The sequence below is a fragment of the Anabrus simplex genome, chromosome 8 (genome assembly GCF_040414725.1).
Source record: "Anabrus simplex isolate iqAnaSimp1 chromosome 8, ASM4041472v1, whole genome shotgun sequence".
NCBI classification, from domain to species: domain Eukaryota; kingdom Metazoa; phylum Arthropoda; class Insecta; order Orthoptera; family Tettigoniidae; genus Anabrus; species Anabrus simplex.
The window spans coordinates 46,930,432-47,507,147 of NC_090272.1; the positions used below are offsets into that span (position 1 = coordinate 46,930,432).

The 576,716-nt window shown below is 40.1% G+C and overlaps 2 protein-coding genes and 1 long non-coding RNA gene across 10 annotated transcripts; 2 read left to right on the forward strand and 1 right to left on the reverse strand.

The window, feature by feature from the left end:
- Positions 1-5,539: 5,539 nt before the first annotated feature.
- Positions 5,540-369,843, forward strand: LOC136878734 (PRL-1 phosphatase). Of its 7 annotated transcripts, none has more exons than XM_067152190.2 (6): positions 5,540-5,692; positions 336,431-336,899; positions 337,259-337,757; positions 345,257-345,388; positions 353,902-354,068; positions 361,688-369,843. In XM_067152190.2, the coding sequence occupies exons 3-6, from the start codon at positions 337,629-337,631 to the stop codon at positions 361,797-361,799; spliced, it is 540 nt and encodes a 179-aa protein (XP_067008291.1). In that variant the 5' UTR covers positions 5,540-5,692; positions 336,431-336,899; positions 337,259-337,628; the 3' UTR covers positions 361,800-369,843. The 7 variants fall into 7 exon arrangements, with proteins under 7 accessions (XP_067008291.1, XP_067008287.1, XP_067008284.1 ...); XM_067152186.2 differs by having other exon boundaries at positions 336,431-336,625; XM_067152183.2 differs by having other exon boundaries at positions 336,431-337,757.
- Positions 369,844-434,394: 64,551 nt separating this feature from the next.
- On the reverse strand, positions 434,395-488,454 carry LOC136879112 (proteasome inhibitor PI31 subunit). Its single transcript, XM_067152858.2, has 5 exons — positions 488,268-488,454; positions 471,873-472,022; positions 460,392-460,681; positions 441,431-441,577; positions 434,395-434,783 (listed from the first exon to the last, which is right to left on the reverse strand). The coding sequence occupies exons 1-5, from the start codon at positions 488,406-488,408 to the stop codon at positions 434,636-434,638; spliced, it is 876 nt and encodes a 291-aa protein (XP_067008959.1). The 5' UTR covers positions 488,409-488,454; the 3' UTR covers positions 434,395-434,635.
- Positions 488,455-488,853: 399 nt separating this feature from the next.
- Positions 488,854-574,344, forward strand: LOC136879155 (uncharacterized). Of its 2 annotated transcripts, none has more exons than XR_010860902.1 (3): positions 488,854-489,064; positions 491,454-491,523; positions 574,267-574,344. It is a non-coding gene; the product is annotated as an uncharacterized lncRNA (long non-coding RNA). The 2 variants fall into 2 exon arrangements; XR_011018657.1 differs by lacking the exon at positions 574,267-574,344 and adding an exon at positions 551,493-551,540.
- The last annotated feature ends 2,372 nt before the right edge of the window (positions 574,345-576,716 follow it).

The following is a 576,716-nucleotide window of genomic DNA, read 5'->3' on the forward strand; positions in this document are numbered from 1 at the left end:
AGGAAACAGTACTGCTCTTATGGACCTGCAAGGAGTGAACACATCCACCTCACAGACACCCGTAATACTTCGCGATTAAGGAATATTATAAAGTACTGTACTTTATATTGTATTGTGAAAGAAAACAGGATGAGGCTTTTTTTATTGCCCGTGAGTTATTAAAATAACTAGGCCTACTTAATGTTCTATATTTCATAAATACATTCCTGGGGCGGGGGGACCACAATGACGGGAACAGCCATCGCTTTCTTGCCTTCCTTCATTTTCCTTCCGAGTTGCTTTGGTACATGTAACTCGTAATCTGTTACGCTGTGAATCGCCGGCCGAATATCACTGTTCAAAAGAAGTCATCTGTTTATTTTTGTGTGTTCTAATATTCCTGTACTGTACAGCAGTTAACCTATTACTGAATATTTTGATGCTGTGGTGTGCGGTGAAACATCGCGGCATGGCTTGTACTGATACAGAAATTCGTATCGATTTTTATCTACGCTTAGTTTTGTTATTAAGCTGTTGTTTCTTGAGCGCATTTTATTTTTGCAGCCTAGAGTCATTCCCCCTTTTATCTTGAACTTAAATGTTGATTTTCACAAATGTATGCGTCACCGCTTTACCGTATTGCTGTGAAATACAAAATTAGCCCCCTCTAAATCCCCGTCCCCTTGTGTTGTTAAACATAATTTTCAACGTAGTCCCTTCCCCTTTTTATCTTGAAATTAAATACTGAGTTTCGCCATTATATGTGCCGCCATTTTCCCGTGACGATGTTGAGCAGAACCGTTCGACTTGACAACCTTGCTGCGTAAAAGTAACTAGGAGACCCGTGCGAGAAATCTCACATGTTTATTAAAGTATTTGGTGGAGTAGCCCCCTGGTGAACTAAGGAATACACAAATCAGTGCAATATTAGACAGTCTTACCATTTAATGTAATCTTTGATTTTTAACATTTATGGTATCTACTGTATTTGAACGGAAGCAAATGCAAGTGCATTATTATACTGACGAATGTTCCGGAAGTAATTTTTGGTTTTACTATCATTCTTTTCTTAACTGATAATTAAGTTACAGCATATTATAATGACACAAAAGAGGCGACTCAGCGGCCAAAATATGAAGTGGACAACAATGATGGTACGTATTTCCCTACAGCAACAGTATTTGCAAATCGCACACTTCGTACAATTTTTTAAACTTATTTTTAAAGAATGTATAATATTTACGAAATGAGAGTGCAATTCTTCACTGCTAATTTATATTATCTTTCTTTTGAATGTTCATTTGTCACGATCGGTTACTTGTGAGCGCCGCAAAAAGGATCTATACTACTGAAAATATACAGGGTTAAAGATGTTACACAGAGATGATGTCTAAACCATTAAATATATCGGTATTCTGTTTTCATATTCGTAAATGATATCCAGGGACTTGTAAAATAGCGTACTACTTATTCCCATAGGGTGATTAATAATCAAGATATTGATACTAACTCCGTATTCTTAAATGGAATGGCACAAATACATACAGCTTGCCTAAAAGTACAACCGCGTACAAGTTCAAATATGTGAGTATTTTCAAAATCGGACAGTTACTTCTTGAGATAACGCATTTGGGCTTTTGCATGCCCCATCAGACAGCGTGCAGTCGGCCAAAGACGTATTACGCATGCTGTTTCCTGGCATTGATACCAGCCACATAGCGGATACCAGATATGTACTGTAAACTATCGTACACATAATTTGATGTACCGTAACATACCCTGGGTGTGCAATGTTATTGTATGACTGGTGAACACTCAGCGGGGAAGGGATATTGAAGTTCCTTTGTTTTGTTTTGAAATCCATGTGTAACAGGTTGCGCTGAGTTTGGCCTCTTTCCCCACGGATGGGAATGGAAAGGATTTGGAAAGGACGTCGGCCGTGGCCTGTCTCTAAGGTACCAATCCGGTATTTGCCAGGTGTTGAACATGGGACATCATGAAAATCACTTTCAGGTCGGGCGAGATGCTATGAAATGAAAATGGAGTGTGTTGCTGGGGCCGGTGACCTTCGATGTTAGGCCCCTTTAAACAACAAGCATCATCAGCTTTGTCCAGTACAAATCTCACATGGAGTGACCGAGATTTGAACCACGGTATCCAGCGGTGAGAGGCCGACGCACTGCCATCTGAGCCACGGAGGCTCACTGAATGAAGTATAAAGTTTTGATTTAGGGCCTACCTGCTTTAGCTCTGTCAGTCTATATTAAATGCTTCTGATGCAGGGGCGGTGATACTTTGTGATGAAAGTATTACATTTTTATTTTTATAGCCATTTTAGCCGCCTGAAACTAGGAATTATATTTTTTTTAAAGGCAATTTGTACAAGCCCTGTTGTCTTATCAACTAATTCGTCCCTTTATTTTCTTTGATGAGGACATTACCGGAAGAGGGGCGTATAACGAAAAGCTGAGTTTTGAGATAATCACAGTTTGGTTGTGAAATATCTTTCTTCAATGCAGGTTAATTAGCTTCTTTTATTTTTGGATTTAAAATTGGTTTGTCTGAAAGTTAAAAAAAAACTATCAGTTTGTAATATTTAATTCACTTTGTTATAGAGAAAAGTTTTAAAATGTGTTATACACCCTTTTTTACTGCAATCGTTAAAACATTAACAACATCTACAAAAATTACTCGATCTTAATGAAATTTTCAGGGAAGCACAATAACAATATGGCGAATCGATTAGGGTGATTACCGGGAAAAGGGCGTATAGGTGTATTAGCCCCTCTTTCGGCAATGTCCTCAAAAATTAACAAACCGGGTACTTTTCGTTGTCTGTAAAAAAAAAAAAAAAAAAAATAAAAAAAAAAATCCCCCTCCCCCCCATTTCTAATTTCCAATCGCCGCTGCTGGTCTGGTGTATTATCGCTTATCACTTTTTGACGTGTTTCATGTTAGTAATACTGTAGTACTTGCAGTCTATCCCTAAAATATTCCAAGGCATATTTTACCTTTTCTTTGTCATATTTAGCTAATTTTAGCGTATTTTGCACTTCTTTATGTCATAAACTTCCGGGCCCTATGTTACTAATAATTGTATTGACTCTACGCCCCACGGTTTTCGGAGACGACGAGGTACCGACTCTTTGTCCTGCAGTTCTTTCACGTGTCAGTAAAACTACCGACATGCGGCTGACGTATTTGAGAACCTTGAAATACCACTGGAATTGTATACGATCGTACCCGCCAACTTGTGGTTAGAAGGTTGTCACTCAATCCAGCATTTTTCGAACGATTAGTCGTACAGCTAATGCTCGGCCTTAAACCTACATTAATAATTTGCTGTACGCAAGGGGCGTAATGAATACGTTCACCTGTCAAAATAAAAATTTGGGCCCCCAGAAATAAAACATTAAAAGCCTATGAATATAATTAATAAACATTTAATTAGAGCAGGTAAAAATAATGTAATCTATTGTTAAGTTATACTGCCTAAACAACAGGATTATTCGTTATTGTAAGGTTTTCAAAAAATGATGTTTAATAGGTTTTATTTGACAGTCTCCGTGATTTAACGGCTAAGCTGCTGAACTGTCAACCATGCACCACTTATATTTTCGCACTTAACTAATTATTTTCATTTTTCAGAAACTACACAACTGTAACAGATACCGAAGTCTCGGTTTCAGTAATTTATTCGATTACTACACAAAAATTATACGAACAGAATTAAATAAAAAAACTGTTCAGTAAAGTCCGAAAAATATCAAACCGCACAACTGATCAATCTAGTATATTACTAACTTTGCGCAAAGAGAGCTCGTTAGAAACTGACTGATAGTGTTACTACAACAACACCTGTTCATATTTAACCTGAATGATACTTCCTCTTTGCATACGCAATTTTACGATCCATTCCCAATAAATGCATTGTTGTCGAATAAATGTGTAACAGAAGTTAAATGTTCAACAATACGATCTCAGGTATGCTATACATCAGCAAATATAATTTTCTATCTAAAATACGATATTATGGTATCAATTTTCATGACTGTAATCATTTTTAAATAATTTGGTGCAGGTCTTTTGTGAGGACCGGCTCGCGGTGTTGCGAGGAGTGGGGCAGGCATTGTTGACAGCTGTGCTGTATTACATTCAGCATAATAAACCGTACAAATTGTAAAAAAGGGAACTCTTTCGACTAATTCTCCAAAACTGCCGTGATCATTTCCATGTAGAGTGGCATCAAGCTATATACTGTATATATTTTTCTTTTTCTCTCTCTTTTTTTAAAAATTTATTTTGCGAAGAGTTTTCAGATCCCCTTACAGGCCCAACGTAGGGTAACGCATAAAGCTTCTTGCTAATTTAATGCTGTCCATTCATTTAAGCCTAATTGTTCAGGGAAAATACGCAGCTAAGTAAAGACATTGTAGTGGGTTAAAGTCCGGCTCCATGGCTAAATGGTTAGCGTGCTGGCCTTTGGTCATAGGGGCCCCGGGTTCGATTTCCGGCAGGTCGGGACACGACACGCAGGTCTACGGACGTCAAATCGAAAGACCTACATTTGGCGAGCCGAACTTGTTCTCGGACACTCCCGGCACTAAAAGCCATACGCCATTTCATTTCAGTGGGTTAAATAAGAAAAGAGGTACCGGTACCCTTCCTCAGACCTCTCACTATTGCTAACATTTCAGTCCTAACCTATAACCACTAACATGTGAACTTTTAATATATCAGTCCAATCCAATAATATCTATCAAGTGAGAGGTTGTATCTTCTTTAATTTTACTGCGGTTATGGTGGCTGTAAGGGAAATACTGAGATTAATCAGATTCACTTAAAAACGTATAGCCTATATATTTTTAAGATGGCAAATTAATCATATTTTCATTAACAACTTTTTTAAAAATATGATATTGGCGTTAGGCCTCGGAAGACCATGCGGCCAGAATTCACAACGTTCAGCAGTTTACAACCATAACACAAACCACAGAACACCGAACACCAACACTGCAACGCTACACATCAGACATCACCAATAGGAGAAAACTGTTGCATACTCTTGCAATTGCTGCTTCCTCCAACAGATAGCGTAGGCAAGGATGGTCACGTGCCATCTAGCGACGTGAGCAATAAACGAAATATTTTTTTGAAGGTGTGTGTGTGTGTGCACCGCACCGTGGATTTGACTTGTTAAATGCAACGGATGTTATATTTGGCAAACAGAAGGTTGTCTAGATAAAATCTTAATTGTATAAATAATTTTCCGCAAGCGTAAGATGACCTTAAATTTGGAAATGCGGATATTATTTGAAGAAAAGCTAATTCTGCTTTCTCTTTGAAATGTCAGCATTAACCGTCATATTAAAGGGAAATATTTCTTAGTTTGGCATATCTAATCAAATGAAATGATTGTGCAATTATTCCACAAACATTTGAAACAGGAAAACATTGCTTTCAAGTGTGCAATGTTGTGTTGAACCTTTGTGTACAGATAAATTTCGATCAAAATTTCCACCAATCATATACCAGAGACAGGCCGAAGGTTATTCTGACGTCACTTCCTCCCTGTGCCTGCCGTCTGTCTGCTGTCGTCCATTTTGGCTCAGTTACCAGTTGGGTCTGTAAGCTAGCGCGAGTGTTTTTTCTCTCCTTACACGGATTTGCGGCTGAACCGTCCAATCCGTCTTCAATGTGTATGGCTCTGGTGGTATGTACTTGCGTTTTATGCACTCTTCTTATTAAAAATAAGATATTCTCATTCATGATTTGTTATTGTTTCTCTAGGGTGTAGATACTGTAAGTTCATAACATTTGACATTGACAGCGGTTGCATTGAAGGGCGAAGAAATTTTAGTAGCTTAGATGTTTATTGATGTATCATTGACTGGATATTCATTTTCGTATTTTTATACAGAAATCGAGTAATCAACAAAAAATCTACCATTATAGGCCATTTTTCTCCCTAACCAACTATCAATGTCAATATTTTCCAACATGCCATTTAAGTAATAAATTGACGTCGTTTGAAAGGCTTGAGTGAAACCATTTCAAGAGCTTTGACACACCTAGTCTCAGGCCAAGTAGGCTGTAGTCCAGAGCTATTTAAATCGGACAGAACCTTGAATCTATTCCAATGTTGCTGCATTGCTGCTGTTTTAGTCAGTCTTGAGTCACAGGGCGAACCTTCTGTTTCCTCTCTACTTACATTGGAATTATTATTGAGGTATTTTTGGTGTAAGAAATTGTTTTTGACGGCTTGTAATTTGATAGGTCCTTTCTTGTATGACACCTCAATGTTGCTTGGAAATGATACGAGAAAATTACTACTAAACGTGTGCTTTTGAATGTGAATGATAAAGTTCGAATTTATCTCCATTAATGCTCTTGTTACAGAAGGTACTTGGTTTTGTTAGAGTAGGTGCAAGCTTGTTCTGCTCGTGGCGGGTCCCTGACCTATTTTAGTGCATGCAGTAACATGTTAAATGTTACCAATACCCTGTGAAAGATTGCGATATGAAATAAAACTCTTCTTGGAATAAACATTGAAACTATAACTGTCCATTGGATTATGTCTGTCCTAACCTCTTCATATTATTCAAAAGGTTGACAAGTGAGAGGTTATATTGCATGGGTTAAAATCTGCTGTAATTGATGACTGACATAATTATATACCCTAGGGATACAATGTTTCTGAAAGGTGATTGGTGTATTTAGTTTTAAAAAAACATCAAGGTAACAAATTGTCAATAGGCTTTCTGTTCTTGGAATATCTTGATTTGTTCCAACACATAAAGCACAAAATTTCTCACGTCAAATTTGCAAGTAATGTTTCTACTTGGAATGCTGTCTATACATAGAATAGACTTTTTGCATTTCTGGTGGCTATCATTTGTAGCACGCAGTCTTCTCACGCCATTACTGGCCGTATTCTTTGAACATTTGAGGGATTGAGGTTATTTTAATCAAACGTCTGTTAGATGGTATTCTTGAGAATTTAGAGGGTTTACGTAACGACCTCCGTAATTTATCAGAAGTTTTCCCATTCTAGTCTGTGTGGTATAATGCGGTTCTTTTGTTTGGACTGATGATCGTGAGACGCAACACGTGTTATTGTTGCAGTGTAGGATAACCCTATTTACTGTCTGAAAGATTTGTGACCATAAAGCGTTATCCCTGCAATCGCTAATTGGCCTCTGATCTGTAACCTAAGACTTGTACGTTGTACCGAATATTTTGGATGGCAATTCCCTTCTCTTACATATTCTTATTCCTGTTTACGTCTAATTGGCTACTTTCTTTACCATGCATGGTGTACACACCTGAGTAGGCCTCACTTTTTAGTTTTTTTGCTAAGGCAGTTCATGCACATTTTTTCTTGTCTTGGAGAGAATGTGGTCTGTTTAGTCTATTCATCTATGGCTTTTAACATTTCTTTTAAATTTGTTTTTCAGGCACTTGGAAATTATTCCTTAAAAATTTTGTTTATAATTGGAACGTCGAGGAATTCACGTCCTGCCTTTACTGCCAAGTTCCTCAAAACAGTTATGTAATGTTAGACCGGATAGGGTATGTTCAACCTTGAATCTTTCAGATTCATGTAAATTGTTTCTGCACAATCCATATTATATTACAATACACCTACAAGCTATTGTTTATAGCCAAACCAATTTGTTGCTTATGTGTAAAGTTTGTCTATGAACAATGAACAAACCAGCTTTACCATCGCGGCCATGAGAAACGGTAAACTTTCTGTGGCAGGAAATAATCATCTGACCTCAGCTACAGAGTTGCATATTTGAATTAATATAATTGGTAGGGCAATGGAAGGGAGAGTTTGAGAGAATGTTTCTTTTTCATTGAATCAGTTCAGAATTGAATTCTTTTTACATTAATTCCTTCCTTCATTATTCTTTATTTTAATACCACAATCGTTCTTCGGTAAAGCCACATTTCAAAGGTTTATATTCTGTGTGCCATTTATCTTTCGAATATGCGTATTACGTCCAGGTCACCAAATCCTTGCTTGGAGTAGTGTACATTTAATCTCCCCACTTATCATAGGGTTTTCTATTAACCAAGTACCAGTATACATCTACATTCTAGTATTTCCTGTATCACCTGACTTCAGTCAACGAGAAATACTAAACTTTGTGACTAAATGTCATACATAAGTTGATAGGCCTACGTCTAAAATAAAATACATTTTAATAATTTCATCAAACTTCTGGAGGTGAATAATGGTAAGTGCTGAGCTTACTACCGTAATTGTTATGCCTTCTTGACAGCAGAAAACTTTCTCAATGGCCTAGGACCAATATTTCGGTTTCAAATAGAAGTCGTTCCCAGTCTGCACAAGTAAAACTGGTATGTTTTAATTCACGTGGCATCTGTCATTTCTTCACTTTCATTGTAAATTTCAAGGTATAAGTTGCAACTGAGGTACATCATGTAACTCGAGTTCAACTGCCGACAAATTGTGTAAACTGAGATCTTTAGTTGGACATAAGATGCCCAGTACTTTCCCCAACTCAGCAACAGGTGATCAGTTTAAGAACACCGAGCGAGTTGGCCGTGCGGTTACGGGCGCGCAGCTGTGAGCTTGCATTCGGTAGATAGTGGGTTTGAATCCCACTGTCACCGAGCTCGATAGCTGCAGTCGCTTAATTGCGGCCAGTATCCAGTATTCGGGAGATAGTAGGTTCGAACCCCACTGTCGGCAGCCCTGAAGATGGTTCTCCATGGTTTTCCATTTTCACACCAGGCAAATGCTGGAGCTTTAGTTAAGGCCATCGTAGCTTCCTTCCCACTCTTGGCCCTTTCCTGTCCTATCGCCGCCATAAGCCAATTTACGGTAAGTTGCATTCCGGCTGTAAAACTGGGCCAAATCCACATGTGCAACACAGTTCGCGCCCACAACTCCGCAGGTGTGTGGAAAACGGTAGAAAAAGTCGCGAGTGTTATGAAGTCAAGTAGTGCAGTCCACATACTTATGTTGCTGGTATAGGTTGTGACCATATTTTCTAAACCGGATAATGGGGCACTTACTAAGGACTCTGCAAACCCAACTTGTTCTTAATTGTATATCATTGTATGAAAACAAAATGAAAATCCACAGCCTGTTTCCAGTCATTGACTGGGTTAGGAATGGAATCCCCATTTATCGGCGAGGATAGGTATTGTGCCGGCTGCAGAAGCCTGTCGCACTCCCCTGGGGCAATGATTGACAGATGAAGTATTGGAGTGTGTTGCTGGCATGAAAGATGACGGGGAAAACCGGAGTACCCGGAGAAAAATCTGTCCTGCCTCCGCTTTGTCTAGCACAAATCTCACATGGAGTGACCGGGATTTGAACCACGGAACCCAGCGGTGAGGGGCCGGCGCGCTGCAGCCTGAGCCGCGGAGGCTTTCGTGTATAATTGTGAATAGGAAATATATAAATGGAAATAGCATAGATTTTGAGTGCGCTGGTAATTCCTGCATTATGTCCAGTGCTGTTCTCGTTCTGCCCTCTATCGGACACAAGTCGGTTTTACAAATGGTGCGGTCATCGGTTCTAGTTTTCTTTGCAGACGTGTGCCTACAATAGAAATTAAATATCTATTGATTTATACATACTTTTAAAGACTTAGAAGTAATATTATTACATTACCTATAACTTCCAAGAGGCCTACTTTCCTTGCAATGCGTTCCGGCATTTGTCACAACTGCTGCAACACAACAGATCCCAACTGTCTCTGCTGGGAGAACCGAGGGAATGAACCAAAAACTGAAATGGAATGAAAGAAATGCACGCAGTGGCATTGCCTTGTTCGTCGTTTCTCATAACGCACGATGTCCAACTCGACCATTCCCTCTTATCAGTAAGTGGACAAAGAACTTCTATTTGAGTTCTTATAATAATTTATACCATTACGTTAAAGAAAATGGAGGCTGTATTTCACTTTCCAACAAAACATCGGGTTCAAAACGTGTACTGCCCCATTCAAAACGGGACGTCCGGTCACTTTTGGCCTTGAGGTGGTTTCCGGTTTCAATAGAGCAGAGCCCTTTTGTATTACCTTCGTATTTTAAAAATCAAATTAAGTCTGCTAGTTGTATTCTTCACTTTGAAACCGAAAGTACACTATTTCCTAAACAAGAGGGAAAGATATGAACCTTATCTAGACTGGCCTCCGCTATCGAGATTCGAATTTCCGTAGAAATCTATCCTAGACCTGTGAATTAGTTTTACCACTCGCCAGAAGGTTTAAAATGTTTAAAGCTCGAGTATAGTGTTATTTTAATGTACTAGGAATTTCAAATACACACATTATATAAACCTTTTCTTCTGTCGTTGAAAAGGGGCGTGGCACTCGCAGATCCAGTGCTGAAGTTTCACTTCCAGCGACTTGGCAACTGGGAATGTAAGCTCGAAAGCGGTCATCATTTACTGATACCAGCATGTTTGCCTTAGCTGTTGAACTTTAAACAACTTCTTACTTCAGTGTGCAATGTCAAGGTGAAACATGTGAACATTGATCTGTCTCTCCTTTGTCGCTGCAGTTCTGTGTAAATGTTCGGATGACATTTTTTTATTCCACTTGTGAATCACTGCAGTAAAGTAACGGTGTTCACAAACGTTTGCATATATATTGTAGCGTAAACCGTCTAAATTTGTTTGTGCATTTTAAATGTAGTGGGATACTCATTCAAAGTTAGCAAGTTAATTTCAAAAATGCGAATAACCCAAGAATGTCCAAATATAATCTTCATCGCACGTGCCAAGACTGCGGCTGTACATTTGCTCTACTCCTACTCCCCACTCTTGTGCCCAACGTTATATAATCGAATTTTGGCATTATTAATCACGGTTTAACGATTCTTAAATATGATTAGATTAAATGGCGCCGTGAAGTGAAAGGCGGCAACATCGTTAGACAGGAGACTATGAATGACACAACTTTTGTTGAAAAATAGTGCTCATCTAATGACCGCAACTTATCCCAGTCATATTTAAAATATGAATGAACACTGTTTTTATGGTCTTGAATTTCTTTGCACCTAGTTTTTAGAACTTTAAAATGTCCATTGTCTTCATGTTACAACTCTCACGTTAGAAGGGATTATTTTCATATCTTTACTAATTTCTGTTACGGGAACGGTATTATACACGTTCGACACTCTGCCTAGTCATCTTGTTTGCGATACCAGCTGGTTTCAGTTGTGCCGAGTAGTTAGGGTGTGTTGCTCGGCGTGAACAGTAAACATCTCATTAATCGCGGCAGAGAACTGTTATTTGGAGAGTGTGATGTTACTTCTGGGAGGAGCCAGAGCTCATTTGCACCCCTTTATTGTTCATTGTCCGCTTTGATGCATCACTGATGTCCTACGTAAAGCCGATTTCACCGGCTTTCTGTATAGTTGTGGAGAACATTTACTGAGCTCGCAGAAATTCTGTTTAGTAAGATTGTGCTAGCCGTAGTAAACATACCAGTTTTGTTCTTAGTAACTTTTTTTTCTAAACAAGCTTCAACTTCTCTGAAATAATTCCTCATGTGCAGTGAAGTGTGTACCCATTACTTAGAAAAGCTGTATATTGCATTCCCGCGTTAATGGTCATGCATTCTTGGTATCAAACCATATATTTAGCGAATGAACGAGTGAATTAGATACCATTCCTTGTTTCTCGGAACTGATGATGCCCCTCCAGTTAGTACTTAAGATGTAGGTCACTGGAGTAATTTATTTTCGGTCACAAGTTCACAGCTTGTAGGGAAAATTTTTCTCCATAGCATTTTGGCGTGTCCAGTCTCTGGATACCTGTACGTGCTTAGTCATCTTGACATTTGTAGGTACGTAAAATGTTCTCAGCTTTAAAACGGGCATGTAGAACTCGGCAATATTGATCTTGTGTTCGAGAATACAATGCAGTGATTTTTTTAATTTTTTTAAATTTAGATATTACGATTTTACAAAAGTTATTTTTGCGGGTTGGACCGTGTCGTTTTATGTACATTTCGAATACATTGCAGTACCGGTATTCGTTATGAAGGCGACTGAAGTACCCCTGCTCAGGGGTAGGTAATGTCTCTAGTCAGCTTTAGAAACTGTAGGGTAGGGGTATATCAGTCGCCATGATAACTAATACAATATATTTGAACCGTCGGCAACCTGTACGTAAAACATGGTCCAACCTGGAAAACGAATGTAATATAGTAATTTAACAGACCTTGGGACTCTAAATCTAGGATAGAATTTAAAGTTTACTTTCTGGCTGTACCCTTCTCACTGGAACTTTTCAGTCACATTTTCCTGAATGTTAACTGGACAAACGATACTTACTTTGTAACCTAACTTCTGATCTTAAGACCATTTCATTCTAGCCATCCTACACTGTAAACCTCATTTCGGAAGCTTTCCAGATGCTATATTTCCGCATAGAAACAGAACACAATGCTACTTTCCAATTCGTTTAGTAAAGTCTTTATGGCCTGACACCGTGGTTAGGTAACTAGAGTCCCGTTGGTGAAGAAAATTTTCACCATCAGAATGTTGGCCGGCAGGGTACGAGAGGTGGTGTAATACAACTTGTCACCAAATTGCGTGCCAAAAGCCTGGATTTAATTTCAAACCACTCTGCAGTCTTCATATGACACTGTTGATGGCGATTCGTCCCTCAGATGGGGCCGTTAAGCCTTGAGCAACCCCTTAGTGTTACTCGACGGGAGTAGGCTGTCCCGACACCAGGTTTCATCAGCCTTACCTCATCACTAGCCAAAAATAAAAATAAAATCAGGCGCGCAGGTCATCCATGGCCTTCAACCAGAAAGACCTGCTCTAGAGGCCACACATCAGTTATTTAGATTTGTAAACTGACTATGCCATTAGAAACTGTTAATCATTCCCTTCTGCTATCCACTGCTACCTTCTCTGTACAGTTCATTTGGTACATTTTCCAAGCATTTCTTCAGACTTCCTTTCAGTTCGTGTGTATTGGTACGACGTGCATTCATCGCTCTCAACTTACGTGTGCTCATCTTTATGCCATGTTGGTCACGTTTTCCTTTTATCGCCGGGCTGAGCGACTCAGACGGTGGGCTAGATCGCCAGCTGTCTGAGTCCAGATTGGCGTGTAATATCTGAAGGTGCTCAAATACGCCAGCCTCGTGTCGATAGATTTAGCAGCATATAGAACTCCTGCGGGATAAAATTTCGGCATCTCGTCTTGAAAACTGTACCAATTATCCTAGATTAATTCGCCTTCACCTACGAAGTACCTGCCTACACTTTCATTTGCTATTTTGCTCATTTAAATCATTATAGACGGTTATACCTTTCAGCGTTCAGTCTGCAAGCTTCTGAGTTATCTGATACCAAACGAATTGGCCGTGCGGCTGGGGGCGCATAGCTGAGAGCTTGCATTCGGATGATAGTAGGTTCCGAACCCCACTGTCGGCAGCCCTGAAGATGTCGCACCAGACAGTGTACCCTAATGTCATGGTTGCTTCCTTTTCCTATCCCATCGTTACCAACAAATCATTCCGATTTAGGATGGCGTTAAATCGCTATTGAAAAAAGAAAGCTCGTGGGAAATTGTTCGTTCAGTTTTGTGTACCAGCTAAGTTGACTGAACAGTACAGATGGTGTAGCTTGGATTCGGAAGATTCTCCGCAGCATAGCCCTAAGGAAGGTGTTTCAGTTTTCATGCCACTTCCAATCCTAGCCATTGCCTATACCACTGTCGCAGACAACCTATATACGTTAGCAGAACTACAAAAAAATAAAAAATAAATAGCCTTTTATCCTACACATATTTTTAAGTCCCTACAATATGTATGCGCCTTAATACAAAGACACCATCTAGATGTGTAGTAAATTTGGTCAATTTCCTTTGTCTGTTAATTTTTGTAAATAGTTTATATTTTATTTTTAACTGTATGATTAAACACGCTTCTGACACGAGTAAATAAACACAAAAATTGATCAAAGATAGTATCGTGGTCAAAACAAGGCAACATTCATTTATTTTTAATGGGATAGGTCCTTCCGTCACCCTGTGTATTTGGCAGTTTGAAGAGAGGCACTTCAGTCTTACCCGGGAGATGGATTTTACTCCTTGAGTAGAGCTGCAGGGCCGACACCTTCAATGGATCCTGTTAAGAATAGACAAAGTGCTTAAGAGTTCAAATCCCGAGGTTGAATAAAGCACTGGCCGGAGATGTTCTATTTTTGAGGCCCACTCTTCCTTCCATTGGATGTTGGGATTGGAATTACTTGCAATCACCTTCTGTGCATAGTGATTGATGCGTGACGAAATTTAAGTAGATTTCTCTGGAGATCAAGTAATCTATCACAGTTAAACATAATGGGCATGAAGCACGATGAAATTAGAAAACTTAACACTATCAAGATGTTTCATACTGTCTATGAACTATGACTACCAGTGAGCTTACTTATAGGGGTCCAATCAGTTTTTGTATCCTCAACTTTACGGTCATGTAGATGATTTTCGTGAAACGCGTGGCAATTTTTGGATAGTATTGTCCAAGTCAAACTAATGTTGGTCAATATCAACCACTTTCATTTCTCTAAAATCCTTTCATAGATTTCTAGCCGAAGAAAGCAGTAAAATATTCTGGGAAGTTCGTATTGGCAAGATGCGAATCTGCAGTAAGGATGTTTATAGCTTTGATGTTGCCAGTAATTGTAACGCGCTGAAGGATGTCAGAGGTCTTTCGCGAACGGCGCCATAACATTGCCCAAGTGACTGTTGTGCGGATTTGTCGGCTGCCAACTGCACTCGCATACCTTGGCTGCTAAGCTTATATCTCTTCCTGACAAATGGTACTATCTGATTTCTTCCAGCTTCTTTTTATAAGGTCAGGACTTTCCTTTCAAATTATTATTCAGAACCTGAACGTGCCAATCTCTAGATTGACATCTCAGAATATTAACAAAAAATCTGAAATAATTGATGCATTCCTTCCTTGCACACATTCCGTTTATTGTAAAACATTATGCCCCTGTTCGCTTTCATTTTGGTACATTGCAAGGAATAATAATGGTTTTCACCATAAAGTCTGCTGCTCAACAGTTTCATACACCTACCGTGAACTGTGTGTTCTCTCTGCGATAATTTATTGTGATCGATACCATCTCGATAAGTGTCCGAAGAGGAAGTCCTTGAAAGAATTATGTGGCTAGCTATTTATTCTGTATTTCTAGTAACATACGGCCATTGGTTGCAATAAATATGATAATCGTATTAGAGGACCTGTGCTGCTCCGCAGCATTAGTTTGTCATTATTTTTAATATATTTCTTCATTTTGACTTTGATATTTTACGAACTATTTTGTAGTAGTACAGTTGTGTGTTTAAAGTTTGTTTTAGATTTTGTTTCGTGTGGGAAGTATTATCTGCGCACTTTTTAGCGATAGATTTACACCCTAGTGCTGAATCGGTCGACTTCGGTTATCTTCGAGATTCGTATTGGCAACCTTTGAAACACAAACTAAGACTCACTTATGATCGCTTTGCGACATCTGGCGTACAATTTACGTACTAGTACTGTTGTTCACACAAGGCCAGACTATAGAATTCATGCTAGGAACAAGTTTCGCATCGAGAAATATTATATAGTATCATATATTGTGACACAGTTGTTGACGTAAGATAAAGGTTTAGAAAATTCATATCGATCTATCATATTATGGATTCTATTCAGATTTCATTTCCATTCAGTTGGCAGTATTGCCGGAACCGGCAGTGCTCCCTCCTTTCTCCTCAACCCGGTACAAAAATCTATCACTAAAAAGTGATCCTTTCAAGTAAATTATAAAAATGTGTATGTATTTACGCGTCGCGCTATGGATATGATGTAAGATTCCGACTGACACCTATTCACCCAGTGAACCCGAAAACTGCATTCAATATTAATCTCGGTCATTTTGATATTTTCTCATGCCTTCTAACCCGCATGTCGATGGAGGCTGAACTTAAACGACATCCAGTGTCATAATAATTCACCGTGGTGACCTCCGAAGTATGGATTCGAAACTAAGATTGGTCGTTTTAGGTCTTTTCCTCTCTCCCAACCCCCCAACCATACGGACGTGTACAAAGTTTGGTTGAGAGCTATACTGGAATGTACACGCGTACATAATCTCGTTCGTTTTGGAGATTTTCTTTTTTTTTTTCTTTCTTTTTTTTTTTTTTTTTGCTAGGGGCTTTACGTCGCACCGACACAGATAGGTCTTATGGCGACGATGGGATAGGAAAGGCCTAGGAGTTGGAAGGAAGCGGCCGTGGCCTTAAGGTACAGCCCCAGCATTTGCCTGGTGTGAAAATGGGAAACCACGGAAAAACATCTTCAGGGCTGCCGATAGTGGGATTCGAACCTACTATCTCCCGGATGTGAGCTCACAGCCGCGCGCCTCTACGCGCACGGCCAACTCACCCGGTGATTTTCTTTTTCACCCCTTCTCACCCCCAATGGCGATGGAGGCTGAACTTGGACTTAACATGTAATCCGGAGTGTCAATGTTCATCTTAGCGACCCCGAAAATTTAATTCAACACTAATATAGGACGTTTTCAATTATTTTTACATGTTGCTCACGCCCCATTCCTCTCCAGGGCTGCTATGTGTCTTACTCACACAGTATTTCTGAACGAGACTTTGACTTAGACTTAGACTTAGAAGGCGGTAAGTCGCCATTTCCATTTCATGATCGCTACTTGGAGGTAAGTAAACTTAGATGGCGACTTTACTTCCAAGTCGCCGATGTCCCGTACTTAAGTAGACTTTGAGATCAGAAAAATAATAAAATGGCAGATATTGCCCATGCAGTTAATTTTGTAGACGAAATTGAAGAGATCCAGGAAATTATTCAGTACGTTGTGGGGTTCGAACCTACTATGTCCCAGATGCAAGCTCACAGCCGCGCGCCCCTAACCGCACGGACAAATCGCCCGGTCATTAAGATATTATGCTACAAGTAAGAGTAAAATTATTGTTACTACAGCGCACAGTTTTTGCACTTTCTACTCATCGTGTTATCCAGTTAGGTTAAGGGATGATCAGTACAGATTAATGCATTCTTATGGTAAATACAATAGCCTTTCACACTTCCATGGTTTTCAGGTAAATTCCAAATTGATTCCGCTGATTTACGAGGAGTAAGCCAGCCCTCAGTATGTAGAATAATCAGAAGAATATCGATCCTGACTGCCCGAAAGAGACCACAGTTTGTTTCGTTCCCAAATGAAGCTGAATGTCGAAATAATGCGCGACGTGTGTATGAAAGATCCCGTTTCCCTGGAGTGGTTGGAGCTATAGATTGCACCCATATACCAATAATAAGTCCAGGTGGCAACCATGCTGAGGTATTCCGTAATAGGAAAGGGCTTTCTAGTTTCAATTGTCAGGGCATAGTCAACCACGAGATGCAGTTTATTAATTTCGACTTCAACTATAGGCTACCTTTCTTCTCTTTCATTAGTTCTAGTAACACCTCCCTTTCACAGTTGTTGAAGGTTGGCAATTTTTTCTTTCCATCCATCGTCGAGAAATAAAAACTAACTGTATTAACTGGATTGGATTGAGTTTAGAGTCTATAACGCGATCTATAACGCAGGAAACAGCTGAATTTCTTCTTCTTCTGCCCCTTTATTAAGAAAAAACATTGAGTGATGGGAGATGCTACAGTGCTCTTCCATTGTTTTCATTGCCAACTTCATTTCTAATTCTTCACATCGTAACTTACCAAAGTCTACTTACGCCAGAGTCTACTTTGTAAAAGTTGCGTCTATGAAACAGACTTCCACAAAACTCAACTAAGTGAACTTACGTAAGTCGAAGTCAAAGTCTCGTTCATGAATACGACCCTTAGATAATATTAAATCATATGTGTACACAGTTTGGTTGAAATTGCAGGTTTGCCGGTAGTCTTTTTTTTTTTTTCGTTAAGCTTTGCCGGTATCTTTACGTAAGGATATTGCTCCTTAATTTATGCAACTCGCTAAGTACATGTCTTGCGGGCTAGGGTAAGCCTTCGCTTGCAGTTATTGTAGTAATCATTTAATGATTTGATTTTGTGATTACTCAAAGTTGACTGAACTTAGAGATCTATCAATGTCTCATTCATCGGCAAGTAATTCCGGAGAGAACAAAAGAAAACTTAAACAATTTGGTCCAGTAGAACGGACCGACTGGACGAAGCTGTTTTCAGTAAACTTTTAAAATATATAGATGACGCCATCCGGCGCTCGTCAATTTCCACGTTCTGCTTCACTCTAGGGCTACTACTGTAGATAGCGGAGTAAACATAATCTCTCTAAGGCGGCGTCTATGACTGAGTTTCAGTGAATTTTGACGGTAAACGCCAAATGTTACCAGAGATCGTTTACGTGACATCGTACGACATGTCGAATCAACCTTTTACAATGATAATAGCGTTTCGAAGCTGATAATCCCAGTATTTCCCCTCTGAAAAAAAGTTTACTTCCACAATAAGAGCATTTCTGTATAGAAGTAAAGTCTCAGATTTCGGTAAATAGTTCGTTCTTGGAATCTTGCTTGCACTTCGATTTGCTTAGTATCTTATTCCTGGTATGCAGAGGATGTATTATCTGAAATTTTTGAAGGATGTCGGAGTGATTTACTACTCCTTAATTTACAAGGTTGAACTCTGAAAACACTCTGAACGAACAGTAGCTCAATAAGAAAATAGAAGGGACTCGGTTATAAAGAAAATATTGTATGAAGTAACCATACATTGCGGTCTGCTGTATTCTGTAAGTGTTCTCTGAAGTTATCCTTACACTGCTGCACAGTATTTTCATATACTTTATTTGCAGGAGTGAAAGCTCTGAAAACCTTTAAAGGTTAGGTAGTGCGTCATGAAACCAACAGTGTAGGTGTCTTATTCATAAACTAGAAGACATGAAAGTAGTGAGAATGGTTACTGGTACAAACAAGTATAAATTGAGTGGAGAACACCTGGGAAAGAGCAGTTAGTCTAATGAACTCCTTGTATGAAACCATACATATGAACTAGGTTCGGTGGTGGGATCATGTGTGGTGAATGAACTTGCCGGGTAAGACAATGTTATTTGCTTTACGTCCCACTATTTTTACGGTTTTCGGAGACGCCGAAGTGCCGGAATTTGGTCCCGCAGCAGTTCTTTTACGTGCCAGTAAATCTACCGACACGAAGCTGACGTATTTGAGCACCTTCAAATACCATCGGATTGAGCCACGATCGAACCTGTCACGTTGGGGTTAGAAGGCCAGCTCCTCAACCGTCTGAGCCACTCAGCCCGGCCAGGGTAAGACGAGATGGATATCATAGGGACGATGACATTTTAATGATTTAAGGATAAAATGTGAAGTAAACAAGACCACAGAGCTAATTTCAAATAGGGGATTGTGGAGAGGCTTATTTCATTTACAGAGACTTACAGATTGAACGCTGAAAGGTATAAGTTTATAAAGAAGATAAAAGTAAATGAATAATATTCACGACCGCATTGTACTCGAAATAAACTTTGTATATTAGGCAGTGTTCAGTACATACAGTACATATTAAAGATATGTTAAGTACAGAATAAAAATGGCCAACCGGACATCATGCATCTGCTGTTTTGAAAGATAACTAGGATCAGATTACACTTGAACAGTTTGTCATTCGTGTATCGGAGAAGCGATCGGCATAACGCCCTTTCTATAATCTGAAACTAATTAAAGCTCGGATTTGTATGCAAAGGGCATGTTAAAAAAAAGATTTAAAGTTCTGCAATTCATTAAGGTTAATATGCTTAGTCACACTTTCAGACAACTTGACCGGTGTATAAATGCATATTCCGGGGGGGGGGGGGAATGCTTGATTTATTGATAACTGTTGTTAAATTATTCGTCCTCTTTGTTTCATCAGTTCATTACTTTAATTCATCAAATCTCTACAGTCAGAGTTGGGTATAACTTTTCAAAATCATTACAAGAACTAGTGTGCAACAGCGGAATGCCGGTATTTGTGAAATAATACGCATTGAAGGTTACTCATGCTTGGTGTGAAGCTCATTTGACAGTCATGTGGTTTGCTTGTTGTATCGTATTACCAACGTGAGAGTGGAAGTTCTAACGATGACACTGCCCAGGCTTATTCTGTGAGGAATGAGAATTCCAGTGAGTCATGCTAAGAACCTTCCGATGTACACACTCACTGCACGTGGTACGCCTCTGTCAATAGAATATACTTCTCGTTCCACTCTGCATTACGTAATATAGCAAATGAGGCTGTTCAGCGGAATAAACAACATACACTGAATCACAAAAGTATTCGACCACCCTATTTATTTTTCCATCTTCCATCAGTTGAAGTCCAAAATAAGCAATTGCCAGTCCATTTAGTAATGTAAATACCGACGTACAATATAGCATACACGAGTACCCGTAAAATGTAATTAATTATATGCAATTTTAATCTTGGTTATGATACTACAATATGCAGCCACGTAAATATTCGGGCACTTATCGCGCAGGCGAGAACAGGTGAGTGGGGGAGTAGGCAGAACAAGCTCATTATGTTCTTCATCCTTGTTCTGTAAACACGAACGTTTTACAGTACGATGGGGCGGAAAAGAAAAAATACATAATTTGGAAAGAGACAACTTATTTTCCATCATGCTGAAGGGCGTTCTGAAAGATATTAACGCATTGTTACAAATAAGAGTACTGTACTGTAGGTGATATACAACAGAGAAGATAGAATTGAAGACAGACCTAAAACAGGGCGACCAAGGAAGCTTCGTAGAAGCGAGGAAACTGTAGTAATAAGAAAAATACAAAGTTACCGGCAACGAAAATTACTGCCGCAGTGCTGCAGGGGTACGGGAAGGAAGTTCACCCTGAAACTGAGCGGAGAATTATCGGAAGAGAAGGGTATAGTGGCAGAGTGAGCAGGAAGAAACCCATGGTAAATAAGAGAAATAGAAAGTAAAGATTGGACTTCGTAAATCAACACATAAACAAACTTGCCAGTCGGTGGGACGAAGTAATTTTTTTTATTATTAAAGTGCAGATGTTCTCTTCAAACGGAAGAACTATGGTTTGGAGGAAACCAATGAAGAGCTTCAAACGAAGAATCTGCAGCCCATATTTAAACATGGAGGTGGTGTCATGATTTGCGGCGCCATGTTTTCATTTGGGGTGGGCGAATTAATATTCATTGAATGTAAAATGGATAATCATAAGTACCGGAATATTCTGAACTTACCGAAAAGTGCTGAAAATTTAGGACTTTCGGGCAAGTTCAAATTATATCAAGACAATGACCCGAAACATAAATCTGATATTGAGACTATGGACGCTGTATAATTGCCCTAGTTTTGGCTACACTTCCTCAGAGTCCGAACTTAAACCCTATTGAAAATCTATGGGATGAAATGAAGAGAAAAGTTAAGGCGAATGCCAGTGACATCAAGGCAAGCTTTAAAGGATAGAATAATAAAAGAATGGAGACCTACGTCTACAGCATGTCTAAACTCTTGGACAAGTAATAAAGCAAAAAAGGATTTACAAGTATTGAAATGTACTGTGGTGTGTTTCATTCACATGTTGCCCGAAAACTTTTCTGGCTGAGATATTGGGCATGTTTCCTTGTATTTTGTTTTTGTTTTTTAAGTTTTAAAGCATGAAAATGCTGTTATGTTATTTATTACGTGTGTCCAATTTCAATTTATGCCAGTATTGCTCCTATATATTTTTCTGTTAATAAAGGTCTAAAAATAGCACAAAACACTAGTGCCCGATTACATTTTTGTGATACACTGTATGTATGATACAGCAACAAGCATACCACTTATGTTTTCAGATTGGCCGAACATTTCTCAGTAAACGTGTTGCAATTGAGTGTGGTATGTTTTTATTAATTAGGCACCAACTGCAGCAATTGCCACAATTTATTATGTATGGATACAAGTTTTTTACCATCGTTGACGGGACTATTAGTTATCATGTATGATTGCATTTTTATCATTTATTATTCTACAGAACTAGGACTGAAGTATTCAGATATTGGTTTAGTTTCTAAATGTGCCGATGTTTCGTTTCCATTGGTTATTTGGATAAGAGTTCCTGCCTCCAAATCCAAAATCGGGATGTGCCTTGTTGATTCAATCATTGTCTTCTGTCTTCAGCTTGTCGTTTCATCTCACAGGAGGAACTACATCCAACGTTTTGCACCAATACTTGAAGGAATTGCTTCACTTCTTTCCTTTCGTAAGATCTTTCCTTCTAGTAGATTGGTTAGAAAGGTATTATGATGCACTGTCTCTCCAGTGAACTTATCTGTTCTATGTATTGTTATCATCAGCTGTTTCTTCTCCTGTATTTCTCGCAGGATACTTCCGTTGGTTCTTTTTGCAGTCCAACTGACTTTTAGCATTCGCCTCCAGACCCACATCTCAAACGCTTCAATCAGTTTCCTATCCTGTTCTTGGATTGTCCAAGATTCACATCCATATGAATACGCTCCACACAAATGACATCGCAAAACTTTTCCTAATCTCAATATCTAGATGTATATTGGTCAGAATATTTTTTTATTGATGAATGCTTGTTTGGCAAGCGCTATTCTTATCTCTTTGCTGGAACGGTTATCATTTGTGATTAGACTTCCGAGGTAAGGGGAACTGGTGACTTGTTCCACTACTTTGTTAGCAAGCCTGCTGTTGGTGTAATTTCGCTCAGGATGTTTACTTACAACTGATATTGTCTTCATCACATTAATGTTTAAGTATAAATCTACTAAATTTGACAGTGTATTCAGCATCTGGGATAATTCCTTTTGAGTCTGCAACCACTGCTATATCATCTGCAAATCAAATACAATGGATTTGTTGTCCATTTATTCTAATTCCTTTTGTGTTCGTCTTGAACTTCTTTATAGTTTTTTCGATGAATACATTAGACGTGCGGTGATAGTGGGCAACCCCTGTCTTACTCTCTTCTTGATTTTTACTTCCTGGTTGCTTCCTTTGATGTCTACTATTGTAGTACAGTATGACCTTCACAACTGTGTGTATGGATAGAATTGGAAATTATCATTCATCGTTTTTATTAATTTATACTAAAGTATTTTATCATTGTGGCGCCTCAGTTGCAGTTATCTTGTTTTACATTCACCGTTAGTTGATTCACTTGTCATTCTCATGTGATAGTTGCATTAGCGGTGCAGGGCACGGCAGCTATCCCATTTGATCAGCTGTTTGTTTTTCTTGCAGGAGGACAATTGTATGGATGTGGTTGACACTGTTGCAAGTCAAGGTTTTGTGAAGGATACACGTGACGATATGGTGTCTGGTACAGTCTTCCTCCTGTTTTCGTGGGCACAGCATACTGTTCTTGATAGTACTGTAGTTGGATGGTACTCGGTGTAATGTTTGTCGATCTTCTATTAGAGCAGAGTGAGCTGGACGTGTCACTGTTCACACATTGAATTAGTCGTTAATTCTGGTACATCAGACCCCCCCCCCCAATTCCCATATATCTGCTTGCTTAGATAATCTCGGAAGCATGTTCAGTTTAATAGTTCAAACTTGGCGTTATGAAATTTTGGTGATGTTCTGTAGTAGCTGTGTACTTGTTTCATACGGTGGAAGTTACTACAGTAAGTTATTTAAAGTCTCGCCTTTTCCTGTCCTATGCCTGCAATAAGGGGTTACACTTCTTTGATGTCCATAACTCCTAAAATAACATAGGTATCGGCTGCCAAAAGATTGACCTTTTCCTGTCTCCTGGATGACTATAGGTCTTATTTTGACTGTAGGGACAAGACTACAAAGTCAGAACTACAGCGGTTTGTTGTCAGTAAGGGTGACCGCGTGGTTAGCTTCTGTATTATACGGCTGTCTCGGTGGATCAGGAGTAGTCACTCAAAATTTAAACTTCGCGGGTTCGATTTCAGCTGAGGTAGTATATTTTTGAAAGACTGTTCAAATCTTGGGACTCCATGTCATTGTTGGCATGTTAAATATCTCTCGTGGCGCCTCGGCCGCCCAGACAGCACCACTTCTGGTCTGCATCACGGTAGCTGGGGCAATTTGATGATGGACTGCAATTGATTAAATATGGAAGGTTATCACAAATGACTCTATACTAGTTCTAACAAAGGAATTAATGTTTTAGACGAAGATCCCGTGATGAGCAGCAATAAACTGAAAACAAGGATCGTGGATATGCTAGTAAGTACGTCACAGTATATTATAAAGAAATAATTTACTTCATTTTGAAATCACTTGAGACAAGTGATACAGTACATTCAACAAAAAGCAATAAGACAACGTTAAACTTTAAATGAACTAACATTCAAAATAATGTTTTATCCGAGGCTAATGATAAACCGGCAAATAACTACACGTAATTCAAGAAAGAAAAAAAAAAAAATTACTGTCTTAACCCTCGACTGGCGTTCTGAACACTTTGGTACGTAAATAGCGTTGTGGGGTCGAAAATGATACCATTGAATGGATGACCTCAAACACCCTTTATTTAAGTTTCAAAAATAAATACATGTCAATTATGTTTCCTTATACCTTTTGCATTACCTACAATGAGAAATGAATATCCTTACTGATTATAGATTGTGAGATAATGCACAATTGTTTTACCGTCACTGATTTTAAAAGAAAATCGCACTCCCATGAATTAAACTTAAATGAAAACAAATTTTAAATGTTCATTGCTCCAAAGCAAATGCAAAGGTAAATTTAAATATTATAGTATACAAAACTTATAAAACTTTTGAATTTCAAAGTCATTTAAGTCATTTTCACAAACACTTAAAGGTTGGAAGTCTGACAATAATGTTCTGACTTCGACGTCTCACTTGCCTGTTGGGTTCGGTAGCTGACCACTTCTATCTGTTCCTACCAGAAAAAGATGACGGCAGGTTATGGACGTCTAGGTTGTCCGTGAAACTTCACTCTTCGTCTTTCTCACCTTCTTGTTCCGAATCCGTGTCGTGCTCGGAATTGTAATCTGGATCATTTTCATCGGAGAGATCGCTGCCGTCACTTCCTTCGGCATCTTCCTCTAAAACACTGCGATCCTCGGATCACACACTGACATGTCGGGGCGAGATGTGGAAGCCATAGCAAGGCTTATACGAAGAAATAGTACCAAACACACACTTTGAATGAAATATGAACACTTACAAAATTTTAAGTCACGACAAACTTCGTAATACAAACACCGTTGTGGGGTCGTAAACGGCTACAGTGAACGGCGATAGCCAGACCGGAATACGGAGAGAGCGCCAGGGTTGTACAAAATCACTGGTATCTTTAAAGACCCCACAACGCTAGTTGAGGGTTAATGTTTCATTTTCATTGGTAGAAATGTTGAATAAGAGGCCCCGTCTCCAAGTACGAAATCTGGGTATGGATACGGGCACTGTATAATAAATTTTGGCAATATGAAAACTCAAACTGAAATATTATCACATTTCTTCCTGCTAACCTGAATATAAAAATAATGAAACTAACGAAACTAATCCTCAGATTAGTATTCAAAAAATTCATGCAGGCGTACAAGGCCTGCAGAGCATTGTCAGGAAACTAACCAAGAACGCATGACACGTAATTAACACAATATATTCAGCGGCTGACAAGCTGTATTCACCTCGTATGGATGCAGCAGCGTAACTAAATTGACAACCCATCACCTTCACCGTACCAACGAACTCTAATTTTGAGACGAGGCGCCAATTCCACGACACATCTTTCTGTACTGTGCCAATTTCCGTTCCGCTATCAGGATGCGCCATTGTAAACTACAATTAACGCTCCTAGTTGCGATACAAGAAAACATGTAATTGGATTAAAATAAATGTTATTTCTTTTACGTTCTAACTACTGTCATGGTTTTCGGAGACGCCGATATGCCGGAATTTTGTCCCACATGAGTTCTTTTGCGTGCCAGCAAATCTACCCACACCAGGCTGGCGTAGTTGAGCACTTTCAAATTCCACCTGACTGAGTCAGGATCGAACCTGTCAAGTTGGGGTCAGAAGGCCAACGCTTCAACCGTCTGAGTCACTCAGCCTGGAAAAAACAGAAAAAAGTTGTTCAGAAAAATAGATATGTTAGTCATATTGGTGTTCTGTGGTGCATTCTAACTCTTAATGGTATTCCATTAAGGTGTCGAAGTTTGTCCTGCAGGAGTTCTGCCGAAAGCAAACGGTACTGAGTTCTCGCATTAAAAGCCCTTGAATATGGAATTCAGTTGTGATGGGAACTCTCAATCTTTGGAACGGAATGCAGAGACAATTTAACTGAATGGTACCAGTTTGTTTACCCGAATTGTTTGAAACACAATCACGAGCAACTTCATAGTGCATTTCCTCGAGTTAAAAGATCCACTTCCGAGGTTCTCAGTTTGTGGGCGTGGACGAATTACTACAAAACATCATCTGAGCCCGGCATTGCCTACTCTTGTGCTTTTCCTGTGTCATCCCTTTGCCAATGGGATTTTAGGTTAGCGAGTTTTCCACTTTTACGTCTTTGACTTCCCTTACTCTGCCATTGTTCTGATGGCTCTAGTTCCTAAAACTAAGGAAAGATTAAGCTGAATTTTGGGTAGTCTGTGAGAAGCTTGCTTTCCCTTTAAACTCTTCTCGGATTAGCTCGAAATATAAGCTGCTTTTCTTTCCTTAATCATTACTTTATAAAGCTCAATTGATATAAAGCTAAATAAAATTGTACACTTGACACAGAAATGTGATCGGCTGAACATTTCCCGTCTCCGAATACAAACACCACGAATGCAATTAATGATTAGACTAGTTTATACATTCAGGATTTCTGCATTTAACCAATAAAAGGTAAACTATGTGCTTTTAGATAGTTGCAGTTATTTCATTCACTACAAATTGCTCTAGGCGCTGCTTGTCGCTTTCTAACATAACACAGACCTATTTTGTTGTACTGATTTACTGCCTCTCAACATAATGTAGCCCTAAGGACTCGGCATATTTTCCCATGCTATTTACAGCAGTGAGTGTAGTATGCAAGAAATTAAGTGAATGTAGGTCAGTGACATGTCGTTTGTGAGTAAACACTCGGTTTATTATCGAAGTTTGTACTGGACTAAATGTAGGCTATGTTAGACGTAGTCAAGAAATATTGGATATCGAAAAATAAGTTGACGCCGATTCTTCCGTTCGAGTCCGCTCAGTTTTTGTATCGGAAACTGTAACCCAGACAAACGAAGTAGCATATTGTCAACGAGGCACCGAATTTTCATTTTGATGTGATTTATTCCCTGATTTGAATTTATAGTTGTGCGTGTTTGAATTTTAGAATCCCATTTCCTTCTTAGATACACTGTTGGCCATAATAGAAGTTACATTGTATTGTATTCAAATGACGCCAATAACCAGTCCCATGCTAGGACTTAGCATGCTCTGAATAGTGTCGAATTATCCTGATTTGAGTCCATAGCAGTGCACTAAGTACTTCATTAGTTGTCGGCTAAATAAACAAAAATCTGACACAGTTTCCTTATATATAAAACTGTTAGATTGTATAAAACAGGCATTCTTTTAGAATTTACTCCGTCGAAAAACAGCGGACCAGTTGGATGTCTTCAAAGAATATGAATTTAATGTATCCAAAATTAAGAATACAGTAGATCTTCTTTCACTGCTTTCTCCACATCCTGACAGGGAGCAAACTGTGTCGCAAAAGTGGTATTGGCTGTGTTTTACGGTCAGATGCCCTTCCTGATACTAACCCTATGTGGAGGGATTTATTCAGTATTGCTTGTTTCTGTGGTGGTTGGTAGTGTGTTGTGTGTACGAAGGTTAGTCGAGGAGCCGGACATAAATTATAATACGTACAAATTATAATGAACTTAATTCTTAAATGCATTTCAGAAACGATTTGGTGTTAAGCTTTATGGCCGGCAGTGTATTTAGTTCAGCTACACTTCACATAATCTCTGGTGCATGTCCTTGTCCAGTTTTTCCTGTAATTCGTATGTCACCTCTGAACTGCTCATAAAACTTCTGTAGGTTTAGACTAATATTAATTTTAGTACTAGCATTGCTTTCAACGTTTCAATCTTCAATCGAGACTAACTTTGTCCTAATGTTATTTATCCAGGAGAATGCTCGTTCTCCTGGGCCATTCGTCCCAGGAAGACGAAAGATTCATTATCTCTGTTCAAAATGGCTCAACACTTTCATCCATTGTTGGTCTAAGAGTTTTGAAGTCGGTCTTCTTTTCCTCTTTAGTGACATACTTTTCAAGTAGTTAATTTATTTTAAAAACATTGTACTCAGTTTCAACACTACGGAATTTATCCGATTCCTGATATTACATATTCCCAAAATGGGATTTAACTTATGGCTTTTAATGCCGTGAGTGTCAGAGGGCATGTTCGGTTAGCCCGGTGCGGGTCTTTATACCTGAAACCGATGGGCGACCTCCAACATAGAATCTCGTTTTCATCCAAGGCAGTGTTTTCAGATCCTTGAAATGTCAAGAATACTAACTCACACAAGCATGGTAAAAACTAAAACTAAATGCAGTGTTCCAAATTAATTAATTTTTAAGACAAAAAGAGATGGACAGGAAACTATTTTTCGTCCATTCCACGTACTTCACTTAAATCGCTCAGAACTAAAGCCACTTAAACAGCCCTACATTACGCTCTTCAACCTTAAAATGTGACCGAGTTGGACGACTCCGTCAATAGCAAAGACTTAAGGGGCGAGATTCCTTCTCAAATGAGTTCATGAAGAAAAAGTAGTCTGCCTACGCGAAACATTTTGGAGCCCCCATATAATAATCGGGACACCGGGACATGATTAATGCGAGACGTCTGGTTACCTGCTAATACCTGCTGGAAAGCTTTTCATCACCTGTTGGTAGACTGGGAGAATTTTTCGAACTCTTTTTCTACTTAAATATGTAAGCACACACACACACATTAAAGAAAGGGACTGTGAAAAGTTTGAAGTCTGTTCTAAGTTTAGAATATATCATTCTGTTTTTCTATATCTCGCCCCAGGTGGGTCTTTGTGAAGCCGTACACCATACAGCACTCATTCCAGCTGACAAGGCTTTGTATCCCCCAAGGTGAACGGCAGGAAGGGAGAGAGGAGACGGCGGGCGACTGAACTGTTCTGTTGCTAGGCGAGTTGACACATGGACCGATTTAAAGAAGGGACGAACAATTCTCCCGCATTGTCCCTTAAAGCACCCTGGGAGTATTGTTTGAACATAGTTGAAACAACGTAAAATTTGTCCCATAAAATAAACTGACGAGACATTGTCTCGAAACAGTTTTTCGGGACGCCAAAAGTTTCCGTATTTCTAGATTTAATTACATCGTGGGTGAGTTGGCAACCATGCACTCGTATCTGTTGGTGAACGGAGTTTTTTGACGAGTATAGTGTTGCTTGTTACAGTTGTATGATCAGTGTTGCCAACTTATATTTTCAAGATGCGCTATTTACTACTAAAAATCCGCTAAAATTCCGCCAAGAAATCCGATGTCAAATAGTGAGCAATAAAAATGAATAATAATAATAATAATAATAATAATAGTCTGCACTCACCTGGTCTGTGAGTTTCGCTGTGATTAACCCCCTGCCGGCGAGCTAAATCTTGTAGGCGTTTTAGTGTCGGGTGCAAACCCCACGCATTACAAATTTGATACCAAGATCTCATAACATTAAATCCAAATAACATGTTTTCCTCGTGTGACAAGAAATCCGGAAAAGCTCGAAGACAGACTGGAGTACAAATTTTTTTAAAAAACGTAAAATGGATAAAACACAAAATTCCGCTATAATAAATCTAGAATTCTGCCAAAAAAATCCGCTGTCCGCTAAATGATATATTTCTCTGCCGACAGTCTTCTAATTCCGACAAATTTAGCGGAAAACCCGCTAAGTTGGCAACACTGAGTATGAGATGGTTTGGCTTGACCCGCGTAATAGAAAGAGTACTCGAATATTTTGAACAATTGAAAAACATTTTTCAGAGGCAGGAAAAATTCTCAAATATCCTGAAGTCCTTCGAAGAATTCTTGTGAAGTTGTTCTTATGCGCTTGCACAACCAAGCGTCCACATCCATGAAGCAGTTTTCAAAACTGATGGAAAGGAAGTAAGGAAAAGTTTTCAGTACCTTGCAAATAATAATAATAATAATAATAATAATGATGATGATGATGGTAATAATAATTTGGTAGAAGCCTCCGTGGCGCCGGCCTCTCACCGCTGGATACCGTGGTTGAAATCCCGGTCATTCATGTGAGATTTGTGCTGGACAAAGTGGAGGCGGACAGGTTTCTCTTCGGGTACTCCGGTTTTCCGTGTCAGCTTTCATTCCAGTAGCACTGTTAAATATAATTTCATTTCATCTGTCATTAATTCGTTGCCCCAGAGCAGGGCGACAGGCCTCGGCAGCCGTCACAGTTCCTATCCTTTCCGCAAGTTGGGAGCTTCATTCATCTCATCCCTGACCCGATCATTGACTGGAAAACAGGTTTTGGATTTCATTTTTCATAATTTGTTAGGTGAAGTAGTAAAGTGGAACTCTGAAAACACAAGCGTGAAGTGTCTGTGGTTGGAAATGTTAACGCACTTTTTCTCTGCAGAAGAAACATTCTAAAACATTGGTATAGTTGTAAATTGTTTTTACGTCCCATTAACTACTTTTTAACGGTTTTCGGAGACGCCTAGATTTCGGAATTTTGTTCCGTGGAGTTCTTTTACGTGCCAGTAAATCTGTCAACACGAGGTGGACTTATTTAAGCACCTTCAAATACCACCGGACTGAGCCCGGATCGAACGTGCCAAGTTAGGGTCTGAAGGCCAGCGCTTCAACCGTCTGAACCACTCAGTCCGGCTGGTATAGTTGAGTTCATAAAGGTAACCCGTTAGAACAGTGCTCATAACCGAAACAAATTGTGTGACTGGATTTTTCCGATGCCCCCCAAAAAAATAGCTACTACTGAAGAAAATTCACTCCTCAGAAAAATGTTCATGAAAAAATACATAAATTAGATTGGAGGTGTTCCTGGAATCTGGTCAGTTTACAAAAATCACAAGTGGCAAACTTAAGTAATACACTTCATTGCTGTCAGTTTGAGTATTCACACCGAACAATCGTGAGACTTAACAAGTAATCTTATACCAAATAGGTTACATCAAATACATTACTTTTCAGTATTCTACTTACCTGATAATTATCCTAATAGCATTGCTTTCCCTAAGGAGAGTGGCGATGGTGATTCTTTTAAGTGACAGAACAATTGTGCAGCAATAATCTCTTAACTCTGATCATAGGAAAAACTGGAGAGGACCAGCCCTTCGAAGAACGAAGGTATCTCCTAATTTGAGAGCCTTTAGGGCTACCCCATTTTGTCGATATAATTTTTAAGATTTTATTCTAACGAACACAAGGTACAAATCCATAGAACACTGTACACAAGATAAACATTCATAGAACTAGAGTATGGAACTGAAGGGGAAAAAATCCTTGCTTTTGCACCTGTCATTGACAGGTTCTTTTATATAAAACTGCAGCGGTAATGACATGTTTGGCGTTGTACTTTGCATTTAACATCTAAGTTCCGAGATGAAAAGTAAGTATGAGAAACTTTTGAAGTGTTCGAACAACATTTTGTTTATTTATATAAGATTTTTCAAATAACTTATTGGTATGTACATCATGTACAGTTTTAACTTGCCACATCGTACAGCAGACAAGCGATACCATGGATGTATTTATTTTACAGACCCTGCCCACAGGGGGAAATCGTAAGGGTGTATCTCTACTAAGAGTACCGGTATATTAATCACTTACGTGCCGAAATATGCAATTAGTGACATTGCATGGACGTTGGCAGTAGTTCAAATCCTTATGAACGACAAAAAATGCTGTTAACTGAAAGATTTTTTGTACAGGAAGGGAGAAGACTTGAAGGAATTTCATCAAACAGCTGTGCAATGTACCGGGGACCACTTAACACGTTGTGCATCATGCATTGATTATCCAAAGAACGCTTTTTTTTAAATCGTTGCGAAGAAGGTGGTTTGTTTTCATTTCAACATGTATGCATATCATGCGAGTTATGAACACACAGCCAGAAAAGTGACAAATTTCCATTTTTAGCAGTATTGGTGCTATGTAGGACAGAATTCATGCTCTTAAGATGGAAGTTCCACTGTTAAAAAATGCAAGAGAAAGATTTTGCAGAATTCCAGGCTTAAAATCCATGAGACCTTGTCCGTTTGTAAGACTGACATTAACTGTGAAGCACTTAATTCGACAATGCTTTAGAAATATAGCTGGTATGTCGCCTGAATTGAACATTTTCGTGCCTTTTTCCGTACATTTTGAGCAGGCTCCAATCAGATTTGAAAGATAAACTGGTGTGGCTTCAATGTAAAACCATTTCGAAGGATATGCATTAACACATTCCAGGTGGCCTCCTTGCATTGTTGTACACGAAGTTAGAACACAGTTTCCTCGTATCGACGCATTGACATGCAAATTAGTTACCATGTTTGGTTCTACATACCTATGCAGCGAACGCATATTCTAGCATGAACCTAGTAAAATCAGGTCATGTTTGTCTGATATTGCGCTGAAAGCAGAATTAAGTGTTCATTCCGCTCAAGTTTTTTCCCCTGGCATCAGTTCGTGAAGTCTATCTGTTGTCCTAAATGCAGAAAAACTGTCAGTTTTATCGTGCGTATTTCTTTTAATGGTTTATTTTGCAAGTCTCTTCGATGTCTCATTAAATGTTCCTTACATACTACTCGTTCCCCTCTCACTCGCTTTCGTTCTGCTTCTGGGCTCGCTGTCGCTACGGAGAGCCCGGGGCTGCCCACTCGAAATCCTAGCTTCAGTGGTATTCTCCCTTCTTAAGCAGTTAGGTGAACCTAATTACTTAAATATATATATGCTCCCAAGAAAATGATCAGTGGCGTGGCAGTTTCCCGAAACTGATGCAGTTGAGGCGAGAATGAAGTTCTAAAGTTTCACGGGAAAAAAAGTTTTCCCAAATACATTATCCAATGAACAGAATTATACGAAGAAGAGAAGAATTTTAAAATTTGCAATAATAAATGTGGAAAAAAATTACCTGAAAGTACTATATTTTAAGATCCGCCAGAAGTTGTGTTGCTTCTACTTGTACTTCAATTCGTGGATGATTTTTAGAATTTTCATGGCGCGCGCGTAGAACACAAACTATCCATATTCTTCATACAATTTTTGGTCCGGGTATGTTTTTTTATTTAAAAAAATAATCACGGCCAGAAAGTCTGGGTAATTTTTTACTACTGCAAGCCACGGTGGTTCTGCATACTATGATACATTAAAATCTTTTGAAAAGTATTTTAATTAAGAGTTGGTCTGCAGTTCGAAATACTTTTCTTACTAAATTACATGATCCTAAGACACGGTTTAAAGCATTATATGTGTCACAACCATAGAATAGCTCGCCAGTCAGTTTTGAAACCATCATTGGGGAGTGTAGCGGAAGGAAGAACAGTTTGCCTTTGTGTCTGATCGGCAAATAATACGACACTAAGCCCGAAACACACACACACACACACACACACACACACACAGCCATGACACTGAAGGATACACACCCAGCCTGGACGAGTTTGCCGTTGTAGCGCTCAGGTAACGTGTGGCAAATCAGAAACATTGAAGATGTTTTATATGTTATGCAATATGTAATGGTTCAATTCTTCGGCACTAGTTGACAGTCGTGTCCTTCCTGACAAGTGTTACGGAAATCTGATGGATTTTGATTGTTAATAGAAAATACAAAATATGATACGGAATATACCTAATTTCTATTTTTCTGTATGTTTGTGTTAACTTCGGCAGATCGACTTTGTTGAGAATGGTTTTTCCATTCTCCTGCACTAAGGTGAATGCCGGGACAATTCCTAGTATACTCTTAGGCCACGGCCAATAACACCCTCACCTTCTCCACACATCACCAGCACAAATCTCCTGGCCTGAGAGACGGAGGGGGAGGAATAAAAACAATGTAGGTGTTGTTGTAGCTGTCAAGTATATTCCCTCCAGTTCTGTCATTGGCTGTGTTTATAGAATACCGTATGCCTGAATTTGTTTCCATGATTAGAACAAATAATATTCTTGAAATATTAATTCCTGGCAGGATACAAAATTCTTTAAGAAATTAGTTCAGTATTTTTGACATTCACAGTAAATCTCTTAATGTAAGAGTTGCTATTGTCTATATTTTAAACCATGAACATTATTCAGTAACGGGATGATTACTGTTCAGCCAGATTAGCTTGCTGTTGCTAATTTATTCTTGTACGTCCATAAATATGTACCCGACATTTCAAAAGTTGTAAAATCTGGCGAAACTTCTGAAATAAAAACAAAAGGCTCTAAACTACACTCTATATTTTGCGCACTGATTTGACTCGGTTTAATTTTAACCACCAGCGCGTTATTGCAGTATTTAGTGATTGACGTTACCATAAATTTGAGCAAGACTTTGAGTTTAATCAAAAATTTTCTCATTAGACATTTGTTCTGTTAAGTAAGGTTTTACGCCGTTATGAAATTTCCTTCCATGGTACGGCCTTCTCTGACTGCACTTGGAAGCTCGACGCCGTTAAATATCACTAGTTCAGTGACAGTCTGTACTTACGTAGCTCTTATTTTTCAAATTGCGATCATGAAGCTCACACAACTCATAAAGTAGGATTGGACTAAGTGAAGGGATTGCTTGTATACTGTTTCCCTTGCGTGACGGTTTTGTTTTTCGTGCATGCGAGGGTACCCGATGCCCCGATGTGGCTTCTTAAAGAGGCGATGTTATTTCAGTGTGTGGAATTAGGTCGAGTTTCCTGTTCGACCGGAACCTCGCGCTGGTGACAGCCATTATGTATTATGAGTTAAATCTAGCCTGTGTTCATTTCTTGTCATTCAGTTGGAAATTGAGCTATTGTGTGTTTGCAATACACATTCTAAACAAAAAACCAAGCTTGTAGTTCTGTGGGACTGTTTGACTTCGTGATTGTAATAACGGGGCCTACAAATTTGTAGAATGCGAAGCAGAAGGATGTGACGTAATTTTAAAATCCCACATAGGCTTACATTAGCCTTAATTCGAACTGTGGCAGTCTGGCCGAGATGCTAATGTCTATGCCACTTGGCATGGCATAATTCTGTGCAAACGTTCAGTTATAGCTTAAGATTTCTTATTACGACAGTCAGTCCTTTAAGTAGATAATAGTATGGCTTTGAAAGCAGATTACTTACTATCATTCGCTGAAGCACACATTTAAAAAAACTGCAAATACCTTGGCTGTTCTTATCTACAAGTTATTCATATCAATGATCAGTTTTATTTATTGCTCAGCAGTTCATTTTAGTTGATTAGTTTGAAAAATGCTTGAATGTAATCTTATTAATTTTGAAAATTCCAATTACTTATAAAATAAATGACCGTGGAACTCGCTGAGCGGAATGAACAAAGATTTAAATTCCAATGCCTGGTTTCTCCTGTGTTCGAATTAATAACGGCTACAATTTACGTGATTCATAACTTTATAGCTTGTCGTCCATCATCCTAAATTTATTCAAACTATTTATGGAACTTCTTATCCAGAAACATTCAGAAAGGGTAGACAACTTCAAGTGCATTAGTCGCGTTATTGTTTCCTGATTGACTGCAGCGCTGTCTTTTATTATATTAACTTCCTGTTAATAGTGTCTAGTACCTTCTGAAATATTTGTGGTTGTAATTGTTAGGGGCTGTCTACCCAAAGGCATGCTTGGTTGGTCAGTCACCGCCAGGAAGTCAGGCAAAATTAAGAAACGACATTTACACTTTTGGAAGTGCACCCATCCTACGCAAAAAGAGTACCACATAACTAACTCCTCGGAGCAAAGGCGGTCGGGTATAGAACCAACCACTCTATCCCACTTACAAGTGAAGTCTTCGATTCGAGATAATACACTGAGATTCTGTTTGAATTTCGCATGCGGGTTGCTGAGCTATTGTACTTCCCGAAAGTGAAAAACTTATTTGTCCTGATTAATATGTAATATTTTTACCAAAAAAGTTGTTACAATACACGAGGAGACGCGCCGCAGCGTATAGTACTACTAAAGTTAGCTCTTAGCTGAGGTTCGTTTCAGAGCGATGGATCAGTCATACGGTTAGTTTGCTCTCAGCCTCCGAATAGCGCTTTGTTTCTCGATGATCCCTATTGTGAGGATCATGGAACGCTAGTGTCTTACTTTTTAAATTGAAAGTATTTGCCGCTTATATGGTTCGCGATTCACCTGTAACAAGCAGATTAAACATAAGGTTACACCGCACACCAATCACGGACTTCTGACGGGTAATTGTTAACGGTAGTCTCAGTATATAACTTGTACACTGTACAAGCTAATTTCATTTCAACACTTGTCATAGCCATTGCCTTCCTGTCACATCCTAGGACTAACGCATATAATTAGAAGTGTGTTGAAGATAAATTTCAGGAAGCTGATAACGTTGACTGTGTTGATAGTATATTTCAGCAGTTGATGTACTGCAGATCTTTCTCTGGAAAGTAGTGTACATTCCGCCATGAGATGTCGTTTGTACTGCTTTTTCAGGAGAAAGTGATGAGGGAGCCTTGTTTATTGTATGGAGGTAGAATTGGAAATTTGGCCATAGTCATAGGGAGAGTCTGTGGAAAATAGTGGATATGAATTAGTGTGGCCTGCAATTTGAGTTAATATTTGTTAAATTCCAGATTGTTGTATGATAATTCAATAGCCGCTTTCTTCTGCTCAATAGAATTGTTGTAATATATAGTGTTTACCTTCCATTCCTCCAAGGGCCTTCATGGTATATACAGAGATGATTTTGCGTTGTTCGTAATTGGTGAATGTGTTCCGTGAATTATATTAAGGTGCAGGTATAGAATTGGCCTGTGATGGATTCAAAACTGTTCTCTGGAAACAATTTCGGCTACAAAAGTGCAGACCATCTAAATTAGTGGAATCTATGCGGCCTGTCTTCCACTTTCAACATTCCGATTACGCTGTTATTTAGCAATGAAAGCGAAATTCTACTACGGCGGATACTATGGTTGAGTTAATTTAATTTTGTCGTGTGACACTGATTGCGCCGCCAGAGAACTACATCTGCCGGGCTCGAACCCACGACTCTTGGGATGAGTTAGACACGCTACCATTGATCCACTGAGGTAGTTGTATAAGACTATTGTCTAAAGCTTTTATTAATCTCAACATTGACATAGTACATTAAAAGAACTTTTAAATATGAATATATGGGGGTGGTAGACCCGCAGTTTGGGACCTACAGGCCTCATACAAATGTTCCCATTTTTACGCAGCCACTATAGGCTGCGGGACTAACTCGCGGAACTACGCTATGAATCGCTGAGCAAGTGCAGCTCTTAGTGGCGAAACCATTGAAATACACGAAGATACTGTAGAATTAAACCACAGTATATTAGACTGTGGTTAAACGGGCGAAACATCTTAGATTCAGCGGCTTCCTACTTTTGCACTAAGCGTATTAGCTTTGTGTTTAAGTAAGACTGAAGACATTTTTCTTTTCCTAGACTTGGCAATGCCTTTGCGATATCGATTCTGATCTTTTTAAAAAGACGGCTTGGAGATAATTCTTCGTGATTTGAATGTGTTTGGACTTAGTGCGTAATTGTGGTTTGTGGCGCACAGTATACTGTAGATATTTCAGAGATGGATGTAAATCTCCACTTGCCAGGAAGCCCAGCCAGCATTCTCTGTCTGGGACATGGAGTAGACGATTATTGTTTTTTATTATTTATTTAGCGTATGGCAACAGATTGTAATATAGAACAATATATAAATAATATACTAAAACGACTAGGGCGTTATTATTATAGACATGAAACAGTGTACAATGACAATGCATGGACTTAGTGAGTCAATTTGTCTATCCAGTTAACAGCATCAGGAGTCGGTGATAGAAAGTCCTTCAGATCTCCCGAGTATGACGTAATACTACACTGCTGCACAATGTGTTGGATGGTCTGGGGAGTCGGTCCACAAACACAAGATGAATCAGAAATTTTGTTCCACTTGTAGAGGAAGTCATTACATACTCCATGGTTTGTACTAATCCTGTTGGCAGTTTTCCACGTACGTTGAGGCAGATCAAAACCAGCTGGTTTAATTTGGGCATTTAAAACGGTTGTCTGGTGGTGCATGTTGGATCCATTTTTTCTTCCCATTGATCATTTATATTGAAGCCCGTTTTGAAAATTCAAGAACAGATTTTATTGCTGGATGGCTGGATTTTAACCTGCCAGATACTGCACTTGGAATGTAGCCATGAATTGGAAGGTCCGGGTGATCCAATATTTTCTTATATTCATGTAACAAAGCATCCTGTCTTCTCAGTGCAGGTGGATGAATGTGACTTAAAGTTGGAAGCCAAACTGTTGTAGTTTTTAGACAACTTGTGATTGTACGCATTGCAGTATTGAGCTGGATGTAGAGTTTGTTGGTATGGTTGCTGTTTAGCCAAACCAGAACACAATATTCTGCTGTACTATAGACTAGTCCCAGTGCATAGCAACGAAGTGTTGCAGCTGTTGATCCCCATGTACCACGCAGCTTTTGAAGGATGTTGTTCCTGGAACGAACTTTGGCTGTTGGCAGGTGTTGTCGATAAGTTAGGGATGTCATGTGTAACACCCAAATGCTTTGGAGTAGGATTATATTTAACTAGATTTTCATTAAAATAGATACTTAGTTGTCGGTTTGCTTGTTTTACTTCGGCTTGGTGTGAGTCTCCACTTGTAATACTGCCATAGGACTGAAAGATCGTCTGTCAGTAAATATCCTTTGTTTCCTCTATGCATTTTCTACTGATGCCAATGGCTAGATCATCTGCATAAGCAAATTTCCTGCTTACAGTATGAGGGATGTCTGCAATATATAGATTGAAAAGGATTGGTGTGAGTACAGAGGTCTCTGGAAGACAGTTTTTCAAAGTTCTTTGCTTACTAATTTCCTTGCCCAGGATAACTTGGAAATATCTGTCACATAACATGTTATTTATTAATTGGGCTAGAGTTTTGCTGGGGATCACTCTTAAGAATTTTAGGAGGCCCTCTCTCCATACTGTTATAGGCTGCTGTCAAATCAATACATACTACAGACGTCTTCATACCATCTTGAAAGCCTGCCTTGATATAAGTTGTAAGACTAAGGACTTCATCTGTATAGCTCTCCCTGTTGGGAAACCAGCTTGTTCATGTGGGATATGATCCATAATTTTGCTGTTGATTCGATTTAGAATCTTTCTTTCCAGTAGTTTATAGCAAGCACTGAGGAGAGCTATAGGGCGATAGTTTTCTGCCTGGTTTCCTTTCCTGGTTTAGGAATTACTATTTTGGTTTCCTTTAGCTCTTTAGAAATGCGACCAGTCTTCAGGATATCACTAAAGAACCTTGCTAACTATAGTTTGGCATATGGACCAGTATTCAGTAGAAATTCATTATGTATACTATCAAACCCACAGGCTTTCCCAGTTTTACACTTTTAAGTGCTGTACTAACCTCTTCTTGCGTAAATGGTTGTGAATATTCTGTATGAGTTTGGCAATTAGCTTTGACTTTTCTAATTTCCAATTTCTTTGAAATCATTTAGGAAAAGGCTAGGAAAACAACAGATAGGGAATCTGCCACCTGGCCGACTTCCCTAAATGCAGATCAGTATTGATTGATTGATTGATTGAAGTTCCTGCTTTACCATTCTTGTATGTATTTTATCTCTAGGAGATCTTGATAAAGAGACGATTCGATCAGCAATTTGGTTAGACCATAGCAGGGTTTCCCTCCTGAACAGGTGGGCTAGCTCCAAACTTCAGTAAGTTCCAAGCTTTTCAGCTGGAATTTTTGAAGTCAAGATTTTTTGTAGTATTCATCCATTTCTCCCGACGAGCTATATCAAGTGTTCTCAGCAGTTCCTCTCCAATTTGTCACCATTTCTGAGAATTTTTTAAATAAAGATCCTGACTTTCTTTATTCCAACCAGATATACTTCTTTCGATAACCTCTTGGAATATGTTTTTTAGCTGTTATATTACAGCGCATACAAACCGCTTATAATTAGATGATATGGATAGTATCCATCTCAAGCATTTGTCAAGATCTATGGAAAAATTCTGCCAATCAGCTTTCTGGAAGTTCCATCTTGGTCTAGGAAAAGATGAGATGACAGGGACCTGGATACAAAGTTCAAGAACAGGTCTGTGCTGGCTTTTGGGGAAACCTTGAAGAACCTTTCTGTTGACGTAAGGGGGTTGATTTGTAGTATCCTTGGAGACAAAAATAAGGTCAGGATTGAAATCTTTGTTCCAAGCAGCTGACCGGAAGGTGGATTGATCTTTGGCATCAAAAATTAGGTGAAGGTTTTCATCTGCCCAGTTTGACAAGTGTTCTCCATTTATATCATTTGAGTTTTACTTCCAGTCAGTATGATGGCTATTGAAATCACCACAGTAAACTGATGGATGTTGATAAACTTCCAGGACGTGTAATTCACCAACTTTGATTGTAATTATATGGATGTCATAATCTGATGTTAATAGACAGGTATCTGCAATATTACTACGAACATATGTTATATTACCATAATGACGATGGTAGGTTATCCCTATCACATCATATCCAGGAATTCTTGCTCTCCTTCTGGCTTGATCTTCATTCTCTATGTGAGATTCTTGTACAAGAAGTACGTCTACTTATATTTTCGTAAGAGCCTTGAGATATATTGGCATTTAGACGTACTGATGCCTTCTATGTTGATCTGGCAAATATGGATGTTCTGTCCTAGTGTCAATGTCTGGTGGTCCTCAAAAGGACAGATATTTACTTCTGAAGTGTTATACACGTGCATTATGGCCAGGAGATCAACAACTGTTGATAGTTTGGCCGCCATTGAATTATTGTTGCTCGCTTAGCACCACCTAGGGAACACGTGCAGGGTATTAATGTAATTCCTACGGACGATAAGGGCTTCCACTTTCCGTAACCTTAGACTAAGTGAGGTAGTGGTTAGGTCTTTGCCCGGGCGCTTTTGCTACCAGGAATTGGGCCTGATACATGCTTTTGATGAACCGAGTAAAAACCTCGGGGCCATTTGGCTCTCCAGAAGTGGAAATCTAGTTTCTAATTTGACTTCCTGTAGGGGAATCGAACTCGCGTCATTCCTGGTGAACTCGGCACGCTTTTATCACCTCGGCTAAACAGCTTCAAATTATCCTTACATGAGAGAGAGAGAGAGAGAGAGAGAGAGAGAGAGAGAGATGACGTTCTTTTTGTCATACCATTGTAAAATTAGGTTCTCTAACATTTTCCCCCCATGGGTGGGGGCGGTAGAACATCCGCGGTATCCCCTGCCTAACGTAAGAGGCGACTACAAGGTGTTCTTAACTTGGGGGCTTGGGTTGGCGACCACGGGGCCCTTAGCCAAGTGCTGGCATTGCTTTCACTTGCGCCAGGATCCTCACTTTCATCTGTCCTATCTAACTTCCCTTGGTCAACACTTTTTTTTCGACCTCGACGGTTTTAGGTATAGAAGCCTAGGGAGTCTCATTTGCAAGCCCTTCATGTCCATAGTCTCTTTGACTGATATTTTTCTTTTGTCAAGTGTCTGTCCCTTTCCATTCCCCCGCCCCCTCTTAGTGTCGATAGGATGGTTGCCTAGTTGTACTTCCTCTTAAAACAATGATCACCATGCACTAAGATTTTTAATGCAGTGTTACACAACATGCGTTAGACTGAACTGATAGTGAGCTACTGTGAAACAAGTTTGCTAGAACCTGCTTCGTTGGCCCAGTCCCGGTTTTCCGTTAGATGGTGCTTTGACATGTGTGTCAACCATTCCCAGTGTCCGAGTAATACCGGAACTTTGATTTATTCCTCGTGAAAATAATGTTCAGAAGTGTTTGACTTCGTCCATTATATTTCTGCTGCGTCATTGATCTAGTCACGATGCACCGTAGAAAGTTGCCCATGCTGATTGGGTGTCTGTTAAGGACAATGCATTCGTATGTTTGCCACATACCCCGTGGCCTCAATTCAGTGCTCGAGATGCAGAATTTTCTTGTCGAGTCCCAGATCTCTTATTCCGTTCTGCAACATTAACTGGATAGGGATACATCATTGATGTTTAAATCAATCCTGGTCCCGCGGTGTATGTGTACAGTGCCTGCCTCTTACTCGGAGGCCCCGCGTTCGATTCCTGGCCACGTCAAGGACTTATACTTGCTTCTGACGGCTCTCCGTAACCTTAGACTAAGTGAGGTAGTGGTTAGGTCTATGCCCAGGCGCCTTTGCCACCAGGAATTGAACCTGGGACATACTTTTGATGAACCGAGTGAAAACCTCGGGGCCATCTGCCTCTCCAGAAGTGGAAATCTAGTTTCTAATTTGACTTCCTGAAGGGGAATCTAACTCGCGCCATTCCTGGTGAACTCAACGGTGAGATGGCGGCCCCGGTCTAGAAAGCCAAAAATAACTCTCGAGAGGATTCGTCGTGTTGACCACACACGTCATAATCTGCAGACCTTCAGGCTGAGCAGCGGTCGCTTGGTAGGCTATGGTCTTTCGGGGCTGTTGCGCCAGTATTTTTTTTTTCATAACAAAAGACTCGCTGAGCTTTTATTTAAATATTTTCAATCGTGTTTTTGACGAACTCATTGGCAAAGTCTGTTATTCGTTTTCCTTCTGTTACCAGGCTAGAGGTTCGACCCCGTCTAAGTCTGGTAGGATTTGAAAGTTGAGACACCCGCCGTGACTTTGGCTTCCTGATCTTTAAATAACTCATGCTAGACGTCACTTAACATATCAATTGCCAGATTGTTAAAAGGTCACCTCAGTTGTATTTGGATGGCATTGGGAATTTTTCCACTCGAGATTTTACCACAGTGCATTGTACCTTTTTTTTTTTTTTTTTTTTTTTAAGTTAACCTACTTTTGAGTCCCTCTGTTCTCGGCTAAAAATGGCTCGCGTTCTTTTTGTCAGTGGAAAGTTAACACTTCCTTGTCTGTCCTGCATTGAAATATCCATATCTTGCGAAAGTTAGGAAAAAGTGTCCTTACGTCCTGGTATTAGTTTATACAGTCGTTGAGAGAGAGAGAGAGAGAGAGGGGGGGGGGCATGATATTCTATAAATTCCTCGTAGGTACACTTTCTCAGAAACAATTTGTTGTGCGTATCCACAGGGTTTGTATCTCCATTCAGGTATTCTGCCTTATGGCATGTCTTGTCTTGGAATAAACCTCTTCCACTTTTGCCTGACCATAACCAAGTTTCCATCTCAGAATATTTCTTTCCTTTGATGTCCAGCATTCGATATCTTTTCTTCCCGTTTCTTTTGCCTTTCACCATTATTTATATTCCTTGTTTCAGTAAACCGTCCCTCAATGTCCAATCCAGTTATTTTTTCTCCTAATGATTTGAACATAGTTCTCAAACTCTTTGCAATACCTTTTCATTTCTTACCTGGTCTTCCGATTTCACTTCTATTCTCCATATCCACATCTCTAGTGCCTCCAATCTTCTTTCGTCTTTCTTCCGTACTGTGAAAGTCTCCGCACCATACAGCGCAATGCTCCAGATATAACACTTAGCAAGTGTTTTACCTCGAATCTTTCTTTACTGGCCCACAAAGTAATTTCAATTTTCTCTTGAAACCTTTTATTGCCATGGCAATTCTTTTAATTTCTGTCGTGCAGTACATATCTTCCCTGATCATACGTCCCAAATGTTATACTGCTCTATTTCTTCACCCCCTATATTAGTTCATTTTCTACCTCTTCCTCCAATGATCATACTTCAGCTTGTCTTATTCTGTAATCTTCTAGTTTCGTGTTGAGTTCATCTAACATTTGTATAATTTTTCCCATCTCTTTCTGCCATCACAACCATATAATCCGCAAATCTTATACGCTCCACTCTCCTACCCCCAACACAACGCCAACTTTTCCATTACAACTTTCATTTTCTTCAATTTCTTCACTCATCTCATCTCCTATTCTTACTCCTGTTGTCTGGGTTAAGTACAAGTTTCCTGTTAGCCTTCTTTCCCTCAAATAGATTTCCATGTTTCGTTAGGATTGCCTTCAATTTGTCCCATCTGACTCGGTCAGAAGCCTTCTCAAGATCAATGAATACAGCGTAAATATTCCTGTTTTTCCCTATGTATATCTTTATCACCTTCAGCAGCCCAATGTCATCTCCTGTTCCAACTCCTCACCTGAAACCAGATTGTTATTCAGCTTTCCATATATCCTTCTGTTGAGTGTTCTCAGTAAGACTTCGGCTGCATGTGAAATGAGACTGAATGTCCTATGTGCTTCGCATTTTTTACTGTTTTTTTTTCCTTTTCCATGCGTCAATTTTGCTGTCATGTATATTTGATTACATAATCCAATCAACTCTCCTTCATTATTTACCGCTTTTAACAACTAAACAGGAATCTCATCTATTCCGATTGTCTTTCTATTTTCCATCTCGTTCAATTATGCCTCCTATGTACATAGCAGGTGAATGTTAAAATATTATCCGCGCACTTTTTAGTGATAGATTTTTGTACTCCTTGGAGAAGTAAGAAGGGTTCCGTTAATACTGCCAACTGAATGGAAATGAAATCTGAATTGAATCGATAATATGATCGATCGATATGAATTTTATAAACCTTTATTATTTTAAGCAAACAACTGTCACACACACAATATTTAATACTATATAAAATTTCCCGTTGCGAAAAGTGTTCCTAGCATGAATTCTATAGTTTAGCTTTGCTGTGTAAACAACAACAGTACGAGTACTTAAAGTGTACGCCAGATGGCGCACAGCGATAAGCGATTCTTAGTTTGTGTTTCAAAGGTTGCCAATACGAATCTCGAAGATAACCAAAGTCGACCGCTTCAGCACTAGGGTGTAAATCTATCACTAAAAAGTGCGCAGATAATATAATTAGGTGTGATAAAATATTAAATTCAAGGATTAGAAAATACGTTGCGAGTTTGTTACGACCTGTCATACGTGGGAGAAGCAGAAGTTGCGCTTTGTTTTGTTACTTCAGTTAGAGGAAGGAACGAAAGAAAGAGGTTCTTCGAGCTTTTAATTCAATATTGCTTTATAAATCAGGAGAAAATAGTGTATTTGGTTGCTTGCATGTGTTCTGGTGCAAGTGAACGTGAAGCGGTTGCCACTTCCTTACAGTGTACTTTCTCGACTTCGCGAGACTCCAACTTCACATGGAACATCCAGAAATAAGGTTCACGTTGACGTCATCCGCTAAACTTCCTCTTTTAATCGATTGGCAAATATTGTGCCTGAATGTACAGTTCAATGTACTTCCAATATTTTGGTATTGGTGTTATCTATTTAATCCCTGGACGTGACGGGTATAGAACAGACGCCTCGGAACAAGTTGCAGATAGGAAAGAGAACGGTTAATAATAAAAATGTATTCAAAGTGCCAGATTGTCTTGTTTCTCTCCGGATGGGTGACTTCGAAAAATTACCATGTCGGTACGTAAAAGTAACCCGGAAAGCTGAATGTAATGGGTTTGTGTTAGACTAGAGTAGAATCCAATATTAAGTTATGTGGTCCTAATTGATGGAGCTTTCATTGGAATATTGTTGTTGAGAAAAGTTCAAGATTTTAGCTTGAGTTTGTCATGGTTTATTCAGAACAGTTCAGTTTCTGTGCCAGTTATATTCAAATTTTGAAGCTTATGGGCATCGGCAACTAGAAGTAATGTTGCTATATCAAATGAGGTATGAACGATAGAATGAGCATTATAGAACAGCTCTGGAAGCTCTACACTATGCATATTAGCTGTTTTTAAAATTCGTATTGAATGTAGTTGTTAATTAGTTTGATTGTTTTGGTTTTTAACTTTGTCGTTTGATAACAAATTTCGTTCGAATTTAACATTAGGTACGGGATTTAAAATGAAAGTACACTTTACATTTTCTGTAGTTAAGATGTACTGTCTCAAAAATCGACTCTTACGAGAAGTGTCCACCTTACAACACAATGTTAAAGAGATTCACAATAATTACAATAATTAAAATAATTATTTGTCACCAGTACATCTTTGTCTTTCTTTAGACCATCTTCGGTTGGACGATGACTTTTTTTTTTGACTAGACATGGCACTGAAAATCTAAAAATTGTGATACCGGTACATGAAATGTGTTAAAATTAAAAATTAAAAGAACGTGGTACTCCGAAAGGAATAAGAACTACCGTATCCCGGTAGATCTGAACATGTGATTTCTTCCGTGTTGACGTTTCATTAAACAGGCTCCGTCCTACGACTCAAACAAGGTTCACCATAGATAATTGAAAAGGAGTTTCATAGTTATCTCTACATAGGTCCATTTTGTGACTTGAATGCAACAAGTTTTAATTTGTCGTCAAGATGCTACCACATGCTTTTATTTTTTTACAATTTGTTTTACGTCGCACAGACACTGATAGGTCTTATGACGACGATGGAATGGGAAAGAGCTAGGAGTAGGAAAGAAGCGACGGTGGCCTTAATTAAGGTAAGTGAAAATGGGAAACCACGGAAAAACTATGTTTAGGACTGCCGACAATGGGTGTCGAACTATCTTCCGAATGCAAACTTGATAGCTACGTGACTCAAACCGGTCAGCCACTTACTCGGTCAAGAGGACTTTAAATCAAGTCAAGCTACACATTTTTAGAGGGCTTCTAATTTTACTCTCCTACAATTCTGTAAATGTAGGTAACAAAATTCGACAAACAAAAGTAGAATTCGTACAAGTTGCAGAGAAAAAGTAATAAATTAAAAAGAAAATATCTCGTGCTAGTTACGAGGACACTGGGTGGGAATGGAAGACGTTGTCCTTTTCACGTGAACTATAATATGCATGTTGATTTCTTGCCCCTGAATACTTGATCTTATTTACAGCCTTGACAATCCATACATCAAGAAACATACGTACAACAGACGGTTTGCTTTAAAAAATGCCACTCGAGTAGCTCAGGCGGTAGAGCCTGCTAAGCCCAATTTGGCAGGTTCGATCTTGGCTCAGTCCGGTGGCATTTGGAAGTGCTCAAATAAGTCAGCCTCGTGTCTGTAGATTTACGGACACACACACACACACACACACACACACACACACACACACACACACACCCGCAGGACAAAATTCCGCCACCTCGGCGTCTCAAAGAACCGTAAAATGTAGTCATTGGAACGTAAAACCAGTGACACTAGTAAAAGAATGCTAGGACTTCGTTTAGCATTCTGTTCTGATCTGCTGTTCCGTAATGGGCATGTAATCCACCGCCTGGAGAAATCTGAGGCGTGATTGGTTCGCGCTTTGCATCGTACTACTTTCTTTCAGCAATAGAGAATGTTTGCACATAGTCTCCAGGTTCATTGAACAGTGTTCTGTGGTATCTACTAATTTTATACATATAGCTCATCCATCATAATACTGAAAATACTTGTCAAGATATCTCAAGTGCATCTTTAGCATGGTGAGTGGACACATTTTTGTGGGTTTTTTCCTTGATTTTATGTTTATAAAGTTCGCTTTCCAAATGTGAAAAACTAAAATATAGCAACACTATTTCCGCGTATAATTGGAAAACTAGCGAAGAAATTCCTTTGGAAACATTCGGTACTTTAAATAAGTCGCCACGCAAATAATCCCTTGTCTTTTCGTAAGAACTTTTCGTACGAACTGTCGCTCACAGACGGACTTTCGGGTATGTTTTCGCACTCTGGTAGATTAAGTCTAATTAACGATACATTTTATCGGCGAAATTAACACCATAGACGACTAATTATACGTACGAATTTGATCATTCGTAAGAATAACAATGGAATGCTTAAATGAAAGTTCTGGTCTACATTCATAAGGGCGCTGTATACCAAAAGCGGCAATATTGAGTAGTTTCTAGGAGTTGGCTAACCCCACTTTTTGATTACATGTCACATTTTGTTCTAACAAATCAGACTTGAATGGCCATTAGCCCTTTTTCGTCGTGTTACTTGAACACTCGGCGACTTTCGAATTCATTCACGTATAATGGTTTGATCACTTCTTTTCCTTTGTGGCTGAGCTAAGCGCATCAAACGGTTAAGGCGTAGACTTTCTGCGGCCAAGTTGGCGGGTTTAATCCCGTCTCAGTCCGGTGGTCTTGAAAGGTGCTCAAAAACGTCCGCCCCGTGTCAGTAATTTACCGCAACGTAAAAAATCCTTCGGGACAAAATTCCGATAACTCGGCGTCTCCGAAAACCGTAAAAGTAGTTAATTGGACATAAAACCAATAACAGTATTAGTTTGTTAAATTTCCTTTGTTGCTTTGCTGATATGAATGTCCATAGTTCGGTTCTAAGTTTCCCGTTCAAATAGTATTCCAGAGCCTACGTTCAATTGTTCTCGGCCAGCTCTTCAATCCCTTTCTAATGAAAAGGCTGAGTAGTATCTAAAATTTCTCGTTAAGAGCTTATTGACTGTTTTAATAACCACGCAAACCAGGAGAGTACCGTATTTATTAATAGAATTTTGGATAGTTTTATACTTTTATTAATGAAAAATTCTTCAAGTGATACGGTTTTAATTTTGTAAGCACATATGGAGATAAAGTTGGAATTCAAGGGGACAGATTGGGGAAAATATTCATTTATAGGGCGAGGAGTAATTGGAATAAATTATCAAGGGAAATGTCCGATAAATTTCAAAGTTCGTTGAAAATATTTAAGACTAGATAAACAATTGATAAAGAATCGGCCACCTGGGCGACAGCTGTAACTATTGCAGGTAATTTATTGTACTTATGAGAGCATTATGGCCATATGTAAAATTAGATGTTAATTTCTTCCAGTGTTTTTCAGAATCTGAAAGAGAATTAGGAATGCTGTGATAAATGGCATTTCCTCGTTCCGTTCCAAGACCTTACACATACGGCGATAATAGTTTCAAAATAGTTAATCTATTTTGGTGTTACAATGCAGATGTTTTGAAAAGTCCGCCGTGCATAACATGGATGTCGTGCTTTAACCGTTTTTTTTTTTTTCTTTTCTTTTTTTCACTTGCGAACTGGATGCCCGGTTCGGTTCACATAACTGAGAGCTTGCATTCGGGAGATGTTGGGGCCCTGAAGATAGTTTTGCGTGCTTCCCTACTTTTACATCAGGCAAATGCTGGGGCTGTAACCTAAGGCCAGGGTCGCTTCTTTCCTAGTCCTAAACCGGTCCTATCCCTTCATTGCCATATGACCTGTCTGAGTCGATGCGAGTCAAAACCAATACCAGAAAAAGTTCTACTTAACCATTTTAGTGAAACATTACCTTAATTGGATGGTGTTATGCATCAATTGACCAAGCGCCAAAATGAATTTTTTTAGATTATTGCAGCATCTGATAGCTAAAGGTGTAAACTTTACGTAGGTTATTGTTAGGACTTTCATTCTCAATATGATTTAGCGGGAAATGAATTTTGACCAAACGCGAACCTCTCAATCATTAAATTGAAGTTTTGCATCAAGTGACCAACCACCATTTCTGAGTCTGAATTACGCATCAAATGACCACACAAGTGTGCAGTCGCTTGGTCGTGTAGATTCCCGTGTAGCAGATTCCCGCACAGATTTTCTTCCCTGCGGCATACGCCCAGAACCTAAAATCCTCCGGTATAGAAAAATCGAAGTTGGATGAAAAACTGGAAACGTTTTGTTTTGACATTGAATAAAACACTGCCATTGCCCCGTATTCCCACAGATGTGGTTTATTACAAGCGCCAGTTCTGGTTATATAACTTAGGAATTCATAGTGGGAAAGATAATGAAGGCCATTGTTATGTCTAGTTGGAAGGAGAAGCAGAATGAGTGGCTCAGGAGGTTGGATCCTGCTTCTACAAGCATCTCATGGAAAACGAGCACAAAGCCAAAGAAGTCATATTGTGGTCAGATTCTTGCGGAGGCCAGAATTGTAATATAAAGATTGTTCTACTTCTGAAAAGAGTTTTGGAACAACACCCTACCATTGAAAAGATTGCACAAATATTTCTATTTCCAGGCCATAGCTTCCTCCCTAACGACTTTGGAGATATAGAACGTGCTTTCAAATTTCAGCAGCGCCTCTGTACCGCTAAAGACTACATAAATGTAATTATGTGCCGAAAGAACCCGCTTGTTGTGCACAGAATGACTGGACCGGATTTTCATAGTACAGTTCATCTGAAGAAGCACATTGTAAACAGGACAGGCACAAACAGTGAGAAGTTAAACTGGCTGCATGTGAGGGAAATAGAGTTGAAGAAAGATAAACCTTTTAGCAATTTCTTCAAAATACATTTTGATGCAGAACGCAGTGTTGAAGTGAACATTAAGAAATCTACAGTTGGTCGCGGTTTCAGAATGAAAATGGATCAGCTCTACATGGTCTGCTCACTCTGTTATGGCCCAATGGAAAACCAGTTTCAGAAGCGAAACTGAACGACTTGCACTCTCTCATGGAGCTAATTCCCAATGATGCATAGCCTTTCTAAAAGGGCTTGTTTAGTGATCCTGGAATAGACGATGATATAGATGGGTCTGATAGTGGATATATGGATTTTGAACTCGAAAACAAATCCTGCATTATACTTGGAAAAACTGTGCGTTTGATGCCTTAATACTACGATTTACAAATGTAATTTCCATACTACTGTATATTCTAAAATTCATGTTTTTTCTATATCATGTTATGTATAATTTAATCCCGTACTTAAATAAGCAGTGAAATTAGTTAATAAGTACCATATTTTACACTGCACTGAATTTTTAAGTCAAATCGGTCACTAAATGATAATTTTATTTGTTGCTCAAGTGATGCAAAACAAAAACTAAGGTTACCGCAATAAAGCATTAAGTGACCAAACACCATTATCTCAGATTACGATGATATACTTCAAATATACCTAAATTGAATACATTAAGAAGAAAATTTGTTTTTATCTTCATTTTGGTATATAATACCTCACATTTAACAGGAAATATGAATTAATACAAAGGATTTTGCGTTTGTGTCAATATCTCAAAATCTACTTTCGGCGCTTGGTCAAGTAGATGCATAACACCATCCAATTTTAAGTGTGACTAGTTAGGTGGTAGATGATGGTCTAGTTATGAGTTACTCCATTTATACCATGTGTATTTTCTAGAGGTACTCGCTTAGTTCGCATGTTACTGTAGCTTTAGTCAGTCGGATCAGACGCTGCCTCTGTTCTCCAAAAGTTAATAAATGAAGACTTTCTACATGTGCTGAAGTTCAGGCAAACACGCTATGCATTCCACAATTTTGTTGAGATTTGAAGTATTATCATAGTTTTGAGGAAACTGAAAATTCTCGCTCATTTGTGACAATTCCAAGAGTTTCAGTTCATCTAATTTTTAAGATTTTAAAGTAAGATTCTTATTTTGATGATATTTTATCGAACATAGTCTAAAGTGGTTTTCTAATTAGAATCGACTTTTAAATGGTTATTGGCTGAAGTTTCAATCTGACTACGGTAAACTGTAAGGCGACCTTATATCATTGAATTGGATAGTCAAAGCAGTTTCCTAGCCGAAGTTCTATATGGAATACCAATAAACCAAACCCCATGGCGCAACAGCCCCCGACGGCCCTACTCAACGCTACTCAACCTGAAGGCCTGCAGATACGATGGTGTCGTGTGGTCGGCACAACGAATCTTCTCGGCCGTTATGTCAGATAGTCCCTCAAATGTAATCACGCAGGCTGAGTGGAGTGGCGATCTAGGTAAAAAAAAAAAAATTAAAACCCTGACCTGGTGAGAAATCGATCCCGGGGTCTTGCGGGTATGATGCAAGTACGCTACTCCTACACCACGGAGCCGGCATGGATACCAGTTGTAAAATTGTTGCAAATAATCCTCAGTTTAAAAATGGCTTCAACATTTATAAATAGATTAAGAGGTTCACTAGAATTTTTTTTACGTCACACCGATTTAGACAGATTTTGTGGCGACGATGGGATAACGCTGGAAAGGAAGCGTGAATGTGGGGGGGGGGGGGGACCATTCAGAGCTGCGGCCAGTGGAGTTCGTACCCACGGTTTTCAGAATAAAAGCTCGCAGTTACGTGACCCACCTCGGGAAGCCAACTCGCTCGGTTTTCACAAGGGACCAGGGATACGTGGTTATTTTTGTCTATGTAACAGTCCAGGATAAACGAGGACGTATGGCAGCCTTAAGTATCCAGTTAATGGCATTGTTGTCCCTACAAAATCTTGACCATGGATTTCAGGCTCGTGGCTGATTGACTAAACAAGAGTGACACACTCATGTGGTAAACAATTTAGTGTTATGTTTACTGAGTGAATCACATTACTTCGAAGTCTTGTCATTCGCCAAATACTCAGAGGTCTAAGATTAATAGTGTCTATGGGACGACCCAAGGTCAGGAAATCAGCATGAAGAGAATTTGAAGTGGATAAAGGATTAACATTCTGGTGTACTTGAAATACACTTTCAGCGTATTAGGTCGTGATGAGTACGTAACAGTAGACTCTGGATTATCAGACATAATCACCGGACAAATTCGCACGGATAACGGATAATACGATTTTGTGCATGTTCATGTACAATGAAACTTTTCATAATGCAGAACATGCAATACTGCTTGAAAATGCAATAGCAAACTATTAACACATTCAATAACCACGTTTATCAATAAAGTAGACAAATATAAAAATTACAACGTTAAATTCTAAGCGATTCGGTTCTTTTTCGCGCGTGCGCGCGCGCGCGCGTGTGTTACTGTCTGAACACCAGTCCTATAATCATTCGCTAATTTCTTTACTGATTCGCCTTTCTCGAACTTGTCAATTGAAGCTAATCTTTTAAAGTTAAAAAAGAATTTTCTTTCTCTTCGTAGCCATGGCTGCTATCACAGATCACTAACAAAGAACTGGTATCAGTACATTGCTTAGCCTTTAGTTTTCCAACAAAGCATGCCACCAGCTCAGCTCGAATTTCAAGCGCACAGTTCGCACGTATTCAAAATTCCGTGACAAATAAATTCAAAATAAAAATACAATAAACCTTGGGGGTGCACGGATAACCTGCAAACCGGATAATCCGCACCTGGATAATCGGGAGTTTGCTGTATGTACCGAAAATATGTTAACGTACAGAACAAAAATGGCCAAAGGAACCTACAACCTTCGAATTTCATGTCATATGCCCTTACCAGTTAAGCTATGGGCCTAGGTCACATTTGTTCTGTTGGAAAAAGTCTAAGCTACTACTGCCTTCACAATTGTAGAGATATTAGGGCTAGATTTTCAATAGCCTCCTTGATAGTATGTTGTTGAGTACTTGTTTAGCGTGAAGGCTGGTTGGATCCTCAACAGCTCTGCCATCAATTGCCATAGATAGCCTAAGCTTCGCTGAAGAGGCGTAAAGCAAATTGTGGGGGGGGGGAACAAACAGTATAACCGGTCTTCTTACAGCTTACATGTATTCATTTTCAAGTATATATATACTCTTTTCATTCATCCGTTCTGATAGAATATTGAGGTTTTCCTCCTTTCCCTGTTGAAGTGGGTCACTGAATGGTGTGATGGGTTGTAAATTGAATACGCAGCTGGAATCGTGAAGATGAGAGCTTGAAACCGGTGCGAACCAGATGCAGTTACGGAGGAAGCTAAGCTTGTAGAGTCGTTGGTTTATGGCCCCATTCTAGCAGTATTCGGCGCTACAAGTTATTAACACCCCGTAACCTTTGCGCGCGCGGAATTCACTTTACCTTGTTTTTCTTATAAACTGTGAGATCGTCGAAAGAGAATACTTTACGACGTGATCAACACCGATAGTTATTTACTTCCTTGAAAACCTTTTATATTCTTAGTGTTACAGGTAGATGTAGTGATTTTAGGAATATGTTGTTCATATTGTAACCCAATCAGGTGGGATGATAATAATAATAATAATAATAATAATAATAATAATAATAATAATAATAATAATAATATGGCTTCACCTTCCTTGATTTTTAATTTGGCGCAATTTGGACTGCCAGTGCGTCAATCTCGATACTGATTTGCTCAGTTGATACAGAAAACAGGAATTTGTGGCTGAATTTTAATATTGTGGGTTCAAATATCAATGTGTCGTCAGATCTTTTACATGCCGACATCGTATGACTTGGTGTGGAATACCTTCCTCCCGCTCCCCTTCAAGTCCGATTATCTCTGCTGGGTTCTGAACCCACTATACCGCTGTTATGTTTAACCATAACATCATAGTAATACAAGAATTATTCTCCTAATAAAGTCTTGAAATACGATGACTATTGAGCCTGTACACCGTATATTAGAGGCCACTATGCTACGAGAATGGTTCTCTGGAAGCTGGCTTAAGACGGCTTTTTGGTAATTGATATGAAGTCTCAAAAATTGAAGCCTATTCGAGAGAATTTCCAAAGATGTATTCATTTTGTTCCCGTGTAGATTATCGTCGCGAATGCTCGACAAAATCAGTGTCTGTAAGTGTACATTCTATGTAATCTATATTACACTAGTTACTTATTTTTATAGTGGACGTAGCACTTCTTTTTATTAAAAGAAAGTTTGAGAACACCTCATTTGGTCACGGTCCCGCGGTCTAGCCTGTTACCCAGAGACCCCGGATTCGATTCCCAGCCAAGTCAGCAATTTTTGCCTGGGTCTGAAGCTTTGTTCGTGGTGCACTCAGCGTACATGAGGAGGCTGTCTGACGGTGAGATAACGGCCCCAGTTTAGTAAGTCAAGAATTACGGCCGAGAGGATTCATCACGCTAACCACGCGTCACTCCGTAATCTACAGGCTTTAGGGCATCGTTTGCTTAGTAGGCTAAGACCCCTCTGGGCTGTAGCGCCATGGGGTCCTGTTATGAATCTAGTTCAGTACTGAACCGAAGCATTTACTAATCAAATCGAATTATAAAGCTTATTTTCTGCTTACAGTAAGTAGGAAATTGTTAGAGGGGTCTGAGTAGGAATGGGAACGATATATCGATTTTTACGAAATACCTGTATTTTCCTTTCGATATATCCATACTGAAATTTTGATTCAGTTTATCGCATATACAACGTAGTCAAAATCATCCGAACTAGAGTACTCCAAGGTAGACCACGCGTCTCAATGGACATATTTGGGCGGGGCCCAAGTCCATTTGAGCATAAGCCCTTCGGCCGATACGGCATTGAGTGCTACTTTCGACAAGAGATCATGCTAATGAAGGTGGAATTGCAACCTGGAAATATCCTACCCAATCAATACCTTGTTCTGAGCCTCTGATAGGCTGGACTAGAATTCGAATAGACAGTGGAATATGCCGCACCTTAAGGACGTTCCGATATACTAAAATAGATATTTCATTCGATATTATCGAAACAAAATATAGATATCTCTCGGTATCAAATTATATTTTTTTCAAAATACAAGGATTCGAAATTATATTGAAGTTCTATAAAACTGGGATCACGGCAGTTCCAAGAAAATAAAGATAATTGAGATAATCAAATATAATCATAAAAATATTTTGTGTAAAAATGATGCAACTATTTTTTTTAACGTCTTCAATGAATGAGACATGTTTAGAGCATTGTTATACTTTGACAGTGCTGCCTGTGTGGATCAGTGGCAGTGTCAGCCTCCGGATCCAAGGTAGAGAGTTCAAATCCGGCAGAGGTTGTGGGATGTCCGAAGGGCGGAAAAAGGTCCATCCGACAATCGCTTCATGTCGTACGATGTCCGCATGTAAAATCTCTGGTGACATTCTTGGTGTTTATCCGACAAAATTAAGTCCATGGATGGCAAAGAGAGATTCGGTTACTCTACCATCTAGAAGGCCTACAGTAAAACGGAATAACGAAATTAACGAGCAGACAGCCAGATGGCGTCAAAGAATGTCTGCACGCGGTAGATGATGATGATGATTATTATTAATACAGTAACTAGATAACCAATATAAGAACATTGAAATGCTATTTTTTTATCTTTTTATTTATACTTCCTGCCTAAATCTGACAAAGTATACCAAAACACTTAAATATTTAATGCTTTATTAACCATAGAGAGCTTTTGTAGTTACTCCTTGTATGCAGTACAATGATGATTTCTAACAATTTGGACGGAGGTTTTAATGGTCAAGACTTCCCAAACTTTTCAAAAGCTGAGTACGTATAGACTACTAATATTCAATGGATAATTAAACCGCGAATTCCAGCAGCAGGATAAACTTACCGGGCGAGATGGTCGTGTGGTTAGGGACGCGCAGTTGAGAACTTGCATCCGAGAGACAGTGGGTTCGAGCCCCACCATTGGCAGTCCTGAAGATGTTTTCCGTGGTTTCCCCATTTTCACACCAGGCAAATGCTGGGGCTTTATCTTAAGGCCACGGCCGCTTCCTTCCAATCCTAGTCCTTTGCTATCCCGTCGTCGCCATAAGACCTCTGAGTCGGTGCGACGTAAAGCAGATTCAAAAAAAAAAAAAATCAACCAACCAGACGCGTGCGCAGGCAGAATAAATCAATGTGAACATGGCCAGTCGCGTAATATGGTGGTCAATTTGTCACGTAAACGATATATGCATTCAGGTCTGATCATATTGTAGTCGGTCTTGGCTTATCGTTAGTGATATATCGATATCGTTTGACTTTACCGATATATTATGTGCAATATAAATCGATTATCGAAAACGTTTTCAGTATATGGCAATATCAATATATCGGTATTTAAGGGATTTCCTCCATCCCTAGCGTCTGACGATAAGTTATGTTGCGGTATAACCACAAAGATTCTGCAGTAACAATGTTGTAAACAATGAACAATTGAAACTTATTCCAGCTCTATCGTCGTTTTTGAAAACAAACAATTTAAATCGCTAGGCGCTGAATGTGTTAACGGAAAGCTTATTGAAGATATTTTACACTGTACATTTGGCCATATTCTTTCTTCTTTATATGATTTGAACGTGTAGTAGAATATTGTAAGAAATACATCAAAGGAAAGGTCTCCATCTCAGGAATACTAGAAACATTTCATTTAGGCCTTTGTTTGTGTAAAATAGTAATTTATTCGAATAATGCGATGCTTAGGTCGTTGCATTTAACTGTATTCACCGGTAAAAGGCTCTATGAAAGTTGTCTGATTTTACTATGCCTGCTCAATAGAGGGCTCAGCGTAAGTTATCTATGCAGATTTTTCTATGTTTGTTCAATAGATGGTTCTGTGAAATGAAGTTATCGCCAGAATGTAAGTTGTAGCTCCACGTTGGCTCTAATAAGAGATGTATGACAAAATTATACAATTATAAGTCATTACAGGGGCTTCCAAGAATCAGGTAATTTGTCCACCTAGGATTGATTTTGGTATCTACTGACAGTATCCTGCCTTTCAAATTTAAAACAAGGCGGTTCCTGTTAAGTCTTGCTTTCGCAGTGACCATTAACGAAGCACAGGGTCAAAGGTTTGACAACATAGGTATTTACTTCAGCCATGGTCGGTTGTCTCATTTAGTAGTTTCAGCTGCGAGGGATGTCAAAATTTGAAGTATAGCTACATCATATCGGGGTCAGTTCTCCGAAACTGAAGAGTATTTCGCAAAAATAGTTTACAATGAAATATAAATCAGTCTGTGAATAAGACAGTCAAATGCAATGACAGTGAACTGTAGCCAATTTTATTAAAGATTAAAACATTACTGTAATTTTTAGTCTTCGTTCGCAGTTATTGCTGCGACAGGCCACTAAGGTAGTTGGTTAGGATTAGGTGATCCGTAATTTCTCCTGTTTTAGCTTATGGGTGGTGTGGGCTGCATCATGTCCTTTTAGCCAGTCATGCTATGTACAGGATGTGAAGTATTTCGTTGACTAATCTTATTCTCTAAAGGTAAACTATGATAAGCAATCTACGTAAAGTTTTATCGGTTACCTTGTATTTAAGATAGTATAGAACATATTTTTCGACAGTCGTTATGTAATGAACGTGAACCTGTATTGAATGTAACATTTGTTTTAAAATCTAAAAAGGGGTACTTTCATTTTCTTGAGCATATATCTGATCTATCAAAGCAGATTTCCCAGGTTTGGGGAACTGACGTTAATGGCTGTGAGATGTACCTTTTTAACACTTGTATCCCAAATACAACCACCGTGACCCTGTGCGACCTTTTGTTCCAGAGCTTAGCTTTATTCATTATGTATAGCAGTTAATGTACTTATCCGTTTTAAAATAATAGAGATCTGTCAAGTTGTTACTTCGGCATATTCGCCTGGCTTCATTTTTCCTCACGAACGCAATATTACAAAACGCAAGCTTGTAGTTTTGTGTGCTGTAAATGTCATATCCATGAGACCTCCAGTTGTAGAACTACTGCAGGAACATGCTTTGGACGCGACGCCTGTGATAGGAAGCCAGCGATACCACTCGGCTATCATCACCCCGTAATATTGCAAGTTTGTACTTTAAATAAGTACATTTAAGAAGTACGTTCCACGTCGAACAGGCTGTTTGGGTCGCGTAGCTGAGAGCTTGCATTCGGGAAATAGGGGATTCGAATCCCACCTTCGGCAGCCCTGTAGATGATTTTCCGTGGTTTACCATTCTTCACACTAGGGAAATGCTGGGGTTGTACCTAACAAGTCCTTCCCCATCCTATCGTAGTCGAAAACCCATGTGTTAGTGCGACGTTAGACCATCAGGGAAAAGAACTGTCTACCTCATCCATCATACTGTTCACACCTTCACCTATTCTAGCTAGAGTTCTTTTACTACTTCGGATTTAGTTACGTGCATTACCACTCATATGTTTAATTCTTTTCAATATGAAAACCTGTCGAAGCAGTTTGAATGATTGTGAAATGATATTAAAGTTCGAGAAGCTTCGTATTAGTGACTGTAAAGTTTGCTATCGAATTTTAGTTAAAATAAATTGGTAGAAATTGAAGGAATGTAATCTCAATTGGATGGAAATCAGGGTTAAAGACTTAAGTCATTGTCTTATGTTCTGTTAGGTCTGTTATTTTTTACGCCACTTGCCCCTAACGCAGTTGTATGCTGCCATTTGTATATTTGTGTAAAATGGGCATGAATTCTATAATTGACAGATATTGTTATAAGCGAATTAGTGGGAGGATTACAGGTGTAGAATTTGCTCTGCACTTCTTCCCCTGCTCTTTTAAACACGTATGAATTGCAGCTTGAATATGCATAAGCCAGGCTGAGTAGAGCGTTGCCATTCTGGGCCCGAATTGGCGGGTTTGATCCCGGCTCGGTGCGGTGGTGTTTGAAGAGACTCGGTCTGGCACCGTAGCTAACTGGTTTGTCTGCTGGCCTTTGGTCCAAGTTTCTATGTTACTTCGAAAAAACATTCAGTGTTACGTATGGAATGGTCTATTCGCCGAATAATCTCCATATGATGAGTACATCTGCGGTATTTCGTAACTTTGTCTGTTAGATCAGCCCGAAGGCGGTTTCGATCATCAAATAGTACCGCCAAAAGTTTCGCGGTATTAGGGAAACCATAAAAAACAAGGCAGCGTCAAAATTAGGCATGCTAGACAGAATGAGAGAGGTAGTTTGCCATTGCTTTCCTCACTGGACCAGAAAGTATTGTTGCATCACGGCCAGCCCTAAAAGTAGTACATTTCATAACACACAGCCGCACTCGTAGTGCTCCAAATATCATTACTCAATACCACCCATACCTCAGCAGCTTCCATACTGTTACACTCATGGAGACTTCGACGTCAGTGGAAGCTACATTGTGATGTGGCCTCTGCCAAGAAACAAACAAAAAAAAAAAAAAAATACTGCATCCATCAAGAAATGGCAACAGGCGGCAACCTGAATGTACAGTCACCGAAAAACAGAGCGAGTGCATGGTAGTGTAGTTTAAAAGTTCCTCGCAGGGACACGTTCCTCAGAAACATTTGAACTTATAGATGTTGTGGGGAAACTTCAGGGTTTGTATTTAACTGAAAGGCGAATTATGTTTTGATAATTACAATATTAAATGTGAGGAAGATACAATGCGCGCGCTCTCTCTCTCTGAACGACTGTTGAACGACTGTACACTATCTAACATTCCTCGTAGTGGGAACGCCCTTGACTATTTCCCACACTCCACGCTTATTCAAGGCACGGCCATTCTCACATCCGTTTGTTACTTCCGCGTCCTCTGTATTGTTTCTTTTCCTGGCTTGTTCATGCACTAGGAACACGGCCTGATTTCGAGCATTGCTCATTTCTACGTAGAAATGGGATGCTCTTTTTAAAAATCTAACTTCTCTATACGCGGAGTGGAAATGAATTCTACCGATGATAAACTTTGAGAAGTTGTTCAGGAATGTTGGCGTAGTATTTATATGCAAGTAATCCATGGTCACTGGTAACTAATTTCTAAGTTATTGCGTTGCTTTCATTTTTAAACTCGGCTAATTTTGTGTTTATTTACACAGAATGATTTCTTTTTTTTCTTTTTCGAACTAAACTAACTTTGCATACGTTTACTCGGCGCTGTATCATGTAATTGCCCCGGTTGCCTACTCCCTGTTGAGCACTGTTCGTATTGTCAAGGTAAAGTGAAAGCCCTGTGGCGAGATTGCGAAATGCAATGTAAACATGCTCTTCAACAAGCTCTGTGCCATTTAGTTGGATGATATTGCGCGGAGCAAACGTATGCAGTCGACGCCCCGAATAAATAGCCTTAAATAAAAGTATGCAAAGGTAGGTTACTTAGAAAAAAAAAAGGAAGACTAATTCAGAGTAATCAAACACAAAAGCAGTGGAGTTAAAAAAAGAGAAAGAAATGTAATTACTCAGGAATATAACAAGTGACCATGGGTTCCATATATGAAACAACCTTTCCTGCATCCCTGAACGACCTCTAAAAGCTTGTCGGTAGAGTTAAATTCCACTCTACAGTATATATATTTTTCATGTTCTCTTGTAGGCGTTACGTAATTGTGTATATACCGTACTGTACATTTTTTATTTATTCTGCAAGCCATTGTCGAACAGTAGATTCATCCACAGAACATTCTCCCTAACTTTCATCTTTTTGTGGTTTGCTTAGCGTTGTCATTGTTGGGCCATAAAGTCCAATCTGGGTCAATTCACAACCGTGTGAAGGCAGTAGTGTCAAAAATACGAGAAGCATTGTATTCGGTTTAAAATAAGTCCACGTGCCAATTTTCTCATCTGTCGGTATATTCTGCGAAAATTGTTACGTTAATGCTCCCGTCAGTCTTCTTCCCCCGTAGACTGCGTGGCAGGGTATTATCTGCTGTCGTAAGAGATGGCAAAAATGGGTGATTTCCCAGGAGCACTATTTGGTGGCGAGGTTGACGACCATTAAACCGCTTGCTGAGTCTGGCGTCACTTCCACTTTTGTCAGGCTCTTCTTTTTCATCATCCCTATGCAACCTTCCTTGGTCAGCTCTTGTTCTCCGATCTTGACGGTGTTAGGTTTGCGTGGTCTGGCGAGTCTTTCATATTCCCGCTCTCCATACACCTTCCGTTTCTTTTGCTTAAACATTAATTCTTTGAAGGGTCGAACGTCTTTCTGTTAGCTCTTCCGGTTGTCTAATTACTCATAAAACTGCAATCACCATGGCATTTTCTTTCCATCTATGAATGGAAAAGGATGGAGGCGGATGAATTTCTATTCTACAGTAGTATATTGACTTCTGTTTAAAACTGACAGAGGAATTTAGGCATTCAAATTAACCTCTTTTCGATGGAATTGAAGGGTCTTGGAAGAGGATTGGATTGGTCGAAAACTGGAAAATGAGTGGATGTGTGCGTGCGTGCGAGATTCTGTCGGTGGCATTCTTGTCCTTAATACTGTACATCCGTACGAGTGCAAGGCAATGAGTCTCCGCCCTCCCACTCCTGGCACTCGCGGAACCACGTTTACCTTACAGTCGTTTGACGTTTAGACGACCACACATGCTACGTTTTGCTTGACGATTTGCGATCGCAAATAGAAATCGCAGTGTAACACTGAGCGTGTGTGCTAGTAAGTATACGATGTAGGCTTACCAGGCATGCGCAATTTGTAGTCTTGGGCATGGCACGAGATATGTCTAAAATCGGCCATTACAAGTTTAACTTTTGCTTAACGATTCACATGCGCAAACGTAAGGAGCAAGCCAGACGGAACGCGAAGACTGGCGCACACAGCACTTGGTCTTCTGCACAGGTCTGTTCGCAAGAGTAAGTGGAAACATGTTAGGTGATGGTATGTACGTAGCTGTTGCGATTAGTATTTACACACACACACACACACACACACACACACTCTTTGTAGATAGAAATGAACGAAGGACGAGCAACTGAAACTGAAAGATTTCTCGTACACGAACTTACCGCCTGAACTGAGGTTAGAACCAGGTAACTGTGCAATTACTTGCGGATGGATGAAGAAATTTATTAAATTCTTCTTACCTCGGGTTGAAAAGTCACACATTGAAAGGCTGACCTAAACACACTCTTGGCCACTGGAAGGAAGTATAAAGTTCTCTGCTCCTGTTTCTTCTCAGAACCTTGAAGTAAACATTCCAGAAACATCAAGAAGTGTCTGTGGGTGAGGGGCAGTAGAATACATCCACTGTGTTCCCTGCTTGTCGTAGGAGGCTACTTACAGGGGCCCCACGGAATCTCTCATTGGGTCTGGCATTGCTGTCACTTGTGCCGGTCTCCTCGAATTCATCTTTCCCATGACATCCCTTGGTCAACTCGTCTTCTCTTCCGACACCGATGTATAAGATTTTTCGAGGCCTTCTTTTTTACGCTCTTCAATTTTACTGAGACATTCGGTTTCAAGGTATCAGGCGTCTTTCATTTTCCCTCTTATTAGTGGTAAGAGAAGATGGTCGTCCCGTTGTACTTCCTTTTAAAACAATCACAAACCTCATCAGCCCGAAGGCTCTTTGGATCCTCAGAAGCACCAAATGTTACGCGGTTACAGGGAAACAGCAGAAACCAATGGGGTGTTTCAATCTACCAAAAATAAGTTCACCAAAGTACCATAGGGTAGTTTCTTAAAACTGCATCAGCCGCAGTTCTTTTAATCGTTCATTTCTAGTTTTTTCTGAACCAAGTTCGAAGAGTTCATTTTATCATCGAATCTTTGTCTCGGGATCAACCTTAGGTTTCTCTATGAGAAAATTCTAGGCACATTTTTTCTCATTCCATCTATCCCAATTCGGATTAAAAATAGAAAAACGCTGTAACAAGTACAAATCGCTAGTTTCAATGTATAGTTGTAGCTCAAGTTGAAACTGAACACAAACGTTCTTGCACGCTTCAACCTGCAAGACGTCCTTCTTGTACTAGTAAGAATGTTTCTAGAAGTTACACCTCTAGCTAGCTGAATAGATAAATACATAAATTTTTGTGCCATGTCCTCGCTGAACGTTGGCGATCATCAGGATGATCTGTTTGTTCATAGCTGTTCTGAACAGAGTAAGCTTTGTCGCCCCAAACCACTGGCTCAGGTTACCGATCCAAGATGTCCTACTTCTCCCCGGACCACGTTTAACCCTTGGAATATTACTTGCATAAGGTGGTATTTACTGTTCCGCATCATATGACCAAAGTATTCTAGCTTCCTTCTCTTGATGCTAGTGAGAATTTCTGGTTCTTTGTTCATGTGGTGCAAAACTTCTATATTGGTCATTTTAACTGTCCGAGGTATCTTCAGCATCCTTCGGTACGTCCACATTTCAAATGCTTCAAACTTCTTGCACATGGTCTGTGCCCATTCCTCAATGCCGTATAACAGAATGCTGAAAACGTAGCACCGGAGTAGTAGTGTCCGTAGTTAATGGAAAAGTCACGGCTTGTCAAAAGTAAATACAGAAAGAAAGGTCTTTGCAAAACTCGTTATTTTACGGCACCTCGGCGAGTTGAGTTGTTCTTTTCATCGCCATCAAGTTACACTATCACTAGATTCTCGCATTACCACTAGTACAGGAGGTGAGCACGGTGACAACTGCATCACTAGCACAGCCGAGTTACAAATAATTATTTCGTACATAGGGTATCGCAGAAAATCAGTTTTCGCTCGATTAGTATTTTGCAATTTGCTTTACGTCGCACCAACATAGATAGGTCTTCTGGCGACGATGGGATAGGGAAGGGCTTGGAGTGGGAAGGAAGCGGCCGTGGCCTTAAGGTACAAGCCTGGCGTGAAAATGGGAAACCACGGAAAACAATCTTCAGGGCTGTCGACAGTGGGATTCGAACCCACTATCCCCCGCCTCTAACTGCACGGCCAATTCGCTTGGTGCTCAATTAGTACATAGGGTAATAATGTTCATTTTTCCTGAACAAAAGAAACACCTGTTGGGAAGTTTCCCGTAATGTTAGTCTTGTAAGCAGAAAAATATGGTTGTATGTACTATTTAATACATTATTGAACATTTTTGGGGCTATGTGTATATTTTAGGTGTCTAATTGAGTCATGCAGCTTGGAAAACTGGCTCGGGTTTATTACTTTTTTTTTTTTTTGAACCAATCGACTGCTCGTCTGTTGGGACGATAGGATATTATCGTACATCTAAAAATAGCAAACCTGAATTACCTTTGATGCTGCCAGAACTGTGGCGGCCGCTTTAAATTGAGTGGAAATAGTCATTTGGTAAATATATTATGTGGCTCCTACATTCTGATTACAACACAAAGCGTTCTTGTGCAATTAAAAATGAATTGTACTGCATAAATGTAAAATTCTAATAAAAACCTAACCAGTTACTATATTCCCTCCTCTCACAGTCGACTCTTTCTTCAGTCTAGCATTCATTTGTTTTGCCAGGTTTTACCTATTTAAAATCTGCTACGATCTCGACTGGTCAGCTTTTGTTCTATGCTAGTCACGTTTAGAACATCGGAGACTTCTTTCATTTCTTCGCCTTCTTTGGCTCTGCCTTTCTTTAGCCCATATTCTCTATTGGAGGCTGTGGACTTTTCTCCTACAGTTACTTTGAAGCGAAGTTGATATTCCCGGTATTTCGTCTCTGATAATTTCTCACCGCCTGGAGGCGTGGAGTAGCGACCACGTGCCTTTAGCTGTTGGGCATTGCGTCATTTGGAACTCTGCGTCTCGCGTTAATCCTTCTCATCCAACCTTTCTTGGTCAACTCTTATTTTCTTCCGATCCCGGGTGGAATTATTTGCGAAGGTCTCTCCTTTTATGACCTTTGGTGTAGTTTATTCACTCTTCTGTTGTAGCGTCCTGTGAGTGCGCCCCATGGTATGCTCTCTCTGCCTGTCGTAGAGATGACTAGAACAGGGAGCTCCCCTAGGGGCTCTCAGCTTGGGAGCATGGTGTGGCGGCCGCGTAGCCTTCAGCCGAGTTCATTGTTTCCACTACTTGTTCAAGACTCCACACTTTCATCATGCGACCTTCCTTGGTTAACTTTTGTTCTCTTCCGACCTCGATTGTATTAATTTTGCGAGGCTTGACGATCTTTATAGCTTTTCCCTTTCTTTTGCTGAAACCGTTATTATTCGAAGGTCCAGACCTTTTTTTCTCTCGTATTAAGTGTTAAGAGGGTGGCGGTTATCTTATTGTACTTTCTCGTGAAACAATCACAACAATCTAGCATGTTACCAGAACTTCATTTCAGTGTATTTATTCCCTAACACAGTTGTTAATCTTTGCAACGTAATAAGCTCCTGTTGCGCATGCTCCTGTACCAGCTGACCTCATGTTCATAGTCGGGTGTGTTAAATTTCTCAAGCCTTACCTATGTAATAGTCAGGTTTTTAGGTGGATGGATATCTAAAAAGTAAAGTCGCGTTACTTCTCAAGCTCAGTTCTGAAACAGTATTGAGAATAAGACCAAGTCCGGTTTTACGGTTTGCGGAAACCAGCGTTAGTGATCTGCTGCCGAGTCTTGACAAATGCAGTTCAGCAGTGAAGTCATTCAGGCGAAAGAACAGAACACTGGACTGTTGTCAGCTGTTTTACCAATTTCCTCTGGACTCGAATTTTCTGCGATGTCGAACATAGAAACAATATTTGAAAATAGTGTTAGGTGTCATAAAGACGAAATTTTCCAGAACTAGTCTGTATAAAACAATCCCAAGTACCGTAGCCTATCACTCTAATATTAATGAATAAAATTATGTACTTTAAGGTTGTTAGTTCTTTGATTACATGTATTTGGTTTAATATTTTAATAAAAATCCGGCTTTGATTGTTTTCCTTGTAAAGTCGACGATAAAGTCGCCCGGCGACACTCTACGCAGGAGCACAGTATAAGTTACTATACAAGAGTGACTCATACTTATTTCATTGTACCATTAGCGCGAAAATGAAGTAATAAACTCGAAGATCTGTACGCTCCTTGTACGACAGGCCCATGCTAATTATCTTGTGAAAGTTATACTGTTGATTTGTGATACCTGCTGACCCGCGAGACGCAGGTATTCCAGGTTCCGCACTCGTGCGACTCGATTACGTAACTACCCATCTCAGCATCTCAATGTAAATTCTTATTCCCCGAGCAGAGCATCCCGATAAATCTACCCTGTTCTTGGAATCGGATGTATCGACCCAGAGCCCAGGCATGGCGTAGGAGTGGCTGAGAGACCCAAAAATATCTCCACCCACCCAAAATGTCGGTGCGTATGGTGCAGACTCCACCCACAAGTCAAGGCACGTACTAGTGAATATCGTAATGTAACTGTAGTGTAGTATCATTGGTAGGTTCTATACAAAGACCGCAAACCTGTCTGAAAGGTGCGTGAAAGGAAAGTGCACGTACGGGAAATAACCTGGTGTAGAAACCGCGTGTCAGATTTCGTACTATATCTAGTCAAAATAGGAAGAGTTTTGCCTCAAGAGGCTACGCAGAATAAGGTGAAACTAAGCGGCCGCTAAGTTATTACGTAATCCCACCCGTTCAGTGCTCTGCACTCCGCAGAAAATTTAATTGCGTTAAATATAGCTTGTGCCACGCCAAAATATTTGTACTTCATAAATCGCAATGGGAATACTGTACCTTCTCATTTGACACAGACTAGAGTATCGTATAGCAGTTAGAAAAAAAAAAAAAAAAAAAAAAACGTAAAACACAATGCTGCATACTCGGTGTGGTGTATGAAACAGAACTGAAACTTTATTCAGAGCATCTTGAGCACGTGCGAGTAATCGGAAGCACGGCGTTCTCACCCGCAGAAATGTACCATCTCTGAAGAATAGGAGAGATCGTGGAAGGAATATGGAATCTTTATTAGAGTATGTGGACACGTTCAATACGTATTTTCTAAGAATGGTTTAGGCTGTGAATTTTAATGGTCAGGAGGATATAGAATTGAACTACAATTTTCGTAGTAATTGTGCAGCATTTAAAACACCAAAGGACGTTTACAAGACCATTTTCACACCGGGCGAGTTGGCCGTGCGGTTAGGAGCGCGCAGCTGTGAGCTCGCATCCGGGAGATAGTGGGTTCGAACCCCACTGTGGGCAGCCCTGAAGATGGTTTTCCGTGGTTTCCCATTTTCGCACCAGGCAAATGCTGGGGCTGTACGTTAAGGCCACGGCCGCTTCCTTCCCATTCCTAGGCCTTTCCTGTCCCATCGTCGCCATAAGACCTATCTGTGTCGGTGTGACGTAAAGCATATAGAAAAAAGACTATTTCACACCGATATTGTAACTTGATAACGGTCGCAATTTCCCCTCATCCAGGTGTAACAGATTGGGGTAAATAAAAAATAACATTCAAAGGAAACCCATCTACTTCTCTTCTTCCATGTGTTCTTCCCATGTCCTGTTGCCTTCTTAACAAAGACGATCCATTGCAATTTGGATCGTCCTTAATTTCCCTTTCATCCTTTGTAATTTCATTGGTTTGGAACACTCTTAATTTGTCAGATTTTAGTGTTAACTGCGTTTTTATTCTAGTATGTTTTAGTTTCTTTATGTATATTTAGTGTGCTTTTTAAACTTTTAATTTGAATGAAACATTTCAAAGGCAATGCCTTATACTATGTTAAAAAAAATATTTTCATGTATTTTTAAATCATTTTCTAGGTGATAAGAATTAGGTCCACTGATTATTTTAAATTCTTAATAGTTTTCGTCATCTTTTGAAATCTAGTCAATGGGTAAATCTTAATTATTGAATTTCGTGTTGTCTCGTACCCTCAGTGGCCGATGACCTAGATGTTAGGCTCGTTTAAACAAAATACATAGTTTTGTCCGTTGAATATTGTCTTTTCTGTATTTCTATCGTTCAACTTATTCACAATTTTAAAAATATTCTTTTCTCACTCCCCTTGTCGTTTGTGATTATATCTTCGGATTTAGAAATGACCGAAGAGAGTGAACATAAAGTTCCTTGAGAGCAATATAAAGATTAACAGCTAGATAAGTGTTGTAGACCACGTCGAGGTACTCCGTCGTGCATGGAAATCATGTGAAGGAAAGCAACCTAGTATTTCGGTCGCATGTTCAGAAATGGCACATACAGCCTGGTACACCTAACCATAGGAGGCAAGACAGAAGGGGAGCATGGACATAGGCAGAGGAAATTATCCTGGAGGAGGAACCTCCGACAGTGGTTAGACATCCACGATACGGCAACTCTAATATGGGAAACGTAAAGTAGAATGAGATTCGCCAACCTCCAGTGAGAAGACTGTACAAGGCAATGGAACATTGTCCCTCTATTATGCATCGAATCTTAGCGTTGATCTCAGTGGTGTAGTCAGTAATAATCATTGTTCTGTTATTCTCAAGATAGCAGGTTCGATTCAACTGGGCATTTAGGGGTTGGTGTACCGCACGCTATAAAGAACTAGTGTCGAAAACTTCCGTTAAGATCATTAGCAGTTAGAACGTTCAATACTTATCAAATATTAGCGCAATCCTATTATCAGTATTAGTACCTTTGATTACCTATGCCAACCTTCCCATGATACCGTTATTGTTTAGGACAATAAGCTAACTTTCCAATAAACACAATTACATGCGGCCTTCAAGGTCCACTAGACGAACTGTGTATTCTTCACATAGCAATTCCTAGTTACTTCTTGCTTATTGGTAACTGGTCGTTAAGTTTCTCTGGTCTAAAACAGCACAGATTATCGCACTTTATGTAAATGATCACATTCTCCTTTCTATAGTCGGTAAACGCTGAAATTAAAAAAGCCGGAAACTCGTCGGTGTTTATCATTCTCATTTGCTTAGCAAGTAAATGTGTAATGTCGACGCGTTTGCCCAGCATTGGAGGTGCGTACCCATTCAGTTGCTTTATTCATTCATAGTTTTACATTTTACTTACTTTCTCGATGTTCTTATACCCATCGGTTATCAATACGCCTTTTTTTTACATCACATTACTCATACCAATAATACTAAAATCGAAGACATAACAAAATATTTCCATGTATACATAGAAACATGGTAATTCCTTTTGTCCGGTGCTTCCTTAGACCTAACTACAGCTCAAATTCAAAAACCCTTACTTCTCTGTTACAGTATTTTCACTGTATTTCCTAAATTCTCTATAAGATTCAGTCTGGAGAAGCCAACGATTTTCGAACGATGGTGCAGATGTAATCTCACAAGAAAAAAAAGCTTAAATTGTCAATTCTGGTTTTAATTTGTACATTGGATTTCTATTCTTGCGTTATCCAGCATCCTTGTGTGTTTGAAACATGACGTCCTTTCAGTAGTATTTCTGCCCACAGCATTGGTGATTTTGTGCTTGCTGATTACCTTGAACTTTGTTTTCTGAATGTTTAACAGGTTCCATAAAGTAGCGAATGTATAGTCCTCGAAGAAATGAACACATGCGGTATTGGAGTTCCTCGCAGGTTCAAATTTCTCTGAAACAATTGAACTTGTGTGTTATGGATATGCACGGGGTTTGTATCTACATGAAAGGTGTATTATATTGTGATCAAATTAACCCCGATAAAATATCAAATGCGAGGAGCATACAGTACCATGCGATCTTTTAGTGACTATACATTTCAGAAAAGAATTAATGTCTGCTACTATTGAAGGTATTTCCTTGAAATTTTGCCAGTGTACGTTACTATTGAGCTTTTCGTAAGATACGATTTTCTGTGATACAGTTGGTTAATAACGACTTTTAAACACTTTGGTCCTATATTTTTCAAAAATCTATCCCCAAAGGAAAGGTAAAACAGGAAATATTTTCATTCTTCTTGACAGTAGAGGTTGCTTGTCCCGTCGTGTAGGGTTGGCGTGCCTGCCTCTTTTGCGGAGGCCCCGGGTCCGATTCCCGGCCAGGTCAAGGACTTTTACCTGTATCTGAGGTCTGGTTCGAAGTCCGTTCAGCCTGCGTGATTACAATGAGGAGCTGTCTGACGGTGAGATGGCGGCCCCAGTCTAGAAAGCCAAGAATAACGGCCGAGATGATGCGTCGTGCTGACTACACCTCATAATCTTCAGGCCCTCGGACTGGGCAGCGGTCGCTTGGTATGCCATGGCCCTTTCGGAGCTGCTGCACCATGGGACTTGGTTAGGTGTTTTTTGACAGTAGAGGGTCTTTCCTCGAGAATGAACCGCCATGACATCAGTACGTACATATACTGTATATAGGTTTCAGGAGGTGTTCAAATTTTGATCCTTGAATGTATAAATTTTGTGGTGGTATTTCACCGATAACATTTAGTTTTATATTAAATGTGACTATTTGGTTCATTAAGATTAGCTATATCTAAAATTTTAATATGAAATTTGTCAATAACTTTATTTAATGAATTATTCATTCACCAGGAGAGTAAATAATGTAACTCAGAAATAAACGACCTGCGAGGTACAGAATAATGTTGTGATCGTGCCACGCCTACCCACTGTTCTGACCGAAGCAAACGCCTCTTCAATAAAATACAATTTCCTAAAAAAGTTGCTAGGAATTTTTGCTCGGAAATTGGTGCAGAGGCGATGGAGAATGTATTACTGGTTATATGAGATGAACCTAAAAATAGCGGTAAGTTAAGATTTGCTTTTAGTGTGTAAAGCTTCTTAAAGCCAAACTCGTGCTTACTTCGTTGATGCTGTCACTGCTCGTACAAAAATGTGTGGACAGTGCTAGGATATTCGTAATTAACAGATACTGGAGGTTAAAGCCCAGAGCAAGTAATTCAGCGAAGTTGTGTAGGAGTCGTTTAGATGGTGGGGTCATTTTGTATGGTTAAATGACAGGCTAGGGGGCTTCAGACTCAAATGCAGGCCGTACGACGCAGTTAAGAGATTTTTTAAACGTACAAAAACACATCTGCCATTCTTTTATTATTCATGGGCGCAACAGTTCAGATCCTTCCAAGAATAAAGGCATCGGCTAATGAAAGTAAAGGGGGCTGGAAAATGACTGGATTAACCTTCAAAACCTCGGAGACTCGGGAGAGAACGACAGTTGGCCAAGTGAAGTCGGGTAAGCTGTACGAAGAGGAAGCCATGGGATCCTGTGCTACACACCCGCGTGATGAGCGGCGGAGGAGGAAGTGTAATACTCAATTTCAGTTGTCTGGAATGACTAGTGCTAGGAGGCTTCTTTTAACATTGACAACGTAAGATTCATTTCATGCTATTTATGAAACTCTTACTATTCAGGCATTTATATGCATTGACTGCTTGTGGCGTAAGTTGAAAAAGTAGAGCTGCATTAAGAGTAGCGGGGTTCCTTGTAATCATGATTAGTAAACAAATTTCATGAATAACCGTGTAAGTTTCCTTCATGGTGTAACATTTCGCTTACAAAGCTTTTGTCCCATAGACTCTTTGAAGTTCTCACTCACTTTTGTGAAATTAGGTTTTCAGTAAGTTAAAATTACCAGTGATGGAATTGAAATGTAGAGTGGTAATGCGAACGTAGCAGCGATTCCCTATCCTTTCCACTTCTCAATCCAGGTGCATGATGATAAAACAGATTCCAATCTTACTTTTCTCGAGAACAGAAATTTGCCCTAACCATGAATTGTCATCGACGTGCAAATCTGGCAATTTCGTGATAAACCAAAAAATGTTCTCTTCTGGGTCCATGTGCCAGTGAAGGTTATAGGTGTTCAGCTGTGAACTTGCATTCGGGAGATAATGCTCGAACCCCACTGTTGGGAGCCCTGAAGATATTTTCCTTGGTTTCCCCATTTTCACACGACGTAAATGCTTGGGCTATCTTAGTCGACTGACTAAAAAGAACTCATATTGCCGAGAATTAACCCTCAGTCCTTCTGATCAGGAGAAACTCGCCAGATGTTGAATATTATGAACATTTGTGTAATACCGGGGAATTCTCTAACTTGTTAGGATCAGTCGCCCACAAGTAATTTGTGGAAAACAGAACCACGTTTGATCATTTTAATTATCAGTTCGACATCCCGATTTATTCTTCCATATTATTGCTGCGCCATCTGTATGTGGGAGAGTTGATATGTATTAAGTTCGCTAGATAAGTTCCTAGAAATCCAGCGCCGTGTTACTAATCTTCAGTCGAGTCCATAACCGCAGAATTCCAGGAAAGCACCTCGAGCGTGGCGCCTGTAGTATTTTGCTGCAGCCAGCTCACGGGGTGCTGGCGACTGTCCGAGACAGGGACACTGCTCACCCTGTGTTGCTATGGCGAGTGGGCGAGGCAGACGCACGTGGCAGGTTACACATGCGCGAGTGACGTCACGCGGTAACGGGACGAGCTGACGTCATTCCTTCCCACGTACCACTCGGTGCTTTCTGTATTTGACAGCTCCCATCTCAATCACAACAGTTGGATGCATTTTGTTCTCGTTTGCATTAAAAAATCGTGAAAGGAGTTCACAATGTAGGCCTACTATTCAGTTTAAGTGAACGTTTTAGTTTTGTTCGCTAACTTCTGAGCTATCAGAAGTCGAATTGAAGTCAGGACCAGGAACGTTTTTGGATAATACCTCCTGGGGTCGACAACAGTTAAGACGTAATAGACAATAGCGAAGATCAGAATGTAGACGATAAGTTCTAATTCTTGGGATCGACATTTCGCATATTCGGTAGATGCTCGTCCCGAGGATGTCATTCAGCTAAGTAGTGTCACAGCTGGACTGCATTTTGTACAAGCTGTGTATTTTTCAGAGATTGTTCATGAACTATCTCCCAACTTAAACTGATTTAACTCACAAGGAACATGCACGAGTGCCTGACTGGTGGCAATTACAAATTAGGGATGCGATTTTGCCTATTTTATTCCTCTGTACGGAAACGAGGGCTTTTAAGACGTTAATTAAGAATTTCGTTTTTTTATTGTGCCTATAAATATCTATTTTAGAGATTTATGCCTATTTGGAGTAGAACAGACTATTTAATACCTTTTTGAAAGTCTTTTAAAGAATAAAACTTTCTTCTAGTGCATTTTCTTGTTTCTCAACATATGTTTGCCCCACCAGCAATAAGAATTCTCGGAAGTCTCCAAAAATAGCTTTTGAGGAAACAAACCAGGAACATTGACCACGAAGCCTTCCACCCGTCCCACCTCCTAAAAAGATATGCGAGAACCAACCTACGAACTGTGATGTACACACTCCGCTACAAATTGTTGTTGGACGCCTTGTCTCGATCGTATTGAGATCTACTTTGAAAAATGTGGTGACCGTTGGTGTTTAAAGGGGCCTAACATATTTTATCATCGGATGCGTTTAAGAAGCGTGTGTGACAATGCCTAAATATTTGGGCTGTGAAAGAAGCTAGACGAAGTCTTGATCAAACATCTGGGAAGGTAGACGCTGTCAGAGAAAAGTTCGATAGGATCCTGCATTGAAATCCAGGGTGGAAAAATTAAAAGTACCACTGTATGTGAGGTGATGTTGAGACTTCTTTCTCATAATACAGAAACCTTCCCACATACGTGGGTTCGTGGGCGCGAGCTGTGTCGCACGTGTGCATTTGGCATTGTTTTAAGACCGGATGCCCTTTCTGATATCAAACCTATGTGCAGGGATGTATTCACTATTGCGTGTTCCTTTGGTGGTTTGTGGTACGATGTGTTTGAATATGAAGGGGAGGGTGTTCGAACAAACCAACCCCCAGGCCAGCAGAATTATTCATACACAATTAAAATAAGACCCAGGCGGGTACACGGGACTCGCTGATCCGAAGGCCTCAACGCTGACCATTCAGCTAAGGAGTCGGAAACAGAAATATTTTTCTAGAAAATTGAAAATGTGAATTCCTTCCAGTCACATTTCCTGTTGTATTCATTATTGTCTTCGGAATTTGGTGATTTATTCTGCATCACAGAACGTGTTCACGGTTTTCATCTACTTAGGAGTACCTGGTCAACACTTAACCGCATACGCTATAAACATGTTCAAATGAAAGAAAATTTAGTCTCCATATTGTGAATGTGAGGCTGATGCTGTATAGTAAATCGCTTAGTTTTATATATGCTAACGCAGGAGATCCGAAACTCTTAACGCCTCAAGCAACTGAATATGTCCGGAGTTTGTTTTAAATAATTGTAGATCCTTTAATTTATTATGCATTCAGTGTATTAAAAAGTCATATGCTTAAATTAATAAATCATTAGACCAATGTACAGCTAGGCTGATAAAATATAATTACCGCTATGGGCTATTTGGTTCAATAAGTATTTATTACGACTGAACTTCCCATTGTATTTGATTTTATACTATCATCAGTCAAGCACTTCAGTGAATGTTCCTTGTCGGATTTGTTCGTTAGCTGACTGTAACGAGTTCACCTCTGTGCTAAAATACTCGATTGAAAGATAGCTTACTGGTCTACTTTACAGAGCAATTCTTTTGTCGCTCGCCTTCTATGCTCAGCGTAAAGTGATCCAGTCCCGGAGCAGTCGTTTCATACCTAGATTTTTCTCATAGTTTGTGTTCTAGAAATAAAATTATGCAGTGTTAATGTCTGTTTCGGAGCCGGATTTAATGTGCGGGTCATTTCTCCATCGCCACGTTCTATTCTGACGACAGCATTCTGTCCGAAATATAACCTCTTTAAACTACTGAAATGGATTCAGCTTTTGGCTTTTAAATCTTCAGTTAGTAACAAATAGAACATACAGTAGAACATGATGCTAAAAACTGAAGGAGATTGGTTTGGAATGCGAAAGGTAAACCTTGAACAATTAATACTTTGACTATCAATGGTTTGTACAGTGAGTAGTTTATCAGTGTACTTGTGTAAATATATAAGAAATATTCCATATTAGTACTACGAGAAAAATAGTTTAGGTGCTATTGATTTAAACTTTGTTATACCGTACATACCATAACATTCAGACATTAAAAATCTTTTGCTGACTAGTATTTTATGTTCTGATTTAAAGAGAACTTCCTACATTTCCCATTCTATTTTGTTAGGTTGAGAACAGGAAGTGAACCAATTAAAGAACTTGCTTATTATTATTAATTTATTATTTATTAATTATTTAATTATTATTAATAATACTGACACCATTGTTTGCCAAATGACACAGAATAGCTCCAGAGTTCTCTGAAAATAATTGAATTGTTGGTTTCATAAAAGAAATATCAATGAAGAATATGAACATCGCTTTTTTAATGCTGCCGGAAGGAAATTGAATGTTTTCCATACAAATGGTTCCGCATTATTGTCAACAATTTTATAATTGTAACAACGTCGTCTACCGAGCTCGATAGCTGAAGTCGCTTAAGTGCGGTCAGTATCCAGTATTCGGGAGATAGTAGGTTCGAACCCCACTGTCGGCAGCCCTGAAAATGGTTTTCCGTGGTTTCCCATTTTCACACCAGGCAAATGCTGGGGCTGTACCTTAATGAAGGCCACGGGCGCTTCCTTCCAACTCCTAGCCCTTCCTTGTCCCATCGTCGCCATAAGACCTATCTGTGTCGGTGCGACGTAAAGCAAAAAAAAAAAAAAAAAAAAAAACCACTTCATCTTGCATATTTCGGTCCAACCTGTAAGATTGCCGCCATTCGACAAAGTTTCTGGGGATGGTTCCTCTAGCAACCAGAAAACCAGAAGCAGGCCTCTTAACTCGCATGTTCCTGACGCCCTCTGCCACGGTCAACTCGATAGGTATATCAAGATGGCTATGTCTCGGCACGTGTCATCCACCCAACCTCTTTGACGTTTTGAAATGGGTACAAGATTTCCGTATGTAATGTTTGCCATACACGTGTTCGTGAGACATTGATTCGTGCAGAAAGTCGCCATGTACTACGCTGCACCATTTCAACACCGTCTTGCTGCTCTTGTACAGGTTGTTCAACTACACGTCCAGGAAAAAAAAAATGGGAACTTGGAAGAATTCCCGTTTCACGCAATATGCTGAAAGCTCGGGTAAACGCACTATGATCAGAAATTCGATGTGTCGGAAAGCGCCGAGGTACTCCTCGACAGCGGCAGGAGCATTACTATCGCAGAAGCTGTAAACACACACCATATCTGCATATTCATTAGTGTAGGTGTCTTGCATTGTAGCCAACGCGTGTACATAGTTGACCGATGCTTCTCTCTGATACTCTCAATTCTCGCACTACTTAACTCACAACACACCATGGACAACTGCGCGTTCAACGCGCTAGTTTAATAGTAGAAAGACATTCCGAGCAAAGTCGTTGCAAACAACGAGGTAGGTTGGGCTAGAATAAAATGTCAAAGAGGTTGGGCGGGTAAGACACATGCGTGCGCGCCACTAGCCCAAAAACACATGTACGTTAAATGTGTTCAATCTCTGAAACAGTTCGTAATAGGGGATATGTCCATATGAAGCTTTTGCTCCAAATGACGGTGCCTGTCATATTCCTTCGTGGTCACCCTGAATATACTGTTTTTTAATTATGTACATCGTTAACTTTGGACATGTTTAAATTATGAATATTTTATTTTTATATCATGTGGTGCGGGCTCCTAGCCTACAGCTTGGTCAGCCTACCCCTAAATCCGGCCCTAGTGTGCTTAGAATGTTAATTGCTTGTACCTACTTGAAGCATATATATAGTGTTTTTGAGCAGAAATTAGTTGAATATATTATTTACTATTTACATTTACAAGGAACGTACTCTTAATGTTGAATTTAGTGTTCAGAATTTAGTCCGTACATTCAGAATTTCTGTAGTAATTAACTCTCATCACTGAGATATCCTTCGTTTCATGTATATTTTTAATTATTCCTAAGATTTTAGGAAACTTTTTTCTATTAACATTCGATACACCAACTACAGAGTTGGATTTTCTCGTTGATCCAGTTACTGAGGGCTTCCCGCAGTCGGTCAGTTTCATTCATCATAGAGAATAGATTATCATACACACAGTAGACGACGATGAAAGGCAATCACATGGTAGCATATGAACTAACCAATTTTCTTAATCATCAGTTTGGGTTACACACAGGATGTTGCCAAATGAAAGCCTAGGTCACAGGGATGGATTCCGATTTTATCACATTTCCGGCCCTTATCAAAAACTCCAGTACTAGGATCTTTCCGATCGTGGAGTTACAAAGCCACTTAGAGATTTTCTGTGAGTTGGTTGTTTCTCTAAACTCCTGCTCTCTTTCCGAAAATATGTTCCAACATCATTAAAAATATATTGGACGCATTGTGATATTTTGTAGTGTTCATTAGTTCAGCAAATAAATAAAAAAATCACGCGTGCGTAGCTGCGGGCAAGCGCTAATTAATTGTAAAGATTACTTATTCAGGAGAAGAAATGTGCCGAAGTAAGCATTGGAGTGTATCAGAAGCTTAGATTCATACGTCAAATGAGAGCTCCTACTACAATTTCTTAGAAGATGAACCAGAATGATTTCCATTTGTTGGAGCTCTTCTTACAGAGGACAGAAAAGAATATCCAGAACAGAATGAAGTAGCAAATTATAACGTCGGGAGAGGTGAAGAATAAACTTCACCAGGGCCTTCAGAAATAGTCCTGGAGGTATAATTTTGGAATTATTGAAATATAGAGTGGAGCCCTAGCAGTCACATATACATCTCCCCGGCGACTTCGTTTTAACCCTTTCAGGTCTCTCCTTCAAATGTACATTACATTCTCTCTGCATGGACACCTTAAGATGGATGATTTTTAATGGAACCTGTCAATTCTTTTAAAACTGTCCCGCTCTTACGTAGGAGCTGTGATCTCCTGTTTTGCTCGTATGTCGGAATTCTTGATATGCTTTTTCTTAGAATAACGTGTGTGTACTACACCATTTGAGCTTGTAGTAATTCGTGGGCAATATTACGTCTATAAGTAGCTACTCAAGGCCTTTCTAATTCCTTTTTGCCGAGACGAAAAACCACAAAACGACACTCCATTTAGCCGGACACTGACAAAGAGATGGATTGGATCAGATAGTTTTCCTTAAGGCTTGGATGAATGATAAACTAACATACCCTAGATTTATTGGTGATCATTTTGCAGTAAAACAAAGAAGTGTTAGTTGCTGAATAATAACTGGGCGGCTCGGAGCAGTTGGCTGATGACTTAAGACATTGCGTATACACTGCAGAGATATGGCGATAGGTCTGTTTTAAAGTAATATAAAACATTGTATACCGAAAATGAGATTTTGACGACATAAACAGAATGACGCGCTCTAGTGGCCCAAGTGTCTTGTCGCCTTTACATAGCCGGGTAATAGGATATTATAAACAATAGCTCCCTCTGTGTGTCGGTGCTAGTGTCTACCTCCGCATCCCAAGATAGTGGGCTGAAACCCGGCAGAGGCAGTTGCCTTTTTGATGGGCGGGAAAAAAGGTCCATTAGACGCTCTATATCGTACGATATCGGCGTGTAAAAGATCTCTGGTGACACATTTGGTGTTCACCCGACAAAATTAAAACCCTGCAATAGACGCTCAAGAGCTTCGGTTTACTGTGTCATCTGGTAGGCGTAGAGTAAAACGGAACGTCGAAATTCACGAGAAAGTCAGATGGAATCGATTTAAAAAAACCGCTTGCACGCGGTAGTTGAGGCCATACGATTGTTAACCAATACATCCGGTTGCGTTTTTGAACTGATAGCTTATGTCATGATTTGCAAGTGGTTAGCTTATGTCATAATTTGCATGTGGTTGACTGTTCTTGAGAGGACCGCTAGCGAGGTGGCTCCGTGTTGGTTCCGCGACAATACGGCTACATCTACTTCGTGGACCTAAGGTGAACACAGATGGCTCTGTTCATCAGAGGTATTTCCGCGACTTCTTTCACCAATATTCGGATGTTTGGTTTCCATAAGATGGAGAGAATGTTGGATAGTCGTTAGTTTGACTGTCAGATCTCTCTTCCTAGTGTCTGTAACGGATGTACTGCAGAGCTCTTCGCAATCTTAGAAGCATTGCAGTTTCAGTTGGGGAACAAACGAGGGTATACATACTCGTTGAATTCCTTGCAGTCTTCTCTTGATACATGTTTCTCGCAACACCCACTGTTGCTGCAGATTCATAACAGCCAGGTTGTGCGATGCTGGTTCCCGAATGCTCTTAGCGTGGCTCACAAGTCCCTACTATTTGCTGACGACCAAGTACTTCTGGCTCTGGATAGGGATGACTCCACGTATCAAATGAAAGTTGAGCGAATGCATCTTGTAGACACTGGCGACCAGTCACTATGGATAAAACAGAATGTCTTCTTAAAAGCGAGCAAGGCGAGAATTCTTTTGAGCTCGGCCGGGTAAAAAATGTGGATGTGTTAGTGGACAAACTGCCCGGTGCGATGTACTGTAGTAACATCCCACATGGTAAGTCAAGCAAGGGGTAGAAATTAATCTTTAAGTAAATGTTTCGGAGTAGGCGTATACCCAGCCTTCTGCTGTGTGTAATTCATAGCAGGAGGAGATGCCCAGACGAACAGAGGAAGTGGTGCTGTGTGTTTCTGTTGAAAGTATTCTTACATATACTTACTCGCATTAGTGCTCGGCCACTGGTTATATTTTGATACTGTACACTCATTTATTAATATAATAAAAATTATACTAATGGACGAATATGTTTTCAAGACAATATTACAAGTAAAATTTCACTTAGAATATTGAATAAAAAAATAAATTACTTTGTGAGAAGTTTTACTCTTTAGCCACCCGTATATCATCTCTGAATATTACATAAGTCAACTGTTAGTACTTAGTACCACCTCCCTTTCAGCGTATGACCTCTCTTAAGCGATGTCGCATGTTGGAAATCATTCTTTTGCTATTGCCAGTCTGGATATTTCGCCATTCCTCCTAAATTTTTCTTTGAAGTTCTAGAACGATCAGGGGTTCTGCGAACCCTGTGTTTGAGTTCTGCCCATAAATTTTCGATTGGGTTGAGATCTGGGCTTTGGGGCGGTGTTCCAGTAATTTTGGGACATTTGTAAGAGCCAACTTTTCACAATAAAGCTTTGTGCTTAGGATCATTGTCCTGATAAAATTTGGATCTACCTCTAATGCCCAGTTTATCAGCACTGGAGATTTTCTTTAAAGACGAGGTGATAGTTTTTCTTAATAGTGCCATCTATCCTGGTTATTTCAGACTCCACCTGAAGACATACAGCCCCAGATCATATTGCTTCCTATTTCTTTTTTCCAGTTCAGTATTTGGCTTCCGTCACACACATCTGAGTCAGACATTGAATTTGCTTTCGTCGGCAAAAATGACATCGTTCCACCAAGAATCGTCTTTCTTGATGTAGTCTTTAACGAACTGCAATCTCTTCTTTCGGTTTGCTTCGTTAACGAAGGGCTTCTTCCTCGCAGCTCTACCGTTGTATCCTTGCTTCCTCATGACTCGGTGTTCCTTTTCAGGATGGACTTTTCTTACCGCACTCCTGGAACAGTTCCGTTGTTAATTTAGGAGCACAAAGTCCGGGTTGTTCCTAATCAATATCCGTTCTTCTCGCTCAGTGAGTATCTTAGGCTGGCCATGCTGAGGAAGTGATTGAGCTTGTTTTCCTTATCAAATTTTCATATTATGTCTCTTATTGTGCTCCTTGGTATTGTTCAAAAGCTTGCTTATTTGTCTTTGAGACATCCCCTTAGCATGATGGAATACAGTAAGTTGACGTTGCTCATACCTGGCATTCTTTAATTTCCAACCCATTCTACTGACGTTCTGCAGAAGCACTTCGATACAGTGATTACGGAGAACTGCGCTGGAGTAAACAGCCGTGGTGGTAGTAAACACATCGGGTGGCCGAATATTAAAGTGGCGCGCTCCGGTGACACTTTCAACATACATGGCACACATTAGTTTCTAATACGCACATGTGGAATATTTCAACACATCAAACATTCTCATTCTTACACTTGTTTCAGCATATAATACAGGTGGTACTAATAAACGAGCCGCCCTGGCCAAATATTAATGCGAGTAAGGGCCGGTTCTACCACCTACCGGTAAAGTAGCGCGTAAGTTGCCCTCCGCGTAAAAGGATGTTTCCGTTCGACCACTCCCAGGTAGCGCTATCGGCAGCATAAATCATAGTTATTCGGCGTGTAATTTATCGGCCACTTCGAGGGCCCGATAAGACTCTACCTGCCGGGCAAGTTTTGAGAGTTGAACATTAGCTGTTTCTGGTGACATACAACTTAAATTAGCTTAGTATACTGAAAAAAGCGTGATACTGTAACAGTGATCGATATTGTATTGCAGGATTTTGAACATTAGCTTCCCTCGAGTTGCAACGGTCACACCAGCCTCTCGCATCGGTAGCGTAGGGAACACATTTTATACGTCAAGCTTTCGTAAGGAAACTTTAAAAGGATATAAAATCAAAATCTATTTGTAAATCATTTCAAATGGGCTTTAATTTTCTACTTGTCTGTTTTCAGACACGAAGTATAATTTATTGTATGTATCCTAATTATCGCAGGCGTTCTCCTAGCGTAATGGGTAACACATTCGCTTCGTAATACGGGGTGTGCAGGTTCGAGTCTTTATTATGACGAATTTCCATTATTAGCGTTGTTAATCTGTATGCCTCTTTTCACACGTTCTTTTGTTAATATATTTCATTGAAATGTTTACTCACAATATTATGTCTACTAGGAAATTGCTTTATATGTGTGCTACTTACAGAAAGTGAAGTTTTGATTAATAGCATATAGGACTGTCGCGCAGGTAGCAGATTCCCTATCAATTGTTTTCATAGTCTTCTTGTAAATGATTTCGAAGAAATTGGAAACTATTCTATTCCCGAATTTCTCTTCCTATGAATGGATACTTACCCCGATTAGTTCTTTGCATTTACAGTACCTTCCAACTTTATCTTCATAAAGCTAAACATTAGAATGAAATGCATTATCAATAAATGGAAGCATGCGGAACTAAACGAGGTCATAGAGCTAGTTGCAAATAGAGGATCGTGGAGATACTTAATCCAGAGGCAATAAGTCCGTAAGGAAGATGTGTGTGTACGTATATGGAAGCGCGTAAAAGAGTTAACGGCAGGGAACGAAAATATTTTTTTTCAATGTAAATTACAAATACGATGAAAACCTGCGTACCTTCTATTACGTAGCGAGCGACTTAACCAATCTACTGCGAGAATACTTTTCAAAAACGATGCCTTACATGACAGGTTATAACTGGCGTAAGAAAATGTAATCTCGAGATTTTAATCCCAATTAGGTATCGATATTGAAGCTCATAGATTAAAATCACGAAGGCTTGACATAAATCGTTGTCCATAACTTTTAAGACTCCCCTTATTAGGCTTTTTGGTGATAATCAGCAGATGCAAGCACAGGAAATTAAGACAATCGAAATGAGTTTCATGCATCTGACGATAGATAGCACCACACTCGAAAGCGAGAAGTCGCTGAAAATCAGTCTAGCCAACTTCGTATATCGGTGTCTACCTCCGGGTAGCTACCTAGCGCTTGCGTGGAGGTGGTCGCACGCAAGCTAAAGTACCAGACGATTTACACCCCCAAGTAGTTTACCTCCCGGGCAGCTGCCAGCCACTTTACCAGCAGATGGTAGATCCGGCCCTTTAAGTGTAGCTCGAGGTGTTGGGCACTGAATGAGTGACAGAGGGGTAACATCGAGGCTGTGTACTTGGATGTATTACGGCGGGGTATGAGGGCTACCCGATTGAATCGGCTGAAGAAGATATGTAAGAATAGAAATAGATACGGGAGAATTAAATCACCAAAATGTAAATTAAATCCCCCGTCCCCCTGAAAAGGCCAGTTTAAGAAGCGAAGCTTCTCCCCCCTCCTCCCTAAACTCTTCTTAATCTACTCCGACCCCAAAATTTATCATTTTTAACAGCTTAGCTAAGAGGTTTCACCTCCGACATACGGATAATTTTTTATTCCTTCCATGATAAATTGCTTTTCCCCCGCCAGTGTACGGATGGAGATATTCCGATTCATGGGCACGTCGCGGAAACAGATGAGTAGAAGGGTATAGTTTTCGCACTGGGACTCTCATGTACTCGCTCTCAACCACAACAAAAACTGTTACGGATAGAATTGATTGTTCTGTCCACCAGGGAGATAATGTTGCGGGAACCAAGGGCAGCCTGGAGGGTAATAATACCTAAAGCCATGGAAAGGAGAAGTTTATCTGAAGAAGACTGGCAGGATACGAATATGTGGCATCTGAGAAAAGGCCAAGTTCTAAAAATTAATGTCGAACATCTTGTTCAACATCTAATCCTATTGTTTTGTAAGTAACGCGGTAGTAAGAGGATTCTAAGACTAAGTTTTGCCAGGTAAACCTGCTGACCTCCAGTAAAATTTTCTTTGAGTTATAAGAAATTGGCTACCGTTACAATTGTTCGGTAGGCCTACTCACGGATCAAGCGGTGAACAGATCAGCCATTACCCGAAAGACCTTGGAGATAGAAGGCCGTGAGAAGACCGCCTTGGGTTTATATTCTTCAAATGAGATACTCTTCCACCATTCTATGCTTTTTCTTTTCGTCCGCACGTGTTCGTTACATGAGAGCTAGGCTGCCGAAGTTCGTCATTCTATCCCTGATCAAGGAGCCTTGCACGCTGATCTAATGTCTCCTACTGTAAATGTTGTAAATGATGTGAAAGTGTTCTGCTTAAAGTCCTGAGATACAAAGGCAAATGTTCTCTCTCTCTCTCTCTCTCTCTCTCTCTCTCTCTCAACAATATATCACCGGATATGATAAATTTTATGCCGCATGGTAGTGTTCATATGTCTGGAAGACATGTGAAGGGGGAAAAAAAGGCAATTCCAAGAGAGACGTGATGCTTTTCCGGACATCGTACGAGCCAGTGATAGATACAAAACCACTTTTTTATTAACAACAAACCGTGTGAGGAATGGATAATCGCGCTAGTGTGGCACACGCGTACAAACACAATCTCCTTCAGAGCAGCAGAGGAAATAACTTAAGAAACCTACAATTTTCAACAAAACTATTGCCATATTGCTTAAGTAGACATCTCGGTACTGTATGTCTTTCTCATGTTTGTCTTGGTTTTCCTATGGTGTCATCCAAACACGCAAATGATTTTGACGTTCTAAATCAAATTCGGACTTGCGAACGGGCAAGGAAGGTACTGCTTTAAATTAAATTAGATTGTGTCCGCAGGAGAACAAGGTTTATATTTGTGATATTCTCGCAGTCATAGTCAATCTCTAATTTTGTTTTGTGTATTTTTTGTACGTATTTTGAAACGCAGAATAATATCCAGTCTTGTTTATATCACCTTTCCTCTTCCGATTTACTTGTCTAGTCGTTAGATCAGGGCTATTATGCTGCAAGTAAGGAGAACGCCGAGGCAAGAGAACTTTCACTGTGGTAATAGGCGTGCAGTGTCAGGTTAAGGTTAAATAAGTAGGTTACAAGAAATCTTATCGGTGTATTGAGAAAGGAACTCGCTATATTTCTTGTAGCCTGTTAATACTGTAGTACAAGTTACGAACATATTTTGTGCGGACAGTCGTGAACCCTCGGCGAGGCTGGTTTGATCCTAAGCAGTTCCATCAGCTGTCACAGGTGGCCATGTCACTGAAAAGGCGTACTAAGGGAATGAGTGATGTAGTTTCCCGTTGCTTTCCTCCCTGAGTCAGAAGTTATTACATTTGTCTTCCAAGCTCACTAAAATGAACGCACCAACTGACCTTATGAGCAATATTTTCACACCGTTCACAACAGGGACCGATTGCATAAGGAATGCCATTACTCGATCACTTTCGTGTTGTGATGAGACTGAGACATGTTTATGAAAGTAACAAATTTGTTCTAGCCCATACCAGAAGGCATAGCACGCTGAGAACCACTTGGCCTTGTAAAATGTAAACTCTTGTTCTCATCATGAGGTGGTGCAGCTCTTTTCAGGCACACACCCAATGGAGGTGAGCTGCATGTACCACCGGGGTTAATCACATACCGGCCTTCCTGCAAATCTTAAATTTTGGCAGTACCGGGAATCGAAACCGGGCCCCAGAGGACGGCAGCTGACAGTGCTAACAGTTACGATACGAAGGCGGACACTCTTTGGATAAAAGCAGGGGTATTAAATTCAGTACCTCCTAATTCTAAATACCTTTCGAGGCACGCATTCTGGCGGTCGATAAGCAAAGCTAGCCTATAGTTGCGAAAGGAAAAAAGTCAGTTTGAACTGAAATCATGACTGAAGAGAATCATACAAGAATGTTGGCACGAATAATCACTTCGATAAGGCATCTTTGCCAGCTGCTATGTTCACTAAATTAGTATTTGCGGAAACGTGCTCGTTAAGATACTGCGTTTAATCCGTACTAATTTTTTCATCTTAATACAATTGCGTCTTGCAGGTTTGGTGCTCCTGTTAGTGTTCATACTGCGGTTGAAAGTCGTATTTTTGTATTTCTACAAATTTACTTCTATCCTACTTTATGTAATGTTAGGAAACAGGCTTAACAATTCAAAATGTATTACGATAAAGCAGTAAGCTCAGCGGTATTGTTTTGGCCAAGATATCGTATTCTTTAAGACAATGTATCATTTTACTTTAGTTTTTGTAGATGATAATGTATGCAGTGTACCGACCTGTTAATTTTATATTACAGTTACCTGCCATCTTGGACGACCTCGTTACGTTGCGAAGTCCCGTTAAGGTTTTTAGCTTCCGGTCCACCAATTCGATTAGCACTGCTGCAGAACATCTAATCTTCATTTCAGAATCTTAATAAAACGTATTCAATCTGGAGAGATTTGCGTTCAATCTGGAGAGATTTGCGTGATCTCGAGCATCTATTAAGATAGTAGTAAACAAGTTTGAGTTACCATAAATAGTTCGTTGCCAGTTCATTGTATCGGTTTCCTTACCCGACATCTTTTCATGTGTGCTGTAGGTATGCAAGGGAGCAAGAACGGATGACCAGAAAATTCCAGCAACTGCACCTTATCACTTCTACTCGAGCACTGTAAATTGTAAGATTTCCAATAAATAACGGAATACTACAGTGAACACTGAATTACCATAGACTCTTCCAACTTATGATGCTATTCCAAGATTGTGTGGCGTAAAAAGTCTTCTCTTCCGTTGGATATCAATTTGCTCGAAGGTTTGTAAATTCTATTTCTATTCGAACCTAACATGCAATTGTCGGTACGGTTGTGTCCCATTTGCGATCACAGCAAAATTCGTTTCATTTGCGATTACTCCCAGTACAGAGGGGAAAAATGCGAAGAAAGACCCGTTCTCGTCCCATTTGCGATCATTGTAAAATTGTCAGCAGCCTGTCAGGGGGTTTTCAACGCCCATGCAGCAGGGGGCTGGCAATTTCGGCATACTCCAAGATAACCATGTGATAAGGCTAGGCTCGGGGATCCTTTCAACCTGTCCCCTCATTCTTGAACTTTTTTAAGGTAATAATAGTCTATAGTTTTCAACGTACTTATTCCAGCTATTGAAGTGGCTTTTGTTATCTGCGTGGAGTTCACTGAGACGAATAGAAGCAAGCCGAGTGCTTTATGTAATGGATACTCTTACAGAAATTTACGGGAAAGTTACGGATGTTTGGTGACATGGGTAGGTTTAAAGCAGAAGAAAACCCAGTGTAAAGGAAGTCTAGTATGTCAAAACGATAAAGTAGCGAGAGTGATCGATCATCAGTGTTCCCGACGAGACGAACTTGGACGTAAAACAAAATAAAAAATTTCGAGCGAAGAAGTGATCCCGCGAGGACAACAGTGCGGCAGTTCCTCAAGTGTTTGACGAGGAAATTCAGCCTTTACTAAACAGGGGTTACGAATTCGTCACAACTACGCCGTAGTTCTGAAATTTAGAGTACGTTGTGCCGAAACAGAAGCCATGCTCAAGGAGTACAAAGGGCCAAGAAGTTTCGAGGAGGTTATTCTTCGTCAGGAAATCCTGAAAATGCCTTGACGGGGCGAATTTTCTCTTGGCCGATGATAGTGTAAAAGATAGGTTGTTGGTGTTCGGTGGGGGCAAAGGGAAGGGGATGCCTTCATGCACGGGGCATTCAAAAGCTGCAGTAGGTCAGTTTCATCAAATCTATTCCATACATGTTGACTTTGGAAGCACATAAGATAAAATAACGTTGCACCAGTCGTCTTTGGCAGAAAGTTATTTGCGAATGCTACGATTGCTTGTATGAGAATTACCTGATTGGCAGCCTGAGACGGTATATACTGATTGAAACGTCGGCTATCTTAGCCTTAAAGGAGGTATTTCCCTCGGTTAATATCGGCGGGTGTTTTTCATTTTCTCATTTTACACAATGTCTCTGGAGGAGGGTTCAGCTTATTGACATGACTACACTATACAAGGAAAATGAAGACGTCGGACTGTGTACGAATGTGTGCAGCGCTTGCTCTTCGCAGGGCTCCACACGTAGGTCTGTGAAGACCCTTTGTGTCCCTTAAACGGGTTTGCCTAGTCCAGCCCTAGTGCTCCTATAAAGGGTAACATGTCCGGATGTTGGCATTCCTGATGTCTTCCAGGCTCACAAAGTGTGAGCCAAGATATCGATGTCTAGTGCTTGCAAGGGCCTCGCACTGACAACACATGCGCGGAGGTCTCTTCCTCCCTACCGCATCTTCTACACATCGGATCCTGACTGATTTTCATGATGTGTAGGCGTCTCTGTAAGGTATTGTGTCCTGTCAACAGTCCAACTACCATTCGCATTCTGGTCCTATTCAAATTTATCAGGACCTTTTTAGAACTTTGACTAGGCCCTTTGATAAGTTCACGTGCCTGCCTTGCTGTGGTTAGCCTCTTCCAAATGTCTAAGTGAGACTGGTTTGTCCACTGGGATATTACCAGTTTCACGCTTCGGAATGACACTCTTAGGAAGGGCTCTGGTCCTAGGAAAGGACCTTTTGAGCCCTGTTTCGCTAGTTTGTCAGCTTCATTTCCACTGATACCTGTGTGCCCAGGGGCCCATAATAGGGTAACTGAGCTAAGTTCACACAGCTGATCTAACATCCTTTGGCATTCCCATACCATTTTTTATGGTCTAACTGCGCATAGTGCTTTTAACGCTGCCTGGCTATCACTGCAAATGGTTATGCATCTCCTATGTCCAGGCATGTTCCATATATATATACAGCACAGGCCAGTATTGAATATACTTCGGCCCGGAAAACAGTAGCATATTTACCCATGGGAAGGGAGAGCCTTGTCTTAGGTCCCCAGACCCCGGCGCCTGTGCCCGTCTCTGTCCGCGAGCCATCTGTGTACCATGTACAGCCCCCAAACCTAAGACGGGCCCCAGCATTCGCGGCCCACTCCTCCCTTGTGGGTATAACTACTGTGAACTTATAATTCAAATTAAAACTAGGCTTCATCAGGTCCCCGATCATAATTTTCACAGGGCAGGTCTGGTAAAGCCTTCTAAGAATAGAAGCATGACCTCTATTCGGATTCTGGAAGGACCATCCTCCGAGTGACCAGAGGCGGTAGGCACTCATTTCCGCTATTTCCTTAACCTATAAATGTAAGGGGGGAAGACCTAGGATGGTATCTAGTGCCCCTGTTATTCCTAGACACGGAAGTCTTTGGACACTGTTTAACTTGGTGGTCAGTTTTACTTTCCGAACCTGGCCACCAGACTAAAGATGCAGCAAAGGTGATCGTGGGTCGTACAATAGAGATATAGAGCCACTGGACCACCTCAGGTCCTAGGCCCCAAGTCTTTCCGACGGCCCTGCGACAGGCCCACATAATCTTGCGAGCCTTATCCACCTTATAGTCTGTATGTTTCTTCCAACTCAGTCTTGCCTCGAGAATTACCCCAAGGTACTTAACTGAGGTTGTCTTAACTAATTTTTTCCCAAATAGGAAAGGCTCTGACAGTCCGTCTAGCCTCCTCCTCCTGGTAAATACTACGAGCTCCGTCTTATCGGGATTAACCGACAAGTCCGTGTCGTGGCACCATCTTTCCACCCTACGTAGGGAGCTCTGTACGAGCTCTGAAACCGTACTGGGGAAATTTCCCACCGCCATCAGGCTGTCATCTGCATAGCCTTGGGCGTAAATTCCTCCAACATTTAACCTGGTAAGTAGTTCATCCACTACCAGACACCATAATGTTGGTGATAATACTCCTCCGTGTGGACACCCCCTGTCTATATTAGCTCTCAACATTACTGCGTTGAGGGTAAACAGAACTTGACGGCCCTGCAGTGAGGCCATAATCCATTTTATGAGCATCCTGCTCACTCCTCTTCCCTCTAGACTAAGTTCTATGGAGCCCAAAGATGTGTAGTTAAAGGCCCCTTCTATATCTAGGAATACCACCATAGCAAGTTGTTGCTGATCCAAGGCGCTCTCCAGCCTAGAAACTAGCTGGTGTAGTGCCATCTCAACCGACCTCCCTGGTTGGTATGCATGTTGATGAGGATGCAGGGGACAGTCTCTTAATACTTTATCCCTGATATGTCTATCCACCAGTCTTTCCAAAGTCTTAAGAAGAAAAGATGTTAGACTAATGGGTCTATAATCCTTAGGTCTAGTATATGAAGACCTTCCGGGTTTAGGTATATACACTACCTTCGCCTGACGCCACAAGGAGTACACGTACTCCATAGTGAGACAGGCTCTAAAAATTCTGACCAGGTATGGTATAAGGACCGCGCCCGCATCCTGGAGAAGTGCTGGGAAGATCCCATCCATTCCTGGGCTTTTATAAGGGGCAGAAGATTCTAATGCCCACTTCACCCGTCTTGAGGTAACAATCTCTGCGGCTTCCTTCCAGCCACTTCTATCGGGTCTGAAGGATCCGCTCGATTCTACTTCACTATTTGGGACTAGTGAACCTGGAAAGTAGGCATCAAGCAATAAGCTCAGGGTCTCCCCCTCTGTGGATGTATATCCACCCGAAGGTGACTCAACGAGCCCAGCCTTGCCCTTCCATCCAAGGTTAGAATTCTATGAAGCCTTGCCGCTTCATGTTGACTCTCGATGGAGTCACAAAACTGTCTCCAAGATTTCTTAGAAGCCTTTTTGACTTCTGACTTGTACTTCCTTTGCGATTCTTTATAAGAATCTTGACTTTCTTGATCCTCCCTGTATTTATTCCAGAGCCTTCTTGTGTTTCTCCTCAGGTGTTCAAGATAACTGTTCCACTTGAAGCTTCCTGTTACTCTTTTTGCCTTAACGACTGGGCAGTTTAATTTATAAGAGGTAACTAGTATCTGTGTGAGAAAGCTCACACTGAGCTCCAGCTCCTCTTTGTTAATTATATTTGATGGTTCTCTTTCCAGTCCCCTCCTCACGTCCTCCCCAAAAGACGTCCAATTGGTTCGTCTAAGGTTTCTGTAAGATGGTATCTCGAAGGAGCCCTCTATATGAAACACAATGTGTCTATGATCTGACAAGGAAGGCTCCAACGAAACTATCCAGTCTTTACATTCCTGTATGATTCCCATGGAACCCAGGGTAAGGTCTATGATCCTCCCCACTCCTATTATTGAAGGTAGGAGTATCACCCATGTTCATGATCTCAAAATCAGTTGTACATAGATATTCTATGAAATGCTCTCCTCTTCGGTTTGTGTATTTACTTCCCAAATTCTATGATGAGCATTGGCGTCACAACCTATTACGAGGTTAAGTCCTTGTTTCCTACAGTATATCACAAGTCTCTTGAACTCCTATGGCGGGGGTGGACATTCAGAGTCTCCTGGGAAATATGCAGAACAGACAACCAGATCTCGTGGCTGTCCGCCCTCTTCATATCTTACTAGAACTGCTACAAGGTCTCTAGTAATAAAGCCCGGTTGTGATCCCAACTAGTATGCATGCTCCAGGCTTCTCCTCCGCCACTCCACTGAATAGAGTGAAGCCTGCATATTTTAGTCCCATGATATGCCCCTGTCTAAGCCAGGATTCTTGTATCAGGGCGACCGAAAATCTGCCTGTACTGGATACTTATTATAAGTACCTTAGAGGTACATTTCAGATAGCCAGTAGAATGAACTAATTCCTATCAGCTTGTCGAAAATAAACAAGGAAAAGCGCTATCACACAGAATCGCTTAGGATGTTAACCATGACCGTGCGCATTGGGAATGTGTTAGTCATGACGTCACACAGACGAGTGAACGAGCGTAGACGGAGCGAGATCGGGCTGATCCAAGGCCATGCCTAGCGGGCCAGCTGGGGTCATTACGCTCCCTGCCGACCTTGGCAGTCTGTAGGGTGGGGTGTACTGTCTGCTGTGGTCCCCTACTCCACGTGGATAAGTAAGCAAACCCTTTTTAGCAACACCTGCCACTCCTCACCTTGAGATTAACAATGAGTATAGATTAGCTTTCAACTTACAAAAGAACCGCTGTTTACATTGGAGTATAAAGGAATCATTGCGTACAGAACAAGAGTATAAAACTGCACGCATAATTATTCATTCAAAGCAACACCACTGGCAACTGCGTGAGATCTTTTCAAGCACAAAGATGTTTCTGTACGCTATTGTTACAGTCGCACTAGTAATAAACCGAATGACGAAAGACTAGATCGTAAGGACATTCCACCCAGAGGAGTATCAACACCTCATGGAATGAACGAAGCTTCACTGCGTTTTGTCGACAGGAAAAAAAATGAGACCTGAACAGCATTGGAGTAGGGTAGGTAGGGGACAAACCAAGTGAAGCAACGTTAATTCAGTGTTATTTAACCTGTATTATTATTTCTAAAAATCTAGAGACAATACTCTGGAAATTAAGTTTTAGATTTATCTTTGTGTTGTAATGCTAAATTTCAAAAAAGCAACCATTTTCTTACATGAAGGCCGTTGGAGGGGTGGAAGATAAAGGCTTCCATTATCTGCAGCCTCCGCATTTGATGAGGTTAGCGCTACACCCGGCCACCTTTGCCGGCAGGAATTAACCTGAGAATCATTATTGGTGTACGCTGCGTGAACCTCAGAGTCAAGTGCACCCCCGGTAATGGAAATCTTATTTCTTAAAGTCTTAAGACTTCCTGACGGGGAATCGAACCCACGTTTTTCCGGGTGAAACAAACACACATTCACCGACTGCCAGGCAAATGGTACGTTACGTCAAAATTACTTCAATAATGAAAAACTCGAGACATGGCAGTCAAGGGACTATCAATTTAACAGGTGCAGTTTCCCCTGAGAAAGTGGAGAAAATATATTTGCGAAAGTCAAGATTTTTTCAATTGGATTTACGTCGCACCGACACATATTGATCTTATGGAGACGATGGGATAGAAAAGGGCTACGAATGGAAAGGAAGCGGCCATGGCCTTAAGATACAGCCCCAGCATTTGCCTGGTGTGAAAATGGGAAACCATCTTCAGGGCTGCCGACAGTGGAATTCGAACCCACGATCTCCCGGATGCAAGCTCGGCTGCGCGCCCCTAATGGCACGGTCCGGCAAAAAGGTCAAGATTTCTAGGGAGGTTGTCTCGTTTCACACAACAAAAACCCATATGAGTACCATGACTATTATTCCAAGAAATAAAAGCATAAATTAAAACACTAACCTCATAGTTTATTACTCTGAGATAATCGTACATTGCACTGTGTAACCGAATGATCACTGATTAACCCGGCATTACTCGCTAGGTCTTTACGTGCGCCGTTACTCGCTGGTGAGCGCAGCGCTCACCTTTATGTTTGAAGGCTATCATATGCCCATATAAAGATGCAGGTATTCTTAATATGTTAATTTGAGATAGTTATTTATTTAGGAACACCGCGTCTCCCGAGACCAACAAAATTTACGACAATCTTCGAATTTCATGCAAGCATTCAACTTACGAGGAAAATATAATAGAAGTCTGGAACTCAAGAGACTTTCTTTGCAGTCGACGATGCATCGAACGTCTTGTATCAGATTAAAAGTACATGGAGTCGTTTCCATAATATCACTAACATATCGTTACTGAAGCTGTTCCTAGTCTCTTGCGATAGGCAGGAAAACCCCCAGGCGACTGATCAACTATTTGGGAAAGGGAGTGTACCGACGGTGTCGTACCATTTGCGATCACTTATCAGTGAGAACATAATGACATACTCAGGTTACTGTGAGGGAATTCCCTACTGAAGGTCTGGTACAGGGAGAAAGCCCTGAAGTAACGGGTGAAAACTACGTGGTAGGATTCTGATGTTGAAACTCATTAAATTACTTAGGTTTACAGCTCGTTTGATGCGTTAATATGGGGACGGACAAAAATACTAAACAGGACTCAAATTACTTTTATTTAGGGTTACCAGATGGTTGTAGGTGGAAAGGCGGTCAAATTAGTTTTAAAAAGCAGGACAAAAGGAGGGCGTATTAAAACCCATTGAATTTTACTTTTCAAATTCAAAACAAAGATTTTTGCTGTAACACTGCTTTGCTTCCTCGACAGTGCTACCCTTTTTGAAGTAAACATTCTTTTCCCCATTATACTACAGACACTATTAAATTAACGCTTAAATAACGCTCAAACTGTTCAAATATTAAAACCAACACGTTAAGTAAACAACTGCTCAAAATATAATTAGCCTACTGTCATCTACCTGTATGTATGTATGTCTACCCCCTCAGCCCGTTTCTTGATACGGAATCGGGGATGAGATGAAATACGGCTCATTTCTGCGACCGGGTGCCCTTCCTGACACCAAGCTCTTTTGAGGAACTAATGAAGACGAAATGTATTATGGTGAGTGAAATTTGCTATGGAGTAGGAATAGGAACTGTCCCGGTATTTTCCTGGAAGTGAAAATATGAAACTACAGAAAACCATTCTCAGGACAGCCGACGGTGGGGTTCGAACCCAGGCGTCTCCCAAATACAGAGCTTGGTCCTATAGCCATAGCTCTAACACGCGCGGCCACTCAGCATTCTTTCATCTTTAAATAAAATTATAATTTTGTATGCTTGGATGAGATTCACAAAATTCCAAAATTTAATCTTAAGAAAATGTTCAGATTAAAACAAGTTTAAGAAATAAAACTTCTACAATGATAGTGCGAAACGGTCTATTGTTAGCGCCAGCCAGAACTGCTTTTCTTCGTAAATAGGCACCTTTAACCGTTTTGAAGTGGGTCTGTCTTGTCGCCTCGCGCCAGCTTCAAGACAGGGGGTTAAGTGACCCACGGACGCCATGGACCTGCACGGATAACCGTACTAGGTCTTTAAAGACCTTGCTGCTCTTTTGGCAATAGTCAAGTTTCAGAACGTTGTCGTAGGAAACTTTCCAACACCAGAATCTTTTTCGTACCTTCCAGTAAACCTTGCTATTTTTCCATCCAAATCCGTATTCAGCTTTTTTCCTTTTCGTTCCTAAATTCAAGTCCGTCCTCAAAATATTGAGATTAGATTTCTCAGCTTCAGATGTTAAGTACTGTATTTGATGCGGTCGTTCACTCTGGGTGTGGTCTTCCAATCTGATTCCCCCTCGTGTGTGCTTCAACAACTGTAGGGGGATAACCTCGGTTACCCTCTTCAACTGAAGATCCTCTGCGTGGTGAGGGGGACTAATAGCTCCTTTCTTGCGATGCCGAATGGAGCCCTATTGGGTAACCATTCGGTATACAAGGAGGAAGCTAAAGCACCACCCAACGCGACCCGTGCCGATGGGGTGCATGATACATGGGAGATGTGTCTTGAATGGAGCCTTCGAGATATTTGGCGCCCTCTCGAAGTAAGTAGCCTTACCCGGGTATGCGGGGCTCTGCCTGGGCGGACATACAGTATTTCCCTAGCTACTCGTGAGACCTACACGAGTACCGTAGCCACCCAAGAACCGGAGAGCTCCTCTGGGGCTTCCGAGAGAAACACCAGTTCAACAATAACCGATGGGGACCCTTCGGAGATACCCTCGGATAGTACGACCTCGACAGTAAGAGAGCTCACTCCAGAGGTGGGCAATCTTCTGGTCCAGAAGAAGAAGAAACAGCTCTCCGGCGCTGAGAAGAGGTATAAGAAGGCTCTAAAGGCCCGGGAGCAGGCCAAAGAGGGCTTAACTCCTGGAGCTGAGAGGCCTTCTACTACCACGACAGCGACGACTGTGGGGGGATCCAATGGGCACAAGAGACGGGACCCTGAAAAGGGCTCTGCTTCTAGGGCACAGAGGACTCCACCCACAAAGACGCCAGTGGGGAAACGACTTCTGTCGGGGGCAACCCCAGAAGAAGATCGGCAGGCCCACAAAAATACCCAAGGTGGAGTATGCCAGGATAGCTAAAGCTGGGATCAGGATGGCCATAGTGCCTGTAGGATATCCTGACCAGCAGCCAACTGAGAAACAGGTGGAGTCTGTGGAGGAGGCTATCACTAATCTGACAGACGAGCTTCCGGAGCAGGGGCCCATTAAGCCTCAGTTCTTGGATTGCTATCTGTCGAGAGGTGCGGCCATCATTATCGCAGAGAACAACGAAACTGTAGCATGGCTTTCTAGTCTTGTTACAGACATGCAACCGTGGGAAGGAGCCAGGCTCACAATTGTGGGCATGGATAAACTCCTTTCCTATAAGAGAGTCATGGTCTGGATACCAGGACAACTAAAGGACAACAACGTCCTTTTGGGAAGAATGGCATGCCAGAACCATGGCTTAAATCCCAACAGCTGGAGAGTCTACGACCGCAAGGAGGAGAAGAGAGATGTCCGACTTGTGGTCAGCATGGACTCCAGAGATGTGGAAAAAGTGGTGGGGAAGAAGATCTTCTGCGGGGTGCATGTTGCTACCTTCACCCTGGTGGAGGGCAAACGCGACAAGCAGAGGACCAACCCCACCACAGACAACACAGACCAGCAGGGGAGCGGGAGCCTGGATAGAAGGCGGGGCCAGCCAAGCCTCAGGATTCATCACGGGAGACGGAGCTGCACGTTTCGGAGACCGCATAAGGCAAAGTATTGCATGGAAGTAAGGAATGATTACTTTCATACAAGCAAACATATAACATTGTTATTGCTACAGCAAGCTATTAACCGAGTCGACAGATGAGCCCTGCAACACGGTTTTCGATTTTCAGCAGCGAAAACCTATGTACACTTCTGTCGACGTCGGCCTGTGCATTCCGAACCAGAGCTCCGCTTGCGAAACAGTGTCTTACCAGTTGTTGACACATGCAGGTTCCTTGGTCTCCATTTTGATAAGAGACTTACGTGGCAGCCCCACATCCGTCAGTTGAAGGTTGCCTGCATGAAGAGACTTAACATACTTAAGTTTCTCAGCGGCACTTCGTGGGGGGCTGACCGTGCGGTACTGCTGCGATTTTAAACGGCTACGGTCCTCTCCCGGATTGACTATGGAAGTGCGGCTTATGGCTAAACATCAAAATCTACGCTGAGCCTTTTAGACAGTATTCACCATAGTGGAGTAAGGCTGGCAACGGGTGCTTTCCGTACTAGCCCCATTCCCAGCCTTCTCGCTGAAGCGGGAGTTCCACCTTTACGGATAAGGAGGCAGCAGTTACTCCTCACGTACGCTGCCAAAATTCGTGAAATGCCGCTACATCCAAGCTATCAATGCATCTATCGTACTCAATACCACCAGCGGTGCCAAGACCGGCCGAATGCCACACGGCCTGTTGGGTTCCGAATTAATAGCTTGTCATGATTTGAATATTGATATCGGTGGTTGTCTTGAAAGAACTCTTAGCGAAGTACCTCCGTGGTTGCTTCCGCGACCGGATATACGTCTAGATCTGCTGCGTGGACCCAAGGTGAACACGGATTCCTCCGTTTATCGGAGGTTTTTCCAGGACTTCGTTCACCGATATCCGGCTGCGAGACTTATCTTCACGGATGGTTCTAAAATCGGAGATAATGTTGGTTGCTCTTTCGTCATTAATGATATGAGCACGAAGATCTCGCTCCCTAAAGTATGTAGCGTGTATACTGCAGAGCTTTACGCCATCTTAGAGGCTGTGCAGTTTACACTGCGTGACGAAAGAAGCCACTTGTGTACCGATTCGTTAAGCTCTCTGCAGTCTATTGAAACCTGTTTCTCGCAACACCCTCTGGTGCAGCAGATACATGACCTTCTAGCCAGGTTATGGGATGCTGGCACCAGAATCTCTTTCGGGTGGCTTCCAAGCCACGTTGGGATTGCGGGAAACGAACTTGCGGATGAAGCTGCAAAGGAAGCTGTACTTTTACCTCCAAGACCAGTCAATGTACCTGCTAAGGATATTTGTTCTCAGCTACGTCGAACCATCTTGGCGTCCTGGGAATCGGAGTGGCTAGATATCCGAAATCCCAACAAGCTGAGAGCAATTAAGAAGACAACTACCGTGTGGCGGTCCTCTTTCCGACCTTCACGGAGAGAGGCCATAGTACTATGCAGGCTGAGGATAGGTCATTCGCGATCCGCGCACTCTTATCTCCTAAAGAGGGAAGACCCCCCCAGTGTGTTCTTGTGGTACCGACTTCACCGTGGCCCACATCCTCACAGAGTGCGCCGATCTCTCTGGCCTAAGACGGAGCCTCGGCCTGCAGGAAACACTCGAACGCATACTACCCGATGACGAGACTACTGCTGATCTCGTCATCCGCTTTATGTGCGACATTGGACTTATCAAGGGTATATAAATTACAAGTGTACTGTTACTCAGGGAACGTACGTTCCGTTTTGATACGTTAGTAATCCTTTCGGCCTAATTCTAGAATTGTTTTGTTTTATTTTGTACTGCGTTTCCAAATTACTTTGTTGAATAAATAATTTCGTTTTTATATTTTAAAATTCTCTTCCACCTATTTGTTCAGAGAGGATTATTACCTCGTTGTACTTACTCTTAAAGCAAAAATCACCACCACCACCTCTTTTGCTTTAAAAAGTGCTAAGTTTTTTCTATTACTAGCTACGCTACTTTCTATACCTTCAATGTATTCCTTATACGCTATTCTTATTTTCTATTTGAGGATTGCTGTTTTGAACTGTCATACTATATTCACTACGATGTCTTATTTTCCTATGATACTCCTTATTTCGAATTCGTTGTATTCTTTATTATACCATATTGGATAAGTTCTTTTACTGTACTTGGTCAGAGTAACGCAATAATCAAGAATCTCATCGTTTATTATTACATAGAATTTACGACGGAGTCGCCATAAGAATTTCATACCGCAGCATTTCAAATTTTACCATAATTTTAACTAATTTCATGTACCATCACATATGCTAGTAGTGTGTTTTAGGTATGTGTATATAATTGTTCAGTTTGCATCTAGGGCTGTTGATGGCACATTACAGGTGCCAAAACTACTACTCTTATTACATGTGATTGATTCACAATAAAATATTATTGTATTGAAAAGGTGGACCTTTGAAAACCTTTATTTTACTGTAATCCCACTTCAATACGGAACAAAATGAAATTTCCAACTATTAGTCATGAAACTAAACGAGGCTTCACAGCTCCCTTCAGTGAAGATTGTGGAGGCGTCAAGTCCCTAGCGGCTCACACCTCTATACTTCATGATATAGCGACCATCGGAGTTTGACATAGGGCCTGTTCTGAGTATAAAGAAGCTTTCTCTTTCGTATCGGAGTGACCATGGGAAATTCTTGTTCTCTGAATTTGTACACCTTGTCCATGAATCACAATGTCCACAATATCTAAAACTCTGCTGTTGTTTTCCATCATTACGTCTACATAAAAGCTCTGGGGTTTTAAGCATAACTTACATGTATATATTGTTACATGTGCTCACCGGCATATTCGGTTCGATTACATTGAAAAAAGAAATGTCAGTTCAACATATTTTTAATGAACGTAAGTTGTGATAACTTTTTACTATTACCAAGTGTATAACAATCATGCGTATTCAACCCTTTATACACTAAAAAGATAAAGTATGGAAGTACTGTTGCAAACTTGTTACTATAAGTTCAGAATAGCATCTTCAGTTCCGAATCGCGACGACCTGTCAGAGGTCAGTCCAGTTCTTAAGATCGTTGAAAATCGTGGAAATAATGACGAAACTGCTTACCAGCTGAACCATGCCATCCTCTACGTTAACTTTACGGACAAAACAAGGTGGTCTCTTAATTCTTTCCCGTAAAGAGTAACTTAGCGCGGTGTCGAGATATTGGATTAAGCGTGGGAGTTGTTTAGATTCGTGCTGTCGATTACGTTGTCATCTGCCGCCGTGTTTCCAAGGCGCCGTGCTGAAAGATAAGCATGTCTAGACACTCGTCTTGATAATTGGCAAGCTCGTCTTAGGATGATGAAACTAGATCACTGCACAGGTTGTCTCCGAGGAAAGGCAATGTAAAGTACCGTAGGTCTAAAACATCAGGATGTATACACTCCCTCGCAGAATAACTGATTCGCTGAAAATTTCGGAAGTCGTAGAGGTCAAGCACAACTGAAAGGAAGATGCCTTGGCTGGCTTTCATGCGGAGGTTTACTTATTGTTGCAAGTAACAGGGTGGACTTCTATGCTCGTACGAGTTTTAAATAATTCACTGTGAAAGCTGCTTGTCACGTTATTAACATAACGGAACTACGCAAGTTTATTGGCAAAGTATGTTAGTTAAACTATTTTATTACGAAAGAATTGCGCGGGAGTACGTTATACATGGTTTGATGCTGATCCCTCTGTGCAAGAGTCTGCTTATATTTAGTGTCTGGTATTGTCCACATATGCCTTTGCTGGCGAGATGTAGTGTTTACAGTGCACTGTCTTCTGGTATGGGCTATATCAAATTTGTTACTTTCATTGACCTGTCTGTACTTTCATTGACCTGTCTGTCTCATCCTTGGCTTTAACAATATGAAAGTGACTGAGGTACGAGTGATGCTAGTAATACCATTCCTTATGCAGCCAGTCCCTGTTATGAATGGTGTGAAAATATCGCTCATAGGGTCGGTTAGTGCATGCATTTCAGTGGGCTTAGCAGACTGATAAATGTAATGGCAACGGCTGGCTCGGTGAAGAAAGCAACGGGAAACTACCTCACTCCTCATTTCCCTAGTACGCCTCTTCAGGACGCCTAGGCTGTTTGACAGCTGTTGACGGAGCTACAGAGGATCAAACCAGCCTTCGGGCTGACTACCCTACATACATACACATTGTCCACATATATATTATTCAAAACACCTTTGTCTTTAAAGCATATGTACGACGGACAGATTTATTAATCGTTGATGACTGTTAGCTGCTCATGTTTTAATTTGTATACTGAACGATGGCTTATTTTATCACCGATCGTGGTTTCTTCCGTGGAGCATGAGCTTGACTATAAAGAGCACTTAGGTCATGTATACAGGGTGTTTCAGAAGGATTTATCGTGTTTCAAAAGGTTGAATTTTTTTCCTTCAAAACACCAGTTGGTGATACTTCTGTATAAAAGGAAACTTAGACAGTGTAACTAACGTGGATCCCATCATTGACACCGAATATCTTCTTAGTTGCAAGATACTGGAGAATGGTGACTACAGGAAAAAAGCTGTGTGTGTGTGTGATCCAGTTTCTTTAATTTGAGTCTATAATCATCGTGCCGTATACGCTTCTCAGCATTATGGAATTGAGGATTATCCGTAGAAAATCCGTAGAAAATACGTCGGTTCGAGATTTCATTTTGGTTTCGTGTAGATAATAGTAAATCCATCTTTTAAAACATCTTATTCTTCAATAATAATAATAATAATAATAATAATAATAATAATAATAAAAATAACTATTTAAAGATGATGTATAGAACTAAATGAGGCCAAAGCACTAGTTGCAAATAGGATTGTGGCGACGTTTAGTAAATTCAGAGGTTTGCGGACTGAACGCTGAAAGGCATAACTGTCTATAATGATAATGTATGTATAATAATAATAATAATAATAATAATAGTTTATAGCTCGGCTATGTGCGACCTATTGCTCAGTTTTAATTTTGTCGAGTAAATACCGAATATTTCACCAGAGATCTTTCACATGTCTACATCGTACGACGTGCTGTGCCGAATGCACATATTACAGTAAGTAAGCCCTTTAAAAATCCGACCAACAAACTTGCTACCTAAAAAAATAATGTAACAGTTGACTGCTCACCAAAAGTAAGGCATAAGCTGTATTTTTTTTTTTTTTTTTAAAGCCTCCTTGGCTCAGGTGGCAGAGCGCCGGCCTGTCACCGCTGGGTTCCGTGGTTCAGATGCCGGTCACTCCATGCGAGATTTGAAAGAGGAGGTGGGACAGGTTTTTCTCCGGGTACTCCGGTTTTCCTGGTCATCTTTCATTACAGCAACACTCTTAAATATTTCATTTTATCTGTCAGTCATTAATCATTGCCCCAGAGAAGTACGACAGGCTTCGGCAGCCGGCACAGTTCCTATCCTCGCCGCTAGATGGGGGACTTCATTCCATTCCTGACCCGGTCAAATGACTGGAAACAGACTGTGAATTTTCATTTTCATAAGGAGTGATTTATCTTCCGACCTCGCAAGTAAATTAATAGCATTTGTCCTGTCAGATTTTTGTTACAGTTAACGTCTACAGAATTACGATATTCCTTTTTAAGAGTTTTAAAATGTCAACCTTTAATTTTCTTATCCGAAACCTGATTTCGTGGCAAGTTGGCGAAGTAAACTAAGAAAAGTTTTTATTACATTTTTAGGACTTGTTTGATTTAATAGGAAGCATTTGTATGCATATTTTGGAATTTTAGCATTTTAACGCATGCATCTCTTTAGTTGTTAGATCTGTTTGAAACAAAGCCTGTGGCCTCAGATGTAAACCGTAGATTATTTAGAACAGTAAGTTGTGGGATCTTGAAGTGGAACTTTTTGTTTACCCTCGACATTAGTGGAATTCAAGCTTCTCGTGAGGATAAACATCTGGGGCGGATTGCTATTAATTGTAGCTCGCATGAAACCCTCTTGGTCGGAAGTGAAGTTCTTACTGCATTCCTCGCTCATAATATAATGGCTGATATAGGGAGATATCTACCATGCACATACCTCGACCGTTCTTGCAACTTGGCATACTTATTAATGACGATTCTTCAAAGCGAAATTGTATCATAGTCTCGTGAGTTCTGCAGGAAAATAAAAGTAATTGTTCCGAGGACTGGTTTTTATTGGGTAAGTAAGCTCATCAATTGTTGTAATCTTAGAGGCCTTGCTACTCATCATGACATTCTGGGTAATTACTCATATTACGCCAGTTTAAGGTTTTTACAAAACTCCACGCTTGAATTACACACCTACAATTTAAATACGCTGGGTTGACAGTCGGCATGTTCGACTCCCTGGCTGAAAAGTCAGCGTAGTGGCTTTCGGTTGAGAGGGCGTCAGGTTCGATTTCCGGCTGGGTCGGGGATTTTAACTTTGTCTTGCCAATTCCTCTGTCTCGGGGAAAGAGTATTCATCTGCATACCTGCCAGCTTTCCCGATTTAGACGGGAGACTCCAGATTTTAGTTTTTCCCGCCTTCCGATTATTCTATTATTTCTCCCGATTTTAGCTTTTTTGGTGTACTTGAAACATTGATTTTTCAAATCCTGCAATTTCAGCATTGTACGCCACTGGCCGGAAGTCCTTCGCTCATTGGCCGCTTTCAAATGAAATATCGACGTTTATTAATACGAGGAATGCGCGCGAATGTGTGATGTTTATTGAAATCTGTATATTGCGACGCTTATATCGATTGTAAATCTCGTTCTCGCATGCTATGTTCGTGTTCATTCACATCAGTCTAATCTATAGTAGACTAGTCGCTAATTTTGGAGTCTATTTTAGTAATTTAGTGACAGAATTTCAAAGAGAGTGCCTAGTGAGTTTTGTAGAAATATTAGGAGCCATTTGGAGATAATTTTGGTGAATTTTAATTTATTACTTGATAAGCATAGCATTGCGCTTCGCATAATCGCGCGGGCGCGTGATGCAATATATTAATCCATGCATTTGCTATGTAACGGAATCGGAGTGTATGACTGATTCACACATGAAGAAGCAGGAGTTCATACTATTTTCGGAAGGTTTATCAAAGACCGATCATCTCTCGCATACTTCCTATGAGGGAACAGAGATGTGTAATTTTTAGCCTTGTAGCCTCGTATAGCAACAGTCGGAGTCTGGTCTTCAGACAATACGTGTTATAATATGTACAGTACCATAGTACTCCTGTATTCCGCAAGTCATGTAGAATAAGCATTTTTGACCAATTGTGTCTCCTGATTTTCATATCAATCTCTTGATTTTTTGTTTTGTAAAGTTGGCAGGTATGAATCTAAATACACATCTTCATTTACATACAACACATCACGCTACAAACTACTACAGAAACACTCAGTAGTGAATACTTCCCTCTACATAAGGTTGGTGTTAGACAAGGCATCCGGCCTTAAAACTGGGCTTAATACGAAGTGCCGACCCCAGCAAATTGGGGAAGGCCAAGAATCGCCTTCATAATCCTCTCTTCGCAGCTAAAAAAATAGCCTTCTCCTGCTTCCTAGTTTAATTTACAATCATTCAATAGTTTAACAAATATCTTCTGCCTTTGTTTTTCTTTTTTTTTGCTCATCTCTGAAGACATGACAGTTGCTATATGGTGAGGGCGGGGGTCCCATGAATTTGGTCCCAGAGGCAAACGCAGGACCTGGGAAAGACACGAATGCGGCTCCGAGTCTCTCGGAAACCCCAAGCTGTTTCTTAATGTATTTACGGTTTTTCTACTCATATCGTATTCTAATATGTCTACACAAGGACACACATCGCGAATGAGGTTACGTTCATAGTAAACATTCTATCCAAAACCATTAATTATTCAAACATAAATGTATTGAAAGAATTGCACATTTACTGTGTTTACGAATTCAAACACTAAATAACTCTAAGCTGTAAGACTTAAATAGTTACTCTAAAAGAATCACTCACTTCTCAAAGTGGGTCGTGTTAATTTCACCATTTTGACCCATTTATGGCCAGGTAGGTAGTTTTCGACCTATCGAATTTTGCTGTCTTACAATAAACTGTTGCTTTGTAAACTCTAACCAGATTGTTTCAGGGAACCACACTATGATTTTTCAGATAATTACGCAAGAGTTTACTATCGTTCTTAAGGTTCATGCAACAATTGGTGCACTAGAGAAAACAATTTAAGTACAATTATTTGTGCTGCTCGTTAATATTTCCTACATCGCTGTATTTGGTAGTTAAAATTTAAGTAGCATGGATAAGATTAGTTGTGAACATTGCTTAGAATCTCACATTTTCATTAGTATGTGTGCGTCGAAAAGTACCCGCTTGGCAAATTCCCGAGAACTGTCATTCACTTACATTGTTGCCGAATGGTTACAATATATATTTACAGAAGCTTGGGATTTGTTAATTAGTTTGCATGTCATAGTAGAGTAGAACGGGCAATACTAGCAGATAACTTAGAGTAGCCGATACCTCAGACATACCAGACTCTGAATTCCATATTTCTATAAGGTTGCCAGATGATGAAACAGATTCAGATTGTGATGACGAAGACTGTGCAGATCCTGACAGACGAAATCTTGCCTAGCTTCAAATTCCAGCAGATGTAGTGATGTAGGAACTTTTAAACGATAGCTTAATCCTAGAATCGCCCGTCGAATGCAGTGACCATACTGTTTCTATGTATGAATGTGGGACCTAGCGAGTTGGCCTTGCAGTTAGGGGCGCGCAACTGTGAGCTTGCATTGGGGACATCAGTGGGTTCGAGCCCACTGTCGGCAGCCCTGAAGATACAGTAGTTTTCCATTTTTCACACCAGACAAATATACCGTAAGGCCACGGCCGCTTCCTTTCATCTCCTAGCTTTTTCCTATCCCATCGTTGCTCTAAGACCTATTTGTGTCGGTGCGACGTAAAGAAACTTGAAAAAAAAAAGTCAATTAACACCAGTAACTTGGACCTAAATTGTAGTAATGAAATGTATGGCTTTTAGTACCAGGAAATCCCAGGATGGGTTCGGCTCGCCAGGTGCAGGTCTTTCTATTTGATACCCGTGGGCGACCTGCGCGTCGTCATGACGAAATGAAGACAACACATGCACCCAGCCCCCGTGCCGTTGGAATTAACCAATTAAGGTTAAAATACCCGACCCGGCCGAGAATCGAACCCAGGACCCTCTGAACCGAAGGCCAGTACGCTGACCGTTCAGCCAACGAGTCGGACAATTGTAGTAATAAAGCAGCTAGATCCTACTCCTTCTGTTGGGGAAAGAAAAAAGTCGCGTGTGGGTACATTCGTCAGATTTTTGGCTGATTTTTCAGCCCGAAGGACTGCAGATTACAGTTTGTCGAGTGGTCAGCACGACGAGTCCTCTCGGCTCTTATTCTTGACTTTCTAGACCGGGGTTACTATCTGTCAGATAGTTCAATTTTAATCACGTGGGCTGAGTGGCCCTCGAAGCAGCCCTCAGATCCAGTTAAAAATAAACTTTTACACCGTGCTTAAAAAAATAAAGTTGGGAACAACACACTTGCCACTTTCAGTGAACTCTTAGATGATTGTTAACTGTAAGATATTATGTACAGGGTGTTTTGAAAAGGACTTTCCAACTTTGACAGCTCATAGTTATTTATTCATTTTACTTAGACATGGTTTTTTTGTGATCTTCAATGACAATAGTTACTGTTTAGGTAATGGGGCACACACCCCATCTGAAGTAGATTTCTTGCCAAACTCACTGTCAGGAATGACACGTTCAATTGCGATGCAGATTCTGCATCTGAATTCTGGTAGATAAGCCGGTAAGGATGGAACAAACACTCTAGTCTTGACGAATCCCCACAACAGTCACGTGGTGTCAGATCCGGTTAGCGTGGGGGCCATGCAATAATTGGCGCTCCTCGGCCAATCCACTTACCCGGAAAGCGTACATTAAGGAAATTCTGGACGTCGGAGGGGTAGTGTGGTGATGCGCCACCTTGCATAAAGTGTGCGCTGCGTCAATCTGGGGCATTAAAGTTTTCCAGCATATCTAAGTACACTATTCCGTTGATAGTTTTTTCACTGAAGAAGAAAGGCCCGTAAATTTTTCTCTTGCTCAATGCACAAAAGAGGTTCACTTTTGGGCTATCACGTTCATGTTCTAGGACTTGTAGGTGATTTTTACTGCCCCAAATCCTACAGTTGTCTAACTTCAGTGAAAAGTCGACTCATCGTTAAAGATAATCTTTCCAATGAAATGTTAATTCTCTTCCAACCGATGTAACATGACCCCATAAAAGTGCTTACGAGCAATCTTATCAGTATCTTTTAGTTGCTGCGCCATTGTAAACTTGTATGGTTTGAGATGCAACCGTTTTCTCAACACGCCAAATAGTCGTATGTGGGCGCCCAGATCGAGAGAAGCACGCCGTGTCGATTTTCGAAAACTGCTCAAAACGTTGTCTCACTTGCTCTGCATCGTCAGACGTACGTGGAGGGCCTGAGGATTTCTTATGGCTTACCGAACATCCATCCAGTTTCATTAAAACACTTATGCCACTCACAAATAGTAGGCCTACTGGGAGGATCTTAACCATACTCTGCACGAAAATTAAGTTGCACAGTTGTCGCAGACTTCAACTCTTAACCAAAGCACACAGCGAGCGCGCTCGGGACCGGTAAAGGCAGCCGTCTTTGCAACTGCCGCTAGTGCTTGCGGTGGCGCGATTCTGTACTAGCGTATCACGCGAGTGAGTGCTTGATCTATTGTGAGAGTCCTGAACGAATGCGGATATCCGCGAAGTTAGTGTCTTGGCGGAAACAAACTGTATGGCAGTGCGGATAATTTTGCTGATAACATATAAAGATCATTGATTTTCACCCAGGTATACTATGGTTTCTGCTTGCGGTTAGGCGACACTTGACATTAGTATTGGGGAATAGTGATATATAGAGCCTCGAGACCATAAAGCAGTAAATTTGCCCTAAGCCCACTGATCTCTATACATTGATGGCTGGTAGCTTGGGTAGCAGTAAGCCGATGATGACTGGCGTAGTAAGACAGCAGCGAGCGCACGGTGCAGTAGACAACGAGGAGCGCGCTTGCTTTGTTTATGCTTAGTTCAGTGACGCCCAGGCCTCCTGATTGTAGTTCCACGGGTGTTCTGTGCTGTGTTATTGCAATACGCACATATTTACAAAGGAATTAATATGGGATACATCAATGAAAAATCACTCAATATTTCATTCGCTGAATTGAAACCACACGTTACTTCTGCATGTTAGTAAAATATAAACAAACAAGGGAACCATACTTGTACTACTACGATTAACACAAATACGAATTCCTAAATGTAAATAATACATGTACGTAATATATTTAAACTATCAAAGTATACATGTGTGGCAGATATAAATTGAGTACTATATGGAAGAGGTACAACATACTCACCGTCAGTTCAAACTAAAATATTTCCTAACATAACGTAATTGTATTGATTACGTAGTTTTCTGTTTGCTTTACGTCGCACCGACACACGTGTCTTATGGCGACGATGGGATAGGAAAGGCCTAGGAAGTGGAAGCGGCCGTGGCCTTAATTAAGGTACAGCCCCGGCATTTGGCTGGTGTGAAAATGGGAAACCACGGAAAACAATCTTCAGGGCTGCGGACAGTGAGGCTCGAACCCACTATCTCCCGATTACCGATTACGTAGTAAACAAGTGACTGTCAGCATGCCGAAGTGTACTTCTACGGCAAATACGGCGCGAAATACTTGAATACCCAGCGGAAAACACACAGTAAACTATCATTATGCCGTTACAGAAGAAGTGGGTGTGGTTCTGGGCTTTTAAATGTCCTGCGGGCTCATATTAAACGGCTTCTACAAGCTTTAAACAAGCCGGAATTACTAAAATAAAAACATTTCTGAAAGAGGAAGAATAGGGCTATTTTTGTATGAATAAAAAGACAGTTTTTGGCTTAAAATACGAAAAATTCATCCATACCTCCCCTTAAGAATGCATCATTTCGTGGCATACATGTATAAAATTTACAGCAATGTTTCACTCCTATTGTATTACCGATCGCTAATTGCACATATTCAACACCTAAATTAATATTTGTCGGCCGTTATTATACTCATTTTTATTGCTATCCCGGAGATTTACTTACCTCGGAATTTATGCTTTGAGTGAACATGTCCCTATATTTTTAATTATTTCAATGCGCCATTAATTGTGATTTAAAATTGATTATATTATCATTGCCTCCCCTTAAAGAGAGCTCTAGAATGGATACACCAACATGCCAGACCGCGCGCTCAGCTTGGCGTACTTTCTCCTGCAGCGGAGAGCTGCCATCAGCGATCCATGTATAGAGATCAGTGCCTAAGCCTAACTGGCTGCTGCCCACAATTAATGGAAGGACGTTGGTAGTTTTCGCAAGGGAAAATTCCTAATAAACCTGTGACTGTAGAGCAGGGCTTCTCAAACGCCCAAAATCTCACGCGTGCAGAGCGAGGCGCAAGAGCTCCGTGTGCTGTGCATCGGTGCCGCTCGGTATGGCTCGGATCAGCGCTTCGTCTCGGGGCTACTCGGTTAAGCACGGCTCTACTCGGCTCAACTCAGCCCGGATTTGGAGCGCTACAGCGCAAGTGGGGGAGAGGAAGACAGGCGGAGCGAGCGAGAGAGGCGTGAGGAAAGGGAGAGTAAAGGTAATCGCCCACTACACCGCGCCGCAGCCCAGCGCAGCCGAGAAGAAATTTCCGTGGTCTGCTTCTTGTGAAATGAAATGGCTTAACGCCCACTGCAGGGAGCCGCGCCGCGCCGCGCGGAACAAGCTTGTGGAATTTCCGCACCAGAAGCCCCCAGGTTTCTGGAACGGAACTTTTTCCTTTCGGCGCGCTTGTATGGTCGAGGGTAGAAGGAAGGAATAACGGAAAGAATGTGGTTTCGTGCCGTTTCGACAGTCTTCGTGAGTCCTCGACTAGTGCCAGCACGCTCGTACCTTCACGCGGTTAGTGGTATTGTGCACTGTACGCCTTTCTCGGCGAAAGGTGATATTTTCTCGTTCTACACACGGCTTTTATATTTGCTAGTTGCTTTACGTCGCACCGACACAGGTGATGGTGCTGGTGATTATTGTTATAAGAGGAAATACAACTAGGCAACCATCCTCTATATAACACTAATCAGACGGAAAAATGGAAGGGATCCGACACTTCGAAAAATTAAAGTATCGGCCAAAGGAAGACAAGGGCCACGAAGGGCTTGAAAATGAAGGACTTTCTAGCCCTCGCAAACCTAATAGCATCGGGGTCGGAAAAGAACAAGAGTTGACAAAGAGAGGTCGGATAGGATAGATGAAAATAAGGAGCCTGACACAAGTGGAAGCAATGCCAGGACTCAGCTGAGGGCCCCGAGGTCGCCAACCCACGCGCCAAAGTTCAGAGCCCCTGGGGCCCCTTTTAGTCGCCTCTTACGACAGGCAGGGGATACCGTGGGTGTTATTCTACCACCCCCACCCACAAGGGGGACTGCTACTATCACATTCCTTTCCATATAATTTCCAACATATCTAATTATCTTATCAAATAATTCTGAATCTGCGTCACCGCTACCCTTTCCCGGTCTGTTCACTCCAAAGATATCAAGTTGCCTATTATCTATAGAGAAGAGCCTTACCCCCAGAATTTCATGTTCAATCAATCAATACTGATCTGCATTTAGGGCAGTCGCCCAGGTGGAAGATTTCCTATCTGTTGCTTTCCTAGCCTTTTCCGAATTGATTTCAAAGAAATTGAAAATTTATTGAACATCTCCCTTGGTAAGTTATTCCAATCCCTAACTCCCCTTCCTATAAATGAATATTTGCCCCAGTTTGTCCTCTTGAATTCCAACTTTATCTTCATATTGTGATCTTTCCAGTGGCGAAGCGTGAACTAAGTAAGGGGGTAGACAGATTTTTCTCTATTTAGACTATATTAACCATATTATATATGGAATTTTGTTTTCGGCTCATACAAATCTGAATTCAATATTAATGACTGAAATTAAGACAACCCCTATAATGCTTCGTGCAGTGCGAGTTGTCAGATAAAAACTTTTAGAACAAAAATAGCAATATATTTCATTGTTATGTAGATTTAATAATAAAAATAAGAAATAAATATATTTTCGTACAAGTCACCCTAAACAATACTTTTGTAAATGAGTTCAATCAATATACCTCTATTAGTCCCGTCTTGAAGTCTTGCTAATATGCCACAGCAGTTCCTTCTGTATAGCTAGAGTTCCCTAGTTAAACAGTCTCTGGTTGGTCATCGAATTCCTTTAATAGGTTTTAATTCGTTTGAAGACACTCATAGCGCGTTCACTAGCAACTGACGTTAACGGAATATACAGCATCAAATTAAGCAATTTTGTTATTTCCGCATGCACACACTGGAGTTCATTATTAAGAATGTAAGCCAACAGTCGTTGGGGTTATAATAACGTTTCTAATATTGGCGGGCAGGAAAATGCATTTACTTTGAAGGGTTTTGATGCTGTCATTCATTTATTAGGAACATGTTTGCCTAGAATATTATTTTATTTGTAGACGTGTCTTATAATAAAGTAAATTCAAATTAATTCCATTAAAAGCATGCCTGAGATAGCAGCCAATAACAAGACCTTTATAAACGGAGATCCAAATACTAGCCAATGAGAGCAAGAAGAGACGCTGGTAAGTCTGTCTACTGGGCGGAGAAATCTCGCTATAGGAAAGTCCTAGTTCCACAGTCAGCTCGTACGGATAGCGTTAGTGTGTCTCGATCTGAAAGCTTTGAAAATCAAAGGGAACATACACAGAATGGACAGCGTCTACTTTCGTCTACGTGCTTCGTGTTACTGACGAGAGCCCGAGCACTGCAGAAGTGAGACGAAATTAAGTAAAGCGGAGAATACAATAATGTTATGAATGTGGAAATAATTAATGTTCTAAAAAATAATTGAATTGACTAGACAATATTTCGTTCACAAAATATTAAGGGTACACGCTGTCTACCCTGTCTCCCCTGACGCTTCGCCCCTGGATCTTTCCTACTTTTATAAACGCCACTCAAACTTATTCGTCTACTAATGTCATTCCACGCCATCTCTCCGCTGACAGCTCGGAACATACCACTTAGTCGAGCAGGTCTTCTTCTTTCTCTCAATTATTCCCAACCCAAACATTGCAACATTTTTGTAACGCTACTCTTTTGTCGGAAATCACCCAGAACAAATCGAGCTGCTTTTCTTTGGATTTTCTCCAGTTCTTGAATCAGGTAATCCTGGTGAGGGTCCCATACACTGGAACCATACTCTAGTTGGGGTCTTACCAGAGACTTACATGCACTCTCCTTTACATCCTTACTACAACCCCTAAACACCCTCATAACCATGTGCAGAGATCGGTACCCTTTATTTACAATCCCATTTATGCGATTACCCCAGTGAAGATCTTTCCTTATATTAACACCTAGATACTTACAATGATCCCCAAAAGGAACTTTCACCCCATCAACGCAGTAATTAAAACTGAGAGGACTTTTCCTATTTGTGAAACTCACAACCTGACTTTTAGCCCCGTTTATCAACATACCATTGCCTGCTGTCCATCTCACAATATTTTCGAGGTCACGTTACAGTTGCTCACAATCTTGTAACTTATTTATCACTCTATAGAGAATAACATCATCCGCAAAAAGCCTTACCTCCGATTCCTCTCCTTTACTCATATCATTTATATATATATAAGAAAACATAAAGGTCCGATAACACTGCCCTGAGGAACTCCCCTCTCAACTATTACAGGGTCAGACAGTTTCACCTACTCTAATTCTCTGAGATCTATTTTCTAGAAATATAGCAACCCATTCAGTCACTCTTTTGTCTAGTCCAATTGCACTCATTTTTGCCAGTAGTCTCCCATGATCCACCCTATCAAATGCTTTAGACATGTCAATCGCGATACAGTCCATTTGACCTCCAGAATCCAAGATATCTGCTATATCTTGCTGGAATCCTACAAGTTGAGCTTCAGTGGAATAACCTTTCCTAAAATCGAATTGCCTTCTATCGAACCAGTTATTAATTTCACAAACATGTCTAATATAATCAGAAAGAATGCCTTCCCAAAGCTTACATACAATGCATGTCAAACTTACCGGCCTGTAATTTTCAGCTTTGTCTATCACCCTTTCCTTTATACACAGGAGCTACTATAGCAACTCTCCATTCATCTGGTATAGCTCCTTCGGTCAAACAATAATCAAATAGTACTTCAGATATGGTACTATATCCCAACCCATTGTCTTTAGTATACCCCCAGAAATCTGATCAATTCCAGCCGCTTTTCTAGTTTTCAACTTTTGTATCTTATTGTAAATGTCATTGTTATCATATGTAAATTTTATTACTTCTTTGGCCTTAGTCTCTTCCTCTATCTCGACATTATCCTTGTAACCAACAATCTTTACATACTGCTGACTGAATACTTCTGCCTTTTGAAGATCCTCACATACACACTCCCCTTGTTCATTAATTATTTCTGGAATGTCCTTCTTGGAACCTGTTTCTGCCTTAAAATACCTACACATACCCTTCCATTTTTCACTAAAATTTGTATGACTGCCAATTATGCTTGCCATCATTTTATCCTTAGCTGCCTTCTTTGTTTTTCATCCTTAACTTTTTCGTAGCTTACAACTTCTTCGTTCAGCAGAATGAATACTCCCCCTCCTACCGTTCCTATCCTATCTCTACGATACACACTCCAGTTCCGTGAGAATATCTCTGCATCCATTATATCATTTCTCAGCCATGATTCAACTCCTATTACAATATCTGGTAAGTATATATCTATTAAATTACTTAATTCGATTCCTTTGTTTACAATGCTTATACAGTTGAGCACTAACATTTTTATGTCATCCCTACTTGATTTTTAGTTCCCTCTTTGACATCTTTCCATACACAATTGCAGTCTTTTGCTAGTTGCTTTACGTCGCACCGACATAGATAGGTCTTATGGCGACGATGGGACAGGAAAGGGCTAGCAATGGGAAGGAAGCGGCCGTGGCCTCAATTAAGGTATGGTGGCATTTTGCCTGGTGTGAAAATGGGAAACCACGGAAAAACATTTTCAGGGCTGCCGACAGTGGGGTTCGAACCTACTATCTCCCGAACACTAGATACTGGCCGCACTCAAGCGACTGCAGCTATCGAACTCGGTACACACGGCTTAACTAGGTTCAATAGTTCATAGAATTTTTCTTGGGACATACGAAAGCAGTGGGAAAATTTACTTCGGTCGATCAGGAAATAAATGGTGAAACTCTCCGTACGTTTACCTTTTCTCATAAATGTTGTGGACCCAAACTTTTCTTTCGCGTTTTTCTTCTTCCTCATTTGCAAGTATCGCAACCGCAAATAATAAATCCTCCTCGGAACTGGAACTCATATTTCTGTGTGAGCTGCACTTCCCCAACTGGAGAGAGACGGTGCGGTGAGGTGTGCTGTATGGGCGAAGTCTCGGAAAATGGCCCGTGGAATGCTCCACAAGCTTGTTCCGCGCGGCGCGGCGCGGCGCGGTTCCCTGCAGTGGGCGATTACCTTAAGCGCTATTGCTCCAAATCGAGGAGTGGGGGGTCTGCACTCTGGTCAACCAAGCCAAGTCGTCTTTTGCACCGTGAGAGGCCCTGCTGTAGAGGTTCTGGTGCCAGGTGTCAGGCCTATTGTATTATGTTAACAGATCTATCCGTTTCAATACCTTGGGTGTAATATGTATATATGTTCAGTCCGTGAGCGTTAACGCTGGTGGGATCCTCAACAGCTCTGCCATCAGCTGTCATAGATGGCCTAGCCATCACTGAAGAGGCGTGCTAGGGAAATGAGTGACGTAGTTTCTAGGGTGTAATATACTCTAGTTAAATATTTACAATATATGCGGATAACCATTCGCGGATACGGGTGCGGATAGTATTTTGTATATCCGCGCAGGGCTCTATTGTAACTCAAGATGACACCCTAACCATGCCTGTAAGCGAAATGAATAATTATGAGTTGTCAAAGTTGTAAAGTCCTTTTTGAAACACCTTGCTCGCCTCGCAGGCGTAGTTCTTACAAAACTACTCCAACCTCAATGCAATATATGTTTGTTCATTAAGCTACCTAGTTGAGAGCCGGGGCCGAATTAATACCCGAAAATTGACATTCCATTCAAAACTCTTTCTAATGGTCATGGTTTGGGGGCCGAATTCAAATTTGCCTGTAAGCATCCATTTTTTTCCCCTTCAATATCCTGCCCTGTTTGCAGTCTTGCTTTTTCCGCTGTTAAGAGTCTGCTTATTTTCTGAGCGTCATTTTTTACAAGGTACAGTATTGCGGGTTGGGATTCAGTTTGAACCTACGTCGATAAAGACAGAAAAGGAGCTTTGATACAAACACATGCCCGGTGAAAAAGGTCATAATGATTTTAAGGGGGTAACATAGAGGTCTTCGGCCTGTAAAAATAGAAGAGAACGTCTTTGATTAAAACGGAGACATGGAGTTGAACATAGTAATCAATTTTATTCTTCATGAATCAGGTACAAGATCTCTAATTGCTAAAAATGTGCGCAATCACATACGTACGTGTATAGCAGCTACGTACGGCACAATAGTTTTCTTTTCAATGTTAAATTCCCCCTTATTTTGTAGTCAACACACCTAGGCTGTTTTGATTTTGTCAGAGGATTTAAGGCTAGATTCTCTTCCTGTACTAACAGACAAAATAATTAGGAATAATGAGGGAATTCACTTTGTCTTACTAGTCCTCCTTTTATGAATTTTTTCATTATTATAACAGACAAGAAAAGATGTTATTTTGCTGATTGAAAATTAAATGTTAACCCTAGTATGACAGTAGTGCTTCAATAATAATAATAATAATAATAATAATAATAATAATAATAATAATAATAATAATAATAATAATAATAATAATAATAATAATAATTGCTTTACGTTCCACTAACTACTTTTTAAGGTCTTCAGAGACGCCGAGGTGCCGGAATTTAGTCCTGCAGGAGTTCTTTTACGTGCCAGTAAATCTACCGACACGGGGCTGTCGTATTTGAGCACCTTCAAATACCACCGGACTGAGCCAGGATCGAACCTGCCAAGTTGGGGTTAGAAGGCCAGCGCCTTAATCGTCGGAGCTACTCAGCCCGGCAGAAGTAGTGCTTCATTTGGTACAGTATCCATGGGGAAATCTGACATTGTTACCGCTTCACTGCATGAAGTTTACGAGTCGTAGTGTGAATATTATCCTACCGAATATCTGTAGGCCTTCACTGTATTTTCTCTTCGAAAACTCAATTTTATTACAGATTAACTTAGAGCTGTTGAAATGTAATTTAGCCGTGTGCATGTCAATTGGACTGTATCGCGATTGGGTAGGTCATGGTAGACTACTGGCAAAAATTAGTGCAATTGGACTTGACAAAAGTGACTGAATGGGTGGCTCTGTTTCTAGAAAATAGAACTCAGAGAATTAGAGTAGGTGAAGCTTTCTGTCTCTGTAATAATTAAGAGGGGAATTCCTCGAGGCAGTATTATTGGACCTTTGTTTTCTTATATATATGTATCAATGATATGTGTAAAGAAGTGGAATCAGAGATAAGGCTTTTCGCAGATGATATTATTCTGTTCAGAGTAATAAATAAGTTACAAGATTGTGAGCAACTGCAAAATGACCTCGATAATGTTGAGATGGACGGTAGGCAATAGTATGATACATGACGTAACAGTTTGGGTGAATGTTTTGAGTTAAAAACCATTGAAAACCCGGCTTTGTCAGAATTAGGTTAAAAAAAATCAAAATGACAAGGTTGAATAATACTAAATAAAGGTACTAGTTTTCTATATATACTACTAGTACAATAGTGATATTTACCAGGCATATTATATATTATGACTTAATACTGTTAAGTGGCGAAACGAGGATAAAAATCGAATAGATGCAGCAGAAATAGAATTTCTATAATAGGTAGGTTACAAAAGACGCTGAGAAAGGAAAGGGTAAGGAAAAAGGGGGAAAAGTAGTGATAAAATGAACTAAAATATTCTATTATGGTTTGAACCTGTCAGACGAATATATGAGCGAATGCCAGAATAAACTTCGGAAAGATCTATGAAATGGAAGAGGCCGTAAGGCCTGGATTACTATGGATAGACCTGGTTGAGAACGGATTATTCCCAACCTACCTGAACAGGGACGCATGATTTGCTTCGAGCGCGAACATTTCATCAAGAATATCGTCCACGAAAGAGTTAAAATTCTACTTAATATTTTTTCAACGGTTTTTAATTTTTTAACATCACTTTCAGGGTGTGTGATTTCCTTGTAGGCAGCATTTTTTAATTTCAGCGCTAGACATTAAACATTTAGTACCCTATGAAGCAAGTTCATCATTCTGGGGCCGCAGTTTGTTTCGAATTAGGTCTTAGCATGTAATTGCTGTAGTATTGACTCAGCTACCGTGTGCACTTATTTTGATTTGACGTCATTTAGGCCGCCTGCTTGTCGGTTGAACTCCATGTCACTGGAGATCTTTCCACACGCCGATATCATACGACGTTGAGTGGAGAATAGACATCCTTCCACCTCTGCCGGATTTGAACCCGCAATCATGGGATCCGGACACACATTCTGCCACGGGTTCACAGAGCACTTTTTAATTGTTCAAATACTTATTTTGCTGTGAAGAAACAAGTGATTCGGGTGAATGTGATGTCTCACTATGCACAGAAAGTAGGCAACATTTTTTCAGTGTCTGCTCGAGATAAACTAATGTATATTAACAAATCTCCTTCGGTTGAATTAGAACTAGAATCATCCATCTTTTTTCACTTTCAGAGTGGAAATACTTCCATTAATTTGCTACCGGCTGCGAGTTAGTGTTGAATGCTCATTTTAGGTAGTAGGATGTTCCATGTGAGATAAGCGAATGGGAAGTGGAAACGGGAGTCCACGAGCCTGCTCGGTCAGTTCATGTCTTCTTGCGAATAAGGAGTTCACTTTCTGCGCAGTAATATGTCGTGTGCTACTTCTGTGAGCATACCTGCTTGCAAATTTCCTCTGGGCTTAAGGTAACCTCTTCATCATAATTTTCTGCCGTCGAAAGGAATATTCTCGGCCTTTGTTTCTGACTACTCGTGTACGGGTACGCACATTAATAACAGTCCCGGATTCTTAGGTTCGAACCTGTTCTGTTACCATCTCGTTACTATTTTTCGCTGTATGTACCAAAGAATGACGTACTTAAATTTTATAGGATTAAGTCCTATTTTTTCTTATTGAAACATAAAAAGACCTAAATTATTGTTAGCCTATAAATCTATATTTAGTTTATTTAAGTAACTCACTGGAAATGGTATTGCTGTTCATTACTGTAGGCAACGTTCTTTGAAAAGAAAATTGTGCATTGTGGCGCAGTGTATAGAGGACCACCCGGGGGGGGGGGTAGCTGAGAAAATTCGTGGGCAGTATCTCTAGTGAATGGAGATCTCTTCAGTGGGTCGAGTTCTCGTGGAGAGAAATTGCAAGAAATACTCGCTTAGCCTAAAGAAATCGCTGCTATGAAGTTCGCAGCTCTTAGATTGTATGACTTGGAGTACAGTTTTTCAGCATTCAGGCGGATTTTAACCGGAGTTCTACTCGTGTAAATCTGCCAAAATATTCTGTACAGTAATTTAATAAAGTAAGAAATGTTTTATTTATCCTGGCAAAGTTAGGGATGTACTCCCTTTCTTACACTTAACCAGTCTTAACCTAGAACACTTAATAACTACTGATGACAATAATATGATAATATGGACAATAGTAACAGTAATACCATTAACAAAAGTAACCACACTTTAAAAAAATCATCTATATAATATAAATCGTACGTAAAGTGCAGAATATAATTATGAATGAGTACTGAGAATATAATTATCAATAATGAGTACTATAACAACTACTTAAGAAAAAGTTTAGAAAATATATACATTTCTACAGTACACCGAAATATCGCCTTCAGTTTTGTAGTTTTGTAAAAAAAAAAAAAAAAAAAAAAAAAAAAAAAAAAAAAAACTTAATGTCATCAAGATGTAAATCAGGCTTATGTTAAAACGGATATTTTAATGGAAGTCTGGTAGCTATTGTAATATACTATATTAAAATAGCATGATGCTTATCTCATTTTATTTGCCTAAATCCGCACTCTCATTTTTAATCCATCCACAGATCGATCAATCAATCAATCAATCAAGATTCTAAAGGCTAATGGCTTGTCGATGCAACCACTCTTTTTTTTCATTGGCTGTTCGTTTCAGTTCCATGTAATTGTCACAACCTAACTTCTTCTTGATGTCCAAATATTTCATCCTAGGTCTTCTCCCTTTCTTTCCCAGCACTTTTCCTTCAAGTATGTTGGTACCAAGCTCGATAGCTGAAGTCGCTTAAGTGCGGCCAGTATCCAATATTCGGGAGATAGTAGGTTCGAACCCCACTGTCGGCAGCCCTGAAAATGGTTTTCCGTGGTTTCCCATTTTCACACCAGGCAAATGGTGGGGCTGTACCTTAAGGCCACGGCCGCTTCCTTCCCGCTCCTAGCCCTTCCCTGTCCCATAGTCGCCATAAGACCTATCTGTGTCGATGCGACGTAAAGCAACTAGCAAAAAAAGTATGTTGGTGATGAAAGTATTGTCTGACATGTCCAATAAATTTTAATTTCCTGTTTTCCATTTCGTTTAAAAATCTTTAACTTCCCTTAAAACTTCCAGGTTGGTTTTTCTTTCCGTCCAGCTCGGTCTGGTCATTTTCCGTCATATCCACATTGCAGCAGCTTCAAGTAGACTCCTTTCTAAATACCCAGAATCCAACTCTCACTTCCATACTGAAGTGTACTCCATACAAATGATTTTGCAAAGGATTTTCTGACATCTATATTCGTGTGTGCTGATTAAAACGTTTTTCTTACTCGTAAATGCCTGTTTTGCCAATTCTATTATTCTCTTTACTTCCACAGATCATGCTACAGTATTTACACACACACTATTTTAATGCCCCACGTTAATTTGTTTCATTAATTTACCGAATGGATGTTTTAAACTCTTAATTTCAGCTTTAAAATTTTTACCTATATTCCACTGAACGTTTGGAAGAAAACATTGTAACCATCGTTTGGCAACTAATATGGAATATCAGTGCCATCGATATCCTTTTGTTTCTAAGGAGATAACACGAATCCTGTATCTAGCTCATGGCTGTATAGACTGTTTTATGTTGTAGATGTATTGGGAGGTTGAAAAAAAACTTTCATATCACTGTTCAGCCGTGCTTGCGTCTCTTAACTGATTTTAATTGGAAGGACATTCTGTATGCTTTGTCTCCTGGGCAGCCTCTGAGTTACAGGAAGTTTAATGGCACTTGCCGTGAAAATAAATCGGTTATATTGTATGCTCATTACTATTCTTTTCGGGATTACCAAGACTTGGGGAGAGCACGGTGGTTTTTTTTTTTAAGAAAACTAAACCTACCGTTTGGGAATGTCCGCTTCCTCCCCCCCCCCCCCCCCCTTTTTTTTCATTGTAAAACGAGCTTACTCCCTACAGTGCGTTTAATCTCATATGTAGGTCAAATTTTGAAAATTATCAATGTTGAGTGGATGGGGGTAGGGGGTCCTCAGTATCCCAGTAATTGGCCCTGTGTCTGCGGGATCTTCCTCTGCTCAACATACTACAATTTCATGCAGGACGCGACATTCCTTATAAGTTTTCATTAAGTAATTTCTTAACTTGACCACGAACTTGGGCTTAGGTACACGGATTTTCTGCGAAATTTGCTGTAGAGCACTTAGGTACGACGTGGTATCAGACATGAAATTGTCCTCGCCATTCATATAATACTCCAGCTCAGATCAGTCTTCCGAGAACGGTTGGACCGTAGTGGATAAATATTATATTTGTGCAAACGATTTTAACATCAGTATTCTGTATTGCATCTAACTTCCGGTGAAGCCGGGCTGAGTGGCTCAGACGGTTGAGGCTGGCGTTCTGACTCAACTTGGCAGGTTCGATCTGTCCGGCGGTATGAGGTGCTAAACAAACGTCAGCCTCGTGTCGGTAGATTTACTGATACGTAAAAGAACTGCGGGACTAAATTCGGGTACCTCGGCGTCCCCGAAAACCGTAAAAGTAGTTGGTGGGATGTTAAGGTAATAACTTTACACTTCCGGTGAATGCTGAGAAATGTAAAATAACGTTCCGTAATGTATTAGTATGGTTGAAACTGATCAAAGAAAAAATAAGAATGTCGGCGATTCCGATTTGTGTGGAAGGAAAGTCAGGCTGTACAGTGTGTAAGAGAACACATTCCTCACGCGTAGAATAAAGTATGTTATATGGACTTGGGTCTTAACGCTTTAGATCCAGGTTATAACTAGTTTTCTACAACTATACATAGTACATTAATCATGGAAAAAAACAGGAACAGAACGTACCAGCATACCTCATTGAACTTTTACATGCATGCATCAATGTTAACTGAGGGCATTTTGAACATTTCATGTAAGAAACTGTTTGTTATGGTATGCTGGTACGTTGTGTTCCATTGTTTTACCCATGATTAATGTAGGCCTACTATGTAGAATTCTAGAAAATGTGTTTTAACATTAAAATTAAAACCTTAAACGTTTCCGGACTAATGTCCGTATAATATGTTCTTCCTCGCGGGAGGAATATATCCTAAAAGTTTGGCCTACCTGATTGTTACATTCCGTGTACCTGCTAACTAGAAAAGCGATTTCTAGTTATTTCTCTCCATTGTTGGCCGTGATACGAAATCATTTCGGTTAAATCTCACACCTTTATCAGTACCAGACTCTCCAGAAAAGAAAGTACTCTTTGATTTGTGGTGGATGTGTTAACAAATGGAAGTCTGCGCTTCTGTCCGTTAGCAGTTAACTTTTGTGTAAGTAAAATCGCTGTCTTCTAACATTGGACTATAGTAAATAGTTTTACGATAACTCATATGACATTCGTTCAGTTTTCTGCATAGAGGCCGATAGAATGTATAAATGTCCCAACAAAGAATCAATAAAACGACTGAACATGCTTGTATTTTGGGCTTGTGAAAACGAGACAAAACTGCTGGAATAATTTACGTTTTTAAGACTTCGGAAGTAAACCACTTCTGTTCCAATAACGCCGGAAGGCTCAAATACACTCTTGCTCATAATCAAAAAGGCTCCTCACTCGCCACTAGATGACTTTCAACAAAATTCTAGTTGTACGGCTCATGTCTGGAAGGGATTACGCTGGAACAGATATGGATAATGTCAGTTAAAATCCCCGAAGCGCCCGGGAATAGAACCCACGACCCCTCGGGCCAAAGTGTATAATGCTCACTTTACTTTTTGGCACGGAAAGTACAAATAGTAGAACATTTCTCAAGTCCCAGAGTACAAGAACGACCGAAAGGAAGCATCGTCATGGATATTTCTTGGCTAGGCGATGCACTTTGCAATAATAATAATAATAATAATAATAATAATAATAATAATTTGCCGAAACTCTGCTTGCTACTTAATATTTTATTGGGCAAATGTATATCGAGTATTATCAATATTTTATTTTAAGACTACCACAAGACAATGTACCCAGAATTTGACTGTTTCATAAAACTAAACTGTTTTTGTTTTTCGTCAGGAAGTGTACAAATTAATAGTTTGTCACATGACAATGGTGAAATATAAATCTTTCGACGTTATTCAAACGGTGTTTTTTTTTACTTCCAAGGAAGTGAAGCAGTCTTCGGAACTTTATTTTTGACAAGTATGTCTTGTTTCACAAATCATAAACCAAAAGATTATCCCATGAACGCATTAATATTTTTTTCCTTTTTTTTTTTTTTTTCCTCTCTGGGATTATATCCTCACTCCTAGCCTTCAGTGAGATCTGCGATGACTTTGAGTGTAGCGGAATCCTGTTTTCTCAATAAATTGGTGAGTCTTCGTTTATTTACATAGAACATTTGTCGAGTATTAGATTCTTGAGCAGTCAGCTGTCTGATTACTCAGATGCAGTGCTATGCTCGCTCTGGGACAAATGTCATGAATGAAGGTCTGGGCGTGTTAGAAAACTTTGGAGTGATTTCAGTATTTCTCACATAAATATTATCGAAGAGAGGCGTGATAAACGTTTTGATAATTGACCCTCATTACGACGATGGACGTTTTTTATTTTTGCGACGCAGAAATTCGGTGTTCTCTGCCGTGTTAACTTAACCTACTTGACACTACATCAAAAACAATAAAATGATAAACTTCATGGTCTAGCGGTTACCCTTGGTTGCAAGGAGCGTGATAGCCGAATACATAGTCACTGGCGTTTCACCAAGACGATCGCGATTTGAATCGCGGCTAATGCACGTGGGATTTGCAATGAAAAATCGCGTTCCTCTAGTTCGGTTTCTGGAAATGGAGATCCTGTGTGTATTATGTGTGGATTGTCACGTATAACAAGATAGCTAGGTTGCTTACCCTTGCAATGTACAGTTCGGGAGGCTCACTTACATTAGGTCTCATAAGACTTAAGGAGTTACCTGATCCTGAACGGTAGCGACCCCGCTCCAACAAACTGGCATTAACGGCGCGGAGGTGAGATACGTCACGTTGCTCTTAAGAAGGCTACCATTATTCTGTAGGTAGAGGACGAGACCTGCGCCATGGTTTGTTTTACCGACTTTACGAAACTGCTTTGCGTTTAATAAGAAAGGCATACTTTTCCTAATTCACGATGTGAAGAACTGAAAGAAGCTGAGAATCCGTAATGCTTTCCTCTAAAGTTTCCTTTCTCTTCGTAAACCAGTTCAGTCTTAATAAATAAGGCTGCGCTCTAAGACGGTGTTGTCTTTTCACGATGTTCGTGTTAAATCACGTCCCCCAACACATTCGTGCCGAAACCTGGGACTCCTAACTACGTGCGTAGTTTAAATTAGGCGTGTGATCGCTGTGTACCGTGCTCGTGTCACTACTGGCGGAAGAAATTGGAAAAAGAAACCAAGAGTTCCCCAAGACGTCACGAGCTTACAAGGACGCGCATTTAGACGCCAACAAAGTTTTCCTTTTAAGTTCAGGAATTGTTTTCCTCGCGACGGACGAGTACAGGTAATATTGTATCACTCTTCTTCGTGCCAAGTTGGGCTCAGAAGGCCAGCGTTCTACAGTCTGAGCTACTCAGCCCGACGGTGTTAAATAACTTTATTCGGTATTTAGATTGGTGCTTTCACGGCCCGTAATTGTAGAGGTGAAAACACGCTTCTGGGCTTTTGTCGTGTCAAGAAAACAAGGTGAAATATTCTTTACGTTTCGTAGAGAAATTTGCTCCGCGTCTTCAGAAGAAAATCTCGTCTGTTCACGAGGAAGATTTTCTTGACACGGCAAAACCCAAAAAGCGTGTTATGCCTGTAACTGTATTCAGCGTACTAGGATTACGCCACTTGAGCTGAATGGGGGTACTATTTGTTTCTGTTTAAATAGCAGTGATATCTCAGTTCACCTGATATCAAAATCGCGCCAAACAAATTCTCTTAACTGCCCCGGTTTTTTTTTTCATAGGTTGATATTAAAGGGTACAGTATACTTGGGCGTACTTCAGACGCTGCGAACGAAAGTCGTAGGCATTTGGACTTAGAAGTTAGGTAAATTAACCCTCATCCTGTAATTGTACTGCCTGTTCTATGCTTAATCTGATGTTCATATATGTAAGCATATCACATTCACGGCCAATTTTGTCACATTAAACCATTTTTCCATGCTTTTGTTACCACAGTCTAACAGTCTGGTACAAGCTTAGACATTTTGAGAATAATTTTTTTTTTGCTTTACGTCGCACCGACACAGATAGGTCTTATGGCGACGATGGGATAGCAAAACAAAGGAATGGGAAAGAAGCGGCCGTGGCATTAATTAAGGTACAGCCCCAGCATTTGCCTAGTGTGAAAATGGGAAACCACGGAAAACCATCTTCAGGACTGCCGACAGTGGGGTTCGAGCCCACTATCTCCCGGATACAAGCTTACAGCCGCGCGCCCCTAAACGCACGGCCAACTCGCCCGGTCTTAAATCTCTAAGGACTACCTTTAAAAAAAATGCAAAGTCAAGAGAGGAAGGAAGATAACCAAGTTTATTACGTTTTGTTATATTGGAGAAATCAGGATAACATTTCCTATATTTTCCCGCAGGGATTTCCTTGTAGGAGCGAATTGAGTCTTGTGGTTATTCCACTTGCGTTAAACTGGGATATGAAATAATTCGCGAAATGTAATTCAGTAATTTCATTGGACAGTTGATGATTCAGTGGCCGCCGTCCTTACACTACTACTACTACTACTACTACTACTACTATTCCCCCCTATAGATCAGTGGCAGTGTCGGTCTCGTGATCCCAAGATTGTAGGTTCAGACTCAGCAAAAATAACCTGAAAAAATGTCCAACCGACACTCCATATCGTACTTTGTCAACATCTAGAAGATGTATGGAAACACGTTGTGTTTAGTCAACAAAATTAATTAAAACTCGGCCGTAGATCGCCCAACAGAGATCCCTTTCTCTGCCATTTGGTAGAGTATAATGGAATGTAGAGATTGACACGCAGGCAGCCAAAATGAAGTGAAATAGAAATGTGTGTTCACGGTAGCGAAGCCATGCAATTTTTTAAAAAAACTACTATGGTGGAACATTTTCTTTTGAAATCCTTCGGTAACAAATTATCGCATAGCCTGTTGATTAAGCACTCGAGGTTGTGGGTTCGGATCCCACTGGTGTCCGGCTGGCCATTTTTGTTCTGTACTTAACATCTCTTCAACACGTACTACATGTACGTAACACGACCTAATACGTTGAAAGTCTGTTTCGACTCGATGTTTTTATTTATTTGTGTGTATTAATTAAAATCCTTTAAGCCGAATTAAAAGTTTCTAATCGTTGTTTTTGCGTTCGTTGATATTACGTAGTGGAATGATTCTGCTGTAAGGTGAAGTGGAAGTAGTTCTCTATTTCACGCGGTCTCCAGCTACAATTATAACCCTGTTCATACCCAGTATTTTCTTTAGTCTCAATCTTTGTCTGGATATTCGTAAATGTTGCACGTATGAACGACACAAACGTCATAGTCATCATACCTTAATAGAAATGGGTACCGTCGCTATTGAGTACATCCAGAGGAATGGAACAAGCAGTTGTGAAACTTACGCTTCCAGTGTAAAACTGTCCACTCCAAAGACTGTTAGCTTCGTTCTTGCTTCTGTGAACGGCAGTCCTGCAGTTGAACGTGACTGAATGTTCAAGGATGAGTTAATTGTTAATGTGCGTACCTAATCTATGTAAGAGATGGTCCTCTCGAGTTCTATCTAGGCCATTTCATTCACACTGGATGACTAAATCCTGGATCACAAGAACAAAGGCTTTATCTTAGCCCACGGGAACAATGCAGACTTGCTTGTACCAGTTCGCATTAAAGATAATTCGTATTAAGGCAATATATCATATGTAGAAGTGTGTCATTTTATTACTCCAATTTACTTCTGCAGCATATCACGTAAAGTTTATTAAAAATAACTGTTTAATTATTTACTCACACCTTTAGGTTTTCTGTGTCCGGATAACCTGCACAATTCTTAGAGTTAAATAGGGAAAGCTCTTGCTTTTACAATGTGTACTGTCTCTTAGGCTTTAACCCCCTGTAGGTGGGGGACACAGACGAAGAATACATCCACGGTATCCCCTGCCTCTCGCAAGAGGCGACTGAAAGGGGCGATGAAGGAATGATTGAATTAGAACCATGAAGCTACATATGATTAGTACCATCACGCGGGGAACACCGTGGGTCGCCTTTATTTACGAGTAGTACCACTATGTTAGGTACACAGTAGTTTTGTGATTAGGATTAGTAGCATCAGAGAGCGGTTCACTGTGGGTTTTCAGTACCTGTGATCAGTACCACTATATGCGGAACATCACCGGCCTGCGTTGCCTGTGATTCGTACCATTATTAGAGAAACAATACGGGTCTGGGTGTTGCCTGTGATCAGTACCACTATATGAGAGACATCGTTGGTCTGCGTTGCCTGTGATTTGTGCCCACTGTGAGGAACACCACGGGATAGTATACGAGCTCCTATGGTTAGTACACATATGTGAAGCACACACCATGGGTTTGCGTTGTGTACAAGTGGCGCCATTATGTGAGAAACACCATAGGTCTGAGTTACCTGTGCGACGTGCAATACCTGAGTAGTACCATAATGTCTGGAACACCGTGAGTTTACGCTCTAATTAGTACCTCAACTGGAGAAATACCATGGTTCTACTTTAAGCGATAAGTACTATTACAAGGGACCGTAGACCTGGATTTTGAATCCCTTTAGACAATCCTGAATCGATGATGCTTGTTGTGCTATGGAAGCAGTCCCTTGGTCAGCAATATAGTTTCTGAGAAAGTAAAATTGCGGGTGGGATCCATTGATTGTTAAAAATTCATAATTATCCATTCATTCATCATCACGTTTTGTATTCTGATCAGCGGATGAATTTTATACTTTTAAATTGTAATTAAATTTAGTCTCATTTCGTACCGTTAGAGACCGATGAGCTATATGTTAGGCCCTCTTACACAAGCATCCTGGTCGAAGCTGAACCGAATTAGAACGGGTCGAGGGGAGGTGTGGTTACGTGTTGAAGACAGGGGTTTCCGTTCATCTGTTGACTGCGGAGCGGAGGAGCAGACAAAGGAACACCTTGTTAAGGAGTGCCCACTTCCAGCATTTAACGGTGATCTGAAGTTTCTACACAGTGATTCAGAGTGCTCTGGACCGGTTGTCAGATTTGGACATTTCCATATGATATCAAATATTTTATGTACTTGTACAACCATAGTTTCAGTGCAAGACGGATATATGAGAGGCATTTCTATACATTGACATTAACGAATGTCCCATGCGCTTACCCACATGAAGGGTGACTGGTAAAACAGCCCGAATGGGCACTGGCGTTCAAGTAGGTGGACCACTATCGTTTAATAATAATAATAATAATAATAATAATAATAATAATAATTGTTACGGGGTTACCCGTGGAATGCAGAGGTGAAAGAAGGTGCGGGCTGGAATGGGTCTAACTACAAAGCTGAGATATTGATTAAAATTGCATTAAAGGTTATATTTTCGAAATTAGCAAAACATAACCATTTTCACATAGAATTTGAACATTCAACAAATAACAAGAAGTTAACAAATCAGGTACAAAACCAGGAAAGCCAAGATTTAGAGACACTTTAACGATCTGGGCTTCAAGCCTCACTTTTTAAAATTCCTGAGCTCTCAACTCACAACCACATATTTATCAAAGGGCAGAAAACCCCTAATAACCTGGAGTACTTGCTCCCACCTAGCACTGTCAGGCCTCCTAGAGGCACATATCAAAGTACAAGAAAGAGCTGACCCGCTCTCAATTTTTCAAGCCTATCAAAGGCCACAACGGACTTTACTATTAACTGCCCTCAAGGCACACTTACAAAGAAACAGGGGTACCTTGTACCCAACCTAATTGGCCTTAGTAGAAAAATAATAGGTTAAGTTAATGGCCCGCAACACCAAGTAGAATGGAGGCGTGTACTTGCACTCCTACATGAAATCTTTTAAAACCTAAGAGGCACTAGGCCGATGAAGCAGGGGCTATTCCCAAACTATGGAGGTGACTCGTATGAGAAAACTTTAAGGCATTACAGAAGGGAAAAAAACAGTTACAAAACATAGTCACCTCAAACCAAAAATGAAGGGGAAGTCAAGAGGGTAAAACACTCTCTATCCCCGTTTTACAGTTAGATGTGTGAAGTTTTACAAAAGCGACTTCAAATTACATGTTTCAAGATAGGTTACATAGTAAAGATTTCGGACCTTCCCCGCGGTTTAGACTGCTGAGCTAGCGAGAAATAAAGATGTTAAGTGGCCATTACCTTGAAGAGCTGCTGCCGGATGAAAAAGGCGCTTCCCGCCTCCTGCTACACTTCCATACACTAGGCTAGATGTTGTTCGAGTGGCAGAGAGACAGCAAAATCGGCAGTTTTTGTACTCTCGGGGAAGATTCGAGACCTTTCATGAATAATTAAGAGACACCCACGGTCGTTTATTGGCTGGCTACAACTTACACATCAAAATTGGAGAAGAAATACACGATTGGTCAAAAATGAATTACAGAAATAATTGATTGGATAACTTCAAAACTGGCGGAAAGAAAAGATTTATATTGCTAACCCACAAATGAAAGAACGAAATTTAGTAAAGAACAAACTTATGAATACAAAATTTCTTCAGATGAAGTCCTTCCACTTCCCACTAGGGTGCATGGTCATAGTTTTTTTTTTTTTTTGAGACATCTATCAGAGAATGTCCACACTTCTTGATCAATAGAAAACAAAACAAGTTGAACTCCACACAGTACTGACAACTTCGTAATCACAAAATTTACGGTAGTGACATCTTCTGAGGAAACTTATAAGTTGATACAGTTGTTAAAGTTCAGAGTTTCTCCTGTAGAGTACTTAAAGGCGGAAAATTCAAATGTGCGGTGTAGAGGTGTACCAACCGGTATAATAATAATAATAATAATAATAATAATAATAATAATAATAATAGTAATAATAATAATAATAATAATAATTGTTACGGGGCTACCCTAGATCAGCAGAGGTGAAAGAAGGTGCCTGGGTGATTCATGAATGGATTTAAAACTTTAACAAAGGTTATATTTCTTTGGAATTTCAAAAATCAACAACAAAATTTCAACAACTTTTCACTTAGTGAAATAACAATGACATTTAAAGTACCATGACAGTTTATACAAGGCAAGAACATCCAAAACTTAGTGACTGTCTAGTAATCCGGGCTTCCGGCCCCTCGCTTCACAATTCGTGAGCACACAGCTCAAAATTTACAAAGGTACAAATTTAGACAAGGGCAGAAATCCCTCAATGCAATGGAGCACTAGCTCCGTGCTCACAGTATCAAGCCTCCTAGAGGCACTTCTACAACACCTGAAAAAGAGCTAACGTGCTCTGCGTTTTCCACGCCTACACAAGGCAACACCAAAAATGTCTTACACCCTTTTGGCCTTCCATGGCCCAATTTACAAAATTTGAAACAGGGGTATCTATTACCCAACCTATTGGGCCGTAACGAAAAGAACAGGTTAAGTAGATGGCCCGAAACACAAATGAAAGGAGGCGAATGTTTGCGCTTCTAGATATGAACACTTAAAACCTAAAGGGCACTAGGCCGATGAAGCAGGGGCTATTCCCGAACTATGGAGGTGACTCGTATAAGAATAATTTCCGACATTACGGAAAGGAAGAAAACCAGTTATAGAACGTAGTCACCTCAAACCAATATAAAGGGGAGCTCGAGAGAGTAAATCACTCTCTGACCCCGAATTACAGTTACAGATTTTATGAAATTTTCACATTAGCCGGCAGAACTTACATTTTAGAGAAGTTATATTTAAGTTTCGGACCTATCCCTCGGGTTAAACTACGGAGCTAGCAAGAAATAAAGATGTTAAACAGCCATTACCTTGCTGAAGAACTGCTGCCTGGGAAAGAGGCGCCTCCTGCTTGACACGCACTCACACTTAGATGTTGATCAAATGGCCAAGAGACGTAAAAATCCGCAGTTTATAAACCCTCGGAAGGTTCGAGACCTTTCATGAATAATCAAGACACGCCCATAGAGTTTTACTAGTTAAATTTAAGTGGCCCTCAGAATCGAAGAAGAAATACAGGATTGGTTGGAAATTATTTACAAAAATTAGGTATTGGCTGGATTCAAAACTGGCGGAAAGAAAAGATAAATATTGCCAACCCAAAAATAAATGAACATCAATTAGTACAAAAACTTATGAATACAAAACTCCTTCAAAAATGTTCTTTCACTTCGCACCAGGGTGCATGATCAAAGTTTGTTAGTAGTGACGTCTATGAGAGAATGTCCAAACTTCTTGATGAATGGAAAACAAAACAAGTTGAAATTCACACAGTACTGGAAACTTTAGAATCACAAAATTAAGGTAGTGACATCTTCTGAGTAAAACTTTAAATAGGTCTAGTTTAAAGTTCAGTGTTTCTCATATAGAGGAATTCTTTTAGGCGCAAGATTAAATGTGCGGCGTAGAGGTGTACTTCCCGGTATAATAATAATAATAATAATAATAATAATAATAATAATAATAATAATGATAATAATAATAATGTATGATCTCGGCTACCGTGTGCCGGCATTTTGATTTGATGCCAGGTAGGCTGTCTGGACATTTTCGACATACTGTTTTACTCTACCATATAGCAGAGAAACTGTTGATCATCAATGGTTGAGCTTAAATGTTGACGGGTGGACACTAAATGTATTACCAGAGATATTTTACATCACAACACTACGAGGTGGGGTACCCAATGGACGATTTACCACTTTTCAAAAATCACCGGGATTGAACCCGCGAACAGAGGCAGACACTGCCCCTGACCCATTGAGGAATCGTATTAGATATCAATGTTACATGCTTCTTAATTTTGTAATGAACTGGTTTGGGATATGCTTCGCGCTTTGTAAACGAATACTTGTTCTGTACTCAGCTAAGTATTGTACCACAGAGCTATTGATCAAAATGTCCCAAGCGCCTGCACATGAAAAATTTGTGGGTGCAGACGTTGTCGAATAGTAAGGGCTTTCTGGACTGGACTTAAATTCTAGTAGTCTGCTACTGTATATTAGTATTATAAAGACGCGTTCTTCTGACCGTGCAAAAAAATTGTTCTTACTGGCATGTCCTTAAATGTGTCAAATTACACATCTATATTTTAGGACTATTATTCATTAAATAGCACTAAACTTCAAAGAAGATATCGCTGATCGAAAATACGACAGTTTGAATTTCCGTTAAATTTACAAAAAACGTTTTGGCATATTTTTAAGTGTTGGTATTTCGTTTTAGCATTTTTGTTTTTGAAATCCTGTCCTGAATACAATATATGGTAAAGCAATTGCTAAAATTACAAACATGTTCTGAACATCAATATACTGTACGTCGTTATAAAATGCAAGGTGACGACGGCAACAAGTATGTAACTGCGTCGGTGCAGTATATGTTCAAAATGTACACCCTCTTGTCTTACACGATTGATAACGGTCCTTAGATTGTCGAACGTGTTGAACACAGGTTACCGCGAGGACACACACACACACGCACAATATATTGTACCCGGAAGGCATAGACCCTGGCACATGAGTTATAAAATCTTTATTCATGAGCGAACGGCTAAGTTACGACGTACGAACAGCTGTGCGAGAGAATGTTCTCGTCCCTACTGCACGGCGAGAGGAAGACAGCATGAGTGGGGCAAGGTCGAGTGACGTCAGCACCACTTGTAGCTTACCTCCCCGTAGAAACGTCTCGAAATTATTTAAGCTTCTCAACGACTGGACCAATAAATGAGACTAACACCAAATTGTAGCTCACGTTTTAAAAGTACAACCCTGCAAATTTGAGACTAATTTGTCTAGTGGTTTCAAAGATATGACGAGATGAAGTTTGTGAAGTATTATCATCCCTTCGTCACAAGACTCAAAGTGCGGCTCCCAGCCGGATATAAATAGGTCGACGAATCGAGGGTATAGTGATGTCACCGAATGTACTTATTCTTCTGGACACATACATCCATAATACATCACACACATACAGACACCAACACACATCCACACAATGTAACACACGCCTACAGGCAACAGGACACACACATAGTTAAGCACGCACCACAGTTAAGCAACACTAAGTGTGGTCACCCACTGGATGGCTGACCAACATGTAATAATCACACATACTGTGCATAAAATACCATACAGGAAACACTAAAACAAATCACACAAGACCACAATCACAACAGATCGACAGAGAAGCTCCGAAGGGAGCACCGTTATCGGTACTTCACTAACCACCTCTTCTAGGTGGATCATACGGACAACCAGGGGGTATAGTCAGTGTATCTTAAACTCTACGATCATGACAAGACGTCAGTATGCTCCGTCGCGCTTCGCGAGAGACATAAAAGTTACACTCTAGAACTTTGAAAGTGTGCGAGGACGTCGCAAGTGAAGTTTCTGCCGCGCCGAGGCGTGTGAAATGTTATAAAATTTTCTGCGACTAAACCATCATTGTATAAGATTTACGAGTGTCCTAAGTGAATTTACGATAGAAACTGTGCATTGAAGTATAATTAGGAATTCAAGTGTTTAGTTTACCAGTTGACGGTATTGCGGACTTTGTCAATTTCTCGTAATTTTGAACTTTGTCATTGACAGTAACAGCATATTAGGACATTGTGTGTGATAAACTGAACTTCCAATCTGACAATTGATTGATTCTGAGACGCATTTCTCGTTTACTAGTGCGATTATGAACTGTGTGAAATACCATTCCACTAAATATTCAACAAATAACGGGACTAAATGTGACTATTTTTCCACGTATTTTCTCGAACTTTCGATTAGCCTACTGAATGTTAAGGACTTTTTATGGCAATATAGGTCATACGAACTCGTCATGCAAATTAAGTCATAAAAACTTTATTCCAGAGACTTTTGTAGGAGTGATATTAATGGCATTTTCTCGAATGTTTCATGGATTATAATGATTATTCTACGATTGAACCCAAGGCATAATCAGTGACTATTATGAACTGTGACAGTGTTCAATTTTTATTCTATAAACTGTGAGTGAAAGACTGTGTTTTCCCATTTTGAAAACGACTGTAGATCATTACTGCATTAACTTGACTTATGGATCATACTATAGCATACATACATACATACATACATACATTATTATAGACTGTTATGCCTTTCAGCGTTCAGTCTGCAAGCCTCTGAGAATTTACTAAACGTCGCCACAATCCTCGATTTGCAACTAGTGTTGTGGCCTCATTTAGTTCTATACCTCTTATCTTTAAATCGTTAGAAACAGAGTCTAACCACCGTCGTCTTGGTCTCCCTCTACTTCTCTTACCCTCCATAAGTCCATTATTCTCCTAGGTAACCTATCCTCATCCATTCGCCTCACATGACCCCACCACCGAACCTGGTTTATGCGTACAGCTTCATCGAGTTCATTCCTAAATTAGCCCTTATCTCCTCATTCCGACTACTCTCCTGCCATTGTTCCCACTGGTTTGTACCAGCAATCATTCTCGCTACTTTCATGTCTGTTACTTCTAACTTATGAATAAGATATCCTGAGTCCACCCAGCTTTCGCTCCCGTAGAGCAAAGTTGGTCTGAAAACAGACCGATGTATAGATAGTTTCGTCTGGGAGCTGACTTCCTTCTTACAGAATACTGCTGATCGCAACTGCGAGCTCACTGCATTAGCTTTACTACACCTTGATTCAATCTCTCTTACTATATTACCATCCTGGGAGAACACACAACCTAAATACTTGAAATTTTCGACCTGTTCTAACTTTGTATCACCAATCTGACATTCGATTCTGTTGAATTTCTTACCTACTGACATCAATTTAGTCTTCGAGAGGCTAATTTTCATACCATACTCATTGCACCTATTTTCAAGTTCCAATATATTAGACTGCAGGCTTTCGGCACAGTCTGCCATTAAGACAAAGTCGTCAGCATAGGCCAAACTGCTTACTACATTTCCACCTAACTGAATCCCTCCCTGCCATTTTATACCTTTCAGCAGATGATCCATGTAAACTACAAACAGCAAAGGTGAAAGATTACAGCCTTGTCTAACTCCTGTAAGTACCCTGAACCAAGAACTCATTCTACCATCAATTCTCACTGAAGCCCAATTGTCAACATAAATGCCTTTGATTGCTTTTAATAATCTACTTTTAATTCCATAGTCTCCCAGTATGGCTAACATCTTTTCCCCCGGTACCCTGTCATATGCTTTCTCTAGATCTACGAAACATAAACACAACTGCCTATTCCTCTCGTAGCATTTTTCAATTACCTGGCGCATACTGAAAATCTCATCCTGACAGCCTCTCTGTGGTCTGAAACCACACTGGTTTTCATCTAACTTCCTCTCAACGAATGATCGCACCCTCCCTTCCAGGATGCCAGTGAATACTTTGCCTGGTATACTAATCAATGAGATACCTCGATAGTTGTTCCAATCCTTCCTGTTCCCATGCTTATGGATAGGTGCAATTACTGCTTTTGTCCAATCTGACGGTACCTTACCAACACTCCACGCTAATTTTACTACTCTATGAAGCCATTTCATCCCTGCCTTTCCACTGTACTTCACCATTTCAGGTCTAATTTCATCTATTCCTGCTGCCTTATGACAATGGAGTTTATTTACTATCCTTTCCACTTCCTCGAGCATAATTTCACCAACATCCTTTTCCTCCTCCCCATGAACTTGGCTGTTTGCAACACCACCATGATGATTTCCTTTTACATTGAGATGATGTTCAAAATATTCCCTCCACCTCTCCAATGATTCCCTGGGATCTATTATGAGTTCACCTGAATTACTCAAAACACTGTTCATTTCCTTTTTCCCTCCTTTCCTAAGATTCTTTATTACTGTCCAGAAAGGTTTCCCTGCTGCTTGACCTAGCCTTTCCAGGTTATTACCAAAATCTTCCCATGACTTCCTTTTGGATTCAACAACTATTTTTTCGCTCTGTTTCTTTCATCTACGTACCAATCCCTGTCTGGCTTGGCCCTTGTTTGGAGGCATTTCTGATAAGCCTTCTTTTTACGTTTACAGGCTGCTCTCACTTCATCATTCCACCAAGATGTTCGCCTTTTCCCATCTTTACACACAGTTGTTCCTAGGCATTCCCTTGCTGTTTCTACTACAGCATCCCTGTATGCCACCCATTCACTTTCTATATCCTGAACCTGGTTACTGTCTACTGTTCGAAACTTCTCATTAATCATATCCATGTACTTCTGTATAATTTCCTCGTCCTGGAGACTTTCTACCCTTATTCGTTTGCAGACAGATTTCACTTTCTCTACCCTAGGCCTAGAGATACTTAGTTCACTACAGATCAGATAGTGGTCTGTATCATCGAAAAATCCGCGAAAAACTCGTACATTCCTAACAGATTTCCTGAATTCAAAGTCTGTTAGATATAGTCTATAATGGATCTGGTACCCCTAGCCTCCCATGTGTAGCGGTGAATAGCCTTATGCTTGAAGAATATATTCGTAACAGCTAAACCCATACTAGCACAGAAGTCCAGCAAACGCTTCCCATTCCCATTAGCTTCCATATGTTCCCACATTTACCAATCACCCTTTCGTATCCTTCAGTTCTATTCCCAACTCTCGCATTGAAATCGCCCATTAGCACTATTCTATCCTTGGTGTTGACCCTGACCACGATGTCACTCAATGCTTCATAAAACTTGTCAACTTCATCCTCATCTGCACCCTCACATGGTGAATACACGGACACAATTCTTGTCCTAATTCCTCCCACTGACAAATCTACCCACATCATTCGCTCATTTACATGCCTAACAGAAACTATGTTGCGTGCAATGGTATTTCTGATAAAGAGCCCTACCCCAGACTGTGCCCTTCCCTTTCTAACACCCGTCAAGTACACTTTGTAATCTCCTATCTCTTCCTCATTATCTCCCCTTACCCGAATATCACTTACTCCTAGCACATCCAGATGCATTCTCTTTGCTGACTCAGCCAGTTCTACCTTCTTTCTTCCATAAGCCCCATTAATATTGATAGCTCCCCATCGAATTCCATTTTGTTCGCCAAGTTGTTTCCAAGGAGTCCCTCGCCTGCCAAATGGGAGTGGAACTCCATTACTCCCATAGGTCAGAGGCTTGCTTAAAGTGTTCTGAGCTCGGTTAATTCATGAAGCAGGATGCTGCCCTACTTGCACATAGTCCAAGTGGGGATCTCTCCTCTAACGGGATATGTACCACCGGTGAATTGTATAGTCCTAGCCGCCTGAGCACAAGGAGGGCCACGACTCAGAATATGTCCGAGATGCCCACTCCCATTCCATAGCAACTGGTATCCCGACTCTCAGGACCACTTACTAGGCCACTCAGCCGTTGCCCATGGTTCACGAACTAGGACGTGACTACAGTAACCCACAAACATGAACCATAGACTGTGATATTCTGAGTCACGTATTTAACATCGTAAAACAAAGTGAGAATACGAACTATGTATTAAGACTTGTGTCGGTGTAAAATACCTGTCTTAATGAAAATTAAGTTATACAACCCATTATATTGTGCCAATGGAACTTTCCGTGTTTCAACATTTCTCCTTAAAAAGAACATCGGAAATCTTGGCGAAGTGTCATGATATTTACACTGCGTAGAACGTCATTTCCAGCGTGGGATTAAACGTGGTTTCTTCAATAGTGGTACCCAGCGAGGGAATGATCGTGATTTCGACGAGGATAATAACGTGGTGTCTTCATTGAATGGACGTGTCACGCTGTTGGTGATGAGTTCGAGTCTTGGCTGCACGCTGCAGAAAGTCCCAGTCACCAAGCCGCAGGGCAATACTTCATCAATCCTTACAAGCACATTACAGGTGATATTAGTGTTTTTCATATATTTTTTGAGGGAGTAATTCAACTTCGACACTGACTTTTAACAAAGCACTCAGTCATTTATAGTGCTACATTCAACAGAAAAGTGCTTCGTGTGAATTTTACTATTCCTAATAATTCAAGATGACTCCATGTCTTGTATTGAACTGTAGATTTCGCTTTAAAATCTTTTATAAATTGAAGTCATTTCACCTAGACGAACTGTAGGGTTTGCCATAAAGCAAGTGCACTATTTTCTTTTCTTATAAAATCGATTTAGATGAACAGTAGGAGTATACAGCAAGTAATTGAAAACTTTTACTTAACTATCAGATTATTAATGGCTGTGTGTGTGTTAATCTTATGTTTAAAAATCTTAGAAAAACTGTATGTTTGCATTACAAGTGATGGACTTGATTTTTACGCAATTTGGTTAAATGAAGTACTATGTGCAAAGTGTTATTTTGGAATTTAAAGCTATATAAGAGATTCTAGATGAACTGTAGGGTGTTTATGATCTCAAAAAATTGGTATTCCTTTTGGACATTTTTAACATCAAGCGGATCTCTCAGAATATAACAGCGTCGATATTTTATTTTTGCATTTTGAAAAGATTGACTGAAAATGTAATTTTGACAATTCAACTGCAAGGTGATTTACCTAAAAATTTCAATAAATATTGTCAAAAAGAGTTTACCATCTATTATTCGCCCTGCGAAAATATCCTCTGTGCCTGCTCCAATAAGTAACCGCACACTACCTGAGATCCTTCCCATGCTCTGGCCCCATAATCATTTCCCGGTACAATATATATTCTCTCGTAGTTCCGGAATGTTTCTTGGTGAGTCACCTGACCGGAAAACTGATTCTTTCAGCAGATTCCTCATAAAATATCTGTAACAGTATGTATTACAAAGCAGGTAAGACTTAGACTACAGATGTTTGAGATTAATATACCTTTTTTCAAATTATTTAATGTGATTTATATCTGATCCTGGTGTCCAAATTGCATGTTCCAGTTGTATTGGGGATGACGTTGGCAATTTACTTCACATGCCATCCTACCCTAAATTCACACGTACCGAACTCCATAGCTGCAGTCGCTTAAGTGCGGCCAGTATCCAGTATTCGGGAGATAGTAGGTTCGAACCCCACTGTCGGCAGCCTTGAAAATGGTTTTCCGTGGTTTCCCATTTTTACACCAGGCAAATGCTGGGTCTGTACCTTAAGGCCACGGCCGCTTCCTTCCCACTCCTAAGACCTATCTGTGTCGGTGCGACGTAAAGCAACTAGCAAAAAGTCACACGTGATTACTTGGAACATCTTATATTTGCTGCTAGCAAATTGGTACAACCAAGTTATATCATCTGTATTTGATCTTAAGTCTTACTTTCAGAACCTGTATATTACTACTCCCCCTCCTGCTCTAATTTCAGTAAAATTACTTGCTAGATCATTCACAAGTCTCTGTGGTTTGTGTTGTATGAAATACATTTTAGTTGTGTACAGTATGTTATTACTACTAATCTTATAAACTTTCGACGCGACCATGAATCCTTTTTGGCTAGTTGCTTTACGTCGCACCGACACAGGTCTTATGGCGACGATGGGACAGGGAAGGGCTAGGAGTGGGAAGGAAGTGGCCGTGGCCTTAATTAAGGTACAGCCCCAGCATTTGCCTGGTGTGAAAATGGGAAACCACGGAAAACCATTTTCAGGGCTGCCGACAGTGGGGTTCGAACCTACTATCTCCCGAATACTGTATACTGGCCGCACTTAAGCGAATGCAGCTATCGAGCTCGGTACCATGAATCCTTGTTCGAATAAGACTCATATTGAAGTTGATATTTACTGCTATAAAAAGATGTTACGCCGTATTCCTACCTCAATTTTTAACATTGACACGTCCCTTATTTTAAAGTACGATTAAAAATGAACTTACGAGTTTATATTTTATATATTTTCCTTCTGTTGCAGGTAAGTGAACCAGATTTATCAGTTCATAAGTTCGAAAACTCGGTGTGTGTAACCTTACTGATGAGGTGGTTCTTTGTGGTCTTCCTGCAGTTAAGGTAAGACATTGCCCTAATGATACACGCAACAAACAAATTGTACAAAATAATAGACAATCGGCTTTCTTGTTATCAGTTCGTAAAAGAAAAAGCATAAGATACCCACAGGGTACTTTATTGTTGACAGTGATATGAACCAGCAAATAAAGATTTAATGCTCGGCTTATTACGTCGTCCAGCTCTGACAGAAAGCAGTATTCGAATTTACTAATCTTTCCTTATACCTACGTTCGATCCATCTTTTTCAAGTACGTATCTGTTTGCGTTAACTATTAGAAAATCAATCATTTATAAAATTGAGACAAGGAAGGAGGTAGTGCAAAACATACAGCGCACTACACTAGTTGAGGGTTAACTGGATTAATCTTTCTTGTGAATATTGAACACTACTTTGGTTTTATATTTAATGTAATGGAGCATTTACATTGAGGCTCGTACAACCCAGAATAATAAACTGCAGTTTCTCTTCCATACGAAAAAGATATTACGTCTAAAATAACGCAGGCTTTTATATTTCGATGCGACAGTGTGCAGTTTCGTGTACACGACAGAAATTCATTAGACTAATACCTGTCCTCGAATGCTGTGTAATGATGTCCACAGATAACATACTTCCACGTGCTCATATCCTTCCTTGCCCCTGGTGGGCAGTGTCTTGGAATTCGGTGATCATTATACATCAAGGTGATCGCTAATGACATGGTAAGTTTCCTCCCGTCTCTTATGAAGGCTGAACGTTTTGTTTTCATTTTGAGCGTTCTTCTGTCTGTTGAACTTACCTACGCTGAAATCAATTTCTCAATTTTCTTAACATGACACAGATTCACCCTCGCTAGAATAACTTGTTCTGTTTGGGACGCTCGTTAAGGACGAACAATATTCGGGAAAGAAACCTGAAGTTCTTCATTGAGATGAACATCGGATGTGAATCAGACGACATTTAAAATTAAACTTTTCTCATGGTTTGTGCTATGGAAGGAAAAATTACTTTTACGTATTGCTAATTTTTCTTGGAATATATTAAAAGAAGCATTCCTATTGAACACCCATGTTACTCGTTGGTTATCATTAGGGTTCGGAAGTTTATGACCTAAAGAAGTACAAAATATGCAAGCAAATTTGCCGGAAATTCCATATGACCTAAAAAGGGTAAAATATGACTTTACGATTTGTGGGATAGGTAGAAAGTATTAGAGTATTACTAACCTTTGAGTGTCAAAAAAAAAAAAAAAGGCGATAATACAGCAGATACATTTAATCATGCAAACTGAAAGATCTAGGTAGATACTGTAAATGAAAACTTCATACATTCATTCAGTATCATAGCCCTGAGGCGCAGTTCTCGCTCTGTTTTCCTAAAAAGAAATAACAAAAAATGAAGTATTAGCATGCTGTTTGGTATCTCAGCGTATATGTTCGTACGGCATCTTTTTCTCGGAATCATGTCTTCTAAACCTGCTACCTACCTCTTTCGGGAAAAGAAAGAAAATTATATCTACTACAGTATTTTGAAATCCTGTTTGAAAATCGGCGCAGGTAACATGTACCTTGTTAAAAAATAACTCCTCAATTTGAACAAAAATTCTCAAAATATGACCAAAGCAATAAAAATCGCCGTAATATCCATTTATATGCAACATAAAATTGCTTTACAGGGGTCGGGGACCAATCATTCGGTTATTTCTCAGATTTCTGCTAAAATGACCTCGGGAATGAAATTAATTTTCCTTAACATCCGAATCTTATTAATCATTAATTGGATGGCGTGCGTTTTGAACCATCGTTCGTACACAAAAAAGTAAAACATATTTTTCTAAGACAGGTGCACAACGTTCTTTATTAGGTTATACTGAAAAGGAATATTATTTCCAGACACTTCCACAACGTAAAATGTCGATAGTGGTTAGTGTAGGTTATTTTTCTTTACCGGCCCCGTGGTGTAGAGGTAACGTGCCTGTCTCTTACCTGGAGACCCCGGGTTCGATTCTCGGCCAGGTCTGGTATATTTACCTGGATTTGGTCAAGTCAGTCTCGGCGACGGTCGCTTGGTAAACAACGCCCTTCAGGGCTGTTGTCCCATGGGGTTGAACTGTTGCTTTATTATGATTCACGAAGGTCGATCAAATATAAACGGGATTTTTGTTCCTGAGCATCAACAGTTGTAGGTCTGGCCCTGCACTTCTGCTATACTTAGGCGGAGTAACAGGTGCACCCTTCCACTGCGCAACGCATAATTACAAAATCTCTCTCTCGTGAAGGAGTTAGAGCGGCGGAAATTTGCTAGAGATTGACTGCACAGTTCGGTGATCAAATATTGTCACGGGCGCGTGTATTTGCCTGGCATAAAAAGTTCAAGGAAGGACGAGAACGTGTAGAAAATCAACACGATTGCCGTCCTCGGACCAGCATTACAGACAAAAACATTCGTGCGGTTAAGACATGATTGCTTATTTATTTTTTGCATGAGCGACGCGCAATCAATGCAGCTTACTTCTGCAAGCTGTTGAAGAAGGCGAGGGTCGCATATCGCCGCAAAAGACGAGACCAACCAATTCGACAGGTCATCCTCCACGACAATGCGCAGCCCCATACAGCAGCTGTCTCCAAGCTAAAGGAAGTGAACTGGACTACACTTGATCATCCTCCTTACAGCCCGGACTTATCGCCCTGCGATTTCCATTTGTTCGGACCGCTTAAAGAAGCTCTAGGAGGGTAACGATTTGAAGATGACGAGAGTGTGGAAGACTTCGTGCGCAACTGGTTTGTGACACGACCCTGTGCTTTTTACCATGAGGGTATCAAACAGTTGTCCATATGCTGGGACAAATGCATTTCCAAAGCAGGAAACTATGTGAAAAAATAAATTGCAGTTGCCTTGTGTTTTTCAATAAATGAATTTAAATAAAAAATAAAATCCCGTTTATATTTGATCCTCCCTCGTATCATTCTTTCTGGCTATTTCATCATTGGCTGTATGAGGAAATGTTAACGTTTCTCAGAACACGCTCAGACTAGACTTATATGCCTTAAAACCAATCTGCCGTACGAGGAGTGTTCTTTTACATTGTAGAACATACTGTTATCCTTTTTCGTCATCATTCCGAACACGTTAATTAGAAGTATTTTATACCCTTTGGCGTACTTTCAATTAGCTCACAAATCTAAAGTGAATCTCTTTCGAGAAAGTAGCACAATTCAGCCTTCGAAATCTTATCGCCCCGATAACTTTTCTGGGTGTGATCGTGACTGGATAAGATGATCGTGATGTAATAGTAAAGTAGGTTAACATTGAGAGGATGAAGCAGTTCTATATCTAGTACCCACTGCTTTTGTTTTGATAAGACTAAGTAAATATTTCTTTGGCGTACAATATCGGTTTTGTCCTGGTTGTTTACAGTATATACGCTAACAAACATAAATTATAATTTTGCCTAAAATAAATTAATTTTCTACCGTATATAGTGATTTTTGTAGACTTCTATAAGTCTTATGATTCCATAGACAGAGTAGTTATTTTGGAGGAGTTTGGCTTGAACGGGAAAACTTTAAACATCATCAAGGAGACTCTCACGAATACGTCCTGTAAAGTCAGATTCGTGGGCGAACTATCAGAACCTTTTGAGGTCAGAACAGGGGTCCGGCAAGGAGATGGTCTCTCCCTCTGTTGTTCAACTGCGCACTTGAAAAAGTTGTGAGGGAATGGAATGCAAGAACGAGAGGGGGGAATAAGACTTGGAACAAAAAACAAAGGAATCACGATTAAGTGTTTGGCATTTGCTGACGACTTGGCGCTGCTCGCAGAAACGTGGGAGGAAGCAAAAGAACAAATCGGCGAATTACAAGAGCTGGCAGGGAAGATAGGACTTAGGATTTTTTTTTTTCGAAAAGACAATCATGACGAATATACTTTACACTCCTAAGAGAAAGTAAGAGCTCGAAAAATAGGTGGTGAAGAGTTTCAAGTACCTAGGGAATGGATTGAATGGAACAACCGTGAAGGGAAAGCAATGGAAGCGAGAAGGAACAACATGGACCTAGCTTTCCAGAAAACCAAAAACACATTCAGTAAGAGAGCCCTCTCTTGGAACACCAAAATAAGGCATAACACAGTAATTAAGCCGGAAGCGCACTATGCAGCAGAGACACTAGTCATGGGGAGGAAAGGACAAATGGAGAAATTGGAAATCAAGGAGAGAAAAATATTGAAGATCATGGGTTCCAAATTCCAAAATAAATTTTTTTTATTTTTTTTATTTTATAGAAACGAATCCCTCTACGTAATGTCTGAGATACTCTCGGATACCATGAGTAAAAGGATTTCTATGGACACACATTCCGAATGAATCCTGACAGATTAACTAAACGGATTTTTGACTTATTACAAAAAACGCTAAACCCAATTGGTTTAAGGAAGTTGAAAAGAATCTGAGAGATCTTGAGATTACCGAACTCATGTTAAAGAATGGTACGGCCAAAACCGTGACCAAAGATAAAACTAAGAGGTTCCAAGTTAAGAACATCACCAGAAAACCGATTCAGATATCAGAGGAAAGGAGATAAGTTGGAATGAAGAACTATTGGGAGAAGAAAAGACACAAGCATCTAATAAGTGATTGATCTTATGTACCCTAAAGATGGGTGATTCGAAATTAAGAAGAAAATAATTTTCTAATTTCGTCGTGAATGTTGGTATGCCGTGGTTGAATTATCCAGGAAATTCCGGGTCCGTGCTCACTGTAATAATCCTAGAGCAGGTGTAAATGTAGCGCTACTTTTGAGTTTTCTTGATCAGTTGCATTACATTAGCCTCCAGTCGGCCGGGCTGAGTGGCTCAGACGGTTAAGGCGCTGGCCTTCTAACCCCAACTTGGCAGGTTCGATCCTGGCTCAGTCCGGTGGTATTTGAAGGTGCTCAAATACGACAGCCCTGTGTCGGTAGATTTACTGGCACGTAAAAAGAACTCCTGCGGGACTAAATTCCGGCACCTCGGCGTCTCCGAAGACCTTAAAGAGTAGTTAGTGGGACGTAAAGCAAATAACATTATTATTAGCCTCCAGTCGATAAGTCATATGTATATTCCTTTCATGGTCTACTAGTGTAGCTCAGACTTAAAATGCACCCTTAGGATATCCAAACCGATGATGATCATGGCTCTCCGGACTAGGTCTATATTTTTTTTACCTCGTTCTCAGCCGTAATATGCTATGATTAATATCCTGTTTCGTGTCCGGAGACAACCGAATACTAAGCTCTTGCGTTGCCTGTGTCTGGCAGTGTAATTGTTTTAAATTAAAAATAATAATTCCTGTATCTCTTTGGGCCTTCATGACCAATATGTAAATGGCTTTGTTTTTAAATATTAAATTACTTTACATTCAAAATAGTGCATTATAACGTTGATTTCCTAGATTGAAGCATTCGAACGTATTCTAGATTTATGGATTAATTTGTCATGTAAAGTTGCTTCATGTAGCTTCTGTAAATGAATAGTTCGCGGGTAAAAGCTTATAAAATTGTTACAATAATAATAATAATAATAATAATAATAATAATAATAATATTGCAAACAAAATCACAAACTTAAATTGAAAGAATGGTTTTGGCGATAACTGAATACTACTAGGTTCTGTATTCACTGTGTGTGTGTGTAGCCACAGTACGTATGAAACTGTTCCTGTACTGTAAGATTGATCTGAACCTGGACAAGAATAGTTCTCAGAATTTATGGATATTGATAAAAAAATTGTGAATTTTCGCTCACTCTTATGCTTAACACGCTAGTGGAAAGTTAAGATTTACTTACGAGGGAACACATACATGTGTTTCACTCGGATTCGGTTGAAATTCGGTAGGAATATTCGTGGGAGGCAGTAGAATGCTAAGGTGAAAACTACATGTCCCCAACGCAAGTTTAAACGCCAAAATAGAACAAATAGTCGTAAAATTAGAAGTGCTGTGGGAGTATCTGGGTGTGGCGGAGAGGGAGGGAGGAGCGAAGCAGCGGACGTGAGCAGCGTATAGTCGGGCTGCTCGCTCGAGTCGAATGAAGGACCACCGACCCCCACCCCCACCCTTCCGGCCACTCGTCTACTACACCGCACTTCGCACATACCTCGTATCTTCCCGATTAGAAACGTCAAAGCAGATCAAGAGGCGCACATTGATTAGTCGTCCGATGAGACAACGTTCTTACAATGACAGGTAAAATCTGACGTTCTTATAGTCATTTTTGTGAATGGTGACTATATATTTACTTTAACTATGTACAAAAAACCGCCCACTACAGAAGTCATTCAATCCGTGGAATGTAGTAGCGTGCCTTCAGAATTGTTTTGCAGAGTGTGACAAAAAAGACGCCCCATTTTCTGAAGATGAAAGGAATTTGGGATTGGAATTATATCGTAAGTAGATCAATGTATTTATATATAGTTACTTTTACGACAAAAGCGTTCACAGGAATTGCGTTCTTGTCTCCGTTTTACAGGTCTAATTGCCGACAGGGTTTTGGATACCGATATGACAGTGGAACTGGATGGCACATTGGATATGTCAGATGATGACTTTGATTTCGAGGAAGACAATATTGAAACACCGTTATTTGACCTCGTCTCCAAAAATGTTGCTCCTAACCCTGCATCCACAACAACGGCTGAACGGTGCCTAATCCCAATAACTTATAAGAAGGTCGTCGAATATTGGCGAAAAAAAGGTGGGAAACAGAGGAGCTTCGCATCAGTGAAACACAGGTTTTGTAAATTAAAGTTCCGGCAAGAGCTTTACAGATGGGAGCAATAACTGGAAAACGGTGGCACAATGGGAGAAAAAAATAAATTTGTTACGAAGAAGACTTGTCTACTTTCTTTGAACTTTTGATAACGAAACAAAATTGTTCACGCTTCTCATTCCTGGGTAATGAGTTTTAAAAAGAAATTCAAAATTCGATCAAGAAAAATTTGCAAATTCGTATCTAAAAAGTACCAATTCGAACAAGAAGTTACTAATTGTAACGCGACACGGTTTGTTGAAGTGTCACAATTAATAGAAAGTCACGGCCCAGAGTGCGTGTTTAATACTGATCAGTCTAGTTTTCATGAAGAGTTCCATTCTGGCAGGACCCATAATGAACGAGGAGAAAAAGTATTAGCGAAAGCACAATCTATGAAGTCACTAACTCATAGCTACACGATACAGCCAATAATTTCGGCAGATGGACAACTCCTGCCGAAGTTGCTAGTGGTGTTGAAGGAAAAAAATGGCAAATTTGGTCCTAATATAGGGGAAAAAAAACTATTTACCGCACCAAATGTGTACACTTTGCCTTCAAAGTCTGGAAAACTGACCAAGGAACTTGTACAGAAATGGTTACGGGATGTTTATTGTGAGCTAGTACCAGAGTACAGTGTTTTAGTTCTCAATTCCTGGACCGGACAGAAAGAAGAAAATATTTTAAATGCTAAAATTGGGAGTAAGAAAATCATTAATGTTCAAACAATTCCGAAAGGAGCCACTAGACTTATCCAGCCGTTAGATGTTTTGGGCTTCCGCATTTGGAAGCAATGTATATGTATTTTGTACGATTTAATTTGGTAAACTCGTTAGACATCAAGGTACATTTAAGGAACACCATTTTAAAAGTGCAATCTTTGACGCACAACCAGTTCTCCTCTCTGCGTTTTCGTAGAATGTGGCAGTACAGTTGGTACAAATGCGACTATGTTAACAAGAAACCTTCAGTTTGTTAATCCAGTCGATATTTGTTTCAAAGAAGAGCCTTCCTATAATCAATGTAATACTTGTGAAAGCGACAGCGCTGTAAGATGTGCATGGTGCACACAGTATCTGTGCCTTGTACACTTTTTTTGTAAACAATCACTATTGCACTAATTACGAGTAACAAGAACTCGGGCGTGAATTCTTCAAACCTTAATGGCATCGTTGTTCAAACACCGTCCTTTGTACACTTGTTTCATGTGCTGTTATATTTACGTTTTGCACATCTAATCGGGAAGTTAAGGGGAACGCGCTAACTATACGCCGCCTGGCTGCTGGCGCAGCTCGACACAGCCCGGTTGGCTCACGTCCGCTGCTTCGCTCCTCCCTACCTCTCCGCCAAACCCCGACACTCCCGCGGCACTTCTAATTTTACGACTACCGTATTTATTTGTTCTATTTTGGCGTTTAAACTTGCGCTGGGGACATGCAGTTGTCATCTTAGCATTCTACTGCCCCCCACGAATATTCCTACCAAATTTCAACCGAATCAGAGTGAAACACATGTGTTCCCTCGTTAGAATTCATATACTTGTGGTATATGGCCGAGTTATATCCTTTAGAAAAACTAGAAAATATGTAGACGTTGCATCATTTCATCTTCCTTTTCCATTACCCTTTAAAATGGAAGACGTGCAAGCTTTCAATTGCAAAAATAAATGGTGTATTCCCCTCGAGAATTCTTATTCTCCATCCTTTGCGTGCATACCCATGGATTTTCGAATACAGACACAGTGTATACCCAACAGTCTCGCAGAAAGGACTCTAGTAATAATTGCCTTCATGTCAACAAATACATTTCCTTTCAGATTTGTTGCAATTACGATCATGTAAGATGCCTCAGTGTTGTACCCTCACAGTTGTATTCCGACTCGATATATTTTGGAAGATTTATAATAGAACAGGTTAGCTCACTACAGTACCTTGTGGCACGACAAGTTGGCTGCTTTCTTCGGGAGACAGATGGGTTCGAATCTCCCGTCGCCCATCCTCGAAATAGTTTTCCCTTCATCTCCAGGTCCCGGAATGGTATATTGCTCAAGGACACGGTCGCCTCCGTCCCATTTTACAACTGCACTCATAAACAACCCCATTTGGTGTACCGGCAAAAGCAGCTACAGAACTGGCGAACACTTACACTCAAGGCACTGATATCCATACATGGCCATGCGCTGGAAACAGGAAAATCTCGCTAAAAAAAAAAACACTGACGCATGGAGGTCGTACAGCCAGGTACGAGCTCTGTCAAGCCTGCTACTGCTCACATATCCAACGGTAAGTCCGAAAAGAGTCCTTAACAGAAATTGAACGATATTGCAAATGAAAGTAGAAATGCCACATTAGAAGTTAGTCAAAGCAATAGCATGCATAAAAATCGCGTAGCTAAATATAATCATGTTCATGAATTATTAGTCCGAAACAGCAGTTTTTCTGGGGGCGGAGGAGTAAGTAGTCAGTTTTCTGACAAACTGGAATAGCTAAAGGAAGACAGTGTACTTGGTGATTGAGATGAGATTGTACCGTACGCAGCAATAGTGTTATTTAATCGCATTGGTATGGCAAATGTTCATAATGTGTGTAGTCACGTGCCACATATTTTTCAAAATGTTTCTGAATATTATTGAACATATTAATGAACAAAGGTTGCTGCAAGGACAAAAGAAAAGGGTTACGTTTTCTCATAATTCGGGAATATTTGTTAGTGGGTCATCTTTCTTGAAAATTTTTTTCAGCATATCTGGTATGTAGCCTAGGCATTTGGTATAGTCATATCCGAGTAACAGGAAGGGGGAGGTGTTACGGGAATGTCGTTGCTGAATAAATCTTGATCCTTATACATCTTCATATTATACGTAATCGACACTAGGCCGCAACACTGGAATCAGGCTCGCTCATCCCCACTTTTTTTTTTTTTTTGCCATGATAGTTCCGTTCAGGAAAATATTCGCTCACATGTAGTCTTAAGTATCTTTTTTCTTTGTTCGGCAACAAAGTAAACACGATCGGATGCATGTTTCTTCTTTCCTGCTCCAAAAACGAGCGTGAAGACTAAATTTGTTTGCTTGAAATTTTAAATGTTCCGCCCATGAAAGGATTATATATCTGTAAGGGGTCTCAATTTTCACTGCACAGAATCGTAATTCTTTGGCATGAAAGATAGTCTTTTAAAAGAAAAGTGTTAACATTTGTCATTTGTAACAATTCATCAAACACGATTTCCTCCCGGGTCTCTGGTTCCTCCTGGTTGCCTTGTGCTGTACTCCTATGCTGGTATAGGATCCTCCCGGCAGCAGACTGGCTTGGCATTTCGGGCACGAATTCCTGTTCCTTATGAATATCTCCCAGCTCTTCCGTGCAAAGGTTTGATATTGGAGTGACTTCTCTAGCGCTTCTCTTTGCCTGTAATCAAATTAAGCATTTTTTAACTTGTTGAAATGTGTAAATTTGCGAGTGGTAAAGATGCTCTGACTCGGATACCACCTCAGTTTCATTAGCGTACCCTATACATACGTTGGTAATCTACATATACATTGCGATACTTCATTCCTCAGCATAAACAAATATTGGATATTTAGGTTATTAGCTCACGTGATTCTCTTCTCTACTTCGAGGCGCGCTTCATCCGGGGCTCCACATTAATGGTCACTGATACCAGTTACTCGCCCCTTCGGATACTTAGAACTTGGCTGTTCCTACTTTTCAGCGTCCCGTAACTTCTTTGGGCGCTCCGTAAGACATCGCCAGGTGATAAGGCAGTTTGTTGTACTCACGTAAGCTAGCTACCGTGGTTGTACTCCTGTGCTGCCGGTACGAGTAGCCTTCATAGTTCACGCGCCGCTCACCCTTGGTCGTACTAAGGAACTCTATACTGCACTCCACAAATATCACTACAGAAATGAAATGAAGAAAGTAGCTGATGGCGAAGTGGTGGATTTGAAAGTTGCTCCCAGAGCGATAAGGCATATGCAGGTGCGCTGCAAACCAAAATACGGGAAAGCTCGCAGGAATTTGAGCGGATTATTCCCAACATTCCATTTTAACCCAAGTTTTACTGGACTCTTCATAGAACCTTTTTATTAGACTGAGTAACTTCAATGCGGTATTAGAATCTACCCAATGTAACATCCGCCGAACAGACCTATTACTCAAAATGTTTTAGTGATTTGGGGCTAGAATATCTGCTGGAGAAAGACTTATACATTTCTCGGTTGTGTTGACTTCTTGGGCGCTCTGTTGTCACCCTTCGTTGACACAAGTAATCCCGTATGACAGAACTTGTCACAGACTGCTAGCATAGTTCTGTTATTTGGTGCTTCGTTATTAAATCGCTCCTCGTACTGTTCTTTAACGTGAAGCAAACTCGGCGTGGAACTAGGGGCATAATACCTGTCAACAACGTGGAAAACACTACACCACTACCCATCCAGATGTTCCGACGTACTTTCACACCTTAAGCGTCCCTACTCCCGCCAGTTTATCACAGCAGTCCCAAGAACTAAATTTCATCACGGCTGTTACCGTTATCACCCCCACAAAATTCTAGTACAATCTCCGTTCTGCTTAGAGATGGGCGAAGTTCTTTTTCTGGAACAGTGTCGATTGTTCCTGTTATGAAAAAGATATGGTGTTCCGAATAACAGTTCCAAAATAAGTCAAAAGGTTTAGGCAGTGGGGAATTAGAAAATATTAATGAACCTCATAAATGCAAATTCGAAAGTTGTTTCCTCCCTGCTAGTTTCATGCTTTAATTTTAATATCTCTAGAAAACTCTAAAACATGACTTTATCACAACAAATTGGATATTAATGAAATCTGAAAAGGAAACGCCTTAATTTTCAGGTTTGTTCTTTTTAAAATGTTTTATGTTTAATGTATTTTATAAATTTTATTTAATCATAAATTGGTTTCGACAGGCAAAAGAACCGAACACAGATTAAGGTTATCTGGCAAAAGAAGGCAGGTATTGGAATATACGAAACGTATAGGCTTTGTTCAATTACATTTGGTATATTGGCATAGCAATACCAGTATGTATATAGTGAATTTCTAACACTCCTAATGAACAAATTGCAGTGGATAGCGCAAGACAAACAGCCGTAAATCGCGGTAAAAGGATACTTTGGTTTAACGCAGCGGGAATTCATACGAATAGATTACAAATTAGTGTCGTGCATACTTACCACGGATTCCCTGTCTGTCAAAATGCTGACGTTAGGATGCGCGCCTCTTACTGTTTCATATTTCGTGGTTTCCCTTCCCCTACCGTTTATGGTCACCTGCTGTGCATTGCAGCCAATGACTGGTTTCAAAGGACATCGAAACCAGTGTAGAGAACTAGCACTCACATTCGCCGGGAGTCGGAACAATCGGTCAACCAGTGGAACATGCGCGATTGTCAAACGCCTAGATCAATCAAGACCGTTGAAATCTCTCTTGGACCAATCCAGCCGAGTGCAGGCAACACGGAACACTGTTCTTTCGGAACAGGATGTTCCGGCATACTGTTCTTCTTTTTAGCTAGTGGCTTTCCGTCGTACCGATACAGATAGGTTTTATGGCGACGACGGGATAGGAAAGGTCTAGGAGTTGGTAGGAAGTGGCCGTGGCCTTAATTATGGTGCAGCCCCAGCATTTGCCGGGTGTGGAAATGGGAAGCCACGGAAAACCATCTTTAGTGCTGCCGACAATGGGATTCGAACCCACTATCTCGTGGATGCAAGCTCACGGCCGCGCGCCCCTAACCGCACGGCACTGTTCATTTAAAGATCAGTTTAGAGTCCGGGACAGTTAAAAAATAACTTATTTTTCGTCCATCTCTACAGTAGTTCTGTTGATGCACTTGAGGATCTCGAATCACATGTTCTTTCGATATCCACACCACATTGCTCGCACTACTTATCTACTACAAAAATTGTCATTGAGATAAAATTTACCGCCTATTTTTGCAATTCTTGACAAAAGTGACCAATCTGCCTACCTCGAATTACGCATTTCTGATACTGGATCGATCTTACTCTACAACAACTGTTCCATTCCCACCTTGTGTTCCACGGCTTATTCAGTCAAAAATGATATGACGATAAGATGAACCAATCTGTCCTGCATCCCAACAACATAAAATAAATCCCCCTCATAATTCATTGGCAGAGTGGGATTTGTCCCTAATGAAAAGAAAATGCCACTCGGCCAATTCTGACACCTTACTCCGTATGACCAAAACTAATGTTCAACTGTAAACACTGTCCTCTCTTGTGAGGACAATAATTGTAGAAATTGGCACATTGAATTCACAGTATGTCAAGTTATTATATTCAACAAATAGGCCTAATCGTGGCCAGGGAAGCGTGGACAGCAGATAAACAAGTTGTGTTTTGCCACATAGCGTATAAATCCAGCAGGTTAGCCTTACTTAGGAAGGCTTATGTTTCGCGAACTGCTAACTATACCATTTAGAACACGAAAGGTAATTTCACGGTAACTTCGTTGTCGTGCGAGTTCAGTTATACGCACAGACAAAAGAAAACAAATCAAACGTTATATACATACTTAAAAAAAATGTTCTTGCTACATTCCCTTGTTTGCTTCGTGTTAAATTAAATTGTGTGTATCATACGCAGATGTTATGTACAGTAACTTATATTTCAATCAAGGGAGAAGGGAATTGTAGCAACATTTTTTGGAAAAATAATATAATAATAATAATAATAATAATAATAATAATAATAATAATAATAAGTATTATTATTGTTAGTATTATTTAGGGATTAGCTTATACAACGTGAGAAATATATTGCGGAAATGAAAGCAAAGTTTGGACACGCAACTGGAGTTGAAGCTTCCCGTGTCTTTTAACTACTACTGCATTCTTAATAAATAATAATGTTATTCGCTTTACGTCCCACTAATACTTTTACGGTTTTCGGAGACGCCGAGGTACTGGGATTTAGTCCCGCAGGAGTTCTTTTACGTGCCAGTAAATCTACCGACACGGGGCTGACGTATTTGAGCACCTTCAAATACCACCGGACTCAGCCAGGGTCGAATCTGCCAAGTTGGGGTCAGAAGGCCAGCGCTTCAACCTGAGCCACTCAGCCCGGCATTACATTCTTTGAACAGTATTTTTTAATATACCTTATGTACAGGTTGCCGATGCGACGTTCCGAAAACATTTCAATACGATTAAAGTGATAGATTTCCTAGGCAGCTGAAAGATTACCACGTCAATCAAGTTTATAATAAATAACACGAGTAAAACGTTTTCGTAACGTAGGCAGCCTGTGCAAAAAGTGTTTTAAAACGACGCAGTTCAACCCGGGCGATGAACGAGAGTACTTACATCATTTTTGTATTCTCCACCGGTTTCGTAATTGCGTTCAGACTTAAGTCTCCTGTGTTAGTCTGTGGAATAGAATCCTGGTGCGGTTTGTTGGTTGGCAGCTACTTGTATTGTAGAATCACTGGCAGAACATCGATTTGCATCTTCCGTCGTCACTTAAAATCTGGTCCAGGTCTTCTTGCATGCTAGCATTCAGGAGACGATGGGTTCGAATCACACCGTCGGTAGCCCTGGAGAGGGAGATGGCTTTCCATAGTTTCCAGTTTCCCACGAGGCAAATGCTGGGGTTTTACCGTGCTTCTGTTGAAGCACCAGCGTGGGCAATTCCCGAAGAGAGAGGGGGATATACCGTTCAACCAGTACCTGCACTGCTTTCCACTAAACTACTAAGTAATAGGGTTAGCGAAGGGGGAAGTAACCAAAAACTTATAGCCTTCCCTCGAATAAACAATATATCAGGAGCCCCAAGTATTAGTGAACTAATCAATTTCCAAAACCCCCAATTATAATAGGCATTGCCATGAAGACAGTTATTACAAATGCGTGGGCAGTGACAATTACATTATAAATTTGGTCATCACCAATCAAATAACCTGGTTGCCCTCAGATCGTGAAAGGATTTAAAAGTCGAACAGACTTATTAACTAAACTTCTACACCTAATCATATTTCTTAATCCAACATCGAGGTCGCAATCTTTCTTGTCGATATGAACGCTAAAAAATAAATAAATAAATAAATAAATAAAAATTACGCTGTTATCCCTAAGGTAACTTTATCTTAACCGTTGGGTTAATATCCTCCTCCTGATTTTCCTACATCCTATTTATTTTCTTAGGAGGTATATTAGTCCTTTTTATTTACATTACTAGTTTGGCTTCTAATGAACTTTCCAATTCTTGTATGTTTGTGCGGCGTTACACCACTCGCAAAAATTAATTGCGAAACTACGTTGTAGTGTTATTGTTATTATTTCCTGATACCTAGATGCATTCAAACTGTTGTCGGCTATTCTTAGGACAGGAAAGCGACGTACGATTTCAGAACGATAATGGCCGCTCATTTGCTGACCGTGCTGTTCAGTTCGACAAGGTGTTCTACGAATGGCCAGCACGATCACTGGATCACACTCTACTTCAGTATAAGTGGAACGTGACAGGTCGACGCTTTACGTCTTACAGAATTACGTCAACAGTTGTAATAGGCGTGTGACAGTGTGTTGCAGTATTATGTTCACCACTAAGAATGAAATAGTACAGGTGTATAAACACAAAATAAGGGTACACTGTATATACATGGTGTTGAGGACAGTTGGCACTTCCGGTGTATTTAGCCACTCGTGCATGCATTGAGTTGTGTGTAATATTTCATTCTAAATGTCAATTACCTCAAAATATAATCATGAATAAAACTACCATGTGTTAAAGGTGTTGTGTTTCTTTACTGACTGTGTTTTTCCTCATATCAAGGGGTTTAATTCATATTTCAGTATTCTTCTAGGTAATCAAACTCCTCGTTGCCTTCGTTTAACTGTTGAAATGACATTGGACTTTTCCTTCGTTAATATATCTTTCGGTCGTCGAAATAAAGACTATTTGCTATGTAGAAGGAATTAACTGACCCATGGTTTTATCTTGTCCCATTTACCGCGAATGGCTTTAAACACTACGTACCGGTACATACAAACTGGTTGCTTTGTTCTATAATCCATAACCCATCGATTAGTTATACTTACACATTTGAACTTCCCATCGCCAGGCGTGCTGCTTTGTCTTTTCTCAGTGGTCTCCTGGTAGTTGAACTGATTTGGAAAAGGGCACATGTCCACAAAAGTTTTACATACATACATACATGCTTACATACATGCATACATACATACATAATCATTATAGACTGTATGCCTTTCAGCGTTCAGTCTGCAAGCCTCGATTTGCAACTATTGTTGTAGCCTCATTTAGTTCTATACCTCTTATCTTTAAATCCTTAGAAACCGAGTCTAACCATCGTCGTCTTGGTCTCCCTCTACTTCTTACCCTCCATAGCAGTCCATTATTCTCCTAGGTAACCTATCCTCCTCCATTCGCCTCACGATACCCCACCACCGAAGCCGGTTTATGCGTACAGCTTCGAGTTCATTCCTAAATTAGCCTTTATCTCATTCCGAGTACCCTCCTGCCATTGTTCCCACCCCTTTGTCAGGGGAGAAAAAATAAACGGTTAAAGAATCATTAAAGCCGTATTTTGCTATTACTTTCATGTAAACGGTCTTGTTCACATAATAATAATTTTAGAATTTGCACCGGAAGAGCAGGAAAGCAGATTTTATTTTCTGACGGTCCCCTTTTTGCAAATAAACTGAATTCTTTTAATAGTGGAATACACATTTTTCACCCCTGTCTTTTTAAATATTTTACTATATTTTAACATAACTTCTTTTTAATAAACCTCTCATTTAGCAAAGAAAGAACTACATAAAAAACAGAAGTTTTGATAAATGTTTCACTACATTTTGTGCGTAAGTTGTTAAATCCCTATAGCATATTCATTGTATTGTGAACCTATGTATTATAGTCGCAGACTGTAAACAAATAACTAAAAGCAATTTCTTTTCTTTTGGCAGTGCTTCATTCAGTAGTCGGCCATTGTAGAAACTGATGTTAATCTGTATATTGAATAATTTTCCTTAACTTGTTGATCTAAATATTAAGTGAAGGTTTTTTTTTTTATAGGCTTGGTAACCACTGTTAGTAAAGTCGGACGAATCCGGGTAGGTTTAGTTCAGGAACATGTCTGACTACTGCGGGGTTGTCGATCAGCGTAGTCATTATAGAATTGTGAATGCAAGAAATGTAAGATTTTCTGCGTCCCGTGGTCGGTATGTAGAAATCTATGAAGTGTTTTTTTATGTGTATCAGCGCGTCGCCGTTTATTGTTGCGGAAATATAAGGAAAAGTATCTACCCAATTCGCCTGTTGCTATTTCTTGGTGGATATGGACTTGCAGTGAAATATAAACTGAGTGGCGTAGAAAGAAAATTAATTATAGCCTTTGAAATGTATATTGGTGGACGGATTTCATTGTTAGCTTCATCACCATGACAGCCATGGATGAAATCCCTTTTGAATACAGGGGAGATATTTTATAAAATGGGAAGTCGCGCCACGCTGCTTCGCGTTACACACTATTATAGTAGCTCCTGTAGCTTGTGACTGAAAATAATCACGTGAAACTCGAAAATTATTTACATTGCTTTGTTTCGAAGCCTTTGAAATGTTGTAACAGAAAAGTATTGAAGATGGATAAGTCTAAGCGAAATGAAAGTCTGTATTTATTTGGTAAGATAAGTTCGATCCGAAGAAGAAATCGGTTAAGCTTATCTGCAGGCATGAGTCGTCCATACGGTTTTAAAGCGAAGTGTTCGTAGTAAGAACGATAGGGTATGGCCTGTACTTGAATAAAATTGGATTCGGTGTAGCTCAAGTTACGTAAGGAAGTGTTTCGCAGGTTAGGGTGGTGTGGGGACAGCAGTTCCAAAACAATCTGTACGACTGCTAGCGCAATCATTCTCATTTTCTTAAACTAATGTTATTAGATAAACGTTATGATTGATAAAGCATTAATTACTTTTGCAAGTAGTACCATCATAACAGAAGGTAAGACTGTGTTTTGTTCCTGTTAGTCAGTCCTAATAATGTATTTTATAGTAAGCAACCTGCCATTCGTGATCGGCGGATGGGATAAAAAGCTGTCGCCGGCCATAGATTTATTCTGCTTGTTAGAGCACATTAAACATAAGAGAGCGTGTGCGAATTAAAATGCCCAGCGTGCCGTGTCATAAAATAGCTCCTGGCGCTTAAAAGACGGGCATTTTAAACGAATCTTGTCTTAGTTGTCATTCATTATTTCAAGTGCTCGTTTGTTTTATCTTCTCTGCCTACTATATTCATAAACCTGTAACGTGCTACTCTGGGGACGGGGAGAAAAAGGTAGACCCTTTAGGAGTTCAAAACTGAGCTCTAACACTATGCGTAACGATTCGGCCATATTTAATTGATTACCGTAAAACCCTGAGCGGAGTGCACAAAGGTTTCATTACATGGAAGTGTCCGGCTCCATTTTAGCGTGCTGGCCTTTGGTTAAGGGGTCCCGGTTTCGATTCCCGGTCGAGTCGGGGATTTTAACTTCTTTAGTTACTTCCAATGGCTCGGGGCTGGGTATTTGTGCAGTCTTCAGCATTAGATTTCATGTTAGGTAGGGCTCCATTCTCACAGACGCGCAGGTCGCCTACACGGCGTCAACTCAAGAGGCCTCTCCGGACGCCACGCACATGGAAGTGTTGAAGTATTACTGAAACAATGTTTGTCGCCATTTATAATTTGACTGACTCCACTTTCGCATGCAAGAAAGATCCTGCTGAATCTACTTCAAGCTTTCTTTGCTTTGTAGATCCCCGCCCTGAACAAGCTGGATTTGTCCGAGGTAAAAGGACAAGAGAACAGGTATTAAACATCAGTCAGTTGATTGAAAGAAAAAAAAAGCAGGGAATTCCTCTAATCTGGTTTTTGGATTGTCGGGAAAGCTTTCGACTGTGTTCATTGGGAGAAAATGTGGCAAGTTTTGTTAGAAGTTGGTATTCGTGCAAATTTGGTTTGGCTGATAAGGAACTTGCATGAAGCCAATTCAGCTATGGTAAAAAGCAAATTACAAACGGTCTGTGTTCTTAAATATCTATGCGGGTACATCAGAGCTGCACTTGAGGAATAGATGGCGGATTTCGTGTTGGTGGTAAGAAATTATCCGATACGGCGTTCACAGCCACCGGTGAGACGAAAATGGCTGAGCTAATTTCCTTATCAAAAATGTCAGTGCTCGAATGGTAGGCTAATACAAATTAACACGAACATGACCAAACTAATGATTGTTTATAGAGCCGAGAAATTAACCAGCACAGGTATCTTCAGGATATTGAAGAACCTCTCAGAAATGCTAGACCGTGCTTCAGTCATTAACCAGTTCGTGTTGCTGTACTCCTGAGATTAAAAGAACAGCTGTGCCAAAAATACGTGAATTTGTCCAGTTTATGGACAGTTTGCTGTCTCCTCACTACTGAAGATGAAAGTAGTATCCAGTCTGATATTTTTGTGTTTTCCTCTGTGGAGCCAAGACGTGAACTCGTCGTGCTACAGACATGAATACAATTTTGAAATGTGGTGCTGGCGAACAGTGCGCATACCTTTGGCAACATTTCGCACCAGTGATTCCATTATTAACCAGCTCAAGTTCAGAATATGATATGTAAACAGTTTCACAATTCTTTGAACGCTATGCGACGTGAGAATGATAGCATAGAAAAACTTGCCATTATTGGAAATGTTCTTGGATAGAGATATTGGACGAGTTCCCACTCGTTGGTCGAATATTATCAAGTCTATAACTTAGTTGAACCTCTGCGGTGCAGGACCGCAAGAGATAGAAACTGGCATGGATGAAATTCCTGGAGATTTGCGCAAAGCCTTCAGGACCAAATCCAGGAAGATTCCGGAAAAGTAAGGAATCCTGGTAGGGGAAAATGTAAGATTTCTTCTAAGGAACTTTCATCCACGACATTACAGCTGTCGCCAGTGGGCATCGGCTCCTTTAAGGATTGCCCGATCGCATCCTTGTCAGGATGAGAACTCAATGTAGAAATGGGTATCTTGATTTTAAACGAGGCATAAATTTATATGGAAAACATTGAAACCATATACAGTAGTCAACTGGAATGTAGCTGGAGAGAAATGTTTTTCATAAGTTTCATTAGTTACATTCTATTTTCACAAAATTGAAATCTTTAATAAAGTTGCTCTTCGAAATATAGTAAAACTCCTAACATTCGTCAAGAGGTAATTTAAATAGTTTAGTGAAGTCCATAGAAACATTAATCAGGCCCTGAAACAGGAATGTCTTCAGCTTAGTCATTACTCAGCAGCTTGCATGTAGTCTGGCTCTGGCCTGTGCCAATATTAGTTTTCATAAAATACGAAATTTGATGCTTACAGTGGTTCTCCGATGACTTGTTGATACCATTCAGTTAAAGAATTCACTTGTGTGTGTATGAATTGAGGAACTCGGTCGTTCATTTCTACTCCACTATTACTTCAGTTTTTTTTTTGCCGTACTGTTATCTTGCAGAAGCTGGCTCCGCGGTCTAGGGGTAGGGTGCCTGCCTCTTACACCGAGGTTCAGGGTTTGATTCCTGGCCAGCTCAAGAGATTTTACCTTGAATTTGAGGTCTGATTTGACGTCTACTCAGCCTACGTGAGAACAATTGAGCTATGTGACGGTGAGATCTGCTCCGGTCTAAAGGGCCAGGAATAACCGCCGAGAGGATTCGTCGCGTAGACCATGCGTCACCTCGTAATCGAGCAGTGGTAGCTTAGCAGGCAAATACCTGTCAAAGCTGGAACACCAAACAATCTTACACATTTTCGGCACGGTATGAAACTTCATCCTTTGAAGGATGCGTATTTTTATATAAAGAAAGCAAAATTGAATATTAACCGACAATGTTTACTACAATATATCTAACACATTTTTCAGAATAAAACTGAAGAATAAGAGAACTCATGAGTTCCAGAAGAACATGGTGTGAAATTACTGTACATGAGTCTTGATCCTCTTCTATATTAACTTCAGCTTTTCAGATCGCATGGTTCATGTTTGTGGGTTACTGTAGTCACGTCCTAGTTCGTGAACCATGGGCAACGGCTGAGTGGCCTAGTAAGTGGTCCTGAGAGTCGGGATACCAGTTGCTATGGAATGGGAGTGGGCATCTCGGACATACTCTGAGTCGTGGCCCTCCTTGTGCTCAGGCGGCTAGGACTATACAGTTCACCGGTGGTCCATAACCCGTTAGAGGAGAGATCCTCACTTGGACTATGTGCAAGTAGGGCAGCATCCTGCTTCATGAATTAACCGAGCTCAGAACACTTTAAGCAAGCCTCGGACCTATGGGAGTAATATTGTCCCACTCCCATTTGACAGGCGAGGGACTCCTTGGAAACAACTTGGCGTACGAAATGGAATTCGATTGGGGAGCTATCAATATTAATGGGGCTTATGGAAGAAAGAAGGTAGAACTGGCTGAGTCAGCAAAGAGGATGCATCTGGATGTGCTAGGAGTAAGTGATATTCGGGTAAGGGGAAATGAGGAAGAGATACGAGATTATAAAGTGTACTTGACGGGTGTTAGAAAGGGAAGGGCAGAGTCTGGGGTAGGGCTCTTTATCAGGAATACCATTGCACACAACATATTTTCTGTTAGGCACGTAAATGAGCGAATGATGTGGGTAGATTTGTCAGTGGGAGGTATTAGGACAAGAATTGTGTCCGTGTATTCACCATGTGAGGGTGCAGATGAGGATGAAGTTGACAAGTTTTATGAAGCATTGAGTGACATCGTGGTCAGGGTCAACACCAAGGATAGAATAGTGCTAATGGGCGATTTCAATGCGAGAGTTGGTAATAGAACTGAAGGATACGAAAGGGTGATTGGTAAATGTGGGGAACATATGGAAGCTAATGGGAATGGGAAGCGTTTGCTGGACTTCTGTGCTAGTATGGGTTTAGCTGTTACGAATACATTCTTCAAGCATAAGGCTATTCACCGCTACACATGGGAGGCTAGGGGCACCAGATCCATAATAGACTATATCTTAACGGACTTTGAATTCAGGAAATCTGTTAGGAATGTACGAGTTTTTCGCGGATTTTTCGATGATACAGACCACTACCTGATCTGTAGTGAACTAAGTATCTCTAGGCCTAGGGTAGAGAAAGTGAAATCTATCTGCAAACGAATAAGAGTAGAAAATCTCCAGGATGAGGAAATTAGACAGAAGTACATGGATATGATTAGTGAGAAGTTTCGAACAGTAGACAGTAAGCAGGTTCAGGATATAGAAAGTGAATGGGTGGCATACAGGGATGCTGTAGTAGAAACAGCAAGGGAATGCCTAGGAACAACTGTATGTAAAGAAGGGAAAAGGCGAACATCTTGGTGGAATGATGAAGTGAGAGCAGCCTGTAAACGTAAAAAGAAGGCTTATCAGAAATGGCTCCAAACAAGGGCCGAGGCAGACAGGGATTTGTACGTAGATGAAAGAAACAGAGCGAAACAAATAGTTGTTGAATCCAAAAAGAAGTCATGGGAAGATTTTGGTAATAACCTGGAAAGGCTAGGTCAAGCAGCAGGGAAACCTTTCTGGACAGTAATAAAGAATCTTAGGAAGGGAGGGAAAAAGGAAATGAACAGTGTTTTGTGTAATTCAGGTGAACTCAGATCCCAGGGAATCACTGGAGAGGTGGAGAGAATATTTTGAACATCTTCTCAATGTAAAAGGAAATCATCCTGGTGGTGTTGCAAACAGCCAATCTCATGGGGAGGAGGAAAATGATGTTGGTGAAATTATGCTTGAGGAAGTGGAAAGGATAGTAAATAAACTCCATTGTCATAAGGCAGCGGGAATAGATGAAATTAGACCTGAAATGAAGTATAGTGGGAAGGCAGGGATGAAATGGCTTCATAGAGTAGTAAAATTAGCGTGGAGTGTTGGTAAGGTACCTTCAGATTGGACAAAAGCAGTAATTGCACCTATCTATAAGCAAGGGAACAGGAAGGATTGCAACAACAATCGAGGTATCTCATTGATTAGTATACCAGGCAAAGTATTCACTGGCATCTTGGAAGGGAGGGTGCGATCAGTCGTTGAGAGGAAGTTGGATGAAAACCAGTGTGGTTTCAGACCACAGAGAGGCTGTCAGGATGAGATTTTCAGTATGCGCCAGGTAATTGAAAAATGCTACGAGAGGAATAGGAAGTTGTGTTTGTTTCGTAGATCTAGAGAAAGCATATGACAGGGTACCGAGGGAAAAGATGTTCGCCATACTGGGGGACTATGGAATTAAAGGTAGATTATTAAAATCAATCAAAGGCATTTATGTTGACGATTGGGCTTCAGTGAGAATTGATGGTAGAATGAGTTCTTGGTTCAGGGTACTTACAGGAGTTAGACAAGGTTGTAATCTTTCACCTTTGCTGTTCGTAGTTTACATGGATCATCTGCTGAAAGGTATAAAATGGCAGGGAGGGATTCAGTTAGGTGGAAATGTAGTAAGCAGTTTGGCCTATGCTGACGACTTGGTCCTAATGGCAGACTGTGCCGAAAGCCTGCAATCTAATATCTTGGAACTTGAAAATAGGTGCAATGAGTATGGTATGAAAATTAGCCTCTCGAAGACTAAATTGATGTCAGTAGGTAAGAAATTCAACAGAATTGAATGTCAGATTGGTGATACAAAGCTAGAACAGGTCGATAATTTCAAGTATTTAGGTTGTGTGTTCTCCCAGGATGGTAATATAGTGAGATTGAATCAAGGTGTAGTAAAGCTAATGCAGTGAGCTCGCAGTTGCGATCAGCAGTATTCTGTAAGAAGGAAGTCAGCTCCCAGACGAAACTATCTTTACATCGGTCTGTTTTCAGACCAAGTTTGCTTTACGGATGCGAAAGCTGGGTGGACTCAGGATATCTTATTCATAAGTTAGAAGTAACAGACATGAAAGTAGCAAGAATGATTGTTGGTACAAACAGGTGGGAACAATGGCAGGAGGGTACTCGGAATGAGGAGATAAAGGCTAATTTAGGAATGAACTCGATGGATGAAGCTGTACGCATAAACCGGCTTCGGTGGTGGGGTCATGTGAGGCGAATGGAGGAGGATAGGTTACCTAGGAGAATAATGGACTCTGTTATGGAGGGTAAGATAAGTAGAGGGAGACCAAGACGATGATGGTTAGCCTAGTTTTCTAACGATTTAAAGATAAGAGGTATAGAACTAAATGAAGCCACAACACTAGTTGCAAATCGAGGATTGTGGCGACGTTTTGTGAATTCTCAGAGGCTTGCAGACTGAACGCTGAAAGGCATAAGTCTATAATGATAATGAATGAATGAATGAATGAATGAATGAATGAATGAATTTCAGATCGCACTAGTATAAGGCTTTTTGGATGAGAGTCGCATGAAACTGTAAAACAAAACCGTGCGTCGCGTAAAGGAACTCGTTGATAAATGGTATTGCTGGGAGGCGTTTTATTGTGCCGTATATGCTGTGTAATCTTGTTATTTTGACATATGCACTGGCGTGGCATTACTGAAGCATAGATTAACTACGAAGGAGAAGGTAAACGCGAGTGTTGATGTCGGATGATCCTTATGTGCGGGCTCCTATTTCTGCGAACAATTACATCCTTTCTATATGAGTTCAGACTTTCCTGCTTGTCGTGCTGTATGGCTCTCGTAACAGAAGTATTGATAGCACATTTGCTATGTACTGTTGTAGTTGAAAAGGTCGTTCTCGAGGATCTTTCACGGTGGAGTCCCTTGTTGCACTTGCTAACTCTGACCTCCCTCTGCATAGGCTGGCTATTTCCGTGTTGCTCGCAACCTTTCAAACGTCTTACGTCACCTTACATTTTTACTGACACAAACAACAAAGTACTGATTCCTCCTGACTATATTTAACATATCCAGGACCTTTTATCTCGCTAGTTAACTCGGCGATAATGGTTTTGAGACACAGCTGTCAGCGTTTCAGTGCATCTGTTGCTATACATCTAATACGCCCTTCGATCGGATACGGCTTCTTAGTGTTATGCGTACTCTATAATTACGCAAGCATAGGCAAAAGATCAAAACATGAATCTGTTACTATAGGCTGTTTTTCTAAAAATAGTGCTGTATGAAGTCGACGGAATGCCTGACTGTTTCTGTTTCCTCGTTTAGTTAAGATAACCACATTTGAGTCCTAAAATGAAATTTGTCATATTGTTCGGTGCTACCAAGACACATTTACAATCCGTTTCCCTGTCGATGTAGAGATAGACAACACATTCTGTATGTCAATTACCTGTATGTAATGTTTATGATACCCTTCTTGAATTGATGACAAACCAGTCCAAGAAAATAGAAAACAAACTTTCCCAGATTTTAAGTTACCCCCAGTGCACTTGCAGAAGCAGAAGGTCGCCCTTACAGGTATTACGAATAAACATAATGCACTAAGACTAACCCCTTAGCCAAAAATTGAAGATCACGTAGTTTTCCACACACCGAGGTGTATACAATTTCCCGTCTATTGTAACGTATCGGGATGTTTTCTGTATTTATCCATAACTAATGGGGCAGATAGCACTCGAAGAAGAATTCGCTCAATATAGCTGACTTACTGATAACATAGTATTTAATGAGTTTTTGGACCCCTATATGTTGACAGCGGAAAGTTGAAATTTTAAATGAATATGCGCGAGTTTTCTTCCTTAAGCTGTATGATCCCCAGGTTTGTCAGAGGTGAGAGAAGGGTAGTTTATCGAAAACTCAGAATTGAATCAGTATATCGCGGCATTTCATAACTGTACACTTCTTATACATACATACATACATACATACATACATACATATCTTTATTGCCCACCCTAGTGTACTTCTTAATTCAACAGTGATGGGTTGATTTTTTTAGTTTCAGTACAAGGGTGGCTAAAAGGGAGGTTATTATTATAGATTGTTTCGCTGATTAATTCAGAGGTTTGACACATTGCGCACCATGTTTTTAGAACGAGTGAAGTGTGCAGCCCTTCGTTCTTCGGAAAATTATTTCCCGGCGTTGTTACGTGACGCTGTTCCTAAGACACACTTTTAGACTCCACTAACCTTCACAGTAACTTAGGTCACCTTTTGAGATTGTGGAACTGTACGAAAATGTTCGCTGCTGGAAACGTTCAAAAGATGAGTTTATTTTTAAAAAATAAGTACGTGATGGTAACTTGATGAGGATAACTGGCTATTCGCGCAGCTTCGGCTGCGTTGAACTGCGTTGTTGATAATATTCTCTGATCACCCTCTCCGTCTAATGTAATCTCTTCCGTGATTATGTACATCAGTGTGTCCCCTGACCGTAGTCGGGTAACCATACTTGTTCCAGACCTGTTCTTGTAATGGATTAGGTATGTGTTCTCATTTAAGGGTCCAAGAAGTATATTTCCTTTGGCTTGGCCCACAATGTATTTCATTTTTTCCCCAGAGAGAAATAGTATAACGATTGTTGGACTTGCACAACTGAGTATACAAATAACGATATTCACCCTTAACCAGTCAGCTGTACAACGCTCCACGTGCTAGCGCCCTGGGCCACATTCTCGAAATGATTCTTTAACACGGTAAAAGTGCAGTTTTTAGCAAAGTGGCGAAGAAAACGCTTATGCATATTTTGTACAGAAAATTTAATTCCAAATCATGCATGTATGTACCTTTTTGGTAAGGCCAACAGTTTACTGTTATTGTTTTTATCGTAAAGAAAATGCACCAAAACACAGGCAAGATTCCCCACTGAAAAACTGTCAAGAGTTGCAAGAAAAATTCATATGAACTTAGAAAATCACACACATTCACTCGGCGAGGTTCATTTTTCAAAAGTAGTAACAATAAAGAGTATTGATATTTAAGGGCTACTTAAGATTTAGATGCGAAATGTTTCAGACTTGCTCTTTTTTTTTAAACTGCTTACTTCTCTGAAACGATAGCGTATTATATATCTATTATAGCCTATAATAATCTGTACGAAATATTCTTTCTAATAGTGAAAAATTACTGAAATCAGCTAAGTGGTTCCCGAGCTTGCTTTACATATAAAAACTCTCGAATTTTATCTTCATAATTTCTGAGCCCAGGTAAGCAGGTTCGATATTTGAACGTTCTCATTGTTTCTTCGATAATCAAATGTCTGAAGGTCAATGAATGTGCATAATTGACCATGGCGATGGACATGGGTAAACTGTATCGCTCTGCCGAAAATGGTGGAATTAATATATAATATAGTAAATTTGTAATAATTGTATTACGAAATATCCTCACTCCATTAAGTTGTAGGTACAACACCACTGCATCCGAAACATAAGGGAGTCCTGGTTCACCAAAGAGAAAGGAGCCTTATTTACGACTGTGGAAAATACGATTAGTTTGGAATTTATGGAAGTGAAGGTTATGTTATTATCATTAGTGTTTTAGTGAAGCGGGTTGTAAAGTCGTAATACTGTGAACGTTTATTTCACTGGCTACTAAATTAACTATCGTGTGTAGCTTTAACATATTCTATGACCTCTACGGCATACACTCGAGACTTGGTTTTGTAGTTTAACAAAGTAGAAACTCAGCTCAGATTATTTTTGTGATGACGTTTTCATCATTTGTTCTTTAAGACATTTACAGGCAAAACAATAATTGTCAAAAATCTTAAATCTGAGAAGAATGAAAGTTGGATAAAGTTTGCAGTTATTCATTGCCAATATATGTTCTCAGCCTCCCCTGCGAACCATGTGACCTTGCCACGGTGGGGAGACTTGCGTGTCCCAATGAAGCAGATAGCTGAGCCGCAGGTGCAACCATATCGGATGGGTATCTGTTGAGAGACCAGACTAACGAATGGTTCATCGAAAGGGGGGTAGCAGCCTTTCGGAAGTTGCAAGGGCGGAGGTCTGGATGATTGACTGATATGGCCTTTTAATAATACTCAACATGGCTTAGCTGTGTTGATACTGCTACACGGCTGAAAGCTACGAGAAACTACAGCCGTAACTAACTCCCGAGGACATGCAGCTCTCTCTGTATGAATGATATACTGATGATGGCTTCCTCCCGGGTAAAATATTCCGGAGGTAAACTAGTCCCCCATTCGAATCTCCGGGTGGGGACTACACGAGAGGGGGCGATCATCAGGAAGATGGATACTGACATTCTGCGAGTCGGAGCGTGGAATGTTAGAAGTTTGAATCGTTGTGGTAGATTAGAAAATCTGAAAAGGGAGATGGATAGACTAAAGTTAGATGTAGTTGGTATAAGTACGTTGGCAGGAAGAACAGGATTTCTGGTCAGGCGACTACCGAATTATCAACACGAAATCAAACAGGGGAAATGCAGGTGTTGGTTTAATAATGAATAAGAAAATAGCTCGGCGGGTAAGCTACTATGACCAGCATAGTGAAAGAATTGTCGTTAAGATAGACACCAAACCAATGCCCACCACAATAGTGCAGGTCTATATGCCTACTAGCTCAGCAGATGATGATGATGATGATGATGAAATCGAAAGAACATATGAAGAGATAGAAGATTTAATACAGCATGTAAAAGGTGACGAGAATCTAATTGTGATGGGAGACTGGAATGCAGTGGTAGGCCAAGGAAGAGAAGGTAATGCAGTAGGAGAATTTGGATTGGGACAAAGGAACGAAAGAGGAAGTCGGCTGGTTGAATTCTGCGCTGATCATAATTTAGTCCTTGCCAATACTTGGTTCAAGCACCACAAACGACGGCTTTATACGTGGACGAGACCTGGAGACACTGGAAGGTATCAAGTAGACTTCATTATGATTAGGCAGAGATTCAGAAACCAGGTGTTGGATTGCAAAACTTTCCCAGGAGCAGACGTGGACTCTGACCACAACTTCTTGGTCATGAAATGCCATCTGAAGCTGAAGAAATTGAAGAAAGGAAAGAATGCAAAAAAATGAGATTTAGGCAAGTTGAAAGAAAAGAGTGTGAGGGATTGTTTCAAGGAAAATGTTACAAAAGGACTAAATGAAAAGGCTGAAGGAAACGCAATAGAGGAAGAGTGGATAGTCATGAAAAATGAAGTCAGCAGGGCTGCTGAAGAAATGTTAGGAAGAAAAGATCAACTAAGAATCAGTGGATAACTCAGGAGATACTAGACCTGATTGAACGACGAAAATACAAGAATGCTAGAAATGAAGAGGGCAGAAAAGAATACAGGCGATTAAAGAATGAAGTGGACAGAAAGTGCAAGGTAGCTAAGGAAGACTGGCTGAAGGAGAAGTGCAAGGATGTCGAAGATTGTATGGTTCTAGGAAAGGTAGATGCTGCATACAGGAAAATCAAGGAAACCTTTGGAGAAAGGAAATCTAGGTGTATGAATATTAAGAGCTCAGATGGAAAGCCATTTATAGGGAAAGAAGACAAAGCAGAAAGATGGCAGGAACATATCCAACAGTTGTACCAAGGTGAAGATGTAAATAATTTGGTTCTGTAACAAGAAGTGGCTGTTGATGCTGATGAAATGGGAGGCCCAATTTTGAGGTCAGAGTTTAACAGAGCTGTGAGCGACCTAAATAGGAACAAGGCATCTGGAACTGATGACATTCCCTCTGAATTACTGACTGCCTTAGGAGAAACCAGCTTGGCAAAGTTATTCCATTTGTGTAAGATGTATGAGACAGGATAAGTCCCATCCGATTTTCGGCAGAATGTTATACCTATTCCCAAGAAAGCCGGTGCTGACAGGTATGAAAACTATCGCACCGTTAGTTTAGTATCTCATGCCTGCAAAATTTTAACACGTGTTGTTTACAGAAGAATGGAAAAACAAGTTGAAACTGAGTTGGGAGAAGATCAGTTTGGCTTCAGAAGAAATGTAGGAACACGTGAAGCAATCCTGGGTTTACGTCTGATATTAGAAGATCGAATCAAGGACAAGCTCACGTACATGGCATTCGTAGATCTAGAAAAGGCATTCCATAATGTCGATTGGACCAAGCTATTTACGATTCTGAAGGTGATTGAGATCAGATACCGAGAACGAAGAATTGTCTACAATCTGTATAAAAATCAGTCTGCAGTGATAAGAATTGGGGGCTTTGAAAAAGAAGCAGCAATCCAGAAAGGAGTGAGGCAAGGCTGCAATTTGTCCCCCTCCTTTTCAACGTTTACATAGAACAGGCAGTAAAGGAAATCAAAGTGAAATTTGGAAAGGGAATCACAATCCAAGGAGAGGAAATAAAAAACCTTGAGATTTGCCGATGATATTGTTATTTTATCTGAGACTGCAGAAGATCTTGAGAAGCTGCTGAATGGTATGGACGCTGTCTTGGGTAAGGAGTACAAGATGAAAATAAAGAAGTCCAACACAAAAGTAATGGAGTGAAGTCGAACGAAGGCAGGTGATGCAGGAAATATTAAATTAGGAGATGAAGTCTTGAAGGAAGTAGCTGAATATTGTTACTTGGGTAGTAAAATAACTAACGATGGCAGAAGTAAGGACGACATAAAATGCAGACTAGCACAAGCAAGGAAGAGCTTAAGAAAAGAAGTTTGCTCACTTCAAACATTGATATAAGAATTAGGATGTTTTTGAAGACTTTCGTGTGGGGCGTGGCATTGTATGGAAGTGAAACATGGACGATAACTAGCTCAGAAAGAAAGAAAATAGAAGCTTTCGAAATGTGGTGTTACAGAAGAATGCTGAAGGTGAGGTGGATAGATCTAATCACGTATGAAGAGATACTGAATCGAATTGGCGAGAGGAGATCGATTTGGCTAAATTTGACAAGAAGAGATAGAATGATAGGACACATCTTAAGACACCCAGGACTTGTTCAGTTGGTTTTTGAAGGAAGTGTAGGTGGTAAGAACGGTAGGGGTAGACCAAGGTATGAATATGACAAGCAGATTAGAGCAGATGTAGGATGCAGTAGTTACGCAGAAATGAAAAGGTTAGCACAGGATACGGTGGCATGAAGAGCTGCATCTAACCAGTTTATGGACTGATGACTCAAACATATGCTCTCAGAATAACAATGATTATCTTTAAAATTAAGCTGTGCTATTCTCGAATTACTTAGAATACTGCTGTATAGCTGGAATTGTAAAATTGTATTTTAAGTTAACGAAATTCCTCTGTTCAGTCTTAGCAAGAAAAACTAAATTAGAAAATTAACTAAAACTTGAGCTTGTGGTACCTAAATACCAGCCGCAAGAGAACGAAAAGGAAATTGTATAGGGAAGTGTGAAAACGACCGAATATCTTCCGGTATAAGAATATACCCTCTACCAAGCGCCAACAGTCCCCTTGAAGGTGGATGAGCGGGTAGGTTAGGGCACTCTATTGTCCTGGGGGCAGGAAATGATCCCGAAAGGCGGAAGAACCCACAACTGGTCAACAGTAGGATGCGGAAGGCAACGGGAAACCACTGCATTAAAGATATATCCCTTTGACTTCGTATGAAATGGCTCTGTTTAACATAACATTATTATCCGGAGATTCTACTCCCCCATTCGGATCTTCGGGGGGGAATGCTTTGAACGCTGCTATGACTAGAAAGCCCGACAGTTTTGGAAAGATCAAATTGTATGACAAAGTTCGAATTGCTACATGGAATGTACGCAGCTTATATATGACCGGGAAGCTTGCAAACGTGGAAGCTGAAAGATGCAGGCTGAAAATTGACATTCTTGGGTTAAGTGAAGTAAGATTGCCTTGATCTGGGATTCAGATTATGAAGGAATGATCCTTGTACTTTTCAGGGGGAAATGATAATTAACCACAGGTATGGAGTTGGCGTTATTGTGTCATCAATGATTGCAAAATGGTTCAGATTTCGTTCCAATTAGTGATCGAGTAATGTTAGTAAGGTTGCAAACATCACACAGACCTATGAATATCATCCAGGTTCATGCACCAACTTCTGACAAAGATGATAGAGATAGAATCATTCTATGATACCTTGAATGAAGCACTGGCACTTACAAAGAAAGGAGAGATAACATTGGTCATCGGTGATTTCAACTCAAAGATTGGCCCTGGTGCTGAATGTGATATTGTTGGGAGCTATGGTCTTGGTGAACGAAACACAAGGGGAGACAGATTGGTGCAGTTTTGCACAGAACATGAAGTTTTCGTTTCTAATACATTTCTCAAACTTCACCCTAGGAAGCTATACACATGGACTTAAGATAATGGAGAAAATACTGTCAGAAATCAGATCGATGTTATTCTAGTGAAACAAGAACTGAAGAAATTCGTGAAATCGGTAAAAACCTATCCTGGTGCCGTCATTAACAGTGTCCACAACGCAGTAGTAATGGAATTTAAAATGTAACGCTTTAGAAACGCTACAGGATGTGTTAAAATATCAAGAACCCCCTGTTGGTGGGGGACGCAGACAAATACACCCACGGTATCCCGTGCCTGTCGTAAGAGGCGACCAAAGGATATTAGAACCATGAAACTCCGTGTGATTAGTACAACCACGCGGGGAACACCATGGGTCGCTTTTCCTTGCGCGTAGTACCACTATATTAGGTACTAAATAGGTTTGTGATTAGTAGCAAACGAGAGCGCGACGTCTTTTACAGTACCTGTGGTAGCACTATATGAGCGACACCATGGGATGACTGAACCCATGGTTCTGGCTTGCCTATGATTAGTACCCACTATGAGGAACACCACGGGATAGTAAGAGTCCCTGTGGTTAGTACTTAGGTGATGAACACCATAGGTTTGCTTTGCCTGTCAATGGCGCCGGAATATGCGGAAAACACTAGGTCTAATATATGTGCGAATTTCATAACCTGTGAGTAGTACCATAATGTGTGGAATTCCGCGAGTCTACGCTACTCTTAATTAGTACTGCAACATGGCAAATATCATGGTTCTACTTTTCTAGCGATAAGTACCATTGTGAGGGGCCGACGACTTGGATTTTGCACTCCTTTCGACTGGAAGCATCATCGATTCAGTATCGTGCTATAGAAGCAGTACCTTGGTCAGTAATACTTTTGTTTTACGCCAGCTTCTATGCATGTGAGGCACTGCGGGTCGGTTCCACTGATCGTTTTAAATTCACATCCATCCATTCATTCTTCGTCCTCGCGTTTTGAATTGTGGTCAGTGGAGGATTTAAAGTTTTTAATTTGTCATTTCATTTCGTCTCATTTTGTACCATTAGGGGCCGATGACCTAGATGTTAGGCCCCTTTAAACAAGCATCAGTCATCAATAAATCAAAATATCAAGTTGCATAGACATCAGAAAACTCATCTCATATGGATTGTAGTTTCTGGGATGCTGACATTCAGTTAGGTAACGGAAATTAAATTCAGACTGCCTATGCAGGGGCACCACGTGCAGGAATCAGCTTCTTATTTGTAACTTGAATCCAACCACTTGCTCTCTCCAGAATGTGATCGACGCTACCAAGGAAGGATGTGAATTAGCCGCATTTTGGTCACACCACATTTAAATAAATTTCTATTTATGTACAGCTTAATCACACCGTTACCTGCCATCATCAGAAATGATTAATGGTTATAGAACCAGATTTGTTATTGTCCTGATATTGTAAGATGTGTGTTTCTGACACGATTAAATGAATGAATGAATAAATAAATAACTCAGAAAACTGGCCAGTTCTGATGTCAGAACTAGTATTTGTGCTGCTCTAGAAGAAAAGATGGAAGCAATACGAGTCTCAACATATAGAAGTAGAATCCACTGATCCACTGATTGTTTTAATCTCATACTCATTTTTCATCACCATTTGTTTTAAATTCTACTCAGAGGATAAGTTTTAAAATTTAACCGTCATATATCATGTCGTCCATATCGTTTCATTACGGGCCGATGACCTTCGATGTTAGGCCCCTTAAAACATCATCGAACTCCATAAGAGATAGCATAACTCGAGTCCAGGAAAATAACATTGGATGCGTCAACAGCAGCAAAAAGCAAAGCTGGATGACTGAAATCCTAGAGCTTATGAATGAAAGAAGGAAATATAAAGACCCCGTTAAATACAAAACTCTACAGAGATACGTAGAAAATGCAGAGAAGCAAAGGAATCCTTGATGTCTGACAAATGCAAGGACGTCGAGGAACTTCAGGAGAAACCTCACTTTAACCTATATAAAAAGGTGAGAGAGCTGAGTGGTCTACAAAGGAAGCGATGTGGACAAATATTAAGGAACGCAAACAATGAGATTATTTTAGGGGTTGAAGAGAAGATGGAAGGAATACGTCGAATATCTCTTCAAAGATGAGATGATCCTCCACCACCTGACGAAGGAATCAATGAAGCCAGTCCTGAAATAAGAGTGAAGTATTGAATGCCATAAACTTCAGAAGAATGGTATAGCCACTGGTTCAGACAGAATTTACGCTGAAGTTTTTAAGTTATAGCTGAACAGGACTCAACTGGCCTCAGTCTACTAACATCGTTGTTCAACATCTATACATCAGGAAAGATACTTTCTGACTGGCTGAGATCAACTTTCATACCAATACCGAAGAAGCAAAACTCCTCCCAGTGTGTTGAGTACCGTATGATTAGTTTGATGTTCCATGTCCTCAGAATATTTCTGCGAATCATACACACCCGGATTTACAAGAAATGTGAATCTCGTATGGATCAGACAGAGTTTGGCTTCCGAAATGGGGTCGGCACACGTGAAGCACTCTTCTCCTTAAATGTACTAGTACAGAGGTGCAGAGACATGAATGTCTATGTATATACTTGTTTCATTGACTACAAAAAAGCCATCGACTGTGTGAAACATGAAAAGATGGTAGAGATATGAAGATCAACTGGTATTGACCAATGCGATTTACGCGTTATCAGCGCACTGTACTGGAATCAAACCGCAGATGTCAAAATCGACCAGAGAAAATCAGAAGAGACTACAATCAGAAAAGGTGTTATTCAGGGATGTGTGCTATCACCTCTCTTGTTCAACATTTTTGAAGCAATATTTAGGGAAGTGTTGCTGGAAGAAAACAGCGGAATAGTTATAAATGAACAGGCAATTAATATCAGGTACGCAGATGATACTGTTCTCATAGCAAATGAATTATCTGCGCTCCAACGCATGATAGATAAATTAGTCCAGGGCAGTGAAGAGTTTGGCCTGTTAGTCAACGCTTCCTAGACCAAAGTTGTAGTCTTCTCTAAAAGAAAAGTCCAAGCAATCCTGTCAATAAAAGGCAGTAAGATTGAACAAGTATCCTGCTTCAAATACTTCGGTACTGTGCTAGATGAGGAATGTGATTCCAAGAGAGAAAATCTAGAATAGAACAGGCCAGGAGACAATTTTTTAGCATGAAACGGCTATTTTCAAAATCGGATCTAAGTGTGCAATTGAGAATGCGAATGATTCGGTGCTGTGTGTTCTCCATTTTCTCTTTGGATGTGAAAGCTGGACCCTTGACCGAAATCTAGAAAAAAAAAATGATGCTTTTGAAATGTATCTATATCGCCGCCTACTCCGAACACCTTGGGTGCTGAAAATTTAAAATGACGAAGTCCTTCATCGCATGAAGATACAAAAAGAACTACAGTAGAACCCCGTTTATCCTAAATGAAGGGGGCGGAGCCTCTTCGGTTGACGTGTTTTTTTGGATTACACATGGTAAATATTTTCGGAAGTTAAATGTCGAAACAAAAATGCATAAACTGTTAAGCAAAGGTGCATGCTGTATATTAACATTAAAAACTTTACATAATGTCACTCATTGTATAAAATCAGTGACTTTCTTCTGAATTTTCTTGGTGCAGCTATGTCGCGCCGCCACTTAACAATACATCAGCTGGTGTAGATTCATTGCTTTGTTCAACAAAGCGCAAAGCGATCTGAAATAATGAAACAATTTCTTTTGCAATGAGGTAAGGAAAGCATTGGAACTACAGTATACAACCGCGAAGGCCAGTGGAACGTCCTTGGGTGAAAGAAAAATATGAATGGAGAAGGGTCGCTGGACTTCTCTCCTAGTTTCCTAACAGAAGCTGCAGTATAGTCCGAGCAGTAAACAAGGGAAACTCCCGCAACTGAAACGTTAACCACAGTCTACATAATCTTCATGACGAATAATACAGTAATAATAATAATAATAATAATAATAATAATAATAATAATAATAATGCAGTAATAGTAATTCCTGCTTGTTCAAGAAAAATGTACCATGGAACGAACTAGATGGTAAGAAAAAAGTTTTGTTTTATGCTACACGTGCATTCTCGTATGTCATGATATAAAAATAGGGTTTGCCTAGTAGCTCTCAGCACATATAGCAATAGAATTACTAATATCGACGACTAAGAACGAGAGGGTAAAAAAATATTAAAATTCAATTTTGCCTGAGCATTTCGGTTAAGCGTGGTTCTACTGTATTACTTACTGTAAAAAAAAAAAGGAAAACCCAATATCTAGGGCACATTATGACAGGCGAGTAGTACCAGCTATTACAACTCATCATTGAATGTAAGATACAGGGGGGGGGGGGGGGGGGGAAAGGTCTGTTGGTAGGAGGAATGCATGGCTGAAGGACATCGGAAGATGGCACAACTGCACTTTCCATGCTTTCCATGCTGCAACATCACGTCCGGAGCTATGTGGACCGCCAACCTCCGCTAGGAGAAGGCGCCTCAAGATATACGAAAGCCGTCTCGGTAGATTTACTGGCACGTCAGAACTCCTACATGACAATATTCAGGCACCTCGGCGTCTCCGAAAACCCTGAAAGTAATTGTGGGACGTAAAAATATTCTCAGTATAGCCTTTTTTTTAAAAATATCTTATTGTATGTTGTACAATAAACATAGTCGCCTTGGTAGTGCAGTGTGTGCTATGCTTGTAAAACAATTTCCATGTAAATGACTTATTTTGTAGTAACAGCTATTTGCTTCCTCATTACCTCTCTTCCCGTTTCTAAATATATTTCCCATAGTGGCTAATTGTTCTGATTCGCTGATTTGGAAGTACAATGCGGTACTTACAATACCATAAAATATTAGTGTTCGTAATTGACCCTACCTTCTTGAGATATTCTGATTAATGGGGTAACAATTTGAACATGGTAGTTAATGCCAGACATACATGTTCGAAATTGATAATGTCTTCTTGAAATGTTTTGATTTGCTGGGTAAAAATTGCAGTGAAGTAGTTAATATAAGTAATATTTGAAATCGATAAGGCCTTCTCGAGATTTGCAGTTTGCACTGCGGTAGTTTATGCCACAAATATTAGTATTAAAAATGTATAAAGATTTCCAGATAGCGAAGTAGTAATTAATACCAGAAGTATTAGTAATGAAGATTCCCTTACCTGAGTACATTATTAAAAAATGAACAATTAAGTTTCAGATATATTATTCGTACATGCCATTACATTGCGTACCTGATAATATAATAACCTTACAATCGTAAAAAAAAAAATTCAGTCACAACTCTGCTAAATGTACCAGTAGTGACTAACGATCCAACAAGATGGACGGTAGCAATAGTGAAAACTCCTCAAATCATAAAAATATGCTGCCGTTATGAGAGTTAAAAAAATTAAGATGTATCGACAAGCAAGGTACTTTTATCTTTACTTCCGTGTTGTCCCATTCACTGTCTATAGATTCTAAACGAAGCAATTAATATCAAGCAAAATAGAATCCAACATGTTGTCATAATGTAGTATTTTCTTACTCATAAAAACGCTAATCTCAGTTAAACAATCGGTTAGTTTTCATTCTGTTCCCAAGGGAGCGTGTTCAATATTAGCTGAGGTTACTGGCATTAGAGATGTTTAAAAATTCATCTCCAGGTCTTTGACTTCCGGCTCGTTAAACAAAGAACAGTATCTTTGCTGATACATTGAAAATTTCATATTCAAAATATATTTCAAATAATAATGCTAGAAAGATTAAAATAACATTTAGTAGTATATATCTTTTGCCTCTTTCCTCAAATTATTATTATTATTATTATTATTATTATTATTATTATTATTATTATTATTATTATTATTATTTACTGCACAGAATTCGGCTTTTATTCTCTTGATATTGCACTCTGTCCTTGTTCTCTTCTACTCTTTGCATCACCTTCTTCCACAACCTCGTCTTTCATGCCTCATACCCTATTCGTATGCCATGCTTTCCCCTCGCACGGGAAATAACTGATCTAATATAGACATGTACAGTGCAGTAAGTAGAAATCCCTTTTTTTGCAGCTGTAAGACAATTTCTTGCTGAATGATTGCTGTAATAATTTTGACTTAACCCTATTCTCCGCCACTTAACCCGGCTTGTTAAAGATCTAATTGGCATCGTTTCACCAGTCTATCTTCCTTGGTGTAAGGTTAGTGGGGTGAGGCTCAGTACAAACGCGTGGCGGTGTACGTGCATGTTCACTGCCCTATTTAATACCAAATGTTTTGAGGAGGTAGACAGTGAACTATGTCTGCTGAAAACTAGCTGAAAAATAGCGTTTGTGTGTGGAGTGTTGCCGTCTGTATGACTTGAAAGGGTTTACTAGGGTTTACTATTGGAATTTATAGACGTCGAATTCCCGACTCGGTTTGTGTAAATGACGCTGACGGTAAAGCTCCACCGAGGCACCATCTTCTGTGCTCTCATTTTTGATAGGTGTAATGTTCATAATGAACAGATTCTAATGTTAGTGAGCAATGCATTTGCAATTTAGGAACAGGAAGAAATAAAGGTTTATAGACTATAAAACTACCGTCAGAAATTTGCAGGCATCGCCAGTATACGACCATTATTCATTTGTGGATATTGTCGTGTTTTCTGAGTGAAGTTTCCGATTCTCCTTTTGCATTTCACAACTAAAACTAATGCTAATGGCGTTATTTTATAATTTCTGTACTTAAGTGATAAATATGATCGTGCTAAACTCTCGACGTTTTTCCTAGTTTCTTACACTCGGAAAATTCTTTTCCGCCGCTGTTACGTGACGCTGTTCCTAGGACGCACTTCAGGAGTTCACTAAACTTGTCACACCAGGCAAATGCTGGGGCTGTACAAAGGGCACTAGGAAAGTTTTGCAATACGCAGAAACGGTTGGCTGGACACTAGTGATATGCAGCGCTCTCGCTCGAGACTCTTGCGACTGACGTCGCAGATCTTCAGACTCGCGAGAATCTCGAAACCGATCCTCCTTTAGTGCAAGCGTGCGACGTACCAGTAACTAAGACTGTAAACTTATCGTTCTCATATGAAAACGTGTGGGCCAATACACTTTGTCAAAAGCCTGGAATAGTATGTTTAAATATGAACCCCTTAGTACCATTAACGAAAGTGATAACGGAATGTCAGTATCTTAAACTGTTCACGGCTTATTTGAGGTGGACATCTTAGCTGAATAACCCTGCATAATTTGTGAATAATTGTAGATAGTGTTCACCTACTTGAATACTAGAGGCGTGCATTATTCGATCTTGAGACTGGGAAGATGTGCTTTGCTACATATGCAACCCCCATTACATAAGAGTGGAACGTGTAATCTAAAATGCCCGACTTTGCTCCAATTCTTTCAGCAGGGATAATGGGTAACGCTCTCGAGACCGATTCTCGTGTGCTGCGAGCTTTGCGACGCGACGTCCCAGTAACTACGAGTGTAAGCTTGGTAGTTATCAGCCGTTCTCATATGGAAACGTGTGTGACGATAAATTTTGTCAAAAGCCTAGGAAAGCTCTGCATGTTTAACTATGAGCTCCGTAATACCATTTACGAAAGTGAAGACAGAATGCCAGTATCTTAAACTGTTCAAGAGTTATTTTAGGTGGACTTCTTAGCTGAATAACCCGTATAATTTGTTAATAACTTATTAGGATGTAAACCTGCCTGGATGCCTCACAATCGTTGTTGGCAGGGAAGCTTCTTGTGATTCAGACCGGGCCGGAGGTGTTCTGTGACTATTCCTCTTCATTTATATTATGTGTTTTAAGTGTCGGATCATCCCAGAAGTGTTTCTGCCGATGTACCGGTATTTTACTTTTTTTGAATAAACACTGCGGGCTATTCTATGTGGCATCTCTTCAAAATAAGACATCCACGACTTACGTTGCGTTTCGGACATCGTCTTCAAGTTGTTGCGTAAAACTATAGACAATTTCACATGGCACCGTCATATATCGAAGTACCGTACCTAATTATGACGCGAATACTCTATAACATTGTAAGGAATTATTTCCTTCGTCACCAAAACATCGGTAAACACAAGTAGTGGTCATATGTTATTGAATGTGGGGTCTGATATCGATGTACACCTATCTGTCGAAAGAATTGGAACAAACTGAAGCACTTTAGATTACACATTCCACTCATGCCTAATGGTGGTTGTATACGCAACAAGGCGCATCTTGCCTCGTCTCGAGTTCGAATAATGCCTCTAGCATCCAATGCGTACAAATGCATATCCTTTATAATGATGTTATACTGCGTCAAAATAGAACTTGGTAAAAATGAACGCCATAGTCGCCTGTTGACACGTATTTACGAAATGGAGAAAGCATACTCGGCACAAACAACATTCAGCTCTGACTACCTGTACAGTAGGCCTACGACACTCGGCTCGCCGCACAATGCGGGGACAACGCTCTCGAGATCGCTCGAAATTTTTCGCGAGAAATAATGCCTACGCTAGTCTCGAGAAATCCCGAGAAATCTCGAGACCTAGTCTCAGACTGCCCATCACTACTGGACACCCCTGTTATGGTGAGAAATGAAGAGGGGTAAAAACCGGTCTAGAAGACAGCAAGGCGCAACTTTCACACTAGTTGTTACCATGCAATAGGATTGAAAGCAAGTTAAGATGTCAGTGTGATGTAAAGGTGAATATCGCGCAAATATCCACTACAGTTTTCCTCGTGGATTAACTGTTGACCAGTGCTTGGAGGGAATGACTCCCGCGCTGGGGAAAGACTGTCCACACCGGACTACAATTTTCCGCTGGTACAAAGAGTTCCAGAGGGGAAATTTTGGGGTTGAAGACGATCCTCGCTCTGGGCGACCGTCTGAATCAGTGACTGAGGAAAACATTGAAGCTGTAAGCAAAATGTTGCGAGAGAGGTGGTTGACATATCGGCAGGTAGAAGGGACCCTTCACATCCCTGCACCAGCTATTCATTCAATTCTACACGACCATCTCCATGTTAGAAAGGTTTGTTCCGTTTGGGTGCCTCATTCACTTGCAGAGGAACAAATGGCACATCGAGTGAAATGGTGGCGAGAAATGCTATAACAGTTTGAAAATAGGACTTCGCGTAACGTCAATAGCATCGTTACAGGTGACGAAACTTGGCTTTTTTATTACGATTTCCCAACAGAAACCAAGAACAAGGTGTGGCTATTTGAAGATGAGGGTACTCCTGTGACTGTGCGAAAGTCAAGTTTCATTGAAGAAAAGGATGATTGCAGTATTCTTCACTAAACGGAGCATCCTGACTCGGGTTGTGCTAGAAACACAAAGGACAGTTACTGCGAAGTGGTACAGTGAGACTTGTCTGCCTCAGGTTATCCAGGCTCTCAAGCAGCTCCGTCCAAGGTCACTGTTCAACACTTGGCTCTTGCATCACGACAATACTCCAGCACATCGTGCTAATGTAACAATGGGTTTTCTTGCCATATCAGGGTTGACTGTGCTTGATCACCCTCCATACAGTCTTGATCTTGCCCCATGTGACTTCGCACTCTTCCCAGAAGTGAAGATGAAGCTGAAAGGGCGGGTTTTGCATCCGACGAGGAACTTCTGGTAGCATGGGATCACGAGTGTGAAAATGTAACCAAAGAAAAGTGGCAGAGTTGGTTTAATGACTGGTTTCGACGTATGGATAAGTATAACTAAGTGTGGTGGAAATTATTTTGAAAAAATCTAAAACGTTCACTCACATTGCAAAACTTTCCTAGTGCCCTTTGTACCTTAAGGCCACGGCCGCTTCCTTCCCACTCCTGGAAGTTTCCTATCCCATCCTCACCATAAGACCTATCTGTGTCGGTGCGACGTAAAGTAAATTTATAAGAAAAAAAAAGCCTTCACTGTAACTTGTCACTTTTTGAGATGATGGAATTTGACAAAGATCTTACGTAACAGTACACTGGCGGAGTGCGCGCTGAGACATCTAGTGATAAAAAGGCACGCCTTGAATTGTTTTACAATAGCCGTGATTTAGGAGAAATATATGCAGTGATCAGAAAGGTTCAGCTCAAGTTCCGCGCATTGGAAAGGCATTTCTGGAATTCATCCTTTCCTGTATAACAAAATTCGTGAAGAAAAAAAATCCTTCAATTCGGGGTTTGTGGATTTAATTTTGTAACAAATGAAGTGATAAACGTAAATGCCCCAAAATAGTTATGTTGACTTTTAGTGGGAATTTTCCTTTATGGTTTATCCCAATCTTAATTCCAACTAATTAGTTGTTCATTACTACAGGCACGCTATCGAGAGCTATCAGGTAAACTAGTGCATAAATGGACTTGACTAACGATGTCCTTTGATATGAGTTTCAGTACAAAGGCTAGTACTAACATGAATAAAATCTGTAAATAAGCCTAACCGATTTACTAAAATACTCCTACTGATCAGCGAGCTTTATCTTTACTTTTGTTTCGCTGAAATATTTCTCTGTAGAAACTACTAAAATTAATAGGATTTTTGTAGTATGACCAATAACATGAAATTGTGTAGGTACTTCAGTCCTGATTCCTTGCTCATTGCACGTTTCTCCTGAAGCCCGTATCCAACCCGTCAGTTGACCCGCATGTGTGGAACTTGTAGCTTTAAATTACATACAAATATTTCATACATACAGCAGGTGTAGTTCTTCTGCATTTATTTCTCCAAACAACGGAGAAAAAATTCCATTAATCATGAAAATTCGGTAAAAATTTCGAAATTAGTTCTAGAACTTAGATCTAAGAATATAGTTGTATTTGGCTTTGGAATTGTTCACAACATTGAAATTGATAGTATTAAAATTACAGGGAGAGTTGGCCGTGCGGTTAGGGGCGCGCAACTGTGAGCTTGCTTCGGGGAGGTAGTGGGTTCGAGCCCCACTGTCAGCAGCCCTGAAGATGGTTTTCCGCGGTTTGCCATTTTCACACCAGGCAAATGCTGGGGCTGTACCTTAAGATCACGGCCGCTTCCTTCCACTCCTAGGCCTTGCCCATCCCATCGTCGCCGTAAGACCTATCTTTCGGTGTGACGTAAAGCAAGTTTTAAAGTATTACAATTACCTTTTGAAACTCGAAAGTCGTGACATCTGGAAGTTTTCACTTACTGAGTAGTGAAAGGTATTGTGATTTGTGACCATGTTTGGAGTGCAGTATGTATATTTTTTTAAACTTTGGTTTGTTTGTTTGTCCTACCATTTAACCAGACTTTATATTTCTTATACTTGTGTTATGGAGCCATTATTGTTTTACTACTATAAATGTAATTTCCTACTAATTGTGAACGAAAAATTTGATGGAATAAATAGACCCCTGATGTCCCCGAGCCAGTGAAATTAACCATTGAGGTTAAAATTCCAGACTCGACCTGGAATCGAACGCAGGGCCCCTTGAACCAAAGGCCAGGACGCTAACTCTTCAGTCATGGAGCCATACGAGGTTTGTGTATGCCTTCAGTACATTTGAGCAAAGAACAGTATTAATCAGTCAAAATTAGGGAAACTTGCAGATAGGAATTGGAATTATGTTTTTAAGAAACGCCTGTAGGACGCGAAGTAGAATACTGCGAACCAGCGATTATAGTGTGTATGCCGAGAAGACACTTTTTCTTTACGAATGGTTGTCACGTGAAGAGTGAGGTAAAGCAAACATAAATCCGTAGTTCCAAAATTTGGTAAACGACAGGACGATACGATGCTAGATTGCGCGTATGATAATTTTGCAAGAAATAATTAGTTCAGGACCCTAGCCAAGTAGGGCAGGCAATTTTTACTTTTCCTATAGCTGCAGTTTTTCCGAGGATCATTCCTCCTCAACGCCCGCGCTCAAATTTAAGCGAGAAGAGTCGCTCTACTCCCTATTAATGTTAATTGCTTCTTTGAATTAGACTGCCTCTCGGTAAACCTTGTCCAAGAAATACAAAATAAGTAGTATCTGTTCACAACGAGTTATTGGACAGTGGTGTATTTCATTTTCGTTCATTACGTACATCAATACCGGTAGTATATTTACGAAATATGGAGTATGTGGACAGTGAACGTGTCATTCTGGAAGTGGAGAAGTACCAATGTTTGTACAATACTCGCAGTAGCCGCGGTAAGCAACTGGACCCTCTCCCCTCCCCATAATAGAAAATGGGCCTCTCGTTTCCTGACGAGGGAATTTACATGTTTATTTCGTAGTACAAAATTGCCTATCATTACAATGAACGGCAACGACGATATTTCGCCACTTATAACCGATAATAGATCGTGAAAAGAGTTCAGTGACATTCGGTAATATTAAAAAAATGCGTTTGGGTAAAGCTTCAGGTTCTCATGAATATGGGCAAATTTACCCTTCGTTGACCTTTCACTGATAATTGAATGAATCCATCACTTTTTTTCAACGCCGCCTCATTCGTACAAGTCACATGGATAAAGCAACATTCGCTGCAAGATTCAGAACTGAACTAGATTTTGGGGAGCAACAGATGGTCCTTGCTCTGCAGCAACTATATTTACTGCCTCGTATGGCCCTAAGACGGAACCTCGACCTGCAAAACACTCGGAACTCAAAGTAGCCGATGACGGCGAATACTGCTGATTTCATTCGCTTTGTGTGAGTGGGTTATTCAAGGTTTATATACATTTCAAGTGTTCTATTAATTTTTGATGTGTTTGTGACAATGAAAATTTTTAATTATAATTTTATTCAATTTGGAATGTCTCCGTTCGTTGAATCGATTTATATTATTTTAATCTTTTCAGAGAGGATGATTACCTAGTTGTACTTTCTCTTAAAACAAAAATCGCCACCATCTTTTTTTTTTTTTAATCTGCCTCTGAATCGAAGTCGGGTATCGCCACAATAGTCTGACTGGCAGACTTTCTCCCCGGCATTAACCTTCATGGCGTGAGACGTAACCACAACGTCGCTGTGGCCCAAGTACACAAACTGGTCGCCAGCCCGCTCACTTACATGGGACGAAAAGCCCAGCGTGAGCAAGGCTGAACTTGTATAGCCTGTTTGCAGTCCTTCGCCAGCTCGTTCCGAGTCAGTTGACAAATTATTCGTAATCTCAGCACGTGACTAGGACGACACATTTTAATGTATTTGAGTAGTATTTGTAACAATTGCTTCTTCCTGGTATTTCCCCGGATATTTGGAGTATGTGGAGGAATGTATTCACTGTTGCGTGTCTGGTGATAGCAGTGTACGAAGAGATGGGTATTGAGACGCACATAACCCCAGTCCCCGAGCTATAGGAATTAACCAGACAAGGCTAAAATATCTGGCCCCTTAGGGAATGGAACCCATAACCCTCCGAAATAAAGACCTCTACAAGAGCCAGATTTCTTACAATTTCTCCTTCTTTGCCTTTCCCCAATTTATTAAGATTGGAAGTGTGTGTGTGTGTGTGTGTGTGTGTGTGTGTGTGTGTGTGTGTGTGTGTGTGTGTGTGTGTGTGTGTGTACTTGGCCTAGTTTTATAGACCTGTCCTTCCTGACTCCAATTTGTAACTCACTGTTACACAATCATTTCATCAAACATCTCGGTTCAAAGCATAGTTATTAGAGACATTTTTATTTAAGTACAATTTTTCCTCCAATTGAACTCTTAAGATTCCGTCTGTTTAGAGCTAGGGAAGTGTCCATCCGTAAGTAGGGAGGTACTTAGCACGTGTTTGAAGTTTGTAATTTTTTCTTAGCGTTTTCATACAGACCAGTTCATTTTAAATTTGTCCTGTGCATCGTGTTCTTCCAGGAACGGAGTGTGTAATTGTTGTTCTCTACCATGTATTTTGTAGTACATATTTCTGAATCTTGTAAGTTTCGACGGCCAGGAAAACTTGGATATATAAGTCGAAACAAAAGAAAACTGCTTCCACTTTAACAAATCGTTTATCTTCCTCAGACTTTTTTTTTTTTAACTTATGCACTAAAATAACGTGGTGTGTTGAGTGTAAAGACTATCCGTACTGCTGAAGCAGATGATCACTTTCATCTAGTAACTCGCTGACAAACTGCACACTCGTCAAAGAAACCCTACTTCGTAAACCAATGATCACGAGCATGGGAACAGACTGGTATCTTGGAAAGGGGCCGCCTTACAGTCTGTTGTTCTTGACCTGTCCATGGGAAATACTTCCTTAAATGAGCTCTATACGCTGAAACTGATTGCTTACTTTTTAATAGTAGTCTCCGGTGACTCATAGTTAGGGTTCTTAATGTATTCACCTGTACACTGTACCAACTTTAAATGGACGAAAACAACAATTCTCTCTTAAAGTTTTGCTTTGGACTGGCGTGTTTCAAATTATGCTGAATCTGTGGTTGCTACGAATGCTCATTTGAATGTTTTGAATTGAAGATCATATCGATCATAATTTGTCTTAGATTCAGCGAAGGCACGTACGGATGACTACATTTTAAATGAAAAGAGGAATAGCTATTAATAAAAAATCAAGGGGTGTATTGAAATTGACTCGAATTATGAACACTGAACATACGTTTTGGATATGGCAGCTGTCAGTTCAGCTATACAAACAAAAACTCCTATGAAATTCAATACTGCAATTTATGTTGTCATTTCAGTTTGGTCTTTAATGTTCTAGATTAAAAGTAAATATGGTGGTGGGGGGCGGGGGGATGGAGGATGGATAAAGAACACTGCACCACCTCGGAAGGACAGGAATTATTATTATTATTATTATTATTATTATTATTATTAAATACATTGGTGAGAGGATCCATTCAAACCGACTAGATACAGAGGCTTTAGCGGCCAGAGAAAAAAGAAAATAAAAAATGGATGTAGCTTTCGAAACCACCCGGAACATATACAATATAACAATTTTTAATAATTTTGACTCAAAACCAAAAACAATTCCCTTGTACGTTAACGTCAAGAAAGACCTCGAAGAAATGGGCATGCGACCAGAGACGCTCACAAACGAGAACCTTTTCTGAACAAGCATTGTTACTTCTGACTTTCCGCGATGTGAAGTTTACAACTGGTGCAAAGTGGTCGGATGAACGCCGTGCGTGACACAGCGAGCTCATGAAATTCTGTTGGATCAATCGAAAACTGAGCAAACGCCAGAATGCAGAATCGTGGTCCGTAGTTGGCCGGTTAGCGAATAAGTTATTAGTCTGACATGTTACGCCTGCTATTGGGCTTACAGCTCATAGTGAGTACGGTGGGCTCAATGTGGAATTTTCAGAGCCCTATTATTCATCTTTCCTCTCCAATCACAATTCTTGGACAGCTCTTCTTTTCCAATCCCGGTAGTTTCACGTTTGGGAAGCCTTACTGCCAAGTATGTTCGGTGGATCGTCGACCCCTTTGCTAAAGATTCTTTTGTGGAATCCCCGTGCAGTCGATTGACGTGGAGCACGTAAATAAGACTCCTACAGTATGTTAAAACATTTACCGGGATATTTCACGAAAATATCTGGCTGACTTCGTGAGCCTCCATGGCTCAGGCGGCAGCGCGCCGGCCTCTCACCGCTGGGTTCCGTGGTTCAAATCCCAGTCACTCCATGTGAGATTTGTGCTGGACGAAGCGGCGGCAGAAGAGGTTTTTCTCCGGGTACTCCGGTTTTCCCTGTCAATAATTCATTCCAGCAACACTCTCCAATATTTCATCTGTCATTCATTAATCATTGCCCCAAAGGAGTGCGACAGGCTTCGGCAGCCGGCACAATTCCTATCCTCGCTGCTAGATGGGGGCTTCATTCCATTCCTGACCCGATTGAATGACTGAAAACAGGCTGTGGATTTTCCATCTGGCTGACTTCGTCAAACGTGTAACATTCCACATCATGATCTTCCCTCTCTTGGTATTGTGACGCATCGATATGTCGTTATCTGGTGTTACGATCTGTTTCTCTTCTTTAATTGATCCTAACGTTTCGAAAAGCTCCCTCTGTGGATTATTTGTGGAATAACGACCACTGTATACCAAGATCGCGGATTCAAACACAACAGAGAAAGAATCGAATTTTTGAATTTAATCACGTGTACGATGTCGACACGTGATCAATTTCTGGTGACACATTTGATATTTATCAGACAGAATTAAAATTCAACAATAGGTCTTTCAATACAATTCTAGTTTGTCTGCCATGTGGTTAGAGTAAGACGGGCAAGCACGTTAGTCAATTCAGAATACGTGCACGCAATAATAATAATAATAATAATAATAATAATAATAATAATAATAATACCGTGCTGCCGTTACTTCAGTACTTTCAGATCTTTGAGGACCTCCCTCATGTACATCCTGGGCTCTTTGCCTGGTACCGCTAATAATTTTCCAGTCGTCTTGATTACCTAGTATCGCGAGACCAGTTGGGAAAATGTTCGTTGTTGCAGATAGAAAAATTAAGAAGGTAAAGATAACCTGACTGACGAAAACTCTTCAGTATTATAACTGACACTGCAACGACTACAGTTGTTTTCTCACTCGCTCGAGCGCACAAGATTGATGACCTAACATTTTCACGTCGCCTGAGTGTGTTCAAAGCTTAAGACTTTCTCTTTTCTTTCTTAAAGTTCCCGGTCTTTTTTGGAAATTTCGGCAAAGAAATATTGAACTTCTCGAAACGCGAGGATATTCGTAAACTGCCCATAGCCTGTGACCGAAGAGATTATGCGCGGTATCGTACCATCTGCACAATATGTTAATTCTCCTCTGAATTTGAAAAGTCATCTGCTGAGACGGCCAATTTTTATGCCGTTCAGTGTGTTCCAGAAAATGAGTAATGTGTTTAAAAGCCACAATCTAACTTTAGGGACTAAAATCAGACTTCTGCACTGTTATGTATTTTCTTTTCTTTTATATGGTGTAGAGACGTGGACCTTAAATAAAAACACAGAGAAGAAGCTGGAGGCTTTTGAAACATGGCGGATCCTGAGAATATCCTGGACCCAGAGAATGACAAACGTGGAAGTAATGAGGATGAACACAACACCTCAGTTGATCACGACAGTAAAATGCCGAAAGCTGCAGTTTTTTATTTACACAGAAAAGCGCACAATGTGCAGGGGTATAAACTTCATCACTACAAAGTTTTCTCAGAGAACACGGTCTCTTCGGGCACTCCAGTGCGTGGTAACGACCACAGAACTTCTGACACCATCGACAGACAGTCATGGTTCGGATCGTGAAATCTAGGTACAACACATGCCTTGTGATGGAAGCCATGGACAGCTGCACGGATCACTGTATGTCTGAGGTCGAAGCAACTCTGACACCAATTGGCTGTTGTCATTGCATCCGTTATATAGAAATCACTCCAAATTTCTGTCTTTAATTTTAATTCATGTAAGAGCTCTTGATATGCCTTTGATAGTAGAGTCATTGTATGTCGCAAGTCCTCAATGAAGAAAGGTTCTCGGGTCAGTTCATACACAAGTCTAGAGGGTGTGTGTTTAGATACACATAGGGCTCTTTTGAGGAAAATTGCTTTCACCCTTTATCTCTTTTAGATCTTTCTTTTTCAGGAAGGTCCAAATTGTTCCAATGCCGTAGGTGACAGTAGGAGTAACTTTGAGGCGGAAGAGTTTAAAGGCAGTTTTGATAGATCACCTTAGTCAACTATGTCATTTATTGCTATGATTGCAGCCAGTCCTTTCCTTTATGTGAGCTGTAAATGTAGTTCCAGTTGTCTGAAAAGTCATTCCATGATACTTGAATGTATTGACAATCCTTAAAGATGAACCTTCGTAGCGTATTATGTCTGATGCTGCTCTTCTTCCTCCCCTTCTAAAAACCGTAACTACTGTCTTCTGATCTTTAATTTCTAAATTGTTTTCTTTTGACCAATTTGTCAGATTGGTGACTGCTTTTTGAAGTTCATCTCGATATGGCGAAACAATTACCATGTTATCAGCGTATAGATACATTTTTGCACGAATCGTAGTAATTGCTTCTGTAACATCACGTGTTATTACATTAAAAAGGAGTGGGCTCAGGGGATCCCCTTGAAAGACCCCTACCGTCTGAAGGATTGGTTTTGACTGTGCTAAATCATCGCATATTCTCACATAGTTTTCTGATAATATATTTTTAATAAGCTTTGTGTAACAGTTTTTCCCTGTTATCTCTTCCAGTTTCCGAAGGATCAGACTCCTGCTTGTGGAGTCAAAGGCTTTGCGGAAATCTATAAACACTGCATAGAGCTTTCCTTTCTGCAACCTGAGTGCTTCTTGTATATCTTCAAGCAAGCAATTGATTGCCTGGATTGTTGATCTGTCTCTTCTAAATCCGAGCTGTTCTTCCGGTATTTTATCATCTGCTATATCCCTCAATCGATTTGTCAGTGTTTTTGTAAGAATCTTCAGTAGTGTGCACTCAAGAGCGATTCCACGGCAGGTGTTCGGATCACTTACATCTCCTGTACCCTTGTACATCACTTTTAAAGTTGATTCCCGCCATTTGTCTGGTATTCTTCCTTGTTTGAGACATTGATTCATAAGTTCCGTGACAGGTTCCTTTAGGGTTGCCCAAGTGTCGTTGATATGTTTGTAGAGTGTTATATGGACCTCCTGCTCTCCTAGTCTTACTCTCACGGACGACTTCTTCTGATTCGTCAGCTGTGAATAATTCAATTGGTGCTGCATCCCAGTCACTATCTTCAGTCAAGTCTCGGGTTTCCTTTGCTTGTAGTAGTTTAGTGAAATGATATTCCCAGGTTTCTAGTGGGATCTGCGTCGTATATTTTGGTTGTCTCTGCTTCAGGATTGAAAATGGTTCCTCTTCTGCTTTCTTGATCATATTTTCTTCTGACGTTTTCTGGAATTCTTCCTTTGCATCTTTAATTATTGCTTTATACTGTTTCCTTCTTTTGGAATATTCTGCAAGTGTTTCTGGTGTTCGAGATAACAAAGAAAGGAAGTCTAAACCATGGTTTAACCATATCTGCTACAAATCCAGGAAAGAAGCGTTAGATGCCCTTCATAAAGCCCTGGAATTTCAAACACCAGAAACACAGATACAGCCTACTCCAAAAAATACTCCAGGGGAAAATCAACAGCAAAGGAGGTCCTGGAAGAAGACGAATATCTTGACTTGACAATCTTAGAGGCTGGTGCAATATATCAGTTGAACTGTTCTGCGCTGCCGCAAACAAGACGAAAATAGCAATCATGATCGCCAACACCCTAAACGGATAGGCACAGAGAGAAGAGTGTACACTGCCGAGCAAAAAAGGCGTAACATATTTTTTTGTTTGGTGAACCAAAATAACTGTCCTAATGAAATTAACCATAAACCCATAAGCATACCATAAAACAATTTTACTAGGGTGGACTAAACATAAACCGGAATTTTAATTTTACATTTCAGAGATTTAACCGAGATGTACAAAAGCAACCTCTATCACTTTTGTACATTATCTTCTAATGTAGAAACACATTTTACCTATCGAATTGGCTATTTTTTATTCCATCCTCGAAGAAAGAACTGGGACATGTTTACAGGCAGTTGCGCACGAACTCGTATACTCTGAGTATCGTCGAATCGCTGTCCCCTCAACGCATCTGAGTGGTCCAAACAAATGATAATCGCAGGGCGATAAATCCGGTCGGTAAGGAGGACGGTCTCGTGGTGTCCAGCGAATTTCTAACAGCTCATTGCGTATTAAAGCAGCGGTTTGGAACCGTATATTAACGAGAATAACAATTGGCTCCGTACATATTCTTTTGCGATAGGCAGTGTTTGCATCATTCAGAAGTTGGCGGTAGTACGCAGCATTTACGGTCTTTCATTTAAGGGTGAAATCGTCAAACAAAACTGGCGAGTATCCCAAAAAGTATTTGCAGCTGCCGAGCGTCTCTGACCGTTACCGGTACAACTTGGCATATCTCGCATCACTGCATGCTGACTTGTTTGGGGTATAGTGATGTGCCGAAGCTTCATCTTGGGTGACGATATGGTGCAAAAAATCTTTCTCGTAGCGCGTCGGAAACTTCTGATAAATTTCCAGGCAAGCACATTTTTGTTTTGGTCTATAAGGGGACGAGGAACTTACTTGGCAGACAATTCTCGGTAATGAAGGTCGCCGCTGGTGGTGGTTGCTGAACACTCCCGTAATTTATTCCGTAAACGTTTTGTGTCGAACTTCAGTAAGGTCGTGAACAGCACGAACATTTTTTTCACTGAGAAGTTTCGGGTCCGTCCTTGACAAGGTTACTTCTCGGTAGCTTTCCGTCCCGGCAAAATCTGTGTACGGTATACCTTTCATGGTGAAAATCTTTGATGCGTTGTTCAACGGATAGACGTACTTCCTGCTCACTCTTTTCGCCGAGCGAGGAATCTGCTTCAGCCATTCCTACCACTCTCCACTCAAGGCCACAAACACAAACCAGTTCGTTCCGGTGCTTTACTTGTTATGTGAAAATCCCTATTTATATTGGATCTACCTTGTAAGGCCATATCAACAATTAAATGAACGAAAGTTGCGCGATTGGTCTACTGGCACGGTCCATTTCGCCGCTCGACTGATCCTTCTACAAGCCACTGCTTTGGAGCAGTTGGCCACAGAACCTCTTAAAAAGGACTCAGGACTCAGGACGCTAAGTAACGGGTGTTACGCCATTTTGCATCAATAACCGCTTTCATCCTATTCAGCATCCTTACTGTCAATTAAATTGTCGGTGACATTTTGTGTGATTGCGTCCCATTTGACACGAACTGTCCTAAGATCATGCAGGGTTTGAGAAACATGTCGACGAATAGCATGGTTTGTCCCACATATGCTCGATGGAGTTGGTCATGACTACGTGCTGGCTAGTCACAAGCGACTATTCTGCTGTGCATTATCACGCATCAAAACGGTTTTCTCCGATATGAGATTCAGAAGAAATATGTACAAGAAGAATCTCGATGTACCGATGTGCATTCAGTGTGCAGTTCGTCAATAAAACACCAGCTTTGACCAGGCATGAGAACTACATTGCCCACACCATGACTGAACCTTCTCTATAGGGTGTTCCTGCTGAGAAGTTATGTTCCCCAAGGCTTCTCCACACCCTCTTGCATCCGGAGATCTGAGAGGATATGGATCTATTGCTCCTGCGCCCGGTTCTGTTCTCCAGTAAATTACAGATCGATACTCATTTATCATTTCGGGACTAGTGTCTTCTGAAACCAAATTTGCCTCCGTCTGCTTCTCACTGTCAACTAATTCTGTCGTCGTCCATGGTTGTGACATAACGATCACTTAGCACATGGCGAATTAAAATTGGTCATCTCTGACGACCAGTTCTAAATTTCCTGTGAAAGTTATGGTGTTACTGCCCTACACGCCGGAACATCCCGGAAGCTGTGATCCGCGTCAGTAATGCTACAGCTCTTGCTACAGGCACACAGCACATTAAACTATAAACATAATGCATAGGTAACTAAAAATAAAGAAAATACTTTCAGAGAAGAACACGAGAATCAACATTAACCTAATCACCATTTAGGATAAAATTATTTCACATCACAATCAACTGCGGTGAAAGTTTGTATAATACGTAGTAAGACCGCCAAATACAGAGAACTGAAGAAAAAGAAAGTTATTTTTAGGAAGAGAATTCTATTACTATCAGAAAAGGTCTCTGTTCTGTAAGAAATGTCTCTCCAAGTAGTGCAACAATAATTGTACGTATGTTTATCATGTATAAAAACATGAAATACCAAATCATAATTATTTACAAAAATCTATTACGCTTTTTCTTTGTTCGGCTCGTTAATGGTTATCGCTTCCTTCCAACTGAGTATTAATTATGGAATTTTCCTTATTGACTCTGCATTGATAAATAATCGACCTGCCTGCTAAGCGTGTTATGTCTCACTCTTTAGTAACTCTGACAAGCGTCGCCGCTTGAAGATAAGCCCTCCCAATCCTGTCTCCGGCAGTAATTGCCCTTTTGCGTTTATCTCCTGTTTTCACGTTAACTTTCGAAAAATGCTAGTTAATATTCTAATTTTTGTCTGGTACTGATGGCATCTGAACAGATTAAGCAAATTTCCACTTACCCGGTATTAAGACAGCTTTTACACGAGGAATATGGTGACAGGCGACCGAAACGTTATCAGGTACTTAACATGAAACATACATTTAATTGTAATTTCACTTATTGTTCATACTTCAGTCACTTGAATTGATCAAGCCGGATTCAGGCCAAATCGCAGCTGCTGCGATCAAGTGCTTTCACTGACATCCCACATTGAAGCAGGTTTCCAGAAACAACTCAAGACCTCAGCTGCATTCGTTGATCTTACAGCAGCATTTGACAGTCTGGAGGGAGGGATGAATTTACAAGCTGCTTCGAATTGTACCCTGTAGGACCATCGTGCAGGTTATAAATATTATGCTCAATGACAGAAGATTTCGAGTGTGTATGGGAACCAGTATGAGTAGAGAAAGGAAGCTCAAAAATGGATTGCCTCAAGGATCGGTACTGTCTCCCCTACTGTTCAATTTGTATATCTCCGATCTTCCAGAAACATCACGAAAATTCTGTTATGCTGATAATATAACACTAGCCACTCAACATAGACCTTTAGTGCAGGGCCATCCAGCTATTGCGCTCCAAGAGCGCGCCCGCACTCGGGGAGCACTGGGCAGTCAGACTAGCGCTCCTTCCCCTACCACTCCTACAGTGTGGCAGCGAGGAGACCTGAGACAGACGGACGATGTTCGGACCGCGCTGACTAGATACGTACGTACAGTCGTGCGTCCGACGGCTTTTGTGGGTTTGTTGACATCATATTGATAGGGCTGTCTTGCCATAACACATATACCGCATATACAAATCGAAAGGTACTTCGATGTATGGAATATGCAGGAAACGAAATCAAGTGTTAAGTAAAGAATACAGAAATACGATTTATTCAAAACTGAAATTATGAACATATCTGAGAGAAAAATTAAACAAAATTTTACCAATACTTTACCAATATTCTTAAACAATTACGCGAGTTTCTATCGCTCATCGTTGCACGATGTTTACTTTTGGTAAGCTTAAGAACCGAAAAGAAACGCTCACAAATGTACGTTGAGCCAAACATTGATAGAACTTTACATGCATGTTTATATAAAAGGGGGTATTCTTCTTGCGGAAAACCGCTGTAAAATTCTTCCAAACTTCGTGACATTAGAAAGCGGTCTTTAAGACGAACATTGAACTGCAGTTCAAGCAACCCTAACTGAAATAGCTGTGGAGCACTGTCTGCACTAAGTGAAAATGTTCGAACAAATACATCTAACACCGCTTGGAGTTCTGATAATTCTGAAAATCTCTTTTCAAACTCTTCTTGTAATTGGCGACTTACCTGCAAGTACTCATCAAGGTCGACACCTTATTTCACTGTTTCAAGCAATGGAAAATGTCCTGTGTTCCTTGCACGCAACTGGTTTTCCCACCAAATCAATTTTCTTTTGAACGCTTGAATTTCTTCCACCAAATCGCAGATATTGTGCTTTCCGCTCTGAAGCGAAGTTTTTTTTCTTTTTTGCTATTGGCTTTACGTCCCACCGACGCAGATATGTCTTATGGCGACGATGAGGCAGGAAAGGGATAGGACTGGGAAGCGGCCGTAGCCTTAAGGTACAGCCCCAGCATTTGCCTGGTGTAAAAATGGGAAACCACGGAAAACCATCTTCAGGGCTGCCGACAGAGGGGTTCGAATCTACTATCTCCCGAATACTGGATACGGCTGCCCTTAAGCGACTGCAGCTATCGAGCTCGGTAAGTGAAGTGTTCAAGTATTCAGGCGGGCAGTAAAGTCACTTAAAAAGGCCAAGTCCGCCATCCACTTAGGATCACGCAAAAGAATTTCGGGCCGCCCTTTTATGTCATAAAAGGTATCTCTTGCATTCTTCAAGCAAAAAACTCGATGAAGCACCTTCGCCTTGCTCAGCCATATTACTTCTGCATGGTACGGGATATCCGGATACTCCACTTCGATGTCGTCCAAGAACTGTTTGAATTTCTTTTTTTTTTGCTTTACGTCGCACCGACACAGGTAGGTCTTATGGCGACGATGGGACAAGAAAGGCCCAGGAATGCGAAAGAAGCGGCCGTGATCTTAAGGTACTGATTAAGGTACAGCCCCAGCATTTGCCTGGTGTGAAAATGGGAAACCACGGAAAACCATTTTTAGGGCTGCCAACAGTGGGGTTCTCCCGATTGCGAGCTCACAGCTGCGCGCCGCTAACTGAACGGCCAACTCGCCCGGTGCTCTTTGAAGTGACGGTGCATGAGTCCATGGGATCGAAGAAAATTTACCACTCGCACAACTGTTCCGATTACGTCTTTAAGTTTGGCGACTTTTGTACAGATTCCCTCCTGGTGTATCAAGCACTGGATCGCCACCATTAGGGTAGTACCGCTCTGTCATTTTTAATTTTACATAGCTGAGGGGGACCCCGTGCGTAGACTACGTAATGCAGGAGCTCCATCCGTCGTTACACTCGTCAACCGTTCCCATTTTAATCCCATTGACTCAAAATGCCCCCCACTGCTTTGAAAATATCGAAGCCGGTAGTGGTGTCTTTCAGAGCTACCAAGTCTAGGAAATCCTCGGTGACCCTAATATCGTCATCTACCCCTCGAATGAAAATAACGAGCTGAGCTGTGTCCGCAATGTCGGTTGATTCATCGAGGGCGATGGAAAAGGATACAAAATTTGCTGCATTCTCCATTAATTGCTGTTCCATATCAACCGCCATATTGTCTATTCTGCGAGCCACAGTGTGAGAAGAAAGAAAGATTTTGTGAAATTTCTCAACTAGCTTCATAGGACAAATACATGCCGCCGCGTCCATTAGGTACTCCTTGATTACATTCCCTTCCGCGAAGGGTTTCCCAGCTTTGGCCATTTTACGACGAACATTTGTAGCTTGTTCGTAAAGTGGGTCCACCAACCTCACTCTCCTCAATCTCCTGTCAGACAAAAATACGGCAAGTCACAACTTTAGTGTTCTTCAGATAATTCAATCATTTATTCATTCTCGTTTGTAAACAAGTATTAAAAAATTAAAACAATAATACTTACAGAACAGTGCTGCTTGAAATTTTCTTTCAGTTCTTCCAACTTCGATTGGCGACTGGCGTCTCTCAAATCACCGTAATCATCCCTGTGGTTGGCACTGTAATGCCGTTACAAATTGTGTTTCTTAACACATAAAATCTCAGTGGCACACTAACAAATCGGCTGATCTCTTCGGCCCGGCGGGCAGACTGCTCGCTCAGCTAGCCAAGCTCCTCCCACCACTACCGAAACTACCTTACCCCAAAGCGCTCGGAGCACTGGCTTGGAGCGCGGCCAGAGCGCTAGCGCTCGGGGAGCGCTGTTTGGATGGCCCTGCTTTAGTGTGACAGAAGTGCTACAGAGAGACCCGATTTCACTTGAAACGTACTTCAAGAAATGGCGACTGAATCCTAACCCTAACAAAACAGAAGTGTCATGTTTTCACCTGAATAATCGCCAAGCTGGCATTAAACTTCACATACGTTTTTGTCATCGCGAACTTCGGCACAGCTGGTATCCGAAATATTTGGGCATTACACTTGATCGCACACTAACTTACAAACATCTTATGAATCTGTCCACCGAGCTCGATAGCTGCAGTCTCTTAAGTGCGGCCAGTATCCAGTATTCGGGAGATAGTGGATTCGAACCCCACTGTCGGCAGCCGTGAAGATAGGTTTTCCGTGGTTTACCATTTTCACACCAGGCAAATCCTGGGGCTGTACCTCAATTAAGGCCACGGCCGCTTCCTTCTCACTCCTAGCCCTTTCCTGTCCCATCGTCGCCATAAGACCTATCTGTGTCGGTGCGACGTAAAGCCAATAGCAAAAAAAAAAAAAAAAAGAATCTGTCCAAAAAGCTCAAAACACGTAATAATATCCTTCAGAAATTGTGTGGCTCAAGTTGGGGTTCATCAGCAAAGACTTTAAGAACTTCTGCTTTGGGACTGGTTTTCTCGTGTGCTGAGTACTGAGCACCAGTTTGGCTGAATAGCCCATGTACAAGACTCATTGATACTCAACTGAATGCTAGCATGTGGTTAATATCTGGTACTATCCAGTCCACACCACTTTATTGGCTCCCAATTCTGTCAGGTATAATGCCGCCTGATTTAAGATCAAATGCTCTCATTCGAGAGTTCAAGAAGATGGAAATGAACCCTCAACTGCCTGTTTTGCATGATATCCCTGTTCCCAAAATAACGAGGCACAAGTCACGTCATCCATCTTTTTGCGTGATATTCTCACATTGGCTGATGGGAATTTTCACCCTTTAGAAGAATGGAGAAGTTGTTGGAAAGTTGCCACAGATAGTTCCCTACACAACATCTTTTCTGGTGAACATCTTCCTGGTGGACATCATCTACCATGTAAGATTTGGACCACTCTGAATCGGGTAAGAACAAATCATGGACGATGCAGGGATACCCTTTATAGGTGGAAATATATTTCATCACTAGAGTGCGACTGTGGTGCATCTCGGCAGACGATCCCCCATATTGTAAATGGATGTACACGACGTTCCTACACAGGTAGCCCGAGTGACTTTTTGGAACCAACATAGGAAGCCATACAGTGGACCACCCAACTGGACATTCTGCTATAAATCATGTTTCTTGTCTGTGTATATTTGTAAATATTATATACTTGTATATGTGTATCTAACTTGTTGCCATACGCCAATAATAATAATAATAATAATAATAATAATAATAATAATAATAATAATAATAATAATAATAATAATAATAATAATGTAGTCTATTTATATCCAGTGTTACCTGAAAACGTCTGTTAATATTGTTAACGCACGACTTTCAATTGCATTTCCTAATGAAGCACTTTTAATGCTAGTAAGATACAATAATTACATGTTTGAAGAGAAAGTACGTTAAAATATGTCGCTCGCACCAGCTGATACACTGCACGGATATTCATTGCACACCATTATTATCCACGTTAAAATGTCATGTGATTTATATTGTGGATGTTTTATTCTACAGTATTATTGAGCCTTAATTACTTAACTTTTTAATCAGTTATATTGCTGTTAATACTCTGCAGAGACAATTGAAAAAATGTAGATCTGGAGGAAATTAAATGGTGTATGGCTTTTAATGCCGGGAGTGTCGAAGGACATGTTCGGCTCGCCAGGTTCAGGTCTTTTGGTGTGACTCCCGTAGGCGACCTGCGCGTCGTCATGAGGATGAGATGATGATGTCGATGATGACGCATACCCAGTCCCCGTGCCAGAGAAATTAACCAATTATGGTTAAAATTCCCGACCCCGCCAGGAATCGAACCCGGGACCTGTGTGACCGAAGGCCAGCACGCATTTAGCCATAGAGCCGGACAGATCTGAAGGAGAATGCGGAGGATACGTTGGACTGAAATGGAGAGCAATACCGAAGTCCTGGGGGAGAGAGAGAGAGAGAGAGAGAGAGAGAGAGAGAGAGAGAGAGAGAAAGAGTCTGATAACTAAAATCGAAAATCGGAAAATAACATTTATTGGTGACATTTTGCGGCATGAGGAGTTCCTCCGTAAATCATTGAAGGAAGCATTACCGTAAAAAGAGGAAGAGGACGACCCAGTGTGTGTATTTTAAGAACCTGCTGAGGACGAAACTGCAAGACCTACACAGTTGTGAAAGGACTGGCTCAAGACACATCTATGGCTGCGGCGACAAGGCTTAGCCTTTAGAATTATGATTTTAATTCTGTTTATTGTTTACAATTTGGTTGGATAGACTGCTGACTTGTTTCAAGCTTATAAATGTGTACAGACGTTCAAAATAAGAATGAACCGGTACAATTTTCTCAAATAATTGTACCTATAGATATCATAGCGTATGTATCTAAATGACAAGTGAATTACAGTTCGATAATTGAAACTAAGTCTGATAAAATATTCAATGCAAGGTACAATTTTCTTTGAGTGACTATACATTCGCGCGTTCGGGGATCTCTTGATAGCACGGTAGATCTATTTTATTTATTTATTTATTTATTTATTTATTTTAAGAAGCAGCATCTATATCTGCATTCATACTGCCTCAGAAACGTGATTCTGTTATGTTCGCCTCGTGTGGATGGGAATGGTAGAATACATCCACGGTAGCCTCTGTCTCATAAGAGGCAACTAAAAGGGGCTCTCAACTTGTGAACGTGGGTTGGCGACCACGGAGCCGCTAGCTGAGAGTTCGGCATCGCTTCCACTTGTGCCAGGTTCCTCACTTGAATTACCTCTTTGGATGGAGGCAGTAGAATAGAGTCCACTGCATCCCCTGTCTGTCGTAAAAGACGACTAAAAGGGACCTCAGGGGCTCTTATTTGGAAGCGTGGGTTGACGACCACGGGGCTATTAGCTGAGTTTGGCATTGCTTCTGCCATACTCACTTCCGTCTGTCCTATCTGACCTCCCTTGCTCAACTCTTGTTCTTTTCCGACCTCGACGGTATTACGTATGGAGGCCTAGGGAGTCTTTCATCTTCACAACTCTTGTGGCCCTTGTCTTTCTTTGGCCGATATCTTCATTTTTTCGGATCCCTTCCATTTTCTCTCTGATTAGTGTCAGAGGATGGTTGCCTAGTTGTACTTCCTCTTAAAACAGTAATCCCCACCACCCCCCTCCCCCCTCTCTCTCTCTCTCTCTCTCTCTCTCTCTCTCTCTCTCTCTCTCTCTCAGTATTCAAACTGTGATGATAAAACCTACACCTCAGCCAAAAAATGTTCAACTTTGACCGCTCCTGGCGTAATATTTCAACTTGCCTCTTTTCCTTGATACAAACAGGACAGTCTAACCTGGAATTAACACAAGCGGCATTCCATTGTGCTATACATTGCAGTTGACACGCATCATTAAATTCTTGATCATGTTTTCATAAACTCTTTTTCAATTCAAGAAATGTGTATGGAGAAATGGACAATTACATGCAAAATAAAATACAGGTACGATGCACTTTTGTCAAACTCTCAAAATATGCAGAATAAGATTATATTATTTATTTTGAAACGCAAAGATATAAAAATATTTCCTAAATATAATGTTTCAGTAAAAACATGGATTCCGTCTGCTAACGCAACGAACTTGTTTACTGTTCGGAATTTCACTACTGTACGTTTGACGAGCGCCCATACCCAAACGAATGGGCTTACAATATTTTTAAAGTTCCATTTCATATGTTCTACTAGCCCCCTCCCCCCCCCCCGCCCTCAGTTGGTTATGACGTCACTGTCCACTGCGAATACCTAACTTCTATCACGCAACAAGGTGATCGACTCACAAGCCCGCAGCCAAGGGATTCTCCTTTCTGAACCAATAAGAATATAAAGCTATTATTGGCAACACACTTAGTAGAGAAGTCTTTTAAAGCAAGCCTAGGCTGAATACATAAAAGTTTCGTCATATTAGAGATGACGGCTGAACAAGCGAGTGCGGATAGTGCTGTGATTGTTTTTTACATGTCACGGCGTTGGTCTCGATCCCTGGCGGATATTAGTCCCTGCTGTGTACAGGACTGATGATCAAGGTTTCCCAACCCCCTTAGGGTACATGAAGTAACAGTATTGGAGCAGAATGTTGGTTCCTATTCCGCTAGAGATACAAATAATGGCACCCTCGACGTTAATGGGTTAATTCAGTCGTTTCAAGCAAGTCTTACGACACAGTATGTTTACAGCTCGTGTTGATCGCTAAAATCCCACTTTCGTTACTTCGAGTTCCTTTCTGCAGTTTTCACTGTTATCTAGGACGTTGAGAAATGTTCGGTTTTTAGTTCGTTGGTCATTCGTGTCAATATACATGATAATGTCAATAATACTAATCGTGGTCTTGCTCATGTCCCTTGTCAGCTTGTTGAAGCACGACTGAATCTGCCTCTGTTGCAGCCAATTTTCTCATAACATTGAATTCTGTTCTGGATAAATCATGATAAATTCCATTCCACTCCAAGCGGTTCTATGCATGTGTTACATCCTGTGATCTCACGTCCTGGTTCTTGTTTACATGCAGAGTTTTGTCATCCACTAGCTGCACTACTGCTTGTTGGCAGAGACACACACTTGGTAAATGTTAGGGGAACCCACCGTTGATCTTTGAGAACCTGTTAATTCCATTGATTTGCGAAGTGTTCAATGCACAGAATATCTGGACTTCACTCACCGTTTGGCCATTATTTCCTTACTGCAACGAATACTACCCTAATTGGCGTGTAACTTGTTACCTACTTTGTTGATCTTATGTTTGTTGTTGAATCCTCGGCTCAGAGGCTGAGTAGATCCTCAGTAGCTCCACAATCGGATGTCATAGATAGCTTAGGCGTCATGAAGAGGCATACTAGGGAAATGAGTGAGCTAGTTCCTGTTTTCTTCGCCGAACCTAAAATTGCTATTAAAACCAGCCTGCCAAGCCCACAGAAATGCTCACAACAGCCGACCGTATGAGCAACATGTTGACACCATTCATAACTACAGGTAGGTCTGACAGTATAAGGAATAGCATTACTAGCATTGCTCATGTCACTTCCAATTATTGCCAAAGCTAAGGATGTGACTGAGACAGGTCAGTGAAAGTAAAAGTTGTTATAGTCCACATCAGAAAATATAGTGCGCTGTAAACACACTCACCAGAAATTGACACTCCCTGTGGGTGGAGGCCGTAGAATAACACCCACGGTATCCACTACCTGTCGTAAGAGGCGACTGAAAGGGGCCCCAGGGGGTCTGAACGTTGGAGCGTGGGTTGGCGACCACGGGGCCCTCAGCTGAGTCCTGGCATTGCTTCCACTTACTTGTGCCAGGCTCCTTTCATCTATCCTATCTGACATGCCTTGGTCAACTCTTGTTCTTTTCAGACCCCGACGGTATTACGTATGGAGGCCTAGGGAGTCTTTCATTTTCATGCCTTTCGTGGCCCTGGTCTTCCTTTGACCGATACCTTCATTTTTCGAAGTGTCAGACCCCATCCATTTTCTTTCTCTGATTAGTGTTATATAGAGGATGGTTGTCTAGTTGTACTTCCTCTTAAAACAATAATCACCACCACCACCAGAAATTGACCTGAAAAAATGATTTTAAGATGAGGAAAATAAGAAAAAATCAAACATTGATAATCACAGCCCAGTAAGATTTTTGTATCTGGACAGATATAGTAGAAACCCGAAAGAAAAGGATAATTTGAATTTTAGTAAATGTGTGTTTTGTTATAAAGCACAATTCGAAATTGAGTTTCCCTCTATCGGCAAGTCGGCAAATCTACAAACGATTCTACAACTTTTACAGAAACACATCACTTTAAATGAGTTCACTCAACCTTCTACGAAAATACAGCAAGTATCCGGTTAATTATTGCGGGTAAAAGCTACCGGACATAGAGGCTAACCACTGAATCGCACTCTTGTACTTTCCTCAGCTCTAAGGATATCGAAAACCACAAAGGAGAGGACTTTCATTTTATTTCTGTATAGATCAGCAAATAGACTATTGTTTGGTGCCAGTACTGAAATTTGTCCGGACGCCTAATTCAGTCCCATTAATTCCTGAACATGTGGCTTCCAGTTGTCGAGACAAATTAGAGAGCATGGGATCAGTAAATGTAGGACTGTAAACGAGAACGGGTTAATGCATTTTGGTTTCTCAAGTTTTCCTTCATTTCCGGCATCATAACTTAGAATTTCTCATTTCAACTTTAGCTCATATTTTTGTATCTCAAACTACCTTCACATGTTAGAATGATTTCCCCAATATATTTTTACTTTACTTTTCGCATTTACTCTGTTCGGACGTTAAATTAATTCGAATTAGTCTGCTCTCGAACAGTATCCTCACAACAGTTATGATTTCCAGTATAACGTGCTAATGCTTGTAAATATTCTCGATCAGGTTTCCCCTACAGATGTCCAGCGCATCTTCCAATAGCCACGCGATATTGCTTAATAGCTCTTCGAATTTTCATTTGTGCTCTGCACTGCATGTTCTACGAAACTCACGTCGTGCTTGTTGGATTGCAAGCGAGCGTAAAGGATATTCTTAATTGATCTAATGAACATACTCTTTTGGCAGTGAAGAAATTTCCTGCAGCATAGAAATGTAAACTGCGGCTGTGAGGTGAAAATAGTTGTTTTAAGTGAATATAAAATAAATTTTTAAACTACCTGAAAGAGAAAATATATGGTAACAGAATTGCACTTGAATAAGAAACTTAATTAAACTAGAATGACATGTTTCTATTTTACTTGAATTAACTTGTTTCTTTTTCAGGTGTAATTTCTCTTACCATATGTTTTCCCTTTCAGGTAGTTTATAAATTTTTTTAATTCATAGTTTCAACAGACTGAAGAGCGTAACAGTTATAAATTAACTGAGTTGAAACTGAAGAGATGCTTTCAGATATTATAAAAAATGAATATAAAATGTTTTTCTGTATCATGAATTTTCGAGCCCATCTTTCTAAGTTCTACTGAGTTGGTTGGGAAGAAACATTTCATGCATGTGTATTTTGGCAGTGTTGAAATCGGCAAATGTTACGTTGAAAGAACGTAGGGTGGATCATATAGCTGTAAACCTGCATTCAGGATATGGTGAGTTTAAAGTTTGAAAATCGCTTTTCGCATTTTCACACGATACAAATATGTACCTAAATTTAAACCACGGCTACTTCCTTCCCAACATTTATCCTGCATCGCCGAAAACCCCCGTTACCATGACACTAAATGGCCATCAAAAATGTGTATTCTAACATTTCTGTAGAAAACTATTGATGCAGTTGATACGGCATCCTCGTGAAACGTTGTGTGGCTGACGTAAGACATTTTGACTTCACGATTACATCTTCCATCAGGTAATTGTGCCCTTTCTGTTATGTAGTAGGCTTTAGTATACATACGAATTGATAGTCCAGTGGTGGTGGTCGTTCATTTTGGATATCATTGAAATGCTACCAGATATAACCCTCTCTTAAAATTGTAGACATTTTAATTCCCTGTAGAGAAGCGTTTAATTTCCAATTACCGCTCGTTTCAAAAACTGCTCCCTTTTGTGGCGTTTCAGTAGATTATCGCAGATAACTTTCGACCAAGCGCAATGTTCAGTCTAAATTAATAAACGGGAGTACATTCTAAAAATAAGGTAGTTGAAACAAGCAGAGAAATAAAGTAAACTCGTGTCCTCGTCCTGAGGTGATGCAGCCTCTTTTCAGGCGCATTCCGAATGGAGGTGAGCTGCATGTACCATTTTAACCGCATACCAGCTCTCCTGTCATTCTTAAATTTCCGTCATTACCGGGAATCGAACCGGGCCCCGAGGACGGCAGCTAATAGTGTTGATCGTTACGCTACGGAAGCGGGCAGGAAAATCTTCAATTTTATTTAAATCGCCCTTCAATGAAAAACATGTTCAAGTATTTAAAAAACTGAACCCCGACTTAGTGAAAAAGTTTTCTTCACACAGCCATTCTGAAACTCCTGCACTTTTTGATTACCAAACACTACAGATCACAAGATATTAAACCGAGCTCGATAGCTGCAGTCGCTTAAGTGCGGCCAGTGTCCAGTATTCGGGAGATAGTAGGTTCGAACCCCACTGTCGGCAGCCCTGAAAATGGTTTTCCGTGGTTTCCCATTTTCACACCAGGCAAATGCTGGGGCTGTACCTTAAGCCACGGCCGCTTCCTTCCCACTCCTAGCCCTTCCCTGTCCCATCGTCGCCATAAGACCTATCTGTGTCGGTGCGACGTAAAACTAGCAAAAAAAAAAAAAAAGATATTAACAAATGACCGCTTTACTGGGAAAGAGCTCTTCATTCGTGCTACCACAAAGGGCACGATCAGTTTGGTCACGGTAAATCAGCCGTTGGCAAGAATGCGACTCCCGATTAAGTTTTGACTATGATTGTGCTGTTCTCTTGCTCCCTAAACCCTCCAGCCCCCACCCCGTCTCTCGCCATTCTTCAACCAACCCCATGTCCATTGTGTACGACTTGCTGCTAGCAGAGCCATCTACAGTTAAAGCCGGAAGATACGGTTGGCAACGCTGTACCTCTGTCAAGCGAAGGCCAAGAGAAAAGGGGGGCGTGTCCAACTTGGAATATCTCCATATTCAGTACATTTAGACAAACACGTTGATTATGATAAATGCGCACACTTCTTAAGATGATATTAAGAAACACACATCAATAAATGCATTCACTTAAAGTTAGAAATACACATTTTACATGCATTAAAACAAAACGTTTCAAAGAACAGTACTCGCACGCAATTTTTATAGACTAACAGCTTCCTCCGCTTATTGATTGAATCCTCACTGCTGGCATAATTCTTGTTCTTTATCTGCTTTCTATAATTATTTAACAGGACGTTGGAAAATGTAGGCAATAAACAATCTTTCAGACCGTTATTGTCATGCCCACAAAGACCACTTTCAAACCAGAATTGTTGATTTTCATCTCTTCCTAAAGCAGCTCTGGATGGGTAGAAGAGAACTTCTTTGATTTTTCACAATCTAGATAGTCTTCCTTGCAGTCTTCAGATACCAGATATAACTGTTACACAATCTGATGGCATCACTAACCCATCTCTCTGAAGTTCTTCAAATTAGGGGTTATCCATTTCATTACTCTGCAGAAGACCTAAACAAATGCCACAGCTTATCCTTCTGAATATTGTCCTTTCTGCATACCCAGAAATGTGTATTGGGCCTAATATCACCTGTCTTGATAGAATCGGGCATTTCTAACTGGCAACATGGAAACTGCACTTTTCCATACTTAGATGAGTGAAAGTTTAGAGCACTCTTCATCCTAAGTTTCATGCCGCTTTCTAGAACTTGAAGTACAGTAACATTGTAGTTACAACTAAGCTGTCGGTAATGACTAAACCTTCTTTCCAGATTATCACACTCAAACTTCCCTAGCAGGAAATTTGGTTTAGCAGTTTCAAATTGAAATTGTATAATTTTAACAGGACTGTTACTTGTACCAAAGCTCTTGAAGTGTCAATTGTTAAGTGACCATAAACCAAATTTAAATCATCCGACTCACTGAAATTGAATACGGTCATCTAGTCCAATAAAATTTGTCTGTAGTCCCTCTTGCAAAAGCTTTTAATGACGCTAACATTTACAGTACGCCACCACTTGCTAATAATTTCTAAAAAGAAAACTAAAAACTTGCCGTAGCATTAGGATCTAGTTGAATGTATTTTTAAAGCAGCTATGGTGGTATCATGAAACATTAAGTGACACTTTCTGCGTATCAAGATTGTTGGGATACACAGTTTTACAGTCAAGTTTAAAAGCTGTAGCAATCAGGTTTGATGCATGACTGTGGTACACATAAAGGTTTCTTCTATCACTAAAGCACGCCATATGCATAATCTGTTCTGTCTCAAAATCAGGGAATATAAGTTTTCCTGGTCTTTTTTGATTCAGCCAGTTATTCCTGATCTTAAATATATGTACAGGATCAAACACAAGTAATATCTAAATTCTTGTGTTCGAGATTTGGTCCACAATACGGACTTTCACTTCCTAACGTTGACCACATGCTGCTAAACATATTGTTCACCGTATTGTCACATATTGTGCATATAATTTGACCTGTATTCTGAACAAGTCTGAGAATTCATTGTCAGGTTAAATAAAATCTCTCCGGACTGCTTTCACTGGGGTAAGAGATGCCTTCCTTAAAGGATCCAAAAGCAGAATACACCTTGGATTGTTCTTGCCTTTTGTACAGGGCTGTTTTTTACTTGACCAGTGAGTACTTCGTTCTCGTACTCGAGAGGGCTTCACATGCATTTCATAAAGACTCAAAACTACATATTTTTCAATGTCTGGTTAATCACTTGTCACTTGGTAAAGAAAGTTTCTGTTTTCCTTTTTCGAATTAGGTGACACTGCTAACTTTTCAAGGTACTTAAGGTGTGGTAGTATCAGTGTACCACTCTCACGCAAAGAACAATAAGCAGCATGAGCATGACAATTCAACATGAAGGCAAGAATCAAAGTACTTTTTGAGTAACTCTTCTTCCTTTCAGTTCAAAGTTAGAATTGTTCCCTTAAAATTATAAGGTTAGACAGTCTGCTTTCACCGCATATCTCTCGAAACTCGGAGCTTGTCAAGAATTGTTAATACCGGTACATTAATTTGTACTCATTCAACCCTAATTCTACTAGTACTGGCTCCTGTATAATTTAATATTCACTTGGAGATTTTAGCATCAGCTGAACATTTAATTTCCTTGACACCTGATATCTAGTAACATACAGTGACATTCATTCCGTGGTGAATTTTGATTAAATGATTTACATTTCACAAATCATCCGGATTTAATCTGCATAATTCGTTACATATACTGATCTGCCATACTGATGTCATTTTAAATTATTAGTCAGCTATTTGTCCTCTTGAAGCTTTGATTCTTCCAACTTCAGGATCTTTTTAATGACAAATATTTGTGCATCATGAAGCAGCTCATTAGGTTTAGGTGATGCCTTTCATATCACAAAATTGGTCCCCCTTTTGAAAAACTTCAATCTGAAATTTTTTAAAGCATACGACTGAATCCCTCCCAGGTTCCCAATTAGCCCGTTTAACGTGACGATTCAATTTTGGTTTTAATTCATTATCTGAAGGAAACCTAAACAAGGTGACAAATATATAATATAAAATGCATTTTTTTGATGTTTCTACGACACACGGGAACAAAATTATCTGGGCATCTGCATATGCACGAAACGTTTTATTGATATCCCAAATTCATTGCAAGTGACTAATCTCGTGTTTTAATCCGTATTGAAATATGTTATTTGTAATAAAAGTTTTTATTCTAATCCACCTGTTCAATACATTATAATGTCACATTTAACATATCTTCATTAATTGACAAGTTATTTGTGGGACATGTTTCGCTCCCTTACAGAGCATCATCAGCCAGATCTGAATCTCGAAGAATGGTTATGTTCGAAAGCAATGACTTCAGAACTATTGAAACATTTTTTCACAAACTTAAATCTACTCTATTAGAATATCATAAAATACATACACCTTGATCATGCCTTAATAACATAGGCTTAGTAGGAGATATACATTAAACTTGTGGTAGAATGAGTTATTCTAAAATACTTAAAACAAGTAGCATGTTTAACATCTTTGAAACAGGTGAAATTCAATCTTAAGAACTAAATTTGAAAGTTTCTTTGTAATGAGTTTTGGTAAAAAGTTCTAAATCGTTTAAGGATAAGAGTCTATAAAGATAAAAAAATGTCGTCGATTTGATAATTGTACTTGTAACAGGATAATACTGATCTTCATGAAATTTAAATACTTGTCATTTGACCACGGCGAGTGCTGTTGAATAAAGGAACATAACCATTCTTCGAGATTCAGATCTGGCTGATCTGTAAGGGAGCGAAACATGTCCCACAAATTTGTCAATTAATGAAGATATTTTAAATGTGACAACATAATGTATTGAACAGGTGGATTAGAATAAAAACTTTGTTATTACAAAATATCCCAAATTCAGTCTGCGCCTTCACATATTTCGATAATAGGTTCTGCGTATGCTTATTCAATCACCTATCTTGTTATATATACGTATACACTCCAACATATCCATGAAAAAAAAAACTAAAAAACTAAACACAGGACTAAGTTGTTCACTACACGTCAACGTACACAAATAGCTCCAGCGCTTTCGCCTTGGCCTCCGCTACACGCTGCCAAACTTACAGAACTCCGACTTGCAAATGTAGACGACTATGGCTGCTAGTGGTCGGACTGTTGCTTCACTTTTTCTTTGGGTTTGTTGTACCGAGAGAGGTGCTATACATATTGAATTTTCCAGGTATAGTGTACAATCACATTTTCGCCAGGACTGCTGTGGACGATTGTGAACATTCTGTTCATTCACGTCCCCTTTTCCTCGGACTGATCGGGAATGTTTACTGTAATTTTACCACCAGTATGCCGTTGAAATACATCGAATTGAAGTTTCTAACTCTCTTTTTATTCTCTAAATATGTACTTCGTTATCCCATTTTTCTCTAAAGCTCTATAAAAATGTTTGTCATTTTATTGCATATCGAAATTACTAATTTATCGCTGGTTACATAATATTGAGACTTCCTCTTTGGGTGTTAGTGATAATCGCAGGAAGTTGTGCAAGGACAAAGAGGAAGTTGCTACAAACACGTGGCGTGGTAATGTACAGTAAATAAGCAGGCATAACAGACAGATGGCGCCAGACTGCATCAGAAACTTCCTAATTCGCAGAATATAATTAAGACCTACACTTCTCAGGTTTTCCTAGGTTAAAATGTCAATAGAACACTCGCGAGAGCAAAGCAACGACTCATAAGGAATACTACCCGTTTTTTACATTTTCACCACTTTAGAAATAGGTTTTTGAATCCTGTGGTTATGGAAAGAAAACGGAGATTGGGAGCTTAATAGTTCAGAACTTCTAGTCAGATTTCCAGTCGTGAATAATTTATAACATACCTAGGATAATTTCAGAGATGTAAATTTCACATCATGGCACAAGATCGAATGAAGAATGTGGCTAATTTTCCATCTCCTCCTACTACTTAAAAAATGCGGGCCTTCTCATAAATCCCTTAGCGCGAAGGTTCCTGGGTGGCCCAGTAGAAACGAAATTATTATTATTATTATTATTATTATTATTATTATTATTATTATTATTATTATTCCGTGGTGTATCGTGGATCGCAGAGGTGAAAGGTGCCGGGGTGAATGGGTCTAACTACAATGTCAAGAATTGGATTTAAAACTTAAACTGAAGGTTATATTTTCAACAATTTTTACAGGTACAAGCAGCAAACATTAAACAAGATTGGGAAAAATCCAAGATTAGTGGTTTTAACAGATCATGGGCTTCAAGCCCTCGCTTCACTTTTCCTCAGCTCCTAGTTCAAATTTACAAAGAGCACAAATTTACTCAAGGGCAGAAATCCCTCAATACATGGAGCACTTGCTCCCTAAATTGCAATATCAAGCCTCCCAGAGGCACTTTTACAACACTAGAAAAAGAGCTAACGTGCTCTTGTTTTCCAAGCCTGCTCAAGGCACCATAGCATGAAAATCTAATACTCTCTGGCCTTACAAGGCACTATTTACAAATAGAAATCTTATTACACAGAGGTATCTAGTACTCAACCTACAGGGCCTTAGTGAAAAAGAACAGGTTAAATAAACGGCCCGAGTACAATTTGAATGGAGTCGAAGGCTTAGCTCCAAAAATTTTAAACCTATAGGGTACTTGGCCGACGAGACAGAGGCTATTCCCAAACTACTGAGGTAGCACGCATGGAAATCACTTTAATACATAGCAGAAATAAAAGCGTGGCACCTCAAACCAAGATGAAGGGGAGCTCGAGAGGGTATGTCACTCTCTATCCCCGATTTACAGTTAAAGATTTTATGAAGTTATTACATTAGCCGGCAGAAGTTACATTTTCAGAAAAGTAGGTTACATAGTTAATGATTCGGACCTTTCCCTCCGGTTAAACTGCGGATCTAGAAAGAAAGAAAGAAAGAAAGATGTTATGTGGCCATTACCTTATAGAAGTTCTAGCAGCTGACGAAGAGGCCTCCCGCCTCCTGCTTGACACACACACAGTAAGGTGACGATCAATTGGCCAAGAAACGTGAAAATCCGCAATTTATAAACCCTCGGGGAAAGTTCGAGACCATTCGAGATTAAACTAGCCACATCCACTCATTTTTATTGGGTACTTTAAAGGTTACACTCAAAATCGAAGAAGACTGTGATTGGTAGAAAATTAATTACCGAAATTATTGATTGGTTGGATTCAAAACTGGCGGAAAGAAAAGATAAATATTGCCAACCCAAAAATAACTGAACATCAATTAGTAATAAAACTTATGAATACAAACTTCTTTAAATCAAAAGTTCTTTCACTTCCCACCAGGGTGCATGATCATAGTTTTTTGGTAGTGTCATCTATGGGAGGATGTCCAACCTTCTTGATGAATGGCAAACAAAACAAGTAGAAATTCACACAGTACAGGGAACTTCAAAATAACAAAATTACATCACATTTTTGTGGAGACATCTTCTGAGTAAAGTTCTAAGTAGGTGTAGTTTCCATTTCACTGTTTCGCCAGTAGAGGAGTTCTTTTAGGCGCTAGGTTTAAATGCGCGGCGTTGAGGTGTACCTCCCGGTACAATTACTATTATTATTATTATTATTATTATTATTATTATTATTATTATTATTATATTCATTTAAACCTGACATGCACTACTTCCAGGATTACGTTGTGTCGAGCAGTCGTAATTAAAAGTAACTTACCAAAGTACAGGGTCGCTACCTTCTATGTCCTGGACCTTTCCCATCCCACTGTCACCGAAAACCTGCTTGTGTTAAGTGAAAAACGTGTGATAAATAATAGATTAGAATTGCTGAGTGATTTTGCATTCCTGGGCTTGTGCCCTCATGTCATGTTAGGCGTATAGAGGGGGGCTATTGAGGAGACAAGTAATTCGTGCATAGTCAGCAGACTATAAATCGTTGTGCAAGAGTCGCTATGCCTCCTTGAGCTAAACGAGCGCAGTATAAACAGAGCATTAACGGGGACGAATGTTCAGTGTGCTTGAGGATGGATTTTCGTACCGCGACATTGCTGCTCGTAGCGGATTCTTGACCCTGGATCATAGACGTCACAATATTTTGTAATAGCTAATTGAAATCACATACGATACTGTGGAGGATATCAGGCTACAACGGGCTCGTGAAAGCGCACATTGGCAGTCGCCAGCACGTCGTGTTTTCAGACGCGTCCCGCTCTAATTATTTGGATTACAGTGATGGCCGTACCTGCTTTAGATGGGATCGTAGTGAACCGCGTCGTACTGACCGGTCAGCAGTGGTAGATATAAACAAAGCAGAGAGTTCTAGTTCTTCCCGATGTGTGTTTTCGAAGGATAAACAAGTGCGATGAAATTGAAATGGCTTATAGTGCCGGGAGTATCAGAGGAAAAGTTCGGCTCGCCAGATGCAGGTCTTTCGATTTGACACCCGTAGGCGACATGCGCGTCGTGATGATGAAATGAAGAGTACACATACACCCAGCCCTCGAGCCTAACGCCAGCACGCTAACCATTTAGCCATGGAGCCAGACAACGGGTGCGATGAGCTGTGCTGATGCACAGAAATCGGTTGCGGACAGCGTCAAGAGGTTTTAATTTGAGAGGTTTTATCATTAAAGGCACAAAACCAACATTTAGTTTAAAACAGATGAGAATAAATTAAAAATTGGTCCTTATGATGAATTTTTATTGCATAAGTTGTATGAAAGGATGTTTTAAGTTCACCCATTCAAAAACAAATTAACTGCGCAACATCGTTACAATAATAATGAATTTTAATCTATCTAAGAAATATCACATATTTTCAAACAGAGGAATTTAAAATGTGTACAATACTTTCTTCAAATTTTATAATCAAATATTGTTAAATACTGTGAAGGAAAATAAAACGGTCCATTCTTATTGATACGACATATATATTACTTTTCTCAAACATAAGTAATATATGTATTATTTGTACAGGTGGAGGTACGTAATTCGCCTAGTGCAGTCACATTATCCTACATGTGAGACTTCATTGGTGTCTCAACGGCGTACTAGAAAGGTGTGACAATCCGCAAGAAGAGACCATTGATACACTGAGGCGAAACGGGGGTAATTTCAAAATTGAAAAAGGCCTAACGAGCTTAAATGTTTTTATAAACAATATTTTCCTGTTACGAGGCATCAATACATTTCGAATAGAGCGGGTACTGTTGTCAGTCCAGGCAAAATCCCTGTCCAATTTACATGGCATTGCATGTGCGATTTGTTCTGGAGGCAAATGAGCCTCCCACATTCCAACAAATCGACCCTCGTTGACTTGAGAAAGCAATGGAGCTATTCTAGTTGCGTAATAACTAGATGGGTTGATACCAGTTTTTATCGATACTAGTCCCTTTCATTCTTGAAGTAAAATAGAAAAATGCAAATTTCTGAATACAGTGGTCATTTTTATAGTAACACTTCAGTATCGGTATAATTGTGAATTGAATCACAATTATTTGTGGTACGCAGTTCTAGTTAATACTTAGTTAGGCATCTTTCCACGAACCAAATGTTAAAGTATTTTTTCGACACTGCTTAAAGCTAAAATAAATTAATGATATAACTAACTTTTAACAAGTCATTGTTAAAAAATGTAAGCCTCCCTCTTTTTTTTTTTTTTTTTCTCTCTCACGAGTCTTGCTGTGCTAAAGTCTCCCAGAAAATACTGTTGCATACATCAATATTTCAGCTAGTTTTCGCAGCTGTGGGAACTTTGTATTGTATTTGTTTCCCCATAATAGAAAACACTTGAAAGGGAGAGGGGGAACAAGTCTGATATGTAGTGAGTTCATCTTCACAAATGTTAACTGACAATGAATTTAATTTTCTTGCATACTGCTACCATACAAGCACCACATTACCAGGAAGTTTTGCTGGCTCTGAAGACTGAATCATCTGCATTAAGAAACTTAATATACTATTTTTAGCTAGTATTTAGAGTGCAGCCTATAATTTCGCCAAAGATTGCAGTATACAGCATATTAAAATGGAGTTTAAAGCTCATCTCTTCATTTGCAGATTCAGAACCCTCCTGTTGATTAACAAGTTGTAGCAATTTCTTTGTAGCAGCAGTGATAGGATTCGCACTGCGTAAAACTCTTCCTTTCAAGTGGAGGTCCAACTGCATTGCGATGGAACATACTTCGTTCTCTTCACTGTCTCACCACCGCATATTAAGTGCATCCAACAGTGACTGTCTGATTTGCCACTGTGTGATGGTCTGGGGATTGTCTCACACTTTCACTGTAGAACAGTTTAGGGCGAGTGTTGCTTGATCAGAAATGTTTTAATGTATTGATCAATAAATCTGTATGTTCCCGTTGCGAAACTGCAAAGTTTACTGGAAGGGCGAGTCGTGCAGATGCGAATACAAAGGCTCCCTTCTGTTCTTGAAGTCCTGTGAACGTATGAAGAGTGAATTCCGTCGTGTAGGTTCATCTTGAATCAGGCATTGTTGTGGTATAGAGAAATGTTTCTGTGCAGCTTCGAGGATCTTGGTGGTTTTTTAGGAATGTTTGAAACTTTCTGCGTAACGCAGATATTCTCAATATTCTTTGAATTGGAAAGCCCCTCTTTCAGGAAAATTGTAGTGTATGATTTACACACGGCAAATTGTCCCAAAGTCATTGCAATTACTTCATTACAACGGTTGAAATTATCACAGCCACTAGTTTATCCATTAAAACCAAGTTTGTAATGTCTTCCTCAAGAAATTTGCAATATTTTCTCCAATGTCTCACTTTTTCAAATTGTATCACTTGAACGCACATATGTTGAGGTTTGTATTCATGGTCTACAAAGCGAACGGTGATACTTAAGTATTCGTCGGTTGCTGTTGATGTCCACAAATCCGTCGTAACAGCTATGTTATCTGCATTTCGAAGCTCGTCTTTTACTGTTGTGTCTGCTTCCTGATACAGTTGTGGGAGGATGTCATTTGATATGTGCTTAAGAGTAGGCATAGTATATCTAGGTTTAAGGTGCTGAATCAACTGCTTAAATCTCTGCTATTGAGACGCAATCGCCGGCATCTGCAAAAGTGCTTAATTTCCAGTCCATCTGAATCCCTCCCTGCAATTTTTGATATCACTCCTTTAAACTAGGCACAACAGGAGTGAAATACTTGTGCCTTGGCTAACCTATGTAAATATTTTGATCCAAACAACCCATTGTAGCATTTACTCAGCCTGATCGCTTGTAATAACAAACCAATGGTCCCATAATCTCTCAGTATGACCTACATCTTGTTCCTTTGTATTGTTCTGCCCCTTCTCCAGATCTACGAAACGTAAACACACAGTCTCCGGTTGACTTTTTTTTCATTTCCTTAGTTTAGTTTAGTTTAGTTTAGTAATGTTTTATTTTACCTGGCAAGATTAAGGCCTTCAGGCCTTCTCTTCCATCTAACCAGAAACTGAAATATACATATGTTGCATTGTATTACAATAACTACGTCTAATACAAATTAAATTAATAATAATACAAGAATGGTGAGATTACATTAAGATGAAATGAATTAAGATTAAATTAATAAATTAAGATTAAGTTAAGATTAAATTAAGATTAAATAAATCAGACATAAAAAGGGATAAATTCTTAAAACTAATATCCTACATGTAAAAAAAAAAAAAAAAAAAAAAAAAAAAGGCAGTACATAACATTTGATTTTAAAGACAAATCGGATAAAAATTTTAGACTCTCTACCAGGACATCCATAACAATAGAATGGTTGTAAGTAGCAGCATCAAGTTTACAGATGATCCTTACTGGTGCATAAAATGTCTCCAAAGTGCTTCCTTGAAAGTGTGAATAGCGCTTAACCCCCTGATATTTTCGGGAAGGAGGTTCCACTCACGGCAGGCAATTACTGTGAATGATTTATCATAGATGGCAGTTCTGTGGGTAGGTAAAGCAAGGATGGAATTATTAGTGGATCTGGTGTTAAGACTGTGATAAGAGGATAAGTATTTGAAATATGAAGTAAGGTAAAATGGTTGTGAAGAATGAAGGATTTTATGGAGATGGCATAGGGAATGCACAGTGCGACGGATCTCTAGTCGGGGCCAAGATAGATGGTTATATGAAGGAGTTACGTGGTCATAGTACCGTAGGTTACAGACGTATCTCACACAAGCATTTTGACCACGTTGTAATCTGCTCAATAACTTGCCTCGAGCGTCTCTATAAATCGCGTCACAATAGTCGAAATGAGGGAAAACCAGACTTTCTACCAACATTTTTTTTAGTTTTTCAGGAAATAAGTATTTATACCCGCGCAGCATGTGCAATGCAGAGAATATTTTCTGGGTGATGTTCGTGATATGCGTTTTCCATGACATGTCATCATCGAAAGTAATGCCTAGGACTTTTACTGATGACGTGAATGGTATGTTAGTATTACACAACCTTATAGATGGAATCTCTGGTCGATTGACCTTCGTGAGTAGTTTTGGGTATCCAAGGATGATGGCTTGCGTTTTAGCTGGGTTTAACCTAAGCCCACATCTCAAAGACCAAGAAGAAAATGATGTTAGATCCTGATTGATTTTGTCTATGGCGGAAAGTATTAGATTTGGAGATGTATGGAGGTACATTTGTACATCATCAGCATAAATATGGTATTTGCAATGCGTTAGGTTTTGGGAGACATCATTAATGTAAATGGAAAAAAGAAGGGGTCCTAACACTGACCCTTGGGGCACACCACACTGCACAGACCGCCAAGTTGATTTGTTTATTCTATCTGTAACACACTGCCGACGGCCATGCAGGTAGGAATGCAACCAAAGGAGGGCGCTGTCCGAGAAATGGAGGGAATACAATTTCGAGAGCAAGATGTCAATGTCAACAGAGTCAAAAGCTTTGCTCAAATCTAAGAGTATTAAAACTGTCACTTCCTTGTTGTCCATAGCTTCTCGGATGTCTTCTGTGACCTTCAGTAGTGCCGTTGTAGTACTGTGTGCTTGACGAAAACCAGATTGTAGTGGGTCAAATAAGTTGTAAGTCGTCATGTAGTCTGTTATTTGTCTATGAGCGATGAACTCTAGCGCTTTGGATTGCGCCGTTCCCGCGTCCAGGCAAGGACACAAGAGATCCAGACTAGCTCTAACTTCAACAAATCCGGTGACTGAGTTCTACGGGTATGAGTTCCGCAACAGAAAAACGTCCAGGTCAATCAACGGTATTCTCTAACTAACGCAGAAAGACGTCTCTTACTCGTATCTAGTTAGGTACCATTCTCATTAATTCTTAAGGAAATCGTCGTCGATCGATACTACTACAGTCTTACAACTAATCCTTATGCTAAGAACACAGAGAAAGAGTTTTTAGGTTTCACCATTCAAAATTTATTTAAATATTAAATCAGATATTCAAGAAATTATTTCAAAAGTTTACTAATGAAATAGCCTTTGTAATGAGTGACTCATTGTCGACCTAGTAATCCATGTCCGTCGATAACTTTGGAAAAATCACGTCTTTCGACTTCACCTTAAATGATTGAATGCCTTCTCGGCTTAAATAGCTTCCTTTCTTAGTACTCATTCATCTCCGAAATCATCAATTAATAGTGTAAATGACATGTAACATGTGGGAAGATTCTTAAAAAGAAACTGCCCTATCCTTCTCTTTCAATTCACCTAGCGAGTTGGGTGATGAGTAAATAAATTAAATTGAACACAGCTAATAGTATTTACAAGTGCCTTCTTGGCAAGAAAATAAAACATGAAAGTTATTTACATTAAAAATGTAGGATGCATCCACAGAAAAGAAAAGAAAACTCCTATCAACTATTATTTACATTCTTTCTAGTTGTATTCCTTTGAGAAATAAAGAATCGCATATGGAATTTCTGAGCCATTGTTCAGTCAAGAAATGGAGTTCCATTTGTTTAAGTCAACCATTCTTAGAAAACGCATTAGATTATGGTAATTAACACTTGATATTTATTCTAAAAACTGTCACATTACTTAAATTTTCACTGACTGATTGGCTGTCTGTAGTTTTAAGACTATCAATAAGGCTATTATAAACTCTTCTTGCGTTGTTCTGACAAGTACACACGTATATGTTTTACGTCTTAAATATTGATCTCTGCCTATCCAGTCGCTTCTTAGACACTCATATTTCCTTGTGTTACACATCATGAGCTAAGCTACGTCCATTGTAAGCCGTAATCATCCAATAAGTAACATCTTCGCAAGATTTAATTCATGAATTTAAGGTAATATGACCTTATCTTATTGACATAGACTACGTGCGTACGAAGTAGCAAGAAACGTCACCACTCTGGTTATACAGGGTTATAATAACACATGCTACCAATGGAAAATCTACTTAATCGGATGACACTATCTCCAGCTAAAAGAAAATGATTCTCCTTCGAAAACCTAGGTCACCAGTGATCGGCCTATAGATTGAAATTTATACAGAAATGTAATTATTCAGTGAGAGTTCTCGAGATCTTCCTAAGCGAATCAGTGAAGGCTCAAATCTGTCCAGAGTAAGCATATGCTTCTCCAGGTAACTTAATATGGATAAAAGAAACATTGCACTACACGTCCCGAGATCATGTCCTGAGCTAGATAAAATGCGTAGGCTTAGAATCATTGCGTGGAATTGGCGAGAAATCAGTGACCTTCTCAATTATAACATTTGAAGTCACGAGACCTTATTTCATGCAACTATGACTCTCTCTCGAAGAAACAATAACTACAACCATCATACATCATCAACAACTCTATATCATATCCATGACGCGTTAATTATTACTCTTATTTCATATAACCACACTATCACTTCATCACGTAATTCATTACCTTGACTTGCACATCAACGTGCCGCGACATTACTAAAATGCCTACTTAATTTACAACAGTCATAGTGCCAAATTTAACGTAACTTGGAGTAGTCTACTGCCATTCCTTCATAACACAAATCCTATGCATGATCTCAAACAATTTGACGTTGCTTAAGTTTAGGACACGCAGATATAAATGCCTATTTTATTCTTTACACATCACTGATAATAATAATAATAATAATAATAATAATAATAATAATAATAATAATTTTAGCGATCTCTTCACGCATATCTCTGGGAAAACATTACGATCGGGACATCACTTGGTGACCACGCCTACAAATGGAATTGACGTTTCATACGGATGAGTACCTAATTCCAATCAATTTAGCTAGATGTTTATTTACGCACTGTGTTCGCACAAATAAATATTACCAAGCAAATAAAGAAATAATATCTTCTTACTTACGAAAACGACTTGGATATTGGACTTAGCTTTGCTCAAGATGGTCTCGGCGTTTCCTCCTCTCCGGTCATCTGAGACTAGGAACTGGTCATCTGGTTCCTCCACAAGTGGTCGGGTACATCGTGGCTTCTCATCATCGCTCACTGGTCATCCGGGACAGCCAACATCGTCTCGCCTCGTCAGGATCCAAGCAGCATCGCCTTGCTTCCTTACAGACCCATGGTGAAGACTCGTGCGTATGGAACAGAACAATGATAGAATATTTGACTCATTGCTGACATTTTCCAAGTACTATAGCTCTTGCGTTGCTCAGATTGCATAGGTTTTTACTGGGACACAGTTAAATCAATAAATAGTCCAGAATTGTCTAAGACACATATATTCGGTATATTCTGATTTGAAAATAAATTTCTTTCCGCCGTCTTTTATCAGCCTAAATGCATTCAATTACTGGTCCGTAAGTGTCTTTCAATGTTAAACGGTGTCGGGCAAATTTCATCAAGGGCTTGCGTCACTGCGTGACGTAGTTCCACAGTAGTATATCTTATCTCTTATTGTTTCTCGTATTAAATCTCCCGCGCGGCGTTTAAATCTTGATCTCCGCAAAATAGCGTATAGTCGGGAATTAATCTTCGTTTCCAAATCTCCAATATATCGCTCCGCTGGATAATTCCTTTAAAATGAGTTTTACGTCTTCTTAATACACCGAAGTCAGATTAGATAATAAAAGATGAGCATCTTTTTTCTTGAATAATGGTTTCAAATAATGTCCATCTGTCATTTTTTTCTGCGCCTTCTAAACGCGGCTATTACCGTAACCGACTGACGAAAAGACTTATAATTTGGCCCGTACTGACGTTAAATGTATTTTATTTGAGATTTTGACCGCAGAGACTCCATCTTTGTTGCTCTAGCTCTTATAAAGAATTGTGAAACGGCACAGGATAAAGCAGAAAGTATGCAGATGGCTCTGTAGTCAGATGGTTCAGAAGGGGAAGCTACTTTTTTTAGAGGACGTATAATGCCCGCTTTCCATATTTCGGGAAATGTGCTGTCTACAAGGGAAGAGTTAAATATGTTAATTAGTGCAGGTAATATCACATCCAGAATAATTTTTATCATCTCTATTCCTATCCTGTCATTTCCTTTTGACGTTGATGTTATCTGATTTATAGCAAACCTGACTTGTGAGTGGGTTGCTGGACGGAAGTAGAAGTTTTCTCTATCTGTTCGCGTCTTTGCATAATTCCCGTCTAGAACTTCCTGTTTCAGCGCTGCATTTAATGTGTAGTTAGATGAAAAATGATCGTTCAGTTTTTCCAAGGGTATATTTATTTCGTCATCGTCTCGTCCTTTGGTAATTCCAAAGCTCTTTATGGATTTCCACAGCACAGCTTGACATACATTGAAAATCTGCTGCTGTTAAACCACTTGCAAGAAATGTGTGTTTTAACATGTCTTTTTGACGTAACTTTAGTCCATAACAGTAGCATTAGGAGTCTGATTTTTTATACCACTATATATAAATGTATTTTTGTCTGTTACAGGTAAGTGTGGCTGTTTCACTTCAGTGTACCATGGGATTGGAAGCGGTCAGTGCAGTATGTAAATTACGTATTTTAAATAGTGTAAAAAAAAAAAAAAAAAAAAAAAAAAAAGGAAGCAATGAAGTCGAGACTAGGGAAGTTGGTAAATAATGCACACTATACTGTAATTAGTTAATACTGAAAGTTCACGTGTTGTCTTCTGAATCATCACCCCGAAACGCGTTCGGTTCATCGAACCACACCACCATTGTACAATGCTAGAAAATCCCCCCACCAAATAGTGCGAAGGCTTGCAAAGACAAGAGGTAACTGTCGTTGGATGACCAGTCCCTTTAGCACTCAGTCCCTATAATAATAGCGGAAAAGCTTAAACGTCCCAACTTTATCCTCAATTTCCATTCTGACGAAAAGTATCTTATTGTGGCTTCGGTTCACACCGGTGGGTCGAGTCCACTTGGCCATCAAAGTACGACCCCTTCATCAGAATTTCATAGCTTTGGGATTCCTCGTTGCTTTCTCGTTTATTTCTTAACTGTTTCCTTTACTGGTTGTAGATACACCTATCACAGGGAATGGTTGTAGTGTATTATAGTAAATAGAGAGATGAGTAATCCGCCTAGTCAGTACTATATATTAAAAATCAGTATTTACATTTCACGTTTACACTATATCTAGTACATGTTTTGAGAATTTTCATTTTCTTCAGCTAAACAGGTTAAAATTCGTATATTACAATAATACCTAATGAAACAGGGGAGGGGGGGGGGGGTGCGCGCTAAGAAAGCTAAAACTGTGATATGTACAATATGACATTAAAAATTGGTGAATAGTGGCATCTTGTCATCTCAATATAATTAATATAAACACAGTAGGAGGATATCTGTGGATAAAATGTTGAGCATTGAGCACTGTTGCGATCTGACGTTAATGTGTCCTTGTTGATCCAATACTCCTTATCAAATTAAAACTGGATAATATTAAAAGTACTATAAAATGGTGTGAAACCAAGTTGTCAAGACGATCCCTTCAGGTAATAGATGTGTATGCTACCAGGTTGACATGAACTTTGTATGGTCAGTAAGAAGGAGAGGTAAAATAGAGAATGCAAATGCGAGAGGATAATGTACTGTAAACAAAATTAGAGTACAGTGCCTATAAACTATATTAAAAATTACCGATGTTATAAAACAAGCGGATACTCAAGGCTGATATGCGACTGTCAGAGGTATATAAAGGCTTGCAGTTGTTCGACAGGAACTATGTAGGGAGGTGCGGCGGTGGGAAGGATGGGTGGAGAGAACAATCTATAAGTGGTGTTACTGCCATGTCCTCTCCCCCCCCCCCTCCCTACGTGCTTACCTTCAGTCTCTTTTTCCCTCTTTCTAGAATATAGGGTCTAAATATGAGATGACAGGCGTATCTGTGACACACAAATATGACATCAGTGATTCAGTCACAGGAAGCACGAGCATATGATTATCGTCACGGTCACTCTTTGGTCGCGGGCGGCCAGTATGTAAATGCTTCTAGTTGATATGATGCCAAAGTCGGGCAGATAAGAAGCGGAATGTGATTACCCGTGTCGTGTCTTCGGGTTTACGGCCGGATGCCCTTCCTGACGCCAGCCTTATATGGAGGGATGTAATCACTATTGCGTGTTTCTGTGGTAGTTGGCAGTGTAGTGGGTTGTCTGAGTATGAAGATGAGTGTTGGAAGGAACACAAACCTCCCAGTCCCAGAACCAGAAGAATTAATCACAGGCGATTAAAATCGCCGACCCGGCCGGGAATCGGACCCGGGACCCTCTGAACCAAAGGCCTCAATGCTGACCGTTCAGCCAGTCAGTCGGACTATTTACAGTACTTAATGTAGGTTTACAAATAAACTGACTAAAAATTGTTAATGTATGAACTTAATACAAAGATTCCTCCCATATACAGGGCTCTTCAGCGAAGTTGTCCACCTCAAATAACTCGTGAACGGTTAAAGATACTGACATTTTGTTTTCACTTTCAGTAATGGTACCAAAGGGCTAATAATCGTACTCGCAGTACTGTCATGACGTTAATATTTCCTGGGATCATGGTACCAACTTCGCTTTTTTTAAACGGTGCCACACTATTTTGTACACGTAGTCTTAAATCTACCAACATTACAAATTCAGCACCGTGATTATTTTGAAAATCGGACAAGTATTTCTCGAAAAAATATTACGTATTCAAACATGTCTCATTTGCCAGCTGAGGACTAATCTGTTCGATTTGCGCTACGTATGAAAAATAACCTAGCTGTTGACATAGAGTTGTTAGACAGGTATTCTTTATACTGTGCTCATAAATACCCCATAATAAAATGTATGATTTAACGCCTTTAATATCGCCCTAGGTAACTGCTAAATGAAAAACGGATATAGACCTTCAGCTACAGCGGATAATATAGCCCTGTGAGCGTGATAAAAAAATATATACACAACTTGGATATATTGTCACAGATACTTCCGTGACAGCGTATCTGATATATCGGTGACAGAAAAATAGGGGTGACAAAGTAACAGGCTGTGTTATCGACCATCTCTAATTGGGTCACCAATTTAAACAACTGATAAATGTATTCATTAAGACCATTTTCTTCACTATCAAATTTGTGTAACTTGTCAATTTCCAATTTCTCGAGGGCATTCGTAACGGGTGTAGAAAATCCATGTCCCGTTCAGTATTAGTGAAATGATTTTCATACGTATGTTCGCATCTGTCAGAGTATCTGGAATATCTTCTTGCGTTCACATGCTCTTTATAGCGTACCATCACACTTCCTCCCGACTGTCGTACTTTTTTTTTTTCCGCTGTCTTGACATAATAGTTTATATACTCCCAACTTAAAATCATATTTTTACGCGCTGTATTTTCATTTTGCTTACGTTATACTCTCGCACTTGCATTCTCTATTTTACCTCCCCTTACAGACCGTATAAAGTTCATGTCAACTGGCAGAATAAACATCTTGACAACTTGGTTTCACACCATTTTATAGTATTTTTAATATCGTCCAGTTCGAATTTGATAAGGTGGATCAACAAGGACACATTGACGTCACATCGCAACAGTGCTCAGTGCTAAACATTTTATCTACATATACATCCTCTTGCTGTGTTTATATTGAGATAAGATGGGATTTAATTATATGCCACTATTAATCAATTTTCTCATATTGTACATGCCAGTTTTAGCTTTTTTAGCGGGGGGGTCATTAGGTCTTATTGTAATATACGAATTTTAACCTATTTAGCTGAAGAAGAGAATGAACATATTCTCTAAACATGTATTAGATATGATGTAAATAGAAAATGTTAATATATTAGTATTGACTAGGCGGATTATCCATCTCTCTATTTACTGTGATTAAGTCAATAACTGCCCATTATGGTCAAGATTATATTAATAATGCAGTGTATACGTCAAATATGTTTCGCAGATTTCTCATTTCATAAGTTATAATTCCCAGAAGTCAGATTTCCATTGTGTGCTTCGTATGTCGCAAAAGCAATTCGTGAAACTCTGTAGTCTGTTAAATTAGGTAGTTGCTGTGCTTCATACGCAGTAGGAAATGAAGCTGAACAGAGCTGACAGCTTTAAGTGCTGATCTTGTGAAGCCCTTCTCAGATTTACACTGTTAAAACCATGAAAGACGTGATCTTCGCGGTCTTATCCGGTACGTATTATGTACGAAATATTCCATGTGAAGTCGAACAGCAAGAAAACTCAAATTAAAAAAAAAATGTGAATGTTGCTAGGTTTTGTGAAGAGAGCATGAATTGTAATTTTGAACCTGAAATGAAATGACATGTTATACCTACTCGTAATGTAATATAGTGTGTGTAAATGTGGCCCTTGCATAAAGACAGTTAACGTTGAAGAGCTAAAGGAATAATTTGTTTGTATTCGTGGAGTATTTCTGGGCGGTCACCGGGAAACTCAACCCACCTACTCTCTTGCCGACAGCATCCCACCTGGAAGGCCTGAATGGCCGACAAGATTTAGTAGCAGCCCTTTACGTTCAGACTTTTTTTTTTTAAGCACGGGAAGTGTATGGGAGTAAAATTGTGAATTAGGTAACGAAATGTAACTGTTCAATTGCTTTGTCTAAATACTCATGATCCGGAATTTAAAATGTTACGATCGCGTGGTCAACGCACAAATCCATAGCAGTATACGCCACTCTAGAAGACTTACGTAGTCCTAAAGATTTACAAGAGGAAAGAAAAACTTCCGTTAATCTAGACGTCATGGATTATTAATTCAGCGATGCGTTCGTTGTTTACGCTTGTAAAACGAAATGCGTAGTTCCTGACAAAATGTCTGGGGCATATTTCATCAAGTAAAGTGACGTATTATTTGGGTTATTTTCATTCTCCTTCACATATGCATAATGCACTACTATGATTTTCAAGTAGTTTCCTGTGTAACGGTCAAACTAGGTGAGAACCTGGTCCTTCGCCTGTTGCTAATGGTTTCTCCACCATCGGCCCGTTTCCTTTGCCACAAAATTCCCATATCCGGGTTTTTATTCGTAGTCTACATTAAGTTATTCGGTTAACAAGTGAAAGTATTTCTCCGAAGTGGACAAGCGGCTTAGTTTCATGGATGGCTAATCCTGAATGAAGTCTTAATTTGCAGTGTTTTCTTACTAGGCTTATCTCTGTTCCGTTAATTTGCTGCATTCTTGGCATGAAACTTTGTTTTTGGCCCGAAAGCATGTAACATGTATGTTGTTTACGGTAAGGTAATCGTGGTATTTGTTTGGGCGTGAATAAGAAAGGTCATTTGCCCGCTCTCCTTGTGGCGCCTCAAACTAGTTTGGGTTTGGAACGATACTGTGATGGCTCCTGGCCACATTTCGTTATGCTGCAGATCACGGAGTGCAATGAGCTGAAACTCTCATCTCAATTCTCAGCGAGTTCGCTACCGGCAATGCTTCCCTCGAAATATCGGCTTTCATTATCAACATTAGTGCAGCTTGATCAGGAGAAATAATCCGTATTGGTGAATAATTCGAAAATGCTCTATTTGAAAGGATAGACATTCTAATTGCTGCATTTTGGCGATTTGCTTTCAAAGCGATCTTGTATTTCGGAATTCTGCCATAAAGTGTCATGTAACTCATTTTCAATCAGTCTAGCCGCACGTTCGCAATGGGTCAAGTATTTTCGAAAGACTGTAGTAAACATGTTGAATGTCATTCAGAGCTGTTTAAAATGACATAATCTTGCCTGGACATAATGCAGATGTGGAAAGGGTTTTTTTCCTTAATTTCAGTACAGTGAGCAAATGACAGAAATCACCTAAATATAGATCCAGTGAAAGGTGTGTTGCTAGTTAAGTACAATTTTAAGAATATGTCGACCCAGCTAGTGGCTGCGCGGTTTGACCACCTAGCTGTGGAGCTTGCATTCGGGAGATAGTGGGTCCGAACAGACTATCCGCAACACTGAAGATGGTTTTCCGCATTTTTCCTTTTTCACACCTTAAGATTGAATGAGAATCCTCTCCTGTTGTCGCAGAGTATTGTCTTGTAGAGAGAAAAACTTCTTTCGTCATCACATGATGTAACGGGAGCATTCTTGAATAGAATTAAATCACTTGGAGAAAAATCCTGGAAATCTGCAGACAAATAAGTACAGAACTGCCTCTGCTTCAGTGAAAACAATAGCCCGATGTTCAGGATTTGACAAAACCAGCAGTAGAACCTAGTGGAAACTTTTCAGTGGTTCTTCAGTAAAAGTATATTTCAGAGTATCCTGAAAAATAATTTCTAGAGCTTACTCTTTTTCTTATAAAACGATATATTGAAATTAAAATTACCAAAATATGACGTTAAAATGAGATTTTGTTCAAAATATGCCGCAAAACTTAGTCTAAATATGCATGTATATGAAATAAAACAAGTTTCGTTTTGATTATCATACTTGAAAACTTTCTGAAAATAAGACTACATGTTATAATGTTAAGGGAAAAATGACTTGTCATAAAAATTCGCACCTACAAGTAACTGTGGAAGTTATATTAATGTCCTGAATAACTGATTGTACGGAAAAAATGCTGGATATAAACTGTTCCCTGTTTACAGTATTAATTTTTCTCATATTTGCAAAGATATAGGAGAGAAACACTGTAGAGGCGTGTTCTACACTCGAGAATGGAGTGTTCGTTGTTCGTGAGTCAGTGTGTAGGATGTAATTTGCGGTATACATCATTCACGTAAAAAAATGCACTGTATATTGTATTCCAAGACAGTCTTTATTGTGGGCTATTCTTAATATCTGACTTAGCTGTTCGGACGTACTCTGCAGGCAGAGCACCAAAATATTCAGCGGAAAAGACTAGAACAATTAACAAAGAGTGTGTTCCGTCAAAGTAACGATCAATCTTGCTTATCTTTAGTCTATCGGAGTTATATTCCACGACATCGGCTGGGATATCTACGGCACACTATATTGCACTAACTTTGTGCTGTTAAATTTTGAGGAATCCGATCTCTGCAGAATCCCTTGAACGGAAAATCGTAAGAACTTAAAAAATAGCCTACATCCCTTTATTTTCTGATCAATAAATTTTGTCGTAGAGGGGAAAATGTGCGAACTTTCCAGACAATCCTATGATCCCCCCCCCATCGATAAAGGCAGTAAGATGGTGAAAATTGTCCTGAAGTTAAATCGGAAAGTCGCATACCGGTACCACTCGTTAGTCCTATCGGTAGCCTAATAAGTAGGTATCAGCTTGAACGTGCGGAGAGGGTCTAAGTAAATCTCTGCGAAACCCGAAGTAGAACATTTCCGCAAAATATCAGGGACATGTGGGACATCAGTACAATATTATTTTAATCTGATACTAAAGTTGATGCTAAAGTGTGCTTGTCGTGATTAACAGAATAATACAAAATTGATTTGCACGCAGTTGTAGTACATTTCGAGCCATAGCATCTTAGCGAAATTTCAAGTGCTGTGACATCTTATAATGTTTGCAAGTTTAAAAATAAACATGGCAGTTTGCATGGCATTTTGATTGTTTATAATGCAATATATTTTTGTAAGAAAAAATTCGAGTGACTAATGTCCTTGATATGTGAAACAGTTAAAAAGTCGCTAGAGCAAAGACATACAGTAGCAGTGTGTTCTGTGTTTGTCTACAGAGTATCGTGTTATTAATGTACTAATTCTGAGCTGTAACAAAGCCTTTATTTTACTCATACACATCAAACTACACAATGGTTTTGTACAGCTGATCAGTACATAAGAATAGATCGTTGAACAGCATGTGCAGTAACAAATTATCGTCCAGGCGCAGCAAAAGAAAAAGGAACAATGCTTTTAATCCTCATTGCTGTCCTCGTTGAAAAGCCCCAGACACGTTGGCTGGTCAGCGTACTCCCAGATTCCCGGCCGAGTCGGGGATTTTAATCGCTTCTGATTAATTCTTCTGGCTCGGGGACTGGGTATTTGTATATGTCCCAACACTCTCCTTCGTATTCACACAACACACCACACTAACAACCACCACAGAAACATGCAATAGTGATTACATTCCTCCATATAGGGTCGGCGTCAGGAAGGGCTTTCAGCCGTAAAACACAGCCAAATCCACCTGTGCGACGCAGTTCGCACCCGCGACCCCACAGGTGTGGAAAAAGCTGTAGTAAAAGCTGTCCTCGTTGAAAATTAATGTCCTCACTGAAAATCCTGTACTAAACTGGGAACACTGCTACTCTAAGTCTTAGCTGTTGGATAGGCAACACGTGTTGTAGGGACGTTTTTCAATTATTGTTTTCACTATAACGTATCCGCCAGCGATTTATGAGGTACCTGTCCCGTACAGAGGACGTTACTCGCTCGAATATTGATGTATCTTCGTACATTGTAAACGATAAATATTGTCATACTTATGATTTCAAACTTAACAATCATTATAGGATGTCCCGCACGCCCCCGATCTTTATCTGAACTTTTCTACCTCGGGTTTCGCAGAGATGCACTTGATTCAAGAGCAGTTTTCACTATCTTGCCTTTAATGCAACAGATGTGTGGAAGCACACGAAGAAGATATGGGACTTTTATTTAAGTAGTCCCGAAATTGAGAGGGTTTTAAATGGGTATTGAGTTAATGGTAAGAAAGTACATTAACGGGCTATGAAGCCAGTTATTTGAGAGGTTCATTTTGAGTGTGGTGCTTAGCTTCAGTAAGCTATGTTTCCTTCAACATGCATTTGAAACTCTCTATTTGAAAGGCGGTCGTGAAGTCGGAGACTAAAATATCGTTTAAAGTTACGGGAAGTCTCTGTGCACAAAGGCCGGCAATGTTAGTACAGATGTAGGCTGTCATCGGTACTAGGAAATACCAGGGTTAGACGGCAGAGATGAAAATAGCTTATATTCTGCAGTCTATTTTTGAATGAATAAGTGGATCAGCCATCAGCCATGGCTTCTGTTCGTGTGCAAGGCTGTGTTCTGTGGAGAATGAGGTAAGTTAATGATAGAGGCGAATATTGATGTCGCGTTATAGAAACGGCCTTACATGGCTGTGGCCTGGTGACCTCATTCTGTAGCGGACGAACGCAGCAAGCCTCTGGCTGTTGTCAGGTTTGCTGTTGTGGATAATCAAATGCGAAGGAATTACTCGATCATGTCCGTAGAGTTGGAGACTTCATAGTGCACACAGTAATAAAATACGGTGGATGTTAATAGCTGTTAGAGTGAAAGCAACGACCAGAGGACGAGATATGCTGTATTCTTCGCAAACATGCTATTTGATGTACTGTACGTAAGACGTTATGTGCCGCGCCTTTTTCCAAATTGGAATAGGCAATGGATAGTGATTAGGTGCGGTGTTACGGCCAGATGCCTTCCCTGACGTTAATTCCATGTGGAGGGATCTATTCACTATTGCGTTCTATTGGTAGTGTGATGTATTGAACACAGATTAGTTGTGCATTAAGGCGAATACACAGTCCCCGTGAAAGGCGAATTAACCATACGTAGTTTGTCCCTTGCTCAGTCGGAAATTGAACTCGGAGTCCTCTGAACCGAAGACAAATACGCTGACTACTTAGCCAAGGAGCTGGATTAACTTGCCCCAAATTAATGGTATGTTCAATTTTCTCCAGAATTAATTCGTAATTCTCAAAGAGGTGTGTGCCAAGGTTGGATGATTATTATTTTTTTATATGGACTGGGGATATGGTTGTAATCGCCATCGTGAGCTTACTGAGTATAAAATGAACTGTGTTTAAAGACACAATCCGTGGTTTACAAAAAGAAAAAAAAACACTGTATTTCCCTAGATTGAAGACTCAGACTCGTTTCGACCACACCTCTACCCAAAATCACTGTATACAGATACTGGAAAAAGTATTCGTACACGTCACATTATGCGAGAACGGGACGTACATGTGCGTAGATTGAGGCAAATATCAAAAGGTAATCTTAAATAAAACGCGGATTCCTTAGTTTGGAATGTTAGTTATCACCATAAAGAATTGCTTACAATATGAAGGTACAGCTGAAACAAAAGAAAACCGCATTCCCTCCACAGAATTACACACTGAAAAAGTATTCGTACACCATATCCAGTCACTTTATACTACTTCGTCGAGTTCCCTTTGCCTTTAATATTGCCTGCAGTCGTCGTGGGATGGAAGGAACTAATTTCTTGGCAACCGATGACGCATTGTTGTTCTATTCCTCCAGTATGGCAGTTTGGAGATCATTTTTATTGATCACCCTGGATCGTAATTTTCTGTCCAATATCTCCCATACTTGCTCTATCGGATTGATGTCGGGGGACTGAAGGGGTGTAGGAAGATACAATACTTTGGCACATTGTAAAGTATCCACATTTTTGTACTATAGGTGGTGTGTTTTGAACATTTATGCAGCATTTGTGATCCATGGTTCAATCTATAAATCACAAATTTCCAACACCGGCAGCACTCAAGCCCCCCCCCCCCCCCCAGACAAGAATGGAGCCCCCCTCATGTTTGAAGGAGTGAGATTTCTGGGGTCCAGTTCTGTGTTCGGTTTTCGCCACACTAATCTTCTCCCAACGGAACTAATACGTTGGATTTACTTTCATCGATGAAGCTTGATAATTATTTTCCGTTCCTCTTGTGTTGTTTCGTACCCTTTTCGCCCCATTGCGCTTGTTTGGACCTTGCGTCATCTGCAGGCGTACACAGCGATTGTACGTGGACTACAATATTCGCGTGCCACTGCATGTACAGGGGCTTGGGAAGGGCTCTGCATGTGACTACAAGGACCTGTTTCTTGGTGTACGAATACTTTTACGAGGTGCGTAATGTCATACTCAACCTGCACAATCAACGATCTAGACGCCTTGATGCAATGAAATGGGGCGAAGGACGTTCAGGCATTACGTCTCGTTTTATATTAATCCATACAGTCCTCGTGCATATCAATGTTTTTATCCAGAGACGCCATGAATGTATAAATAGTCAGCATTTTCAAGTGTACGAATACTTTTTCGAGTATCTGTAGTTTCCATCTAGTCTTAATATAAACATTCTTCTAGATTTTCTATACTAAATTCTGTTAAGACATTGATTTTTATGAATGACCTTCGTTATCCACAAGTTATGGATTAAATAATTCGGGAATTGATGCCCAAAATGTGATTAATATGAATTAAACTCATTCCTTTCTGTTCATTCAGTAGTACAGTACGGGAATTGTTAGAAAACAGAACGTTGAAACACGTTAGCAGCTACACTGGAATCTTCCAGAAGGGAATCGAGTCATTAGCTTCTGAGCTCTTGGACCATCATCGGAGCTCATCACAGGGCATGACGTATTATGAAATGTTATTTTCTATTAAAATAATAAACCTGTAGAAGTAGTAGGCTACTCGAGACTACATCCATACGTACGTACATACATACATACATACATACATACATACTGTACATGCGTGGTTTGATCCCGAATGACGCCGAATTAACGTTGTGCTGAATCATTTTCTCTTCAGGTTTTCGATAAAGTACACACTGTAGACACCACGACAACACTAGTTAGGAAGTAGGTTAGATAATGAGTCTTAACTTTCTGTTGATTGCAAGAACAACATATTTGTTTTTCGGCACTTCTAATGAATTAGGTGTTTGTTCATCAAAACCTTTTGATATGTGTAACTTCGGTTTAATATATAACATTTACTGTATTTCTTTAATTTATCGTAAATTTTGTTGTCATTAACACATGGTATGAAAATTCTAGTCTGCTTACTATGCATGGAAGACGAATCACTCTGCGCTATGTTTTTTTTTTTTAAATCCTTGATTGGAAGACAGTTCCATGTAGCAGTTTGCACGAATTGCCTACTTATTCGGTTGCCTTGCCTACAGCATCGCTCTTTTAGCTCTTACCTATACCTAAAATTGGAAATCGTTCAAGTAATAAAGTAATATGGGAATTCTAAAGGAACGGTTTACATGAAAGCTTCTCCCACTATCAATCATACGAAAGGACTGATTTTAATTTTCACCCCCTGCGTAGTATAGTAACTAGTTTGGATTATTTTCCAGTTCCCGCATAATGAAGTTAACACTGTAGAAACCAAAATACAAAAAATGACAGGGTGATTCCTCTTTACAGTAATCAAAATTGTGCCGAATATTCGCCACAAGAGTGCCGAAGTTACTTGATATGCTGTATAGTTGTAAACAGCTAAAGCTGAGTCAACGTCCAAAATGTTTTCAAAATGTACTTGTAAAAGAAAATGCAAGAATTTACGACTTCATGCTGTCACTCATCGAAGATTATTCTCATGGCTTAATGTCTCTTTCGCCTTGAAGGTGGCTGTTCGTATTGCACAAAATTGCAGACGGTATTGTGCGTTTCGGAGAGAGAATGGATATATTTTTTCTTTTTTTGCTAGTGGCCTTACTTCGCACCGACACAGATCTTCTGGCGACAATGGGATAGGAAAGGTCTAGGAGTTGCAAGAAAGCGGCGTGGCCTTAATAAGGTACAACCCCAGCATTTGCCTGGTGTGAAAATGCGAAACCACGGAAAACCATCTTCAGGGCTGCCTACAGTGGGATTCGAAACCGCTACCTCCCGGATGAAAGCTCACAGCCGCGCGCCCCTAACCGCACAGCGAACTCGTCCGGTAGAGTGGATATTACTGTGAGTGATCAACGAAGTGTAAAATTATAAGCTACATTGTATTTTTTAGTTCTTTCTTGAAGCAAAATATGAAAATGGAAGCAAGTTTTACATACCACTGGAGATATCTGAACGATACTCTGGAATCTGGTAGATGTGGGACGATAAGGTGATGTGGCGTTACAGAAGAGACACGCGGCATAAAAAGCAGCCCTAATAGAGACGACTCGAATCTTCACCGAATAAACAGAATAGGCTCTAGTATGGAGGGGGAGGGGACTAGCTGTCCAATAGATCATTCGAAATAGTTGACCGTTGTATGAAAGTTACTAAATTCGTTTAGGTGTAAATATCAGAACTTTCCAGCAACAGACTATAAGCACCATTTAATACTGCATCAATTGATAACTTCGCAACAATTGACACGGGTGTCGAGCAGAACTCAAATTCCAGCAAACTGTTTGAATTCAGTTTTCGAAACTTTGAGTGGTGAAGGCGAGTCATACGTTGGCATTTCTTAAACCATACTATTAAATTGAACATAAAAATAAAGGCAACACTTCCTCAACACATTACAATGTTACACTTATTTTCATTTCAAGTTTCCTAAACTCTAAACATATCCACGAAAACCTGACCTTCGTACCAGGGGGTGAAAACTGCGTAAATTTGAATAAGAGAATTGTGATGTTCAATATATATGCACGGTAGCCGAATTAAAACTACATAATTTTGCACACATCTTATAGCCTGCACAACGTGGAAAATACACTAGACTCCAACAGGATGAGTTTCTGTAACGAGGAAATTGCTAGAACTATGCTCTCAAAAATTCTAAAATTTTACAGTTTATGATCCCATCGGAGATGACATGTCATTTCGCGCAATTCCCTACAGTTTCTAGAAATGTGCCGTCCTGGAAATCTGCCCAGTTTGCCACACCGTTAATACGGCCCTGGCTCTGAGCTATTGTTTATTGCTTCTGCATAGGAGTACTAACTCACTTTGTACTTGAAATGTACAAAAGAGTGAAACATGCATTGTGCCTTGTTCTTCTGTCGGTAGGTTCGGTTGCGTTTATTTAGCGTATGGGGATGTTACACATCGATAAATGTGTACGTGTAAATAAACAAGAAACATGAATCTTATGGCATCACATCAAATTTGAATGTCCAGTTCCTTGATCCTGCAATAATTCTGCCCGATGCCATTCGAGCTTGTCGAACTGAGAAAGCTTTGTATTAATACAATAGCATTAATTCTTAGTGACATTGGAGTTCTAGATGCACAGGAGAGCGTAAACAGTACATTGTCTAACGTTGACACTTGGGGAACGAGCAAATTCACTTGTTAATAAGCCATCACTGCGCTAACATCTCAATGGTGAACCCCTCCCAAGATATATATTTATTCAGAGAGAATAAATACGTTCTCCATAAGAAGGTTGCCCATGAGGACAAAGTATAGAGAAGTTGTGGTTATGGAATAGGTAAGGAGTTACGGAATACTACTATATCTTCCCTGATAAATGCTACTCCCTAAACGCCAACGTTGAAACTAGTCTGCTATAATACCCTGAAACGCCACGAGATGGCAACTTGCCCCCCAGTGTTCCTTCAGCCACAATATGTCGTTCTCCAACACAGATTGCAGAAACTTTTACAGGTGCGTACTCATTGCACAATTTTGAGAACTGTGTTATTCTATAACCCCAGTCTAGCGTTGAAGGACCTTAATGGGCTCTCAAATGATATAATTAGATTTAATATGAGAGGTAATGTGTGACGTGTAAGACCGTGTAAAACGTTACTTTATATGGGAGAGGGTTATGGACCACGTGGGTTTCAAGTATTCCAAAACTCCCTCCCGTGTTTAGGTGACTGCAGTGCCATTTAGATTTGTAAAAACGATTTTAACCATCTAGCCGACATCTATGCCATACTTTATTTTGCTATAAATAATTACTTCATGATTAGGGACATAGATTAAAATACTACGAATTAAAACTAGCCACAGCCAAAGGAATGCCGGGTTATAGTAAACCTGTACCGCCTGATCAGACAACGAAATAAATGGAATCCATCGGCAATGGCAAACGCTATCAAGTTAGTGCGTGAGAAAAAAAAAGGGGATATCTGAAAGCTGCGAACGAGTTTGGTGTCCCTAGAACTACACTTTTCCGCCTTGCATCATCACAAGTGTCGGACGAAAATGCTCCAGGTGATAAGAAATTAGTGGGAAAAAATGCCCTACCAGCAAATTTAGAGGAATAATTGGTTGCCTATTGTATACAAATGGAATCACTTTTGTATGGCCTAGCCGGAAACGATATTCGGCAGATGGCGTATCAGCTGGCGCTTAGAATCTAGTGATAGCGAAACCGTCAACGTACGACGCCAACCAAAGGATGACAATGTAGAGTGCATCGTCTGTGGTGTCAAATTTTTAGAGGAATTTAGAGGCGAAACATGGGTTCACTGCCTGCAGTATGAGATGTGGGTCCATGAGGATTGTTCTGGTTGTGATAACAGACCATTATGTCTGTGATTTTTGTGTGTGAGGATATCTTGTTTAGAATCAGATGATAGTATTCCATATCCTCAACAGTATTCCATAATCCCCGCCATTAATCTTCTTTTTTTTGAAATTTTGGAAATTGTAATTGTGTTCATGCGAAGACCTAATGTGAGCGTAATAGATAAATTGCCAGAGAACTAGAATATTAAAAAATACTTTTTTCGTAGAAAAATTTGGACTTGCTTTCGTAAAACAAAATGGTATTTCATAACGATCTCCTTTCCCCTACTATATACATTTGACTATACAAATGATTTCTCAGTATGGACAATGGACCGTTCAGGATTTCCTTCCTTAAAGATTCTGATTGATTGAATCTTGAGCGGAATTCTTCGAAGAACGTAGGAATTGTTCCTCTTGCACGATGAGGCCTATAACCTCTGTTATCCAATCTGACAACAGTTTTGCCATGAAATTTCTTTTGCACCCTATGATAGTGGTTGAAGTTCTGTTACTATAAAATTGAGAAATGTCTAAAAATACTCTGAAAAAAAAAACGGTCAACGATTTATTTCCCTTGATCTTTCGTAGTCGAAAACATTTACTGTTCGCGATTGAGTTCGGATTTGGAGGTTATCTTGATTGGATTCTTAGTTTTCTACTTGCGTCGTGAAAAATTGTAGTATTAACACCTTGACTAAATTTTTAAGGTACCATTTTCTATACAGTAGTAGGACAGTCACATCCAATAACACAATACATTAATACAAGTTACCGTACAATGCCGGAACCAGAGAAAGAATTAACGAAGATTACTTAAAATACTTTATTTCATTCACACACATACAGTATATCGTCGTTGCCGGGACGAAACCTCCTATGTGTTAATATTTTTGGAGATATACCTTAGATGACAAAACTTTACCGGCCAAAGATCTAAGCTAAAATATTTCACATAGGAGGTTTTGTTCCGGCAACGACGATATATTAGCTGCCTCTGTGGATCAGTGGTAGAGTGTCGGCCTCCGGATCCCAAGATAGCGGGTGCAAACCCGGCAGAGGTAGTCGGATTTTTCAAGGGCGGAAAAAAGTCCATTCGACACGCCATGTCGTACGATGTCGGCATGTAAAAGATCTCTGACACATTTGGTGTTTACCCGACAAAATTCATTCAAAATCTCAGCCACAGACGCCCAAAAGAGATCCGGTTTACTCTGTCTGCCATCTAGCGGGCCTAGAGTAAAACGGAACGTCGAAATTGACGAGCAGACAGCCCGATGGCGTCAAATTGAAATGTCTGCACACGGTAGCTGAGGCCATACGATTATTATTATTATTATTATTATTAGTAGTAGTAGTAGTAGTAGTAGTAGTAGTAGTATATATTAATTCAAATAAACTGTGTGTACTCGGGAAGAATTTACGGCAGGCTGTTTTAAACCTGCTAGACGAAGAGGAGTCTTGAATGTTTACCGAGAACATTTTCTGTAGTCAGCTGCTCAGTCTTTTAATTTATAGTTACGTTCCATAATCATTTATGCCTTTTTACGTACCGTTTCGGAAGCATTAAACATGTATTGTCCTTTGTCCCATTCCATCTTACTGAGATGAACTCGTTTACTGTTGTCTAGTCATGTCTAGCTCCCTCCGCCGGCAAGATGGACAGTAACCCTCGCAGTTTGGGGTGGAGCGCGTGTAGCTGTAGTCAGGTCATTCACCCCGGCCGACTGGCTGGCTGCTAGGCCGCCCGTCTGGTTGTGAGGGGAAGGGAGAATTCCAGCGTAATTCTTATTAGTCTTGCTGGTTGGCTGCTGGGATGGAATTTCCGATATTCAAAATAACATGCAAGGGGAAGCTGGTTGTATATCCATGATTGCAAGTTATCGTATACTGTGATTATATTTTTTTTTTTTGTAGGCTCTACAGTTTCATAATGCACTCGATTGCGATAAGTGATAAGGTTTTCTACAAACATCTTTTATCATTCTGGTTGTGTGGAATGACTATGTTGCGCTTTACATTCAATTACATACAAGCTTAAAGTTTGTAACCGAGCAGTCACGGTTCCCTTAGTTTAGTTTTATTTTTTTTAAATTTCAAATCCTTGCGCTAACAGCGGCTATCCCGCCTGGGTTTGTTTCAGGAAATGTTTATACTCTAAAAGAAAACAGGTTAACGAGGAAGACATCCGGCCTTAATCCCCCAGGCCAAAACCCAAATGAGTCAGAAACTCCAGACCCAGAAATACCAGAGTATAACAACTTGGCTTAATGTTCCGTAGTTTAAGATTTGAGACACCCCACTTTCGTGGACATATGTTTACATCAGACGACGTGTATGACTGAGTACAGGTTTGTTTCCGTCGACAGCCCACAAGTTTTTTCAAGATTGGAATTGACCATCTTATCACATGGTGGGATAAATGTCTTAACAGTTCTGGTGATTACTTTTGAGATGGTTAATGTTCTATACTTCCTGGCAGGTAATCACTATCGTTTCACTGCGCCTCATAAAATTGGACTTCACTTCTACCGGAATGCCAGAAATGGCTCCACTTCATTAAATCTAAAATCTTCACCTCCTACTTACAGTATATAAATACTCGTGCCATTAACCGTGAATTGAATGAAGAGTAGGACATAATAAAACATTCGTATACTACCAACCCTCCTGTTCCGGGTTAGCCGTGTAGAACAAACAGAATAAATCGCTGGTATGGTGGAAAAGGCGGCTGCTCGGGAGTGGTAGAGGTGGAAATAACATTTCCTGAATGTTAATATCGGCTTACTTTGGCCTACAGCGTATTGTTGTTGGAGTTCAATGTATTGCCAGGGAACAGTGTAATTCATTGAACACAAAATTATACAAACTTTGCAGTGTCATATACCTCGTCTTGCAGTGAACATTTTTCGATAAGATCTGATGCAGTCGAAGTTCCTTACATCCTCGTAATACGTAGTTTCTTTCAGAATAGCCTTTTTGTTTCACCTTTCTAAATCTTCGTTGCATTTGTCCTCTATTCTGAATAAGTCGCAGTAGTCATTTCCTCACGCGATGAAAGCTGTCAACCACAAACCTTGATCCGCGACGCACTTGGAAACATGAGATGACCTTCGTAAAGCTTTTATTTTAACCCATATCGAATTAGATACTGCTGAGTCACCCCTCCAGTTTCGTGTTTGTGCCTTCTGTAACTATTTCTTATAGCATTGTTTTTTTTAGGTGGTTTCGATAGCATGTAGACGATACGTCAGAGGTAATCAGACTTCAAAGGTGAACTGGGCACGTCGGAATGGAATGCTCGGTCAGTAAGCCGGCCACACACGAGCGATCCATTTTGCCAGTATCCACTTTGTCCATTCGATAGCTGACAAAGTAAGATAAGCACATACGAACGTGCTGCGCAGCCATACGGTAGTGCACAGAGTAAATGATATCCCCAACAATAACAAAAATAGGCTTATATACATATTTCATAAAAATAGTTGAGCGCAATCTGAAAAGAGATGGAGACAACAGGTACATTTTTCAAAACTCGGCAGGTGAATTGCTTGTATAACTCGAACTTGAAATGTCGTAATACTGTATTAAAGTAATCTCAACAGCACTGATGTAGGCCCTCATTACAGGATCTTGGCCTCCTTAGGAAGAGGTAGGCAGATGCCCTTTATCTGACGATTCTGGAAGTGGCGTACAACACTTCCATTTGAGCATTAAAAGAGTGTCATTGATAATACTTAACAAAAAGGTGCCACCGAAGCCGGAATGAACAGATTTTTGTTTTTTTGTTTTCTTCGGCAATATACTCACCAAACGAATCATGAGGTTGCCTTTACCTAAAAATGAATTGTAAGAAATACTATGGAAGAATTAAAGTAAAAAATTTACGGCAGACAATGTGTTAACAATGTATACATAGATACTACTATATATAACCATTTAGCATCGGGGATATAATAATGATCATAGTTGCATTGAAGCAAGTTTCTTTAACACAATTTCCCGGTTCGCTTCAAGATCTTTTGTTTTAAATAACTGCACAAGTTTGTCAAAGGCGTTATTAAGTTCTATTTTGTCGTGATAATCGACATGACTTACGTGCTAAAGCCAAGGAACATGATTTCTCTCTTTCACCTCAAGTACTAAATCACTCCCGCTGATAGTACCAGACGTTTTATGGCAGATATGTTGACGACCCGGTAGTGCCTCCGTAGTTCAGGCGGCGGCGTGCCGATTTCCCACAGCTGGGTTCCATGGTTCAAATCCCGGTCACGCCATGTGAGATTTGTGCTGGACTAAGCGGAGGCGGGACAGGTTTTTCTGCGGGTACTCCAGTTTTCCCTGCCATCTTTTATTCCAGTAACATACTCAAGAATTGCATTTCATTAATCATTGCCCCAGAGGAGTGCGACAGGCTTCGGCAGCCGGCACAATTCCTATTCTCGCCGCTAGATGGGGGCTTCATTCGATTTCTGACTTGGTCGAATGACTGTATTTCTCCTTCAATGCTGACAGTAGTAATGGGATAATCGAATACCAAACAATCGTTTATTTCATTGTATTCAAGTTATTCTGTTTTTTCGATTATCCATTCGAATGAATGATGCAATCGAATAGTGGATGTTTTCGAAATTGAATGAAAAGTGATTATTTTAACGTTCATTTGCTCCAAGAGAATGAGTGGTTTTGCTGCAACAGTCGAATGAGACTTTTGAATGTACAGTTTCTTACGAATAATCAAAATAATAACTATACATCCTGTTAAGAAAATGTTATGAAAATTCGGTTGAAATTGACCGATTGAGGGAGCGTGTTAGTCTTAATCGCTACCTACCTTTCCGCAAGGGCTTCCGGCTTAGATTCCCGGCCAGTGCACATTTGATCTTACACGTAACGGTGGTTCGGCGGCTACGTAAAATACGACGCCCATGGCTTGTCGCAAGATTGAAAGCCACGTAAATCTGAAAGCAGTCTCTTTGACTGACTGAAATGTACATACAGTCACTCCCATAAATATTCGGCCACTGATAAAATCCGAGAAAAAGTGATGACAATAACGCACCCATGAGCCAAATGTGAAACCAAATGTGTCCAAGTTATGAAACTATATTTGGTTGCTTAGGCCGAAGAGGAATCACGGAACATTGATGTACAGTATGCTGTAAAAGAAAGGACATAGTGGACATGGGTGAAATGACACGCCTCAAATATATTCGGTCACCCGAAAAGGCCGGGATTGCCGTTGTGTTCATTGACAGAGACAGGGCAGATAGCGTTGCAAAACGTTCAGCTCAGGAGTGTGGTGCCGCGAGACACATTGTGCAGAAATCATTTGCTGCAGTGTTGCGGAATGGTATCAAATGGGGTGCAAAAGACAACACAATACCACTTTTGAAGAACGTCAGATCGTGATATTCCATCATGCTCGACGTAAATCGCATAGAAAGATATCGCAGATGCTTAACATAACCAGAACAACAATTGGAGATATAATAAGACGATGCAAAAATGAAGACAGAATTGATTCAATTCCCCTGACAGGCAGACCAAGAAGGCTGACACAACGAGAGGAGCGGTTGTGCTTCAGAATGAAAAACGAAATCCGAAAACTAGTGTTCCGAAACTGACAGCAGCTGTTTTAGAGGAGTGTGAAAAGAAAGTGGGCACTGATACCGTGCGAAGAGCACTGCGAAGTAATGAGTTCTTTCGGAGAAGAGCTAGGAGGAAACCATACATTAGTGCAGTAAATAAAAACAAGCGGCTAGAGTTCGCAAAAACCTTCGTACGCAAACCCAGTGCTTGGTGGGAGGATGTGTTATTTGTTGATGAGTCAAAGTTAAACATCTTCGGGTCCGATGGAAGGCAATTTGTGTGGCGGAAACGTCACGAGGAACTGAGAACAAGCAATTTACAAGCAACGGTAAAAAAATTGTGGAGGAAGAGCAATCGTGCAGGGATGTGTAGCATCGAACGGGGTTGGTGCACTGGGTTTCATTGAAGATACTTTGACAAAAAAGGGGGTTATTTGGCTATCTTCAAAAACAATTTGCGACAATTTGCGGAACAACTTGGTATACACTGTACTTTCAAGTTCTACCAAGATATCGACCTCAAGCACAAGTCATAACTTGTCAGGGAGTGGCTGTTGTACAACTGCCCGAGGGTCTTGAAACTCCACCACAATCACCCAACCTGAACCCCATCGAGAAGGTATGGAGTCGAATGAAGGCAGCTCTGCAATTGCGGCGGCCAAGTTCCTTCAGAGACTTGAAGAGGAGACTGCTACAAGAATGGGCAGCATTAAGCCCTGATTCTATCAAGAAAGTTATCGCCAGTATGCCGAATCGACTAGAATATGTCCTAAAACATAAAGGTGAACCTATAAAGTACTGAATGTGTAACATTGTTGTGAATTATGCGAGTTTATGTTGGTTTTTGTATAGTGGCCGAATATTTTTGAGGTGGCACTGGAATTATTGCTTTTATTTAATGTACGACAGAGGGCGTACTAATGACTGTCAGAAGATTTTGAATTACATCACAATGTTTGTAGAACGTGTTACTATGTTTTCCTACATGTTTCGTTGTATTAAACGTCATCACTATAGTGTAAGAATAACTACCCATTAAAAGTGTGTGAAAAATCAGACTGACCGAATATTTATGGGAGTAACTGTACATACATACATACATACATACATACAATGGAGTGTTATTCCTTTCAGCGATCAGTTTGCAAGCCTCTCTGAATTTACTAAACGCCTCAAAAATCCTCTATAACTAGCTCTATGATTCTCTTAGTTTCGTACCTCTTTAAATCGTTAGAAACAGTCAAACCATCGTCGTCTTGGTCTCTCTTTTTTTATTTATTATCCTTCATGACGGTCTATCATGCTCCTGGGTAACCTATCTTCCTCCATAATCGCCACATGATCCTACCACCGAATCAGGTTTGTGTGTACTGCTTCATTATGAGTTCATTCCTAACTTGGCCTTCATCTTCTCATCCAGAGTACCCGCCTGCCGTTGTTCCCACCTGTTAGTACCAGCTATCATTTTCACTACTTTCACATCTATTACTTCTAACTTATAAGATATCCTTAGTCCTCCCAGCTTTCTCTCCCGTACAGAAAAGTTGGTCTGAGAACAGACCGGTGGAAAGATAGCTTCGTTATGGAGCTGACCTTTTTTAAATTACACAGAATACTGCGAGCTCATTGCATTCGCTTTGATACACCTTGATTCATTTCTGACTTACTATAGTACCATCCTGGGATAATATATCTTAAGTAATTCAAATGACCTACCGGTTCCAGTTTTGTATACCGAACCTGAAATTCAATTCTGTTAGGTTTTTTTATGTACTGACATCACCTAAATCTTGGAAATTCCGAACAATTTCAGACCAGCATAGCTCAATTGGTAGAGCAACCGACGCGAACGATTTGGGGCCGTGCGGTTAGGATCGCGCAACGGAGAGATTGCATCGGGAGATAGTGGGTTGAAATCCCACCGTCGGCAGCCCTAAAGATGGTTTTCAGATGTTTCCCTATTTTCACACCAGGCAAACGCTGGCGCTGTATCTTAAGGCCACGGACGGTCCTTCAGTCCTAGCCCTTTACCATCCTTCCGTTGTCGAAAACCTTCCATGTGTTAGTGCGGTGTTAAACCAGTGGAGAAAAATCTTGGAAATGCTAATTTTCTTATACTCACAGCACCTGTGTTAAAGTTCTAAGATATTAGATTGCAGGCTTTGAATCATTCGAGATTTGAAAATAATTCGCTCTTCCCAGGTCGTAATTACACTGACAGAGCAAATGCAACACCAAGAAGGAGTGGTCAGAACTTTATGCCAATTGCAGGGTAGACTGACGTCACTGAGGTATGCTCATGATGTGAAATGCGCCGCTGTGCTGCGCACGTAGCGAACGATGAATGGGACACGGCGTTGGCGAATGGCCTACTTCGTACCGTGATTTCTCAGCCGACAGTCATTGTAGAACGTGTTGTCGTGTGCCACAGGACACGTGTATAGCTAAGAATGCCAGGACGCCGTCAACGGAGGCATTTCCAGCAGACAGACGACTTTACGAGGGGTATGGTGATCGGGCTGAGAAGGGCAGGTTGGTCGCTTCGTCAAATCGCAGCCGATACCCATAGGGATGTGTCCACGGTGCAGCGCCTGTGGCGAAGATGGTTGGCGCAGGGACATGTGGCACGTGCGAGGGGTCCAGGCGCAGCCCGAGTGACGTCAGCACGCGATGATCGGCGCATCCGCCGCCAAGCGGTGGCAGCCCCGCACGCCACATCAACCGCCATTCTTCAGTATGTGCAAGACACCCTGGCTGTTCCAATATCGACCAGAACAATTTCCCGTCGATTGGTTGAAGGAGGCCTGCACTCCCGGCGGCCGCTCAGAAGACTACCATTGACTCCACAGCATAGACGTGCACGCCTGGCATGGTGCCGGGCTAGAGCGACTTGGATGAGGGAAAGGCGGAACGTCGTGTTCTCCGATGAGTCACGCTTCTGTTCTGTCAGTGATAGTCACCGCAGACGAGTGTGGCGTCGGCGTGGAGAAAGGTCAAATCCGGCAGTAACTGTGGAGCGCCCTACCGCTAGACAACGCGGCATCATGGTTTGGGGCGCTATTGCGTATGATTCCACGTCACCTCTAGTGCGTATTCAAGGCACGTTAAATGCCCACCGCTACGTGCAGCATGTGCTGTGGCCGGTGACACTCCCGTACCTTCAGGGGCTGCCCAGTGCTTTGTTTCAGCAGGATAATGCCCGCCCACACACTGCTCGCATCTCCCAACAGGCTCTACGAGGTGTACAGATGCTTCCGTGGCCAGCGTACTCTCCGGATCTCTCACCAATCGAACACGTGTGGGATCTCATTGGACGCCGTTTGCAAACTCTGCCCCAGCCTCGTACGGACGACCAACTGTGGCAAATGGTTGAGAGAGAATGGAGAACCATCCCTCAGGACACCATCCGCACTGTTATTGACTCTGTACCTCGACGTGTTTCTGCGTGCATAGCCGCTCGCGGTGGTCCTACATCCTACTGAGTCGATGCCGTGCGCATTGTGTAACCTGCATATCGGTTTGAAATAAACATCAATTATTCGTCCGTGCCGTCTCTGTTTTTTCCCCAACTTTCATCCCTTTCGAACCACTCCTTCTTGGTGTTGCATTTGCTCTGTCAGTCAGTGTATTAAAGTTGAACCTTAAGAAAAAACTTGATATTGTTCGTGAAGTTCCTACTTATTTGTCTTTATCCATCCGACACACACAAACCGAATGTTATTTCATGGCGTGGTGTCTTTTTTGCGATACAGCAGAGTGGTATTTGGAAGTAATTAGAATTTTTTATTCGATTACCTTCAGTTATCGGATCGAGGTTATTCGATTAAACGTATTCGATTATTCCACCATTTGCAGCAGTTTGGTTCGCGTATTTCCCATGTACAGTGAGGCCAACAGATGCTAGAGTCTAATCGGCCCCGTCATTCTCCACATATGAGAAATCCAGGATGGCTCGCTAGTTGGACGCGGGCATTTCGAGTCGGACGGAAATCCGGTGTCGTCGCGGTTGCGGACACGAAATATTTGGGAAGAGTGCCGGCTCGTTCCCGGGTTTCCCCCTTTCAGTTGAGTCTTTATTGTGGACAGTCTCGATTGTGGACACACAATTAGTGGTCTCTATGTGCCTGTTTTCTACAGATAAGCCTTCGTGAAGTAAAGTGTCTATATTGTACATTTATTACCAGTGCAAGTGCGTAAAGGTTCATTGTTAGCGCTAACCGGGACTGCGTGCCTTTTTATTTTTTATTTTTTAGGCACGTCTCTTATTTTCGAGCTAGGCCTGCCGTGTAGCTCCGCACATGAAGTTAGCGACAGGGGGTCGGAAGACCCACGGACACCATGAACGCGCACGGTTAACCGTCCTCGGCCTTTAAAATAATGAAACCGGGCGAGTTGGCCATGCGGTTAGGAACGCGCAGCTTGAGCTTGCATCCGGGAGATAGTGGGTTCGAATCCCACTGTCGGCAGCCCTGAAGATGGTTTTCCGTGGTTTCCCATTTTCACACCAGGCAAATGCTGGGGCTGTCTGTACCTTAAGGCCACGGCCGCTTCCTTCCAACTTCTAGCCCTTTCCTATTCCTTCGTCGCCATAAGACCTATCTGGGTCGATGCGACGTAAAGCCACTAGAAAAAATAAATAAATAATGAAGACCTAGTCCCATAATTAGCTGCTTTTTTGCTTTGTCAGAATAACTGTTTGTACTTTTTAAGAAGTTTGTCGTTTTTACTATGAATTATTTACGTATTAATTTAGGCTTATAATTATTTCTTATCTATAAAATTAGTCATTTTGCATGCATATTATTAATACTCTTATTTACAACAAACGTTTTTTGAACGAACGACACTTACGCTTATTCCATCCTGAGGACAAACATCACGTCCAAAAACATTTCCAAAGTTACACCCTCATTGTACTTCCTCGTGCTTCGAGCAATTCTTTCGTCCAGATTACAGTAAGTTACTTTTTCTTTTAATTCCTTCCAAATTTAAGTCCATCCGCATAATTAAATTATCTGCTTCTAGTTTTAGACAGGTGATTCTTGGGTGAGGCCTTCCAATTTTACTATTGATTTTGTTATTCCACCCATCAGTGGTATTGTTTGTTCTGTGTCTAACGTTAAAACAGTTCCACATCTCCAGCGGGATAGACTCATTCAGCAGCCATTGCTCAACGAAGTAGTCGAAGAATTCTGTTAATTTCACATCCGGTGCAGCTTGACTGTCAATTAGAATTCATCCACTCTCTACATCTTCAGGCTTCAAGAAAGAAAGTGTAGCACATTTTCTTACATTTCGTCTTTTTTTTTTTTTTTTTTTTTTGTAAAGAGTCGTCATTCCTATTTCCTGAACCTTCCTCCACAGACACTGCGTGAAATGGAAAAAACATCAGTGAATTTGATTGAGGAAATGTTTCTCTTAGAGCAAAAATAGGACCAGTCTGTCTACTATAAATTTCCGCTCTTCGGGGCTGAATTCCTCATGATTTCATACCGTTGACTCTTGCATTTTTCTAACACGCCAATCTACCATGTACACAGTATATTAATACGTTTACTAGCGAAGTCTGTCTTTTCAGTGTTTGGTGTATTTTTGTTCTGAATCGATGTGGCTGATATCGCACTGTTTCATTTCGTAAAAACACACTTTAATTTCGATGAGGGAGGTTTTCCTTCAAGCCATGTGTCGACATATGTCGAAGTGGACTCTACAGCTTAACCGTAATTACTTCCGAACCGAGGTGATTTTTATATTGGCGATGATGGTAGCATAACTCTACATTTAAGTGTACTAGAATGCAACTGAATAACATTTAGATGTATTATGCTGCCCGCTGAAAGGTCACGGATAAGGCACGATACCTTCACTCGGTCTCGAGAGCTGTTCTTTTTCCAGCCCAGTTTCTTGCACGCAAAGCTGGCCAGCATAGCTGTGCAGTCATTAAGACGTTCTGCCGTTATTACTCCTTTTTCTATAACATTACTTTTCAAAGTTGGAAATTAACATAGTGGATGAAGTCGTTTGAGCAGGATCGATCTTTTTTACTTAGCAGAGAGAAGGCAGACATGCAGGGCAGTTCCTATAATAATCAGTTCGTTTTACGCCCTACTTCATGGGGCGATTAGCAGAATGTATAGTTATATTAGTGTGTTGATTACGTTTGACTGAAGTAAAAGTCCGTCTAAATTCTGATATTGAGCAACTAATTGTTAAAATCTATCTCTAAACTGGAGTAGGGCCTAGTGTGAATCTTCCTTAGCCCTAAGTAAGGACTCTTAGAGCACTGAACGAAATACAAGCTCAAAAAATACTTTTTCTGTCTTATTCAAAGTGATCTGCTGAATTGGCTTATATAAAATCTTAAAATGCTGAGGTTTACTTATATTTTTAAGACGGAAGAAAATCCGTCGCAATCTCTTCATCCTATGACATAGTATCCATATTTTTCTCTTTAAAACGGCCACTACAACCTCATCCACTCTTCATGCTTAAGTGTGTTTGTTCCCGTTGTGTGTTCTCGGCGTACGTTCTTATCATTCCTCAGTTTCCGTAAATTTGATTAATTTGACGCCCCTTCTGCGCACTTGCGTATGAATCGGTTTAAGAGTCCATGCTTCCTAGGTATGGATATTTGTCAATCTCCGACTTTTGATATTACTGTACCTCAAGAGGACGGTAGTCTTACATGCAGTATTCAACCTGAATGAATGAGTGAGTGTGCGTGTCCAAATGTGTGTACCAGGTCACGATGTTTTGTCTTGTGCCCTTACGAAAGTAGGAACTATAGCAGTAACACATCAGTAGCCATAACAGGTTTTCACACTCCTTTTCTACAATCTTTCTGATCTACTGAGAAGTATATGAATGGATGTACACTAGTTGGTAATTTTACACACACACACACACACACACACACACACACACACACACACGTGATTCCCCATTTGTCTCAGCTTGTTTGTACATATCGACATACCAATTTTCTCAAGTGTTTAGATGTAATCGCATCTTCTTTAGAACCTTCTGACTTCTGTCAGAGTTCTATGGATTTGATGATTCCTTCCCTAGACACACCTAACAGAATAAAACCATCGTGATATACAGCTCGGAGTAGATCGCGTATAAACATTTGTAAAAAAACTTTCTCAGTGTGTGTTGAATCTTGTCCTCTCGAATCTGAAGAAATTTTCTTTTTTCCTAAAAAGTTCGTTAACAAATGTTACAAAAATTCTTAATTTATTGCTTGCATTGAAGAGTTGTTTGATTTCATTTGGAGGGCGAAGAGGTTCAGACTGACTCTTGGTCGCAGGGCGTTGTTATTTTCGACAGTCTTGTTTACATGTCACGTATTTTACAGCCGGGTTGAGTGGCTCAGACGGTTAAGGCGCTGGCCTTCTGACCCCGGTATTTGAAGGTGCTCAAATACGTCAGCCTCGTATCGGTAGATTTACTGGCCCGTAAGACTCCCGCGGGACTAAATTCCGGCACCTCGGCGTCTCCGAAGACCTAAAAAGTAGTTAGTGGGACGTAAAGCAAATGCATTATTATTATTATTATTATTATTATTATTATTATTATTATTACGTATTTTACAGTTGAAAACTATTTGCAGTTAATAAATTACTACATTACGCTTTCATCCGTAATGCATCTCGCAGATCCCCTAGACCTAGAAACTTGATTTTATTTTCATGAAATGTCTTTAAGCCTTAGAAGGGAATTTAGATGTGATTTCGAAAACTTTGACTTTTAAGTAATAGAAAATGTATGCGATCATCGATATGAAGAAATATTGCTTTTCCTCCAGCCATGTCATTTGTTTAAACGTTTTGTAGATAATCTACCGAATAGGAGATGTTAACTTCGTAATAGGTACATTTCAGAAATTGTTTGAGACGATATGAGATAGAGAAGGAAATGAACTCTGGGATTTTTTTTTTCTTCCCAAGCTAGGCTATATATCGAACGTCTCAACATAGATAAGGGAACTTTGTCTAACGTGGTAATTAAAGAACCTGTGCGCTAAGACCTATCACTTTTACACTTTCGTAAATTTCCCACATGGCAGCTGAATGCATTCCCTGGAGAGTTCTTTTTCTATATTCATTATCTCTGTGCATGATTACATGCGACTCGAGAGTTGATGTGTAGTTTAACATTTTCGTGAGATGTAAAACCATTAACGTTATAAATATGCTTGGTATAACATAAAAGTATTGCCGCACGTTGGGCTTCAATTGTAACTTAACAAAAATGTATTCTTTATAATTAGCCGAAAGTGCAGGTAAATGGGTATTCTTCAATTTAGAATATAATAGTTTATGATTTGCAGTAATCATAAGATTCTATCTCGGGTAGTGTACTTAATGACTGGACGTTACCTAATACTGCCTGCAAACGATACAAAATGGTAGGAGAAAAATGACTTCAGCCTGCTGTCTACTGTTCTCTATATTACCAAAAAAAAAAAAAAAATAATGAAAGAACATATGGATATTTTTACAAATGAGACTTTACAATGTGTCCGGCGTGAATCAGATCAGCCCTAATACTCTTTTCTCTTAGAATTCTCAATTTACTTCTCACCTTTGAAGTAGGCGATTACTCACTCCGGTAGATCACTACTTCCGTCGCTTGTTTTGAGTCTCCCGTCTTTAAACTCTAGAGCTATTCTTGGTTCGATCTCCTTTTCAAGAATTGTGCCAAACTCGTGCCGTGGGCTAGCGCGCATATCACCATTTTCTTGTATAGTGGCAGATGCCGCTTTTTTAAAATGCTTGATAGGTATAGTAATTGCCGACGTGAATTACCGTCCAACCTGGCACACTTGATACCACGTAACCCGTTAAACTCACAGTCCCAATGAACTGAAAATAGTTCTTGTACAATAATTTCAGTACTGCGGCGGAATTATGAGTCCATAGCTTTAACACGACGATCCTTCATTTATACCGTGAATAAATAACGCTGGCAACATGACTGACAGCACAACACACTGACAACATTCATGGCAAATGGAATAGTATAGAGTCGTCGCCATGAACGAATGAATCGTCTGAATAACACTTCCTAGGTAATCCGTTTTTCACGTGTTCACCTTTACTTACACTTAAATTATTTCCTTTCCATGTCAAACCACCTTTCAGTTTCGGAGTCTTCACATATGTGTGCACACGCACTTGTAGTCTACTTCTCAGGGCATTCTTGGCCCTTTTAAAACCCAAGACAAAAGTGAACTGAATTACAACGTCCCAGAAAATGGCTGCTGATTCTGACCGCGTACATACAGAACTTTAACATAAATACAATAAATGCCTTATTCATTATTTGTCAGAAATTGACATTATGACTCGTTATTTTCTCACAATGAAATATTACACTTGCTGTGCGTGTAATATAGTATATGTTACAGAAGATTAGCGTGTTCTTCGAGAGGGGTAGGGTATGTGCCGACATCGGGTTCCACCCTCTGTCTACCTCATCTTGCACCCATATATGCAGGTCACACACGGGCGTCGGATAGATCTGAACCAAGCAATCCGAGAATGTTCTGGGACACTCCCACTATCAAAATACATATAGTGTTCTGTTATCCTAGTCGATTTAATGATATTGGATTCAATATAAACGGAGACGCTTTCTATTTTCTTGGTTTAGGATTACGTAGGAATTGTGATCACTCAAACGCCTTTGCTTGTTAGTGCGTTTACGACTCTTGCTCAAGGAATGTCTTGCTCAAACCCCAGAATATTACCATCGTTAGCATTGATTTGCCCCTTGTCTTAACATAAAAGCATTTGCGCTTGATTTTATACAATTCCACCTTTATGGCACTGTGGTTATCGTAGTCCAATTTCTACAGTCTCTAGATGTGTCTTCAACGCAGCCTGTGTGATGTTCCAATATCTGCTTGCTGCCTGGTTGATCAACATCGGTCTTGACAATCCCTAGAGTTGCATTGACCTTTTGGTTAACTGATGTGCTGAAAATCTAATGGTTGCTTTACTCAAGAATTTGAGTTCAGAAATGGTCAGTAGTTCTTGATAAGAATGGTGTTTTGATTCTTCTTATGTAACTTACTGTAGTTACATCAGAACTGCTTGGCAGATAAGGGAGTTGGATTCATTTGATGTTGAGCCGTTGCTCTGTTAGCATGTGCGTAGTGATTGTGCAGTCAGAATTGATGGTGAGTATATTTAAAATTATACCTAAAGAATTCAGCGAATCTTAGGTGATTTCCATTCTTCGCTTATTCTAGTGATTAGAATTCTACGGAGCAGTTATAAATACGTATTGGGAATACGTACTTTTGCTCTACTGCGCAATATCAAATATTATTCTAAGGTTTGTGTGATACTATAATCTTTCCAATGTTGCTTACATTGACCCCCTCATTCTTCCGGAATCTGAAAAGGATGGTAGAGTAAATGTTCCATTAAAATATTGCTCGGTATAGGCTTACGAAGTGCTGTTTTGTTGAGAGAATACAAGGCACGACACGTTCATCTTAGTGTGGAGGATATGGCAGGAGACGAAGTTAGTGAGCTCAGCACCCAGGGACAATATTGTTAAATCCCTTCCACTGCTAAGAATCGAACCTAGGTTTTTCCAAAAGGGAAGTTAATGTTGACATTTTCGTCGAGCAACCGTGGCTTATAATTAACATAATCGTAATAGTTTATAGACGAGTTACATGTGCACTTCCAATGTTTGAAACATATGAAGGGTTTACACTTACATTTACTGCCATACGATTATTATTGCCATACTTACGTTTACATATTTTCACTTCTCATGCATGTGAAGAATGGGGTGCTGTGCGATTTGGAAAATCATTAGTGATTAACGGGTAATGTAAAATAATATTTAACCCTTAACTACGGACGTTAACATTTCGTGCGTAGTTACTGATGTGAGGTCCCACGGATCACTACTAGAAATATGGGTTAGAACACGCCAGAGTATTCATTTTGATCTATTAACTGTGTATTCTAATAAAACGCACACTACTGCATTATGTTACATAAAACATAAGCAGTTTACAGCAATATTAAAGCAGGGAAAGTAATACAGTATTACTTGTAAGGTTGCATTTTCTTTGGTACAAAACAAGAGACTTGGGAAATGTCGTGAGTATTCAGTCTGTAACACATTTACATAACTGCATCCTAAACGTAGTGTTCATACAACGGAGCATATTAAAAAATGTTTATAATGATCACACGCAACAGAAAAATGGTACAGCACTTCCTTTCACCTTATAAATCACTCCTTTTCTGAGATTTTCGTAACATATGTTTCTCTTTGTTAAGAAACAGGGGTCCATCATTCTCATTTCTGACAGTGCAGGATTATTATCCATATGTCATTTTAATGCGAATATCTGTACTTCACAAATAAAAGTAAACATGTTCTCGTCCCGAGATGGTGCAGCTCCTTTCTGTCCCACTCTCAATAGAGGTGAGCTCCATGCACCATTTTGACCATATTCCAGCCCTCCTGGCAGTGCTGGGAATTGAACCCGGGTCTCTGAGGAGGTAAGTTAATCACACTACCGAAACGGCTATTTCACAAATGAGGAATATAAAGAATCGCACTTCGTTACATAAGTACGGATGTGAGGTCCCAGGGACCGAGCTGTGACAAGAGTCGCTTCCAGAAAAGTGACAGCTTTCGTTACAATGGGAGCACAGAGAAGACTGGAAGTGAGGAAACTAGACAAAGAGATTTTTAAGATCACTGATGCACGTGATGGGTGGAAAATTCGGGGTTGAACGGTCCCAGGGACCTCACGTCAGTAGTTACGGGTTAAAGTGTGTACAAACTTTTCTGTGTTATATTGCTAACAGAGAATGTAGCTTGAAATTTAAGTAATACAGTATTATTAATCGCTTTGCGTTGTTTTTTAAGCGGCGAAGTGTCCTTGCTTAGTTTTGTATATACTTGCAACATTTTATTGCCTCTGTGAAGTAAAGTATGATAAACACGTCCTTGTGATCAAAACAGTGATTAGGGGAAATATCTTAAAATGAGCTTTAATAACAGTTTGCTTCATCCACAATAAACTGTGAAGGCAATTCTGAGAACGGAAAAAAAATTAAATTCTATATTTATCGTGTCGAACTGTTAAAATCCACAGAACGTGAAACATAACCTTTGAAAATGCATTGCCACATTGTAATAGATGCAATTGTTCCTGAATCTCGAGGGAGTGTAACAGAGGTTTTTTGACTGCAAGACTGTTAGGTATATGTTCTATGTACAGCCAGAGTAATAAAGCGCCCATACTGTTTAGTTCCAAGAGAATCTGTCGAGTGTAGGGATTGTGCAACTTCACTGTTAAGATTTAACTGACACTCTTCCGTAATTTCAGTGTTTCACCACCTATTTAAAATCTGCGCCTCAATAAGCATTGATTTTTTTTTTCCGACCACATGCAAGCCTACGAGATTGAATACATTTGACCCTTTAAATGAAGAACAAAGAAAAAACTTCCGTGAACAAACATGAGGTACTGTAGGAGGCTCAGTATCATTCGCTTACTACAACTGTGCATTACATTTATCCTTTCATAATATTGTGTTATCCCAAGTGATTGAATAAGTTAGATGACGACAAAGATCTCCATATTTAAAAAAGTTCGCTACTTATTGTACTATTTTTCTCGTACAAAATGCAGTCTGTTACCGAAATGTAGGCAACTTCAAATAGACTCCAAAGTTGTAAGATGGACGGCATACAGATGGTATGGGATGAAAAGTCTCATTGTTTCACCAAGAGGACAAGTCCCTTCATTTTTAATTACTGTGATGGGGTGAATGTACCTTATGGGGACTGGTGTAAGTACCTAGGTGTCAATATAAATAAATATTTTTATTGGGGTAAAATAACTGGGTGTTGTAAATAATGGTCTGCATATGCTTATGAAGTTATTTAGAAATTAAGGATGTAAAGGAGAGAACGTGTAAGTCACTAGTACCCCAAGTAGAGTATAATTTAAATGTATGGGACCCTCACCAGGATTACTTCATTAGAGAACATCCAGAAGAAATCGGTGCGATTTGTTCTGAGCGATTTCAGGCAAACTAGTAATGTTACGAAAACGTTTCAATCTTGGGCTGCGAAGATTTGAGAGCAATAAGAGATGCTCTACTAAGCGGTATCTTTCGAGCTGTCGGTGGAGAAAAGTCATGGAATGACAGTAGTGAATAAGCTCAGTATTATTGAAAGTAGATCATAATATGAAGGTAGTTGGAATTCAGGAGGACTAATTCGGACACGTATTCCTTCATAGGAAGAGGAATTAAGGATTGGAATCATTCCAGAGGATACGTACATACATACATACGTACATCGCAATTATAGACTTGTCTGTCTGCAAGTCTCTGAATTGACTAAATGCCTCGCACAAGCCTCGATTTGTAACTAGGTCTGTGTCCTCGTCTGGTTCCATACTTCTATCTTTAAATCATTTGAAACTGTCTTAACACCATCATCGTTTTGGTTTTCTTCTACTTATCTTAGTAATAAGATTGTTTTTTACGTCCCACTAACTACTTTTGACGGTTTTCGGAGACGCCGAGATGCCGGAGTTTTGTCCGCAAGAGTTCATTTACGTACCAGTAAATGTACAGACACGAGGCCGTCGTACGTGAGCACCTTCAAATACCACAGGACTAAGCCAAGATCGAACGTGCCAGCTTGGGGCCAGAAGGCCAGCGCCTCAACTGTCTGAGCCACTCAGCCCAGCTTTTACTTCTCTTAGGCGGTGGTGTTGGTTATTAGTGTTTTAAGAGGACGTACGAATAGGCAACCATAATCTATTTTACTTCTAACCTTCCGTGATAGTCCATTGTTCTCCTAGGTAACCTGTCCCCCCATTCGCCTCGCCGGTTTATGCGTAATTGGAGATATTCGATAAAATTCCTACTTCTTTGTTTCAAGAAAAAAGAAACCCTAGGTGAAGAATTAATAGGGACCTGCCAGCCATAATTATTTGTAAGAGTTTACGATAATTTTTCTTCATAGGAAATGGACCAAGTTTGATTACAAATGGGAAGGGCTTTTTGTAATAACTCGTTAATAATAATAATAATAATAATAATAATAATAATAATAATAATAATAATAATAATAATAATAATAATAATAATAATAATAATAATAATAATAATAATGATGATGATGATAATGATGATGAAAGTAGTTAGTGAGGGGAAGTTTTCATCTTTCTCTCTTCTTTCATCGCACAAGCGATGACAATCATTCGTTCACAAACGACTTCTTGATAAATGGAAATACGAATCACGTTCCTCCCATATGGAAAAAATCTTTATAAAATCGAGATTATAAGTGCATTCTTAAGCAGTATTGACCTTCATTTCGCGATAGTTTTGCAAAATCGTGACTATTAGCTGCACGCATAGATGAGTAATACATGTGAAGGCTGGGGTAACTCGTACTTCAGAGCGAAGATTAACAATTTCATTGTTATAGAGAAGGTGGGGAAGTGCTACTGCCTCTATATGGCCTATTGTTATTTTTCTCCTGAAATAATCCCACGATTTGCGCAATACGTCATATTGCTTTAATGATCTTGGACCATGTTATGAGTTCAGTTACGCAAGAAAGTGATAGGATGACGTAAGTAGGACTGCTGCTTGCCGCTCATCTCGTCAGATGACGTCCCACATTGGCTGACGTTATTGTACTAGTGACGTTGATATTCTCAGCAATACTAAACTACTGCATTTCCTTCAGACTTCCAGGAACATAATGCCCCTATTTAACGTTGGTTTGTTTCGGAAGTTAGCAGCATTCTGTCGCCGAAGTGGAGTCGTTCGTAGTGTAGGTTTCGCAATCTTGGGCATGGCTCTTCTTTTAAATCTCGAAAATGTGGCGCATGTTCTGAATGTTCCTGGGCATGACGGTTGGTGGAGGGTCTGGTTCAAAGTGCTATCGGTTGGTTGTTTGGAACGTCATATCAGACCGTTGTTAAATATTGCTTTACTTCTCACCCGTTTCCACAATAATAATAATAATAATAATAATAATAATAATAATAATATAACGATAATGCTATGGTCCCGGCTACTGTGTGCAAGCATTTTGGTTTGAAGACATTTAGGTTGCCTGAACATATTATCTGTATAGACCGATTTATGGTTGAGTTTTAATCAGTTTTGTCAGGTAAACAACATTTATTATTTTATTTTCATTTTTTCCAGCGGGTTGGGTTAGGAAAAATGTGATGGCTGCTCAAGGTTGTTCTTTGCTATTTTAAGATCTGTACCACGAACATCATTCGGTATATGATCACATCCAAACTTTGATCTTGAACTTGTAGAACTTCATGGTCTATCTTCCAGCCGCGAATATGCCATTGGCCCTCTCCCTTCCCCCCGCCCCCCCCCCCCCAAGTGACAATCGCTCCCAGCTTAAAATGTGTGACAATCGCCCCCAGTCCATTAGCTGTTTACAACTGAGCGTGACTCGCTCACTGTCCGGCTCCCTCCCAGGAAATTCCACAGGACTATCCCTTTCACTCTAAAAATTGCACTTGCCTGCTAGCCTTACTTCCTCTCATTTTCGCTCCCGAGTGTCATAGTGTTCTGGCCATATTTATTTAGTGCATTCTAGTTGCGCTTGATATGGAAGTTTCAACGAACAGTCACGGGTAATCGTACAATGTAAAAATGTTAATGTTAATTTGGTGCTGTACAAAGAAGAGATCGGCACGTTGCCGATGATCAATCAAGAGCCAACGTGGTGAACTGCTGTGTTCAAGCGAGCATCAATATGGACCTCCTGATGAAGCTCGCTTAGAAGTATTAAAAGTTCTCAATCAGGCGAAGAAGAGAACACGCAAGGACACGCCAGTTCTAAAATATATTGTTAACAAATTGGTAATCTCTACAACAAGGGCTATGATTTCGTAACCGAAATACCAGCACAGCAAGTTACGAAGAGGCCATTATATCGTCACAGAGCCAAATCGCAAGGTAATCAACGAGAACCGGAATCGCCTGAAGAAGTCGTCCTGGAAATGGAATTGCTTACCATGACAGATGGTGGTAGTTTTCTTTTGAAAGACAACTAGTGGAACTTTAGGAAAAGAAGCTTTGAGAAGTAAGCAAGATATTTTATTGATGGAACTTTTAAGAGCTGCAGTAAACATTTTTTGCAAATTTATATCAATCATGTAGACATTGGAAGTTCAAAAAAACGAAACAAATATATCTAGTTGTATTTGCTCTCTTGTCAAACAAAAGAAAAGAAACATATTCGGCTTTTTCGCCTTCTTATTGAGGCCTTACCGGAGTGGAATTCAGCGAGAGTGACGGTCGATTTTGAATCGACAGCAATTTCGGCCATTAAAGTTGTATCTCCAGCAGTAGAGGTAAAAGGATGCTACTTCCACATGAAAAAGTGCATCTGGAGACAAGTTCAAGATTTGGGACTTGCTTGTGAGTATATGAAGAACGAAGTGACAATGATCATCCGCATATGTGCTGCTTTAGCGTTTCTTCGAGCTGAGGATGTTTCCGATGGCTGGTTGGAAATACATTCAAGAGTACCTGACAATGAAAATCTTTCTGCACTTTGGACTATTTCGTAGAAAGGTGTATGGAGAATGAAGTAGTTCCAGTCGAGATTGGGAGTTGTTACGGCAGGCGGTATCGTACAACCAACTCCGCCGAGGGATGGCACAACAAAACTAACGCCGAATTTGGAAGACCAAATCCTCGAATCAAAGACCTCATCAAATGTTCAAAGAAAGAAGCAGAGAGCTCTGCATGTGCGCTGTTAAGGGCCCCGCTGAGTATGGAAGGTCAACGAAGAAAGACCGCTTACATCGCTCTAGATGACAGACTGGAAAGAACAGTTCAATAAAATAAAGAAAGCAGTGATATTGTCGCTTGTTTGAAAACAATTTCCCATCTCCAAAAACTTTCAAGAGTTGCTATGAAATCCAGAAGGTTCATCGTTGATTGGCGAGAGTAAATAATTATGTAAATAGTGTAAATAGAATCGGGGAGAAATGCAAATACAGTAAATGTCCATGCTTGAAACTGACGGAGCTTAATTTTTAGCACGAAGCCAATAGCTGATTTTAAACACGCCTATATACAAAAGATATAGTGTGATGGGAGTCAGCCGTCCTAAACACAACTGATCGTGGCGCAGTCAGTGTAACACTTTGCTCGTGCACGTAGCTGGCCTCTCCCTGTGGGTGGGGGTGGTAGGGGGTCTGAGCGTGGGATGGCGATCACGGGACCCTTAACAGAGTCCTGGCATTGCTTCGATTTACTTTTGCCACGCTCCTCACTTTCATCTATCGTATCCGAACTCTCTTGGTCAACTCTTGTTCTTTTCTGACCCGGAAGCTGTTAGGTTGCGAGGGCTAGGGAGTCTTTCATTTTCATGCCCTGCGTGGCCCTTGTCTTTTTTTTTTTTTTTTTCTGATTATTGCCTGGTTGTACTTCCTCTTAAAATAATCACCACCACCGTAGCTGGCCTGCAGAACACTTCTGGATTTAAATAGTAACACACCTTTTACGCTGGGAGCAATTGACACTGGGGGCGATTGACAGGACACCCCAGCCGCACGTCAGTTTTTTAATGACGAAGAAATGAGAAAAACGGTTGGTGATTGTAGTCATTGTAATTATTGGACAGCGTGGTTTATTAATTTTAATTAAGACATTTAAAAAAGCAACAACGAAAGCAATAAACATGTCTCCCGCTATAAAAGAATACATACCGGGCGAGTTGGCCGTGCAGTTAGGGGTGCGCAGCTGTGAGCTTGCATCCGAGGGATAGTGCGTTCAAACCCCACGGTCTTTTGCTCTGAAGATGGTTTTCCCGTAGTTTCCCATTTTCACACCAGGCAAATGCTGGGGCTGTACCTTAAGGCCACGGCCGCTTCCTTCCAACTCCTAGGCCTTTCCTATTCCATCGTCGCCATAAGACCTGTGTGTGTCGGTGTGACGTAAAACAGTTATAAAAGAATACATCGAGTCTACAGAAAGAAATGAGCTAAAATTTTTGGTGTATCGTACGCTACTACTTGGGAATTTTTATTTCAATCAGTATTACTGAATTCGAAAAATATAAAAATAAATGAATTTGATATCTCACGTGAAAGCAATGGGGACAGTTATAGATTTAGGCTATATTTTGCTCCTGTGGAGTTGACAACTCTGTTCCTAACTATACACAAGCGTACATTGTTGGCACACAGTCCTGTTGATTGCTTCATAATCTACAATAGAGGGTTCAAAGCCGAAGGACAAAGTAATTATCTTGGAGTCCAAGAGAGCGTCACTTCGTCTTAAATGATCAGTAGAGAAAGCGTTAGTTGAAAGGATTCAATACAACGTAACTCAAAACGCTGTTCGTAATATACAGTATGTGTACTTGGTTTAATTTTCATTAGTTTTATGAATGCTAACATTCGTGAGTGTGGTATTGGTCTAAATTGTTTTGAATCATGTGTGACGAAAGACTTCTTTTATATAAAATATATAAATTATATTTTGGGTAGCATATGTATCCATTTTACTCAAATAAGCAAAGGATGTTAATTGCTCCCTGTCAATACTTCTTTCATGTCCTGCATATTTAAAAGTCCAGCCATGAGCTCGGAAAATTAAAATACTTCGGCTGTCCTGCTCATATTTTCTTTGTATTCGGTAGTCGAACGATAATTTCATTTTGATTCAGTATTATAGCGAAATCAAATAAGTGTAGAACATTATGAAGTAAAAACATAAACTTCAGATGCATTCTCTCGTAAACTTTATATAAGCACGATTATACATACAGCGTGTACTTCCCCTATTAATGCATGAGTGTATATTTTGACTGTCAAGTCGAAATCCGTTGAGCTAAGCAAATATCTTCTTGATGTTTACACGATGAAATAAACACGCCTGCATGCTCGAGGTCATCAGTCTCGAGCAGACATGACACTATTCTCACATTACCACGTACTAGACTTCGGCGTTAAGAATGGAAATGATAAAGAAAATCATAGTTATTATTAACTGAGTCGTTCGCTAGCGTGTTCATTTGAGAGTTGTCTGTAGAACTTCGTAGGTAACGCGAGATTGTACAGAGCTTTCTCATCCTTTTTTCCTTGCCTGTAAATTTCAAATGAAACTTAGTTTATATTCGGAAGGGTTACCTGACATTCAACAGCACAGTGGGAGGTGGGTCTTATTATAAATTTTATGTGAAGAACTACTATGAAACCGAGTTTACTAACTCGGTCCTCTACCCTTGTTAATTACACGTAATTCGGCACCGTGGCAATTACTAATTCGGTCCCGTTAACTAACAATATTGTCTATCCCATTTCATGACTGTCAGCATTGGTAACTTTTCTTAATGCTTTGTAATATTAGTTATGTGATAAAATTTAGTTAAAATATGTTTAAAATGTACTTAATAATGACTTATGTGGTGGGAAAGCATTCTGACACAGGACGACCGTAGCCTTACCGGCTGATGGTACCATTTTGCAATTCTGAATTTTTTACAGTCGGTTTTCCTTTTCATTATTTTCGTATTTGTCAGTTTCATGTACTCTGTTTCTTACACTGAACACTTTCCGAAATGCCGGTAAGCTTAATACGTAGGGACGGGGAAGAGTAAAACATTCTATCGATTTTGGAATGAGAGTATTGGCAGTTTTTTGTGGTGCGCATAGTGCTTTCCGTAAAATCTGCCCACATGGAAGAATGGGACAGACTCGGTCTGTATAGGTTTCCAGAATATAGGCACAAAATTGTCCTCATGTTGTGTTTGGCATCGCGAAGGAAGTCCTCGGCTTAACTGTCGGCCACTTCTTTCGGCCTTAGTAGTGGAGGTCGATTACGTTGTTGAGAAATTTTCTGATTTCCGAGTAGTTCTGTTTAGTCATTTGTCAAAAGTAGGTCTTCCACTTTTTCCAAGAACTTTTTCATAAATGAAAGAACCTTTAATCACGACATAAGGAAATTCAGTAGACACGCCTACGTGAAGTGGCTGCTCAAAATCACACAATACAAATAATACAAACCTCTGCAAATTTACGTCAGCACATCCAAGGCAGAGTTAAGACAAGGTGTTGGGGCAGAATTCGTATGCAGCCCTCTGGACACATTATCGGATGTTGTAATGAGAAAGTAGACATGCCTCGTGTAAGCTGAAGATCTTCAGATTTTATCTTCGAAAGGAAAGAATCTGTTGAATGCACAACAAATAATGTTATCTTAGCGATATGTAATCATTATGGCTATCTTGTGCGTTAAACTAGACACTGTAGTAGAGCAGAAATCTGCCTTATAATGCTGTTGGAATAATCACTTGCTGGATTGGCTAATGAGTTGGAAACTATATTAGCAAGCAGAATTCGAGGTGATTAAGCCGATAACAGGGAAAACCCAGGTTCATTGACCAGACTTCAGTCGATAGTAATGTGTTCTGTTTCTGCGATACTCTTTTCGATCTTAACCCTATAAAACCTAATGGACTCACGATTATATTTTGTAAATTGTACTGAGTAGGCTAAAAATATTATTTCCTTGATAAGTGTAAGTATTCAACTGTTGAAAAATGTTTTCTATAATATTTCCTAGTGGATTTTCTAACAACGGTTATTTATTTATATTTTATTTATGTATTTATTAAATGGTAACTTCATAACTTTTAACACCTGACGTGATTCTGTTGGACTCTTAAGCTCTGAGATATGTTACTTTATGTTAAGACTCATATTATACAAAGTGGCGACAATGGGGTCTCATTCATATACTAACTCTTTTGTTTATTTGAATTTGGTTTTCGTGGTGATCTACAATGTCTATACTTCGTAACAAGGATATAAGATCGTTCGCAGTCAGAAATATTAGAAGGAAATTGAAGTGTGTGTTGCCCTATTATCAGCGACGATGAAGTTTAAAAACCCAATGAGTCAGGTGAAGAGATTCATACTAGCATTGCCCATTGAACACAGTGATTTAGGTGTAAGTGAAAGTGAAAATGATATGATATCGGAGAGTGATAGGCCTACTTATTACAGAAGTAAAAACAAATGCGAATGGCAGAAATGTCTTCTATTGCAGAAAACAGAGAATCCGAAATACAGTTTTGAACCCTTCATTACAACAACCATTCTGAAGGACATAGTAAAATTTACTAATCAGAAATCTAAATGTGTCTGTCTGAAAAATTAAAGATGTCGTGGAGAGTGTGTGATGAAGTGGAAATTAGAATAGAACATACTTATCACCTACAGGGTGCCCCAATTAGACGATTTAATTAAAAAAGTGCTTTCATTGGACTCCTCATAACAGCAGGCCGCCTGACATATGAGACTGATTCGTCACTGTGGAGCCCCAAATACGGTCCTCAAGGAGCTGCTAGTTTTTCCTGCTACGTATTTGATACAAATCAACCAGAAGTATCCGTCATAAGCTCGCACCGATTCGAGATGTCTGGAAAACAGTCTGCAAAAATCGCACGAAGCATTACCTTCCAGGTACTAATATCAGATACAATTGGCACGATTTAGGGGAAGTTGTACTTTTTACAGGTAAATGGCAAATATACCTGATAAATACGAAACGAAAATCCTTTGCGTCCTTGACTCAAACCTGTTGCCCTTTGAAAGGAATTCCATACCTCTTGGCACAAACCTCGGTTCGACAGTGGTTCAGCTTCTCGCTGAGCCATGCCATCACTCTAATAGAAATGTTAACGTGTGATGACTCCGTCACAAGTTTGGAACTTCGAAAGACGTTACTAAACAATGGTCTTACAATAATAGGCACTGTTCGGAAAAACAAGGAATTTATACCTCATGAATTTCAGCCTAATAGAACACGAGAACCTCGGTCATCTGTTTGGTTTCACAAAGGATTTCTTTTTGTGTCTTACGTTCCCACAAACAATAAAACAGTAATTCGAGAAAGACAAACTGCTGGCCTGTAGCATTCTTTATGAATCTGACTGATGTTTGTGGTGCGACTTCCTACGGAGTGTGGCTAACCCTAAAACCTCGAGTGGAAGACATCCATAACGAAGACAAGGCGAAGGTTATTTTCGATCGACTTAGCAGAAAGTCTTATTGTAGGACACATAAACGAAGGCCAAGAATTCGTTTGCTAATAAAAATGTTAGCTATTCAAGCTACTGTTGCAGATCCAACTGAAACCTCAACATCTGCACCAACAGAGTGTAAATAAATAAATAAATAAATAAATAAATAAATAAATAAATAAATAAATGAGTGTTCGGAATACACTGTGAAAGAAAATGCTTTAAATATAAACAGTTCTAAGCAGGCACTGTTTGAAACTGTGCGATGAGTTATTTAATGACGTTACTACCTGCACATTTCTTTTCCTTGAAAACTGTTACCACGTTTTTAGTATGCACTGATTGCTGTAAAATGTATTAAATGTATGTAGTAAACAAATGTGTATTCAATGGATATGAAGTGTAGGGACAGCTGTATTTCATAAGTGTTCACTGGACTCACCTCGGGCTCATAAAGTTGTGAAAAAGGGTTAAAACACTCCAGGCCATAGATATAAACACTTCATTTTCATGTTTACTTTCATTGTCAGTTGCATGCAAACTGACGTCATTATCGTAGTTCTCATGACAGTAAAGTGCTTTATTTACTAAACGGATATTTTTGAATAATTATAGTGATTGGTGAACTGATTCTCACACGCATCATTGCAGTTAGATTGCGAAGTGTTTAGCCTTTCAAAATTAGTGAACCTATTCCGTGACTCAGACGGCAAGCGCAGAAGACTGGAACGCTGAAATCAGAGATTCGCTTCCCACTGTCGACAGTTGTCTTCAGTAGGTTTCAGGCATTCTCTTGAGGCAGCTGTTGGGATAGGATCTTATTATAAGTCCTCTGATACGGAGTTCTCAGCCAAATAAAATCTGTAAGTAACCACGTAAGTATAATTACAAAAACACACACTAGAGCCCTGATGCGCCTTGGTCTACCAAGCGACCGCTGCTTAGCCCGAAGGCCTGCAGTTTAAGATGTAACAAGTTGTCGGCGCGACAAATCATCTCGTTCTGGGCTTTCTTAGGCTAGTACCACTATCTTGTCAAATAGCTCAATTGTTCTTAGGCCGAGTGGACCTCGAACCAGCCCTCAGAACCAGGTAAAAATCCCTGACCTGGCCGTGAAACACACCAAGAGCCTACGGGTAAGGGGTACACAGCGGGGTTAACACACACGCGCAATTCAGATGTAGAATGTACTTTATCAGGTTTATGGGATATTAATTTTGTGCGGATATTACAGCTTGGTCTAACCCTTCAGGTAGATATTACATTGATACAAATTCCAAAACTAAGCGCAGGTTTCCAGATCGTTACATCTTCGACTTCTCCATCGGACTGTCTTTTTTAAGATCTGAAATTATTTTGTTTCGGCATTGTTTACTTCCACTTCCACGGACTCGGGTATCGTAGAATTTCTTCCTTTTTGTGTCTGTAGTCCTACGCAGTCATTCACTACTGATTTGCATTTAGGGCAGTCGCCCAGGTGGCAGATTTCCTATCTGTTGTTTTCCTAGCCTTTTCTTAAATGATCGCAAAGAAATTGGAAAATATTGAACATCTCCCTTGGTAAGTTATTCCAATCCCTAACTCCCCTTCCTATAAACGAACATTTGCCCCAATTTGTCCTCTTGAATTCTAACTTTATCTTCATATTGTGATCTTTCCTACTTTTAAAGGCACCACTCAAACTTATTCATCTACTGATGTCCTCCCACGCCATCTCTCCGCTGACAGCTCGGAACATACCACTTAATCGAGCAGCTCGTCTCCTTTCTCCCAAGTCTTCCCAGCCCAAACGTTGCAACATTTTTGTAACGCTACTCTTTTGTCGGAAATCACCCAGAACAAATCGAGCTGCTTTTCTTTGTATTTTTTCCAGTTCTTGAATAAAGTAATCCTGGTGAGGGTCCCATACACTAGAACCATACTCTAGTTGGGGTATTACCAGAGACTTATACGCCCTCGCCTTTACATCCTTACTATAACCCCTAAATACCCTCATAACCATGTGCAGAGATCTGTACCCTTTAATAACAATCATATTTATGTGATTACCCCAATGAAGGTCTTTTCTTGTATTAACCTAAGTACTTCCAATGATCCCCAAAAGTAACTTTCACCCCATTAACGCAGTAATTAAAACTGAAAGGACTTTTCCTATTTGTGAAACTCACAACCTGACTTTTAACCCCGTTTATCATCATACCATTGCCCACTCTCCATCTCACAACACTATCGAGGTCACCCTGCAGCCGCTCACAATCTTGTAACTTATTTGTTACTCTGTACAGAATATCATTTGCAAACAGCCTTATCTCTGATTCCACTTCTTTACACATATATTGATATATATATAAGAAAACATAAAGGTCCAATAATACTGCCTTGAGGAATTCCCCTCTTATTACAGGGTCAGATAAAGCTTCGCCTACTCTAATTCTCTGAGTTCTATTTTCTAGAAATATACCCACCCATTCAGTCACTCTTTTTTTTTTTTTTTTTTTTCTAGTCCAATAGCACTCATTTTTGCCAGTAGTCTTCCATGATCTACCCTATCAAATGCCTTAGATAGGTCAATCGCAATGCAGTCCATTTGGCCTCCTGAATTCAGGATATCAGCTATATCTTACTGAAATCCTTCAAGCTGAGCTTCAGTGGAATAACCTTTCCTAAACCCAAACTGGCTTCTATCAAACCAGTTATTAATTTCGCATACATGTCCAATATAATCAGGAAGAATGCTTTCCCAAAGCTTACATGCAATGCATGTCAAACTGACTGGCCTGTAATTTTCAGCTTTATGTATATCACCCTTTCCTTTATACACAGGGGCTACTTTGGTAACTCTCCATTCATTTGGCAGTAGGGTGTGCGCGGATATTTTCCAGTCAAACAAATAAGATTGTTTACTTGACAGTTGGTATTGTTATAGCCACGAAAACTCTAGTTTGCAAGGAGAAGTGACTTCGTTTCAAGACGGGATTCGGACCTTCGGCCTCCTTGGTTAGAAACAAACGATGTTACTGGACAACACACAGGCTTGAGAGGATGGTTCTCTAGTTGTTTTCCCTTTAAATGAATACTTGCCACCGCGCAAACCACCACATTCGCACACCACCACCAGGGCGGTAATTACGTTTTGCGCCTACCCTTCATAAGTGAAAGTCTTCCATTTTTCGGCCTTGATTACGCTATTTAATTAAAGTATAAACTCTCGTAACTTACCTCAGTTTTGTTACGAATATCCCTTTGTTTTAAATAGTTATTATCGGTTCAATGCTCAGTTACTTCATTTGTCTACTTTTGTCCTCAACATTTATCAGTGTATTTCACACACTTCAATTTGTTGGAAATAATATATCTGCATTATACCCCAGTTTTGTTGTAGGGTCATCTAGCATCGGTCATACATTCTTAAGAGGTCAGAAGTAGTTTTGAAAAATGACTGTATGAATGAAAGGTCTTGCATTTCATAGTTTTGTTGTCTGTTATCTTGAAAATGCAGCTGGTTTATTAGCACATGTATTGTTCATATCAAGCCAAAGATACGGAATACATTTTTAGGACGGCCGACCTTATAAAAAATCTGCCGGATTAGTTTGCCTCTGACGTGCACCGGGCCACCCAATAAGCAAATTGAACTTCCATACATCAAACACACACAAACTGTTCCCTAAATGTTATACACAGTTCAAACAAATTAGGGGAACTTGTTTTGTAACGTCTGGCATGTGAACATTAATTTGGTAGATGGGGTTCCAATAGTCGTACAGCATACCTTGAGACGTTAGCTACTTAGGGTATGTCAAATCGAAGTTCTACTCAATCTGTAGGCGTAGCCATGCGTTAAACTGTCAGGTGATCCCCTCAAAACAAAGTGAATAGCGGTGCGTCCATGTGTCGTGAGGTACAGACTACTGCGGTCATTTGAGCACGTTGTATGTCAACCAGCACATCCCATGAGACATCTTAACGAGGTTCAAGTCGCAAGAGCAGTCACTTTGAACCAGGAAGGATGGATTTCTCGTCGTATTGCTGTGGATCTCAATGTCTCTTCGTCAGTTATTCACCGCTTGTGGAATAGCTACAGTGAGACAGGCCAGTTCACAAGGAGAGTTGGACAAGGTTGTAGACGCATGAGAACCCCACAGTATGACCGATATCTGACCATCTGTCCGTTGTGGCGTCGCTCAGCAACTGCCAGAGAACTGCAACAAGACCTCAGGAGGGATCACTGGAGTCACGGTGTCTGACCAGACAGTAAGGAGCAGGTTAAGAGAAGTGTCCTTACGACCCAGATGTCCTGTTCGAATGCCCTGTTTAACGCAGCAAAATCGCGCAGTTCACCTTGTGTTTGCCCGTACCCACGTCAACTGGCAACTTCGCCAGTGAAGACCTGTGTTGTTCACAGGCGAGTCCAGAAATCCCTGACACAGCGTGATGGACGTCAGCGTGTATGTAGACGCCGTGGTGAGCAGTGCATGCCAAATGTTGTCCAGGAAGGTGACCTATTCGGACAATGTTCTGTGATGGTGTGGGGTGGCATCAGTATTGATGGTCGTTCGGATCTTGTCGTCGACCGTGGTAATCTTACGGCTGCGGGGTACATCGAGCAGATACTGCTATTATACAGCATGTGTTGGTTGCTGCATACGGTGTTGGCCCTTAATTCATACTCGTGCACGACAATGCCTAGGCTCATGTAGCGCGCATTTCCAGAGCTGTCTTGCGAGAACTGGACATTCAAGAGATGGAATGGCCAGCAGTGAGTCCCGACCTTAATCCCATCGAACATATGAGGGATAGGCTTGACAGAAGTGTTCGTGGGCGTCCTGTTCCTCCACAGACTCTCAAAGACCTCGAAAAGGCTCTCATTGAAGAATGGGGCCTGATACCGCAACGTGACCTCCGTCGACTTACACGGAGCATGCCATGTAGGTGCCAAGCTGTGATAAATACTCGTGGAGGACATACATCATACTGAAGCTCTCCAACTGTGATAAAAATCCACCCTGAAGGACTGTTATCACTTCGTTTTCGCCCCTATTTGGACATTCTAGTTCGTGTTCTGAAAATGAACGCGAATCCATCGGGAAAATAATCGCTGCACAAGGCGCACTGTTTTCACCCGTGATGTCATGGCGAAACTCTCATCCTATGGTAGGTTTGACTGAGCAAGTTGGCTACGCAGTTTGAGTCGCGCATCTATGAGCTTTCATTCATATTAACAGCACACTTTAAGGCCATGATCTCTTACATCCAATCTAATCGTCGCCATAAGACTTGTTGGTGTGACAAAGATAATCAAAAGATGCTTGCTTTGAAAGACTGATCGAAACGGCTTGTTCATATCAACAGCTTTTGCTGTTCATGGTTCTGAGAGGGGAATCGCCTTAGCTGTGGGCTTAAACAATCCTCACATTAGTTTCAAACTGATAGTTTTTCGTCAGTTCAGTCGATCTGCGGTCGTTCACTATACCGTTGGTGGTTTGCAATTTCAAAATATGGCTTTTAGTTTTGTTTCGCTTCACGTCTAATGTAGTTTGTAAAAAGAGAGGCTATACTACGCACAAATTATCCAGTTTCCTCTCGATAAAACAAGACATTACGTGGTTTTGTAGCATTCAAGGTGGCTGATAAGAGGTTTTACTGTTGTTTGGACGAATTCGCGGGACACACGCATAATATATAGTGAAGCCGGGCTTTATATTGAATCATCCCTTGCTGGGTTCATTCTGGTGAAATGTGTGTGTGGCGATTACGAGTTCCCGTCTAAATCTGGCATTGCTTGCACTTGACGACACTTCGTGTTAAATTTCTGTAAGGATCTTGGCAGGCACCTTTCATTTTCCGACGTCAGTGGTATGAGGTTTGAGAGACCTAATTCTTCTTCCACCATAGTCTTAACCTTTCGTTCCGCGATGAACTCCTATTTGCTACTCTTCTATTTAAAGCGGCAATTAATGCAAATAAGCTTCAAATTTTTGCCGATAATACCCTTAGCTTTTTAAAGCAAACTCGAATAAGTTGAAAACTACGGATTGGAGAGTATTTATTTTGAAAATGTCTGTCTTCGGTAGCTTTCATACTGTATTACCAAAGCTTATTTGGAGGAAAGTCCTCTTAAAACTGTTCGTTTCAACAGAAAAATTGCTGTCCAGTTTTTAATCTGATATCAACCTTTCAGTTCTTTAATCTGCATCTTGTGTAGATATTACCATCTCACGCTTGTCTTGTTTCATCGAGAGGAAACTGGATAATTTGTGCGTGGCCTCGCCTGCTGTCTTCAATTACTGGAGTCGTATCTTGTTAGCTAGCACGCGAGTGTTGAATTAAGACATGAATGAACAAATCGCCTGCTTTTGGTGGAATCAACGAAGGGAATTTTTCTTCTGGGTTCGGTGTACAGTGAAGACCTCGTGAACTACTACAATTGATATTATTGATTTACTTAAAGTTTGTTAATGTCAGTAGCCATTGTTTCATTTTAAAATGTAGCTCTAAAATACGCATTTTATTAATCATTAAAATCTGTATACGGGCTACAATTATGAGCCCTTGGTTACACTTCGTTTCTGCAAAAACAGCACATGAATGGCACCTTCCATTTCAGAAATATAATGGGTGCAAGTTTCAGGTGATTCACCCTGTATAATCTGTCCGTCCCTTTCACAGCGACATTGAGAAAACGAGAACATTTCAGCAGTTGAAATTGCTACGAGATTGCTTATAATCTCTCCTTTACAAGAAAAATACATTGAACCCCTCACGACCACGATTTTTGAACCCTTTGAAGAAATTATTGTATCATTTTCGCCGTCTTGACGGCACAGTTCTATAGACATGAGTCTGAACTGAGCTAACTTATGACGTAAGTCAGTCGTGTTCTTATGTCGCCTTCCACAGCAATATTAAGAAATCGGGAACGTCCGGAAGGCTGGGGTTAAAAAAGAAACATAGTGACCATTGTATTTGAACAGTTTAGTGAAAGTACTTTGTCAATGAAGTGAATAGATCTTCACCATGCTGGCGTATGCAACGACACTGCCTTCTCTGTAAACATGCGACTGAACTCTAGCCACTCACTTCGTGGAGCGACATCTCTCAAATGTTGATCGTGTATGTTTAGTTGGACCAGTTGAACATAGGACCTAAAACGATAAACTATTTAGTATATGGACATATTTGTAAAGACCTTTCCTCGGTGCGGACATTTTTAATAGACATATCTTGGAAGCAGTAGACCTCGATACAGACCTCAGATCTAGGTAAAAAAAATCACTGACGTGGCTGGGCATCGAACCCAGGGCCTCCGGGTGAGACAGGCTCGCCACCCTTATACCACCGGCATAATTAAACCGATATGCCATACTTGAGTAGTAGCCCTGATGGTGGCAGTGCCTTACGACGTGGTGTGACGTGGACTCCACAAGGTTTCGAAGGTGTTTGGGAGCTATACTGATCCATAACCGCTGTACAACCTTCCACAATGTCCAGAGGTTGGTTGGAGCAGGTTTCAGGGTACTCGGGTCCCTCTCGGTAGCATCTTAGGTGAGGATTGATATGTGGTTATCTTCGCGACTAGTCGAGCATCCTCATGTCTTTCGAGTGTTCATTGAGCTAATCGGCCACAGTTCGGAAGCGTTGGCCCGGTGCATTATCCCACTACTGGAAACTGTCTTCTGTAACGTGCCCCCGGTCCCATTTCATCTCACGTGTGAAGTTTTCATACTAAGGTATCCGCCACCGCCGGCTAAACTCTAACCTACTGGCAAGACGGATACATTCTCATGTGCTGGGTGACGCGCCTTGTTCCCTGCCATCATGTACTAACTGGTACCTCGACTCATCTGACCAGGCGACCATTTTCCATACTTCGGAAGGCGGTGTTCCTTTGCCCATGTTAGACATTGTGCCTTCCGACGTGCGGGGAACAGAGGTTTCCCTGTGGGATGGTTACTCGTGTACCCTTTTGCGAGATGGTTCTGGATGACATAGTTGCTCAGACTTCGTTTTTGTCCAGCATTAAATTCGCTAGTGATCTGCTGTACTCTAGGTCCATCTATCACCATCATATCCGAGCTAGCCGACGGTGACTTACGTAAACATCATTTACTCCAGGGTAGTTGACCCTAGTGATGGTATTCCCTGAATTCACATATTCGTCGAACGCCCTTGGCAAGACTTCAGAGAGGGAATTTACAATATTTAGCTGTCTATTGTGTGGTGATGCGCCTCCTTTGACGTAATTATTTTAACGGTGCCGCCTTAAAAAATATTCAAACTACAGCACTGTATGAATCGACATATTAATGTAATTAAGGTTACCTGCTTTTTGTAAGGATTAAGTTTCTGTGCCACCGGGCGAGTTGGCCGTGAGTTGTTTTCCGATTTTCACACCAGGTGAACGAATGGGAGGATATGATCAGACAACAGGTTCCTGTAACGTTCCCCCGGTCCCATTTCATCCCACGTGTGAAGTCTTCATACTAGGGTATCCGCCACCGCCGCTATACCTTAAGGGCACGGCCGATTCCTTTCAACTCCTAGGCCTTTCCTATCCCATCGTCGCCATAAGACCTATCTGTGTCGGTGCGAAGTAAAGCCACTAGCAAAAAAAAGTTTCTGTGCTCAGTCATGTTCTGTTAGTCGTCAAGACGACTTTCATTTTCTGGGCAACTCGAATTCCGGCAATAGTTTTAAAGAGGCGACAAAAGTTCGGAATGCTTTTAGCCCATTCGGCGTATCATGGACAGAGTTAATATGCACCCTCCATGGACCGTCGAGATCCTGTGATATTTTAAAGCTAGATTCTCTCTCTCTCTCTCTCTCTCTCGACTGGACGCCTGCAGAAAGTGATTGGTTCCATGCTTCTCTCTTTTGAACAAGATTGTGATACCAGATCCCTGCATTGTCGATCACCATCAGGAGTGCAGTGCATGCTGAGGACACCTGTGTCATTGTGCTTATTGGCACATTAGAAAACCTCACTTGACAACATTTTGGCGTGCAGCGTCTTTTAATATGGACTTTAAAGCCACTTTATAACCTCTGCCTTTTCCACTTCAGTGCTAATAAGCTAATGTTAGAACACTGTTAGGGGAAATTTGCGAGATTATTATTATTATTATTATTATTATTATTATTATTATTATTATTCTTTGTCGTTTAGGCCTACTGAGGACCACGGGGCTCGTATCTACTCTTGGGTAAAGTTGTTGCTTTCTTCTTCTTCCAATACTCCTTCATTTGCTGACTATGAGCCAGCTTTCTCTCCTCGGTCCACTTAGTTCCTGTAGTCTTCTTACTTGTAAGGGACGTTGGGAAAACTCCGTGTCGGATGGCTTGACGGAACAGTAGTCGGTCATGAGTTTGTCCCGGTGGGATATCTAGTTGTTCCATATCTGACTTTACTGACGTGATCCATTTGTTCTTAGAAGCCTTGCCTCTTCCTGTTACTGTGAATATCCTGTTGGTGAGTCTTTCGGAATCCAGACGGGCCAAGTGTCCATAAAAGGTCAGGCGCCTTTTCCTTATAGAAGTGACGATGTCCTCCTGGTGTTCATACAGTTCAGCATTATGGCGGATTCTGTAAGTGCCTCCTTCCTCTCTGATTGGTCCTAATATCCTCCTCAGGATCTTCCTCTCTTTTAACTCCAGCTTTCTGAGTGGGCCCTTCCTAGCCATTACAAGGCACTCAGAAGCATACAGAACAGATGGTTTGACTACCGAGTTGTAGTGTCTGAGCTTGAGGTTCTTGGAGAGGCACTTAGATGAATAGATACTACGACACGAGTGATAAGCCCTTTCAAACTTAGTACATCTGGCATCTATGGCTGGGTTCTCGCTCTGATTCGCAGAGATCCATTCTCCCAAGTACTTAACCGCAGGTACTTTTCGTATGGTAGCGTCTATGAGAGGAATTGTAGAAGGGGCCTCCTTGATATTGGTCATAAATTCAGTCTTCTGGATGTTGATTTTCAGACCAGTCTTAACCGCTACACAATAAAGACTCTGTAAGTTGTAGGTAGCCTCCTCTATATTGTTTGCCAGTAGAATGAGGTCATCGGCAAAGGCTAGGCACGGGACAATGAGGTTGTCTCTCTTGTACCCAAGCTTCAGTCCAGCTCCCGGTGGTAGCATAGTTCTCCATTCTCTAATGATCTTTTCCAGGACACAGTTGAAGAGAATGCAGGAGAGACCATCACCCTGTCTAACTCCTGTTCTGATTGGAAAGCTTTCAGATAGTTCACCTCTGAACCTGACCTTGGACGTCGTGTTCCTCAGAGTGGCTTGAATCAATCGTAGGGTCTTCCCATCCAGACCAAGTTCCCATAGTATGGAGAAAAGGGTGTCTCTGTCCACAGAGTCATAAGCTTTCTGAAAATCTACTAGGACCACCACCCAGGGATGTCCACCTCGGCTTTTGTAACTGAGAACTGTCTTAAGATTGTGTATCTGTTCTGGACAAGATCTAGTCTTACGGAAACCAGCTTGGTATTCACCTAACTGTGAGTCTAGCTGTGTAGTGACTCTATTAAGCAGGGCTACAGAGAGGATCTTGTAGGTAATTTATAACAAGGAAATACCTCTATAATTGTTGAGATCTGTCTTACTTCCCTTCTTGTGGAGGGGGTGAATCACGGCAGACGTCCATCCTTCGGGTAGGGACTCTGTTGTCCATATGTCCTTTATGATTTGATGGATGCTCTGCAAAGACTGGTCATCTGCATGTTTCCACATCTCGGCAACTATGCCATCTTCACCTGAAGCCTTGTTGTTCTTGAGACCAGCGATGATGTCCTTTATTTCTTCTCTCGTAGGTGGTTGAGAATCAGGGTTCCTGTGTGAAGGCTCATGGAAAATAAGCTTTTCTTTAGGTTCCTCTGCGTTTAGTAGCTTCTGGAAATAATCTGCAAGAGTTTTGGTGCAGTCTTTATTGTTCAGTTGAAGTTTTCCATCTGGCCCGTGGAGGATGAGGGTAGGAGCTGTGTACTGGGTCGTTTGCTTCTTAAGTCCTTTGTACAGGTCTCTTGAGTTGTTTCTCTGAAAATTATTTTCAGCCTCTTGCATTAGGCTCCTGAGGTAATTTCTCTTGGCACTGCGGATGGTGTTAGCTGTAGCTTTTCTTTGCATGAGGAAGGCTTCATAATTGGCTTCAATTTTATGTTGGTTCCACCTAGTCCAGGCTTTACGCCTTTCTTCTATAACCTCATCACACTTTGAACTCCACCATGGGTTTTTGCCTTTGGTTGATGAGGCAGGGATAGTTTCTTGAGCGGCATCCAGCAAGGCCTTTTGTAAGGTAGGCCATCCTTCTTTCTCTGTATTCTTCCTGAGGGTATCCTGAAAATCACAATCCTCATCGTGCAGTCGCAGTGTTGAACCTGGGTATCTTACGACTACTTTGGAGAGTTGGTGTTTTTCTAAAGGGTTGCATATTAATCTTAACAAGTGAAAGGTAGTGATCAGAATCTATGTTGGCTCGTCGTAATACCTTGACGTTCTGTATGTCCGTATGATGTTGCCGTGCTATAGCAACATGGTCTAACTGGAATTCACCAAGTATAGGATTTGGACTCCTCCAGGTTTTGGCTTTTCTAGGTAGACGTTTGAAGGCTGTTGATTTCAGGACTAAGTTGTACTTGTCACAGAGTTCAATGAGACGTTCTCCATTTCTGTTTGTTCTCTTATGGGCTGGATAATGGCCTACTATCTTCCGGTACTTCCACTCCTTACCGACTTGTGCATTGAAGTCTCCCATGAGTATGATGGAATGGTGGGAAGGGATCATATCTAGAGTTTCTTCTAAGGTGGCCCAGCATTGTTCTACATTTTCCAGGTTTGAACGGTTTGTGTCATTCGTGGGTGAGTGGAAATTTACGATTGTGTATGCTCTATTACGAGACCTGAAGGATAACGCGGAGGTCCTTCCGTTAGGTGAAGTGAAATCTAAAATATGGTCAACCATCTTGTGGTGTACCGCAAACCCAGTACCAAATTGTGGAAGTGTCTTGATAACTCTTTCACCAGGTTTCCCCTTGTAGATTCTGAACACTCCGGACTCTATTGTATCCTCGTCGGTAAACCGAGTCTCTTGTAGCGCTGCTATCATAACCTTGTACTTTTCCAGCACGTCAAGCGTTTGTTTGAGCTTACCTACCTTCAGTAGGGAATTAATATTTATTGTAGCAAAGTACTCGATTATTATTATTATTATTATTATTATTATTATTATTATTATTATTATTATTATTTATACAGGGTGATTCATAAGGAGTTACCGCCACTTATGGACTTATGGAGCTATAATTCCGTGCGACTATTTCTAGCCCGGTGCAGCCAGCCCTAAATTTACAGGACATACCAATAAACACATTATCTTCATCACCAATATATTTGATTCAGAAGTTACATGACGATGGAAAGAGCGGCGCAAGATAGGTGAATGGTTGTATCGACAAGGAAATGAATGAGTAATTTGGATTTACTCATTGTAATTGACATGTGATAAAACGGGATATCATGGCATCATTCTTTCACGCTGAATACACGAGGCTTATGACCAGGAAATCTAAGCAGCATGTGGTAAAGAACGGCCGAACTATAAGCTCGAAAAATTCTTACATTTGTCACTTTTTTTTCCAACGATTTATCGTAGTCGAATTTGAGACATGTCTCATATGCTTTGAAAATTTTAAACAATTGAAAATCTATTCCTGGAGCTCCGGGAAACTTTTTTGTACAGAACGCCATATGTAGGATTAACAGATATCTTACAGCAGAAACGATTATGGCAATCTGTTGGACTACGAAGTAATATTCCTGTCTGTTGCAAACATTGGAGTTCGTATTTCCAAGGGCAAGGTTAGGCCCAGTAAACAATTTAACGATACGTAAAATATTAACATCTCCGAAAATGTCTATCCGACATTTTTCCTCAACAAGAAAATAAGACAGATCGGTAGATACATTTCCGTAGGTGTGGCAGAATTAAGACATGTTAAATTGTTCAAGATTCTTGATCGTGTTTGAAAGACCCGTTGTTTCGAATTAAGTGTACCTTTATCTGAACAGCCTCTTTTGTAATCGCGTCCTTTATCAGATTTTTAATCGAAGTTCATTGTTCGTCCGAACAAACAGTTGAAACATATTGACTAGGTTTGCCTTGTGCGAGCGTTGGCCTCGCTGATACCAGCAGACAAACCATTAACGAGGAATGTGTGGAAACGACGCCGCCCACTTCGATTTTGACGTCAGTGGGAAGCTCAGCGTGGGTGGTAGTTTATCGCGCAGTCCAAAGACATTCTATTACGCACGAATTCAAACTTTTGAATTGTTCAGAGGTACGAAGTTTCCGCTCCAGACGATTAATTTTAGCAAAGTTCAGTGTCATAGTTATCTTTCGAGGGAATTTCTAATGAATGACGTATAAATAGTTTGACTGTTGTTCTAAGAGTTGAAACTATTACTCTTCCTACGTTTGGTGCTAAGAAAGGCCAATAATCCTGTTCTACCCCTCAAAAGAACCCCTAGGTCGTTATTCCGAGTGACAGTCTCTAGCTTCTTACAAAGACGACTGAAATCAATGCATGTAGGGAATTTTGAAATTAAACCACGTCGTATGCTTAGAATTCTGCATACATTTGGCCTTCTGAGTCGAAGTTGGCGGATTCGATCTCAGCTGTGCCCTGTGGTATTTGAAAATATTTATATATGCCTTGTGTTGGTAGATTTACAGTGCGTAAAAGAATTGATGCGAGACGAACTTCTGGCAGCTGTCTCCGAACAATTAAGTAGGCAATGGGATCCAATAACTATTATTCGCAAATGTGTATCGTTCTTGAAACGAAAAATAGTAAGACACGATCGCAGAGTAACTTTTCCTTTGTTACATAGGCTTTTCTCTGTTTACGAAATTGTTGGGAATTCATTTTTGACTTCCGTGTAAACTCCACTGCATTCTATACAAAGCAAATGATTTATAGTTTGTTTGAATCCCTCTTTCCCGCAGCATGCTCTTTTTTAAGCTGTCGCAACTCTGACAAAATTAAAACTGAATCGTGAGTATCCCTTTTGTTAGCGTAAGGCTATTTAAAAAATGTGTGGGACAATATTTCACCGTCTTCAGAAAATTAGGTCGTAAATATAAAGATAAGGTAGGCCTGTGCATTAGAATACTAAAAACAAAATCAAGTTTTTCTTCGTGCAGCAATAAAAGTACGTTTAAAAAAAAGGATTTCTTATGATCACTGAATATATTCTAATTTCCTCTGTGTGTCATGTTATGTCTGCAGTTTTGTCGATGATTGTCTTCGATATTCATAGTACATTGTGATGGATGGGAAATAGCCGTAGGTCGTGAGCTGAAGTGAGGAAGTTTCCACAGATCTTGTTGCCCGATATCGTATCTCCATGAACACGCTGAATGAGTTGGTAAGGCTGTCACAAGGATCTCGCGAATGCAGTGCCAGTTCATGGTATACAAAATATTGCGCGGTCTGTACTTCAGTTCCCCTTAATTTAGGGACATACAGACGCCAGAAAAGTTCGAAGTAGTTCGAATAACCTTAATCACTACTTTCTTTACAACTTTCTTTACGTCGCACCGACACAGATAGGTCTTCTGGTGACGATGGGATAGGAAAAGCCTATAAGTGGGAAGGAATCGCCCGTGGCCTTAAGGTACAGCCCCATCTGCCTGGTGTGAAAATGCGAAACCACGGAAAACAATCTTCAGGGCTGCCGACAGTGGGGCTCGAACCCACTATTTCCCGGATGCAAGCTCACAGCTGCGCGCCCCTAACCGCACGATCAACTCGCCCGGTTAATAATCACTACATACATGCATCTTAATTATCGACGGTTACGTCTTTCGGCGTTCAGTCTTCAAGCTTCTGTGAATTATGCGTCTCCCCAATTTTATTTCCTACAAGCTCTGTGGCCTCGTTCAGTTTCACGCATCTTATCATAAGTCATTAAACATTCAGTAAACACCGTCGCTTTGGTTTCCCTCTTTATCTTACTCTCCATAGGAGTCCTTTATTCTTCTTGATAACGTATCCCCCATTCGCCTCACATGACTCCCCACCACTGAAGCTTGTTTATATGCACAGCTTCATTCATAAAGTTCATTTCTAACTTTTCCTTTATCTTCTCTTTCCAGTACTCTCCTGCCATTGTTCCATCCTGTTCATGCCTGCGACCATTCTCGTTATTTTCATATCCGTTTACTTCCAGCTTATAAGATACACTGAATTCACCCAGCGTTTACTCCCGTAGAGTTTGTCTGAAAACGGACTGTTAGTTCCGTCCGGGTGCTAACTTCTTTCGCACCGACAAACGTTGATCGCAAATGTGAGGTCACTGCAGCTAGATTAAATGTCGCTTAGTATGCTATCATCGTGGGATAATACACACCTTAATGCTTGAAATATTCCAACTTCTTCTAGTATTCATAATTCTTCAATCCTCGTAGGTTTCCTCCCAACTGACATCGCTTTGTTATGGAAATAACTTTCCTGTCATACTCACTGTACCTTACTTAATGTTCCATGCGAAACGCTGTTTATTTATTGATCGATAAAGCCTAAATTACATTAATACTATTTACGCTATTTGACCCAAGACCTAGGGCAAGGACAAAATAGTGTAGGTTTTGTTTACAGTAACTAGCTGTATTCAGAGTCGCTGAAGTGTGTTCGTGCCAGAAGTTGTTCTTTACCACTTTCAAGTTCAAGCATACTGTAGTGATTGATACGAAACTCTGACATCCCACGGTCAGGAATGGAATGAAGCCCCAACTAGCGGCGAGGATAGGAAATGTGCCGGCTTCTGAAGCCTGTCGTACTCCTGGGGCAATGATAAATGACTGACAGATGAAACGAAATGTTAATGGAGTGCATTGCTGGAATAAATGATGACAGGGGAAACCAGAGTACCCGGAGAAAAACCTGTCCCGCCTCCCCTTTGTGCAGCGCAAATGTCACATGGAGTGACCATGAACCACGGTATCCAGCGGTGAGAGGCCGATGCGCTGCCGCCTGAGCCACGGAGGCTATATATGTTCTGTATTATTGTTTATAGCTGTTATACGATCAATAAATGGCAGTAGTCACTTGCGTAGGAATTATATTTACGAAATATAACTTAAAACATTCCATTACAAATCGTAGAGCGTAATAATTACAACAGTCTCATAGAAATGCACTTTAATCTGACACTAAAATGTGCTTGCCATGAGGTACATAATACAAGAATGATTTACAGGCATTTGTAATAAATTTCGAGCCATAGGTTCTTAGTAAAATTTCAAACTCTTAACACTTCTATTTAGGTAGATTGAGCGCCATAATGACTTTCTGCTAGCTTAACTTAGTATGTACACAATCGCATAGAAATGTATACAGTATTACTAGGATATTGAAGTACGTATTTTCTTGAAGCATCTGACGGTTTTCGGAGAAGTCTGTAAAACTCGTCCTTTCGACTTTCTCTCTGCCTGGCACATAAATTAGTTACTGAGCCCAATTCAGTGTATGATCAAACGCATATCCAAAATTTCTTTTGTACATCTGTGTTGCATAATAGATCCTTTCATCCAATCGAATTTAGGTGGGTGGGACCGAAATCTACAGTCCTCTTCCTCTTAATCTGTTGATTCAGTTTTTCCTCCTTTGAAAGCATCGCTGATTTTCTTAATCGGCGAATTTTCAGTCAGGAAGACGAAGTTCCACGAAATATTCATATTTTCTCGCAAAGCACCTGGTTTGTTCTGAGTAATTACAATTATTTAATATTTCAATTAATTCAGTGAATAGGTAACTATGCATCGTTGAGCATAATTCTGAACAACTCGTATTGTGTAGTTAAACATCTAATGAACGAGAGATTATTTATTCGGAATCAAACATAGCGCCGAATTCAGCGATTACTAAGCGACTGTTCGTATAGCGTGTATACCGTCCTAGGATAGTGGTTTTTTTTTTTTTTCTCACAATGGTCGGAAACGTCACAAAACAGGAGACATCGTGTTTAACCTCAGTATATTAAAATTGATTTAACTTTTTTAGCTGTAGTTTAACATAAACGTACCGAGAATGATCACGCATGCTAGGTACTCGGAACATATATTCAGAGTAGTTTCCAATGAACAAATTATCATGCGAAGTGTCGTAATAGAAGTCTATAGCATCAAGTGGACGGTGAAAAAAGAGCAGGTAAATGTAAAAAATGATCAAACAATTAAGTTCACGTAAGAAATGTATGTGTAGAGGTGCGGTTTCCAGCTGATCATGTTGCCCAATATCTTATCTCCATGCCCACGCTGAACGAGTTGGTAAGGCTGTCACAAGGATCTCGCGAATATAGTTAATTCGATGGGCGTATCCCATGTTTATCCCCTTAAGTCGGAAGGTTGTAAAACCGCAAGACTAGTGCTACGGGCAAGTTGAATATTATTGAAGTTCTTAGGTACGTTCAGACTTGTGGACTGCCGCTCAAAGACGTACTATTTTTAAACAATACAGTGTGTTTATATTTAAATACAGTACGTACATGCTACTAGGCTTACGAAGCATTCCTCGGATGATAGGACTAACCCACGTTATCGACCATTAATAGTAAGTATTGTGCCCGACATAGTCAGTCTACGAACACGAGACACCCCAGGGGTGCTCAGTTCGGTGGCTGTAGGCTTATAACATAAATGAATGTGGCAGGATTGACATAGGGTTCATCGAATAAGCACGTTCCAGGTATAGAACAAATATGACACTTTTATTTAATGAAACAAAATATTGGCCATCCTGAAATCTGTGATTATGACTATGATCGCTACGTTATGGAATTTAATATGGCTCTTGATGTAACAAACCTAGGTGCAAACAAATGGGATGGTACACGGCAGTTGTTTTCCCTAACATTCTAACAGAGTATTTTTACATGGTGAAAATTTTTTTATCGTCTTTAAAGTTATTAAATCATTTATTTAAAGTTGAATCAAAAATTTTCATTCGGAAAAATGAGGTCTGGGCCAAGCCTTCATCGACAATCTGGAAAAAATGCAGTAATGATAAGAACGAGTATAATAAAGAAATATCCAAGATTCAAAAAGTTAACAATTATAGCAAAAATAAAATTTACAGTCGTTATCTTAACAATTTTGTAATTATAAAATGAAAAGTTGAATTTGCCTTGGTTTTCTCTAAGTTAATCCGAGACGTCGGATATACCTGTTCACGTCATCTCACATCTCGTTTCGTGAGAATTAATACTGAACTTTAAGCATCTAATCAATAATTAAACAAAATAAAACGCCTTCTGGACTTGCAAACGTAAGTAAATGGGGAGAATATCATCCATGTGGAAATCCCGTCCACTATCAATCGATAATGTCAAAGTGTCACATATTTTCAGAACAGAACACATAGAAAATAATTTTCTAACTACTAATAAATTACTACTTCTACAGCTAACTACGGAAATTGTCAAGAAGACTGTGATTACCAAGAAGAAAATATATACACTATGTACATGTCGACGAGTGTCGATCAATCATATTACTCTCCTGTTAACAGATTTATTGAGTTACATCACGATTGAGTTACCTCATGAGAGCGAAAAATTGCACCAACGAATGAGCTTGCATAGTCACGAATCAAATATCATTTAGATATTTCGTCGAGGACCTGTTCTTCAGACCTAAGGCCTTCTCGAACGTTCACCTGTACCTTCAACTTGAAATTATTGAATTACTTGAGAAAAGTTGGGATATTCCCACGAATTAAGAAGTACATCGATTAACATGGACTTTCATTTTCTTCATCTGAAGACACTAATATTAGACTACACTGCATTCATCGCGAATAATCCATTAACATGTGAAAAGCTCAGTTTCACGAAGATTCATGTCATGCACAATTATTCCATATACTCCACACGTATAGTGTACTACCATGACGACTCTAATTTGTCGCATCCTAATCTCAAATATGTGTAGCCATGAAATATCAGGACCTACCATCGTCCTACAAATACATAATATCCACTTAAATGTGTCTCGATGATTAATTACTCTAATTATCACATGCCCCCAATGCACATATTCACATTAAATTCGTACATAGAATTTAGACTCAATATCCCGATGACACGTTATCTCAAACACGAGGTACAAGTAGAAGTTCCATTACAAGAAAAATATTGAAAATATGGACGAAATATCCTACCATTAAATCCATCGGACATAAATTAATTCATATTCGTGACGAAATTTACTCAATAAGCAAAGATGGTGTCGATAACACATGGATAACTCTATCAGAACCCTCACTGTCAAATTCATGGCCACATGGTCATCAAGCAATCGCATGTGTCAGTTTTTACGACATATTCGAGCAAATATACAACCATAAAATGTGTCAAAATAGCTTGCTAAGAAGAAAGAATAGAACAAAACTACATAGAACAGATATAAATGAGACGTAATCGACTTAACTTAAGGAGAAATCTTCACGTCTGGAAGTCTGGGTTCTCAATCAGCCATGCTAGGATGAAAGAATCTGCATCCCGACGCTGCCGACGGTGGTCGATAGTTTAGAACTTAATGGTGAAGCACTGGTAATCCATAATGCGAAGTTCCGTCCTCTTCTGGAAATGATCACGTCCACGTCTTCCGCGTCCACTCATGAGAAAGCTGAAACTTACACAAAGTGCTTTAGAATAAACTCCAAACACACACGTAACTGTATTTTGGAAATGACACGTACTTAAGGGATTAATATCTGCACATTCGACGTCTGATCACAGCACTGTTCTAAATTGTATACAATTATCGGAAGTGTAGAGCACAGGAGTGAAGCCACTATTCTTGACGAGAGTATTCACGACGTTCCACGCTGAGCGACTGCAGATGATAGTCCAGGAACACGTCAGTGAGTGTGAGAGTGAGTACTTGTATCACATGACTTAAATATCGTGTCTGGTGCACATGCACGGAAGTAAAGTCAATTTAGATACTAAATTCTTCTACTGTACGAATCTACAACTTCATTACCATTTTAGCCATAAGGTCGTGTAAATTATTTCAAAATTTCAGTTTTTAATTTATATCCTCTAAATGTGCTATTTTTTATCCAGTTTATTTTAATTTAATCCTTGAGCCTTCCGTAATTATGCAAGTCGCCACCAAAGATATTATAAGTATTTCATTCATATCGTTCCTCGCAATTACAAGTGACACACGCTGGCCTCCTTCTTTCTCTCGCCAACCTTCATTTTTTTTTTATTCTGTTAGTCAACCGGCCTCCCTCTTCTCGTAAAAAAACTCGTTCTCGTCCTCGCCCAAGGTCGCGCACACCCCATCTCGCCGACAAGCGAACACAAGCCAGACCAACACCTGTCAGTCAGCTGTGGCCTCACGGTCACAGTATATCGATGAGATTAGTTGTACATAAATTTCATGCTCAATTAAACTGTATTCTCTAACATAGACATAACCTTGGACAGACATACGGGACGGTTTCGTAATAGCTCAATTGTCATTGAATGCTCCTTGCTGTTCGGTGTTCTAACACTCCGTGTAAGGAGAAAGTAACTTTTGGTGTAGATATTGGAAGTGATTTACACCTATATCTAAGGTGAAGGCTACTTCATTCTACCTGAGGGAAGCTTCTATCGTTTAAGAGCTGGAAGTACAAGTATCGCACTTTTTCTAATAAACTAGCAGTATTCGTAACGAGTTACATAACACTGTGTTGCATGATAATTCACTCTCATTGTATTCTATGACTTGAAAAGTTATGGTGATCCTTAAGTCTGTGGTAGTTTTCCACACTGCAAGCAGAAGAGAAACTTACATTTACCATTACTCATTCTAGCCCTAAGGTACACTGCTTAACACTGCAGTTTCCGTTAGGAGCTAGGCTAGGCAGGTCAACCTAGAGCCACGATTGTAGCAAAATTGAGCCATCCCGTCCCCATGCTATGAGAACATCTTCGCTTGTCTATGCGTAGCTGTTAAATCCTAAGCTTAAACGGTTATTCATCGGGAGTTCCTTATACAAAGGTCACTCTAATTCATGGGTTTAATCCCGGCCATGGTATGACATACCTTAATTGTTGGATTGTAAAACACCTTTGCTGGCGCACTGTTTTTGCCAATACTTTCTGACCTCTTCCTTTTTCTCTTCTATTGAAGTTCAGATGAGATCATTAACTAGTTATAGGCTACCTCCTCTCGAAACGATCACGAACACTACCATGACGTCTTTCAAGATCCTTAAGTCCTTGCTGTCGAAAAGAGTAGGCTACAATAGTGTATATTTCACGTGGCATAAGGATAAAAATTACATTTTGATGATAGTGTAAATTAATTACAAATGTGTACATATTAAAAATGTCTTGCATGTAGCCTGATTGGAACATTGGTCAATTAGTATTTGTAGAATTGTTTGCCTAGCCGTTGTCTACGAGATATACAAGACCTGGAAATGCTGGTAAGCTGATGGAGTCGCGGAGAGTTTCAAAATACCCCGCTAGATGTCATCTTTATGGGCTGACCTACACAATGCTCTTATATGGGGGAAAACGCAACGTTGATGATATTCACCTGATACATTCATAACAATGCTATATGGAAGGGAAAAGTTTACAGAAACTGAATCGGGTTGTCACATAATACTTATTCTGTACCTGCCTGTTTATAATATTTTGAAGAATCGTTTACATTTTAAAGATGTCCAATCTCTCCATTAGTGTAGCCAATATAATTTTCATAATGTATTCCTGTGTGGAAGTTTTAGACAACCCATTGGATTAAACTGTAACCGTTAGATGTTCTTCTACACCAAAAACATAATTTTCTAAGTAGTCTCACCAAATTTGATGTTTTTCTTTCCGTACGGGTCTAGCTGCTCTACAAAAAACAGGGAATTTAACTCACCATTACTGGCATTTTATCACAATTTCATTTATTTCGTTCTGTACGGTACTTTTTTAGTTTTCATCTTCTCAGATTGTAATACTTTCAATTCCTTTGTTTTTGCCAAAACTTATACATTTATTTTCCTTTATCAATTGACTTCTTCAATAAAATAATGTATTGAAGAAGTCTTCCTCGTGAACAGTCGAGATTTTCTTCTGAAGATGTGGAGCAGAGTTCTCTGCGAAACGTCAAGATTTTCGCCTTGTTTTCTTGACACGACAGAAGCCCAAAAGCTTATGTCTGAGAGAGATTTCCTTTTGTTTCTATCGTATTTAGCTCTTCGGGATGCTTTTGGAGTTGGGGTAGATACTAGAATTTCTCCTTTTATCATAGGTTAACAAAGCTGGCATTGATTCACTCCTTTCTGGTTTAGATGAATTTAATCTGGGGTAGGATCACTTCTGGGTTTGGCGCATATTTATTTATTAGTGGAGTAACCAGTAAATAAGAGTGGTTGTTTTATGGAAGAAGTATGTTGCGCACGAAATCTATATTACATGATTTGGCCCTTCAAGAATTATTACAATCCTGACAGTAACAACGCTGTTCGTCGCTTCTGTTAAAAGAAACTAACGATAGTCTTGTTTTGGTACAGAAGTAGACGAAGAAACAACCTATAGGGACCGCGCGTATAGCGAGTGCTGCCATCTGGTTGCTTAATCTGAAGTAACTGGTAGGAGCGGTAGGAGCATCTTTCTCCATCGAGTTAGTAAATTGTGTTTATTTTACTAGTCTTTGACTGTTCACATTGCTTACTTAGGTAGCCTACGTTTTGATTAGGTTTCTTCAGCATATTCTCTAAGCATGAACGAAACTCATAGAACCAGTAAACGCAGTAAATGTCACGTGAACTGTTCCGTGTACGGTTGTAATTACACGACGAAAACAGCCCACCAGGAACGAATTTTTTTCGTTTTCCAGCTGCAGCTGCCCATAAGATCAAAAAGTAAGCATGGACAACATCTTTTAAAACGTTCAACACCTGATGGAAAACCGTGGGTTCCTACCAGTAAATCTGGAATCTGCAGCCGACACTTCATTGATGGAACACCTACCAGAGACCCTGATAGCCCGGAATATAAACCTACTTTGCATGTGTTACCAGGAAGATCTAATGAGGACGAAATACAGAGTAAACCGACAGCCAGGTACAAGAGGAGGAAAGGGAGACAAAGTGAAATGCAAGAAAACATGAATTCTGTTCCTGAATCACGATCTTCCAAAACTGTATGTTGTATAGGTATTCAGACTGATAATTTACCATTTTCATGACCAGGGAAATGTAAAAGTACTATTTTGTAATTTATATTTACCCAGTGATAATTCAAAATGTGATTCATAAACTCTGCCAATTTTAACAGTACCGAACATTAATAAGAATGTAATGACTGATACTTGTTTCAAGAGAGACTTGAGTGTTGAAGTTGACCTCTTACAAGTGAAAAATTCATTTTGTGGATACAAGTCTGTAGAGGGCAATGAAAATAGTTTGCTTAACATAGCTGGTGTAAAAATAGCAGTCTTCCAGCTTTTGTTATCCCCGTTACCTACAATAAGTCACAAATGCACTCTTACCAAACAAAACATGTTACTCTTTCTAATGAAAATGAAACTTGGTTTGACTTTCTCTCCTATTGCAGTTATTTTTAGGCGTCACAGAACCACAGCTTCAGCTAATTTTAAGTTTGTTTTGCACCACATCTATCAAAAAACAATAGGTTGGATTTTCTGGCCACAAAGGTTCAGTATCAGAAAGACTATGCCTAATTCTTTCAAGGCCCATTATGAAGATTGTACATGCATTATTGATTGCACTGAAATACATTGTGAGAGGCCAATGAGTGTTCGACAGAGAATTCTAATGTTTTCACACTACGAAAATGGTTTCACTGTGATATTTCTTGTGGCAATTACACCTTCTGGTTTTGTTTTCTATCTAGATGCTATGGAGATAGAGCCACTGATAGCTATATTGCAGTTAATTCTGGTCTGCTTGATCATATAGAGCCTGGTGATGTTATGTCTGATAAAAGGTTTCCCTCAGATAAACATGTATAGAAAGCAAAAATGCAATAATGGTGATGCCACCATTTGCATTTAACCCTCAGTTCTCTCCTGAAGAAATAGACACAACTTATAACATAGCATGAGTGTGTGTTCATGTGGAGCGAGCTATTCAGAGACTGAAAATATACAAAATACTTTGTAATAAATTTACTATAGATTTATTGCCCCATGTGGACAAAATTTTCATGCTGCTGGAATATTAGCAAATTTAAACTCTCCCATAATAAAATTACAAACATAGACACAAAGAAAACTATACGAAAGTTACATTATTGGTAGTCTGTTCTGTACATGCAAGCCCATACAGTAGTATTATATAGTGTTCAAAATAAAACCTTTCCAATGTTGGAATGACCTGTGCAAGAAAATGTTCATTTCTCCGGACATTCACATTTACACTTCCCAGGGGACTAGATACAAATAAGTCACATAATCTGCGGTTCAAAACGTATGACACTTGAATCTGTGTATGATAAATGTGTGACTTCTTCAAAGTGATATCTCCCAATGGAGACAACAAAAGGTCGGACACATTGCACTCATTTCTAACAATAATTGGTGGTTTTTCTGCACATAAAAATGGGCACTTAATTTCCAGCAATTTTAGTCCATCAAGTCCCTCCACAATGCCATCAGGACTACAACAGAGCCATCGTTGTTTTTCATGAATAAACAGACCAACATGTTTTACACTGCACTTATACACACCACAATATTCTGCAATAGCAGTTTTTTCCTTACTTCTCCCATACTTGATTGCTGGCGTGTTTATCTTTAATCATCACAAATAATTTTGCAGGCTGTTCATACATTCCGGGGTTTTTTTTTTGGTGGCTTTATGCTAGCAGATATTCTCAGGTTTCTCTGCTCGTGCCAAAGTTTATATTGCTATTGAGATTTTGTAAACATTGCAATTTGAATTTTCTGTGCTTTGCTTACTTGAATGTTCATCTCATAGAACTGTTGCACTCCCTTTGGTAAATTATGCACATAATTAACTGGAAATAGTTTTGCTTTCAGTTCTGATAGTCTTTGAATAAAATAACAGTTGTGTATATTTTGATAATTCTGGGTTTCTAATTCATTAATAAACCTTTAATCCTTCATTTTCACTGAAATAAACTGCATTATTTACAATAATATTTACCACTGACTTACATATTGCAAAATTTTCTCCTTCACACTCAGCCTTTAATATAGCTGAGAAGGCACAGTCAATATTTTCAATTTTATTATAAAGTTCACTTTCATTTATTTCACTATTAGGCCTACTTGTATTTTGATCAGAATAGGTAAGATCGTGAACTGTATGGAATATTTCTGCAATGCACTCCCCCTTTGAATATAATTCCTTTTGTATGCTGGTTTTGGGTGCATGCCACTGCTGAAGAACTGAAGTTTGAGACTGCTGTCTTTCACTGTTAATATAAGCACATAATGCAGCTGTGTGTTTACATCTTCCAGATAGACCTATCTTGCAAGTGCAGGCAGCTTCCACTAGGTTTCTGTTGCAGTCAATATAAATAAATAAATTAAATAAATAAACAAATAATAAATAAATAAGGTACATTGCTATCGAACAGGAAAGATTAAACTGAACATTAAGGTTATATGTTTAGGCTAATAATGTTAAAACTAAGATTATTACAAATTTAGAAATTATTAAATGTATCGTAAATTAAGAAAATTCTTTATTCTTATCTTGATAATATTATATTGGGTTTGACTAACATTTGTCTCTCAAACATAAACGAGATACTTCTTTTGAAAGTTTTTTCTTCCACCTGGTATATGTGATGGCTTTCATTAAGCTCTCTTCCTTTCCTCAAAGTAGAATTCCTAAAATACTGTGAACTCCACGTAATTTTCTGAAAACCCACAAGAATAACAGCCTTCGACATAGCTGATTAATTCAAATTATACGGATTCTCAACATATTTCAATAAGTAAACGACGACGGTTGATGTTATTCTGGCGTTTCTCCTACCGATGAATAATCATCTCTTCCGCTAGGGGCGCTGCGGTCGAAAATTTGTTACGCACGGTCCCGATAAATTATTACCAACAGTAAAAGTTGTCATTCTGTACCTTGATGGAGTAAGGTGGGCCTCGTATATGTTCGCAGAATTTCTCAGACCAAGGAGATTTGAGGAGTGGAGAAGGTGAGGGGGTGGCACCCGTGGCCTATAAAAATGTTTGTCCCGGTATTTGCCTTAGTACAGGAGAATGGAAAACCATTCTCAGCACAGCCGACGGTGGGAACCACACCCTCCGCCTCCCGATTGCAGAGTTGCAAGGCTAGCAAAAAAAGCTACTGTTCAGCCGAAGGACACTTTTACTCAGCATTACAAATTATATGAACTACATAATAACCACGCGGATCGAAACTAACGTATAGATGGAATAGGTTGAAAAATGATTAAAGCTGTAATAAACGAAGGTAAAACGAAAACAGGATGCTTCTATAAGGGTTCTATAATTCGTACAGCTATAGTATGCCGAAAGATAACACGAAAGCCATTAATAAACTGCAAATATATCACACATGAAGCGCGAATCTTATACCATGTAACGGCTTTATTAACACTGATATCCCCCTGTGGGTGGGGGCGGTAGAATAGCACCCACGGTATCCCCTGCCTGTGGTAAGAAACTACTAAAAGGGGCCCCAGGGGCTCTGTGGAGCGTGGGTTGGTGACCACGGGGCCCTAAGCTGAGCCCTGGCATTGCTTCCACTTAACTTGTGCCTGGCTCCTCACTTTCATCTATCCTATCCGACCTCTCTTGGTAAACTCTTGTTCTTTTCCGACCCCGACGCTATAAGGTTTGCGAGGGCTAGAGTCATTTTCACGCCCTTCATGGCCCTTGTCTTCCTTTGGCCGATATCTTCATTTTTTCGAAGTGTCTAATCCCTTCCATTTTTTTTCCTATTCCCAAGAAAGCCGGTGCTGACAGGTGTGAAAACTACCGCACCGTTAGTTTAGTATCTCATGCTTGCAAAATTTTAACACGTATTATTTACAGAAGAATGGAAAAACAAGTTGAAGCTGAGTTGGGAGAAGATCAATTTGGCTTCAGAAGAAATGTAGGAACACGTGAAGCAATCCTGACTTTACGTCTGATCTTAGAGGATCGAATCAAGGACAAGCCCACGTACATGGCATTCGTAGATCTAGAAAAGGCATTCGATAATGTTGATTGGACCAAGCTATTTATGATTCTGAAGATGATAGGGATCAGATACCGAGAACGAAGAATTATCTACAATCTGTATAAAAATCAGTCTGCAGTGATAAGAATTGAGGGCTTTGAAAAAGAAGCAGCAGTCCAGAAAGGAGTGAGGCAAGGCTGCAGTTTGTCCCCTCTCCTTTTCAATGTTTACATAGAACAGGCAGTAAAGGAAATCAAAGAGAAGTTTGGAAAGGGAATCACAGTCCAAGGAGAAGAAATCAAAACCTTGAGATTTGCCGATGATATTGTTCTTTTATCTGAGACTGCAGAGATCTCGAGAAGTTGCTGAATGGTATGGATGAAGTCTTGGGTAAGGAGTACAAGATGAAAATAAATGTCCAAAACAAAAGTAATGGAGTGCAGTCGAACGAAGGCAGGTGATGCAGGAAATATTAGATTAGGAAATGAAGTCTTAAAGGAAGTAGATGAATATTGTTACTTTGGTAGTAAAATAACTAACGATGGCAGAAGTAAGGAGGACATAAAATGCAGACTAGCACAAGCAAGGAAGAGCTTTCTTAAGAAAAGAAATTTGCTGACTTCAAACATTGATATCGGAATTAGAAAGATGTTTTTGAAGACTTTCGTGTGGAGCGTGGCATTGTATGGAAGTGAAACATGGACGATAACTGGCTCAGAAAGAAAGAGAATAGAAGCTTTTGAAATGTGGTGTTACAGAAGAATGCTGAAGGTGAGATGGATAGATCGAATCACGAATGAAGAGATACTGAATCGAATTGGTGAGAGATCAATTTGGCTAAAGTTGACGAGAAGAAGAGTTAGAATGATAGGACACATCTTAAGACACCCAGGACTTGTTCAGTTGGTTTTTGAAGGAAGTGTAGGGGGTAAGAACGGTAGGGGTAGACCAAGGTATGAATATGACAAGCAGATTAGAGCAAATGTAGGATGCAATAGTTACGTAGAAATGAAAATGTTAGCACAGGATAGGGTGGCATGGAGAGCTGCATCAAACCAGTCTATGGACTGATGACTCATAGTGTTATATAGAGGATGGTTGCCTACTTGTATTTCCTCTAAACAATAATCACCACCACCACTAACACTGACAACAGCCCATAAACCTGACATCTACTGGCGAGGCGGCGAGACTACCAACCTCAAGTGTCCCGTTATTCTGCGGAAAATCGCTCGTTCTTCCAGGCCTTGTATATCACGTAGGCAATGGCCTAGCAGACTTACACTGACCTGGTACTCTGTATACCGTCCATTGTTGCACTGAACTTCCTAATTGGGCAATCCATGGCGATCTGAAGTACGTTTGTACAATCACAAGACTTCTCGGTTATTTCTTTTCGAGAATTGGCACATTACGGTGAACCAAACAGAAAGAGGCCGATGAACCATAATGATATTTCGAAATTCAGAAAAATGAAATGTGTGTGTGTGTACATGGGGCTATACCATTGAAAATATACTTTAGATATCTACTGGAGTATAGAGATGTTTTAACAGATTAGGATTCTGTCTGTTATGTCTCTAAGCAAGTCGTAGTTAGAATCAGTCTTCCCTAGACATTACGTTATCGATATAAGGTTAATATGTTATGAAGACTGCATGCTATTTAAAAACTAATGAACTAATCTATGTGAAGATGAAGTAAGCGATTTAATTTAGTTCATGACTGGACTGAATTTAATTCTGTTAAACTCTCGTATTTCAGACTCTGTATATGGCACTCACGAGTATCAATCCTCGCTCGATTTGTTTCTTACCATGAACAAGACTTTACATTTAAAATGTTATCCTACAGTCTTGTAATATCATCCTGTTAACACCTTCAATTTATTTTTTGGAGCTTGTGTTGCGCGTAAGGAACCTTGAAACCTAGATATCCTCCACTACCGGTACTGTACATACATTTTCTGTGGATATCATGAATCCCAGTAAACACTCGCTCCAAAAGAGACATGTTCTGGTGCACATCGTTTCCAAAATGTGATGTGTATCTTCTACTTCGCTGTGCGCTGTGAGATTGCTTCAGCGAAGCTTTTGGGTAAAAAGTTCGAGTAAATGCGAAGTTTCTTCTGGATTGTCAACCGTAAAGAAATACACAATGCCTACGATAGCATCAGTACTGTCTGCGATCCGATCTGAACTGGACTAGACCGAATTCAACTGAATTTAACTATATCAGCACACGTTAGTGTTTAGTCATACACATTAAACAGCATAATCAGCTCTACTACCCAAGCAGTGACTCGATCAGCAGCTGTCGCATTACGAAGGGATGGTGCGATCGCCAGTGTATTTCATCAGACAATGCCAGTGTTTCGTACATGACTTGAAATTTGATCGTGAATTTACTTACCAAATGATCCCAGACAGTTGGGAAGTTATTTAGTAAAGATATCGGAGACATTCTCAAAACGTCGTGACAAATTGCTATGTTAGGAAACTTCAGTGCCCGATAGGCTTGAATGTCTACGGTGCAGGCTTTTCCTCACAGAATGACTTGCTTTAGTTTCTTAACATTGCCAAAAAGCTAGAGACTAATGTTGAACGCTATTTGTAACTAAACTAAACTGTAGAACATTTTCACCCCCCCCCCCTTTTTTTTTTTTTTTTTTTATAAAACAGTTAACCTAGTAGGCTACATAAAGTAGAAACTGTGAAAGCAAACGCCTGATGTAAGAAACGCCATTCTTCATAAACATTTGTTTAATTCTATATCTGCTGACATTCAATATGGGGATATCGTTCAAGCGTTTTGAACACGTTCGAACAAGGAACATCATTCGGCGAAAATAGTACCGAAGACAGAACAACGCAAAAGAATTTAATCAAAAATGATCGTCGTGAATCACGGCAGAGCCTATGATAGTGATATAAACAGCAGCGTAAAACTGCAAGCTTGCTTAAATACCTAACAAAAGTATTTTAACCATAACTATACCACAAAAAAAGCCTATATTTTAGGGACTGATTTCCCTCCCCCGACATACATTTTCTCGATCTGTCTGAATTTGTATAACTGAAGTGATGCCAGCTGCCAGACCGACCCCCGGCATGAATTTGTGCTCTCTTCAGTTTTGAGTTCGGCCATTAAGCATTACGTCACATTTTCAAATTACTTTGTATCGGTGAATATGATTGTTATATAATGACTGCAACAGACTGCAGTTCGCGGACTAGTGGACAACCCCGCAAGTTTATAATAGTTTCTGAAAGGATTAGTGTATATCCAGAATAGGGTTTGTCTTTTGGTAAGAGAACCTTTTTCTTGTACTATCGGTATAAGCTTCTGAAGATTATGATGAAGGGAGATAATATTTACAGTTTTAAGTAGACCCTAGGCCTGTATATACCGCGATAGAAAGCAGATGCAAAGGATGCCAGATTGCAGAGCTTTTATCATTCACCAGAGAGATATTGGCCCCAATTTTCCCCTACGTTCTTTACACTACTGTCTTCAAAACATTTAATAAATACGTACTAACCCCTGTGGATGGGGGACGCAGACGAATACACCCACGGTATCCCCTGCCTGTTGTAAGAGGCGATTAAAAGGGGCGACCGCGGGATGATGGAATTAGAACCATGAGATTACTTGTGATTAGTACCATTATATGAGGAACACCATGGGTCTGGACGTTGCCTGTGATTTGTACCATCGTGTGATCCCACCGAGGCAGGGGAACGGGCGCGCTCGACTTACACACTGTCACTGCGTAAGAAGTCCGACTCGTTGGCTGAATGGTCAGCGTACTGGCCTTTGGTTCAGGAGGTCCTGGGTTCGATTCCCGGCTGGGTCGGGGATTTTAACCTTCATTGGTTAATTCCAATGGCCCGGGGGCTGGGTGTTCGTGCTGTCCCCAACATCCCTGCAACCCACACCACACATGACACTATCATCCACCACGAACACGCAGTTACCTACACTTGGCAGTTGGCGCCCACCCTCATCGGAGGGTCTGCCTTACAAGGGCTGCACTCAGCTAGAGATAGCCACACGAAATTATTACTGCGTAAGGTGCCGTGCACTGCGCTAAATTATGTTGGTTCTTGTGTATTCAGAATATATACCACTATTTTAGGAACACCATGGCTCTTTTACCTGTGGATGGTGCCATAATCTGTGTTCACATTGCCTATGATTAGTACCACTATGTCAGGAACACCATGGGTGTACATTACCTTAATTAGTATATATGAGGAACACCATTGTTCTGCTTTACCAGTGTGATTAGTAGCATTATGAGGGGCCGGTGACCTGAATTTTGGACCCCTTTGGAGAAAAAGCATCTCAGAAAATAAGGCGTTGTGAATTGTATCTTATTGTTTGGAATTCACGGTCGTTTTTAATCATCATTCGTTTTAGATACAATCAGTGGATACATTTCGAAGTTTTAATTATAGTTTCATTTCGTTGCACATCCTACCATTAGGGACCGATGACCTATCTGCTAGGCCCCTTTAAACAACAATCATCAATAAGTAGTACTCTGTTCGGTCTGGAGTTTGAGGGATGTCTGCCAACAATATTCGCCAGGATCACTTATCCACAGATATGAGTGTTGCTTGCGTAGCTTAACATGTTCATTTTTTTCCCCCTCACCCTTTAATGATAGAATATCACATCTGCAAGAAAACTCTCTACTACGGTAGGTCGATGAGGATTCCGTGCCCGAATCTGCATTTCCGCTGTTTTTTACTTGAAGTAGAGCCTTGGCAAGCTGTGACGACGTACGCTTTGAGTCCATTACCGAATAGTAGTAGTTATTTGTTTTGCCTCATAGCTGAGGCGTTCTAGCTATCATAGTTCAGCTAGTTAGCTGATGAACAATACTCACCATTCTTTTCGATCCTACGCCTTTAAGACCGTTCACTATGTCTATTCGTTGTGATGCCGTTTCTTGAACCTTGCTCTCAACAATCAGCTTTTGAAATACAGTATGATCCCCTGAGAGACTTTGCAAGACAGACTTCAGATAAAGTTTGTTCAGAAACGACTTGAGGAATTTTCAGCGTTTTTCTCTTCCTCAACCAAAATTCAAAGCCTTCTGTTGTGTACGATCGCGTTGTAGGATACTCCTCGTCTCTGCCTCGTACAGAAGGACTGGACGGACTAGATTCAACAGCTTTATTTTTGTATGTGTTGGTGATCTTGTCTTTCCAAACCTTCCGCAAATGGATTGATGCTACCTTTGCCATTTCGATCCTTCGTTTTGTTTAATTTTTGTAACCACAAAAGCTTGGGCAATAAAGAGCGTACATATACAGTACGTAATGGTTGACAATTGCATATTCTCCAATCTACTGTATGGTTGGAGAATTTCCCAGCTAACTTCTAGGAGGCTCTTCTTGATGCTCTGGTAAGTTGGGGACTGCGTACAATCGCATACAGCGGTTTTACACAAGTTCTTATGACGTACTCTCCAGAGCTCACAGGCGTAGTTTGGGGAGACGTATCAGCTGAACCACGTCATTTGATTCTTAGCCATGAAGTGATCCATGGCGAACGGCGAGTCTACCCACTCCACTACACTCCTGCTATAATTGGATCTGGCGCTACAATGGACTCTATTGCTCCGAATGGACGGATGCCCTCAAAGTGACGTGTAATGTTGCTGCATTCAGAGTTGTGCAAGGAAGAAGTCTGGAAGGTAACCACTGTCGGCGTTACATGCTAGCGGACTCTTTACAAAGGAGAGAATATACCACTCACGAGGAAGTTTTTGGAATCTCTATACAAGGGAGTACGAAGCGAATCGATACCATAACCTTTAAAGCTGATTCTTAAAACTGGCTACATTCCAAATAACACTGGGGTTTGAAGAGTTCAAACCAGCCACAGGAAGTCTACATTACCTGTAATTAGTACCGCTATATGCTCCTACGAACCTATAGTGTCCTATTAAAATATATATATATAATCTTGAACATATTGAGGCGAGTGGATTGATGATGGGTCCTCGTGGAACGATTCTAAGGCTCTTTGTAAGGACTTGCAGAATACTAGGCATCTCAAATACCATAAACGAAATTGCAATCTCGGCTGTTAAAGGATCTGTCGCGATTTTCTAGTATATGCTATGTAATAATGCCTTATTGCTCTTAATCTCTTCTATTATTTTCATATCTTTTATCCTTTTGTCTTCGTTATGCTTGTCCTTGTAGCAAACTCGATCATTTTCAGGAAGCTAATAAAATAATAGTATCCGTATTTATTTCTTCGACCGATATGAGGATTGCAATTTTCAGACTGTAACAGGAAGTAATCTAGGCAGTGTGACAGGATAGTACTGAGGGCATGATGTGGCGAATTGCATTCCAGACCTAATTAGAAGGCAAGCAGAACGCTACATCATGCTTGAAGGTTAACCCCGGAGCAGTGTCGGTAGTCTTGTGGTTATTACACAGCAGTCACGCACGTGACGTTTTGGAACATCCAAATGGAGTTGCTGGCTGCGTGTGCCACTTATCTGACATCTCATGGTGACAGAATGATCCTGACATTTCGTTAAACATTCCGATCAAAAGGTTGTGCCACATTAGGATATGCTACGTTTGTATGTTGTGCTTCTGAGAATAATCAAGTTTTCTGGTCCCTCGTAAATCGGTAAATCTGTGATGTACTGTGTATTCCTACGAAGTTAACTTTCTTCTGGCAGTAGGGCAAAATTAAAACCCAACCTATTTTGAGCTGTTATTGTTTCTAAAATTGCCGGGCTGAGTGGCTCAAACGGTTGAGGTGCTCGCCTTCTAACCACACCTTGGTAGGTTCGATCCTGTCTCAATCCGGTGGTACTTGAATGTGCTCAAATACGTCAGCCTCGTGGCGGTAGATGTACTGGTACGTATAAGAACTCCTGTGGGACTAAATTTCGGCACCTCAGTGTCTCCGAAAACCGTAAAAGTAGTTAGTGGGACGTAAAGATTATTATTATTATTATTATTATTATTATTATTATTATTATTATTATTATTATTATTATTATTATTATTATTATTATTATTATTTGTCTTTTAGGCCTACTGAGGACCACGGGGCTCGTATCTACTTTTCGGTAAAGTTGTTGCTTTGTTCTTCTTCCAATACTCCTTCATTTGCTGACTATGAGCCAGCTTTCTCTCTTCTGTCCACTTAGTTCCTGTAATCTTACTTGTAAGGGACGTTGGGAAAACAGTGTCGGATGGCTTGACGGAACAGTATTCGGTCATGAGTTTGTCCCAGTGGGATGTCTAGTTGTTCCATATCAGACTTAACTGACGTGATCCATTTGTTTTTAGAAGCCTTGCCTCATCCTGTTACTGTGAATATCCTGTTAGTGAGTCTTTCGGAATCCAAACGGGCGAATTGAAGTTTGCTCTATCAGAATCTGTGAACAGTTCCGATGAAATGAGTTTGTAATGTTCATTAAATGCCATTTTAATTAACACATGCCATTTGTCATGCCTCATTCGTAACACTGGAAGTTCTAGTCTTCGCTAAATTTGGATAACATCTAATAGGCTACATTTTTTCCCCTCTAATTTACTCTTCTCATCCCAATTCTAAAATGTATTGATGTATTAAGCCCATTTAGACCTATCCAACACTCAACTTCTAAAATGTCCTCGTAGGCAGCCACTAAATCATAATGAACGCTCATATACCCGGGTCACGTTGTTTCCGACCACTCTCTATATACCTCTACATAAGGTTGGTGCGCCAGGAATGGCATCCGGCCGTAAAACTAAATGAAGTCCACAAATGGAATACAGATCGCATCCACGACCGTGCCTGGATGTTGAAAAAAATACTAGTATGTGCCTGGACGAAACTTAGCCATTCCCAAGATTCGGTATTTAAGTCCCGAGATGAAATGGCAATCAGGAAACAGTTTCGCATTGTTTCAACTCCTGTGTTTTCCATTCCTTTTTTACCGTCATACTGTTGATCAGTTCTTGTTCTGTGCTGACACCGACGATACAAAGTTTACAAGATCTAGTACCAGTACTTACACTCTTTCTTTACACCAAACCTCTATTTTGGGAAGGTTCGATCCCGGCTCGCTCCGGCGGTGTTTACAAGTGCTAAAGTCGTCAGTCTCGCGGTGGTAGATTTACTGGCATGAAAATGATCCCCTGTGGGGCAGATTCGCTGAGTGGGAACAATAATAATAATTATCTTCCTTCAGAGCTTGGGGAACCTGCACAGAACAGATCACTGTAAAATTAGTAATGGCATATTACGGGAAACAAAACGCAATAACCTGCGTGGAATTTAAAGAGGGAAATGACTATCTATAGACATCAATTTGGACTCCACCCAGAATTAATCATATCGATAGAACTCGCCTTAACAAAACACAAAATCTAAAGTAAAGTTCAGAGGGGAATTTTCTGAGCCATTCCTCATAAGTTTACGACAGAGAGATTACCTGTCACCACTGCTCTTCACCTGCCTCTCAGTAGTCACAAAATTAAAACACTATAAATAACATAACACATGTAAGTGAAACCAGTTTCATGGACAGATTACTGATAATTACGACGTGTATAAACGAAAACTACCAAGAAAATGGACACTGTAGTAGTTTCAAATGATATAGTTTACAAGGAAATGGAACCGGTAATGAGCACAATCATGAAGAAACGAATCTCATTCTTTGAACATCTGCTTAGGACACCAGAAAACAGGCTCATCAGGAGATTTATTGAAAAATTATGGAACAGTAAGAGCAACATTAAATGGATTACTGCATTGGGATATGAGGGAACTGCAAATTACAATCGAAGACTTAAAAAACAAAAACATACATAATCAAGAAACTCGCAAACAAACCAGGCTACAAAGATCAACTGACGGACAATGGGACGGGTGATTTCAGACGAAGCAAGAAAGTGAACATCGAGAGAATGAAGTGTTGGACTGACATAAAAATGAAAAAAACATTTTTATAAAAATTTACTAAAGTTGTCCAGTGACTGTCATAAAATGTAAATAAATAAATACATAAATAAATAACTTCCTACTTTATTACAGGAGGCTGATACTTTCGTTGTGTTGCTCCTTAGATCACTGTCTAATTTGTATGCAGTACAGTAAGGAACGCTTTTTCGTTTGTAAAAATAGATTTAAAGTTTCATATAAAATATAGATGCTGTACCCAAAGCAGTCGCTGAAATCTGTTTAAGATTTTCCTAAATTGTATTAACACGTTAATTTGTTTTGTACAAATGCAATACAGTGTCTTCTACTTCGTCAGCCACACGTGTGTATTACTGTTTACGTAAACTCGCTCACTCCTTGGCTGCTCAGCCGCAAGGCCTGCAGATTACAAGATATAGCCTCTCGGCCGTCTAGACCGCGGGCGCTATCTCGCCGTCAGATATCTCAGTTCCCACGTAGGTTAAATGGATCTCGGACAAGCCCTCATCCACAGAAAAATTGACTTGGCCGGGAATCGAACCTGGTGTCTCCGGGCAAGAAAGAGGCAGGTGTGTTACCACTAGACCGTGGGACAGGCTTGGTATTTACCTAGGATTAATAGGTTAATTCTTGAAGATTTCTCACTCGTACGTTATTGAATCCTAAAGCATCCTTGACTCCCTAAGTTCTGTTGCTATCACTTCTCATCCGCACGACTCGCTCTCTTAACAGACGAAATATTTTTTTGTTGCAAAAGTGACAATCTTCTAAGACGGGAGTAATATCGCGGTCGTCTAATGTTAGTCGATGTACTTCCATAAAAGACTTTGGAATGATCGTTTGGGTTGTGTAAAAGAAGCGTGTGACGAAACAAGAACTTCATAAATTTTAATTACATAAATGTCAAAGCGAACGATCATGAATAGCAGATCTGTTTTGGTATTCTGAAAGGACTAAAACAGCACAGTATTGTTTCAAGTTCATTAAGTGAAATTTTTATGAAGCTTCCTGGTCTTGACTTGCCGACCAGAAACTTTCATAGTGTTACGTAATCATTTGCGTCAGTGTCGCCGTCTGGCCTTTCAGAAGCCCTTATAACCCAAGCTGATGAATCGAAATAGGCCTACCGCTAAACTCACGTTGTTTCTGGGGGTTTAGACATAAATAAAAGCGGATATACTTTTACAATATGCCAAGAGGAAACCATTTTACATGCGCAGATTGGTATACCAAGGCATTGCACTATGTGGGTGGTGGTGGTGGTGGTGGTGATGGTTGTTTATAGTAGTTGTACATTTGGGCAACCGTTCCCTCTCAACTCTAATCAGAAATTGAGACCCGATCTTTCGAGGAATGAAGGTATCGGCAAAAGAAAGGGAAGGAAGGGTAACAGAAGACGTGAAAATGACACTCTAGGACCTGGAACAGATTATCGAGTGAGGGTCATGTAGAAAGATGAAAAAGAGAATCATGGCACAAGTGGAAATTACACAGCGTTAGCTTGGGCCCTCTGTGCTCCGCCAACTCTCACTAAGATGTTAATCCCTGATGGTTCCCCTTCCTGTCGTCTCTTACGACAGGCAGAGGATACCGTGAATATATTTTATTATCCCTAGCCACAGAGGGAATTTGTGTACTGAAATATTAAAAAAAAAAAAAAAAAACTGAACATTCAACACACAAACAAATATCTTGGACAGTGGTTCGAATGTCAGTGAAGTCACTGCACAAAGCACTTTGTTGCATGGGTAAAAGTCGTGTAACTGTAAGCTTGCATTCCAGAAACAGTGGGTTCAAACCGGCCCGTCGGCAGTAGTTGTCTCTTCTTCCAGTGTGTTACTAATGGATGTTTGAGACCACGTCACTGTGTGTTTGACTTCTGATGTTCGTCAAGCCAGTCCATTCTCTTCAAGATTCCGTAGTTCTGATATTCTTCCTTCGCTTCCCATTTTCACAAATGTGCCTGTACCTTCTCGCTCCCTTCTGTCCCTGCGTCGTCGCCGAAAACCCATGAGCGTTAGTGCGGTGTTAGACTGTTGAAAAAGTCGTTGCATCCTTATGAGATGGCCATATTCCTGACAGCCGAAGCCATTTCAACTCGAAGATTCTCCCACCCCCTTTTGCGCAGTGCAGACAAAACAATGCGTAAGTCATTGTAAACTTCAATGTTTAAGCTAACGGCAAGATTAAACTACTGTAACGGGTATGAGACGTTTAAAATGCATTTCATTTAAGCACATCTAATATTAATCTTTTAAATAAACAGTGTTCGAAAATGGACATAGGACTAGATAGTCATAGTAAATACAGTCCAGTCCGCAGTAAGTTTGCACGCTACTGCGGCTCACTTAATACAGATTTGTACAACCAATTTTGAGAGCCTTTCTCTGGTAGATCTACATCTACACAAAGGATCAGCACTATCTCCTCTTCTTTTCGCCTTAATCATGGTCTCCATAGCCCGTTACATACACCAGCAAGTGCCGGACTTTATTGTACGCAGACAGCACTGCCACTTTGGGAGAATCTCTTTGAACAAGAAGGAAGGTGGCACGATCGTTTTTACTAATTTTGGCCTGCGTCGTTTATTCATAAGATAGAATACCTTAAAACAGTCCCAACCACTGGCTCCATCTGAGTTAAAGGACTTCTGTTAAGGAAGGTAAACCTTCCGCTATCTAGGGTCTCTCCCAGGTAACAGTGGGTACCTACATGAACTATTTGCGAGAATTGCCGCAAAGTTGGGGCGATGGAGGGAGGTTATGGGTGTTTTCCGTGACAAATGCCAACCCGTATGATGTCGGACAGTGAAAAGAGCTGTATGTTTTCTCTGTACTCTGGAAATATGTTACGCAGGGCAAGGGGAATTTCCCTACACGATCATGTCGGCAACACAGATAGGGGATCTGGGTGGCACCAATTCATGAAAAGCTGCCCGAGTGCAGTCTCCATTGGGAAGGACATTTCGTAAGGGCAGCATCTGACACTATCGCTTCAATATTGATGAATGAAGACCACGAGGACGACTGAAGATGTGATGGTTGGACACTGTCAATACTTATCTGGAACTCCTGAACATACACACACAAGATGAGGCTGATATAAGAAAGTGGCTTTGATTAATCCATACAGTAGACCGCTAACTCTTAAAATTAGACGATGAGTTGCAAATTGTATGTTGCGTGTGTGATTTGCAGTAAATCATTCCCAGATTCCCTCATACTTTTAAGAGTGTACGAATCACTTGTGAAAGAAATCACATATTGCTTTCGTAGCAACCATACTATTTTAAATTCGAGTTTTCTCGTTATGTCCATATATTAATCACATAAAACACATCCGACTGGCGCATTTATTCCAAGAAAGCATAGAACAAATTTTATGACGGCAGGAATATTGCAATGCGGTATTTACTTGGATGAGATTGGTCATTTGACTAGACTTGGAAAACCGGGATATTTAAGCGTCCCGGCCGTACCGGTACAACGGACATGCTCCCAAAACGTGAATTGCCCTGGCCAAATCGGGACGTCTTATCACCTTATCTTATACCCCTATAGGACCTCAGACATTACCTTGTGTTTAATGCCTGTTAATATTAATTCGTAAAATTCGTTCATAACGGCCGAAAAGGAAAAATGTGGTCTGGTATTATACAAATGGTAGCATCTGGGCTTCTTGAAGAATAAACGAAACATTAAAACCTTGAAAAGAGAATCTGGTGTTCCTGATTCCATAGTCCTTGGAAAACATGCATCGTCCGACTAGGAGGATCTTAGCAATGCAGTGTAAATAGTAGATAGTAGACTCCAGGTCTCAATCCCTATTTCAGTAAGAGGAACTACGTGTCTTTCCTCAGCCTTCAGTTTGGTTGTCTCCAGCTGCTAATAACTGTGGTCAACAGACATCGTAGACCTTATCTGTCGCCCTTGCGGAGGACGTAGCTGTCAGCAGATTAGTATTGACACTGTGGCAGGTTTTGCTGATGTAAGAAATTCATTCTCGACCTTGATCCCTCAATGAGAAACTGGAAGTAGCTTCCGCGAACAGGTGTTTTACGCTACACAATCCAGTCGAGCATTTTCTTGTGTACACCGTAGAAAACGTTTATTGTATGTACTTTTCTACCGTGAATTACGACCTTATTTTTGAGATCGGATAACAATGCAGCCTCATCACAGATGGTAAGTTGTATGCAGCACGTTTTCAGTAGCGATTAAGATACTCAGCAGTAATCTTCCTGGTAAGTAGAGTAGAACACACCTCGATGAGGACAACTAGAATATTACAGCGATTCGTTTTTACCTATGTTGAGAAGTATTATACGGTGGAGTTTATTTAAATAGTATCAGAAAAACGTGCACCGTAAAATGGTCTTACTTTCTTACATAGCTCTGAGCATGCTGTATGGCCCGACATTCACGGTAGGTTTCTATGAGTCGTGGAAACTTAAAATTGTGTGAGACTAGTTTTCTTCACCTCTGACTTCAGAGGGATTTTAAACAAAATTCCACGGCGCTACAGCCCTCGTGGACCTTGGCCTACCAAGCGACAGCTGATCGGCCCGAAGACCTGCAGATTACGAGGTACCGGTAACGCGTGGTCAGTGCGACGAATCCTCTTAGCCGTTGTTCTTTGTTTTCTAGACTGGGGCCACTATTTCAGATAGCTCCTCAAATCTCACGCAGGCTGAGTGGACCTCGAACCAGCCCTCAGATCCAGAGGAAAAGTCCCTGGCCGAATTCGAACCCAGGGCCTCAGAGTAAGAAGCAGGCACGCTACCCCTAGACCGCGGGACCTAGGGAAGGCTTTCATTCCCCTACCCGAAGGGGAGGGGCGGGCCTCCTAGAAGGTAACGCCTTCTCTCGACCAGCTGAGACTTTTATTGGTTAGTTAAAATTCGTGACTTCAGTTTCATTACTGAATAATTTTTAGTCTCATAGCAAGTCACTGACCGAGCGAGTTGGCTATGCGGTATGGGTCCTATAGTTTTATCACCATGTGGGTGGGGTCACTAGAATAACACCCACGGTATTCTCTACCTGTCGTAAGAGGCGACTAAAAGGGACTCCATGGGTTCTTAACGTGGGAGCGTGGGTTGACGACCGGGGGGCCCTTAGTGGCGTCCTGGCGTTTCTTCCACTTATGCCATGCTTCTAACTCTCGTCTGTCCTATCAGGCTTGATCAATTCTTGTTCTTTTCCGACCCCGACGGGCTCTTGCCTTTGCGCGGTACCTTCATTTTTGAAGTGTTGGACCCCTTCCATTTTTTAATCAGCTTGAATATAGGGTGTTTGCCTAATTGTACTTCCTCTTAAAACGATAATTACCATCACCACTATCTTGTAGCTGTAAGTTTGTATTCAGATGGTTGGTTCGAACCGCACTGACAGCTGTTCTGAAGATATTTTCCCCGTTGTTTTTCATGTTCACACCAGGAAAATGCTGGCTGGAGCTGTTATAGTCACAATCACTCCACTCCTACTCTAGCCCTTTCATTTAATTTTTATTCACAGCGTCCTGAAAACCTGTGCTTGTGCTGCGATAGTCAAACTTCTTGCACACGCGACCCCCGTTTCGAGAATTGACTAATATCTCCAGTTACTGTACTGCATAATCATTAATCCGTATATTCCCTTACTCTTTCAATAATGTGACAATGTAATTTAGCTAGTCACACGAGCCATTGTTATGGTCTACCTCGTCAAAACCATAATGCAACAGTTGAGTTACACAACGTGAATACAAAATGCAGTCTTCGAAGACCAGGGCGTGAGATGAAATTCGAGGTAAGAATTGGCATGGTAGTATTTATTACTCGTGAAGAATTACAGGCAAAGTAAGATGGGTTGATACTTTCACTTTGATCCATGGCGTTAATGTCACGAAAACACCAACTATCAGGTGTATATGACATGTACTTGTCTCTGAAAAGATAGGATTGGTTGACTTCAGTAGATAAAAGTACATCGCCCGAAACACGAGGACTGCTTACATTCATTTTGTCAGTCCCATGACGATTGCTTCATTGTGCATTTGGGGAAAATAGCATACTGAATACGTCTTTTTCTCTCCAAGAGGGACACTTACGGTATTCATAGACGCTAGCGATGCAATTTCCACAAAGTTAACCCTGTTTTCTTAAAACTTACGTCACAGATAAACTAGTGGATTTCTGGCATAAAATAATTTTAAAATATTTGGGGATGTTTTTCAACGATAAATTACAAAAGTAGTATGCATTTTTAAAACTGTTTTTGTAACCAAAGGACTTATTGTTACTGCAAACTGCTCTGAAATATATTCAGCGTTGTAGAGGAGAATAGTTTTTGTGGCTTTGATACCGGTACATTTATTAATGTTTTTCTTTAAAAAAATATCCTGAACGAGAGAGAACAACTTTTGGGGTCGGTTCCTTAATTTCAATATAATGGCGTTATTCTACTATGCAACATAACTACATTATTTATCTTCATGTTAGTTTTTAAATAAAGCTAATTTCTTAATTCTAAGTGGACATTTAATTTGCCGAAGTAATGACAAATATTGACAGAAATGAAGTGTGAGAAAGTCGCTTAAAGTTGAAGCAGTAGCGGCGTTTCGGGGTGGGGGCGAAAGGGGGGCAGTTCCCCCCACTTTGTGAAGAAAAAATAAATTGTTATTACATTTTAGCCACATAATAATGGAATTATTTTTTAAACCAATTTATAAAACCCTGTAGTCTATCACCTAAGCATTTCCTTTAATTTCTTTAAATAAAAAAAAAATACTTAGCGGAAATACGCGCAAAATATCATCCATCCAGCTAACCGATTTTTCAGCGCCGGAGCAGGTAGTGGAGACTAGCGCAGCAGAGTGCAGAAGCACGATTAGTATCTAATGACAAAAAACCTTAGTTGCCCACATGTGTAATTGTTCCTTTAGTGAAAATGTTATTGTATAGTGTTCAATCAAAACTCTCCTTCCTCCTCCTCCCCCCCCCCCCCCCCCCCCCGCGAAGAAACCCTGTTATTGCCGCAGTTAAGTTTGGAAACTGTTAACCTTTACTTCTTTGTTGGAATTTGCTCAGAGCATAAAAAACTTACCATTTTTTAGCTATTGTTTCAATTTTGTTGTCTATCCCCCCACTATATTCCCCAGGCCTCTGGTACTTTTTGTTTTCTATAAACAATTTCGCCCCCCCCCCCCACACACACACACTTTTAACTCCCAATCGCCGCTACTGAGTTGAAGTGCACATTTAGAGTAAAGTCGCCTACGTTTCTACTCCGCAAAACATCCTGCTACATAGGCCTATATAGGTAGTGCCCTATTCTTGGGATTTCAGGTCAGTCTTATGCTTCCTCCAGGGCCATAAGTATCGGCGACGTTTTTGTTCCGGAGCACGCCGCTTCAAAACCAGTTGAGGTGCTTTTTATGTGTGGCACCTTAGCGGGACACTTGTCTGCTTGCTAGGATTGATTCCAGCCTTCTTCAGGATGTCCAGTTCTGACGTTTTACCATTGTCAAAATGGCACATCCTTTCAATCACTTTTTTTAAGCTGTAGGGTTTTGCGTATTATGTACAAATCCTTTAGGCAACGGTGCCAAATCAAGCCGTTGAACGATCCACTGGGATTCAGATTTTTTCCATGTAAACATTTAGCCAAGAAGACAACCTGGTTGGTTCTGTCATCTGCTGCCCACAAGGAAGACTAAACTTCTGACTTCGAGAAATAAACCATTCAAGCACATGCCGCGCTTTGAATGAAAAAAATATTGCAAGACCAAACAAGAAATGCCAAGCTGTCACTACAGAAAAATGTGCGCACCGATCATTTAAATTGAATGTATAAATGATGTATTTCTGAAAACTAGAGGAAACTCTCTTTAATATCGGTCACTATTCGTTCTGTTAGAAAATGTTCTAGTAAAAGAGTGTCATGGAGGTCCGATGAAGATCTTTCAATACACACGTCAAAGAAGTGTTGCATCACCTCGGACCAAACAGTTCCTAATTCTTTAAAAAAATCTAAGGAGACAGAGGTACCACATCAGCGCTATTATCAACAAATAACCGGCTCCGTGGCTACATGGTTGATGTGCTGGCCTTTGGCCCAGAGGGTCCCGGGTTCGATTCCCGGCGGGGCCGCTGATTTCAACCTTCGTTGGTTAATTCCAATGGCTCGGGCTCTCTCTCTGTGTCTCGTCTTCATAATTAGAATTCATCATAGGTAAGACGCGCAAGTCGCCTATACTTGTCAACTTGAAAGACCTGCAGCAGGCCTTTTCGGAGCTCACACGCCATTATACCATACCCACATATGAGCCTCTGCATCAGTACGCATACAGCTTTGCTTTCACAATTCTAGTTAATGGATACAGCACACACCAGTACCTTTAATACCCGGTAACACTCCCCTTGCATTGGGGCATAGCCCTAGTGTAGGCACTCCACTCACTCTGCTTGCTGTACACGGAAGCTACGCGGACGATGATGCTCTTTTATTTTTAGTTCACGGGATTGCCGATAGAAACGTCCTTTACGATCTGCCGGCGATCTGCGAACTGTTGCCAACTGTTTATGAAATGTCCAGCGGACTGCTGCGAAATTTGGTGCCGTCTTTTGTTACTTTCTTCAGGTCCAGGGCTAGCACCGTGGAATGCAAACAGCAAAATGGAGATCAACAGAAAAATAGCATGATCCCTGGACCAATAAATCACTAGTCCATAGAATTCTTATTGAAATTTCTTTTAGGTTACAACCACTAAATTACTCTTTTTCTTGCCGTGCGGGCAGTATGCGCCGCGGCGATAGTTAAGAGCCTGTCGAAGAGTGTGTGGCCCCCGAAGGGGGCCACTGTTCTCATGACAGAGCTTGACCTGGATTTGGAATGATACGTTACAACTACTAGATTACATATTTTTCTTGGTAGGTTTCTTGCTGCGTTTTTATTCTGCGCGGGTTGGTAACGGAACCAGCGAGTTACGTATTATGGGAATGACGTCATGTCGGCCAATAGCCGTGCTCGTAGCTGGCCGGCTAATGGCCGATGGCGCGTGAAAACTTTCGTTGTGTTATAAAAGTAAACATACATTTTTGGGCGGGTTGGTGGGTCCCTGGCATTGGTAATGAACACATCTCTCTTCTAAAAGGATTTTAAGGTACAATTCATATATATTTCTTCGCGAAGTTGTGTGTTACATACTGGAGTGCCTAGGGTAGGGCGCTACCTTGAATTGAAACGCGTCGACCTGTGGCTGTCCGAAATGTATTCAGCATTGCGGTTTTGCGTTAAAGGTTCTTTAGTGTTGAAATTCGAAGGTAACTGTTATAGACTGCAGTCGTTACCCCTTGGACAACCTGTGCGAGGCAATCAATGAGCAGTTCAGTCTGCCTGCACCGCTTCAGTGTTTGAACCACGTTGGTCTGATTACGGCCTACACGTCGAGCAACTGCCCTTGTTGAACATTCTTCGTGACAATGTGTTTATGCGCCATATTAGACGCTCACTAACTACACTGCTTAGAACCCACCGCTGACGCTTCCACACTAGTGTTAAAACTGCAACTAAAATACTGTCTCCCATTTGAGTGTGTCGTTCTGCAAGCGGGTTGGAGTACGTGCAAGTTGTATGGTTAGTCATCCTACGGGTCCTCTTTCTGGCCTGCATAGGACAAGTCAAGATAGAAACACTGTTAACTGAGACACAGGGGTGATGCAAAACTGGATGTGTTTATCAGTTTCTTTTGAGTATTATGTTGTACTACGGTATAGAGGTGGGGACGGAGCGAGTAATACCGATGAGTAATCCGGTTGTAGCGGTAGAGCGCACCACCGATCCCCTCCGCTTACAACTGCGAGTACTCGCGGAGGACCTGAGCACAGTGTAGCGCACAACACACGTACGAAAGTACCTGTATTCAATCTGTGTTGTTTCGATTGTACGTATATATTTCCTACGCTTGTTATGTTTTGTAGATAATGTAAAGTCTGTTAGATTATATTTGTGGTGTTAGTGTGATATTTAAACATATTCGTAGATAGTAGTTATATTTTTAGAACATTTAAAGGAATTTAAAGAAATTTTTACAGAACGTTGTTCTACAATGGCCACGAAGACCGTCGGATGCCTGGCAGTTTTTTGACATCACTGACAATAGGAAACACGCAAAATGCAAATTTTGTGGCCACACATATGCGACGGGTGGTGGCACATCAAATATAATATAATATAATATAATATAATATAATATAATATAATATAATAACTGTATTTATAGAAGCATTCTACTGATAGCTGTTTGGCATTGGGACGTATAGTAGTATGTTGTCAGATATGTTTTGTAATCACATTTGCAAAGAAGGACATTCCAGTCGACGTTCGTTTACGTAATTACTTTTGTCACCCTGTAGATGAAATTATGTCAGTGTTTTTCATTATATTCTGATAAGATTCTTTATATTCAGGTTATTCTTCTCATTAACAGTGTACCGTATCACATGAACTTACGAAATAATTAATACATTACTTTTCTGTTAACTTCCAATCCCCTTGTATACAAACCCTTTCGGTAGGTATGCGCCATACTTTGTTTCACTATTCGAATGAGTTAACTATACGAGTAACTAACATTTATTCCACATACTACCTCCTACTCCCTAGCAGTTACGTATATAACAATTATAGTGAATATATATGCAGCTATTTACAGTTTTTACGTTGTGAGAGAAGGGTATTAATAGAGGGATGCAATACCTTCGCAGTGCATACCTATAACGTGTTTAAACGTCCCGCGTCAGGACATTCACTCGGTAGTTCACTCGGTACTACCGGGTGATGACGTCACAACTGCTCCGCTCCGCTCCGTCCCCAGCTCTACTACGGTACATTCAGTACACTACTTAGAGAGATATCACATGTGTTCAACATCGCCACCTTTCATCTCCTGACATAGTCGATCCCGACGTGCGACACTTTGCTTCGTCCGGATTTACTGCTCGTTACGAATGGTGGTAGCAGACTTGTGCGGTCTGGCGACGAGCACGTCGGCGCTTTCCGGTACCACTCCGTACACCATTTCCTTTAAATGGCCCCACGGGAAGTAATCTAATGGGTTGAGATCCGGCGACTTCCGTGGTCAGGGCGCTAGTCTTCCCCGACTTATCTATTTGTACTGTAATGGTGTGCCAGTTCTGTAGAGCCTAGAGCTGATGGTGGAGCCCTATTATATTGGTACCACATGCTCCGTCGAACGTCAGGGGGAAATTCTTTCAATAACATTGGGAGCACGTGGTAGAGAAACGGGGTCTACCTTCGTCCGTAGAGGCGTTCCAGGAAATATGACCACAAAAGTAGATTGCCAACGATCCCGGTCCACACATTAATCTGCTAGCTCACCTGGTGTCATAGTTTATGAGCGGCGTGCGGATTTGGGTGAACACACACATGACTGTAAGCATGAAATACGTATATAAGCGTAGATGAAGATCGCCTCGTCAGTCCAATGTACCCATTCTGAGAAGTCCAGTTCTCTTCAGTTCATTAAGCAACTAACAATACACCGTACGGAGAGGGCGATCGGTAGGCTGAAGGTGGTGGACGTACGTTCAGTGGTAGGGCTACCAATCGTCATGCAGAACATTGATTACTAGGACATAGTGGAATCCCAAGGGCTAGGCAGTCTGTCGAGTATTCAGAGTGAGTTTCTCGGCAGAAAAAGATCCTGTCTCCCAACTGCAGACAGCAACGAGTCGGTGGTCGTCTCTGATTGACAGCGGCAGGTAACGCAATCATCCCTGTCTATTACATCCGTCGATAGAGTCGTACGGAAACATGTCGATCATATTAGTGACACCGTTGATACCGTTCCATGCACGACCTAGCGACGACAAATCGAAGTGCATGTTACAGTATTCAGCTGTACTCTTAAGCTATAGATGATACATCATCAGTGTCAATACGTACTGTATTGTAGGTGCACTGTGCAGTGCCACGGGTCACACTGATGTTAAACAGACTTATCTGGTTCGGAGTGGACAGTAATGGAAGCACGTGATGTTTGCGTTGCTGACGTCGTACCGGTGTTCAAAGCCTGCTGCGCGGCCCATCTGTTCGGCGTGACGAAATAGTGATTAGAAAGTGTGCTACGTTCGACGAAGACACGGGTATGTTGCCGTCTGTGCTTAAACTCTTGCGTACCAGAGGCGTAAGTTACGGAAGTACTTGCCCCATTTGACACGCCTACATACTGTACATACATATACATTCATTCATTCATTCATACATATATCTTCAGTATAGACTGTTGTGCAGCCTTTAACCGCTCATTCTGTAAGTATCTGTGAATTTATTAAACATCTCCACAATTCTCTGCTTGGAACTAGCTCTGTGGCCTCATTCATTTCCATACCTCATTATTTGTAGATCCTTAAACAGTCGAACCACCGAGCCCGTTAGCTGCATTCGCTTAAGTGCGGCCAGTATCCAGTAGTCGGCAGCCCTGAAGATGGTTTTTCCGTGGTTTCTTATTTTCATACTAGGCAAATGCTGGGGCTGTACCTTAAGGCCACGGCCACTTCCCACTCCTAGCCCTTTCCTGTCCCCTAGACGCCATAAGGGTGTCGTATGAGTTGCGCCGAGTAAAAGTTGCGCCGTAGTCATTAATCATTCTAGGAACTAGAGGTCTTGTTTGGGAATTCTACATGGAATGAAACAACGCTGATAGAATGCACATTTGCGACGGAAAACTGCAATTTCTGTTATTGTTAAGCTTCCCATCACTGCTCCGGGGGTTAAATCTACGATCACTTTAGATAGCGTTTATGCTGGACAAATCTGGCGTTCAAAATATTTCTGATTTCTTCATATATCAGAATCACTGTTTGAAACAATTTCATTTGTCATTTATTAATCTTTTATACCCAGGGGAATGCGACAGGCCTCGCCAGGGCACACAATTTCCTTTCTTGGCAGTAGCTATGGTTCATTCTTGAGCCCTATCACTTCATAAGGGGTGCATGTCGGGGAAACGTAGGGTGAGACAGATTTTTTTTCTGTTTTCACTGGTCATTCTTTATTCAACAAATTCGCTACATGCCATTTGCCATCCATTAATCTTTGTCCGCAAAAGCACGTCAGATCTCGCATTCGACAGTATTTTCTTCCTTTTGCGGTATTTCATTCTTCATCATATTCCTGACCCTGTCAGTTAGCTACAAACAGGTTGTGGATATTCTTCATAAGACTGAAAGACTGATTCCATGTTTCCACACTTGGTTTGTAAATTAAGTCAAACTACGTAGTTATACACATTTCACCCACTGATATAAATACTATGCAGGTTTTCTAAATGTGCAAGAAACCAACATTGATAGAGTGAATACCGAGCTCGATAGCTGCAGTCGCTTAAGTGCGGCCAGTATGCAGTATTCGGAAGATAGTAGGTTCGAACCCCACTGTCGGCAGCCCTGTAATGGTTTTCCGTGGTTTCCTATTTTCACACCAGGCAAATGCTGGGGCTCTACCTTAAGGCCACGGCCGCTTCCCTCCCACTCCTAGCCCTTTCCTGTCCCATCGTCGCCGTAAGACCTATCTGTGTCGGTGCGACGTAAAACAACTAGCCAAAAAAAAAGAGTGAATATTTTTTATATATATTAATTTCAAAATCTCAGTACTACAGATATTCAGACATTCCTTGAACTTGGAAATAACCCCCTGCGGTGCAGCGCAGGTAGCAGATGCTTAAGACAGCTGTCAAACCACTTCTGCTACCAGCGGGGAATCTCCACGGCGCAAATTTTACTCGGCGCAACTCGTACAGAACCGCCATAAGACCTATCTGTGTCTGTGCGACGTTACGCAACTTGTAGGGGAAAAAAAAAAAAAAAAAAAAAAAAAAAAAAAAAAAAAAAAAAAGTCGAACCATCGTCGTCTCCCTCTACTTATCCTCCATGACAGTCCATTATTCTGTAGGTAACCTATCATCCTCCACTCACATCACCTCACCACCAAATGATACCCAGGGGCTTGTAAAATAATCTGCTACGTATTCTCATGGGATGATTAATAACAGAGATACTGATAGTAACTCAATATTTTTAAATAGAACGGCGCAAATTCATACAGGTGGCCTAAACATTCAATTGCGTGAAAGTTCAAATATAAAAGTATTTTCAAAATCGGACATTTACTTTTTGAGATTAATAAGAAACAGCATGCGTGGTTTTGCATGTTGCATCAGACAGCGTGCGGTCGGGCAAGGACACATTGACGCGCAAGCAGTTTCCTGGGTGTGATTTCAGCCACAGAATGGATACAAGGCATGTAAGCATATCGTACAGATGTGATGGGTTTGCAAAGTGTGTATGACAGGCAAACTCATGACAGGACAGGGAGGGTTGATGTTTTTAAAAGGAATAAAATAACTGACTTGAGAATTGATTAATAAACATAACACTGGACACCAGAAGATTTCCTAAAAAAAAAGCAAATGAATAATGTAGTTGCATGCATTCGGGTTCGAGTCCTGCCTCGCCCGACCTTTAAGTGATTTTCATGGTGTCCTATGTTCAACATCAGGCAAATACCGGATTGGTACCTTGGAGATAGGCCACGGCCGACCTCCTTTCCAAATCCTTCCCATTTCCATCCGTAGGGAAAGACTCCAAACTGAGCGCAACCTGTTACACATGGATTTCACAACAAAACAAAACAAACTTTAATCTCCCTTCCCCGTTGTGTTCGTGTACTGAATAATTAGCGATTTAAACGAAATGAACAATCTCTTTATTGACAGTCGCCATTACATCCAAAGCATAAACAATAATTCTCTTCTCCCTGATCTTACACACATCGATCTCATACATATCGATAGTACAGTACAGTTCGCCAATCATACAATAACGTTGCACACCTGGGTTATGTACACATGTGTACGATAAATTTACAGTACATGCCTGGTATCCATTCTGGAGCTGGAATCAATGCCAGGAAACAGCTTGCGTGCCTATACGTCCTTGGCCGGCTGCACGCTGTCTGATGGGGCATGCAAAAGCCCAAATGCGGTTTTTATTGATATCTCAAAAAGTAACTGTCCTATTTTGAAAATGCTTACGTATTTGAACTTCTACGCGGTTGTACTTTTAGGCAAGCTGTATGTATTCGTGCCGTTCCATTTAAAAATATGGAGTTAGTATCAATATCTCGGTCATTAATCACCCCATGGGAATGTAGCACATTATTTTAGAACCCCTGGGTTGAGAAGATTTTCAAAATATTCCTTCCGTCTATCCGATTATTTACCCAAAACACTTAATTTATTTTTTCCCCTCACTCTCAATATTCTTTATTACTCTCCATTTTTACCTCCGGATTGACCTAGCCTTTCCAGATTATTCCTGAAATATTCCCATGACTACGACTTGGGTTTAACAATTACTTTTTCATATTGTTTCTTTCATCTACATAGAATTTACTGTTTGCATCGGCCCGTGTTTGGAGCCATATCTGATACGCCTTCTTTGTTTACAAGCTTCAACCAAGAAGTTAGCTATTTCCCATCTCTACATACAGTTATTCAAATCAAAATCTCTTTATTTGCAAATGAGGTGTCTTCCTCGGTGGCAAACGATACACTAAAATACATTGTCAAGAACTAAATTTTAAATTAACAAGAGAAAATTTCTCTAGAATACAATAATATACAATTTACGCTGACAATTTTTTTCTATTAAACACACAGATCATCCTTAATAAATTTATATTGTTTACGGAATTCTACTTATATCTCCTATACTTACATGGTCAACTCATATACAGTATGTGGAATTACTTCAAATAATACTATGCAACTGGTATAAGATTAAAATTTCAATGCATTTATTTACTTCCCCCCTCCCCTCCCTCCATTTTGGAATCTAAGTAGCATGACGACCTGCTGCGTCTTAACTAGAGCCCCTTTTACCATCACTTTTCAGAGTTCCTGGAGGGCCTTCATAGCTACCGTAGCGGTCCCAGGGTCCTCGAAGTCCCCACTGTACTTCACCCCTACAGGCAGTCCCCTACTTTAGCTGTCCAAACTCCATGGACCAGGGGAAGGAATTTTTTTTCACACACATTTTTTATTTACAATAGTCTGCACTGGTCGAATGCCCTCTAACCTTTCATTTATTTTCCCTGTTGCTGTTCATTCTCTTCTTGAATATCTGTACAGATTTTGGAAAAGGATCAAACACTACCCCTGGTAAACTGTTCCACTCCTTCACGCCCTTCCCAATGAATGAAAATTTACCCCAATCGCTTCTGCTAAAATTCCTTCTAATTTTATACTTGTGGTCAGTTCTGCCGATATAATTATTTTCCAACTGAAGCTTCTCACGGATTTCTCCCCATGCTTATTCTCCTGTATAGGCTCTATATAATCCTATAAGTCAAGTTTTTCCCCTTCTCTTAAAGTTTCCCACCCAAGTTCCTCTAACATTTCTGATACACTACTGTTCCTCCTGAAATCCCCTGTTACAAATCTTGCTGCTTTCCTCTGCACACTATTTCTTTTATTCGGTATTCTTGGTGAGGATCCCAAACAGTGTTTGCATATTCCAATAATGGACGAACCATACTTAAGTAACTTTTTTCTTTTAATTCTTTGTTGCATCCTTTAAGTAGCCTCATCATGACATGTAACGATCTGTATGCTTTCCCAGCAATGTCAACATGACCCTTCCAGTGCAAATTACTTTCAAATCTCACACCTAAGTATTTGCACTTGCCATCTTTTGGGATAACTACCTCATCCAAAGTACATTCAAATTCAGTTTTAAAGCTCCTGTTTGTAAATGTTGTAACAGTTGATTTGCCTCCATTAACCTTCATATTATTTTCTTCAACCCATTGTTGGATACCCTCAAGGTCCCTTTGTAATTCTGAACAATCCTCAATGTTATTTATTTCCTTATGAACAATTATATAATCTGCATACAACCTTATTTTTGATGTTATATTGTTCCCTAAATCATATGTGTATATTAAGAAAAGTAATGGACCGATTATACTACCCTGTGCGATTCCCTTCAAAAATTTCTCTTCCTGTGATATATTATTTCCTACTTTGACTTTCTGAACCCTTGAATTCAGAAATGTTCTTATCCAACGTATAACCCTTACGTCCAATTTCTTTAATAATATTCCATGTTCCACTCTATCAAAGGCTTTGGAAAGATCTATGGCTATGCAATCTAACTGGCCTCCTGAATCCAACTGATCTGATATGTCCTGCTGAAATCCCACCAGTTGTGCCTCACCAACAGACTTCCTGAATTCAGTGTCGGTTGAGATGTAGTATCTTATGTATCTGGTGCCCCTACCCTCCTATGTGTAGCGATGAATAGCCTTATGCTTGAAGAATGTTTTGTAACTGCTGAATGCGTACCTACTAGTAAATAAGTCTAGTAGACGTTTCCCATTCCTATTAGCTTCCATTTACCAACCACCTTTGCATTGAAATCCCTCGTTAGCATTATCCTATCCTAGCTGTTTACCGTGACTACGTCATTCAGTGCTTCATACAACTTGTCAACTTCAACCTCATGTGCACCTTAACATGGTAAATAGACTGACAATTCTATTCCTAATTCCTTCCAAGTGCTAAATCTACCTCATATCATTCGCTCATTCACGTGCCTAACATAAGCTATGATCCGTATTCCTGATGAACAGTCCTTCCCCATACTCCGCCCATCTTAACCTGTTCAGAACGCTTTATAATCCATCGCTTCCTCATCTCCCCGTACCCGAATATACACAAACAAACGCATCCTCTTTCCTGACTCAGCCAGGTGTACTTAATTTCTTTCATAAGCCCCATTAATATTGAGAGCTCCCCATAGTGTTCATATTGGTTCGCAAAGGTGTTTCAAAGTCCCCCTCCTGTGAAATGGAAGTGGGACTCCATTACTTCCATGCTTCTGAGTGTGCTTGGTTATGTTAACCCCATTTGACATGTGGAGAAATTTGCAAGATTGTGTGTTCTGATTTTATTTATGGATTATGGAATGCACTGTTTCTGCCAGAAACAGCTCCTGCAAGTTGTGATGGAAATTTGGTTTGCCGGTGATGGGTAATCGGCAGTGGTTATGGTTATGTCTTTTAATAATTCACACGATTATATTCTGCATACTTATGTAAAACAGTAGTATTGATGTAAATTATTTTTATGAGAAGTAAACAATTGAACTGTTTAAAAGTAAAGATGAAAATAAGGCTATAATCCCAAATACAGTATCTCCCCTCTCAGTTAAGCATCCTGCGGCTCCCTTCGGGGTCGCGATGCACAGTTCAGGAAACTCTCTGTTGGTGTGACGTTAAACCACTATCGAACTAAAAATCTTCAACTGAAGTGAGTAGAAGCCGTATTGATCATTTTGTGGAATCCACGGGTTCAACTAACTTAATTTGCTTGATAAGATATACGATTTTCTACGAACATATGCCTGTCAATTTTTAAACTGAAGACACTAACTCCAAAAGTACTTACATAGCAATGGGTGCAAAATTTACGCAGCCTGGTTTTTCTTGTTGACTTTGATTTCCTCTACATAATGCCAATCTTGTTATTCCCCAGCTGACTTGATAATTATAAAGCTTTTTCACTCTCGTTAACTCGTACTCCCTTCGGCCTTCGCCTACACTGCAGAATGTTTTTTCAAGTGACTGTCTAGAGTACTTGGTGAGGAGCTCGCCTTCTATGTTCAGTATAATGGGATTTAATCCTTGCACAGTCGTTTGAGTGCTCGAATGCGACAGACCTGTGTGTACCGATTCACTGGCACTTCGCAGTGCACTGCTGCGTTTCTTAAAGTCCATGGTTATTAAAGGGACAATATACTGCTACTACGGCTATTCTTACTTTTTCTCCTGTGTGGTAACATTTCCTTTAGAAGGGTATGACTTTACTCACCAAATTGTATGTGAACTTCCATTCATATGTTTCGCTGCTATATATCCCTGATACCGTCTCTCTTGAAATAAAATTCGTGACTATGGAAGTTCGACAGCACTAAGCCTGTTCAAGAAAGTAGCTTGTGGGGGAAACTAACACCCACTCCGCATCTTCATTTTACTTTTTAGCGTGGATTAAATGTTCCGCCTACTCTGGGTTTACGCCGACGCTTCAACGTCATGACGTCCCTTATCGGAGTACCCACTCCCTTGTCGCTGTGTTTGTCCTAAAAAAATAGCTATTTTCTTAATAGTTGCAACGTTCTTTCTTGTACCAAGGGTTAATCTACTCCTAGATTCAAACAAAATCTTCAGTGCGAATTTCATACTCGTGCTCTAGTATTATGTTAAATAAAATTGTTTGGTTGCGTATCCATGTATGGTGACAGATTTCCTGTGTAATAATAATAATAATAATAATAATAATAATAATAATAATAATAATAATAATAATAATAATAATAATCCGTGTTTACCATTGAAATACGTGGTTAATCAAATACTGGTCCCATTTTTTTTTTCCTTCAGTCACGCTTAGGCTATACAGTGGCTCAAAAAAGTATTGGTCTGCCCATAGCCGTGGTATGAACGGAACAGTATGGTACAAATAATGGTGCATATAATGGAATTGTACATATGCAGATATGTAATACAGTCAAGTACATCAGTAGGTTGAATATAGCGCCAAGAAGATTCACGCAGTTTTCAAACGGACCCGTAATACAACGGCATGCGTCATTACACGCCAAACAAGTATTGGTCTAGTATACAATATCATCGTGACATCGTGCTGTCTGCTGCATCTGGCTCATTGTGCCTGTGCTGACACGTTGGAAATTAATATTCAGCATTGTTTCCGTGCTCAGCTAGCAATGGGAAGGAAAATGAAAGAAACAACCGTGGAAGAAAGGATTGTAGTGCGACTATTTCAGGAAGGTAAATCTTTCAAGGGCATAAGTGAAATTATTGGAAAAGCTGTTACAACTGTTAAAAATATCGTGTACAGGTACAAACGGACAAAGACAATAGAAAATTGACAACGAAGTGGCCGTCCCTCAAAGTTATCAGTACAAGACAAACGGCAAATTGTGCGTAAAGTGGCCCAAAATCCTCAGCTAATTGCGCCGAAGATAGAAGCTGCGTTACAACAAGATGTAGGAGTGCAAGTGCCATCTGAAACCATCCGAAATGTGCTTCGCGAAAGAGGATATGCGGGCAGAACAGCCCGTACAAAGACGTAAATCAGTAAGGCTAACAGAAAGAAGAGATTTGCGTACGCTAAAGTGCACAGAAATGACAACTATGAGGATTGGAAGACAGTCGTTTTTACTGATGAGAGTAAATTGACTCTCTTCAGGTCAGACAGACGAGTGACTGCGTGGAGGACGAATTCTGAACTTGAAGAGAAGAACCTGACAGCTACTGTGAAACATGGAGATAGTTCCCTGATGTGTGGGGTTGCATGAGTGCGAATGGTGTAGGTGAATTAGCCTTTATTGAAGGGACTATGGATCACAAAGTATACATTAACATCCTCGAGATAAATCTTCCATCAAGTGTACAAATAATGGGACTCCCGGCAAAGTATACGTTTACGCAAGATAATGACCCCAAACACACAGCCCTGAATACGAAGCTATGGCTGTTATATAATACAACGCGTTGGATGGAAACTACACTAGTCTTCAGACATCAGCCCCATTCAGAATTTGTGGCACTATTTGGAGCAAAACGTGAGAAAGCATGCAATATCAAACAAAGCTGAGCTGAAAGAAGCCTTACTCACCGAATGGAATAACATACCAACGAAAAGTACGGAAACGTTGGTACGATCGATGCCAAATAGGTTAGCTGAGATTATAAAGAGGAAAGGAGGACCTACCAAGTACTGAAACTTTCAAGAACGACCAGAAAATTGCGTTATGTTAAGTCAGACCAATACTTTTTGGGGGCAAGTGAAAATGATTTAATTTATGGCTTTTTAGTTATATGGACATGGAAGAATTATGCTTTTCTTACAATGTACATGTTACACAAGATGATAATCAGGGATTCTAGTATATGTGAATTTTCATCATCATTCCCTTAGATTCCTCGTCCTCATATGTAGCATATCTCGACAGACGAATACTTTTTTGAGCTACTGTATATCACAGCTGTAGCTGTTGGGATTCCAGTCAGCCTTCGTGCTGAGGATTCAACTTGATACATTCACTCTAAAATATGTTGATTGTGAACAGCCTTTATAAGTAATATTTTCTTTCCATTTATAAAAGACGGAAATTAAAATTTCCTTCCTTTCCTTCCTAAAGTGCGCGCTATCGGGTATTAACGAAACTAGCAGCGTCCACCCATCACTGCTGAGCTGATCTGTTGCTTCACTCGCTGTTAACGGATATGCTTGCAAGTGCCTTAAAGTCACTTTCGTATGCGTTGATTAGCCGTTGGAACTTAATACCCCGTTGTTGATAGACCCCCTCCCCCCCAAAAAAGTTTTCGATTAATCTCATTTAGGTTGAGCCAGATCATTGCCAAAAACAAATCCAATATAAGGTGATGCAAATTAGAATGGCTGAAAAGTGTATAAATCTGTATAAGTTCATCTTAAATGTTAGCAGCGACTATAAGACTGATCACACTCCAAAAGTTCGAAGAAACAATGTTAAGTTTTGGTCCACCCATGAAGTTCGTAAATTGTACTTCAAAAGTTCACCAAACTAAAGACCCAGTACAGACATTTGAATAGTTTTCCCTGTTGCATGGTAGTTGGAAAACCCAGATAAGCTGCTGATAATATTGCTGAGATCCCAAATGGGCCACAGACTAATTTTTCTTCCTTATTTTTCTCGTCTGTTGTTGGGGGTGATCTCAGCGATAAAATACCGACACTCTGCGATCTGTTAAGACAGGTCGTGGCTGGAACGGAAGTTGAACAAATAACTTAATTAAAATTGCACAGTATTCTGCAATTTTAAATCAGACTGTATACTTGGAGTGATAAGGCAGTGACTAATATACGCAATTTGCATTGTTTGATTAAAAGTATGTAGTTTAGTTGCTGTTTCATTGTTTCCATTTCTGATTGTTTTTAAAAAGTCTCTCGCTCTTCCCGTTCCAAATTGGCGGGTTCGATCTTTGCTCAGGCCAGTGGTATTTGAAGGCGCTCAAATACGCCACCCTCGTATCGGTAAAATTACTGACATAAAAACTGTACGGCAAAATATCAGCGTCTCAGCTGTTCTAAAATCTGTACAAATAGTTCAGATTTAAATAAGATCAACTCATTCGAGATGTGGTGCTGGAGAAGAATGCTTCCTTGGACAGCATTTCGAATCAACGAATCCATCCTCAAGGAGCTGAACATCAGTACCAGGTTATAGACAACATGTCAACAGAGGATTCTCCAATTTTTTGGTCATATTATACGTCGTGGAGAAGGAAGCCTTGAAAAGCACATAATCTTGGGAAACGTGCCTGGAAAGAGGGAGCGTGGGCGATTACTTATACGCTGGACAGATGGCATAAAACATGTAACAAAGACATCGTTCATACAATATACCCGTACTGTATAGCAGAAGATCGTGGAGGATGGAAACGGGTACAAAGAAATATCTTCACAGATCATGATCCTCAGGATTGAGAGGCCGATAGACAGTTACTAGGAGGTAAATTACGCGACTGATTTTCAACTTGGGCTTAGAGGGGTGACATAGGGCTCGCAGCAGAGTCCAAGATGGCTTCCCCTTTCATATTTCCTATCTGACCTCCAGTATTCACCTCTTATTCACTTCCGATCTCGAGCGTATTAGGTTCGTGAGCTAGTTTCACGCCTGTTTTAGGCCTTCATTTTTCGATGAACCTGACTCCCTTATTCTCTTACGATTATAGTTGAGGCGGGTTTAGGTTGTTCTTTCCATTCAAGCAATAGTTTCCTTCGCAACACAGTCGCTACATTCATGTTAAGTAGATGGAATCGGAGCAACTTGCTTCTTGGTTACTATCACATTCACTTTCACCATGGGAATGATGCGGATTTCTCGCGTTTGAGAATAACGCATTCTCTCGCACATTCGTATGAGTGTGTTCGTATATTTGATATATATCTCTTTTGGCCGCATGATCTTCAGAGACCTAACGCCAATATATTAATTTTTTATATATGAGTTTTTTTAAGTTTAATTCCACACTTTCACCGAGCTCGATAGCTGCAGTCGCTTAAGTGCGGCCAGTATCCAGTATTCGGGAGATAGTAGGTTCGAACCCCACTGTCGGCAGCCCTGAAAATGGTTTTCTGTGATTTCCCATTTTCACACCAGGCAAATGCTGGGGCTGTACCTTAAGGCCACGGCCGCTTCCTTCCCACTCCTAGCTCTTTCCAGTCCCATCGTCGCCACAAGACCTATCTGTGTCGGTGCGACGTAAAACTAGCAAAAAAAAAAAAAAAAAAAAAAAAATATATATATATATATATATATATATATCCACACTTTCATCTTAGTTCAGTTTTGGAGTTTTTTCCAATCAGACAAGACGTAACAAACTGTCAGTGCACTACTGCGCAGACAGATGGCCAATTGATTTTGGCATGTCGCATAACCTGCATGACTTCTGCTATATTGCTTAGCTTTCATGACAAATTCTATCTCCCATAGTAGGAAGTTCTTCATTCAGTCTCGAGGTTGAAGGAATCTCGTACCAATCTTTACAACTAGGTTGAAATCTAAACAAAGATTTTCGGAAAGAATTAGAGCCGCTATCCTCTACACAACGGTGCTGGCAAGCATGGCTCACCACAGCTGCAGTTTTAATGAGAAATTAATATGTTAAACTATTTTTTTTTATTTCTTTAGTGACTTGTCACTCCTAGTTGCTCTATAAAATAATAGGAAGACAGCTCGAATCAAATCTGCTTAAGCCTGCAATCTGCTTAAGATGTGCAATAGCCATTTTCATCCCGGTTTTAAAAACAAACTACGATGCTACAATTTGTGAATCAGAGTTCGATCCTTGTTCTACGTTAGCAAGGAAGAAAGGAAATGCCAGTCCATACACCGGCTCCGCAGAGGACATTTCCCTCTGTTATTTATTATTAATACAACTTCCCCATGAGGAGGTTGCCACAGGGACAAGTACGCATTTCGCCACACATTCCTTCCTGGAAATCTCTCACAATTTAGTCGTACTTAATAAAGGGTTTATTTCGTTCTATCCAGGGAACTTCTTTCAGTCCGATTATCCTAGTGTGTGTTAATTTAGAACGTTCGTCTTTATTACTCATTTCATATTATGACCGAGTTGGCCGTGTGGTTAGGGCCGCGCTAGTATGAGTGCATTCGGGAGCTAGTGGGTTCGAACCAAACTGTCGGCAATCCTGAAGGTGTTTTACGTGGTTTCCCATTTTCACACCAGGCAGATGCTGGGGCTGTACCTCAAGGCTATGGCCGCTTCCTTCTCACTCCCAGTTCTTTCCTATCCTTCTGTCGCCATAAGACCTATCTGTGTCGGTGCGACTTAAAGCAAAATCATAAAAAGAAAGAAAAACCTATTTAGTGATTTTTGCAGGTAGAGAGTTATGGAGGCGCTTAGTTCTATCGCGGAAGCATCCAGACTAAATACTATTGCGATTGAATGAAATGAATTAATGCATGCTCTTCTCTTCTAGGAACAGATGACCACCAACTAGAGATTTATAGTAATAATTAATACATGCAGTTAGTATTAATGCACAGTATTAAACAGAATTCAACTAAGAAAATGTTACAAAATTATTTAAGTATGATTTACTAATATACAGTATATCCCATCGAAACTTCTTGGACGTATCTTCAATGATTAGATAGAAGTTTCATAGTCTAGGTAGTAGAGGATATCTCCACATGCATAACCTCGCTATTAGCCGCATGGATCTTCTATTTTTTCATATTTAGATTTGTTTTCCCGAATTCCGCTTATAATGTATAGTTTTGCTGTTCTCCCTAGTGTGTCCCATTCTGTTCATCATTTTACCTATGCCCTTCCCATTAGCCCGCCTGGTGGCCGTGATCGTTAAGGCGTTGAAGCCTAAACGGTGTGACACCGTCGTTAGCCATCAGAATGTTGGTCGACAGGGTAGGGGAGGTGGCGGTATACAATTTCTAATCACTAGATTGTGTGCCAGAAGCCTGGATTAAATTCGTAACCTCTCCGCAGTGCTCATATGGAGTGAGGGCATATGACGCTGTTGATGGTGATTCGTCCGTCGGATGGGGACGTTAAGCCTTGAGCAGACCACTTCATGCTATTCGACAGGATTAGGCTATGTGCCGGCACCGCGTTTCACCCTCTCCCTACTATCATTTATCACGTCATTTATATATCAAGGGTTGAACAAACAAACCTCTCTCCTTGCCATCTACATATTTCTGTTCTTTGTTTCTTTATATTTTTTTAGTAGGTCTGTCACTTCCATAACTTTATTACATAAACCTCATAGATTTTCCATATTTTGTCTCACGGTTTTATTCTTATATGCTCCCATCAGTCACAAAATTATCCCTCTAATTTCCCCTTTTGTTAACATTTCAGTCCTTCCTGCCATATTAAGACACGGCCGCTTCCTTCCCAATCCTTGCGTCTCCGAAAACCTTCATTGTGCTAGCGCGACGTTAAAAACCATATTTCCCTGTCATTTAGTAGTTTTTCCACCCCATCTACCCAGTAAGCGCAAACACTATATTGAAAACGAATGTTCTATTCATGCGTATTTTAATAAGGCTGTATTCTAAGTCATTCGTCATCGGTAAATGATTACTCATGATAATATTAAACTGAATGTTTTAACGAGAACTTGTGATTTCCCTTCACGTAATCTTGTTAGGTTGATGGGCACTTTTAGCTTATTTTTTTTCCTTCATTATTATTTCTATTGATAAATAATTGCCTAAGCCGTAAGGGACTATTCCTTAGAAACCATTTCTTGTTGTTTCGAATAGCGAACTGCTTCGCTTATCTCAGTATAATTGTGTTGCAGCAGTGATTACCTTCATAGAAAGATTGGTCGTTTTACGCAAAATCTCACGTTCCCTCCCGTCGCATTGAGAATTTTTGACGTCATAACGTGGAATTGGCGCGCGACTTGCCCATCGATCGCGACGAAACCGGAGGAAAGGAAAAGTTGGTACCTCTGTGACGTCATAGGTTATCAGTGACGCAATGTCTACGTCAAGGACGCGTAATCATTGACGTCAAACATTGCTACCAACCCACCTGGCAAGTTCATGTAGTTTTTCGATAATGCGGAAAATGTAACATATTGCGAAATCATCTTGTGGATATGCTATGTTTAAGATGGTGGTAGACATATTCACTGCACCTTGATGATCGTAATACAAATAATATAAGTACGTTTTCGTCTTAGCCCCAAAAGGTAATACCACAAACATGGTTTACAAAGAATTTCTGGGGTAAATGAAACTCAATTTTTGGGTGAGTTTTTATACTTTAGGAATTTTCAGATAACGTCTTAGTACAATGCCGAGGAACGATTACTTTGATCAAATTACAAAATCCACGCGAGCGAAGCCGCGGGTAATTGCTAGTATACATATGTTTGACCGGTTAACGAGAGTTAACGAAAACCCATTTGGGAAGGACAGTTACTCTGTTTACTAGAAGCGACTCGAATAGTATGGTGTTCAATGATTTGCATTTCTTAGACTGACTCTGGCTGTTCGCCAGATTCTATTTATAGCAGGGCATTTAGTTTTATCTGGTTGGTAAGTCCTCGCGCATTCTCATCGTGGTAGTGGGAGCGATTTGTTGCGGGAGGGAGGGGAATGGTCGGCCTCGGCTAGCAACGATTAGGGCTGCTTCAGTAGTGCTCCGGTCTGTTGGCGGTTTAGAAGTGTGTTCGAGTCTGTGCTATTCTCCCGAGTCTTGCTTAGGAGATTGCTACCCAGTGCGGTGCTGGCATGTGATGAGTGCCATATCTTGTTTTAAGTTTCTATCAGTGACGAACTTAACTTGTACTTCCATGGTGGTATTTCAGGATTCTACGTCCGCTGGAATTCGCCACAGCAAGCAACAGGTAAATTAAATGCTATTTGACTTAATATTAGTGATCTTGTTCTTCCACTGGGAAACAATAACCGCTTCTACACTCAGCTAGTACGTTAACATGTTAACTGCATGAAATCGAAACTTTAACATTCGTTAAATGTAATACTATCCCCGTAGGTATGATGCAATTTATCTGAATGAGAATACGATAAACAGATTATAATCCCACTTACCGGTATATCGGCGCGTGATACTTCACCTAGACCTACAGTTCATTTCGACAAACTTTGCTCGGATATTAGACTTGTTTTTAATATTGAAGTCGATGATCTACGGTATGTGATGCATGTAATACTAGTTTAAAATGCATTGTACGTTGTATATACTTAAATTCAAATGCCGACTAAGGCTAGTATATAGTTTGTTTGCTAATTTGTGCCTGGAAGCTCTAGTACTCTGAACCTGTTGCGTTGTATCCACTAAGAAAATTCAAGTACGTTTCTAAAAATACTCAGCTTTTTAAAAGTGAATTCACGTTTCACTAATACTGTTTACTGCCTCATCTCATGAAATTTTATGTATTTGTCATACTAATTTAATTTGACGTTAAGAGTTTGTTTAGCTTGCCTTCAGTTTCATAACTTGCTTTCAAATGCGATTGCCGTGCTAATAGAACGGTATAACTTTGTCTTCAGTGAACACTGAACGTGAGGCAGATCTTACCCTTTCACACACTATTTCACTTTGACATTCATTGATCTGGAAAGGGATTTGGTGATTTACATGGACTGTGTACTACTTGAAACCACAGTTTGAGAGTTTCGAAGTTCCATCGTGAATTAAATATATCCCGATTTGTCTCTAAATTTAATATCCCTCGTTTTGTCAGGCATTAAGAAGATCGTTCTATCGTGGTGGCATTAGACTGTGTTGTACTTTTGTATATTCCTACTTTATGACTATTTTTATAGACTCTTTCGAGGAATTGTTTCGGCTACTCGGACGTCTCGTAAATAATATGCCGTTCCTGGCTAGACCTGGTGTTTCCAGTACACTGTATAATCTGTAATGGACAAGATCAAATCAACTTTTATTGACCTCTCTGTGTCATCCTTGGGCTTTGACGATATGAAAGTAACTGAGGTATGAGCTATGTTTGTAATGGCATTCCTTATGCTGCCAGTCCCTTTTATGAATGATGCGAAAATGTTACTCATAGGGTCAGATGGTGCATGTATTTAAGTGGGTTTGGGAGATTTGTAATAGACAATTCTACGGCGTTGATGAAAGCAACGGAAAATATCTAGCTCCAAATTCTCTCTTCTGGGTCGCCTGGGCCATCTATCACAGCTGATGGCGTAGCTGTGGAGGATCAGATTTGCCTCCGGCCTGAATAAATATTTTTACATCGTTATGCCCAACTGGGCACGATTTAACTTAATTAGTTGATTAATTTTTTTCTTTTCCCAGTATCTGTTGGTAAAGCTATTTTTCTTCGTGTTTCATTGGCTCTGGTTTGAGGTTTTTCTGCAAATTGGTGATTGACTAATATTGTGTCTAGATTTCTTTAAGTTTTGCCTGTTATCTCGGATGTACTGGAGGTCTCGATCAGTTCTTGACTTTCAATGAGATGGCAAGGTTGAAAATTTCAATGCTTTCTTTCTGACATAAGAGATTTTAGTTTCAGAATGCCGATATAGCTCATGCGATTTCTTTTTCATACGGTTTACCTCGATGCAGCCTGGGCCGAACATTTTCCTTAGGATTTACTTTTGATTTTCTGTCTCTTTAGTGATCTGCCTCTACTGATACAGGTTTCCCATCCATATAATGCTTCATGTTGGATAACTGTTACAGTGTCGTCATTAGCAGTTTTATTACTTTATTATAGAATATCATGTAGACATTATGCCTCTGAAGAAAGTTTGCATTTCGTTCCTTATTTTATTACTAACATTTTCCCACGTACTACATTCTATTACTGTAATTGTCTCATGGCTAACTTGTGGATGTGCTGCAGGTATTTAGGACATTTTGTATGGACTATTCGCCTTCTGACCTTAAGCACGTGTCGGTCCAAGAAATGTGCAGTTATCTGTTGCATAGATTGACCTACTCTGGAGCATGTAGGTTGAACATGAAATGGTTCAGTGGTTCTATGTTTCTTACTATACAATATCAAATTCGTGTATGGCGCCCTATTTAGTTGTCCTAGTGGTCCAGACGGCGTGTTCTATATCGGTCGGTATTGGGTGGGACGACCACTGTTTGAGGGAGGTGTGCAGGGTCGTCCTCCCTCATGACGTATAGCGCAGTATCGTCGGCGCATGGCCCAGAATAGCTCCTCCCGCCCTCGATCAATAGCTTCGGCAAGGGAGGATTATCACGACCCCCACCAGAGCGCACCATCACACTTATAGACGCAAACACACATAGGCAGTCAGCCCGCCAGTCTAGCGGCATTTATGCATTCAATAAATTACTTTTGTAGTAAGTACACTGTACATTTGCCGCCGAAGTGCCAATTTTAGAGAATTGAGTCATTCAGAGGACACCTGACTGCGTGAAGTACCTGCTGTTTTGATTTTAATGCTAGTGTATTAACCATACAAGTGAGAATAATACGGTAAAAGGCGTCCGGGCAATAAAAGGTCATTGCCTATATGTATCAAGCCCCTTTGCGCTACAACCATAATGGCCCATGGCTTAACAAGCGACCACTATTCAGTCCGAAGGCCTCCAATAACGAAGTGCCGCGTGGTCATCGCGACTATCTTTTGGGCTGTTATTCCTGGCCTTCTAGACCGGGGCGCTATCTATCAATAGCCCCTAAATTATTCGCACGTAATCTGAACGGACCTCGAACCAACTCAATAACCGCATTTTGGAATTGTCTGTAGTTAAGTTTCTTCATTAAGGGTGGATTGGTCATGGACTGTCTTACTGCTTGAAACGTGCAGCCATTACGGAACCTCGGCATATCCACTTGTTAGACGGTCTCTTTAAATGTTTTCTTGGCCTATGATTAACGCACACTTTTTTAAGACTTCGACATTGTTAGATTGTAAGGCCTAGGCCATTTTCCCGCCTTTCATGGCGTTTAAGTCGACACACTGATATGGGTTGGAGATCATACTTTTGATTTATACTGTCCGTGTAAAAATGCCGTAAACTGAAGCAACTGACAAGTTCAGTTTTTGAAATTGATGTCTGCACGAATTTTCTTTCGCCTAATGACGATTGTCGCAGTAATTATCCTCACCGAACTGGCAGATCCGAAAAAGAAAAGCGATGAAACTCGAAGAATTTTCGTTTAGAGAGCTGTTAATTTGGTGCTTTGGTTCCTATAGAGATTGTGTATTTTAACATACAATATAAGTTTGGCGTTGAACTTACTGTATGGGGCTCAGATTAGGTGATAGTATCAGTATTGCTCCTTATTTCTTCTAGGTTGCTTTTTTGTACGTGATTTTCACACTTCCAACTATTGTACACTTCAACGTGTGATCTCGCCTGACGAGATCAGGTGCAAAACCCTAACCTAGATTAACAGCTCGACCATTAACACTTTAAGGTATTGTTTAAACCTCCTATTGATTGCGTATTTTGTCTGTATACTGTACTTAACGTGATCTGTATGTATTCATTGCTGATCATGGGGAATCTTATACTTATCCTTTCTACAAGAGTTTCTAGACAGTCTGGTTTCATTTCAACATCCAACTAAGGCTAGAATTTTTGATGCCGAAGACTAAATTCTAGATGTCAACCTTAAATTCTTCACGGTTACAGCAGTATGATAGCCAAGTGACTCACTGGCTTCTCACCCAGGTGGCCGTGGTTCGAATCCCGACCAATGCATGCGGATATTTTTAAATAAAGGATTGCTTTCCCGTGGTAGGGATTCCATGTAAAACTGAAGGTCCCACGGCTTTGATCACGATATCAACAGTGACGTAAAACTAAAAGCTTGCATGCTTGCTTCTTTACTGATGTATGTTGCATGCAGACGTAGCAAAAATCGAGCTTAGATTTGAAGAGGTTACAAAGGTCTTCCTAGTTGAATTTACGCCCGCTGCTTAGCATAATCGTGATATACATTCAGTACGTTGTGAAACTGGTCTGATCGTAGCTCTGTCTGCAGATCATTACTCAGCATTAAGTACGTGAGAAGAGGGAATATCCCGTGACGTGTGTGGCTCCATTGTTAGCTAGCTTGCGGCGCCGGTAGTTCAAGGAACTAAAATCTCCCGCCGCTGACGAGGGGATTCCACGAACTTGTTACTTGTTGGAACACGCACACTATTTAGAATGAAAGTGGAACCGTTCATCTCTACTTAATACTTGTTTTTAATTAGTAATTTTAATAAATATGTACAGGCCATGCGAGTGTACTCCATGAAATTTGCTCGGGAAAAGTTTGCAAACCTAAGTACCGCGTTTGCATATTCCTGTATTCTAATTTGTTGGAGTATAGAAATTATATAGCGTATCACCCCCATGATATTGCAGAATCGGTTCAGTTCCATGCTACTTGTAAATAAGTGTAATTGGCCTTGGAACTTGCCTCGGTGTTTACGATTGCGGAATAGAATAAACATTTTGTCGACTAATTTAAGCTAACGGTAGAACCCGCTTTTATTTGGCTCTAACGGGACTGGATCCCATCCATATAACCGAAAATACGAAAAATTCGGTAACTCCCTAAATACGTTTATGTGCACTTTTAACCACACTGTTAACACGCAAAGCTAAATTGAGCTGCTCTCGGCATCAGTGGGGAAGGGGAGTTCTAGTCTAAAACAAAGGAACATGATCACTGACAAGAAATCCGGGCCTATTTAGAAATTCCCCCCCCCCCACCCCCCTCCCGAAATAATCTTTAATTTCAAAATCACGCCAACACGTTTCCTTTTTCATAGACAAGTATAACAAAGTATAATTTCTAATAAAATTATTTTTACATCAAGATGATTCGCCGACGCAATATTTTTAAAATGATGCATGTTAATTATAACTGAAAAATAATTTCAGAATACTAGTCTTAGAATTAAAGAATGTTAAGTTTCTCAATGAAATCCTTTCAGATTTAAAGGATCACTCATCTTAGATAAAACGGTTATGTTTGCGTGTAACTTTAATGTAGAAATATTATCGAATAAATCGGATACCTTGTTTAACGGGATCCAAATGAAAAATTGCTGCACATATAAAGTCATTGGCTCTTGTGTATCAGTGGTAGTGCCAGCCTCCAGATCCTAGGATCACGGGCTCAACCCCTTTACATTAGTCGTATGTTAGCATATATATCTGGTATTTAATTAACTCGCTTATAGATAGCCCAACAGAGGGTCCTTTGTTATTTGGTAGAGTAAAATGGGACGTCGAAATAATAATTAAAATCATAATTAAATTATTGTACGGATCAGTTGCATACTCGGTTGAGGTAGCCTATCACAGAGCCTGAACAGCATGTGTGTGAGACTACAGGTGCATCCGCGCAAACAAATTTTCGTTAAATTTGTTAATAAACACCGTTAACCAACAATGTTCACGGACATTTTTGACTGTTAAACAAAATAGCGCGTTTAACTTTTAGAGCATGTTGAAAAACTATATTATTAACTGTTGTGAATGCCACTTTTATCTTTTCGTGTTTTCGTTAACATTTTGGGACGCACTTGCGTAAGGACGCAATTACAGCACGCAAGCGGAATATGATGCTTTCTGATTTGTTCTCCACATCAGATTTATCTGTTGATCCATCGAGTAAGATACTGACATGAACTTTCCTTAATGCCACATATAGACTAAAATCTTCACGAAGATCTGAGGCAATGTATGAAATAAATTCTCTGAATCGGTAACATTCAACTTGCTTAACAATGCAACCAAACCTTCAAAATCAGTATAGGGCCTGTTATTTTTCGCAATATGATAAGATGCCATGAACAATGCATTCATATGCTGTAACATATTAGCATTAATTTCCTTTATGCACTTCGCTAAAAGTGCACATTCGAGATTTTTCATGAAACTTTCAGCCTCCTGCCGGCTCCGCAGTGTAGAGGTAGCGTGTCTGCCCCGGGTTCGATTCCCGGCCAGATTAGGGATTCGAAGTGATGACCACACGACACATCTGCAGGCCTCCGGGCTGAGCAGCGGTCGCTTGGTAGGCCAAGGCCCTCTGGGGCTGTTATGCCTTTTTTTTTTTTTTTTTTTTTTTTTTTCAGCCACCTGACACTTCGAGTGGGGATAGGATTTTTCGTATGTTTTAAACGTTTCCAGTTTAAACGGTCCTGAAAATCCGGACACAGCTTAAGAATTTTTGTCGGCAATACTACGAAAGTTACTGCATTTCGTCATTGCGCAGCCACGGTAGTAATTCAAGCTACGATTCTCTGCGTTGTGTATCATTCACATACTTCTCTGAATCAACAACATTCAACTTGCTTAACAATGTAACCAAACCTTCAAAATCAGTGTAGGGTCTGTTATTCTTTGCAATATAAGATGCCATGAACAATGCATTCATATGCTGTAACATATTAGCATTCATTTTCTTTACACACTTAGCTAAAAGTGCTGAAATTTCAGTTTGCCTGAAAACGGAAATTTCGACGTATTTTTTTAATGTTTGACCTATCATTGTCTTGAACACACTAAATTTCACGCTGGTCATTGTCGCCCTAAACACTACAATCGGCACTTCCATTAAGTGTTTTCTCACATTCACTCGCTTCTGTATCACTTTGTGTTAAGCCGGCTTTACATTTACGAGTAACTCGTATACGAGCGCTCGTATCCGAGTAGGAAACGCGTTTACATGTATGGTGCCTACTCGTATAAGAGTACAGTTTCCAATATGGCTCCAATCGGACGAAAACGTCTTGCTCTGGCTGGTATCTTGCTGTTGTGTTTCAAAACAAGACAACAGAAAGAAGCTAATAAAGTCAGAAGCGTTTGGGTTAAATAATCCTTGAAGAAAAGATCCGTTTTTGGAATACAGGAACATTTACCGGTTTGTTTATTTATTAAACGAGGGAGGAGATGGTTATAGAAACTTCTTAAGGATGGATTTTAGTACATTTTGGTAAATGGAGGAAATGACTTTTATAATACCGGTACCGATATGCTGAAGAGTGGCATATTATTAGTAATTCATGTTTTCCAGGTTGCTCCTCATATCTCCAAAGAAAATACTCAGTTAAGAAGTTGTATTAGTTCTCAGCTGCAACTGGCAGTGACTGAGACTTTTAGCTACCGGAGATAGCTACAAATCATTAGAATTCTTGACACATATATAAGCCTCAACTATTTCCTTGTTTATTCCAAAATTGTTGATTTTTAAACTAGATCCGTAGTTATGTTTAACATTTCCGCTATACCTTCATAGGCCTTATTTCTCGCACTGCACAGGCACTCCGCATTGTAGTATCAATGAACTCCTCCAGATTTTCACCAGATATCATGCAATATTTAGTCTCAGCCATTTTTAAAACAGTCGAACTCGGATGCAAGTCGGAAGCCTCTCTACTTTGATTGCTATTCGCATACGGGCTACGAGTTCGCACGAATCATCGTTTACATTTACGATTTCTTATCCGAGCCAGTCCGAATAGCCCACTCGTATAAGAGTTGCTCGTAAATGTAAAGCCGGCTTTATATTTACGGGCCCTATTCACGAAGAAATCCGAAAGCGTACAACTGTTTCTTACTCCCATCAATTTGTGTGGCTTTATTCGTTTCATTTTGCCGATTTTCTCAAGTATAACACAGGAACTTAAAATACACTAACGTTAAATGGCTTCCGAATTCGCGGGCTTCGATGTCTGATGCTACATTGCCAATTTTCCACAAACGCGCAGGAATAAACACAACCGTATTTCTAAAGTGCAAACTGTTCAATACCAAGATACTGTAATTAAATTACAAGTATAAATGTTCGGTGAAAATACAAGAACTGATAATCACGTACAAAAAATGGTCTACTTGCTCCAGTGGAGTATCTGAGATGGAGATGAAGTGTGGAAGGGTTGTGCCTGGTAAAGGTTGCGTCAGGACTTTGGTCTTTTGAACGTTAATGATGAGACCAAAAACGATCATATGCACCCGGCGGTTAACTGACTGTTGCAATTCCTCGGGTGTGAATGAAGATGATGGAGAATAGTCTGCAGTTGGGTAGTAAATAAACTTCAATTTGCAGTGAAAATTCTTCTGTTAGATTGCTCCAGTACTGTTCCTATACTTTGTCGTCGTCGGCTCTAACTCGTTTCCGAGTAATCAACTTCTTTCAATAAATTCACTTCTGTTTGTGGATGTACTTTCGATGGTTGAACAGGCCAATTATAGCATGGAATAAGTGACCACACAGATTGCACAGAATTGTTGGAGGATGTGGTTGTGCTGCAGTTTTCTTGCTTCCCTCCTGGCCTCTTCTCATCTGTGTCGTTCCCCTTCAAATAGATTGACAGCAACAGGGATGGTCCGGCACCAAATTGTACGCTTTTGAGCAAGTGTGTTCCAAGTTTGTGGATTGAGACCATTCATCTTCATAGTGTGCTTATGCTGGTTCTTGTAGTGCCTCATGGGGGCTCCACGAGGTCTGGTGACAGAACAAAGTTCACCATACAGGATTTGGCGCGGAAATCTGGTATCACTCATCCGACGGATGTGGCCAGTCCATCTACGCTGATCACCAATGATGGACAATTCTGTGCTCTTGACATGCACTTACTCAAGAACTGCAATGTTCGTGACATGGTCTTCCCTTTTGATCCAAAGGATGGATCAAAGTTTTTGTTGGCGGAAACGCTCAAGCGTTTTTTAGGTTGCGTCGGTAAAGGGTACAAGTTTCACAACTATACAGCAGTGTTGTGATGACAACAGCATGGTACACCATGAGTTTAATCTTCAGGGCAAGGTCTCGATGTGGTAGTCATCAAAATGCTGCATGGGGAGCACCAGTTCTCTTCTCCACATCTTGTTCAGTTACAGCACACAGATAGGATACTACCCAAGTACAAAAAAATGGTCTACTTGCTCAAGTGGAGTATCTGAGATGGAGATGAAGTGTGGAAGGGTTGTGCCTGGTAAAGGTTGCGCCAGGACTTTGGTCTTTTGAACGTTCATGATGAGCCCAAAAACGATCATATGCACCAGGCGGTTAACTGACTGTTGCAATTCCTCGGGTGTGAATGAAGATGATGGAATCATCTGCAGTTAGGTAGTAAATAAACTTCAATTTGCAGTGAAAATTCTTCTGTTAGATTGCTCCAGTACTGTTCCCTTTTGGCAGAAAAGAACACATGGATTGCATTTATTTTTAGTACTTTAAATACTTTCAATTTCCAAACTATTTAGATTAGGATTTCACTTTTAATGAATATAAGCATTGGAAAGGAACAAACAAGTGCTAAATCAAGTCTGAAATAGGAAGAAAAGGAACTCAACAGGACAAACAAGCCTGTTTATTGAAAGATTTCCCTTTGTGTTCATGTTTGCCCCCTTTTTTTAAAATGTTGCTCCCTCTTCTCATGCTGACCTACCATTATGTCCTGTTGTCTTCCTTTTCTTGTTCCTGTCTCTCTGGATCCATTAACCATATAGTTAGGACTGATGTGATTCATGCTCCTGCCATTTTGTGTTACACTTCATTATTTCCAATTGTTAATTGTTTGTTGTAGGGAGATATTAACTACCATTTAGGGATGGCTATTGCAGTTACTTGAAGCTCATTTCCGATGTATAGGCTAAAACTTGTTCATACAAGTTACCTTCTGCACTATTCATTTCAGCTCCTTTTTAACTTTTACACACTTTTCCTAAATGAGCTTTTTTTTCTTCTGTATCACTTTGTCTTAAAAATGCACAACTCAACAAAAGTTTGGAATATTGCCATAAATGTGTTGTGGTTAACACTCTTGTTTGTATTCTCAGGAGTAAGATAAAGCTCTCTCTACATATTTAACATTTTCAATGAGTTATATTGGATATAAAAACAAAATATGGCTTGATTCGATGTATCCTTTTAACTGGTATTTCAAACTTTTGAGGAGTGTATTTGTGAAGATTGTTTTCTGTTGATATATCCTGAAGCTGATTGTGACATGACTGTTAATTTCAAAATAGAGGGGCTCCATCACAAAAAGGGTATTTCAGAGGAAGAACAGTTTATGTTCCTTCTGATCTGTCATTCATATGATCAAGTTTCAGTTCAATACTCGGACAGTACAAGACATTGTATGGTATGATAGGAACATTTTTATTCCAAGTGATCAAAATAAAGTGCCCTTCTTGCACCCTAATGCTTCTTTGTTGCAAGATGGCTAACCGTTTATTTTTTTCTTTCAGTTTGGTGGTGAGATTGTCCTCACATACATGGAGTTCCAGTTGGACAGCGGAGAGTATTGCCAGGCTCAGCACAAATAAACTGATCTAAAGAGCTCTCCAACACTTGGGTGGAAACTAGCGACCGTTTCGCCTGCTTCATTCCACACACGGTTCTAACCAACCAGCATCAAGAAACCGCACCGGCAGTGCTATCTGGTGAGCCCCACAGGAAAAAAACTCACCTTTGTTGATCGTTTCAATGGGCTGAAGTTGGTGTCTTTATGAGCTTACTACTCCATCCTGAAATTAGTGTTTCCTGGGTGAAGTGTAATAAAAGATAGGATTGGTCAAGTTGTGCTAGGTTTTCCATCGGGGTCTCGGTAGACCAGTGGTTGCAGAGATTGGGGAAAGATTTGAACAGAGTGTGGCTTATTTTCCGGGCCCATCAGGTTGCCAAATTCGGTGCGAGTTTTGATTTCAAAAAAGAAAAGTAAATATTGTGAAATTGTGTGTATGTGAGCGAGTGTGCATCTTAACATATATGATCTATATTTTTTGTTATCGGTGTTGTATAGAAGACTGCTGTTTCTATATCTGTAAAATCTAGCAGTAGTTATCCCTAATTTAGGCTGTATAAAAAAGGGGGAAAAAAGTATTCCAGATACCCAGTTTCAATTTGGCATACATTTTGAACTGCCAGTACCTCTTCAAGCTTTGCTTTTTTATTTACTGCTAATGTCCAAGGCATTGAAAGAAGATATCAGTTCCATATATTGTTGTTAAAGTGTGAGTGAACTTTTTTTTGTGAAAACTCTAATTTTCTTTTGTTTCTCTTTTTTTCTCTGCTAGTTTATTTGGCCCACCCACATTCTTGCATATCAAGGAACTTCAGAACGATTAAACTTGAACTTTTAAGTCATTAGATCTGATATTTTTTTACCTACGAGAAAACATTGCAGTTTTGTTGACGTTAATTTTGTGTTAATATTTCGATTCGCTTGGTATCATTTCCCTCCAGTTCATGCAAGCTACCAAAAGTGTAAACGTGTATCTTCCAACTTTTTTTTAAAAGAAAAACTACTGAAGTGGACCTAGAAGACATTATTTTATAAACATATCGACTTGCCTTCTTTTATTCAGAGGTGAAGAAAGATAAATCCATTTCTCCTCGTCAACGTGTGTTCAGTTGAGTTCATCATTCCTTGGTTTTTGTTGTGAAATGTCAATGACTCCTAGCAACATGCGACTCAAGGATATTCGGCCTGCTCCCTGCGAAATAGAATACAAGAATATGAAATTCCTCATCACAGATCGACCCACAGACCAGACTATTCACAACTATATTCAGGTATGTTTCCTATTATTTTACAAGAGAGAACCTGTCTTCTGTATAGTCTGCTTGGGAAATGTATATCTGTACAAGCTGCAAAATTTTTCAGTTACTAAATTCTAAATTCACATCCTGAAAAGCTAATTTTTACATATTTGTTGCATTTTATACTCTGTAATATTACTAATACTTCAGAATAAAGAACTGACATGTAGTATTGGAACCAAAATGTAACTAAAAACCACTGTTCATTGCTCTTTGGAACACTTGGTATGGTCTACTTTGTCATGTTCAGAAACCCAAAAATTGGAAAGTAATATTTAAAAAAAAAAAAAAAAAAAAAGCATAAATAAATGCAAAAGTTTCCAATACTGTCATCTGTGCTTACACAATAGTCAAAACTGTGCATAACAATACTTTTGACCGGGCGAGTTGGCCGTGCGTGTAGAAGGCGCGCGCCTGTGAGCTTGCATCCGGGAGATAGTAGGTTCGAGTCCCACTATCGGCAGCCCTGAATATGGTTTTCCGTGGTTTCCCATTTTCACGCCAGGCAAATGCTGGGGCTGTACCTTAAGGCCACGGCCGCTTCCTTCCAACTCCTAGGCCTTTCCTATCCCATCGTCGCCATAAGACCTACCTGTGTCGGTGCGACTTAAAGCCCGTAGCAAAAAAAAAAACAATACTTTTGGACGCAAGTAGATTATAATTGTTATATCAATATTTAAACATCTAGTTGAAGACTCTTCTAAGCGAATACAAGGGTTTCACCTTCCTAGACATAAGTGGAGGATCAACTGGATCCAAACTGGACAAGGCAGATGTAGATGTCTGCTACACAAATGGGGATGGGCTACTTCTTCAAATTGTGACTGTGGTGCCTCCTTGCAGACTGTCCACTACATTGTCGCTGACTGTCCTTTTCGTGCTTTCAGAGGAATAACGGACATCTATTGTACATCAGTTGAAACAATAGAATGGGTCAGAACTAGACCTATAATTGTAAGATGTGCAGTCACAAGCTCATACAATTTGTACACAAACTTTTTATATATGTAAATAACTTTGATTCATCATAAATAAATAGATAAATAAAATATATCGAGGGAATAGTAGATTAAATGCATAATACTGTTTCACCTGCATGTTAATTCAAGGTAACATGTAAAGAGGCTAAAGAACACTCTCAAGTAAGTACAAATATACTGTAGCATTTATGTAGTTTACAAATGATACGTTGCATATTCACCTCAAAAGTGTTACTTCACTAGTTTCGTTTGGGAAGAAACTGTTCACTTTTTTGTAGATAGCCTCCTTAAAAAAATGTTGATCTTTTAAAGATTCCAAAGCAATTAACTTTTTCATAGTAATACATTGAAGGGGACTTGCAGCAGACTAGAATTTGTTCTAGATATTGGTAACGTACATACTGTGGAGATTGCAAATTTTGATTTGCAACAGCTACTTGTTTTATACCTTCATCCAGATGTTCTAGGTGCTAATTTTGTCTGCAAAGTTAAGAGGCATACTTGCATTACAGCCATATGCTAGAAAATTATTGGGAAAACTGGTTATTTTTAAAGGTTCCGTACATTTGCAGAAATTCCAATCCCCTGATCAATAGCCATACCAGCTACTCCACAGGGACCAGCCTATTTTCAGTTTCATTAATCGTGAAACCTATGTATTGTTGCAACAGAATGTTTCTAAAACTGTTTCATTGCTGTAATGTACAGTAATTATCATTAATTTAGGCAATTTACTGATGACAAACAAAAGTATTGCATAATGCAGGTTTATAGTTACATCAATCTGTTATATGGACATTTGACTGTGTTATGAAATTATAAGCAATTCACTCCTCATTCTTAATATTCAGTATCATTTAGAGGGTTCTGGTTGACTTCAGGTGACTGGGCCAAGTGAACAATGATCTGAATTTCATGACTATTTTAATATAGACTTACCTTCTCTTTCCTGTTAAACCGTTTAAGGAAAAATATGGGTACTAAAACATGCATACAGTGAAACATTGAATAAGCCTAGGTTACACTTATTTTTGTTAAGTTTCAAACAGCACAATACTTTCTGGATTAATATTGTACTCATTTCATTTTGGCTACCTTCTCCCAAGCAGACTACACATAAGAGGATCTTGGGTTTCAGTCTATATTAATCTGTTAAAATGATGGTTTTTAATTAAGAAATTTTGTATAGCCCAGAATTGTATGACAGAATTTTTTTTTGAATTTTGCTGTGTCAAACGAAAAGTAGGAATTCTTCGTTGCACAGATTGTGCTCTGCGACCAATAGGGAGCACATGTCTCTTCTGAAGACATGATCAAACTTCCTGAAAAGTAAAGAATTTCTACAGTTTCCTTGATGCAGTAAAATCCCAAAAGAATATGTATATTAATACTGGCCTTTAAAGCATCAGTCTAAATATAAATATAAATCTTTTGCTATGAACTGCCCTCTCGTACCACATCCAGAGGTTTGCGCTTCTTCACAGTTCACCCTCCTTTAGTCTTAGAGTGAAAGGACGTTTCAGACTCTGGTAATATGCAAATCTGTCAAACTAAAAGCACGCCTGTCTTATTTTTGGACCTATTCTTCCAATAAAATAAACCACTTTGTTCTTGCAACTGCCAAATTTATGCAATAACCATGAGGCCTCGGGTACTTTAGTGCCATTTAGGCTGCCTGTGTGTTGGTTTTACTGTACCATGCAGAGAAGTCAGAACAGGGATGACCTGTTGCCAGAGATATTTTACTTGCTGATATCTTACAACGGAGTGTTAACCCTGGAGTGGTCGTATGGGTTTTGTCAATATTAATGGTCGCACCGGGTCTCTCAGACCCATTTATTCTCAGTGTTTTACTATATTTTTATACTTTATTTCCAATTATAGTATTATAGGACATTTAGTTTCTTTTAATGCAGTCTACATGACTAAAATATTTAACTATCCCGTTTCTTAACCAAAAAATGTATTTTAATAATTACACTGAAAAACTGATTGTTTTCTGTTAACTTGTGAAAGGTAAAACATGGTAACAACAAAATGTATTTCACATATTTTTGTTACTTTTTCCTGCATCTACATGCACAAAGCAACACTCTCATCTATTTTCTACCCAGCGTTAAAAAAAAACAATTTTTTGATAATTTCACACTTGAACTATTGGTACAAAAATATGTATTTTTTTAGGTATGTGTAAAATATATCATAATTCATAAAATAAAAATCAAATTGGTTTTAGAAACACATCCAAGTACAGGGAAACATCACTTTAATCAATTTATATGCACATTCTGCAGACAAGTTGTCCATGTTCTCCACAAATGAAATTTTGGCCCTTGGGGCAGATGAAGGATGTCTTCCTCTTTGTTTGTCGGGCAGAAATGGCCAAGTGCTTCATCTTCAGATTCCTCCAATATGGAACGTATACAGGCAGAGTTAGCTTCATCCATTGTTACACAGAAGGAAAAGTGTACTAAACTAACAATGCGAAGTTTGACCAACGTTAAGTCGCACCGGGTCTGCGAGACCCTGAACAGCCTGTACGCGCAAAGTTTCCAAGGCAACTCAGAGCGGGCTACTGTGTTCGGTTGAAGGTCAGGAGCCAAGAAGCTACCAGGGATGGGGAAGCGCTCGTTGCATTCCAACAATAGGAACGCCAATAAGTATGTCGGCCCGGGTCTCGTAGACCCATCGCGACCACTCCAGGGTTAAATGGATTTTCTCCAACATTTGAACCCATGATTTTGGAATCTAGAGTTCCACACTCCGCCACTGATCCATGTAGGGGGAGCTATTAATACTTTAATTTTGTATTTTAAGTAAGAGCTTGGTGGACCACGTGGAAATAATGGCCCTTGAAGATTATTCTGTAAATTTCAATTTTGTTAGATTCTAAATTCAGGAGATGGTGGATTCGAACCCCACGTTGGCAGCCCTGACAATGGTTTTCTGTAGTTTCCCACTTTCACACCAGGCAAATGATGGGGCTGTCCCTTAAAGCCATGACCGCTACGTTCCAATCATAGCCCTTCCCTGTCTAATCAGTGTCACCTATCTGTGTTTGTGCAACATTCAGCAAGTGGTTTAAAATTTTTTTTAAAAATTCAAAACCGTAAGTGCCATATCAGAAATCTCTTCACAATCTACTATGCGAGAATAATGTTCCTTTGCAGATTTAGACATATGCATAACACTGTGCATATAAAATATTAATAACTAGTATGGATTGACAGATAATGCTTTTATATTTGAGGCGGATGTTCATAATTTAGATTACTGCAATTCAAAAAAGTTTTGAAAAGATACAGCACAGACTGTACTTTGGGTGCATATAGTCCATTGTCTGAAGACTGATAGAATTGATATAGTTTTCTATTTCAAAATAGTTTGTCCAAAGACTAATGAATTTACATGTTTTGTTTTTCAAAATTGTTTGCTATTTGAAAACAATCAAGACCGATAATTGCAAAACCTATATATGCTCTAAAGTGCAAAAACAAATTAATTTGTTGTCCAAAGGAAATCTCCATAGACAACCTATTCTGCATGAAGAGAGCTGAAAAGTTATCATGTGTGTTGACTGCAGACTGTTACTACACCCATCCATAGGTAGTGAATTCGGTTCTAACTCCGGAGATATACATTCAAGGACTCCTTCTCCTTGAATTATTAAAACGTTCATTCAGACTTCACGAATATTTTTACGATACTGTGATGGTACAAATATCTAGGTACATTATTCTACAGAATGCTGTAAACTCAGAAAGCTTGTTTTTGATTAGTTTTAGGGACTAGGGAGATCTTCAGGCATCAGCCCATGTAGAGTGAGGTGAGTGGAAATAACCACAATCAAAATGGACTCCATGGCTTGGGATTGAACCAGTACCATGGAACTTGTCTTAGCATGCTCAGCTAAAGTGGGGCTATGTTTCTTAAGGTTCTGTGCCTGAATAGTTTTCTGCAGTGTTTGGGGTTCCTAGTTCTTTCTGGTGGGAGTTACACTTATCTTCAGAAGGGAATACAGTATCCATGCATATTTATTGTTGGAAGTGAAATATATGAAAAGAACGAATATACATAAAAGTACCTAGATAACTCTGTAGTTTTGTGGGCCAAAAGCTGGCCCCTTGTGCATTGGTTCTTGCCTTGAGCAGATCTTCTGTTGTGGTGCTGGCTGAACATTTACTACATTGTAACAAATGGGCTGTGCTCTGCTCTGCTCATATCCACATTCACACAGTGTGGATCCACTCTGAAGCCACAGTCTGGTTTCCAAGTGGTCAGGATGAAGATACTGAATATGTAGTAACCTTGATGTTCCTGAGTGTACCTCGGTGGATCTTCAGGAACCCGTCGTTGATCTGGGACATTGGCTAGGTGACTGATGTCCAAACAGGACGGGTTTGAGATGTCGGCTTGTTCTTTCCTGACAGATATTTCTCAACTGATGTTGGGAGATGCTATACCGGCAAGTCAGTTGAACATTTTTCAAAGATGTGGGACGTAAACAGCCAGCAATAATTCGGCATATCTCGTCTAGTCAAGTATCACATCCACAGTTTGAAGAAATGTGATCCTGATCAGTTGCAACTAAGATTGGCATTGTGATCCCAGTGTTTTGTCATGGTTAATCTTATGACATTGTTTACTGAAAATAGATCTTGTGGAGAGTACTTTGTAAGATAATCAGAGGTAGCTGAAAACCACACGTGAAAAATTTATATTGACCATACGTAGTTAATGTAAAGTCTTCACAGTAAACTGCTGTATATGTCACTCCCCTCCCTCTCATATTATGTAGGGGTATGGAATGACCCAAGTAATACATTCTGTAATGCTTTGCTGGAGAGTTCCAGGATTCAGGTCCTGCAGTGTTGCAAGCTCAAGTCATCAGTAGAGGGCCCCGGGAGCTCTGAATTTTGAAGCATTGGTTGGAAACTACGGGGCCCCTAGCACAGTTCTGACATTGCTTCCACTTGTGCCAGGCTCCTCGCTTTCATCTATCCTATCCGACCTCTTGGTCAACTCTTGTTCTTTCAAGACCCCAACGGTATTAGAGCACTCGAGGCCTAGGGAGTCTCTCTTTGGCAGATATAGTGTCAGATCTCTTTCACTTTTTCTCTGATTAGTGTTAGAGGATGGTTGCCTAGTTGTACTTCCTCTTCAAACAATCACCACCTCAGAAGGTCATGAGCACACAGTTATATATAATGCATTAAGATGGTACAAAACCTCTGATATTCTGGAGACAAACAACATAATTGGCAGGAAAAACTTTGTTTAGAATATAAAATTGAAGCTGTTCCATGCAGGAGATGCAGATGTACACAGCTTGCTGATCAGTTATACAATATAACAATGATCATTTATATCAAACAAATTTTATGTCAAATTTGCCATTATTGTGGTGATTCATAATATTGATTGAATCCTCCATTACATCTCTACAAATGGGTACCAGTAACAGTTCTTGCTAGAATTGAGTTAATCAGTGATCAAGAGGATGAAGATAGGCTGCAAATAACGTATGATATGTTATAATTGAGGTTATATAAAAGAACCGAATGAGTCTACTATAATCATAATTTGATTTTCACTTCCTTTGTTGATTTCCCAGTTTCAGTACCCAGAACTTATGATTTCCTACCTAATCAGCACTGTACAAATGACTTTATTTTAATAAGGTAGAATAAAAATTCAATAATTTGTTACTTTGGATTTGGTGGGAAATCCTAATAAAGTTCTGGTTACTGAAATCCAGAATCATTATTCAGGAGAACAAAAAGCTGTTGATGAATGTACTTGAAAATTTTTTCTGGGACATATTAGTATGTCTCGTCCCACAAGTGTAAACATTTCATGGGATGTGGTTATAATGCACGGGATAATAGAAATATCTGGACTTGTTTGGTTCTTGCAAAATCCTTGATGTCAAGATGTCAAATAGTATTCATTGGTACTTTGATGAGGAAAGTTTGACACTAAATTGGGTTTTATTTATAATGCAGCAACCACCACATACTTCCTGGACATGTTTTGTTCCTCTTGGAAATAGTGTACATGTTCTTGTAGAATTGATCTTATTTCATGGGCCCATTTTGTTGGACCAGTTTGTCTATCAAACTAACTTTACCTCTGGGTAGTGTTCTTGATTATAAACACCATGCTGTAAATACCCCTCCCACCCATTAAACTGAAAGCATAAGAGGCTAAACAAAGTTTTTGAAATAAAAAAATATCAACATTTTTGGGTTTAAATGTTAAGGAATCATTTTTAGGGACCCATCATTATACATACAGTACATACTGTTTCAAATTACTTTAATTTGCAGAACATTTTGCATGTATTAGTTTTTGCTGAAACTGTTCCTTGTCAAAATGTGAATTGAATTTTAATGCTAAATGATTTTATAGCCACTGAATTATTTTGACTTGATCTTTTTTGTATTTACCTTAAACTCCATTTACATTATTTCCTTTATCTGTCTGTTCTAGGAACTGAAGAAACACAAGGTTCGTGATGTGGTGAGGGTGTGCGAACCAACCTACCGAACCGAAGAACTCCAGAATGAAGGAATTAATGTATTTGATCTAGAGTTTGATGATGGAACTCCACCACCCTCACAGGTCAGTTATATTTTTGTCTCTGGATGGTTGGTAATGTATTTGAGAATTGAAATTTAATTCCTGTTCACTTAATTTTAGCTCTTGTTAAAATTTTGAAGAATGGTTGTAAGTGGGCCGTGAGAGATGTTCAGGATGGCTCAAACGCTACTTTTTATGCTTGTACTTGAGTCCTATGAAGGCAATGCGTTTGCAGATGATATTGTGGTGTGGGGAGCAAATGGAGAGGAATTAATGGCCACTGAGCATGTTTAGTGGGATTATTAAAAATTATGTATTAGACAGTGGTGTTGACTAGGGGAGAAAGGGAAGTGAAAGGAATGATAAATCACAGTACAAAACCTTGAAATTGTGGAGAGTTTTGCACTTGAAAAATGAAGTGTTGCAGGATTCAGGGCTGGACTTAGATATCAGCAAGAGGATTCAACAGCAAAATGTATTGTCAGTATCTAGTGTGAAGGAAGTATCAGTGTAGTGTGAAGAGGTGATGTCCAATACTGGCATCTGCAGCAGAGACCTGGGCACTGACAATAAAAACATGAAGAAAAATTAATTTTAAAAAATGGGAGACTAAAATCCAGGCCAGTGAAATTAAGTTGAGTAAAATAGGAACGACAAAGGTCAGAGTAAGAAATGAGGACGTCGGAAAGGAAATTGGAGTGGAAAATCTTAGACAGAATGAAGAGGGATAAACTTGGATGGTTTGGACATATTGAAAAATTGCATGAGAAGAATGCAAAAGCAGATGGATACCCAGATAAAAGGGAGATCCAAGAGGGTGACCCAGACTAAGGTGGTTGAAAACTATTAATAATACTGTAGTAAATTAGAAACCTGGATTCGAACACAGTTTAGGAGGAACTATGGTGGATAGTTGTGATGACTTCTCTGCAGTGTGTATCCTTGTAGGGTTTTGATGGGTACCTGTATTGAGAATTCAGATATCTGGGGAGAAGCCTAATAATAATAATAATAATAATAATAATAATAATAATAATAATAATAATAATAATAATAATGTATGTGAGCATTTAGATTCAATACTATCTATTTATGCTGCCATCATGTGAATTTCAGGTTCTGTTTTATCAGATGGCTGGAAAACTGTAAATTTGTTGGTTCACAAATTACTTGTAATTTTATTGAGTAATGAAGAATATGTTGCAAAATTCTTTTTAATCCTGGCATTGTACGGTGTAGAATAATGGATTCATCTTTTCCACCTTTTCAAAACTCTCCAGGATTTGAACCTACGGTCTGAAAATAAGAAAATAATTTTGTTCATCTACATAGTTGCCACTAAGCCATGTAGCTTCAACTGATCTAATATTTTACAATATAGTATAGATTTTGGAATAATGTGTCGCAGAGCATAGCAGCCACGAGCAGAGCAAATAGTGTTTGGGCAATTACACACCCTTGCTTCACGTGTGATAGGAAAAACATCAGATATTTAACCCTTAACCCACAAATTAAAAGTTCTGTGTTGTCTCTACTAATCAAGAAGTATCAATAACCACCTAATCGATACTTTATTATTGCCTCGATTAGGTGGTTACTTCTTGATTACACTCATCGATACGGTCATGAAATGGACAACTTGTAATTGTCTCTACTACTCGTATTTTAAATGTGAATTTTTATCTTATATAACCTGTATTCATCTTTCACGATTTTGGAGGTAGCATTTGCTTTTAAATGATGTATTTAGGCTATACATGTTTTAAGCAAGTTATACTGGAACAAATAAAAGCAATATGTGCAATTTAAGATAAATAATTTTGCATTTTTATTATTCTATTTTGCGAATGAGCCCATTAGGACTACGCAAAGTACTTAGAGACAGGCATTTGCCTTTCTTTGTGCCCACACTTCCTTCATTTGCTGTGTGCTTCTTTTCTCTCTTGAGACCATGTTCCGGTCTTCTTTGGTTTTTCCTCTTGGTCAACTTGCCAATTATGAACTTTGGTTCTGAAGATAACCTGGCTTTGGATGTCTTCAGGTGTAATTCCTGCCAGTCTGAGATCTGTTTTAATTTCGCCAATCCATTTTATTGTGTCCGTTTTGGCTTTACTTCGGTTTTCATAAGATTCAACTATTTGCTTGGTAAGTCTGTCTGGGTTCATCCTTTTTATATGTCCAAAGAATCTTAATCTGTGTTTTCTGATGTCGCTGTGAATGTTAGAAAATTGTTTGATTTCCCGTTTCCCTCTAAGGTGGTACTGTTCATCTACGAGTTTTGGGCCTAAAATTTTTCTAATCTTGCGTTCCTTTTTCTGAATATTTTCTAGATCAGTTTTCCTATTCAAAATTAGTGTGTCTGATCCATAGAGGCATTCTGGTTTTATAAGTGTATTATAGTGTCTTAGTTTTGCATGCTTGGAGAGACACTTTTTGTTATAGATATTTTGGGTGAGTCTATACGCAGTTTCCATTTTTTGGCATCTAACTTCATTGGCTTTTGTTTCCATTCCATTCTCCTGAATTATTTCACCGAGATATTTGAATTGCTGGACCAGTTTTATTTTGCCATATTTTGTCTCCATGAATTTAGGGGCTTCTTTGTTGCAGGTCATGTATTCAGTTTTTTCAACCGATATTTGGAGGCCGACTTTTTCCGCTGTTTCTTTCAGGAGTTCGATCTGGTTTATGGCTGTTGAAACGTCAAGAGTTAAGATTGCCAGATCGTCCGCAAATGCCAGGCAGTCTCCTGCTAATTTGCCCCTACCAAGAGTGATTTGTTGGTCAATCTTGAGGACAGACTTCTGTTTGCGCCATTCCTGCATTACCTTTTCAAGGACGCAGTTGAAGAGTAGTGGAGAGAGCCCTTCTCCCTGTCTTACTTCTGTTTTGATCGGAAAAGGGTCTGAGATTTCCCCCAAGAATTTAACCTTAGATTTTGTCTGTCAATGTCTCTTTTACAATTGCGAGTGTTTTCCGGTCTAGACCCTGTTCTTTTAATATCTGAAACAGTGATTGACGATCAACTGAATCATAGGCCTTTTTGAAATCAACAAAGGTACAAACTACATTTTTGCTACGAATTCTCTGATGCTTTAGGATTAACTTTTGGTTCAAAATTTGCTCTGGACATGAACGGCCTCGTCTGAAACCTGCTTGATATTCTCCAATTTTTTGTTCTAGTTGCTGTTGGGCTCTATCGAGAAGGAACTGAGATAAAATTTTGTAGGCAACAGATACCAATGAGATTCCCCTGTAGTTATTTACGTCTGTTCTGTCTCCTTTCTTATGTAAAGGATGAATTAGTGCACTTTTCCAATCTTCTGAAATTTGTTCTGTTTCCCAAATCTCTTGGATGATACCGGTGAATTCTTTTATAGTATTTGGGCCTGCTGATTTGAGAATTTCTGCTATGATCCCATCCTCACCTGCAGCTTTATTCATTTTAAGTCGTTTTATCTGTCTGGTAATTTCTTCTTCATCCGGTGGTACTGAATTTGGGTTTGTGAAGTCAGGTTCCTGCGGTGGAAATCTTTGTGTTGGCTCTGGGCAGTTAAGCCGTTCTTCAAAATACCTTGCAAGTTCAGTGCAGTTTTCTTGATTGTTAAGTGCAAATTGCCCATTTACTTTCTTAAAGCAAAGGTTTTGTGGCTGATACCCTGTTAGCTTTGTTTTGAAGTTCTTGTAGAAATTTCGTGTGTGGTTTTTTGCGAAGTCCTTTTCAATTTTTAGTAGTTGATCTTTCTCGAATTTCCTTTTGGTATGTCTGATTAATTTCGCTGCCTCTTTCCTGACTGCCACAAACATTTTGTGATTCTTATGTCTTTTGCTGTTCCACTTATTGTATTTATTCTGCCGGGATTGGATGGCTTGTTCAGTCTGCGTTCCACCAAGGGTGTTTTTTTCTTTTCTGCAGAGAAATCAGTGTTTGTGCTGTTTCAATTAGTTTGGTCTTGAATTGCTGCCAATTGTTGAGCTATTTTTTCTCTAATTCTTCAGTGAGAGATGGCTGGATACGACTAGTATCAAATTTCGGAATTACTTGCTTCCTTCTTCTGAACCTTTGGGGTATCAACTGTAGTTTGACTCTTGTCAGATAGTGGTCTGAGTCTATGTTTGCACCCTTCCTTACTTGGACATCCATAATTTCTCTGTGGTTTGGGTACGATATTGCCACGTGGTCAATTTGAAACTTGCCCAAGAGGGAGTTGGATGATCTCCATGTCATTTGTTTTGAAGGTTTCTTCCTGAAGTGAGTCGACATGACTTTAAGGTTGAATGCCCTGCAGAATTCGGCTAATCTCCGTCCATTTTGGTTCGCCCATTTATGTGCTGGGAATTTTCCAACTGTTTTCATGTATTTCCTTTCCTTGCCTAGCTGAGCGTTGAAATCTAACAGAATTTTGACGTGGTTTTGAGGAATTTTTGATGCTGTTTCTTCTAGTATTTCCCAGGATTTGTCTACCTTCTTGCGATCTGTTTTATGGCATTGGATAATCTTTGAAGTTCTCGAGCTTTTTGTTGCCACTGGTTCTTAAATCCCTGATCCGGCATTTCTGCTTAAGATCTTGAAAAAGGGCTTTCTTTGAGCTGAGGCGTGATCTTTCTGGAGGGATATAAGGGCTTGTTGCTTGGCATCAGTGAGGCTCATAACTTCTGCAATGTCCTCAAATTAGTCTTGACTCTTCTTTTCAAATTCTTGACATTATTGCTTACAAGTAACCAATCTCATTTTGTTCCGTACTGAAGATACAATAAGTAAACTCTTCCAAGATTAAAATTATTGTCCACCTTTTCAGTACAAATATATATTTTTAGTGTTTAAATTGCGAAAAGGTGAATAACAATGCATGAGACATCAAGCAATTTCACAGTAGTGCATTCCATATCCTGAGGATAATTTAATTCTTCTTTCATATATCCAGAATTGCTTCAGCATCTTTGAATTTATTTTAATAACACGTTCCTTCTAGATGTGATTTATTTATCCATTTCCACTTATGAACTTGCACCGATATTTGACTTTAATGCCCAATTACCAGATCTCGCTATTACGAGTACCACTTGTGCATTATCTCCCATTTTCACTATGTTAAAGCGGGAAGTGTCCTGTATTAAATGTATTAAATGTATTTTTGGAAGTGAGTCATGTCCCTTCTGCTTAAAATTGGAGGTACCTTTGCTGTGTTCACAACAATTGTGTAAAACACGTGTGCTTGCTATGGTTCGTAATTTTGAGATGGAGGTTTCACCATCAGTTAAAACTGTCCTGTCCATGACTGAGTTGGTGTTTGAATTAATTTTCAGATCTAATTACAAATGCTTGATAATTGTTTTACACTTAAAAGGTTGGTTATAAGATCAGTAAACATACTACTGTGAGATTAAAATGGCTGTTTAGCTCATGGCTCCAGTCTTGTATCATCGGCTGTAACTCGATCAGAGTATATATAACTTCTTCCTGCATACATTGACCAGTTAAACTAAATTTATGGATGTTTTCTATGACAAAACAGACCAATCCTGGCATAAAACATATGCCCACACAAATCACAATGAATGGATGGAGAAGGGCGGGATTGTAATTGGGAGTTTTCTTGCTTGTCGCTTGGCCTCTTAATGTCCGTGGCATTCTCTTTCAAACAAGTTGACAGCAGTGGATGTAGTGTTCCGCCACAGTGAGCGTCCACAGCACATACTTGCCATGTCTGTATATCTATACCAGTTGTCTTCATGATGTGTTTCACCTGATCCTTAAAACGCTTAAGAGGGGCCGGAGCAAGGTTCACCATGAAGAATTTGGCGGGGAAGCCTGGTATTATCCAGGCAGTTAACATGGCCTAACCATCTCAGTTGATGAGCGATGATTGTTGCCTCAGTGCTATTTAGCTGCGCTTTGTCGAGAACTTTGCAAGTGATAAAAATCATTGTTATCCGTATTGAAGATACTGAATGTAGGATGCTAAAAGGTTTGTTTTTTCCACCTATTCAATACATATAAATTTTATAAATTAGGAATTTATTATTGATTCCACTTGAGACATGTTTCGCCCTTCATTGAGGGCATCATCAGTCAAAATATCACCTCAAGGTAAAAAATCAGGTAACTGGTTAGTAGTTGACATGTACAAATGAATACATATTATTAATACACATACAAAAATTAAGTATGGGAAATAGTTGTACAAAAGTGAAGGTTGAACATATAGGTTTATAAATGAAAAGTCAGCACCAATGCCTAAAATTAACATAGAGTTCGGCAGTGGTGCTCTGGAGAAACAGTTGACGCAATCATAGGAAAATAAATAGTTTAAAAATATTTACATATAACAATTAAGGGAGAAAAGGTGTAGTGTTCGGCGTCAATGTTTGTAACCAAAAATTAATGTCAAAGGGCGAATGAAGGGTGAAACATGTCTCAAGTGGAATCAATAATAAATTCCTAATTTATAAAATTTATATGTATTGAATAGGTGGAAAAAACAAACCTTTTAGCATCCTACATTGTCGAGAACTGCCGTGTTGGTCACATAGTCCTCCCACTTAATATTCAAGATAAGTCTCATTTTCTGTTGGTGAAAGCGCTCAAGTTCTTTGATATCACGGCGATGGTGTCCAGGTTACACAGCCATACAGCTGCGTGGAAATTACAGCATTGAACACAATGAGTTTCGTATGCAGTTTTAGGTCGTTATTCAAGAAGACTCTGTGCATTAACTGTCCGAATGTTGCATGAGCAGCCCCAATTCTTTTATGATTGTCATTTTATGAAAGTCTTGTTCACAAGTACACCATTTAGACAAGAAGCTTTCAAGATATGAAGAGTGATCAACCTGTTCCAGTGTTGTCTAAGATGGAAATACTGAACTCGGGAAGTATTAATCCTGGGGCAGGTTGTGCAAGGACTTTTTTTTTTTTTTTTCATTAATGGCAAGACCAAATCAATCACGTGCAGTTTTAAAGCAGTAGACTGACTGTTGTAGTTCTGCAGGTGTTAGAACAGGAGATGCGGTGTCATTGGCATACTGCAGTTCTGTCACCCGGGTAACCAGAGTACGTCTTTGTGAGCAAAGTCTTCCTAGATTGAAAAGGCCTCCATCGAAACGAAATTTAATCACCATGCCTAAGTTGGTTGCAGATGATTCATGCAGAATGGCAGCAATGTACAGTGCAAAGAGTGTAGGAGCAAGCACACAGCCTTGTTTCAATCCATGAGTGATTGGGAATGAATTTTTTAAAATTTGCTTTACGTCGCACAGACACATAGGTCTTATGGTGACAATGGGACGAGAAATGGCTAGGAGTGGGAACGAAGCGGCTGTGGCCTTAATTAAGGTACAGCCCCAGCATTTTCCTGGTGTGAAAATGGGAAACCACGGAAAACAATTTTCAGGACTGCCGACAGTGGGGTTCGAACCTACTATCTCCCGAATACTGGATACTGGCCACACTTAAGCGACTGCAGCTATCGAGCTCGGTGGGGGAATGAATCTGATACCGAGTTACCATGAAGAACCTGTCCAGACATGCCATCATGAAGAGTTTGAACCAATTCCACATAACGTTCAGGACATCCAAAATGTCTCAATACTTTCCACATAGCAGATCTTGGTACTAAAAGGCTTTTTCCAGATCATGGAAAACTAAATACAGAGGCTGCTGTTCTGTGCATTTTTCCTGGAGTTGTCTAGAACAGATCATATGTTGTGCCTCTGGAGGTTCAGAAACCACATTGAGAATCAGGCAAAATCCTCTGAGATAACTCGGAGCCGGTTTAATAGAATTAGTCTGGTATAGGAATATGAAGCATCAACCAATCTTGTCTATTACCACAGTTTTATAGTTTTCATGTTTTTACTCTAATCTGTTTGCACTTTTGTGCAGTTGTTCTTGCATAAATCATTCAGAATAGCACACAAACATCTTCAGTAATACTTTTGAACATAGGCTGCCCAATGAACATCATGTACCTGTTTTATTATGATAATGCGGACGTATTGGCAAAATAATAAAGTATATTTTTGTGTTAAAATCTTCGTTCTGTGTACGTTATGAACGTGTGCATTTTATTTTATGTTTATGCCCTTTTATAATCATTACTTACAAATTTTGTAGTTATTTACTAAATAATAAATAGGAGCACCACATTATCTGTAAATAAATCGGAAGCTCTGATATTGCTACAGATAATTCACCAAGGAGCTCCATAAAAAGGTAGTTAGTGGGACGTAAAGCAAATAACATTATCTTAGCATCAGATGAAGTTCAACAGATTGGATGTTATGTACAAATAATTTATCTGCACCATTATAAATGTGGAAAGAAGGAATGTAAGGCATAAGCTTCTACCAAAGACCTGTCAAACACAGCTCATACGCAATTGAAAATGCTTTATAGTGGTGTTGACATGGTAATTAGCCTCTATTATAGGAGGATGATTGAGTCTTCATTTCACGGTGCAGGATATATCTTTGTATTTGGAGATCTCCAGAGGTTATACATATATAATGCATTGATCTTGCTGCTGGGTTATGTATAATTTTTAATGATTTCAGATTGTGGAGGAATGGTTCGAACTGCTGAAGAAGAGATTCAGGGAGTCGCCGGACTCGTGTGTAGCTGTGCATTGCGTCGCGGGTCTGGGGCGAGCGCCTGTCATGGTTGCGTTGGCTCTTATGGAGCTAGGCATGAAATACGAGGATGCTGTTGATTTTATCAGGAGGTAAAGTGATTCACTGACCTCCTTAGAAAATATGCATACTTTATATTGATATGACAGACTAAATTCATATACTGTTCTTCAGATCTACATGTAAAAGACATTTAACTAAGAAATGTGTGTTACTTTTGGGACATTTTACAACTTAATTAAAATTAACTGAAAAGATTATGTAAAATACAGGTAGGGAAGTCCATGTTCCGGATTTCTTATATCTCCTTTTGTCAGGGTACAACACGAAAACAGTCGAAGAAAACAACTGTGCCTACCTTATATTTGAGGTGAAAATTGAGGATCAGTATACACACCGCAAAATTCCTATTGAAATGCAAAAGTAAAATCCATGTGTTTTTTTTAAGATATATATACTGCTGTCTCTCCAGACCTGACATTGTTTTTAATTTGTATTCCTATTTGTGCCTTGTATGTCATTTGCTTGTTCCTTTCCACTGTTTAATTTCATACATTCTCATTAAAGTGATTGTGTAATTGTTCAAAGGTGTGTGTGTGTGTGTGTGTGTGTGTGTGTGTGTGTGTGTGTGTGTGTGTGTGTGAATATCAGTGAATATCCCATATTTAAAAGCCATACACATACATTCATTGTCACATGCTGGACTTCCATAAGTTAGCATCAGTGCTACCTACAAATGCACATTTATGCAATCATTAGAGCTAACATCAAGGAGTGAGGGTAATTGTTTACACATATTCAATACTACAACAGTGTGAAGTTGTTAATACATCACATATTTATTAGATTTCAACATAGGGACCGGTTTTGGCAACTGTATTTGCCATCATCAGCTGAAGGAGAAATTGTTACAAAGCGTTACACAAATCTATATTAACATAATTTCAAAATGTACGTGAAAATCAAACCATATTCTTAAACTATTTTGTGTATTAGATGTATGCCATAAAACTTTTTAATTGAAATTACTAGCATACTTATGTGATATATTATAATTTAATTCTGCACAATCTTTTGGATATAAATAGTTAAAACATTGTCAATTCCTTGTAGTTGTTTCAAAATGCTGATTAAGCATCTAGTTTGGTTAAAATCAATCTCTCAAAAATTTACAGCTGCTTAGACATTTAGGGCATACAGTTTTTCTTGGCCAATTATACATTCTAGTTATTAACATAGATTAAAATAAATTAGGCTGATGTCATTTTGGAACATTGAACATATTTATGCTTGGTATGGCGGTCCATTGTAGTACAGGTGTTTATTAAAAAAACGTTCCTCGTAAAATGAATGTTAGTGAACTATAGTGTTGGTAAAATATGAAGTTGTGACAAACCTTCGTGAATGCAATGGCTTTTAGTTATATTAATGTGTTTTTAGTCTATATTTTTATTGTAGTATCCTTAATTATGGATAGACTTGATAATAGTAGACTACTGGACCGGATTTCTTGAAAAACATTACGTTCAAAGTATTTGGAGATTCTAGAAATATCTCAACCAAGACGGCAGGAACTTGGCAGGAAAGCAAACTCCCTGAGTTTGATTCGAAGCCAGCAGCGTTTATTGGTCAGTTACGAAACATTAGTACAGCGAACGATCAAAGAGGGTTGATTTTAACATGTTTTCAAATATATGTTAGGTTTATTAAACTAAAACATTAGAAGAAAAGACGAAGTGAAAAATTATTGGGAGTTGTTAAACACTAAAACTATACCTTGCACCACCCCTGCATGAACCACAGACATTATTCATCACCATTATCAATGTCTCATTCCAGTTGCTCGGGTATGGTTTACAAGCCTCCTCCACTCCTTTCTGTCCCACTTTTCCTGCTCCATTACTTCTGCCACATCCAAGGTAGCCACCCATTCAACAAAACTCTGTCTAGTCTAATAGTCTTCATTTTCGTCAGTGGTCTTCCGTGATATACGCTAGGTCAGTAGCTATACAATCAATTTTACCGGAATCTAAAATACCTGCTGTGGCGTGTTGGAAATCTGTTGAGCCTCACAGGAATAAACTTTTAAAAATCCAAAAATCCATCCAGTAAAAAATGCTTTTATGAAACACATCAAACTCTGGCCTGTAATTATCCAATGTATATTTCACCATTTCTCATGTACACTGGGGCTACTATAACAGCCTTCCTTTCATTTGGTATAGTTCCTCCATGTAAGCAGTAATCAAATATTTCAGATATGCCACTATATCACGACCTATTGTGTTTAATATATCCCCAGAAATCTTATCAATATTGGCTACTTTTCTAGCTTTCATCTTTTGTATCCTTTTTAAATAACTTCATTATCATAGATAATTTTCACCAGTATTTAACCTCCTCCTACCTGGATATTTTCCTTATATCAAATATTTTACGCACTGCTGATTGAATACTTCTGGCTTCTGTAAGTCCTTGCATGTACATTCATGAACCTTAGACCAGGCATGCCAATTTGTCACACTACCGGGCGCGTGGTTGACTCTATCAACCAGTTATGTTTTCAGTCTTTTACAGGCTTCGGATCACACAAACATTTCATTTAATGGCAACGAGCTAGAATAACATAGAGGCGGAAGCGCTGCCTGGGTGAACCTAACAGAACGAATGTCCGCCATGTTTCCTGTGGTCACACAAGCAAGGGGTCATCATGGCCTTTAAATGACAAAGTGTAGAAAATGCGCATTTTAGAATCGCTGGGGGAGAATTAAAGACCGTTGCCGAAAGCTTGAAGCATGAAAGCGAATACCGCCACTTCATCATATTGCGGCACGAGGCCAACATCACGATCAGTTGATTGTAGAGTAGTTCGAAATCATCGTACAGTGACATACGAATAGGCCTCGGAACAAGAGCCTTACCCAGCTTGGCTGTTGTGGTTAAGCGTAAATTAGAATAAAAACGATGAACATAAATATTTGACAGGAAACCTTAAAATCATAGGGACCTACAATATGTTACAACCTCATTCTGTTCATATTTTTAAAATTATTGCATCCTCATGAGTACTGTGTTCCTTTCTTAATCTGTTTACCCTCCCGGGTTGGTTTTTCCCACGGACTCGGCGACGGATCCCACCTCTACCACCTCAAGGACAGTTTTCTGGAGCGTGAGACATTGGGTCGGGGGATACAACTATGAGGGAGGGCTCCACCTGCTATGCTGAACAGGGGCCTTGTGGGGGGAGAAGGAAGCGGCCGTGGCCTTAAGTTAGGTACGATCCCGACATTTGCCTGGAGGAAAAGTGGGAAACCACGGAAAATCACTTCGAGGATGGCTGAGGTGGGAGTCGAACCCACTTCTACTCAGTTGACCTCCCCAGGCTGATAGAATCCCGTTCCAGCTCTCGTGCCCCTTTTCAAATTTCGTGGCGGAGCTGGGAATCGAACCCGGGCTTCCAGGGGTGGCAGCTGCTCACGCTAACCAGTACACAACGAGGCGGCCCATGAATACTTCACCGCAATAATCGTTTAGTGTAATTATTTATTATAATATAGGGGGGATATCATGTTTCTCCCATTACCATATCATACTGGGATTACTAGCTAAAAGGTAAGCTTGAAAGCTGTCCATTATGAAGTGTGGCATAGTTTTAAAAACCAAGGCAACAGACATCTACAATAAAGGCTGTATACATTTCAAAAATAGCAGTAAAATGCTGTATTTACCATACTTGGTGTACGTTTGAACGAAATAAGTGATTTTTTGTGGTTACGTTTTCTTGGTGGTGGCGCTCCATTTCCTTTATTTGTAAATGTGAATGAAAATTAAATTGGGCTGGAAATGTACAGAGCATAAGCAACTGAATTGAGTGGGATACCATTTATATCTTATCGCCCTGACAACGCATTGTTCGGTTAATTCCTTGTTCTTTAAACAAAATCTGAAACAAAATTCGACAAATAATTACCGTGGCTATCCGTACTTTCGCTAAGTAAACAATAAAATGGATTTAATTACAAACAGAAATTACAAAAAGGAATCTCGGCTATAATTCGGTAATACTTACTTAAAGTACGGTATATCCTTGGTTTTATTACTCCGATTAGTACAACCATACGCTGAGCTTACGGCTGGTATACTTGAAAGAGAGAATCTATGTTTTCACTTCTTAAAATTTAGGGAATTAAATTGGCATGCATGATCTCCCTGTCACCTCAACATATGCTCTCGCGCCAATTCGCTTTGTTTTGACAACCGTTAACATGGCTGCCTCTTATCAACTTGCTTCAAGCAGGGAGCGCTGATGTCAGGTATACAGCCCCTCTGTTATTCTAGCTCGTTGTTTGATGGCATTTTATCTTTTGTTTCAATGTTATTCTCCAGATAAAATTATACTTGTATTAGTGATTAACATGAATGTACTTCAAATGGATACAATGAAATGATCAGATATAATAGCAAAAAAATTACTCAATAAAAAATAAACTTTGTTGCCATGTCCAAGAAATCTTTCACACCTTATCCCCCTCGTGACAAGTCCTCATACAATAGACACATCATAAAATTAAAATCATATTGTAGTATTTATAAAACTATTCAATGAAATGAGGTATAATAGCAAAACAAAAAATGACTATATGAAAAATGAACTTTGTTTCAAAGTCCAAAAATCTGCTAGTTTCCTTGAAGAGTCCTCATTGGAAAGGTTCATACCTTTGCTGTCACATGTAATACATTTTATAGTGTTCTTTGAATGTTTCTTACATATGTAATATTACAAAAATTACACTTCATTCTTATAACATAGTTGCCCTGCTACCACACGGAACAAATCGTCCCCTTTTCCCACCCACACTTTCAGGCTCGTTGCAGTAATTCTCATTACAAATTCCTTCAGAAATAAACGGATGTCAATTGGCAATGACATAATTTGAGAATGTTCAAGAATCCATTCGTGCGTAAGTTGCTCAGATTCTTGAAGCTGCTCCTTATCAATCGAGATTGTGCCATGTTATTGAAAGTGTAAATGACAGCCATTTATTGCAGCGCTGTTCAGCAGCATATAAAACGCACACAGTTGCATTTACAGGCAACGGAATACTTTACTTCCATTTGATCTGAAGTGTCCACGCCACCTTTTGTTGCATTGTAATCTAATACTGCATGAGGTTCTGTGTACAGTCTTCTACGGAAGCAGTCGTGCATAGAGGAAAATATAATGGCTTTGATTTTCTTAGGCACGTGCGACACTGTCATCTCAGACAAAAACCCGAAAATACTTGAGCCTACTGCACGGTCCTTATTAGGCAGAAATTGAGGCGGAATTTCTTTGTTTTTCCTCAGTGTTAGTAGAGTAGTTACTTTACCTTCTAACAGGCTTAGTACAAGATCATATGTGTACCAATTGTCAACAGTAAGGTTTCAATGTTTTCCTTTGAAATGTTCCACTAGACGATGAACTATGTCATATGGCTTTACTTCATAAGGGCCTGGAGGTTGCCTGCCACAGTAAATCTCCAAAGACTGCGTATAAAATGTTTTTGCATCATTCACTGCATATACTTTCAATGCACATTTCGCGGGCTTCTTGGATATAAATTTAATGAAACTGCATCGGCCACGGAAGGGAACTAATTTCTCATAAATTGTTAAATACACTAGGAGTTAAGCTGGTTTCAGTTGTCGACAAATGCACTTATAAGAGAGCGAACTGCGGCAAGTCGATCAGTTTGTAGCCTTTCGACAAGTGTTTTTGTCATCGAAGCGTAAGCTTCTCAGCAAAAATAAGAACAGTTTCGCAAATTTAGCATCATGCTCACGGCTGTAATTCACTTCCCTCCGCTTCCTGGAAATGTACAAATTACTCCAATATAATAGTTCATCGAACATCTCAGCGTTTATCAACTGCATGAAAATCAATTTCTGTTACCTTCCTTGCCTCCCCTTCCAGTTCTGGCAGTATTCTTACAATTTTCATTGCTTTTACCCACAAAGTAGCTTTTGAAAAGTCCGTCATGGACCACATTGTTCCTCCATCTCTCCAGAAGATAAATTCCCTTTCGTTATAGTCTTCATAGATCTCGCTGTCCAAATCAGCTCCCTGCTTCATATCACTGTTATGTTCCTGATCTGATACATTTCTAATTTCCTCCTCCCCATCCAAAAAATCTGAGGCAGTCCTCTTTCATCGGACAACTGGATCAAAATGTCAGGTATGTCATTGACAAAGAGACCTAAAATATAAATAAGGTATACTACATGTAATTACATCTGACTTTGCCTAATTACCCAAAAAGTACAGAGAAAAAGAAATTCTAAAAGAAATATATTTTACTTACATGACCAGGTGCGCGGTTGACTGTCAACCAGTTTCGGGTTCCAAGAGTTCACTCGAAATAATTACACACATATCGCTTCCGCTGCTGTCGAAACTCGACTGAACTGAAGGTCAAGAGTGAGAGCAAAGGTATTAGTTGCGAGGTAGTGAAAGACCGACAGTTCTGGGAATTGCAGCGTAGAATAGCGCACTAGTTGACAAAAACCAGTGCACCCGATCTAGGGTTAATGATCCTTAGAATGTCTTCTTTGGAACCTGTTTCTGCCGTTAGCCTTCCATTTTCCCCTAAAATTTGTATGTCCCCTAATTATATATATCGTAGTGTTATTCTTAGTCTACTTCTTTCTTCATCAATTCCCTTTTCCAGATTCTCTTGGTAGGGTAGTGTACCAAAGCCCTCCACCATACTCAATCTTTCCACCACTCTACTAGTACTTCTCTATTTCCAATACAGTCCACAACAGAGCTCCATCTCATTCTAGCCCATCCCCTCTCTATCCATGAATGTCCTATTTTGTATTCTCTCTCCTGGCATTCTCATGTGTCAACAAAAAATTTTAGCTGCGCTATATCAAACTCTTCTTGAAGTTTACACACTCCCACCCATTTCCTCATTTTGTATTCTATCTCATCTTGTCTTTGCCTGTATGCTCCTCAAGAACCTCATTTCAGCTGCTTGCATCTTACTTCGGTTCCGCTTTGTCAACGTCCAGGCTGCTGAAGCATAGGTCAGTATAGGTTTATAATAGGAAGAGTATAAAACCTTCTTGCACTTCATTGGCATATCTTTGTTCCATACAATGTTTGTCACACACTGATAGAAATTTGCAGACTGCTGTATTCTTAAATCAATTTCTCCATCCAGATTTCCATCTACCGAGCTTGATAGCTGCAGTCGCTTAAGTGCGACCAGTATCCAGTATTCGGGAGATAGTAGATTCGAACCCCACTGTCGGCAGCCCTGAAGATGGTTTTCTGTGGTTTCCCATTTTCACACCAGGCAAATGCTGGGGCTGTACCTTAATTAAGGCCACAACTGCTTCCTTCCCACTCCTGGTCCTTCCCTGTCCCATTGTTGCCGTAAGACCTATCTGTGTCGGTGCGACGTAAAACAACTAGCAAAAAAAAAAGCTGGATAAAAGAAGAGGTATAAAGATCAATGCAGGTGTTAAGACTAGGATGGTGCAAAACCACAAGGTGTAAAGCATCCCAAGTGATGGAAAGCAACAAGGCATTTATTGGTGGATATGACCTGTCGTTTAACTGTTCAATTTTAAAAGGTCAGGGAAAAGAAACTGCAATTTTCCTCCAGTGTATATTTTTGAAACTTTTGTTTGTTTCAGTATGTTATTAGTGATCTTTTTGTTGCAGGAAGCGGCGTGGAGCTATAAATTCCAAACAGCTTGCTTATCTTGAGAAATACCGTCCTAAGTCACGTCTTAAGCTGAAGAATGGCCATAAGAATGCATGCTGTCTTCAATAGGCATCCAATCAATTATGCATGGCCAGCAAACCAGTTGATGGCATCATTGTTTGAAATGGAATCGACTTGGATAAAGAAAACACATCAACCTTTCCATTCTCTTTTTGTAGCTTGATCCCATTGCTTGGGAGAACTGTTAAAACAAACCTTTCTTTTGCTGGAGGATTTGCTTTAACTTTTCATTGTAGTTAGGTTTAATTTTGTAATCTTTTGGCTATTAAAGCAAAACAGATTTTAATTCTTTATTGGCTGATATTTCTGAATTATTCATGTATTTTAAGTTTGTAACTATTTGAGTTGTGTAGAAAGGGATGGTAAAAGTTTAATAAATGTGAATAGTTACCTAAAATCCTGTTTCAACATCAAAACATTGTAATAGTTGAGTGATAATGACATTTAAATGTTTAAAGTGAATTTTATTAAAATATATAGACTTTTTGTGCCAATATGTATTGAAAGGAAGGCAAGATTTGGGAAATAAGCAAGATGATTTTAATTGGAGTGGGGGGACTAAGGTTAATTTCAATATAATTTCCTCAAATTTTGTCTTGCTTTTTTTTTAAATTATGGGAATGGAATGATCAAAATTCATAATTTTATATTGTTATTTGACCATGAATAAAAAATAGTTGATAAAATGTGTAATCTTCCTGGGATGCAGGTGACTTTTCCATTGAAAAACAGTGAATGTAATAGCAGCAAAATCTCTTGTTATCATTCTGTGGAAGTCATTGGTAGTGGAATGGAATTATGTAAGAAATAGCATTGTTTATCCCATGTTGTCTGTACTTTTACTAATGTAATTCAGTTATTGCTTAATGCTAGGTTCAAAATTGAGTATAAAATGCAGCAGCAAATTTCAGTGTTCTAGAGAAAATAATTTATTGGCAAGGATTGTAATAAAATTATTGGAAGAACATATTTTTTAAAGTTTCAAATTAAATTCAATGTGAGTTAAGTGAGGTTTGTGGATGGGGGTGTGTGCAAGTGGGAGAGTGTAATTTAGGGTTCCCACATACCTAAAAGAAATCTGAATGTTTATTTTTATCACAAAAGAAATTGAGAGGTTTTGTATAAAAGGGAATTTCACATTACAAAAGTTGAAAATAGTTTGAAAAAATAGGGGGAATGCCTGTTCATTTACTTGTAGTCCTGCAATAGACTGCCATCAATAAAGTTTATAGCAAACTTTGTGAAAACAAACAAAATTCAATATTTTCTTCCTGTTGCTAATCTTGTACATGTAAATGCTTAGCTTGTTACTTCCAGCAGTTTTAAAATTCTTACTCTGACCGATTCAGAGAAATAAAGGTATTTCATTCTGTTTTATAAATCAGAAAGGGCCATTATATTGTTTTAAGTACTGGACGACTACAGCAAAGGTTTGAACTGGTTACAATAATTATACAGAATTTGAATTTGCAAACTAATTTGTGCATTCATAAAATGGGCTGGAATAATTTGGAAATAAGCTTGAAAAACACCTGTGGGAACCTAATTATTGATTTCTATTAAATACCATGTCATCCAAGGAATAAAAACAATATCCTGTCATTATTGAATTAGGATGACTGAAAGCAGCTATAAATTTGCAGTGTAAACTATTGTTGAATTGTATTTTAGTGCCTTTCAGAAATGATGCATGTTTCTGTGAGGTAATTATGAGTAAGCACTTCAGGAACATGACGTTTTGTAAGAATGCAGTAGAAACTGTGTATGGGGTCATCCATAAAGTCAGTTACTTCTAGCTTCTTCAGTTTTACAATTTAAAAAATTATGGTTTTCAATGTACTTTAACAACTTCCTGGATTTGAATGCCCATATATTTTACGTAGATTAAACGGAGCTTGTATAAGATGTCACCCTATAAGGTAAGAGCCCCAGCAGTTCAAGGATTAATTTCAGTGTGACTTGCAAAAATTCAACTTCTACAACACAAGTTTCTTTAGGTTTTTGAAGATGGAATTTGATGGTGGATCATTGCTGCTCAGATATGAGGCTCTATTTTAAAACAAATTAGTAAAGCTAGCCTACATCTAACACAGGTATGTGCTGTGTAAGTTGAGTTAGTCTGCTCCACTTAACTCAAATTACCAGGCCTCTACTGTTTTTGAAGAAATTAACAATTTGGCTGCTAAGTACAGCCCTGAACTATGTTTCCAGATCTATGCTACATGTTAGCTTCTGTTTTGTATTGTGTGTTGCAGAGTTAGTTTACATTCAGGAAAATGTTGAAAGATTCAGATGTACAAAAGTCATTTTAAAAGTCAATTTCTATTTGAAGTGCAATCCTATATTACATAATAGTAGTTTGTCCAATCCTAGGTAGTCTCATACTTTCTCATTGTAGATTTCCAAATGTGTAGCTCAAGCAATTGTTTCATGGCTTCAAACATGTGAGATAGCCATCTGTATAACCCAACAGTTCCCTATTTTCACACCAGGCAAATGCTGGCTGGGGCTGTAAGTTAACTAAGGACATGGTTGGTCCCTTCCGAATCGTAGCCCTTTCCCATCCTTTAGTCTCTGAAAACCTTCGTATTAGTGCAACATTAAACCAGTAGCAAAAAAATCATCCCATAACGTGGTACTTGTTTTTCCTGGGGAGATATGACCGTATGAAAGTACTGTAGAATTCAATGCTAGCCATGAAAACTTATAATTACCGTTATCCAAAACATACAAAGCTTGATTTCCAAACGGCTCCCTCTCATTGAGTTCAAACTTTGATTGAAATGTTATTTGATATGACATGATGCTACTTAAACACCTATGTTGTAAATCATTGAGATTATCATTTTGCAGGCAAATTCCTACCACATTCACTCTAAAATATCACACATAACCAAATTCAGGGCATCAATGGTTACCAGTGGCAAAACTACTCTGAAGCTATTTGAAATATACTCAAAAAACAACTTCAAATGAATACTATAGACAATATAGTAGTTTTGTTCCGTATCCCAGTGAAGTAAGGCACATGTAAATCACAATAACAGAAATTGCCATGGAGAAAGTAGGAAATGTATTAATCATGTTGGGTTGGAAACTATTTTTAACCCTCTGTATTGGACAATAATGCAAAGGTGTGCTCTAAAAGTGTCTTGAGATTTGTGTAGAATGCAGGCTTTCAGGGAAAAAGTTGTAATTGATGTTTTTAGAGTTATTAAACTGGAGCTTTGCTGGAAATTGAACTTGACCATTTATCCTAAGTTTTTACAACAGTAGTAATATTAAGAAATAATTACCAGAATTCTAAATTATGAAAACAAATGTTGAAATTTAAGTTAAGACCAAACAGCCAGAAGAAAATGACATTAAGTACAAATGTTGCAAATACATTTTGTAAGAAACATATTCTTGTACAATGGTAGATGTAACTTTTTAGGAGAGTATTAATAGGGTGCCAATATTTTAAAATACTAAACTGAAGTATATTGGGGAAAACGGATGCCGTGCTTCCCTCTGTGGCGTGCAAAAACAAATCTCGGACCAGCGATGTACACTTGCGACACATGTGGAAAACAGAAGTCTCCAGCATGTGGTTGCTTGAACAAATCTGAACAGTAACAACATAACGACTCCATTTTCAATCCATGAGGCCTCCTATGATTAAAAAAAGAAAGGTGCTCAGGGCGTTGCTGGTAAGTTTAGTGAAGTTTTTTGGGCTTGGTCGCAGTGACTCTGGTACTAAGAGGGTTCACACTATTCTGTAATAAGAGCAAACCAAAATACCACGGAAGGAAGATGTGAATTTAAAAAAAAACATATGATTGTTTTGCAAGGTGCATAATGACCATAAAGTGCCAATCTTTCTTTCCAACTCTTAGGTCCTGTATGCATTGAGAGGGATGACCTCAGTCTGGTAGGATTATTCTGACAAGCTTATGTAGATGTATTTGTGAAACATTTGTCTGTAAGCAAGGTATTTATTGAAATGCAGATTGCTTTCTTTCTTAATTCAGTTGGACAGAAATATGTTCACAAAATGTTGCTTCGAACATGCTAATGCTGCCATGTTGAATTTATTTCAATGTGTAGTAACAAGGTGAAAAGTTCTCTGTAATATCTGAAATTGTTAGAGATGATTGCTGGCAAGTCATTAGAAAAGGATAATAAACACCAGTATTTCGTGGAATACGCTAAACTGGAGTCACATTAAACATTTTTCCATATTTCATTCTTACCAAACTTTTCAACCTTTCTTTTTACCAGCAAGGCAACCTTGCTCTTAATCAGACATAGTTTCATGTAAAACATTCTTCACTGTTAGATTCCAATTTCAGTTGCAGTCTTGGTGTTTACTTCTAAAAAGAAAACTTTGAAGATAGCAAGGAGAAAGCTGAATGACTACTGAAATCAAGGAATCAAAAGATTTTATTACAAATGCTTGTGTAGTGACAAGTAGAGATTTCAGTTGGTTAAAACATTAAATGTTTTGTTCATAGAATGGTGTGCAATGGTGGATGCCCAGAATGTGTTCAAGGAGCACGCACAATTTTGTTCACTCCTGGTCAACTTTGAGCATTGCCTGCAGTAGTCTGCATTCAAGCACTCAATTTTCAATGGATTTGTTGCTTGTCACACTTTACAGAAGTATCTGGCACTGCTTTGTATAGTTAATACATAGCCACCAAAATAACAGCAGAACATATTAAACACAAATGTGTTACCCAAATAATTAGAACAAAAATAAACACAGTTACGTCCTGTGTGCCCTTTTGAGCATATGCCTCTCTTTAGGCTAGACTTCTCTGCAACTCACACTGATGATGGAATGTTTCCTGCGTGTTAGCCTTCCTCCAGAGATGGATGCAAGTGTTAAGTTTTAAATAGGTAAGTTGCTTTTCTTCCTCTTCCCTTTCCCAGCTTCATTATGTTGAATTTTATCTGTATATTAGATAATAAGCAGAGCCTGGATTTGCATTTGCAATAAAGTAGTAAAATAAGCATGGAAAATATAAAAACAAATCGACAAAAATCAAATTTGTTTTGTGGGGAAATCTTGCCTCATTCATGGATGTTAAAGTATATAAGGAGACTTGTGTGAAACTCCAGCAAGATGGTGAAGAATATTATACGCAGTGACAATCTGTTGTATATCACATGTGACAGGTGCATATGGAAAAAACAAATCTTCATTGATTTTTTTTTTTCACCTGATGTTTTGCTAATTTGACAGATTTTACATTCAGATTTTCTAATACCTGACTAAGTGTAATGAATGAAATTTTAGCAACATGAGTTTCTGAAGATCTGTGTATTTCACAACCAACATGGGGAATTGTTACACTACATTCAAAATTGTATACCCAGTTGATTACAGCAATTTCATTCATTACAGTAGGATCTTTATTATCTGGCTCCATGGCTAACTGGTTAGCGTGCTGGCCTTCGGTCACAGGAGTCCCGGGTTCGATTCCCGTCAGGGTCGGGAATTTTAACTATAATTGGGTAATTTTGCTGACACGGGCTGGGTGTCTCTTCATATTTTCATCCTTATCACGATGTGCAGGTCGCGTACGGACGTCAAATCAAAAGACCTGCATCTGGCGAGCCGAACATGTCCTCGGATACTCCCGGCACTAAAAGCCATATACCATTTCATTTATATGTATTAGGAGTTGTCTGGGTAATAAAATTCAAAATTGTAAATGTTTTAGATAGATGCACATGAAAAGTAATAAAACATACAGTACAATATATAAAACATTCATGAACAGTTATGAAGCCTCAAAACTTGAAATTTAGCATTGTGGAAAAAAAGAAATAAATAAAAGAAGGGTTCTTAAGGTATGGAAAACTGTCCTAATAATGGGTTCTTACTGCAATTAGTTGACATATCGCTTAAAACGGTTAACGGCAAAAATGCTTTATTGAAGTAATTTTAAAATACCTTCCATCTGGAATCTGTACACAGTATTGAACACTAATCAAATTGTCTGCAAAGGTTTGACTTACAAATATGAAAACCACATGCCATTTGCTAGCAAATCTGTTCTCTACTAAGTTGGAAGCTTCAAACAAGAATAGGAATGTTCACACAGGATGAATACAATTACAGGTGTGGGAAGGAATAACCAAGGAGGCACAAACATGTTAATCCATCCCTCTTCTTACAGACTTCATCCTATCTTTGAATTTATATTAGTGAACTTTTTAAATTCTCTTTCCATTATACTACATTGTACATTAAATAATGCAAATAATTCACCCCCTGCCCCACATTCCCTCTCATTGGAGGGTTATTTGAAATGGAATATTCCACATTATTCCCATTATCCACATTATTATTAGACTTGCTCTCCATTCTGGTCTATGGCTTTCCTTCACTAAGATGTAAGGGCCTGTATACTGCTGTGGTACTTTTCAGCTGGTTTCCTTCTCAGCCACATCTGGACTTTGTATATGACCTTGTTGTTGGTGTCTTATATGCTCCCATGAAGTGCAGCTTTAAGGGGAGCAGACAAATAAGTCTGATGGTGCAAGTTCTGGGCTGTAGGGTGGATGAGGAAAAATAGTCCACCCAAGTCTTGAGATTGCTTCATGGGTATGCAGACTTGTGTGTGGCCTTGCATTATCACGTTGAAGGAGGATGTTGATATCTTCATGGGGACGAACATACAGAAATAGTTTCTTACATTCTTTTTTCACATTCTCAGTGTAAACTTCGGAGGTTACTGTGTGGCTAGCAGGCTGTGTCAATCAGAATCATTACTACAGAAGACTAAGGCCCTAATCTTACCAACTGAAGATCCTGACTTGAACTTTTCCTTGCTAGGAGGATACATGTGATGCCACTCCATGGACTTCTTTTTCAGTTTCAACTTGTTTAATTTATAACTGTCAGTTGTTTCAGTCTTTCAAATCTTAGATTTTTTTTTTTTTTTTTCTTCATGTGCAGCATTTTCTAAATTTTATTCAATCGTAAATTAGTTTTGACGGACTGAAGAACTTGCCAGTTAGATTCCATGGACTGTCATTTCGTCTCAAGTTCATAAATAATGAATCCACGTTTCATCCCTTGTGATTATTTGGAATAAGAAATAATTGGCTTCGTGTTATAGGCACTTTGGAACAAGCCTTAATAGCCAAAGTGATGGTTAATTTTTGTTGGCACTACCCACAGGGTTGTCGAGTAGCCATTTCTTTGGCTGTTATTCACCTGTCGCCCAAATAAGCCCATGTGCGCATTGAATGGTCACTGGTGTTGGCTGCATGCGGCCGTTCTGAACATCTAAGATATGACGGTCGCGCTTAACCTTGTTACAACGCTGGTACTCGGATTACCCAGCAACTGACTGTACTATCCACTTCCTGATCTCCACAAATATATTTTCATAGAGCATCAGCACACTGTGTGAGATCACAAGGTTCCTGAATTATACAAAAACACTAGTAGACAAAATGTTAGTTTGGAAAAAATAAATTGTTTGTATTCACAAATAAAGAATTGCTTGGACTTGTAATTTACAGAAGGGAAATGCAACAGTTTCACAGGGTGATTATCACATAGTGGGCTAGATTAACAATTGTGAAATCTAAGAAACTGAATGTTTGCAACGGTCACCTGCTCCACAAAAACAAATTCAATCACAGAACATGTGCAATAGCCATTTTACAACAAAAGTGTTCTGTTGCCATGATGGCTGCAGAAGAAGGAAATTGCATCTACTGTTCCTAAAAGCCTCAGTTTTGGAGTTGAGATTAATTGCCATTTGGTAGACCTTTTCAAGTGCTTAAAGTTGACACTTGAGCACTCCTAGGGTTGTCTTCTTTCATTTCAGGGAAGTCTGGTCGTAACTAGTGATGTGCTTGAGCCCTGCTCGAACAAATGACGTCAGAGTTCGAACAAGTTTGAGCTTTGCTCGAGCTTTTGTGCACGCCGCAACCTAGTGGCTTGCTCTTACTAACCCCCAGAAGACTTGAGAAGGATGTGCAAGAATATTATGTTGGACAGTACCAGTTCATCCTATGGTTTCTGTTACTTCCGTGTCTTTTGTACAAAATTCCAGCCCATATCTATATATTGGAGACCGTCAAAGAGAGAGAGAGAGTGTGTGTGTCCCCATCAGAATAAACAAATTGTCTAAAATGTGTTGCTTGGGCCCTGTAATAAATGCAGCAAAGGGACGCCATTACATGTGTCAAAATAGTTTCATATATGAATGGTTACAACACTAAAAATATGATGTTTTGTTTTCAGTTGCCGACACATACTTCACTCGGCTCCATGGCTAAATGGTTGGCGTTCGGACACAGGGGTCTCGGGTTCGATTCCCGGCAGGGTCGGGATTTTAAACACCATGGGATGGTGACTTGTTTGTTCCGGATGGGCTCAAAAACTACTGGATCGATTGACCTGAACTTTGGTAAAGGATACAGCTTGAAATCTCGAATCACTTTTGATTTTCATATCGGACAGTAACAATGTATTTGTGTACACGATTGATGAGATGTCAATCTTTTCATGCTCAAATTCTTCTGTATGAGCAAAACGGGTAGTTCTCTCCCAAGGAGTGGATTCAAACCCCCCAACGTTGAAGACAGAAGGAGAAACTTGCCTGCCACGTTACACAGCTGCCTTAGCCCCCCCCCCGAAAGCATGATGTAAGAATAATACAGTATTACCGTATTCATAATTTTGTATCAAACATACGGTTGTTAAGATACACAAGTACTACCTTTGAAGGAAATACTTTCGTTAATATATGGGGAATGTTATGGATACATGCTTCGTCCTTTTCATAGCATATTATCATAATCTAAGCCGTATAATTTTATGGGCAATCTTTATTCCCCATAAGATATACGTCAATAACTGAATGTAGTAATATGACGGCACGCACCTTCGTTATCAATATTATACACACGCCTGCGTGAACGGTGCTTCATTTCATATGCTATTGGCTTATCTGCACGTTTGTACTGTAGCCAGTCAGACTTTGCTTTCGGTCACGTGACTGCTCAAGCTTGCTCAAACTTTGGTGCATATCAGGTCAGCTCGAACATGGGTATCGTTTGCCCATCACTAGTCATAACCGTATATGCAAGTCTTTGAGATGGATATGGCGTGTTTGTTGTAAATTGATTGTTCATTGGCAATTAACAGCTTTAGGTTAATGGAAACGAAGACTGATATTTTTTTAACGGATTCTATTCAGCCTTTTTTTTTTTTTTTTTTCAGAGAAAGAATTTATTCTTTATCACAATTTGGAGATACCTGTGCTTTGGAAGAATGGGATCTGGATTCTAGTATTACATCCATGTGCTCGCATAAGCAAAATGGAAATGCAAGCTTGCCGTGTAGGAACAAAGCGAGGTTCAAAACCCCGAACAGAAATTACCATTGAAAGTAATTGCTGCTAAATTGTGCTGGGATGGTTAGGGAATTGACAATTTTTATAATGTAACTGTTATTGGAAGAGGCAAAAAATACAAAGCTGCTGGAGTTTAGAAAATTTGGAGACCCCTTGCATAGTGGAGATAATATAATGGGTATGCAATAATCAGTCGTGCTTCCCAATCTCCTATTGTTCCATAGTAGAAAGTAGTTTATGGCATATCTTGATTGCAGATCAGATGTTTCATCTTGTCTTTCATGTTATAGGCTGGTAATATTTCTTCTCATAGGTATAAATCTATCAAAAATTCTAGTATGTTGCCTGGTTTATGCTGCAACATGAATTGTGAATTATAGTGAAATCCCATTTTAGTGTTTTCCTGGGGACCAAACATTTTGTACCTTAAATTTAAAAAATGCTGAAGGGAGTTCAGGTGACATTTTGTTTGTGCTTCTGGGACCATAAAATACATAGTTGCTTGAAAACCACAAATCCAGGTCACTAAATGGGTGTTTCTCTGTAAACTTGTTATTTAATGTTTATTATTAATGTGATGCTGGATTTTTCGAGCAAAAAACATGGGTTAAAAAACATAGCTCACTTACCTTGGTATAACCTACTATGCAAATAGACAGCAATTACAACTTAGGACTTGTGAATATGGTTCATAACGAAATGTTTTCTGTTAAATGAGTATTAACACATTTCCGTATCTGAGGTAGTAACATTGTCAGTCAAAATAACTGTGATGAAATGGTTGTGAATATCTTAGCAATATAAAATCCAAGACAATCTGAAGAATGTGTGTCAGAACTACACGTTATAGTTATGCAAGCATGAATGTGTAGATTTATTGTTCAGACATCACAATTGTTTTATAGAGATATTTTAAATGCTCTAACATTCCCATTAATTATCCTGGAGTCTGTGCCAGAGAAGTTGTCCTTGTACAAACTGCTGGTGTGTTTGTAGAGCAACCTGAAGCATTATCCAGGTGTGCAAACCCTGCAAATTGTAAGTGAAAGGTGAATTCTATGAGGGAAGAAGTTCATCTGAAAAATATTTTCCAATATGGTAAAATAGATTCCTATGGATTCGAACAATTCTCACGAGAGAGTTAGCGCAAATTGAGGTTTATATATATATATACTGCATTGGCCTGTAGATTACAAAAATACATGTGTATGCCATTGTTAGTTGCATTGTACCAGTACTTATCATTTTGAACGAGATTATTCCTACCTGGTATTTCCTTCTCACAGCTGTAAGTCATAAAAAGAATCATACCCTAAAATCTAATTATATTACATGAAAAATATTTTCAACCACTACTCAAAATAAGTCAATCTCTTGGTAATTTTATTCATCATGAGGTACTTTACACACAACAGTTTTCATGGGAAGGCTAAGACGCCATGTTTAAAAACAAACAGTGCCTTAATGACTGTGAGCTCGACATGCTGCAATGACTTCACAGGAACGGTGTAAGCATCCAGTGAGATGAAAGCTGAATCCAGCATCGAATACCTCAACATTGCCTCAGAGTTAACGTCTGATCATATGTCGTTCATTTTTTAAAAGGAATTGGGACAATAGTCCTGACTGTCTATATCGATGTTTGTATATGATTATTGAGAGAGTAATTGATTCATGTGTTTAGTGCCCTTCATGAATTCACTTAACAAATTATCATAAACATTCGAGAATGAGTCTCTAAGCCTTTATGTGGTAATTCTCACAAACTACTATAAAGTGGGGAAGGTGTTCTGTTGGGTTCTGTCCGATGGCTCTACAATGTGTCAACCCAGCACTGTTGATATGGAAGCTCAGAAAAGTTCAAGCTGTGTTCGATCAAGTGGAATCTGATTTTTGAGCAGAAGGCCAATATTTCAGAAGTAGAAAGTTAACAATTTGACTAGATATTTAACCAATGGAGATGGGGACACTTCTTTGTATGTGAGGCTCGCTCTTTCTCCATGAGATTTGTTACTTGTAACTTTTTCTATCTGCCATCCACAAATTGTAGCAACAAATTTTGGAAAATAAGTAGTGAAAATGAAACCCTACAACCTGGTTTCCAGTCTTAGGTCTGACAAAGTCCTTGTGCCTAGCTATAGTCCAGCCAATCTAAAAAAAAAGTTTGCAAAGACAATGTATGTTATACATGTCAGCAATGTAATTGAATCCCTCATTGGTGGTGAAGCAAACATTGTTGAGGATGACACCACCATAAATTTACTTCAGTGCCATCTATATATTTGCATATAATCTAGTTTACTCGAGTGCACAAAAATTGGCAGTCAGAGAAGATATCTTTCAAATTCCTCCTTGAAATGGAATGAATATATTCTGCAGGTTACTGTGTTCCAAGTGACATCTCTTCGGCCAGTGGCTACCCAATGTTAACAAATATCCTCGCATTTTGGGAACGTAGAAAATTAAATATTTTGCTGCAGGCTAATTTTTGTGCACATTGAGTGGCTGAACATTAAGACCATCCCTCATGTATGCACAGTTTAACAGTTAATTTTCTTGGCGGGTTATTTGTGCTGTCTCAAACATCCCTGCAACTCATACGATACAACACTTCCCTCCACCACATTAGCACGCATTTTTTTCTATACAGGCCGGACATCACCCATTCTGTCAAAGAGTCTGCCTTACAAGGGCCATAGCTGTACAAAGTTGTTGCATCACTAATCGAAAACTACATTACACTGACTGAATATTGCTGAATCTCTTCTCCTATGACTGATCTCTGCTGAACGGCAGTACACGCTAAAAGTACAGTTAGGCAGGCAGGCAGGCAGCTCATTGATCACCCCTTCTGTGGCATAGCAACAAACCTGCCAGTTTCCTCTCTTTCAGAGTTGTGCTCCATTCTTATAATGTTTAACAAGTATCCAACTGCTCTCCTGTTGTGAAGTGTTAGTTTGGGGTAGAGAGAGAGAGAGAGAGAATATGTGAAAAGTCTTGCAAAGAAGTCCTTAAACAATTTCCAGGTGTGTACTCCACATAGATAACCATGTGGAAACTCTTAAACAAATTGAGAGAAATGGGTTCTTTACTCTATAAGAAGAGAAGGGTAAAAAAAAAAAAAAAAAGTGTGCTTCTTGGGGAGCAAGTAAACAAAATTGCAGAAAAATGAGAACGTATGCTTACAAAATCCTTACGGTGACTCAGGATAAGAAATCAGGGTTCTGAAGAGCTCAGCATTGCCAGCTACAAAACATATCAGAAGAAAAATAGCCTCAGTTATGGAAGATGGAGTAATGCATGCAAAACTGTTTCCTAACACCATGCCAAAAATGTGTGGATGTAGAACATTGGCAACATCTCGTGTCATCATTTTTTATTGATATGTCATGCACGGACAAAGTGGGGGAAGTGCTTTGCTCATTGATATGCCGTGGAACAGGGAGTGATGAATTGCAGGCAGAGAATGCGTGCCCCCCCAGCCAATCGATGAAACTCATACATAAAGTTTTTAAATTGAATGGTGTATATTTGAGTTCTATTACAATATATGTCATCACTTGTGAGTGGAACATAAACACATTGGCACACATGCTTTGTGCATTTGCAATTTTCTTGTCAATCCTTTTAACCTGCTTGTAAATGCAATCTCAATTTGTGCTAACTCCCTCATCAGAAATTGCCAAAACTTAAGATCATTTTAAATGGAGGTGCTATTTTTTATAGATTGTGTATGCACTTGGACTTCCAGCCAGTCCAAACAAATTCCCTGATGGAGACCACCATGCTATAAATGTTACATTGAGCACTTGTTAGCCAGTGTAGGGCTCTGTAAACACGCTGGCCCTTAATAATTTACCAAATTATAAAATAAAAAAATTCTCCAAGAATTTCCCATTGATGGTTTATGTTCCTGAAGTGCTTCAATATTCGTACCATGTAGCTAATTTCAAAATTTAATTTTTTCTTCATGCTTCGTAATTGAGGTAGAAACATATTTTGTTGTTGCCTTTCTAATTAGAGGTATTGTATTTGTAATCCTTAGTATGTGAAAGAAAAATCCTTGTCTGTATTTCACCAAAAGACAGATTGTGTTCTGTTTCGTCCAAGTTTCAGATTTCAGAGAGCTGCTGATGAGACAGGATGGTACAATTAAAAAAACATCGTCTTCTGCTGAAAATATTTAAATATAAATAAACTGGTTTTCTGGAACTCTGGTGTATTACTTTCTACATTCCCAGTTTTTAAGATCCTGTCTGCTTCTTTTGTCAAAAGATTGAAAGGAATTTCTATACTAATAATCGTGTTCAAAATTCACCAAAACCTGTTTTAACACAAGCAACAAAGGGCTTGGTATTTTTTAAATCTTAACCTAAACCTGATTTGTCATTAAGTTCCACCATGGTCCCGATGCATCTCAGGATCAAAACTTGTCAATTTGTGCTAGACAGAGTGGGTGTAGCAAGGATGTACCCAGGATATTTTTTTAATGGGGTTGAGGATATTTTTCAGGGGTCCTTTTAGGCCTTCCAAATACAAAAGCTATTGAAGCAAATGAAATCAGAATATTTGTAATTATCAAATAGATTTTATCACATAAAGTTTTCAAAATTTTTTGAGTGATACATTTTACAACTGAACAGGTTAAGTGGACAGACCAATTCAGAACTGTCTAGTGGGCATCTCAGCATGACACAAAAAGGTTCTGTCATTTGTTGAAAATTTGAAGAAACAAAAACATTTTACTATACATATTTAAAAGGTTCACAGGTTTAAACATTTTTTTGAAAAATCTTCTAGCAGCTTGTGATGATTGTGTGCTTCTTTATATATCCATAGATTACAATAAGAGTTGCAGATTTTGTTTTGAAAGGCCCAGTTGCTGTGACAACATTAAATGGGCATCATACAATATTGATGACTCCTGGTTGGAAGTGCAGTGAGAACAATTGCAATCAAGTGCTTCGGCCACTTAGAGGATAGTGGATGGTACATAGAAACAAAAAAACTGGGGAGTGGAGAATAACTGGAGTGGGAAGGTTAGTCATTCCTCTCTTAAATGGGAGAAAGTGTGTTCAAGCTGCCAAAATACATATATTAAAAGAAGTTCCATATAAAAGTTTTAAATCATTCAAATATTTTATGGTACCAGACCATGAATAAAGAGTAACTTTCTTTTTTAAAAAACACATGGAATACTCTCCTTTACAAAAGGTTTAATAACCCAACGGGGTTAGGGTTCAGTAAAATGATTCTTCGACCCACTTAAAATAACAGCATAGTATAAAATTGTAGAAAAGACTAATATGTCAGTAAAATCTTGTAAACATCACCAAATTGAATGGTTCTAATATACCGCTAAAGGAGAACAGGAAATGAGCATAGATGTGTTTTTTTAGAGAAGAAACCAAACAAAGGAGGAAAGGCCCTGAACCCCTAAAAAATTGTTAAAAAATGTTGGATGTGCGGGATAAAGCCTAAACAAGAACACTATCAAAAAAGGGAAAGGGAATGTCCTTTCTTTGTTGAAGTTTTTTCAAGAACTACAAGAGAGTAGATTAATAAGCTCAAGAGATAATGCGACTGACTACAGAATATAAAAAGTCACACAATTGCAAACAAGGTCATTAATCCAAATAATTAATTTTAAACCTCACTAAATACAACACAACAAATTGTCCCAAAAAGGAGGTACTAAACTTACACAAGACTAGTGATAATAGAAAGATAATTGACCAACAACAAGGACATGGGGCAATAAAATTTAGGAGACCTAGATAACAATAAAATGAAGTATTGTGTACACAGTAGCGCGTATCTGTTCCCTTAGTAAACAAGCCGGCAAGTTGGAAACAAGCAGCCAGTAAACGCTAAAAAAAATAATTAAACAAGTCCAATTCAAGCCAGCATTCTTAAATTTAGAAACGTGGGAGACACCACACAGGAGTAGAAAGATAAGTTTATTCTTAGAAAAAGTGTTTCAGCTTGAAGGAGCAGTTAGTGTTGTATTTACCTCATTCCTTTCTGCTGCCTTTGCATGGTGACGAGAAGTTGGAGCACTGATGGTGAAAAAAAAAATTAACCAAGGAGACTTAGCTTCGCCCGAGGACTCGACACACAGCAAGCCGATGCCACATCTTGACTAGCTTTTCAATCCAACTACCCTGTATTTATAGAGACCAAGGCAGGGCATAGAGAAGACGAGAAATTCAAGAGCTGAGCGAGGTAAGTAAAGTGAGACGTGACGGTGACAGTTCCAGTAAGAGCAGGCAGTAGACAGTTGATGGTGGCGATGAGCGGAGAACTTAGTGAAGTAAACAAACGTCCAACAGGAAAGGTTTAGTATAAGTTCATGAACTTGCATAGAAACTTTATGGAACACCAGAGTGGAGTTGACAATTTCAGCAGTAGACACAAATAGTGCAGCTGGCGATACCAAGTAAGCAGAGGATGTTGCAAGCTTGATGACAGTCATGGAAATATTTCTATACATTTATTAAAAATTATTTAAATGAAAAAATTAAGTCATCAGTGCGTTGCATCTTAAATGTAATCTCTTTCTTTTTTCTCTGATTAAGTTGGTTTACAGTCTCTCTAACACTAAGGTCTTATCCAAAAACCAAACCCCATGGCGCAACAGCCCCGAAGGGCCATGGCCTACCAAGCGACAGCCGCTCAGCCTGAAGGCCTGCAGATTACGAGGTGTCGTGTGGTCAGCACGACAGATCCTCTCGGCCGTTATCTTAGCTAGACCGGGGCCGCCATCTCACTGTCAGATAGCTCCTTAATTGTAATCACGTGGGCTGAGTGAACCTCGAACCAGCCCTCAGATGCAGGTAAAAACCTTTGACCTTAAGGTCTTATCACAACTGCTAATTCTAGATTTTACAGTAAATTACTGTAACAATTGGGTACAGAGTAAAGAACAAGACGAATATAAGAGATTTCAGTATTTTAAATTGAACAGTTACATTTTTTTTGTTTGCTATTTTGCTTTTCATCGCACCGACACAGATAGATCTTACGGCGACGATGGGATAGGAAAGGCCTAGGAGTGGGAAGGAAGTGACCATGGCCTTAATTAAGGTACAGCCTGGTGTAAAAATGGGAAACCACGGAAAACCATCTTCAGGGCTGCCAACAGAGGGACTTGAACCCACTATCTCCCGGATGCAAGCTCACGGCTGCGCGACTCTCTGCACGGCCAGCCCACCCAGTGTTACATTTTTTAATACAGTCCAGTGTCTGATAAAAAATGATTTGAGTGCACAGTGAAGGAGATGAAAGTGCCTCTTTAATTTTAGGTATACCGTGCTACTGGTGCGATTGGTTATACAGTAGACAGTCTTTGATGATGTGCTTCACAGTTGGCACACTATTGCATATTGTGCAGATGGGAGGTTGTTTCTTCTCAAGGAGGTAAATGTGACTTATCCTTATTCTAGGTATTAGGACCTGATCTTGCCTGTGGAGGTTGTGAAGATATTGTTGTACTATAGATTTTAATGTTATTTCAAGGAGTTTACTGTTTGAAGTTTTAAGCCAATTTATCTTCCACTGTTGGTATAATTTTGTTTTAACATGGTAATCATGTCTGTGTGTGGGGTAGTTATTGTTAGATCGCTTTACGGGAGATATGTAGCTTCTTTAGCTGCCTGATCAGAGGATTTATTGCCATGAATACCCCTGTGTGAGGGTATCCATACAAGGATGGCTTGTTTTTCTTTGTTCATGATTTTGTTAAATAAGCTGTATTTCTTGTATAAGATTGTGTTTCGACGATGGACACACTATCGCTTGTAATGCAGTTTTTTGAATCTGTCCATTTGGTCTTTGATTCTGTTGTTTAGTTCAAAGTTAATTGTTGGAAGGGTAACTGTCCATGGTGGGACATCAAGAGAATGGTCTGAGAGGAGTATTGGAGGGATATTTATATTTAATTCTTCAAGGAACTTGGCTACTCTGGTAATGAATGTTTATATCTTGGTGATAATTAGGAAAAACATACAACTTAATGCGTGATTCAGTCATAGTTGATACCTTGAGAACGTAAATCAAACTTACTTGTCTACGTCTCATTGTGAGTGGTGGTTCATTTGCTTCTATTTGAATACTGGACTGGTATGGAAGGCTCCTAGAGCAATTCACAGAGCTGTGGACTGGATGGAATCAAGGATTTTGAGTGAAGACATTCTTGCAGAATTGTATACAATGCTGACATAGTCTAATTTATCCCTAATAATGACTCTGTACGTGTTCATTTTACTTGGTAGTCTGCCCCCTAGTTCTTTGCTGCCAGGAGTTTCATTATGTTTAGCCTTCGTTAGCAATCATCTTTAAGGATTTTCAGGTGAGGTATCCAACTTAACATAGTATCGAACAAAACTCCTAAGATTTTGATAGTTGTTACCGTTTCAGTTTTATTATAGTCCCATGTAAACTCGGGGTCTTGCACTAAATGCATATTTTTGGTGAACATTATGCATCTGGTTTTGGAAAACTTGAATCCCATTTTTGAATATTCTCAATTGATTCTTGAAGTAACTGTTTGGTACGGTAGTCAATTGATTTCTTTCTGCACTTAATATAGTTAAATCAGCGAAATGTAATCCTTTACTGGTAAGTGAATGTTGGGGACAATGCCATGTATTGCAATGAGGAATAATGTGACACTGATGACTGATCCTTGGGGAACTCCATTATCAATGGTTACTTCCTGTGAAAGAATTCTATTTGTCCCGACTTGAAGTCGGCGGTCTTTAAGGAAATTACAAATGAAGTGGAGCATGTTTCCTGAATTATTATGTTTCATCAATGTTTCAATGACAGTCTTTCCACACCATGTCACATGCCTTTTCAATGTCTAAACTAACAACTACGAGGTGTTGGTTATTCAGGAAAGCTTCTCAGATTTCTAATTCTTAACATATCAAAGTATCTGTTGTTGAATGTATTTTGCAAGAACCATTTTGTGTATTACTAGAAATGTGTATATGTTCCAAATACCAGTGTAATCTCTTAACAATTTTCTCCATTAACTTACACATTGTATTTGTCAAAGCGATGGGATGATAATTATCTGGAATCAACATGTCCTTCCCAGGTTTGGGTATAGGCACTACAATAGCACACCATTGATCTGGAAATAGTTTTGAACTGTATATATAGTTGAAAATAACAAGTACATAATTTAGTGCACTGTGTGGAAGCTGTTTTAAAAACTTATACGAAATAGTATCTGGGCCAGTACTAGATGAGTTCTGTAACAATTTCGTGTAACTGTAAAGCATCGTTATAAACATAGTCTGGTCTAGGTACAGTTTCACTTAAGTCTACTGAATCTCAAGTTGCCTAAATGGGAAGAAATTCAGGTTCATAATTTTTATCGCTAGAGATTTCTGGAAATGAGTTAGCGAGTTGCTCTGTTTTTTTTTTTTAATAGTTTTTTTTAAAAGGTTCATTTAATTGATCCATCACCTGGATCTTTTAGAGAAGTAACACAGGACTTATTGTATTACCACTTATTCTTTGGATTTTATTCCACGTAACGTTTTGTGAAGTTTGGGTGTTTAAGGAGGAGAGAAATGGTAACCACGAAGTTTTCTTACCTAATTTTATTTCTTGCTATTGCTCAATATTTTTGAAAATTTATTTTATTTTCAGGCACAGGATTTCTTTTGTAGAGGTATTAAGCACGATTTCAATTTTTGATAGCCTCATTCTTCCAGGGAACAGTTTTCTTGGAGGGACTGGGAGTTATTTTTGGGATACTCTGGTCAGCAGATTTAATTATTATTTCAGTGACTTTGAACAATATCATTGATGTGCTTAGAAAGAAATTTATTTGTTGGAGTTAAGTCATTTAAATGGTTATTTACAGTCTTTCTAAATGTTTCCCAATTGGCCATATTTAAATTCCATTTACAATATTGGGGTTTTGTTGTGGAGTGTGGAAAAGTTTGATCATTGTTAATTACACAGTACTGCCTTAAATTCTGTCAGTACTTTCACTGCATATAACTACTAAATAAAAATACACAAACCCATTAATATACATACGGTATATTCAAAAACCACAAAAGATGTTAGAGAATGAACATACTCTTATTCAAAATTATCACCATGTGCGGCAACACAACGGCAAAGAGGTTAAGGCCACTCATCGTTAACTGCACAAATCGTGTCCAGTGAAGTGTTTTTGACATGCTACTGCCTCAAGCCTCTGCCACAGAGAATAAACCAATGGGTTGAGGTCTGGACTTCCATTAGGCCAGTCAGCAGCAGTGATGGATCGATACTGGCTCTCCCCTTACGTTGTTAACAAAGCATGGGATTGAACCCGGCGTATCTCCTTAATTTTTCAGTTAGTAAATGCCGCGTGTATCTTTGATATGCACCAACATGTAAATCATCAGACAAAATTGTTTGTTTATGCAAAGGATTGCGTTGAATCCTTGCACGAATAGCATTCACAACTTCTTTTCTGTATACACATCTAGGATGGCTTGATCTGACGTGATCAACAGTTGTACCCGTTTAAACCATGCTATTGTTCAAAACACAAAACATTCATTGATACCGAGACGTTTCAGTGTAGAAAAAGTTTCCTTAGCTCGCTTTCTGTAACGAAATAATGCCAAAACAGTGATATGAAAAAATGAAGTGGCGTACGGCTTTTAGTGCCGGAAGTGTCCGAGGACATGTTCGGCTCGCCAGGTGCAGGTCTTTCGATTTGACTTCCGTAGGCGACCTACGCGTCGTGATGAGGATGAAATGATGATGAAGATGACGCATACACCCAGCCCCCATGCCAGGGAAATTAACCGATGATGGTTAAAATTCCCGACCCTGCCGGGAATTGAACCCGGGACCCCTGTGACCAAAGACCAGCACGCTAACCACTTAGCCATGGAGCCAGACAACAGTGATATGATCACCTTACACTCCCCATTCCAACTTTCACTGCTGCCTGCTGTTAACACACTGCAAGCTGGTTACTGGCGGAGTCGTGAAGGTGACCTTGTGGATGACAACATACAGCGTTGCCACACTTCTTCATTCACAATTACCATATTACAGCGCGTTTAGATTTTACTGACAGAACTTATGGCAGTACTGTGTATAATGGGAAAGTGGTCACTTCCTTGTAGAATCGAATAAATGGACCAGTTAAACAGTGCAGCCATGTCTGGCATACATAGTTAAATCTATACTACTATATGTTACGTGTGTTATATCAAAACGAGTTGGAGCAGTTGAGTTCAATAATACTAGAGGAAATTCATCTGATATCTTTCCCATTTCTTTCTCCCTTGCATCAGTATTGTGACTACCCCATAAACTGTTATCACTATTAAACTCACCCATCAAAATGAAGGGTTTGGGGAGTTGGTGTATTAGGTTTTAAAAATCATCAATGTGAGATGTACTATTCGTAGGAAAATAGACATTGCATACACATGCAGACTGTGGTAGGCATAATAAAATTGCAGTTGCTTCCAAATCAGTAATGAGGAACTTTTTGATGTTGTAAACTATTTTTAACATAGGTAGCTACGCCTCCGCGTGCATGATTTGGACTAATTTGGTTTTTGTAATATATGTTGAACTATCTTAAATGGGAAACAAAGTTGTCGTGGAAGTTAGTTTCCTGTAGACAGACAACTGAAAGTTGATGTTTATTTAGTAGAAGTTGTATATACTCTTCCTGTGATCGAAAACTGTTGAGATTCCATGGGAATAATAGGTATCAAGGAGGAGGATATAAAAGAAAGGACATCATTTAGGAAGAAGGTTGTGGGAATGAGGAATGTGTCTGAAGAGCAACATGCAAAGCCACGGAACATCTCGGTGGAAGAACGAGCAAGAAGAAGTCAAAGACTTAAGAATCTTTGGCGAGAGTGCAAAGAGAAGTGTATCAGTCTGTGTGATAGAAGGAAGATTGTATAAACATGGCCCATAGGTGGCCGTATCGATAAATAAATAATAATAATAATAATTTTGTGTGGCTATTTCTAGCAGAGTGCAGTCCTTGTAAGGCAGACCCTCCGGTGAGGGTGGGCGGCATCCATCATGTGTAGTAGTGTTGGGCAGACCGGAACAGTCAGTTGTTCTGGAATATTAGGAGCTTGAGATGGAGTGTTTCAGTACAGTGTGCCGGCACACACGACTGTAACTGTACAGTAGAGAGAAATCCGTGAGGCAACATGACATGCTCCGTGTCAGCGGGAAAGTGCTGCTGTACCGGATGTGCTGTGCGTAGTTACGGCCAGCATAAAACTGCGTGGGACATGAAGGAACAGTCGGAATACTGAAATTCGTGCCCAGTAATCATGTTTAAAGGCTGCTTTTAAGTTAAGATTTTTCAGTCAATATGAAATACACATAACACGGTTACAATGGCAGTACAGGTGTTTAAAAGTAACTAATTCAAGGATATTTTCACCAGCTGAATGTATTGACCTGTATTGTAAGTAATTAGGGTCACCGGGCGAGTTGGCCGTGCGCGTAGAGGCGCGCGGCTGTGAGCTTGCATCCGGGAGATAGTAGGTTCGAATCCCACTATCGGCAGCCCTGAAAATGGTTTTCCATGGTTTCCCATTTTCACACCAGGCAAATGCTGGGGCTGTACCTTAATTAAGGCCACGGCCGCTTCCTTCCAACTCCTAGGCCTTTCCTATCCCATTGTCGCCATAAGACCTATCTGTGTCGGCGCGACGTAAAGCCCGTGGCAAAAAAAAAAAAAAAGTAATTAGGGTCAGGATAAAACTTCACGGCACGTGAAAAAGCAGTTGGAACTCTGAATGAAATACGCACCCAAAAAATCATGTCTAAATTTTGTTTTTAGGATAAGAATGTTTTCATTCATTCTGAAATAGTGGTACCTGTCAGAATTACACTGGCAGTACATGTGTTTACAAATGTCGCAATGTTTTCACCAATTAAAAGTATACTCGCACAGTTCGCACAGTTGAAGAAACATTAGTCAGTACTCTATTTACGTACACAATATATAAGCAGAACATGAAAATAATAATTAACCCATACAAGCGAAACACAAAGATATGGCACACAACTGGTATCGACAGTCAGCTAGTAGGCGAAGGGCAGTGCATAGTGGCGCTTCTGATGGGACAGTCACTGTCTCGGTCTCGCTTGAGAATGTTTCTGAAACTCTTAGCATTGGAATAATAACAGTAAGTTATTTATTAAATAGACCACCTAATCAATACAAAGTCTAGTCTTGGATGATTTACATAGATTTGTTAACTAATAGTGGTACATGTTTCGCCTTGTATGAAGGCATCATCAGCCTTTGTCTTAACCTTAGATTGAAAATAAGCGTCTAATTAACATGTAATAATGAAATGAATTTTAAAAATCTTGAAGAGATTTGAAGTAAAATAAGATTAAGAATAACAATGATGGTTTAAAAATATACAATGTGATGAGATACAATGGTGGAAGTATTAACAAAATTAACATTAGGAGGCTGCTATAATAGGAACAATGGATACAACAACAGACTGTTATACAACAAGTAGTAAGATTGCTATAAAAATAAAGTTGACTGTCTGGCGGTTACAATTAGACGATGGCGAAAAATCATATATATTCAAAATAAAGAAGAGAGAATAAAAGTCAAAGGTTGGTCGAGAGATCCGAAGTTAATCATAATCTTGAAGATAAAAGACGAAAGTCAGAGGCATATGGTGAAGTTGTAGAACACATTGAGGATATGAAGTTGTAGAATAAAAGTTGAAGAACAGTTTTAAATTGGATCTCTATGGACCATCTCAAATTTGAAGCAATGCTCAAATGTTGCAAAAATGTGAGTTTGTTGATATTCTACTTGAAAAGGCATATAATAGTGGAATCATTTGACGATGACGAAGATAACTTGTAACGTTTATATTTATTACATGTAATTACATGTAACTCTTAGCGTTCCGGAACAGCAGAACAACTGTGCATCGACACAGTATGCCGAAACAGGGACATAGTGCCCAACCCTAATGCGTAGGTAACTGCTTGTTAATGTGGTGGAGGATAGTGTTATGTGTGGTGTGTGAGTTGCAGGGATGTTTGGGACAGCACAAACACCCAGCCCCCGGGCCACTGGAATTAACCAATAAAGGTTAAAATCCCTAACCCAGCTGGGAATTGAAACCAGGACCATCTGAACCGAAGGCCAGTACGCTGACCATTCAACTAACGAGTCGGACAGTCATAAGAATGACAAGCATCTGCAGAAGGAATATCATCACCGGGCGAGTTGGCCGTGCGCGTAGAGGCGCGCGGCTGTGAGCTTGCATCCGGGAGATAGTAGGTTCGAATCCCACTATCGGCAGCCCTGAAAATGGTTTTCCGTGGTTTCCCATTTTCACACCAGGCAAATGCTGGGGCTGTACCTTAATTAAGGCCACGGCCGCTTCCTTCCAACTCCTAGGCCTTTCCTATCCCATCGTCGCCATAAGACCTATCTGTGTCGGTGCGACGTAAAGCCCCTAGCAAAAAAAAAAAAAAAAGGAATATCATCATTATGTAAGGGAAGTAAACTGTTATTTGCCTCATCTCGGTTTTGATTGCTAGCCTTATGCAGTTTCTTGACTATTCAGGTGCTTTTGTTCTTTATGGACTTCTCTGTGTAGTAAGGATATCGTTTTTGAAGGGCTTGAGCTAAACCCTCTAATCTTGGCTGTAATTGGAAGCTACTGTTGTTATGTCATTACCATCAATACTATTTTTAAAAAAAGGATTGGAGTTGTAAGTGACTGAGAGGTGGCTTCTAGAACTTGCTTAAATTGGCTTAAGCATATTGCTAGTAGTTCTTTCTTTCTCTGTCTTTGGTTGTTATAAGTTTGTTTTGTCTTGTGTTTCCCAGCCTGTTCAGATGTACTAGGTGCTGTTGTAATAATAATGCTATATGCTTTACATCCCACTAACTACTTTTACGGTTTTAGGAGAAAGTAAGGTGCCAGAATTTTGTCCTGCAGGAGTTCTTTTACGTGCCAGTAAATCTACCAACACGAGGCTGACTTAGAGCACCTTCAAATACCACCGGACTGAGCCAGGATTGAACCTTCAAAGTTGGTGTCAGAGGGCCAGCTCCTCAACCGTCTGAGCCACTCAACCCGGCAGTTGCTGTTGTAAGGGGTGGTTTCTTATTATCAAGGTCTTTTGTACAGTAATTTCACTGCTGGACAGTGACATTGGTCTCTTTGATCCAGTGAGATGCACACATGAGGGGGTTTGAGGAGATTCCAAAGTAGAGGTTAAAGAAGTTTCAACTGATGGTAAAGGACTACAGTCTTGATCTTGGGAACACTGAAGCATTGTAGACATAGCAGTTGTTTGAAGAGTAGTTTTCCTGACAGTTTGTTTCCATTTTTTGTCTAGTCCCTTTGCCGGGCTGAATGGCTCAGACGGATAAGGCGCTGGCCTTCTAACCCCAACTTGGCAGGTTCGATCCTGGGTCAGTCCGGTGGTATTTGAAGGTGCTCAAATACGACAGCCCCGTGTCGGTAGATTTACTGGCACGTAAAAGAACTCCTGCGGGACTAAATTCCGGCACCTCGGCGTCTCCGAAGACCTTAAAAAATAGTTAGTGGGACGTAAAACAAAAATAACATTATTATTATTATTATTATTATTATTATTATTATTATTATTATTATTATTATTATTATTATTATTGTCTATTCCCTTTTAAAAACCAAAGCCCATGGCACTACAGCCCTTGAAGGGCCTTGGCCTACCAAGCGACCGCTGCTCAGCCCGAAGGCCTGCAGATTACGAGGTGTCGTGTGGTCAGCATGACGAATCTTCTCGGCCATTATTCTTGGCTTTCTAGACTGGGGCCGCTATCTCACCGTCAGATAGCTCCTCAATTCTAATCATGTAGGCTGAGTGGACCTCGAACTAGCCCTCAGGTCCAGGTAAAACTCCCTGACCTGGCTGGGAATCAAACCTGGGGCCTCCGGGTAAGAGGCAGGCACGCTACCCCTACACCACGCTACTCCCTTCTAGTTGACAAAATTCTGATAGATTAAACCTGCCACGAGGATTACTGTTTTGATTTAATGAGGCGTTCTCATTTATTACTGTGTCGTTATCACAACAGTGTCTAGCTAAGTGACCCTCAGTTTGACACACCCACCGGCTTTCTTTGTAAGAGGATCAATAAATCCAGTAACTGGTACTCTAACATCGTCAGTGTAAATGCAATACCTACTATGTACCAATGCATGGAAGCTGTAAGTTAATACCTGCTATGTGCAAGAAATTGCACATAACTGGTATTCTAAGGACACATGAGGACAAAATGGTAAACAGTATCACATGGAGCTCTGTGTAGTTCAGTGTCAAGGCGTGACAAAGTGTATGTGAGTGCAGGAAGGTATTACAGCACTGTTAATAAAAAAGTAGGTTTTCTCTATAGTAATTAAGACATGCATACATACATACATTACATTATGAATTTACAAAACGTCACCACAATCCTCGATACGCAACTAGTGTTGTGGCCTCATTTAATTCTATACCTCTTATCTTTAAATCATTAAAAACTGAGTCTAACCATCGTCATCTTGGTCTCCCTGTACTTCTCTTACCCTCGATAACAGAGTCCATTATTCTCCTAGGTAACCTATCCTTCTCCATTCGCCTCACATGACCCCACCCTCGAAGCCGGTTTATGCGTACAGCTTCATCCATCGAGTTCATTCCTAAATTAGCCTTTATTTCCTCATTATTCCGAGTACTCTCCTGCCATTGTTCCCACCTGTTTGTACCAGCAATCATTCTCGCTACTTTCATGTCTGTTATAAGATATCCTGAGTCCACCCAGCTTTTGCTCCCATAAAGCAAAGTTGGTCTGAAAACAGACCGATGTAAAGATAGTCTCATCTAGAGCTGACTTCCTTCTTACAGAATATTGCAGATCGCAACTGCGAGCTCACTGCATTAGCTTGACTACACCTTGATTCAATCTCACTTACTATATTACCATCCTGGGAAAACACACAACCTAAATACTTGAAATTATCGACCTGTTCTAGCTTTGTATCACCAATCTGACATTCAGTTCTGTTGAATTTCTTACCTACTGACATCAATTTAGTCTTAGAGAGGCTAATTTTCATACCATACTCATTGCACCTATTTTCAAGTTCCTAGATATTAGACTGCAGGCTTTCGGCACAATCTGCCATTAAGACCAAGTCGTCAGCATAGGCCAGACTGCTTACTACATTTCCACCTAACTGAGGGATTCAGCCATTTTATACATTTCAACAGATGATCCATGTAAACTACGAACAGCAAAGGTGAAAGATTACAGCCTTGTCTAACCCCTGTAAGTACCATGAACCAAGAACTCATTCTACCATCAATTCTCACTGAAGCCCAATTGTCAACATAAAGGCCTTTGATTGATTTTAATAATCTACCTTTAATTCCATAGTCCCCCAGTAAGGTAAACATCTTTTCCCTCGGTACCCTATCATATGCTTTCCCTAGATCTACGGAACATAAACACAACTGCCTATTCCTCTTGTAGCATTTTTCAATTACCTAGCACATACTAAAAATCTGATCCTGACAGCCTCTCTGTGGTCTGAAACTACACTGGTTTTCATCCAGCTTCCTCTCAACGACTGATCACACCCTCCCTTCCAAGATGCCGGCGAATATTTTCCCTGGTATACTAATCAATGAGATACCTTGATAGTTGTTGTAATTCTTCCCGTTCCCTTGCTTATAGATAGGTGCAATTACTGCTTTTGTCCAATCTGAATGTACCTTACCAACACTCAATGCTAATCTTATTATTTTATGAAGCCATTTCATCCCTGCCTTCCCACTATACTTCACCATTTCAGGTCTAATTTCATCTATCCCTGCTGCTTTATGACAATGGAGTTTATTTACCATCCTTTCCACTTCCTCAAGCGTAATTTCACCAACATCATTTTCTTCTTCCCCATGAGCTTGGATGTTTGCACCACTACCAGGATGAAGTGTCATGTTGACAGCCACAATGTTTCATGCCTGTATTTACAGGTAAATATTGTAAAGTGAACGCAGTCTCTTTCCGTGGCAATGGAAAGAATATTATCTCCCTCGCAAAGCTTGGAGCAGCTTTTGAATACCGAAGAGACTGATCCTGACAGCCAAAGTGATATTCTCCCCCACTATGCTAAGAGCTATTACTACCACTACCGAGTTCGTCGGATCTATCCATGTCTGTCATTCAGGAAGAACCTGACCTTTCCAACAATGTTTAGCTGCCAACTAATACTTGATTTAACATGCTAACTAATAAAATGTACTCGTTATTTTGGCTTCCTATTTTAAAGAAAATGTCGGCCCCGTGGTATGGGGGTGGCGTGCCTGCCTCTTACCCGGAGGCTCCGGGTTCAATTCCCGGCCAGGTCAGGGATTTTTATCTGGATCTGAGGACTGGTGTGAGGTCCATTCAGCCTACATGACTAGAATTGAGGAGCTATCCAATGGTGAGACAGTGGCTTTGGTCTAGAAAGCCAAGAATAACAGCCAACAGGATTCATCGTGCTGACTACGCGACACCTCGTAATCTGCAAGCCTTCGGGCTGAGCAGCAGTCGCTTGGAAGGCCAAGGCCCTTCAGGGCTGTAGTGCCATGAGGTTAAGGGGTTTTAAAGAAAATATATAAGGGCCATTCAAAATGAAACTAGCCGAAGCTATAAAATGAAAACCTGTACCGTTATTTCAAAAGTACTGCCAGCACTGTTGCGGAGTTTGTCCTACTGCGACACAAGGCAGTGAATGACCGTCTCGTAAAATTGCTGGGGCTGCGTTGTGAACCAGTTCCGAACATACTGCTTGACGTCGTCGTCCGAGGTAAATCCTTTGCCTCTCAAAGCCTTCTTTAGCTCACCTTGGATTTTTAGGGTTGCGCCGACCCTGCATGCTTCCACTGGAGACTTTGTCATTTGGACTCGGGTTCGAAGTAATGACACCACATGTTGTCTCCAGCCATCACTCGTGACAGGAACTCATCCCCTTCCTTGGCATAGCACAGCAGAGAGGTCCATTTGACATGCTTTCTGTGCAGGTCGAGTACTGTGAGGCACCCATTGGGTACACTTTTGGCAAAATTTCAATCTGTCCTTAATGATGGCATGAACACTTCCAACGCTCACTCCGACATCTGCGGCAATAGCTGCTAGCGTAACTCACCTGTCTTACATAATGACCTGCTGGACAATGGCATCGGTAATACGGTGTGGTGTTCCAGACCGTGTATCATTGGCCAACGACATCCGTCCTTCCTTGAATCGCTAGTGCCACGCCTTGACACTTGCAACAGACGTGCATTGTTCTCCGTACACATGTGCCATTCTTCGATGAATTTTCGTTTCCCTGACTCATTTTGCTGTCAGGAAATGTTCTACACCCCTTTGCTCTTCTTTTGAAGCCTCCATTTCACAGTTGTCAGCACGACTGGATGCAGTGGACGATCAACGGGTGGGTGTGCTCGAGCTGTCGTCAAGTGGTGTGAACCCATGTCTCTCTAGCGGCGAGTTAAGGTCCTCAGCGCTCTTATAGGGGCCGCACCTTCTTCCGCAGGCAAATGCATTATGATCCTTTCAGCGGTTTTCATTTTATAGCCTCCAGCTCCTTTCTTTTTGAATGGCCCTCATATTTGATGTACAGGTTTATGCAATCCTCATTCTTAATACTCTGTATTGAAAAACAAAGCGCCAAAAATCTGAAGAGAATGGGTTTGATAGTCAACCTGTAATTTATGTAATAAAACCAAGCGCATTTCCCACAAACGTACCTCATGTTAATTGCCATGTTTTGTAAACTGGATTCTCATTTATTTTCTTATTACTTGATAACTTGCAATAAAGTTAGTTAACTGCTTAACATATTGTAGAAAAAATTATCTTCCAGTTAAAATATTATAATACACTCCTTATTATCTTTTATTGCAGAAAATGAAAACATATCTACTAAATCTGACCAGGGTATTATGCACTTCTTTCCACACAGCAATGAAACCTACGGTAAATCCATGCCATTGATCAGCACCTGTCCACCAATTTCTCAGGAAACCCTTGCTGATAGGAAAGAAGCAGCAAATGAAAACCAGCAGACGCAACTACGTAAGAGAATTGACTTAAAGGCGTAGTTTACACTGGGTATCGTAGGGATAGTAGTATTCAAATTGTTCGTCGCCATAAGACCTATCTGTGTCGGTGCGACGTAAAGCCCCTAGCAAAAAAAAAAAGTATTCAAATTAGTCATGATGTTGACAGGGATGGCCGGAGCATGTTTGAAAGATGTATGCATGCTTCAACTAACACAAAATCAAAGTGGTTTTTTTTTTTTTTTATGTGGACAAATTACAACTTGAGATTGTGAAGAAGTACAGTATATAAATATTTCTGGAATCTCCCATCATGGGACACTAAGAAAGTCTCCATCAAAAGATTAGTAACCAGCCTCCATGTAATCAAACAGAGAAAATTAGGAATCTCAGGAAAGCAGAAGAAGAATCATTTTCAAGACTATAATTCGTCAACAGGAGATGGCAGCAGATAAGGGTCTGTAGACTAATGTTCCTAAACACACTGGGCATTAAATGAGATTCTTTCCTTCAGTGGAGCACTGACAAGAGAGAAAGCAATGACGGTGGTGGCACTGATGATGACATTCCTGATGACCTAGACACCCAGCCTAACATCTCTGCCATACAATCTGCCAGACAATTCAAAGATGCTGAAAATAAAAGAAAATATTTCTTGGAATGGTTGGCACTAATCTCAAAAGTTCCTGGCCACTACTGCAGATCATTCACCGGAAAGACTTACGTTAAAAGTGGATTTCTATCATTTCAAAATATACACGGCATGTTCCCGTGATTGGTATGAAGAAAGGGGCCTGCCCCGTGGGTCCAGACCTCGGTTTGTGGGACAACTAGAAAAAGAGAAAATCGGGATACACATGCCTCGAAATGATCAATGTGATGCATGTCAAATGTCAGGAAACCTTGACCTTGATAAATTCATTGTGCACTTGAAAATGAAGGATGAAGTGTTAAGTGCAAAGGCAGTAACAAAAGAAAAGGCCTCTGATACTCATCATGTAATAACAATGGACGTTCATTGTGTTCTTCTTGCTCCAAAAACTGGAAGAGAGTGCACTATACTAGAATTTGTTTTACGTCACACTGACACAATGTCTTTTTGGCGACGATAGGATAGGAAAGGGCTAGGAGTGGGAAGTAATCAACCATCGCCTTAATTAAGGTACAGCCCCAGCATTTGCCTGGTGTGAAGATGGGAAACCACGGGAGACCATCTTCAGGGCTTTCGACAGTGGAGTTCAAACCCACTATCTCCCGGATGCAAGATCACAGCTGCGCGCCCTTACCTGCACGACCAACTCACCCGGTGTACTGTACTACAAAAGAAAGTTACAAATACTCAATTTCTCCACCCTACTGTCTCAACAATGGTGACGTCAACCTTTACATTTGGCAGGAAACCAGCAGAGGAGTTTCAGTAAGTAGTTTTGCTTCAAGCGTTGTTGATTACATCAAAAGCTTGCCCCCCCCTTCAGTAGCTCACGTGACCTGAATATAGATGATATGGATGTTGATTCCCATAGGGAACCTGAAATATTTGTCCTGAATCAGTAAATTTATAATGCCATATAAATGGTCCATTATTGCTATTCACCAACTGATGAGCCCAACTTAGCACACTGGAGCAAAACACTGGCAACCAGGAATGAGTAGCTGGAAAATTTATAATGTCTAATAATGGACCATTTATATTATATTAACTTAATATTGGACGGTTGTGGCTATCAAAATAGAAACAAGGTGCTAATATCAGCTCTCAGTACAATGGCAACAATCGAGTAGCTTTACCTAAAAAAAGGCATACAGTTATGAAAGTTGCAGTGTGCATTCTACTTTGGAGCATTACTTCAAAGCTCTGTTGTATGTCCCAAGTGATTTTATTGCAAGGGCTCGGCTGGCAAGAAGAAAACAGCCGTATGTGTTACATCATCTTGATCACACCTTTACCGAGCTCGATAGCTGCAGTCGCTTAAGTGCGGCCAGTATCCAGTATTTGGGAGATAGTAGGTTCGAACCCCACTGTCGGCAGCCCTGAAAATGGTTTTCCGTGGTTTTCCATTTTCACCCCAGGCAAATGCTGGGGCTGTAACTTAATTAAGGCCACGGCCGCTTCCTTCCCACTCCTAGCCCTTCCTTGTCCCATCGTCGCCATAAGATCTATCTGTGTCGGTGCGACGTAAAGCAACTAGCAAAAAAAAAATTTAAAAAAAAAAATGATCACACCTTTTCCAAAAACTACGAAGCCATTTCAACACTCTCTTCTCTTTGCCCAGGAAAGGTTGCTGGCGATGCAAGTGTCACAGATATACTTGCTCTGAAATATTTATCTGATTTCGACATACATCCAAGTACCAGCTTCTTCAAATAAGGAAATTGCGATCTGCTTCAGGATCCGCAGGAGTACCACCAACCCTGCATCGAACACTGACAAAAATCTCCATAGTAAAATACAAAGATTTACTTACTTTAACGAACCTGATTCCCAAAGATTACTACTCATTCTACAACAATTCGCCTCATGAAAAATGAGAAGCTGGTAAATATATTGTTGAAATATTCACGCCTGACTATTTTTAAAATTCATGTAAATTATTTCATTTGCATGCTAAATCAATAAACTTTTGGCATTTATAGGACCTGAATTTCAACCAGAAATTTTTGTGTAAAACCTGCTATGTGAATTCTAATTTCATGAAATGCCTGTCATGTGCCTACAAATATTATATTTTGTAATTTCTTGATGTGCCGGCCCTGGGGTGTTGGGGTAGCGTGCCTGCCTCTTACCCGGAGGCTCCGGGGTCAATTCCCAGCCAGGTCAGGGATTTTTACCTGGATCTGAGGGCTGGTTCGAGGTCCACTCAGCCTACATTATTAGAATTGAGAAGCTATCTGACGGTGAGATAGCGGCCCCGGTCTAGAAGGCCATGAATAACGGCCGAGAGGATTTGTCGTGGTGACCACACGACACCTCGTCATCTGCAGGCCTTTGGGCTGAGCAACGGTTGCTTGGTAGGCCAAGGCTCTTCAAGGGCTGTAGTGCCCTGGGGTAATTTCTTGATGTGATAATACATTCTTGGTTATTTCTCAATTCTTTTATTCAGGTATCTTATCTCGCTCAATTAATGATGTTTCCAAAGTATTTGATGCCCAATCTTCCCTCCAGATAGTTTTTTGTGTCTCCCGATAAGTTTGTGTTTTGTATATAGCAGTAATTGCATTTACACTGAAGATATTCAATTTGGAGTGAGTCTGGAAGTTTATTAAAGCCTTCAATTTGAACATAAATCTGCCTCCAAGAACTGAGAATGTAGGAAAATCCAGGGATTGTTAGACCTGCCTCTAATAGGAGACATTGGTTTAATGCCAAGTTTTAGAAATTCCTCTACAATAACAATGTTAGAAATCACAAGGCAAATATTTGATAGAATGATTTGTTTTTAGTTAGGAGAGGGGTTACTTCCAAGGAAACACTATTTATGAGAATTCTGGGGTGTTTTGAAATTAATTATTAAACACACTTCTGATTTGCAAGAAAGATACAGATTCTTCCATTAGATATTGTGCCATTCCCCTATTCCATCAATCAAACTCAATCAAATTAAGACGAACGCGATTACTAGTATTGAAGTTACACAATTAATAAATTACATAAGATATCAAGGAATTCAGAGTAACGCAAATTCGGAATGAATAAAATCGCAGTGGCAGTGACCAAGACAAAAGAGATATTCGAACTGTTAAGGACAACACTGTTTAAAATTACAAATGAAAGCCTAACTCAACTGCATGGACCTGTTCCGAAGAAGAAAGAGAAAATTTGCATCAATTTCTTAAAAATTGAGAAGAAAATAAGAAGGAAAAGCTATTTAAAGGACAAATATAAGTCTACAGCTAAAGAATTCTGTTGTTGTAATTAGGGTAGACTTAACTGCAGTTAAGAACTTCGTAATTCTTGTGTATTATTCTCTGTTTCCAGTAATTAACAGCAATTTTCATCCTGTTAGCGTGTTGTAGGAATAAAAAATCGTACAATTAAGTAGTATTGTAGTGTAGTATGTATGTATGTATGTATGTATGTATGTATGTATGTATGTATGTATGTATGTATGTATGTATGTATGTATGTATGTATGTATGTATGTATGTATGTTCAGTCCGTCAGCGATGACGCTGGTAGGATCCTCAACAGCTCTGCCATCAGCTGTCATAGATGGCCTAGGCATCACTGAAGAGGTGTACTAAGGAAATGAGGAGTGAGGTAGTTTCCCATTGCTTTCCTCACCGAGCCAGAATTGCTATTACATATCGGTCTGCCAAGCCCACTGAAATGCATACACCAACCAACCCTATGAGCAACATTTTCACACCATTCATAGCAGGGACTGGCTGCATAAGGATTGGCATTACTAGCATCGCTCATACCTCAGTCACTTTCATATTGTCAAAGCCAAGGATAAGACAGAGACAGATCTATGAAAGTAACAAAATTGCTCTAGCCTATACCAGAAGACATAGTGCACTGTAAACACTAGGTCCTGCCAGCAAAGGCATAAGTGTAGTAGTAGCCTATATTAATTAACTTATTGTCGTGTGATCTTTGTGAACTAACCTAGACAATATTTCTTTCCTTTCATTTTTATTTTGCACAGAATAAGTTATCTTATTTTTCCGTTTCTTCTCATTATTTAGTAAAGAATGGCTAAGGAGCACAAGTGTGGCCAGGCATTAAGGGGTATGAGGGAGGAATTGGAGAGCTTGAGGGAGATAATTAGGATTCTTTCAGAGGACAGGAAGGAAAGTAGGCCTCCCTCAAACAATGTACAGTATACAGTAGGTGTAATAGAGGGATGGGAAGGAAAGGAGGGAATTGTAGAAGACAGGTGGTCTAATGTTTTTTTTTTTTTTTGCTAGTTGCTTTACGTCGCACCGACTCAGATAGGTCTTATGGCGACGATGGGACAGGGAAGGGCTAGGAAGTGGAAGGAAGCGGCCGTAGCCTTAATTAAGGTACAGCCCCAGCATTTGCCTGGTGTGAAAATGGGAAACCACAGAAAACCATCTACAGGGCTGCCGACAGTGGGGTTCGAACCTACTATCTCCCGAATACTGGATACTGGCCGCACTTAAGCGACTGCAGCTATCGAGCTCGGTGGTCTAATGTTTTAAGGGGAAGGAGATTGCAGGCTAAGGGCTCCATTCAGGATCAGAATTCAGGACAGGTGTCAGTGAGAAATCGGTACGAGTCACTGCAGGTAGAACAACCAAGGGAAGATGAGGAACAAGGAACTGTTGCTGAGAAGTGTGGAAGTAGGAGAAAGGGAAGAGGTAGGAAAGGGAAATATGGAGTAGTGGATAGGAAAAGACAGGTGGAACAGGGTCATGGGATGGAGAAAAGGGAGGAGGGAGTAGCTTCTGCAGCTGTCAGGAAAGATAGGACTGACCAGGAGGGGAGGGGATCAAATGAGGTGGGTAGGGTTGAGGCTCTGGTCATGGGGGATTCCATCATTAGACATGTCGGGAAAGTGTGTGAAGGAAAGGGTACCAGGGTAGAGTGTTATCCAGGAATTAGGTTAAGGCAGATGTTGAGGAAAGTAGAAGAGAAGGAGGAGGGAAAGGAGAAGGTGGTAGTGTTTCACATTGGTACTAACAATGTAAGACAAGCAGGTATAAGTACCAACATAGTTGGGGATGTGTGGGGCCTGGTAAATGCAGCACGGATGAAGTTTACGGAAGCGGAGATTGTTATCAGTGGAATACTGTGTAGGAAGGATACTGACTGGAAGGTGATTGGGGATTTAAATGAGACTATGGAGTGGGTATGTGGGGAAACTGGGAGTGAGTTTTCTAGATCCTAATGGGTGGGTGAGAGGGATCTGCACTCAGATGGCCTTCACTTAAACCGCAGTGGTACATATAAGTTAGGAAATTTGTTTAGAAGGGTTATAGGGAGATACATTCAGGGAAACAGGGTGGCCTAGGGAGCGGTATTAAGGGAACAGGGAACTGGAAATCAAGTAAGGATGACATAAAAATGTTAGTGCTCAACTGTAGAAGTATTGTAAAGAAAGGAATAGAATTAAGTAACTTAATAGATATATACTTACCAGATATTGTAATAGGAGTTGAATCATGGCTGAGAAATGATATAATGGATGCATTTGTTTCACGCAACTGGAGGGTGTATCGTAGAGATAGGATAGGAATGGTAGGAGGGGGAGTATTCATTCTGGTGAAAGAAAAATTTGTAAGCTACGAAAAAGTTAAAGATGTCAAAGAACACAACAAAACTCTTAATTTTCTAGATTTAACTATAACAAGACATCCTTCTTCTTTAACTTACAAAATTTTCAGAAAACCAACCCAAACAGCAACCACAATACGGCAAGATTCTTCACACCCTCAAGCACATAAACGTGCTACTTATAACAGCCTAATTTTTTGTGCCTTCAACACCCCTATGTCTAAAAAAGATTTAAATAATGAATTGAACACCATCCATAATATCGCTAAATTTAATGGCTTTAACAACTCTTTCATAAACCGTATCATCAACAAATTCAAACACCATCCTAAAACTACGTTATCAAAAGACAAAGCCAAACCCACTGCATTTTCCACTTTTACTTTCACTCAAGATGCTTATAAAATAATGAATGTTCTTAAAAAACACAACATGAAAATTTATTTTAGAACCAATAACAGAAATCTTGATATATTACACAACTCTAAATCAGTAAACAAATCTAATGCTTTTTCTAATTCTGGAGTATACAGATTAAAATGTAACAACTGCAGCTCCTCGTACATCACACAGACTGGCCTCAGCTTTAACATCAGATACTCTGAACATATCAACGCCATTAAATACAACAGATTCTCTGCTATAGGACAACACATACAAGACTCCAAGCATAATTTCACCAATATTGAAAAAGACATAAAAATACTTAAAATCATTAACACTACTGAAAATTGTTTTATTCACCTTGACCAATACTTCAACCCTAATTTCAATTTAAATGATATTTCTGAAAAACCCAATATCCTATTTGACTTCCTAATTCTTCTTCGTAAAAATTCTAAGTTTCAAAACCCAGATTCAATTTTCCATGCCTTACAAAGTTCCTACCCACGTTTTCTACCTCCAATAACCCACCCTCCTAACCCACCCTAAAATACTCCTCCTTTAATTCCCTATCTTATCCTTTCCCATCTTCTTTCAACTTCCAACCCTTTCATCTTCTCTTATCTACTAATCCTCTTCCTTTATTAACTTATTCTATCTTTTCTTTTCACCTCCCCTCTCAAAAAAAAAAAAAAAAATACTATAGTGCCACCTGCATTTTGGGTTTTTACATTCAAATTTAACCTCGTACCTTGCGCTGCCTTGGACTACCTCAATTACGACCTGAATTCTTATCTTCAAGAAGTAGCGCACTGTGCACATACGCTTCTCATTTGTTTCTGGTATTGCGCTTTTTACCATTTTTCTCTTCACAATTGTTTTTTACGTCAACTGTTCTAAAGAATCTACAAGATCCTGTTTACGTACTTAAATTATTATATTAAATTGTACACACACATTTTCGCAACCGAAGCAATTACAGACTGGTTCGTCAAGCTATTCACCGAGTTCAGTCGGCATTTGAAAGCACAGTGCCGGACATTGAGTGTGTTGCGCTGATCTTCAGGAGCTTCAATCAAGCGACTCGTCTTCGAATTCTAAACAAATTTTGGGACTTCATATTCATTAATTATATTGTGACATCATGCCTCATTCGCTGGCTCATTTAACTTTTCACCTCTTCTTGTAAACATTATGAGACAGTGCTGAAATTTGCGTGTGTTGTGCTACTATTCAGAAGATCGCGCCTTACTTCTTATAAGTGACTGACTTTCTACTTCTTCTAGATTTTACGATTTAAAATTGCACAGTGCCAATCCCCATTAACATATTTTGCCTCTTCAACTGTTTTTATGAAAGACTCACTCTTTAATTTCTTATTTACCTATGCATTGTTTTTTGCATTTTATTCGGCTGATGGTGACCCAGATTAGGGTCAAAACCGGTACCGCTTCCGCTTTTAATTAAATAGGAATGTAATACTACATTTCATATTTATTTGTATTGAATAGGTTGAACTACCTTATTTATTATTTCAATTTCATTGTGATACATTTCAGTATGGAACATTATGAAATTTTTATCTTTAAAGATGACAAACACGAAATTCTAGGGGCAAGGCTCATCTCTAAAGATAACAAGCAACTTGATGTCTTTGGAGTGTACCTCTTCCCTTTCTCCTACTTCCACACTTCTCGGCAACAGTTCCCTGTTCCTCATCTTCCCTTGGTTGTACAGTGTACAGACCAGGAAAGGAACGTGATTGTAGCGGGAGATCTCAATTTACCAAATGTCAATTGGGAAGGTAATGCGAACGACAGGAAGCATGACCAACAAATGGCAAATAAGTTGATATGGGAAAGCACTTGATTCAGAAATTGATGGAACCAACTACAAGGAAGAATATTCTGAATGTGCTGCTGATAAAACCAGATGAGCTCTATAGAGAAACTGAAGTAATATATGGTATTAGTGATCACAAAGCTGTTTTTGTGGCAATTAAAAATAAATGTGAAAGAAAGGAAGATATTAAAATTAGGACTATTATGCAGTACCATGGAGTTTTTAATAAGTAACTATGATCGGTGGAAGGCGGTAAATAAAAATGTAAACAGACTCTGGGATGGGTTTAAAGCAATTGTTGAAGAATGTGAAAATAGGTTTGTACCTTTAAAGGTGGTAAGGAATGGTAAAGATCCACTATATAACAGAGAAGTAAGGAGACTAAAAGGAGGTGTGGGCTGGAAAGAAATAGAAATGGCTGAGGAAGTAAGAATAAATTGAAGGAACTTACTAGGAAATTGAATCAAGCAAAGAAGTCAGCTAAGGATAACATGATGGCAAGCATAATTGGCAGCCATACAAATTTTAGTGAAAAATGGAAGGGTATGTATAGGTACTTTAAGGCAGAAACAGGTTCCAAGAAGGACATTCCAGGAATAATTAATGAACGAGGGGAGTGTGTATGCGAGGATCTTCAAAAGGCAGAAGTATTCAGTCAGCAGTATGTAAAGATTGTTGGTTACAAGGATAATGTTCAGATAGAGGAGGTGACTAATACTAAAGAAGTATTAAAATTTACCTATGACAGCAATGACATTTATGATAAGATACAAAAGTTGAAAACTAGAAAAGCAGCTGGAATTGATAATGTTTCGGGGGATATACTAAAGACAATGGGTTGGGATGTAGTACCATATCTGAAGTACTTGTTTGATTATTGTTTGCATGAAGGAGCTATACCAAATGAATGGAGAGTTGCTATAGTAGCCCCTGTATATAAAGGAAAGGGTGATAGACATAAAGCTGAAAATTACAGGCCAGTCGGTTTGACATGCATTACATGTAAGCTTTGAGAAAGCATTCTTTCTGATTATATAAGACATGTTTCCGGAATTAATAACTGGTTTGATAGAAGGCAGTTTAGGTTTAGGAAAGGTTACTCCACTGAAGCCCAACTTGTAGGATTCCAGCAAGATATAGCAGATATCCTGGATTCAGGAGGTCAATTGGACTGTATAGTGATTGACCTGTCTAAAGCATTTGATAGGGTAGATCATGGAAGACTACTTGCAAAAATGAGTGCAATTGGACTTGACAAAAGAGTGACTGAATGGGTGGCTCTGTTTCTAGAAAATAGAACTCAGAAAATTACGTAGGTGGTTTGAAAAGTTCTCGGAATGTACTAGAATTGAGGCGTATAGTATCAAAACCGGCCAAGTCACAAAATTTACGAAAATGAGTTAAGGTTATCAATTCGAAGTAGAAGTATAGCACTATCAGGTGAAACAATAATATGCTTTAAAATCGTCCATGTCTTCATGTTATAGAACACTGAATTCTCGGTCGTGCAACAGAATCGGCCAAGTCATGCAGCCAGTGAATTCAAAACCGGCCAAGTCAAGGAACGAGCGACAACCTTTATGATGCAGCATTATTGTCTGGAATCTTGTGTTGTTACATTAAGCAACAATGTGATAATACCAGTAGGCAAAATCGTTCCTTGTAATATATATTCTTTGAAGTCATTATATTTTGTTTTTTGTTTGTTTGCAACACTGATTTACGTATTCGCGGGCTTCTTGCCATCCAACGAGCTAGAATAACATAGAGGGGCTGTATACCTGACATCAGCGCTCCCTGCTTGAAGCAAGTTGATAAGGGGTAGCCATGTTAACGGTTGTCAAAACAAAGCGAATTGGCGCGAGAGCATATGTTGAGGTGACAGGGAGATCGTGCATGCCAGTTTAATTCCCTAAGTTTTAAGAAGTGGAAACATAGATTCTCGCTTTCAAGAATGCCAGCCGTAAGCTCAGCGTATGGTTGTACTAATCGGAGTAATAAAACCAAGGATATATCGTACTTTAAGTAAGTATTACTGAATTATAGCCGAGATTCCTTTTTTAAATTTCTGTTTGTAATTAAATCCATTTTATTGTTTACTTAGCGAAAGTACGGATAACCACGGTAATTATTTGTCGAATTTTGTTTCAGATTTCGTTTAATGAACAAGGAATTAACCGAACAATGCGTTGTGAGGGCGAAAAGAGATAAATGGTATCCCACTCAATTCAGTTGCTTATGCTCTGTACATTTCCAGCCCTATTTAATTTTCATTCACATTTACAAATAAAGGAAATGGAGCGCCCACCACCAAGAAAACGTAACCACAAAAAACACTTATTTCGTTCAAACGTACACGAAGTATGGTAAATACAGCATTTTACTGCTATTTTTGAAAAGTGTACAGCCTTTATTGTAGATGTCTGTTGCCTTGGTTTTTAAAACTATGCCACACTTCATAATGGACAACTTTCAAGCTAGTAATCCCAGTATGATATGGTAATGGGAGAAACATGATATCCCTCCTACATTATAATAAATAATTACACTAAACGATTATTGTGGTAAAGCATTCATGGGCCGCCTCTGTGGTGCACTGGTTAACGTGAGCAGCTGCCACCCCTGGAAGCCCGGGTTCGATTCCCAGCTCCGCCACGAAATCTGAAAAGGGGCACGAGGGCTGTAACGGGATTCTATCAGCCTGGGAGGTCAACTGAGTAGAAGTGGGTTCGACTCCCACCTCAGCCATCCTCGAAGTGATTTTCCGTGGTTTCCAACTTCTCCTCCAGGAAAATGCCGGGATGGTACCTAACTTAAGGCCACGGCCGCTTCCTTCTCCCCCCCCCCCCACAAGGCCCCTGTTCAGCATAGCAGGTGCAGCCCTCCCTCACAGTTGTATCCCCCGACCCAATGTCTCACGCTCCAGAACACTGTCCTTGAGATGGTAGAGGTGGGATCCGTCACTGAGTCCGTGGGAAAAACCAACGTAAACAGATTAAGAAAGGAACACAGTACTCATGAGGATGCAATAATTTTAAAAATATGAACATAATGAGGTTATAACCTATTGTAGGTCCCTATGATTTTAAGGTTTCCTGTCATAAATATTTATATCCATCGTTTTTATTCTAATTTACGCTTAACAACAACAGCCAAGCAGGGTAACGCCCTTGTTCCGATTTCGAGGCCTATTCGTATGTCACTGTGCGATGATTTCGAACTACCCTACAATCAACTGATCGTGATGTTGGCCTCGTGCCGCAATATGATGAAGTGGCGGTATTCGCTTTCATGCTTCAAGCTTTCGCAACGGTCTATAATTCTCCCCCAGCGATTCTAAAATGCTCATTTTCTACACTTTTCGTCATTTAAAGGCCATGCCCCCTTGCTTGTGTGACAACAGGAAACATGGCGGACGTTCGTTCTATTAGGTTCACCCAGGCAGCGCTTCCGCCTCTCTATGTTATTCTAGCTCGTTGTTGCCATCATTGGCGCCAAAGCAATCCTATTTCCGGTGTGCTCGTATTTTGTCATTATTGTGTGCTGTAATGTGGATATTGTTCCGAGTGAAGAACTGAAAGATTTACTTTCATACCTTGTGACCGGGCGAGTTGGCCGTGCGCGTAGAGGCGCGCGGCTGTGAGCTTGCATCCGGGAGATAGTAGGTTCGAATCCGACTATCGGCAGCCCTGAAGATGGTTTTCCGTGGTTTCCCATTTTCACACCAGGCAAATGCTGGGGCTGTACCTTAATTAAGGCCACGGCCGATTCCTTCCAACTCCTAGGCCTTTCCTATCCCATCGTCGCAATAAGACCTATCTGTGTCGGTGCGACGTAAAGCCCCTAGCAAAAAAAAAACATACCTTGTGAAATTGTACAAAACTGCAACAAAAACGGCCAAGTCAAAATTTAAATTAACAAAAAAATGGGTTAATTATGAGTTAGATTTCTCAAAACAGCGGAACTTAAATATTAAACCATTAAGGATATAACTGTGAAAAAGAATCTTTTCTGACCATCATTGCTTTGTCTCTACAGGTTTTTCGTCCATATTGAAAAATATGCCTTGAGTGACTTGGCCGGTTTTGATACTAGACGCCTCAATTAAGTATCTTACCTCGGTGGAACTGCTTTTATTTTTCAACATAGTCTCCCTGTAGACTAATGCGTTTGGTCCAGCGATGTTCCAATGCCTTGATCCCATCTCGAAAATGAGATTCCTCCAGGCCTGCAAAATACCTCTCCAATTCGGCTGTCAGTTCTTCCCTTGTAGAAAATCTCCGTCCTCCGAGGAAAATTTTCAGCTTGGGGAATAGACGAAAGTCTGATGGTGCCAAATCAGGTGAATAAGGTAGATGTGGCAACAATTCGTACCCCAGTTCATGAAGTTTTGCCATGGCAATAACACTTGTGTGCGGCGGAGCGTTGTCCTGATGAAAGATGACCTTTTTCCTTACCAAACCAGGCCTTGTTTCGCGTATCTTTTCCTGTAGTTGGTCTAGGAGGTTTGCATAGTATTGCCCCGTAATTGTTTGACCAGTACGAAGATAATCTATCAGCAGACTGCCTTTTGCATTCCAGAAAACTGAGGCCGTTACCTTTCCGACCAAACGCACTGCCTTTGCTTTCTTTGGTGGTGGTGAATCAGCATGTTTCCACGGCTTTGACTGCTGTTTTGTCTCTGGGGTATAGTAGTGGACCCAAGTTTCATCTGTAGTCACAAACCGACGCAAAACATCTTGTTGGTTGCACTGAAAATGGGCCAGATTTTGTTCAGACATTTCCAGTCTGGTGCGTTTATTGTCCATTATCAAGAGCCGCGGCACCCATCTTGCGGATAATTTGTTCATACCCAATTCTTCGGTTAAAATATAATATACCCATTCAGAAGACATCCCTACAGCTTCAGCAATCTCCCGCACTTTCAGTCGATGATCCTCCATGACCATTTTATGCACTTTTGCGATAAATTCTGGGGTCGTAACACTTTTTGGCCATTCACTACGCGGATCATAATCCAAGCTCTCCCGACCAAATTTAAACTCGCTGGTCCACTTAGCAACAGCTCAAAATGAAGGAGCAGAGTCCCCCAGTGTGTTCTGAAAGTCGGCATGAATTTCCTTTGCTTTCATACCTTTCTTTACAAAGTATTTAATCACTGCTCAAATCTCAGTTTTTTCCATTGTCACAAATCACTACGCGGGAACAACAACAAAGAGTCGTCACTACCACACTCCTGCAGCTAGAGCACTGACGCGCCACGTGTTCACTCACAAAGGATGTGTGATTATTGCACAAGAACCTCGTTGTTCTAGCACTGACATCTAGCGGTGATTCCGAGAACTTTTCAAACCGTCCTCGTAGAGTGGGTGAAGCTTTGTCTGTCCCTGTAATAATTAAGACGGGAATTCCTCAAGGCAGTAGTATTGGACCTTCATGTTTTCTTATATATATCAATGATATGTGTAAAGAAGTGGAATCAGAGATAAGGCCCTTTTGCAGATGATGTTATTCTGTACAGAGTAATAAATAAGTTACAAGATTGTGAGCAACTGCAAAATGACCTCGATAATATTGTGAGATGGACAGTAGGCATTGGTATGATGATAAATGGGGATAAAAGTCGGGTTGCGAGTTTCACAAATAGGAAAAGTCCTCTCAGTTTTAATTACTGCGTTGATGGGGTGAAAGTTCCCTTTGGGGATCAGTGTAAATACCTAGGTATTAATATAAGGAAAGATCTTCATTGGGGTAATAACATAAATATGATTGTAAATAAAAGGTACAGATCTCTGCACATGGTAATGAGGGTATTGAGGGGTTGTAGTAAGGATGTAAAGGAGAGAGCATATTTGTCTCTGGTGAGACCCCAACTAGAGTATGGTTCCAGTGTATGGGACCCTCACCAGGATTACTTGATTCAGGAACTGGAAAAGATCCAAAGAAAAGCAGTTTGATTTGTTCTGTGCGATTTCCGACAAAAGAGTAGCGTTACAAAAATGTTGCAAAGTTTGGGCTGGAAAGACTTGGGAGAAAGGAGACGAGCTGCTCGATTAAATGATATGTTCCGAGCTGTCAGTGAAGAGATGGCATGGGACGATATCAGTAGATGAATAAGTTTGAGTGGTGTCTTTAAAAGTAGGAAAGATCACAGTATGAAGATAAAGTTGAAATTCAAGAGGACAAATTGGGGCGAATATTCATTTATAGGAAGGGGAGTTAGGGATTGGAATAACTTACCAAGGGAGATGTTCAATAAGTTTCCAATTTCTTTGCAATCATTTAAGAAAAGGCTAGGAAAACAACAGATAGGGAATCTGCCACCTGAGCAATTGCCCTAAATGCAGATCAGTAGTGATTGATTGAATATATAATAAGATTTAATAAATACGCGTAAAATAATAAGCCAAATAAACAGATTTGCAGAGGCAAATGTGAAGAGCAACGACAAGGCCGCAGATAATATATAAGTAATAATAATAACAACGTAAACGTTTCCACCTTTTCAATACTAAAATATATTCACAAAATTATAAATTACATGGTACTAGTTTCGACCCATCTAGGGGCATCATCAGACGTATTGGAGCAAAGATCACTTTTGGCGAAATCCTAAGAAAATGTTCTTAGGATTCATGCCTTGCTGTGAATCCATCTGATCCCATGGAACCTGACTGAGTTCAATGATACGCCGGGGTTAACATCTGCTTGTTTTTAATTGATTGTCTTCAACTCTCAACGTCGTAAGTTATGGCGTGTGCCTTGGAATTTCTACTACACCGCCGAGACTGTAAGTTTTGTTAATAAACTTAACCATGATAGGTTAATATTGTGTTTGGTCCGTCTTGACTAGTCTGAATGTATAATGTAACTATTTAAAATAGTTTATTTGAATCCACCTTGATCAATACACTCATTAAATGAAAGAAAAACTATTTATTTATTAAACCAAACATGTTTCAGTAAATCTCAACCATTCCCTTCCTCTGTGGTCAGATCAAAGAACAAAACATTATTACACAATCTTTTGTGTTACACTTTATTGTCCTAATACACCGTATCGAAGAGTAAAAAGAAATATTATATAAATGAACAATACATAAAATTTTAGTTGAACTGAATGAGAATACTATATAAATTTAGGATCTTCAAGTTTTTCTTCTTTTTGCTCCTTAAATGATCATATGCTAGTCTATACAGTGGGTTATCTTCTGCACTTCTCTCATTTAAACCTGATTCAAAATTATTTTTTTGTGTAAGGTAAATTTCTAAATTTTCCAAAACATTAATTAATTTTCCTTTTTTGGCCGAATGTAATAATTTCATGTCATTGGAAATGTCTGTAAATTATGATTCATTTCAATCATATGTTCTCCCATTGCCGAATATCTTTTATGTTTAACCGCATTAACATGTTTTTTGTACCTTATAGCCAAACTTCTACCAGACTGTCCTATGTATCCTTGTTTACATGTTTGGCATGTTAATTTGTAAACTCCTGATTTATTAAATATACATTTATTCTCTATCTTTTCTGAATTGAAAATTATCTTATTAGTATTATTATCCGTTCTATATGTGACATTGATGTTCTTTTTCCTGAACATTTTAGCCAGTTGATAATGCTTATTTTCACTTTATTTATCATTCTATTAATAAATCTTTTGGAATATCCGTTGCTATGAGTGATTTGATGGATTATATTTATCTCTCTATTATGATTCTTCTTAGACATAGGTATGTTCATAGCTCTATTAATTAAACTGTAAAATATTGCCTTTTTATGTTGACCTGGATGATTGGAGTCATTTCTTATAGTAGTATCTGTTTGAGTAGCTTTTCTGAAAATTTGAAAATCAAAATGAACAGAATTTCTAGTAACTGTTAAATCTAAATAATTTAAAGTCCTATCATTTTCAGATTCCATCGTAAAATGCAATTGTTTATCTAAAGTATTTAAATACTCTAATATACATCAGGTTTAACCTTTTGTTCATCGATAATAACAAATATATCATCGACGTATCTCAACCATGTAATCAATCCATCTATTTTATCCACTGTTTTATTATATTCAATGTAATCCATGAATATGTTAGATAAAATACCTGAAGCCAGCAAACCCATTGCTAGGCCTTTAGACTGTTTGTAAATTTTGTTGTCAAAAACGAAATAGTTATTTTCCAAAGTAAATTCTAGTAATGTTAAAAATTCTTCAATTTCCACCTTACTTAATTTGCTGTGTTGCATTAAATTCTCTCTTACAATTTTTATAGTATCTACGATACGAATGTTGGAGTACATATCTTTGATATCCAAACTATGTATTATGTAGTAGTCTGTTAGCTCAATGTTTTTAATTCTGTTACAATAGTCAATAGTATTAATTCGATGCGTCTGGTTATAAAACTGTGTTCTTTTAAAAATATTTGTATGAATTTGGCCGTCTTATATACTGGACTATTTCTAAAATTAACTATTGGTCTAATAGGAATTTCTTGTTTATGAATTTTCAGTAGTGCCCTTAAAGTAGGTATTTCTGGATTCATGGTAATTAAACAGTTAGTGTCTTTGGAGTCTAATAAAAAAGTAATGTCATTGAGAATTTGTTTAAGTTTTTTCTGCATAGAAGACGTGGGATCTTTTTTTATCAATTCAAAATTATTGCTAGTTAGAAAATTCTTAGTCTTCTCAATATAATCCTGTCTTCCTATCAGAACAATAGTATTACCTTTATCAGCTTTTGTCACAACAATATTATTATTATCTATCTTATTCTTCAATAATTTGATATTCTTGTTCAACTCCTTATGGTTCTCTACCGTATGTTCCATCATATTGGATAATGTTCTACTAACTTCGTATCTAAGAGGAATTTGTTCATCAACTGGTAGGTTAGCTATGGCTACTTCAATTTCAGCTATTAATTTAACAAACTCTTTTCTATTATAATTCTCCTTTTCTCAATTGAATTTAGGCCCTTTACTTAAAATGTTCATTTCATTACTATCAAATTCAACTTGAGTTAGATTTCTGACAGGTTCAAAGAACTTGTGTTCATTACCACTCAGAATATTTGCCTTCTTATTACTATTAGTGTTTTACTTTATTATCAAGTAAAGTTTGGAACTTCTTATCTAATATCACTTGTTTCTTGCTCAAAATATTATATATTGAATTTCCTATGTTCTTCTGTAACCAGTCCCACTCTATTTTTTATGTTGTTTTCGCTATCATTAGATGTAACCTCCTCTGCGAACCATGTGACCTTGCCGCGGTGGGGAGGCTTGCGTGTCCCAATGATGCAGATAGCCGAGCCGCAGGTGCAACCATATCGGATGGGTATCTGTTGAGAGACCAGACTAACGAATGGTTCATCGAAAGGGGGGTAGCAGCCTTTCGGTTGTTGCAAGGGCGGCAGTCAAGATGATTGACTGATACGGCCTTGTAATAATACTCAGCATGGCTTAGCTGTGTTGATACTGCTACACGGCTGAAAGCAACGGGAAACTACAGCCGTAACCACCTCCCGAGGACATGCAGCTCTCTCTGTATGAAAGATGTACTGATGATGGCTTCCTCCCGGGTAAAATATTCCGGAGGTAAACTAGTCCCCCATTCGGATCTCCGGGTGGGGACTACACGAGAGGGGGCGATCATCAGGAAGATGGATACTGACATTCTGCGAGTCGGAGCGTGGAATGTTAGGAGTTTGAATCGTTGTGGTAGGTTAGAGAATCTGAAAAGGGAGATGGATAGGCTAAAGTTAGATGTAGTTGGTATAAGTGAAGTACGTTGGCAGGAAGAACAGGATTTTTGGTCAGGCGACTACCGAATTATCAACACGAAATCAAACAGGGGTAATGCAGGAGTTGGTTTAATAATGAATAAGAAAATAGGGCAGCGGATAAGCTACTACGACCAGCATAGTGAAAGAATTATTGTCGCCAAGATAGACACCAAACCAATGCCCACCACAATAGTGCAGGTCTATATGCCTACTAGTTCAGCGGATGATGAAGAAATTGGAAGAATATATGAGGAGATAGAAGATTTAATACAATATGTCAAAGGTGACGAGAATCTAATTGTGATGGGAGAATGGAACGCAGTGGTAGGCCAAGGAAGAGAAGGTAGCACAGTAGGAGAATTTGGAATGCGACAAAGGAACGAAAGAGGAAGTCGGCTGGTTGAATTCTGCACTGACCATAATTTAGTCCTCGCCAATACTTGGTTCAAACACCACAAACGACGGCTGTATACGTGGACGAGACCTGGAGACACTGGAAGGTATCAAATAGACTTCATTATGATTAGGCAGAGATTCAGAAACCAGGTGTTGGATTGCAAAACTTTCCCAGGAGCAGACGTGGACTCTGACCACAACTTGTTGGTCATGAAATGCCATCTGAAGTTGAAGAAATTGAAGAAAGGAAAGAATGCAAAAAGATGGGATCTAGACAAGTTGAAAGAAAAGAGTGTGATGGATCGTTTCAAGGAACATGTTGCACAAGGACTAAATGAAAAGGCCGAAAGAACCACAGTAGAGGAAGAGTGGAGAGTCATGAAAAATGAAGTCAGTAGGGCTGCTGAAGAAATGTTAGGAAGGAAGAAAAGATCAACTAAGAATCAGTGGATAACTCAGGAGATACTAGACCTGATTGATGAACGACGAAAATACAAGAATGCTAGAAATGAAGAGGGCAGAAAAGAATACAGGCGATTAAAGAATCAAGTGGATAGAAAGTGCAAGGTAGCTAAGGAAGAATGGCTGAAGGAGAAGTGCAAGGATGTCGAAGGCTGTATGGTCCTGGGAAAGGTAGATGCTGCATACAGGAAAATCAAGGAAACCTTTGGAGAAAGGAAATCTAGGTGCATGAATATTAAGAGCTCAGATGGAAAGCCACTTTTAGGGAAAGAAGACAAGGCAGAAAGATGGCAGGAGCATATCCAACAGTTGTATCAAGGTAACGATGTAGATAATTTCGTTCTGGAACATGAAGAGGCTGTTGATGCTGATGAAATGGGAGACCCAATTTTGAGGTCAGAGTTTGACAGAGCTGTGAGTGACCTAAATAGGAACAAGGCACCTGGAATTGATGATATTCCCTCTGAATTACTGACTGCCTTAGGAGAAACCAGCATGGTAAGGTTATTTCATTTAGTGTGCAAGATGTATGAGACAGGAGAAGTCCCATCCGATTTTCGGCAGAATGTTGTTATACCTATTCCCAAGAAAGCCGGTGTTGACAGGTGTGAAAACTACCGCACTATTAGTTTAGTATCTCATGCCTGCAAAATTTTAACACGTATTATTTACAAAAGAATGGAAAAACAAGTTGAAGCTGAGTTGGGGGAAGATCAATTTGGCTTCAGAAGAAATGTAGGAACACGTGAAGCAATCCTGACTTTACGTCTGATCTTAGAGGATCGAATCAAGAAGGACAAGCCCACGTACATGGCATTCGTAGATCTAGAAAAGGCATTCGATAATGTTGATTGGACCAGGCTATTTATGATTCTGAAGATGATAGGGATCAGATACCGAGAACGAAGAATTATCTACAACCTGTATAAAAATCAGTCTGCAGTGATAAGAATCGAGGGCTTTGAAAAAGAAGCAGCAATCCAGAAAGGAGTGAGGCAAGGCTGCAGTTTGTCCCCTCTCCTTTTCAATGTTTACATAGAACAGGCAGTAAAGGAAATCAAAGAGAAATTTGGAAAGGGAATCACAGTCCAAGGAGAGGAAATCAAAACCTTGAGATTTGCCGATGATATTGTTATTTTATCTGAGACTGCAGAAGATCTCGAGAAGTTGCTGAATGGTATGGATGAAGTCTTAGGTAAGGAGTACAAGATGAAAATAAATAAGTCCAAAACAAAAGTAATGGAGTGCAGTCGAACGAAGGTAGGTGATATAGGAAATATTAGATTAGGAAACGAAGTCTTAAAGGAAGTAGATGAATATTGTTACTTGGGTAGTAAAATAACCAACGATGGCAGAAGTAAGGAGGACATAAAATGCAGACTAGCACAAGCAAGGAAGAGCTTTCTTAAGAAAAGAAATTTGCTCACTTCAAACATTGATATCGGAATTAGAAAGATGTTTTTGAAGACTTTTGTGTGGAGCGTGGCATTGTATGGAAGTGAAACATGGACGATAACTAGCTCAGAAAGAAAGAGAATAGAAGCTTTTGAAATGTGGTGTTATAGAAGAATGCTGAAGGTGAGATGGATAGATCGAATCACGAATGAAGAGATACTGAATCGAATTGGTGAGAGGAGATCGATTTGGCTAAATTTGACGAGAAGAAGAGATAGAATGATAGGACACATCTTAAGACACCCAGGACTTGTTCAGTTGGTTTTTGAAGGAAGTGTAGGTGGCAAGAACGGTAGGGGTAGACCAAGGTATGAATATGACAAACAGATTAGAGCAGATGTAGGATGCAATAGTTACGTAGAAATGAAAAGGTTAGCACAGGATAGGGTGGCATGGAGAGCTGCATCAAACCAGTCTATGGACTGATGACTCAAACACACAACTCATATAATTCATTATTAAGTCTGGATTTTTTAAGGAATAGAAACTTAATTTCATTCCTGAGCCATACTTGATTAACCTTATTCTGTGTTCTTATCTCATTAGGATGTAACCTTCCTCTTTTTTGCAAGGATATCAAATGTTTAGGCACCAGTTTATGAGATAAACATTTTTTACCTTACACAAAAAAATAATTTTGAATCAAGTTTAAATGAGAGAAGTGCAGACTAGCATATGATCATTTAAGGAGCGAAGAGAAGAAAAACTTGAAAATCCTAAATTTATAGGACAATAAAGTGTAACACAAAAGATTGTGTAATAATGTTTTGTTCTCTGATCTGACCACTGAGGAAGGGAATGGTTGAGATTTACTGAAACATGTTTGGTTTAATAAATAGTTTTTCTTTCATTTAATGAGTTGATCAAGGTGGATTCAAATAAACTATTTTAAATAGTTACATTATACTGTAAGTTTTGTCAATTCTGATGTAATTTTGGTGCATCTCAGTTATACAGCTACTTGTACTTCAACAAAGTTTTATCAGCCACCTAAAATGTGCTGTGCGAGTGATATTTCTAAATTTTAAAACTGAGTATTATACGTTCTGGGAACTTGGGTTTGCAAACTATTTTTTTTTTTGCTAGGGGCTTTACGTCGCACCAACACAGATAGGTCTTATGGCGACGATGGGATAGGAAAGGCCTAGGAGTTGGAAGGAAGCGGCTGTGGCCTTAATTAAGGTACAACCCCAGCATTTGCCTGGTGAAAATGGGAAACCATAGTGCTACCGATAGTGGGATTCGAACTTACTATCTTCCGGATGCAAGCTCACAGCCTCTACGTGCACGGCCAACTCGCCCGGTCAAACTATTATTATTATTATTATTATTATTATTATTATTATTATTATTTTGGATGTAATGAAAATTTTGTAAGTTGATGTTCCCTTGGTGTAAATACCTTGTTTGGCAACTAATAATTCAAAATAGGTATCCTAACCATATTATTATTATTGCCATCAAAATTATTGTAAATTGTCTAGCCCTGTTTAGTAGGGTTGTATATGGGTGATTGAAAGGTTATTAAGCGAGGCAGTTTTCACAAGGTTTACGTGTTTGAAGTTTCATTCCCTCTTTTATTTATTCCGTTTTATTAATTCATTTGACCATTTCCTTTAATTTTTGGGGGGACTTAACAATCTTTTTAATTAAAAAATTGTCTATTCTTTAAAAAGAGGAAACATGGTGTTGTCTTTCTTATTACTTTCTTGTTGATCTCTTAAAATGCCATACTGTGACACATTTAATTTTTCTTCTATGGTTTGTGGTCACCTGCACATTTTGGGGAAGTACTTTGATTTTTCTGGTATTGTTGTGCTTTTAAGTAATGTTTGCTTCCACTGTTTGCTTTGTCCCGCCCTTACGTTGGTAAGATCCGTGTAATACTGCTAACGGTCTGGGCAATTTTGGGGTTGTTGTGCCACTGTTGTTGCAGTGAGTGGTAGCATACCTTGGGTTGTTTCCTTGCTTATGCTCAGTGATTCATGTAAGCTTCTTTCACCTTACTGAAATCTGCTGCTGTGAACATTAGCAGAGCCATGTTTATTGAGTTTCTTGCGCTCGGAGCTAACTGTTTATTTAATTGCATCCCCCTTGACATGGTCACTGTATGGTTTTTTGTGGTTTAACAGTTCAAAGAAAGACAAGTAGACACCTATTACAAAACATTACTGTAAAAGGAAGTGCCTTTATCTGAGCAATCTCTTGATTTTGTTGTTGCATGTCTACTACGATGTCCCGTGCTGTGATTTTTCCTCACCAGCTGCGGACGGTGGAGCTCGAGTATGAACTCCAAATCCGTGGAGTTAAACCAGCTAAGTCTGTTGCTGAGTGTGCCGCTCTCTTGTCCACTAACTATCAGGTGCTTATCAACCCCTCTCTCATCTTACCGTGAAACGTTGGTGAGTGTTTGCACCTCATTCCTAACTCTCTAACTGATTTAGAGATTGTTCGTAAAGAATTTACTGACCAACCTCCCTCTAAGTGTCATGTAAATAGACTGAAAGCTAGGGTGCATCACTACATAGGTCAAATACAGGACTTATTTTCGATCCACCCTGAAGCTGAATATGTCTCAGAATCCGTTAAATTGTTGACCATTGCCACGAGTATCTCCGCAGAACTCGATGTAATTATAGCAAGTAGGGATATAGAAAATTTATCTATTTCTGAAAAAGGGAATAACTATAATCCTACCTCTGAAGCTTCCCCTAGTCATGTCGTGTCCTCTCCCGACCACCAGTCCTTATGTTGTGCTACCTACCCTGTTCTTGAAAACCTGGCATCTTGATTAAATCCCACACCGTCTTATAACCCTTTGAAGGAGCTTTTTCATGGAGTGAAAAACTTTTGCATGAATTCGATTGAGGGGAGTAAAAAATTTCTGCGTTTCATAGTTGAATTGACCGAAACTGGTAATGTCTATTCTGTAGATGACCTGGGTATTCTTCGAGCTCTCTTTCTCCATTGTGAGGGAATTTTGAAAAGAGAGATCTCGGAAGCTATCACTAGGAATCTGAAAATTAATGAATTGCACGAACTGATTCTCAATAAATTCATTCCGTCTCCAGAGCTTAGTTCCTAAGCATTGCTTTAGAACTTAATTCCTACATGAAAATCTCTTTAGCTACATCTTGGACCTTTGGTTCTACTGTAGAGTTTTCAAAATTTCTGTACCTGAGGAAGAGATGGTGGCTAGAATTTTGAAAGAAATTTTTCCAGTGTATAGGTCCTACCTCGCTTTGACTCAGTGCCCAATGAATTTCAATGAACTAGAGATGGCATGTTCATTCGTGGAGGTTGTTAAACATGGAGATGCATCCAGACCAACTCATCATCCCCCTCCTGCCAACCCTGTGTATCCTGTGCCCCCCCCCCCCCCTCCGCCAATTACCTAAAAATAGTAATAACAAAAAGTGTTTCAACTGTGGTGCTAAAGATCACCTGAGGAATGCTCGCCCTTCTGTAAGGCGGAGGACCGGTATTTTTTGTTATCCACATGAATCGAAGCAACACTCTAAAATAACTGCCCCTCGTCCTTTCGCAATAGTGGCCGATGACTAAACCCTAAAGTTAAAAGATGTGAATTTCGTGATGCTGAATCTTCCGGTAATTGTGACACTGTTGTATGTCCCCAAGGATGTGACAGGATCTCTGCGAATGTTATGTCCAAGGGGACCTTCGTCCATGTTGAGGTAAACAATGAACCTTTGGTTGCCTTAATTGATTCAGGCAGTGTTGTAAATGTCATTGATTCTAATTGGTACTATCAAATGAAGTCCCCCTGTAAACTACTTGATTTGCAAAATATTGAAGTCGAGTGTGTTACGGCTAGTGGAAAGTAAATGGAGTTCTTAGGATCTATTATGGTAAAGATTAGAATTGGTAGTTTTACTTGCAAAACTTCATGTCTTGTTTCCCCTAACCTTTCGTTTAGCTTGATTTTAGGTACTGACTTCTTGTCCAGTGTGGGGCTGGTTTTAGATCTACAAGATAGAAATTATTTTGTTAAATTTTCCCCAAATTATAAATTTGATTTAATTGATGCCCTCTGCAAGGTTACTAATGTTTCTGGTATTGTTAGCCTTACCCAAGAAGAGACTAGTAATATTGACTAGCTAAATCTTGACCATTTGAGTGAGGAGAGGGCTGAACAAATCCGTGCTCTCTGTAAGCAATCTCCCGATGTGTTCACCAGTAAATTTGGGCCTGACTGATGTTTTGGAATATGAAATTGAACTGTCTGACAACCAACCTGTGAGATCCCCTCCTTATCGACCCTTGCCATTGTGCATGCTTGAGTTAAAAATGATAATTGAGCAAATGCTCAAAGAGGGTGTCATCAGGCCCTCTACCTCGCCATATGCCTCTGTGGTATTCCTGGTGCCTAAGCCCTCTGGGTGCTTCAAAGCGGTGATCGATTACCGTGCTCTGAACCGCAAGATCATTTTACAATTTATCCCTCTATCGGACTTGAACACTTGTTTTGGGTGGTTTTCTGGGGCAATATTTTTCACGGCGTTGGACCTCAACCAGGCCTACTATCAGGTGCCATTGTCCAAGTCATCCATTCCCCTCACCATTTTAATCACGGTTTGGAATCTCTATGAATTTTTAAGGTTACCTTTCGTCCTATCATGTGGGAATTGTTGAATTCTGTCCTTTCGGATATTAAGTTCAAATTCGTCTTCAGTTATTTAGATGATTTGGTGATTTTCTCCAGTACCTTTGAAGAACACCTGAAACATGTTCGGGAAGTTTTGGAACGTTTGAAAAAAGCTGGCCTTATGGTGAAATTATCAAAGGTGGCATTCACCAAACCAAGTACGTCTTGTCTTGGGCATATTGTGTCGTCCGATGGTGTCTCAGTAGACCATTCTAGAACTCACGCCACTAGAGACTTTCAAACCCTCAGGGATGTTAAAAGTGTTGCCTGCTTCATCGGTATGGTGAATTTTTTTCCAAAAATTCATTCCCAACTTCACTGAAATTGCTGCTCCTCTGAATTATCTCAAATTATGTCAAATTTTCACGGGGTAGTCTTCAGCAGGAAGCCTTCGACGCATTGAAACTCGCTCTCATGAATGCCCCTATCTTAGCCACTCCAGATTTTCATCACCATTTCATTCTCCAGACTGACGCCTCAGGCAAGACTATCAAGTTATTATAATTAATGAACCACCTTTCCAATACACAAAATCCTTATATTTAGGATGAAACCATTTAATCACAAATTGGACATGTTTCACTCAACTTTGCGAGCATCATCAGCAATAGTTAACATAAATCATTGGTGGGTCAGGGCCCTGATCCTGGTGTATATCACAAAAGAATGTCTAATATACATTGATAAAAATATATAAATTTAACACTTTAATGATGATGATGCTTGTTGTTTAAAGGGGCCTAACATCGAAGGTCATCGGCCCAATTTAACACTTTAAAAATAATCAATAAGATTATTTATGTCTATTAAAACAAAAAAATAAATAAATAAATAAATAAATAAATAAGAACTCACCCTGATATGAAAAACTGATTTTATCACAAACAGTCTTAATATAATCGAGCGTAGATATGTTGGACAACTATTTTTAAGAACATCTAATTACCATATACTATTTTTTACATTTAAGCCATTCATTCCGTTGTACATTTTAAACAATCTGAATTATAAAAAAAAATTTTGTTTTGTTTTAATAGACATAAATAATCTTATTGATTATTTTTAAAGTGTTAAATTTATATATTTTTATCAATGTATATTAGACATTCTTTTGTGATATACACCAGGATCAGGGCCCTGACCCACCAATGATTTATGTTAACTATTGCTGATGATGCTCGCAAAGTTGAGTGAAACATGTCCAATTTGTGATTAAATGGTTTCATCCTAAATATAAGGATTTTGTGTATTGGAAAGGTGGTTCATTAATTATAATAATTTGATACTCTGAACTCCAATACGGTTGGAAAATGAGATTTATAACTTGTAATCAGGCAAGACTATCGCTGAGTTCTGCTTCAAGAATATGATGAAGGTCGTAAGCCTGTGGCCTATGTGTCAAGGATTCTTACCAGCCTAGAAAGTAAATACTCTGTATATGAGTTGGAGTGTCTTGAAGTTCTATTTGCTCTTGATAAACTTTAGGCCTTTCATCGAGCATGTAAATTTTGACCTACAAACTGATAATGAAGCTCTCTCGTGGGTATTAAATCATCCCAAGCGAACTGAATCACTAGATGAGCTCTGCGAATCTCTGTTTTCAGTTTCAATGTTAAATACATCAGGGAAACTGAGAATGTCATTGCCGATAGCGTAAGTCGGATGTTTGATGGTGGTAATGTGACTGAGGGAAAGTCTGATTCTGGAAATCTTGAAGTAATTAATATGATTGGTGTTAGTGCCATTCTTTTGCACCTTCCCTTGCTATACCACAAACTGAGTGATCATAAAAAATCAGACCCCAAATTGAATGAAATTATTGATAAAATTACAGGGAACTGAGGTAAAACCTTACATTCTATCTAAGGGTGTCCTCTATTGTAAAAGTCTGAACGACCATCACTTCAAAATTGTTGTCCCTAAGGTCCTTGTATCAGTCATATTTAAGTACTACCACTGTTCTCCTTTTGTGGTCGTTTGGGTATATTCAAAACCAGGCAGAAAGTCAGACAGTTCTTCATCTGGAAAAAGATGGACGGACAGCGATATCGGAACTATGGTTAATTTTTGTAAAACTTGTGCTATTAGTAAGCCTAGCCTGAACAACCGTGTTGGATTATTGTCATCTTCGCAAGCCTCTCGCACTATGGAAAGGCTATTCATTCGTTACATGGGTCCCCTGCCTAGGTCTTCAATGGGGAATACTCATATTTTTGTAGCTATCTCTTTCTCTTGTTTTTACTGTATTTTTCCTACTAGATCTACCAATTCTCAAACCACTATCAGCTGTCTGAAATCAATTTTTGCATCGTTTGGCCCACCCAAGTACTTAGTTTCTGATAATGCCAGTGCATTCACTAGCCTTTCATTTAAGAAGTATCTGTTTGAACTGTGCATCTCGCATGTCACAACCACTCCTTATTACCCCAATCCTTCCTATGCTGAGAGAATGAACCGCAGTCTGAAGTCTGTGTTGATTGCATATCATCATGATAATCAGACCAAGTGGGACTCTTGCTTACACTGGTTAGTCTGCATTGCACGAAACTCATGGTAAAACTCCTATGTCCCTCATTGTTCTGCTATATCTCTTATTCTCCTATGTCCAATGTTCTTTATATTGAGGATCTTCTGCCTGATCTATCTACACCTAATGATATCTGTAGGACTTGGGATGAAGCTAAGAAGAAATTGGCTGTATCATACGAAAAGGTCAAGACTAGGTATAACAAAGGTAGAAAACCTACTAAGTTGAAAGTTGGAGATCAAGCCTTTGTCAAGTGTTACCCCATTGGTAAGGCCCTCAATAAGTTTTCAGCAAAGCTTGCTCCTCGGTATCACGGCCCCTGTACTGTATTACAGTTTCTGACTCCAGTATCTGTGTTGGTAAATGATCCCTTTGCCAAACAGATTAAGAGAGTCCATTTGTCCCAAATTAAGCCTGGTTAATGTAGGTCGTCTGTTATGTTCAAGGAAGTTGTTGGTTTGTCTGATGTTGGTATAAAGTTATAATCTTAATTGAGGATGGATTTGTGGTACCAATCTAAAATTGTATGGGGGTTGCACTCCTTTGTTCCTTATGTTAATGTTACAAGTTGGTGTCTGGCTTGTGCGTGTCCTTAGACTTGGGTATGCGGACTACCATGTCAGACATCGAATCAAACTTGTGTTACTAAGTACTTATGTACTAAGTTCATTTAGTAAACATTATTGTTATGAAGATACTTTTAATTTTTGTAAATGTATTTCATTAATTGAAGCTGGCACTTTCCAAGCCTATTTCTGATTGGTTGGATGATTTTGTATTGTTAAAAATGGTTACGCATGCAACAGTCATGTCCGTCATCAAGTTGTGATATCGCATCATTAAGACATATCAAATGCAATAAAGTATTGAAGGCACCAAGTTCCTTTACTTCAAAATCAAAAAACATTCGCACCCAGCAGCACGGCTCTCAATTAACTGAGATGTTCAATACAAGCAAGATCATGAAAAGTGAAATGCAGAATTAAAAACAATGCGTCGCAATTGAGGTTAAGCAGCGGAGTAAAAATACAACACATCTTAAATTCGTGGAATCATTCACGGATATTGCATTCTCGTTCACAATGAAAATCAGACCGCTGAGGCCAACAACTTCAACGGAATGCAGCATAAATCAGTAATCAGGCAAGTACGATTCGATGTTACGTACGTACAAAGAAGTAAAGACAAGATTTCAAGTTTTACATTCTTCTCACAGCTCAATGCAAGAATATCCATGAGAGCGTGAGTCTCTTTGAAATATACACCATCCTTGCTATACATACGGTACTCTTAGATTCTAGCCTTCTCTTTCCCTTAGTGCATGTTTTCGTAGCATAAACATACGCTGATCAACATAATAATAATAATAATAATAATAATAATAATAATAATAATAATAATAATAATAATAATAATAATAATAATAATAATAATAATAATAATAATAATAATAATAATAATAAGAAGAAGAAGAAGAAGAAAATAATCGAAGTCCATTGATCCTCCTGTTGACATAAATATAAAAGACCCAAATTCCTTTGTCATATAACCTCAATTCAGCAACACAATTCCTTTGAACTCATACATAACCTTCACGCAATCCCTTTGAACTTTCATAGCATAACCTTAATTTCAATATCTTGCAACTAAAGAAATTGAAACAATTGCGTGATCGAGTAAAAGGCATGTTAACAAGAATAATAAAGTCGATTACAGCTGACATGTCAAAATCACAGGCGAAGTTTAGAATTAAAAAATGTGAAGAGCTATGGAATTCTTTTGAAAAAGTACAAATTAAAATAGAAGAAACAGAGATCACTGACGAAATAGCTGCACTCCAGTTTGAAGAGGATCGTGAGGGAGAGCAAGAGCTATTTGAATCTATTTATTTCAGCGCAGTTACACAACTGCAAACGATAATAGATGAAGCAGAGGATGTTAAAAATAATTTGCTGGCTCAAATGAACACGGCAGTAAACAACGCGTTCATCAACAGGAAGTTCCATAAAACCATAACAGAAGAATACAGAAATTACCAGAAATTAAATTACCGGAATTCAACGGCAAATTCACAAAATGGTTGCTTTTTAAAAACACTTTTGAGTCAACAATTCATAATGATACTCAACTAACAAATATTAAAAAATATCAGTATCTGACCGGTCTTCCGCAGGGCGAGGCACGCAAAGTCATTCAAGGTTTTACCATTTCAGAAGAAAACTACACAAGTCCTTGGAACTTGCTTGTAGATAGCATATGATAATCAAATGATGATAATCGAGACACATCTAGATGAACTTTTCAAGTTTCCTACAGTTTTTAAAGAAAACAAATCTGAATCACTCGGCAATTACAATTTCATATTCAAACTCACATGGCTTCAATCGGTACAGTATTGGGATACATTGGTTATTCATCTAGCAAAGAAGCAGCTGTATTTCATTGAGCAAAGAGACTGGCAGGAAAGGGTGAAAGGCAACAGTCCAGAGAGGATGCCAACATTGGATGATTTCTTGAAATTTTTAACTGAACGTTCCCAATCATATATGCTGTTAAATCAGAAAAAACTAAGGCTTTGAACACAAAGGCAAATCCGAAGGACAAACAACCTAGCAAGAAAGTTGTTATGACGATGTCTCAGGCAAGCTGTAGTCTGTGTGGTGGAAGTCATCCCATTTTTACATGTGAAGAATTAATTAAGCGATCAGGTGAAGACAGAAGAAAACAGCTCCGAGAGAAAGGACAGTGTCAGAACTGTTTGAAACCAGGACATATTGCAAAAAATTGCAGAGGATCAAAAAGCAAGAAATGTGGACTTCTTCACAACACACTTTTACATGCTGAGGAAGATGACAAAATGAAACAAAATGTTAAAGAAAATCAAGTGCCCATAAACCTGTGTGTCGAATCTCAACATTCACCTGCTTCGCTCAATGTGAGCTTGGCGAAAGGAATAACATCGCAAATACTTTTGTCAACAGCTTTAATTGATGTGAAAGATGTTCACGGAAGAAGAATGACAAGCCGAGCCTTACTGGATCCGGGATCTCAGTCGAATCTAATAAAGGAAGGTCTGTATAAGAAACTTGGTTTACCGAATGTCAAGACAAACACACAGGTCATTGGAGTAGATTGTTCCAAAGTGGAAACAAAAAGGATTACGAGAGTACACTCTTGCTTCAAGAAATAATGGATTTGAGGTGGAAGCAGAATTTCTAGTTCTGCCAGCTATAACAGGACGACTGCCACAGTTGGAGATCAAGAAGGACAAAATTATTATTCCAAAGAACATTTGCTTGGCAGACCCCACATTCATCAAGCCTGGAGACATAGACATATTAATTGGTGCAGGACTTTATTGGAAAATAGTCATAGATCCACCCAAGAATGAAGCTGAAGGACAACCAGCTCTTCAAAACACCCAAATAGGCTGGATTATAGGCGGTGAAGTTTTTGAGAACAAACAAGGATCAACAACAACATGCATGAAAATTAGCAATCAAAATGAGCAATCAACAATTATCAGATCAGATGGAAAAATTCTGTAAACAAGAAGCAATTCTGGAGATTCAGCATTACACATCAGAAGAAAGAATATATGAAAGACAGTTCATGGACACCGTTTCGAGAGATACTACAGGTAGATTCATCGTAAGGCTCCCTATCAAGCCGGATGTCATCCTCGGAGAATCAAGAAAACACGCACTAAACAGACTAGAATCATTAGTCAAGAGGTTAAGCAGACACCCCGAACTCAAGACAGCTTATGCAGATTTCATGGATGAATATGAAAAACTACGGCATATGAGCTTGATTGAAACAAACCAAAAATTTATTTTTGGCTAGTTGCTTTACGTCGCATCAACACAGATAGGTCTTATGTCGACGCAAACCAAAATCACGCTGTACCAAATTCATACTTCATACGTCCAGATAGTGACACCACAAAGGTCAGAGTGGTATTTGATGCCTTGGCAAAAACATCACTCAATGACAGGACCGAATTTACAGCGAGATCTTTTCCACATTGTACTTAGATTTTGCAGCCATAAGTACGTCATGACGGCAGATGTGGGAAAGATGTTTCAGCAAATCCTCATCCATCCTGATCGAGCATTACAGCAGATTTTGTGGAAAGAGGAATCTTCAGCCCCTGTGAGGATTTTTCAGTTGAATACAGTAACATTTGGAACAGCATCAGCACCTTTCCATGGCATGAGATGCCTAAATGAATTGGCTACTCTTTATGAAAATAAATTTCCAGCAGCAGCAAAGGCTATTTGCGATGATTTTTATATGGATGACTGCTTAAGTGGAGGAGACATTCTAGAAGACGTGATCGAGCAACGGCGGCAAATACAAAATATACTCAAGAGTGGAATGCATTTGAGGAAATGGAGGTCCAACAGCAAAGAGATCTTGCAGGATTTGGAGAGCAAAAGCGACGAAGGGACTTTACTGGTTTTAGACAAAGGTGAAGCTAGTAAGACTCTTGACTCCTCTGGGACTCGGCACAAGATTGCCTTCAGTTTCGAGTTGAGCTGGCATATCAGTCACCAACAACCAAAAGAGAAGTCGCCTCCAAAATTGCACAGATTTTTGATCTACTAGGACTCATGGATCCAGTACTGATCAAAGGGAAGTTGTTGATGCAACACTTATGGGTAGATGGATTTGAATGGGATCAGCCATTGTGTTGAGAGCAGCTTAAGATTGGGAACGAGTACTATACGTCATTAGAAAGACTGAACAACATCAGAATTATGAGAAATATAAATTCTGGAAATTTCTCTGGCTCTTTTGATTTGTTTGGATTTAGTGATGCTTCAGAGAAGGCTTTTGGAGCCTGCAATTATGCAGTTTGTCAAACGCAAAGTGGTCTCTACATTTCCAATTTACTTTGTGCAAAGACGAAAGTAGCTTCTTTAAAAACCATTTCGTTGCCAAGACTCGAATTGGAGGCAGCCCTTCTTCTTGCACAACTTGTCAAAACAACAGTGCGTGCTTTGAAAGAAAAAAATGGTCAGCTCAGATTATGGAGCGACAGTACAATTGTTTTGGGATGGATCAACAATGAGCCAAGGCTGCTGCAGACATTTGTGGCAAACAGGATTGCAAAGATTCAAGAAGCCACTGATGCAACCACCTGGAAGCATGTTCCTTCGACTGAAAATCCAGCTGATCTTCTCTCAAGAGGAATTACTTCAGCAAAACTCGAAGATAAAAAGCTTTGGTGGATTGGACCTTCTTGGCTTTGCACACAACGTCAACAACCAGAGCATTCAGAAGACAACCCCGTAATTATAGCAGGAGACTTAAACTGTAGGTTGGATGTACACAATTACAAAACAAAACTAGTAATGATAAAATTACAAGAAGATGATGGCCTTCTCCTATCAAAATAACAGAAACATTCCAACCTACATAACTCACAATGGAACAAGCGTGATAGACGTTGCACTCATAAAAGGACAAATAAAAGGAGAAATAATCCCTATCTGGTCAGCAAATCACACACCAATAAGAAAGCATATTCCCATGAAAATAAAAATTCATGGAGATTGGCGATCACCAAAGAAACACGCAAAATGCCCATTATCAAGAAAAATTGACGTCGAAAAAATAAAAAGACAAGTTGACCAGATAAGAAAAATAGAAGCGCTCACTGAAGAATCAAGACTAGAAGAAGTGGCACAAACACTACAGGAATTGCTAATACAAGCCACAACCCCAAGAAAGGACTGAAAGGCGAAAGAATGGTTTAACCAGGAATACTACCTGCTAAGAAAAGAAGTACTGAAGGCCCTGCATAAACTAAAAACAAACAAGAAGAACCTTACATTCTATCAGGTATACAACAGAAAAAGACGTCTCTATAAAACGCTCACGCGGGAAAAGAAAAGGTTATACTGGGAGGAAGAAGGTAAAATAATAGTAGAAGATGCAAAGAAAGACCCATATCTCGCTCTACGTCCCAGGAAGCAAACACAGACACGCTATATAAACACGGAAGAATGGATGACACACTTTAGCAATATACTCAACAAGGAAGGAATAACAAACATCCCAGAAAATTATCAAAGTACCAATACACTAGCGCCAACAGAATGGACTCCGCTAACAACAAATGAAGTCCAAAACATCATCTCAAGCACAAAGAAAAACAAAGCTGCAGAACCAGACAAGATATACAGTGAGTACATAAAAGACACTGCTCATCTCCTACTGTCTACATGGACAAACTTATACAATAAATGCATTGAGACGGCCTCAATACCGGAGAGATGGAGACATTCAACTGTTAAAGTACTCTATAAAGGAAATTGTGACCCATATGACACAAACACATACAGAGGCATCGCTCTGGAGAACATACCGTTCAAGATATTAACAAAACCAATCGTGGCGAGAGTCAGAGAAGAAATAGATAAGTATCTACCAGAAAATCAATTCAGATTCAGGAAAGGAAGATCAGCTATTAAAGCCATACAATTACTACTCAATAACATATGGGAAGTCCTTGAAAAAAGAGGAAAGTTTTACGTAGTGTTTATAGACTTCACAAAAGCATTCGACCTCATAAATCGGGAACTTGTGACTCAGGATTGGAAGAAGCCCTCAACAGAAACAATGTGTGGACTAAAACCATAAAAAAGATACTACAATGAAACAAAATAAGAATCTCTGACAATGTATCACTCTCAGAACCGATACTTCAAACGAACGGGGTATTACAGGGTGATCCAATTAGCCCGTTACTTTTCATCCTGGCAGCAGAAGAAATAACGAGAATAACCCATAAGGAAGACGTAGTATTGTATGCCTATGCCGATGATACAGTGATCGGATCAAGAGACATCACGAAACTACAAAACGTGATAAAAGATATGGAGGAATGGTGCTACAAACATAAGTTTGAAATTAATACATCAAAAAACAAAAATGATGTTATTTAGGCAAGGAGGAAAGATCCCAGCAATGGCAGAAATCTTCATAAAGAGGCAGAAAGTAGCCACAGTAAACGACTTCAAGTACCTTGGCATTACTCTACAAACAAGTGCCAAATGCTTTACAAAGCATGTAACAGAGAAAGCAATACAGGCGGTACAGGCAATGCACATCAGAACACTCAGCCCAGAGACGGCGATGGCACTATTTAGATAAAAAATCGTGCCTATACTAACGTATGGGATAGAAATCATATGGCTGTACCTCACAGAAAAGAACCTATCCTCTCTAGAAAGAGTAAAAGCTCTATACATAAAAAGAGCGATCGGAGTATCCAAGACAACAAGATCAAGACTCATCTACCTCCTAGCGCGAGAATCCTTCCTCATTGAAGACTTCAGAACACACCTGACCCTACCCAACACCAGAGCATCAGTAAATCTCTTAGCAACACTCAACAAAAAAGGAGAAGACATTCCTTCAGAATTCTTTGGAACTGGGGCCATGATAGACCGGACATGGACAACATCCAACTTCAAGATGAGGCACAAGACTGGCAATATACATGGTTTCCACCATCTAATTTGTACCAACACCTCATACCATGAACCGATAGAGGCATGTAAGTGCAAACTATGTGGATACATGTGTGAACGTTACCACGTAGAACTTTGCATCAAAAGAACAAAAACGATTAAAGAATATGCAATCCAAAGCGCAAGCGCGTGAGTACAGTGTATATAAATGTATTATTTTTCTCTCTTTCTGTATGGCTATATGGCTGCAATAAATGTATTATTATTAGGCCTATACATCTGGGTGTCTCCTGGGCAACGGACTAGGACTTTTCCTAGATGGCTAATTCTCTTACTCCAGAAGTACCTTTGGGAGGCTAACACATGTATCTTGGTTGCCATTTTGGTGGTTATCATTTGAGTTGTATTTATGGTGTAGTTACGGCACTTTGGTAGGGCGGTATTTGCCTGGTGATCGCATCTGTGTCCCAGTGGATTTGACCATTAATTATTTTGATGTGTCTGCAACTCATTTGGGATGATATCAATTGGTAAGAAAAACTTCTGACTTTCCTAAGTGTTCGATTCTTGTCTTTACTTTCCCTGCATAACTTGTCACTCTGGCGGTGTCTTAACTTAATTTATAGTATTGTAAAGTTCATTTAAGATTAACCTACCAACCTATGGCCCTTTTTCTCAGTGGAACCTTGGTGTTTGTTGTTGTTGATTTGTCATCTTACTGTTCTATGATTTTGCCAGATAAGTATGGGATTATCTTGACGATTCCCAGTTGGTACTGAAGTATTCCTGCTATTTGATTATGGGGTTTTTAGTAGTGTTCCTGTCATTTTCATTGTCCTATGGAGCGTCTTCTATCAATCTATCTCGTTATCTACTGTTTGTTTTATTTACCCGTTCTCCTGGATGATAGGAGGAGGTATCTGTCTTCTGGTGAGAGACAGTGTGGATCTGCAGATGTTACTTATCTTGGGCCCCTGTGGTTAACCGGTAGTGTATGGGTAAAATCTTGCTTCCTTGATTCCTGCTGGTCGTCTAACCTGAGATTTCATTTGGTTGGATGTCCATCGTGATCTTGTGTGTTTCGATGAAGTTGGTTGGTTATTTGGCTTCAGATCATTGTCCCTCCTGAGTTTCTTCCCTAAACATTTTCAGTCCGGTAGAGTATTCATTTCTTTCCGTTTATGTGTTACTTGTTGCTTGTTGTCAATTGACGGACCTGTTGTTGATGACAGACTAATCACGAACCCACTATCTTGAAAATATTAGAGGCCTCCAACTATTGTTCTCACGGTCACTCTTGCCCAAATAACTAGTTAAACTTAAATCATGGATTTTGATTATTTTCTTAACCCTTTCCGGCCCTTAGCGCCCGAAAGCGCCCGTCTTTTCATTTTGCCTTCCAGTCCTTAGCGCCCGAAAGCGCCCGGCCACATTATCTACTCACGTCTGAGATCTTTGCGATAGTTTTGTATTATTTTCGGCAGTGAAATGTTTATAAGGTATTTATGAACACGCAGTATAATCTACAAGGCTTAGAAAATAAAAGAAGAGCGAAAATCTGTCTTGAATTTCAGCGCGCGCGGGTCAGCTGTTTCGTTCGTAAACATGGCGGGATTGAGTGCTGCGGACATTGAAAACTAGCTGAATTTAGGCAAAGAAAGTGACACAGAATCGTTGAGTAGTGGTGGAAGTGAATTTTTAGTAAGTGAAGAAGATATCAATGAAGATAATTTTAGTGATATCAGTGATGTAAGTGAAAACGGATACCCAGAAATCGGACCTCATGGCGATGCGCCGGCAATTCAGGTAACACAAACATTTTGTTTCGTTACTCCGAATGATTATGTGGGTGATGTTGGACCTGTCCATAATTTGGAAATTAGATCACGAGAAATAGATTATTTTTTACATATGTTAGGAGGAGACAAACTATTTCTTGACATAGCCAATTGCACAAATATCAATTCAGCATTCAAACAGGCACAGTCCGGTAAAATAGATACTGAATGGGAAGACACTTGCTCAGAGGAAATAAAGGCTTACGTTGGAATTCTTATATACATGGGCATCTTTCCACTTCCAGAATCACGTGATTATTGGTTTAGTCCAGACATTGAGTGTCCTGTAATAAAGAACTGTATGACTTTTAAGAGATACAAGATTCTCACAAAATATTTTCATATTGTGGACGTTAGACAGCTAAAAGCCAGAGATGATCCCTCTTACGACATGCTTCAAAGAGTTCTCCCACTCTTGCAAATAATGGACAGCTTCCAGTACAAATACAATCCAGGCAGAGAATTAGCTATTGATGAGGCAATGATCCCATTCAAAGGACGCAATGTTATGAAACAGTATATAAAAGATAAGCCGGTAAAGTGGGGTTTCAAAGTGTGGATTCTTGCCACTCCGAAAGGATATGTTCTCAAAAGCAATATCTATCGTGGTAAGAAGGAACCCAGGAATAAGGACATGTTGTTGGGAAACCAGGTTGTCATGAATTTATTAGAAGATAGGTTAGGGTCATACCATCATGTTTATTTCGACAATTTCTTCTCATCCTTGGGGTTATTACAACACTTACATGACAATGGAGTATATGCTTGTGCAACTACAAGACCAAATCGTAAAGACTGGCCAGCTGAACTAAAGGATCCTAAATCTCTGAAACTGAAAAGGGGAGAAAGTAAAATAGTTCAAGTGGGTGATGTGACAGCTTTGGTTTGGCATGACAACAGGGACATCTGTGCTGTTTCCTCAAACTGTGATCCGAACGTTACAGTTGAAGTAAAAAGGAAAACTGGCAAGGGAAATGAGCAAATTAATGTTCCATGCCCTTTAACAATTCACAGATACACAAAATACATGGGGGGTGTAGATAGATCAGATCAAAAAAATCGTACTATAGTTTGGGAAGGAAGACCGTGAAATGGTGGAGGTATATTTTTGGATTTGCACTGAACACTGCAATAGTGAATAGTTTCATTTCATATAATGATACTAATCAACCAGCACCTTCCAGACATGGTAACACTCAAAGGAACTTTAGATTGGCACTCTATAGACAGCTGATAAATAATTTTTCATCAAGGAAGCGTCTTGGTCGCAAACGATCGTTACCATTGACAACACTTTCCCCCAAAAATCTACACAAAATCACCAAGATATCAGGAAGGAAGAAGGCGTGTGCATATTGTGCATCTGCTGGAAGGAAAGCAGCATCAGGAAGAGGGATTAAGACAACATGGGAATGTGACAAATGCAGCCTAGCTCTATGTCGAGTGGGATGCTTCCTCCAGTATCACCAAGAGAGGGGGGTGGAGATATGAACCAACAACCCTGTGGCTCCTGGACTAGAGATACGAATGTGTTGGTATGTTTTCTAATATTATTGAAAATTTGAATAAATTGTGGTCATTAGTTTTTATTATATTAAACTATTTCTGAAACAATGTGCTATGCTTCACTTTTCTCTAAATAATAGGTTGAATCCTGGAGATAAACGGAGTGAAAATGTGGGCGGGAAAGGGTTAAACCTCTCTATTCTGTGAGTAGGTAATCGATTGCTGTAATTGTTCACTAACTTCATTCTTCTTCAGCCAAGTTATGTAGTGGTTATGTATGTGTGGTGTTAATCCATACTGGTTTGAAATTGTGTTTATAAAGGAATGGAAATTTTGGTTGCATGTAACCTATGTAAAATTTTAAAGGTTGATGGATATCTGATTTGTTAGTCCTGCGTCTCTTAGGCCCAGTTTCTTCAACTGTATGTTGAATTTTACTTAACAAATGTTAATTAACAATTATTATTAATTTAACACTTTGTTTAAAAGAGCCCTGTTTCACGAACACATTTCCAACATTTGTTAGAAAACAATTGCTAAAGACAAATTAACACATTTCAGTGAGATTTCTGAACGCGTTTGGCAGTGAGCGTCTTTTGTTTCTTTACATAAAGCGCTCCAAGTGGTGTGTTGAAATAGTAGTTCGTCACACAGACACATGGTTGACATTATTGTAGGTTATGGTTAGCGGAGACCGATAAGACGTAAACATGTCGAGTAAGAGGCAACAAAAGTGTTATGATGAATACGAGTTTATATTTCATTTAATTTTAAATTAAAATTATGCGAATGTACTTAAAAAATGAAAGAACGGACTGTTATATCACAACATTTGATATAGCCTATTCTTATATTCTTATCACCGGGAAAATGTGATAATTGATGTGTTTTGAATGGTTTTCGGGCATTATTTTTACTGTGGGGAATGTAATGCCTTGTTAATGCTGCAGTGGCAGCAGGAATTCTTTGCAGGATTCCACACACTTTTTCTTGCACTTGTGAACATAGTCGCCTACAATTACATGAAAAGTGTCTCAAGTATAATATCTAACAAGTAGAGGCCAGACCCTGCGGTCAACCGATTTCACCGTGCTTCAATGTACCTGTGGGGAGACACTCATCGGTAACTCGTGTACATGGGTTTAAGTCAACACGCTTTCGTTTTCGAAAAAAAAATGAGATCAGATGTCATTACACAGAATCCGCTTCGGACAAAGTGGAGGTGGTAGAACACTAAAAGGCGAACAAATTTTACTTTAAAGATGTCAGGTCCGCAACCTAATAACTTCTGAAAAATTGATGTATCGCCGAACCAATGCAAGGCATATATACTTGGGAGTTACATCACAGCGGAACGGAGTGCTGGCCAAGTTGTCACCGTACTTGTCTGTGAACCTCGTAGACGTGAATTCGAGTCTTGCGCAGCTATGATTTTTGCACAAAATAAATTAATATGTCCGCCTGTGTGGTGTAGTTAAATATAAAAATTTCATTGTTCCGTATTGAAAAGTATCACAGTTAAAATTGAAATAATAAATAAAGAGGTTCAATGTATTCAATACAAAAGAATAATAAATGCAGTGATTACATTCTTATTTAATAATAAGTAGAAGTGGTACCAGTTTCGACCCTAGTCCAGGTCATCATCTGCCGATTAAAACATGAAAAACAATGCATAGGAAAAAGAAAGTAAAAGATCAAGTTCAATCCGGATCAGTAGAAGAGGCGATATAAAAATGACGGGGGTAGACACTGTAAAATTCAGAAGTAAAATGCAAGTCACTTAAAAGAAACAGTGCGTAATTTTCTGAACGGCAGTATGGCACACGCAGTGTTAGGCAAAGTCTTATGTTTATGAAAAGCGGATAACGGTTAAATGAGCTAGCTTGTATACACTGCCAGGCACAAAGTCATAACACAATCGAACACATATGAAGATCCATAATCTTGCTGAAGCTGAAGATGAGTAGATCAATTGAAGTAACTTGCCAGCTTCCGGTGATCAGTGTGATATATTCAACTTCAGGCACTGTGGTTTCAAACGCCAACGTAAAATTATCCATATGATCCCATGGAACCTGACAGTTCAATGATACGCTGTGGTTAATACCCCAGGACCTTCTTCAAATTATTTTGGTCTTCATTTTATTGAAACTTCTTCATCTACTTGTTTTTAATTGATTGTCTTCAAGCCTCATCGTCGTAAGTTATCACGTGTGCCTTGGAATTTCTACTACACCGCCGAGACTGTGAGTTTTGTCAATTCTGATTTAATTTTGGTGCATCTCAGTTATACAGCTACTTGTACTTCAATGACGTTTTATCAACTACCTAACATGTGCTGTGCGAGTGATATTTCCGAATTTTAAAACTGTGTACCGTATTTAGGCGAATAATCCCCGTCACCAAAAAATTCCCGCACCCTATCTTTAGAAAGGCTGATTTTGAAAAAAAAATGCCAACATTCACTCAAATAAAACCTGCACCCCAATTTCGTGCCTCAATAGCTTTTAAAAAAATATCCGGGTATTATTCGCATAAATACGGTATTATACGTTCAGGGAACTTGGGTTCGCAAACTATTATTATTATTTTGGATGTAATGAAAATATTGTAAGTCGATGTTCCCTTGGTTGGCAACTAATAATTCAAATTGGTATCCTAACCATATTATTACTTTTATTATTACCAAAATTATTGTGAATTTTCTAGCCCTGTTTAGTAGGGCTGTATGGGTAATTGAAAGGTTATTAAGAGAGGCAGTTTTCACAAGGTTTCATTCCCTCTTTTATTTTATTCCATTTTATTAATTCATTTGACCATTTCCTTTAATTTTTTTGGGAACTTGCTTTTCTGATTTTTATTTGTCCCTAACTGTTGCATTGTTGTGTCCCTGCTTGTGATTGGCCCAACCCTTTTCAATGGTAGGCATGTTTTGTTGTTGTTGCCATGGGGAATTATAAATTTTTCATGTGGTAATTGGTTTTATGCTGGTTGATGATCTTGTCTATTTAATTACCTGAAGATAATTTGAGTGAGACTGTGTTATTATTGTCCATTCCCATTATTACTTTTCTACGCTTTAATTCCTTTTGCGTGATTTAATCTTTTATTTTACTTCATTCTACTGAGGATTGTGTCGTAAATTTTCTTGTGGGAACTCCTCGCATAGCACCCTATGTAAGGATTTAAAATTGGTTTAATGAATTTCTTAAGGATATGAAACTTTCATTTAGCACAAACATTTCAAGCAAATGGTATACCAAAAACTGGTGACAAGATTAAATTAAACTGAAACCAAAGACACCGAGGTTGTAAGCTATGTGTTTCTTGTTTTACTAAACAAGATTAACTGGTTGAGCCAGTGAATTAACAGCAATTGGGTACCAAACTTATTAATTAGGATCGAATGATCGTTAGGAAATATATACTACTTGGATTAATATTTCATCTTTCCATTTCTTGAAGGTGTTCTGCATTTTATTGTATTAACAATATTTTTAATTAAAAAATAGTCTATTCTTTTAAAAAACGAAACGTTGTGTTGTCTTTCTTATTACTTTCTTGTTGATCTCTTAAAATTCCATACAGTGACGCATTTAATTTTTCTTCCACAGTGTGGTCACCTGCACAGTTTGGGGTAAGTACTTTGATTTTCCTTGTATTGTTGTGCTCATAGGTGATGTTTGCTTTGTCCCGCCCTCAGACTGGTAAGGTCCGTCTAATACTTCTAACGGTCTGTGCAATTTTGGGGATATTGCACGACTGTTGTTGTAAGCTGTAGTAACCGTCTTCGCATAATACCTTTCCCACTACTTCCTGGAGTTACTTCTGTTTTCGTACATTTGAGTAATAACTCTATGAGTATTGTAATGATCACTTTGTTCTTCCTTGAGCTCCACTGGTCTGATGTTAAATTCAGGATTGTTTCCCATTTTCAGATAGAGTAAATTGAAAACTTGACTGCTTCAGTGCTTCTATTGCTCTGTAGCGCATGTAAAAAGCTAGATGTCGCCTGGTGATCTGCAGTACCACCTGCACGCCAATAGCAACGCTGGTGCTTCACCTGAATGTGTGCGGTACCTTCCTGCTGTCATACCACTGGAATGCAATCTGGACAATACAGACAAGTGTGCGGTCTGCCTTAGTGTCCCTCTAACAAAAACTTGTAAAACGCAAGAAAACAATTTAACAGAGAAATGCTTTTTTTTTTTTTTTTTGCTAGGGGCTTTACGTCGCACCGACACAGATAGGTCTTATGGCGACGATGGGATAGGAAAGGCCTAGGAGTTGGAAGGAAGCGGCCGTGGCCTTAATTAAAGTACAGCCCCAGCATTTGCCTGGTGTGAAAATGGGAAACCACGGAAAACCATTTTCAGGGTTGCCGATAGTGGGATTCAAACCTACTATCTCCCGGATGCAAGCTTACAGCCGCGCGCCTCTACGCGCACGGCCAACTTGCCCGGTAACAGAGAAATGAACACAAAACTAAACTATTTCTCCCACCAGAACTGTTAGGTAACACTAACTATAAATCAGAATGCAGAATGTTTCATCAACTTCTTGAATACTTTAATCTCAACACCTACAACAATACAATATCATTAAAAAAAGAATATTTTAGGGAAAGAAATGACTTCCCAGAATACCAAAGTCTATGAGTCTTGTCTGGATCAAGCACTGATTATTTCACTGGACCAGATCTATTGTTACATGATTATGTTTTTCATTATATTTACAGTTTATTCTTGACATAGAATCATCACAAAGTTTTGAAGACAACATATGTTTACATAAACATGTCATCATAGCCTGGTGGTGGCAGATGATCAGGATCAGGTGCAAACCCACGGTGACCTCCTCGACCAGGACCAATGCCAGGACCAACTCCAGGTGGCCCAAAAGGATCAAAACGAGCTCCAGGTGGAATACTGCCTCTGTAAAACGTTGGAAAGCTCCCATTAAAAAAAATTCAATTATAAATGATGTTCCTTGAGAGTCCTGTATTTCCAACTGCTATAAAGATTTTCTTAAATGAAAAAATCAGCAAAAATTAACTAAGCAGTATTTTGCTGACAATCAACAAATCAACGTTCAGGTGCCCACCAAACCTCAATCACACTAACCTCCCACCTCCTTCAGGCTCTTTCTGTTGGGAACACAGCTGCTGTAAGACCTGCCGTCTACATATACCCAGTACCACTTTTAGCAGTAGCATCACCACCCTACTGAAGTTTGCCATGACTGCACTTCATCTAACGTCTACCAGTTTTAATGTGGCTTCCTACATTGGCTAACTACCAATTCTCTAGTCAAACGAATATGTAAATCCCATAACATGGATCTTACTGTCCCGCAGTCACACCCACCACCATCGAACCATACTTGATGATCGTTTCATAACTGAAGTCCTTAAACATTTACCCCCCTATCACGCACCCTCTTGCCCTTAGATTGACAATGGACATCGACCGGTGCTCAAGTCTAGGGAAGCACAGGGCCTTAACCACTTTCCTGGCCGGAATTACCGTGTTTTGTGACAGGGGGATTTAAATCCCAATAGACACAGCAGCATAAGTGTCACCCTTTATTTGTTTGACCTCTGTGTTGTTTTCTTTAAAGATATGAATGTAATTTCTATTGCATTTTGTTTCTAAATGATTAGTGCATATATACTTGCATTCGCCCTAATTTTGAATCTAAATATTGCCCAAGTTTCCTAAACCATTTCAGTGTCATTGCCTGCCTCACTAACAGATACACACAAAAGCCTCTTAGGAACTAACCACTAATTTTAGGTAAAACAAACCATACCTATATAAATTAGAATAGCTATATATGCCCTTATATCGTCAGCATAATGTCTTGCCAGGTAGTATCAACAGTGCCAGTTTTTATTTGCAAATACAGTAGAAGTCCGTTATAGCGAGAATTCACAACAGTGGAAAATTTACTCGCTATAGCGGATTGTTGTTATACCCAAATTTTGTACAAAAGTCGGAAAAGGTCCCATACACATTAAAATCGGTATGAAACAGCAATCAGTTTGTTCAAAACTTCCGTTTTCGCGGATATCCACACTACGGCTTACTTGTTGTTTTTTTTTAAATCCAACAATACGTGGAAGTGTATATTTAATTTCATTCTGAAAATATTACAGTACCGGTACCATATTTCTCCAAATCCAAGACGAACCCCACTTTTTCCTTCAAAAAATTTAAATCAGGCTCAAAAAGTGCTTTGTAAAATGATATGAATGCCTTTGTTGTACAGTACGCATTTTTAGTCGCCGAACATTGGCTTTCGTTATGCCGCTTTTTTTGCGGCTGCACAATTATTCTTTATTTCCGGGGCTTTAATGACCATTAACTTAAAATTGGCATCATAATACCGAAGAGAACCTGTTGAAAATTTGCCGGCAATACCTATTCCATGTGTCTCTACAATACGGTGATCCGTCAGGAAAATATTCTTACTTCTATAAAACTGTTATGGTACTTTTACTCAGCGTCAGATATAACCGGCTACCGCTACACGTACGTCTCGCTTGCCGGGTTCGGCCTACTTCAGCGGCTAACGATGTATAGGCCTAATCGCAGACGCTGAAGGTCAACGAACGAGTTTATTGCACCACAGTATGGCCTTTCCGCCCTTGCGTTTTTCATGTACATACCTCACAATTTCATTTTCAACTTGTTTAACATGTCCTTGTTATGGACCACTGAATGCCTTTTTTGTATAGTAGACATTTTTTTTAGCTACCTTTGTCTTCACGCTGACGCCAAATATTGGCTTTAGATAGGCCTATGCCAAATTTTCTCGCGGCTGCACAATTATTCTACATTTCCAAGTGTTTAATAACCATTAACTTAAAATTGGCATCATAACATCAACGAGAACGCATTGAAAATTTGCCGGCAATACCTGTTCCATGTATCTTTACGACTATCCATCACGAAAATATTCCTCTTGTCTATAAAACTTAATTTTACTAAGAGTCAGGCGCAGTAGACGCGTTATAACTCTGCCACTGAGTAGCCGTGGCCTTTCTAAGAATTCAAAGGCTCGCATGTTTTGATGCTATTCTGCAGATTTGAGAAACATGTTTGTAGAGGCTAATAGAATGTCATTCCCTCTTCACTATTTCCCGAGATACAGTGACGTTTCACACAGGCACAGTACAACCGGTTCTCACGGCTAGCGATGTACAATAAAGAGGCAGTCGTTTATTGTCAACGAATTGTGTGTGTGCGTGTGCATGTGAAAAGAAGCAGCGTGGTTACCGTGGTAGTTGCCAGTGGTATTCATTACTGTTAGGCCGTGAATGCAAGACAACCCTCAATTTTTCACGCGAGATTTCGAGGAAAAAACCGTCGTCTTGGATTCTGAGAAATACGGTACCCTATCACTCAAGAGTTTTCTTCTTCAAATGACGTCACCTAACCTAACCGTAGGCCTACATGTATCATGAAAACATATTTGAAACGCATGTAGAGAAACCAGTTATCCTCGCTAAAATTTTACATGTGAATAGCCTTTACGAAATTTAACTAGACGCGAGAAAATATGAACTATCCTCTGAAATCAGTGATGTACTCTGCCATATCTCGAGGTGTATCACATTCTTACTTAATTTAAGCATATAACATTAAAATTAAGAGATCATTTACTTCAGCCGTTATTTTTAACGAGTTAACAACTGCTATCGGCCACGTTAATTAAGCATTTATTATGAAAACTTATCCTCTTTCATTTCAAATTTTCTTTAGAGAACAGCAGTCGTTGGGTATTACTAATTGACTCCAACATCTCCAACTACCGTTTCAAAGATGATAGATCGCATTTTGTGGCAAACGTTTCAGTTTCCTTATTCAACAGCGTCACATATCCTAACTTACAGTAACCGCACTAGACCTATACATGTAATGAAAACATATTTCAAGCGCCGCTAGAGAAATGATAACCTTCTCGCTATGAATTTACATGATAATAACCTTTCCGTAATTTAACCAGACGCGAGAAAAAATAAACTAACCTCCGAAATCAATTATGCACTCTACCATATCTCGAGGTGTAACCCATTTTTACTTAATTGCAGTATTTAGCATTAACTGTTATCGGACATATTATTTACACATTTATTACGAAAATATGCTCTCATTTCAAATTTTCTTTATGGAACAGCAGTTGACAGGTATTACTAATCAACTCCGACATTGCCTTCAAATGTCGACGAGAGAACTCACTAGTGGACATAGCGAGGAAACGATACTGAAGATAATCGATTGCATGCAACATAATCGCTGGGGTGCACACATATCGGTAATGGAAAAAAATCGCGCATGCTTATTCGCTCTTAATAACGGATGCATCAGTGATAGGGCTCTTGCTGTAAACGAAGGATAATACACAATTTAATATAGGAATTTTTAAGGGACAGCAAAACACTGTCGGTATAAGGGGGTTCTCGTTATATGCTGTACTTGCTATAGCGGACTTCTACTGTATTTAGCATGAATATGATATAGATGTTCATTCTCATGTCCAATAACGGACCATTGATATTGGTACTATTTAGCATTATTTTCTACTAGCTCATAAAATTCCCATCCCTCAAATAAATGAAGAAAAAAAGAAAAAGAAATCTGAACCAGCATTGTATTTCCACATTTCCAGTTCATTAGAACTAATTTCTAACGTATTCCAATTTTGCATTCTTTCAAACCTTGCAACACTTCTCCGTCATAAGTAAACAACATGATGAGAACTTGAACATAAATAATCTTGAACCGGAATTTGATGTTTATAAACTAGATCTGCTTGTGAAATACACATAGGAAAGACTGTCAACAAGATGCTGAGAGCTTGCTGAGTCTTGGGAATGCAATGTGGTTTCACGAGACCGTTCAATATTTCCGTCCACACGCTTCAAATACCATGTGTGTCACAAGTACTTTGGAGCGTTCAGCACAGAAGGAGAGTCACGGTCAGTCGCTGCTCTCCATCCTTTTCCTAATATATAATAAGCAACTGAATAATCAAACTGAGGACACTGGTAACCAAAACACAAATGCCACTGTAAATTCCTTGCTTCTCCTTTCACCACTATACATGCAGATAATTTTAGGTAGAACCACAAAAAGTGGAGTTGGACAATGGTGTTAAATTTATCACTAAGGTGACCCTGGTTTGAATCCTGGCCACTGAAAACATGTTTTTTGAAATGGAAAATCGAGTCTCTGTAGTTCAGATTTCACAGAAAAATATAACGAGTTCTATGGCTATGGTTGACAGTCGCGTGCTACCTGATGACATATTATTGATAGTGTCCCTCTAACCAAAACTTGTAAAACACAATGGGCCGATTGCAGAAACGATGACTAGTTTTAAGCCTTAGACAACGTCTACCCAAACAACGTCTAAAGTCAATCATGATCTTCCATTACATAAACAAGGTTCAGCCGGTGTTTAGAGATGTTGTTTAAAGTTTCAATATTATTCTGAAAATGGAAATAGAAGTATCGTCCATGCAACTCTTTGCTTGTTGCAACCAATGAAATTCGCCAGGGCATGCGCCAACGTTAGTTAGCTGCCCAAAGATAAGAATATTGCTTTCGATAGAAATAAAATCTTATAATATTATCGACACTAAAGCGACATGCCACCATACGAGGAAGTGTAGCTTTGAATATAGTGTTGTTACGATGAGTGTAATGTAAATAGCTTCGGCGAAGGGAAGAGCCCTGAAGATTGTTTTCCGTAGTTTCCCCATTTTTACATCAGGCAAATACCGGGGCTGTCATTATGGCCACAGCTCTTCCTTCCCAGTCCTTGCCTTTTCCTCCCTCATAGTTTCTGAAAACTTATCTGAATTAGCACGATAATTATATACGTAAAACAAAAAAAAACTCAAGCACACACAATCTACTTTTTAGTGTCACTATTATTTGTTCGTACTTGGCATTAAATGTAATAAATGAATCTTTCCCAGTTGATGTAGGCGACAGCCCTCTGACAACCGGGATAAGTTATTCTGATATGGATGTAGTCGAAGTGACCTAAAATTCCAGAGAAATTATCCCAAATATAATAAAAATATTGATTGCCAAGAATTGTAGTCGAGTTGACAGTTACCAGACTGTCCATTGTGTAATTTGTTTCCTGGTGCATAACCTCTAATCATGTTTCATTCCTAAAATTTGAGGTTAAACAGTGTTCTTGGCAGTTTAAACATGGCCAGTTGAACATTGGTTTTAGACAGTGTCTAAGTGATAAATAACGCCTTTGCAATGTGGCAGCCATACTTAGACATTGTAACTGTAAACATTGTCTAAACACAGTTTCTGCAATCAGCCCAATGAAATGATTCAACAGAGAAAAGAAGACAAAATACTTCAACAATTTACCTGAGAAGTATGGTGAACAACAAAATCAACAGTACAATAGTTAAAGCTATGATACCTCTGATAGATGAAGGAAAATCCACACAGCAATGGGAGGAAATTAGAAATGTAAAGATAAAACACTGATCGAAACAAACTAGGATACAAAAGACAAGACTGCAAACAGAATTAGATGACAGATGAAAATAAAAAACCAGGCAGATCAAAGCAGTTTTTATAATATCGACACTGTGCAAGCAATACCTCGTATCCCACAATGTTCTTTCTATCCATTATTTCTGTTAAGACTGGTCACGCCTCCCAGCCCCGTATGGATATGCAGTCCCATCAGAACAATTTCTGTTCTGTTCATTTTTCTTTATGTGCAAAGGAAAATGAACCTTACTGTACGGCACTGTAGAAATGTGTGTGTGTGCACAACATATTCACACACTCCTACCATATCATCCATTTAAGCTTCATTTTCCTTTATACGTTAGCAGGGGAAAATTAATACAACGGAAGTTGTTTTAATATACTGCATATTCATATGTGGCTGGTATGTGTGACCAGTCTAGGAAAGTAATGGCTAGGAATAGTATTGCAGGATACTCGGTACTGCTCACGTAGCGACGATATTCTGAAACTTGTAAGATCAGAATAGCCAAAAATGACTCATTGCAATGTAAATGTTAAGAATATGAAAATCTGCAAGGAATATTTTTTTTCAGTAAATAGGCTAATGTTGAGAATTATCATTTAACAGGTCCTCCAATCACGAAAGAATAATTCACATGTTAAAACCAGTAGGCTCTGATAAAATTACGACAGAAATCATTAAGACTCTGATGCCTTTTCAGCAAGAAGCTTAACAACCTGGCCATGTCCACAGGCTTTAATCACACACTTGTCAGTCTCGTGAGCCACTCCTCGAAGATTATTCATGAAATGTTCGAAGAGTCATTAGTGATTAGCAGTTTGGGTTTACGTGGGGGTTTAGTAAATGAGAAGCAATAGTCACACTAATAATTCTAAAGCAGAACAGTTACGATCAGAGGAAATATGTAGGTTTGTGTTTTGCCGATTATTAAAAAAAGGCTTCAACAAGGTGCAAAATCACAAGCTTATGGAAATTCTCATTAAAAATGGGCACCTTTGGTTTTATTTTATCAGTCATACTTAACAGGGCAAAACATACAAACCTTGGCAATCCACCAGGAACACCACCAATATCTGGAGGCTGTCGAACACCGCCTCGTGGGCCGAAGGGATTGAACAGCATTCCTCCACCACGGGCGAATGGGTCTAAATCTGAACGACCAATAGCCAGTGGGTCACCATGAGGATCCCTGCAAATAACATAATCATAGTAAGTAATAAAATACATAACCTGTCTCTATCAGTACATTTTACACTGCTTTGCTATTCTGGTTATATACAGTGAGTATTATGGCTAGTGACAACCGGGTATCCGGTAACCCAAGCATTAACCAATGCATTCAGGCAATACCCAGGTAAAAGGCAATTCTTGTATTACCTGGTTACTTGTTTGTTAATTTTTCAATCTACGGAGGTTGTTTCAGATCTCTGATAAGTGATGTGCACCAGGGTCAGTGTTCTGGATGATGACTAAGCCATTAAAGATGTTCACAAGCATCTGGCTGCAACGACGCCGAAGTAAACTGAATCGTACCGGGAAGGCTACATTACAGCCCTTTACGATGCAAACTATAGCTATTCTGCTATTACTGAAGTGTCAAGAAGTGGAATTTTACAGTGTCAAAAGGGATTGGCTGTGTGTTGAATAAGACAAGAAAGACTTGTAGGGGATTAACCTTTACACTGCTGCACTCGCAATATTGCGAGCGCGGAGAGTGACCGCTGCTCTGCTGCGCCCGTAATATTGCGAGCGACATTCTTCTGACTTTATCAATGCAATACTCCCAATGTTGACATAAGAAGTCATTCAAACTCCGTGGGTGGATACACGCATCTCTCTGCAGTAGATAGCAGCTTACGAAATGACAATCTGTTGATTCATTCATGAGTTATTGAGATAAATACGACATTCTGCTTTACGAGCTGCTCTGCGGTATGCCCGGCGTGCAAGCTAGCAGTGAGGCCCGGGTCAGGGATGAGTAAGCTACAGTATGTTGACCGCCAGTAAAGCGCGCGATCTTACCAAATCCGAGGTTGTAAGAGTGCTATCCACATTAGAATCGGAAGATGAATATTCCGATTTTAGTGATTTGGAGAATAATGATGATAGTGATGACACCGATTATAATGAAAATTGCCAGTTTTGTACAACCCTTGATTAAATGGTCTGGACCATTTTTTATTTTGATATCAAACCAAGATATATAGGAATTTTTAATGCATTCTCAGTGTTTTATCTTGAATAATATTTTACCGTAAAATTTAGGTATATTTTTACTCATTTTAGACATTCCTGAAGTTATTGTCTTCAGTTTAGTTATATATCGGTGCTTGGAAGTGGACAGCTAGGACCACCTGTAGCCATTGAAACATGTAAGTTGAGCTTTTTACTGTTTTTAATCATTAGTTTGATTTTTGTTCAATTGTTGGCCTTTTATGTTGACAACCCTGAATTTCCTGCGCAACATATAGCTAATTTTGTGTTAGAAAAATCAGTTTAGGACCTTCCATATTTAGTATAAAAATATATGACAAGCAGGCAAGAACCCTCTGGTTTTTCCCATCTTATTTCCGACTTTTATGTATTGAAGTTAATTATTAAAAATAATTCAGCACAGGGCTTTTACAAAAGAGAATTTATCTCAACAATGAAAAGCTTAATTCTGAAAGGCAAGAAACAAGGGAACCCATGACCTGCGACAAGCCGTATTCCAGATGTCATGAGGAAGGTCAAGGCCCGTATCTCCGGCAGCAATCCAGTAACAAGAGAGCCATTGAAAGTAAGTTTGGGACATCTGTAAAAACTGTAACCCAGGATTTGAACTTGAAGGAAGGAAAGAGCAGGGTTCACAAGTTGCTTGATCGTTGATGGTGCACAAACAGTCGAAAACTCATCTGGGACAAGACCGATGGAAATTTGTGGTCACATTAGATGAAGTGCATGTCTGTCTAAGAGACCGCAACAAATCCTGTGTGATTTACTGCTGGGCAAAAGGTAAGAAAGGTCGTAAAAAAATGTTACTCTGAATGTAAAGAATTATTTTTCCAGGGGATTTATGGTTATCACTGGATATACTCACACTATGTGATCAAAAGTATCCGGGCACCTGGCTGAACATGATGTACAAGTTCGTGGCGCACTTCATCGGTAATGCTGGAATTCAATATGGTGCTGGCCCACCCTTAGCCTTGATGACAGCTTCCACTCTTGCAGGCATAAGTTCAATAAGGTGCTGGAAGGTTGCTTGGGGAATGGCAGCCCATTCTTCACGGAGCAATGCACTGAGGAGAGATAGCATTGTCGGTCGGTGATGCCTGGCACAAAGTCGGCATTCCAAAACATCCCAAAGGTTTTCTATAGGATTCAGGTCAGGACTCTGTGAAGGCCAGCCCATTACAGGGATGGTATTGTCGTGTAACCACTCCGCCACAGGCCGTGCATTATGAACAGGTGCTCGATCGTGTTGAAAGATGCAATCGCCATCCCCGAAGTGCTCTTCAACAGTGGGAAGCAAGAAGGTGCTTAAAACATCAATGTAGGCCTGTGCTGTGATAGTGCCACGCAAAAAAAACAAGGGGTACAAGCCCCCTCCGTGAAAAGCACGACCACACCATAACACCACCGCCTCCGAATTTTACTGTCGGCACTACACATACTGGCAGATGACGTTCACCGGGCATTCGCCATACCCACACCCTGCCATCGGATCGCCACATTGTGTACCGTGATTCGTCACTCCACACAACGTTTTTCCACTGTTCAATCGTCCAATGTTTACGCTCCTTACACCAAGCGAGGCGTCATTTGGCATTGACCTGGGTGATGTGTGGCTTATGGGCAGCAGCTCGACCATGAAATCCAAGTTTTCTCACCTCCCACCGAACTGTGGAGTGGATCCTGATGCAGTTTGGAATTCCTGTGTGATGGTCTGGATAGATGCCTGCCTATTACACTTGACGACCGTGTTCAACTGTCGGCGGTCTCTGTCAGTCAACAGACAAGGGCGGCCTGTACGCTTTCGTGCCGTACGTGTCCCTTCACATTTTCACTTCACTATCACATCAGAAACAGTGGACCTAGGGATGTTTAGGAGTGTGGATATCTCGCGTACAGACTTCTGACACAAGTGACACCCAATCACCTGACCATGTTCGAAGTCTGCGAGTTCCGCAGAGTGCCCCATTCTGCTCTCTCACGATGTCGAACGACTACAGAAGTCGCTGCTATGGAGTACCTGGCAGTAGGTGGCAGCACAATGCACCTAAGATGAAAAACGGATGTTTTTGGGGGTGTCCGGATACTTTTGATCACATAGTGTATAATGGGAAATTAACTAATCACAGTATTGCTCAAAAGACATGATGCTATCGAACTTAAGTTATGACTCCAATTTACCACACCTGAGATCCAGGCTCTCTATGTTACCGACACAGATCAAGTGTGGGTGGATCAGGATAAGGCGTCAACTCAAACATCAGGTTTAGCCTTTGTGTTCTTAGAGAGAATGGAATAAGAAACAGGAATACACGCTCTACCCTTTAGTAACATTCCAGTCAAATTACCTCACGATTCTCCCATGGACTTTTGTGCGTTTACTGGGCGAGTTGGCCGCGCGGTGAGCTTGCATCCGGGAGATAGTGGGTTAGAATCCCACTGTCGGCAGCCCTGAAGATGGTTTTCCATGGTTTTCCATTTTCATACCTGGCAAATGCTGGGGCTGTACCTTGAGTAAGGCCACAGCCACTTCCTTCTGACATCTAGGCCTTTCCCATCCCATCATCGCCATAAGACCTATCTGTGTCGGTTCGCCCCTTGCAAAAAAAATTTAAAAATAAATAAATAGTGCATTTGGACTTCTGCAGAGGGCATTGGAAGACAAACATCCTTGTATGGAAGGCTTATAGACAGCCTATAAAGAAGAGAGGGAAAAGATGGACATGGCTGTGTTTCGTAGTGCCGTACGCGGGAGGTGTCTGGATTAGTGTGAAAATAACACTAACTAGTTCAATTCTGCAGTTAATGTTTACCTGTCTGATATTATTGTTAATGCCCTGAGAGGTATAAATTGAAATTTTATCATATTCACTTTTTTACGTTGTATTCCCTGCCTGGCTACTCATTCTTGCTGCCTGGTTGACGAAAATTTCTGGTGAGAACACTAAAGCATGACTGGTGGTACAGACGTGGCAGTGAGTGGCGTGATGGATTGCAAATAGCAGCTAATGTGGCAGCTGTACAACCTGTACCTGCAGATTCAGAGACAATAACCATTGTAGGTGCTGTCTCAACAAATCGGAACACTTTCACGTCTTGAGATACTGCTTCTATGTCGAGACTCTGTGGAACAATAGACATACCAGAATCCATTCACTGAATGCAACAGAGCATATACTGTTCATGAGGAAGTACATGGTCTGTCTGTTGAAGGAAATACACAGTGTATAGATATCACTGCATACAAAAACGTTGACGGATCTGCATTCATTATCGATCCAACAATCAGATTTGAATTTCACGCCAACCGGCACATGGAAGTCGACAAGGGGGGGGGAGGATAGCAGTACAATCCAACCAGCCCTTATTACCAACAAAAGTACAAAATCAAGAGGACTGAACTTATCAGACTCACAGTTAATGCAAGGAGAATGATAAAATCTTACTTTAAAAGCACCATTCAAAGGTTACATATCCTAACAATATCATGAAGAAAGTAGCCCTTGCAGCCCTTAAAGGATCTGTTGCAACACTTGGGCATCACCCTTACTGACAATGACTCCCTCCATTGCACCAGAGGTGACACCATGCCAAGTGACCAGCAACCATTGCCGGATACAAATGTAACACTTCCTACAGCTAAAAGGCTTGATAAATTGTGACCTATTAAAAACTATTTAAAAATAGTATATGCTTGAACCCACCTTGTCAATACACTTTTATCATCAAAAACCATTCATTGAACATGTTTCGGGAACATAATACATTCCTTTCATCAGCAAATAATAAAGTCCAAGCATATTTAAAATAGTTTTTAATAGGTTTAGACAAGTCAATACAGGAACAAATACAAATACCTATTATGGTTGAGTTTATCAACAAATTGTGACCTTTCCTTTTCATTTACTTTATAATTGCAAACATTACACTTTCTCCAATGCAGCAGCCCATAAATCTGAACATCGGAGGTAAACTATGGTAAATGCAAAAACAACAACTTTGAGGTGACTTTTTTTGGTCGTGCCTACTTATGAGTATGTGTATCTTTTGTAGGAATTAAGATAAGCTAGATGATGCTATTGTATGTGCAAGGAAAACCCAGCAATAAACAATGGTAAGTGATCAGATAACAGTTCAGCCTAATGCTGTCTACAGAACTCCTTATTGTATTGGCTCTTACGATATTTTACCATGGTCAGAATTGTCAATTCGACCTGCCTTAAAGGCAGTAACATACGCCCCTCAGCAGCTTCTTTCTGCTCTGCTGAGGGAAAGAAAGGAAATAAATAAATGCAAAAGCAAAAAAAGTCATCTCCGTACAGGCCATGAAGGCCCTTGGAGAGGTGGAAGGTAAAGGCTTCCACTATCCGTAACCTCTGCACTTAGTGGAGTGGAGTGGTTAGCTCTATGCCCGGCCACCTTTGACCCACGAATTAACCTGGTATTCATTTTTTGGTGTTGGCTGAGTGAACCTCAGCACATTGTGAACCTCTGGAAGTGGAAATCTCATTTAATTCATTAATAATGAAATAAACAAACAAATAAATGGAAAGTTATATCACATATCCATGCCTTTGCTGGCGAGACCTAGTGTTTACACTGCACTAAGTCTTCTGGTATGGGCTAGAGCAATTTTGTTACTTTCATTGATCTGTCTCTGTCTTATCCTTGGCTTTGACAAAATGAAAGTGACTGAGGTATGAGCGATACTAGTAATGCCATTCCTTATGCAGCCAGTCCCTGCTATGAATGGTGTGAAACTGTTGCTCATAGGGTCGGTTGGTGCATGCATTTCTGTGGGCTTGGCAGACTGATATGTAATAGCAACTTCTGGCTCGGTGAGGAAAGCAACCGGAAACTACCTCACTCATCATTTCCCTAGTACGCCTCTTCAGTGATGCCTAGACCATCTATGACAGCTCATGGCGGAAGTGTTGAGGATCCAACCAGCCTTCGGGCTGATGACTAAACATACATACATACATCACATATCCATTTATTATTTCCTTCATCATTAATATTATTCTTACTTTTACTGTCATTATTTGCATATTTTAATTGTTATTTCACACATAATTACCGACTGTCATCATTCAAAGAGTTGTGACACAGTACATTTCAAAATGAACAGCACAGTGCGTTGCAAACTTAAGAGCCCCTTGACACACCAAGTGTAGCTCCCCACTTCACTGCAGAGGGACTTCCCTTACATGCTGTACTCATTACCTTATATTCTTGTATGTTTATTTTGGTCAAATATTCATGCTACCTTTCATCTCCAATCCTTGTTGAATTAAACAAAACAACACTGAGTCTGTAACTAGAGCTTATTACTTTGCTTATAGAATTAACTCTCAACAAAACAATGAATTGCAAACACCTCATCCATGTTTCACTTCTGTACAACCAACTTCCCCATCACAGTTTGAAATGAAATAGCCTTACAAGACAGATCCATAACCAAACTTGTTTCAAACATAATGGAAGTACTTTCCTTCCTTTATAGTTAATTTATTTGCTAGTTGCTTTACGTCAAACCGACACAGATAGGTCTTATGGCGACGATGGGATAGGAAAGGGCTAGGAGTGGGAAGGAAGCGGCCGTGTCCTTAATTAAGGTACAGCCCCAACCATTTGCCTGGTGTGAAAATGGGAAACCACGGAAAACCATCTTCAGGGCTGCCAACAGTGTGATTCAAACCCACTATCTCCCGGATACAAGCTCACAGCCGCCTGCCCTTGACCGCACGGCCAACTCGCCCGGTAGTTAATTCATTTGGCTGCAATTAAGGAATAGTTTTATCTAGTTTATCTACATGGCAGATGTGCATTATATTCACTGACTTCTCCAATAGCTTGGAGACTGTTTCTTGATCAAAAAAAGAAGTTCTGTAGAAAGGCTTCATTCGAGGCCTCAAGACTTTACAGAAAACTCCAGCAAGGTGCGCAAAGCAAGTTGACGGGAAGGACAGGCCGTATTCCCCCAGAACCCTAATGGACCTTCCGACGGGAGACAACGGCTGTTCTCTTCAACAGGAAGGAATCAGGAAACACCCCCATTATTAAAAAAATTGAAAAAAAAAATACAGGACAAATACACCTTGTAACCTCACCTTCGAGGGAGAGAAGATTGAATGTGTGAATACCTTTAAGTATCTAGGGAGTACAATTTCAAATGACGGAAGTGTCAAGAACAAAGTGTTGAACAGGATGCAAAAAGGATCCAACTTCTTCCATCAAAGATATGGGAGTTCCTCAGAGGGCAGAACAGACCCTGTTTAAGACTCATCTCCTGCCCATGATGATTTATAGTCTGGAGAGTTGCGTCATACATAAAAGAGAAGTAGGTCAACTGCAAGCTGTTGAAATAAAGTTCCTTAGATCAGCTGTAGAGAAAACAAGGAAGGACAGAATTAGGAATGAGCAGATACGAAGAGACTTGCAGGTCAACCTGACCACGGAAGAAAGGTTGAGTGTAGCAAGGCTGAAGTGGCTAGGGCACATTAAGCGGATGCAGGTGACTCGAACACCAGGGAAGTATTTTGAAAAGATCGTTCCGGGACGAAGACAATTGGACAACCTAGAAAACGGTGGTTAGATCAGATAAGAGAAGACCTACAGAAGAGGGAAGAAACATGGGATGCCCTAGAGAAAAAAGAAGCACATGAGGACTGTAATAAATGGAGGCACATCGCTCTTAAACATCCTATCCAGCTCGCTGGAAGGAATTCATGATGATGATGATGATGATGATGATGATGATGATGATGATGAAGAACGAGAGGTAACAAGCAAGTTGGCTACTTAAGATGATAACCCCACTGTTGGCAGCACTACAGTGATTTCTTCTCAGCCGCTGACGAGCTTGTTTTTGCTTTCTGGCTTCATCACTAGGACAGGCTTTAATACTCATTGAGAGGCCATCAATGTTCACTTCTCGGCGTGTTTATTATTGTGTGTTCCTATCTCCCCATATATGACTGGAATAGAAACTGAGTGAAGAAAAGTAATGCAAATCAGATTACCAACTAGTATGTCCCACGTTTCTCATACACTTGCTTAAATAATAATGCTGTAGTGTATGTACATGTGGTTATAATTTTAATGGCGACTCTAGCTATCAACTGAATGACATTTGGTTACCAGTTGGTAGGGAAAAATCGAGAGACAGTTCAATTTCTTCTTTTCTAAATTCTATCTTGTACAAAATTTTCTATATTTTATTTCATACTCCTAATACATAGACATGAAAGCCATTCCAATAGGCTTCACTCATGGATTTACAGTTGACCCTACCGTTAGAACTGATATTTCTGTAACATGACCAGAGGATGCTCATACAGAAAATTCTAAGGAAATGTCTAACATAGTGTGGGTCTTATAATTGGATCCAGAAGCACAGTACTGTAAGCTACTCAGATTGGATTACAAATTTATGAACACAGTAGCTGGAAGGATTTGCTTGAACTTGAGGAATCATCTGCATAACAGTTACAAGTGAAATGTAGAACAAATAACCTTTCTCTGTCCGATCTCTCACTAACTTGATCATAAAGACATATTTGTTTTGAATGCTTTGTCCACTAGACAGCTTCCAGTTGGAGAAAGCTGAATTGTCATTTGGTGTTGGAAACAGTATCATATACAACCCTCTCTCTACAAAACCTACCATAATTCATTCAAAACAGTTAAAAATTGCATATTAATTCACACAGACACAGAGGAAAGGTCAACAGAAAATCTACTCAGCAATTAAAAAATCTATTTTATCTTTAATGATAGTGACATTGATCCCTCAAGGAAGCCTGTTAATCCCTACAGGACGCGTCCGAGGTGGCAGATAGGGGGCCTACAGAAATGTGGGCAGGTGAAGACACTTCAGAAATGAACCAACAGGCAGCCCTAATCCTGGGGCCTTTACGATACTGAGACACCCTCTCTCCAGGAGTCATAAATATGGAGGGCCCCAGTTCAGGGTTATGAGTGAAGTCCACAACGGTAGAAATGGTGGAGAATAGTGCGGCTGGTGGAAGTGGCATTCTAGTACTCTGGATTATTAAGAGTAAAAGGTATTTGTCCATAACTATGGGCATATATGAGATGTAGCATGTTCTCCATGTTAGGAGCAGCTACAAAAAGTGTCTGTTGTCCAAATTAGGAGCAACCTAAATTCCTGCTGGCAGTAGCTCTAAAATGTCCGATGCCATGCTCTGGTGACAAGCCGGTCGGTAACTCTGTCGCAACCCACCGGATCATGTCTGTTAATTTTGTTGAATAATGCTAGGGCGTCCCCCATAAGTGACGCATGTCGGCCTTACCTGACCCCTGCGACAAATGGACAAGGGCTACTGGTTCAAAGACGGAACCAGCTAAAAAAAGCTAACTCGACACAAACAACATTTATGCATCACCACACTCAACATTGGGACTCTTACTGTACGCTTTTTAAAAATTTCTTTTTATAACTGACTTTTTTTGCAAGTTGCTTTACGTTGCACCGACACAGATAGGTCTTATGGCGACGATGGGATAGGAAAGGGCAAGGAATGGGAAGGAAGTGGCCGTGGCATTAATTAAGGTACAGTCCCAGCATTTGCCTGGTGTGAAAATGGTAAACCACGGAAAACCATCTTCAGGGCTGCCGACAGTGGGGTTCGAACCTACTATCTCTCGAATACTGGATACTGGCCGCACTTAAGCGACTGCAGCTATTCAGTTCGGTATATAACTGACTTATCGTCGCACCAATACAGATAGGTCTTATTGCGACGATGGGATAGGAAAGTGCTAGGAGTGGGAAGGAACCGGCTGTGGCCTTAATTAAGGTACAGCCCCAGCATTTGCCTCTTGTGAAAATGGGAAACCACAGAAAACCATCTTCAGGGCTGCCGACAGTGGCAGAGATGCCAACTATTACGATTCAATCGTAATAATTACCAATTACCCATCGTAATTATGCCTTTACGAATCACACCACAAATTACGATTTTCTGTTGATTTTTAAATCTAAGTGTATGAAGTGTTCAAAAAGATACACAAGGAATGCCATTACAGCTTGAATTCTCAGAATATTATTTCCGGATTTCTCAGTAATCATTTATACCCCTTTCCTGTCCCTCGATTAAGAATATTTCGAGTCTTCACGCGCCGAACGCAGTGTGTGCTTCCAGTACCGGAAATATAGGCACCTGTGAACTGGTATATCTTGCGGAGTTGTTGTCTTTGTTCATCACATGATCAGACTTCCATGCAAGTGTGCGAGTTCTTTCATCTTCGTTTTGGCGGCAAAGTGGTGACAAACTCTGTTTAATTGTGAATACTGTGTGCGTGACTGTTGAAGAAGTATTTACTGCGATTTTAGTTGCCAAATTTACATAGATTGCTCTTCTAGGATATATTGTAATCGTATGTTACGAAATGCGAAAGGTTTGAAAAAAAAAAAAAAAATTCTTGTGCAGGAAAATATGTGTGATTACGTTACCGTGACCGTAAATTGCATTGTACTACTGCATTGGTAACTAGATGTACAGTTGTTTAGAAATTTGAATTTACACTGCTACGAAATAAGCTATGGATACCACTGAACTTTTAGCTCATAACTTGGAATGTAGGCTATTTGTAAGATTATTTTGTAAATAATATTTTTCAAATCTAAGGATCACGGGGATTTACTTCGGAATCCGCTATCTAAGCCATGTCCATGCCTTTGGTAGGTTCCCAGCCCTTCCATCTTCCCATTTTGTCGTTCACTAGTTGGCCCTACTGATAGTTACGTACTTGTTTTGTTGGAGAGCCGCGTAATGCTAGCTACTGTTTTTCCGAGTGTGTAGTGTTTTCTTATATTGTGTATTGTACTCTTACCTTCCCCTTTTAACTGTGTTTGTGCCTTGTTTGGTGTTACCACTGTAGTAGAGGTAACAATATCAAAAGAAAAAGCATGTCACCAGTGTACGTTTACCGAACAGGAGCTACAAGCTTTCAATGATATGTAAGTTAGCAAGATCTCAACAAAAAAAATTACGACCGCCGCCCCCACCTCCCTCGGTGCCTTAGCGGCTGCATTATTACGAATTGCCTTTCTTGAAAGTTGGCATCTCTGCAGTGGGATTCAAACCCTATCTTCTGGATGAAAGCTCACAGCTGCTCGCCCCTAACCACACGGCCAACTCGCCCAGTCTCACTGGACGCAACTGCAAACTCGCAGTGATGCTAAAAGAAAGTAAAGTGGAGACTGCATGCATTCAAGAAATACATTGTAAAAGTCAGAAATTCAACAATGATACAAAAGTTTATTGAGTCCACCTATTCAATACACATTAAGTTCTTAAAAATTAAGATTTACATCGTCACCTAATTTAGACTTTTGTATCATTGTTGAATTAATGTACATTTCAATACGGACCAGTTATGAGATTTGTAACATGTAAAGTCAGAAATATCGCGACATCAGAGATAGCTATAAATTGATCTACCACGGTATATCCAACAGGAATGGCTTTGCTGTCATTGAATTCACTAGCCTGTGAGATCAAGATGCTGCGGTTTAGTGCCACGTCAATTACAATCGACACTGCATCCCCTCAACTTCGTGTCTTCTATGCATATGCGCCACAGTCTGGTTGTGGTGATCTAGAAAATGAATAGTCGTGACAGGAGCTCCAAGTGGTGATGGTGATTACTGTTTTAAAATCATGTTTCAGCGTGCCCTCAGGATGAGCTTCCACTTCTCTGTAGTGATCTTAATGGGCATGTTGGTTACACCAAGGATGGTTATAGCTGCTATAGTGGTAATGGCTTCGGTCCCCAAAAATGATGATGGGACTGAACATTTTGGATTTTGTCACGGAAAAAGACTGGGTTACTGGTATAATCGTGGCAGTGGCGGTGGTGTCCGACTCGTTGGTTGAACGGTCAGCATACTGGCCTTCGGTTCAGAGGGTCCCGGGTTCAATTCCCGGCCGGGTTGGGGATTTTCACGTTAATTGGTTAATTCCTACAGCACGGGGCTCAGGGGCCTGTGCTCATCACGACGCGCAGGTCACCTACGGGCATCAAATAGAAAGACCTGCACCTGGCGAGCCGTACATGTCCTCGGACACTCCCGGCACTAAAAGCCATACGACTTTTCAGTGGCGGTGGTGCAACTAGGCAACCATCCTCTCTATAACACTAATCAGAGAGAAAAATTGGAAGGGACCCGACACTTCGAAAAATGAAGGTATCAGCCAAAGAGAGACAAGGGCCACTAAGGGCATGAAAATGAGAAAAATGAAGGTATCAGCCAAAGAGAGACAAGGGCCACAAAAGGCGTGAAAATGAAAGACTCCCTAAGGCCTTCAGTGCTCTAATACCATCGGGGTCGGAAAAGAACAAGAGTTGACCAAGGGAGGTCGGATAGGGTAGATGAAAGTGAGGAGCCTGGCACAAGTAAGTGGAAGCAATGCCAGGACTCAGCTCAGGGGCCTGTGTTCGACAAACCACGCTCCCAAGTTGGGAGATCTGGGACCTCTTTTAGTTGCCTCTTTCAACAGGCAGGGGATACCACGAGTGTTATTCTACGGCTCCCACCCACAGGGGGACCTTGTTCGATGCTGTGATCTCAGACTAGCATTGGATATGAAGGTCATACCATCCGACTATGTAGCCCCTCACCGTAAGTTGCTCACAGCAGACTTAAGGGTTTCTAAATACTGTAGAGGTGGAGGGATAAATGGCCCCAAAAAGAACAAGTGGTGTAAGCTTAAAAACCAAAAGGAGACCTTAGCAGGCAGTGTACATTTTCCTCCCATCGACCTGAATGCAACTGCAACATGTGGACCACATTAAGCAAATCTGTCGCTTCAACTGCCACAGCAACCTTGGGTACAAAAAAAAACCTAGTTATCACGGCATAGATAAGCAAACGTGGTTATGGACCGTCCAAGTCCAGGACAAGGTACATGTAAAGAAGAAGGCATAGAGAAAATGGGTTTCACAAAATATTCCAGATAACAGTATGTCATAGCCAACCTAGGTGCAATCACTATAATGGCCTGTATTTATGCATAAATGGCAAAGGTGGTCATCGATTACAGGACATCCTCAAACGCTCACAACAACACTTTGAAGAGATTTCCAACAACGAGTTCCCACATCCTCCTATTCCACAAAGTAATTCAACAGCAAGTCCTATCTTACACATTACGTCAAAGCAAGTCACCACACCATCAGGAGTATGAAGAACCAGAAAGTGCCAGGACCAGATAACCTTCCGGCAGACTTCTGGAAGTTGCAGAAATTAAAAGCCGCGATCAACTGGCTGACCAACATTTTCAATCCCCCTGGATCTGTTCCCTGTGATTGGGCTACAAGCATCATCGTGCTCATTTTTAAGCAAAAAAGTGATCCAGCAAAATGTGTAAATAAAAATCCCTGTCCAATTCCCCTCCTGCCGCACACCAAGATGATTTTTGAGATTTGTACCAAGCAGTGTAGGTTAGTCGAGGGTGCTGGAACATCCAATGCAATCTTCACTGCCAGAATATGCTCATTGAAAATAACCAACTGAAACAACAGCCACTGCATATTGCTTTCCTTGATCTTGAAAAGGCTTTCGATAATGTTTTACATTGCACGAGCTGGTATTCACTTCGCGACCATGGTGTACCAGAATTAATTATCAACTAGATGCCCGGCTCCATGGCTAAATGGTTAGCGTGCTGGCCTTGGTCACAGGGATCCCGGGTTCAATTCCTGGCAGGGTTGGAAATATTAACCATCATTGGTTAAATTCGTTGGTACAGAGGCTGGGTGTATGTGTTGTGTTCATCATAATTTCATCTTCATCACGACATGCAGGTCGCCCATGGGCGTCAGATCAAAAGACCCCTGCATCTGGCGAGCTGAACATGTCATTGGACACTCCCGGCACTAAAAGCCATATGCCATTTCCATTACATCAACTGGATCAAGATGCTATACACTGACACCACAAGTCATGTAGATTGCGCTGTCACCACCTCGGAAAGCTTCCCAGTGAAAGTCGTTGTACACCAAGATTTCGCACTGTCCCCACTGATGTCTGTCCTCGTCATGGATGCAATCACACGGAACTTACAAGAGTGTCCCTCGGACTCTCTTATATCCATATGATGTCACTCTTTCTGATACTACCAGAAGAGGATTGCAGTGTCATGCTGAAGATTGGAACAGCCATCTCTCCCAATATAGTTTTAAACTGAACAAAAAATCATAAGTTATGAATTTCATTATGTTCCGTATTGTCAATTGATCACTATCAAAGGGTAGGAAGGGTCCACCTATTTCATACACCGTGGTGTTGGTATCTGCACCAAGTGCACGTAACTTACGAATAACATAGGGGCATTCACCTCCAAATAAATTAAACAATACATCACTACACAGATAAGGAAAACCCATTCAAAGTACAAAATGTTCCCCTTAAATCTACATAAGTCTTGACCTATATTATTATTGAACAAACATGAATATCAGTCAAGTTGCTCATCTACACAGAAAAGGATATCAACTCCCAGATCAACTAAAAAACAATGGCTGCTGTAAAAACGACAAATATTTTGCCATCAACCACAACATTTTTTATGTGTTATTTAGTTTTAAGTGTAGATATGTTATTCAGACTTCATCAATGGTTTAAATTAAGACTATAAATTGTGTCATATCAGTGTTTATATCATTATTGGTTATATGTGTGCTTGTTGTTGTTTGAGTCATCAGTCCATAGACTGGTTTGATGCAGCCCTCCATGCCACCCTATCCTGTGCTAACCTTTTCATTTCTACGTAACTATTGCATCCTACATCTGCTCTAATCTGTTTGTCATATTCATACCTTGGTCTACCCCTACCGTTCTTGCCACCTACACTTCCTTCAAAAACCAACTGAACAAGTCCTGGGTGTCTTAAGATGTGTCCTATCATTCTATCTCTTCTTCTCATCAAATTTAGCCAAATCGATCTCCTCTCACCAATTCGATTCAGTATCTCTTCATTCGTGATTCGATCTATCCATCTCACCTTCAGCATTCTTCTATAACACCACATTTCAAAAGCTTCTATTCTCTTTCTTTCTGAGCTAGTTATCGTCCATGTTTCACTTCCATACAATGCCACGCTCCACACAAAAGTCTTCAAAAACATCTTTCTAATTCCGATATCAATGTTTGAAGTGAGCAAATTTCTTTTCTTAAGAAAGCTCTTCCTTGCTTGTGCTAGTCTGCATTTTATGTTCTCCTTACTTCTGCCATCGTTGGTTTTTTTACTACCCAAGTAACAATATTCATCTACTTCCTTTAAGACTTCGTTTCCTAATCTAATATTTCCTATATCACCTGCCTTCGTTCGACTGCACTCCATTACTTTTGTTTTGGACTTATTTATTTTCATTTTGTACTCCTTACCTAAGACTTCATCCATACCATTCAGCAACTTCTCGAGATCTTCTGCAGTCTCAGATAAAATAACAATATCATCGGCAAATCTCAAGGTTTTGATTTCCTCTCCTTGGACTGTGATTCCATTTCCAAATTTCTCTTTGATTTCCTTTACTGCCTGTTCTATGTAAACATTGAAAAGGAGAGGGGACAAACTGCAGCCTTGCCTCACTCCTTTCTGGATTGCTGCTTCTTTTTCAAAGCCCTCGATTCTTATCACTGCAGACTGATTTTTATACAGGTTGTAGATAATTCTTCGTTCTCGGTATCTGATCCCTATCATCTTCAGAATCATAAATAGCCTGGTCCAATCAACATTATCGAATGCCTTTTCTAGATCTACGAATGCCATGTACGTGGGCTTGTCCTTCTTCATTCGATCCTCTAAGATCAGACGTAAAGTCAGGATTGCTTCACGTGTTCCTACATTTCTTCTGAAGCCAAAGTGATCTTCCCCCAACTCAGCTTCAACTTGTTTTTCCATTCTTCTGTAAATAATACGTGTTAAAATTTTGCAGGCATGAGATACTAAACTAATAGTGCGGTAGTTTTCACACCTGTCAGCACCGGCTTTCTTGGGAATAGGTATAACAACATTCTGCCGAAAATCGGATGGGACTTCTCCTGTCTCATACATCTTGCACACTAAATGAAATAACCTTACCATGCTGGTTTCTCCTAAGGCAGTCAGTAATTCAGAGGGAATATCATCAATTCCAGGTGCCTTGTTCCTATTTAGGTCACTCACAGCTCTGTCAAACTCTGACCTCAAAATTGGGTCTCCCATTTCATCAGCATCAACAGCCTCTTCATGTTCCAGAACGAAATTATCTACATCGTTACCTTGATACAACTGTTGGATATGCTCCTGCCATCTTTCTGCTTTATCTTCTTTCCCTAGAAGTGGCTTTCCATCTGAGCTCTTAATATTCATGCACCTAGATTTCCTTTCTCCAAAGGTTTCCTTGATTTTCCTGTATGCAGCATCTACCTTTCCCAGGACCATACAGCCTTCGACATCCTTGCACTTCTCCTTCAGCCATTCTTCCTTAGCTACCTTGCACTTTCTATCCACTTGATTCTTTAATTGCCTGTATTCTTTTCTGCCCACTTCATTTCTAGCATTCTTGTATTTTCGTCGTTCATCAATCAGGTCTAGTATCTCCTGAGTTATCCACTGATTCTTAGTTGATCTTTTCTTCCTTCCTAACATTTCTTCAGCAGCCCTACTGACTTCATTTTTCATGACTCTCCACTCTTCCTCTACTGTGTTTCTTTCAGCCTTTTCATTTAGTCCTTGTGCAACATGTTCCTTGAAACGATCCATCACACTCTTTTCTTTCAACTTGTCTAGATCCCATCTTTTTGCATTCTTTCCTTTCTTCAATTTCTTCAACTTCAGATGGCATTTCATGACCAACAAGTTGTGGTCAGAGTCCACGTCTGCTCCTGGGAAAGTTTTGCAATCCAACACCTGGTTTCTGAATCTCTGCCTAATCATAATGAAGTCTATTTGATACCTTCCAGTGTCTCCAGGTCTCGTCCACGTATACAGCCGTCGTTTGTTGTGTTTGAACCAAGTATTGGCGAGGACTAAATTATGGTCAGTGCAGAATTCAACCAGCCGACTTCCTCTTTCGTTCCTTTGTCCCAATCCAAATTCTCCTACTGTGCTACCTTCTCTTCCTTGGCCTACTACTGCGTTCCAGTCTCCCATCACAATTAGATTCTCGTCACCTTTGACATATTGTATTAAATCTTCTATCTCCTCATATATTCTTTCAATTTCTTCATCATCCGCTGAACTAGTAGGCATATAGACCTGCACTATTGTGGTGGGCATTGGTTTGGTGTCTATCTTGGCGACAATAATTCTTTCATTATGCTGGTCGTAAGTAGCTTATCCGCTGCCCTATTTTCTTATTCATTATTAAACCAACTCCTGCATTACCCCTGTTTGATTTCGTGTTGATAATTCGGTAGTCGCCTGACCAAAAATCCTGTTCTTCCTGCCAACGTACTTCACTTATACCAACTACATCTAACTTTAGCCTATCCATCTCCCTTTTCAGATTCTCTAACCTACCACAACGATTCAAACTCCTAACATTCCACGCTCCGACTCGCAGAATGTCAGTATCCATCTTCCTGATGATCGCCCCCTCTCGTGTAGTCCCCACCCGGAGATCCGAATGGGGGACTAGTTTACCTCCGGAATATTTTACCCGGGAGGAAGCCATCATCAGTACATCTTTCATACAGAGAGAGCTGCATGTCCTCGGGAGGTGGTTACGGCTGTAGTTTCCCGTTGCTTTCAGCCGTGTAGCAGTATCAACACAGCTAAGCCATGTTGAGTATTATTACAAGGCCGTATCAGTCAATCATCTAGACTACCGCCCTTGCAACAACCGAAAGGCTGCTACCCCCCTTTCGATGAACCATTCGTTAGTCTGGTCTCTCAACAGATACCCATCCGATATGGTTGCACCTGCGGCTCGGCTATCTGCATCATTGGGACACGCAAGCCTCCCCACCGCGGCAAGGTCACATGGTTCGCAGAGGAGGTGTGCTTATGTCTTCCAAATGGAGCATGGCTGGAGATGACCCAATATATATGGGGTCAAAACTAGTCCCAGTGTTATAAGACAATATACAAACTAATAGTATGGAATAGGTGGACCCTTCCTACCCTTTGATAGTGAACAAAAAGAGTACGGATACTGGCAACCATCCCAAGCAACGGCTCCATCCAAGTTAATCGAGAAACCTCAACGAAGATCATAAGCTCCATGTATCTAGGACCTCGCCTACAGACTGATGATACGTCCTGTTGCTTTATATGGTGCTAAATATTGTCCAGCCAACACAACTACGGAGTGCCAATTCCACACCAGGGAAAATGCATATCCTCCATTGGTCGATGGGCATCACCCTCTTGCCTCATGCCAGCAAACGGCCATTGCACCCATCACCGAGAAGGCAAGGGAAAAACTTCTCCAATGGTATGCACCTGGAATAGTTACCAATTTCATCCACTCCCTCGGGCAACATCCACGTGGACGTTCAAAGCAGTGCTGATAAGTAGAGTCTGAACTGAAGACCAAATGATGCCCAAGATCATGCAAAATGGCGAGCCAAGATTAAAACAGCGGATCATGCACCAGTGGAAAAGCGCTAGGTGGAAGAAGAAGAAGACACTGATTGTGGTGGTTGATTTAAGGAGCAAAACAACAAGATGATCTCAGCCTCATTCCTGATGAGACAGAACAAACATAATCTAGCTAGCACAGTATATAGAATTACTGAAGAAAATTATTATTACAGTATATGCATTTACCAGTTTGAGCCAAAGCCTGGGTCAACATCACGTCGTGGAACACGGAGAGGGTCATCTTCGTATCGAAATCTTGGTGCCGTAGGCTCATTAGCCCTCGACGATTCCCCTTCGGCTGTCTGAGTTGTGGCTGTCCTTTTTTTCCCAGAGAAGACAGGATCAATAAGATCTTTCTGTATATTATACAGAACATCAGTGTACGATGGGATTAAATTTTCAATGGGGCCACTAAGGTTACGGACAGTATCATCAACAGCAAAGGATACATTGGAAACTGAGAGGTCCGACACCCTCTGGAAAGAAGAAAACATAACAGATAATGAATGAGCACAGATATCCATACGTAATCTGGACACTGAAAGAGAGGTGGGAAATGGATCCAATCTCCACAGCTATGTTATTTACCTGATTTTGATGACATGTCATCTTTTAAATGATATATTACACACTGCTAACATGTATAACAATGTATGTCATGATGCCTAGATTATAGCAATTCTTAATTATGAAGTTATTTTTGGTCATTTAAACCAGTTTTTAATTTTAAGGTGATTTTTAAAACTTTTTGTGCCATTATTGAGACATTTTTGTATTTTTTTCATTGGAAATATCCTTTTAGGACATCTCCCCTTTATTTTGCATTCTGCACATTGACTTCTGGATCAATTTCAATATAAACGGCAACAATTCAATATAATTAAACTACGTCGAAAGGTTCAATATTCGGGACACTGAGAAAATACTTTTGTATACCCCTCAATGCTTTCTTGGAAATCCACATTTCTGTAGTGACAAGATATAGGAGCTAATCTGGGAGACAGATAAAATGAAGGTCTTAGCAATGAATCACATATAGCCAGGTATATATACTAGTATTTCAATGGGAATGTTGAAATATGCCCAATCATGTGTTAGAGAGGAGAGAGGGAGAGAGAGAGTGTGTGTGCGCGCGCGCGCGTCAGTGCGAGGCAAAAAAAGAAAAAAACCATGGAAATCCATGTTCAGGACTGCTGATAGTGGGGCTCAAACCCTGTGCACAGTAGTACACAGTACTATAGTCTATCATCGCTGCTACTTGTTTCCGAGAATACGTTTTTCTCCTGTAATTCTTCTTAAAGTCTTTATTCAGATTTTGGTGTCAAGAATGCCGAAGTATCTAAAGCGGTACAAGGACAAGCTGGCAGATAACAGACAGTATTTTACCTCTGAAAACCTACACAGGGTGACTGTCATCTATTGCTTCGCAGAATAAGGACCGAGCACTACAGTTAAACAGTGCAAAGTGTTGTTATTCGATACTGTGTTAGGTTAGCCTCTAATGATATTTTATTTTACAGATTTTCTCGTATGGAATGTATTAACGAAAGCATGCGCGTAGTGATTTTTAGTGGAAGAAATACTCTGAAACTTAATGGACTTGGAATATATTACAGTAAAACCTGTCTTCAGCAGACCCCCGAAGAAATGGAAATATTTTCCACTGTATACAGAATTCTAGCTCATAAAAATCACAAGTACACACCTCCGTTAGATAATCAAACAGTATATTTATATGATTTTGTGCGGTAGTAGATACAATAATGACATTAATCACACACTTATACAGTACACACTAGTTCATCAGCACATACAAATCTGTTCTTGCTTAGAACCTCCTCCTGTGGACAGTAGTTTTTTTTTTTACAACTTGCTTTACGTCGCACTGACACCGATAGGTCTTTTTTTTTTTTGTTAGGGGCTTTACATCTCACCGACACAGATAGGTCTTATGGCGACGATGGGATAGGACAGGCCTAGGAGTTGGAAGGAAGCGGCCATGGCCTTAATTAAGGTACAGCCCCAGCATTTGCCTGGTGTGAAAATGGGAAACCACGGAACCCCCGATAGGTCTTATGGTGATGATGGGATAGGAAGAATCTAGGAATGGGATGGAATTGATCGTGACCTTAATTAAGGTACAGCCCCAGCATTTTCCTGGCATGAAAATGGGAAACCATCGTCGCCATAAGACCTATCTGTGTCGGTGCGACGTAAATCAACTAGCAAAAAAAAAAAGGGAAACCATGGAAATCCATGTTCAGGACTGCCAACAGTGGGGCTCAAACCCTGTGCACAGTAGCACACAGTAGTATAGTCTATCATCGGCTGCTACTTATTTCCAAGAATACGTTTTTCTCTTGCAATTTTTCTTAAAGTCTGTTGGCTCTATGGAGATGTCGTAGATGACCGATCAAACCAATCTTCGCATGAAACATGAAGCTACACAGGTCACACCTATAGGTGGATGGAGGACATGGTTGGATCTGGCATACCGGTAGTTTCCGCTTTTCATGGGTTTCAGTGTCTTGTCTGTGACATGCTTCCTCAAACAGTAAGACACCTTCTGCAGTAGCTTTGCGCCAAAGAACACGGTTTTGTGCAGTTGTAGCCCACTGGTTAGCATTTATGTTGGTGCTATTCACAGTCTTCTTAATCTGGTCTTTGTAACGTTTCAAACAAGCACCTTGAGGCCTTTTGTGATAACCAATCTCACCGTAGAGAAGTTGTTTAGGAAGTCTGTTATTACTCATATGCTGGATGTGACCAACCCATCTAAGCCAATGAGTGATGATGAAAGCTTCTATACTGTTCATATGCGCCTTGTCAAGAACTGCCACACTGCTTATGTAGTCATCCTATTTGATGTCCATGATGGATCTAAGTTTCTGCTGAAGGAAGCGTTCCAGTTTCTTTATGTCACGACGGTAAAGTGTCCAGGTTTCACATCTATATAGTAATGTCGTTATGACTAAAGCTCAGTACACCATTAGTTTGATAAATATTCTGAGGTCCTCATTCAAGAAAAATCAGTGGGAGAGGCGGCCGTAAGCTGCATGGGCAGAGTGTATTCTATTTTCCACATCCTTTTCTGAGTTGCAGCATACAGTTAGAATACTATCAAGGTAGGTGGACTGGTCTACCTGTTCAAGAGGTGTTCCGACTATGGTGACATTTAGTTCAGAGACAGTACCAGTACCACCTGGTACCGGCTGTGCAAGTATTTTAGCCTTGCGGGTGTTGATGGTCAGACCAAATCGTTCATAAGCTTCCTTAAACCAGTTGATGGATGTCTGAAGCTCTTTGGGTGTAGGGGCAGGTGTTGCATTGTCATCAGCATATTGAAGCTCCATTATGCGAGTATTAGCACAGTCTATACACTTATTTAATACACAATGCATGTTTTATAGAAATAACGCCAACAGTAATACAGTACAGTACTGTCATTTACTTCTTCCAGTAATCCAGAATTGTACACTGGACACAATTATCCCTGGTAGCACGGTTCTCAATTAAAATACTGGCATAGCAAATAATGTCGAACAATTCCAAGTAATTTTTCATTAGTGAAATAGACTGAATGTTCTTTACGGCTGATAGGTCATTTCGGTAGGACTTCACGTTATATAAACCATCTTCTTCATCGTCTCTGTTCTCATCTTCATCACCACCAATTTCTGTTCCTTTTCTTGGACGGGGTGGATGACAAACTTTTCAATGTTTTCTAACCCTGCCTCTGTCTAAAGATTTTTTACCATAATTTCACGGTTTGAGAGTTTGTTGTAGCGATCAGTATCTCAGCCATCTTAGATCCATTTGGAATACACATGTATTGAAAAGGGTTAGTTAAGAAGGATGATGTTTAAAGCGGTGATTGGCGGCTAATTTTCTGAACTTAGATCTGTCTAACACAATGCCATCTGTGATGCCTATTTCCTGAAGATCTTTTCCAACGTCGAGCAGCGAATTTACTTTACAATGGCGAAAAATGAAAGTTTTTTACTTTCATTGATAGGGGTAGGTTCAGAATTCTTTTGGTCAATCTCTGATTACTCATTCTGAGAATATGTCCATAAAAATTCAAACGTCTTTTCATAAATCTTACACATTATTATTATTATTATTATTATTATTAGGGGAAGAAACCTAGGGGGACTGTATGTCACATCAGGAATTCAAAAACAGAACAGATGGATCGTTTCAAGCATTTAGGATGTGTATTCTCCCACGACGTTGCTACACTAAGTGAAATGAATCAAGGTAAGTTAATGCAATGAGCTTGCAATTGTGATAAACAACATTCTGTAAAAAAGAAGCCGGCCCTCAAATGAAACTATCTTTGCAGTGACCTGTTTTTAGACTGACTCTGTTGTACGAGTACGTGTTAACTGGCTTCAATGATGGGACCACGTACGGTGAATGGATGCCGATAGGTTCCCTAAGAGAATAATGGACTCAGCCACGGAAGGTGGAAGGATGGTGCCACATTACAAGAACTCACGTCAGCTGCATGCGGTGTCAGTGTTCATAAGGTACAAAGAATTGTAAGCAAAGCAAAGTCATCCATTAAATCAACTGGGACTATTAAGTTTACGCTCACTGCCAGAAACAAGAAATATACTTAGTTGTCTTTGACATCTTTGATGTACACTGTGATGTGATGTACACAGATGGACAATTTCCGGCAGCATTGAAACTCTCCTCTGAATATAAAAAATGTAATCATGGATGTAAGATGTTAATGGGACACAGTAATATTGCTGAAGCTAGAACAGTATTTCTAAGGTCCATTCATGACATATGACAGGAGGGTAATTGAACTATAGATGAGACTTTCACATACCAACATCACACAAGCCAGGCAAACTAGGTAATGAGTGACAAGACTGGTAGACTTAAGGTTCCTTTGGATAAGGGGGCTCAGCATCCACAGCATTCATACCGCAATGTAAATTCGTTTTTCACTCCAAATTGAAAAACAGTTCCACTGATTACCATTCAGACATGAATTCCATACATTCCATACACATACGTTATCATTATAGACTGTTATGCCTTTCAGCGTTCAGTCTGCAAGCCTCTGAGAATTTACTAAACGTCGCCACAATCCTCGATTTGCAACTAATGTTGTGGCCTCATTTCGTTCTATACCTCTTATCTTTAAATCGTTAGAAACCGAGTCTAACCATCGTCATCTTGGTCTCCCTCTACTTCTCTTACCCTCCATAGCAGAGTCCATTATTCTCCTAGGTAACCTATCCCCCTCCATTCGCCTCACATGACCCCACCACCGAAGCCGGTTCATGCGTACAGCTTCATCCATCGAGTTCATTCCTAAATTAGCCTTTATCTCCTCATTCCTAGTACCCTCCTGCCACTGTTCCCACCTGTTTGTACCAGCAATCATTCTTGCTACTTTCATGTCTGTTACTTCTAACTTACGAATAAGATATCCTGAGTCCACCCAGCTTTCTCTCCCGTAAAGCAAAGTTGGTCTGAAAACAGACTGATGTAAAGATAGTTTCGTCTAGGAGCTGACTTCCTTCTTACAGAATACTGCTGATCGCAACTGCGAGCTCACTGCATTAGCTTTATTACACCTTGATTCAATCTCACTTACTATATTACCATCCTGGGAGAACACACAACCTACATACTTGAAATTATCGACCTGTTCTAGCTTTGTATCACCAATCTGACATTCAATTCTGTTGAATTTCTTACCTACTGACATCAATTTAGTCTTCGAGAGGCTAATTTTCATACCATACTCATTGCACCTATTTTCAAGTTCCAAGATATTAGACTGCAGGCTTTCGGCAGAGTCTGCCATTAAGACCAAGTCGTCAGCATAGGCCAGACTACTTACTACATTTCCACCTAACTGAATCCCTCCCTGCCATTTTATACATTTCAACAGATGATCCATGTAAACTACGAACAGCAAAGGTGAAAGATTACAGCCTTGTCTAACCCCTGTAAGTACCATGAACCAAGAACTCATTCTACCATCAATTCTCACTGAAGACCAATTGTCAACATAAATGCCTTTGATTGATTTTAATAATCTACCTTTAATTCCATAGTCCACCAGTAAGGTAAACATCTTTTCCCTCGGTACCCTATCATATGCTTTCCCTAGATCTACGGAACATAAACACAACTGCCTATTCCTCTTGTAGCATTTTTCAATTACCTGGCGAAAATCTGATCCTGACAGCCTCTCTGTGGTCTGAAACCACACTGGTTTTCATCCAACTTCCTTTCAACGACTGATCACACCCTCCCTTCCAAGATGCCAGTGAATACTTTCCCTAGTATACTAAGCAATGAGATACCTTGATAGTTGTTGTAATCCTTCCTGTTCCCTTGCTTATAGATAGGTGCAATTACTGCTTTTGTCCAATCTTAATGTACCTTACCAACACTCCATGCTAATCTTATTATTTTATGAAGCCATTTCATCCCTGCCTTCCCACTATACTTCACCATTTCAGGTCTAATTTCATCTATTCCTGCTGCCTTATGACAATGGAGTTTATTTACCATCCTTTCCACTTCCTCAAGCACAATTTCACCAACGTCATTTTCCTCCTCCCCATGAGCTTGGCTGTTTGCAACACCACCACGATGATTTCCTTTTACATTGAAAAGATGTTCAAAATATTCCCTCCATCTCTCCAGTGATTCCCTGGAATCTATTATGAGTTCACCTGAATTACTCAAAACACTGTTCATTTCCTTTTTCCCTCCCTTCTTAAGATTCTTCATTACTGTCCAGAAAGGTTTCCCTGCTGCTTGACCTAGCCTTTCCAGGTTATTACCAAAATCTTCCCATGCCTTCGTTTTGGATTCAACAACTATTTGTTTCGCTCTGTTTCTTTCATCTACGTACAAATCCCTGTCTGCCTCGGCCCTTGTTTGGAGCCATTTCTGATAAGCCTTCTTTTTACGTTTACAAGCTGCTCTCACTTCATCATTCCAAAACAAAAGTAATGGAGTGCAGTCGAACGAAGGCAGGTGATGCAGGAAATATTAGATTAGGAAATGAAGTCTTAAAGGAAGTAGATGAATATTGTTACTTTGATAGTAAAATAACTAACGAAGGCAGAAGTAAGGAGGACATAAAATGCAGACGAAGAGCTTTCTTAAGAAAAGAAATTTGCTCACTTCAAACATTGATATAGGAATTAGAAAGATATTTTTGAAGACTTTCGTATGGAGCATGGCACTGTATGGAAGTGAAACATGGACAATAACTAGCTCAGAAAGAAAGAGAATAGAAGCTTTTGAAATGTGGTGTTACAGAAGAATGCTTAAGGTGAGATGGATAGATCGAATCACGAATGAAGAGATACTGAATCGAATTGGTGAGAGGAGATAGATTTGGCTAAATTTAACAAGAAGAAGAGAGAGAATGACAGGACACATCTTAGACACCCAGGCCTTGTTTAGTTGGTTTTTGAAGGAAGTGTAGGTGGTAAGAACGGTAGGGGTAGACCAAGGTATGAATATGACAAGCAGATTAGAGCAGATGTAGGATGCAATAGTTACGTAGAAATGAAAAGATTAGCACAGGACAGGGTGGCATGGAGAGTTGCATCAAACCAGTCTATGGACTGATGACTCAAACAACAACAACAACACAATTCTATGACACCTACGTGACCCAAACCGTGCAGCCCCTCACCCAGTAGCAAATTCTATGTTCGACAACGGCCAAAACTTCAATTAATGAATACTAACTTAACCAATACGTCAGAGGATACAATGTGCTCATTGCAAGTAGAAATTTGACTGGGGCCAGTTTCCCAGTGATCAGTAGGCGACAAAGCATTTACGGAGGAAATTTTCCCTTCCAAAAATGTAGCCTTCTTTGCCGATCACTTAAACTTGCATGCACATATCTGGCACACGAAAATTAATTTACTTGCCACCATTTTAACTTCCGAGATCTCTTCTATGAAGTCCACAATGATTCAACTGCTTACACTGTGACTAACTTAAAAATGTGTCCATTTTACCATGTACTTAACACATTAATGTTGTGGATACTGTTGTTGCCTCCAGCATACACAACACTTTCAAATTTTTGCGATTTATTAATATCATGGAACGTGGCAGTCATGGATCACACAACTGCGCGCTCTACTGGAGACAATTGCAAACTGCTCACCAGCAAAAAGGAACACAGAAAATGGTAGCATTTCACAGTTTGATACAGTTTCCATTTTAATTTTTCTATATAAGTAAGAATACTTCTAAGGGCAGGTCGGTGAGCCCTTTGCAAGCATAAAGGAAGGATCTCATTTCTGTATGATTTTGTCCCTCCTAAACGTGTAACTACTATAGTGCTACTTTGAACTTGTATCTGTCGGGCAGTGGTTCAGACGGTTGAGGTGCTGGACTTCTGACCCCAACTTGGCAGCCACGTGTCGGTGGATTTACTGGCACGTAAAGGAACTCCCACGGGACTAAATCCCGTCACCTCGGTGCCTCCGAAAACCATAAAAGTAGTTAGTGGGACGTTAAGCCAATAACATTATTATTAACTTGTATATATATGGAAATTTATTTATCAATTTTTACAAGCTGCTTTACGTCACACCAACTCAGACAGATCTTATGGCGATGATGGGACAGGAAAGTGCTAGGAGTGGGAAGGAAACAGCTGTGGCCTTCACACTAGGATTACCAAACATTCTTTCTACCTACTTTTACCGAAGCGGTCATTTTGACCGATAGTAACACGTATTCTTGCTGGTGCCAGAAAAAGGTTCGAATTGAGTAAAAAAAACATCATGGACCATAATTTAAACACAATTATAAATAAATACATAAATTCACTAGCAAGGCAGAATGTTCCTCTTACACACTTTAGCTAGCATTATATACATATCCGCATGAATATCACTTTCTGCTTTTCAACTTATTTTTCGCACTTTACACACACACTTTTTTGCTTGGTCACCTTTGAACTGAACTTAACCAAAGAGCAGTTTTCTACATATTGCACACCTTCCAATTGTCTTATTCCCTTTGCACACCACACTACAACCTGACACTATCTGCGATGTGAACTTTCTTCGGAGGTTAGGGCCTCATTGTTGCAGCCTACTAATCCGAAGAGACGCATAAGGATGCGCTAAATCGGTCGCCAGTTGTCTCAGGACTACCCTTCTCGGTATTTGCTTGCCGGCTGTTGCCTTACACAATGTATAAGCATTTATACCATCGACATCTAGTATGTCGAAGAAGACGTGCACTGGCCATCGCCGACTCATTAATTTACCGTGTACCAATTGATCTACTATGTCGACAACAAATTTTGTAGAATTATAAAAGAGACAGCTTCACGTTTTTTCTTCGGATGTTGTTCGTTAATGTTTACATCAGTATGTACTGTACCAGAATGAGGACATTCTTGTTCATTTTACCCTGGTAGGATTTGAGAGTTGCATCCTCATTTTTGAACACTACTGTGCTGTACATTGGGTCATTGCTGGTCTTCACAGAAGGAGGAACTTCTCTCCTACTCCGGTTCAGTTTGCCTATGATACCTTTTTTGTTTTTCTTCTATGATTTTGCTAGTTTCAGAGAAGTGAAGAAGTTATCACAAATAATATTTCTTCCCTGATTGATGAAAGACTCGGCAAGACGCAATACTACATGTTCACTTAGGGTCCGATGGGTGGGACGCGTTTCATCTTTCCCAAGATAGGAAAAATGGTTTACAACATACTTGGCTTCCACATCGACAGCCAACCAAAATTTAATACCAAACTTGTCTGGTGTGTTGGCCATATAGTGCATAAATGTGCATCTAGCTTTCGATGGAAAGAGCTGTTCATTCACGGTAAGGTTCTCACTTGGTCTGTAGCAAATAGTAAAATTAGATATAAATTTGTCCTACACAACAGATACAAGCACAAATCTGTCAATTTTCAGGTGATCCCTGCAGGTAGATATTTAATTGAATCGAAGAAACCTCATGATTTCCAGAAAACAGTTTGGGAGAAAATTCCAGGACCTCACTTCTGTGACCACAGATCGAGAACTTTCGTGTCAGCTCCAAAGTTACACGTGCGTATAAAATACCAATGACAGCGTCCGATTCTTCCAAAGAAATTGTCCTTTCTCGATTGTCCAGAATTTCGTGGGCTCCAACCTCAGTATATCGTTCGATGTGGTGCAGCTTGGATTCTTCAATAAAAAGACAAGCTGTAGCGGCACAAGTCCCTTCAATGTGGCGATTTGCATGTCCTATGGGTCCTGGAATTTCCCTGAGTATATTTTGCTGTCCTTGATGGCCTAGTAGGCTTTGTAGATCAACGCGAGTCCATACTGTTCCATCCAAAGCAACCTCTTCCTTGCCCACCGCCGCGTGCTGACCATACCCATATGTTGACTTACCACAGCATATGTTCGGCCTACTGCAGTTGATATTGTGCTCCTTGCTAGTAATTTCACTATCTTACTTAGTGTTTCCTTCACCTGCAAAATATAAAACCAAACTTACTTGCACTGTGCATAGAATTACATAAATACCAAACGACTAATGTCACATAAGCTTACATCTGTCATAAGCTGTTTTGCTGGTGCACGTGCGTCGCCATTTGGTGGGTAATTCCCGTACACTTGAGGTCGAAGGCTACTGTGTGATTTCATGTTCACGTGGCAATTCTACAGGCTCGACGCAACTAAAATCACTATCCGAACTATTTCGGTTTTGTCAAGCTATACACGTGTTCGTATTTATGGAGGTCCAAATCAGTCCCAGCTTCATCAATTGATTGTGATGGGCAAATTTTATGCTTATGGTTGAGAATTTCGGTATCCATCAGCAGACTACGTGAGAACATATTTCTTCGGGGTAATTACAAAAAATGGGAAATCTAGTTTGAATGTTTGGAATGACTGAACACCATAATTGACTGCTCATTATGATTGCACACCTTTCAATACTGAACAAATACTGACTATATTTTCCTGTCAGTCTACTTGTATGATTGTTTGAAAATAGCCAACAACTGCACCATTGTAGCACAACAATACATTTCAGTACAATGCTACGGTAATAAAATATACTATAACAGCTAGTTATAAAGATATCCCGCTCTAAATGAATGCCACAGAAGTCTAATGGGGTACCTAATGCATTACCGGTCAAAGTGACCGTCCGGTAAAAGTAGGTATATTAACTCGCAGCACTAACTGGAAAGGAGTAACGGGTGTTTGGAGCTATGTGCCAAATAGTACACTTAAAATAAATAAAATCCACCAAAGGGTTTGTATGTCCTAAGCGTACAACGAGAATGATAGAGAAAACAAAACTGAAAACAGTCATTTTGACCGCTGCGGTAAACCTAGTGTTAATTATGGTACATCCCCAGCATTTGCCTGGAGTGAAATTGGGAAACCACAGAAAACCATCTTCAGGGCTGCCGACAGTGGGATTTGAACCCACTATCTCCCGAATACTGTATACTGGGCGCATTTAAGTGAATGCAGCTATCGGTGCCTAAGAATTATGTTATATTATTTTATGGTCTCACTGTACACAGCCACTATGAGTATTTCACAGTAAATGTGTTGTAATCAGTTGAGAGAGACGCTAATACAAATATGCAGTAAGTAAAACTGAGCAAGATTTCTAAAATTACTCACCAGCAAATTAAAGATGATATCACCTTCAGTTCTCACACCACGCAATATAAAGAGTCTCTTGTTGTGAGCGTATCTCAGGGCATATGTATCTTCTGCATTCCAACCTTCTGGTAATGTTTCACTACCCACCTCAGATTCAAGCAAAACTTTCTGCAAAACAAGAACACATTATAGCCATTAGTAAACGAATTCTTCCCCCCTCCCCAATTATATTTATCTGAAAGTTGTTTCCAACATCAGAAGAAGAAGAAGAAGAAGACGAGGGGAAAACAACTTATTTAACCCTTTCAGACCTGGTGTCCAATATATTGGACACTAACTTTTATCCTATTTTAAACACAGTAAACTGTCTCATTTACCATTCAAACTTCATGATCATTATTTTGGACGTTTGGCTAGTGCAAGGCATCGAATATCTCTGCCTTCTGTTGATAGAGTTATGAAGAAAACATCAAAACATGCAAAATGGCAGACTCAATGCCAGGGTCATCAGGTAAGTCATATTTCTGTATTAATTACTTGAGCAATGTGCTCCATATGACTTCAGAAAATTATGCATGTGGAAGAGAGTAACATAAGCTTCAGCTTCATAATATGATAACTAAAAAAACAAGCTTACATGAGCTTCCTAAGCGATGTAATTCAATGTCCAAAATTTTGGACATCAGGTCACAATGGTAGTACTTCTTCTGAAGTTCATGACCTGGATGCTGATGAGAGTTTGCAACTTGTCAATCTTTTACAAAGTATTACAGGCTTAAATTATACAATAATTCTTCCAAAATGTATAATAATTAGGTTTTGCCCTTCAACAATAAAAATGTGAGGTTATTTTTGGAAATTATGTAATATTTTGTTTTACTTTTAGGATGCAGGAAAACATCAGTGTTCTGAATGAAACACATGCCAAGGGAATACTGGACATGCTCGAAGACGGAGATCTGTTTGATACTGATATGTCAGATGAAAGGGATAATTTTGAAGATATTCCAGCTGCTGTTGGCCAAGGCGTCAGGATGGGATGTACAAATCTTTCAGTCAAGGAAGACATGAAACCTAAATGGGATTCACAGGACTGGCAGATGATATTTGATGTGAACCTGTTGTGACAGATCAACCAATGGCAGAAGGTGGGGAAGAAGCTGTAGGTTTACTTATACAGTTAGGGACTGGTAAGACAACTATAACAAGCAATGGCCACCTGTAGGATTATCTCGCTGAAAAACTAAAAAAAAAAAAAAAAACCACTGAAAATCAATACAGGCGTTGTTCTTTCTCTCTTTTATTCGTTTCCAACATGATTTCAGTGACGTTCAAGGTTTTCAAGTTTATGCTATTGATTTCTTCATCAAGTATATCACAGATGATGATTTTGAAAATTTTGCAAAATATACAAATATTTATGCCCTGTAGTCTGGTGAAACAAATTTCAAAAGTACCAATGACAGTAAAATTAAAGCACTGATTTGCCTACACTGAGCTGTAGGAAATAAGTCATGGACCTGTATAAAGGAAGCTGCACAGTCTGTAGATCTCTGTCATGGCCATCCATCAATACGTCACATCACAGCTTGCACGGTTGCTAGGTTACATCGCAATACACATTTTATTGAAAGACATATTTATGATCATTCGATTTTCCCAAAGAGAAATACCAGTACCTCGTTTTTACAGGTATACAGACAGCAAACAGGTTTAATTTCTAGGAAGAAATGTAAAAATGTGAAGTCAATCCAAGTTATTTTGTTTCTCGGGAGTATTTCTTTTGAAGAAGAAAGCTAGTCTTAATTATTTTGCGATGTATTTATACATATCATTGATGTTAACGATGTGTAGTCATATTCTGCAATAATAAAGTATTTTTGAACTTGCATTTTAGTCACTTAAGATTTCATGATCTTACAACCTCCCAGACCCAGTGTCCAATATATTGGACAAGAAAATATTTTTGAAGCAATGGCAACAAAAACGATTTTTGTTCTAATATGGCTTAAAAGAATCCCAAGGGGTCTGCTAGGCACCAAAAATAATTTCTTTTGACCCCAGAAGATAATTCGGGACTGAAGAGATTAAAATAGAATGACATGTTTTGTTCAGATTCTGTCGAATCACACTCAAATGTATTATTCTGTTACGATATATTTTATTTTTCAGATGGTTTATAAATTTATTTATTCAAAATCAGTTTTGACAGACTGAACAACGTAACAGTTATTTTAAAAATAAGTCTTAAGGAAATCACAGATACTTTTTTGCATGAGGTTGGAATAGTACCAAGTTTGCAAGGAAATGATGCTAGTTCACTTTTGTATTTTTAAGTCATCATCACTAAGTGAGACTTAGCATGACAGTTTGCAACTTTCAAAATTAATTTCCTATAATTTTCTGAGCTACTTAATGACTCACCATTTCAAATAATTTGCCAATTACTTTGCAAATAAATTAATTGTTTCTTAAGATTCTAATCATTAAGGTTCAACGTCTTTGGGGAAAAGTACATCTTCGCACTTGCTGAAGAAAATGCCCTACAGGGGCACTTGAAGGAATACCTGTATTTAATTTTAAGAGCACTGTTCTTATAAGTATGATGTCTTTGAAGTAATGGAGAGGCAAGAAAGTATCTCATCCAAAACTGGTGAAGTTACTGGTTCTGCTGTAGTAGAAATGAAAAACATCATCATCACTTACTGATTTCCTCACTTTGGTTTGTGCGGTGTACATCAATTGCTAGAAAATAATGATTACTAGAATGTAATGATTACAATTTTATTTCAAAAAGTAAGTAAAAATTACATGTTGTAAAAAAAGTAAAGATTACAAGTAAAAAGATGTAATTGTTACAAGTAATTTGATTACTTCCCAACTCTCAATGTCGCAGCATTTGTTGCAGGGGTCAGGTAAGGCCGACACGCGTCACTTATGGGGGACGCCGTAGCATTATTCAACAAAATTGACATCGACATGATCCGGTGGGTTGCGACAGAGTTACCGACCAGCTTGTCGCCAGAGCGTGGCATCGGGCATTTTAGAGCTACTGCCAGCAGGAATTTAGGTTGCTCCTAATATGGACAACAGACACTTTTTGTAGCTGCTCCTAACATGGAGAACAGATGCTACATCTTCATCATCACTTACTGATTTCCTCGCTTCTGGTTTGTGCGGTGTACATCAATTGCTAGAAAATAATGATTACTAGAGTGTAATGATTACAATTTTATTTCAAAAAGTAAGTAAAAATTACATGTTGTAAAAAAAGTAAAGATGAGTCGACATGATCCAGTGGGTTGCGACAGAGTTACCGACCGGCTTGTCACCAGAGCGTGGCATCGGGCATTTTAGAGCTACTGCCAGCAGGAATTTAGGTTGCTGCCGAGCACTTCCACCTTCCTCCATTCCTCTTGCATCATTTTGTCCTAGGCCAGGCTTCTTCTTCTTATTATTATTATAATTGCACTCCTCTTTATTAAATCGATCCACCTTGTTCTAGGTCTCCTTTTCGCTCTCTTTCCCTCGAACTTCATTTCCATCATCTGTTTTGGTATCTTTTCCTCCTTCATCCCCTTTACATGTCCAAACCATCTCTCATTTTGGTTTTCCATTCTGACCTCCTTCCTCACATCTTCATTTCTCAATCTATCTTTCCGTGGCTTTCCTTTTATATATATTATATATATCAGGTATAATCCACTGATAGGTCACAACAGAAGAAGAAATGAACACCATTTAGTACAGAAAGCTCTTGCCATCAAAGAGCCAAAGAAAACAAGAGGGCACCCTAAGGAAACATGGAAATAAACTGCTGAAGCTGCCTTACAGAAAAGTGAAGTGCCATTAGATCTAGTGCAAGAACGTCGAACATACTCTCTCCAAGTCAGACAAGCCAACCGAGTGAGCTCGGGAGTGCCCGTTTTATGGGTACATATATCGCCAGGAAAGAAGAAGAAAAATAACCTTATATATGTTTTCTTTTTCAGTTACTTTATCAATTTTATTTAATCATAAAGTAGTTTCGACAGATTGAAGGACCTAACAGTTATAAATTAACCGAGTCGAAACTGGGAAGAAATGGCTTCCACTATAACAAACAAAAAAATAATCATCACTTATAAGAGAAATGCTGAGAATAACTAATAAAACACTACTTCCAAACCTCCCCCATGGCACTACAGCCCTGAAGGGCCTTGGCCTACCAAGCGACTGCTGCTCAGTCTGATAGCCTACATATTGCGAGGTGCCGTGTGGTCACCATGACGAATCCCCTCGGCAGTTATTTCTGGCTTTCTAGATCAGTATTTCCAAACAATGTCATATAAACTGTCATTACCAGTAAAAATGGACGAAAACACACCAGTTGATGTGGTAATCAAAGCCATAGGACTTCCAGTTTTAAGAGGAAACTGTACCATGGGACCGCTAATTTCTCTTTCAGAAATCAGGATTCAAGCACTGGCCGAGCTTGTGGGCTGGGATAGCGACATTACTAAAGCTATACTGAGTTAGACTAATTTGTAAGGCTCGGCATCAATAGCAGGCTAGACTGAAATTTGCAGGAAACTTTCTGAGGTTTGGCTGGGCTTCTGCGGTGCGCTACAAAGTTCAGAGCACAGTGGGCTAGTGACATAGCCAAATTAACATGGTAGCCTCAGAATTTCTGAACATCTTAATTCCAGTAAAGAAAAATACACCCTGAAACAGTTACAAAAGATAACAAAAAAGAGACTTAGGATAGATGAAGCTCTATTGGAAGAACAATAACTTGGCTTAAGAAAAGATTGAAGCACTATGGTCTTATTTATGCAGTGAGAATACTGAGAGAAGTGGAAGCATACGAGAAACTGGCTATTTGAAACAAGTTTAAACAATTTGAACCAAAAGTAAGCAACACAAAAACTATAGAAATTACTATGAACAGAAGAGGAAAAAATTCAAACATGTATCTGGGAGAGAACTAAATTGGAATTAGAATCCCACTTCAAGCACCTCAAAAGTATAAAAAAATACACAAAAACAAATCCCACAGGTGAGCAGAAAATACTCAACAAGGCCCAACAAGATCCAGAAAGCATTGAACCTTAACAATTCATGTCAGAAACCTACTTTGGGACAGTAAAATGCCCCAGGAATCCTTTGTCTACCCCTACCATTCTCACCACCTACATTTTCTTCAAAAATAACTGAACAAATCCTAAGTGTCTTAAAATATGTTCTATCATTATCTCTTTTTCTTCTTTTTTAGAATTTGCTTTATGTCTCACACACACACACACGTAGGTCTTATGGCGACAATGGGACAGGAAAGGAAGAAGAGAGGGGCAGGAAGAGGCAATGGCCTTAATTAAGGTACATTTGCCTGGTGTGAAAATGGGAAACCACGGAAAACCATCTTTAGTGGGATTTGAACACACTATCATCCGAATGCAAGCTGAGAGCTAAGTGCCCCAAACCACACAGCCAATCGCTCGGTTCTCTCTCTTCTTCTAGTTAAAATTTGCCAAATTGTTCTCCTCTCACCAACTCTACTTACTCTCCACGAAACTTTGTGATACTTCGGCTCCCTAGTGCTAAACCGGTAGACCTCGGTTATCTTCGAGATTCATATTGGCAACCTCTGACATAAAAAATATGAATCAATTATGCATTACCGTGAGACACCTGGCGGTATAATTGCAACACTTTTAAATACTGTTACAAGATATTAGAATCATTCCGTATTGATGGTTTTCACTTTACAAAGGAAAAAATTAAAGGTATCCTCCTAATTCTCCCCCTGTGGGTGGGGGCGGTAGAATAACACCCACGGTATCCCTGCCTGTCGTAAGAGGCGACTAAAAGGGGCCCCAGGGGCTCTGAACTTTGGAGCGTGGGTTGGCGACCACAGGGCCCTCAGCTGAGTCCTGGCATTGCTTCCACTTACTTGTGCCAGGCTCCTCACTTTCATCTATCCTATCCGACCTCCCTTGGTCAACTCTTGTTCTTTTCCGACCCTGACGCTATTAGGTTTGCGAGGGCTAGGGAGTCTTTCATTTTCACGCCCTTCGTGGCCCTTGTCTTCCTTTGGCCGATATCTTCATTTTTCGAAGTGTCGGATCCCTTCCATTTTTCCCTCTGATTAGTGTTATATAGAGGATGGTTGCCCAGTTGTACTTCCTCTTAAAACAATAATCACCACCACCACCTCCTAATTCAATCATGGTTCGACTCATTTCAGCTATCTCCAGTGAAACACTGGTTTCTCAAGCTTTTGCACTCCCCTCCTAGTCATTTGTGGTAATGATGTTTCTACAAAGACAGATTGTCTGCCTGAATTTTCAACAGTGATTTCGTCCTGTTTTGAATTGTTATCAAACTGAAAAAAATTTAGACTAAGAGGTCCGCAACCTGGGTTCAATTCCAAGCTGGGTCAGGGGTTTTTAATTGTAAATGATTAATATCCCTGGCCTGGGGACTGGGTGTATGTGTCATCCTTAACGTTCCTTTTCTCACATTCAACACTTTACACTTCCTCCATTCCACTTACATGCAGATTCATATCACATGGTGCAAGTAAGAGCAAAAGATCTCTATAGTTCGATGCCCTGAACAAACAGCATTAATTTTTTTTTTTTTTTAAGGCGTAGTACTTCATCTCCATACTAGTACTACTACACAAGTTAAGTTTTCACCACACTGAAATTCTAGTAACACTACAAGGGGATGTTTAGAGAAAGAAAAAGAGCAGAACGGTCAGCGCTTACATCACATAAGCATTGAAGATCTCTGTACCACAAGTCATGAAAATATCGTACTGTTCTTTTCGATTCCTTGACTGAATGTTTAAGAGAAGGAATGGGTCTAACTTTTTAAATTATGTTTTTGTTTTCTTCAAAGGTTCTTAAAGAAATTGGTGTGTTCATTGAACTTTCTATTACACATGAGCATTCTGGGCCCACCAACTCACTTATTTTTGAGGGGGAAGTGACAGCACTAGTTTTAATGTTTAATAAGTTGTGCAATACTATATGCTATCCTTACCTAAGACAAATTAAATACAAAATCACACTTTGACTAGAAATGTCATGCCATATTATAATAGAAAACAATAATTAACACAAATTATAACAATGCACTGTTGAGCACAGCGGATAAGAGCGGAAAAAACTGCTCAATACCGACATTTTATGCATTCAATACCACTTTCCATTGTGGTAACACGACCAGAGAACATAGTAGCCTGCAGTCCAATATCTTGGAACTTGAAAATAGGTGCAATGAGTATGGTAAGAAATTCAACAGAATTGAATGTCAGATTGGTGATACAAAGCTAGAACAGGTCGATAATTTCAAGTATTTAGGTTGTGTGTTCTCCCAGGATGGTAATATAGTGAGATTGAATCAAGGTGCCATAAAGCTAATGCAGTGAGCTTGCAGTTGCAATCAACAGTATTCTGTAAGAAGGAAGTCAGCTCCCGACCAAAACTATCTTTACATTGGTCTGTTTTGAGACCAACTTTGCTTGACGGGAGCAAAAGATGGGTGGACTCAGGATATCTTATTCATAAGTTAGAAGTAACAGATATGAAAGTAGCCAGAATGACTCCTGGTACAAACAGGTGAGAACAATGAAAGGAGGGTATTCGGAATGAGGATATCAAGGATAAGTTAACAATGAACTCGATGGGTGAAGCTGTACGCATAAACTGGCTTCGGTGGTGGGCGAATGGAGGAAGATAGGTTACCTCGGAAAATAATGTACTGTTATGGAGCGTAGGAGAGGTAGAGGGAGACCAAGACGACAATGGTTAGGCTTAGTTTCTAACGATTTAAAGATAATATGTATAGAATTAGCTGAGGCCACAACACTAGTTGCAAATAGAGGATTGTGGTGACGTTTAGTAAATTCACAAAGGCTTGCAGACTGAAAGGCATAATGGTCTATAATGATGATGTATGTATGTTTGTATGTATGTTACCTGAAGAAATGATGCAAACTGCATAATTATAAAATATGCATCTTCAAACCAATTAATACAGAAAGGGCAGTTGAATGTCTCCTACTAACCAGGCGCCTTATGTTCAAAAAACGTCAAAGCAATCCTCAGACAATCCTCATGTTGGAAAAGGCCAATTCACAAATGTATGCTGACTCAAATGTAGTTATTAAAGACCAATATTAAACCTGCGGCCACTGAATTAGGCAGGTGAAGAAACCTGCGTTGCTGTCATACATGGGAACGGCGAAGCTTACCTCTGAGAACGGATTGGCAATGCTGATCTTGCAGTCAAAGTCAGTCTGCTCCAGTACTTAAAGTTATATTGTAAACAATAAAAAAATTTAAAATGATATAGATTAATGCATAATTTGAAAGTACTTACCGTGTCCTGCTCACGCGTGTGATCCAAACGACCTCAGTTAGCGACACATGGACGCTTTCCGGCCATTTTCCACGAAAACCAAGACCCATGGAAACGTTTCATATTTTCTATGTTTTCCCCCCGCAGGCATCATTTTACTGGCTGAAGAAACAAAAACGTGGCCGCTTACTGAAAATTTCAATACATGATTTTACGGATTTACATTTTCTTGTTCAGGTTTATATTCTTTTTTTTTTTGCTATGGGCTTTACGTCGCACCGACACAGATAGGTCTTATGGCGACGATGGGATAGGAAAGGCCTAGGAGTTGGAAGGAAGCGGCCGTGGCCTTAATTAAGGTACAGCCCCAGCATTTGCCTGGTGTGAAAATGGGAAACCACGGAAAACCATTTTCAGGGCTGCCGATAGTGGGATTCGAACCTACTATCTCCCGGATGCAAGCTCACAGCCGCGCGCCTCTACGCGCACAGCCAACTCGCCCGGTGGTTTATATTCTTAATAATTATTTTAATTGGTTTATGTGGGAAGTAGTTATACCGCTGAAATCAGCAGTCTGTCCTGAAGCTTGTGGTATAATTTGTTTTGCAGCATTGTAGAAGATTACATCAGGAGCTGGGAAGAGAACAAAACGCCTCACGCTCCGAAATGATGTGTTCTAGACATTTCCTCACCAGTTATTACATAACTGTGGCAAGAGAGTGATTTCTCTGACCCGCCTAATTTGGTGGCCATGACTATAATTTCTTCACATTAGCGAATTTGAATCAATGTCAATCCAAAATTGATCCAGTATATTTATTAAGAAACTCAACAACTTTCCAGACATTTTGGATTGCCACAAGGACATTTTCTGACTACATCAAGAAATGTAACAAAATTAAATTTGAACAAATCATCTGATAAATAACACTAAAAAATCTACAGCATTAAAACAGTTGGACATACAAAAAACTAAAGAACAGTAAATTTGGTAATAGGACATTAAAGAGGATATGATGGGGAACTACTGAGCATATGAACTAGATAAGAGGTTGTTTTTTCTTGCTGTTTGTTTTACATCACACCGACACAGATAGGTTTTATGGTGACGATGGGATAGGAAGGGCCTAGGAGTGGGAAGGAAGCGGCCGTGGCCTTAATTAAGGTACAGCCCCAGCATTTGCCTGGTGTGAAAATGGGAACCCATGGAAAACCATCTTCAGGGTTGGCGACAGTTGGGTTCGAACCCACTATCTCCCGGATGCAAGTTCACAGCTGCACGCCCCTATCCGCACGGTCAACTCGCCCAGTTGATATGAGTTTAAAATAGACAAAAATCCCCATAAAGTGTCCACTAACAAACGACGGATTCTGGACTTTTGAACGCTGAATTTGTTTCAGAAATTAACAAAAACAACAACTGCTTATTGTGCCATGTGTCCCAACCATTAAACCAAATAATTCCACCTCTTCTAAATGTTCTTTCCCCTGCAAAATTTGATTGAAGGTATGTGCTGTAGATGTTCCTTTTTTCAACGTTAACCTCCTCAGGTGTGATGCTACATTGTGACTGTGAGATTGATTACTTCTTCAAAGTGGTCACTCAATGCAGATGATGATTTCTGGTCAATTATTTCCAAGTGCAGAATACCTTCATTGATCTGAGGTAGAACTCTCTGCATTTTTCAGAAAAATATTATCTGTCAAGTTTGAATGGATTTCGTACTAACCTCATTAGTTACTTATTTTTTCTCTCTCTCTTTTGCTATTGGCTTAACGTCGCACCGACAAAGTTAGGTCTTATGGCGACGATGGGATAGGAGAGGCCTTCTTGATGCAAACTTTCACTCCATAGAAGAGGATACTTACTGTCGTCTACAGTAGTTTAAAAGTATACAAACACAAAATATTAACAGATAAACAACAGCATATAATAAAAATAATTAACCAGGCGAGTTGGCCATGCGGTTAGAGTTGCACAGCTGTGTGCTTGCATCCATGAGATAGTGGGTTCGAACCCCACTATCCCATTTTCACACCAGGCAAATGCTGTGGCTGCACTTTAATTAAGTCCATGGCCGCTTCCTTCCCATTCCTAGGCCTTTCCTATCCCATCGTCGCCATAAGACCTATCTGTGTCAGTGCAAAGTGATGTAAGTTGTAAAAAAACAAAAGAAATAGTAATTAACTTATTTATATCATGTATCTATATATAAAATTAGTATTTTGTCACAGAGTAAATGACTACGTGTTTTGAGTCATGCAACTATCAGCTTGCATTGAGGCCACAGTCTCTTCCTTCTCACTCCTAGTCCTTTCCTATCCCATCGTTGCCATAAGACCTATCAGGGATTGTGTGAAGTAAACTGTTAAAAAAAGGGGAGGAGCTTACGGCTGCCAATTGAATGTGCTTGGTGTATACTTTTCAGTACGCTAAGAGACTGATGTTCGATAGCATCTTGTGGTCTACTGAGAAAGAAGACTGGAAATTACCTCGCTTCTTATTCCTTAGCATGCTCCTTAAGTGACCAGATGGAGCCCCTACACTAGCTTGGATCATAGTACCTGTAACATCCTCCCAGTCTTTTCTTCCCCTCATATCGTGAATCTTGGACTACTTTCTGTATAGGCCTTTAATTCTATTCCGCTCAGCCTTTTCTAGTGTTTAGCAAACTTTCTTCTTATTCTACATCTTCCATGTTGAGATTCTCTCAAGAAAGATTGCTTCAAAGAATGTGAATATTCTCTCTCTCAAAGTTTGGAGGCAGATATGACCTCATTAGGACCAGAGAAACAACTCATGTAAAAAAAAAAAAAAAAAAAAAAAACACAAAACAAACCTGTGACTGGAGAGTGAGAATAAGTGGAGTTAATCCTTATCCCTTTTGCATTTTGTCCTTGTCTCTCCTTTTGTTACTCACTTTCACTCCATCCAAGCTGATCAGTCATTGTGTGCTTCGTAACTGTAGATATTTTGATCCTCCTTCCAAGCTTCCTATTATTTAGTATACTTCTAATTATACAACAACAACACAATAACTAACTTGTTTATAGTGTACGTCTATAGCTTATATAAAATGAACTATTATGTCCAGGGTTTCACGGGCTGCCAATTGAATAGGCCTGGTGTATATATACCTTTCAGTAACCTTAGCAGACTGACCTACTGGTCTACTGAGAGGTGGTGGTGGTGATTACTGTTTTAAGAGGAAGTACAATTGGCCAACCATCCTTTATTAACACTATTTTTTTTTTTTTTTTTTGCTAGGGGTTTACGTCGCACCGACACAGATAGGTCTTATGGCGACGATGGGATAGGAAAGGCCTAGGAGTTGGAAGGAAGCGGCCGTGGCCTTAATTAAGGTACAGCCCCAGCATTTGCCTGGTGTGAAAATGGGAAACCACGGAAAACCATCTTCAGGGCTGCTGATAGTGGGATTCGAACCTACTATCTCCCGAATGCAAGCTCACAGCCGCACGCCTCTTAACACTAATCAGAGGGAAAAAATGGAGTGAGAGTGGTGGTGATTACTGTTTTAAGAGGAAGTAGGCCTATAACTGGGCAACCATTCTCTTATAACACTAATCAGAGAGAGGAAAAAATAGAAGGGATCCAACACTTCCAAAAATGAAGGTACTGGTCAAAGAAAGAGAAGGGCAACGAAGGTTGCGAAAATTAAAGACTCCCTAGAATTTGCCACCTACCTAATACTGTTGGGATCGAAAAGAACAAGAGTTGACCAAGGGAGGTTGGATAGTACAGATGAAAGTGAAGAGCCTGGCACAAGTAAGTGGAAGCAATGCCGGGACTCAGCTAAGTGCTCTGTGGTCGCCAACTCATACTCCAAGTAAAGAGACCCTGGTGCCCCTTATGACAGACAGGGGATACTGTGGATATTACTCTACCGCCACCATCCACAGGCGGAGGTCTACTGTGAAAGCAGACTGGAAATTCCCTAGCATACTTCAGGCGAGTTGGCCGTGCGGTTAAGGGCGCGCGGCTGAGAGTTTGCATCCGGGACATAGTGGGTTCGAATCCCACTGTCGGCAGCCCTGAAGATGGTTTTCCGTGGTTTCTCATTTGTACACCAGGCACACCTTAATTAAAGCCATGGCTGCTTCCTTCCAACTCCTAGGCCTTTCCTATCCTATCGTTGCCATAAGACTTATCTGTGTCGGTGCGACGTAAAGCCACTAGCAAAAAAAAAAAGTTACTGGTTTCACTGGTACATCTCATACTGGGGATTTGTCCCACAGGAGTTCTCTGGTGCGTTGGTGTATCTGAGCACCTTAATATACCACCAGACTGAGTGGGGATTGAACCCACCAAATAGGGCTCACAAGGCCAGAGCTCCAACATATGGGCCACTCGGCCTGGCTTGTCTCTGGAGAGTAGTACTGTAGAGTAAGTGAAATCAAATCAAGACATGACAGAACTAACGCTATGAGCTTGAAGTTGTTACCAATGGTATTTTGGGACAAGGAAGTAAGTGCCCACACCAGACCACCTATGGCCACTTTTCGACAAATGTCTGCACCTAGGTTTAAACAGTGTCAGCTCCCAGTACTCGGAAACAGACAGCAGCTCGGCCCTGCCGTAATTTTTCTAGAAATTCAGACAGTGCGGTGAATCTACAAGATAATTCAGTATGTAGCAGGTAAAAAGAGACTGAAAAACAAAACCTAAAAATTTAGTGCTACATAATAGTCTTGGTTGAAAGCTCAGTAACAAAGTATTCAGTTTGGAAGGTCCTGGGCTTGATTTCCAGCCTGGACGGGGATTTTAGCCACATTTAGTTAATTCCTTTGACTCAGGGAATGTTTGAATAAACTCCTCTTCATATAGTCCTACACACAGCATACCATACTACAACTACACAACAGCTGATACATTCCTCCAGATAGGGTTGGCATCATCCAACCATAAAAATGGGCCAAGTCCACATATGAGATACCATTCACACCCAATATCCTACCAGAATGTGGGAAAAGTAGCAAAAGAAGTGATAATATTGTGCAAAGAAAGAGAAGTCGATGGGTACTTAAACTAAATTTCCCTAACAGCACACTGATTTCACGCAGACTGGTGCATATGTACTGAACAACGCCCCCAGACCCCCTTTGCTTGTCCCTGTATCATTGGTCTTCTCCAGGTCCTATCCACACCGTCTGCACGGCAAGAACCAGTCCAGACCAATGGTGTTTCCACAGGAAAGTAGAGGCCTAAGACCGCTTCACAGCTCTAACCTGGGTGCTTATGTCCCCAGATCCCCTTTGCTTGTCCCTATATCACAGGTCTTGTCCAGGTCCTATCCTAACCATCCGCACGGCAAGAATCAGTCCAGACCAATGGTGTAACAATAATCACCACCACCACCTATTAGTTCCTCAAGCACCACCCATTAGCTCCTAAGTAGAGAGGTTGGCAGCGTTGTGCACCGCATGACAACATCCTTCCCGAGAAGGCCGCGAGAAGTAAACAAATGACAATCGTTCCGTGCGTGTGAAGTTCGTCTCGAGGGAGCAGGTATTGATAACATATTTCTTATTTTCTTCTCTAACATCAGGTACTAAAATGCTCTTTTTGATGAAAGAAAGAATTGAATTCTCTCTTACAAATGATGAATGCAGTTTGCCTTAAGAGTGATGGTAAATCCCACTTGAGATACTGTGTAAATAAAGGGAAGTTACAAGAAAGAAAAATGCTAGGTTTCCTCTACAGTAGGTTTTACTATGCCTAAAGCAAAGGCAACTATTTTTTTAACACTACACTAAAATATATAGGCCTAAGGTTTTTGGCAATGTAAGGATGGGAAAAACTAACAATGAGGAGGTAGGAGCCCAGGCCTTAATGTAAGGTACATCCAGGTACAGAAAACCATCTTCAGGACTACCGAAGGGATCAGCAGTTATGAATACTTTCTTCAAGTATAAGAGAGGGTAGGGGCACCAAATCCATAATACACTATATCATAACCGACTTGGAATTCAGAAAATTTGTTAGAAATATGTGGGAGTTTTTGGGGATTTTTTGAAGATAAAGACCAGTAAGCCTATATGATCTGTAGTGAACTAATTATCAGGGTAGAAAAAGTGAAGGATATCTCCAGACAAATGAGGGGTAGAAAATCTCCAGGACGAGGTAATCATACAGGCGTAGATGGATATGATTAGTGAAAATTTGCAAACAATAAATGCTTATCAGGTTCTGGATAAAGAAAGAGAATGGATGGCATACAGGGATTCTGTACTAGAAACAACTTTGTGTTTACAATTAGCTTTACGTTGCACCGGCAGAAAGTTGTGGCGACAATGAGATAGGAAAGGTCTAGAAGTTGGAAAGAAGTGGCCATGGCCTTAATTAAGGTACAGCCCCAGCATTTTCCTGATGTGAAAATGGGAAACCATGGAAAACCATCTTCAGGGCTGACAACAGTGGAGTTTGAACCCACTGTGTGTAAAGAAGGAGAAAAAGCAAACCTCTTGGTGGAATGATGAAATGAGAGCAGCTTGTAAATGTAAAAAGGAGTAGGGCCTATCAGAAATGGCAAACTCATAAGTTTTGAGTAAAATGTCATGGCAGTCTCTTTCCAGAATTTCAATTTCACACATCTGGAAATTAATGAAACAAAGGAACAGATTTACGTATTTTCAAGCAAATGGACACTGGCAGAATTACTTGCAAGGTGGTGCAGCTCCAGCCGTTCTTATTTCGGGGGTGGGGGTGGAGTGACTGAACATTTTTAATATTTAAGAAGTCAGAATGATGTATGTTGATTAATGGACTAAATTATCGAATGGTGCTTCTCCTCACAATGAGAGCTATAGGCCTTCATTGAATCTTATCATCAATGACCTAAAAAATGTCAAGGGAGTGAGAAACACTTCAGGGAATTTAAAGGCAATTAGAAATGTATTTAGACGAATTACATTGCTGCAAGACAAGATTCTTAATATCCCTCTGTTTTGTGAAATGTGCTGCTTGTTAAAAGAATCAGAAGAATTTCCTGATGATCATATGAACTCTGCAGGAGTTTTCAGAGAACCAAACACACCAGCAAACCCCGTCAACTTGTGGTGGAACGCTCAGTGAAGCTCTGAAAATTTGTATTCAGTGCTGTGTATAGTACACAAACCTTTTCTTGAGCCCTAATTCCCATTCAGCACTATGGAGCTCTGGGCTCAACAAAAGGTTCGCGTACTATAGATGTATTTATATTGGCTTACATTTTCTTTCTTAACAATAAAGAGAGGTTAGTGCACAGTACGTGGCTAAAAGAGAAGTAAAATGGTAAAATATTCCTAAGGTCTAGCATATTTTCCAGTAAAGGAATTATTTCACATGCTAAAGATGGCTTTGAAACATTTCATATCAGGTGGCTAATTATATATTCCTTCTAGCCATGATTTATGGAGCTTAGCTTAAAAAAAAGGCTAACAAAAGGAGAAAAAATTGATATAATAAAATGTGCAGGGTTGAGTTGCTAAGACAGCAGAGAACTGGCCTTCTGAGCTCGAGTTGGTGGCAAGTTCGATCACGACCAAGTCCGGCGTTATTTTTAAGAAGCTCAAATATGCCAGCCTAGTATTGGTAGATTTACTGGCAGTTAAGAGAACCTGCAGGACAATATTCCCGTACATCGGCATCTCCGAAAAAACGTAAAAATAGTTAGATGGACGAAAAACCAGTAACATTATTGAGTTGGCTAATAGAATTTGATGAGAATTTCAGCCCAATGGATCGTAATGGTAAAGAATGAGGCATAACCCGTATAGAAACTAAGCATGCACCGCTTCTGTGTCAAATATCTATGACGTATCACAAAGAGCGACATTTATGTCGATAATTGAGGTTATGTCGTACCCATTCTGATGACAGGAAAATTGACAAACAATACAGAACAATACAAGTTCGCGGAAAGTAAAGATGGAAACATTTAAAGCGGACTCGAAGGTTACTCGCATTATGACAATAAAAGGTATGTTCAAGACTATGACGCAACGAAGTGCAAGTCCGAAGAGTCAACTTTCCGTCTTAAACGTATATATTTGGAAATGACTTACATTATCACCGATTCCAACACACTTAAATCCATTCTTCAGAAGAAACCAATGAATAAGAACGACAAGCACATCTTCCTTCTTTGTTATATCCTTTTCTGCAAGTTTGTACACCAAGTCCCAACCAAACATATCCGAAGCCATGTTTACATTCCTAAAAACACAATGTGATGTGTGACAAACATATTTCGTATTATCGAGTCATTCTCAGAATATTTATAATATGAAATACGAATATCGCTTCTATTTATTCCATGACTTTAGATGGATCTGGATTTTGTATTATAATTTTTTTTAAACCAATTTGAACGATATTATTTACTGCACAATCTCAAGGGTTATTTCTAAATTGTACTTATCGCAAGTTTTCTGAACTACTTCTCGGGGAATGTGGATGGAATATTTGATTTGTAAACTCCCTGGCCCTTCTTCAACCTTAATTTTTTAATGTATTGTAGTTGGTCTCCTTGCCCTTGCTTCACCCTGTTTTTGTATGGTAGTGACACCTGTCAGAGAAAATAGTAACTTTGCTGGTTGCATGACGTAATGAGAAAAAGCTCTCCACTTGCTTAGTCCAAGATGGCGAGCAGTGTCTTGTAATATGGTGGATGTGTGCGCGTGAATATTACGTTCCTTATTGTTATTGACATGGGGTGAATATGTGAAACGAAGCGGAAAATAGTGTCTATATTATTGGTGTACATATTTTAACTTAATTTATTGAACTTATACCTTGTGAAACAAAATGGCGACCGATAAAATCAAAGTTGCTGTTCGGGTCCGTCCCTTCAATAGAAGAGGTAGGCGATTATATGTATACATTATGTAAAAAAAAAAAAAGAAAAAACCTATATATCGTATGGTATATATGTGTACATACCTATACTATAAAAGGTCGATGTTTACTTCAGAAATATGATACATAACAGTCACAAGTAGTCTTTGATGGTCAGTGTTTTTTTTTTTTTTTTTCCTTGTGGGGTGATTGTAATTTACAGTGACGCACAAAGTGATGGGTTATTATTCCATTTGACAAAGTGTTCACGGTATTATGTCAGCGCTATGTTAATAACGTTCTCATATCTGTCATTGAAAGCAGAATATTTGGAGAACACTGTTTTTGAGTAGCCTAGGCCTGGTAGCTAGCTGTCACGTTGACGGTTTCCGCTTCTGCAACTGAAATATTGAACAGATCAGTATTTTTAAACACTGTGCGCTCTTCTCCCATAAATAATAATAAAAACATTTTCTTTTCATATACTGTTGTTCCTGCTCATTCTCTCTGTGTGAAAATGCACCCGTTAACCTCATTCGATTTCATACTGTTGCTGTGGTTTATAACTTTGCAGTAATCTTGGTCATAATCACAGAAAATTGAGGGAACTTCTTTTTGAAATTCAGCTGTCAAAATGAAATAGTCGTATATGTATCTCACCTGACGCACTGAGAGCTCTACGATATGATCCTCACACATATTATTGAATTTGATTATAATTTATTTTTTAAAATATTAATTCGAAATTTATCTTACAAAATTAGTTGACACTCTGATTAAGACTTCAATTTTTGAAACACTGATGACTACAGTTTTGTTTAGTATAGTACAGTTTAAGTTATGCCCAGCCCCCCTTTAAGTTAATATGTTTTAAAAGGGTACATGCCAATATTTACTTCGGAGTAAGGTTCTTTATTTCTTAAACTGTTTACCATCCAGGGTTGGTTTTTCCCTCGGACTTAGCGAAGGATTCCGCCTCTACCGACTCGGTGTCCTGGAGTGTGAGACATTGGGTCGGGAGATACAACTGGGGAGAATGACCAGTACCTCGCCCAGGCTATGCTATGCTGCTTGTTGGGGGATGGGAATATAGAAAGGGATAGACAAGGAAGAGGGAAGGAAACCACGGAAAACCACTTCCAGGGTGGCTGAGGTGGGAATCGAATCCACCTCTACTCAGTTAACCTTCCGAGGCTGAGTACCGCCTTTCAAATTTCGTAGCAGAGCCGGGAATGGAACCCGGGCCTCCGGGGGTGGCAGCTAATCACACGCACAACAGAGGCGGACCAGAGTAAGGTTACCAGATTTTAAGCTGAAATTTGGAGTTCGGCCTATTGAATGAAACCCTAAAACATGTTTTTCAGTCAGTGACCGGGTCAGGCCTGTCGCGCCTCTGCTTTGTCCAGCACAAATCTCACATGAAATGACCAGGATTTGAACCACGGAACCCAGCAGTGAGAGGCCGGCGCGCTACTGCCTAAGCCACGGAGGCACCCTCTTTTTTTCTTTCTTTTTTTGCAAGTTGCTTTACGTCGCACCGACACAGATAGGTCTTCCATTTGCCTGGTATGAAAATGGGAAACCACGGAGAAACCATATTCAGGGCTGCCGACAGTGGGGTTCGAACCCACTACGTCCCGAATACTGGACACTGGCCGCAATCAAGCGACTGCGGCTATCGAGGCACTCTTTTCTTAGGCCTTTTTTATTAGTATTAAATGACGTCCTTAATAACATGGAGTATTCGGGAGATCGTGGGTTCGAACCCCACTGTCGGCAGCCCTGAAGATGGTTTTCTGTGGTCACCCATTTTCACACCAGGCAAATGCTTAGGTTGTACCTTAATTAAGGCTACGGCCGCTTCCTTCCCACTTCTAGCCTCTTCCTGCCCCATCGTCGCCATAAGACCTATCTGTGTCGGTGCGACGTAAAGCAAATAACAAACAAATAACATGGTGGAAAAAACAGATGTGCGGTATTTCTCTGATGAATGTTCTTTCTTAAAATGTTTTACAGGCAAAAAGAAATCTTGGTTCGTCATAGGCGTGCTCGTAACTGAGGATATATTCTGTTTGATATAGGGAATTATTGCTGTGGTTGAAATAAGAAAAAACTCCACTGTATTGTGGCGTTATTAATGCCTCATACATTTAAAAAGAAATTTTCTAGTTAAAATCAAAGGGGATCTTCGAAGTTAGTACGTGAACATTTGGAGAAACATCTGGTAACTTCATTTTATAGCGACTTGGAATGTTGTGTTTTGCCCTGTCCCAAGATGTTATTTACCTGTAGAATTCTTTGCAACCTATAGATTTAACTAGCGTAGTTTTTAATATGGTAATGTTTGTGATCAGCGACCAATTCTTGTTATATGAGGTCTGCGATCTGATACATTTTTTTTCTTTTCATTTTAGAATTGGAATTGGGCACGCAATGTGTGGTTCGAATGGAGGCACAGCAAACCATCCTGCATCATTTAGAAAGGTAAATTGTTGGAAATTATTAGGTTTCAATTTTTTAGTAAATTATTGTGATCCAGAGGATTCTGTTATTCTGTGTTGCTTTTTTAAAAAAAATTTTGGTTGGTAATGTGCAGAGTTACCACATTCTGAAATCTGGAAATGCTAATGCATTTCTTACACCAACAAACTCCATAAACTAAGTTCATCCTGTGTATCACTTGGCAGCTCTTGTATTTTTATTGTTGGACCTAATTTTCTTTAACAATTCCTTATTTAAATATGTTTGCATGTTAAATGTCTGTAATTAAATTTCACTAAAGCAGGCACTTTATATTAGAGCCTTTCAAAACTGGTATTGCTAAAAGGAATGAGGTCGTCTTCTCAATCTCTCCATACCATTCTTCTCTTTTGCAAAGTCGCACCATTTAAAAAGTCAAATCCGTTGAAATTGAACTTTGGAAATTGTAAATTCAATAGAAAAATGCTGAATATCGCTCTTCATACGTACAAAACGAAAATGAGTAAGCAATTCTTCAGTGTGACAATTGCAGAAAAATCGGAGTATTTTTTCAAAAATGTATGCGGACGGCAATATTCAAGTTATTCTCGAAAAATCTAACGTGTTCGTATAAATGCTGAGTTATGGTAACCGTAGTAATGTGTGTGTGTGTGTTTTTGTTCAACTGCAAAACTTTTCCGTAATGATAGTTACTAAAGAATACAATTGTATTCATTAAGAAGAGGAAAGTGCGCAATTTAACCCGAAAAATAGACAGTTGAACACATTACATCTTACATCGCAAGAACGTCGTACTACATCCGTTTGCTCAGATGGTTGTAGCGCTGGCATTTTGACCCCGAATTGGCAGGTTCGATCCTGACCCAGTCCGGTGGTATTTGAAGGTGCTCAAATACTTCAGCCTCAGTGGCAGCAATTGGGGTGGGGCGTCCAGTTTGTGGAGAAAGCATTACATTTTGATTATATTTTTACCGCCTGAAGCTAGGAATTATAGCAATTATTTTTCAAAACAATTGTATAAAGCCAGTTGTTTATCAGGTAATTCTTTCCTTTAAGAAAAAACTTGGCGAAAATACGTACAAGATGTTCGTTGCGACTAACCGATTCGTACAGCGCCACAGCAAGTAGTGGAGACTAGCACACGAGCGTGTAGCACGTGTTGTGAGGAAGGGTATCAGGGGTATATTTTTGCCAAGGTCATGGATACTGAGGCATGATTCAGCCGCTTGTCGCGCGCATTCGTCAGTCTGGCAGTCTCATGCATTGTGTGTGTTTAGTGGCATTCTCACGTAATGTGTGTGTTCAGTTCTATGTAGTGTCTTTACTTTGATACTGTGTAGTCAAATACTAAATTATTTTAATTGTATAATCACGCTGTACTTCTATTTAATTGTAATACATGCGTTGTTCCTTTGGTGAGAGTTTCATTATATGGTATTGGATCAAAATCTCTAAAAACTATTCCTACCGCATTTAAGTTGGTAGATAGAGAATCTTTACATCTCTCTTGAAATTCGCTCGGAGAGCATCAGAAAATTTACCATTTTGTAACTTTTGTTTTTCAATATTGGTGGACACCCCCCCCGCCACGCGATATCCGTCAAACCCGGGTACTTTTTGTTGTCTATAAATGTTTGTGCCCCTCCACTTTAAATTCCCAATCCAGGAGCACGTGAAAGAATTCCTGCGGAACAATATTCCGGCACCTCGGCGTCTCCGGAAACATTCAAAAGTAGTTAATGGAATGTAAAAACAATAACATTATTATTACCACATCGTTTCCTTACTTTTCATAAGTCTATTTTGTTATTTTAAACAGAGTACCGCTAGAAAGATGTTCTCGCGTAGCTTTCATACTGCATAGCCCAGCTTCTCGTCAATCGACTGCAAATCCAAGAAAGGTTTTTCATCGTCACAGCACTTCGGTAGTTCTCAGTACTGGGGCCGATGACCTAGCTGTTAGGCCCCTTTAAATAACAATCATCATCATCAGTTTTCAGTACTGAGGCTCTCAAAGATCTGCTTGCTGCACATTCACTTGTCTCGTGTAGCAGCATGCAGGTCCTTCCTCATTTTCTGGCCGGAAGATATTTCGGAATTGCCGTTTTGTTTGTAATTCTGCTGGACATCTCCGCGTACTTTGCGAGCGTGGCGACCATTGTTATTGTTTCTTTTAGTGGTTAATAACATTCTAGCACATTTTCTGTATGCGTGTGAATCTTGTCTTGAATTTACTCGTGAGAAAGACCGTGTCTGTGCTGTGCCGGAATTGACGAGGTGAGTGTTTCTTTACAAAAAGAGGGAAATTAATTCTTGAATCTGTCAGCAGGGTGATAATTCCTAGATGAATATTCTTCATAAAACCCGTTAATATTTGAGTTACAATTTACTGTTAAATTCGTTGGTATTACACTGCAGAAAATTCTATGATTTAAACACTCTTCCGATTTTGTACAAGTTTCGGGTTGTGCCTGACAGTAGCATAGCCAGGATCGGCCGATGGGGGGTGGGTTAGGTATAAAATGATTATAGAACACAATGAAGCTGCTTGTGCGTATGTGGTGGCGCATACACGACTTGTCATTATAACGACACTAGCGTGTCGTCTCAAAACTCACGAATTCCAGGAAGAGGATTAGTAAGAACAGGTTTCTCTACCTGGGCCAGTCTCAAAACTCACGAGCAGGGCCACTTTTTCCTTGAATGGATAAATGTCCGCCCTATTAGTGATGGGATAATGTGATACTTTAAATAATCGAATAACTTCCATCCGATTATTTAAATAATCAAATGAGTATCAAATAGAATTCAGTTATATCGCACAGAATAATCGGATGCGTCATAAGTATTTTTTTCGGTTTAAGTGTGTCGGGTAGACAATCTATTGAAATAAACGAATAGATGAACTTTTACGAAAAATAGAAATATGTATTTTTTTCAAATGAATCTCCAAGTTTTGAAACTAAATGGGTGAATTAACTGTCTTGATCTTTAATATTTCTAAATAAAATTCCTTATTCAAGTAAATGCCGCCTTCTGGCCGCATAATGGAACTAAGCCCCAGTACTACCAACTGACAGTTTATTTTAACTAGCAGCGGTCAATAGACCCACCTTTAATTGTATGTCGTCCGGCTGCATGCATAAATGGTTACCATGCTGGCCTTTGGTTAAAGGGGTCCAGGGAATCTCAGGTTCGATTTCCGGTCGGGTCGGATATTTTAACTTTCATTCGTTAATTCCTATGGCTGGGGGACAGGATGTTCGTGCCGTCTTCAGCATTAGACTTCATCTTAGGTCGGACCTCATCCTCACAGACGTGCAGGTCACCTGTACGGCGTCAACTCTAAAGACCTACACCAGACCTCTGCGGAGGCCACATGTCATTATTCTAAATTTATGTGAAAGGAAAAATGTCAGTTTTAAGACAACAGCAAAATATTTTAATAATAATAATAATAATAATAATAATAATAATACTCGTCGGTCTCTTTCATTCACCAGCCATTATATTTCCCCTGTGGGTTGGGGTGACAGAATAACATCCACAGTATGCCCTGCCTGTCGTAAGGGAAGCGTGAGTCACCGCGCACCTCATCCCTCCTGCGGTCATCCCAAGCACCTGCTGTCCGGAGTCGTGAATTTTGAGACTCATTAGAATGTTTACTTTAGATACCAGTTTGTAGTCGTGAGTTTTGATACTATTTGTAACTAATTTTAGCCCGTGAGTTTTGAGACGTAACCGACACAAGTGCTTTATGTTGATATTCAGATTGTAGAGCACTACAAAATCTTACATTAAAGTACGGAACATGATCAATACGATCAAGGTGAACAGTTTTACGGCAAATGGTACGTTAAGTTTACGATCTAAAATCTAACTTTCGAAGCTTCTTAGAACATAGATTCAACATAAGCGCACTGCAATTTTTCATTAATTAATTTCTTTGGGAAAAGAAATCAACTACCACCTGGATTCAAGAAGTCAAGAAAGACCTGGAAAGGAACAACATACGAGAAGAAGAATTTTTTTTTTTTTTTTTTTTTTTTTTTTTTTTTTTTTTTTTGCTAGTTGCTTTACGTCGCACCGACACAGATAGGTCTTATGGCGACGATGGGACAGGGAAGGGCTAGGAGTGGGAAGGAAGCGGCCGTGGCCTTAATTAAGGTACAGCCCCAGCATTTGCCTGGTGTGAAAATGGGAAACCACGAAAACCATTTTCAGGGCTGCCGACAGTGGGATTCGAACCTACTATCTCCCGAATACTGGATACTGCCCGCACTTAAGCGACTGCAGCTATCGAGCTCGGTAAGAAGAATTATTGGAAAGAAAGATTTTTAGGAAGAAAGTCTTACAAATGGAAGGATTCCAAGGGAGGAAGGAAAAGAAAACAGGCACAAAGTGGACTGAAGACAGGAAAAAGAAACACAGTGAAACAATGAAAGAATACTGGAAGAAAAGGAAAGAACAACTAAGGAGGAACAATTGAAATTGTAACGTGGTCCTTAGAAGGCCGGAACGCAAGAATAAGAAGAATTTCTCGGAAACGGCTGAGAATTGCGCTTTACTACTTGCACCTGTTATACTTCTGATCATGCTCTACACGTGTACCGACGGTGGATCGAATCGGTCACCCACGCGCCATGGCCTCCCCTGGTAAATAGTAATAGACTTATAACTCGTCGAGCCCGGATGTTCAGGCAATAATGGTATTGGATGCAAACCACTTTGGCTAGTAGGAAATGTCCACCGTAATGCAGCGAGAGCAACATAATTTCTGGAAATTCCTAATGTTTATGTACACTTCATAGCAGAACTCTTGGGTGGCCTAGAATTGTCACTCGCTTCGGTAAGTGTATGTTCTCTTAAGAGGTGGTGTCAGATTGTTGTTGCCCACGCTTCCGTTAGAACGTCCCAACCTAACAGATAAAACTTGCACCACAAGTTCTGTACATACCTAGCTTACAGTTAAAATATGCAAACATGTTGGTAGATGTAGGTGTGAATTTAGCATCTCAGGTATAAGAAAATGACATGACATTCCTCAGCCTGTTTCCAGTCATTCGACCGGGCGAGGAATGGAATTAATGAAGCCCTCACATACCGGCGAGAATAGGAATTGTGCCGGCTGCCGAAACCTGTCGCACTCCTCTGGGGCAATGATTAATGACTGACAGATGAAACGAAATGATATTGGAGAGAGTCGCTGGAATGAAGGCTGACAAGGAAAACCGGAGCACCCGCCTGTCGTCCGCCTGCACCACAAATCTCACATGGAGTGACCGGGATTTGAACCACGGAACCCAGCGGTGACATGCCTGAGTCACGGAGGCTAGCATCTAAGGAATATCCATACCAAATTTTAGTACCTGCAAATTTGGAGTTAGTCATTTCTAATCTGCTTTGCGAATTTGCAGTAATTTAATAGGCTAAATTATTAGGTAAATATTTTAAACTAAAACTGTGGTTAGTCGTGTGACAGTTTTCTCTGCAAGTGATTGTGCATAATCTCGTAGAATCCCACCAAGCAGTTCAGCTGCGATGTTTCGGAAAACTGCCAGACAAGACTTTTTATTTATATATTTCTTATGAATTGCTGCCTCCATGTCCAATCTTGGATTTGTTGCAAGCGTTGTGATCACTGTCAAGGTGGTCTGCGAAGATTGTTCCATTATTCTATTAACATTCACATTCCTTGTGATAGTATTCCCACAAGTGATATTCCAGAAAATTATTCAGTCGCTGGAGTGGTGAATTGATGAAGTCACAGTTCGTTAATTTTGCGTCCGGATGCTTTTGAATGATTTATGGCGAATAATCTGTAACGGAAGATACGAGGTAGCGGTGATCGTTTTACTAGTAATATTTATGCTTGTACGTGCGAGTAAGTACACTGTTTTTGGAAAATCCGATATTTTGTCCTGCAAGATATCTTTTACGTGCCGGTAGATCTACCTACACGAGGCTGACATTCAGTATTTCAGCACCTTCAGGATACCATCAAACTGAGCCAGTATGGAACCTGCTAGCTTGGTCTCAGGAAGCCAGCTGTCTACCGTCTGAGAATGTACATCATTTTTATCATCTTAGAACAACATGGTTTATGATAGACCTCAACTGTTGACTCTCGTTTGACCAAACTTGCTACATAAAACCGATAACATTATTATTGTCTATCTCCTGTACTGTCTTGTCGTAATGAGTTCCACTGTTGACCGGACCGGTGACCTCGTGGTTTGGGACACGTAGCTGTCAGCTTGCATTTGGGAGATATTGGGTTCGAATCCCACCCTCAGCGTCGGCAGCCCTGAAGATGATTTTTTTTTGCGGGGGGGGGGGGGGGGTTCACATTTTCTCACCAGGCAACCTTAATTAAGGCCGCGGCCGCTACCTTCCCAGTCCTAGCCCTTTCCCATCCTTCCGTGGCCGGAAACCTTCGATGTGTTAGTGCGACGTTAAACAAGTAAAAACCCCAACGCCATGACACTACAGCCCTTGAAGAGCCTTGGCCTACCAAGCGACCGCTGCTCAGCCCGAAGGCCTGCAGATTGCGAGGTGTCGTGTGGTCAGCACGACGAATCCTCTCGGGCGTTCTTCTTGGTTTTCTGCCGGGCTGAGTGGCTCAGACTGTTGAGGCGCTGGCTTTCTGACCCCAACATGGCAGGTTCGATCCTGGCTCAGTCCGGTGGTATTTGAAGGTGCTCAAATACGCCAGCCTCGTGTCGGTAGATTTACTGGCACGTAAAAGAACTCCTGCGGGACTAAATTCCGGCACTTCGGCGTCTCCGAACACCGTAAAAGAGTAGTTAGTGGGACGTAAAGCAAACAACATTATTGTTATTCTTGGCTTCTCTGTAACAGCGAATCTCAACCTTTGAGAGACCGCAGTTAGCTAACATAAGTATTAATTATAAAATATGCAGCAATCTTCAAGCTGAACACTACGAGAACAATGTGACAAATAGAAAAACGCATGTGCCAACTCCCCCGATTTAAGCGGGAGACGCCCTATTGTTTGTCCTTCCATCTCCTGATCGCTAAGACTTGCCTCCGGATTTTAACAACACATTTTGTATTCCTGTACTTTTTGAAAATCGCAGGTTCTTCCTCGTTCCTTAAGTAGCTGGAGAGAATTGCTGTTCAGTGGTGGTGTTCTTAAATATGAGAGAATCTCTAACGTAATGCTTTTTATTTTATCATTTCCACATAGCAATGCCGACTGTGAGAGTATTTTTTAGCATGTTTACAAGGACATTTCAGATCAAAGCTTCCCGAAAAAGAAATCTGGAAGAAATTGAACCTTAATACCCATTCAACAAGGCCAGTGTTTTGAGCATAAACCTAGTTCAGAAATTTATCAAGAGGCCTAAGGCAGTTACCAGTACAATAAAGAGTAATGTGTTCTGAAGCTTAGATTCATGCAGTATTTCAGAATTTATAAATTAATTAATTAATTACTTAAGAGAAATTACACAATTGAGTAGTATGATATGTTAAATATTCTTCAAAGTTACGTCATCAATGATGTGTCCGGATATGCTGCAGAAAAAATCTGATTTATTACTTTTGAAAGTTGGCATGTCTAGACAAAATATCAGTCACTGGATTAATTATATTTTGTAGCATGTTGTAATTGCCTCTAACCAACATCGTTATTTATCCTAATTTTCGTTGGTATACTATCCCATTTTGACCTCCAAAAAGTGCGACTAAAAGGGGTCCCAGGGGCTCTGAATTTGGGAGCGTGGGTTGGCGACCACGAGGCCATTAATTGAGTCCTGGCATTGCTTCCGCTTACTTGTGCCAGGCTCCTCACTTTCATCTATCCTATCCGACCTCCCGTGATCAACTCTTGTTCTTTCCGACTCTGACGGTATTAGGGTGCGAATCCTAGAGAGTCTTTGATTTTCACGCCGTTCGTGGCCCTTTTTTTCCTTTGGCCGATATCTTCATTTTTCGAAGTGTCAGATCCCTTCCAGTTTCTCTCTCTGATTAGTGTTATACAGAGGATTGTTGCCTAGTTGTACTTCCTTTTAAAACATAAATCACCACCACCTCAAACATTAGAATTTATAATATTAAATTGATTATATTGATGTTGGTTTGAAAAATAAATGGTAATGACCGGGTGAGTTGGCTGTGTGGGTAGGGGCGCGCAGCTGAGAGCTTGCATCCGGGAGATAGTGGGTTCGAACCCCACTGTCGGCAGCCCTGAAGATGGTTTTCCGTGGTTTTGCAGTTTCACACCAGGCAACTACTGGGGCTGTACCTTAATTAAAGCCACGGCCCCTTCCTTCCCACGCCTAGGCCTTTCCTATCCCATCGTCGCCATGAGACCTATCTGTGTCGGTGCGACGTAAAGCAAAAACTGAAAAATAAAAAATGGTAATGGGAAGATTGATTATGCACTGGAACTCACCAGAGAAATCAGCTGAGCATGGAAAACACCAGAAACATGTCAACTTTTCGGCGGAATACTCATCGAACATACCCATGGCAAATAGTTTTATATTATGCAGTGTGTGCGTATTTTATGCATAAAAATGGAAGATTGGCTCAATTCTAAACACAATCACGAAAATAATTTTCCTGTAAATATTTCCACCATGTTGTTTGATTCATCAGCCATAGACTGATTTGATGCAGCTCTCCATGCCACCCCATCCTGTGCTAACCTTTTAAACTCTACATAACTGCTGCATCCTACATCTGCTTGTCATTTTTATACTTTGGTCTATCCCTACCGTTCTTACCCCCTACACTTCCCTCAAGAACCAACTGCACAAGTCCTGGGTGTCTTAATATGTGTCCTATCATTCTTCTCGTCAAATTTAGCCACAACGATCTCCTCTCACCAATCCGATTTATTATACCTTCGTTCGTGATTCGATCTATCCATCTCACTTTCAGCATTCTTCTGTAACACCATATTTCAATAGCTTCTGTTCTCTTTCTTTCTGGGCGAGTTATCGTCCATGTTTCACTTCCATACAATGCCACGCTCCAAACGAAAGTCTTCAGTGTCCACACCGAATGTACACTGACTTAGCAAATGTCATGGAATAGTCACCTAATAGCGTGTGGGGCCTCCTCTGGCCCTGCGAACTGCAGCGAGACGCCGTAGAAGTGAGTCGACAAGTCCCTGGTAGTCCTCTGGACGCAGCTGACACGAAATCGTTTGCAGAGCGGCCGCCGATGCTAGTCTGTTCGTGGGTGCAGGTTCTATGGCACGGAGCCTGCGTTCCCGGACATTCCACATATGCTCGATAGGGTTCATATCGGGGCTCCTGGGTGGCCATGGCAGTCGTTCGACCTCCGGTGCATGTTCCTAGAACCGTTCCCGGGTGACGTGGGAGCAATGTGTCGGTGCGTTATCATCTTGAAACACCGCAGAACAGTTTGGGCGCTGGAAGACCAAAAATGGGTGGAGATGGTCTCCGAGCAGCTCAACATACCGCGTACCATTCAAAGTCTCTTCCAGAACAACTAGGGGGCCCATTCCATACCAGGTAAATGCACCCCAGACCATAACAGAGACACCAGCACCCTGGACCACACCTTTGAGGCAGGCGGGATCCATCGCTTCATGTGGTCTGCGCCACACTTCCTTTGTGCCTCCCATCGGCATGGTGCAGTTGAAATCGTGATTTGTCCGACCATATCGCTTTACGCCATTGTTCCAGTGTCCATCCCTGGGGACTGGCAAGAAATTCGCGTCGTTGTGCTCGATGACGTTGGGTTAACAGTGGCACCCGTGTGCGGCGCTGACTCCCATACCCCATAGAACCCATGTTCCTACGGATTGTCCACTGGGAGACGTGTCTAGCACGGCCTGTGTTGAATTGAGCCGTGATTTGTTGCACGGTTGCCCGTCTGTCACTATTGACAATCCGTCTCAGATGTCGCCGGTCACGGTCATCGAGGGTGGCTTGACGGCCGGTCGTTCGTCTGTTGTGGACGGTGACACTCGCATTCAACCATTCACGATGCACCCTGGACACGGTTGATCGTGTGAAGCCGAATTTCCGCACCACTTCCGAAATCGCACTTCCCATCTGTCGGGCACCGACCACCATACCCCGTTCGAACGGTGTCAGCTCACGACGACGTTCCATGTTACATCTGTCACATGCACAGCCACTGCTCACAAGGTCTCCTATACAACTGCCGCTGGCACAGGGGGCGTGTGGTGCGCAGACAGCACACCTGCGCATCAGTGCTCCGCTAGTCCATGACATTTGCTCAGTCAGTGTACTTATAAGGGCTTAAGTGAAACTGTGCATTGGCTCACATTAGCGCTCGTAGTGGTGCGTAAGTGAAACAATGCATTGACTCACATTAGTGCTCGTAGTGGTAGAAAAAGGCAAACTGCTAATCTAATCGATCAGATAACGATGATTAAGGAAAGGATTGTCATTTTTACGAATAAATAAAAGAATATTCTCATACTTCATATTTTATTTACCTAAAATTCGTAGCTCATATCCCTAGGATGTTTTCAACATTGAGGTGCTTGCCTGACAGCTAGAACTGAGGATTTTTAAATTAGTTTTTAGAAAGAACACACTTATAAAACTTTGATGCCTTGTAAATTGACCATCTCTCCTTTAAAACTTTGCTTGCAGCAGGCGTCACGTCGTCTCCCGAATATTTGGAATTGGCCTACTGTTCCCATTCACTTAGCAGGTCTACAACACGGGATGCACTGCATCTAAAACTTTGCTTTCACTAAGGCATTGCGAAAAACTGTTTTAATATGAAAGTGGCAGAATCTGCCTATATTCCCTCAGGCTATACTGTACTGCGCACGAAATTGTCATGCCATAAAACTTGTTAAGGAAATAGCCAAAGAAAATAAACTCTCCCTCAGTAATTTAAAAACATACAGTCATTTATCTCTTTCTACTTACTTCAAAGAATGACTTTTCGTCTCCAAAATCAATTCCAACACAATACGTTTAATCACTTTTCGACATTGTTTTAGAACGACTTCCTTGAAGGAAGCTATGATCGCAAATTTCGTAAGAATTGGTAAAAGGTTGTGAGAAAGCTCTGATTCTGCTGGAGAAAAAAAAAAAAAATCGTACGTGTTTGAAAGTTCTGACATTTTCTGATCAGTACGAAAACTAAGTGAAAGCGCCTAATTTGGCTTTGAAATTTCTTTGTGAAATACTGCCATTTCCCGAACTGCCAAATTATTCTTGTCTCCCCTGCTTGTTGTTCAATTTCCCTAGTATTGCAGCACGAGGCCTAGAATGTTGTAGATAGTATGACAGTCGAGTTTTTTCTTTCATTTGGTGCAAATCGCCGTGTAATTGACTTCACAGGTGACAATCATCATATTTCAAAATGTGTCCATAATATTTACGCATTTTCTGAGCGTAGTAGAGTTTTGGCTTTTTACCACTACTATTCACCGGTGGCTATTTCTTGATACATGCGGTATTTAGCCTCTTCGTAGCCATTGTATTGCCGAGATCATTCATCTCCAAGGCGAACGACTTATACCAGGGCGCCGAAGTACGGCGTAATGGGAACTCAGAGAAGGTAGAAAGGAGGCCAGTACTTCTCCACCCGTTGTAGGTGGGGGTCGCAGACGAAGAATACCCACGGTATCCCCTGCCTATCGTAATGGGCGACTAAAAGCGGTGGCCGTGGGATGATTGAATTAGAACTATGAGACTACTTGTAATTAGTACCATCACGCGAGGAGCGCCATAGATCGCCTTTACTTGCGAGTAGTACCACTATGTTAGGTACACAATATGTTTGTGGTGAATCGGTATGGGTTTTACAGTACCCGTGATTAGTACCACTATATGAGTGACACCGTGGGTCTGCGTTGCCTGTGATTAATAAGTACAGTTGTGAGAAACACCATGGGTCTGGGCGTTGCCTGTGATTAGTACCACTATATGAGCGACACCGTGGGTCTTCGTTGCCTGTGATTAGCACCCACTATGTGAGGAACACTATGGGTTTGCGTTGCCTATGAGTGGTGCTGTAATGTGAGAAACATCGTAGGTCTGCGTTACCTGTGCGTATTACATTACCAGTGCGTAGTAGGCCTGCCGCAATGTTTTGAACACCGTAAGTCTACGTTACTTATGATTGGTACCGGTGCATGAGACATACCATGGTTCTTACTTTCGTAGCGATGCGAAGTGTCGTGTCGTATAATTTTACCCATTGTTGTCTACAGTTTCTTGGAGAGCACTTTTATTTATTATTCTCTAACATGCTTTACCATAAACAACTACCGTGGGCTAAATACGTGTTTTTTTTTTATGTCTGTATTGTCTTACGGGACACACGGGAACGTTGAAATATTAAAATCCTGGCATTTCAGCAATATTCCTTTCCTCAGAAAATCAACATTTATGTGAATTTTAAGTAAACAAATTCCAAGCATGCTCGATATTTATCTCCTATTAAAATCCATCGCCCTCGGCCGGGATCAATCTCCCAAACCTCGGATCCAGCAGACAGACCAGTGAGGATGTATTATTTGATTCCATACTCGTTTATAACATAACCTGGTTCGCGGTATGTAGTACTGTGTGCATAATATTCTTATTGTAGCATTAATATTTATATTGCTGGTATGCTGGCAATAGTTAGAATGAAACATTCTTAACTATAATTTATTACTAGTTTACTAGCAAGCATGAAACACTTTATTATTTTTCTGATCCCATAAATATTTATTGAAATACAGTATATATGCTAATATGAAGGGGGCTCAGACGGTTGAGGCGCTGGCCTTCTAAACCCATCTTGGTAGGTTCGATCGTGCCTGAGTCCGGTGGTATTTGAAGGTGCTCAAATACGTCAGCCTCGTGTCGGTAGATTTACCAGCACGTAAATGAACTCATGCGGGACAAAATCCCAGCACCTCGGCGTCTCCGAAAACGGTCAAAAGTAGTAAGTGGGACGTTGAAACAGCGTTATTATTATTATTATTATTATTATTATTATTATTATTATTGTTGTTGTTATGAATAGGGAGGGTAAAGCCCGGTGTCGACATAGCATACTGCTATCCGAATAGCGCCAAGGGCTCTACTCAGGACTTAGCGTCGCCATCCGACGGACGAATCACCATCAACAGCGTCAATGCCCCCACTCCATATAAACACGGCAGAGAGGTACGGGATTGAATCCAGGCTTTTGGCACGGAATCTATCCACCACCTCTCGTACCGTGCCGGCCAACATTCTAATGGTAAAAGTATTTTCGACCACCTGGAATCGAACCGTCTAAGATTTCGGACGATATTGACCTAACACTTTAACGACCACAGCCACAGACACCACACGGAAAGCGGACGTATTACACCACTTGTGTATGAATATTTTTATGCTTCACATTACAGTACTCATGCCATCAACAGTATTTAATTTAATGTTAGAAGTAGACTGCAATTTAAGGTCTGTGGTCCACGTTGTTAATGAGAAAAATGCCTGCTGCATAATATCTTAAGGCAACCAGAATCATTGCTTCTAGCGAAATAGCATTATTTCATGCAGTTGACGTGTTAAATGAATCCTCCTTTGATACAAGACAATCCTTGCTGTTCGCTTATGGATTATAAATCCATCAAAAAACTGCCTTACATCCGATTCTCCAGATTTGTAAACTTTTGTTGGAATGCTGCTTCTTAACCTTAGTTGCACATCAGAATTATTTCCTATTTAATCACAGACTTCAATACATTCTAATGCTAATACTACGTTCTAATTTTAGTACGTTTTCTATTTAAGTACTGCAGTACTGGTACTCAAAACTAACTATCTACTAGGAAAATCACAGATACGTTAATAAAATTTCAAGAAGGCTGAATATAAACAGCAGTTTAAACCTACAATATAGAAGGTTTAACTTTGATCCAAGTTTAAACTTGGTACAAAGTTTAAGCCAGTGTGGGGAAAATGAATGTTAGTTTTAATTCATACTTAAACCAGATTAAAATAAACCTAGTTTAAACTCATTTGGAGAAAACGGCCCTTAGTGTATAGGCTTACACGTGCCAGGGAGTATAGCTTCCGTTGCTTTCCTCTCCGAGCCAGATGTAGTTACGTATCAGTCTGCTAAGCCCACTGAAATGCCCGCACCAACAGACCCTTTGAGCAACATTCTCACAACGTTCCTAGCAGGGACTGGCTGCATAAGCCAGCATCACTGATACCTCGGTCACTTTCATATCGACAAAGCCAAGGATCAGACGGGCAAATGAAAGTAACAAATTTGTTCTAGCCCATATCAGAAGACATAGTGCACTGAAAACACTACATCTCGGCAGCAAAGGCATTTTCGGAGGGTAGTACAGAAAATGCCACTTTATGTAAGTGATGATCAAGGAAGCACTGTCTAAATAAGCATCGAATTTTTGACACTCCTAATACAGAACAGTCGGGATGTTTGAAAATATCGATATTTGGCATTTAATGGGTTAAACTCCCTTGAATACCGTCGACCCCAGCCAGGTTCTAAGTATAACGAGTAACTGACTACGCCACAGAGGTCCTCCTTACAAGTTTAGTAGTGAGGTGGCGAAAATCGGAGGAAATTATTATTATTATATTGGTTTTTACGTCCCACCAACTACTTTTTGACGGTTTTCGGAGACACCGAGGTGCCGGAATTTTGTCCAGCAGCAGTTCTTTTACAAACCAGTAAATCTACCGACACGAGTCTGATGGATTTGAGCACCTTCAAATACCACTGGACGAAGCCAGGATCGAACCTGCCAAATTGGGGTCAGAAGACCAGCGCCTCAACCGTCTGAGCCATCCAGGCCGTCAGGAAACTATTATACTATTCAGTATAGTACTATTTTAACCACTATTGAATTGTAATGTTTTGTTTATCCGTGTTAGAGGTTACTGACATTTTCTGCTCTCTCTCTTTTTTGTGGTCGTGTGCCCATTATAATGTTTTTCCTACTTGAATTAATGAACTGGATGTCTTCCTCGCAGCGAACATGTTTCGTACGCAGTAGTCCGTTTTAATTGTCTGTAGGTTTTGTCAAGCAGAAACGCGGTGTCCAAGACAAGGTTGTTTACTTGACCTTGGCATGTATTGCGGGAAGTCAACTTTCATGGAGCATGTGATGAGATGGAATTCTCTCCGACGTACTGCAACCTCTCGCGGACCGGTTAGGTCAGCGAGTCTGTATTCACTTTACCAACCTGACCAGCTTTAAAACGTGGCAGCTATTCAAAAATGCTGTACCTTAGAATTTGGTCCATGCATGCTCTGACTTTTTTCTCACTTTACTACAAATTAATGGCTTTTTAAAGAAAAGTAGAATTCCTATAACTTGGGAGTCGTACTTGGCCCAGTGAGCCTTGCAAATATATTGAAGTTTTAAAATCGTGCGACAACAGTGTTCAATATTTCATTGTAAAGAGGAAGATCTGCCTCTGGTTTAGTGGTTAGTTTCATTAGCTGCCATCCCCGGAGGCCTGGGTTCGATTCCCGGCTCTGCCACGAAATTGAGAAGTGGTACGTGTACTGGAATGAGGACCACTCAGCCTTGGGAGGTCAGCTGAGTAGAGGGCGTTCGATACCCACCTCAGCCATCCTCGGAGTGGTTTTCCGTGGTTTCCCACTTCTCCTCAGACAAATACGGAGATGGTACCTAACTTAAGGGCACGGCCGCTTCCTTTTCTATCATCCCTTCCGGTTTTCCCATCCCCTCCACCCACAAGGCCCCTGCTCAGCATAGGTGTAGCCGCCGGGGAGAGGTACTCATCCTCCATCCCAGTTGTATCCCCGACCAAAAGTCTCACGCTCCAGGACACTGCCATTGAGGCGGTAGAAGTGGTACCATTTAGCAATGGAGCTGGACGTTTTGTAGAAATGAAAGAACGAGTCTCGATACATTGTTCTATGAAAATGAAATGTCGTATGGCTTTTAGTGCCGGGATATCCCAGGACGGGTTCGGCTCGCCAGGTGCAGGTCTTTCTATTTGACTCCCGCAGGATGAAATGATGATGAAGACAACACATACACCCAGCCCCCGAACCAATTAAGGTTAAAATCTCCGACCCGGCCGGGAATGGAACCCGGGACCCTCTGAACCGAAGGCCAGTGCGCTGACCGTTCAGCCAACGAGTCGGACACATTATTCTATGTTTACCGAAGATGGAATGAAATTGTCCTGTTGAAAGGCCATTAAATAACGGGGTGAGTCCATCAACGTCTCTTTTCACGAAATATTTATTTTATTAAATATATTTTTTGTTACGAATTTCTTTAACCAAACTAAATCCCACAATACTCTCGACTACACAGAGTCCAATTTGAAAGTGACTGTATCGTCTGCTGGAGTAATTAATACTTTTCTTTATGACGGGATCACGCTTTGAAATATTACCACCTACAAAATAAAGTGGTTCATTGAATGAAGAAACAGACTTTCTACAGAACTAAAAGAACGTATCACCGGGCGAGTTGTCCGTGCGGTTAGAGGCGCACAGCTGTGAGCTTGCATCTGGGAGATAGTGGGTTCGACTCCCACTGTCGGCAGCTCTGAAGATGATTTTCCGTGGTTTCCCATTTTCACACCAGGAAAATGCTGGGGCTGTACCTTAATTAAAGCCACGGCCGCTTCCTTCCAACTCCTAGGCCTTTCCTATCCCATCGTCGCCATAAGACCTATCTTTGTCGGTGCAACGTAAAACAACTAACAAAAAAATAGAACATATCTGGATAGATCGTATGTTTACCGAACATAATATTCAAACTCTCCTGTTGAAAGGCGGTTAGTTAAAGCGGGGTGAGTCCAGCAATGTCTCTCTTCAAGAAATGTTTGTTTACGAATTTCTTCAGTCATAATAAATCCCGCAGTACAATCTAAATACGAAGTGTTCATTTTGAAAGTGACCTTCTCAATATTAGCGTTTTAATCGTTCTTGTAGAATAGCCGAACGTTTTGATCGCTGTTTAACAGCCGCGTTTGGACGGTTGCGTATAGTTTGCAAATTTTACGGGCGGTTGCAGATGGCCACACACAGGCGTCTGAACAGCTCGTGTAGAATGGGCCTTACGGCGACCTCTGTTGACGTTTAAATGCAGTGGAACCTCGATATCTCGAATCACTTCGGGAGTTATCGAAATTTCGAGATATAGAGAATACCGTTTTTGACATGTATAGCACATAATTGAATCATGTGTATCTACGGTCTAATACTGAATACATTATTTTTAACGGTATTTTAAAATATACAAACTCTATTTTACGGCTTCACTTCAATTATAACCCTTATTATTATAGCAACTTTTTAGAAGACAGGATACAGTACATGCAGTAGTAAAACAAGAACTATACCTCGGTTAACACCTTTGGAAAAAAATCCGTTAGTCTCTTCTGTTTGTTACAGTTAACCTTTCGGACCTTCACGTTGAAACTTCTCGTCAATACCAGGCAGCCGAGATTCGTAAATGGAGCTTGTCATCCGCGACTTCGGGGGTTAGTTTCGTAAGTGACCGGTAATTAATTCACACAGCGAGGCTTCGGCGATTTTTCGATCATTAGGAGTTTTATTTTTTCGGTTCCCGTCATATTAGCTTCCAGTAACACTATAAACTTTTCTTTGCTTGTTAACTGTTCCTCACAAACCATAAATGCAGTATTGCACAGTTAATATTGCACAAAATTTGAGTTACAGAGTATATTTTGCTTCAAGGGAGGAAATGTTTGTTTCGACAAATCGAGAAATTCGTGTAACCGGATTTCTAGTAATAGAGAAATACACGTGACGAATAGGACAAACGGCCGGGAATTTTTTCTTCGAGATACTGAAAATTCGAGTAATGGAGGTTCGAGATATCGAGGTTCGACTGTAGCTTCAAGCGGACGCAGCGCCTCCGGAGACATTGCACCTGCTAGCTGTAGGAACGCGAGCCTATCTGCACCGGCTTTTGAGCAGCGTCCGCACTATCTATTTTCGGTGTGTGGGGTATGTTCATTAGTTCCTCATTTGTGGATAAATCTGTTGTGTTATTCTCTTTCATTATGCTTTACTAATTTCTTGAACTAGAGTTAACTAAGTCCCGCAATATACTCGATCTGAACAGTATTGTCTTCAAAGTGACCTACACAATATCACGTTTTAACTGTTCGTGTGGAATCAGTCGAGCGTTTCGGTTGCTGTGTAATAGGCGCCTTTTTTTTTTTTTTTTTTTCAACTTTCACGTGTAATCTTCTAATCTTAAGGCCGGTTTGTCGCGGCTGTACAGCGGCATTTGAACTGCTTCGGAATATGAATAACTGCCCGCCGCGCTCTGACACTTTCTGTTGCACTTCATGAAGCAAGGTAGCATACTTAGAGAAAAAACATAGATGCTGCTTGAACTTCATTCATTCTTTCGCGATGTAGATTCAACAACAAACTCGCGAAAATGAACAAATAAACAAACCCCACGGCACTTAACACCCTTGAAAGGGCCTTGGCCTGTCCAGCGACCGCTGCTCAGCCCGAAGGCCTGCAGATTACGAGGGGCGTTAGGTCAGCGCAGCGCATCCTCTCGGCCGGTATTCTGGGCTTTCGAGACCGGGGCCGCCAATCTCACCGTCAGATAACTCCTCAATTCTAATCACGTAGGCTGAGTGGACCTCGAACCAGCCCTCATGTCGAGAGAAACATCCCGGACTTGGCCGGGAATCGAACTCGGGGCCTCCGGGCGAGAGGTTGGCACGCTACCCCCACACCACGGAACCGGCTACAAATAAACAAACCAACAGATAAACCCTACGTGAGACAGTTTGCCACTGACGCAAAGCGGGCAGACTAGCTACTGGTGGAGGGGTTGCTATAGCAACAGCAGCATGGCGGAGTGGAAGGGTAAGAGAGAAAGAACCGGCAACCACTTCTCCCTGTAGTTTCCACAGTAACGGAATCTAATCGCGCTTTAGTTGTTTTCAGTAGCGAAACGTGGAAATTATCTTAGGGCAAGCTAAAGTAAACTCGTGTCCTCATTCCGTGGTGGTGCAGCTCTTTTCAGGCACACCCCCATTGGAGGTGAGCTGCATGTACCATTTCGACTACATACCAGCCCTCATGCCATTCTTAAATTTCTGGCAGTACCGGGAATCGAACCCGGGCCCCCGGGGACGGCAGTTAATCACACTAACCATTACGCTACAGAGGCGGACATTGGGCAAGCTAACCGGAACAAAACATTTCATAAAATAATTGATACTATAATGAAAATACCGTGCTTACCCGTGGTTTGTTAAGTGTATGTTTGGCCGAAATGTTCCTGTCACCTGTTTGGGAGATGAGGGTTCCGAAAATTGCCGATTCACTTCTTAAATCAAAGCATCCATCATGTTACTTCCGGATGCTCGCATTTCTCAGGTAGGGAGTGTAAGGAACGCCACGACTCGGTTGCCAAGAACTTGCCATTAAATACGGACTGGTTGATGAAAGACCGAACAGTTATCACGGATAAGACGACTATCCACAACAGACCGGATATAGTGGTGTTAGAGAAGGGAAATAAAACGTGCCGCTCTGATCGACATAGCTGTCCCGAACACGGGGAACCTCCATGAAAAGTATACTGAGAAAATCAAGAAGTATACACCACTGGCAGGACATATTCAAAGATTATGGCACTATGAAGAGATAATTGTACCAGTCATCCTTTCGAGTACAGCTGCTATACCTAAAACTGGTGGAAGGACTGAAGAAGTTGGATGTCAACACCAACATCTGCAAGGCCATGCAGAAGACGGTGGTCATTGCCACGACTGGAATTTTTCGGAAATTTATAGGTTTAAATTCTACGTAAAACTGTAGTGTAAATTAAGATTTATTGTGCTTTGATTTCCTAAAATCTGTACAATTGCTTGAAAATCATTACCACGAAAGTATGCAAAATAAAATAATAATAATTAATAATTGTTTTTACGTTCCACTAAATACTTTTGCGCTTTTCAGAGACGTCGGGGTGCCGGAATTCAGTCCAGCAGGAGTTCTTTTACGCGCCAGTAAATTACCGACACGAGGATGACGTATTTGAGCATCTTCAGATACCACCGGACTGAGCCAGAATTGAACCTGCAAAGTCGGTAATAGTAGTAATGGCTTTAATCCAGGTAGAACCCACTGAAACTTAGTATAGAGCTAGGCGCGCGCATCAATGGGCGACCCATCCCACCGTTCGCCCCGATCGGTCGATCAGGAAGATTGAGTTCTCTCCTCTTACTCAATGCCCTATGACGTCATAAGTGTGTGCTAGGGTTACGCCAGATAGCGTCAAACATGACCTCTTCATTTTCAGCAGACGCCACGGGATGATCTCGAACAGGCCGTATCCTTCCCAGGGATGCCGTATCCCGCAGGCGTCTTTCCACACTCCGAAATGTCATGCCCGTCGGTTGACGCCTGTCCGGATAGCGTTCTTGGTACAAACGTTGTACCTGGTATGCATCCTGTCTAGCTTCTCCGTAGATAAGTAGGCGTAACCTAACCACATACTCGTCGCTGGAATGCATCTCCAGGCAGTGAATAAACATACCCAATGCAACGGTACATACGGTCTTTTACAGGATCAAGTAAATCAGTCCTTGGAAGCTATCAAGTATGCAACCTTACCACATCCCAGGCAACTGGCTGTTAAAAAAATTCTTCTGTGGGATGCGAACCTCCTACCTCAAGTACTGTCCACCATATATTTTCCCGCTGGCTTGCCATGTATGCTACTGGGTTATGTAGACCAAAGGTATCCACGAAATGTCACTGTAATATTTGTCCCAAATGGAACATAATAATTGCTTTTACACCAATAAAGTGAAAAGTCTGCGATAAATTAAGAAATAGCGTCGTTACTAAAGAAATATCTAGAGAAATATGTATACGTACTTACGGGCCGTAGACAGGACTCCTTTATCTTGTATTCCGCTGCTCGTGCCGTCTTTTATTTCTTTCTTGAGGTCCGGGGCTTGCACCGACGAATGGGAGTGCTATGTCTGTGAATTATCATTATCTTTGTCCATATGTCTATCGCGGGCAGTTCAAACGGCAAAATAGCATGATCCCTGGACCAATAAATATTTTACTTGTTTGTTGAAAGGATAATAGCATGATCTATGGACCTATAAATATATCATTTAAAGAATGAGTTAGGGCACAAAACGAATGAGGAACATGAAGAAAACGACACCTAATTAATTCAAACAACTTCAGTGAGCAAAGACATCACACACGAAAGTGTTAGACAAACAAAACACATACGGAAGCGCTGTGACGGAGCAGAAGAAAAATAGTTGTAAGGTAGTAAAGTATGTATCCATATTATTCCCTGCAAGTAAAATATTTCGCACTATTTCTTAATTTACCAGCCTATACAGTACCGTGCTCCCAGTCTGTGCGTCCACCTCCTGTTCTAAAGTACGTGTTCTGCATATCTGTACTCGTTTTACGGGTTCATTAGAGGTACCCATAATGGGAATTAATAGTGGCGCTCACGATTCCTGCTGTCTTCTAGCCCGTAAACACATATCTCGTTATATTACCCCGGTTTAGGGAGAGGGACCGATGTCTTTCAAAATTGTAGTAATTGTGAAAAGGGGTGCATAAAACTGGATCGCAAGGGGCTGGTGGATCACCCAGTTGTCGTGCAGCTCTCCAAGTTCAAAATGACCACCCACAGGTGCGTTGTGCGAAATGGAATATAACCCCATCAGCTGGCAATTTGTTACATTTCTCTTAGTTATGATAACTGTAGCCACACGAAATTGGGACGTCAAGAAACTAACGTTCCTTTCGATTAGACAACATTGTAGACTATTGTCTCCTGTACAGATTGCAGAATGTAAATAGTGAAATTTACCTAATCGAATATCATTTAGTATAGACGAAAATTTAAGAGGTAAAAGACGAGGGGCCAGAATTCTGTCCCTAGCTTTTGACCTCTTATATTTGTTATTATTAACCAAGCGAGTTTGCTCTGCGTATCTGGAAGCGTGGTTTCCCAATTCCACAGCAGGAAAATACTGAGGTTGTACCTTAATTAAGGCCACGGTCGCTACCTTCCCAATCCTAACCTTTTTCCATCCTTGTGTCGCCGGAAACCTTCGATATGTTAGTTTGACGTTAAATCACTGGCTAAAATATTATTATTATTATTATTATTATTATTATTATTATTATTATTATTATACCTAAGTTGCTATTGTCCTTTGGCTACTTTCTTGTGACAAGTTCTGGAGTATTTTTTAAATTTAATTTTTACAATTGGTTTTCCGTCGCACCGACACAGATATGTCTTAAGGCGACGAAGGGATAGGAAATACTTGGAGTGGGAAGGTAGCGGCCGTGGTCTTAATCAAGGTACAGCCCCAGCATTTGCCTGGTGTAAAAACCACGGAAAACCATCTTCAGGACTGCCGACAGTGGGGTTCGAACCCACTGTCTCCGGATGCAGGGTCACAGTTGCGCACCCCTAATCTCACGGCCAACTCGCCCGGTTGAGTTCTAGAGTAGGACTGTGATTGTACTTGATGTTCCAGATGAAGTCACTGTTGGTGTGATATTTTCCACGGAACTTTCAGTTTTATGTGGAATCCGGACCATAGGCATGTTCATTTTAAAATGCCAGTTGTGTTTATTAGAGATGATTTTTCTCGATTTGCACTTTGCGTACTTAATAGAACACTAACCTCTTTTCGCTATTTTCAGATCACAAGCAACTACGGAGATGGTATTAATTTATTATACCCCAAACCGTTTTCATACGTGCCTTTAAAATGTCCTTATTACTACTGTTTGTCTATTGCTACATTACTTTAAACATTATACTTAGATCTAAATACTGTGCCGGGCTGAGTGGCTCAGACGGTTGAGCGCGCGCCTTCTGACCCCAACTTGGTAGGTTCGATCCATGCTCAGTCCGGTGGTATTTGAAGGTGCTCAAATACGCCAGTCTCGTGTCGGTAGGATTAATAGCACGTAAAAGAAACTCCTGCGGGACAAAAATCCGGCACTTTGGCGTCACCGAAAATCGTCGAAAGTAGTTTGTGGGACGAAAACACAATAACTATTATTATTATTACTGGTTTTATACCCATTTTGCATATTATTCGTTTTTCTTAACTCCCATGTGTTATATTCTAAGACCGTAAATCCTACTCTTGATTGTTTACTTTGGTTCTTATTTTATGTGCTTTTAAGTTCCTTTGTCACATATTTTGACAATACAAAATAAGTTTTGCTGTCTTTCTCGATGTGATGTACTCTGTTTAAGATTTAACAATTGGATGGAATTATTTCGCTCTTTATATTCTGGCTTTAAATTTACAGTCACGATTTATGACTGAACCTATGTGCTATTCCATTGCTTCTCCACACAACACACAACGATTCTCATGATCCCTCTCTTTGATCTCTCTTTTTGTATATATCCTTGAACCACTACACCATACTGTTGCTTCTCTATTTGTAAGTCTTTCTTTCTTTCTTGCTTTCTTTCTTTCTTTCTTTCTTTCTTTCTCTCTTTTTACCGGGCTGAGTGGCTCAGATGCTTGAGGTGCTGGCCTTCTAACCCCAATTTGGCAGGTTCCATACTGGCTCAGTCCGGTGATATTTGAAGGTGCTCAAATGTGTCAACCTCGAATCGGTAGATTTACTGGCACGTAAAAGAACTCCTGCGGGACTAAATTAGGGCACCTCAGCGTTTCCGAAAACCGTAAAAGTTGTTTCTTTCTTTCATTGTTACCTTTTTGCTAATTTTGCCGAATTCTAGCAGTATTCTTTTGGTCGTACATTCTGAAGTGATCATCTTTTTGTCAGTATATTTCATTCATGCAGTTATTTTCTTAATAGTAATGTTATTTGCATTACGTCCCTCTCACTACTTTTACGGTTTTCGGAGACGCCGACGTGCCGGATTTTAGTCCTGCAGGAGATCTTTCACGTGCCAGTAAATCTACCGACGCGAGGCTGATGGATTTGAGAACCTTCAAATACCACCGGACTGAGCCAGGATCGAACCTGCCAAGTTGGGGTCAGAAGGCCAGCGCCTTTCCGTCTGAGCCACTCAGCCCGGTTTAGCTACTTTCTTTTTTACAAATCTCTTTATCGCAGCAATCTCCTATTCCTGTCTGTTTAGACAGAAGTGCATTGTTATATTGACCCTCGTACGACGAATTTAATTCTCGAAACTGTAGCCCATTGCTGAAACAGAGGTATGACAGCTGGTTGTGGGTATGGTCGAACAACAGTTGTTCGGCGGGCTCTCGTACCAAGAGACATGTGTTGGTTACACACACACACACACTGCTGAAGGACGTGGCAGGGTTCGCATGAACACAGGCCATTCACATTGTTATGAAAATTATACACTTTCTTCTGTTATAAAAACCCAGGATTACTCAGTAACCGAGCCACTCTTTTGAACATGGGAGTAGTGGTTCGAGGAGATTAAAGCAAACAAGCTGTGTTGTGTAAGGGTTGTTCAGTTGAAACATGGCTAAATGGTTAGCATGCTGGCGTTTGGTCCGAGGGATCTGTCCCATCTTCAGCATTATTATTCATCTTAGGCAGGGCCGCAAGTCGCTTTATTTATTTATCGTATGATGAATCAACGTTATTTACATATATGCAAAGTTTGAGGACAAATGTGCTCAGTCACAAGCTCGTACAATCTTTCTAGGTCTAGTTCAGTCAGTCACTACTGATCTGCATTTAGGGCAGTCGCCCAGGTGGCAGATTCCCTATGTGTTGTTTTCCTGGCCTTTTCTTAAATGATCGCAAAGAAATTGGAAAATTATTGAACATTACCCTTGGTAAGTTATTCCAATCTCTAACTCCCCTTCCTATAAACGAATATTTGTCCCAATTTGTCCTCTTGAATTCCAACTTTATCTTCATATTGTGATCTTTCGTACTTTTAAAGACACCACTCAAAGTTATTCGTCTACCGATGTCCTCCCACGCCATATCTCCACTGACAGCTCGGAACATACCACTTAATCGAGCAGCTCGTCTCCTTTCTCCCAAGTCTTCCCAGCCCAAACTTTGCAACATTTTTGTAACGCTACTCTTTTGTCGGAAATCACCCAGAACAAATCGAGCTGCTTTTCTTTGGATTGTTTCCAGTTCTTGAATCAAGTAATCCTGGTGAGGGTCCCGTACACTGGAACCATACTCTAGTTGGGGTCATACCAGAGACTTATATGCCCTCTCTTTCGCATCCTTACTACAACCTCTAAATACCTTCATAACCATGTGCAGAGATCTGTACCCTTTATTAACAATCATATTTATGTGATTACCCCAATGAAGGTCTTTTCTTATATTAACACCTAGGTACTTACAATGATCCTCAAAAGGAGCTTTCACCCCATCAACACAGTAATTAAAACTGAGAGGACTTTTCCTACTTGTGAAATTCACAACCTGACTTTTAACCCCGTTTATCATCATACCATTGCCGTCCATCTCTCAACACTATCGAGATCACCCTGCAGCCGCTCACAATCATGTAACTTATTTATTACTCTGTACGAAATAACATCATCTGCAGACAGCCTTATCTCTGATTCCACTTCTGTACACATACGGTATCATTGATATATGTAAGAAAACATAAAGGTCCAATAATACTGCCTTGAGGAATTCCCCTCTTAATTATTACAGGTCAGATAAAGCTTCGCCTACTCTAATTCTCTGAGTTCTATATTCTAGAAATATAGCCACCCATTCAGTCACTCTTTTTTCTAGTCCAGTAGCACTCATTTTTGCCAGGACTCTTCCATAATCTACCCTATCAAATGCCTTAGATAGGTCAATCGCAAAACAGTCCATTTGGCCTCCTGAATCCAGGATATCTGTCTATCTTGCTGAAATCCTACAAGCTGAGCTTCAGTGGAATAACTTTTCCTAAACCCAAACTGCCTTCTGTCAAACCAGTTATTAATTTCGCAAACATGTCTAATATAATCAGAAAGAATGCTTTCCCAAAGCTTACATGCAATGCATGTCAAACTGACTGGCCTGTAATTTTCAGCTTTATGTCCATCACCCTTTCCTTTATACACAGGGGCTACTATAGCAACTCTCCATTCATTTGGTATAGCACGAAGAGGACAGTCAGCGACATTGTCGTGGACAGTCTGCAAGGAGGCACCACAGTCACAATTTGCAGAGGTAGCCCATCCCCGTTTGTGTAGCAGATATCCACATCTGCCTTGTCCTGTTTGGATCTGGTTGATCATCCTCCACTGACGCCTGTGAAGTTCGAATCCTTGTATTCTCTTTTTTTTTTTTTGCTAGGGGCTTTACGTCGCACCGACACAGATAGGTCTTACGGCGACGATGGGATGGGAAAGGCCTAGGAGTTGGAAGGAAGCGGCCGTGGCCTTAATTAAGGTACAGCCCCAGCATTTGCCTGGTGTGAAAATGGGAAACCACGGAAAACCATCTTCAGGGCTGCCGATAGTGGGATTCGAACCTACTATCTCCCGGATGCAAGCTCACAGCCGCGCGCCTCTACGCGCACGGCCAACTCGCCCGGTTGTATTCTCTTTGAAGGGTCTTCAACTAGATGTATATTGATTACTGAAGACTGCTTCCACTGGATTTTCCATGAAATGGTAACTTTGAAGGAGGGTCTTTCAAGGTTAATTGCTATGCGCCACGGTGGTTTCCTTGATTTCAAGCGGTGATGATATTCTGTTTGTGCAATGTCTTGGTGAATGAGTAACTCTGGATTCTGCTGAATGTTTTTTTTTTTTTTTTCATACCTTTAGAAGTGCTTCTGATCTGCTTAGGGATGGAGGTGGGATATTGCTGAGAACAGGTAGCCATAATGTGTTCGTACTCCGAATATATCCCGTGATTATTCACATAGCTTGGTCGAGCTGTACATCTATTTTCTTAGTGTGAGCACTATTGATCCAGGTTGGACAGCAGTATTCAGCAACAGAATATGATAGGGCTAGGGATGTGGATCATAGAATGTGAGTATTAGCTCCCAATGATGTACCAGCAAGTTTTCGTAGAATATTATTTCTAGTTTTGATTTTAGCAGTCACATTCGAGAGATGTATTTTGAAGGTCAGACTTCTATCTAGCGTTATTTCCAAGTATTTGGTGTAATATAATACGGGAGTACATGGTTTCTGAACCTAACACCTGGTTTGCAATCTGTTGTGCAGGTGGAATGCAGATACCACTGTTTTCTGGGGATTTAGGTGGAGGCACCATTTTTTTTTAAATATGCATCCATGGCTTCGAGATCTGTGTGTAAAATAGTTTCAGATGCAACTCGAAAGACCTCCACCAGGCCTCTACGGGGGCCGCACGGCATTATTAATTGAAACATAGACTGCTGACTAGAAATTTACACTATATTACAACATCGGACTGATGATATCTCAAGATAGTCTTCAGATAACGTCTCCCCCCACCTTTCAGGCACCTATCCCAATGATGAACAAGTTTCTCTTTATCCTCCACAAAGAAGGACGCAGGTTTGTGGTTGAAACTTTTCCACGGGGTCATGAACTGCTTGATCGGCGGTCATTTATTCTTTAAGACATTCTTCGACACGACTAGACATTTTGCTCTTACCTTGTTCTGATTAACTGAATTTAAGAAGAGTGAACTCATAGGATCCAATACATTGAAGTTGTTGCATTCGCTTTCAAGTTCTGTTGCCCCAAGGTTAACATTATTCCTTAGTGGGATCATTTATCTCATGATTGAGATCGATGAGTTGTGTTCACTTCGTCTTCCTAGCTGCAACATCAGCCAGAGGCTTGCTTTTTGTCCAAGACGTAAAACGACAGGGTATTGCAATTTTTGGTTCTGAGGAATTTGTGAATTTCTGTGGATGTTTTCAGTTGTTCGCCTGCTGAGTTTAGAAGAGCACTGAGGAGTTTAAAAACTTTGAAACATTCATTTATATTAGAACCTAAATATGTTGATACTTGTAATGCGTAGCTTAGAAGCTAAAGATTTTTTAAGACGTTAATGGAGTTGATAAACTTATATCATCTTCAATAGGGGAGTATGACTGGAAATATATATAAATAATATACTCAGTTGAATTATCATCCTCTCCCACATCAAATGACCATCGCTCAGTTGTCCGTCTGAGCGTGAACGTGAGAAAAATAAACTTTTCCCTTTGCGAAAAAGCTAATGATCATTAATACTTGCATGTCTTTCGACAAGGTACAAATTACGGCTAATGTGACGTGACTGACGGTACACTTTCTATTTTACACACACTATTTATACAAATCCATAGCCGCAGCATCTTGGGTGACCTACCGTAACGACTAATGTGACGTCAGTTCCGTCACACATTTTGTTGCGTTACGTTACACAAATTGTCGGATGACTCCCAGCCATAAGATATATTCATCTCAAAATCTGAAAGGAAACCACTTTTTCCCTTGAGAAAATATATCTCTCGGTCATGGCCGTCCATCAACGGCTGCTAATTTCAGATGACCATAAGACTATAGCCTGCATGGTTGCTAGGTAACATGTCTGGCGACCATCCATCCATACCTTTACTTCACAGCCGGAATGGTTCGCCTGCTGAGTTTAGAGTACCCGGAGAAAGACCTGTCCACCTCCGCTTTGTCCAGCACAAATCTCACAGGAGGGGCCGCGATTTGAACCACGGTATCCAGCAGTGAGAGGCCGACGCGCTGCCCTCTGAGCCACGGAGGGTCCCCCATAAGACATTAATGTCAAAATAAGCATGTATTTATAGTTGCATTTCTTTTGTAGTTATATAACGAGAGTTTCAGAATTTATGTGGAGAAAATCAGAAGCTCTGGTTGTATTTATTTCGATTATTTAGCTAATAACTACAAACGTAAATAAGTAATGGTTATTAATAAAAGTTCATAAGTATAACAAATGAAATGAGCAGGTGAGATTAAAAAGGAAAATATTCCACTCGCAGTAGTTTTCGTTAAGCTAAAAAAAGCTCCTGGCTCAATTTAAAGTCAGTGGAATCTTTTCCTTCTTTGTCTTACTGGGTTTGGAAATGCGAAGAGTCTACACAAATTTAATAATCTAGAAATGTACTTTTAAAAAAAATCAATATTACCATTACTTTTTACAGCCATCAACGGGCAACTTAAACGCACTCTACAGTGTGATGGTAGTAGTACCAGACCTGTAGCTCAGATCCTTTCCAACAGAACAAAGATGGCCTAGGCCACCATAGCTCAATTGGTAGAGCAACCGTCGCGAAATCGGGAGGTTGTGGGTTCGGATCCCACTGGTGTCTGGTTGGCCATTTTTGTTCTGTACTTAGCATCTCTCCAACACGTACTAAATGTACGTAACATGACCTAATAAGTTGAAAATCGGTTTCGATTTTGTATGTTGTTCATAATGTGAAACAGTATTTTTAGTAGGCTATACTGTGTATTTCATACAAAGTAGGGCCTATGTCTGGTATGTCTTTTTGTATCACTGTCATCATTGCCCGGAACACTTGTTGGTGGACAAGTTAACGTGTTCTCATAAAACTGTTTGTGCTAATCAGGCATATAGAGCATAACTTTCGCGACATCATCTAGTTATTTTCTTATTCGGAACTTTTCCACTATATGTATTTTGTAAAGGAAGGTTCTGATTTCCTCCTCTAAACAGTCTAAAGGTTTCAGTAAGCAGGCCGTGAATGATCTCCTTAGCTGCAATATACCCTGGTTCCTCTATTTTGAAAGTCAGATGTTTTTACTTACTTATTTTGATTGATTCTGTCGAGCCAATTTTAATAAACTCTTGAAAACTCTTAAAATGTCTAGGCCACCTTTTTTTTTTTTTTTTTTTTTTTTTTTGTAGTCCTTCATATCTTCATTTATACTGTGTGAACACAAAATAAAGGGGCTATCTCTTTTTGTCTCTATAATTGTATTATATTCTCCTAGCGTTACAAAAGCAAATTGGTTACAAGCCGAGTTTAAGAAGGAAACGCATTCCTGGATTTTCCCCTTTTAAAACTCACTCTGATCTTCACCCTCCAATAGTGCCATAGAAATTCGTTCATTCGTTTCCTTCTTTCCGTTTTTTTATGCAACTGCGTATAAGGCTAGGGCCACACGTGACAGTAAATACTGTTGCAGCAAGCAGCAAAAACTGTACCACGACAATTGCTGTCGCTGGATGCCACACGGCGACAGCAAATGCAGTTGTAACACAGTTGCAGCAGAGCAAGAATCTTCATCCCCCCTGTGGGTGGGGGACGCAGACGAAGAATACACCCACGGTATCCCTTGCCTGTCGTAAGAGGCGACTAAAAGGGGCGACCAAGGGATGATCAAATTAGAACCATGAGACTACTTGTGATTAGTACCACCACGCGGGGAACACCATGGGTCGCTTTCACTTGCGCGTAGTATCACTATGTTACAGTAGGTACCAAATAGGTTTGTGATTAGTAGCAATATAGTGCATTGCCGGCTTCTACAGTACCTGTGATTCGTACCCCTATATGAGCAACACCATGGGATGAGCGACCCCATGGTTCAGCCTTGCCTATGCTTAGTACCCACTATGTGAGCAACACCACGGGATACTGCGGGTCCCTGTGGTTAGTACACTTATGTGAGGAACGCCATAGATTTGCGTTACCTGTAAATAGCGCCGCAGTGTGCGAAACACCATAGGTCTGTGTAACATGTGCGAATTTCATTACCTGTGAGTAGTACCATAATGTGTGGAATACCGCGAGTATACGCTACTTTTGATTAGTACTGCAACATGACAAATAGCATGGTTCTATTTTCCTAGCGATAAGTACCATTATGAGGGGCCGATGGCCTGGATTTTGGACCTGTTTCGACTACAAGCATCATCGATTCAGCATTGTGCTTTAGACGCAGTCCCTTGGTCAGTAATACTATTATTTAACACTAGTTTGTGGGAATGTGGGGGCTTTGCGGGTAGGATCCACTGATTGTTTTATCTTCATATCCATTCCATTTATTCTTGTCCTCACGTTTTGGAATCTGGTCAGTGGAGGATTCTGGATTTTTAAATTGTCATTACATTTCGTCTCATTTCGCACCATTAGGGGCCGATGACCTAGATGTTAGGCCCCTTTAAACAACAATCATCATCATCATCATCATCATCAGGATCCTTATCTGTTGTTCCCGAAGATCTAGTTCAGTTATGAAACTTGCAATTGTACGACTGAGGCGGCGTTGACGAAAAAGAAAGTGGTAGATTCATCCTACTATCAGCGAAAGGTCAACGAAGGGTAAATTTGTCCTTATTCATGAGAACCTGAAGCTTCACCCAAACAATTTTTTTTAATAATACCGAATGTCACTGAACTCTTTTCATGATCTATAGTCAGTTATAAGTGGCGAAATATCGTCGTTGTTGCTGTTCATTCTAACGATATACAATCTTGTACTACGAAATAAACATGTAACTTTACTCATCAGGAAGTGAGGAGCCCATTTCAAATTATTTGGAGGGGGAGGGGTCGAGTATCTTAGCGCCGCTACTGCGCGTATTGTACAAACAACGGTACTTCTCCACTTCCAGAATGACATGTTCACTGTCCACACAACAGCAAGACCTTGAACTGCATTTACTGGCAAGTGTGGCCCATCACATTGCAACGCATGGTGCGTATTTTTTCTCCTGCATTTGCTGATGACTTCCAACAGCATTTACTGCTCGTGTGGCCGTAGCCTAAGCTACATAACGGCTATCTCAGTTTAATTTGACCCAAAAGTGGAATCTTTTCCTTTTTAATCTCGCCTATTCAAATACATTGGTGTTCGTAATCTATACAAAGAACAACTTTTTCAACTCGGAGATATACTGTTTTATTTTTGCTTTTAAACTCTTTCTCTAAACATGTCGGCTATCGGCTTCATCCGAATAACACACTTACGTAAATGTATTACTGAAGACGACCGAAGTACGATATTGCATTAAAGAAGGTATAAAGATATTTCTCATGAAGTTGGGTATGATAATACGAAAGTGATGATGGAAACGATAATTATCTGGCGATAGACAGCTTTTGGTCATTGGAGCCATGAGCTAAATAGTCAGACGTAGACTGTTGAATTCTGTACGTGTAAGACAAAAGAATATTTTGGCATTGCTTCTGCTGTTTGTTCATGTGTTCTGTTTGGTTCAGTGGCTTCTAGAAGGATTACAAGGCGCACGCGTTTTACACTCCGTCCGCCCAGATCGATGATGAGTACGCGAGCGAACTCAAACGGTTGTGAATGGACTCATCGGAGATCGATTGCCATGTACTAGACAAGTAAATTGTAGTTGTCCCTCCAGGACATTAGAACGCTTTCGAACTTATGAGTTTTTATAAAGCTAAATATCATTACTTGTTTCCTCCATTCGAGAATCTTTCAACAAGCGCTGTTGAGGAAATAGAATGATGGTTAAAGCTAAGATAACGCGAAATTATATACGATCAAGTTGTACGTCTAATTAGGCACAATATCGTAGCTTTCTACTTCATTTTTGTGGTAAGCATTATACAATGGTCTTCACATTCTGGCCTTTTCGTGAAGATGTCTTCTTGTTGGAGATAATTGTATAGAAGAGACTTCTTATAATGGAAGCCATATTAAAAGGTATTTTGAAGATATTTTATTAGTTTATTTTGTCGACATCCCAGTTATTTCCTGGGGTTACGAATAGCAGTTTTTATGTGAGCAGTGTGATCTAAGAGCCGCTATTGTTTCTTTAACTCCCGCCCTACATCTTTCCTGTCTAATCCGTCTTAGGGCCGGTATTATAATGAGGGTTTAAACTGAGGATTGAGTTAAACTGTAACTTGAGTTTAAACCGATGTTGAGTCTTATAATGGCCGGTCTAAGTTAAACTGAGGTGAAGACGGAAATATACGATCTTGATAGCAGTGACTTGCAAGAAAAGATGACTCGATAATGTTTTACTGTGACTTGTAAGAAAACATGACTATCGATAAGATTTTGTTTACTTCTTGCAAGTAAAATGGCGGATAAAAGCAATAAGTATTGTCGTAATTTTCCTTGTAAGGAAACAAAATTGCTTGTGCAATTAGTACAGAATTATTTATATAATCCGTGAAACAGTGACCTTATATGAATTCCTCCGAAATATCCCATTTTAATAAACATACGACGGGAGGCATAAAACCGCAATGCTATTAGTAGTTGACTGAGGGGTTCTACTGCATGATTTCTGAAATAGAAGCAAGTTCTTTATTTTCTAAAATTTCACTTTTGACATTCAAACAGTTCAAAAAGTCTTTTTTTTACATTCTTACCTTTTCGTTGCATGTTTTATTCTAGCACCAATTTGCTGAAATAGGGTTATGACAGTCTGTTTTGTAAGCCTAAACGTATTTAACAACTATTATTCATTCCATATATGAAAGTGACGTCCCCTTGCTCGGAAAACTCGTAGTGCCCGTGGTCGTTCAATAATTTGAACCACCGGGCGAGTTGGCCGTGCGTGTAGAGGCGCGCGGCTGTGAGCTTGCATCCGGGAGATATTAGGTTCGAATCCCACTATCGGCAGCCCTGAAGATGGTTTTCCGTGGTTTCCCATTTTCACACCAGGCAAATGCTGGGGCTGTACCTTAATTAAGGCCACGGCCGCTTCCTTCCAACTCCTAGGCCTTTCCTATCCCATCGTCGCCATAAGACCTATCTGTGTCGGTGCGACGTAAAGCCCCTAGCAAAAAAAAAAATAATTTGAACCGCTTCTTCGTCATCGCTTAGTATTTCTTCAAACACCTCAAAAATATCTTCGAGATCCATTCGTTCTGCCATGTTGTAAGGTTATGTATTCTTAAACATCGGTTTAAACGGTAGATGAGTGGCAGTAAAATTAATCTCTAGTTAAACTTAAAATTAAGTTTTATAATACACTACTAACAGATAAACCGAAGTTTAAACTGAACCAACAGTTTTTTTTTTTTTTTCGTGGCCCTTATTAGACGTGAAGCTAGAATCCGCTGACGGTATTCTCTGTGAATCCTTACTGACGATTTAAGAGGTTTAGCAGTAGCCTATCATATGAGATAGTTCGTAAGTTACTTATCAACTTTCTCGAAATCAGAACGCTGGAAATACGAGAGACAAATTAAAGATTATTCGTGATCACCCCAGACCATCTTTTCATCGTGTTTCTACCCTTAAATCTTTTGAACTGTATGTGTGGACGTGTCTTAGCCCGTGAACCTTAATTACGAGTTATATATGGCTCGGTATTTTCTGCATCCCTAAAGATTACAGTCATGTTGGCGTACAAATGAATTCGGATGGAATAACTCTATAACAAGAACTCGTCGTTGATATATATTGCTATTTTACGTCGCGCCGACACAGATAGGTCTTACGGCGACGAAGGGACAGGAAAGGCCTAGGAGTCGGAAGGAAGCGGCCGTGGCCTTAATTAAAGTACAGGTGTGAAAATGGGAAACCACGGAAAACCATTTTCAGGGCTGCCGACAGTGGGGTTCGAACCCACTATCTTCCGGATGCAAGCTCACAGCCGCGCACCCCTAACCACAGGACCAACTCGCCCGGTATAGATATTATTATTATTATTATTATTATTATTATTATTATTTGCACGATTCGCACGGAAGGACGTGGGTTCGATTGCCCGTAAGTATATCGATGCATTTGGAAGCGAGATTTCCACTTCTGGAAGGGCACATGGCCCTGAAATTCACTCAGGCTACATCAAAAAATGAGTACCAGTTTAATTCCTGACGGGAAAAGTGGCCGAGTATAGAGTGAAGCACTCTTATCTCACAGTGCCGAGGTTACGTGTAGGCGTTGTGGAAGACTCCTCGTAGTATATGAAAATGAAAACCTACAACCTGTTTTCCAGTCATTGACCGGGTCAGGGATGTGATGAATGAAGCAGATATAGGCTATTAGTACGATGGGATCGCCACTCCCAAAGTGATATATTAATGACTGATAGATGCTGTGAAATGAGAATGGAGAGTGTTGCTGGAATGAAAGATGACAGGGAAAACCGGAGTACCCGGAGAAAAACCTGTCCCGCCTCCGCTTTGTCCAGCACAAATCTCACATGGAGTGACCGGGATTTGAACCACGGTATCCAGAGGTGAGAGGCCGACGCGCTGCCGTCTGAGCCACGGAGGCTCCCTCGTAGTATAATATAAGTTAAATGTCGCGAATATAAACGAAGTTTTTTAGTGTTAGTTTGGGTATAGACATCGTCCGCATAAAACTGGAGGTTCCGTTATCAATAATCATATAAAACTATTGCCTGTCTTGTTTTCTTTTTCCTTACCATGACTGTACTCTTGCAAGCTGTTACTCTGTCCTTCGAGTGTTTAGGAATCTCTCTTTTTTATCCCATTCCTTTCTTGACCATGATAATATTTTTTTCTTTGACATCTGTTAGTTTTGATGTTGGTGTAAGGTAGTTGAAATGGCGCATGGCTTTTAGTGCCGGGGTGTGTCCGAGGACTTCGGCTCGCCAGGTGCAGGTCTTTTGATTTGACTCCCGTAGGCGACCTGCGCGTCGTGATGTGGATGAAATGATGAAGACGTCCACATTCACCCAGTCCCCGAGCCAGGGGAATTAACCAATTATGGTTAAAATTCACGACCCTGCCGGAAATCTAACCCGGGACTCCTGTGACCAAAGGCCAGCACGCTAACCATTAACCTTGGAGCCGGACATAAGGTAGTTGAAACATAATGATTCAGGATTCCTTCCTCTGTTAAATTTACATATACCGCGCGTCAGTTCATTAAAAATGTCATGTTTCAGCATCACTTCACCGCGTAACCTACTATGCAATATCTTCTACATTGCTGTTCGTAGAAATAGTGCCTTGGATTTCAGTACTCCTTTGGCTAAATGTTTAGGGGAATTCCTTAATACTATCAGAGACAATGTGTTGTATTTTGTAAGATTGTAAACTTGTACATTTTTGTACCATTATTTCAATTTGCTTAGCCTAGTTTTTATTAGAATTATACGATTTTGATTTTTACCCTCTAGTTGAAATATTCCCCTTCATTTTTATTAAATATAATAGTTATCCAGATCTTAATTGAGAATTAGTTGTACAAATATCGTTCTGTATAGTTATGACGCCATTGTAATTGGGATGTAAAATTCTGTAGTGTGTGCAAATAAATAAGGCATAGCCTAGTGTTTTATTGAATATACAAATACATACGAATTTAAAAGATATGAGACTGAAGAGTCTTGCTGAGCATTAAACTGCCCTGCTGACAACATTCAATTATCTTTCACTTAACATGCATATCATAATCACAACAGCTATGGTACGTAATACTAAAATAACTAGGAATGTCGTCATTACGGAGAGTAATTATAGGCATTATATTGCCTGGTTACGTGCTTAGTTGGCCGCCATCACAACAAAAAATACTGGCAGACATAATTCAACTACTGGTCGTAAAGTAATTCCAATTTAGCTCATGCCATTGTAATGCTAGATTACAAAGTAGGTCTTTATTCCCTTGTCATTGCAACACAATGACTATTGCACATCTTACAAACTGAATATACCGAGCGAGTTGGTCGTGCAGTTAGGGTTCCGTAGCTGTGAAGAAAAGAAAAGATCTTCTTTTGACTGGAAATCCCACTTTTACCACAATCGTATTGAAACTACAAGGACATTGTTTGACTTCAGGAGGAGGACACAATTCCCTTCGATCAGGTGCAGTCCAAGTGCTTTCAGTATAGCCTGTTATTTAAACGGTTGTGTAAGGATGAGACTTGGAAGTCCGAATGGTCATGAAAAGTTTAATCATTCATACAACATATTCTCAAAAGAGCGTCTTCGGTCCGATTATTAATGTTGATAATCATCATTTTCTTGGCGTTTCCCCCTATTTTATTGGAATGTTAAACAACTAGAAAACAAGACTGTATTTCTTGTCTGCATTCAAAGGTATATATGTGAGGGTGCTCGAAAGCACTGTAAGGTGTGAGGGTGATGTAAGAGAGAACATGAAAATCAAGGAAAGGAACATGAACATTGGACATCTTTCAACAGAATAAGGCATAAGTTCAAAAAGAAATGCCCACGGACGTACTAAGATACGGCGCACCCTTAGTTCAGTAGCTATTTCTTCCATTGAGTGTGAAAGGAGATTTTCCCACGTGAATCTCATCGTGACTCCACAAAGGTCTTCTAAGTCAATTAAAACTTAAAATGACCGTTGTTAATAAAAATTGTTGGGCCTCTAACTTACTAAGGATGTTAAAACATGGCTGCTTGAAGTTTACCAGTCTACAATAGACACCAGAAGCAAGATCCGGAAACCAGCCGAGGAAGATGGTGGCATGTCTGGTCTGGAAGCTATTTTAAACTTATTGATGGATTTTTCCGACTACTTTTTGAATATTGTATGGTCACAGGAATGAACACATGAAAACGAGTAACCAAAGTGTCGGGAATATCGCCGAAAATTGTTCAAGGCATGTTTTGAAGTTCCATCTAGTGGACTGTGCCAAAACTAACTAACTTCAGTTAGCTTTCTCTCCAGCAGATGGAGATAAATCTCTTTTCACTTTTAATGCAAGGTAACTCCTGAAGATGCAGAGTATACAAATTTTACGGTATTCAGCTACATACTACAGTACTGTATTTACAATGTTTTCAACAAGTTACAGATTTTAACTTGTTTTCCCGCATTTTAGAGTCTGCCATAGTGTATTATTCTAATTAATTTAACGATTTAAAAATGGAATCACTTATTACTCGCGAAACGTTTACTGGTACCTGACTCCCTAGTGGTGAATCGGTAGACCTCGGCAAACTTAAGAGATTCGTATTGGCAATCTTTGAACATAAACTATGCGATTATGCATCGTCGTTAGGCATCTGGCGTACACTTTACGTCCTAGTACTGTCGTTGTGATTGTGGAAGTGATAGTTCGGAGAATATTCATGCTAGGAACAAGATTAGCATCGAGAAATGTTATATAATGTGTGTGTTTGACAGAGTTGTTGGCTGAAGATAATAAAGTTTCAGAAAATTCATATCGATCGATCATACTATCGATTCAATTCAGATTTTATTTCCATTCAGTTGGCAGTATTACTGGAACCGGGCTAGCCTCCTCCTTACTCCTCACCCCCGTACAAAGAAAGTATCACTAAAAGTTTCGCGGGTGATACATTGTGACTTAAAAATCGCCTAACTTGGAATGTTCCATGGCTTCTGGGCACTTGGGATAGGCCTTTCCTTGGCCTCTGGAGAATCGGAGGAGCACAGGAGAGGACACTGGCCACATTTCAACGTCGCCTTCGCTATTCCCAGAACAGAACACTAATGCAGCTGCAAACTAGAGATACACAGTGCAGTACATTTTCTTATTTTAAACGCGTATGTAAAAACTTCGAATTAACCAAAACAAAATAGGAATTATCGATGAGTTTTTAACATTGTTTAAATATAGAATTCTAGGGACCAAACGAAAAGTTCGAATAAAAGATTCGCTCCTTTTTTAGAATTAAATACTCCCATCCCATAGTTCCGGATCACCTGAAACTGAGGAGAGAGTAATCATTTATTCTAATCCAATTTAAAAAAATACATGTATGATTTTTCCTTATTACAATTAGCTGTCTGTTACTGCATTAAACATTGTAGATAAGCCTATTAACTGTTACACCCATTCGCCAAATTGCTTTTTTTTTTTTTTTTTTTTTTTTTTTTACTGGGACTCATCCGTAAATTTGTGTACCGCAACGCGATAGAATATGTGATGGAAGTGTAACCATACCAGCCGTGCAGGCAGTGATGTACGGTATGGAACGATGGTCAGACAATGTTACCTAGCAACCGTGCAGGCTATGTCTTACGGACGGTTGCGTTCTGCAATTAGCAGCCGTTGATGGATGGCCATGGCGGGAAGAGATACAACCTGTGACAATAAAGTTCAGTGAATAGTCCTGTACTATCAACAGATGAACAATGCACGACAGTGACCTTACTGTCCTTCGAAATAGTCCCCTCCCATAACTATGCACTGCTGAGATCGGCGATACATGTCCTGGAAACTTTTAAGAAGGCTTCCTTTGGGATGGTGTTCAAAAGCCTCGTCACGTTTCGTTGGATGTCAGAAATATCGCCAAATCTCTTTCCTTTCAAAAGTCTGGAGGATTGAGATCTGGCGAGTGTGGGAGATGTTCAAGTTGCACCGCCCCCTTTTTTGCCATGAACTGTTTGACGATATTGGCCGTGTGTGGGCGAGCGTTGTCATGGACAAAAAACCATTAACCTTGTTGTGCGTATTGGGGTCGTACCCTGCGTAGACGTTTCATGAAACGGGTCAAAATTTCAATGTACCGTGCAGCATTCGACGTCGTTCCCTCAGGTAGAAATTCCTTGTAGATAATGCCTCGACTATCGAAAAAGGTGATGAGCATCGTTTTGATGCGTGACTTTTCGGCTTGACCTTTTTCCGACGAGGTGATCCCGGAGAACGCCATTCCATGCTTTGCCGTTTCGTTTGAGGGTCGTACCTGAGACACCAGCTTTCATCCTCAGTGACAATACAGTTCAAGAAATTTGGTGTCGCATCCGCCGTTTCGACAAAATCCTGTTGAAGCCTCCAAACGTGCCTGCTTCTGATCGTCAGTCAAGTGATGTGGCACAAAGCGAGAACACGTTTTCCTCTTCCCTAACTTTTGGGTAACGATTTGTCGCACGGATTCACGGTTAATCCGCAGTTCATCCGCTATCATGCGCACAGTTAATCGCAGATCGTTCGTGATTAATGTCCTCAGCTTCTCAAGGTTTTCGTCACTGACGGCGGTCGCCGGTCTTCCGCTACGAAGGTTGTCAGAAACACTTTCCTGGCCTCCTCGAAAACGGGCGAACCATTCGAAGACACTTAAAGGACAGTGCTTAATCTTCATAAACACGTACCAGCATCGCATGCGCTTCTATCGGTGTCTTCCCAAGTTTTAAAACAAAACTGTACATTGATCATTTGGTCGTTCATGTTCCTGTTCGCAGTTCAGAACCAACGCATTAAACACGCACTGTGTCAAACAGGTCTTACACGACACATACACGATGCTCAACTGAACAACGTTGGGAACAGTTGGTCAAAACCTGCTGCTACGCAGGTGCAGCGTTGTGTGTCGCCAGTGTTGCTGGATCGACCGTTCTGACTTTATTCACCGAACTTTATTGCCACAGATTGTATTTATGATTATTTGATTTTCGCAAAGGAAAAAGTGGTTCTTTTTTCCCCTTGTTGTTAACAGTCTTACATAGTCTAGGATAACATGTATCCTACACTTTATTGACTGAATTAGTGTTTATTTTATCTTGCCACATAATGTTTAAATTTTTTTAAATGCTGTTCTACTCGGTGTGATCCATTCTTTGTTTACTTATTTTGTAAAACCATGCATGTATTTTTTTAAATGATATATATGAATACTCTATCCCCAGTTTGATCCGGAACTAGAGGATGGGAGTATTTTGTTCTAAAAACGGAACTCGTCTTTAATTCAAACTTTTCGCTTGATTCCTAGAATTCTGTATTTTATAATTTTATAATTCTTACTCTCATTCTATTTTTGCCCTGGAATTACTATCCAGATATTTGACCCTAAATCTGTCTCTCTGTATAATCTCAACAGATGTACCTCTTCTATTATTTCTCCACATAACATTAAAGATGAATTCGGCCGGGCCGAGTGGCTCAGACAGTTGAGACGCTATTCTTCTGACCCCAACTTGGCATGTTCGATCTTGGCTCAGTCCGGTGGTGTTTGAAAGTGCTCAAATACGTCAGCCTCGTGTCGGTAAATTTGCCGGCACGTAAAATAACTCCTGCTGGACTAAATTCTGGCATCTAGGCATCTCCGAAAACCGTGAATGAGTAGTTAATGGGACGTAAAGCCAATACCATTATCATTATTAAAGATGAATTCGAATTAAAAACGTTTGAATTATCCAAGTTCAAATCTATAACTAAAGCAATAGATGCTGTGGATAATTTGTGAATAAGAAGAATACCCATACATCCATAAGGAGGAATGTTTATCAACTCAAGATATTTCAGTGCCAGTAACAACTTACTAGGTCAGGGTCAGCCAACTGCGTGTACGTGTGATGTCAGGAAACACGTCACACACTCTGCTCGGGCAGCGAAACGAGGTACTTAGTACTGTAACTGAGAAGTGAAGGCTAGAGGGGCGAGGGGAAACACAATGTCATTCGTAAGGGGAGGCCCAAGGGCTGCAGGTACAATGCGGTATGTGTAGTACATATTTCTCTCTACATATTTTATTGTAACGTAACTTTATTATGAAGTAGCATAAGAGTTATAAAGCAACTTCATTTCTACAAAAACAAACTAAACTTGTTTTCTTTCGGTGCATCTTCGGAACCGATATTGAACAAAAAATTGCTGTGCTTTACAATATCATGCACTGTAACAAGAGTGCTAATAGTAACAAACAGTCCAGTTTTACAACAAAAATAGTACAGTGAGTAACCTGTAAACTCAAAACATACGTTTCACCTCATGATATCGATACTCAGTTGCCACTCGTGGGTTTCCTTGATTTTTGTAGTCATTTTTCGTTGACTAGTTTTCCAATATTTGGAGTTAATTTTTGAGAAACACTAAGTTTAAGAGCACACTTCAAGTTGTGATCTGACAACTGGCTTCTCTGTTTTGGTTGGGTTGTTTTTAAAATAGAAATGGGTCGTTCACAGGCATACGTAGAACCGAAAATACTCAACATTCTTGCTGCAAACCCATGCAATCGGGGAAACACTTTTTTTGTGAAAAATGTTTGTAAAAGTCGCACAGATCCTTCTTATTTACAAATTTATCTCTTAGTTCTCTATCACACTGTAAATCTATTAACTCTAATTGTAAGTCTGGATCAACGTTATCTGCAACAACTGAATATGGCGTGGTTAAAAGTTGAAAATCATTTTCCAGACACTCCAAATTGTTAAATCTAGAATCAAATTCCAAATAAAGGTTTTTTTTTATGATTTTGACATACTTATAAACATCCTCAGCCGCAGCACATTCAAACACTGTAAGCAGTTTTGGAAAATGTGGAATAGTTCTGTTCATGAACTGACGCTCCCACAGACGCAATTTTAATTTGAACTCTATTAAACATTTCTGTAATTGTTAAACCCTTTCCCTGGAGAGGAACATTCAGAATGTTCAAATGACCTGTTAAATCTGTAAGAAATGCGAGGTCACAAATCCACCTGCGATCTTGTAGTTCGGGGACTGGCACATTTTGTTGCTCCATAAATGTAGCTATATCTTGTCGTTGTTGAAAAAACACATCGAGTACTTTGCCTTGACTAAGCCAGCGAACAGCACAATAAGGCAAATCACCAAGTTCCCTGTCACTTTCTGCTAGGAATTCCTTGAATTGCCGATGACGTAAGGCCCTTGATCTTATGAGGTTAGTAATTCTAACCATTGCTATCATTACATTGTTCAGTTCAATGCTTTTCGCACATAGATTTTCTAATGTATGATACACAGTGAATTGGAACAAGTGTGTCCGCTATATTGAGAGTCTTCATTTTTTGTATTATGAGCCCAACTACTCCAGAATTGCGTCCTACCATAGAAGGTGCACCATCTGTTGCTATTGAAACTAGTTTGTTCCATGGCAAGGAAGCATTTTCGACAACACTTACAATGCAGTTGAAAATGTCGATGCGTTTCGTGGTATTCTTCATAGGCACTAAATCCAGTAGTTCCTCCCAAATTGTAAGATTTTCGTCAACCCCTCGTATATAAACGGCTAGTTGGGCCGTGTCGGAAATATCTGTGCTCTCGTTACTTGCTAAGGAGTATGTCCGGAAGCATTTTGTCAGTTTTAATAATTATAGGTTGACATCATAAGATAGGTCTTGAATTCTTCTCGACACTGTGTGCGCGGACAAGCTGGTAGCTTCGAACTCTTCAATTATATTTGGACAAAACTCCTCACCTGCCAAAATTAAACATTCCTTTACGAATTCACCATCACTGAACGGTTTAAGTTTCTTTGCAATTAAATATGAATTTTTATAACTCAGTCGAACTGCTGACTCACTGATCGAATGCTCGTCAGGGATATTTAATTTACCTTCTAGTTCTGTAATTGCACGTACCCTTTCCTCTCCTTGATACCGATCATAATCTGCAGCATGACACAAACTGTAGTGGCGTTGTAAATTATATATTTTTAATACTGTAACTCTTTTCTACAAACTAAACATTTAGCTGTAGCATTCCTATCATTTTCAACAAATAAATATAGATCTTCCCATACAGATAAAAAGATTGGAGGGGTAGGTAGCTTGTCCTACCGTGATGTGCCCGGTTCATCCATACTTATGTACTGTACCACTACCACCACCAGTACGTATGGCACTGCACGTGTTTACTACAAAGCGAGGCTGTCCCTTCGTCTCACTCTACGACAGCTCATACCAGGGGGGTGAAACTCTAATAGGGCTTTTGGTTCCAATCTGTTGCTAGCTTCAGGTAGTTTCAGTCTCTTTTTCTAGATGGCGTTAAAGGTCATTCATACCGTGTAAATAGTTATACACACCTTCTGTAGATGGCACGCAAGTAAGCATGAAATGAGCGATGTTAATAATTAAAGGCAGTTTGTCTCGAAGTGAAGTATTTAAAGTATTTCAAGTCTAACGTCAATCAGTGGGCACTTCTAACAAATTAATTAGTCATATAACGTCAAGCATTGTGGAGATAATATTGCTGAATTGCATCGACTTCGACTTTACCCAATCGATTAACCTTGTTCGAACTTAAAACGATTTTAATCGATAGTTCCCATGATGCTTCAGTATTTGTGTTGTTTGAATTCCAAGTGCTCATGTGCTTGTTTATTTGAAATATATCTTCGCCAGTCCTCCTGAAATCCTGTATTTCCTGTTTGAGTACACATCAGGGGCTGAAAGCTGAATGGTTCTGTTAATGTAGTTCTATATATTTCCTGTCTCAGTGCATTTAATTCTGTTATTTTTATTTTCATGTGGTACTTGGATATTGATGTGATACCCCATTGTCTTGCATATGGTGTCCTCTGTTGTCTTGCTTTCGAAGGGATTTCTTATTTGTTATAATATCAACTTTGTGTTAATGTGTCAATCATTCATTTGAAGTTAAAGCTGCTTTGAGGTGTGAGGTTATGTTCTCAATAACATAGTATGCCATACAAACTAGGGGTATCAGATCATTATTTACAACATAGTAAGTACTTGAAAATAAAAATATATTAATTACAATGTATTGGGCATGGAAATAGTAGAACTGCATTCTAATCGACGAATGGCAGGGGGTGGGGGGTGGCGGGAGGATGTAGGGAAGGGGGTGGCAGGGGAAGGGAGGGGGCCTTTAAGCATAACCGGATGTGCGTCACTGCGCCGGATGTTAATTCTCCGCGCTATCTGTTGATAGTAATACTAAGGTATTGGACCAGAATGCACACCGTGGCGCTATCTCGGAAAAGAGACTAAAACTACTAGCGCTAAGTGGCTTGGAACCGAAATTTATCATTGAGTTTCATCTCTATTCTATTCTATCCTCTTTGGCTCATACGTCACATGGGCTCTCCGACGTCACACGGGCCCTCTTACACAACACGCCAGCCAGTTGGCGGACCCAGTATTAGATCCCTGTTGATCTCATCAGAGACTCAATCCCATTTACTACATTTCTATGAGAGTTAAACTTGTATGCTCCATTTCTACATTCCGTTATTTTTATTGGAATTTATTGGATATGCGTATACTCTGAATTTAGCGAGCTGTTGTCTTCGAACTTGCTGAATGGAAGAACTGATAATTGAGGAGTGTCTGCTCAAAAGGGGCTATTTCCACTGCATTTTTTAAATTTTCATTTTTGGTGTTTTGTCCACACGCATTGCAGTAGTTGAATACTATCGAATGTCATGAGCAATCCCGACTAGAAAGATGTAATTCTTAAATGTGGTACCATAACGGATTATGAGTATGTTTCATGTGCCTTGTACTGTATTATATTACGATTCCTTGCATTTTTCCACAACTTTTTTAGTGCCATTTGAACCGATACTCTTCAGTTGCCTTAATGGAATACGGGTAAAGCAAACAAACACAATATATCAGTGTACCGTACGCGCACCTTTTAGTGATACATGCACACCCTAGTGCTGAATCGGTCGACCTCGTTTATCTTCGAGATTCGTATTGGCAACCTTTGAAACACACTTTGAATCGCTTATACATCGCTGTGCGACATCTGGCGTACACTTTATGTGCTAGTACTGTTGTTGTTTACACAACAAAGCCAAACTATAGAATGCATGCTAGGAACACGATTCGCATCGAGAAATGTTATATAATGTTAAATAATGTGTTTCACTGTTGTTGGCGTAAGATAATAAATGTTTAGAAAATTCATATCGATCGATCATATTATCGATTCAATTCAGATTTCATTTTCATTCAGTTGGCAGTATAACCGGAACTAGGAGAACGCCCTCCTTACTCCTCACCGCCGTACAAAGTAATAACGCTAAAAGGTGCGCGGACTATACAGTGGTGCTTGCTAGGATTCTGCAGAGTGGTTGCGCAGGCGTCCAGCAAACTAGACTCGTCACACGATTCGTAATTCATGGATCCGGTTCTTAGTTTGCCGAGGACTAAAAATAGGAGCGAAGTATTCATTTTTCATGACACAGTTCGTTGGAATGTGTCCTATTGTCATGTATTTGTGTGTGGAAGGGTCCTTGGTAAAATGTACGTTAGAAATAATTTGTAAAATATAAAACGTGAAATAACACACACGCACGCCGCGTTCACTTTCACCTGCAAAGTATTCTTCATGAAGCAAAATATAAAATATTGACATACTTTACCGATTTTTAAACTTTTGTTATACACAGGACACTGTCAATATAAAAAATAGAGTACTAGGCTGGAATTATACATTTTTCGAAATAAAAAATCAAGATCATAGACCAAGACTTTCTCCTAGAAATTCGGTGCACTTTCTTGGTTTAATATTTCATCTTATTTTATCATTTGAGCTCATTTAGATTTTCCTCTCCAAAAATGCTTCGTTCTCGGTAGAACAGTACTACATTCTTATTTGTCTTTATCTGTCAAGAGACGGTATGCCTTATCTGAAAGCAAACTGAATAGATAAGATAACAAAATATTACTCTTTTAATGGTTGTGTGGTAACTGCTGAATGTTCAATGAATGTGGTATAAAGGGGAGTAGAAGTTTGCTGAATGATACAGATATATGCTGAAAAAAAAAATGTCCTTACTGCTTGGCTGAATGGTCAACGTTGAGGCATTCGGTTCGGAGGGTCCCGGGTTCGATTTCCGGTCGTATTGGGGATTATAATCGCGTCTGTTTAATTCTTCTGGGTCGAGACTGGCTGTTTATGTTTGTCCCAACACACTCCTTTTCATATTCAGACAGCACGCTACACTACCAGCCACCACACAAATACGAAATAGTGAGATTACATCCCTCCACATGTTTCATGTGACGAGGCAAGTGAATAGCCACGCAGTAGTTTACCAGAGAGTGCAGATGCAGCACCACCTGTGTGAGTGACACCTTATCGTATACGGCATCTACGCCCACAGGTTGGATCCTGGTTAGCATCCATACTTCAGCTACTTTCACATTATCTCAGCCGCTGGTGAAAGTCATAGTTTGCTCTAGCTTGTTTCAAGAAAGTTGTCCAGTCTCAGATTCGGAGACGATATCCAGTTATTTGCTAAATCTGCAAGACAACTTCAACAGATGATTGTTGAGTTGTCCGAAGGAAGTAAGGAAGTTTGCTTACAATTGAACCCTTCGAAGACCGGAATTATGACCAACACTACTGAGCCACTTGTTACAGTGGATGGCACTTCACCAGAGTATTGTGGAGAATATATTTATCTGGGCCAAACAGATAGTCTGAAAGTAAAACATGGACAAGAAACTTCAAAGAAGAATACGACTTTCCTGGGGCAAATTCTGGGGGCTAAAATTCATTCTCCTGGAAAATATATATTAACATTTAGAAAAGGTTTGAAAGCTTGGAAAGCTGCGTCATTCCAGTTCTATATGGCAGCCAGACTTAGAAACTCACAAAGAGACAGATCAAGATGATAAGTGTATCAACAGAAAATGGAGAGAAGAATTTTGGGAATTTACTTCACTGACAAAGTGCGGAATGAAGAACTACGAAGAAGTGGTATGGAGAAGGTCTCTTAAATGGACTTGCGTTGGACACGTGGTCAGGATGAATCAAGATACGTGGGCTTCCACCATAACAATATAGGCTCGCAGGATAGGAAGAGGAAACAGAGGACGTCCACTACAGAGATGGTCTTAAGAATTAGGGGAAGTGGCTGGTGTTCAGTGTTCAAGGACAGCAAGGGACAGAGTGAAGTGGAAAGAATCATTCTTAGTTTTAAAGTACCTAATTGGAATAGGGACGAGTGGTAATTTGGGAACGTTAAATAAGTAGTCAGAACTTTAGGGTTGAGATTATTGGAATAAGGTTAAAGAATAATTAGTGATTATTGATATGTGTCAATTTCTTGGAACCTACCACAATAAAATAAACAAATTCGCAGGGACTAGCTCATCCAGTGATTTCAGCTGAGCTATCCCTACTAGATGATTTGGAGGCCATTGCCCTACAGCGATGTAGCTAGCTTTGTCAATTGTAAATTGTTTCAAGACACGGACAGTTTCCATCAAGGAATGACTACTGACAGAAATGATAATAAGCATTATCATCAAATCTCATAAACAAACACAAATTTGCTGATCAACCTAAAAGTCAAGCTACAGGATGGACAAAAGAACGCAGAAAGAAGCACAGTGAAAGGATGAAGAGATTTTGGGAAGACGGGAAGAAACGTTGTACTAAATTAGATCACACGCGCTCCTTAGTTGGGCATAAAGAATCAAAAAATCATCGTCATCATCCGTTCATGTATTGGACTTAATGGCCTGTTACAATCCTATAAAGCATTCTCTTGCCAACTTTTCATTGGACAACCGATGGATCTTGTTCCTTTAGGGTAGTACTTGAAAATTTCTCTGCGATATTTTCCTGCTCCCATTCTTCGAACATAATTTCAATTTTGAGTTCTTTCAGTGCCGTTTCATTTCTTTTATTATCCCATCGAATATATCCTGCAGTTCTTGCCCCGTATTTCTTCTCATTAAGTAATTCTGCTAACATCAGTTTTCCTTATTGTTCATACTTTTGTCACCTTCGTGGCATAGGAGTGGTTTTGCTAAGGTTTTATACATACGTATGCGGGTATATCTTTGAACTAAGGATGGCTTCATATCCTGTTTTATAACTCCCCAAAGTTTTGACATGAATATGGCTTACGGTTGGGCGTCATCCGAAAATTTGTGTAACGTGACGCGACAAAATGTGTGGCGGAAGTGACGTCACATCAGTCGTTACCGTAGGTCGTCAAAGATGCTGCAGCTGTGGATTTGTACAAATAGTGTGTGTTGAAATAGAAAGTGTACCGTCAGTGACGTCACATTAGTCGTTACCGTAGGCCTTGGTCGAAAGACATATTCATGATCATTAGCTTTCCGCAAAAGGAAAAGTTTCGTTTTTGTATATTTCTGTGGTAAGTCAGCTTCCCAGACAAGTAAATTCATTTACTCTTCCCAGTAATTCGTCATTTAAACAGGTTTTTCCTTTAAAAGTCATAAGTTTGGTTTTCTGTTTCATTATACTCATATTATGCTCGGATGTTTTCCGTGGTTTCCCATTTTCACACCAGGCAAATGCTGGGGCTGTACCTTAATTAAGGCCACGGCCGCTTCCTTCCCATTCCTAGGCCTTTCCTGTCCCATCGTCGCCATACGACATATCTGTGTCTGTGCGACGTAAAGCAAATAGAAAAAAACCTCAGGCATGCCAGTGTCACGAGCTGACTGACATTTCTGTGTGCACGAGAAACAGCTGTTCTGGGCGCTTGTCTAGGAAATCAGATAGCGAAAGCTTGGAGTGTACATTGCACGTTCATAATACGGTACTCCGTACAATTTATGTATATATTCTTTCATATTAGAACATTCATAAATAAATGTTTTCTCAAGAGGGTGTTTGCATAAAATGCCCGAAACACCATGCTTTGTACCGGTGAAGTAATTAATTACTTTAAAAGTTGTCATAAGCAATATGCGGGCTTAACATGCTCAACTATCCTGTGGATAATTATGAAGCAGAACAATGGCGAATGCTGTGCCGCTACTATATCGCTTCTGTAGCAAAACATCATGTTTGTATAAACTTCAACAAAATAAAATAGCATCTCCTCAAGCCACCATGTTGATACAAATGTTCACACATATATCCATTATCTATAGGCTAAGCCTTGTCGCTGCAGCCACATCCCACGGTCTTCAGCAGTCCTTTTCATCGTGACATAGGAAGCAAAACCCAGCTGAGTGATTATTTTCCTAAGGTATGAGAGACGCAGTCTTCCTCTCGACTTGTTCCCTAGGATCTTGCCTTCGAAGACATTCTGGAGAAAGGTGCCATGTCGTTGGATGTGTCCAAGAAATTTAGTTTTGTTCTGCTCTGTTGAATAGATTAAGGTCCGTTTCTCATTAACGTCATTCAAGATTTGGATATTAGTTTTCCTTTCTCTCCAACTCGTCCCTGTCAGTCTTATCCAGAACCGCATTTCCGCAGCTTCTAGTCTTGATTGTGCTTGTTTTCCCAAAGTCCAGGTCTTACAACCGTAAGTTAGCACATTCCAAACAATGGTTTTAACAAATTTCTTCCTGGTTTCAATTCCTATGTGCTTAGTTAACAATAGATTTTCCTGCTTTGAAACACTTGTTTTGCCATAGCAGTTCTTTTGACTTCTGCCAGGCACTGATTATCATTGGTAATAAGTAATAACACTACCTAGATAACAAGATTCTTTAACCTGATCTATTTTTGCACAGCCTAATTTAATGTTTGTTTTCAATTCAGTTTTCTTCTTCTGAACGACACACACACATACAGACAGACACTAATAAATTGCTGTTTCAATGCTTACGCCACAGCCGATGTACTTGTAGACCATCACAGGTAACTACTACCAGCACTTTTTTTTTTTTGTTCAACCTGCGTTATAATTTTAACTGGGTACGATAAAAATATCTACTCCACATGATTAAACGTGGAATAAAATAAACTAAATGTTGGTGTAGCTTGTTTGTATGTGGAACAAAGGGTAAACTTCTTATTAACGTGTTAATTCGGGTGCCTATACTTTTATCCTTAACAGTAGAGTCTATTATCGACAGGCGTGGAACAGCCCTGAGTCAGCAACCAGGGAAGTACAAGCTCACAGAGGGTAAGTGACTTGCGCCCGCGTGCACAGTTATTTCTAGCACAGGCACTGCGCTTGCAGGGAGCAAGGTCTCACACCCGTGTTTTAAAGGTTTTTATTAATATGTATATGGCCATGTTTCTCTTGCCTCCACTCTTTCATTACTTTAGTCATGTAAATTATAAATAGCAGAGGGGAAAGTTAACATCCTTGTCTGACACCTCTATTCAATGATTTCCATTCTGTCCGCTTGTCTGAAATATCGTGGGTATATTATGTAAAAATATGTGGATTGACACAGTCTTTCATTGAAATGCTCATGAATTTAATCTATTTATTTTGCCGAATTATTTTAATAATAATAAGCAAAAAAGAGTACCAGACCTAAATGGACGGATGGAAGGAAGCAGGCACACAGCCAGAAAAATGAAAGCGTACTGAGCCAAGAAAAGCAGAAGACCATAGCTGAGAGTTAAAACGAGCCCCGTGGTCCCCAGTAGACCAAAACGAACATGATAACAACAACAATCTTCATCTTGCTCGCAATTCTTGTGGGGAAAAATAATCTTTCTTCGCTTGTCGTTCGAGCCACTCCAGTTAATTTTGGTTTTTGGTCTGGGGCTTAATGCAGGAAATTCCAAAACTTGGGCCGCAACGAATAGCTCTGATGGAAGGGCGCTGGCCTTCTGAGCCCAATATGGCGGGTTCGATTTTGACTAAGTCCGATGCTATTTGATGGTGCTCAGATTCGCCAGCCTCGTGTTGGTAGATTTGCCGGCACGTAAGTAAACTTACGCAGGGCAACATTGTGGTATTTCCGTAAAAATAGTGGAATATCAAACAGATATTAATTCTGATACAGGATAGACAGGTAATCGAAACTCGGCCATTCGGTTGGAAAGTGAGGACTACTCTAATCACGTACCCCCTTCCCCGTCGACAATTCATATTTATTTTCAAATAAATATTTTTAATATTTCTAATTAAAACCAACCAAACCCAACCCCATGGCGCAACAGCCCGAAGGCCTTACGAGGTGCCGTGAGGTCGGCACGACGAATCCTTTCGGCCGTTGTTCTGGGCTTTCTAGACCGAAGCCGCTATCTCACTGCCAGATAGCTGCTCAATTTTAATTATGTAGGCTGAGTGTACCTCGAATCAGCCCTCGGATCTAGGTAAAAATCCCTGACCTGGCCGGAAATCAAACCCGGGGGGTATGTATATACTGTATGCAAGCTGTCTGGAGAGGTTAGCTAAAATTGTTTGGTTTACTTGTTGTGATTGGGAAATGACCCTCTTCTCTGAAGCCTTTCCCAATACCTCCGAGAGAGTGAAATCATTTCCGGACGGTTTTACCTTTATATATTTTCGTCTTATAAATCGTGTTCGCCTGGTTGGAAGTGTCTTCATATTCTTTCTTAACATGCCGACGCTGATGAGCATATCTTCTGATCATTCACGTCACATTGCGATTGATATTAAAGACTTCTTTATGGAGATAGTGGAGTACAATATCCTTCGAATTTGGCTGCTGGGTGTTGTAAGGCGCATCGCCTTTACAGCGTAGTGGAAGAACTAGTTTGAAGAACAGGTTCGACTGTATGACGTCACCGTTGATAGCTAGAGATCGAACAGGGTACTCCTACTACGTGTGAGTCAGAGAGGTCCCTTGCGGTTGACTAACGGTGTCCCGAAGCTCTGCTGTTTTCCTGTTTTAGTGAGCGACAGTCAGGGTTGGAAATTAAAAGGGAAAGATCAATGTGACCTTAGCTTATTTCTGCTTTTAGTATGCAGTGCTTGAGAAGTCACGGACAAGGTTACTCTTTTACAGGATAGAGGAGCTAGCTGCGTAAATTTACGAACACAGGTGGGTTTGAATTACGCGGTCGGCCGGGTTCTTTTACGTGTCAGTAAATCTACGACACGAGGCTGACGTATTTGAGCACCACCTTCAAATACCACGGAACTGAGCCAGGATCGAACCTGCTAAGTTGGGGTCAAAAGGCCAGCGCCTTAACCGTCTGAGCCACTCAGCCCGGCGTGTTTTTTCTTTTTTATCGGCATAGCCACTAGTTGGTTAGATTTATTTATTTCGCGCGTAGCTTTCTGTGTCATGAATGTCCGAGGCAATATTCGGCTTGCCTCGTGCAGTTCTTTCTATTTGACTCCCTTAGGCTACCTGCGCGTGTGGATGTGGGATGATGATGATGATGTTGATGATGATGATGATGATGATGATGATGATGAAGAAGAATTGATGAGGTAGGGAGAAAGTGAAACAGCCTTCTCCTATCGAATAACACCAAGGGGACTACTCAACGCCCCCACCCGACGGACGAATCACCAGCAGTGCCTCATGCCTTCACTTGAATCCAGGCTTCTGGCACGCAATCTAATGGTTTAGAAATTGTATACCATCACCTTGCAAACCCTGCCAGCTAACATTCTGAAGGCGATTTTTTTCTTCACCAACGGGACTCGAACTGGTCTAACCAGGTATCTGACCGATACACTTAGGCTACTATCATGGCTACCAGGTGGGCAGTTGATCAGAATTAGGAGGTTGCAAGAATGGCGTTATTGTACCTCACCACACCTCCATAGGTTTCCCTTATACCAGTGTACAGCATGGGAACTTCATCTTCGTTATCGAACATGGTCGACGCTGGACAGAATTTGAACAAATCAGGACAGATGTGTTGATCTTCCTCAGAAGTGGGAAAAGACGTCTTCCGCGGAGTGTAGTTGCTGCTTCCCGAAGTAGACAGTCCAACATATTGTTGAAGAGTGCTCTCAGAACGTCTATAATGGTAATCCCAAAGATTTGTTGGACACTACACTGTAGTACATTTTGTTTTTGACATAAATATACCATGTCACTGGGGTCATCTGATCATTTCCGTCACGAAATTAGCGAAACAAAATGTGTGACGCGATGTTACGTAGCAACCGTGCAGATTATGACGTGAAGTACTGTATTGATGGATGACCATGACTGACAGACATATAGAAGGCTGTCACAGTCTAGAGAACTGATGATTTCATTCGCGGTAGTTTCTTAGGCCCTGAGTCAGTTTCCCCCTTTCGATGCACAGAATCGTACACTTGTCGACTCCAAATTAAAATATTTTATACTCCGAACAATAGAATTTTGAAGAAGAGTACTAAAGAAAAGAATGATCTAAAGAAGAACTGAAATTAATAACGTAGTCAAAACAAAACTTTGAAAAAGGAGAATTTAGTGGGAGTACCGTTGTCGATCAGTTGCATCTACCAATGAACAAATGTCCATCTCCTGCTCTCTTGTTGCTAATCTTTGCAGCAAGGAAGAATCTGCAAGTCGTCTTCTGTATTGATTTTAATGAATTTTATCGACGAGAAAACACTTTCACCTACGTACGTGCTCCCAAACATTGAAGTCATTTTTATTACAAATCAAGGATATTTTCCGCTGTTTTTATAAAATGTGATACTTGTCGTTTCTGGTCCAAATCTAAAGACGTTCCTTGCGGAGGAAACATATATATTCAGTTGCAAGAGCCTAAAATCCCGGCAGTGTACTTCCAGGAGTACTTCCTTGTAAATGTCCTCGAAAGTGTAGATCTGTATACCAGCCATTACTACCAACAACAAAAACTGAACCGCCTTCTACACCAATAGGAGTGAAAGTTTTTGATCCCCTGTGGGTAGGGGACGCAGACGAAGAATACACCCACGGTATCCCCTGCCTGTCGTAAGAGGCGACTAGAAGGGGCGACCAAGGGATGATTGAATTAGAACCATGAAACTACTTGTGATTAGTAGCAGCAGAGAGTGGTTCACTGTGGGTTTCCAGTACCTGTGATTAGTACCACTGTATGCTGAACATAACGGGCTTACGTTGCCTGTGATTAATAAGTACACTGACTGAGCAAATGTCATGGGATAGCGGAGCACTGATGCGCAGGTGTGTTGTCTGCGCACCACATGCCCCCTGTACCAGCGGCAGTTGTATAGGAGACCTTGTGAGCAGTGGCTGTACATGTGACAGGTGTAACATGGAACGTCGTCGTGAGCTGACACCGTTCGAACGGGGTATGGTGGTCGGTGCCCGACGGATGGGAAGTGCGATTTCGGAAGTGGTGCGGGAATTCGGCTTCACACGATCAACCGTGTCCAGGGTGTATCGTGAATGGTTGAATGCGGGTGTCACCATCCACAACAGACGAACGACTGAACGTCCAGCCACCCTCGATGACCGTGATCGGCGACATCTGAGAGGGATTGTCAATAGTGACAGACGACCGGGCGAGTTGGCCGTGCGCGTAGAGGCGCGCGGCTGTGAGCTTGCATCCGGGAGATAGTAGGTTCGAATCCCACTATCGGCAGCCCTGAAGATGGTTTTCCGTGGTTTCCCATTTTCACACCAGGCAAATGCTGGGGCTGTACCTTAATTAAGGCCACGGCCGCTTCCTTCCAACTCCTAGGCCTTTCCTATCCCATCGTCGCCATAAGGCCTATCTGTGTCGGTGCGACGTAAAGCCCCTAGCAAAAAAAAGTGACAGACGGGCAACCGTGCAACAGATCACGGCTCAATTCAACACAGGCCGTGCTAGACACGTCTCCCAGTGGACAATCCGTAGGAACATGGGTTCTATGGGGTATGGGAACCGGCGCCGCACACGGGTGCCACTGTTAACCCAACGTCATCGCTCACAACGACGCGAATTTGTCGCCAGTCACCAGGGATGGACACTGAAACAATGGCGTACGTGATATGGTCGGACGAATCGCGATTTCAACTGCACCATTCCGATGGGAGGCACCGTGTATGGCGCAGACCACATGAAGCGATGAATCCCGCCTGCCTCGAAGGTGTGGTCCAGGGCGCTGGTGTCTCTGTTATGGTCTGGGGTGCATTTTCCTGGTATGGAATGGGCCTCCTAGTTGTTCTGGAAGAGACTTTGAATGGTACGCGGTATGTTGAGCTGCTCGGAGATCATCTCCACCCATTTTTGGCCTTCCAGCGCCTATACGGTTCTGCAGTGTTTCAAGTTAATAATGCGCCGCCACATCGCTCCCACGTAGCCCGGGAATGGTTCCAGGAACATGCAGCGGAGGTCCAACGACTGCCATGGCCACCCAGGAGCCCCGATATGAACCCTATCGAGCATATGTGGAATGTCCTGGAACGCAGGCTCCGTGCCATGGATCCTGCACCCACGAACAGACCAGCATTGGCGGCCGCTCTGCAAACGATTTGGTGTCAGCTGCGTCCAGAGGACTACCGGGGACTTGTCGACTCATTTCCACGGCGTCTCACTGGTGTTAAACGCAGGGCCAGAGGAGGCCCCACGCGCTATTAGGTGACTATCGCATGACATTTGCTAAGTCAGTGTACAGTTGTGAGAAACACCACGGGTCTGGGCGTTGCCTGTGATTAGTACCACTATATGAGCGACACTGTTGGTCTGCGTTGCCTGTGATTAGTACCCACTATGTGAGGAATATCACGGGATAGTACGAGTCCCTGTGACTATGTGAGGTGCACCATAGGTTTGCGTTGCCTGTGAGTGGCGCCATTATGTGAGAAACACCATAGGTCTGCGTTAGCTGTACGACGTACAATACTTGTGAGTAGGACCATAATGTGTGGAACACCGTGAGTTTATGTTAGGATTGTTTTTTAGAAGCGGTCCCTTGAGCAGTAATACTATTGTTTATGGTAGTTTCTGGGTCGGATGCACTGATGGTTTTAAATTCATATCCATCCATTCATTATTCATCACATTTTATTTCTTCTGGTCAGTGGATGATTTTGAACTTTTAAATTGTCATTAAATTTCGTACGATTAGGGGCCGATGACCTAGATGTTAGGCCTCTTTAAACAACTTTCATCGTCATCAGTTTTCATGAAATAGCGCTTCAAACTAAGGAAAAATTTGTGGTAAATATGTGACGTCACACGCATGCTGTTAAGATGGCGCTGTGTAGACGCGCGCGCTCAGTGGGAGGTTAGCTGTCGTGAATACATCGTGGTCAGTCGTAGAGAATAACAAAGTTAATAATGGAAAAAAAGTCTACGAAACCCTCAAACCCCTGCGGCCGTTACAATAGTGACAGGGCTCATTTTCTCTGAGTAGCGGTGGGTTCGATTCCACGTCAGCCATCCTCAAAGTGATTTTCCGTGCTAACCCACTTCACCTCCAGGCAAATGCCGCGATGGTACCTAACTTAAGGCCACGGCCGCTTCCTTCCCTCTTCCTTGTATATCCCTTCCAGTCTTTCCCCCACCCCAGAAGGCCCCTGTTCAGTATAGCAGGTGAGGTCCTCCCCCCCCCCCCGGGCTATGTACTGGTCTTTCTGCCTAGTTGTATCCCCCGACCCTTAGCCTCCCGTTCTAGGACACTGCTCTTGAGGCGGTAGAGGTGGATCCTTCGTTGAATCCGAGGGACAAACCAACCATGGAGGTTAACCAGAAGAAGAAAATGGAGAATTTCTAACCTGAACGACTAGTAGGCCGTATATTATGATCAGAATTCTCTACTGTACTGACATATTTCGAGACCCATCGACTATTTACATATAAGGATATACTACCCACCGATTTTACTTGGCCGGTGAGAATGGTATGCTCTGAAATCATCCACTTCATAAAACTTATTCTCAGAGGATTTTAGTCATGATTCTGTCATTGCCAACACATCTGAATTGCCAAGCTCAGATACTAGTACTTCGAGGTCTTCTACGTTATTTCTTATACTTCGCAAGTTTAAACAAAGAGCGTTAACATCTGCCTTTAAGAGTTGTTATTGCTGTTGATTTTCTTTGGATAGTCGTAAGCTAATTCTTCAACATCGAAAGATGGACCGTCACAATTATCTATTGCTATAATAAGTATTCTCTCTACAAAGACAAACTTAGTTTAATTACTTGGTTGTGAGCCTAATGATGTAAACTAACTGTAAAGATTTCCACATCGTTTGACTCATGAACAAAGATTTTACATTTTCTTGTCCAGACGAACTTAGGCCGGAGTTTTTTGGCCTTCTTTATTAACATTCCTTTGTGTTAAATGTTCATTGATATAAATCTTGCGACTTACAGCTTCTATATGAAGAGCTTTGGTTGCCAGGTCTTTCAAAGTTTTTTTTTCTTTGAAGAACCTCATTTTTTCTTCCATCTGTTGGCGAACTTTCGGCTTCTATATGAAGATCTTTGGATGCCAGGTGTTTCAAAGTTTTCTTTCTTTGAAGAACCTCATTCTTTCTTCCATCTGTTGGCGAACTTAACCGGTGTAGGGCGCGGCATCTCGTAATTGCGAGTCTGTAGCCTACGCGCGACATCAGCGCGACGCTTCTCTAATGTTATGTCCATTGCTTTGCTCAAAGCTGTGATGACGTATACAGGCCTATCTTCTTTTTTCACTTCTGGAATGCCGTCGACCTCAACATTATTTCACCTCGAAAACTGTCTTAGTCCTTCAATTTCTTCTCTCACCTCGATTCCTTCTTCCCGTTGTTTGCTCACCAAGTCTTGCATTTTTCGTGTCATCGAATCGAATTCGGCAGTGATTACATTGATTACATTATCCCTGTATTGTTTAGATTTTTAATTTAAAAATTCAGTCAAATATACTGTCTTCAGATCAAGTGAAGAGATAACACAGGAAATAATATCAAAGAATAAATTAGTACTTACGTTTTTCGAACGAGCTATGAAATATCTGTCGTAATTTTTTAGATTTCCTAAAATATTTATATTTTTCAAAAAGCTTTTGTGGACCGCTGTTTGGAAACCCCTGATCTAGTTGTACACTTCAGTGAGCTTAAAAGTGGAGTTTAAACATTAAACCCCGAGAAAGTGTTGAAGGAAGTTTTCGATATGCTAACGAATAAATGTAAGTCCAAGAGTAAATTTAAACTCGAAAATAAATATAAATTAATGAGACACTTCCAAGCTCCCTACAAACTGAATTTTTTTTTTTTTTTTTTTTTTGATATTTGTTTTACGTCGCGCCGACACATATAGGTCTTATGGCGACAATGGGACAGGAAAGGGCTAGGAGTGGGAAGGAAACGGCCGTGGCCTTAATTAAGGTACAGCCCCAGCATTTGCCTGGTGTGAAAATGGGAAACCACGGAAAACTATTTTCAGGGCTGCCGACAGTGGAACTGAAAATTTGGTAACGGAGAAGAAGAACCAAAGTAGTGTATTTTTACCCAGTAGGATTTTTCTCTCACTGTGGGAAGGTAGATCTACGGGAATTCAAAAAGCAGGTAAACTCATACTTATAGCTAGTCTTCAATTAGCTACCAGCGAGCAAGTTTGCTTTGAGGTTTGGGTGATGTAGCTGGTTTGCCATTTTCACGCTAGCCCACGGTAGGTTCCTTCCCAGTCCTAGCTCTTTCCTATCCTGTCATCGCCATGCGACTTTGGTGTATCTGTGAGGCACCATACAAGTAGGTATTCACATATCAGCTTTTGTCTTGTGGAACGTGAGCAAGCTAGGAAGATGTTTCTGCGACTGCCATCTTGTAAACTGAAAGAAAGCATTTAGCACAAACTTTACCGTATAATGGACCAATTAACACGTATAACATTTTCTGTGATCACTTTTTATAACAGGACAATTCATGTCACGTTATTGTGTTTACTACTAAACTGGTATAAACCCGCTTGTAGTTGACGTCTAGAATTAGTTTATTGCGCCTCTGAGTTATGCCCCGGAGACAGCGCTCTGCATAATAGTGTAGACGCTGCACGAGCTTCTTGGGAAATACACGAGACATTTTATGTCCTCCAGGTTTGTTGAAGATGTCGAGCAGAAGTTCACTCGGCTAGCACGTAATATTGTTCAGTTAAAGGTGTGCACCGAGAAGCTTCTACAAGCTGCTTGACATCAGAACTCTGATGAGATCTTATACGGAGCTTTAAATTGAATCGTGCTCGAGATTTTTTTTTTTTTCTTTTCACGACGAATATACTCTTATTAAGGGAAGTCATGACTGAAATTTTGAACTTCGACAATTTACCACTTATCGCAACCATTTTTAAAAGCATGTCCGGCCCCATGACTAAATAGTTAGCGTGCTAGCCTTTGGTCACAGAGGTCCCGGGTTCGATTCCCGGCAGGGTAGGGAATTTTAACCATCATTGATTAATTTCGCTTTCACGGGGGCTGGGTGTATGTACCGTCTTCATCATCATTTCATCCTCATCACGACGCGCAGGTTGCCTACGGGAGTCAAATCAAAAGACTTGCATCTTGGCGAGCCGAACATGTCCTCGGACATGCACCACACAAAATTTGGAGTTGATTTGTTAATTTGTTGCAGTGGTATTAAAAAATATTTATTTTGATATCTTGCATAGAAAAGGCTTGTTGCGATACAGTTTTCATTATTTTGGGGCTATAATTTGGCAGACTTGTCAAGAATACTCATCTACAGTACTTAATAACAGATCTGGGTTTTGCAATCAGGTAAAAACTATTGCAACTTTTTCAATTTTTCATTATGCATACAATGAGCAAAACTCTAGTTTCGTGCTACTTTCTGCGTCTGACGAGAAGCAGCTTGTAGATACGGCACGAGTTAATAATTTTTAATTTCGTGTTTCTATTTCTAGCTGAGTGCAGCCCTTGTAAGGCAGATCCTCCGATGAGGGCGGACGGCCTCTGCCATATGTAGGTAACTGCGTGTTATTGTGGTGGAGGATAATGTTATGTGTGGTGTGTGAGTTGCTGGGATGTTGGGGACAGCATAAACGCCCAGCCCCCGGGCCATTGGAATTAACCAATTAAGGTTGAAATCGCAGACCCGGCCGGGAATCGAACCCGGGGCCCTCTGAACCGAAGGCCAGTACGCTGACCATTCAGCCAACGAGTCGGACACGGAACGAGTAACAGATACTACACTCCAAGCTACAAACATTTCTCGTGTAACAGATAGTGGGAACTCCCTGAAACAGATGCATGTTTACTATTAACTTGTTCATATGGAGTACTTATAAATGTAGTAAATGTCTAAACAAAACACTTTGAAGCTTCAGAATAGCTCCTCATTTCGCAAGAGTAATCGCGGACGGAACAGGTATTTATTGTCAGCCTTGAGACTTGAGTTAGGAGCATGCGCGACAGCCATGTTTACCCCTCATCCAGTGACTTCAGACGACCATAGTATTTTAAGAGCACAGATATGAAGATAATATTCCACTGATTATAAAATTAGAACTACTATCAGTTCCTGTGCATAATGAAACATTATCTGAAAATTTCAGGTGAATCTGAGATTGAACCTTTGTCCCAAGGTGCATTTTATACATGGGAAAGAGCTGAAAATATTTTTAGCTAGAAAAATGGAATTGAACGTTTTAAGAAACATACTTGCTTTAAAACTGTTCTGGACTGTAAATTACTCCCTCAGACTTCTTTCTCCTCTTCACAACGTAGGCCTACTACAAGGTAAGTATATTTCAGCGGAATTATTATAGTACGAAAAATCTTAGAAGTCAATAATGTCTGTCAGTGCGTGAGAAAGGGGCGTGGGCTTGCTCTATATACGCCGTGCCACGACCCTTTAAATCCGGCATTTAGACATTTGAAAATGGTGTTAAGGCAAAACTGATAACGGAACTTCAGAGAGGAAGAATTGACAGATTTTTAAGATTAATATTGAAAATTCCAATTTTTTTGGTCAAAATTCGCTACATTTTATTCATGAGTCCCCTCAAGACGACGAACGTTTTTGTTGTGAATTCTTCTTCTTCTTTAGATGCGCCTTCTGTCCAAAGCTTGGCAACCTTAATAAATTGTGTTTCTAGCGGTAGAGTTGCCTATCTTGGATGTGGAATCGCTGTCTGACGTTCCGCGCCCAGGATCATATGTATAAAGGTGACCATACACCTACATACACGTAATCCTCAAGGAAAAAGCCTCCGGCATATCCTTGTGGGTTTCCTGTACCGAATCCTCGCCCACACACGGAGAGGATGTTCCTAAAGGAAAAGGCCTTGGGGATTTTCTCCAGGTTCATTTCCAAGTCAACACACCAGTTCTGTGCTAGCTGGTTGTTGTGGTTTGGCCATTTTTCATAACGGCTTCAATGATGATATTCTACCGGTTGTTGGCTGTGTGATTGCATTGGAGTGGCTTTTGAAGTGAAACATGTTTTCCCTCAATAACCTAATTACTGAAGTGGAGGTCTTCCTGAAATATTTCCACAAGTACTTGAGGATGGACCAAAGACAAAAAAGACAAAGTTACCTCCGTACAGGCCCTTGGAGGAGTGGAAGGTAAAGGGTTCCACCACTGTTAACCACGGCACGTGATGGGGTAGAGTGGTTAGCTCTACGCCCGGCCGCCTTTGCCCCCAGGAATTAACCTGGTACTCATTTTTGGTGTAGGCTGAGTGAACCTCAGGGCCATATGCACCTCCGGAAGTGGAAATCTCGTTTCTTAAAATTGACGACTTCTTGACGGGGATTCGAACTCACGACCTGTCGGGCGAACCGACCACGCCTTTACCGCCTCGGCCAGGCAGCCCCTTGAGGATGGACCACGATACATATTTACATCTTATTTCATTGGTCACCCCTTTTATCGCTAAAGAACATACGGTTATACGGCAAGCCATTCTTCCCCATGAAAGATTCATTGCAACATTGAGATTCTTGGCTACATACACGCAGCAAGAGACTGGAAAGCTCCGGCCTCAAGTTAGAAAAATAATTGATTTTTGTTCGGGATTTTTTGGCCCCTCCCTACCCACCATGGCCGCAAGGATGTCGCCACACAAGTTGGGAAATTCCTTAAGGCTTGGACTGTTCAGGCCGAACCTTGAAGAAATCCCGCTCGTGTATGGCCACCTTTAGGCCGAATGTGTCACTTCTGAAGGTGTGACCGAAATAGGCTGCTTTCATATGTTTCGCGAGGGTTATGTCTGTGGTACTCAGGCAGAACCCGACATGTCAAACAAATTTATTTCTCACAAGGCGCTTTTATAACTTTGCGAGCCTCCATTCTATATACCGAACGTATCGAAATCTTTAGAACGACGCTTTCACGAGCAAATTGGATCTAAGATGGTGTCGTTCCCTCTCGCTCGAAGGCCACGGTCTGCCAATCTAGTATCTAGTAGGCTTTGGGTCAGCCCAATGAGGTATCTAGTGACGAACGAGAGTACCACTTACTATTGACCACGGCCGACTTGATGCGTCGCTCTAGCTAGGAGCGCAGCGAGGGATCCAGTCGGCCACGGCTCTAGCCAGCTCCTTGACCAACGGTATAAAGCATTCTTAAAATCAAACCTTCATTAGAGTAGTGTCGCTCGTGATATTTTCTTCCGAAGACGCGGTGCAAATTTCTCTGCAAAACTTAAATTATTTCACCTTGTTTTATGACGCGTAAAAGCCCGACAGCTTATTAACATTTCGAAATCTTTATTTTGGGAGCAGCGTATCCTACGGTCACCAGTATAATACTGAGATTGATAATCATATTCTTCGTCGCAAAATCTACCATACTAGCATTAAAACAGATTTTTATTTTGACAAATTGGGTTCCGCCTTAGTACGACAGAAGTTTCCACGTGATTAACTGCTCGACAGACTACCTCCTCGCTGGAATCTGAAACTTTCAGAGATATCATCCACGTTTCATAAATCTACGGTCGTCACGTGAAGCAGTACTGACTGTAACGCCTGATCTTGGAGGTTCGAATTCAGAAGGACAAGCCCACCTACATAGTATACGTAGATGTAGAAAAGGCTTTCGGTAACGTTGATTAGACCAAGCTATTTGAGATTCTGAAGTTGATCGGAATCAGATACCGAGAACGAAGGATTATCTGCAATCTGTACAAAAATAGTCGTACAGTGCTAAGAATCGAGGGCTATGAAAAAGCAGCAGCAATCCAGGAAGGCATGAGACAAGGTTAGAGTTTGTCTCCTCTCCATTCCAGTATTTATGTGGAACAGGCTGTAAAGGAAAAAGAATGAGGACTTTGGAAAGGGAATCACAATCCAAGGAGAAAGCAAAAATTCTGAGAGGAATTGAGGCGTTGACATTGGAAAAATTGTAAGTCAAAAAAGAAAAATGAAAATCGAAATTTCCTTTTTTTTAAATGGAGAAGGTAGTAAGCGCTCATGCCAACAATATGGAAAAGGTAGCAGAAGATCTGGAGAAATTGCCGAATGGTATGAACGCAGCTTGGAGGAGGAGTACAAGATGTAAAGAAATTAATGGAAGACAAAAGTAATGGAGTGCAGTCGAACGAAGTCAGGTGGTGCAGGAAATATTATATTAGGAAACGAAGTCTTAAAGGAAGTTAAGTAGATGAATGTTGTTACTTGGGTGGTAGAATAACTAACGATGACGGAAGTAAGGACGACATAAAATGCAGGCTAGCACAGGCAGCAAAGACATTTCTTAAGAACAGAAATGTGCTCACTTGCGAATATACTGCACGAATAATAAAAATAATTTCGTGTGGCTATTTCTATCTGGGTGCAGCCCTTGTAAGGCAGACCCTCCGATAAGGGTGGGTTGCATGTGCCATGTGTAGGTAACTGCGTGTTATTGTGGTGGAGGATAGTGTTACGTGTGAGTTGCAGGGATGTTGGGGACAGCACAAACACCCTGTCCCCGAGCCATTGGAATTAACCAATAAAGATTAAAATCCCCGACCCGGCCGGGAATCGAGCCCGAGATCCTCTGTACCGAAGGCCAGTACGTTGACCATTCAGCCAACGAGTCGGACACTGTAGGAATTAAAAGGTAAGGGTGTATTCTGCCCGAAGGCAGGTCCGAACCTCCGCAGAGGTGTGCCTGAGCCAAGGCCAACTAGATATACAGGCCATAAGGCTCCCCCTCCACTTCCGGCGCTACGTCACACGAAGAGCCATCCGCTTCATTTTTCGCCAGTGACTTGTAGGCTGATATGAATCTCGCAGCAGTAAGGCTATCAATGGTGTTGAATGACTTAAACGTGTGTGAACATTGTGAATTATGCCCACGTCGTGTTGTGTACCTGGTTGTAGAAGCAACTATAGTTCAGAAGAGCCCAGTATTTCAGTGTTTAAATTTCCTACTGATTTGGTTCGGAAACAAAAGTGGATCTTAGGCATCCATCGAACAGAATTTGTCCCTTCAGCAAGCTCACTTGTGTGCATAAAACACTTCGACGAACGTTTCGTAATTAGGGAGGATTCTGTTAAAAGACCTTATGGGTCTATTTTAACAGTAACATTTTGATCACACAGTTTAAATTATTTAGTGTACTTATAAGAGATAAATTTGAATCGAGGTTTTTGCATGGTTATTTTCAAAGAAACATTCTGATTTTGCTTGTCAACAAAGTTCTGGAAAAAGAAAACGTCATGTTTGAAACATGCAGTGATTGTAGAAGTAGTTTTAAAGATTACGTTGACAAATGTATATACATCTTTTGTAATATATTATTGAATAACTATAGAAAAGTTATCGCAGACAAACTCGTTGCTTTATGTATGTATGTATGTATGTATGTTTAGTCATCAGCCCGAAGGCTGGTTGGATCTTCAACAGTTCCGCCATGAGCTGTCATAGATGGCCTAGGCATCACTGAAGAGGCGTACTAGGGAAATGAGGAGTGAGGTAGATTCCCGTTGCTTTCCTCACCGAGCCAGAAGTTGCTATTACATATCAGTCTGCCAAGCCCACTGAAATGGATGCACCAACCGACCCTGTGAGCAACAGTTTTACACCATTCATAGCAGGGACTGGCTGCGTAAGGAATGGCATTACTATCATCGCTCATACCTCAGTCACTAGGTCCCGCCAGCAAAGACATAACTCGTTGCTAAGAAGAAGAAATCCTCAAGTAAGGATAGCCATAAATCGGCGAAGAAAAGGAAAATTGATAAACTGAAACCTTAGAATTGTTAAATAAGTTTTAAGTTGAAGCCTAATTTCTAAGAAAGGTTCCAGACTATTGTTGTGAATTGCTATCATGTATTTACATAGTAACATTAAAACTATTTTTATACGTATTATGGGTTTTAATCTTTTGCATGAAACCGTGTTCCGTTACAAATGACAGATGTCAGCTTAATTTTACGTAAATAAATGTACATAAACTGTTCCGCTAGTTTTCCACCGCATAAAACTGATGTAGTGCACAAGCCTAAATAAAACCACAATTAAAGGCGTGTTCAGTTATATCGTTAAGGTTCAATAAATTAATAATATCATGGAAACAGTGAGAGCGGGCCGTATACTACCATGCTGAACGCCAGCCACTGGCGTGACGTCACGGTCCGAGCCTTGTGGCCTGTCTATCTAGTGCGGCCTTGCCTGAGCCGGAGTTTACGTGCGGTAGTGTGGCCAGTTCCTTTCCGTTCCTCCATTCCCTTACCCCCACCAACAGCGCGTGGCAACCCATCCAAAACTTAACCACACCCAATGTTGCTTAACTTCGGAGATCTCTCGGGATCCGGTGCTTCAACACGGCTACGGCCGTTGGCTACTGTAGGAATTAGAAGGATATTTTTGAAAACTTTCATTTGTATGCAGGTATGGAAGTGAAACATTGACAATAACTGACTCAGAAAGAAAATTAATAGAAGTTCTTGAAATATTATGTTACAGAAGAATATTGAAGGTGAGATGGGTAAATCGAATCTCGAATGAAGAGGTACTGAATCAGATTGGTAAAAGGAAACCTGTTTGGCAAAAATTGACGAGAAGAAGAGATAGAACGATAGGAGACATCTAAAGACACCTGGAACTTATTCAGTTAGATTTTGAGGGAAATGTAGGCGGTAAGAATGATAGGGGTAGATCAAGGTATGAATATGACAAACGTATTAGAGTAGATGTAGTAGATTAGTGTAGGATGCAGTAGTTAGGTAGAAATGAAAAGGTTAGCACAAGATTGGGTGGCGTGGAGAGCCCAAACCAATCTATGGACTGATGATCCGAACAACAGCAACCAGTAGATTTTCTTGTGGTTGACTAACTCTCTGAAATTGCAAAATACCTGTCAAACTTTGAAGATCTATTCGCATAGCAATTGCGTACTAATATACTGTATATTTTGTAATATTTTTAATTTAACAGAAAAATACTAGGAATGACTCGGACTTCAATTAATTTTTTTTGAAATTTTTAGTTATGTATTACTTGTCCTTTCTCTAGGTTAATATACGCAGTGAATGAAAATTACCTTCATATTGCGGTAGTAAATTTATGGAATGCCACGTCGCAGGAAGGGAAGGTGAGAGTTTCTGCGTGGGCGTTGCGGTGGTGCATATCTGTGATACATGCTGATGTTGAATCATAGAGATGGATTTTGGTTATTGGCTAGAGATAGTTGGCCGCAATCCCTTGCACCACGAGTTATTCGCTAGTAAAATAATAATTCTAGCCTAATAACTAATCACTGTAATGATTTGTAGTTTTATTAATTCTTAACGCCAACTTCATGAACTGTGTTGGTTATTGGTAGACGGTGGAAGAATGCTCCTCTTTATTGCCTCGCTAATTAGTTTTCAGAATTGGACTGGCATAACCAACAGGCCAGCGAACGCATGAAGTAGTATTGATAGTAATAATAACAATAATCATCATTCACTTGACAAGCGATTAAGTGAATATCAGGGTGGATTTCGAAAAGGTATAAAAACGAAAATATGATCGAAATAGACTGGCAAAAATTGAACAGGATTTAAGGAAAACAGCATACGGAACTTACACAGAACATTGAGAGAAGAATTGAGGCGTTGACATGGAAAAGGTAGCAAGTCAACTGGTAGATTCGATTTGCTTCTACAATTGACGCAGGTTGAAACCTGTCTTAAGTTCACGAGGTTTGGCATGGAGACAGTAGTAAGCAAATTTTTTAAGCAAGTCGGAAATTAATGCGCGAAGTTTCCATTTTGAAAGGATTTAATCGATATCTTCGATATTGAGTTGGTGCTCAGCAATCGACCATTTGTAACTTGCAGGTGGATAATATCGAATACAGGTCGGTGACATCGACATTTATAATCGCTAATATTGAAGGAAAGCCAGACTGGGTGAGATGCTGACGTCATAACCGGCTTTTAATTGCTCGTGAATACTGCAAAGCTGCGAGTGTGTTTGATCGTGCAGAAATTGCACAGACGGCTGTTGACGGAAATCTTGTAAGAACTGTAGAACATCTGCAGTTTTGTTTGAATTCAAATACTGTGGTGTTAACAGGCTACGACATTTTTTCTCATGTTTTGTCCAATAGGCGCCATGTCTCTTCTACAGCAAACATCCGTCTTTTTTTGGAGGGGATGAGGCGACTATATGTTAATATGTCCAGGACTTGTACTAGCTTTGTTCGACTACTCCCTCGCAATGTTTGAAAGAAGAACTCATTCCTGAAATCTGTTCCCTCTTGCTGGAGTGAGTTGACATTCGTAAGCTGTCACGTCACCCATCGGATCTACTTTGTCCTTCTAACTTGAACACTGTTTATATTCGGTAACAACAAAGTAACAATGTAGTTTATATGACGGAAAATGTGGTCTCCAAGTGGTTCTCTTGCCAAGGGCCAGAATGGTAGGAACAATGAACTAAGTTTCTCCCTGCGAGCCAGACGATGCTGCGTTTAAACCGCCCATTTGTCATGACATCCCATGTAAACTGATACTCCAGAGGGGGACGAAAATTAAGTGAAATTAGTGCTCTGCCCCGGACGTATTTCTATTAATGGTACCTGGGGGAAACGGTACTAATGCTATTGGTCAGTAGAAGACACTGTTCGTCCCGCTGCTTAACCTGTCCAAATAAGAGGTACAGTAAAGTGCACCTTAAGATATTAATTTTTTTCTCAGTGCCTGGTTGTGTTACGTGAATTGTGACTAAGAGCATACTTATGAACCACTGAGCTCGTGAAATTTATGCCAGTGGTTGCTTACACCAGGTCATATATTAAGTATTCAGAGAGAAATATTCAGTAAAAATTGTAGGCAAACACAAAATGCTTTCTAGCGAATTCGTATTTTAATCCTCTTTGGTTGTTGTAATTTTCAGTCAGTATTTCTGTGCTGTTGGTGATCATTGTCCTAGGAGGAAGTTCAACTAGGCAACTTTTACGGACATCCAAAGAGAATGAGCCTGTAGGGATAGAAAATCTCCGTTGGCTTAGAGAAGTGCAGAAGGAAGAAAGACGCGGATTTAAGGGGGAATCTTGAGACACATCTTTCTTAACCCCGCAACATCTTGGTGGAAGAGCAAACGGGAGACCTCAGATTGAAGAACCTTTGACATATAAAGAAAAATGGTAGACAGCTTAATAATAATAATAATAATAATAATAATAATAATAATAATAATAATAATAATAATAATATCGTTACGTACCAGCCCTATCGTAAACTCCTTCGGTACTTTCTGCAAGGGGCTAGTGAGTCAACTGTGAGCTCTCAGCATGAGGGCGTGGCCGGTCTTTCCGTGTACACGCATGCACAGAAATGGTGAAGCATGGCGTCCCTCACCTCGCTGAACGCATTGCTGCAGTTAGACAACCCGCTACAAGACTTTTGTCATTGAAACGGACACAGTGGTGGGTGTATAGCAATACTCAACACAATATTCAACCCACTCCCTTCTCTCCCTCTCCTCGTTTTCAGTACTAGAGTGGGGCAGTGTTGTTTGTTTGTTTGTTTGTTTGTTTGTTTGTTTGTTTGTTTGTTTGTTTGTTTGTTTGTTGGGACGCCGTTTCTGTGCATGCGTGTACAACACAGGAGTGCCGAAAGGACCTTTTTTTCCACCCTTAAAATGTCCGACTATCTCTGCTGGTTTTGAACTCAGAATCTTGGGATCCGGAAGCTAATACTCGGCCACTTATCCACAGAGAGATCTTCTTTCTGCTTTAATTCACGCGTCCCGGAGAAAAAATGAGACATGGTGGGTTTTTTTCGCGGTAACCTGCTGAGTTCATTGCCCTCTATCCTTTGACACTAACAAGAAATAGCCAAAATTTATTTTACTTCTAGTTGATTCAATAATACAAAACAGCCCTGGTAAAAACAATAAAAGTTGATAACTGAATATCGTTAATACAAGGGGCTTCAACAACAGAAGTCAGTTTTGTCTTGTCTGTAGTAGTTTTTCCGTTGTTATTCTGCATGAGCACATTACTATCTTGTAAATGCATTATTGTTAGTGAATTTACACAGCTGCCTTTGTTGATGAGAATTGTTAAAGCTTTGTTGCTGTGTACGTGGATAAATGCATTATTGGCAGTGAATTTACACAGCTGCCTTTGTTAATGAGAATTGTTATAGCTTTGTTACTGTGGACGTGGACATTATTATCTTCTAAACGTATTATTGGTAGTGAATTTACGCAGCTGCCTTTGTTAATGAGAATTGTTAAGGCTTTGTTACTGTGGACGTAGATATTATCTTGTAAAGGCAGTAATGGTAGTGAATTTACACAGCTACCTTTGTTATTGAGAAGTGAGAAAGCTTTGTTACTGTCGATGTGGACATTATTATCTTTTAAATGCCTTCTTGGTGGTGAATTTACTTAGTTGTCAATCACTCAGTCAATCAATCAATCAATCAATCAATCAATCAATCAATCAATCACTACCGATCTGCATTTCGGGCAGGCGCCCAGGTGGCTGATTCCCTATCTGTTATTTTCCTAGCCTTCTCTTAAATGATTGCAAAGAAATTGGAAATTCATTGAACATCTGCCTTGGTATGTTATTACAATTGCTAACTCCCGTTCCTATAAACGAATATTTGCCGCAATTTGTCCTCTTGAATTCTAACCGTATCTTCATATTGTAATATTTCCTACTCGTCTCCTTTCTTCCAAGTCTCCCCAGCCTAAACTTTGCAACATTTTTCTTAACACTACTCTTTTGCCGGAAATCACCCAGAACAAATCGAGCTGCTTTTAGAATTTTTTTCAATTCTTGAATCAAATAATCCTGGTGAGGGTCCCATACACTGGAACCATACTCTATTTGGGGTCTTACCAGAGACTTATATGCCCTCTCCTTTACATCCTTACTATATCCCCTAAATACCCTCAGAAGCAGGTGCAGAGATCTGTACCCTTGATTTACAATCCCATTTATGTGATTACCCCAATGAAGATCTTTCCTTATATTAAAACCTAGGTACTTATAATGATCTCCAAAAGGAACTTTCACCCCATCAACGCAGTAATCAAAACTGAGAGGACTTTTCCTACTTGTGCAACTCATAACCTGGCTTTTAACCCCGTTTATGATTATACCATTGTTTACCGTCCATCTCACAACATTATCGAGGTCATTTTGCAGTTGCTCACAATCCTGTAACCTATTTATTATTCTATACAGAATAATACCATCCGCAAAAAGCCTTATCTCTGATTCCACTTCTTTACTCATATCATTTATATACAGAATATAAAAGAAAACGAAGCTCCGATAATACTGCCTTGAGGAATTCCCCTCTTAATTATTACTGGGTCAGATAAAGCTTCGCCTATTCTAATTCTGTGTGATCTGTTTTCTAGAAATATAACCACCTATTCAGTCACCCTTTTGTCTAGTCCAATTGCACTCATTTTTATCAGTAGTCTCCCATAATCTACCCTATCAAATGCCTCAGATAGGTCAATCGCAATACAGTCCATTTGACCTCCTGAATTCAAGATATCTGCTATATCTTGCTGGAATCCTATAAGTTGAGCTTCAGTGGAACAACCTTTCCTAACCCCGAACTGCCTTCTATCGAAAATTTCTCAAACATGTTTAATATAATCAGAAAGAATGCTTTCCCAAAGCTTACATGCAATGCACGTCAAACTGACTGGCCTGTCATTTTCAGCTTTGTCTTTCACCCTTTCCGTTATTCACAGGGGCTACTGTAGCAACTCTCCATTCATTTGGAATAGCTCCTTCATGCAAACAATCTAATAAATACTTGGTACTATATCCCAACCCATTTTCTTTAGTATATCCCCGAAATCTCAATTCCAGCTGCTTTTCTAGTATTCATATTTTTGTATCTTATTGTAAATGTCGTTATCATAGGTAAATTTTAATACTTCTTTAGTATTAGTCACCTCTTCTATCTGGATATTATAGCTTACTTGTAACCAACAATGTTTACATACTTCTGACTGAATACTTCTGCCTTCTGAAGATTCCCTCATACACACTCCCCTTGTTCATTAATGATTCTTGGAATGTCCTCCTTGGAAGCTGTTTCTGTCTTAAAGTACCCATATATACCCGTATATTTTTCACTAAAATTTGTATGACTGCCAATTAAGCTTGCCATATTGTTATCCTTAGCTGACTTCTTTGCTAGATTCAATTTGCTAGCAAGTTCCTTCAATTTCTCCTTACTTACACAGCCATTTCTAAATCTATTTTTACATTCCTCAACAATTGCTACATTTTCCACGGATCATAGTTACCTTTTTAAACTCCCACATGCCTCTTTTATCAGCCGTATGGTACAACCAAATAGTCCTACTTTTAAAACCTTCCTTTCTATCACATTTATTTTTAACTACGTCAAAAATAGCTTTGTGATCACTATTACTTCGGTTTCTCTATAGAGCTCATCTGGTTTTACCAGCACGTCGTCCAGAATATTCGTCCCTCTAGTTGGTTCCAGCTGCCTTTGTTAATGAGAATTGTTAAATACTGCTAATAAAACACAAATGTGACGAACACCACTTTGATCTTGACTGGTTTACCTGCGAGTTCATTACTGGACAAATCAGTTTCACGCAGGATCCGAAGTAGATAAGTAATTATTGAAATTAAACAAAATCAAACCCAAGAAATTATTAAAAAGAGAAAACTGTTTCGTATAACGCAGAATGCTTCGACAATATTTGTTGACAGCCAGTGATTTCGTATTGTTTAAAAATGCTTCCCCTGAAAATTAATTTTTTGCACATCTTCGAAGGGGACATGATGGCTGAAGAACAGTGTTTTGACATTGGCATAACTTTTGCAATATTTAAGATAGACCAGTATAAAATAGCACACACATTCATAATGAGATTAACATTGTTTGTGATTATTTATGCAATTTTTTGGTGATATTTTGATCCTTTAACAAATTTACCTAAAGATTTTTGTATTATACCAATGAAGATCTTTTTTTCTCTAAAACCCATGGCGATATCACTTTCAAAATTTCACATACACATTTTAGAGTATCTGAACCTTCATCTGCTGGAACAATTTCTTAATATTCTCATTAGCTGATTTTTTGGAGGTTTCTAAAATTATTGTTTATTTTTCGCACAAAAAATGTTAATTGGTACAACCCCAGTTTCGAAACAATAAACCTATCAAAAGCTGGATCCCACTAATTTTCACATTATATAGTGTAGAGAGTGGGTGTCAAATTTCATTTCAGTACTGTAAGAAGCTTAGAAGACAAGTGCACTTACACTATGGAAATTGGAAAACTTAGAAAAACAAGAAAACGTGATTGTAAGTTAGTCTCTTTAGTCTTACACTGCCTAAAAGCCTCCATAACTGTACTCTCTCCTTCCTGATCCTCTACACCTCGCTTGTTGCCCGTCTTCTTTTGTCTTATCCATTTGGCCAGGATAGCAGCATCTGCTTTCATGACAAGAAGCCCGTCAATTTGTCCTAGTGTCTTTTGTGCAAAGTGCCCGGTTCAAATCCTAGCTGCTTCAAGATGTTAAGCCTGGCTTTGTTTCCATCATTTAAGACCACAGCAACCTCAAAAGCAGGGAACGATTGTTGTCTTTGGACATTGTTTCCAAATAGAAACTCCTGCGGGACTAAATTTCGGCACCTCGGCGTCTCTGAAAGCCGTAAGAGTAGTTAGTGTGACGTAAAGCCAATAACACTATTATTATTATTATTATTATTATTATTATTCTTGTTTTCGAATAGGTCTACTATGGACCACGTTAAGTATCATTCATTTACGGTTCTTCCTCTTTCGATCGGCCCAGTACTTCTTCATCCTTTCGGAGTGGGCTTCTTTACGTTCTCGTGACCAGTTGTTGCCGGTCCGTTTTTTTCTACTTTATTATTATTATTATTATTATTATTATTATTATTATTATTATTATTATTATTATTATTCCTAACTTCAACATTGATTCCTCCTTTCCGAATATTATTTATTTGCGTCTCCTTTACTTTTTTGAACACTGCTGTGCCTAGAAATCGGAGAAATTGTGAATCTATAGTTCACTCACTATGTAATGGGAATTTATGAGTAAATTAACCAGAAATTATTAACGATCTAACGAAAACAAAATAAATAGCATGTGCAAACTACGGCCACTGCCTTCTATCACCCGAACTGAAGTGCGCCTGTCCAATAATTACTCATAATAGCCATCTAGAGTATACTACGTACTTCTTCGCTTGTCAAACTCATTCGGAAACCTGAATATACACTCATGTTCATAAAAGCCAGAACATCATGAAAGACTAGATGTAGGAAGTTAATATTCACAGGACTTATGCATTAGTATGTTCTAAAGAAATGAGTAGTATTTGAACCAGGTCGTCCCTCAGGTTCAAGGTCCACATCGATATCTCGGCACACCACCAGCGACTGGTAAAATGTGCCTGCGGCTTTCGTTGCCGCTGTAAACCGAAGGTACTGGATCGGTGTGACTTGAAGAGACGTGCAGGATGCCTCGCTGACGTATGCGAGAACCGTGCCATCAAATTAGTGAGTTTGAAAGAGGGCGCATTATTGATATGAGGGAACGTGATGCATCCATCTGGGAAATTGCTGTTCGTGTGGGACGAAGTGTGTCGGCAGAGCAGTGCAGTGGGTGTGTACAGAATTGTTCACAGAAGGCAGTAGAACACGACGAGATGGGTCTGGTCACACCACACAGACTATCCCCCGAGAAGATCTACCACCTCATCCGAATGGCATTGCAGGACAGATCTGCGTCCTCCTCGGCTCTGGCGCAACAGTGGAACAGTGTGACTCATCGTACACTATCAGGAGTGACAGTCCGTCGCCGTTTATTACGGTCTGGGTTACCGGCGCGTCGCGTCGTCCACTTCTCCGCCTATTTTTGACTAATGTGAATAAACATGCTAGACTGCAATGGTGTATGGAACGTCACAGGGGACAAGAATGCCAGCAGATAGTGTTTTCGGACGAATCGAGGTTCTGTTTGTTTGAAAATGATGGCCGCACTTTAGTTCGCCGCAGATAGGGGGAGAGGCATCACATTGACTGCATTCGCACAAGACACGCAGCGCCACCTCAAGGCCTTATGGTGTGGGGTGCTATTGGATACAACCACAACTCACTGTTGGTGCGTGTCCAGGGCACTGTGACCAGTCTGACCTTCGTGAATGACATCCTGCGACCAGTAGCCATACCCTTTCTGCACGACACCCCAGACGCCATATTTCAACAGGACAATGCGCGACCACACGTTGCTGCACGAACACGTGCCTTGTTGTCACAGGATGTCAGACTGTTGCCCCGGCCCGTCCGATCATCGGACTTGTCGCTAATCGAAAATATGTGGAATGTGCTGAAACGATGTGTGCGGTGCTATGACCCAATGCCAACCACGAAAGATGAACTGTGGGACCAGGTGGATGCAGCATAGATGGCTATACCCCAGGACGCCATTCGCGCCTTATACGCGTCGGTGCCATCACGCATGGAACAAGTTATCAGTGCCCATGGAGGACCCAGTGCCTACTAGGCAACAGGACACATGCTGAATCTAGGTGACTGAAATGCTAATCGTTTCTGCAGAACATGCTAATGAACATGTCCTGTGAATATGAACTTTTTATCCCTAGTCTTTCAAGGTGTTTTGTTTATTATGAATATGAGTTTAGGAAATAACTTGGAATGAGCAGGGGGCGTGACTCCTGCAGGCCCTCAATTTTTTTTTTTGTTAATTAACGCATTTCTAATGCTATTTCAGCTTTGAAACTTTGGGCATATATTCTCAAAGTATGAATCGTAAAAACAATCGTCAAAAAATCGTATTTTTCAAAAAGCTTTGCCTTATTCTCCCCTTAATCCCTAAGATGAATGAATTGTTATCCCACCGTCGGAAACTCTGGAAATGTTTGTGGTTTTCCATTGTCAAACCAGCCAAAGGCTGGGGCTGTACCTTAATTAAGGCCACGAACGCTTTTTCCCAATCCTAGCCCTTTGCTATCCTTGCGCCGCCGAAACCTTCATTGATTTAGTGCGACGTTAAAGCAATGTATAAAAAAAATGAATTTATTTGAAAGGGTGTTGTTAATATCCTTCCTTTATCGCAACAATTGCTACTAATCACTTCTTGGAACTTGGAAGTTCCAGGGAGCCGAATTCGAGAAGTTACATTCTGGAATACGCGGCTGTAAGTTGAAGCGTTCTGCTCTTTTTTGAGCTCTTGTTGGAAGATTTGAGGTGGAAGTTAGTGTGAGTTTAATGCTTGTGGTGATGATTGCACGGTGTATGCTGCTCACACGCCTTTCCTTATTGGTGAACATACTGCAGTTGGTGCACGAACTCAGGTGTAATGGTTCATGAAATAGAGACGTAAAACTTGAATTGCCCTCTTTTATATTCAAGTTGGTATACCTGTTGTGGAATTTTATTCGCTACGGAATACTTGTAGGCAGAGGGGGGCGGTACATTAAATATTCATTCAGGAATAATTCCTCGGTGCTGGCGCAGAATATACGACTGATGCTTAGGTGCCCTAATTGCCTTCTAAACTCTAAGCCATGTGTATGTTGTATGTTGGGTATTCAGCCCGAAGGCTGGTTGGATCCTCAACAGGTTCACCATTAGCTTGTCATGGGTGGCCTAGGTGTCACTGAAGAGGCGTACTAGGGAAATGAGTGAGGTAGTTTCCCGTTGCTTTCCTCACTGAGCCAGAAGTTGCTATTACACATCAGTCTGCCAAGCCCACTGAAATGCGTGCACCAACCGACCCTATGAGTGACATTTTTACACCATTCATAGCAGGGACTGGCTGCATAAGAAATGGCACTACTAGCGTCACTCGTACCTCAGCCACTTTCATATTGTCAAAGCCAAGTATAAGACTGAGACAGGTCAGTGAAAGTAACAATTTTATTCTAGCCCATACCAGAAGACATAGTGCACTGTAAACACTTCATCTTGCCAGCAAAGGCCTCTCTAAGCCATAAGATCGCGAATTTACTTGTCATCCAGACTGTTCGATGGACATGACAAAGTCCTCAGTTCTCCGGGGAAAAGAAAATACCGGTAGTCGGCTCAGTCAAGGCAGTGACAGGGCTCTTATGTTGACATGAAGACGTCTTATGGCGACGATGGGACAGGGAAGGAAGGAAGCGGCCGTGGCCTTAATTAAGGTACAGCCCCAGCATTTGCCTGGTGTAAAAATGGAAAACCATTTTCAGGGCTGCCGACAGTGGGGTTCGAACCTACTATCTCCCGAATACTGGATACTGGCCGCACTTAAGCGACTGCAGCTATCGAGCTCGGTCAACTCGACAACTTGACGAGTACTATGATCATTAGCTTTTCGCAAAGGGAAAAGTTTATTTTTGTTTGTATGGGCTTCTTCATCATTCTCTGCCACTTTTTGTATTGTGTTGTTGGGAATAGACGTATGTATTGTCAGCTAAGATAATAAGTACCGGGCAAGTTGGCCGTGTGGTTAGGGGCGCGCAGGTGTGAGCTTGCATCCGGGAGATAGTGGGTTCGAACCCAACTGTCGGCAGCCCTGAAGATGGTTTTCCGTGGTTTCCCATTTTCACACCAGGCTGTACATTAATTAAGGCCACAGCGGCTTCCTTCCCACTCCTAGCCCTTTCCTATCCCATCGTCGCCATAAGACTTATCTGTGTCCGTGCCACGTAAAGCAAACTGTAAGCCGCCATGAGCATTTGGCCCTGTTTTATACACTTCACTTTTGCGTGTTCTGTTTTAATTAATTCCAGATAGACTCCCAGCCCAAAAACATATCTATGTTTAAAACGTGTTAATGAAATCATTATGATTGAGTAGAATACGTTTGTTATAATAATAAAACGACACAAACATGTAGGTTAAATAAAAAAACATTTTATTATCCGACTTTATTCATTCCTTTTTGAATAACTTAAAAAAACCAAACCCCACGGCACTTAACGCCATTGAAAGGGCCTTGGCCTGCCCAGCGATCGCTGCTCAGCCCGAAGGCCTGCAGATTACGAGGTGTCGTGTGGTTAGCACGACGCATCCTCTCGGCCGTTATTCTGGGCTTTCGAGACCGGGGCCGCTATCTCACCGTTAGGTAGCTCCTCAGCCCTCAGGTCTAGAGAAAAAACCCTGACCTGGCCGGGAATTGAACCCGGGGCGTCCGGGTGAGAGGCAGGAACGCTACCTCTACACCACGGGGCCGGCTGAATAACTTCCACGTATCCCAGATATCAACTATCTGTGGATTAAAGTTGGACGTTTCTGTTTTATTAATATTGCACAACTGCTTATTGTGTTTATAATGATTACTGTTGATATTTTCTTGTAACATACCATTATTATTTGCCCTAACAGTGTTCAAAATGTACAAATAGATTAACTAAACCTGTTATATATAGACATGTAGTTATTTACGCAACAACCACGGAAAGTAATGTTTTACCTTACGAGCGAGATGGTTTCGAATAAGGTAAACTTAGAATTTTTTCGACTGTTGCGTCCAATATTTTATTCCATACTATGACGTATGCACTGTACTTGTTTTAAATTAAATATTTTGTCATATGTAATTTTGACAAGTCGCCACCCAAACCATGCATGATCGAGGAGGCCGTGACCAAGGCGATCGATACAACAGTTCATGAACAAATGATAAACCTGGAGCGAAGTTCAGAAAATCAATACTCGAGAGGAAATTTGTGGTAAGCGAAGGAATTCATCGTGTCAGAAACGCGTTTTATATAAAAGTGTACGGAAAGCGGCTCCACAAGAGTTAAGTGTCATTTTCCGTACAGTTTTGAGTGTGTAAAGAAGTCAAATTCGTCATAGTATAGAATATTTTATTTTATACTATACCGTATGGCAATTTTCGCACTGTTTTATTAGAATTCACCTCTGGATGATTGAACTCCGCTTCACGGTAATATCGTAACGGTTAGCGCTGTTGTCCTCGAAAGCCCGCGTTCGATTCCCGGAACTGCCGAAAATTTAAAAATGGCAAGAGCCCTGGTATGTGGTTAAAATGGTACATGCAACTCACCTGAAAAGAGTTGTACCACCTTGGGATGAGGACTCTACTTTACTAGTAAAGTGAACACGGATTGTCAGAGAGATAATGAATCAGAGAACTCCTAACTTTACCTTTCTCCGCCTGATTGCAGCGCTGTGGTTTGTTACCCATCTAGAAGTAAAATGACGTCTCTGCATCCCCAGCTGAAGTAACCTGCCGCCATTACCATTACTTACTTACCGTATGGTTTTTAATATCGGGAGTGTACGAGGACATGTTCGGCTGGCATGGTGGAGGTCTGTCTATTTGACTCCCACGAGCTACCTGCGCGTCTGGATGTGGGATGATCAGATAAGGAGAGGGTGAGACCCGGTGTCGGCACGTAACCTACTCCTGCCGAATAACACAAAGGAGTCTGTTCAATGCTTTACGTCACCATCTGGCGGACAAATCACCATCAAGAGCGTCATATTCCCTCATTCTATGTGAGCACTGCGGAGAGTTTTGTAATCGAATCCAGGCTTTTGGCACACTATCTAGAGATTAGAAATAGTATTTCACCACATCTCGTACCCTGCCAGGCAACATTCTGATGGTATAGAATAAAATATTTTTCAAACTTTTGAAGTAATAACTAAGAATGCTTTCTTGTAACTGTGACTACGACACAGTACAAGTATGCGCTATACGGCTATACGCTCTCTGTGTCTCTTCTTACCAAGTAGAGCTTCCGAAAAAATTTATTCTACGTTAAAAAGTTTTATTCTTGGCCCTGGTTTGATTACACTCTACAACAGATTGAGCTGAATGTTGGCCGTTCCCTTCCTATATTTCTCAATATGGAACCCAAAGAGCTCCTTGTGTTAAATTTGAGATTAACTGTCGTGTGTTTTGGATCTGTCTCGTCGCGTAATTGTCAGTCCATCGAGAGGTCTGATTTCGTTCTAGAACTGAGTGAACAGTGACTGACATGTGACGGAGATATTAAAAGTGGCTTATTACTCGCTTCGGCCTGTGATATGACATCGTCAATCTGGTAACAAGGAGCCTGGCTGCTGCTGCTAGTCTTGTCCCAGGATGTCATCTGCATGTATGAATATTAACGTTGTGGCTGCTCCGCTATCATAGCAGTTCTATCTGATGCCGATCTTGGGGGGACATGGCAGATGCTACTGCAGATATTCTGCCCCTCTCTCGTGTACACTCTCTCAGGGCCCTGGGAGTTTTGCGCCCCGTGCTATATTGCATGTACCCCTGTCTCCCCGGTCCGTCTCACTTTCATGTAACTTCGAGCAAACTTAGCTATGAAGGTTGCGTCACTGCAGGCGCAGTGAGTTGAGGTTCCCCCCCTTGCGCCACAGTTCAGCCAACTGTGTAACAAAGCAGCGGGACCATTATCACATCAAACATCTACCCAGAAAAACATAGGATATTTTAGAGTTTAAAAGATCCAAGTATAATAGATAAATGCATATTAAAATGCTCCTGATCGTTCAATATTTATTCGCACACGTAATAATAGAACAAAGCTAGTTCTAAAAATGTTAATATAAAATACACCTCTAAAGTAAAACTGACTGAAATGTTTGTAATAACCTCCAACATGCTGTCTTCTTCTGACAGTTTAATAATCAGTTGTCAAATATGTTAAATTGTCTATTTCGTAAAACTGGTCATCGGTGCCAAAAAATCTTGGTATGGCCAGCCGGGTAACGCGCATACAATCAAAAGCAAGTGATTACTCATGATGGAGGGTGGACTACGTTTTCATATTCATGTATCACCAGCGATACGTCATATTTTCACTTAATATCCTCGTTAAGACATAGCCCGTTTCGTAGTTCTCGTCACGCTTTTAAGGTGTGAGACCGTGGTTTGCTGGTTCAATTCCCGTACTGGCCAACATTCTGATGGTGAATATTTTTTCGACCAACGGGATTCGAAACGGTCAACCACAGTGTTAGATCATATAAACTTGACGCCTTTGCAATGATGGCCACCAGGTGGGCTTAATATTTTTAAGCATGTCCATAACAAATTGTACACACTATAGCATCGACATTGTACTAATGTTTATTTAAGTATTGTTACAAATATCTTAAGATATTCGCGGACCGCATATGAACGATCACCTTAAACTCGCGGTGCTGCACTGAGCTAACCATCTGATTCTGAGCCCTACATTGGACACTCGGCCATTGTAATTATACAACGTACAAAAGCTGTTACTGATAGCAGTATTTTTTATATTTATACGCAAGCATTTTTTAAAGATTCACGGTTAGGTAAATTGCTGAACAGTTCTTCAAATGCGTAAGTGTTGACACTGATACTTCATTGTGATATATCTTTCGTGCCACGGGCCCTCATAGAATAAGTCGCTGATTTAATTTTCGACGATATTCGTAAAAGAACTCCTGTAAGTCAATTCCGGCACCTCGATCTCTTCAAAAATTGTAAACTTAGTTACGGGACAGAAACCCAAGAACTTCTATTTCTTCTTCCCGCCATTTCCCCTCTTCAAGTTTCACGGTCTGTTGTTCTAAAATGATGTATCCACTTTCCCCCCTTATGAACATCAGATGATCTTAGCTTTATAGCTCTCATATCGTTGTTGAGTGTGTCCGTCCACCTTTGTTTTGGCCTTCCTCTAGAACCCAAGAAAACCGAGCGAGCTGGCCGTGATGATCGGGTCGCGCGGCTGTGAGTTTGCGTTCGGGATATAGTGGGTTCGAATCTCCTCATCGGGAGCACTTGAAGATTATTTTCCGTGGTTTCCCCCTTTTACACCAGGCAAATGCTGGGGCTGTACCTTAATTAAGGCCACGGCCGCTACCTTCTCAATCCTAGCGCTTCCTCATCCTTCCGTCGCCAGAAACCTTCCATGTATATTAGTGCAACGTTACAAGTAGTACCGTAGCAAAAAAAAAAAAAAACAAACACGTGAACATCACTTATTAGGTTGAATAATTGATTTGCCAGGCTTGGTTGCTTAGATGGTTGAGACGCTGGCCTTCTGACTCCAACTTGGCAGGTTCGATCCTGGCTCAGGCTAGTCGTATTTGAAGATGCTCAAATACGTCAGCCTCGTGGCGGTAGATTTACTGGCACGTAAAATAACTCGTGCGGGACAAAATTCCGGCACCTCGGCTTCTCCGAAAACCGTAAAAGTAGTTAGTGGGACGTAAAGCAAATACCATTATTATTAATAATTGACTTAAAAACCTTACGTCGCAATAAATGGAAAAAGCTCAACGTAACTGTTCATGTAATAGATGTTTTTGAATTAACACCGATAGTTAACGACTTCTCGACAGTTTTTAAGATGATCAAGTTATATCGTTGAGACTTTGCTATTTGTCTTTATATCGCTCGGACAGACAGGGCTTTCAGGGCTTATAGCGACGATGGCAAGGGATAAGGAAGTAAACGACCGTTGTCTTAATTAAGGCAAAGCCCCATCGTTCGCTTAATGTGAAAAAAACAAACACAGAAAAAGATCTTCTGGGCTGCCAACAGTGGGGTTCGGACCCATCGTCTCCCGAATGCTGGCTAACAGTTACGTGACCCAAACCGTGTAACCAACTCGCTGGTTAACGACGGGAGATTTTTGAACCTATTATGCTCAGCCATATTTAGGCTCCAGGGGCTCTTAACTTGGTAGCGTGGGTTGTGACCGTGGGCACTTAGCTGAGTTCTGACATTGCTTCAACATACTTGTGCCAAGCTTCTCACTTTCATTTATCCTATTCGACCTCCCTTGGTCAGCTCATGTTGTTTTCCGACCCGAAAGGTATTAGAGCGTTCGAGGCCTAGGAAGGAAGTCTTTCATTTACGGACCCCTTCCATTTCTTCCCTCTGATTAGTGTTGATGGAGAAATTTCCTCTTAAATCAATGATCACCACCATCTCTTCAGCCATCTTTAGCAACTGACTCCCGGAACAGAAAATACCTCATATTTGTGGTCATTAAAACATTAAAATGTAAGGGCAATTTTGTATGATTTGAAAGTATAATGCATGCGATTTGAAGTTATTGTAGCACTCATTGAGACTCGTTGCTGTTTGGAAATATATTTTTGTGTTTTTTCTTCATTTTGTTATTGTATCATGTCTTTTATTCCTTGGAAGATAATGCATTTTGATCATTGTCCTTCATTCTCTTCCGTGTTAAGAAGCGATTCCTTAAACGTTGTTTTCCTTTTGTTGCAGGTGTGTACGGAAGTATTTCGTTACGTGAAACACCATTGCAGAGTATGTATTGTGGTCAAGGACATACTTTCCAGTATTCTTTTGTACATATTCGTTGTCAAATTTATTTATTAAACTGCTTTGTAACGTAACATTAAATACATTGACAGTAATGTACTATGAATAGTTACAGAATATTAGTACTAACTTGGAAATAAAGCGTTTTCGGACCCATGTCCATATAACATTTTTTCTTCTTCTACATGTGAGTATTGTGTCCTGTAAGTTTGACTGTATCTTATTGTTACACTCTGTATATATCTACATGGAGTTCTTATATAAATATGTCAACATAAAATCCTCATGTGGGTAATTTATAAGGCAGAAATTCCTTCCTTTGTTTGACCTGTAAATTTGTTTACCAGGCCGTCTGAATATTTATGAGTTTCGACCTATAAACATAGGCGGTGCTACATTAGCATTTCTGGGTCATGTAGAGTTACAAAGAAAGATTACATTAATAACTTACGTACGTTTTCACAAGCTGGGCTGAGTGGCTCAGACATTAGAAGCGCTGGCCTTCTGAGCCAAAATGGTCGGATTCGATCCTGGTCTCCTCTGTGGTATAAAATTCCTGCATCTCAGCGTCTCCCAAAACAGTAACAATAGTTAATGGTGCGTGAAATTAATAATAGTTTGTGGTAGCAGAGCGTGGTTCAAAGTGTAACGCTCTCCACAACAATGCAGCAGGAAATCAAGGGAAAGAAACAAACACAGAAAGTTACTGCTTACCGGGATCAGGAGAGGTGGAACGCGATCGAAAGCAAATTGAAAAAAAGCAGACCATTAAATATGAAGTTACCGAGCTCGATAGCTGCAGTCGCTTACGTGCGGCCAGTATCCAGTAATCGGGAGATAGTGGGTTCGAGCCCCACTGTCGGCAGCCCTGAGGATGGTTTTCTGTGTTTTCCCATTTTCACACCAAGCAAATGCCGGGGCTGTACCTTAATTAAGGCCACGGCCGCTTCTTTCCAATTCCTAGGCCTTCCCTATCCTATCGCCCCCATAAGACATATTTGTGTCGGTGCGACGTAAAGCAAATAGCAATATATATATATGAAGTGAGAAGCCAGTAGCCACTCTACACTTTGATCACCACTGAGTTTATTCCTCACCAGTATTTCTTGGTCCATCTTTTGACACATGTCTTCATCAGCGTTTCCCAATGATATTCCATTAGCTTCATCGTGGCGACATTTTCACTGTGCCCTTTGATATTGTTTTGCAAAACAAGGTATTCCTTTTTAAACGGCACAGAGAAACACGTAACCTGTTTTTGTTTTTTCGATTTTACTGGACGGCATCTGTTGATGCTGTTCACACGTTACGAGACTAGTCGATGGCAAAATCGTTTCCAAATGACATAACCAGTGTTTGTTGAACTTCCTTTTAAGCAGCAAAATATTTGTTAACGTCAACACATTTTCTGTTCTAGAAGAAGAAGGTGGTGAACTGACTTCACTGTGGCAGATCAATTCACTCTTCGGAGATACTTGGCGTTTGCACATGTGGTACAGGCCGGTAATCACTAACTTATTCATTGTTAATATTAGCCCTTTTATGAAAAAAACAAATGAACGTCAAGTAATTTACAGTACTTGTCGATTTTACTGGACAGTGAACTCGCGAAAAGTACCACTGACAGAGCGGGAACAAGAATTCTAATACCGAAGCACAGCATACAAACGTAAAACAATAAAACTGTTGTTATTCGAGAAGAACGATTTATTATGAATATTTAAACTTAGTCACTTGATCCAAATTCTTGGTCGCCAACAACGACCTGGCGGCCGAAAATTTCGCGCCCTGCTTTGAACACTTTTGGTTCCCAAAATCCGCATCTTAATAACATAATGTAAATACTTCGCAGGCTTGAAGAGAAATTTTCGGAGAACTATACTAGCAATTGCAGAAGTTGAGGATTTTTTCAGGAATGGAAAGGTGAGGTTGAAATAGGTGGCAAGACAATCTCCAGCTTCCGCTACGCAGAAGATGCTACACTGCTGGTAGTTAGAGTTTAGGAAATGCCTCATCAAATGTTAAATTTATCTAATCATTAATTAAATATACGTCCAGCTAATGTTTATGGTATATACTGTATATTAATAAGTACTCTTAACTAATCTCGTAACATTTTTCTTATTTGGATTATCTTCAATGTGGTGTAACTAACTGTATGTATTAATTGTTGTTTGAGTCCTCAGTGCATAGCTGGACTTGATGCAGCGTTCCATGCCACCCTATCCTGTAGTAACCTTTGCATTTCTGTGTAACTACTACACCTACATCTGCTTTAATCTGCTTGTTAAAATTATGTCGTGGTGTACCCGTACCGTTTTTAGCGCCTAAACTTCCCTCAAAAACCAACTCAAGTCCTGCGTGTCTTAAAATGTGCCCTATCATTCTATCTC

What these genes read in the sequence shown, in the direction of transcription:
- LOC136878734 (XM_067152183.2), top strand. Translation starts at nt 337,629, where the DNA reads ATGTCAATGACTCCTAGCAACATGCGACTCAAGGATATTCGGCCTGCT. An exon ending in GAACTCCACCACCCTCACAG is followed by an intron (nt 345,389 to 353,901) that starts GTCAGTTATATT and finishes TAATGATTTCAG; the next exon opens with ATTGTGGAGGAATGGTTCGA. An exon ending in GCTGTTGATTTTATCAGGAG is followed by an intron (nt 354,069 to 361,687) that starts GTAAAGTGATTC and finishes TTTTTGTTGCAG; the next exon opens with GAAGCGGCGTGGAGCTATAA.
- LOC136879112 (XM_067152858.2), bottom strand. Translation starts at nt 488,408, where the DNA reads ATGGCTTCGGATATGTTTGGTTGGGACTTGGTGTACAAACTTGCAGAA. An exon ending in ATATCATCTTTAATTTGCTG is followed by an intron (nt 460,682 to 471,872) that starts GTGAGTAATTTT and finishes TCTTCTTTCCAG; the next exon opens with AGGGTGTCGGACCTCTCAGT. An exon ending in CCAGGCTTTGGCTCAAACTG is followed by an intron (nt 441,578 to 460,391) that starts GTAAATGCATAT and finishes TGTTATTTGCAG; the next exon opens with GGATCCTCATGGTGACCCAC.